Here is a 478,564-nt window from a genome sequence, read left to right on the forward strand (position 1 = left end):
ACAGAAATTTCATTAAATTAAATAAAAACAAGCCTTTCAAGTCATAAAAACTGTTGCAAATTTATGTGACTGTTAGTTGATAGAGTATCTGTGCAATTTATTTATGGATCAATGAACTCTTGAGACAAGTTTATTCGAGCAAGCATTAGCATTGAAGCTAATGAGACATGTGCCTCGCCTCTAAGCCTGATCAATTTCAAGCAGGTCCACGTTTGCTATGTTACTTTATTATCATTATCATCAGCATTGTCATTATGATTGGCAATAACATTAGCATTAGCATTGGCATTAACATTAGCCTTGGCATTAGCATTAGCATTAGCATTAGCATTAGCATTAGCATTAGCATTAGCATTAGCATAAGCATTGGCATTAGCATTAGCATTAGCATTAGCATTAGCATTAGCATTAGCATTGGCATTAGCATTAGCATTCACATTGTTACTTTTCCTTATCGTCATAAATATCAAAGGCAAAAGCATTAACAGTATCATTAACGTAATCATTAGCATTAGTATTAGCATTAGCATTAGCATTAGCATTGACATCCACATTAGCATTATCATTAACATTATCGACAAGATTATTACTCTTCATTATTAATATAAATACCATTATCATTAGTATTATAATAGCATTCTCATTAGCATTAGCATTATTATTTTATATGATTATTGTATATATTATAGGCATTAGCATTAACATTAGCATTATCATAAGCAAAGCCATTAGTATTATCATTAGCATTAGAATTTTCATTATCATTATGGTCATAAATATTATAGGCAAAATCATAACACTGTATCATTTTCATTAGCATAATCATTAGCATTAGCATTAGCATTGGCATTGACATCCACATTATCATTAACATTATCGATAACATTATTACTCTTCATTATCAATATAAATACCATTATCATTAGTATAATTATATTTCTATTAAATTACAATTAGCATTATCATTAGCGAAAGCATTAGTCTTATCATTAGCATTAGCATTTTCATTATCATTGTCGTCATTAATACCATAGGCAAAATCATTAACAGTATAATTTTCATTAGCATAATCATTAGCATTAGCATTAGTATTAGCATTAGCATTGGCATTTGCATCCACATTAGCATTATCATTAACATTATCGATAACATTATTACTGTTCATTATCAATATAAATACCATTATCATTAGTATAATTATATTTCTATTAGATTACAATTAGCATTATCATTAGCAAAAGCATTAGTCTTATCATTAGCATTAGCATTTTCATTATCAGTATCACTAATAATAGCCTTCGGGCTTAATATGAAAATGTAATTAGCGAATGTTGAACTCAAATTTAAATGTAATTAGAATTAAAATATTTACCTGAACAATGACTAATACTAATGCTAACCTAATGCAATCGCAAATAAAGTTGTTGGCAAAAGGGCTGACTGAATTTAATGTGGCTTTACATGTTTATAGTTCGCTCGTCGTTTATGCTGCAAATTGAAAACAGACATACCACTCGCTGGTGGTGCTGGTGGTGGTGGTGGGGGTGCTGCTGCTGTTGTTGGGTACATCAACTTTTCGCAATGCAATTAAAATATTTTCGTATTGGTGCCTTGCAGCAATTAGCAGCAACGCTAATGCGACGAGTCGACGATATAGAAAATACCATTAATTAAAACTAAAACAACAAACCGCAGAAAGTCCCCAAAGGCTTGCGGGAGTTTAATTAAAATTGTGTGTTGCATTTTTAGCTGCAAATCTAATTAGTGTTCAATAGGTGGCAAATCGAAACAGACAAAACAATTACAATGCAAATTTTTCCATCTTAATGCTGATTAACGTATCTCCTGGGAGGGTCCATCGAAGGGTATGAAAAACTTTGACAGCATTGAGATCTCTTGTCTGAAGAAGTTTCCCTCATTTTCAGGTATTTCCCATGAAAACACTTTTCAACTCTCTCTCTCTCTCTCTCTCTCACTCTCGACTAGTGTATTTAACTTTCGTTATAGTCTACTTTGCTGGCGTCTCTTGTTCTTTTCTTTGAAAATCAAAATTTTCAAGTTTTTCAAGCGTAGCAAAGTTGACGCCTGGCAAATGGCAAAAAAGCCCACGCTGCTTGAACCTGAACCTGATGCTGATGCTGATGCTGTTGCTGTTGCTGTTGCTGTTGCTGTTGCTGGGGCTGATGCTGAAGCGCAATCACCCACGCAGGATAAGCTGGGCGAACAGCAGCCCACGGCATGCTCCTGTGGCCCGATGACGTGGGTCGCCCCTTTCGCTCTTCCCCATTCGCTTTTTATGTCGTATCACACATCCGCCGCGTTGGCCTGTGGGTAGCGTGGGCAGACAGAAAATAGCAACTCGCTGTGTAATCAGCAAGCTGTGCCTGTGCGGAGGCGTGGCACTGATAACGCTCAGTCCACAGCTGCTTATTATTGAAGCTAGTACGACATGCAAAATGATTGCGAATCCATCAAAAGAGAAAAGACGAAAAAGAAGAAGAAGCAAAGTCTTATTGGACCAGCTGGAGCCAGCGCAAAAAAAAAAACGAAGCAGCACGCGTCAGGACTATGCAAATAAGTTGGCATTTAAATGTATGTTGGCTGCTGCACCACCAAATGCCACCACCACCCCACCAACAGCATTAACACCAACAACCTCCTACTCTTGCCCCTGCCAGAGCCCTGCACACTTGTCTCACATTATTGCCTGACTTGACATTGATGTATCTGGTGACAAACTGTTGCGGTTTATTATTGTACGGCCAGAGAGGCAGGGAGCCGGAGAGTGGGATAGACAGAGAAGGGGAGGAAAGTGTGGGTGGGTGCGTCAGTCACGTAGTTGCTGAACATGTCACAGCTGCAAGGATAACGCAGCTTCTGCTGAATTCCAAGTAGCAAGCAGCCAATCGATAAATCATATTAATTGTTTGCAATCGAAAAGATAATGCACTGCGTAAGCTTCACAGCGAACCAGAAGGAGTTGAGCTGATAAAGAAAGCGAACATTGTTCGCTTGACGGCTTAGGCGCTCAGATATGAGTTTTCTGATTGTGATTATGCTTTCTAGCTGACTCTCTCCCTCTCTCTCTCTCACACACACACACTCCCTTCACAGTTCAGCTTGGTAAAGCACACAATTTTTCAATGAAAGTTACTTTAAGCTTCGATTCATGAAGCTACTTTTATCACTTTATCTTGCACGAGCAGCTAGCTCTGTCCCTTTCCTCAAACTAAATGTAATTAATATGAAATATGGTTCGGTTAACGGTTCGAACCAACTATTGCATTCATGCCTAAAACAGATTTTATCGTATCAAACCTTTTCGATAACACAAAAATGGTTCGGTTCAGTTTTAGGTTCGTCTCGGACTCAACTATCTCAGTTTTAGGTTTTCTTTAAATGAAAAGAATTTAAAAATTGGAAATCGTGAACCGGTTCGCTATTTAACCGGTTTGCACTCGCTAGAACCACTTGAAAAGCAATTAATTTTTATATTTATTATTAACTCGGCTTAAAAAATAAATAAATCTAAATACAAAATTTAATTGCTTGTCAACCGCGAGCAAATGGCAAATGAAACATCTCGTAATGGACGCCACGTTCCTCCTAAAAATGTTTGAAAAGCCAGTTGAACGAACTTTCGGGATTTTGGCAGGCAATTTGAAATTTTGCTTTTGTAGCCGCTTGATCTATGTGGCTGGAGTGTTAATTTACGAGCAGGTTCCGAGTTCAACTAACCCGATGCTACCTCGCACTCCAAATTTATTTCATTCTCTATCTATTTACTCTCCCCCCAACGACGCACGTGTTTCGAATTATGAGAAATACCCAAGTGTCAATAAGATGCAGGCATGAAACTGCAGACGGAATGATAAAAGCCTGGAAATTCAGATATTGATCTTACGTCATTACTTATTTTATATGAAATATTAAAGCTAATTTATCAACTTGCTCACAAGAATAATGTCATAAAAAGTTTTTATTTGCATAAATGAGGGAATCTAGAAAATAATGTACTCTGCGAATGGGTTCAGGGTCAACAGAGAGTATCGAGACAGTTAAGCAGCTGTTAAAAGGATTTTCCATAGAAACCATACATATATATCTCTCTCAGTCTCTCTCTTATCTCTGGCTTTTTCCTATAGGGTTTCCTATAGATTGAATCTTGCTCTCCGTCTCTTTTTCTCACTCTCTTTCTATCTTTCTCCCGCTCTCTCAATCCTTCTCTCAATCCTCCTATTTCTCTATCTGTCTCTCTCTCTCATTAAGATCGTTTCTGATTTGTTAAGCTTAGCTCATATCAAGTTACTATATCATATACTCACACATATAAAGCGAATGCTATCTCTGAAAAACTTGCTCAGCTTCAACAAATCTCTTAAAGTGTCATAAAAATAAACAGATTCAAATGCAAGCAAATTTCTTTCCCATATAAAAATCATTTTAGATAATGGCCAATTCAAGCAATTCCAACCAGCTATAGCTGCGAGTCACAGCTGCTCTCCTCTCTCTCCCTCTTTCTCCCTCTCAATAAGCCGCAGTCGAGTTGTGGACCAGCTCCAATCCTGCCACAATGATCAGCTGCAATTTGCTTCACGCGCAAAAGGATAATTCACATAAATTTTCATTAGCTGTTTTGGCCCACGCTAGAAATTGAAGCCGTAACATTATATGGCCAAGCGTGGGCGTGCGGCGTGTGGGCGTGTGGGCGTGTGGACGTGTGGGCGTCTCGACGAGTGGGCGTGTATCTGCGCGCAATAACATTTCGCACTCCTGGGGTTAAATGGGTTACGTTTCCATTGACGAAGTCGAGCTGCACTGTACATAGCTAAACTTTATACTGTTACTATATAGCCACGATTGGTATATATGCCAATGGCCTGCTCTATATATACCGTTACTATATAGTAGAGTTGCATTATATACATATATATGGCAGCTTCCCGGCGTACAGTCGCTTCCATTTCCATTTCCAGTTGCATTTTGTGACGGCACGTTCCATTTACGAGTAGATACGAGCAGAGCCTGCCTCTGCCCCAACCACCACGCCAGCCCCTCCCCTTACTCCACCATCTCCACGCTCTTGTTCGCTCCTGGCAGCCAGTTAACCTACCAGTTGTTGTGCCATATCAAACGAGCTGTAGCTGAACCATGGCATAAACATCTCGTAGCTACATTGTTGCAATAAAATATTTACAAGATACATTTGCTTTGTTCCATACCAAGTTCTTGCCACAGCGACTCCCTGCACAGCTCAAGCTGCTGCTGCTGCTGTTATGGAAATGCCGCACGTTCTTGCTATTTTCCACAGCTTCCACCCTCGCCCTGCACCTTGGTTTTACAGCTTATCCTGTTGCTGGCTGCTCAGTGCCGTGCAACACTCTGTTTGGCAATCCACGAAAGATTCTTTCTACATATTTTGCTTAAAATTCATGACCAAACGAAATCTCTATAAAACAATTCCCTAATAATTCAGTTCTATTTATGCTCGTCTAGGGCTTAGCCTACCTTCATTATTTTAGGCAGCAAAGTCTGTGCAAAATTTAAATAATATTGTACTTTAATTTAAATGCTATTGTTTCTGCTGTATAACAGTATAACAGTACAACAGTATAACAGTATAACAGTATAACAGTAAAACAGTATAACATTATAACAGTATAACAGTATAACAGTACAACAGTATAACATTATTGCAATAAGACAGTATAACAGTAGAACATTAAAACCGTATAGCAGTAGGACAGTAGAATAATATAGCTGCAAAAATGTATAACAGTATAACACATTAATACTATAAGAGCTAAAGAGGTGAACAGTATAACGCTCTATCAGTATACCAGTATACTAGTAATCCACTTCAGATATAGTATTGGAGTATACCAGATTATGCCACTTTCGCTCTATCCCTTTTGAAGCCTATTTTGAGCCTCTTCATTGACCTGCTCAACCCTAAAATTTATTCACATAGGAGATATTTTAAGATTCACAATCAAAAATTATGCAGTTAAAATATAAATGAAATTCAATTGAATAATTTTGTACAGCGAATCATGTCAAAGGTGGCTCGAGGCACAATTTCATCTCAATGGGAATTCTCGCCTAGCAGGAGTCGAGCTTAAATTAATTTCAATTTGAATCCTTTGAGCATAGAGGCAATGTTTTTGCTTCGGTTTTTTCTTCATTTCTATTCGCGATTCACTTTACGCCCAACTTAATTTTGTTAACTGTCCCCTCTCTCTCTCTCTCTCTCCCTGTCTCTCTCTCTCTCTATATCTGTGTGTGTCTCTCTGGTAGCTCTCTCTCTCGCTGCCTTCCCTTTCCAACAGCCCATTACAACGCTCAGCCTTAGCATCATTCAATGCAAAATTCATTTACGTTGTCCTGTTTCAGTTTTACGTTACGCTACGCGTCCTATATACACACACACACACACACACACTCACACACACTCTTATATGTCGTCTATATAGCGTGTATATAGCTGCAGCCATTTACCGTCATCGTCCATTTACGAGCGTTTTGTGACGTAACACGACGACGCCGCCGAGTGAGTGACGAATGTTTATCCTCTCGTTGAGGCCAGGTTAGCCCCCTCTCCTTTTGCAGCTGTACACCTCAGCCCCTAACATCCTGCGCCCACGCTCACGCCCCCGCCCACACCCACACCCACGCCCACGCCCACGTAGCGTAAATCTTCGTGCCAGCGTAGTAACCTATATACGAGCGTTACGCTGCGACACGAACCAATGTACACCCACGCCCATAGATATGTGTATATACAGTTGCCTGCCTCGCTGGCCGCATCGTGTCATGGATTTTTCCATATGCCGAAGTTTTTGGCTTCGTGTCGTTTACGCCTGCTGATGCGGCTACAAAAACAATGACGTCACAATGTGACCGATTGGCAGCGACACGCGCGTTGCAATTGCTATACGGCGCATATTACGTATACGCCATGCTCTACAACTGTATATATATGTGTGTGTGCGTGTGTGTCTGTGTGTGTGTGTGTGTGTGCCATTTACAAGCATCGTTTAAGCGTTGTAATAAGCGTGTCTAGGTCTAGGCGACGCTTGGGCGTCATCGACAAATTGGACGCGGCTGTAAAATGTAACCAATTTGGCCAAAACACGTGCCACACACACACACACAGAAGTGACCTGCTGTCCATTACATTTCATTTCACTGCCAATCTCAGCATTTCACTGACGTCTAAGTTAGGCCGTCATAGCTTCGGCAACAACAGCAACAAGATTCAGCTCATTTCACGTTGCCAAAGATCAAAATGTAAAGAACATTTTTGGTCCAAATCACAATTTGAATTGATCAACTGCAGCCAAATGGAAATCGGGTTAATAGGACAGCGGGAAATACAAATTGTATATATACACATATATATATATATATATATATATAGATGTGTGTGTAGGTCATGGCAGTGACTGTGGCTGTGTGTGCGTGGGCAGTACAGTTACGACAGCATTACATTTGCGTATCTGTTACAAGGATATGAAAAGGAAATAGAAAAAATCTCGATGAGATAACGGAGCTGAAGGCTAGAGAAAGAGGCGAGGAGAAAGGCAATGCGAGAGAGAGAGGGAGAGTTAAAGAACAAGATAGAGTGAATATGAATAAGGGTAGGAGTAAGAGAAACAGATATAGATAGATAAAGTTAGATAGAGATAGACTGAGAAAGACAGAGATAAAAGAAAGAGAATGAAAGAAAGAACATAAAGAGAAAGAGTTAGAGAGAGAGAGAGAGAGAGAGAGAGAATGTGAAGCAGACGAGCAGAGAAATAGAGAGAGAGAGAGAGAAAGAGAGTGTGAGACAGGGAGTAAAAGAGACAGAGGTAGTCAAAGTAACAGAAAGAGACAGAGCCGAGGACCGAGTGAGTAACGACCTAGATATATATATATATATATATATAAATATAACAGAGCTTAAAGGAAACTGGATGATTGATAGTTTATCCAAATATAACTGAAATCATTCATAATTTTTGCTCTGATTCAGAGTCTAGATATTTTGCTGCTCTGAATAGCTTGTGAATATTTGAAGTGTTATTCAGCAAAGGCAACAGATGAACAGATGTTCGAAATTCTGGGGAAATGTATTCAAGGCATTCGGCTTAAAGTGTTTGATAACAGAACACTTAGGCGATAAATGAATCACAGAAGTGTAATGCAATACGGCGACAGATGTTTCCGGATGAACCAGTTAAGGCTGAACTGGTTCGCAGTTGAGCTAGCTGAAAGGGAAATACCTTGAAGAAGACTTTGGCCGAACTAGTTCAAGGGAAATATGTGCAAAGTTGTTGAACCAGTTGAAACAGAACTGATTCTTAGTAAGCCATTAACTGAACTAGTTCAAAAGTAATCTGCCTATGCAAAACTGTAGCGAGTGTTATCAAGATGAACCACTGGAATCAGAACTGGTTCACAGCTAAGCTAGCTGAGTAAGTAAGAACTGGAGTAAGAACTAGACTGAGCTAGTAGAACTAGAAAAATAACTGCATATTCATGGGCATTTTCATGCTGCTCGTGAAAAACTTGCATTCATTAGATATCCACAACGCATTTTCCCGGTTTAGTTGAGCCGAAGGTAACCACCCACGCGCTGAACCACTATTCATGGTTAGTTGTAAGAGTGGGTGATGTGGGTGGCTGGGTGGCTGGGTTGGTTTTTTGTTATTTTGGTCAGTATGGTGTGCCCTTCGTAGCCATTAGTCAGCAGCCTACGCAGGTCTCTAGACACCCTCTGCTGCTGCTGCTGCTGCTGCTGCTGAGAACTGTTGCACTGTGCGATTGGTGTCTGGCTTTATTAGCAGTCTCTCAGCTGCCGTTGACGTCGTTGCTTTTACTACACTTGTTGTTGTTGTTGCTGCTGCTGTTGCTAAATGAACGATACATATTTAAGCAACGGCTGCAGCACAACTACAGCTCAGTCGGTCAGCGACAGTTTGCATTTACATTACGCGCTCTTGAACTCTTGGAACAAAAAGCAGCAAAGCGAGGCGCAAAAACGAAACCAAAAATAATTGTGAGAACTTTCGAGCAAAGTCTGGCACATCGATGTCTGGCTGCGAGGACCACAAAGGCAGGATATGAAAAAGGTGATACTAGGCTATAAGTCACTGCAGCGGGCGGGTGGCCAGTTGGGGCATGAGGGGAGCTGCAAATGTCAGCACAAAGGTCAAAGTTGCAACGCGCCACAAAAAAAACTGGCCAAAGCCACAACCAAAACAATGCCAAACACACACACACACACACACACAGGCAGAGACAGAGGCGTAGACACACGGGCTCAGCCCGCTCACCTTCAGCCACGCCTTCGCCTCTGCCTGCGCCTCTCCCGCCCAACTACCCCATAGAAAGGTCACATGTCGTCGCAGTTGTCAGTGCTGCGCAGCTGCATGCAAAAAGAAAAGGCAACAACAACAACAACAACAACAACAACAACAGCAACAACAGCAACAAAATAGCAGAAGGAAACACAAAGCAGCAGCAGCAGCAGCTGCTGAGAAAGAACTAGAGAAAAAACCTACAAAGTGTCGCCACCACCACCCGCCTGCCCACCCTCAGCCCTGCCCCTTACACCCCCTCGCGTAAAGACGGTCAAACATTTTCGCTACGACGCAATTGGAAAACATATTCATGCAATCATCAATTGCGCTTCAAGAAAATGCTCGTAAATGGGTGAAAAGCACTAGAAAAAGGGAAAAGCCAGACGTAGAGCGACGGTTACTGACTGCACAGATACCCTGTAAAAGGATTAGTTACATAACGAGTTGGTTCTATCTAAGTATATCCATATATATTAGCATATGCACTGACGCCACGAATTTTCCAAACTTTCCTAAAGTCTGATTCACACTCAAATATTTCACTTCAAGAGAGATATGCTTTTTCACTCCTGAATGAGAATTGCAGAGAAAGGCAATACTTACAATAGTATTTTATATAAGCTTTATCCATCATTTAATCAATCAATGAGAGAGCGAGAAACATAGAAAAGAAGAAGAATTAGAGAGCGTCTAAGTTCGTATGAGAATGATTGATTGAGAATCGCAAAGGAATGCTTCAAATGACAGAGAGGGAGAGGAAGGGAGTGAGAGATCAAGCGCAGATATATATATATATATATATATATATATATATATATATAGAGAGAGAGAGAGAGAATATAGATCAAAAGTTTTTACGTGAAATGCTGAAAATTGCAAAAGCTTAAAGCTGCTATTAATGAGAATCACATAGAGAGGTGGCACTAAGTGTGTAATTTAATTAACAAAATATGCATCTAAATGCTAATTTGAAGAAATTTTAGCTTAAGATTTGTATATCCTATAGGTCTTTAAAGTGTCGGATAGAGCGGTAATAAATAAATAATAAATGTGTGTTAAATAAATATATTCATTCGCTTACATCCATTTACAGGGTATAGGGCATAGTATAGAGGTATGCGGACAATAATTTAATTAGTTTTCTCAGCTTAATTAACTAAAAGATAGCAGAAGCAATTAAAATATTTAGAAAAAACTATTTCAATTGCATTTCAGTTCTACATAAGAATTTGTGTATAAAGAAAATCCAACTAAAATATATACTAAAAAAGTAGAACGTAGTTTGAAGATTTCATATAATTTAACTCTGAGACTCAACAGATCCTTAAAGAAGTACAGTCTACTTAGTTATAACAACCTTCCCAAGTGCTATTCGTATCTGCCAGGCAGTAAGTTCTATAGTACCCAGTTATATCTGCATATTCATGGCTTCAACTCAAAATACACAACTCTCGAGTTTCAACTTTCCCGCCAAATGGGGCCGCTGCCCCACTCCCCCACTTCCCCTCTCTCTATCGCCCTCTCTCGATGTGCATTCGATTGGCGCCTCTGCCAATTATTTATTGCAGGCGCCATGTAATATCTTTTAGGTACGCCCACAGGTCGCTTGGTCTGTGGGTCGCTCGTAGTGCTCGTTCCATTCGGAACAGAGTTACGTTGCGTTTAGAATTTATTAATACACAGTTGTACTTTATATTTTTAATTGAGCGTTGCAAATTCGTTTGGCGCCAATTTCATTTTCACGCCCCATGGCGCCCCAAACACTTTGCAAATTGAAAGCTGCCCTCCCAGTTATATGTGCTTTTCCCCTCCGAATATCACAGATAGAAGCATAACACGTATATAGAAATATCTGCTCAAGCATTGCTCTTAGCTTAATTATGTTCCTCAAGCATTGATTGACATAGGCTTCATCTAAATTTGTTATATTATTTTGTTTTTCTCTAGTTATAAGTCTTTATGTATAAATTTATTGAATGAAACTACTTTTTATTTGCTTATTTTGTTGTTGTCTATAATTGTGTAAAGTTTTTCTTTGATCCCTTCAGCAGAACTCGAGTTATACATAGGTTAGTTGAGCCAAAATGGCAAAAAAAGCATTATTTTAAAAATCTCTTATTAGATTATATTTATTATGCTATAATAGCTGAAATTTATAGTAACTCCTCTTCAGATAGTTGTCATGCATAAGATTTCAGACATCTGTTTCTGAACATATATCTCCTAGACTCTAGACTCTAACGAGCTGAATTTTGGTATACTCTAAGTCCACCCACTGCTACACAAGCACTGACAATTTTTAGTAAATTGCCCGAGCAGAAATCGAGTTATGCAAAGGTTTGGAAATGCTAAGCTACGACGCTATGACGCTACGACCTTCAGCCCGATGGAAAATATTTGTTTCTCTCGGTCTGAAAGCGCCTGCAGCTTGAATGAAGATGAATGTAAATGTGATTATGGATATATATCTACCTACCTGTTCAATAACTAATGATGGGCAAGAAATTCCAATCCGAACGCTTTCACTGCACAAAATACCAAAGTAAATTGGCCATAACAAAAAGGAGGCGAGAGATCGGCCCAGGGTCAGAAATGAATTAATGGGCTTGACTTAGTGATAACTAAATGTGTGCTGAACTGTTCAATTGAGACACAAAACAGAAAACAAAGCCAGCAAAAAGCTGACTCGGAACCGGTTCCGAGCGCGAGCCAATTAAACGGAACAGGTGAACAAAGTGATCAAAGCGTTATAAAACTGTGAACTCTATGCAAACAAAACTTAAATAAATAAATAAAAATTAGAAAAAATACAAGAAGAAGAGGAAAAGGCAAATATGCGCCGCGTTCATTTATCAAGTTTGAAATTCGCGCTAATGATTCGACGAATGCGTGAGCGAAGCTTTTTCTCAGTTTCATGAAACTCAAGGCGAGTATATTGGCTTTCTGCAATAGACGAGTTGCTGCCAGTGTCTGACCACTCACTGGCTGTCCGTCTGCCCTTACTCGTGTCTGCCTTCCTGCCTTTCAGCTATCTGTCTGTCCCGACGTTAGTCTGTCCTTCCGTCCGACTGTCTGTCTCTCCGTCCGTTTGCATCTCTGTCTGCCTGTCCTTCCAACTATTAGTCTATCCTTCCTCCGTCCGTCCACCTATTTGTTTGTCCTTCCTTCTGACTGTTTGTTCGCCCGCCCGCCCGTTCGCTCGTTCATCCGTCCGTCCGTGCGTCCGTCCATATGTCTGTCCGTCCTTCCATCCGACTATCTATGCGTCCATCCGTAAGCCTGTCCTACCAGCTGTCTGTCTTTTCATCTGTATCTGCGTCCTTCTGTCTGCACTCCTTGAATTTGATTTCGTACGGTGAACGAGTATCGTGCAGTCGGTCAGAACCGTTCGACACTGGATTTTTCGGTGTCTTTTGAGAATTTCTTGTTTTATGCTTAGCGAATTACAACAACAACAACTAGAATCAATAATCAATATCTACAGAGATTTTTTCAGGCTTTGCACGATTTTTATGCAAATGAAACTTTTTTTGTTGTTTTTTTTAGCTCTTGCCTAGGCGACATTGTGTCTCGTCTTGTTGCCCATTAAAAATGCTAATTTCCTAAATATTTTAGGCTAAAAAATTTAAGAAAAAATATAAAATAAAATCAATAAAGAAAAATACAAAAATTTTGTTTGCTCATTAACAAATAAATTAGCTAAAAATAAAAATCATAAAAAAAAAATCCCCCGAGAAAATTTTAATTTGCGCATCAATAAAAAATAATAAAATAAATATGTGAACTATAAAAACTAACAAAATGAAATTAATTAAATCAAGCAGCGAATTGATGTTGCGATTTGAGCTTTTCGGGAACTGAGAAACCGCAAAATTCCTTTTAAAAATAATTTAAATTAAATTAAAAAACAAAAAAAAATAAATTAAAAAGAAACCTAATTTCTACATTACTCAACCTATAGTACAAAAGTTTCAAGTTGAGATCTGGCTTTAAGTGAGTTAGTACAGGGTATCAACTAGTCGTGCACGCTCTTACTAGTTCTAACTAGTGAAAGCTGTCTAAAAACTTGACTCAGTGTAATTTGCCAGTTGTAGTTCAGGAGATATGACTATAAAGCCTATTCATAACTCGAGTATCTGACAAGCAATTCACATTAAATCAGTGTCAAACTGAAGCTTTTTAGACTAGCTACGAAATACCCTAGAGAGTATTCAACTCAATAGGGTAGTTCGTGCTGTAAGACATGATATATTTGGAAAACAACATTCATAAAACATGATATAAACTCAAGCAAAACTGTTAACTATGTCTGCAGTCTATAAATATAATTATATTTTTGGTTCACCTAGCCTATTCATAACTCGAATTCTTGACGCAACTCTTAGATAAACTTATCGGGAACAGCTTATAGTCTCATAATTCATAATATTCTATCAAATTTTAGAGTTGTGTCATACGTAAAAGTCAAAATATGACAAGATAATATAAATAGACTATTCATAACTGGACTTCCAGCCAGGGGAAGACTCTGAAATCGCTTACCACATATTTTTATAGCCGTTATTATCAAAAAAGAACAGTTATATCAATTATATATATCACCTTTAGTACAAAAAGTTTCTGGGAAAATGTCCGATTTAATTGATTTGCTTTTTTCGAGTGATTACTGTACTCGAGCCGTCTCAATATTTTCAATCCTAATCTTAAGAGTGTGCCATATCGAAGCAATTGGTTAATTTTAGTAAAATTATCTAATCTTATATTTAAGATAGATTAATAAATTCGCAAAGATGAAATTTCTAGATTGTTGCAAAAAATTAACTAATGCGACAACAATAAAAGCAACAACAGCAGAACGGATAACAAGAAAATTGTGACGAAACAACGCTGACTGCGACGCCAGCAGCACGCTGCGCTGCGCTGCTGGCCGTGCAGCCTGCAGCGGCTGCTGGCCTCAAATGAAGCTTCCCCTTAAATTTAATGTTTTGTTTTCGCTGCGTCCTGTTCGCACTGCATGCTTGCCCTCTCGCTCATCAGCATGTTCAACTTCCGTTCGTTTTGTAGTAAAAACGTAAACGAGAGCAGCGCAGTAGCTAGCAAGTGAATTTATACACATACACTGGCACAAAAAATGCGCGCGCTTTACAAACACACACACACAGATACACTGAAATGGAAACCAAAACAAGGAACAACTTAGAAACGAAACACGAACGCCTCTCTTTACTTTTTGAACGACAACGCGCGAGTGAATTGTGGAGCGTATATGTGGAATTCGTTGCAACAAAATGAACGGCAAAGAGCGATCAACTCGATCAGAGGCAAATAGTTGAAATTCCATTCGTGTCTTTAATTGGGGGAAGCGAACAACATCCAAATATGCACAATAGGAAAGAAGAAGAAAGAGAACAAAAATCTTGAACTCTCGAGAAAGATATTCTATCTGAGTCACAGACGTACCACAAAAACAAGTGCGTCATTTAGCCATAAATAATGCAACAACTGTTCAAGCAAATTGCAAGGCGAAATAACGGTACGCTAATTGATTCTTTATACGCAAATCAGCGATCAATGATAGGCGAAGGGGAAAGGGGCAGTGTCGCTGGCGCTCTGCTATTCCTCATTGTCGTTGCGTACGATCAATGCTTCTAACGGTGCATGCGCTGCTTTGGCGCCGGCGTCGCTGTCCGAACATAAATTCGTAAGCATACACATATATATATGTGTGTGTGTGCATGTATGAAACTGCAAGAAACTGGACTCAACGCGCTGCAATTACACAAGCGAATGGCCCACAGTCCACAACAAGCGACACACTTGGAAATGAAACGGGCGCTCTTACTCTTCTCTCTCTCTGTGTTTGTGTGTGTGTGTTTCATTTGCCATTAGTAGCAGAGCTCTGTGTACATTTTGTGTGGCTTACTCGCATAGCCTCTTGTTCCAACTCGTTCAGTATCATTTAAAACTTTTTACCGTTTGGTTGGAAGCGCGCTTCGCGAACAGCAAAATATATAACAAACGGGCCAACAAAATAAATCGCCTGTCGGCTGTCGTTTCTGTTCTTTCTCGTTTTTTGTTTTCACTGTGTTCAACTTACACAGTCTCCTTTGGTTTTATCTCAACGCGCGCGCCAAACTGTAAAAGGAAGCAAACTAACAACAAAAAACAAAAATTATTGTGTGTTTTTCTTGACTCTCCAAACAAAAATGACTGTTAAATGTTAACTGTAAACTCAAGCATGAAGTAAATGCAATGAGCCTACAAAACATAGCGGAACTTCATCAAAACAAAACTAAACTGAATTTAAAACAAATATAAAGTACAGAGAACACATTACAAACAACATTACTTTGTAACGTGCTCGGATCTAAATCCTCAAAAAAAAACGCATCGTTTTGGCGTTCGTGTAGTGTGTGTGCGCGCTCTGTTTGGCTCAGGATCGAAGCTCCTATCCAACAGCCCACCGCAGCCCCCCGAACGGCCTACTCATGAAATGCAAAAGCTGGTCCAATAAAATCAACAATTTTGTTGTGCGAAAACTAAAGTCCATTAAGGTAAATATTTAAGCAAATTTCCCTATAAGTCTAAGTTTTTTAAAAGCAACAAAATTTTCTTGAAATCAGGCAAAAAATTAAATTTTCTATTAGTTAATGGAAAGTGTCTTAATTTTTTATGATAGTTAATGGAAATTTATTTTGTATTCATTTACCAAATTTTGGAACGATTAAAAAAAAAAAACAAAAATATTTCTTAAAATGCAATCAAATGATGGAAAAATTAAAAATAAAATATACGAAAAAATATTATTAAAAAGTGAATAGAAAATACAAAATAATAAATTTAAGATATAAAAATAAAATAAAAGTAAATATAAAATATAAATATATATATACCATAATATAAAATATTTTTAAAATCTTTAAAAAAAATTGTATAAAAATTTAATACAATATATATAATAATATAAATAAATATTATTTATAAGTACTAAAATTATAATAGACCATAATAGATAATAAAATAATAAATATAAATAAAAAATATATTTAAAAGATTTCAACAATAATAAGTTATGCAAATAAGAAATAAAATAATAAACAAGCATAATATATAAATAATATAAAAAATAAAATGATAAAAAAAAATGTTTAAAAAATTTCAATTACTAAATATCAAATTTTATATAATTTTATTAATAATATTCAACTAACAAAAAATATTAGGAAAATAAAAAAAAATATTTTAATAAATATACAAAAAAAAAAACCAATAACAAACGGAAAAATGTTTGCAAATTGTTGTTATGATAATAATTGTTGAACAAAAGCAACAAATTATATTGCAAATTGTTTTTCTGGCAGCTGTTTTTAATTATTATTTTTGTTGCTTGTTTGTTTTTATTTATTGACAATTAAAATAAGCACACAAAAAAAAACAATAACAACTAAATAATAAATCAATTTATTTATATAGTTCATTCCATTCCCTTCCTGCCTTCCCCCTTTGCCAATGCCCGTGGCCCGTTCTCCAGCTTCCCGCTCGGCCCACTCCCACTTTGTTTCCTTTTGCGCCTTTCACTTGTGCATGTCTCATACACACACATTCGCATACAATTGCATATTTTATAATATTTATTTACATTGACGTTGACGTCGCCGTCGGCGTCTCAGTTGCCGTCGCAGCCGCGCCCGCCATTTGTTTTGTTTACTACAGGCTTTTTCTCAGTTATGGTCGTAGTCGTCGTTGGCTTCGCTGTTGTTGTTAGTGTTATTATTGTCTCTTGTGTTGTGTCTTGTCTTTTGCCTTCGTTTTCGTTTAACACATACACACACGCTCGCATTTTGTTTTGTTCGCCGCTTCCTTGTCCTTGTCTCGCCTACCTACACACGCTCTACATGCGTGTGCGTATCCATATATATATATATATATATATATATATATATATATATGTATGCTTCGTGTATGTGTATGCTTCGTGTTTTTCCACCCGACATTTGTTGTTTATTTTTACATCTCGTCGTCGTCGTCGTTTTACGCGCTCTCTTGTGGGCTACAAATGCTTGAAATTCTTTTTGTTTTTTTTTTTTCGTGTTTCGGGTGTGTGTGTGTGTGTGCACATTTTTCCAGCGGGAAAACGAGTTTTTCCAGGCAGCGGCAGCGCATGCATTCTTCTTCTTGCTTGTTTACAGTTAGGAATGCGGGTGCCTCTTTAAAACAAAAACAGAAAACAGAAAAAGAGCAACGAAAATAAACCGCGCAGAACTCTCTCCCGCTCACTGGCTCTCTCTCTCCCTGTGTGGACTGAATTGTGGATAGTAGCATTTAGTTTAGAGCGGTAGGAGGCGATTGTTGTGTGGACACCATTTATGTCTACGGCAAAGCCTAGACAATAATATATATATACATACAAACAACAACAACAATTATGAAGCATTAAAACCTACAATTACCAGGCGCTTACGTACGTTCTCCTGTGCGCGCTCGCTCTTTCTCTATGCCTCTGGAGGCTCTCGCGACCTGGCACGAAACTTGTTCGCCTTGTAAAAAAATATATTGAAGGCGCCAGCGCCGAACAACAACTCATTGAGCGGCGGCTGCGCTGCTTTGGCCCCATTATGAACATAAAATCGGCTCGGCTTAGGTCGGCTCGCCCTCTCTCTCGAACAAAAGTTCGGCGCTCTCTCGTGTGCTGCTGCTGCTGCTGCGGCTGCCTGCTGCCGTTTGTTGGGGCTCACATCATTTTGTGTTTTTCACTTCTGATTAGTTTTTGTGACGCTTTGAAACCGGACGTTTCGATTGTGCACGCGTTTCGCTAAAAACAGACGCACGCACGCACACAGACACACACACACATACAAGCGAAACGCCCCAAACTCGTGTGTGTATGTATGTTTTAATCTTTGCATGTGTGTGCGCTTTACTCTGTGCGATTAAATAATACACCGCAAAAGGCCAAACAAATTACATAAAAAAAAAACAAAAAAAAAATAAGTAAATAATTAAAGGAAGCAGCAGTAGCAAAATTCTCGTTTCATAAATTGTTTTGTTTGGTTTCGTTTTCATCGTGTTCTTCTGCATCGCTCTAAATTCGTTAAATAGCAAAAAGAAGTTCCTAAAAATACACACACATATATACATACAACAACCACGTCGTCATCGTTTTCTTGTCCGTGTGTGTTCCTGTTCCATTCGTCGTGGAATTTTTGCCTTGCAAAAATTCCTAAAAAAAAAAATCAAAATATATAAATCAAATGTGAGTTCTATAAAAATTCATAAGTGTAAAAAAGTGCTGCGAAATTATGTGTAAGCAAAATTAAATGAAAAACACGCACGCACACAGATAAGGAATTACGCGCGCGCATCTTCTTCTTGCTTAGTGTGGCAGACTCTCAGTGCGTGGCCCATTGGAATTTGTACCGTAAAACGCAATTACAACATAAAATACACAAACAGAGCGAGCGCCCAATGTAAACGACGTAAGTCAAACAGAGATGAAGAGAGCGAGCGCGGCGGATTGCTGTGTGTGTGGGTGCGAGTGAGCGCGCTCGCTCGCTCGCCTACTTGCTTGCTCCAATTGGAATGTTTGCAGTTTGCATTTGCTTTTCTGTTTTGCATTTGTTGCTATTGTTGTTGATGGTTTTTGCATTTGTATTTGTGTTTGCATTGCGTGCATTTTCATTCATAAGCGCATTTTTACAACTTCCGCTCAGCAGAAAGTAAAAATAGAAAAACAGTTATTTACATGCGAGTTTTGGTTTGTTTTTGTTTTGTTTTTGGTTTTCCGAGCAACAGCAGCAGGCGTTGCTTTTGTTATTAAAAATCCTGCGTTTTTGTATATCCCAAATCATAACGTTCAAATCGTTTTCTCTATTTTGTTTGCCTCTTTTTACTTTTCTTTCTATATTTTGTTTTCTTTTTATTGTTGTTGTCTCATTTTCTGTGCTCAGTATTTGTACACGTTGTTTCCAAACAAAACTAAAAGCAAAAAAAACCACAACGAAGCCGCGGGCCAGAAAACTTCATTTTGAATTCTCTCAATGCAGGTATCGTAAAATCGTAGAATCGTTAAATCACTATATATCTAAAGATATATATAAATATATACAACTTGATCGGGGTTTACCCACCGAAGCGTTCGTCCATCTCTATAGAGAAACCTACCCCACTTGACTTCCAAAAATTATGCAAAACATGTCGCCAGTGAGCCCAAAAAAAAAAACAGAAATAAAAACAAATAAAAATGAAGAAAATTATAATAATTCAGATATACTTGCTCGATTCCCCAACAACTACAACTACAACAACAACAAAGTATCTTTGTATCTTCAATCTATAAATAGCCTTAGATATAAAAAATGCTCAGCAAAAATATTTTTGCAAATTTTTCCATGCGAAATTGTTCTCTTCTCTGCGAATTTGTTTTTCCTATAAATTAGGCGCATACCAGAAAAAAGTGAAAGGTGTTCCATCTAGCGGGAGAGCGAGAGAGAGAGAGTGACTGGTGGGTGGGTGTCGGGGGGTAATAAAAGATCTTATTTGATATGCTTCATTCAGTAGAATTTTTCTGATTAGAGTTTGCTTGTTATGTATATATATTATATATATATGTAGCTATATACAGACTATATATCTATGATATATATAGATATATGGATATTTATAATTACAAATTCAGATTTAGACAATAATATTTATAACAGCAGCAGCAGCATATTTATAAGCATCTAGGCTTAGTTCTTATAGTCTAGATAATACCAATTTACTGTGTTATACAGATGTCAGGTATCTCCAAGCCAGGCACCCGCTTGGACGCTCTTACTGGTTTTTCAGGTATTAACCACTTTATAGCAATCTTTTCCTGCTCTTGTGGGTTTACGTGCTCAGCGACACGTTCCATGCCAACAGATCAAAAATATATATATATATATATATATATAGATATAGATATAGGTATATAAATATATAGGTATATCTGATATATACATTTGCTCTTATAGTTAATGCTTTTCTTCTTCATGTTTATGTTTAAATAAACACCTTTGTTTATATATTTATCCGTCTGTGTCTGTCTGTGGGTGTAAATTTAGCGCAATTTGTGTTTTTTGAGGCTGCCAATAGACACCTTGTACTGCCGGCTTCATCCAATACCAGCCCGTGCTTCCCCCGATGTCATTTCCACTGCACTTTTTTGCATTTCTTTTCTGATTCTTTCTATTTCTCTCAATTGGCTAGACAGACAAAATTTTTATTTATAAAATCAAATTGGGCGAGGGGCGTGGTAGCGCTAGCACTAGGTGGGCTTCTGTGTTGAAATGGCGACGAAGCGACAATAAAATAGATTCATTTAAATGTCATTTTCGTCTAGACGACGAAGACGACGACGACGACGACAGCAGAGATCGGATCGCATTAGAATAGATATAAATGTATATATATATATATAGAGTATATGTGCGCTTGGCATACCCCCGTTCGGTCATATGTTTGCTCTGCTAGGCACACACACACACAGACACGCCCACGCACGCTGAACGAGGGGGCGCGTTCCAGTTGTTGTTTTCTCTTCTTCTGTTTCATTTGAAAATTTTCCAAATATTTCTGTTTGATACACTGACAGAAAAAAGTGGGTTGAATATGGAGAGAAATTTCTATGAAATTGGCGAGAAATTTTGATTTGAAATAAATAAAATAAGTAGGATAAAAACATAAAAAAACATAAAACAAAATAAAATACAAAAAATAAATCAGGTAACATATAAAAAAAAATTACAAATAAAACTTTTAATTTAAGCAGCTTTTATTTTTAACATAAAAACTAAAATTTTTAATTTTATTCAATTTGTTTCTTGTCCCCACTTTTCGCTCAGTGTACTACAAATGCCGACAAGCTTCAATCAGCCGATCATAATTTAAGCTATATAGGATCATATATATATATCAGATCTGGGAATCTTTTCGAAGAATTCGCACTTTGTTACCGCGTGCTACGCTGACATTTCCTGTTACTCTTTGGTCTTGTTCTTCCAACATTATTGTTATTTTTATGTTTTTGAACCAGTTTTGTTCTGTGACGCAGATGCGGCACAAAATGTAGCTAATTAGCAAAAAGTAAAGATCAAATCAAATCGAATCAAATCAAGAATCAAAAATCAAAAATCAAATTTGAGCTATAAAAATCGAAATCCAAATAAAACTAGGTTGTGGCAGAGTTAAAAAATAAATAATATATTAGGCTAAATAAATAAATTTATATTTATTTAGCTTCAATCTGAAATGCCTCACATACTTAGATACCCTGTAATTTATATTTGGAATTAGCTTAATTAAGCTCTAAGTAAAAGTTAACGGAAAAGATGCCGAAACTTGTTTATTTCTATATAAATATGAGGTGTGGACTATGTAGATACCCTGTAATTATTCATTGGGCATAGTTTTGTTAATTGATCATAAATTCAACTTTTCGAACAAGAAAAGCGTCTCTTTCCATATAAATATAGTTTTAATCTTGAATATACCCTGTAATTATTTGAGAAATTGAAATTCTCAGCTATCAGGCACAGTTATCAGGTACACGTAAATAATATTGATAGATTATTGATTTATATATATATGCCAAATCTGAACGATCTAGCTGCCCAAGGTTATTAAAGTGCGACCTATGGAAAGTGAGCTCTGACTGCACTTGTCTTAGAACGAATTCCTTTCTGTTTGACATTTGATTTCTTTGACTGAATCGAAATACCCATTGTTTTGTGTGCTTGAAGCTTGGTTCCATTTTTCCATTGTGAATTTCGACTTAAATTAGTTGTTGTTGCTGCTGCTTTGCTGTCTTTGACTTTCATTGACGCATTTGCTCACCTTGTTTTTATTTAAATTTTTTTTGTTTTTATTTCATTTGATTTTGCTGCTTTTTGCTTTTGTTTTGCATTCGTTTTGCATAATTTGATAATTTTGCGTTTTTACGACAGCAGCCAAAAAAAAAACCCGTCGTAGACAACGCGACGGCGTCTGGGCCAGCCCTACGTACCCCCCACCCCCAAAGCCCCAAACACGTTCTGCTCTGATCACGCCACAAAAAAAGTGATATCTTCACCTCAATTCTCGATAGTTAATAGAAATGTAAACAGGTGGGCAATGAACTTTATTAGGCTTTTAAGCTAGCCAAGTCCTTGAACCCGGAACAATAACAACAACAATAATAATAATGAGCAGAGAAGGTGCGCAAGCGAGACAGCTAATAGCATATTTGAACTTGACGTCAATGGCGGCAGCAGCAGAAGCAGCGCATAAGCATAGGCGTAAAAAGCTAAAATAAATATCAGCAGTAGCTATCTGTCTCTGTCACCCTCCTTGTATATAGTGCGCTATATGTGCGTGCGTGCGTGCTTGTGTGTGTGTGTGTGGGACCTGTTCTGTTATTGTGGCTCTCTTTTAAGTTCCGCTTTGTCGCTTTGTCGCTTTGTTTTTGTTTTGACTACGATTTAGGCTGGTCGCGTCTGCGCGCTAATTTATTGCGATCTCGAAATAAACACACACACACACAGGCAGTTACACATGCAAGCTACGTATTGATTGATTATTACTCTATATTCCAAGCGCGGTCTCTCACACTCTCTCTTCTATCTTCTGTCTTTTGCAGATTAACGGTACACAGCAGTTACAATCGCCAAGCAGCGCCGCGAGCATTGCAGCCGCCGCCGCCGTTGTCGTCTCTGCCTCAAGCAGCAGCAGCTGCAGCAGCAGCAACGTTGCCGCGAACAGCATTGAACAGCAGCAGCAGCAGCAGCAACAACTGAACACAACGGCAACAACAATGCCGGCGATGCCAAAAGAAAAAGCCACAACTGCCGTTTCATTAAGTGAACAAAATTTCTCAGCCCTTAAGCTGGTTGTTGTTGGCGCTATGACGACAGCGACGCGACTGCAGCAACAGCAACAGCAGCAACAACTACAACAACACCACACATGCGGCTGTGGCGCTGTCTCAGCAACAGCACCAACACCCGCCAACAATACAGAGAACAACAACAACAACAACAATAACAGCAGCAGCAGCGGCAATAATCGCTATAGCCGCAGCAACATGTATCTGACAAACGGTAAGCAAAATTTTTTAGCAACAAGCTGCTCACGCACTAACACTCGTTCTGTCTCTGTCTCGCCGCACAGGTTACAGTTCTCCGCTGGCAGCAGCTGTGGCCAGCAACAGTTCTTCAGTTGCCTCAACGCCGCAGCGCATTAAAATGTGTTGTCGAGAGTCGCCGTCGTATCAACGCCAGCTACAACAACAGCAACAACAACATCAGCAACAACATCAGCAACAACAACATCAGCAACAACAACAACAGCAACAACAACAACAGCAACAACATCAGCAACAACAACAACAGCAGCAGCAGCAGCAGCAACAAGAGCAGGGATCAAATTCGCCTCCAATTGCACAACAGCAGCAGCAACAACAACAGGCGCCTCCTCCTCGCCGTTCGCCAAACGATTTCATCTTTGGCCGTTACATTGGCGAGGGTAGCTTCAGCATGGTATACCTTGCCGTGGACATACACTCGCGTCGAGAGTATGCAAGTGAGTACCGTACCGAGGCTATAAATAGATACTGATTGATTGACTGATTGACTAACTATTTGAATAATTTGATTCAATCACATTGAGTTGAACCGCGCAAAGCCGGCTAACACCTGTGTCAGTCTGTGCCCACATCTAACCGATCAACCCCCAAACACCCAACCCCCATTGACAGCATTTGTGGGGCTGCTTGGCGCCGGCGAACAACTAGCGCGAAATGCGGTCGCAAATGCAGACGGCGCCAACGCCAACGCAAGTCACCTGCTGCTGCGGCGGCTGCCAACAAATCAAAACACACACGCATGCCCGTACCCACACACAGACACTGAAACTGAAACCAGCTGTTACTAAAGTGAAAACGTTTTGTGCATGTTTGTCGGCTGGCAACCTTATGCAAAAGCTATGTGACAGGCGACAAAATTGTACAAGGCAGTGAGAGAGAAAAGGAGAATTTCAAATTCGATGCTGCTTCAACATATATAAATGTTGCTGATAATCTCATTCTGTTGCTGGTCACGCGGCAATCACGTGAATCTACCTCTATATAACTCTCTCTCTCTCTCTCTTCGCTTCGCTCATTCAAGTTTGTTTTGATGTATAAATATTCATGCATATATACATATTTATTGGAAATTTCATCACAACTAGCCTAAGACTTAAGCTAATGGCATTTTTATCTCACACAACGGCTATGAATAGGGGCAACACAGACATAGGCACTCACACCCATACACTCAAACACATTTACTTGTGCTGCCTTTGACGTCTTTTGATAATCAACACATCAACAACAGCAACGTCGACGACGTCTCCTCTGCTCTGATAACGCTGACAGCGACGCCCGCACGCAATTGACGACAGTTTTTGGTATGATGTTGTTGTAGTTTGTTTGTTTATCGATTGAAACAAAAAGGCCGCACAGCAGGCAAGAAGCTGACGTCGCTTAAGATCAGCTGCTGCTGCTGCCACCCGCAAAAACGGCGATAAGCGCCAGTGCGAGTGAGAGAGGACAGGAGCATGAAACGCCTCCCTTCTGCGTTTCACGTTTCACTTTCTGCGTTTCCAAGCAAAAAAAAAACAACAAACATCTAAAGCGCATACATATTTGTCTCCTCTGCCTCCCTCTTTCTCTCTCTCCGTGTTTGCATGCAATTTGCTGTTTATTTTTGTGTTAAGCCAATTTGCTTTAAGATTTTTCGCCTACAACAACAACAACGGTCAATCAATAAACTAACAAAGTCGCGGCTTTGGCACGTGTCGCAAATGCAAACGCAGCTGCAAGTTGCATTGTATGCATTTTTATTTCTGCTCTTCCTCTCTCTTGTTTTTCTTTTCTTTTTATTTTATTTTAATGCTAAATAACACACAGCGCAAAGCGCAACGCAAGGTAAACGGCGCGTGTCTGACTTTTCTCTTGTTGTTGTCGATAAAACACAAGTATAACGGGAGAACAACAACAATAACAGCAGCAGTAACAGCAGCTATAGCAGTAGCAGAGGCTGCATCAGGTGCATGTAAACAAGGCAGGGCCAGGGGTAGAGAGAGAGAGAGCGAGAGGGTCAGCGCTGTTTGTGTATTTACTTTGTGGTAGCGCGTTTAGGTGCGAGCGAGCACGCAAGTGTGGCTGTGCTGTAACTGTTGTTTTGCTGTCTGTCTGGAGGCTCAATTTGTGTTTAAAAATAGATGGAAAAAGAACAATCATAACAGCAGCGGCAGCAGCAACAGCTTCTACTGTTGCCTTCTATCTCATTTACACATACTGTAAAATTAACATTTACATCAGCTCGAAATGACTTTGCACTTTCGACTTTGCATATTGAAAAAAAAAACAACAAAAATAATAAAAAATAAAAAAACATTGACATTTGTTTATTGCACTCACACTTTTTGAAGGTCAACATATGTTTTGTACCTTTTTTTGTTTTTATTATTATTATTATTGTGCTTTATTGGCACACTTTTCCAATGGAAACGAGTGCAAACCGAATTCAGCTTGTATCACAAATGTTGTTGCTTTTAATTTGCTTATAAAAATTTTTATGGACTTGTCTGCAAACATGTTGCCAACTGTAACGCCCACTCTCTGTCGCAGTCACTGTCCCTCCCTTTCCACCTCACTTCGCCACGTTTATTCGCAATGAACGCAGCAAAATTTCGTTTTCGTTTTCATTTTGTGTCACATGCGTGAGAAGTAGGCAGTAAAGAGAGGCGAATGTAAGTGTGTGTGTGCTTTGCGGCGTCTGTTTGACGCGCTACGCAAATTCTTTTTACGCATTTTCACATTGTCTGCTATGCTATTTCATCATTGCTCGCAAAAACGCTTTTGTATGTACGTGTGTGCGTTTAATCATTGTTGCGCGCAGCTGTGTAGCATTTTTACCTGGTAGATTTGTCTTGTCTTGCTTCGAGCCTCAACACGTGCTGCTCTCTCTAATCCCACGCATCTGCAGCAGATGTTTCTGTTCCGTTTCATTATAATGTGAAGTTGTCGCACCTACGCATTGGACTGCAACTTGTTGCTGAAATGCACTGGTATTGGCACACACTCACATACAAAGAAATACTCACAAGCAACGCTTGATCGGCCATTGAACTATTTGCTAAAAACTTCCCATATTCCATGCTCTCAAAACTTCCCATATTTCACACATACGCATGCATACACAGACACGAAAACCTACTCTAATTTTTTCCCACACTTTTATTTGGCCACTGAACTTGCAAAAAGTTATTTTAGCGCTCTTTTTGCTCACCTCCCTCCTTCCAACTCTGCTGCTCTTTTGTCTTGTCTTGTCTTGTTACTTTTTGTTAGTGCTCCTTTTTCTCGTGTTTCTCTATGTTTCGTGTTATTTTTAATTACAGCAGCAGCAACAACAGCAGCAGCTGCGCAGTCGCAGCTGCTTAAGGGTATTTAACCTCTGCTCTCTCTCTTTCTCTCTCTCTCTCTCTCTCTCTCTCTCTCTCTCTGTCTGTCTCCTTCGCTCACTCATTTGCTTTCTTCGAAATAGTTAGGTTCATTCAACTCATATCCTCTTCGCATGTCCTTCTGTTGTTTCATAAGAATGTTTCTTCTGTTTGCACCTGCGCGCATACATATCTTGTTTTAATGTGCTGCAGCTGCCGTTTGTTAAGCACGGGGCCACGTGGCAAAATGCCTCTTAAGCCATTCCACCGGCCCTGCCTCCTGCTCCTCTGTGTTTTTACGAGCAAATTAAGTCGCGCCAGGAAGTCGGCTGCTGCCTGCCTTGGCCTTGTTTTTATTATTCCACACACTCACACATGTAAATAAAGGAGTAATAGAGAGCGAGAGTGAGATAGCGTTATCTGCTGCTCACTTGTTGTGCAAATTGTCGTTTGTTTAACAACCAAATTCAAAAAAAAAAAATAAGGAAGAAGGTCCTTTGCGTGCCGTCAACATGTCGGTGGTTCCTCAAAGCCCCTTCCAGTGCCCAAAGGGCAATAAACTTGGCATGCAACAACAATAACAGTAAAACAACAACAAAATTGTTATGACTCAGCCAACAACAGCAACAACAATAATGAGAGGCGCGCTCTTTGCCATATTCCACTTTCCCGCATTCCACCCATTCCATGAGACTTCCACTAAACTGCTCCTGTTCCACGTTACCTGTGAGCCGTGTTCACCTTCTTCTGGTGCTACTTCTTCCTCCTGTCATAAGCTGTTTGCTTATGCGCGACATATTTAAATGAGTTTCATGCGAAACGTCAAGTTACGTCACATGATGAGCAAGCATATGATGCCGAAGAGTGATAGAACAAGAAGGCAAATGAAGGGGAGGGAGAAGGAGACAACGCTGCCGCCAATGTTCTTTGCCAATTTTGGGCGGCAATCGCGATCAGTCGTTCGACCTGTAAAGACGTGAATTCGAACAGCCTTCGCTTAAGCTCTACTGCTGCAGAGTTCTAAAAATAGAACTTTGCGGTGCATTCTTCAACGCAACAGCAACAAAAACCGCACACGCAGCGTTTTCTTATCGCTTGCTTCCGCGTAACTCAATTGCTTTAATTGCAATTTACGAAATTTCGTCGCTTGGCGCGAGTGCGCCTGCACTCAAAAGCACAATCCGCGATGACATCTAATGTCAATAACCTCGCTACAGCTGTAAAGGTAAATGCAGAAATGCAAGCCCAGCTTAACGTTGTGATGGCAAATAGGCAAGCCTCCATCATGCCAATAAACTCAAAAATAGATATCGCCTCCGTGCAAGGCATCACTAACAACAAAAACACGAAACGTAAACAGCCAAATTCACCAAAAACCATCAAGAAAAGGCTCATCTTCGACGAACCAAGCACCAGCAATGCAGCATTAATATCAGAAAATCGATTTTCACTGCTCGTAGAAGAAGATGAAGACTACAGCGAATCACCTGTAGCTCCAGAAGCCCCAGTATTGACCGACCAGCAAACTACTCCGAAACCTCGTCCGCCCCCCATATGGTGTCCAAACATCAAGTCTGTGGCCCTACTTCAACAGATAATAGATAAAGTAATTGATGCTAAATCATACGTAATTAAGCCAAAGAAGAATAACATAGGTGTATTAACCCAATGCAGTGAGGACTATCGCAGAGTTATAGACCACTTTACTAAGCTGGAATTGGAGTTCCACTGCTACCAGCTTAAGGAGGACAAACCATATAGAGTCGTGTTCAAAGGGCTTCACTCCAGCACTGATACAACACTAATTAAAAAGGAATTGGAAACCAAAGGCCACACAATTACAAATGTGCACAACCCACTGAGCCGTATGGACAAAACACCGCTAAATATATTTTTTGTTGACGTGGCTCAGGCCCCCAACAACAAAGAAATTTTGGACATTCGAGTTGTCTGCAGGCAACGCTGCACAGTGGAACTGCCAAGAAGATACAACGACCTGACACAATGCCATCGCTGTCAAGAATTTGGACACACACAACGCTACTGCCACAAAGCTCCCAGATGTGTGCGTTGCGCCGGGAAACACGCATCCAAAGACTGCACCCGCGAAAAGGACCAGGCACCAACTTGTGTGCACTGTGAGTTACAGCACCCAGCCAACTATAAGGGCTGCCAAGTATACAAGCGGTTGCGCAAATTGCAATCCCCAGCACAAAAAAGGAGTCCCACACAAACACCGTCTACGGGTCCGAGTACTGCTTCCGAAATTACAAGGCCCCGGAGCATTACCCAAGCCACGAGCTTTGCAACGCCTATTAGTGGTGTTTCTTACGCACAGGCCGCTAGAGGTGGACCGTCAAATAAGAATACCACAAGTGACACTTTGTTCACTGAAATGCTTCAGCAACAACAACGTCAGTTTGACGCAATTAATGCCGAGCTCAAAGCGATGCGAGAAGTACAATCCCAACAAGCAACCATGCTAAACAGTTTAATGGCCATCATAACCAAGCTTGCCTACAAATAATGGCTTTACGTGTGGGTATCTGGAACGCCAATGGCCTGAGAAACAAGACTCAGGAACTGGCTGCGTTTCTCTCACAAGAAAACATAGATATAATGTTAATAACAGAAACTCATGAGTGCCCCACTACACAAATTTTCGGATACGAACACTATCAGGCTCATGGTGAAGGAGCAAACTGCTTTGGTGGATCCTCAATCCTCATACGAGCAACAATACCGCATACACCTTTACTGCCAATTTGCAACGCAACAATGCAGGTCTCAGCCATCACCCTGCCTACGTCTATTGGAGCGATCGAAGTTGCGTCAATTTATCTTCCGCCAAACACTGGTCTGTGTGATCATCACATGGAACAGGTTCTAGGCCAAAGGTTGAATAAGACCCTCATCGGCGGCGACTGGAATGGATGGCACCCATTTTGGGGAAGCAATAGTGCGAATCGTCGCGGAGAAGTCATATTTGAGGCGATTCAAAACTTACAATTCAGCATATTGGCGACTGGAGCCCCCACCCGTTACCCAATTAATGGACACAGGCCCTCGGCAATCGACTTCGCTGTCTACAAAGGCATCTGTGACCGGCAATTGACCATTGAAGAATCCTTGGACCTATCCTCTGACCACCTGCCACTAATAGTCACAATCCACGCGCAGCCACAGCCCTTGCCCATTAGGAAACAACTACTGCCAGCAGGATCAGATTTAGGAGTCTTTAGGCGCGAGCTCCATTACTCTTTGCACATAGAAATGGAACTTAACACTCCTGAAGACGTGGACTACGCAGCAAACAAACTGCAGGAAGAAATAGTCAAAGCTGCGCACCAAGCCGCCCCACCATCTTGCCAAACAAGACAACAGTCTCCGTACAACATCCCCCTCACCTTGGAGGCCCAACACCTACTAATACACAAAAGATGGGCCAGGAGACGCTGGTTAAGATTACGCACGCCTGATGCCAAATCCATGTACAACGAAGCCACGAGGCATCTTAAAGCTGCTCTCGCCCTGCTTCAAAAGAGGTGTATCAGCGATGCGCTGGTACGAGCTGAATCGCCCACTGACGCAGAGTTTCAATTATGGAAATTTACAAGAAAGCTCAAACGGCAGCCAATACGACGTCATCCCATTCGGAGCATTTCTGGTTCCTGGCACATTGGAGACGAAGCTCAAGCTGAGGCTTTTGCAAACCACCTTCAAGACCAATTCACGCCGGTGATTACCGCAGAGGCCTCAGAAATCGAAGCAACAGAAGACATCGTTCTCTCGCCCCTCCCAGCTGAAGACCAGATAACTGGATGTACAAAAGAAGAGGTTCTTGAACACATCAGAAGAGTGAAGGCAAAAAAATCCCCTGGATATGATCTAATAAACGGCAGAGTCCTTAGAGCACTGCCTGACTCCACCATAGACACATAACTATGGTGTACAACGCCATGCTCCGCATCCGGCACTTTCCAGCCTGCTGGAAGCGCGCCGTGATTGTGATGATTCCTAAGCCTGGCAAACCCGTGGGAGAAATTGAGTCGTACAGACCAATTAGCCTGTTGCCAGTACTCTCCAAAATATTCGAAAGAATATTTCTGGAACGAGTACTGACACATCTGGGACGCCAGGAGGCCATTCCAAACCATCAGTTTGGCTTCAGGAGACAGCATGGAACACCGGAACAGGTTCACAGAGTTGTGCACCATATCCTTGGAGCCTTTGAAGAAAAGATGTACTGCTCTGCCGTCTTTTTAGACATCAAACAGGCGTTTGATCGAGTTTGGCACCTGGGACTGCTGCAGAAAGTGAGGACCACCCTTCCAGCCCCATTTTTCGCGTTGCTATCCTCATACCTTATTGGAAGAACCTTCCAAGTGTCAAGGGGGCAAACAGTATCCTTGACTAGACCAATTATGGCTGGAGTACCACAGGGTAGTGTTCTAGGCCCAACACTTTATACTTTATTCACAGGAGATATGCCAACTCCCGAGCCAAATATAGGAAGTACAGATGCAGTACTCATAGCGACCTATGCAGATGACACCGCCATCTTATCACGTCACGTATCTGCGCAAGAAGCTTCAGACTCACTACAAAAATATCTGGACTCTTTCGGACGCTGGGCAAAACGGTGGTGTATCACCATTAATGCACAAAAGTCTGTACATACTACCTTCGCCACTAGAAGAGGAGATTGCCCAAGCGTTGCATTGGGGCCCACTATTCCCAAAGCCTCAAAAGTAAAGTACCTTGGTATCACTCTTGACAGAAGGCTGACTTTTAAAGCGCACATAAGTCAAGTAACCTCAAAATGCAAAAGCAAGCTAAAAACCCTCGACTGGATGCTGAGAGCTTCAAGCAAGTTGTCTTACAGCAGCAAGGCCGCCATCTACAAGGCAATAGTTGTCCCAACCTTCGTATATGGTATCTCTCTATGGGGCTCCTCGGCGAAGACTACAAGGAACAAAATTCAGACCCTGCAGAATAAAGCACTACGCAGATGGACTGGAGCCAGCTGGTTTGTAAGAAACTCAGTCTTACATAGGGATTTAGCAATTCCCACAGTTGCTGAACTCATTGGGCGACACAGTTCAAGATACGCGGACAGACTTGCAGCGCATCCTAACCATCTCGCAAGCAACCTGGCTATAAACAACAATAGGCGAAGACTGAAGAGATTGCATCCTCTAGACAATATTAGAACTAATTAAGATAGTAGCTACAAGTGCAGAATAATTGGCATATCTGCCCTCCCATTAGTTAAGGTTTAGAGCTAAATGCGCTATAGAGTCTAAGACAATAAGCTGCAACAAAATAAAGAAATAAAAACGAAAAAAAAAAAAAAAAAAAAAAAAAAAAAAAAAAAAATTTTGGGCGGCAGTCTCTAATTAATGAAATGCGAAACAATGCGAAATGGGACACACGCACACAATTGCAATTTGTGTTGTTTGCCGCGGCGAATTCACAATCGACTTTTATCGCAATTTTTTTCTGTCAGTTTTATGTCAATTCGCCGTCATGACAATAAATTAAACGTAAAAGCATTAAAAAAATCGCGTGGGTCGTTTTTGGAGTTACTTTTTGTACCTTTATCAGACGCGAGTAATCAGTTTTATTGCAGAGCACCTCGCCTCGGCCTGCGCCCCTCAACAGCAGCGCCGCTTCAACAAAATCAAAAGACATTTCCAGACAAAAATTTTCCACTGTAACAACAATAGCAACGGCATAATAAAGCAAGCATTGCACCCCAAAAAAATCAGACATACAAACATACACATGGATACGTTCTGCGCTCATATTTGGTTGAGTTGGAATCTAAGTTCCTTTTGCTCTCTCCTCTCTCTTTGATCTTTATTTACGCTGTCTTGCAGTTCAAACACCTCGATTGACTTCCTGTTAAACGTGTTCCAATTCCAAAACATACCCAAACGGCCTTGCGCCCAATTAACTAACTAAGACTTTTGGCGCTCTCTCGCTCTCTTTCTGTGTGCATTGTCTGGAATGCCACCCAGCAGCATTTGCTGCTGTTGCTGTGGATGCTGCTCAATGTGTACAGTTTTCTATTTTCATCGTTTTTTTTTTTTGGTCATTGTCCTCCAGTTGCGTCTTCTGTCTTATTTATAGAATCGCTTGACTTAGCAGCAACAACTGGTTACTATTGCAATTTATGTCTCCCACTGCATTGCAGTTTCACGCTCTCTCTCTCTCTCTCTCTTTCTCTGTGTCAAACTCGTTGTGCTGCATTCCATTCGAGACGCAACAAGTTGTAATGCACGCGCACACGTATGCACTTATGTATGTATGTGTATGTGTGTTGTGGACTGCATTTTTTTGGAATTCAGCTCTCGCTCAGACGCTCGCTCAGATCAGTGGGGCAAACACACGCGGAACATTGGGCAAATATTTATGCTGTATTCTTTTTTTTTGTTTTCGCCAGCTGCTATTTACTTATGTGTGTTTCTCTTACTTTTTTTATGTTTTAATATTACTTTTTTTTTGCTTTTTGCACTTGCGCTGCTGCTGCCGCCACATCAAGTTCAAGGCTGCGCTTTCATCGCCTTATCAGGGCATTAAACTCAATAAACAAAAAATTCAAAAAAAAAAAAAAAGAATTTCTTAAACGCAGCTTAACAAATGGCGCGCAAAAATTAAAATAAATAATGCGACAACTTTTCAATTAAAAACCCAAAAAAAACAAAAAGAAAATAGCTAGAAGTAATTGGCAGAAATACACGCGCTAATTTCCAATACATTCCAATCAGAACAAAAATCAGGCAATTTGCACACAAAAAGAAAAAATTAACGGCAGCAATTTCAAGGTCAATTTTATTTTTACGCACTTTTTTCTCTGTTGTTGTGTTTCGCATTTATTGTTTTTGTTTTTTTTTTTGGCATGGGAAATTTAAATCACATAAAAAAATCGCGCACATTGTTTTGTTTGTGTTAATCTTATAATTGCGGCTGTTTTTACCGTTAGAATGTGCCTGTGTGTGTTTGTGTGTGTGCCACTCGACAGCTTATCTGCCCCTGATTTGTTTTCTAGACTAAAAAACAAAAATTTAGTTGCGATCTTGATAAAACGGCAAAAAATATATTAAAAAACAAAAACAAAAACAAAATTAATATTTGTATTTTCTTTTGCCTATTCACATACAAACAGACACGAGACATATTTACTAAATTGAGTGAACGTAATTTATTATATTGAACGTTGTTTATTCGCTTTTTCGCAAATCCACAAATTTTGCGTTTTAAGTTTTGTTTTCTCTATTTTCTTCTTAGAGTTTTCTGCACGAATCTTTAGTCCATTTAAAATTCCCACAAATTATTGCAATTGCAAATAAAACTGTAAAACAAAGCACACAAGCAGACATAATTTATAGTGGGAAAAGCGCCGTTAGCCTATCTCTTCGTTTTAGGTATAGGCCAAATCTTTTGAGTATTTCATATATTTTTTTTCAATGCCAACTGATTCCACAGCTAAGCTCAGTGTGTGTGTATGTGTGCAGTTCAACAACCAGTTTAGAATTTCTTAGGGAGCAGCAGCAGTCGCAGCCGCAGCAAAGACAACCGACAACCAAACAAGCTCCCAAAGCGCGCTCGCTTTCGTTGCTGCTGCCGCTGGCTACGACGCCGTCACCGTCGCTGCTGTCGCCTGTTAATTTAGCAATTTGAACAAATTCCTTTTTTCTTCTACTGTCTTCCCTTATTGTCCGTTGTTCGCGCGCTCGCTCTCTCTTGCATTCATTTTAATAAATCACACGAGGAATATGTATGCCAAATTTAAACAAGAGCAACACAAAAGAAGAGTTTCACATAAACACACAAACACACACATAAAACAGACAAAGCGAAATTTAATCAAAGCAGAAAAGGCGACGAGAGCCACAGGGCACAGGCAACATAAAGTAAAGCTTGCTAAATAGATAGTTAAGTGAGGTTTTACAGCTATGACAAAGTGGTCGCCTGTACTGTCGTGCTCCGCTTCAAGAATATGCACATACATATGCATGTATATTTATTTACGAATACTTTGTATTAGGCCCCAAAGTGTCATAAGCAAGTTGTTCGCAACTGTGCAGTACTTTGTCTTGGACAACTGTGTCGCCTGTACGTGTGTCATATATGTATGTATAAATTGTATGTTCATCTCTTTTCATTCATTGCTGTTCGCTCAGCTGTTTTCACATTTGACTAATCCGTTATCTTCGTTATTCTTTCTACTTGCAGTCAAAGTGTGTGAGAAACGTTTAATACTGCGAGAGCACAAACAGGATTACATAAAAAGAGAGCGCGAAGTAATGCATATGATGACGAATGTTCCAGGCTTCGTCAATCTTTCGTGTACGTTCCAAGACCCGCGTTCCCTCTACTTTGTGATGACATACGCCCGCAAAGGCGATCTCCTGCCCTACATCAATCGCGTCGGTAGCTTCGATGCCGCCTGTACGCGCCATTACGCAGCTGAGCTGTTGCTCGCCTGCGAACACATGCATCGCCGCAACGTGGTCCATCGCGATCTCAAGCCAGAGAATATACTCCTGGATGAGGATATGCATACACTGATTGCCGACTTTGGTTCCGCCAAGGTCATGACCCCGCGCGAACGGTTGCAGGCGTCCGATTTGCTCGCCAGCAGCGGCACATGCGAAGGGCAGCGACGTCGCCGCTCGGCACGTAGCTCCGATGACGATGATGAGGACAGCGACGATGATTTGGAAGAGGATGACCAGGACGATAGACGTTTGTATTACGACTACGAGGACGATGACAATGAGGACGATGAGGCGACACCTGCCAATGGCGAGGGAGTGCGCAACAATCGTCGGCGCTACCCTGGAATGCGAGCTCGCCGAGGTAGCTTCGTTGGAACCGCTCAGTATGTCTCCCCGGAAGTATTGCAAAATGCGCCGATTACGCCAGCCGCCGACCTGTGGGCACTCGGTTGTATCATCTATCAGATGATATCGGGTCTGCCGCCATTTAGAGGCAGCAACGATTACGTCATCTTCAAGGAGATCCTCGGCTGTGCTGTGGATTTCCCGCAAGGATTTGACAAAGATGCCGAAGATTTGGTTAGGCAGCTGCTGAAGATTGATCCACGCGAGCGTCTGGGCGCTCAGGATGAGTTCGGCTACTATGAAAGCATCCGGGCGCATCCCTTCTTCGCCGGCATCGATTGGCAAACGTTGCGACAACAAACACCACCTCCCATATACCCTTACCTGCCCGGTGTTAACCAGGACGACGCGATATGCACGGTCAACGGAGTCAGCTACAGTTTGCCCATTAGTGGTGATCTGGAACCAGGACTGGATGAGCGACAGATCACTCGACTGCTCAGCGCTGAATTGGGTGTTGGCAGCAGCGCAGCAGCGCCTGCTCACAAGCCTTCTACGGCGAAAAGTAAGTACTGGAATGGGATATTGGAACGCTGGAACTTTTTACTATAGCTTTTCTCTATCTTTAGATTCCTTCGACTTGAGCGACGCTCAGAAGTTGCAACGGCTCGAGGCACAAAAGACTGAAAAATGGCATGTGTTTGCCGAGGGCGAGGTGATCCTGAAGAGTGGCTTTGTGAATAAGCGCAAGGGTCTGTTTGCCCGGAAGCGGATGCTGTTATTGACAACGGGGCCGCGGCTCATCTATATTGATCCCGTGCAGATGATCAAAAAAGGTGAAATACCTTGGAGTGCGGAATTGCGAGCAGAGATTAAGAATTTTAAAATCTTCTTTGTGCATACGGTAAGTTTGCTTTTAGTATTTTAGCTGGTATATTGAGGCTTTTTTATTGTTATTGCTTGTGGCAGCCGCAGCTGCTCACAGTTTGTTGAACTAAAGCAACTAATGATGACGTCAAATGTCGTAAAAAGAGAAAAAGAAACAACACCTACACACATTCAAGTAGAGGATCCAGTTTATAGCGACGGCACGTGTTTACGACCCAACAACAAATAACTCAATTATATGCGACATTGAAAACTGCACACGCAACGTAGATAAAACACAAAAAAACGCATTAAATGACAATAGTTTTTAATGGCTTTTGGTCACACTTTTTCACTTTCGCACACATGCATGCAAGCAACTCTAACCAGTTGTTGAGCTTTACATATGTTGAGACGGTCTCTTACGTTCTCTCTTATTCTACTTTGCAGCCCAATCGCACATACTATCTGGACGATCCCGAAGGCTATGCCATACAGTGGGTCGAGGCAATTGATAATATGTCAAAATTAAGTTATGGTGATGCGACGGATGTAACGTCTTCAACAACAGGTGGCGCTAGCGATGCAGCTGCGGCGACATCGACGACAGCGAGCATCTCATCGTTCGCCTGCTCAACGGGCGGCAGCAGCAATAGCCTCGCCATTGTTAATACAAATTCGCCTGCGTCCAATAACAGTTCGCCGACAGCGCGGCGAAGTTCGCCAGCGCAGCGACAGCAAATGGAAACAACAATACCAGCAGCAGCACCAACAACAGTGAGGGGCAAAAAGACAGCGTCCAATTGAACAGCTGAACACGTGTCGTGACTGTTGTCGTTATTTAGATTTAAATGCAAATTAAATTCTAATTTAGTTGAAATTTAGTGCAAACAACAAACACCTAGAAGAAACCTATACATGGAAACACACATATAAACCCATACACACATACAGAAAAATAAGTTAGAAATGCAAGGAATGTGTCGAAATTTGTTTAAATATCAAATTAACAATTTAATTTTTGTGCTTGTCTCTCGTTGAATGTTTGAAAAATTTGTGCATATATATATAGAGAAAAGGATAGAGGGAGAGAGGGCGACCGAGAGAGAGAGATAGAGAGGAAGGGGGAGGGAGTGTAAAACTAAATAAAAAACATATATAAAATACAATTATAAGCAGAAATACGTATAATATATATATAAATTTAAATTAAATTTAAACTAAATTAATTTAAATTAAATTAAATTAAATTAAATTATTACAACAAACACAAACATATATTTATAAAAAAAAAACAAAAAAATCAAAAAAAATATCAACATATACATGTTTATGCTCCACTGTCCGGGCGAGCTGCACAAGTGTGTCCGTGTCTGCACCATAGATGGCGCCAGCAACTTGTTCTATGCATAGTTTAAAAACAAATTTTTTTAGCTCGTAGTTAGTCACAATTTAAATGAATTACAGAAGAAGAAGAGAAGCTAAAGCTGCGGCGCCATTGGTCAGCGGCCTCATCACAGTGGGGCAACATAAGCTATAAAAAAAGATAAACTAAATTCAAATTGTATTCAAAACTAGCAAATGATATATATGTAAAATTGTATAACTGTAAATTATATATAAATATTATATATATGCAAACACACATAGTTGAAAGGGAGTGTGTTGGTTTTCTGTCGCCTAACTGTAAATTGTAAACTATGTAAATCTATATATATATATATATATATATATATATATATATATATATATATATGTATATGTATATGTATATGTATATATATATATATATATATATATACAATGCTATATATAGAATAACTGTACATTAGCTATACGCGCACGTGTAAAGCGAGCTAAAAATGCCTCAAATGAAGAGAAAATTGTAACTGTAGTTTAGCGCGGCGACGCTAGATGGCGCCACCGCGCACGCTCAACAGCAGCTAACAATTTATAGTAAGAATTTTTTGTTTTTCTTTTCGTTTGTTTTTGATTTCTTTCATTTAATTTATATAAAATGCTTTTTTGCCCTACAAAGAAACGTATAAGACTTTGAGAAACTAAATAAAAGAAAATACAAAAAAAAAAAATAAAATAAAAAATGATGCAAGCAAAACAAAAATAAAGTAACTAAAAAAATATAAAAAAAATAAAAAAATGTGTGTAAAACGAAAATTTAGTTAAAATTAAATTTGGCTTTTTCGATAACTAAGAAAAATTGTATTTATGTTTTTTTGTTACGTGTTTGCTTTGCATAAGAGTAAAAAAAGAGAGGAAGGGAGAGAGCAGAATAAAGTTAGCTTGAAAAGTTATGAAAAAAAAACAGGTATAAAAATTGAATTTTTAAATAAATTAAAAAAAAAAATAATTCAAATTTAAAATAATTTTTTTGGTTTAAGCAAAAGAATGGAAAAAGTTTCTAAAACTCGCGCGTGTTTAGTTCAATTGTAAAGCCTAAGTTATGCCTAGACCACGCCCCGCCCCATACAACACACTCAAACTACTTAGACTTAAGCGTGTACGAGAGAGAGCGAGAGAGTGCGAGAGTCGTAATGAAAGAAAGCAAAAAATACATTTGTAAATACATATCGCGTCCCACATTTGTTTTCAATGATGGGCGTGGCCGTAGCAGCAATTTACCTATATATACACACACATATATATATATAGTACAGTTAAGTTACGCAAGTATACAATTAATTCAATTAAAATTAAATTAAAAGAAATTAAATTTAAAGAAATTGTATAATTTATTAAATTGCAAAGAGAGTTATGTAAGCAACAACAAAAACAAACTATATATGTAAATTATTATACACACACACACACATAGCATATATATGTATATATAACAAACACATCTAATATATATATATATATATTTAAATTAAATTGGTAAAGAAACCAGAAGAAGAAGAAAAACAAATTGAGAACGTATCATTAAAAATTAAAAAAAAATTCAAAAATATATATTAATGAAAAAACATAAAATTTTCAAAAACTACAAGAAAAATCTTTTTAAAAAATTGTTTTTATTTCGCTTTGGTTAACAAATTGGCTGCGTTTTTTGTTAAGTTTCGGCTGAACGACAAGAACAAGAAGAAGCAGAAGAAGATCTATTATACTGCCTGGCTCGAAATGGAACTAGTTCCAAACATTCCCACTCCCAAAATCCAAAACATTGAGAACCTAAAGCCTTAGGAAACAACACTGTAAAAAACTACACTGAGCGAAAAAAATACAAATTGAAAAGTGAAGGGCAGAGGAAAGAGAAGAGAGAAAACAGATGAGAGAGGGAGGGAGAGTGAGAGTGAGAGTGAGAGAACACATAATAGGAAGAGAGATAAAAGATTAGAGTTGAGGGAGAGTAGATAAAAGAGATTAGAAGAAAAAGAAATTAGAAAAAAAGTTGCAGTTAGAGTTAACCTCGGCTAAACGAAGTTATAATGCCCTTGCAGAGGGAGGGAGATAGAACCAACTCAAGTTGAGAAAGTTGCTTACTATATCGTATATATATATACTATATAGACCTATCAAGGATTTCATTTTATTTTATAAAGACTTCCGATTTCATTATATATATATATTTATAGTATATATATGCATAGATTCAAAGAGGTAAAAAGAATTTTTTCTTTATTTTTCGAGCATCATTTCTAAAGCTATGGCATTCCGGTATGTTCAGAATTAATTTTTATTAAATGTAGAAAAAGAGCTACAAGTTCTTGGAAATATCTGAAAGAAAATTAATTTTACTCAGACAATTTCTCTAAACTCTATGGCACGTTCATCTGGCCTAGCTGGACATAGTCTTAATATATGTATATCTGATTGCCAAATCCTGGTTCATATACAGATCTGTTTAAGCTAGATTATGTAGACTCTAAAACAATTCCAACAAAATTGTCAAAGTACGTCTCGATTTTCAGATAGTAACGACTTCTCGTACAGCCCCTGCAAGGATATTTCCGGAGTGTTTTTGATTTTTGATTTCGATTCCTTTATGTGCTGCAGTACCTAAAACAGAAGTCCACACAGAGCAGACAAGTCATAAGCCCTATATAGAGTAACCCGGATTACGGTGCGGGACTTCAAAATATACAACTTTTCAGATGCCCATTAGAAAGTCTCATTTTGCAGCTCTATCAAAGGAAGAAGAGGAAGAAGAAAGTGCCTAGTGAACCAGTAGAAAAAGTTTAGAGCATAAACTTTGTCGATATTTTCCCTATTATATACATACACACACACACACATACATATATATACTATAAACTATATACTTGCGAGATTTTAGTAAGTTTCTTAAGCCTGGGCAAATGTATACGATTTAATCTTAAAGCATTTTGGTTGAAAGTGAAACTTTAGTCGAATCCAATTGGCAAGCGGAAATTCCAGTTAGAATATCATTGCAAGTACTTTTCTAAATGCGTGTGTGAGAGACAGAGATAGTGTGTTATTTATATATAATCTAATGATAAATGAATACTAATTAGAATTCAATTGGCAGCCATTACAAGGAATATCGTTTGTGTCCAGTTTTGTGTATGATAGAGAGAAAGTGAGAGAATGTGTGTTATTCAAATAGCATTCGAGCTACACTTCCAGTTAGAGTCCAAGGTGCAAGGAATTTTGTTTGTGTTTAATTTTGTGCAAGAGATAAAGAGAAAGAGGGAGAATGACGTGTAGTATCAAGAGAATTTCCACTTAGAGTCCAATTGGTTGATATTGCAGGGAATTGCTTTTGAATGTGTGTGAGAGAGATGAGGATAGTGGGAGTGGAAGCTACTTAAATAGAATACAGATAGCACATGAAAACACAGTTAGAATCCATTTGGTAAGGAGTTGCCTGCATGTCTGCGAGCGAGCGTGAAAGAGAGGGAGAGAGTGTGTGTGTGTTAGTTATATATCGTAATTAGAATTCAATTGACAAACATTGCAAGGAAGGAACGAAGGAAGGAAGAGAGGTCAAGAGAGGGAGAGAGAGAGTGTGAATGTTATTTAGTTATGGCAAATTTTTAGTGCAAAACATTTAGCCGATAATCAATATAAACAGACATATTTATATCTCTATATATGTATATATAGCCAATATTATACGAGTTTATACATAACTAATTGCATATATACATACATACATATATATATCTGTATATCTGTATATATATGGATATATATGTTGGAACAGTTCACATTGTATATTGATAAATTCGTGAGCGAATCGATCCGTTTTATCCAAGTTCAATCTCTAGGGGTGCTAGACTGAGTTATATATATATATATACGTATATATATATATATATATATATATATTACATAAGTATATAAACATATATATATATGTGTATATCTATATATATATATATATATAAACGTAAAAACTCTTAACGTAAACGTAATTCAATTACCTTTTGCAAAAGAATAAAGTATCAAATACACCAGACTAATTTGCAATCTATATGTACAGACCTACATATTTGTATACCTATATACATATTATACATATATATATACATACATTGATATATATATACATAAGAAGTACTTATATATACATGCATTATTAAGTTAAAGACCTTCCATAAACCTGGCCCTAAAGCTACTTTGTAAAACCAGATACACACACTCACACACATACATACACAGACATACGTACATATATATACATATACATATACTATATATTTACATATATAGATTTTAAGCAGAAAAAACAACTATAAATTATTATGAGCATAAAATAACAACACGCAGTCTCTACACTCACAATTCCTAAGATCGAAAAGATATATATATATATATATATATAAACTGTCAAAATTCGACTGCAATGTTGTACTTTTCAGCACGTAAAAGAAACAGAGAAACTAAAACTAAGTTCAAAACATAAAAGTTCGTTACATTCAGCGCGCATTCGCGCGCAGTTTGAAAAAAGCAAATTTCCCCTGAAACAAATTTTCTCCCAAAATGATCCCAACATAAACTAACTATGTAATATTCGCAAAGCAAAAACGGAAATACAGTTTGTTAATGAAAATTAAGGTTTGAGAAATGTAAAAAGCGTTGCCTGTAAGTGGTTCGATTCGATTGAGAATAAAAACTAAAAGAGCAAGTGAAGCAACAGAGAAGAAAAGAACAAGAGAAAATGCGCCAAGTGTTTTAATTTTAACGGCCACGCTGTGGCATAGCAGGTAGCTTCTGTCAGTGTTGCCAGACGCTGAAAAATTCGAATAAGTGCGATATAAATTTCAAACTGACATAGAGCGAGACAACTATATGTAGCATTGCAGTGCTATAACGGCGTGCTTATGACATCGCGGCATGGTGCGTGTCTGAACTGAATTTTGATGTGCAGAAAATACTAAAGTTAATACAAAGTACAAAGTACAAAATATTTAACTGTTTAATAGACATTAGGCCAAAAGAAATGCAATTCTTCTTGTGCTTTACCTTAAATGCAATTTGCATTGATTTCTTAGCTTATTGAGAGACTAAGAGCTAAAGTCAACTGATATAATTTGAACGGCCAATCAATGTCATAGCAGTTAGTTTTTGTATGTGCTGCCAGCCGCTGAATAACTCACAATGTCAGCGAGCAAAGCAGGCAGTTATTTTGTATAACAATATTATACTGGCGTAGAGCGAGACAGCTATATATAATAATATAACATATTTTATAACATGGCTGTGTTATAGCAGCATGCTTATGATCGGCAAGGTCACTTGGCGCGCGTTTGAATTGAATGTCAATGTGAAGCAAATATTTTCAATTCAATAAAATGACAAATATATAAGTTAGTTCGTTTTTTATAGGCAATGCACAGATAAGAATCCAATGGGAAACTACATTTATTCCTGTTGCTTTGCTTCAAATGTCATTTGCACTGATTTCTTAGAAATTATGAAAGATTTCGAGTTAAAGCCACATATATCTGAAGTTTGGCCTTTGAAATGGATAATACCGTTGGTCATCTGTGGCTACCTGACGGGCATTGGACTCATCCTGCTCTGGTACGAATTGCAGCCGGCGCACAAAACACGAGATCTGACGCAGCTGTCGCTGCTCTACGTCTGCCTGGGGCTGCTCTGCACTACGATGCTCTTCTGTCGCGCCGTGCGGTGAGCCAGTGCATCCACTTGTAGCTCCCATCTAATCCTCGCCTGCCCTGCAGCTGTGTATTGACTCTCGCACTACCTTCTCTCGGCAGCAGCCGAGGACGCGCTCTGCTCATCACTTTCGCCTTCTTCTTGGCTGCCCGCGGACCCATCGCCAATATCCTGGCCAATTTGATGGTATTGCTGCGCAGCTTGGCCTGCGCCCAGGAGCTGCTGCGCCAGGCCCTGGGCCACATGATGGATGTCATTGCGGAGCCGGTGCGCGCCGTGCACATGGCCATCGAGCTGTTGATGGACGAGCTGCGCCGCGTGATGCGACAGCTGATGGAGCTGCTGCTGCGCATTCAGAGCTATCTCCTGCTCATCAGTGAGTCCCTCTCCCTCTCTGTGCCACGCTCTCTCTGATTACTTATGCTGCGTTTGCAGTTGACACCTTCAAGAGCTGCGCTGGCTGGCTCAAGGCTGTGCTGGAGCTCTGCAACTCGGAGCTGGGCACGCCCTGGGCCCGCTGCCAGAAGGCGGCAAGTCGAGCGATGCTCAAGTGCCGCGCTCGACTTGGCGTCCTAAAGTCTCTCTGCTACGCCACGAAGCTCTTCCTGGCTCTTTGCTATCCTGCCAAGCTGGTGGATGTCTTTTGCGCTGGCGTCTGGGATGGCAGCTGGGCGATCGTGGACACCATACTGGAGCGTAAATATCTTTCCCTCTCTCTGTCTTGCTCTGTTTTCTGTCCTCTTATGTAAGTTCTGCTTGACCTCTACTCTCTTTTGCCTCTCCCTCTCTGCTCTCCAGGCTACTACGAGTTCGTCGCTCACCTGGAGCAAATGTTCGATGTGAGCATCAGCTTCGAGCATGACTTCTACTTCCACACGAATGCATCCAGGAACCTGTCGGATGTGGGCGAAGAGATCATTCACGATATCAAAGTGCGCCTGCGTCCCCTTGTCCTATTCGACAGCTGGCTGGATTTGCTATGCTGGATCATGGTGCTGTTCATCTTTATCAAGTAGGTGGCATCTATCAATAATTGATTGATTGACTGACTGACTGACTGACTGATATAGAGACTAGAAACTAGTCTTAAGTAGGTCTTCAGGTCATCCTGGCTCAGTCTCCTCATAAAGCTCCGCCTTTTACTGCTCATTCAATTCTTAATCACAGATCCATCTATTTCTACCTGCGCTACATGCACAGCCTGAAGTATCAAAATATGTATCTGACTCGCTCGTTCTATGCGATCGATGCCAAATGCCGGCAGAAGGGCGAGCCCGCAGTGCTGCCGCTGCAGCGTCTGGAGCATTTCAAGTACCTAAAGGTGAGAGCTCTGCAAATATTGATCCTTTCACCTATACCTGGAGCCTCGCTGCAGCTGAGCAGCCTTCGTCTGACAGCCATTGAGTATGTGTTGCTGGCGGAGAGTGCGAGTTTAATGTGCAACACGTGCCTGCAGCTGGGCTGCATTTGCCTGGTGGACTTCAGCGTCTTCTGGCTGCTGGACATGATCACGTACTACGGCGAGGAGCAGAAGGATATCGAAATACCGCCCTTTCTCGATGTGCAGGTGGAGGGCGGCGGCTTTGTGGGCGATGTGATGCGGGGCGTGGCCAATGCCTTTCGGCCGATGTCGCAGAAGACGCGAGTGGACTCCAAGAGCTGCCTGCCCGAGCCCGTAGAGCCCGCCTATCGATATTACATTGGCATCCTAGTGCTGTGTCTGCTCGCCTGGTTCATTCTAGTCGCGGAGCCCTATTTACTGCGACTGCGCCATGCGATCATGGAGCGCTACTACCCGGAGCGAGCGCATGAGCGCGCGCTCTACCTGCACAGCAAGATCCTTGCGAAGAGAGGTCTGATCCACAGTTTATATGTTATAGGTGCAGTTATATAGCTTAATTATCGGCAGATAAGTTCATTTGTATATTTGTGACTCATGAACTAGTTCTGTTTTGCTGCTGAACTAGTGCTTTGGCTCAGTTCGTAAGCAATTCAATTGAATATCCATAGATGTTCTGGTTCATAGAACTAGTAGCTCCTGAACTTATATATACATATATAGAATCGTTTATATAACTAGTCGAAAACGAAGGTTCATCACGGAACTGACTCGTTTCATGAATTGAAAGTATAGTTCATCACTGAACTGACTCATTTACTAGTTCATTTCAAGTAGCTTTTCAATTGGTCCGACTCAAGTCGACTTAGTTCTGCTAGCATATAGTCTTGTACGATATATATCCATTGCAATCTGATCTATTCTCACTGCTCCTAGTCAGCTTCCTTAAGATGATGCGCCGCAAGATAAGAGCAACGTTAAAGTATCAAAAGGACGGCTGCTGCAACTGCTGCTGGGGTTGGATTCGTACAAAATTCTGCTGGTTCGTACTGCCCCACATTGAACTAGCGCTCTTCCCCCTCTCTGTTAGTCCTCTCTTTACATTCACTTCTTGCTCTTCAGGTGCTGCCGTTGCCTCTGTCGCTCGGGTGGTCCGCGCAAGGAACGGTGCCTGCTGTGCGCCCAGCTGTTGAGCTCGTTAGTGTAGTACCTCGATAGACTCAATTCAAGTCAGTTTCAACAGGGACTACCTACTGCCCTTTACAGCTCGAACCGCATACAGTGCGACACGCCCGAATGCCCCGGCCTCTACTGCCAGCCCTGCTACAGCGAGTCCAAGCACCAATGTTGCCTCTGCAAGCGGCCCATGGACTATGGCGACCACAGCGACATCTCCGAGATTCAGTAAGCTTTGCTGTAGACTTCTATGGTATCGCTCAGCCAGCTAACCGCTCTTTCAGTGACTCCTCCGATGACCCCGGCACCGAATCCTATGGCCAAATACGGAAACGGACTTACTGTGCCAAGTATCGCAAGGAGGAGGGCAAGAAGAAACCATGAAGCGAAGCGAAACGGAAGTTCAGGAGATGCGCTGTTTAGGTATTATACTGAAGTCCTTGGCGTAATACAGTCTGAGCTAATAAAATATTTGTAGTACAGCTAAAAAATGCTTCTCTGTTCACTGTTCTACGGGATATGCGACCTTCATAGCTGTTATATGAACCTGGTTGCCTTGCCTTGTCCTGGCCTTCAAATGTTTAGTGCTAAGACGGTTCGACAAGCTTTTCGTTACGGCCTTGACTCTTATGTCAAGTGAGCTGGAAAATAGTCAGCATATAGTTTGAATCCATCGGGGAATGAACGGTCGGAAGCAGGAGCAGATCGCAAGACGCAGGCAACCGACTCGAGTGTAGCTAAACGTGGCTAAACTTGATTTCCTTGGGATCGTTCGTAGGCAATGCTTGTTGACTAGTTGGATTCCAGTTGGTTTCCAGACATAGAATGAGAAGGATGCATTCGTCTTATCGATCTTTTGATAGAAGCCAAGGAGCCATTTATCCCATAGAGTCGGGCCCCAGTCACGATCCCATTCCGGAGCCGAAAGAGCGCGGGAGTAACTTTGGCAATCTAATGATCTTTGCGCTAATTGGCTACATATCGGGCATCCTCTTGATCCTCGCTTGGTATGTCATCGACTTTGGCAGGGAACGCAAAGAATTGAGCTTGAAGTGGCTATGCATCGTGCTTCTTGGACTCCTGTTTCTGATAGTCATCTACAATCGAGCTACCAAGTACGTAAGGCTAGATGTTAATGTCTGTAAGCTCTGTTAAGTATGTATCATATATTTTTTATATCTATCTGGAGTATATAGTATATCTATCTATCTCTCTTCTATCTCTCTTCTCGCTCTCTTCTAGCTTTCTTCTAGCTCTCTTCGATCTTTCTTCTATCTGTCAATCATCTATATTCTTTGCATTCAATTTCTCCTCCATCTAGCTTCGACCTGTCTCCAATCTTTCCTCCATCTTTTCTCCATCTTTTCTCCATCTTCCATTCATCTCTTATCTATTTTCAATTCCTCTTTCATCTACTTCCCATGCAGATCCATTGGCGCATTATCCTTGATCTCCATTTTAGGTTACGCAGGACTTGAGCTAAGCGTTTGTCTGGCCTTCATCCTTGCTGCCCTGGGTCCTGTGACCAACATAATGGCGAATATAGAGATAATGGCGTACAGTTTGTACTGTGGCCAAACGCTGCTCAGGGCGGCGCTGACGCCCATGCACGAGATCATGGGCGCGCCTGTCTACGTGGTCGAGCAGGCGGTCTACAGCTGTTTGAGCCAGGTGAGAAAGCTAATGGACCGCGTGGACTCTGTGCTACGGGGTCTTGAGCAGCCTATTATGCGGCTCTGTAAGTGAGATCCCTATGACCACATGTGATTGAACTGTAAGGCATGTGCCCTTAGCAGATGCTGGCTACAAGGACTGCGATAGCTGGCTGTTGCATCAGCAAAGCTTCTTCGAAGCTCAAATGGGTTCGCCGTATGATCGCTGCTTGGGCGCTGGCACGATCAGCATGCAGGACTGCAAGCTGAAGTTCAAGGATCAGCCGTCCGCCTGCGGTCTTCAGAACCACTTCGAGTGGTTCTGCTCGAATCTAAAGGATCTGCCCAGTTTCTTCGACGTTCACCTGGAGGAGCAGCAGCAGATGGTCGAGCAGGTGTTCAGTCGTAAGTCCTAAATGCTCCTTTGAGTGAGCTTTCAGCAGTGGCGCTCTGTTCGCAGGGCCTTCGCACATGTTCGCCAAGATCCGGGCCATGTTCGAGGTGAGCATTACGTTCGATCACAATGCCAAGTCCGGTGAGACGCCTGACGCCTTGGGCAGCGCTCCCGATCGCCACATGGCCACTGACTTTGACCGGCAAATGCAAGTATTTGGGTTCATCTATATCTGGCTGGCTGCCGTGGTGTTGGTATTGATGGTACTGCTGGTGCTGCACGCGATCTGCTTCCACATGAACTACTTGAGCAGCCTTCATTATCGCAATTTCTATTTGACCAGGGATTTTTTTGAGATCAGCAAGGCGAAGCCGACCGACTTCTCGCCCGATCTCCTGCCACTGCGACCCAACGAACGGAAGATCCTTGTCGCAGTCAGTAGTTTCTAGATCATGTCAATCGAGCACTTGCTCCAGCTTCTACTTGCAGCTGGGCTCTTGGCGCCTGTTGGAGCGCGAGGCGCGCCACTCCAACGCTTCCCTAGTCCTTTTGATCATCATCAACTTGCAGCTCCTTACAATTTGCGTGCTCGACTATAGCTTATCCTGGATGCTGGCCGACATGACTGTGCACTTGCACAAGACACCCGAGCTGCAGCGTAGGCTCTGCACAGATCTGTGCGCATCTCAACTATATACGCCTTCTCCTTAGCTCCTGCATATACGAAGATTGTGATTCGAAGAGGCGGACTGATCGCTGATATTCTACGTGGCTTGGTTCAGGCCTTCGAGCCCCTGTCCAAGAATCTGATCGTGGACATACAACACTGCTTGCCCCTGCCTAGGCCACCCTCGTTTGTGCGCTACTGGGAGATTCTGATGCTGTGCCTGTTGGCCTGGCTTCTGCTCATCGGCGAGCCACTCCATCATCGGCTGTGCCACAAGATTATGTCCATGTTTTATCCAGCCCATGCCAGACATCGTGCCGCTTTACTACATGAACGCCTGCGTTATTCTAGAGGTAGAAGTGCATATTGTCAAAAATACTATTCACAAAGCTCATAGAGCTCTTCTGAGGCTTTTTCGAAGGAAGTAAGGCTGATAGCTCAATCGGCAGCTCTTTAAAACATGTGTAACTATATCTAAGAGAACCCTAAGGCTTTCTTAGGCTGTTCTTGCTCTCCTAAGTCTCTCCACCCCTCCTCTATCGTGTAAGCCTCCGTCTATGTCTATAGCCATCTTTATATCATTATATATTTATATATTTATCTAGCTGACTTTTAACTGTCTTTCTTTCCCCTCTCAGACCTGTTTCCACGTCAAGCTAGACGACGGGCGCAATCGCTTAACTTTTATGCCTCGGATGACTGCAAGTTATTAAAACATTTGTTGGCCAGGCTAAGTGAAATCTTATACAAGTGTGTAAAGCTCATGCTTTAGAGTATATCTCATGTAAACTTCCTTTGCTCCTCTTGCTAGACTAACCAAAGGCTACCTTGGCGCCTACAAGGGCAAATACTGCATTGTCTGCAATTCAAGGCTGACCTCGTAAGAGCTATCCCTCTTGACTCTTGGTAATATTCGATGTAAAATGCTTTCTGCTTGCAGCAATAATTACGTAGCCTGCCAAACGCCCAACTGCAAAGGCGTCTTCTGTGAGAGGTGCTTCTTGGACTTAAGTTCCCAATGTCCGCTGTGCTCTGCTCGGCTACGATTTGACGATGTCTCTCATGTATCCGACGTTGAGTGAGTATGAACTGGGCTCTAGATGTATATCCATATGATCGCCGATGTGTTGCAGGGACTCATCTGACGAAGCTGAATGCGAACCAGAATATGATATCAGATTTTAAGTAATTAAAAGAAAATTCTGGATTGGAACAGTTTTTTAGACAAGGAATCAAAGACTATTCGACTGTGAGCTGTAAGCCTTAGCTATAAGACAAGAGTGGAACTAATTGAACAGGTCACAGATAGCTGCTATATAATGTAGAGCAAGTCTAGGGAATGTCAGGGAATAGCAATACATTCATCCCTTTCCTCTCCCTCCCTCTCTCTGTCTCTCTCTGTCTTTCACTTCAAGTGAAGTCGTGCTCCGTCGTGCTTATTTGCCCATCTCTAACGCATCTGGAGTTCCATTTCTTTTTTTGTAATCGGCAAAACATCTTTCTTTTTCTCAGCGACCAGCCATCCAGCTGCAGACCTTACTTGGCGCTGGGAATCTCAGCGATTCTGATGAATCGCAGCTTTTATTTAGCAGAAATGACATTGCGTCTGGCTCATCAGCTTTTAGGCCCATTCGCTCATCGTCGTCGGCGGCAGTGACTTGTTCTGGTTTGACTTTGTCATGGCCATCTACAGCTACTGTCAGCTCGTTTGTCGCCTTGTCAAGGCGCTTGGCCACGACCCGCTGCTGCTGCTGCTGCTGCTGCTGCTCGCGACCATTGTCCAGTGGGCCATAACACTTTGTTTTCAATTTGTGTGTGCTGGGCCGCGCCACGCCCCCTTTCGTCAAGCGACATTGTGGACATTGCTTGGCGCACATGTGGGCAACAATTAAATGTTCATTAAATGCGACAAGCACGACAAGCCCCACAACAACAACAATTAAGGCAGCCAAGGATTGGCTGTCTGCTGATGATGACATCCTCAGACGGCTCGAGACGGAGACGGAGCCTGAGCCCGCGACTACGATCGGGTCCAGCTGGAGGAATGTGCTGTGTAATTTAGAGCCATAAGCGATGGTGGTCCAGCTACTCTCCCCTTTCTCTCTCCCCTTCTCTACGCCAATCCCTTGCTTATTTATGGGCCACAAATTTTGACATTTATTTCTAACTTGGGCAAGCATATAAAAACTGTAACACGCTTTTTATCTCGGCGGTCGGCGTTTGATCCGCTTTACTATTTCTACTCATCTCGGCTGGGCTCTTCAATAAATTCTCTTAATAAATTCCCTGTTCTTTTCAGCTGTGTGTATGCTAATGTGTACACAAGTGTTTATTTGTTATTTAACACCCGGAGAAACCACACACTGACCACCATCGTCGGCATTCGTCGCTTGACATTTAAGCCGCACTCGACGATCTCCGCTCGGCGGGTCATCGTAGCGCTTATTTGATTGGGTTCTGGGGTTCTTGGGTTACCTGCCTGCCTGTTGAAACCTGAGCGGAACTGCTCAACGGTCAGCCTATCAAAGCCTCCACTGATCCAATTGCAAGCCGTTATTGAGCAACATTTAAGGGTTGCAAATAAGCTGGATCGAAGGCTTTAACAGTTTTGTGCTTTGTTGGCGGTTAGCGTGAAGCAAATACCTTGAACTCGAACTGCTGCAGTCCTTAGCTCATTTGTGGACAAGACGCCTTGCCTGTTGAGCGTCGAGAGAGGAGCAGTTTAGCTTATCCGTTGGTGTGTAGAGAAGCTCCTTAGGACATCCAAGCCTTAGGTAATCTAAGTTACGATGCATGTCTAGTCCTTTTAATACTCTTCTTTAGGTTGTTCTCCATTACTACTATAGACTCTCCTCACGAATTCTAGAGTATATCTTCCTCATCAATTTTTATACCTCTTTAATATCTAAACTGTTTTACCATCCAGTGAAACCTTGGATATCTCCTAATGAACTCGGCTAAAAAGCCATATTACCTCCCTTCTCAGAATAAAGTATATGCTCAATCCTAGTCTGTAACTATCATAAGCCATCATCTATAGCACGTCTAAGCCAATTACCCTGCGTAGTAAGCCCTCTGAAATTAGCCTCAATACGAGATTTTATTTATAATGCTAGACCCATCGGACACTACTTAATATGACACATTTAGGTCCTCACAGCCTTCTTATTGGGATAGCCGAAGAAGCCAATGCTCTTGAGCTCAATGAACAATTCCTGATCGTTGCCAATGGCTCTGTAAATGGCTTTCTCCAACTCGTCGTATTGAAAGTGGGGCGAAAAGGGCATATCGTTGAGGGCCTCAAACAGGACGTTGCCGCGCTCATTGCCCACGATCAGAACTGTGCCGCTGTTGGAGAATCTGCAAGAAAGGCAGGCATGCAAATGCAATTACAGGGTATCGTCTAGTCGGTCATACTGAGCAATTGTGTTGTAGGAAGAGTCCAAATCGTGTTTGCCCATGGGCTTCAGTATGTTGCGACGCAGATCCCAAATGCTGCACGTGATCCTATTGAGAGACACTATGATTGTGGAGTTTATGGGACTCCACTTGGTCCAGTGTATGGGCTGGAAGTCATCGAGAAGTTCGATCAGAGGTCGGGTGATGCCATCCACCCAGATGCGCACATACCTGGAAGCGAAATGAGTTTTAGAAAATGGCTCAACGAATTAGAGCTGGCTCTACCAATCGTTGCCGCAGGTGAGAAACAGTCGGGGCGACCAGGGCGAGAACTCCATGACATTGACGGCGCCATCGTGGCACTTGAGCACCTCCAGATATTGATGCTGATAGTTGATGGAGCACTTGTGTATGCAGCCCTCGTCGGTGAGTATATAGTAGATGTCGTTGTCCACCGGGTGCGTGGTGATGTAGAGCCCTTGTGGACGCCTGTTGGCGGCGACGGTCATGATCGGGGAAATGGGCACGTGTATGCCCTCCGGATGGCCTTCGATGCGCTCCAAGGTCATCTGCGTGAAGCCTAAGAGATAGGGGCTTTTGCCCAGATGGAAGCGAGTCACCGAACCGTCCTGCGACAGACTGAGAAACGGATCTATCTCGCCCACATCGTCGTTGCCGACCTGCTTCAGCCAGCGTATGCCGACCACAGGAGCGCACCCCGGCGAGGTGCTGCGCTGGGATACAGCAATGGGCATATTGCTGTCGTCCGCCACATCTCTCACCTCGACGCTGCCATTGTACATACCAATGGCGATGAGCGACGGCAGGTAGGGCGAGAAGCAAATAGCCGTGACGGGATTATTGTAGTAGTAGGCACGCTCCGGCTCACCCGGATTCTTAATGCTCCACACGAACACGTCGCCGGTGGAGGGCACATGCTGAGAGGAGAAGGAGAACAGGCCATAGCTGATGGCCACAATGTCGCTGTTGGTGTAGCAGAAGCTGATGTCGCTAACCGCTTTGCGGTCGTCGTTCGGGTTGCTGGGTATCAGACGGAAGAGACACTTCAGGGAGTACTTGTATTGGACATCCGTGGAGCTGCGATCCAGTTTCTTGAAGTTGCGAAACCGCTGCATGCCCGAGTTGTAGTAATTGCTGGAGAGAGTGCGTCCAATGAAGAGTATGGCCTTCTTGAATGCCGGGCTCTTAAAGAGCTGTTGAGTCACCGAGCGCATCTTGGATCGCTCATTGGACTCCTCCTCTATAGCGGTCGTGTTCCGCATGTCCCCAGTTACTATGGCAATCTGGCTTTGCATGTGCGGCGTTATCTGGGTTTGCTTGTTTACCACGCCCTGGAGTGTGTCGTACATCTCAAAGTTGGAGACATACGAGCCAACGGTGGCTTGGCTCACGAAGATCGTATTGACAGCCCGAGAGTTGGTCAGGACTATCTCCGTTTGGGCATCGTTATCGGAGCGCCGACGCACCTTACCCTTGCCAACGGTTAGATAGTCGTAAAGCCGATTGTCCGTTTCAACTGCGTTGCCCTGATCAGAGCCCTTGGCCACAGTCGAATTAATCTGTGCATGCAACTCGATGAACTCGGATTTGCGTATCGTTATCTTGACAAAGGACTTCGTGAAGGGCACCGGCATGTGCATGAGCGACTCCTCGTCCCTCGGAACGGCAGACTGATCAAACACAATCGTCTCAAAGATAATCTAAGGTTGAAATGCCAACTATATACTGGTGTCAGGTAAGGTGGGACGACTCGGTCTTACGCCATTTATCAGCTCGTCGATTGACTGCTTATTGCCACCCACTCCGCCGCGCATGCTCGACCTGGTCTTCGAGCGCAGCATGCTGCCCCGGGAATGATACAGCGGCAGCATGGAAATGTCGTGCATCAAATGCAAGTTAAATTTCATAAATTGGTCTGCATACGGCGATTCGGACAAGGAATGCGGCGTATAGTCGACTTCTTCGCCATTAACGACCTCCGTTACCTGTGGGCAGATGCAGGCATTAGCTGTAGCTGTGTCGCGAGGCGTGGCACCTCAAGTCACCTTGAATTGCGAGCGGTAATCAATATCATTGTTGATCTCCACTGCATAGTAGTGCATTTCCCGTTTCTTCGGCACAAACGATGAAGCCGGTGCCTCGGGTGCAACCATGACGGATCTCTTGGCTGTCTTGCGATAGACCTCGCTGGGCTTCATTATGCTTGACGTGTCCATTTTGCCATTTGCCGAATTGTTCATGTCTGTTGGAGAAGTCTAGTCAAGTCTAGTTATAATACTTGAACTTCGAGCGTAGACATTCGTTTGATATGTTTGACTAGGCAAAACTTGATGGTTTTGGAAGTGATTTGGAACTCGGTTGGCTTTCCTTAAGAGCAACCGAGACTCTGCCTAACGATTTTCAGGCAATTAGTTATGCGAACTGCTATCATTTTTATATTAAGCTCCAGGAGTTGAGCTCCGGCAGCTCACGTGGCGTACGAACTTCCCCTGCGTTGTGCGTTAGATAAAAGCCAGATAAAGCTAACACTTTGCCCTGGCTAACAACCACCGAGTCAGCGAGTCAGCGAGTCAGTTGAGAAGGACTCGACGTTTCAGTAACAGTTGAACCCGCGGGCCGTGCAAAGCAAAGTGGAGTAAAGCAAAGTTTTTACGCGTAACAAAGCCAAACCGGAATTAACTCCGACGTAAAGTTCGTGTTTAAGTAACGGCATATATTTCGGTCTAATTGATGTGGTGTTAGACATAAGATAAAGTCGAATATCAATAGCCAAGCAGCTAATTACGAGCATGTCCATTGCACAACAACAACAACAACAACAACTTGAATTGGCATTGCCTTCAATGGATTGCCAAAGTGAAAACCAACTACCAGAAAACTCAATTAGGAATGTTGCAAACACACAGACGACGTTGGCTAAGTCGCAGCCGCAGCCTGCGGCAGCAGTCGCAGCCACAACACCAACTTCGACTGCTGCTTTGGTCAAGCAGCAGCAACAGCAACAGCAACAGCAACAGCCGACGCAGTACGTCATAAATTCAGTGCCAATGCATGCCAAGGCAACCACCGCCGGGCTCATCTCGGGCGGCACGCTCCATCTGCATCGAGTGAAGAGTGCGCAGGTACGTGAAATATGACATTAATTGAAAGTTCAGCCGCACACGCGGATGCACTTCCAGATTGAGCAGCACGAGGTGTGCTCAAAGCAAGTCAACAATTTGCAGCTGAGTTACAGAATGCATCTCTATTCATAGGGTATGCAGGGTATGCTGTATGGGTATGGGTATGCCATATAGATTGTGCTATGCACTCTGTAACGAAAGGCCCAGCTGAGTTGATCTTCTCTGTTCCTCTGTCTGCAACTTCATCTGCTCCTGCTTCGATCCCTTCGTCTGCTCGTCTGCGTGCAATACTGTATTGTGCAGGGTATCTGCTAGTTGGCACTCCCGATGGAACTACTCTTATTGTTATTCTTACTTCTTACTTTGCATAACGTTCTCTAGTAAAACCTTAAGACTAATAGGAGCAATAGATAAAATATGTTCGCACGTATATCCAAGAGTCGAATAGCCCTAGCTCATATCTGGCTATCTATCTACAGCTCGCTCACGAACTCATTGAACCACCCTACCTCCTCCACATTCGTGAGCTCAGGCTTATGTATGTATGTATCTGTATTTATGTGCATGTGTATGTATGTGTGCGTGCATAGACACCTAGCCACAGTGCAGGGTGCGTAACGTAAATTTGTGAATCTGTTGTTTTTTTTGCTTTCCTTTTTTGCCGGCACCGGCAGCCGCCGTCGTCGTGTCTGTCCTGTCCCAGGCCTTCGCTGAATGGGGCATGCGTGTGAGCCTGCGCTGCATGTAGCTGGAGAGACTGACGAGGCTGGCGATGCTGCCAAGCAACGTCATAGCCATGTTATGTAAACATTCAAAGGGGGTTAGAGTGGGCGGCTGATGACGACAGCAAAAAAAACCGAAGCTACGCAGCTGCCAATGCTGAGTGCCTGATGCTCGATGGAGTTAGCCGGGCTTGGATGCTGGCCATGGCTGTTGGCAGTTAGAAATAAGTGCCGCGTTTTTTACAGCCGTTTCTGCTGCTGCTGCTGCTGCTGCTGTATCTGATGCTGCTGTCAAAGTCACGTCATTCATCAGATGCGCTGTGATGCGAAATGAATTTGTTGACGCCATTCAAAGTGAATTTATGATTGGGGTGGGTGCCACAGCAATAGCATACAGTATACAGCATACATACATACAGGCGAGTGTGCGTGTGGGGCTTGGCTGTTTGGGTGGTCGAACATCTTAAGACGTTGTTGGCCTGCACATTTGCATTTGCCCAGTTTTGCACTTTAGCTGGGGCCAAAGTTATGCAGAGTTTTCTTTTTACTTGCTCGTGGAAAATAAAGAAAACAGTTGCTCCCTGGAAAAGTTTTACGTTTTTCCTGGGTGGTGGCTGCGCCTTGTTTATGTTTGCTTTCAATTTTATCCCTGACATCGTTCGCATCCTTTTTGTTTGGGCTTTCGATTACGACTTTTTTTGCTCAATGCCGAATTGTGTGGGTGGGTGGCCATCGTCCTTGCCCGTCGGCGTGTGTCCTGCCAGCCGACAGCCTTGCACTTGCCCGCAGTTGAACTTCATTTTGGGGTTGTTTCGCCCGGCTGTGCTGTGCTCCCATTCAGCGATTGGGCATCCCTTCAGCTGAATTTATCTGAGAGCTTAATTTGCTCGCACTCTCTCTCTCTCTCTCTCTCTCTCTCGCTGTATTTCTGGACTTGCCCTTAGACGGAGTTTATTATCCTTTGGTCGCTCTCGCTTCTGTTTTCGCCCTCGTGTGCTTGCCTAGCATCTTAGACTCGTGTTTGTTTTGCTTTAGCATCGTCTCAAGGGGTTAATCAACCTTCTTCGAGCTGTTACTGAAACTGGCGAATTTCAGCTCGTGCCCAAAACAATTGAATTCATGAGCTGTACTTGTCTTCAGAGAATTCATAAAGCTAGTTTCTAAGTGGATTTATGGCCTTACTTGTTACACAGCTCGCGAGTCCAGATTTAAGGTGTCGATTGAGTGTCTTGAGTGATGAGAGAGTATATATGTAAGTACTCTGTTTATATTATATACATCAACAACTACTTACAAATATTACAGTCACTCCAAAGCATTCATATTAACATCAAATTACATTGAGTTATACTCTTACATCTTTGGGAGCGTATTCAACGCCATTTGCATTATTGCTCTGCATTGTTGCCGTGCTGCAGGCAGAATTACGAACGCTACCAATAGGTGGCGATGCTTTTGATCCCGTTAGCTGAGTTCTCAGGCAGCCGAAATCGTCTGAACAAGCAGTGCGAATGACGTGCGCTAAGGAATTATAATAGTAGTAGTAGTATAATAGGTATGCGTATAAGAGACAATGAAATGTCATTGTGTGTACAATTTAACTTGCACACATTTGTAGACACACAAACTATCTATGTTGAATGTGTGAATATGCGAATAGCCTGGACTTTCCGATCTTATACTACACTTATAGCCGCTGGTGTATTTATGTATTTCTGCATACGCAAGGGGCGACAGAGAATGTAAATAAATAAGAGAGAACTCTTAAATGAGCCCAGGCTTAAAATTCGTATAAGAACGTGTATAAGAGACAAATTAATGTGTTTTTGTATGTGTATTGAATTTGTGGATATATTCATAGCTGGACTTACTGATATTATCCTACACTTATACTGTTGCTACTATGGCGTCTATTTGTATATAGGAAAGGCTCTGCTTAGTTTTAAAGGCTAATCGGACTATCTAGATGCATTTCTATTTGTATAGAGTTTATTAAGCCGCTCTAGTACTTATATATTTATACAGATTTTGATTCATGAGTGGCCCAATGCCAAAATATATATGTAGAGTCAACAAAAAATGCAGTTTTTTCTATGTGTGTGTGCGTGTATGAACGGTCATTGAGCTTCAAGTGGAAGTCCATGGCAAATAATTCAAAATCCACTTCAGACTGAAATATTGTGCATGGCGAAATATTTCGGGGTCATAAATCGAAATGCATGTAAGCAGATTTGCCTGTTGACTACGCCCCCTCTCTCTCCTCTCCCCTTCCACTGTCGCTCTTCAAAGTGTGGCGCTAATGGAAGACAGCGAAGCTCTCTGACTGGCTGGCGGGCTGCCTGGCGCCAACATATTTTGCTGTCGCATGGAAAATTATGAGCGCTGGCTGTGAAAATTTGCATAAAGTCCAAAGAAAACAGAAAGAAAGAAAGAAAGAAAATAAAAGACGAGTGAAAATGCATCTTACAGAATGCAAACGGCGAAAGCAAGTGGAAATGCACAGCATGAACTGAAGAATTTATTTGTACGTGCTGCTAATTCCTTAATTTCGTTACCTGGCGGCGTTTGCTTGAGGAACACAAATTTTCCTCACGTCATGTGAAATTCTTGTGCCCAAATTTTGATGTTGATTACGTGTGGCACATTCAAGAATTCTTTCTTTCCTTAAATTTCCATTTTTCTGTTTGTTGTCCAAAACATCGTTTGATTATATAATTTCAATTGCATTTTGGGAAATGTTTTTCCCAGTTTCCCAGTTTTCTACCATTTAAGACAGCTGCCATAAATTTAGCTGGAGAGCTACCGCTGAATGCGCTAATCAGCGCTGTCAAGCGTTGCAGATGCAACAGCTAAAGATACAAATATATCTGCAGCTATATATGTATATGTATCTGCAAGATACTTTGTCGCTGGGCAAATTGTTGGGGCAAGCAGCAGCAGCAGCAGCAGCAGCAGCAGCAGCAGGCAGTAGGCAGCTTGGCTGCTCCACAAAAATATCTCACGCATTCTTGCAACGCTTTTTTGTCTTTTTTCGGTTAATTAATTTATGCAGTTGCGCCGAGATTTTCCAGTGCAGATTAAGCTCGATGGGGGCATTTAATAAATTGCTGTTAAATTATAGAAGATGCGACAAACTGAAAGCGAAACAGATTTATGGCAGCAGTCGACACTGCGCTTTGATCAGCGCCCAGAGTTGTCACCTTTTATGAATATCATTAGTGCGAAATATGTAGATTATGTAGAGTTGTCGTCGAAAGTTGTCAGATTTATAGCTCTGTCTCCGTCTGCTCACTATATAGGGTTGCCACCTTTTGTGTATATCAAATCGGATTATTATGTAGATTATGTAGAGTTGTCTTCGAGAAGGTGACAAATTTGTTGATTTATAGGCAGAATCTCCTCTGTTTCACTACGATCAGCGACCAGAGTTGTCACCTTTTATGAATATCATTAGTGCGAATAATGTAGATTATGTAGAGTTGTCGTCGAAAGTTGTCAGATTTATAGCTCTGTCCCCGTCTGCTCACTATGTAGGGTTGCCACCTTTTGTGTATATCATTTCGGATTATTATGTAGATTATGTAGAGTTGTCTTCGAGAAGGTGACAAATTTGTTGATTTATAGGCAGAATCTCCTCTGCTCCACTACGATCAACGATCAGAGTTGCCACCTTTCATGAATATCGTTAAGCATTATTATTTAGATTTTGTGAGAATTATATATTTATAGATGCAACAGCTGAAATCTTCTTGCAGGGTTGTCACCTTTCTCCAATAGCACTTAGCGTTATTATGCAGCTGATGCGCCGCATTTAGCCAACATTCTTGCATAGCACAACTGACCCATAAATCCGAAAAGATGTCAGCTGGCTGCGCTAATGATTTGAATCGAGATCTTTTACAAATATATATTTTTTCTGGTCAGGGGGCGCCCACGTTTTGGCCCCGGGCCCCCGTGTTTCGGGCTGTGTCTCGTCGAATTTGTAGTTTGCGTTTATTTCCGATGCTCGCGTTGACCTTATAAATTAAGGCAGGGGCATCAAATTTGTACACAATCAAACGATTTCTATCCGTAAACTTTTCATTTAAATATATTTTTCAGTTTTTTGTTTTTTTTTTTTGATTTTTCAAAAATCTAAACATAAATTTTTGATTTACGCAATGGGCGCGGGCGGGCGCCGTATTTTGTTGATTTATTGCCAACAATTTCAACAGCCATCCAGTAATTTGGTCTCCTAGACAAATTAGCTAAGACAGCCGCAAGCATGTCAGAGGGATCCAGTGGGAAGTGCCAGACTAAAGAGATACTCTGAACCTGCGTTGCCCATGCAAATGGACTGACGACCAGAAAGACATGGCTGATCTGATCAAGCACGTATATACTTGATGGTAGCTGCCACACCCCCACTGCCTGTTACATACAGTTTCCCAAAATCAATATACCCTGAGCTCCCTTTTACTATGGCTTCAGCGTATAAAATGATGAGGAAAACTGACACAATTTTGGTGTGGCTGGGGTTTTCTGGCTTGCCATCGATAATCGTGTAAAACTATTTTATAGACCAATTAGCTTAAATTTTTATTTGATTATTACAGCCAAGAGCTGTACGCATTTGTTTATTGTTGCTGGCTTACAAATCTATTGAGTTGATCACGTCGAAGGCGAACGTTTCAGCCCTTTGTAATGCCTGTCTAGCATGCGCTTATCCAATAATCCCATATTTATGAGCCATATTAACCCGAAAACTTTGTGTATTATCATTTGTGAGATTTTATATTGCATATCATTTGTCTGAGTAACCTCATTTGGCTGATGAGCAAATGATATCACAGCAATAATATTTATCTTTCATCATTATCTGTCTCAATGTTGGCACAGCTTGATCTGAAGCAAGTTGGATTCGCTACAGACTTAGCTGTGCGAGAGGAACATACTCGACTCGCGCCTGCTCCTGATACTCTTTAAGTCCATCTAAGCAAATTAAATCTTAGTCTTAGAGCTCTCATCTGAATTTTAGCATCTCCTATTCAGTTTTATATACTTAAAGCTTGCTTTACTTTAGCTAGAGTCAGCTACACCACAGCAAACCAATATACTCTCTTTTACTTCAGCTTGAACGTGTATGAAAACATTTTATTTACCCAACTTATCTTTTATATGAATTCCAGAGAAATATTTATGAATCCACTTGAAAGCTTCGCATATAAAGTATTTGATTCTTAACGATACGATATAGATATTTGCTCAAGTGTGCGCACAATATTTTTGTAAGGCCCGTTCAAGAAGCGAAAGGGGTATATAGGCTTAAAGACTTGCAATTTTAAATATATACTGGAAAGTCGCAAAATACCATATCTTTTGGTAGAGAAACGTTAATTATGTTTATTATTTAAGGATAGACTAGGCATTTGGAAAACATGCTCCTCCATAGTCCTTCATACTTGAATCCTGTGGTCTATGAGCGAGTATTATGCAGTCGGTCGCAACCTACTTGATTTTTGCCAACTTGACAGTTTGTGGATTTATTTATGTGTTTTGTGGAATTCTTACCTGGAAATTTATGAGCTGAGAGTGGGTCACAGACTAGATGGATTTTCCACTCTAAGCATATGAATATATATGAGTATATATATAGAGCTAAAGGTGTATGGTATATATCTAATCTTATCAGAGCTTTCGCATGAACCTTTCTGATTATTTATTTCGCATTTCTGCGTGAATATTTTATATAATGCAAATCACATAGATAGTGTGGGTTTTGTTTACAAAGATAAGATGTGAATACGTATATATATGTATGTATATATGGTTGTATATTGAAGTAAGCTTTAACTTTTCGTGCGTTGTGCAATCTTTATAAATAGTCCATGTGCTATATATAAACGATGGCATTTATCTGATGCTCAGATATTAGACTTGTTTACTAGTTTTTGCGCTAAAAATATAAACAAATCAATCATAAATGTGTACGTGACTCGGCAAGTCATAGATACATCAACAAGCAGATAGATGAAAATGGAAATGAAATGAAAATGAAAATGGAAATGAAAATTTCGCTGCTGATGGCAGCAGCTGATTGATTTATTTACCTCGTCAGCCAGTTCTGGTTGCTGTTGCTCTATCTGGGACCTTGATTTCAGCAGTTTCCCTGACGCAATCAGTTGGCACCAGTAAGTCTGCAATAGCTGATAGTGTGTGATAAGATGTGAGCTTCGATTTTATTCATTTCGCCCTCACCTGGCTTAGTCAGCGTTACTTAATGCGTCACTAGAATTTCCGCCCACGAATTTGCAGCTTGACGTCAATGGAAACATTGTTTATTCTCTTTCAATTGTAATCGATTTATTCCAATTGTCCAGGCAAGACTCTGCCCCCAATTGGCGCTTCAAATTATCAATTTAAATCATTGACTTAGGTCATTGCTCCAGAAAGGGTTGAGTTGAGCCTCAGGTCTCTTGTAGGCGCGAGTTTCTTCATACTCTTGAGGCATTCTGCGATTATCACAGGAAATGTGTCACGCACTAAGGTAAATAGCTGTAAAGTATATGTTCTTGATAAGATTTAGCAAACGACAAGTTTTTGTTATGAGTATTTAAGCTTATTTCTGCGTGATGCCATATTATTATATACCTATTGGTAGCTTGCATTTCATACAGTATTTTAGAGAGTCGAGACTTATCGATCAGCAGCAAATGAAAATCGATTCCATTTCTGCAAAATTCTTCGAAATATCGTTATCGACCAGAATATCAAAACTTGGGAGCTTACTTAATAAAAAATCTTTTCCTTTTTCATGTGTACAGCTTGCTCTATGCTGCTTATAGCTATCAAAATTTCTCTGATATTCGAAAACTGTTTCGAATCATAAGACTCCATTGTCTGGCTGAGCTCATGGAATGTTATGGACACCCGCGAGGGCATTTCATCTTGAGCAGAGTCAAGCATGCCCCAGCCTGTTCGATTTTATGAATGCTCTATCATTATCTGAATGGCTCATCTACAAGGAAAACAATCTGTTAAGCGAGTCGTTTTCAATTTGCGCTGGTTCCCAGGCATTTAGACAGCATCCTACGTGATCCACGCTGGGGTCTGCACGGCTAAAGTCGAGCTCTCTGAGTCATGTAGCGCATGCGCATGCGCTTGCTTTGCATCTCGAGTCTCGACTGTCGACTGTCGACTGTCGGCTGTTGGCTGTCAACTTGTAATGCAGGCAAAAACAAAGCGCATTGATTGCAATTACGCGGCAAAAGTGTCGGCGACGCACAATTGATAAACAAAAAAGAAGAAGCAGACGACGAAGAAGAATTGTAAAATCGAAAAAAAAATAAAGTAAAAGAAGGGAAGTGAGTTGTTGACGGTAATTGTAAGCGCTGTATCTGTATCTGTATCTGTATCTTCAGCTGTATCTGTATCTGTATCTGTAGGTGATGTATCTGCTGGATAGTTGCATTGTTTGTGGTTGTCACTTGAAGTGCTTGCAACACTTTCTCAAGAATTCCAACAATTGTGACGCAAGCGACCAGCCAGCCAGGCTGCAAGCCAACTTGCTACAATTGTATCTTGTATCTCGTGTATCTCACGGACACGAAAAACAACTTTCGATAGCGAGCGCACATTTTGGGCCACACTCGACACTCGACACTCGATACCCGACTCATACATACATTATATGCACATCTGATGAAGTTGTCGCTGTCGCGGTCGCTGCCGTCTTTTGGCTGCCGCGTAACAGTAGCTCAAGAATGTTTATTCTTGGCTAAGTATCCGCTGTATATTGCCTCCTGCAGCGCTGGCGCTCCTCTCGCCGACTGCAATTACCGCAAAGTCAAAGTCGTTGCTCGATTTGTAACCGAATCTCTTGTTGTGCGGGACAGTGACTCTGGCTGTGACTTGATTCTGGTTAGTCATAAAGTTTCATTGATGACGGGATGAACGGCACAAGACAGACGGGCACACGGACAGACAGATAGGCCAGACCAGACCCAGCTGACCACAATTCAGCTCATGAATGAATGTGTAAAGTGCATGTTGAATGAATGTCCGAGCGTCCGCGTGTCCCGAAGAGCACATATTGCAACCGTATGCTGATTTCAACACTTTGTTCTCTCCGCTGTGAAGAAATTGTTTAACCCAATTCCAAAAGACGCTGCGACGCGACTCGCTTCGTCTTGCCTCGTCTCGTCTGCTCTTTTCTAACAGCAAACAACTTTTATGGTTGGGTCATTGAGTTGAGTGTTTACTGTGCATTCCTGTAGTCATTTAGGGATACTCGCTGCGCTGCCACCAAGTCGAGTGTGTTTTCTTGGAATCTTCATAGTTTGTGAGTCTTTGCGGACATCTTCGAGCTCATTTTTGTTCTTTGTTTTTGCTAACAGAAATAACAGATACTCTCAGCTGCAGATTGCATTCTTGGCCATTGCGCCTCATTTAGATATGGACTGGGCTGAGAGTGTCGATTGCAATCGTAAGACAATGGAAAAAACTTCCATGTCATGCCTGACAGCATTTGAAACTCTTCTAAAGTGCTCGAGAGTAGATGGATTTTCTGAATGCCTAACGGATATTTTCTCTCATGAGTCAGCAAAGCTATAAATTTAACTGTTCCATATTGGCCAAAAGGAGAATCTCTTGAGCTTGCACTTTGAGTTACTAAGGTACTGGAGAGTATATAAAAGAGATATTAAACAGATCTATTATGCAAAAGCCGTATCTGTGCATGGAGTCCCTCAATTTGTTAAGGTATTTTGGCTGGGATCTAGAGATGCTGCTTATAGATTGTGTTCTCTAAGAACTCATAAAGTTTATTTCCTACTTCATGCTTTGTTGTTTTGTGAAAGAATTGAATGAAGCTTTAGAAGTTGAAGTAGTTCATAAATTCTATATCTAACTCTCTTCAGCTGCCTTTGGCTTATAGGTTTTAGGCATCCACTAGATCTGGTTCCTCGTTAACTCCTCCCCAGCTATATGCAGTATTCTATAATGATCTGAAGGCGAAGCGTCTATGACTTTCAGTTATAAAAGTGACTCAAGCAAAGATCCTATATCCAACTGCAAGTGTGACTACAGCTCTCTCGAACTGTAGGCTTCCAGTAGATCTGGTTCCTCCTTCACTTCTCCCCTCATACAGGCTGTATTCTCTAACGCACTTAAGGGCGACTGTAGCTGTTTCTAGAGTTCTTTTCCACTGGCCTCACTTCAATGGACGCAGCCACTGCCATTTTGCTTCATTGATATACGAGTTGGCAGCCAGCCCAGCCCAGCCTTGTGCAGTGCGAAAGCATCAAAAAGAATCTGCCAAGTCAGCAAATTGAAATTCAATTCTTATTTTCAGCTGGAGTTGGGATGCTTCGCTGGCAGCGCCATCGAGGCAAACTCCCCCGCACACAGTCGGCTTCAGCTGCGGTCATATCGATGTGGCTCTCGACTCTTTTGTTTATATCGTGGCATTTGTTTTTGGCTGCGAAGTTTTGTATCTCAATTTGCAATGTGCTTGTAATGAATGGCTGTGCCATGCATGATCTACACTGAAGGAGTTGCCTCATGCCACATGTGGGTGCAACTGCAACTGCAACTGCAACTGCAGCCGATCTCATGAATTATGCAAACACGAGCAAAATGCAGCCGTGCCCCTGACTCCAACTGCAGCTCGCCTGCTTCAACTTCATTTCTGTTTTTGTGGCAAACAAACAAATTGTTTGTTATTATCGCTGGGTGGCAACTGGTCGCAGATCGCGTCAGGAAACTGCCAAACAGCTCCGGATTAGGAGCTGCAGCCACAGCCATTGCCACAGCCACAGAGATTAGAACGCGAGGCGGCAAATTGTCAAAGGCGCCGCAGCTGCCAACCATTTGCTCAGGCCTCACAATATTTACTCTCCCATATTGCTTTCTGTTCTACATATGTTATGTTTGTGTGGATATTTTTAGGCCTTGCCCAATGTGTGAAATTTGCCGACAGCCTTTGCTCGCAAATCTTTGACTTAAGTCAAGCATCGCAGACTCTCAGACTTTCGCAGCTGGCAATCATGAAGTCGTTTGCTCTTTGACGTTTACCATTAATAATATTACTAAATTGTCTGCGCTGGGCTGGGCAATTAAGCCATTGACTTGGAGCAGAAGCCGAGAGGGTAAAGTCTTAAAGGACTAATGAGTGGGCGCAGGAGTGGGCGCTGAGCAGTTAATGATGGGCCATTGAAGCAGTTAAATAATTGAAAACATAAAATGGAACTTAGAGAAAAGTGTAGCTCAATGAAATGTAAATTAATTAAATATTTTCTCTTGAAGGCAATCCATACTAATTAATAATAAACGCTGAGACTAAGGAGTTGCAGTTGAGGTCGAGCTATAGAGATGTAGCTTTATTGAATATTCTATATTCTCAGAGCTTCAATATATTCTTGCATATTTCATACAGATTGTCTATGAAGCCAAAATCCTCAATCAGCCAAGGCATATTTCAGTTCAATTGTCTCTGCAGCATCTTTAGAAGTTTTCTTCGAGACAGCACAGCGCACATGCTTTGCATTATTCATTGTGGCCTAAATCAACACATCAGAAGCGAAAATGTTTGTGTTAATTAGCTGCTATTTTCATATCTGGTCAGTTCTTTAGGGGGCCTGTGGAGCAATGCGTGCTCCATAAAATGTGCAGAACGTGCCGCACACACAAAGCAATGCGAAATCAAAGCTACAACAACAACTTGAGCCAATGAAAGAGCCAAAGCAATCGCATCCCAAAAGTAGCCAACCGAACATCAAGAGTCGAATGTCGGAAACAAAGCGCAGTGAGCACAGATTGGAATTGAGGCGAGCAGCCAAAAAAAAGAAAGAAGAAGAATAGAAAGAAAACAAAATGCATTATGTAGTTCCCAGAATCTATTAACCAAGCCGGCAAGTGGCGTTTTGAGAGGGAGAGAGACAGAGCTAGACCCGTGCCAGTCCAATTAGAGAAACAGGCAAACGCCTGGCTGCACTTCATCAGCTGAGCGGCGCGTGATAAGCAGCAGCAGTTGCAATCAGTAAAAGTGATGTGGCAATAGCCAAAAAAGAGAGAAACAAAAACTTGGAGTATTTCATGTTGTGCCATAAATTCATCAATTATCAGGGGACTGTCGCCGCCCCACTCCCCTCGCAGCCCTTGCTGCCCTGCCGCTTGCGACTGTAAAACAATAGAGATGTGGCTGACGTGCCCGAAATGGGGCTTTGGAAAGTGGAAAGGATCGTCTGTCAGTCAGCGCAGCTGTGGGCGCAATTAAGATGGGCATCTTAATGAAAGTCAACCTCGTCGGATGGCCTTTCGACTGATGCCGGCTCGCCGGATGAGGAGTGGAGCGAACCAAGCGGCTTGACACTCCTTGATTGAATGCACTTAATGCCCGAGGGAACTACGTTATGTGGAATTGGTCTGGTTTTCATATGAAGTCGACATGTCTAAGTGTAGCAGGAAATACTCGTTTCACTATGACCTATCTAGCCAACAGGTTGCTCTTGTCAGAGGGTCCTCAATTTGTTCTGATTGATTGATTGATAAACAATGGCTAGGCCCAGGCGTAAAAGCCGCTCGACTCGTGTTTTAATCTGTATAATGAATATATATATATGAAGCTATATATATGAAGCTAGCTATGCATTTTTAAGCTGATTGATTGCCTGTTTGACTGACCCACTGCCTGTTGATTGACTGCTTGATGCATAATGAAGGATATTTATTTCTTTGCTTTTCCATATAGAACATCATTTGATAATAATATGTTTCTTCTGCAACTATATTTGGCTTACAATTTCAATTTGAAGAGTTCCTCTATTGTGATGTATTGATTGACCGAATGTAGTTCTTTAGTAAGAGCTAGTATAATAATATGTTTACAGATGCTATGCATCGCTCTCTGTAGACATCGTTAGAGGAAGCCCTAGGGAGAGTGCGACTAGAGAGACTATTTCGCTTGGGGTTCCCTTGACATCGAGGGTTGCTAACACAAAAGTGCCATAAAACTGTATTCTACAGCGAATGGTCTTACAAATGTCACAATTAAGAGCGAACAAATGCCAAACACTGATTGCGATATTGAGAAATGGGCATGTTGGGGGAGGAGCGTTGTGAAGCTGCTAAAATTTGTTTGGCAATCTAATTTCTGGTGGTTTTTTATACCTGCGACAAGCAGGTGCCAGAACGAGAATGAATACGGAATCTTTCAGATAAAAGATATGACGCCTACAAATTGTGTATATTGTGTAAGCAATGGAATGTCAAAAAGACGTTTATATAAAAAGCAGAGAGCGAGAGAGACAGGTGAGGCGACAGCGAGAGGGAGGGAGGGAGGGGGAGGAGCGACATATTTGTGAAGCGTGGTGCGTGGTCGCATTAACATATATTATTTATTCAGCTTCCAAATTGCAAACAACAAAACATTTTTAGCTTGTTATGAGGTGTTGCGAGGGGCAGACTGGAGGCAGCGAGAGAGACTCAGATGAAGCTGTCTCATTTGCATATTTAAAATGCCCAAAATTGTGGCAAATCATAAAGATATCAAGCGTGGGTGGCTGCCTAGCTTTAAGAGAGCTCAAACTCGAGCAGATGCTCGAATGCTTTCGAAAATGAAACTCTGACAAGGCAATTAGAGTTTCAGCCAGTGGTCAGCTGGCACCCTTTGCCACCCTAATGCAACCAATAACTTAGCTTGACCCTTCTCTAACAAGCTAACAACAATTTTGCCGACTAATTCCCTGGAATGCGGGCGGGTCAGCATTTAATTGTTATTTGAAAACGGCATGGAAATGAAAAGCAAATGACATGGAAAAGTGAGCATGGAGACAGCCAGAGGCTGAGCGTGACTGGGACAAAAGGACAACATGCTGTTATTGTTGCCGAAACAGACAATGCCACAAATGGTAATGGCCTTACAGCAGGATAATGCGCATACCACAGAAGAGAGTAGAGAGAGAGAGAGAGAGAGACAGACAGTGTCAAATTAGAGTGTCCGAAATACCTGGCTGCCCACGCAACGGAAATAACTTGGTTAACAAACCAGCTAACGATTGCGATAAGAACTTGACCTGGCTAATAAAGTTAATTGATAGAAAGCCAGCTCAACTGCACAACGGCTGCTACAAATCAAATCAAATCAAATGAAATGAAATTCAATCAAATTCAAGCTGAAAGCGACTATAAAAACTCAACGAGTGTCAAGCGCTGCGGGTCTGGTTCAAGCGATCCTAACTCTTAGCTCAACTCAACTCGACTCGACTCCAGTCAACTCTCTTTGGGTGTCAGTTTGAGTGACGTGGGCGTGGCACTTGGCATGCAAATCATGTCAAATGTCACTTTCAACTGCACAGTTGCAACCGCAGCAGCTGCAGCCGCACCTCAGAGCGCGCTTCTCAATCTGGTTCTGTTGTGTGCTGCTTTTCTGAATGGGAATGGAAACTCAGAACAACTCGTGAAACGAGTTGCCTGTCGACCTGACCTTCAGCACAGAGCGAGCTTACCCTTTGGTAATCGTATGCACAGCTCTCACATGTAGGGGAGTCAGCAGAGTTATCCCAGTGTCATTGTTTGGCTCTGGTGCAGGCGACAGAACTTCACGCCCCCCGACGACACGGACACGAGTCGAGCAGGCGAAAGACACGAATTGAATTGTTCCACTCGATTTGTTTGGACAGCTGCAGGCGCTACTGTAGCCATAGCCGCCCCCTGTCCCAAGTCTCGTTCTTTTTGGGTATCATCTTTTGCTCATAAACTGTCTGCATTCGATATGGCGAACATAATAAAAGATAATATAATATGAAGCGTATTCACTTACAATAGATAGCGGAGTGGAATTTAATGGGTTTGTAGCTCATGTAACCAAGAAATATTTCAGATGGGGCACTGAACTGATAGAAACGGTATGAAGTTACTCCCAAATGGACACATAGAGTTATAGACGTTGCTAGAGTTACAACAAATTCCACTTAATTGTTCCAATTTGATCAAACAAGGGTATTCAACTATGCGAAATAGTAGTAAGCCAGCTACTACCATTTCACTATACAGAAATACATATGAAATAGTAGTGAAAAGTACGAACACGAAAACCACCAAACGAATTGGCTTCGCATGCAATCGGCTTTCGTGAGCGACGTACGCATATATGAGCCGAACGCTACCCGAAGTTGTGCTGTTTGAGAGAGACCCACCACGAGAGCATAAAGAAATAATTGTGCACATATACGCTAGTTGTATGCACTCACATTTCATTGGTGTGCATTAGTGGCTGATATTTTTCAGAGAGTGAAGTTTGTTTGTGCTATGAGCAGCAAACCGCTTCGGCAAGTCCATGTGGTTTTCGTAAGGGTATTGGTGGTAAACGGCAACCGGCCGAACGCACGCTGAACCGCTAGTCAGTATCTTTTGCTGCTTGCTATTGAGTGGAACGTGTTGAGCGTTTGACGCAGAGCTGAATTTCGTCGTTGCTATCGGTGTGAAGTTGTATTTTCTTGCGGGCGATTAGAAACGCTAGCAAGTCGCGACAATAAGAAAGCAGCGATAAAAATCGCTTAAAATCGGCAAAAATAATTCGTTGTTTTTATTGTTGTTGCTGTTGCGTTTGCGGTTGTAGTTGGGGCATCTTTTGTTTAAAAAGCTTCGCGAATTGATTATTATTAGCGATTCGTTCGGCGCATTTCGTGTGGCCCCCGTGCAAAACTTGAATTTTAAAGCTGATTCCGCAAAAAAGAAGAAAAACTCAAAGTCAAAACAAAAACGCAAGCCCCCGTCCCAAAAAAGTTAAAAACATATGCTGATCCGAGCATTGTGCTGAGATACAGATACAAGTGAAGTGCACAAGAGTTGAGATACTTGAACTATATTGTCCTGGATTAAATATATATTAGAGTATCTCTACTGATTGAAACATGAAATCAACCTGCAATTGAATCCTTCGCAGCAGTTTACGATCGCATACAAAATGCTGGACAAACAAAGCACCATCTCGATGTCTGGCTCCTGCTGCAGCTCGAATGCAACCAATGCGGACCTGGACTACGATGTGCCCGTCTCACGGCGCATTCACATTAAATCGGTTAGTAGCCATAGCTCATAAACTATCTGACTTTATGTACGGCTATCTATCTATGCGATGCACAGGCGCCGATAAAGCCATTGACAACTCATTACCAGCCGAAAGCTGTCTCGGATCGGTCATGGCAATAGACGTATAGACATAGCCATAGCCATAGCCATGGCCATAGCCATGGTCATAGCCATTGGCATAGCCATTTCCATTCCCATTCCCATTCCCATTCCCATTCGTATCGTTGCTGCATCTTCTGCTTCTTCTTCTTCTGCTTGCTGTTGTGACAGCCGTGTTAAACGGCGTTTCGTGTCTGCGCCCAGGAAATTGTAACGGATCTGCTTGGCTATCTCTCAAAAAGAAGAGGAAAAACACTTGAATTGGACGCGTTTTTAGCTAGGCAGCTGCCACTTGCCACTTGCCACTTGCCACTTGCCACTTGCCACATGGCACTAGTTGCCGCAGTTTCCGCAATTTTGCATTGGTTATCACCTTCGCCTAAGCGTTTGATGTGCCAGTTATATTTATTGCCCAAGTGCGATATCTCAGCTTCGTGCTCTAAACAGCTGCTCAGGCCGTCATGCTTAAAAAAAAAATATATATATATATATATGTATATGTATATATATAAACTGAAGAAAACAATAAATTCATCAGTGCCTCCGAGTGGTTCCCTGCTATCACACGCTTTGGCTGTGATTAGATAAGATTTCTGAGGAATTTTGAACGTGGCAAAAATGTAGCCAACAGGAGTGCAGGAAGCGGGATCTTAAATAGCAATAAAAGTATACAGATTGATAAGAATTATATGATTTAAAAAAGAAAGAAACAATTAAATAGCAAAAAATAATAAAAGGTAAAAGTCAAAACAATAAAAAATATCTTAAAAAATACAACAAAAATACATTTTTATGAAAAACTCGCTTGTAGCAAAAAAAGTTTAATATCTTGAAATTAAGCAGGAATTATAGAGCTCATTATTCGTAAAGCTCTCCGTTCATATAATTCTTAGTAATTTTCCAAAATTTGTTTAGCTGATTTATTATGCCTAAATGCAGTGAAACGGTGATTGCTTAATAAACTTCTTGATTAGTTGATAATGTAGCTCTAATTGTTACTGGAGGAGTATATAGAGTTCTTTGGAAGCAGCCCTCGCGATTTAACTGGCATTAACCTTGAAGCTATAGCAATCGTTTATCGTTGTTAACAAACAACTGGAGCTGTTAAACAAATTTGGTTTGTTTGCACAAGTTGAATGCTAAAATGGAAATAAATTAGTTTGCACCTGAGCACGAGCTGGCCAGGTGAGAGCTGGAGGCAAGTGCAGCAGCTAATTAGATGAGACAGGCTCTAGGCAAACACTCGCTGACATTAAGTACGCCATAATTAAAGGGTATTCAGTGCAGGTGCATCCATCATTGCCGGCACAGGTGAGAGTAAAACGAATGTGCTCCAAATGCCAGTCTCTGGAGCGAAAGCCGGTTATGCCTTGGAGCGAGGGGCGTGACTAGAGCTTAGATTTCAAAATGCAAACAGCGGAAAAGATTGAAGATGACCAGCAGGAGAGACGAGACGCAGCAGCGGCTCTATTAGCATGCCCTTGACTGTGCGCAATTAATGAAGAACTGAAGAACTGAAGCACTGAAACTTGGCCCAGCCGCACAGCTGTCCGTCTGCAATTAAAGCACAAATCAGTTATTAATAGAAGTTGTTTCTGGTTCTTTGATTGCCTTTGATTGAAAAGGCGCAGAGCTATAAATATAAATCGGCCCGACGCATGCATCCTGCAGCCAGGACCACGCACGTCGCGGCTCCGACGCACCTGACTGTGCAGCTGAGGTTCGCCTGCCATCGGATTCAAATTGAAGGTCAACGTTTAGGCATGACCCTCCGATAAGACCCTGATTAACTTATCGCCAACACAGGCACACACACACAGACATGAAATCTAATCGTCGCCCAAAGCCAGATATGTGTGTCTCCTCCAATATTAATTACGAGCGAGTCGAAAGTCCTATCGATATTTATACCTCCTGTGGGACTGGCTGTCCTTCAGCCTACCCCAGTTTGATTAAGTGGCGCCCCATGGCTACGCTCCCTCTCACACTCTTCGGTTATTGGGCACTTATTTTTTAGTGCCAAGTGCCTGAAAATTGATTAGAATTAATGTGCGGCGCGTTTCCAATTTGGAAAATTAAGAAAAACCACAAAAAGAAAAGAGAAAGAAATCGAACCTTGTCGCACACTCGCAATTGAAATTGATTGAACGCGCCGCGCTGAAAGCTGTGCCATGCCTTGAGCTATACAGTTATTGATCTATATATATATTGATATATATGTGTATGTGTGTGTGCGTGTGTGTGTGCTTGCCAGTTGCTGTTAAGGCAATTCACAGCTACGCTGCGATTTGTTTTGTCGCTATCGACGTGGGACCGAGCTGTTAAATCATTCTTTCAGCGCTCCCTTTCATTAGGTACACAACTGTCGAGCGAGAAAATAGTTAGCAAGTGAGCGATAGTTGACAGCATGCGACTAACAGATACCCTGCTTTCTTAGTTGAGCCTGGGAACGTCGCTCTATATAGACAACGAAAGTAGTGGACTTTAGCTCATATAAAATGTAAATGAATCATCGATATTTATCGAAATTAAAATATATTTAATAATATATCGATTAAATTATATTTAAAACAAATTAACAATGCAAACTTAAATAAAATCGATTTTTATAATATTTATTTAATAGTCTATTCAACATATAGAGTTTCGATACATAATTATCGATTGCTTATAAATGCTAAGCAAGTGCATGCCTTCTTCTAGCCGTCACATCAGATCAGTCAAACTATTTCTAGGGTATTTAAAAATACTTGAAACCACTTTGCAGTCCATGCATTAATAATTGCCATAGTTAAAGTTCGTGTAAATTAACTTTAAGTGAACTTTTATGATTGTATAATGGTAAAGTAAGGCGAATAAGTGTTGCAATAGCTCGGATTGCAGTTGATTGCATTGTGAATAGCTGTAATAGGAGTAGATAAAGTCAAGAAGTTAAGAGAGCTCGTTTAGAGTATGCTTAAGATCGTTGACTTGCTGAACTCAGTCAAATAACTCTCTAGAGTCGGCTCTTAGCATATGCACATAGGTCTTGCTCTACTAAATTTAATACTCAACTTTTTCGTCATATCAAACGACTCAAGGCGGACAGCTCTATGAACAACACTCCGTTTGGCAACACTGCACAGGTATTATACAACACTGGGTAAAGCTTAAAGCATTTGAAACAAATTTTACTGCGAATGCTCATTGAGAAACTGTGCAGAAACTGTGAGGTGCGATAATGAGGCAAATACCTGCATACATAGACACCTGTTGGCTTGAGTTGGCCTTTGGCTGGCTTTCTCGCGCCGTCGACGTCGTCGTCGTCGTCGTTTTGGCAGAGACAAATGCGCCTGCTGATAAGACGTTTGTGATAAGTCGTGGGGCAGACACTGCACAGCATGGGCTTGGCCCCTTTATGAGCATTTTACACGTTTTGCTGCATGTTAACATTGCCAACAACAACAACAACAACAACAACTAACTACATACAACAACAGCAAATTTCAAGCACGCAAACTTCAGTTGCTGATGTTTTGGTTTGTCTATATCTTTGGCTTATCAGCGGCTTAGCGCGTTTGCGCCCTGAACCCTTCGAGCAGTGTAAAGCGAGCACAATGCCTTTCTTGCAGTGTATGCAACAGGCTGAGGAAGCCATGACTTACTCTATAATGAGCACACTCTGTAGACGAGTCGATCTAGCTGTGCCTCTCTCCACTCTTTGCTCATCTTATGTCAAGCTTATCGATAACATTTGCACTTTGCAATCAGTGATAATATTCAAGTATACAGAGTCAGGGTATCTCTTAGTCGTCTACTGCCGTTTAGAGTACTTTAACTTGTTTTGTATCTGTGCAGTTTTGTCTGTCGATCTTGTAGTTGTTGTTGTTGCATGCGTGCGGCATTTGTGATCAACTTGTTTTGACATATATCATGTCACGTTCAGGATAACATGGACAGACTCAATACAGCAGCAGCAGCAGCAGCAGCAGCTGACTCAGCTGTTAAATCAAATGTAAATTGTATGTAAAGCATATATACACAATGTCTGTCATACTAATTAGCCAACACCTACAGCTGCCACGCCCCACAGCTCACACAGTCGACATTGAGCAAGTGAAAAGGGGCACACACACATATATTTATATATTTCAATATACATTACGTAACTTAGCATTGCAAAGCTCAGATATTGTTATATTTTTGAGCAATTGCAAATTGGCAACGCGCGATAAGGTGCACCACATTTGCTGTTTGGCCAGCACCGGAAATGTGCCGTGGAATGACAAAATGCTAGCAACGAGTTCTATACTGCATAGAACAAGCTCTGCTGATAGATAAGTTAGCCAAACAGTTGTGGCCAGGGCTGGCCGGGCAGCGATGTGCAGTCAATTTGCACGCCTTGGGGCCACCTTAATGGGCGCCCATTTTCATTAAAGCGGCAGCGGCTACTACACTGCACAGCACAGCACAGCACAGCACGCAGACCCAGGCAGTGAGTCAGAGCTGCTCCTCAGCATAGGCAGCGACTCTGGGAGGTTCGTAATTATGGCAACAGACAACTGACTGCTGAGCAGTTAAAATGTGAATCTTGCTTACAGCATACTAAATTACTCAAGTGCACTGAGAGAAAATGAGGAGGCAGTTGAGTTTAGATGCTGAGAGATGCAATGAGCAGTTGTTTAAGATTACAAAGGCTGACTGCTCAACATATCAAATATGCTTTCATTGATTGAGTTATTCATATATAATGTAAAGTATTCTTATCTTATCTTATATGGTAATCAATTGGTGTTTCTTCAAGTGTAGTGAGAGACAGAGAGAGCGAGATCGACATAGAGTTTCCTATTTTCACTTCGAGTACTCCATTCAATAGCTTAACTCTATTTTCACACAGTTTCATGTCTGAGCCTGCTTCAACGACCCTTTTGCGTGGGCCTGCGAACACATAAGCCCTGGTATAAGCCGTTTGTAATACATCACAAAACTTCTAACGAACGAAAAGTTACTCTCGTAGACCAGGTTCAAGGTGCGTTTGCTTCAGTTCGTAGAGACACGAAAAAACTGGTTGACAGCGCTTCAACTTGATGCCTAAAGCATGAGTCACAGACACATCCGGGGTATTCCACTCATGACGTAGCCAGACAGCGCAAGAGCTGCTCAAGATTGCTTTGTTAAAATATAAGACGCCGAATCGAAAGATACAGTTAAGCCTCATCTAAGACTTCTTCTCTTAATGTATTCAAAGTGCTGCCCAAGATGGCTTTTTAATTTATATGTTTTCTATACCCTAAGCCCGTTGGGGTATATCATTTGCAACAGATACAAGAAGCCGTTGTATATAGAGTGTATAGAGATGCGTAATCAGGTGAAACGATCTAGTTCTGTGCGTCTGTTTGTCTATGTGATCTAGTTCATTTGGCAGTCTCAAAGAGCTGAAGATATGAGAGCTTAGACTTTGATGCTTCACATAATCGATAGGATTTTATATGAAATCGATTAAAATCGATCACAGACTTTAGTTATTTGAGCACGTTTCAACAGCTAGAGTTACCATATTTGGAATATAGATTCCCTAAAGTATACGTAGATATAAGGTCCTCCATTTTTCAGATACATTCAGCATTCCCATCGATATGTGGCTTCAGGGTATATCAAAGTCAGGCACTGCCAGCTTTTCTCCCTGTGTTTTTTACTTGTTTTGAAATTCCTATGCCATTCGCTTTGTGGCACTTTGCAACACTAAATGTTTTGATATTTCTTTGGCTGCGACATTTATGATTCCCTTGCTGATTATGTGTTTTTCTTCTATTGTTGTTGTTGTCAAATGGTCGTTCATGTTTCTTTATCAAATGATTGATCTTTTGTTTATTGGCTTTCAAAAAGTTTTATGGCGGTTCTGTTTTTAGCTAAAAGCCGGAATGCAATAGACTCCCAAATAAAAAATTCAATTTCTTACGCTTTTAAATTGAGTTTTTGCAGTTGATTCATGAGCGGAAAAAAACGAACTTTTCTTCTTCTTCTTCTTACTGTGTCGCTGTTGTTGTTGTGGGAAGTAATTTAGCAACGCCTTTGTATGTTTCTCTTGAAATTTTAGCGAAGGTCAACAATACCTGAGGTGAAGTCGGTTATTTGTTATTAAATATAACAGCAAACAGTGAATTAGCAACGGGGGATTATCGTCGCCATTGTGACTCACTTTTGTGTAGATGCCAACAAATTCACAATCAAAATAAAATTAAATATGTTAAATATAGAAGCTGCCCTTAGAATAGTTAATCATGCCATTTCATAGGAAGTTCGATGGCATTTCTGCTCCACGAGGGCTTTCAGATAAAAATTTACTATTCGTAGGAAATGGCTCAGAGGAATTCAAGCTCATGAAACTGGCTTGACAGCTAAGCTAAAACTATAATTAAATGTGATTGGAAATTGAAACAAAAGTGATCAATTTAGGGCTTAAGAGCAGCAGGCAAAAGTCGTAGTCGTAGTCGTAGCGTGCACAGAAGTCAGTTGCATTCAGTTCATCAATCATTGATCTACAATCAGTTATTTAGTAAGTTAGACGATCATTCAGAGAATTAGTCAGTCCGGCTGGCAGTCAACTAGAGTTGGTTAATGCACGGCTCAGCCAGTGTAGGTTAGTCTGCTCTTCAATCAGAGGCAGTCAGTCATTCAATCAGCAAGTTAGTTCGTCGATTGGTCAGGCAGTCAGTCAGCAGATCAGAAATGTCTGAAGTTAGTCAAGAAATCAGTTGGTTAGTCAGTCAATCAATCATAACTCAGTCGGTCAATCAGTCAATAAGTCAGTCTATCTTTTCAAGAAGACTATCAAGTAATCACTCAATCAGTTACTTGAACCACCGGTACTCAATCATTTCGTAAGTCAATCCAGACTCTTCCATCAGTCAATCAATCAAGCAGAGAGCAAGATTTTGCAAAAAATATGAATAGTTTAGGAGAAAGCCTAATAGAAGTATAGATAAAGGTACTTTGCTTATTACTTTTACCAAAATTAAACAAATTTCTTTTAAAATTGTATTGCATTACAATATTTCTCTCAGTGTAGTCGATTTACTCCCAGTTAAAGCGCAACTGAGCTAAGACTTTATTAAACTAAATCAAAGATTTTTGTTGATTAATTCAATTGAGCTCGCAGCGCGAGAGGGTCAACAATGCGGCTACATTCCTGGGACATGGCCTGTGCCACGCCTCCAGCCCCTGCCCTCGCCCCTTGTGGATTACGCTCGAGTCACATCCATTAAAGTTGATTTACAGTTAAATGGCTCGACAGACACTTGCAGTTATTCCATTGCTCATTGTTCATTGAGGTTGACATGTAGCCAGAGGCGGCTGGCGGTCGGCGGTTGGCCGTCGACGCCATGGGCGTGGCATATCGGAAACAGAGTATCTGTTGCACTTTCATTGACTCGCTCGCCGACGACGACTCAGTGAAGCGTTCAACGTGCATCTTAGACGATTGCCTGAGTTGATTGTGGGAGTTGGCTTCGAGCAGTTGTCAACGCATTTTAACATCAACTTTAACAGTTGGTTAAACTCTGACGTGCTAGTGCGAGTGTGGAACGTGTTTTGGCTCAGTTGGCCTGCTTTCAGGTCTTTTATTGTCACATTTTTTGCACACGACTTGACGAAATGTGCCGAAAAGGCTAAAGCTGTCAAGACGCAAAACATTTTGTTTATTTTTGCACTCAACAACAACAACAGCAACAGCAACAGCAACAGCTACAATAAAACCAGTTCAACTCAACATATGGCGTTTTTTATACTGCGCAGACAAGTGGACTGAGAAAATGAACAAAAGTATACATAAATAAATTCCTAGATATATATATATATATAACTCAAATATTTGCTGTACTCCAATTTGCAGTTCTCTTTGAAATGATAGCTACCCCTTTTCATGCGCTTCTAGAGGGTATTATCACACATAGAAGATGTCTTCGGAACATCTTCCCAACATCTTTGTAACTTCAGTCATTATAATCAGGTTCAGCTGTGAGCTAGTTCAATCTTCAAATATATCTAGAGTGCTTAAGCAGATGTCTCTCATATATATCTCGCAGAATAAATATTTTCTTCGGCTTGCCAAAAGACAATAATTTTATTCCATTTTCGCTTGTCGAGCTATTGCCACAGACCTTAAGCAGGTTAAATTGCCGAGGTTTATTTAATCAGACCTTACACTTAGTCAATGCCAATGTCCAAAGGTTGTCAGAAACCCAAAAAAAAGCAAAACAAACAAAAAGAAAAAACCTAAAAATGACGCAGAAAATAAACAGAAAATTGATTTCTGTTAATTAAGCTAAATGTTTCGAGAAAGCAAAATAGTGATAAATATTTATATACATATAGATTTATAGAGCTGTATATATATATATATGTATATAACACATATAGGCATGCACTGTAAAGAACTCCTGCGAAATTGTTTTAATTAAAAGCCAAGGTAAAGAAAAAGACAAAACTTTATCAGTCACGCAATGACAGAAGCCTCAAAAATAAACATATATGTGACTAAATATATATATATATATATGACTAAATATATAAGCATTATCAGTTATTTTTTGGCTAGAGGTTATCAGTAGCTATAACTAAATCATTCTGCTTCACGAGGTGAGAGAAAGAGACGTATGCAATACCCTAACATGGGGCGTGGCAAGATTTAGAGCTAAAGTTCCAAAAATTTAGCAGTTAAACTTTGTTTTGAACGAGTATTATGCAGTCATTGGCGCCCGATTGGAACACTCTTATTTGCTTGTTTTATTTGCTTTGGCTTAATGCGGTTAATGGGCTCCTCTTCAAGTCAAAGATTGTCATTGTTGAGGACTCAGCTTGAAGCTCATCAGAAGTTGAGTAAATTTTGACAAAGTTGTTGCCATTTTTGTGTCTCTCTTTCATTGTTTTATTTTATTTTTTATGTTTTTTCCTTTACACAAATTTTTGTTGCGAATTTTAAGTGCTCATTAAGACGCTGTCGCCGGCGGCTTCTGTTGTTTGATTTATTTTCTTGATCTTTCGTTTTTGTCTATGTGAATTTAGTTATTTATGGTCTGTGGCAAATCAGCTAGCTAAGGTCATGCACTGCCCGCTCTCCAGAGGAGTGTAAAGAGGAATAAGACAACAGATCGTATACTTAATAAAATGTGTCGGACTTTCTACAAAGGCCCCGCCCCACCCCCTCCTTAAAAACAATATTGACTGTCTCTGGCTTTATGGCCCACATGGTGAATAACCTTTGAAGTCAGCCAAGCTCAAAAATTGTGCTCAACAAAAAAAGTATATAAAGATTTTTGTTGTTTGCATTGTTTTCTTATGGCCCAAAAAAAAATGAAAATAAAAATAAAAAGAAAAAAAATCTGCGTACATGAGAGTTATGTGGAACTGGAACTTTGTCTTAAAGCTCTTATGCTCAGTGAAGTTGTTGTTGTTGTGGTCGCTTACGTGCCGTTTTAAAAACAATAAATCGATGGAGCTCTTTCACTTTGAAGGAAAAACAAACACAACATGGCCGAAAGGCACAAATTACGTTTATTCAATATATTTTTATATACATTTTGGCAGATTTATAGCAGCATTTTGCATACATAAGTTATAAAAACAATTTATAAGACTTTGAGTATACGAAAGCTCTATCGAAAGTCGTATACAACATTTGAAATGACATTTCTTAAAGCTTTCTAATTCCATAGTATAGCTTATTACATCTAGTTCCAATTTTCTTGGTTCTATTGTGGTACGCGCTAAACAAACCAATTAAAGTCGCCGCAGACAAACAAAAATATATCGATATTTGATATTTGTTTGCGTACAACAACAACAACAATCACTTAAACCACATACCAAACGCCCAACTATAAATATTTGCCCATACAATTAGCGCTGTGTTAAAATTAAGCATTCGAAGAAGAAAGCAAAGCAAACTGCCAGAAAAAATGGAAGCCCGCAGCCCTGGCAGCTGCTAGAGATACGCCATCTCGCTCGTACACACTTATCAATTCATCGATTACGTTTGTCGCAGGCAAATTAACAAATATTTCTTGAGCTCGCTGCTTTTGTTGTTGTTGTTGCTGTTGGTGTTTGCGGCTTGACTGTTTGAACAACGCGATGCTCAAGTGTTAGTTGGACTGCCCTGTGCTTCGTGCACATGAACTTCAAGTGAGCTCATTTTCTTTTTGACATTTTGAACGGTTTCAGCTTTCCAAATTGAAAAGTAGAATATACAAAATGCGCATTGCCCTAACCCAAGTAGTTGTTGAAACGGGTTCCGCACTCACACCAAAACCCGAGTTGAAAGTTCAACGGCGATTCATCGCGCGATATTGTAATCGCTGTCGTTTTGTATACGTTCCTCTGTGTGTCTGTATGTGTGTATATGTGTGTTTCTATGCGATATCCGCAGCTCATATTAAATGAGCCAGGAGCCGAGGGTTAAATGAAGCGAATGAGGGGGACACAACAAGAGACGATATAAGAGAGCGAGAGAGCGGGGGGCAACAAGTTGTACTAGTGCAGTTAACGGCAACGGCTTGTCGGCTTGGGTTTGAGCTCTGGAAATGTTCGCTTTGGATTTTTGTTCGATGCGGTGGCGAAATTAAAAGCAGCACGCTTAACCCGCGACCGACACACACACACACATGCATACTTAGATAGATATCTGTGTTCATTCATTGAAGAAACCTTTGGCCAAACACACACAAAGGTACAATGCACAGTCGTGCGCATTGCTTTAGAGACGCTTTTTATAGAAATTAATAAAGGCAAGGCTTAAGTGCGTTTGGCTGGAATGTAACTGTTTAACAATGGAACAAACGTTTAACCGTTATTAAGAGTGTCTCTGGCAACAGCAGAGAGTGCAGTAATGGGCGCACTACACTGAGCGAAAAGAGCAGGCAATTAAGTTTGAATTTCATTTAAAAGCTCAAAACTATTTACTGGTAATGCGAAAATGATATATTAATAAGTTCTAAGATCTTATATATGGACAATTTGGTTAGAAAATATAATAATAAGAGATATAATTGCAAACTAAAGTATAAACTCAATAAAGGACTCCCTCTTTCATAAGATATGTTATTAAAAATGTCAAAATTTTTCTCTCAGTGTAGCAATGCAATCATACCTCTGCATACCTCTAACATTCACATATAATTTCTCCAAGTGTAGCTATGCAATCATTAGAACAAATTTCCGTTCATATCTAATAACATATATTAATCATAATCATAGCCGATCTCTGGCCATATCTCAAGTGTTAAGAAACTGAATTACTCAAATAGGCCGCAAGCATTTTTAGCAAATTTCAAAAGGCGTGTGTTTCTGCATTGATTGCCCGAGCTGTTGGCCGTGTGTGCTCTGACCTGAAATACCAGGTAAACTAATGAAGCGCATGGCCTGAGCTAAAACAGAGGAACAACAACAACAAGAACTCGCTTTGTTTCAGTTTTGCCCGAAAAATTCGTTTTGCAGTTTGTGCAATTTTTTTGTTTTTCTTGTTTTTTTTTTAATTTATGTTTTGGAACAGAAACAGCAAAAATAAGAGAAATAAGAGCTAAAATATGTTACCTGTAGAAACCGCAGACGAGTTCTTATGAATGATGTTTTGGTTTAGTTTGGATTTTTGTTGGAGGCAAAAGTCAATGTCGGGGTCGGTCAGCGACTGGTCCAAGTTTCACGTCTTTGAAATTCCATTGAAATTGGGCCTGATTCTTGTTCTGCTGCCGCCTCTGCTGCGGCCTCTTCTCGCTCTTGTTGCGGCTTCTTAGAAGTCTTGCCTTGCATGCAGTTCATTGTGATCATTATATAGTAGGTATACAAATTTCTTTATTCTGATAAGGCCTACAGCAATCGAGAAACGGATTTTAATTGTTACCTTTTTCTGTTCTTTTGCCTGATTTATTTGCAGAAACTTTATGCCAAGGCCATTTATGATAATGTTGCGGATATGTACGACGAGCTGTCCTTCAAGAAAGGCGACATCCTTACAGTCATCGAGCAGGACACCGAAGGCATCGAGGGCTGGTGGCTATGCTCGCTGCGCAACAGACAGGTGAGTTGGGCTGGAAAGAGAATGAAAGAAATGCTTTTTAGATCAGGTTCCATATTTTTACGCTGCATTGGGTAAATCGTTCGTATGAAAGTTTTCTCAGTGTGGATCAAAGTTTTGAATTTTGAGATTCCAAGCAGCAAGCAAAACTCTTCGTCTTTTCTCGCTGTGTAGTTTACTTCAAATCTTTCAGCTTTAGCTCGAGATTCCTCGTTTACTTTTAATCCAAAATTTCCTTAGCTCAAAGCAACTTTATTTGAATTCCAAACAGCAAGTAAACTTATTTGTTTTTTCTCCCAGTGCAGCTTCAAAGCCTTCAGCGCTACCTCGAGATTTCTCGTTTTCCTTCCCTCCAAGTGCAGCTTCATTAATGTCTAGAGGGCAACGCCTTTTGCGAGTTGTCTTAGCCAAGGTATTCACTTGAGTTTTTTGTCTTCGCTTCAGCTTCTTTGGCCCTGCTAATTGCCAAAAAGGCAGCCATGCCACGCCCCTTTGTGCTGTGCATTCATAATTAAACAATCGGCCCGAGCCAGCATTCATTTGGCATAGCATTTTGGTAATAAAATTTGCATTTATAATTTAATTTGGAAAATGTTTCAACAGAACATGGAGAGTTCCATCATTTCTCCGCCCACAAACATGATCAGCCTCATCAGCATCATTTCCGGGGGCACGTGGCAGACACCCGCCTCGCTGCATGCGGGATATAAATTTACAGTTTTGCCACTTTAATAATGTCCACATTAATCCCCATAGCGATTGCCACACTGTACAACATAATTTGGACATGCTGCAGGCCCACCAGTTGGGGGAGGGCAGAGTAAATGGGTCGACGTTGTTAGTTTGATTGTATACAAAGTGGAACGAAATGTTAACTTTGGAATAATTGAGCTAAATGCGGAACTCGTTCTGAATATGAAATAAGTTTTCAGACTGAAATTTAATGCACTTTTTATATGATTTATTCAAGCATTGACAATAATTATTATAATTAATTTCAGAGAGAGAAACTCTCCATTTGCTGTCCGTCAAGCTCTGTTTTTCTAATTTGCTTAACTCTATTTGAGGTACCTCAACAGCTAAACTCTTTAGTCTCTAATCTATAGGAATGTGTGATAGTTGTACTTGAGTTTTATTCCATTTCTCTAAACTCATTCAAGACTTTCATTCCAGGCTGGCTTTGAGCACCTTTTGATGACAAATTTGCCTTGTTATAGTATCTACACTATATAGCTTAGAGACCACTACGACATCCTAGATATCCTCTACTTATCTGTCATGCTCCCATATCTATCCCATATCATAATCCCATATCTCTCTCTCTCTCTCTAATGAACTGCGCTGCTCCGGCAACTGCTTCGACTCTCCACTCTGTGCCCCATTATAAAGCTCACATAATATCTGATCTCTTTATGTTCACATGCTCAGTGTGTGTGGGGGCAACCTTGAAGTCTTGCGCTTTGATTAGACCAAACACCAACTAATCAACAGCTACAACTAACACAACAACAACAGCAAATAGAAACACTCCCATTGGCCAAATTAAAAACTGATTAAAGCCTGAAAACATTTTTGCACGTCGCTTGGAAAATTGCAGCGAACGAAAAGTTATTTTATTGCTGTTGTTGTTGTTGTTGTCGTTAATTAACAACTCAATTGGGCTGTGGCTGAGCACAACAACACTCATGAATACACTCATGAATGCACTCAAGCTGCTGTCGACTGGTGTCAAAACACGTATCAAAATGGAAATCAAAGGCGCCAAGCACAGGCAAAAGATACAAAGATACATGGCTGCAGTTACATAGATACATAGATACATAGATACAGCTATATAGGCGCTCGATGTCGGCCAATTGCCGTTAATTAAAAAGTAGCCGCACTTTTTAATGGAAACAATTAACCCAAAAACACAGCCAATTGAGCTCGAACAGCAACAAAAGCGTTTTTTATGCATAAATTTTAAAAATAAATAAAAAAAATGAAAATATTTTGAAAATTTATTTTTTTAACACTAGAAAAAAATTGTTTTGGCGCAAGTTTTTGCTGTCTGCAGCTAAAATTTAATTGAAATAAGTTGCAAACACATGTTGACAAGATCTGGGAACACTATATATATATATATATATATTGTATATATTATATATATATATATATATATATATTGTATATATCTGTCAAGAGTCTCTCACAGATGTCGAGCCAAATTGACAAAAAGAATTGCGTGAAAAAGAGTTGCGAGCTGAGTTTTAATGCCGCTTGACAGGCAATTAAAAAATAATTGCAATTTATTATAGATATATGATATTTATATATATATCAGTTATATATGGTATATATCTATATTTTATTTATTTGTCCAGAATGCACTCAGCATTTGAGTTAATTAAAAGGCAATCGAAATCAATTGGGTACAATGAGTGGCAGCCATGAATTTCATTTGATAGCCAAGTGCAGTGCAGCAGCTTGGAGTGTGCACGACTAGCAGATACCCTTCTCATTGGCAACGTATTTTCAATTGTTTTATTTCTGCCTTTTGCAGGGTCTGTGCCCCGGCAACCGTTTGCGCATCTTGAACTCTTACGACTCGGGCTGCTTTTCGCCCTCGCCGGCCAGTTCGCCGATTCCATCGCTGGCGGCCAGCACAGCGACCTTAAACAGTTCCATCTGCTCGGCGGAGATCTATGAGAATGGCTCGATGCTGAATGCCAGTGCAGCAGCCGCGGACACGCAATCCACAGGCTCCAACACCAACTCAACCTCATCGAGTGGCCAGGGCCGAGGAGGACGCAGATCATGGCACGTCTCCCCAAATAAGGTAGGTTTCCTCCACATATATATACTCTATTGAAGCTTGTCAGTAAGTCATAATATACTTGGTCTCTGATGTCATGAGCTATATATATTCTTAGCCAGTCGAGTTGATAAACCCACATTCAGCTGAAATCGGAACCATAAGCAAGTTACAGCTTGAGTTGGAATTAAATCTGACTCTAGACTTTAACAATATATATAGTTGCCATACCTAAATAGCTCTCTTGATATATGACAAAGTTTTTCTCATATACTCGCTCGTGAAACGAAGAGAGTATATTGACTTACTGCAATGTCTGCCTTACGAAAGACTTGAGAGGTTGCGAACATTGAGTCGTTGGTACTTATAGGAGTTATCTAGTATAAGAGTAATGCTATCTGATGTAATACCAAATATACTGGAAACTTAAGATATATACTCGTGCAGAGCAGCCTCGTGTCAGCGCCAAAAGTTTCCCTCTTGAGATTTGACAACAATTATTTAAATGTTTTGCAAACTCAAAAGTGAATTATTTAGTCTTAGTTATTTTCTTTAAAATATCCTTAGCACTTACTTCATATAAGCAAAGTTGGCTAAGAAAATTCTTTAAAAATTGTTACTTTTTCTGACTAAACTCGGAATGAACCGAACTTTTCTAGACTGAGAAGTTTCTTTGAGCAATGATCAGTTAAGAACTAGATCTTCTTGATCTCTGGACTTGCTGGAGCCATCAATCAGTCATATCTCTGTGAGGGTATTCAGCCTCTTTTATATATCTCGCAGCTTTATTGTTTTCTTTTTGAATTGTTGTAATTTTTTAATTTAACGCTTCGTCTGCGCTGCCTTGACGCAAGTCCGCGAGAGGCGCCCCTTGAGGCGGCTCCTAATTGATTTGATTTCATTTCGTTTTCGTTTTTGTTTTCGTTTTTAATTTAAATTTTTGCATTTTGCAACGTCTGGCTTATTTATTTTTGGCTACTGAACATTTTGTTGCTGTTGCTGTTGTTGTTGTTGTTGTTTGTGTGTGAATTATGATATCCGTCTGGAAAGTGAAAGAAAGTAATTTCTCGGACTACGCCGGTTTTCCATCACTGCGGCCGGCCATCGTTCACTCTCTGCACGTCAATTGCGTGTCGTAATTGTGCAATTAATAGGACCCAACTGCCGAGGAGGAGCAGGAGGCGGCGTCGAACTGGACAAGGCTGATGCACTGCATCGACAGCATCTCAGCCAGCTGGACTGCGTGTGTGCCTGTCCAACGGGTTTCCGCTCTTTGAGTTTTCTTTTTCAATTCGTCTCGTAATTTGCCAATTTGTCAGCTGGACATGCGTTTTATTTGCATTGCAGTTGCCTTGCTTCCTTCAGCCTCTTCTGTATCTAGTCTCCCTCTCTACCTCTCTCTCTATGATTTGACCAAATCGATGGCCATAATTAAAGGAAACGAATAATTTGCACTTGGCCAGACAGCTGGGTATTAGTTGAAGAGCGGCCAGCTAATAAATGGCAGCTATAAGCAAATATAAAGCAATAACTGAGACAAAATTGCTTTTAACTGAAAGTTTAGTCTGATCTAGGCGAATTTGTAATACCCTAAAACTGAAATTTCTATGTGAATTATGAATCTTAAGCTGAAATAAGTGGCAATTTAAGTTGCCTTCGCTTCATCATACCAAACTGTGGAGCACTCTAAGTAAGACTTGGCTTAAAGCTGAGTTGGCATTGACTTCGCAGATTTTAAGTGAGTTTGATTATCAACTGAGGCATTAGCTGAGAATCTTTTGTACCTTCAGAGTTAAAATCTATGTGCCTAGATTCACATCTGGAACTGATTCTCTGAGATATATTTTGGCTTGCATGCGACCCATAACATAACGGTTCACAATTTGTTTAAGCTGTCCAGATATAAGCTACGTTTTATCATAAGCCCATCTCGGCTTCCAGTTGAATGCTAACTCTTAGCCATGCCAATATGCAAGACTCCTATCCAGGGCATTGGCTCTTAGCTTTCATAGCTCAGTGCCTCAGTGCAACAAGACCCATCTCACATCTCTGACAACTATTTGACCCACTCAACGGACAATTACCCAGCCATGGCAATTGTTTCGTTCAGGCCTTTCAATTTCATTTAGCAATCCGTGGCGCAGCACTCGCCACTCGCCCCTCGCCACTCCCCACGCCCACACTCTGCCCCTGGATTGCATAACATTGCATTCATAATTGTCCATTATCATTAGCACCACATGCAACGAATTCGTTCAGCTTTGAACTTTGCCATCTGCATTTTCGATATATACACATATATAGCTGTGTATATCTATCTGTGGGTTGGCTCTGTCTGGTTGGACTTTCGCTTTTCTTCGCACTTGGCGCAGCAAATCAAATAAAATAAAGTCCAAATTACAGAGTCGTAAACATTTCCTCGCATTATCGGCAGCTATCAATCTTGCATGCGCTCTCTCGCTCTCTCTCTCTCCCTCTCGCTCTCCCACTCTCTCTCATTCACTCTGCAGGCAAGTGAAACCATAAATTCAAATTCAAATAAACGCTGCGCCAGAGGAGTAAAGCCGTCCGCCCCCTCGCGCTGCTATCTACTTCAACTTGCACCGCCTTTTGATTTCTTGTCTGTCCGAGCTGCAACTGCAAATTGCAACCGATTCGTTGCCACCGGCTGTGGCAGATTGCGTTTGCCTGGGTGAAACCTTTCCTATGTAGAGACGAGACCTCGACATTTCCACACACCACTGGCCATAAAGCTAGGCGCGTCGGGGGACAGCTGGCCAGCTGGCCAGAAGAAGTGCCTCTCAAGTGGTAGCTGTAAAAAGAAACGAAAAACAACTGAGAAAGCTCTAGTCGGGAGTGTGCGACTAGAAGATACCCTGAACACGAATTAATGGCAACGTGCAAGTCTCTGGGGAGAGGTATGGATACCTCCGAAATATGCTTCCAGCTTTTGATGGTACGCCAACTAGCTGGACTCAGCTCGTCGTTCTGATCCCTCTCGCACAGCCAATATACCCTGGCAGCGCACTCGCGATGGGTACAGGGCATATAAAAACCAAATTAAATGCCGCTTTTGTTGATTTGACGTGTCTGCAGTTGGGTTTTATTGATTCGGCCACAAGAAAAATCACACGCTAAAAACGAACTTCGAATCGAAAAAAAAACCACTTGAAAGCGTCAAAAAGTTTACGCACTGCAGTTGAGAATTGTCAGAGAGGCAAGTGGAGTGCCAGAGCAGCTACACTTAAGGTGGCCAACAAAAGGCTTGACTAGGCCAACAGGTGTAAACGAATCGAGCCAAATACACTAATCTGAAGTGCCGTCGACTCGAGTCACTGTGTGCATGAGCCACATCAAGTGCATATCAGCTGCATTCCCAAAAAAAAACAAAACAAAACAAAAAACAAAAACTAACTTAATTGAGAACGGAAATGTCTTTGAACATTGTTGCGCAACTGTTGGGCAGCAGCCACAAGCCATAAGCTGCAAGCTGCAAGCTGCAAGCTGCAAGCTGCAAGTGTCTGCCTGCCACACAAACCCAAATCCCACACAGTCCACAACGAATCCAAATTCAGGCAGACTCAGATAAGCTGTCCAAATGTTCCATAAACGAATCTTGAATACCCTTGACAAGCCAATTAAGAGAAGAGAGAAGAGAGAACAGAGAAGGTGGAGGAAACAAGAGAGAAGATAGAATAAAGAAGTTAGATGATATAAGAGAAAGAATAGTAGATGGAAGATAGATGATAGTGGATAGAAGATCGAGTAGATTAAAGATAATAGATTGAAGATTGAAGATTGAAGAATGAAGATTGAAGATTGAAGATGGAATATTAAAGTTTGAAAATTGAATACAGAATATAGAACATATATGAAACAAGAGACAAGATAGAAGATGAAAGTCCGAGGATAGAAGACAGAGTGCAGAAGATAGCAGATTGATGATTGAATATAGAAGATAGCAAATAGCAAACAGCAAATTGAAGATGGAAGATAAAAGATTGAAGGTCCTTTGACAGTCTCTACAAACAATGCTAAGTAGTGCATATTGGGCTTTTGCTACACTCGCTAACTAAATGCATAAATACTTAAGTGTTTATTGTTGGCCTGGCCAAATCAGAGACAAAGTTGTAGTTGGCTGGCTGGCGCGCGCGCTCTCTCTCTCTCTCCCCACCGTTAGGCTGGCTCCAAAAACTGTGTGACAATTTCAAGTTCCTTGAGCCCACATAAGTCTGAGCAGGCAGCCAAGCAGCCAGGCGGTCACGCACTGGCCATAAAACTGCGTCCAGCTCTGTGAGTGCAACGAGCCATCAAGATTTATGGCAATGTGGTCGAGTCTCTGGCTCTGGCTCTGGCGCTGGCTCTGGCTCGGTCTGTGGCTCTAACTCCAAAAAGAGTTTTCGAGTTTTGTGTGAGGAAAACATGTCATTTTTATTTCAATGACCAAAAATGGCAACAAAATGCCAGCCAGAAGCAAATGCGGCAACAATAACTCTTTATTGTTGTTGTTGTTGTTTTGTAGCATCTTTGGTTCTGTCGAGATTTGTGCATGACCAAAGTCAGAGCAGAAAGCAGAGGTTTGGCCATATGAGAAGACGTTGTCGAAGAATGCGGATTCTCTATGGCTTTTGCTTATATTGTGAAATCGCTTACGATATCAACAATATATATATCTTTATATATATGACAAGGTCACAAGTGCCAATCTCTGGCATTAACGGGACACGACCTAATGAGCTCGCTCGCTGATCTGCACACTTCAATATAAATAGCCATTAATTAAGCGAGGCGAGGCAAGGCAAGGCAAGGCCCACTTGAAAGACTTGCGTCCAAGTGGCTCAACATGACGCCACAAAATGAAGAAATTTCCAAAAGAGGAGAGAGCAGTGCGCCGCAGCCTGCGGGCATCTCTGAAGCAGGCCCCACTGCTCCGCCCTGCAGCTCAAGATTTGGCTTAACAACAATTTGCTTTTGGAATTGAGTTTTGTACGTGAGAAAATGTTGAAATTTTGTTTGTCAAAGAGCTGGCCCTGCCCAGGTGTGTGCAGGTGTGAGCGGCAGCATTGAAATGCATCAAATGAGCTGCAGAGATACAAATCTTTAGCAGCTACCGTACAGAATTTCAACAGGGCCATCAATAAAAACCAAAACCATAGAACGAATGTTGTGACAGCTACAAAAGATTTCAGATTTTCCGAATAAAAAAAACACTATCAAAACATACTACAAGAACGACAAGAATTGAAAGAAATCTCGCCGCGATCGTGCTCTGAATTTTAACTTTCAACTATCAAAATCCCATTAAAAAACAAGTAGAAGTGCTCTAGTCGGGAGTGCCCGACTAGGAGATACCCGCACCCTGTGATGACCTGGCATTTCAAGCATTCAAATCAGCTCAAGATATGAATATTTGCCAAGGCACATACGTGTTTGGTAACTTTGGGAAGGAAGAGTGATCGAGCTACACAAAATCTGGATATTCATCCTAGGAATTTTCCCGGGAGTTGATAACAAATGATAAACTCTTAATGCCTATGGCAGTTGGGATTATACATATTCATATTCATAAAGAAGACGCAGCTGTTCGCCCTTATCATCCCCATCAATTTTATGTTATATGGGCTTGGCCACGCCTCCTCCCTGCTACATAATATTTCACAAGCCCAATATACCCCGAATTCGCATTTTCATTTGGTTCAGGGTATAAAAACAATGGCCGAAAGCAAAGCAGCAAATTGCCAATTTTAGATTAAATTGCAGCGCCCCCTGGCGGTCATCTAGGTCGTTCCAAAAAGTGCCCCAAATGTGTCATAAACATATAGATTTCTAGATCCATCAACGTAGAACAAAAGTAGGCTAAAACGAACAACAAAACGGTAAACGGGAAAAGTCAGCATGAAAATTGCGTTGCAAAAACAGCACGAAAAGTAACGTGAAAATTGGGCTCCTTTAAGTCAGGCCGCGCCTCCCTGCTGTTTTGTGTGCCATTTCAGAACTAGTTCAGGCCAAACCCAACGAAATAGAAAGAATAGTTCTTTTGTTAGCTTCGACTAACGGCTGACTGAACTGGGTCCGGTTGCAGTCCTCAGAGTTCAAAGACAGCCAGCGCTGATTTCGCTGATAAGAGCTCATTGTGTGTGTGCGTGGCAGCTGCAATAAGGATCGCCTCTCACACGTATATCCTTTGGCGAATTGTTGACTCGTGTTACGCGTCAACTGACACTTCACGCACAAAGGCTCGGGGCAAGGTTAACCAACTGCCGGCTGAAGTGGACCTCAGGTAGCCTAGGGGTTCGCTTGTTAACGGTTTACCTAATTCCCAATCGATTCAATGCGCTGCCTCCGCTGCTTAACCGTGGGCGTGGCGCGGCGTGATGCGTGTCTCATTATGCAGGGTAGCTGCAATTGATGAATTCGGCATATGCTGTAATAAATTATTGCATCAATCGAACATATGGACGGAGGACACAAACCCCTGTCCTAAAGAGTCCACATAGCTTATAGTATATAGTATATACCCTCTATTTACTCTCGGGTTCATTTCGTTTTACCTTGACAGTGAATGGCATTGAACTGCAACGTCAGCGGCAGCAGCAGCTGGGATATATTTGAACCCTGTATTTGCTTATGCGTTTCTCTGCGCCTGCGCGTAATTATTTCCCTGTATTTTTACTCAGTTGCATTTTCACATGCGAATTCGTTTCACAGTCGTCTTCTGGCCATTGAGCAGTGAAGTTTTTCTTAGTTTTCCGCTTATTGTCTATTAATTGGCATTAATTGTTAACAAAATGTGATAATTGTCTTTGGACTTCCAGCAGCAGCAGCAGTGCAGGACAGGACAGGTCAGGACAGCACAGGTGTGCCATCTCAAGTAAACTAATACGAACTTTTCATTCATAAAAGGGCACTGAAAAGCAGTTTACAATAATATTGTGAAAATCGATAAGTCAGTCGTACTCGTAGTCGTAGTAATGGGCGTGGATGGGGCGCGTGTGGGCAAGGCAGTCGTCTGGGGCATGTTTGACTCAGGCACAGTCATGGCCACAATCATAGGTACACCTTTATTTTGCTAAAATTTTATTGAATTTGTATATAAACTTTAAGAGGCTGTGAGGTTTCTATATAAAAATATAAATATTGTGTTTTTTTTTTTCAAGATAAAAAACCGCAAAAGTGATTAAATTGTATTTTAGAAATTATTTTAAGCCCCTATAAAGAGTTTATATATATTTATAAGGAAATGAAATATAAATATTAAGAATTGGAATTGGAATGAATCAAACGCCCCTCTTTTATATGGGTACCAAGCCTAAGCCAAATCATAAGCCAATCCCAGTTGAAACTCTATTTAAATCCACTCTAATCCATGCTCTTCTCTGCGCCTTTGTCCAGGTCATAACGCCACAGCGGCACGGGGATGAGTACATCTACAACTATTCGCCTGGTACAGTGTGTTTGGGAGCGTCGCGTTCACCGAATCCGAATCCGAGTCCACAGCAGATATACAGCAATCAGAGCATCTACCAGAATCTGGGCACGATGATGGGCAACGGCTCGATTGGCAATGGAAGTGAATTCGAGACCTATGATATACCCAAGCCAGCGACGCCTGTGCAATTCAATTACGATGGCGGTCGGGGAGTGGGCGTGCGCACGCCTACGACGGGCTCAGCTCTGGGCGCACGCTTCGATTCGTTGAAGAGTGTCGAGGAGGAGTCCTACGATGTGCCACGCCCTCTGCTCCCATTACAGCTACAGCAGCAGCAACAGCAGCTGCAAAATACATTAACGCCCAGCAGTTCGGCTTCCTCTTTGCTTACCAGCGACAGCTTGTCATTGAGCTTCTCCAGCTCGAATCGCAGCTCGCTGGCAAATATGCCCGACTACGATATACCGCGTCGTCATCCTCTGCCCGTGCGGCCACATCAACGCCCGCTCGCTTCCGCCAACCAAGCCAACTCTTTGCCGCCGCTGCAGGAGCAGGCGAGCAATGCCAACAATGCCAGCAATGCCAGCAATGCCAGCAATGGCAGCCATGTGAGCACAGTGAAAGAGTTGCCTCTGGAGCTGAACTCAGCGCTGGAAACGCTGGCCAAACTGCAATCGCAGACAACGATGGCCATCTCACGTCTGCTCGGCTTTGTGGTGCCGCATTGGCGCACGCCCGCCCAGCTGGAGAAGCACGCTATGGAACTGAAGCTGGCTGCACTGCGTCTGCGCACAGCTCTGCACGATTTGGCCGAGTTTTGTGAGGGCGCATTGGGTAATGCCCAGAGTTCTGAGGATCGCAATTTGGCTTTGAAGCTGAGACCCTTGGTGCGTGCGCTACGCGATGCCAACAAGTTGATACAGGACTCCTCGGACGCGCTGGACGAACAGGGTGGCTGGTCAGTGGAGCAGCTGGCGTGTAGCGATGATAAGCATGGCTGCCGGCCGCCAGATAGTCTGGATCAGTTGATTGCCTGCGCCCAGACGCTCACCGAGGATGTGCGCTCCACCACCAGCTTCATCCAGGGCAATGCCTCGCTGCTGTTCAAGCGACAGTTGCCCGCGGATCAGCAGCTCCACAGTCAGAATGGTGGGGAGAGCAGCATTGCCGGCGGCCGTGGCAGTGCCGCTTGGCTCGAGGATTATGACTATGTGGCCTTCGAGTCCAAGGATGCGGCGGCCAAGAAGAATCAAGCACTGAGAGATGTCATACCCGCTGGCATGAAAACTCAGTTCGATTGCGCTCTAAAGATAGCCGAGTCTACGGCCATGGGCAACACGCCAACGGTGCCGACCACGCCCACAGCTAGTGTGCCCCAGCCCAATAGGTCACCCGAGCTGACGGACAAGGATAAGAAGGTGGTGCGCTATTATGCTCAACAAATTTCCACGCACATGGGCAACCTTCTACGTGCCATCGACTCCTTTTTGGAGACCGTCGAGAAGAATCAACCGCCGAAGTATTTCATCGCCTATGGCAAATTTGTGGTGGTCAGCGCCCACAATCTGGTGACCATTGGAGACAATGTGCACCGTAACATCTCCAAGGAGGCGTTGAGAGAGAAAATTCTCCACTGCACCAATGCTTTGTCGGACGCATTGAAGACCTGCGTGCTGAAGTCGAAGAAGGCCGCGGCGCATTTCCCGAGTGGCAGTGCGGTTCAGGAAATGGTCGATTCGGTGGTGCACATCAATAATTTGGCACGTGAACTGAAAACCGTCATGCTGCAGGCCGTCAAACTGTCGGCGAGCGATGGATCCTAAAGAGGCGAGCCAGGCGACTAGGCGACTAGGCTTACAAAGTCTTCCAGGCTGCCAGCTGGCAAATGTTCCTTACGGCTTATCTGAATTGGCATATCCCAGCACGCATCGATACTCGATATATGATTTGCATTGTGATATTTTCAGAAAATGCACAGAGCTACCCATAGATCGTTGCCACGATCTCCCCATACATACAAATATATATATTATAGATGTATATATATATATACATCTGCATGCATACATATGTATATATAATTCGATCAATACATATTAAACTACGATTACGATTACGATTACGACTTAAGTTATATTTATTGTTAGTTATTATAGGACAGCATATAGGTTTTGTTTTTAGTTTAAGTCTCTGTAAATATCGATTCTAACTGTAGATTTTGTGTTTTTTGTACATTTCTATTTCAAGTGTTGTATCAGTGAAGCATTTCAACAGATAAATTTTGTGTACGTATATCGTAGGAATGGCTTTAACGCAATTAAGTAACTATAATCAATGATAAATGGCATACATGCATAAATACGTACATATATATATATATACATAGTCAAAATCTGTAAGATTTGCAATAAACATAATCGTTTGTGCAAGGCAATAGTCAGCAATATACAAGAACAATTACGCATTAGCCATACCAACTATTGTATTTAATATAAAGACTATAAAGTAATAATAATAAAAGTATACTATATATTAGCTCACTCGTCTTTATTAATTGAGAAACCACTTTGCTGCCTCATTCAAACTTAAACTTGACGGAAACGAGCCGTGCGATTGGTATTGATAACAATCGATAGTAAGAATGCACAAATGTCGATAATAAAGGCGCGTATGCTTCAACTAATTTGTTGACATTTTGCAAAGAGGAATGAATCCAAATAAATGGAAACCAAGCACTAATAAAACTGTAAAAATATAATATATTATAAATGAACTAAAAGAAATTTAAATATTATTTCAATTTTGAAATATTCTATTTTGCGCCAAGCAATTGGTGCTTCTTTCACTGTGCCATATAAGTGCAAATATCGATAGTTCAAACTGTGTGTACTTCACCGATATTTCATTGCTGACTAAGATACTGCTGGGAAATTCAGATAAAGATAAATAATATATAATTTGGAAGCTACATCACTACAAAGTCACAATTTAAGCTTGACTAACAAATACAAATCACAAACCAAAACGGCTTCTTCTTTCTCTTTTGTCATTCATTGAGTGCGCAATAAGCTCTGACAACTGGAACGCGCTTATTTTAACCATTTATTGCTGCTATATATCGCTATTATTCTCTTTGGTGCTGGATCATAATGCAGTGCATCTGTTGCAAATGTGGACTGCCCGATACTCAAAGCCCGACTTCAACAATTTGCTTGGCCGGCTCCGGTTCTCGTGATTATCACTGTTTTTGTTGTGCACAACCGCCGGTTATGAAATGCATACATTGCAATATGTGGCGTGAACTGCAGCCAACAGAGGAGCATGGTCCCTGCATTGGCGGCTCGCTGCATGTGTTTGTGTACACGGAGCCCTGGCCACCGTTTCCAAATAGTACGCCATTGTTGCCGCTGCGTGCCATGACCATTGTTGAGGACGCTCAAACAACAAGTGAAGCGCCCTCGCAATCGAAACCAAGGCCTAATGATTTGCAGCAAGAATCGTATGAGCACATGGAAGAGAGCAACAACAGTTATTCGGATAATGTGACTATTAGTCTTATTGATGACGATGAACCCGTGCAGCAGGAAATGGAAGAGTCATTCGATGTGGATATCAAGCCAAAAATTAAGCCACAGTGGGTAACCATATCAGATATACAACATTGGTCACATTGCTATCGCTGCGGCATGGTACGCATTAAGAAAAATGGTTGGCTACGACATGCCCAGACGTGCGCACAAGATTCCAAGTACAGTACCAGAAAGTTCTTCATACATCTGCATTCCAAGGCCTGGTGCGGCACCCTAGTACGCGATGTCTTTTGGGAGAAGCACAGCAATCCTGACACCGGCAGTTGCGAAATTTGCCGAATAAGGTAGGCATAAACTCGTAGTTATTTACGTACATTACGCATATATATTGAATGGACTTTGTTTATCTTTATAGCCGGCGAAATAACGTCCCTTTGCCATATCAGCCAATTCCACCGCCACGCAAGAACGAGGCCGTTTTAGAGAAGAGACGACGCTCCCGAATGATTATTAGTCGCAAGAAGCGTAGACAAACGCCTTCCTATGATAAGTTTATGAATAATTCGGCGGACAACAATCCAACGTTCCATTAAAGCAGTGGATAATAAATATTGAACTTCCCGAATTTGTACATATACAGAATACTTGGAGCAACTGCTGCCAAATGTGCATTATACAATCATATACTTATAATTAATTTCATTGTCATTGACTAATATTTAAGAAATATGCCATATATATCATCAATCAATGGATGGACCAGCTTAAAGAGCGACAATATATTCTTGTGAATTAAGTTACTATTTTAACCGAATAAAATATATTATATTTTTCGCAAGACTTGTCAAGTTACTTATAGGAGTTATTGAGGAATGTGTTTATAATTGAGATTCGCGCCTTACGCGTTCTTGGCGCAACGAAATCCCAAATTTCCAGCCGAACTATCCTCGGTGTTTTGGGAGCGTGCAGCGCATCGGTAGCGGTAGCAATAGGACTTATGACACAGGTATGAGCCGCCCTTCTTCACCCGATTGGGACTTTGACCGGTGTCACCGGCCTGCCACAAATCCGAGGTCCATTCCCAGACATTGCCCACAATGTTATAGAGATCGTAATTGTTTTGACGGAATCGATCAACAGGACAAGTGAATTGATATCCATCCTCCTGGGTATTGCCATCAGGAAATTCGCCTTGCCATATGTTCAGCCAGTGCTTGTCCTTGGGCATTAGTTTGTTGCCCCAGGGAAACAGCTTCCGCTGCTTGCCGCCACGACAGGCAACCTCCCACTCCGCTTCGCTGGGCAAGCGCTTGCCTGCCCAATCGCAATAAGCAACTGCATCGCGCCAGCTAACATGCACAACCGGATGTTGTTCCAGACCTAGAAAGCAAATCAATCAAATAGTGTTTCCTTCCCATGAAAACCCTACCATCTAAATTGCTGTCTATGCCATTGGGATGACGCCAGTTAACTCCGCTGACCTTGTACCACCAGACCGCATTGGCTACACGGTAATCTTCCAGCTCTGCTTGCTGCTCTGGCCTTAGCAATGTCTTGAATATAAAGCTATCGCCAAATCGTTCTGCTTCGGTTGTATAGTTTGTGGCTTCGACGAATTCAGCAAAATTTGCATTAGACACTTCGTATTTGTCCAAAAAGAAATCGTTTAGCTTAACCAGACGCTCTGGTGATTCCTGATCAGCTTTAAAATGGGGCTCATTTGTGCCTACATGGTGACTTCCACCTGGTATCAAAGACATTCCCTCCATTTCCTCCTCAGTTTCCTCGGGGTAGTAATCTCGATAGTGTTTGTTTTTATTGCGCGCCTGTTGCTGGCACACCTGTTGAGCCGGCTCTTCGACAACTGTTTCGGCAACAGTAGCATCTCTCTCCAACTTGTTGCAGCCGCAGTCGGCGTTGGCTTGGTGGCTAAAAATTGCTAACAATACAAGTGCAGCTTTTAATTTACCCATTCTTTTTGTTTTTATAGCCGCTGTTGTCCAGCTGAGACAGGGCTGCAATAAAATAAATATTTAGTCGATAAGTGCTCGATAACTTTTTTTGCCAATTTGAGTTTACGCGAGTTTAAAGTCAAATTCAAATTAAGTGCATCTCAACTGTATCTTAAGGGAGTCGTCCAATTAGCTCCTAATCCATTATAGGTTTAAACCGCAAATAAACACTTTATTAATAACACAAAGATTTTTATACTGGCTATTGTTAGTTGATATTTATGCTTTATGAAATTTCTTCAGCTGCTGTATAAATCCGGCGTTTGGCTGTATACAAGGACGCCACGATTTGACCAGATTGTAGGCATCCTCAAAATGCATGTCACGCTGCTTCATAAGATAACCAATGACCACTGATGCAGAGCGTGATACACCTGCATTGCAATGGACAAGGACACAACCCTTCGCTGCCTGCGCCTCTTCTATAAACTCAATGGCGACGGGTAACACGTATTGCAGGATATTTGTCTCGGGCACATCGAGGCAGGGCAAATACTTGCACTTAACACTAGGCGGTAACTCGACATTGGGAGTTTCAATACCTACGCTTAGGATGTGCGTTAACTTATACTTCAAAACGTTCTCTGAGCTGACGGCGTCCTGAGAGCCTAAGTAGAGGAATTCACTTAAGATGCACGCAGGAACTGCATCAGGCTTTGAATCGACGATGAAGCCATATTGGCGGGCTTCCAGCTGTTCCGGAAGATTTTCGCCGGTGGAGGATCTGCGCCGTTCAATATAACGGGTGCCGGTGGCTGTAGTTACAATCGTGGTAGTGGGCCTTAGGTTGGCCAAACGCTTTTGCAGCTCATAGAGTAGAATCATCTTAAGCACTAGTTTCCTCTGGAAGCTCGAAGGCCGTATCTCTGTAGTGAACACGGCACAGGTAAAGACCACACGCAGGTGCAATTTGTATGCGATGATCCCAGCTGTGCTTGCATGGAATTGTTAGCATTTGGTAAATGCAGCGTTCGTCGATGCGACTCTCTGCCAACGCCAACAACGTGCCCACAATGCGTCGCACTTGTTTGTATAGAAATGACTTGGCCTTGATCTCTATGTCCCAATAGTCGTAGTTTTCTGTTGCCAACGTTGCGTTTTGGCCCAGTGCAAGGCTTCGGCCAGGACGTATATTGATTTCATCAATTTTGCGCACTGTGAACATGGGATGATCTCGACTGGGACTCTTCTGTCGACTGACGCTCATAAAGGTGCGATAGTCATGGACTCCAATGAACAAGCGAGAAGCCGCAATTACACGTTCAATATCAAAATTGTTATTTCTGGAAAGAGTGGGAGCTCAACGAGACTTCACTTGAATAAGCAATGACTTACTGCAGAAAGTAACATCTGTCCCACTCCTCAACGGGCAAAAACGCTTCGTAGGCTTTGTTCCTTAAGCTGCTGCTCTTCGCATCTGGAAGCAGAGTTGTTTTTTGCTTGGATACCGCTATTCGATACAAATAGGTGCGTCCAATAGCGTGATAGCGACAATGGAAGGTGTCTGCCACCCGCTGAGTGCTCAACACCCGTATGGGCAGGCCCTGTTTGTCCAGGGTGCGATTGAGCACGCCCGTCAATATAGTTGTATCGTAACATTTGCCATCATTGCGTTCCAAATCGACGTGGACAGTCGAGTGCAGGGCATGTACGCCAGCATCTGTGCTGAAAATAGATTTTTTACAAATCCCTATGGAATATAATTCAATTTATATGCCTACCGACTGGAGAGAACGGTTTGGATTTCGTTTATGGGACGAAAAACGCGCAATGCCAATTCCAAGCAACCTTGAACTGAATTTGTGTCCAGGCGCGATTCCTCCAACTTGTTTATAGTCTTTTGAATACCACTGTATGTTTATTTGAGTATTATATACATTTTGTTTCATCTTTACAAAGTTCTTACCGAAATCTCGTGCCAATGTACGAAATGTTGAGTAAATACCTATGCATTGTAACAATCGAAAAGGCGGAAAACATATGCTTTGCTATCGATTAATCGTTTCATGGCTGATTCAGCTGCTATCATAGTGTGTGATAGTGTGATAGACACAGGTTGAAATATTTTCAAAATCAAAATCGACTAGTCGATTGTAGAAAATTGACATACATCGTAGTACTCGTAATCATCATATCGATATTTACGCCTTGTCAGTTTTGTAACCTGAATTAGAGCGAAAAAAAGGCAGACGTGCAAACAATTCGGCCGACCGGTTAACATTTTCATACTCGCACAGACTAATTATTGTCAATATTCCATCAGGATCAGGTCGACAATGGCTAACTTCGCTGACTACACCCGAAATGAAGAGACTGAGGTCAATAGCTGGGTACGGTTCGGCTTGCGTCTTGGTGTTAGCGCTGCACTCCATCCATTTGAATACTCAAAGACGCTCATTCAGATTGGATATGAGCCCATAGCCGCGAAACCGGGCAAATCAATGATTGGCCGACCCATTATGGCCTTGCCAAACATATTTCAGTACGGTAAGTCAACCGCATAACACTTACTACCGGCCGGCATTTAAAATCGCACTTCGATCTTTTGCTTATATCACAAAAACATACAGCTGGTCATATCAGGACGGTGGATGGCTTTTACGGCTGCTATCGTGGACTGGCCCCAAAATTAGCTGGGTCGGTCTTGAGCATGGTTGTGAGTGAGCGTGTAGCAGAGAAGCTGGGACTTGCTCATCAGCAGGACAAGGACGAGTCGGAGCTGACTGAAGAGGAGAAGTGAGTATAATTTCCCCTTTAACATTTCGTCGAATTATCTACTTTTTCTTGCCTGCCAGCTATGTGCAATTCAAGTACAATCTGAAACGCGACATTGTATTGACGGTCAGCGGGATTGTTGTAGCACATCCTTTCCATGTGATTTCGTTGCGTATGATGGCACAGTTCGTAGGTCGCGAGAGTCTCTATAACTCTATATTGGGCTCGATTGCCGAAATCTGGAAGACCGAAGGATTATTGGGCTTCTTTTCTGGCCTGATCCCCAAGCTGCTGTGCGATGTAGCCTGTCTAGTGCTATCCAGCTCCACTGTTTTCGTTGTGAACAAATACTTCATCAAGGACAAGATGGCCAGGCAGTACAATGCGGGCTTCATTCAGTTCGTGTACTCTAGTCTGCTCTACCCACTGCAAGTGGTGTCCACATGCTCCGCAATCAGCGGATCCCGCCTTATGGCCGGCCAACCGCCAATAATGCCAAGCTATAGAAACTGGGTGGACTGTTGGAATGATTTGCAGGGTCGCAGAGAGCTGAAGCGCGGCAGCTCGCTCTTCTGGCGGTATGTAGAACATAATAAAATTAATGCTTATATGTCTCCCTTGACTCTCCTCTCTGTTTTTAGCTCGCAAATAACCGATTCACGAATTATTGCAACATCCGCCTTTGCCCCACTGCCCAAATTGTCCCGCTACCAATAGATGAAACATAGATGCGAAATACGGTTACGACCACAACGGGAATAGCCGGAACTACCATCTACCGAGAGAGTCGCGTCTGCCTGACAAGACATAAATGCATTTCTTTCTCCGTTGCGATTATTCAGCATAAAATCTATATGTTAAATGGGTTGCTTAAATTATTTTTATGATCGTCGCGCAACAAGTAACAGCTTATCTTACCCATCTCTTTCCTTATTGGCATCCAATGCCTTTCCAAAGAATCACATCTGCGATGAGACTTTCAATTACTAATTAATTAGCCAGCAACTAGCTCGTGTTACTATTTTAATCATGAACAAATGTAAAATTAAAAACGTTTTGAGCAAATGAAACGCTGTCTTAGTCCAGCTTTAGCGGCAATACCTAATACAGATGATCTATGTATGTATATAGCAAAATCAATATCTTAATCCTGTTCAATTGATGCAATCCTATAATTTCGTAGCTAAAGAGGATTGTAATTCATTCAAATGCAGCTGGATCTATTGTGTAACTTGTCAGTTTCTCTGCTTTCGATTGGCATAACACATCATCAGGTTGCAGCAACGTTGTCGAACTGAAGTCGGATCTTCTAAAAGTATACCTTTTCGAATTCATAGGAATAGACGTATGTGAACTTCGAATGACAAAAACTGGATCAAATAACGTTCGATCTACGAAATCTATCTCTTTTTTCGATTCATACAATATGGCAAAAGGTTGTACTATTATCTTACCTAATAATAACTTGTGACTCGACTTCCAATTGCCATTTGTCCATTCCTTAAGAAGAAGCCAATATACTCTTTGTGCATTGCAAGAGCAGGGAATAATTAGAGTACCTGCAGGCTGGACAAAACTTCTTGCTGAAGGCAATTTGAATTAATTTAAAAGTAATTTGACTTACACGATGTTTTCCACGCTAAAACGAGTATTCCGATACGAGAGGCACCCGTACGGCATCTATAAAGACCCGTCTCATTATGCAATTTCAATTAAAATATGGGCAGAGAGCCTGTCCCTGTCTCGTTGTCGACAACGCGTTTCTCCTACATGGTTTAGTGTTTCGATTTTAGGTGGGATCTAGTTTATGTTGCCATTGGCGGGCAGGACTCTACTAGCTGTTGTGGTTGTATTTGTTGTTGTTGTTATTGGCTGACATTGGCATTGACTGCATAAGTTAATAGATTGGGAACTGGTTGAGGAATTGGAAACTTAAAATTTTTGCAGCTGGCCCGCATTGTTTGAGGCACTCGACGCCGTTTAGTCATGGTAAAATTCATCTAGCTCTCAGCAAATGTGTCCAAATTGAGATTAAGCGACAATTTCAATCAAAAGCAACAACAGGCGACAGCAACAACAGACAACCAGCAGCAGTAGCAGCAGCAGCGGCAGCAACAACCTGCCCACAACTAAACCAGCAACAAAGCAAAGCAAGCAGCAGAAGCAGCAGCAGCAGACAACGCAACTGTTCCACTTGACTGCACAATACTCTGCTTTAGAGTAAAGAGAGTCTATTTGCATACCTAAGAAACTTAGACAAGAACTGTGTAAGAAGAGCTGAAGAATTTAACGCCTTGACTGCAGAATACTCTGTAAAGAGCAAGAGGATTTTATTTGCAATTGAGAGAAACTTACTAAACCTAAGACACTATACTCTGTTTTTTTGCACCTGAACAATAACTGAGTAAGCTGGAGTCGCATTGACTGCCTGTAGAATACACTGTAAATTTGAATTCTCAAGAAACTGGTAGGGCATTCATCACTATGCACTGTGCACTGCTTTCCTGGAAAGGGTCCATTCATGCTAAATAAATTGCCACGATATTTGAGCTTTGGGCTTGTGACTCTGTAACTGTGCGCCAAGTACAGGAGACTGTCAAACTGTAAATACAGAAAAAGTGTTGAGTTTTTTTTTAAGTTTAATCTTAAGGGAAGTCCAACTATAGATAGCAAACATATCAAAAGAGCTTGGGCAAATGTTGATATATTTAATCTATATTATGAACAAGTTATCTATAGATAACTTGGCTTAACTAGATAATTGGCTTAATTAGAATTCTTGAGATACTTTTAACAAATTCTCGCCAGCAAACAGCCAGAGAAGACTAGGCTCACGCATATGCCCTACTTTGCTCTGCGAACAGAGTATAGCAAAAACAAGTGGCAGCAGCAGCGGCAGCAACAGCAGCAGCTACTCATTCAGTTTATCGAGTTGGCCAACTTCATTCAGTCTGCAATGTGAGTTTCGGTCGAACAGACGTGAACGCGACCTCAACTAAAGCAACAACAAGAACAGCAGCAACATAAAGCACGACAGCAACAACAAGTTGCAAGCTGGGCGCGTCCCACGGGCAGGCAGTCAATCAGAGCCGAGTTGAGCTAATAAAAAGTGCTAATTGTGTGTGTTTAACTATTGTGAATAAGTGTGCAAGCGTCTAGAAAAACAGAAGCAACAACAACTAAGTCAACAGCAACAACAACAAAATTTTCTTTTCGGTGCGGCAGCGAAATCGCATTTGCATTTCTTCATCGTCTCAGATTAATAACTTTTGTGAGCAGAGGAAGAGGCAGAGAGCAGAAACCCAAATCTCAGATTAAATTGGTTCAAGCCCAGTTCGATAAACGTAGTTTTCAACCCATTGTTGTGGGGCTTTGGAGCCGGCTTATTGCTGTCGATGAAGATGTGGATGTGGCTGTGTCTGTGGATGCCGTTGTCGTTCTCGCTATTGTTGTCGTTGTTGGCCCACAAATAAATTTTAATAATCGAATATCTTAATGCAAATATTAGAAATCTAACCGTTAAGTTGTTCAACTAAAACATAAATAAAATCAAAAGCGAGCTGAAAGCTGAAAGAAAATATCTACTACAACTATATTGCTATATCTCTGACCATATCTGATATATATTCTGACTGAAACATATGCAATTTTGGGTAAGTTTCTTAAATTATATATATATATATATATATATATATATATATATATATATATATACAGTCTGTCAAGAAACACTTTACACAGTGGAAAAAATCTCAATTTTTTGACTTTATGTAAAAAAATAAAGAGTTTTTGTTTAATTTAACTAATTTTTTTTAATGGTTAACTGTTTAATAGGTATTTTTAAATCAAATTATAGAAAACAGAAACAAAAACAATAATGGTGAAACTTAAAAAACAACAAAAACTTAGATTACTCATATTTTACACTGTCAAGAAACTCTTTACACACTTCTTATATATTGTTCTAAATTTAAAATGTAAAACTAATTATAACTAATTTTGAAATACTTAATATTTAGTATGGCCCCCCTTAGCATTCTGTACATGTTGGAGTCTTCTTTTCATTGAGTTGACCAAGTTTTGAATATACTCTAGGGGTATCTTCTGCCACTCTTCCAGTACGAAAGCTTTTAGCTGTCCACGGTTGGTTGGATTCCTTTTTCCAACCTTTTGCTTTAAATAAGACCACGCATGTTCGATTGGGTTGAGATCTGGGCTTTGGGGTGGTGTATCCAAGACCTTTCCGCAGTTGTAAAGCAACCAATTACGTACATTATACTCCTTATGTTTTGGATCGTTGTCTTGGTAAAATTTAAAAGTTGGCCGATTTTCACTAATAAAGCCAAATTTGGTTAAAAAATATTGCTCGGCATTCATTGTGTTTTCAATGAATACCAATTCACCGACTCCTTGGCTGGAAATGCAGGCCCAAACCATAACCGACAGCTTTCCAAATTTGACTGTTGGAATGATATTCGCTTTGTCGTAAGCTTTAGAGACCTTTCGCCATACTTTGGGCGGACCTTCGTTGTAATACAACATTATTTTGGTCTCGTCGCAAAATATAACGTCCTTTCAATACTCCTCTGGGTGCCTAAGCATAGTAAGAGCAAAACAGAAGCGCTTTTCCACATTTGTCGACGACAGCAAGGGTTTCTTACGTGCCACTTTCGAAGAATACCCATGCCGTAGAATAGCCTGACGGATCGTTTCGTGGGACACATCCACACCACACTCTTCTTTGAGCTCCTTGGCAAGAGTTCTGGTCGAGATTTGGGGATTTGATTTGATCTTTCGCATCATAAGGCGGCTTGCCCGATCAGATATCTTTTTTTTTCGGCCACCCACACCCTTTGCCTCAAGTCTTCCCTCATTTCCGCGCGACTGAGAACGTTGTATATGGTTTTTCTTGACACAGAAAACATTTCCACTAATTCTGGAACTGATTTGCCCAACTGCCGATTGTAGAAGATCAATTGGACAACATCGAAGCTTAATCTCTTTCCGGGCATTATTAATCAAAATTTGTATTGCTTTTATATGTGTACTCAGCCAAATTTCGCACAAAGTGAAAAATAAACACAAAAATAGAGATGCATAGACAGATTCTAAAGGCATAGTTAACGGTAAAGCCCCGTTATTTCTTAGAATCAGAGCAAAACAGATGAAGAGAACAAAATGTGTAAAGAGTTTCTTGACAGTGTAAAATATGAGTAATCTAAGTTTTTGTTGTTTTTTAAGTTTCACCATTATTGTTTTTGTTTCTGTTTTCTATAATTTGATTTAAAAATACCTATTAAACAGGTAACCATTAAAAAAAATTAGTTAAATTAAACAAAAACTCTTTATTTTTTTACATAAAGTCAAAAAATTGAGATTTTTTCCACTGTGTAAAGTGTTTCTTGACAGACTGTATATGTGTGTGTGTGTAACATTTATAAAGCAAAAACTTCAACTTTATTTAGAGGCAAAAATTAGCTGCAATATGCAGAGCGAGATTTTTCTAAAAAGCAGTTAAGAATGCGAAAATATTGGTTAAATGTAATGAATTAAAAAATAAAATAAGACATTTATATATTTAAAAATATATTTTTAAATATTTTTATATATGAATGCTGATCAGTAAATTAGAAAAATGGCCAAAATGTATAAAGAAGTTGTCTTATATTGTTGTCATATAAAAGAGCGGAGTTTTGTGTTGTCTCGATTATTTATTATTATTATTTAATTATTTCTGAATGCCTACTTTGTGCGCTTGAAAGTAGTTCCCAATCAGACATGATGCACTCGTGCCAATGCTGGGAACAATTCTCATTTGTTGTCAACTTGTTTGGCCGTCTTTATCTGCTCTCTGGAAAAGCTCGCAGAGATCCATGCAGGCGAGCCAAGGAACAACTCAACTCGTGGGCATAACTGGGAATGAGACCGAATTAAAGACATAAATATTTATATAGATATCAAATTGACAAGTCAACTATCTTAAGCTAAACAGAAAACATAATTGGAGACTTGGGCTCAAGCAGTCATAGCACAAAGCATATCGATAACATATACACATCAAGCATACCCCTAACGAAGTCAAGCTATAAAAAAAAGTAGAGTCGAAACAAATTCCACTTAAAAAGGTATCATCAATATCAATTGTATATATAACATGTATGTGTCCATATATCTAAGTACATCAACTTATATATGCGATCGCAACTGTCGCTGGCATTCGATACTAATTGCCTTTGATCGTAATGCTGCAGATAGCGCGCAAATCCAGTTTAGATATGAGAAATTTGCCCAAACAACTTAATAGCTTGTGGTCCGCACGATTCGCACTCGACTCTTTGCATCGCAGCTATTAAATAATTAATGGCCAGCGATGCAAAAAAGAAATAACACAAAAAAACAGAAACAAAAGAAATGCATGAGGAGTGTTATGGAGTGGAGTGGAGTGGAGTCAACTAGAGTGGTGTGGAGTGGAGTGGAGTGGAGAGGATGCTTGGTGCATGCTTGCTGCTGCATTGTTTACGGCCTGCTTAGCCAGCCACTCGCTCGCCATAACTCTGGCAGATTCTCATTAGCGCGGCCAACGGAGTCATAAAACCAGAACCCAGAGCATGTGCTCAGCTAGAAGTGGAGCTCGTCGGCCATGGATCATCTTTTGATTGATTTGCCGCTCATGCGTAGAAAGTTCAGCTCTCAATTTGTCAGCCAACATAAAGCCCCAATCCCAACCAGCCAGCCCCCTACCCACTAATGGAGCCCAGCACACTATGGCCCAAAATAACGTTAATGGTTAGGCAAAAAAATTAGAAATTTAGCATAAATAGAAATTATTTTCACTCTTGTCATCTGCACGTTAGCAGAGCTAAGGGAATACCCTTAATTATATTTAATGTGCAAAGTATGGCTATGCAAGGCTATGTCACTCCAATTATAATCTGCAAGTATCCCAAGAATACCAAACAATATTTGAGCAAGTCAAGCTTGAAACTACGATCCATATGGCAAAAGGAATGCCCTTAATGTCATCAGTCAGTTTAGACTTTATCATAGTATCTATATCATATATCTTATGCAGTTACCTTCTTACTTTGCCCCTAGAAATATTCTGTAATTATCAATTATCGATAACTTATCGATTGTCTTCACAAGAATCGTGCGAAAAAAGAAAAAAGTTTTTCACGTCTTTTATTTATCGTAGTAGCAATGACTTGAGCTTAGGGGCATCTGGGCTAGTCCCTGCCCACTTTGTGAGTGTCCAGTGGCTTGTCGACGCGGACCACACGCTCGGCGACATTGAGGTACGCCTCGTACTCAACGATGTCGGGCGTGGTGTCGTAGTGATAGTGACCGCCCCAGTTGCTGAAGGAGAAGGAGTGGAAGTGCTGCAGGCGTAGATCGAGATCGTGCTCCTTGGTGACCAGAGTGCCCAAGGCGTTTAGCTGGGCGGGCATATCGTAGAACTTGAGCCACTGGTTGACCTCCTCGTCGGTGTGAATGGGCGTCGTGCTGAAGTCACGCATCACGTGCTGGTGGACGGCGCCTTTCTTAATCACAAATATGCCGCCCAAGCCGACGACCTGGTCTCCATAATGATCCTCCAGACCCTTGCGTATGCACTCAATGAAGTTGAGCTCGCCCTTGCGCTGCTTGGCGCTGATCTTCAGCACGGAGCCCGGCTCACCACGGCTCAGATAAAGATTCAGCAGCAGGGCGCAGCGCGGCTCCGTGCTGGGTATGCGCTCCAGCACGCATTCCTCCTGCTCGCCGCGCACCGTGGCCGTGTAGCTGCCGTTGGTCAGCTCATCGTCGGCGCTGACCGACAGATTGTAGATGCCCTCGCAGTTGGAGCTGCGTATGGGATAGGGTCCGGCGCCGGCGCCAATGGCAAATATTTTGCCAGCACCCTGTATGCGCCGTGTTATCTCCTTGATATTATATAGCTTCTCCCGTTGCACCAGCGGCAGCAGATACGGCGGACCGCCCACCTCCAGCAGCGTGGCTTTGCCGCCCAAGCCGGACTCCACCAACCCGTACTCTTTGGCCCTCAAATCGGGGCAGGCGCCCACCTTAACCGTGGCGCAGACAAAGTTCTTGCACAGCGCACCCTGTATAACTACGAGAGTGAGAGAGAGAGAGAGACACAGTTAGTTGTGTTGACACTGGCAAAAGCTTTATCTCGCCCTCAATCAAGACAACGCAGAAAAGCTAAACAAAAAGCTCTCCAGCTGACATTCACGTTTGTTATTGTGCTTAGAATGAGTGAGAGGGAGAGAGAGAGAGAGAGAAGTGTTTGCATTGCAGAACTTGAAATACCCTTGCCTTAGCTGCTCAGCCTAAGCAGATATATGCTCGAGACTTTTGATATAAGCAGAAGATCTTCACATGGATATATATGGTATATATGGTATATAGCTTCTATATATGATCTAATCATATTCCTCCTAATATCCCTTTGAATACTACACAAAATTCTATATATGTTCTACTATTTCTGCTGCTTTGACCTTGAAGTTTGAGTTAAATACATACTTATATGAGTAGGATTACTACTAACTATTATATAGCCCAATCAATCTTTTCTAAGTCACCTCTATTATCTGCTCTTGGTATATCTAGACAAGCTAAGAGATATTTGTATCTGTTTATTTAGTCTCAGATTGTGTAATTAATTAAGGTATTTGAAAACATTCAACAGATGATGCTTGGGTATAATTTTATATATAATTAGTATAGCATATATATAGTATATATATATATCTTGAAGGCTGAAGCAGACAGCATTTACCTGACTTTTAGATCAAGATCTAGTGTTTATACTCAATGAGCTTCTGCCACACATCACACGCTTCGTGGCCCATTCGTTGAGGCCCCTGGCTATACTCTATAAGAACACGCTAAGAGAACGCCCCGACAGAACAGAAAAAACCGGCTATGGAAAGTTCGGCACAGTTTGTGAAGGTCATTTACTTTGCTGTTGCTGCGCGTTTCACTCTGCTGCAGCGTGTTACTGCTGCTGCTGCTGCTGCTCTCCCTCACTCTTATGCTTACCCTGCTGCAGTTCCTCGAGTGTGGGCACATGCAGCGGCTTCTCCTCGAAGACCAACTGGGCCGTGTTCAGCTGACTCTGGCTCATGTTTTCTATTTGCTGGCGCTCGTTAAAGTCGCGACTTGATCGATGTTGCGTGGAAACGCGACTGAGTAGCCGCAACTGCGCACAACTCGCCTTTGGTGCGACTTGTCCTATAGTTAACATTGCCCGCTCGTACAGGGTGACTCGTGCGATGATAAGATAAACCGCATTTTGTAGCCTTGCCGCAAACATATTAATTAGCACCTAAATGTCTTCTGGACACTGAACGCACAGTAGCCACGCCTTGAGTTCATGCTTTCGCTCTTCGTTTAATGGCATGGGAGTTGGTACAGTACTCACTCGCCTTGTGCTACCAACAGGCAGAGTAGAAGTTGATTATTTTCAGTATGATTACAAGATTAAATAATGCTTTTAGTCTAGTCTCTGACTTGACAATGTTTTCTAAGAGCTTGACCTTCAGTAGAGTTTTAATCCAATGTCGTCGAGCAGTAGCTCACCAAGCAGCCTGTTTCCATGAGCTTTCGTTTCATAAGCTGTTGAAAAAGCTCCGCAAACTAATTTCTTTGCAATGGCATGAAACTACTTTCCAGAAGCTTTTATCGCCTTGCACTTCAAGTTGCCGTTGCCTTGATTAGCTCTTCAATTAACTTATGCCAATCAGTCGAGCAATCAGCTTTCCAGGCAGCTGCTGCTTCAGAGGCACTCAAAGTAGCTAAGCAATATGAAAACACTTAAGCTTCTTTGATATTCGTTTAATGATCGCTTTGAGCCCAATCCAAAGCTGTTTTATATTTTTATTTAGAAACAGAAAATTGCACTAAAAGAAAACGAAACTGGGCAAATCATGCCATTTGTATGCTGCTCACTCTCCTACTCGGGTTTCTATTCTGTTTGTTTTTTGATGCAGCTTTTAAGCCCACTCGAATGCTTTGTTCATATGGATGTCTTTCAACCTACCCTACGAAAAGTTTCCACGCGCCCAATAACTTTCCCCTTCTGTATGCCTTGGCACGGCAGTAAAAACTGGAAACCAGTTTCAGATTTGTCTTCGACGCGACTTCTGCATTCTAGTTTACATATTCGAAAGGCTTTTGTGTGTGAAAAGCCATAAAGAATTGGTCAAAAGATGTATTTTTGGCAGTATACAAATTGGTTCATTTCACCATGGAGTACAGTTAGAAGAGAATGCTCCGACGAGGCGGCCCATTCATTAATGAACTGCTGCGGTAAGCAGGCTTCACTGTAGCGACAGTTAAATCTCCCATAGAGTAAGTCACAAAAGTCTATTGCAAACGTTCGTCCCATTGAGTTACCACTGTACTCTGAACATACACAAGTGATAAGAGCTGTTTGCGCACACTCTTCAGGCCTAGCTCTCATCTGAGATAGTGCCGCCACAGAGATAGTTGAGACCTGAACTGTTGTCAGCACTTGGCCGCAGGCCCAGATAAGCTTTGAGGCAGTCTATGCCCTCAGCAATTTGGACAAATTTGTGCCTGGTGTTGGGTTGATGAATGTTGCATGGTGTTGACCCAAGCCAATGCTCGACCCGCTTTCGAGCCACATATCAGCTGCTGCTGGTTACGCATTTAGTATTTCTGTGGCCCCATTAGATTGAAAGATTGCCTTCAAAGATCTCTGTTACACGCGCTACACTGCGCGAAAAGCCGCGCTCTTCAGCAAAATATGATGGACATGACAGTCATACGGCTAATAAAGCTAATTAAAAGCATTTTCAACGCAGCAATTGGCAGCTAAGCCGTCTCCCGACCTGACTGCCGATAGAACCTGCTGCTGGTTTTCGCTGCGTGTACGCTGTGACGCTTAACGCTTGACGCATCTAATCACGCTGGCCATGTCTATGTCCATGTCCATGTTCATGTCCAAAGAGATTATTACCAAAACTGGTCCAAGCAACCTCTCGGTCCATCAGATCGTTGATCATAATTACGAGAAGAGGCTGCAGCAGGCGGTGGCAATTCTCAATTGAGAACATTTGCCAAGGATTGCCTTCTATGCAGCAGGCCGAGCTCATTGTGCTCCGCCGCTGACCTCAATAGACGTCTTCAAGCGAGCTCGAGAGAACGCGCTGCTGACCCAATTCCAAACGCCCATTCGCAGAAGTTGGTCGTTCACTTCACTTTTGCGCTTTTTTACCTTAGCCAACTGGTTACGAACTATGTCGACACACACTCACACATACACACAGCTAGAACATTTAGTGATCATTCTATTTGTTGATTAATCGTACTCCATGTTCCTGTCACATCAGGCAATGCTTGACAACGAAGCCACAACTTTGTAATGGGCAATCGCAGCGGAGCACATAGATCACCAACTGAGGCTGGAGCTGGGATTGGCTGTGAGGGCAATTCTCAATTCAATACGCGACGTCGCTATCAGCAGCACAAGCGGGAATATTGCCTGCAGGATGAATTTCGCTCGAAGACTTTGCCAGCACGTTACGTCCAGAATGAGGCGAAGGCCAATGAAGAGCATCTTGGCTCCAGCAGCTGTCTAGGCTCTGGCAATGCTTCGCATGGCGGCGAGACGTCGCGCATGCTCTTTCTGCTTTACCTAATACATCGCACCTGGAACGTGGTCACAAGGTAATTAGTCATATAACCAAAAATCCACCTAGCACTCACTACAGTTCTACTTTAACAGTCGCTCGACAACACAGAAAGTCTCAGCTGTGCAACCGCAGCAGCGGCCACGTCGAGCAGATGAAGAATGCTCCATTGGCATGACAGATATTGATGCGTCTTCCTACTGCTCGCAGTACTCGAGCTGTAGCTGCAGCTACTGCTATGAGGATGCACTGGATAAGCGCACCAATGCAGGCAGCTCAAACGCAGATGAATATTCGTTAGACTCCATTTACGAGAACAGCAAATCTATGCGCTACAGGTAAGCTAATCACAAATCATATTCGAATTTACCGACTGTACAGCCTGTACCATAGCATGCAGCTTGCGTCACCTAACAGCTTTTAAGAAGTGTTGCATACCTTCAGGCTGGATGTATAAATAATTGAACTGCTTGTATCAGCCAATTTGAACTGCTTAGCAGTTTGGCTTCAAACACAATTAAATTTCACTCTATAATCATTTATTCAAGTTTAAGGTCGTCAAGTTTAGAAGCAGTCGTTGATGGAGGGCAGAGCACCATCGCAGAAGTGCCAGGTGGACCAGGCGGACCAGCCCTGCTGGCTGAGGATCTTCTGGGCGCAACGGACGGAGTTGGTGATGTCATCGGTCAACAGGGCGTTGCAGGAGAGGGCGCACTCGTTGTAGGAGAAGCGACCGTTGGCAGGCTGGCACCAGTAGTAGTTGTTGATCTGGAAGATACCGTAGTCGTTGGAGCCGTTGTAGTTCTCGGGGCCAACAACGCCGGTGCGGTAGGAGCTCTCGTGCTCGGCAATGCAAGCCCAACGGGCCAGCTGGTCACGAGGAACGCCCAAGTCGGACATCTCGCGGGCCAAGGAGCAACGGTCCAAGGTGCGACCGAAAGCGGGAGCGGCCAAAGCCAAAGCAACCAAAACAATGAAAGCCTTCATGATTATACTTCAGTAAACTGATGTCGAACTCCTCAGATGCTTCCCCTTTTATAGCCGAATTGTTATCTTAGTCTTGCAGCTATCCGCAATTATTCAGCGTTATCTGAAGTGCGTCTTAGATACCTCTTATTAATGACATGCACGTTTTGGTGAGGTTCTGTCTGAATTAGTGAACCGATGGGCAATTGGTTTTCGATAAGCCTTTCCGTTGATAAGAAGAGTGTAAATCCCCCTCAAAATTTAAATAGTCCAAATTGAGTGCACTTGAAATTATATAATCGTTGTGCTCTACGTATCTCTCAAGTTTCAGATTTGGAATATCAATTTGTATATTAAGTAGAATAGTTAGAGTTTTCTAGAAGCGTATCTGTATTATGTGCTGCAGCTAAGAGCCTTGTCTGGACACAAAATGCAGATGAAAGTATTCATAACGTTCTTAGTCTACGGTAATCAAAGATGTATTGCATACTTTCAAGAGCACCCTCGCGTGCCCAGTCCAATATTGCAAATTGATAGAGTCTACCGTAAGAATCACTCAATCAAAATCAAAGTTCTAGCATGTGCTTATGACACTGCAGTTATATTATCGCGTATGCTTAGGAAATTTGAAATTTGAAATGTCTAGTTGATTGAAGTTAGATTAACTCAAAAGTGTGCTTCAATTTTCCTATTATCAATTCCCCAATACGCAAACTGCTCTAGGTAACAAGTCCAGAGATAATACATCTCCTATAAAAGGGAAAGCGTTGTGATGTTTCGACATCAGTTTACTGAAGTATAATCATGAAGGCTTTCATTGTTTTGGTTGCTTTGGCTTTGGCCGCTCCCGCTTTCGGTCGCACCTTGGACCGTTGCTCCTTGGCCCGCGAGATGTCCGACTTGGGCGTTCCTCGTGACCAGCTGGCCCGTTGGGCTTGCATTGCCGAGCACGAGAGCTCCTACCGCACCGGCGTTGTTGGCCCCGAGAACTACAACGGCTCCAACGACTACGGTATCTTCCAGATCAACAACTACTACTGGTGCCAGCCTGCCAACGGTCGCTTCTCCTACAACGAGTGCGCCCTCTCCTGCAACGCCCTGTTGACCGATGACATCACCAACTCCGTCCGTTGCGCCCAGAAGATCCTCAGCCAGCAGGGCTGGTCCGCCTGGTCCACCTGGCACTTCTGCGATGGTTCTCTGCCCTCCATCAACGACTGCTTCTAAGCTGATCACAATTGATATTTGAATAAATCGAGAAAAAAATTTAAGCTGAAATTCATATGTTTTAAGCCACTCTTATACTCGTACAGAGAGTCTTATACAACGACTCTCGCGCACTTGAAACGAGTTGAGAAAGTTAAGCCAGCCGAGAGCCGAAGTAACTGTCAACGCGCATCGAAGCTCAGTTTACGGTTGCTCGGCTTCTACTCTGCTGCCTCAGTCGGTGCGTGACTTCACAGCGAAACGGACGTGTGTGTGCGACGCAACGAACGAGCGAGCGTCGAATAACGAATAACTGTGCTTAGCTTAGCTAAAAATAAACGAACGATGGCTTTGCTAGCCGGACTTCAGGTCTAACAAAGTGCATTCGTCAAGTACAATTAAATGTTTAGGCGAAGGTTCTGATTGGCTGCGACTGTTGTTAATTTGACAACGCCAACGGATGCATCCACCTTCACTCCAGCCTTGTTACGTGTCGCAGACACTATTACGCGAGATATATTTACTCATAAACATACAGAGATACATGTATATGTATTTATGGACAGTTGTGTGTTCTCGTGAGAAACAAGTTTATATTGGTTAGAAAAGTGCCGTCTCCATACGTTCGCAACCCCGCGCTACTCTCTCTCTCTATCCTTCGGCATTTCGAGCGCGCGCTGATTGCATTCTAACGGTAAAACGAGTACGACTCTGACAACTGGCCCCGGCTTGGCCTGTGCTGTGCTGTGTTGTTGTTGTTCTTATGGCCTATTGCAGCATCTACAGCTACAACAACAATTGCAACCGTAACTAAGTAGCATAAGAAGTTTTGCGCGTTCGCTTTGTGCTAATCTTCTCAATTTATGTTTCTTGTTCTTCGATGACGCTGCAAAGTGCACGAAAGCCAACTTTTCCAATCACAAAATAAACACATAAAAAGTGTATCTGCATGTGTGCATGTGTACGTGCGTGTGTTTGTGGCTGTATGTGTAGACATTTTGAGTACATTGTGAATTGGCCCAATTTGGATTCGTGTCATTTTACTCGCATTTGCTCCAAATTGGATTTCGTTTTTGGCCTAGAAGTGTGAACGGAATAAAGCTAAACGAGGTAAGAGAACAACACCCCGTAACTTCCCTCTTGCCCCCTGCACTCATTGGTCAACTCAGCATACAGCTTAGTTGCCCATGACACAGCATTGTTCTCCAACTGCTGTGAGGTTCTGCCTGGCTGATACGCCCACCGCCTAATCTACATCTTATGCATATATGCTAATAGGGCCCGACTTTCTCATCACAGCTCACTCACAGCAAATCCTCTCGATCTTCGCTTCGTGTGGGCAGCCCTGGCATTGAGCAGCCAACGGTTTTTTCTCTTTTATTTTGGTTTCGTTTGATAGAACCACTCGAGAGACAACGGCAGCTCGTTAGGCTGACAGTCGATGCTATAAAAATATTGTTGCCATATAAATTGCTGCGTGTGTGTCGAACTAAAATGCCAAAAAGGAAAGAAAAGCAAAGCATGTTCGTCATATACCCTGTAATTTACCTTTCCTTTGCATTCCCAATCCCTTTTCTCTAATCTTAGCCTACACTTTGAATATCGGACAGTACTTCTTCCTTTCATATATAGGATAATCATCAACAGCCATGTTACTTTAGCATACACTATACTTTACTGAACTATTTTGTTTGCCTTTGACAAATGCTTGTTTCTACTCTATAAATATATCAGCCCGAAGTAGCCCCCGTCCGGCAGTTACACAGGGTATATAAGACAAATTACATTTAACCGTACTCGAAAGCGGCAAAAAGTGTAATTCCATTTGATGAAAAATTGAATGGCGACGGCACGCTTCAAGCCAAGTCACACACACAAGACCCCCTCTCAGTCACCCCCTGCCATTCCTCAGCGATCTGCTATGTAGCCCCAGTTATAGTCGCTAACAATGCCACTTGCCACACAGACGGAGCCAAGTGTAAGACAAACAATGAAAGAAATATCAGTGGGCAGCAACAGGCACAATTCATACTACTCATACAACTCATACAGGTCTATACTATGGGCAGTACACGATTAGATGAAAAGTGTTCCGGTCTGATTTAACAATTGTTAATAATAAATAGCTTATGCATTGGACACGCTCCAACTGGACAGTTGGGCGTCGCACGCAATCAAACGGCCCAAACCTAGCAGTAACACAATGACTTTCGGCTAAAACGCAAAAGAAAAAGAAATTTTCTTTTATGGTTAGATGTAAATTCTTTAAAAGTTAGGGTATTTTCCATAGTCGGTTAGGAAATTGTAACTCAATCATAGGCTTCAGACAGTTGTTGGACACCTGACAAATGAGGCAATTGTTGATTGAGTAACCGCAATGTGCTTTAAGTTGCTCTTTATGCAGCTTAAGCAATGGGATTGGCATGCCCTCTAGACCTTATCGGAATGGGCATATTGGATATGGGTTGAATATCGGGAAACAATAGCAATATGAAAGTACATTTTTGGATTTAAACTAATCACATATAAGACATACATTATATACCCCTTAAGGTAGATGAAGATGAAGCTGTGATTTTTGGACTAGCTAAATGGATATGTAGTAGACTATATAGAGTAATTCCTCATTCAGAAAGCTAACATTATTTGAGCCTAATCGAAAAAGTTGGAATAGTATTACAGGGTATTTGCCAGCAGTGTCAGACCCTAACTTGTTAGCCGCAAAACTAATTGAGCTAAATGGAACTGGTGCAATGGTTAAGGTGTTCAAAACAGCATCAGCGACAGCAGCCATCGCCAGTTAATTGAGCTTAAAGGCCAGCTGTCCACACACACAGATAGACAACAAACTCAGCTAACAATTTGCATTAAGTAAACCTAGTTAAGTTATATTTGGTAAGATGTGCACAGCTTGAGGGCTTCGTGAGCTATCAAAGTAGGGTAAATGCATGAATAGGCTTATCTTTCGAGGCTATTTGACTTGTACATTGTACAGAAGCTCGTTCGTTAAACTGCTATATATTTGCTTAAATTTTATAATTTGTTTGTCTACTATATACACAGTTTAATAAAGGCGATAGCTTCTATAGAAAATTAATTAAAGAGATGTTTTCTTTCGTTTACGTAGCTTCTATAGCCCATACTTATATTCTATACATATCATATATACAATTTCTTTGGAGCATCGTTGATTCATTGACAACTTCTAGTTGAACAATTTTCTTCTAGACATTGATTGGCAAACAAAGTTGATTGCGACAGGCACCGAAATTGCACTTGCTGTTTCTTTTAGTCACTTTCTCCACAATTTACGAATCAGCCAATCTTTGACCAGAGGCGCCAATGGAGATTATAATTCGCAATCATCTTATAATTATACGTAGATCGTGATCCAGCCCTGAGCGATTGTCAATCAAGCTCACGCTAGTCGCGCTTCATCTAATGAATACGACATTGTCATAGCCAACGGAGTATTGGGGTTACCTTCGACATATGCATATCTCTATATCTATATATATGTCCATTGATCAGCGGAATATGCGGAACTGCTACTGCAAAAAAGAAAAAAAAACTTTGGATTATTTGTTTAATATTTTACTATGAATTAAAAGCGTTGTCGCCTTATCTCCACAAACAAAACCACAAAAGCTACAAATATAAACACCTGTTCAACTGGTTTTCGGACTTATTAATGCCTCGGGCGATCATAATTAATATGTTTTGGGTTGGCCCATAAATTGGTGTTGAGCTGCCGCCATTTCTGCTCCAACACCTACCAAGGCTTCAAGTTTACTTTCTATAAGACGGCGCGAGGGGACCGGAAAAATGAGCAAAAATTAACGATTCACGAGTCAAATAAATTGATTTTTAATTATATTGAAATTTCCAATATGATAAACCCACAAATATTCTGTCGAACGAAGACAGAAGCAGAAGCAGAAGTAGAAGAAAGTTCACAATAATTTACAATTTTAATTTAACATTTAATTTTATTTTGGTAAAAAAACAAGAATCGAATCAGGGATTAGTTTAGAAGCAATCGTTGATGGAGGGCAGAGCACCATTGCAGTACTTCCAGGTGGACCATGCGGACCAGCCCTGCTGGCGCTGGATCTTCTGGGCGCAACGGACGGAGTTGGTGATGTCATCGGTCAACAGGGCGTTGCAGGAGAGGGCGCACTCGTTGTAGGAGAAGCGACCGTTGGCAGGCTGGCACCAGTAGTAGTTGTTGATCTGGAAGATACCGTAGTCGTTGGAGCCGTTGTAGTTCTCGGGGCCAACAACGCCGGTGCGGTAGGAGCTCTCGTGCTCGGCAATGCAGGTCCACTTGTTCAGCTGGTCACGGGGAACGCCCAAGTTGGACATCTCGCGGGCCAAGGAGCAACGGTCCATGGTGCGACCGAAAGCGGGAGCGGCAAAAGCCAGAGCAAGCAGAACGATGAAGGCCTTCATGTTTACAATTTTCAGAAACTGATGAGGAATAGCTAAAAGTCTTGGCCTTTTATAGGCCAATATTATCACTAACTCAAGAGCCACTGTCCAATATACAAAATATTGTGTTGATAGCAGGAAGTGGTTAGAGCTATCTAATCAGATATTTCATATTTGTAAAGTCTAGAGATATTCTTGAATGAAGTGTGAAATTTAATTGATATTTCTAATTGAGTTTTGCATGCTGCTTAGAGCTAACAGATGGTTAGATGGATGATTATATATATATATATATATATATATATATATATAGATATATAGATAGATCTAATATAGATAGAAAAGCTTCAGTTTTTTATTTCAATTATTTTCTTGATGGGTTCTGCTTAGTGATTAGCTAGAGATAAGTCAGTTTGTCTGCTTTCTTGTCTCGGTCTGATATCATAATGAATAGGTTGGGCTCTGCTTATAATCCGTGTCTGACCCGCGCTGTCATTTGCCGAGCTTCGTTCAACTTTACTTTCTATGAGTGAAAATGTGCAGAAACAAAAAAATTATTTTTTTTTTATGGGCACGCAGCAAATTTTTTGTTTGTTTTTTTGTCTGTTTTTTGTTTCTCAAAAGTTTCTAATTTTATGGTCTTTATTTATGGACGACATACATTGGATTAGATTAGTGTCCATTTCAACTTTAATAAGCCTTAAAAACTTGAAACTCGAGAAACTCATTCGAAGAAGCTATTTAAATCAATTTCTAGTTGTTGTTTTAGTCTTTTTTGCAAGACAACAGCTTGAAAGTTATTTATTTACAATACGATATAGTCAACCGTTACCGTATTTAATATATCAATCCCTTCATTACTCACTCAGGTCACTGTCAGCTTTTAGCTGAATCTCTTCATAATTGGCTTTGGTCACCCTAACTTATTGATGCTCCAATAGAACATAAATATTCAGTTGTTTGTATTTGAAAAGGAGTAGGAAGTAAACTAGTTCACAATTAAAAATCTTTTAAGTTAAAGTTTCAGTTCTAATTCTACTTCTATTGAAATTTGAACTAAGATTGTTTGGACAAAGCTTCACATTAAGTCAGCTATTAGTTGCCCTATTTAGAGCCAATTTTGGGGAACTGTTCTTAAGCTGTTCTATTAACATAACAGTAGTTTTCTTTGCTATAATTGGACAATTAGCCTCGACTTTTTGTTTAAATGATGCATAATTGGTCATTGGTCATTGGTCATTGGTCAGTTCGTGATGCCGAGAGGCCCAGCTCATGCATATGCGATGAGATTTTTTTTAAGAAATTCTTCCATTCCGATTGCAGAACTGTTAGCTGACCCATATACGTATACTAAGCCAAGCTCTTAGCAGTTAGTTAGCAGACTTTGAATAGAAAAAGTAAAAGTGAATATGTTGATTATGTTGACTTTAACAAAGAACTCACACGTCAGCGCCGGCTAGAAAATCGATAATTCATGGAGAACTAAGCGGGTCACAGATCTTGACTTGGCTTGGCATGGCTTGAAGCCAATTTTGTCAGTCATTTGGCCAAGTCAAATGGCTTTTACAGTAGCCTTTTGTCATTTATTTTCGCTGTTAACCCAAAGTCTGTAAGGTTAACAGCTTTCTGAGAAATGCGTGTGGAAATATGTGTAGAAATCTGTGGTCGCCAACCGATCAACAAGTGCCTCCAGGGGGGACCATAAGGAATACCGCTAGCAGATGCAAAAAGCCTGAATGGAATACAGCGGGTGCCTCTGCCTCACAACATGACTTTTTATGCATGTACACTGAGAGAAACTAAAGCCAGTGCCTGAGATGAGCTCAGATTTCATAATCAATTCTGAATATTTCTGTAACTTTTTCCTATGAGCAATTGTGTCTTACTTCTTAAGTTTTTCTCTCAGTGTACGCACTGCTCCATGCACTGCGCTTGAATGGGGTTAATATAACAGCGCGTAGCGTCAACAATGACGGGTTTTGCATAGTTGCGGTTAGGCCTTTAGACCCCGCGCTCTATCTACTCTCATCCTCCATTTGGCGAGAAAGCCATATGTGCATCTGAGTTGGCGTTAATGTTCACGTTGATCCATCTCTGTGCATGACTGTGTCAGCCTTGGGGTCTGTGCCGAGTCAGTAGCTTTAACGATTCAACTTGTGACCGTTATGAAATGTAACCATAAGTACACACAATTGTTGAGTTCTCTTTTTGGTTTTTAGAAAGAGTTTCAGGCCATGGAGCATGCTCTTCACACCTCAACAGTGTTGGCCGCAAAAAAGGTCGCTAAAGTGCATGGTTAAATGACTGAAAAAAAGCCAAGCCAGCTAAGCTATAGGCGCTGTTGGAGATAACTACTTTTAACTCATAGCTTATGAAAAGAAAGGGAAGATCTGAAAGATATTTAAAAGCCATATATTAATATTTATAGCTGTTTATGGGTAAATCTAAAACTGAATTTCCCTTAACTCTTATTCTCTAAAAACTAGCTATATTTGGCATTAAATAGCTAAACTGCCAGTGCTGGCACTGCAGCTACCTTCTATTTTGAGCTCTAATTGTTGTTTACAACGCTGAAAGCCTGCTTTAAGTATCAATGGCCTATACTTAAAGCATGGTAATTGTTAAGCGAAGTGTCGAACAAGGTTAATGGTTAACATTTAACTGCCAGAAACAGCCAGAAATCAGGCTAATTAAAGCTGCTGTTAAATGGTTCGATCATATTTACTTTTCCTAGCATCTGCTGCCAGCTAAGCAGTAAGATAATAAGTATCGAATCTATTCTATAATTTGTTTGTCTGTTTACTTTGTGAAGTCTCTTGATAAGATGTCTCTTGCAGTCTATTGATTAGCCGGTAAAGTGAAACAAGCGCCCACTTCAGATAGCAGTTTAGCAGAGATTATTTTGAACTATAAAAGCGATAGCCTTTAGCCTTTTCTCCATCAGTTTCTGTATTGTAAATTGCAAACATGAAGGCTTTCATTGTTTTGGTTGCTTTGGCTTTGGCCGCTCCCGCTTTCGGTCGCACCTTGGACCGTTGCTCCTTGGCCCGCGAGATGTCCGACTTGGGCGTTCCTCGTGACCAGCTGGCCCGTTGGGCTTGCATTGCCGAGCACGAGAGCTCCTACCGCACCGGCGTTGTTGGCCCCGAGAACTACAACGGCTCCAACGACTACGGTATCTTCCAGATCAACAACTACTACTGGTGCCAGCCTGCCAACGGTCGCTTCTCCTACAACGAGTGCGCCCTCTCCTGCAACGCCCTGTTGACCGATGACATCACCAACTCCGTCCGTTGCGCCCAGAAGATCCTCAGCCAGCAGGGCTGGTCCGCCTGGTCCACCTGGCACTTCTGCGATGGTTCTCTGCCCTCCATCAACGACTGCTTCTAAATGATTAAGATTGTGTTCATTACTGGAAAAAATTAAACTCTCTTGAAGATTATTGAAATGAGTTGAAAATTTGGTATTCGGGAAACTTCAATATCTACAGCTCTAGAGTTGTTAAGAAGAAGAAATAGATCTTATAAGTGAGGGTAAATAATCTTCGGCTTTCTCTATTTCATAATAACTAGAAAATGTTAAAGTGAAGTTTTGGTCTGCCATTCTTGAGGATCAACAGTAGGAAGTCGTTCGTAATTGGCTGTTTCTCCACATGTTTGTTTGCTTTCTAAAGTCACAGAGAATCGAAGAAAGATCAATACAGAATAACGAAAGCAAGAATCAATTTGTCTCAAGACACACACACAGACTTAGGCAAGCGACTGGAAAGAGTAAAAGCCATGGCTAGACTTCTTTTCCCTTCCATTCGCCATGGCTGGCAGTCGTAATAGGCCGTTGACTTGGTGCGGTCAGTGAATTGTTAATGTGAATGGGCGGAGGGGGTAGGGGGCTCTGTTCGGTGGGCAATAATTTATACAGGTAGCCGTCGCTCAGACCGGCTGTAAATGAGCAACTTAGAACCGGGCTAAGGAAGTGCCAATGCATTAACAGAGACACTAAAAGCCCGCTTCGAACAGGCTGGAAAACAAAGCAGGAAACCAAAGACTGGAAAATTATACCAGGTCCAAGAAGATGGGGAAAACGTAGGGTAAAATGTCAGCAGACCTTTTCCAACTGCCAAGTGCAAAGTACATGCCTCTCGACTCTCTTTCTGTATAATTTGTGCACATTAGCACAACTAGCGCCCTAGCCGACAGTTGTCGGTCGTCGGTTCCTAAGTAATTGCCCTTAGGCCGAAGTTCGGCGCCCCTTGGGAAGACGACATGGTGTGGGTCAACTAAGTACTTAACTTACTCGAAAAACAATTGCTGCGGTTAGCTGCCATATGAAATCAGTGTAGCGTAAAGTTATGGCGGTCTACAGATAACAGCCGAACAACTAACACAGCTAACTGATACCCGGTAGACGTAGACGCAATGGCATCGGGAAAAGGGCTCTCTCCGATCTGCAGACAACTTGATTTGTACGCACGTCAGGGTTTGTGGCTGATTTAATTGGTTGCGCCCCAGGAAAGAGTGTGTCTGTGTGCGGAGAAGTGTGAAAGATGTAGAACTCACGGAAAACACAGAAAAATAAGAAAGCGATGCATAAGGCATAAGAGGCAAGCAGAGAATAAGTTGCAAGAAAACAAGTAGAAACATGTTGATATCCAAAGAAGCCAATAAAAGTTAAGATAAAGGAAAACTTCCTTGGCTTGAGACAGGAAATTTATATGACAATGTACTTACATAAACATACTTTCATATTCTTATATCTAAGGCGCTTTCTTGTTTTAAGACAGTATGTTTATACGAAACATACTAACATATACTTTAGCATCTAAATAGCTTGAGCTGGTAATTCAACATCCACCTTACTAAATCCTAGGGTGTAACCCCTTTAACCGACATTGAACAAGCCAAAACCATCTTTGATGCTTAAAACTTAAGGGGATAATCGATATATATCGATTTGCAAGAAAGTTCATGAAGCTTCATTTGGCTGTACGTCTTCACTTTATGAATTATTATCAAACTAGCTTAGCTATCTGACATCTCAGACATTGCACACTTTTTGATAGAGAGCTCACTTATATTATTATTATCTGAAGATTTCAGTTTAGCCACTTAGTGGAAAGACTTTGAAGTGCTTTTCCACTTGACGAAAACAAACCAGATTTTAATACGCAAAACTCGAAGGCAAATGAATGGATGGTTCGATAGATAAGGTGCTCGGGGGATTCACTCTTATCAAAATAAAATGGCGAACAGCCAATCGAAGTGAAGTCAATCAATGTTGCAGACGCTGCTTATCAGAGCTAGTCGAATGACAGACGAAGAGAAAGGGAATTGGGTGGCTTAGACTAGACTTTCAATATGCTATACTTCCAGATGAGATCTGAGATGATATTTGTTTCCCTGGATGGTCGACTGAATGCACGTAAGCCTAAGCGCTGCTTAAACTCAAACAATGTCAAGAGATTACATTACGACGACAGACTCTGTTTTGTGTGTTTTCCAGTTGGTTAAGTAAACATGATCTTGACTTGTCATTGTCAATGGTAACCGAGCTGAAACGATGAAACGTTGAAACACTGCCCCAGCCAGAGCTGACAAGCTTTGAGCTACTTTTTGGCATCAATTACCTGTCACATCACAAAAATTGGACTCACAAATTATAAGCATTTCACCTGGCCGACCCCCAAAGCGGAATGGAACGAAAACGCAACTGTGTCAAGCACCAACCAAGGCACCAACCACTTGAACCCTCCAGCTGCTGCGTTATTATTTCGACAATAAACCCTAATTATATTAGTTGGGAGACAGCTCTGTTGATATATTACCCGGAGGGGCCTCACAGCAGGCAGGCGCAATCTGTAGTTAACAAATCGCGGTGAAAATCATAATGAGCGTTAGAAAACTTTACGATTTTCCGGAACACAAACTGGAGATACCCTATCAGAGTCGAGTTGGATGTTTATACAGAATATATGAATTGAATATTACAATTAATTGTAGTTTAATGATATGTTGTAGGAATAGGAAAATATGTATATCAAATATGATTGATCTTTAGCCAAACAAATGAATTCAAATGACAATTTCCGAACCAACACATCGGAGTTGTTTAATATATTTGAAAGAAGCAAGATATTTATGATTCTTCCACAATATTCATTGATTGAACTATATTGGAGTGCTCTAAGTCTATAGTCTGTCTAACAAAGTACTTGTGTGTAGAGCATGCTTATTGTTGGAAGAGAGATAGAGGGACAGAGACAAATACAAAGAGATAGTGAGTGAGAGCATTCAAGAGTCGACTAGCTGTCTAGCATACCTTTTGGCTGGGATTTAATTTAAAGTCAAGCACCAATGCTGTCAAGCATGACAGCCAGCAATCAAAAGGCTGACAGAAGTCTGCATAGGGATCCAAAACACACACAACTCAAGATGCCGAGCCGAGATGCGCCGACAACTCTTGGGAAAATCAGCAAATCTTTCTATGCCTCTTGACAGCTGAAAAGTGGGCACATTTCTCTATCATTGTTGTTGCTAAATTCTGTTAATAGTTTTATCTCGTTTGTCAGACAGCGTCTCCGTATCTCTCTGTGTGAGTAAAATTTACAACGCAAATGCAAATGGGCTAAAGAAATGGAACTGCTGCCATGAGAACATTCAACTGCGTATATCTCTCAGCCAGCATCAAAAAGACACTTAAAAAGAGGCCATTGTTGCCCAACAGCCACTTCGAATGGACTCTTTTGCATACTTGTTCACGCAAAGACAAGAGTATATTCGTTTTGTGCAATGTCCATTGGGAAGTCGAGGCAAATTCCCTCTTGAGATTGACCAAAAATGATTTATTTGTTGTTGGAAGTTGAGCGGGTATTATGCAGTCGCTACCACATTCTCGTTTGTTTTCTTTTTGTGTAACAGCTAAAGACAATTTGGCAAGGTGTCGGCTTAACACTGGGAGAAACTATACTTTTTACTATGACAACGACCACTATTATAAGCTATAGCTGTGCGAAGGCAAAAAACGAAACAAAAAATTATGCTGGTGATAAATTTCGTGTGGCCAGAGAGAATCCGCTCTTATGGCAGCATGATTAAAAGCGGATTACGCATGCGCGAAAGTTGGCGGAAGAGAACAGGTGATTTATCACCTGTGAGTTTCAGCTAACTGAAGTGTGCCAAAATGCATTCCTCTTTTGATATTTATTTAATATCTATTTAATAGGAACTGCCAAGAAATAACACCCAAGTGACATGGAGAGCCACCAAATTACTTCTATCTTAACGTAACTCTAGCTTCTATGAAGTGTCGAAAAAGCTCTGCCAGAGTTTGTAATGTGTGAAATATGTAATATCATCTTGAAATAAATATGATCAGACAAAGCAGCGAATGAAGTTCTTGTGGCTCTATTTGGTAATTCAAACCAAAACCGGCTAAAATATGAAAACACAGCTTATTGAGCTACCCAAAGAACACTTTAGTTGAGTTTAGCTGACTGCATGAACTGCTCGTCCATAGATGGCAGCTAAATGAAATTATAAATCAATTCATGCAATCAAAAATACTATTGGAACTAAGGCTCTAATGACTTAATATTGATCAGACAATTCTATTGTCACTAACTATCAAACGAGTACTCTTTACGCACCTTTGACAGCACCGTGTCTCCAGTCCGTTCAGGTACTTCATTCGTTGGGCATATTTATATATATAAATATATATGACTAACAACAATGCAGAGAGATATCAAATTTCTCACTAAAAAGCCAATATACTCGACTTCTTTAAGGCGAGCGTGCATCGGAGTGTTTGTCTTATAAAAAGTCATTCAACTCAATGGCAGACCCTTGAGAATTTGATACAAATTGTTACAATATGGTTGTCAATCAGCCTCTGCACCCGTCTGGTCGAGTTGTTTACCATTTTCACTGCTTTTGTGGATCGAAAAAATGCACAACAAAAGCTTCGACAAGGCTCTGCCAACTGCATATGGCAATGAGACAGAAATGGCAATGCGAATAAATCGAATGGATCTACATTGGGGCAGAGAAGCCGAACACGTAATTGCATTGAAATTGCTTTATGCATTTTTACGGTTTTTTTTTTGTGAATCAGATGAAATCTTAGTTGGATAAGTCGTTGCCTTCTTTGCGAACTCTTGTCCCATTCTCTCTCTCTCTCTCTATCCCTCTCTGTCGATCTAGATAAACGTTGCGATAACGGCATGCTTTCATACGTAATTTCTTTTACGATTGGAAATTAAATTAACTTGTTTACCAGCAGCTATTACCAGCTGTAGTCCAACTTCGACTCTGACTCGCAGTCCGAGTCGGTGCCATGCCCAATGTAGCTGCTGTAGCTGATCGTTTGATTCATTTTGCAATCATTTCTCATAGATACGAGCATGGCATTGCTTTTGGCCAGGCAAAACTGTCATAATGACTCGGTTATGTGTGGGCCATTATATAAAATTTCACTTTTCGCCATGCGTCCGAAAAGGCTGCGGGGACAATTTGTGCGAAGTTTCTCAAACAACCCCTGATCGCTTAATGAGTACATTTATCGAATGCTGCATGCAGCTGTCTGTCTTTTAAATGTTGGTCAATAAAGCAAGTGAGAAAGCTTTCATTTGTGGCATATTACACAATCATGCTTTATTCGTGAACTCAGAGCTTACTTGAAGCAGGGATCGATGCTGGGCAAATTGCCATTGCAGAACTTCCAGGTAGACCAGGCTGGCCAGCCCTGTTGCTGGAGCACCTTCTGGGCACATCGCACTGACTTGGTGATGTCATCCGAGAGCAGAGCCTTGCAGCTCAAGCCACAGCCATTAGCCGACTTCTTGTTGTTAGGCGGCTGGCACCAGTAGCGATCGTTGATCTGGAAGATACCGTAGTCATTGGAGCCATCCGAGTTGGGGGGACCCACCACGCCAGTACGATACGAGCTCTCGTGCTCTGCAATGCAGGTCCACTTAGACAACTGATCACGCGGAACGCCCAGCTTGGCCATTTCCCGAGCCAAGGAGCAACGATCCATGGTGCGAGCGAGAGCGGGTGCCGCAGCCCATGCCAGGGCAGCCAGAAGGACGACAACGTAGGACTTCATCTTCTCTTAGGATACTGCTGCAGTGGAAGCTGAAGCAACTATTGGCTAGTGGGTGTGTGTGGTGCCGTATTTATAGTCGAGCCTCATGTGGATTCGTTGCAGTTGAGCAAATAATCAAACATTGCCTGCCAAGATGTGGGCGATGGTAAAGTATTTGCGATTATTGCCAGCAAATTCAATGTAAATAAGGGCCGATAAGACTTGTTTACTGCTAGCACTGACACATAATGCCAAGTTACTCATAAACAAGTTGAACTTACCCCACATGAAACGCGTTGACCTGCGCAATACTGAGAAACTCCTTCATGGGCCTCATATATCTTATCTACAACAGGAATTTGCCGACTTCAGATATCAGGTGCAATGCTTGTCTATACGACAATGATCACAAAACTTATGTTATGTTCAGTCAGCTCTCAGCTAAGGCCTACTTTTTGCCTACCTTTGCTGAAGAACTGTGTTAATTATACTAGACTTGCAAAAGTTAAAGTTCAATGAAATTGCTCTGAGCTTTGTATTCAAGAACAATTGGAATCACTAAAACTGAGGAGCATTTTGTAAAGCTCATAGATCAAGCTGCAGATAATGAATTGGAATCACTCATATCATAAAACATATTCGACAATCCTACACTTTTAATTAAACTTAAAATATACATTTTATACCAGATACATATACAGGTACTACATATACTATATACTGCGTATACTATATATTTGATATATATTATTTATATGCCTAGTAGAGTAAGCTACAGATCATACTCATATTTTAATACGAATGATATGATATTCAATATATTTTAGCCTAATTTGAATCAACTTTCCCAACTCTATTAGCTCCAACTAGTTTGTGGTGGCTTATCTGATTGAGCTCAGTCACCCTATGGCTTGAGCATATTAAATGATTTTCAGCAAATAAACCCGAATTTATCTAATCTGCAGTGGCACGCGCACTTTTCAGATGATCTATGTGTCTCTGCATTATAATAAACATTCAAAGTTTTACCTTCCAATATCTTATCACAGGCAGAAAGGCGGAAGAAGTTTTCGCCTTGAAAACTTCAAGTTTTCAGGCGCTATCAGTGCGAACTACTGATAAGCCTTAGCCCAGTTGCGCATTGAATGGGCTGAAACTCTCACAGAGACTAGCACTCAGATTCATACTCATGTTCATATTCATATTCATATGCTTCAATCATGACCTCGCACGCATGTTAGACCCGTCGCAATTATCGCTGCGAGCTCCATAACGTAACTAATTCCAAATATTTAGCCAGATGGCATTGTCTTCACTCGACTTTGTGTTGAGTTGAGTTGGGTTGGGTTGGGTTGGCTTGTCTTGGGGTCTGCTGTTCACGCAATCTGTGAGGTTGCATGTTTTGTTGCAGTTATTTATTCATTGTGCGGCATTCGAGTTATTTCAGTCTGAAATTGCACTTGATTTTTCTTTCACGTGCAGCTCGTAGGCCAAATTCCCAGCTCTTTTTGCGCTACAAGTTTAACGTCCGATCGTAGGTTAGACTTTTATCATTTTCAATTCATCTACTCCACTTGACTTCACTTGGCTGCATTCAAAATTTAAATAGTCAAAGTGACCCGAAAGGCATTAGAAAACTACCAACAAATAGCAGTTGCATGGACGAGATATTGAGCATATTGAAACTTCTCACACAATGCGCCCTTTCCAAATAGTCCACTGAAAACAAATAAAATAAGAAATATTTATATACCTTAACGTATCTGAAGCCCTTGGCCCATTGTCGACAAAACAACAATTATGCTAATCAGAGCCAATGCGCTCTGAGCTCCCTTTCTCTGTGGAATTCAATTCAATGAACCTTCGCAAACAATGTTGCAAGATTTGTTGTTAATAATAGCAACGAAAAGCAGACAAACATTTTACACATGATTTTATGGAATTATTAGATTAATGCCAACAATTTTCTAATCAAATTTATTAAAGCTCATTTAATTTCGAACTTGCGTCACACTTGCCTCTTGAATATATGGCGCGATACCACTTGAAATGCAGATACTAAATATAGTTATATATATATATATATATATATGTATAGACATATATGTGTCTTTCTATATCGCTTATAGTTTTTCATTGATAAATAAAATAAAATAAAGCATTGATCATACTTGTAAATGGGCATGATTGAGTGAGGCTTGGCCCCTTTAACTAAAATGGATTAATGAACTCGAGTCCCCTACATTGGCCGCGGCATATTAGACACGAAAGAAAATCTATACTAGAAAATGTTGTTAGATGAATTAGAGGAATTGCATTAATTAGCTGTATATATTTTGATCGTATATATGTAGGTCAACGATCTTGCAGCCAATAAGTGTTAAATTCTTATAATCTTGTATGGAGATCCTTTGCATTAATCGATTTAATACTGTATAGAGAGAGATTCGTATGTATCATATATATATGCTCAAATACGACATACGAGTACGATTTGTTAAATAAAAAACTACCAATTTTTAATGTTCCCAGTATTTTATTAGAAAGTATTACTTTCATTCAATACGATGTGATAATCGCCTCTCAGTATCTGCTACGCGTCGGGCAATTGCTGTGTGAAAAAAGACATAGCGTTATATTATAAATATATATATATATTGCATATAGCTCTTTTAGTCAAATCAACAACAATGATATGAAACATCTCTAAGATTGAAATTGAAAGTATAAACTAAACAAATTATGAGGGGTTTACGGGATAGCGTCATCTATTAGGTGAAATACGAAGGTTAGGGTGTCTTCTAGTCTGTCACTCTCGTCTGGGGCAATATACTTTCTTCTTTTGATGCAGTTTAAATCTAAGTCGATAACTTTTTCATTCAGTCTTTAGGCAATTGTCCAGAGTCGCAATTCTGTTCCCTCTCTTTCTCTATCGATCTAGATAAGCGTTACGATAACGGCATGCTTTCATACGTAATTTCTTTTACGATTGGAAATTAAATTAACTTGTTTACCAGCAGCTATTACCAGCTGTAGTCCAACTTCGACTCCGACTCGCAGTCCGAGTCGGTGCCATGCCCAATGTAGCTGCTGTAGCTGATCGTTTGATTCATTTTGCAATCATTTCTCATAGATACGAGCATGGCATTGCTTTTGGCCAGGCAAAACTGTCATAATGACTCGGTTATGTGTGGGCCATTATATAAAATTTCACTTTTCGCCATGCGTCCGAAAAGGCTGCGGGGACAATTTGTGCGAAGTTTCTCAAATAACCCCTGAGCCTTTAGTGAATACATTTTTGTATGCCGACTACATAAGCTGTCCCTAAAATATTGGTCAACAAAGCAATGTGATTTAAATGATCTTACCTGAAGCAGGGATCGATGCTGGGCAAATTGCCATTGCAGAACTTCCAGGTAGACCAGGCTGGCCAGCCCTGTTGCTGGAGCACCTTCTTGGCACATTCCACAGACAAAGTGATGTCATCCGAGAGCAGAGCCGTGCAGCTCACGCCACAGCCATTAGCCGACTGCTTGTTGTTAGGCGGCTGGCACCAGTAGCGATCGTTGATCTGGAAGATGCCGTAGTCATTGGAGCCATCCGAGTTGGGGGGACCCACCACGCCAGTACGATACGAGCTCTCGTGCTCTGCAATGCAGGTCCAAATAGCAAGTTGTTCATATGGAACGCCTTGGCTAGCCAACTCCCGAGCCAAGGAACAGCGATCCATGGTGCGGCCCTGAGTTGGGGTAGCTGTCCATACTAGGGTCACCAAGAAGCCTATAATGAAGGACCTCATCGTCTGTAGCTGAAGCGATTGATCTGTAGTTTTCAATGTGCATCGCACATTTGCCAATAATAGAAAATTGCTCGACAATTTATAGGCATAAAATCGATGAGATATGTGGCTGATAGGGATTTCTTTTTTCTTCGAATTGACGGATATATGTATGTATATACAGTAGGGAGCAAAAGTGTTTCCATAGTTGACACTTTCAACTTTGTGAGTCGATAATTTCCAAACGAATGAAGCAAATCAAAAAAACTTTTTTTTCCAATAATATGTATTTAATTCTTAACAAATTGCCGTATATAACAAAAACAAAACTTAATCAGTAAAATATTCAAACAAAGAAAACTGAAACAAAACGCATGTGTACAATTTTGCACCTTCCGATATTCTTACTTTGGTTTGATTTCTTAATTCTCTTATCGGCAATAGACATGCAGTTTTACCCTTATATGTTTTATTTATGCATTCTACACTTTTAGGATCCAGAAATCCACGTGTTTCTTATTATTTGAAGTAGATTTGTTAATTTTAGCAATTAGTCTACAAAGTACCGCGAAAAAATGAAGAAGCGTTCGTCAGATGTCGAAAATAGTATTATTAGCCAAACTGAATGTGGCTGTTCGACTCGTAGTACTTCAGATCAGCTTAATATTTTTCATTCAGCGGTGTCCGAAGTCCAGAAAAGACGCAATGGTGCATCCAAATACACTATTAAAGGCCGCAAACGACTCTTAAAGGACTCTGACGCCAGACTAATGGGAACTGATAAGTTCCTAACACCGAAGAAGGCATCTATGGACATTGGAAAAGACGTGAGTCGGCGGGTGGCTAGAAGAGCACTAGCTAAGGTTGGATATGTGACAAGTGTGAAAAAAAATAAACCAGCTCTATCCGAGATGAATGTCAAGGCTCGATTGAAACTCGGCCGGGAACACAAGAACTGGACTGTAGATGATTGGAAACGTGTTATCTGGTCGGATGAATCCAAGTTCAACCGTTTTCAATCAGATGGCAAGCAATACTATTGGCACAGGTCCGGGGAAAAGTTTCAAAAACACCATGTGAAGCAAACCCGAAGCACACTGCCAAAATTGTCCGCGAGTGGTTACAAAACCAAGATTTTATGCTGATGGAGTGGCCAGCTCAAAGTCCCGACCTCAATCCGATTGAAAACCTGTGGTCAATCGTGAAGCGACGGCTCGGGCAATATCAATCAATGCCATCCAACCTAGACGATCTTTGGAAGCGTGTAGAACTAAAGTGGAACCGAGTTCCAAAGGAAACCATAGAAAAGTTGGTCGAGAGTATGCCAAACTGAATAAAAAGTGTAATAGCCAATAAGGGTCTGTGGACAAAATATTGATTTTGAATCATATTTAATTTTTTTCACTGAAGGTGCAAAATTGTACACATGCGTTTTGCTTCAGTTTTCTTCGTTTGAATATTTTACTGATTAACTTTTGTTTTTGTTATATATGGCAATTTGTTAAGAATTAAATACATATTATTGGAAAAAAAAGTTTTTTTGATTTGCTTCATTCGTTTGGAAATTATCGACTCACAAAGTTGAAAGTGTCAACTATGGAAACACTTTTGCTCCCTACTGTATATCGTATACATGCATACATCGTCTAGATCATACTTATAAATGGACATGATTCACTTATGCTCGATACCTTTAATCAAAATTGATTAACCGTATGTACTATATTGATACCTATTTATATACCCTGATCTCATTGAAAATGGGAAATCAGGGTATAATGATTTTGTGCAAGTGTATGTAACAGGCAGAAGGAGGCGTGGCAGACCCCATAAAGTATATATATTCTTGATCAGGACGACAAGCCGAGTCCTGTCCGTCTGTCTGTCCGTCCGTATGTGCGAACGCTTGGATCTCAGCATCTATAAGAGCTAGAGACTGCATTTTTTTTGTAGGTCCGTGTGTAGCACGCGCAGGTCAAGTTTGTTTCAAATATTCGATAACTATCCGCATATAATTGTTATCGAATAAAAACATTATTGAAATGCAGTAAATAAATTATATCTCGAACGTCTTGAGAGCTAGAGCCTCCAAATTTTTTATTTAGTTTATTAGTTTTTATTTTTATGTATATTTTATGCAATTTTGATTTTCGTTGGATTTTGGATAGCGGCTCCAAATTCCCCCAAATTCTTAAAATTTAAGGGAATGAAAAATTTTTTATTGTTCTATTTTTATTTTATTTTTTTTTTTTAATTATGAAGTGGTTGTGTTGGTAGAGTTCCGGGTTCGAGACCCGGAGCTTTCTTACTTGTTTTGGATTAAATTTGGTTTGTTTTCTTTTTGTTATTTGTTCATACTTTGGTTTGCTTTCATTGTGAATTTTGTGTGTTTTTGTGTTTGTTATCAAGAACAAAAATTAGAAGCTTCTAGTTTTAATTTGTTTATTTATTTTTTGAGCCAACATTATTTATTCAGATAAGATAAGGCCAATGCAATGTCTATCACAGCAGAGATATGAGTTATGGGAAAAGCGAGAGTTTGGCTAAATCAACTTTAATTTCAATTTAACGAATATCGATGCGATCTGCCAGCACGAACTGGTTGGCAAAATTTCTATTATGTACGAGGCATAAGGTTCGTATATATCTGGTGTGTACACACTGGCAGTTTAATGCGTTTCCATTAGGCGCTTTTATCAGCGCGCACTGCCACGCCACTGATCTCAATTTTCTTTTTCTTTTTTTTTCAAATTGATTTATGTAAATTGAATGCAGCTTCCATCCGTTCGCTCGTGGTCAATTTGCTGGCCACTTGCCTTTGGCTTTTCATTGGTGTTTTGATCTCTCATCAGTTTTCTTTGGTTTACCGTGGAGCAGGGGAGAGAATGGCAAATTGCCAAACACACGTCGTTAACGTTTTTGCTGGCTTAATCATTGATATCAATTACCCACCTCCCTCGCATGCCAAGGTTTGCGCGCGCTGCCTTGAGCCATGACACACCTGTCCAAAAGAACCAGGTAGATGGTTAAGTATGCAGCAACGTGACTGATGCGTTCAATTGATAGCAAAACAAACTATAAATATATATATTTATATATGTTAAATTTTATAGCTTTGCATTAAAGCACGTCATAATTTCAACTTGAATCTCATTTGCATATGCAGACGCGCGCAGTTACCGTTAGAGCGCATTGTCAGCTAACGGTGCATATGGTCTTTTCTCTCTGTTGCTGGCTAATATCGTAGTGAAAGTGCGCGCCTTTATTTCTGTTTCGTTTATTGACATGTTAATTTTTTGACAATATTTTCGCTTACGCACAAAAATACAGAAATACAAAAAAAAAGCGCATTGAGTAACAAGAAATCTGCGAGTCGAGCTGACGCGATGTTTCCATCTGACGCTTTAATCAGTTGTTGACAGTCGCCGATGGAAGCCCACATGCTCGTCACTCAATGAGTCGTTGACAGTGCCAAGAAAATGCTAAACAAACTTAATGGCTTGTTTTTCCGGTGCGTTACGTGCCGCCCAGCTCCAGCTCCAGCACCAGCACCAGCTCGAACTCCTGGCCAAGACCAGTCTTTGCTAATTTATATACAATATATGTATATATGTGTGTGTATATATATATATATATATATATATATATATATATATATATATATATATATATATATATGTACATATATATATATATATATATATATATATATATATATATATATATATATATTTATATGTATATTTGAATGCAAATTCAAGTTCTGTATGAGAAATGTGCAAATTTGTTTTAACGACTTTTTCTTTTTTATTTCGTTTGCAGTGACAGCTCCACGCACCATTCACAGATGGCGCCCAGCGTATGCGATAAGTCGCCCAAATTGCAGCCACATAATGCAGCAGCAGCCCCAACACCGGCACCGGCTGCCGCTGCTGGCCAGGCGCAATCCTCAATACCGGCTACGTCCAGTGTTTCGGGCACAAATAAATTTGGAGCCAACAGCGTGAATGGTTCGTTGGCCTCCTACAAGATGGCTGGCTCTGAGCAGAGTTGGCCGCAGGCTCCCATCTACAGCAAGGAGAATCAACGTCCGCCCGTCTACAATCCCGAGGACTATGTTCACTCCTTGCGCAAATTCACCAAGGGTAGCTCGTCTGGCACTCCCAAGGCCCAATCTATTTATGATGTGAACATTAATGGTCAACTGCAAGTCGGCGTTAAAGATGATGCCTATAAATCTGCCACACTGCCAGCCAAACACTCCGGCTACAAGTAAGTGTTTGCCACCATCCCAGGGTATCTAACGTCCATCAATGTGATAATTGTTACCCATAGAAGTCCCATTCCGGCGCCGCCTGAGAGCGATAGTGAGATGTCCTTGCGTCAGTTTGGCTCCATAACCGATCTGCTGACCAAGCTGCGAGCCGATCTAAGGGTATCATTTCCCAGGTAAGTGCTCAAATACCATTTGCGCTTTTTGGCCTAAGGCTAAGATCAGCGGGAAACAGCTTAGCTAGAGAAAAATAAAATACAACAGTATTTCATAGGCAATTATTTATTATATTCAAGAGTCAGTAAGAGGAGAGTAGCTTAGAAGCAATCGTTGATGGAGGGCAGAGCACCATTGCAGTACTTCCAGGTGGACCATGCAGTCCAGCCCTGCTGGCGCTGGATCTTCTGGGCGCAACGGACGGAGTTGGTGATGTCATCGGTCAACAGGGCGTTGCAGGAGAGCGCGCACTCGTTGTAGGAGAAGCGACCGTTGGCAGGCTGGCACCAGTAGTAGTTGTTGATCTGGAAGATACCGTAGTCGTTGGAGCCGTTGTAGTTCTCGGGGCCAACAACGCCGGTGCGGTAGGAGCTCTCGTGCTCGGCAATGCAGGTCCACTTGTTCAGCTGGTCACGGGGAACGCCCAAGTTGGACATCTCGCGGGCCAAGGAGCAACGGTCCATGGTGCGACCGAAAGCGGGAGCGGCAAAAGCCAGAGCAAGCAGAACGATGAAGGCCTTCATGTTTACAATTTTCAGAAACTGATGTTGAACCTTTCGACAATTCGGGCTTTTATAGTCAGCGAATATCTCTAAGTAGGCCCTATCTATGATATGGAAAAAAGACGAACGGCTCCTAATCAAATTTTTCGATGATTGCAATTAAAAGCTGAGCTGATAGTAAAAATACAATATTATATATATCTATATACTTGATTGGAAATCTCTGTTTGCCAATCAATTATAAAAAAATTGTATTCTTCAAGTAGCTATAGAGATAATGTGAAATGATGATACAGTATTACGCAGTCTCCAATAAGTTGGGATTTAGAAATCGACTCGGCTGATTGAAGTGAGGGCTCGAGTTGCTTTACTCCCTTCTCATTTGTTTTCTCATTGCAGCTTCGTGCAGGAGTTTGTGGCCACGCCCTCGGATGGCATTAGCCATTTGCTAGAGGTGCTGCGTGCCATACAGATGGCGCAGGCAAGCAATGCGCCTGCTCCCCTGGCAGCTGGCACCAATTCGCTGGCCATGTCGCGCAATCCGCAGAACTATCAGCGCCGCGCCCTGCTGGACGAGCTTTCCTGCCTGTAAGTAGCAGAGATTTAGCGCAAATAGGGTGCATGGCTGACTCCTCTGTTTCGCTCTTCCAGACAATGCCTGAGCATTTGCTGTTCCCGCTCTTTGGATGCCATCGCCCGCTTAGGCAACACACCCGTGGGTCTTATGCCACTCGCCTCATCGGCCACGGGGCAAGGCATACGTGGACGCATCCTGGCTCTGCAGCTGCTCGCCGCTGCTTGCGATCGGCAGCCGTTTGGTCAGGGCAATGGTGGCCAGAAGATCAGCGCCGCTGGCCACACCGCCGTCTCGGAGGCGATGTCAACGCTGCGACTACGCTGCAGTGAACCCGTGCGTTTCCGCCTGCTCATCGGCATTCTCAACAGTGGCGGCGGGTCCGGAGAACTTCAGTGTGCTGGCATCAAGTGAGTAACTGCGATAAACTCTGGTCAATGGCTATTGAGAGACCTGTTGTGTCTTATAGATTCCTCAACACATTCATCGAGAGCGCCGTCAGCCTGCAGCAGCGCTTGTACATCCAAGCGGAGCTCTGCCAGGCGGGCCTAGAGACCAGTACGCTGGCCAGAACCATCTCCTGCTCTTCGCCCTGGCTAGATGCGCTGCGAGCCGAGGTAAAGCGTTTCAATGAGCTGCACATCGATGTGGATAAGATGATGGCGCAGGCACGCGATGCCGATCGTGTGCGCAGTCAGATGGTCATTTTGGAGCGCCGCGTCCAGATATTGCACGAAGAAAAGACCGTGCTCACGTCCATGGAGCGACGCCTGCAGGAGCGTTGTGCGGAGCTGCAGCGGGAGATCTTTCGGCTGCAGGGCGCACAGGAATCGAACTTCAAGCCCGTGGAGGCGCATCAGCCTGTCGCACTGCCACGCCAGGTGCCACCCACATCAAAGACGGCAGCAGGCAGCAAGCAGAGCTGCTCGGAGCACGAGGACGAGGGCATCAGCAGCAGCGAAACCGGCGCCTCACTGAGTCCCGTGCCCATACTAGTGTTGCCCTCCAAGTCCAAGCATCACAAGCAGTTGCGCAAAGCTGCGACGCGAAAGGACGAAGATGACGACGAGGATGCCGCCACTATAGAAGATGTCATCGAGGAGCTGGACAACATAGTAAGCGAGGCAGAGAAACAGATATCCAGCCATACCATAACAGTAAAGTCAGGCCAGGCAGCCAAGACTAGGCTGCAGCATCAGCAACAGCAGCAGCAGCGCAACCTTCAACAGGAACAGGAGCAGGAACAGGACATTGTGCCGGTTAACATTGTGCCACAACCGCCACGCAAATCCCGTTCATTGGCACACTTAGTGCCGCGCACGGACTGCTCCGAGCCGGAGGACTCACAGTATGGCATGATAATGCCAGCTGATACGACGGCCGTCGAACGTCTGGCTGCCATGCAGACCTTCTTCGACGAGGTGGACTATGATGGCGCGCATAGAGAACTAGAGTTGGAGAGGTCCTACGCACGGGACACGCCCTCAGCCGATATGCCTGAGGCGGAGCCAAGTGCCACCGCAACGGCGTACAATGCGAGCACCAATCGGGAGCTGTTGGATTTCATAATGAATGCGCGTCACGACGACAACGATCCAACTATATTGGCATTGAGGAACAGCAGCAAGGAGGCAGGGAACCACGAGCGACAGCCATCGAGCAAAGCGCCAGCACCGACGCCGCCCGCACAGCATTTCAACGGTGTCTTCTTTATGACCGGCATGAATACACCCCAAAAGTATCCAAAGCCCGATCTCACAGCCGCACTTCAGGCACGCCGAGTGACCAAGAATGTGGAGCGTCTGGAGGCGGCCTTTGCCGACGGCCAGACCCACAACAATGAGGCAACTAATGTGCGTGAGAAGTCGCGCAGCAACCAACAAATCTATTTCAGCAGCAATCCGACAATGCGTTGCTCGCTGCTCGACCATCCGGGATCGGGTCAGCTGTCTGGCCAAATATCTGCACGCACGCGCTCCTACACGCAGGGCTCCAAGGTAACGGACCTACCCTCGGGCTTGTACTGATGCCCCCACAACTTCGTCCAGATACTCCTGTGCTCCTGTGCTCCTGTGCAATACAAACAAACAAACAATCACTCCTAGGCTTACGATATGCATTCGTCTATTTAAGTCTTATTTTTTTTAATTCACTTTTCTTTCATTGCTATAGGATAATATAGATTTTCGTATTTCCTAGCATAGATTCGGTGGCAGCTTCAATCGGGTCCCTAACTCTTAAGTCATCTTCTATGTCTACATTAAAATAAAATCATATTTATGTTTCTTACAAATAATAAAAATAATTTAGTAGATAAAACCAGGCAGAATTCTATCCTTGGGTGACCGATGCAATGCATTTCTACAGTCGTCGTCTTACTATTCGAGAAAGAGATAGCAAGAGGAAAGGAAGTCAGGGAGAGAGTGCAAGTCGAGCAAGTGAGAAAGAGAAGGAAAGAAGCAGTTTTTTAAGCAATCATTTATTCAAAAGTCAAGAAGAGGAGAGTAGCTTAGAAGCAATCGTTGATGGAGGGCAGAGCACCATTGCAGTACTTCCAGGTGGACCATGCAGTCCAGCCCTGCTGACGCTGGATCTTCTGGGCGCAACGGACGGAGTTGGTGATGTCATCGGTCAACAGGGCGTTGCAGGAGAGGGCGCACTCGTTGTAGGAGAAGCGACCGTTGGCAGGCTGGCACCAGTAGTAGTTGTTGATCTGGAAGATACCGTAGTCGTTGGAGCCGTTGTAGTTCTCGGGGCCAACAACGCCGGTGCGGTAGGAGCTCTCGTGCTCGGCAATGCAGGTCCACTTGTTCAGCTGGTCACGGGGAACGCCCAAGTTGGACATCTCGCGGGCCAAGGAGCAACGGTCCATGGTGCGACCGAAAGCGGGAGCGGCAAAAGCCAGAGCAAGCAGAACGATGAAGGCCTTCATGTTTACAATTTTCAGAAACTGATGTTGAACCTTTCGACAATTCGGGCTTTTATAGTCAGCGAATATCTCTAAGTAGGCCCTATCTATGATATGGAAAAAAGACGAACGGCTCCTAATCAAATTTTTCGATGATTGCAATGAATAGCTAAGCTGATAATATATATATATATATAATATATATATATATATATGATAATATATATATTTATATATTTTATTCGACATATCTATTCGCCAATCAATAATAAAAATATATGCTTATTTAATAATTATTGATTATTGATTGCGTCTGGAAGCAAATATATATATATATATATAATATATTATATATATAATTTTATATCAATCATTTCATTTTGCTGAAAGTGTTTGCAAATTTAAGTTTACCGCCAAAGATTTGAACTCATACAGTTTTGAAGCCATAGGCTGCTTAATAACAAAGGTTACGATATGTGTGCGTGCGATAGGTAAGATATTATCGACACAATAGCAATACCGTATGCCAAATCATAGTTCTTTGGTTTATTTAGAATAAAGAACTGTGGGTTTTAAAATTAATGTCCATTTAAAACATATCGATTGTGTATTTTGCTCCCTGCTATGAAACTTTGTGAACTGAATGAACGATTCAAAAGAACAAAGCGCAGAGCGAACTTGTAATCAAGAGTGATTCTTTCTGTCGGACGCCTTATAGTTACTTTAATCATCAAGAAGCAAAGACGGATAGCAGTAAATTTGAAAAAGTGTGCAAAATAAAATAATTTAGTGTTGAATAAGCGGCAGCGAGATGTTTAATGGTTAGTTTAATTATCAATTTGCTACGTTTTGCAAAGTTGAAGTCCGACAACGAATATACCATTTGACAACTAAACACCATCACACAATCCCAATCAAATGAAAGAAAATTGAAAAGCATTGTCCCATATTGATTGACTGACACGTTAAGTTGAAACAGGGAAAGAACCAAAACATGCGACGATAAAAAGTGTAAGGCTGGCAAAACGGAAGGGCACAGCATTAATGTTGGCCAGCAACTTTTGCCCTTGTATATGTGTATTATATGCATAAAAATCACTGAGAGCACAAAGCATATTTTATCAGTTTATCTAGTTGAGTCACGGTTGAATCGGCGCAAAAAATGATGAGGGCGCACAGCAACGGCCGTCGCATTTACATACTCTATACAAAACCTGTGTCATAACGGTTTTAATAGGACGAATGTGACACACAAATGCAAATGAAAATAATTGCGGTAGTTAAGTGTTCTTAGAGATGAGATGAGCGCAATTCATTTTTGTTATTGTTTTTCTTTTTGTAATCGTTTCTAAGTTTTACCAGCTAATAATATTATTACCAAGTCGTTCGTGTCACGCGCCCTCCTCTAATTTACTAGCTTACATTGAAGCTTAGGTCAATACAATTAAATGGGGCATTATAGCTTGGCCTAATGGATTTATGCAACTAATTGCCATTATTTGTGTAGATCATCGGATGTTGTTATTGATTTGTTGGCAACATTGCATTGCTTTGCCCTGTCCCGTTCGCTCGTTCTCTGCTTCTCCCTTCCTCCTTTCTGTTAGTGAAAAATCTTCTACGTAATAAGCGCACATACCACAGCTAACAATTGACATTGCTAATACGTTTGTTTTCTGTAGATTCATCGCTTACCCACTCAAATCTCAAATCGCACTGACATTTTTGCCCTCATCTATATAACATCATAATCAAGAAAGATTCCAAAGTTCAAATACGCATCACATACCAGCTGATATATACGGAAGCCATGGCTTGGATGGCCTTTGGAGCACTCGCCTCTGGCTTTGGTATTTGCTTCTTTTATGTTATATGTTCGTTGCTCGTTATTATTGTTGTTGTTGTTGTTGCTGTTGTGCTGTCCTGTTTACCAATTGTTGCGTCTTAAGTGAAGCTTTGCTGTAGTTTTACTCAATAACTTTTTGCCTCTTTAACTTACAGTGCTGCAGCGCCTGCTGGGCGGAGATACTCCGCCGAATAAAGTTCTGGAAATTAAGAGCGAATCATTGGGCACTTTACAGGTTATGGCGAGGGATGATGCAATGGTTTTGTTTGCACCTCCCTACAACAGCAGCGATAAGCGCGCAGTATACGAGATTGTGCTGCAGCGACCCACCTCCGATTCGAACACCACCTCCTTTAGTCTCTATCGTTCGCCCGCACATCAGGAGGCCGAAGAAAAGTTCAATACCTTTATGCAGCGCCTGCCTGTCTTTGTAGGCATTGTCAAGGAAGTGAGTGACCATCACAACAACCAAATATCATCTTATTAATCATTGCCTGCTTTCAGTATTACAATGTGAATGGATTGCAAAAGGTTTGCGATGCGCTATCGGAGAATCCTTCATGGACGTTGGCCCATTTAGTTGCTTACTTCAATCTAATTGAATATATCAGCAATCCCAAGGTTCTGCAGTGTATCGATGTGGCAGATCATACTACGCTCATGTCGCCGTTTCAGCTGGCCATCAAACAGAGCCACATGGAAATGGTGAAACTGCTGTTGCCTCTTAGCAAAATCGAGCACTTGGACATAAATAGCAATTCGGTGTTTCACTATGCCGCCAGCACCACCAAAGAGATCATCAATGTGAGTTATGGTGCATCACTGGGTTAGCTCATTTTTCTATTATTCCTCTCTCAATGCAGCTGCTTACGGAGAACAGCACTGTGAATCTAAACCACCTCAATTCAGACGGTTGCACACCGTTGCATTTGGCCTGCTTGACGGACAAACCGGAGAATGTGAAGGCTTTGCTGCTCGCAGGCGCCGATGTCAACCTGAATGCCAAGAATATAAGTAAATTGTATAAGACATCGACTCCTACGTCGGTGGCCTCGTTCCTACGCACCAACGCCAGCAAGCTATACACCCAGGATATGAAATATGGTGGGACTCCATTGCACTGGTGTTCCTCTCGGGAAACTCTGCACGCTCTGATCATGGAAGGCTGCGATGTGAATGCCACCAACTTCGATGGGCGCACCGCTCTGCATGTTATGGTAGCACGTAATCGGTTCGAGTGTGTGGTTACACTTCTGGCACACGACGCAGACATAGACGTGCTGGACAATGAGGGAAATGCTGCTCTGCACATAGCCATCGAGAAAAAACTAGTGCCCATTGTCCAATGTCTGGTGGTCTTTGGCTGTGACATCAATCTGAAAAATACGGCAGGAAAGACGCCACGTCATATGGTTGGCAACGATGCCAGCGGCAGTAAAGATGATGAAATATTATACATATTGCATTCAGTGGGTGCCAAACGCTGCTCCGATTCGAATTCAAAGTGTCCGCCCGGTTGCAATTCCAAGGGATCCTACAATGGCATACCGCCCGAGGCGCCAGAATCTGTGGAGCAGAGAGAGCACATTGAAAACATGCTGGCAACCACTAGCCGTCAAATGGTCAGTGGTTTTCTAGGCGCAGCAGCCAATGGAGTGATGGAGAAACAGCAGCCTCCGCAGTGAGTATCACGAGGTAACTTATTCGTTGGGCACTTTTACTAGTAATTTATTGCTTCTCTACAGAATGCCTGTTGTCGTTGATACGGAGAAGGAGCAAAAGGGTCAGAGTATCATGGATGCTCTCTTGGGCATGTTTACCACTAAAGTGAATGCAGACGAGATGAAGAAGGAGAACTCATCAAGCAGCATAGCAAGTGTTGCAGCTACCCCGCCTAGTCCAGAACAGTTATCATCTCCCACATCGCCCATTGCTCCAGAAGTGGGCGATAAGCCATACGGACGTGGTCGTCTGCTATGCTTGGATGGCGGTGGCATACGCGGCCTAGTGCTCGTTCAAATGCTACTCGAGGTGGAGAAGCTATCGCGTACGCCCATCATACATATGTTCGATTGGATCGCCGGCACCAGCACTGGCGGCATCCTGGCTTTAGGTTTGGGCTGTGGCAAGACCATGCGGCAGTGCATGGGTCTCTATCTGCGCATGAAGGAGCAATGCTTTGTGGGCTCACGTCCTTACAATAGCGAATACTTCGAGGCAATACTTAAGGATAATTTGGGCGAGTTTAATGTCATGACAGATATAAAACATCCCAAGATTATGGTGACTGGTGTTATGGCAGATCGAAAGCCCGTCGATCTTCATCTGTTCCGTAACTATACCAGCGCCAGTGATATACTAGGCATTGTGACTTCCATAAGTAAGTGCAAGCTATGACTTTAATCACTTCATCTCTGAGCTTATTCACATTTCTACTAATGAACTTTGTTAGGTAATCGACGCATACCGCCGCCACAGCCTGAGGATCAGCTAGTGTGGCGTGCTGCACGTGCAACGGGAGCAGCTCCTTCATATTTCCGCGCATTTGGACGTTTCCTTGACGGCGGACTTATCGCCAATAATCCAACCCTAGATGCCATGACTGAAATCCATGAATATAACATGGCACTACGTAGTGCAGGACGAGAAGCTGAAGCTGTACCCGTCTCGGTGGTTGTTTCGCTTGGCACCGGTCACATACCTGTTACGGAACTAAAAGATATTGATGTATTCCGCCCGGAAAGTATCTGGGATACTGCTAAATTGGCCTACGGCATATCTACGATTGGTAATATCGCAGCCAAATCATAGATTATTGCAGCTTAGTAATTGATTCTCTTTTACTTACAGGTAATCTACTTGTTGACCAAGCCACTTGCTCGGATGGGCGCGTCGTTGATCGCGCCCGTGCCTGGTGCAGCACAATTGGCATACCCTACTTCAGGTTCAATCCACAGCTCAGCGAGGACATTGCCATGGACGAGAAGAACGATCAGAAGCTTATCAATATGCTGTGGCACACCAAAGCCTACATGCACACCAATCGCAACAAAATCATTGAGATGATCAATTTCTTGAAATAGCGCGTAAGACGGATTTAGATCGCAACAATTGGCTTTTAGCTTCAAAACTACATTTTCCCATTAGTGTGTATCAACTTTTTATGTTTTTACGACCATTTCCTAGCACCTATCCCCGCGGTCTAAATCACACACACACTATTAACACACTGACCCAGTCCAAATCAATTGCCAGAAACTTATAAACAAATAAAATCCTAAAATAGGATTTCATATGAGGCATCATTTGAACATTTGGAAATATTGTGTTATTGTTTAAGTAATCTAGAGATGTTGAACCTTGTGTCCAATATCTGTATTATTAATATGCGTATTTATTGAATGTATGTATCTGTTTTGCTAATTGAATTATATATTATATATTGTATATTTAAACATTCCGTGCCGCTTTGACAGCTAATTGAAACACATGAGCACGAATTTTGAATAAATGTTTTTGATGTAACATGGGATTTGATTTTTGTTTCATGAATAGGTCTTGGTTGAAGAGATTGTTACATATACATGAGCATATGTACTTTCTTGATTAAGACATTAATTAGTAAGCATTTTAAGATCAAGAATATCTTTAAAAATATTTAGTGTATTCAGATGGATTAATTTCATGAATAAACGCATTTACAAAGTGAAAGTGATATACATTTTGCTTGTCTTCTACCCAATGATTTATATTTATAATATATGTAATAAATAAAAATTAGATATAAATATTAAAATATTTTGCACCGGTTTAATTGGTTAACTGATAAAAAAATTAGGTATTTATGCGATATTCACGAAATGATGCAGCGTTGCCACCTGATACGCAAGCGCTGACAACACCAATCGCAATAAGTTGGCATCACCTCGCACAAAATGTAAACAGGAAAAAATCGAGAAAAATACAAACAATACAGACAAAAGTAAGAAGCGCGTGAAGAAAAAGATAAAAAAATTGATGTGTGTAAACGCGAAAGCAACGCAATAAATTTGTAAATAGAAACGCACGCACGCACCGACGACGGCCATGTCCAATGACCGTGTGGACACGGGCAAAGAAGTGCCAGTGCCAGTGGCAGTAGCAATTGAACAAGAGTCAGAACTGCCTAGTATAATGTCCATGCCCACGATGCCCGTATCGAAGGGGATTATGATAACACCGCCGCCACCAGTGATGCCACCAACGCCGACATCGTCGCCTAACACACACGGCGAATGGCCCAACCTGAATCCCAATGCGAACACATTCCAGCTGACCAGAGATAGCAGAGGTGGAGGTGGAGGAGGAGGAGGTGGCGGAGGAGGGGAGCGAGAACACTTTGCGCTACCCCATCTGCCGCCATTGCCGCTGAACGTTGACTATCTGCCGAGTTTGATACATCCGAGCACACTGCCATCGAGCAGCAAGAGCTTTAAGATGCGTCCTCGCATGAAGCGTTTAATGTACTGCAGCTACAACAACATATTGACCGAGTCAAACAATCGCAAACTGCGCACCGCCGCCTCCACCTGCAATATTGAACTGCTCAATCGGATTCTGGAGTCGGGCGGCAATCCGAATGCCGCCGACGAATTTAATCGTAGTCCATTGCATTTGGCTGCCTGCCGGGGCTATATACCCATTGTGCAACAGCTGTTGAAATATGGAGCTAATCCGAATGTGGTTGATTCACTCGGGAATACGCCGCTCCACTTGGCCGTCATTTCGGCTAGTTCAAATAACTTTAATGTAGTTGTACGAGTCCTGCTGCAGGGCGGCGCCAGCGTTCATATGTATGATCGGAGCGGCAAATCGCCGCTGGAGCTAGCGGAGGCTAAATTGCGGCTGCTGCGCAATCGCTACGATCATCCCACACCTGAGACAGCAACGATTCTGGAGGATATGTGCATGCTGACCACGCTTATATTGCGCTACATGGTCAAACAACAGCAGGAGCTGGAGGATCTGTCGGCGCTCGAGAAGCGGCTACAAAATCTCAGCACCAGCGATGATCAGGAGCAGGTCGTATCGCAGACGGCGGACGAGCTGCTCGCCAGCGTCGAACGTCTGTCCATCAACAACAAATAGAAGAAAAAAGCCAGGCTCAAATTCCGATGGGTAAGTGAAATAGATCAACAGACAGGGCTGCACTCATTCCGCTTCTATTTGATAACTGGTTTCTGTATCAAATAATTGGCTCAAGTAGCAGTTTTGCTGGCAAACAATATAACTATATTTAAACTATATACTATAACTTTATTTAAACTATATCCATTTAATTTCAGTTTATTTTACGTTTCCTAATTTGGCTGCCGTTGAGTTGCAGTTGGATTTGTTCGGCTTAACTCTGGATGCGCACTGGAGCTCGAGCATACAACTAACACTCACACACATACACAACACACACACACACATACATTGTTTCATGCGATCTTTTTTAATAAGTATTTCTTTTAAGTTTTCATTGTTTATGCAACAAACAAACAAAAAAACACACACCAGCAAACAAAATATGTTTACATTTTAAGCTTTACTTTTAGCGCGCCAAAACAAAATAAAATTTATGTAATAAAGATGCAATCCACAACACCTAAAGCAAAATCAAGCATTGCAATACATTAACTAAATGATTACAATAAAATTAAAGCAAAACAAAAATACAAAATAATTCGTTAAATATGCTATAAACTTCTTTAAAAATAATAAATTAAATAGAAAAACAGCAACTAACATTTAGCTTAAATTATTCAATATGAAATATCCGGGAAATGCTTTATTCTTGGAATGTTTACATGTATATATTTCAGCGATCTACTAATATATTGATTCTATAATCGGATAGTATCTGTCAAAAGTAAGAATAGAGGAAGGGCGTTGTTGTATTGTCGCTTCAAAGGCTACCTTACATTGATATATGTGGGTAAAAAACAAATAAATAAATATAAAGATATATATATATATATATATTTATTTATATACATATGCTTATGTATATATACATATGTAAATGTGTATGTGTGGTTCTAGATAAATGTACTTCCTATGATTCCAAGAAAACATAGGCTATCGAAATTATCGAACAGCTGTTCTGATTGTCAGCACTGCTAAAATAAGAGTGACCATCAATTTACATTGAATGGTTGCTGCGCTGTGCTTTTTGCCATTAATCGAATGACAATTGGGTATATTTATAATAGACCATAAACAAGCGCAATAACAAAATGAGCGCTTTCCGATAAATATTATCTCACAGCTTGACTTTTGCATATTTTTATTCTAAGGTTGGCGCTCTTAACGGATTATTTTAAATCCGAAATAATTCATTAATATAATTGGGTATGAAAAAGTATTTACAGTCACGTAGATGAGAATAAGAATAACAAATTGCAAATGAAAGTTATCACTTAATTTCAAAATAGTTTTCATAGAAAAAGTCTAGTATGCAGTAGAAGTTGTGTCTATAAATTAGGGCTGATGAACTACAACTAAAAATTGAAAACTGAAAACTAAATTTTTACGTTATTCTTAACAATATGGACATGAAAGAAGTGCCAAAAGCTTTGGGAGAGATGGCATCACCCAGTAGGAAAGAAAGGGAAGAAAGGAAGAAGCGCGAAGAGAAAAAGCGTGATAAGGAAAAGCAAGATATGGATAGGAATATGGAACCGGGTAAGGATTAGCTTAGATACATGAACAAATATATTTATGATTATATATCATTATTAATAACTAATTTTCCACTGTTAAAAGATGAATGGATGGATGCAAGCCGTGCAGCAAGTGGTATTGAAGTGTTGTCCTCTTTAGATAAAATATATGTGTCCCAGAAATTGATGCCATTTGATGTTTACACAAATAAATATTTTACTTTTAAGATTAAAAATGAACAGGGAAAGAATGTGTTTGCGGCTCGAGAGCGCCCGTCGTGTCTTGCATATCTTTTAAGTAGGTCGCATCCATTTACTATTGACCTTGCGGATAGCGCAGGAAATATGATAATGATGTTAGATCATCCTTTTGTTTTCGATATTATGCCCTGCATTACCTGCTGTGAATCGTACATGAATGTTTATGCACCACCTGGGAATTATATTGGCAGAATGATGAAGGTGATTTCATACAAATACTCAGAGTATGTTATTCAAGACGCAGATGGCTCAGATGCTCTTTACGTTGACGGTCCTACAGTTCTAGGAGATATAGCGAAGGTCAACATGACGGTCTGTATTTATATTTATATATAAAATATATTTGTGGACAATGCTCATCTACGGTATAGATATGGGACTTGAATGACCGCCTGATCGGAAAAATAACCAAAGAATTTCCAGTATTATTATCTCTTTTTACGCAGTCATCCTTTTTTGTCGCTACGTTCCCTGTTGGATTAAGTGTGAAACTTAAAGCTTTAATCCTCGCTGGCATTTTCTTGGTGGTAAGTCTCTGTTATCAAAAAAGTTATATATATCTATATCTCTATTTTACTGGACAGATGATCGCCGGTATGTAAACAAAATCTATTTGTAATATTTGCGTATTTTGTAAGTATTTGAACTATTTTAAAAATGTATTTATTATTCAAGTTATTTATTTGCATTTATGTATGTACAAGAGTTGGGAATGTATGTGCACAATGATTTTATTTATCTCTGTCCTTGAAATTTGAATATAAAATTAGCCAAGCTTGGTGGGATGCGCAGATTAAGTATTAATTATTTAGTTGTTCTTAGCAAAGTACTTTGTTTTTTCTTCCGGATTGGGCACGATCTGCAAACACATCAATGAAATAAATAAAACTACAAATTGTGTTAAATACAATTAGTTACCGTATCAGCGCCTGGCTTCCAGCCAGCTGGGCAAACCTCGCCGTGGGTATCGGTGTACTGGAAGGCCTGTACTAGACGTATCGTCTCATCCACTGATCGACCAACGGGTAGATCATTCATTGTGATCTGGCGCAAGACGCCACGCTGATCAATGATGAAGAGGCCACGTAGAGTATGGCCAACTTCCTCAAGATAAACACCATAGTCCTTGCTTATTTTATGCGTCAAGTCGGAGAGTAGAGGAATTTTCACATTACCCAAGCCGCCCTCTTTTCTCGGCGTATTTATCCACGCCAAATGTGTGAAGTGCGAATCAACGCTGGCAGCAATCACTTCCGTATTGATTTTGCGGAATTCAGCGATACGATCCGAGAAGGCAATTATTTCCGTAGGACAAACAAATGTGCTACATACGATTGAAAAGTGTATATGCTAAGCATAGTTTTTTAAATAAACAAGAGCATAGCTTACAAGTCTAATGGGTAGAAGAGCAGCACAACATATTTTCCCAGATATTGTGAGAGCGAGAGCTGCACGATCTCCTTGTTAACCACAGCGGTGGCCTCAAACTGTGGCGCAGGCTTGGAGACTGAAATATAAAGCATTTAGTATGCTAAGAAATAAATGCATACAAATATGGTCACTTACTAACAGCCTTTGTGTACTGTAATTGATGGTCACCCTTGGGCTCCCCGGCGGGATACACTGAGCCACCAGCAAATGAATAACAGGAGTCATTATCATCGGCTTTGGCAACTGTTGAAGCCAATAGCAGCATGAGAGCCCAACAGCCGTAGGTAAACATAGTGGTGCTGAATGTTGCTGAACTGTAAGGAGAGAACATATTTATATACATTTATATATATATATATATACATATAAAATTCATTAAATTTAATGCAGCTCGACACGCTATGCTTTCGGCTTTAGCTACACCCACTTACAGACACACACACAGACGGACTTACACAGGGAGAAACACAAGAACGCACACAAACGCACTTTACAGCCACGCAGTCAAATTTTATGGCTCCGCAAGAAGCAACCACAACTAAATAATTATCAATTGTGCAATTGAAAGGGGGTAGAGGCTCAACTAGTGATAAGCGCTATCACTATTATTGAATGGTACAATATTTTTTGTAGTTTGTCTATCGAAATTTAAACTGAACTGAAATGAAAGTAAAATCACGAGCATATGCGATGCGTTGCGTTTCGTTACGATTGTAAATATAGCATATTGTATTTCCGCATTCAATCCTTTTTGATATATTCGGAGAGTTTACACAGATGTTACCTTCTATATATATAAGGAAAATAACTTTAGCTTGAATTGTTGTTGTTGATTTAGCAAACACAGCGCACGAGCAACACTTTGCCGGTTAGAGATGTGCCGATTAAGAAATATCGCACATTTCACGATTTAGTAAAACACGAATGGTTCAGATGAACCTATACATGTTAAAATTACATCCTTTTTGTTTTCATCTACCTTGAACATCAGACGAACATGTTCAGCACCGGATTGATTTGATAAGAGCTTCCTCAATTTTTGTTCCTTTTTAATTAATTGTGTTTTTTCAATTGATACTTGTATCATTATGAACAAATCGACTGCGCGGTAGCTCATTTTGTCTTTTGAGTCCGCGTTTTTCAAATATGATATTTCATTGCGTGAAGTATTATTATTATATGACAACGAAGAAAATACTTATTTATATATTTATTTTATAATCATTTAGGAAGGCAACATTTAATTAAAATATTAACATTGAGTCTCGAAAACATATTTATCACGTGCGGCGCTTAACAATTTCCATGTTGGCTAATTTGAGTATGCGATTGAAATCAACTTTGGTGTGAGCACGCCAATACTTGCAGCGGCCCCACATGACGGCTGGATAATTTGGACTAGATATACCATGGAACAGACGTGCTATGTTGCGCCCACTGAATGTATTGTCTGGATACATGTTGATCAAAGCATGAACATCAGCTATTATATAATCATCAGGCACATTGCTGGGCTATAAGGAGAGGTACAATAAATATATATATATATATTTTTGGAAACCTTTGCTTTACAACTTACCTGAATTTCTAGCTCCAAGTCTTGTGGATAATCGTTGCGGAAATAGTTGCGTACTATGCCTTTCAGTTGTGTGCAGCGATCCTGGGGAAAGTCCGCACTGCTGCATTGTGCGCATGAACTGTAGGCCACGGCAGACAAACCATGTGCCACATACTGCAATTGGATGAGCTGAGTGCGCTCCTGCTTAACTGATCGAGTGTACAACGTGTCGAGGGCATCATCAATTTCTGCTTCTGTGAAATCTCCCGGCGCCTTGATGCGAAAGCCCAGATCAAAGAAGTTGACTGAGATGGGCGAACGCTTTGGATAACCATTGACTAAATATACAATAGATATTATGGTAATTTAATTGCAGAGATCATTAACTATTACATACTCTGCATCCATTCCAGGTTCTTTAGCTGATACTTAACCACACCGCTGTTCCAGCCAATGCCCGCCGCTATGTCTATGACGGAGAACTCTATGATGTTTGCATCCTCCTTAAAAGTTTTGTTCTTTATCTGCAGCGCAATGGCCATAGCTAGGGGAGGGCACTCCTTGGCGGCATGTCTGAGTAAAGTTATGTAGATAAATATTGAAATAATTTGCAGACAATTTTTATATATGTTCGCTTACTTCAGATACTTGGGACCACCGTAGGATATCACCTTGGCCATGATATACGCCGAGCTAAGCACATTCATACACCAGCGTGGCTCCAGCTCCATATAGCAGAGCAACGTTGATATATTCTCGGCGGGTATATCTAACGCTTCGACTGTCTGCTCCACCGAGAAGCCAATCTCATGTCCGGGACAGACATGCACCCGTGTACCTGCCTCATACGCAGTATTAATCTCCACAGCGTTCTTCTCTAGCTGCTTGTCACAGCAGCAGGGCACAAATATGCGCTGCAGCAGTTTGCGTATGACATGGCGATCGATGGAATTAGCATACACATGTCGACGCAGCTCGTTCTGATCTCCGCCCTTGGCATCCAAGAAGAGATGACAATGCGAAGGCAGGCCATCGCGGCCAGCGCGTCCTATCTCCTGCACATAGCTCTCGAAATTCCGCGGCATATTATAATGGATAACAGCTCGAATATCGGGCTTATTGATGCCCATACCAAACGCAATGGTGGCCACCACAATACGCAGCTCGTTGCCCATAAAGGCGTTTTGTACGGTGCGACGTCGCGAAGCAGGCATGCCCGCATGATAAGGCTCCGCTTGCCAATTAACACGCTTCCGTTTCTTCTTCGTCTGATCTGGTGCTGGATTAGATTTCTTCTCCTGCAAGCAGGTTCTTATGAAACCAGCAATACGCTCGCATTCATCACGACGCGTACAGTAGATGATGATCGACTGGCAGCTCTCGAACCTTAAAAGAGCATAAAAAGGCGTTGCTATCAGGAATCTCAAGGGATTAAGTATTCACCTACCTCTGACTGTTGAGCAACTGCAGCAGTGCTGCATCGCGATTCTCATCCTTGGACACGGAGAGTATTAGATTGTCGGGCAAGGGTATATCGGTTATAATACCATTTTCTCCATCCGGTATGCCCAAATGGTTGATGATGCTGGTGCGTGTAGGCAACGTCGCTGTGGCGGTCAGACCGAGCACCGTCTGCACGCCCAGATTTTTTTTGAGCACTTTGCATATCATCAGATAGCTGGGACGAAAGTTATGGCTCCACTGGGACACACAATGCGCCTCATCGATGCAGGCAAATGCGATGGGCGGCAACTGTCGTAATATGGCACCGAAGCCCGTGGCACGTTCCCCCGAGACCACAGCCTCTGGCGAGACGAGAAGTATGTCAATCTCGCCATTGGCTATGAGCTGTTGAATCTTGAGCCGTTGCTGTGGCGTTTGATTTGTGTGCAGGCAATGGGCACGCAGAAAATGCGGCACGCCCGTCACTTGATCCTCCATGAGCGAGACCAGCGGTGAGATAACCAATGTAATGGCTCCCAGACGGCGGCTGTAAAGGTAAGCGGGAAGCTGATAGCACAAGGATTTGCCACTGCCCGTACTGAGGGTGACCAATGTTGACATTCCACTGAGTATGCGCATCACTGCACGATCCTGACCTGCAACAGTGCATATATCAGCAGCGTCAAGTGGATAGTTGACGGGAGTATAGCTTACCTTTGCGGAAGCTGCTGTGTCCAAACATGTGCAGGGCCTCGTTGACCTCGGCTGTCACGTCCTGCAAACTGCCATCCGCTTTGAGCTCGTAGAGAGGCTGCACACCTCCATGCTGAGTACGCGGAGCTCCTCCTCCATTCGAGTTGCTGGCATCCAGGCCAGCTTGCTTGAGAAACTCCTCCGGTATCTTATGACCCACATAGCTCTTAATGGGTGATTCACTTTTTTTTGCTTCTGCTGCCTCAACGGCTGCATCTAAGGCTTCGAAGTCAATGTCGTCCCCATCACTAGACATGTTGAGCTCTGCAGGGGAGTTCTCGCCAAGCTCAGCCTTCTCCTCCTCATCACTGCTGCTGCTGGAGTCAACATGCTGATAAATGGCATTTGTGTTGGCTGCCTGAGGTAGGCGTTCAATGTTGCGGCTGTGAGCCGCGATGGCTCCCTGTGTGGCCATCATCTCGGCCTCGGCAAGTGTGGGAAATGGCGACGGATCCTCCTCCATCTGTGCGCTCAGGGGCAAGAGTGTGTCGCCCTTGATCTTGCACTGCTGTGCAAAATGCCCTACTTGGCCACAATTGAAGCAGGTCAAGACACCTCCATCGCAACCGCCCATATCCATGTCGGGACCCGCTAGGGCAGCCACTCGCTTCTTCTGCCTCCATTGCTGTTTCTTGTATTTGCTAAAGTTTACGGTCTTTTTGCCACGCGAAAATTTCTTTTTCTGTATGTTGATGGTAACAAAGTTTTCATTCAGCTTGCCCGCTGCGACCTTCGCCTCCAACTTTAGGCGTGCAGCAGTGCGTTTCTCATTCAGCGAAGCAGATGTGACGGCGGCGGAGGAGGAGGAGGATGATGCGGCAGCAGCTTCTATTGCAAAGTTGCTAATGTATCGCTGTGCTGTCTCGTCTGCTTGCTCTAGCTCGTCGTGCTTAATACGTGGCACGCAGGTTATATCACCCGACTCGAGAGCTAGCAGATATTTGAGATCTTTGGGGTTTAATGGCTGCTCCGTGGCCTCAGGTTGGTCAGCAGCAGCAGCTTTAGTTGTTTTCGCAGCCGCCTTGGACCTGGCTTTTGCCTTTGTCACTTTTGGCTTGGCAACCTTCTCGACTTTCTGTTTCACGGCTTTGGTGCCTTTCGGCTTTGCTGGCTTCTCCAGTTTTGGTTTCTTTTCTGGTTTCGGTATCTGTCTTTTGGCTGTGGCCTGCTTGCGCTCTGGTTCATAGTTGGCATCGCCATCATCATCCGCTGAGAAATCTTTGCCCTCGCCACATTCAGCATTCGCTTCGGGTTCATTTGGATGAGGATTCACTTCGGGCACCGTTGCTGGGGATTCATTGGTGGGCATAATGCGACGTCGCTTTGCTATGTGCCTGTACTCCGGCAGTTCTGTTTCCTCTTCGCTGTCGGCCACAACAGAATCGGAATTGGAATCGAAGTCTGCTTCCATAAGAGCTTCAATTGGAGCTTGAATAGGAGCTGAAGCTGAAACTGGAGGCAATTCCTGTAGCCTTTCAACTGCATCTGCTGGCTTTGGCTCCTCTAAGGGCATTGGCAGTGGGGAATTTTTTGCCTTTAACTTACTTAAATCTAAATTGGACAAGCCATAGTTAGTTTTTTTAGCTGGGGTTGAATTGTTGTTGGACTCCTTGCTTGGCAGTTTCTTTGGCTGCTCCAGCGAATTTTGGGCCGTGTTGCGTTGAAGCCAACCTTCATCCACTTGCGTTTTAATGGGGTCCTTCGACGTTCCTTTGTGATCGGTAACCAGTAGAGCATTGGCTGCAATCACTTCTGCCTTGTGTTCCTGGGCCTTGCGTATGAGTATGGTCTCTAGATCAGGCAACTGCTCTGCTTGATCACCAACTGTGCCTGCCATTGAACTGGCGGCACTCAAATTGAGGGCGTCTCGAGAGAGCGGTTTGCGAGGATTGCGCTTGGCAAAGCTGCGCGTTGACTGAAAAAGTTTGCTGCTGACACTCGCCTTCAAGCAGGGCGTCTTCGGCTTGGCGGACTCGGTTGGCGACGTTGCTACTGGCAGAACGGGCTGCTGTTTGCTCACATTCTCACCCCAGGCACTCTTGTTCTGTGCCAGCTCTTCGACGGCCTCAAATTTGCGTATTACATCATATTCATCCCGATTGATAACATTCGTCAGAGCTTGTGGCGTGGGCAACTCCTTGATGTTCGAGAAGGAGTTGTCGTTGCTTTGTTGCATCAGCGCTGCAATGTCCAATGGCAACTGTGGACCACCATTGACGCTCTCTGTTTCGGTGCTCTGGTCTAGTAAAGTGACGCCCAGGTCCTCCGACTGGGTCATTTCCATCACATCGAATCCATCCTCGCAGAGCACATCGTTCAACGTCTCTTCAAGAAACGATGTCTTCAATTTGTAATACATCTTGTAAGAGTCACGTATTTCCTGACTGGCCTCTCTTATATCGTACTAAAACGAATTAAGTTCTGAATTCAGTTCCGAAAAGCATCCAGTTGAATATCTCTCACCTTTGAGGGCACACGGCCGCGCTTCTTCTTGAAATCCTTTTCCCATACTTTGACACGTAATTTGTACTTTTGATATTTTTCTTTATAAATTGATTCGTCCATCATGGGATAGGGTATTTTTTAATTTTCGTCTACATTTAAACACAGCTAAGCACAAATAGCCAAAGCAACGCACACAATCATAACACACCTGCTTTTCTGCTGAGCGCGCGCTTTTTTTACAAGGGCTGCCAGACTGTTGAAATGGCAATGTATTCATGCAATGCGCGCCACATTTTGAATTCAGTTGCAATCTAAATATCTGATGTTCAATCGCAGAAACATACATTTTTGTATATTTAGTTGTGCGTTTTTGATTGTTTTTTTTATTCATTTTATTCATTTTTAAATAGTATTCAAGCTTAGCAATTGCAATAGAAAAATGCATTCCATGTGACACTTGGAAAAGTTTGGGAAACAAAATCAAAAAAGTCGTTAAACGAGGAATTACAAGATACAAAATATCAGAGCGTTAATGCACTTCACTTTTGCGTACATACTTAATTCAGTAAAGTTAAACTTTCAAGACTGCGGGGCGGTGATGGGGACAATATAGGCGGCTTGCGCGTAAATAAATGTGAATTCGGCGAGAATGTCAACAAGTTTGGTTTTGTTATTGTTTTTTCTTCTCATTTTTAATTTCCATTTCATTTTTTTAGCGTGTCGTTTTTGTTGCGGGATTTTTTGACTGGTAGACCTCCTACATTTCCTACATGAGTATCAATGCAATGTCCTCGGGCTGCATGGCTGGGCAGCGCCAATTGTACAAATAGTACTGCAAGTTGCCATCGCCGGCACCAAACTTAAGCGGCACAAAGAACTTCTTATTCTCCATTAGATCGAGAGCATTGTAGACATCCATTTGGACGTTACGCGCAGAGATCAGGGCATCGTTCATCAGATCCAGCCAAGGTGTCTTTGTGGACACATTGTAGAATGAGTACGCGGCGCGCACAGTCTTGTGAACGGCATGATGCATCACGGACGAGGGCAGACAATAGTAGCTGGTCAAATCGGTAATGTTGCCCTTTTCATCGGCCACCACAAAGCAATCGACGATGCCCTCCTTCGGCGTGAACCAATGACGGAACTCCTCCTTGGTGAACACTGGACACAGGGAGAAACGCTTCAGATACTCCTCCAGTAGTTTGTGCGCTTTGTCCATATCTTTAGAAGTAATACGACGATAGCCCTTTGTCTTGGGCTGGTCAGGCAGTTTGTACAACTTCACAGTGCGTTGCATGGTCATGTTGCGAGCCAAATGGGAGAAACGCACATCCACCAGCTTCTTGGGATTCAGCGAACGATGCCAATAACGACAGGTAGATACAGGCGTTGGCAGTACAACTCCCGCAGTATAGGCAGCCTGAAATATTCCGGTCAAATTGACGCGACGTGTTATTTCACGTATCAGCACGGGGGCAACGCGTTTGCTGCGCAACTTCTTGTGCACACAAAGGAAATTGATGTCCACCACTTTCAGCACCTTGTCGTACGAGCGCAGCTTGCTTGGTATGGCCGAAATAAAGCCCACTAGCTTGCCTGACTTCTCGACCCGTACGCCCACATGCCAGTCACGCTTCCAGCCAGGTGGCTGCAAAGACCACTTCAAGAAGTCTGGCTGATAGTCGAAACGGAACATGGCATCATCATCCTCAACATAGTTCTCGTTGAGCAGCGTATAGAGCTCCTTATTGTCGTTGGGATCGTTCACATCTATTGTTACCCAAAGAAAGCCGCTGGGCAAAGTGTAAGGCTCGGAGCGAATTTCACCAATCTCTTTGTTTGGCTCGATGCACTCATTTGTGGTCACCAGTTCGTTTAGCTTTGGCACCGGCTGCGTTGACCAGAATGTAAATTTCTTCGACTGTTGCCGTGTGAGGTTCACTGCATCGTTGACTGCCTGCAGCAGTGCTTGTTTACCTAAAATGCAAAATATTATTAAGCATTCCGTATATTTACTTTTTATTATGCAGCGTGGTCCAAACCGTACACACACACAAACACAATCACAGTATATTCCTGGTCTAACCTAACCTCATTCTGTGTGCCGCTCATTCCAATTGGATTTTTTCTGAACTTTATTACTTACTAGAGTCAGACGATATATTGCCGCCATTTTTGGCCAACGTTGACTGTTCTACTGCTGCTGCTGATGCCGACTCATTCTCATTGGCCTTATTGTCCGCGTTTGCCGTTGACCCTGGCTCCTTTATTTTTAAGCCGGCAACGGCGCTTGCTAGCATTTGTGCCGATGCGTTTGCCAATTCTTTAGTCTTTCGCTTTAGTTCATGCTCACTGTTTTCATCTGGACTGGCTGTGGGCGCATTATCCTTCGGCATTTCTCTGATGCGCTTGAGGGTTTGTAACGAGTTAATAAATATGCGCTAGCAAAAAAAATAATTGCAATGAAATCGCAAAACTATAAGCAGCTGACTCACTGACGCAGCTGCCAGATCTCGCACATAAAATGGACAAAACTAAATTATATTTAATGGTCACTCTAATATCTAGTTTAGTGGTTATCGATACATTCTAATTTGTATCTGTGGGTTACAACATTTACAATTTAAAAAATTCAATCAGTTATACATATAAATTACGATTTTACATAAGTTACTAATTGCGCTTACCAGTTTAATTTAATTTATTTGAGTGAGCAGCACACTAGGCTGTCTATCGATAGTTGTCACGATAGTGTCGTCACAGCCATGGGATCTTGACGTTGAATTCAAATTTAAGTTTTATTTGCTTAATTCTGTATTTTATAAGCAAGTCCAAATAATTTACAAAACACTGCAAATAATATTATAATAAAAAAATACCCGATGCTGTCAATTAGTTAGTCTTTAATACTAGCAGCTAAACAGCTGTTGTGAATAGCACGAAAACAGCTGATCACAACTCGATGCGACCGAAAATTACATCGCTGGATGGTGGGTAAACAAAACTAAAAAGAACATAAATAAACATGCACATTTGCTGATAAGAGCACATAGCGAACGCGGTCAGCGATCGCGTCTTAATTCGTGCAACGTCAGCTACAGTTGTCGTTCACAGAATGAGTCTGACAAAGAAACGCATTAAAATTGTATCGGGCAGCTCGTTAATTGGCCTAGCCCTCATCTATTTGTACAAAGTTGCAATTGCGCCCGCTGTCAGTGTTCCAGGTGCCAGTCCTGTGGCCCATGTGATTGAGGAGCAGCGGCAGTGGCCGCCCACCGAGGATGCCGTGCAGCGTAATCTACAAATTGCATATGAGGCGCAAAATGCGCTGCTGATGAAGCAGCGGCAGGAGCTGCTGCACACCAAGGAGCAACTGGCACAGCTGGAGGAACAGGTGCGCTCCCTGCAGGCCAGCACGCCGCGAAAATATCCGAAAGTCAAATATCTTAACTATAAGAATCGGAAGCGTATTTTGATCACGGGTGGCGCCGGCTTTGTGGGCTCCCATCTCGTGGACGATCTTATGATCCAGGGACATGAGGTGATTGTGGTGGATAACTTCTTCACGGGGCGTAAGCGCAACGTGGAACATTGGCTGGGACACGAGAACTTTGAGCTCATCCATCATGACATTGTGAATCCGCTGTTCATCGAGATCGATGAGATCTACCATCTGGCTTCGCCCGCATCGCCTCCCCACTATATGTACAATCCAGTAAAGACGATAAAGACAAACACCATGGGCACCATCAATGTGCTGGGATTGGCCAAACGTGTCATGGCTAAGGTGTTAATTGCCAGCACTTCGGAGGTCTACGGAGATCCTACTGTGCATCCACAGCCGGAGACCTACTGGGGTCATGTGAACCCCATAGGTCCACGTGCCTGCTACGATGAGGGCAAACGCGTCTCCGAGACGCTCAGCTACGCATATGCCAAGCAGGTGAGTTCTGACGTCATTACGCTATCTCTGGTGTATAACAATCCAAGCGGAATAGTTCCTATAAGAAAAGCATAACTAAGCCAGTTGGAAAATTTTAGTATACGAGGATCAAAATCCAATTTACATAGCTTAAATATGCAGCGTAGCAAGAAATTGGCCAGTGTGAAGAACTGATAGCAGAAAATAAGTTCTTTAGGTGAGCTGGTCTTTCAATATATATTGTATATATATAATGAGTCTATGGCTAAGTAGCAGTCGCTGGCGTCATTCGAATATCTGATTGGTATCAATCCAATTGGAATGCTCAGAATGTGCAGCGATGCATTAAATTAATTAGTTTGAGTAAAAGATAAACAAATCAACCATATCGAAATACTTACTTGTTCAAGTGGGCTTTATCTATGTGATATAAATATCAGCTTTCAGCGAGGGTAGTCTGAACAATTTCCGACCTACTGCAAGGCAATAGGAGCTGTTAGAAAGACATTGCGAAAATGACCTTCAGCCAGAGACAATACCCACTTGGGAATGCCGGATGCCGACGCTTCAGTTTGTTAGCGATACAGCAGAGCCGATAAGATATGAAAACATGTTATTGAAGTGCTTCTTTTTTATATACTTCTAGGAGAAGGTGCAAGTGCGCGTCGCGCGCATCTTTAACACGTACGGACCGAGGATGCATATGAACGATGGACGCGTCGTGTCGAACTTTATATTGCAGGCGCTGCGCAATGAGACGATCACGGTTTATGGCAACGGCAAGCAGACGCGTTCGTTTCAATATGTTTCGGATCTGGTCGATGGTTTGATCGCACTGATGGCTTCCAATTACACGCAGCCCGTGAACCTGGGCAATCCCGTCGAGCAGACGATCGGCGAGTTTGCCAAGATCATCAAGCATCTGGTTGGCGGCCAGAGCGAGGTGAAACAGATCAAGGCCATGGAGGATGATCCGCAGCGCCGCAAGCCGGACATCACGCGCGCCAAGCTGCGTCTCAACTGGGAGCCCAAAGTGCCCCTGGAGACGGGTCTACTGCAGACCATATCATATTTTCGCAATGAGCTCGCTCGCAGCGACCGCTTCCAGGAGAGCTCCCGCAAGTACTTCGACTCGCCCGATCTGCAGCGCAGTCGGCCATAGATCGAAGTCTACATAGCCAATGTCAATAATATGTGCCTCTCAATTATTGCAATTGGAACCCACACACACGTACACACGTCTCTAGTCTGCAACAAATGTAAAGATGACCAACGATAGCGCTAATCTTATGGCTTCCCAATCCCGCTCACAATTGGCCCCGCTTATTTCGTTAAGTGTCCAGCTATATTTAAGTAACACAAAAGGGTATAGTCTCCATCTAGTTTCTAATATAATTAGTTAAAGTGCTTCTTGTTGGCAGTCCCTGTGTCTGCAAGCGGAATATCCTACCTGCCAAAGGCAATATCTTATCATTTCTGTATTGTCTTTGCCTAAACTAAGTTCAAATCTGTGTGCTAAGTCTGCCTTCTCCATGTCCTTGCAGCAGGTTAGGTCTACTCGCAGTTGAGAAGAGTAGAGTATAGAGTATATAGACCATATGTAATCCGACTGACTAAAAGTTTGCCAAGTTTCTATATCCACTGTCCGAACTGAGTTTCATCTCACTTGCTGCTCAGTTAACTGTAGCACCTAGCTAACGTCTGTATGCTAATTGTTGTTCCTCCCGAGTTCTTCATCGACTTGAGCCCTACTGAGCCTATCTTATCATAGTCGGTTTATACATAAGTTTGTTGATCCATCTGCAAGGGTATTTAAGCTTCGGCATCTGCCGAAGCTGAACACTTATTTGTTGTACATTAGTCGGTAGTCGGTAGTCGTAGTAGTTGATTAAATATGGCTCTAAGTTTTCGAATACGAATTACTCTTTACTGTTTACTGTTTACTGTTTACTCTACGCATAAGTCACGTACACAGACAAACTATATACACTATCTATGAGCTACACCTTTTCGAATGCTTACACACTGGAGTTTAGTAACTAGATTAGCTTAAACCGATATTTGCACCTGAACTTAAAAGCTAAATCGACTGGCAATTTGCTGCTGCTGCAGGAGCTGTAGCTGACTTTCACCTGGCCAGCGGCTCGAGCATCTCGAGGAACAACTTCTTCATATTGATGTGCTCGTCGCGTGCCACGCCCCGCCAGAAGCGACGCAATATGTCGTCCGCCTGCCGCAACGATGGCAGCAGCAAGAGCAACTGCTGCTGATGCGACACGGCTGAGGAGTGGCGCAACAGGTAGACCACATCGTTGAGCGAATTGAGTATGGTGTCGCGAAAGGCGCGCAACGAGCTCTGGTCGTCCAGCAGTATATCACAGTTGGACAGCAGCAGCGCCTTCAGCAGGTAGTATTCCTCGCGACGTGGCGAAATGCGCTCCATGCGCTGCGCTATTTGAACGCAATGATAATAGAACTCCGTGTAGCCGCACTCCTTGGCCAGCAGCTCGTCCATCCAGACGTCAGTGGCGAAGCAGAGTTTGCCGTTGAACGGCAGCGAACGGAAGGTTGTTTGCAACGTCAATATCTCTGCCCAGGAGACCTGCAGCAGCTTCATCTGATCGTTCAGGGGCAGATCGATGAAGCCCGGTATCTGCTTGGCCCAGCCAATAACGCTGACCAGCTCCTTGTCGTAGAGATCGCTAAGTACACCAAGTATCTCGTTCGGATCATTGTTGTTGTTTTGAAAAATGCAAGTGCCATTGGATGTGCCATTGCTGACCTCCAGCTTCACGCTGCCTGACGACGAAGATGCTTCATCATTCAAGCTGGTCGTGTGTGGCTGCTGCTGTTGCTGCTGCGGTTGCTGTTGCTGCTGCTGCTGCTGCTGCTGTGCCTGGACGCTGAGTGCATCGGGCTCGTAGCTGTTGAGCACGTCCAGTATCTTGACGTCGCACAGCGATGTGGTGCTGGACTGATAAAGCAGTTGCATGGTCTGGTACGAGTTGGACACCGGATTGCGTCTGTATTTCTGGCGGCCGCCGCGCACGCGATCCAGGCGAACACCCTCCTAGAATGTGCCAAGGACGGATTATTATAGAGAGATATGGGGACAGCTGGATAGGAGGCGCAGCTTACCTTCAGCATGCCCATGAGCAGGCACTTTTGGAAGCGACACGCCTGGCAGGCCTTGCGTCTTCTTTTGTTGATTTCGCATTCGTTGTTCGCCGGGCAGGTGTACTCGATGTTGCCCTGTATAGTCCGCTTGAAGAATGCCTTGCAGGCCTCACAGCTGGCCACGCCATAATGGTAGCCCGATGCCACATCGCCGCAGACCAGGCAGAGGCGACGCATCTCGTCGCGCACCGAACCGCTGCCTGCATTGGCGCTGGAGTTTTGGGCGCCGCCGCTGCCGCTGTTCGGACCGCTGCCCTTGTTGCTGTCGCCATCGTTGCTGAGCGAGACGTTGTGCAGATCGCAGGACAAGGATGTGGTCGAGCTGCAGAGCTGACGCTCTGGCGATACGGATGGCGAGGACTTCATGCCGCTGTTGCTGTTGCTGGAATTGTTGTGGGCGGTCGTTGCCTTGGAGCTGGGACTGCAACACGAATTGCTGACCCCACCAGCCGATGATGTGTCCACCTCCTGTTTAATATGCAGCACGCTAACCCCGTCGGACATATTCGAGCGCGAAAGTTGAGCTGCAAACAAAACAAAACAGTTCAGGCGTTCAGCTATCAGGAGAGCTTCCAATTTGCGCATACAATTTAGTGCTGATTGGATTTTAAATGTCAAAAGTACATGGGCGACGTCGCTGCATGATAAAAAAGAGCGACAGCGCGGCTAATTATTAATGAACGTAAATAAGAGCGACATGAAACAAAAACGTAAAACACACGCGCACACACACGCTCACAGACACAACTAGCATATGCAATTAGAATTGTGGAATCCACTCAGAATGCAGTTAGAATTACCCTCTACGTATGTGAAAGCCTCGCCTGCTCGCTTTCACGCACGCTAGCTTATGCGCTGCCCCTTTCAAGCGTCCAATTGGACGACGACAACGGCGACGCTTAGCGCGGTGGAAAAGTACAATATCGCGATAACGGTATTATGCGTATGAGTGTTTACACTTAGCAAATAATTAACAGTTACGCTACTCTGTAAATCACGACTGGACGGCCTGATTTCAAATAAAAATACAAAATGGCCAAACACACAGGCTATAAAGCTATAAGCAGAAAGATGCACGTTTTTAGTGTGCGTTCTAATTTCATTTCTTATCACGATCCAGGTGGGTGTGTGTTTGTTGATAATAGGTGTGTAGCCACTGTCTGTATATACTTACATAAAAATTTGTTGAAGATCTTGATAGTTGTAAATGTAATCAGTGAACGTGCTTGTTTCACTCAGTTTTATTGTATTCCAATGATCCAATCAGAATCCAGTCAACACATTTTGATATATAATATATATACATTCGCTCATACATACATACATATACTCATGCATATGCATTTATTTTGGTTCGAGCACTTTGTTATGGCTTTTGTTGTCTGCGTGCGTCTGCATCTTTTTGTGATTTGCCCATTCAGCAATATTTGTGTTTGGCAATGATTGTGGATTTAGTCATTACATATCCTGTATTTCCTCTTTCACATTTATAACTATTATGCATATTGCATTTTTTTTTACTTTTTCAACTATGTTAACTGACAGCTGCTCTTTTCGCATCGATATAAACGTGGTGAGTTGTTATCATCATCCAAGTACAATGTGAATTAGACGAACACTGTGGCTATCCGTTTATCATTTTTATCTGTTTACGCTAAATATTTACAGAATTTTAACACAGTAAAATAAATATATGTACATATATATATGAAATCCAATGTCACTATCGATAAGCAACTGTAAATATCGCACGACAATTATAGCAATTCTTTCTCCCACGTATCGATGACAAATAACAATATGAGGGATTTCAAAATATCGCACGCAAATTAGCCCCATCCCTAGTGCAAAACATAGCAAAAACAATTGCGCGATAGAAATTATTTTAGAAATACAAATAAATAGCCAGTTTTAACAATAGAGCCATTATATTGTGTATCACACACATTGGTCGAAGCTTGGCCCACGCATAAAAGGTGTTTTTGTTGAAAAGTAAGTAAATGCTTAGGCCATACGTGTTCATTTCGTTTGTTGTTGTTGGTTTGGGGTTTTATCAGAGCTCAACCCAAAATACATCATTCCATATGTATATTTGCTTTGTTTGTTCGTTTTCGTCTAACACGCAATCGAATTATGCTGGCCCAGCCCCTGCGCTGTCGTATATTTTAAAATTATTCCACGTTTCAAATGTAATAGGTAAATCAGAGCTAAAATTGCCTTTGTTTTGCTCCAACATACCCTGATGACAGTGAAAAATAGAGTATAACAATTTTGTGCTTGTGTTTGTAGCAGTAAATAAAATACAAATATAAATTTGCTTCAACAGTGTTGATTTTGCATTCCTTATTTTCAATATGTGTGTATATAGAGGTATTCAAATGTATCTGGCAACAGGGTATCTGGTGGTTGTGCATCATTACGTGTAGCTTATACCCTCTAAAGCATTTTTACTATTGCAGCTCAAAGAACAGAGAAACAGACACAATGATGAGCCTGCTGGGGCCACGCGATGTGGATACGGGTGAGGTCTTTGTCAACTTTAATCAAAACATAACGTAAGTATATATAAATATTTATTAAATGGAAGCTATTTAAATGTCGTTGTTTTCGCTCAGCTCGTTGGCAGTGGCCACCAGCGGTAGCTACAGCCTGTATAGCCTAAGTTCTGTTGACTCAACGCTGGACAAAATCTATAACACAAAAAGCGATGATCTATTCTTGATCGAGCGACTCTTTGAGAGTTCTCTGGTTGCCATTGTATCGCAGCGTGCGCCGCGCAAATTGAAAGTTTGCCATTTCAAGAAGCAGAGCGAAATTTGCAATTACTCTTATTCGAATACAATTTTGGCTGTGAAGCTGAATCGGGAACGTTTGATTGTCTGCTTGGAGGAGTCGCTCTATATACACAACATACAGGATATGAAGGTGGTGCACACCATACGCGATACTCCCTGTAATCAGTTGGGCTTATGTGCCCTCTCCTCCTCGTCGGAGCACTGCTATCTGGCATATCCGGGCAGCGTGACAGCGGGCGAGGTGCAGATCTTTGATGCCATCAACTTGCATGCCAAGACTATGATACCAGCCCATGACACACCATTGGCGGCCATTGCTTTTAGTCCGTCGGGCACAGAGATTGCCACAGCCAGCGAGCGTGGCACTGTAATTCGTGTGTTCAGCTCTCAGGATGGCAGCCGTTTGTTCGAACTGCGACGAGGCCTCAAACGTTGTGTCTCGATTGTCTCGCTCTCATTCAGCACTTGTGCCGAGTATTTGGTCTCCAGCTCGAACACAGAGACGGTGCACATATTCCGCTTGGATCGCAGCGCTGCCGAAAACAACGACCATGGCAAACAGTCCAGCGATGATTGGATGGGGTAAGTTGGCCAGCTGTGGAGTGGGAGACCCGAGGTGCAGCTTTCGTTGTCTGTTTCTCTTGGTGACGGTGTATATAAACATGCACATACAACATATATACGATTTTTATACACAAACTCTCACAATCGTTCACCCATTCAGAACTTATATACAGTGAAGACTTAGCTAAAGAACATATTTGATTATTTATCATTTTCCTTGTCAACGGAATTATATTCCAAATGTATTATGATAGGAATAGCTTATCAATTTGCAGTAGAGCTAAGGTTAACATTATAATTTTTAAATCCTTGACATCCCGTGCAACTTAATGCATCCTAAAGTTTTTTTTTTTTCTTTGTGTGTGGCACTTGACATTTATCTATTCTTTCTTTTCTTTCATTTCTTCAATCAACCACCCACAAACCACAACCACAACCTGAACCACAACCACCACCACAACCACAACTACCACTCATCAAATCTATTCTCTCATGCAAAGTTACTCGTTTTTTAGATTCTTGAGCAAAACGGTGACCAGCTACTTGCCCACGCAGGTGACCGATGTGTTTAGCCAGGGCCGAGCTTTTGCGTCGGTCACGCTGCCAGAGGCAGGTGTGCGCCGCATGTGCGCCATAACCACGATACAAAAGCAGCTCAGGTGGGTATAACATTACTATATAATATCCAATTTCATTTATAACTATTATTGCACTCTTTTGCAGACTTTTGATTGCCTCGCAGGATGGCTATTTGTATGTTTATTCCATACCCTCGATTGAGGGCGCCGAGTGCCAGTTGCTGAAGCGGCATGACTTGCGCTTGGATGATAGCTATGCTATGGATGTTAAAGGTGCTTTATAATTCCATTTAAACCACACATACAGAAACAGACACACGCACACAATTGCAATATCAAAACAAATTATTTAGTTGATTCACATCATGCTTCAGGTCTTAACAGTAATGTTTGCATTGGCGGTGCGGCCGGTGTACCAAGTGCTGCTGCTGCTGCTGCTGCTGCTGCAGCTGCTGCTGGTGATGGCAAAGCTAATGAGAAACCGGGCAGTTCATCGAGTGGCGGGGCCAACGCAGGTGCCAGCTATGCCTCGGCTGTTAAGGGCGATGAACCGGCTGGTGGCTCATCCTCCTCCACTTAGGTGCAATTGAACTCACGCAACAACAACCATAACTGATAACAGAAAATGATAAAAACACATGGAAACAAAAAGAAAAGAACTCACTCCTCAAAGTACTAAGGACGATGATGATAAAGTGATTGGATTTGGGTCATGCAGCTGGCGACGACATGGTGGAGACGGTAGCTCGCTCCATGACGTCAAACAAAAATAAGTAAATAAATGAATAGGTCTTAGACTTAGCTTTTAAATATAATCAATTGACGATTCTTCCTCGGTTAATAAGTAAAAAAAGTTTAGTTGAGTGACGCTCCATTTCTCAAAGCAATTTTTGTTAGTTTTTAAGTTCACTGTTCATGGCGCTGCCATTAATAGGTAAAGAAATGCTTTTGTCATACAATCTTAAGTTAGCTGTTATATTTTTCAATATTTTTTAAATATACATTTGCTTTGAATTCAAATTTCTTACTAAATAAATTGCCTTTGTAAATTTATTTGCACATACTCTTTATTTGAACCCTTGACAATCCACCGAAAGCTCATTTAATTTTATCATTTTTGCTTTAGTAACTCCAATTCTCAGCATTAGCACTATTATTATTATTGTTTGTTATATTGCCAATTAAACTTATATTACAATTATATCAAAATATTCAAGTAACAAGATAATGAGTGAAAACATCAAATTTGAAGTGTGTGTGCAATGGAGGAACAATTTTCGGCATATATAGTAAATATATATATATTTTGTACAAAGTCAAACATTTTAGAACATAATATTTAAAGCAGTTTACAAAAATCATGCGCTACTTTATTGTATTCAATAAATTACATATTTGATTTAATAACAGGTGTTGGCTCTTTTGAATTTGGCGGGCACTAATAAACACATCTTAAGTGCTGCACAATTTTCAATTCCACTACCGAACTATCGAAAAACTATCGATTGATATATTAGTTTGTACCTCAGATTAAAAAAAGTGTACCATTGCCAGAATAATTACGTAGAAAAGTTTCTTGTTATGTATCTAACTCTACAATTGTAATACCACATTAATACAAATTAATTTAGATATAGATTTTATCATCAGATACATTACACATCGATATTTATGAGCTAATCGATACATCTCATCATCCCTAACGTGAAATTGCACGCAGCTCTGGTGAAAAGTATAAACAGTGCTTCTTCTTGGTATACCTTAATATAATTGTTTATTGGATTTGTGTCCTAAATATAATGAAATAAACACTATACTAAGCAGTAATTTGGTTATTTTGTTCCAACGCCTTGAGCGCCATGAAGGACAACAAAATCCTTCAGCTAATTAACGTGGCATGGCGTGAACGCTGGACTGACTCACAGTGGGGCATCAACATAAAAAAGGTGATATGAACATTTAAAGCTGACAAATATTTAAAATTTACTTGGACAATGATGAAAGCGTTACACATTGAGAATTTTTGAGCAAGATTTTTGTATATAGAGGAACAGACGACATTTAATCCTTTACATTCTTGCTACCCTTATGGAATTCAAACACCGGTTCCTCCGCCTGAGCCAGTGCCAAAATAAGCTGTCGTTGCTTCATCGACAGATTGCAAGGAATACGAACCTTCAGTGTGATTATATGATTGCCCACACCATCACGTGTGCGTACTCCTTTGTTGTGCAGAACTACCTGTGTATGAGATTGTGTTCCGGCTTCGACACGGAGCTCGATGTTATCGTAGAGACCACGAACTAGAAAATTACCACCCAAAATGGCTTCAGAGATGTTTAGAAATTTATCTGTGTGGATATCGTTACCGACGCGACGAAAGTAATCACTCGTGGGCACCTGTAGAGTATATTTGACCCGTTGCTTTGTGTTGGGATTGTCGATGGTTATAATATCTCCCGTTCTTGAGCCGGATGGCACAGTGATTAAAACCTCGACAGTGCCCGTTACAAAGCCGCGGTTTTCACAGTTGTCGCAATCGTTCCGATTAATATAACGCTTGCCTTTACACTGACTACACGTATTCACTGAACTGAAGGTCGACGTTTTCGTGGACACTGTACCAGTGCCGTTGCAGCGACGGCACGGCTCCTTGCCCAGATCACGATTGGCCATTAGCTGTGATTTACCCTTACAGTTTTCACATTTTCGCAAATACCGCAAAGCAATGCGCTTCTTGCAGCCGACGGTGGCTTCCAGAAAAGTCAATGGTAAATCGAACTCGCCACCAGTTAATTTTTTTATATCTGTATTAAAGTCAAATAGATCTCAATTAGTCACTCATTAGTAGTTTGGCTTTTGGAGTAACGCACCTTCCGAACTTTGGCAAATCGTTTCAAATTTTTTGCTGTTCAGGTCAATGCTCATGGGATTTCCAGCCTGCGCTAGGAATGCCTTTTCATCTTTGATGCCACCAAGCTGATCGTATTCCAAACGCTTTGTCTCGTCCGTTAAAATATTGTAAGCATTGGAAAGTTCCTGAAAATGCCTCAGCTTTTCTTCTGAGTGCATGGAGTCTGGATGATATCGTTTGGCTAGCGCATAGAAAGCGCTGCGAATCTGCTGTACAGTTGCATGTCTATTCACGCCAAGCACTCTGTAGTAGTAATCTTTGGGCAGGCCACGCTGATGATGCTGGGGATTGATGGCCAGCATTTGCTTGGCCGATACCGTCGTACGCTGCATCTCGGACTTACGATCCGGATAGTAGACACTCTTCTTCGTACGAAACTGATATTGGCTGACTAGACGCCTCCACAGGGAATTGTAGCATACCACATTGTTCTCCCTGAGAGGCACACATCCGATACTCAGCAATTGCATCGATCGTCGTCTAAAGGACACCGTCAGAGTGTTCATAAAATAAACCTGACAGCGATGCCAATTTAAACGAAACATGATTTAACAACGGCTATATAAAAGTGGCTAGTTTCACGTATATATAACTATTTTGTATTGTATGTATGTTAACGCTTTTCGTTTCTTTTCGTCTGTAGTGAGTTTAGGTACCCTAAATTTTATAAAATTACATTGAAACGCGTCTGAAACCGTAATGACAGAGTTCTCTACTAGACCTGGCCTGCCTTGCCTCACGTCAATTTTCAAAGCTATATTCTGAACGTTGTTTGGATTTGAATGAACTGAATTATATTTCGCTTTCAGGTCCTACCACGGGGCGTCAGTGGCGATGTTTATAATCTGGCTGATTGTCTACTGCAGCAGGCAGTGATTGGCTCCACAGCGAATTCGGTAAGTAAGGAGAAACTGCTTCAATCCAACATCTAATCCGCCTAATGCTTCTCTCTTGCAGCTGGTTTTGAACTATCTGAAGCATTCGCTGTGCGCACACTTCGTCTCCCATGCCGCTGTGCTGCGCTGCATAGCCAAATACGATAAGCTGGGTCGTGTTTATTGCGTTACTGCATTGCTTGAGTTTCTGGTCAGCATTATAGATGGCATCACCTGTCGGTTAGTCTTGATTCTCAATCAAATGGTACCACATTTACTTATTTACTTACTCCCTTTCCAGCACCAAGTCGGAGGAGGCGCTGCTGCCTGCGGCTGTTGTCCAGCTAGTGTTGTGGATCATGCAAATCTTTGCAAGTACTCTGCAGCAATATGAAATGCGCGGCGAACTGAGTGCGGAGCTGTCGTATATGTTGGATCAGAGCTGTCTGCTCGTCGAGCACCTCACGCAGCAACAGTTTGTGCTGGCCATGTTGAATGTGGGCTGTCACGAAGAGGTGGAATCGCTGGACAGGCTGCATGATCTTTATGCCAATATTAAAGCGTCTCTAACCAATTCAAACTTTACGCTGAGTGCTGCAACAGCCGAACAGCAACTCAAGCAGTTGGCTTATATTGATGCCAAGCACTTGGACCTGCAGATGTTGAATCCAAGTCCTAGTTTGGAAAAGATTTCGTGCTGTGTGCAACCATTGCTCGCAGTGGAGGTGCTTTTGAATCCCTGCAAGGACACCTCGTACTATGTGGCAGAGCTGCAGATGCTGCAGCGCCTGAAGGGCTATACGAATACACGTCTATTCTATGAGATTATACGCGCGGGCTTTCTCACGCTCAGCAATGTGGCCGACACTAGTCCGGACACCATGTGGGGAGCCTTCATGTTCTTCAAGATGCCGCACATTATCAAACAGTTGCATGCACTACAGCGTGTACCAGGCGAGCAGCAGCTGGCTGCCACAGATTACATACCCGAGTTGGTGGAGGCCCTGGAGCTGCTTATCGAGGACAATTTGTTACTGGACTTTATGGACACCAAGTGCTCATGCAATATTATAGAGTTCCTGCTCAACGACTGGACCAAACAGCAGCTTGTCAATGATGTGCATGTCAAGAAGTTTGCCAGCCAGCGGTAAGTAAACATTTTAGATAGATGCAACTATGATATTAATGGAAGTTCTTTGCAGGGAGGCCGCTTCACAGCTGCTCAAGAAGTGCGACAATGGTCAGCAAACGCCTTCTAATATAAATTTCATCAAACGAGCTGAAGTGCCGCTTTCTGGGGTGCTCAAAACGTTGTGCACTAACAAGATGCAAGATATGCTGAAAGTTCTCTGCCAGGTGCCAGTGGGCAACAGCTTTGAACTAATACTATCGGTGGCCACGGTGGAGGGTCGCCTGAAGACTTTTGTCTCTCGTCTGATACAGTGCAATGAAAACTCGAAGCAGGTGCCCGGGGAACTGGGCAAACAGTGTATCACACGCTCCACTCTGTTCGATGTCTCATTCCTGATGCTCAGCAGCATTGTGCAGACCTATGGATCAGATGTAAATAGTTTTAATGGTTTCTATATTCATATAATTAACTGAATGGACTTTCAGGTGGTCCTCCCCGATCGCGGCGATTCGTTCTTCGAGAAGTGGGTTCGCGAATGCATGATGGAGCGCAATAAGCTAAAGAATCCTCGCCAGATTCTTGCCCTCTGTGATGACAGCATAGTGGATGAGCTGCTCTTGAGCTTGAGCAAACCAGAGGCAGCACAATTGAAACCAAACAATCTGACTTGGCAGGACATATGCCTTAATTTGCCAGGCGTATTGCATCATGTGCTGATTGCCTGGGAGCAGGAAACACTATCCTCAGCGGATGTAAAGAGCATTTTGGATAATATGAAGCGACGCCTCTTCAGCTTCTCTGTGTGTGCGACCTCATATCTGTGCGCCTACATGTACTCCGTACGTGAAACAGAGCTGCTGAAGCCGTTGAATATGATACAACAATTTTTGGCTCCCCTCACCACTGAGGAGCTGTCCAGCCAGGAGAATTCGAAGGAGCGCCTGGCGCTCTCCTATCAAATCATTCGTAAAATGCAGCACGATGTGCATCCAGCGCCAAACACCAAATCTCGTCTCATTTCCCATACGCCGTTAATTGAACAGTTTCGCGAATGCTGGCGTATTGTATCAGATGCTGGACACTTGCCGGTGCGCGCAGCCCAGACACTGGAATCTTTGCTGCTGGCCGGCGGTGCGTCCTGGTTGGTCACCCAGTTGGTGGAGCAGTTGTTAAGCTGCAAATACATGCGCGACATGGCCAAGTGCATGGACATTGTATTTGCTGTAATGCATTTGGATATAGAGCGCAGCACGGAGGCATTACTGCAGTACGTCGTAGCTCCGTTGATCCTGAGGCGTCAAGGGTGTGTCTTGCCTATCAAAAGTAGTCTATATTAACATTCCTAATTGCTTTTATACCTTGCCCTTGCAGCGATGACATCAACGAACCACAGTCCCTGGTACTAGCACGCTTGAGCGTCTACTGCATAATTTCCTGCCTGGAGACGCGCAGCTCAACCAGCGCTGCTGCAGCTGCGTTTAAGAAACGTTCGCGCTCCCACGACGACGACGAAATGACGGGCGTGGCGAAGGTGCGCAAGGTTGTCGGCGATGGCAGCGACAATTCGAATGACTTTGCCGATGGCAGCGCAGCGAATGTTGCCGCTCTGCTAAACGCGCCCAGCGCTGAGCTCCGCGTTACCCCACTCAATCTCAAGGAGCCGCTACAAGCGAGCATTAAGCACATATTCCGTGTCTTTGTGCAATTCGTTAGCGGCGATGAGCTGTCGCCCAAGGCCGTCTTTGTCTATCAGTTCATCTCGCTGCTAGTGGAATGTGGCGGCGAGCGTGTGACACCTGTGTTGCGACTGCTGCCGCCAAATCTGATGCAACAGCTGCTCAAAGTGTTGGCCACTGATGATATACGCGTCGGTCTTATCAGTCGCCTCTACGACCTGCGTCTGCATGCCGGTCGACAATCGGCCGTAGCCGATCTTTGCCTATGGCGAAATATGCAGTTGGCAAGGAACAGCATACACCTGTGAGTAGGTGGCAATAGCGTGGGCGATATATACTAAAGTGAACCTATATTAAATACACATATAAACTAGCAACATCCTTGTCTCAATGTTTAACAAATACTATTAGAATTTAAATCAGACTACGACTGTAGTTGCAACTCCACAAAATATTACGTATACGCAACTGGAAAAGGATCAATTTTAGAGATATCTACTAATACCACAGACAAAAAGTTTAGTTATTACAACAAAATATGCTTCTTAAGGCCATTCATGACACATCAATGTTTGCGAGAATTCCAGAATTGAACGCATTAATTATGAATTCGCAACAAACTTCGTGTTTTCACTTTTATATCTTCTTTCATCTTTGTTTTGTAGCTCCCTCGAATGCAATTATAAAGATGACAAATTTTATAATTATAATAATGTTGGCCTTAGACTAAAAACAAATTGCTGACTCGACTCGTTTTTGTTTTTTCGGTTCGCAGTGGTTGATTTTTTGTTTTATTACGATAATTTTTTGTTGCTGTTGTTTGTTGTTGTCGTTGCGGCCAAATTCTGCCTGTTGTTGTTATCGTTATTATTGCTGTTGTCATTGCTGTTGCTTGTTAGATGCCCGCTTCTCATACGTGTGTTGTTGTGTAGAACTAATAAAAGCGCATTCATCATAATCATCATCATCATCATTGAAAAATTGGAGCAGGCAGCAGTGGCCAGCAGCAGCAAAAGCAGGCAGGCAGGCAGGCAGACGCCGTTACTTAAATTATAGAGTTTTGATTTCCTATATATCACTTGAGACAGCATTCAAAGAAAGTCTCGCCAACGCAACCGCCACGCATTGCCTTCTTAACATTATACTCAAATTGACGTCGATTGCTTTGCAGCACATCGGCGGCTTCCTTATTTAACGGATCCTCCGGATTGGGTTCCTAAAAATGGACAAATCTTTGTAGTAAAATCTCAATTCAAAGACTGCTGCTTTATAATAAATTTGTTACCAAGAACAGAAATTGCAAGCCATAGACAATGGAATTGATGGTCAGCACTGGATTCCAGTCCTCGCGTAAAATGTTTAGGCATACATTGCCCTCTAGATCGATGTTCGGATGATACACCTGCGTGGCGCATTTCACCTTTGGCGGCTCGTGCGGATAATTGGATCCGACGCGAAAATTGAATACAAAGCGTCCGTCTCTATAGAAGCCCTCATCGGGGGATATAATCAATTTGAAGTTTAGCAAGTCATCGCTGTCTGGAAACTCCGTTGCACAAGTTTTTGGCAGGTTCAGTTCGTTAATATCTAAAAATAAGAATATATTTTGCATAAACAATGCATAATATATATAAAGGTATATATATATATATATATATATATATATATATATATATATATATATATATATATATATATATATATATATATATATATATATATATATATATATATATATATATGTATGTATATGTAATATATAGACGTATATATAACAATAAAATAAAGCGATAATCATGGGCGCCAAATAGTTCACAACTTTTACCTTTTTGTATACGCAGCTGGGCAGCTGATGCCTTTTTTTGCTGGCCGCCGCGTGCCGTTTGATCACCATCCTTTTTTTGTTGTTTCAGCGAGAAAAGTTTAATCATTTTTCTATATGTATTTGTTTGCCTGCTTGGCCGCTTGCTCGCGTCGTTCGTCTACAGCTTCCACTTCAATGTGTGTTGAGCGTTTCGCTTTGTAGTCGATTGTTGGCTTGTTTCTGCTTCTATGTATATCAAATTGTGATCATATTTGAAAGTGTTTAGAATTATTTATAAAATGTGTCGTACCGTAAAATTTTGGTTGTTGGTTGTTTCAAGTGCTTGCTTCTTCTTGTTTTTTAGCTCTCAATTTCTCTGCCTGTCATTCAAGGTAGCGCAGCAAAAACTATCGATGTTACTATCGTTGTCCGACACATTGATTGACATAGTCGATATACGTTACAAGAGTTGCCAACTTACTTGAGTTTCTAGTAAACTCTATATTTTTTAAAATTAATTTTGCCGCAGGATTTCACATTACAATAACGGATAAGTCCCATAAAAACAATTAAAATGGAAGTAAAATATCAAACAGCATACTAAGCTTTGACTATCGATAGTTGTATCGATATAATTTTGACTTGCACATGTTACGAACAACGCGCAAAAACAAAAACATTTAATTTGCAATGTCAAGTGAGCCCGAAATTGCGAAGGATGCTGTGCTCAAGCGCAGCGAGCGCCTTTCGGAAGACACGCCACAGGTGCACGGATATGACTTCAATGTGGGCATCAACTACAGCAAGCTGTTCGAGTCATACGTGAACACCGGCTTCCAGGCAACGAATATGGGCCTGGCCATAAAGGAAATCAATAAAATGGTAAGTAATTAAATTGATTGGACACCACATTATACTAAAGACGGACAGTTGGATTGCAGGGCGCAGCCACTGGACGCTGAGCAGCAGGATATGCACGAAACAGATGAGTTCATCAGACGGCGCACCAATTGTACTATATTTCTGGGGTACACCTCTAACTTGGTTTCGTCGGGTTTGCGGGAGACGCTGCGATTCCTTGCCGAGCATCGCATGATCGACTGCATTGTAACGACAGCTGGAGGGGTGGAGGAGGATTTCATCAAATGCCTTGCACCCACATTTATGGGCTCATTCGAGTTAAGTGGAAGCAAGCTTCGAGAGCGTGGAATCAATCGTATTGGCAATCTGCTGGTGCCCAATGACAACTACTGCAAGTTCGAGGATTGGCTAATGCCACTGCTCGATGAAATGCTTGAAGAGCAGCAGAGTAAGGCTACCGTCTGGTCACCCTCACGCATTATTCACAGGCTTGGCGAGCGCATCGGAGATCCCAGTTCCATATACTATTGGGCTGCTAAGAACCAGATACCTGTGTTTTGTCCAGCGCTAACCGATGGAAGTCTAGGTGACATGATGTACTTTCATTCGTTCCGTCACCCGGGTCTGGTTGTGGATATATTATCGGATCTGCGAAGACTTAACACGATGGCCGTCAAAGCTGTTAATACTGGCATGATTATAGTGGGTGGTGGTATCATAAAGCATCACATTTGCAATGCGAATCTTATGCGTAATGGCGCCGATTATTCTGTCTTCATAAACACAGCTTCGGAGTTCGATGGTAGTGACAGTGGCGCACGACCGGATGAGGCGGTATCCTGGGGCAAGATACGCAAAGACGCAACTCCCGTCAAGGTGTACGCCGAGGCTACTTTGGTGTTTCCTCTTATTGTGGGCGAGACCTTTGCCAAGCGACACTTTAGCCAGAAAGAGGCCACATTGTAATTGTGTATATAAATATATAAAGTAAATATAGTGAATATGTTACATAGAAAGTATTGTAATTTTCTGGTGGCCGCATTCTAACAGCCACTTTCGAGCCACAATAAGCAACTATTCAGTCTCCAGTTGAATCGTTGGGAGTGGGCACTAAGAATACTGGCCAAGGAAAGTTGTCAGCCACAGCCACAGCCACAGTCGCAGCCGCAGCTTCTGCATTGGCAGCAGAAAGCCATTAAGCGTTGTTGCCTCTGTGCGAAGATGTGCAAAATGTGATAAATGCAACAAGCAGCCCATTTTCAACTTCAACGGTTATGTTTTGACTAGAGATGAGCGAATGTCGTTCCTTGTTGTTGGCCTTAGGAATCACACGTTCTTACATATCGTTTCGTGTAGAATTGTATCGTATTAGGGAAGCTCCACTCAGCTCTAGCCACCATTACAATGGAATAGAGGTGAGCGCGTGTTGTACATTCCACGAAGATCTTCAATAGAAAAGAAACTAAGTACAAGTACAAAGCATATTTATCGTTAAGGCACTGAGAATCGTGTCTCATCGTATTCTTCTAGGAAAATTTTACCCTTCTCTAGCTGAAACTCCTGCTACTGCTGCCCCGTTATAATGGCTATGTAGTGCACTTTGGTTCTTCGCTTTTTGGCAGGAGCAGAGCGAAAATGCAACTTTTGTTGAGCATTTTAACAGTAAAATGAAAGTTGTGGTCCTTGCTGGTCACAGCTGCTGCTTTGCCCGCTTACCCCTTAGCCAATGCGGCAGCTTCTTTGCTTTTTGTCATACACACAAAAAAGGCAACTAAGTCTTTGGCGTAATTGCTTGGGGTTTGCTGCGCACATAAATTTTGCCTTGACGCTGCCTTGGCGACTTTTCACTTTTGTCATATTTGCCTTCCTTTTCTGCCATGCCCTGCTTTCGCTGCACTTTACGCTTAATAGTCAGAAATTGTTTTGGGAACAATGCATTCGCATAAGCTCACAAATTTGTCATTAATTTTATGTCGCTAATGCCTGCCACCCATCCACGAAAGCCACATCTCAAATTTTATGTTTGTAGCTCAGAGAGTCCCGCTCCCCGCGCCATGTCGTAAGCCTCTGCTGCCTGAGCGAAGTTTTCGTAGTCTGTGCGCATCATTAAAGTCAAAAACGCAAACTTTTCACACACTTTTTTGTTTTCCTGTTTTGGCCGCATTCTTTATTCGTCCTTTTCGCTGCGCTTTCGACAGTGGGTCCTACATATTTTGAGCTATTGTCATTGAGCGAAGTCGAAGTCATGCCAGTATGGCAGCTGCATTTGCTTTGCAACTTTTTTGCACCCACAACTTTTAGACACAACTTTATTTTTTGTTTTCGGTGCGAATATGTACGACTGTCTCCATTGGAGCTCAGTCGACCATCATGTACTTATTATCAAATGCTTTGCTTTATCAAATTTCATAAAATGTTCGCTACACTTTGGCAACAAATGTCAGAAAACTGAAATTTTGCTATCGACAGCGGATGTCGAACGTTTGAACTTGGGTGCTGTTTGCCTTCGCTCTATATAGAAGAACGTGCACGTCAGGCTGTGAAGTAACTGTTAGTGGAGCTTGTTTGTACTTCTTACTATGTTATGTGTTTTGCACAGGATATTACAATATTGTGAGGCCACCTTTAAAAGCACAAAGTAGTTAAATATAAATGTCAGTTTGCTGTTATTAAAAAGCGAATTTAACTCAAGAGCAGCTTATTTCAACAAATAATGTAGCATGCTTTTGAGCGTAGCCAACAATTGTGTATTTAGCTATTTTCGTAGCATGCTTTTCAGCGCACCGACTAAAAATCAAACAATGGACTCTGCTACGCTTTTTGTAGCATACTTTTTAGCGCAGCCGGAAGGAAAAGACAATATTGAATACAAAATGGCGGCGCCCATTTGAGTCAGCGAAGCGGAACAGTGAAAATTGCTGGCAGCTAAGCAGAATCCAAAAATGCTGTATAATTTATATAATTAATATGAAATATAAGTGAATTAATATGAAATATCGTGAACTGAATGTGTAGGCAGGTAGACCTATTTTATGAGACTCCACTGTAGCTGAGCTGCAGTCATAGCAGGTCCAAAGATGCTGTATAATTTATATAATTAATATGAAATATGAGTGAATTAATATGAAATATCTTGAACTGAATGTGTAGGCAGGTAGACCTATTTTATAAGACTCCACTGTAGCTGAGCTGCAGTCATAGCTTAAATATATTATATATTATATAATTTCGGGAGTTTTATACTTAATGCTTAGCTCCCACAGCAGCTATGACTCATAGTGAAGACACCACTGTATCGCTCGGTAATGAAGATGTGCAGCAGTAAACTACAATCGAGTTGCAGTTGGTCTGGCACCAACTGCCGCAACTTGTGGAAACTTGGCAAGAAAATCAATTGCACTTATTATACTTGCGCCATTATCGGCAGCCACACACCAGGCAGCCAAGCCAGGCCAGGCCAGGCCAGCAGCATTGTCGTCGTTAAGAAGTGCTTAACTGCATGCTGTCATATCTAATGCCACACACACACACCCACACACACACACGCACACAGCGCTTAAAAACTAATTACGAGCAAAGCTGTTGCTGTTGCTGTTGCTGTTGTTGCCAGGCAAGTTTAGCGCTCTCTTCTTACTTATTTTAGTTATCCTGGCCAAGTTTCCACTGCTTACGAGCAAATTAAAACTACATTAAAACTTTTGCGAGTCCAGTTCCTGGCAATTGACAGCCACACACTCATACACACACACACAGAGAGCAGCAAAGAAGTATTGATTTTAGTCATAAATAAAGAATTTGCCAAGTTGCTAGCAGGAATAGAAAATATATTTACAATATAAGTCAAGTTATTTAAGGACAATTTAACGCTTGCTGCTGGAGTCGTCGTCCTTTGGCCGCTGTGGCTTGCAGTACTGGCAGCTGCGCCTTACGTATGTCTCCATTAGGATGGTCTGGCTGCTCTGCTGCTCGAGCTCAGCCTGGCAGTCGGGACAGCCACAGATGCCACTGTCAGTGCGACTGCTGCTGCCGTCATCGAATGTATCAGGATTCGTTTGGGTTTTGGTGCTGCGCAGCGTTTCAAATGGCGCTGACTCTTTCTCCGTGTTGCAGCTGCTCCCATTGCTTGGGTTTGTGAAGCAGGGCAAGGCAACCACCTGCTCCCAGAACATTTGCTCGCGTTGCTTCAGATCCTGCACGTGCACCTGTAGCTGCTGTCGCGCTTGCGTCAGCGCGAGCTCATGTTGGAGCAGCTGCTGCTTGCAGCTCAGCGACTCCTGCTGCTGCTTGAACAACTGATCGTAGAGCATGCGCACGTTCTTCTCTCGCCGCTCGCCCGCCTGCTCCAGCATGCTGTCCAGCACCGTTTCCAGCCTGCGATCCAGCTCGCTGAGGTGTTTCCGCGTCTCCGGGTCATCGTCCAGTATGTGCTGCAGGCTTACGTACAGGAAATTCAGCGGACCACTGTTCGTGGCCCAATTCTTGAGCTGGCGTATGGCCAGTTCCGTGCCACGATCGATGCGCCGCAGCAGCCATTGCATCCGCTGCTTGGACTGCGGCTGGTGGCCCTCCAGCATGCGTTGCTGCCATTCGGTATCGGCCTGTCTGTAGCGCTGTTCGTTCTCCACTGTGCGTGCGTGCATTTGGTTGATCTCCTGGATTAGTTGTTGGTTCTTCTGCGTGAGCAGCTCGAAGTTGGAGTCGGCAAGGTGGATGCTCTGGCTGCCACCTCTAAGACGTTCCTGGTCACTCAAGCTGCCATTATAACTGGATATCTCTGATGCAACATTCTCATTATCCTGCACATCCAATTGCAGCTCCTGAATGTCCAATTGCTGCTGCATCAGCTCCAGCCTGTCTTCCGGCTCCGATTGTTGGTGCTCTTTTCGCTGCATCCATCCCTGATGTTCCTGCTTGTGTGTCAGCTCCTGCTCTTGCCGTTGATCCTCCTCCAGTTCCAGATTTCCTTGATATTCGCAAAGCACTTCGCCCAGCGAACGACTCACATTGCCCGCCTTGACAAAGGGCATGCCCAGCTTGCCCATCTCACGCAGCTGCCCGTACATGAGTAGCATCAGACAGTTCCTGGCATATTTGTCCCGCCGGCTCGCCTTGTGGAACACCTGCAGCCAGCGCTGGCTAATCACAATGTCCGACTTGCTAATGTTGTTCGAGTAGACGTCGTACATTATCCGCAGCTGCGACACGAAATGCCGGTCCAGCGTGTTCTCATTCATTTCACACATTTTGCCCAGAATCATAGATCATAGATTTATCTACAGCTTTTCTTCTATGTTTGGCTAATGGTTTGAGTTTGAACAATTTTCATTTTCTTTTTTTATATTTTTGTTTTCAATATAGTCAGGAAATAAAATGTGGATCTGACGGCAAATTTCAAAAACAGTTATGTAAGCCGAAAAAACCGAATGTAGTGTGTGGGAATCGCATAGAAAGGTTGTAGGATGTTAGGGAATGCAGAGAGAGAGGGAGAGAGAGAGAAGGAGGGAAGGAGAGGGAAAGTGAGAGTTAAGGAGAGGGATGAGAGAGAGAGAGAGAGAGAGAGTAAGGCAGAGAAACAGAAAGTATAAGGATGAGGAAGAGAGCTTTACCTCTCTGGAGTAGAAAAAGACAGAGACACAGAGAAAGGCAATTAGAAAGAGAGAGAGAAATGAAATGAATAATAACGGGAGAGAGAGTAAATGAAAGAGACAGAAGTTCGTTAAAGACAGAGAAAACAGAAGTAGAGCGAGAAGATTTTTACATTTTCACAGACTCGCTTGGATTAGAATAAGGATCTCAAAGGACAGCACTTAACAAGGACTCAACCATTAAATTGCTTGTTAATTTAATTTGCTTGTCCGTTTTTTAGCTTTTGAATGCTGAGAACGCCGCTTGCGGCGCCTTTTGATAATTATTCAAATTTCTTAACTACAAGCTTAAAGCAAAAACTCATTTAAAATTCAGCTGGTTTGTGCTTTTGTTGGTTGCTTACAGCCGACAGAATAGAGTTCTGTGTCAGTTTTCACTAGCTGCGTGGCTGCCTGGGCTGTTGGCCGAGGTCAATGGAATGCCTTGCTCCACAAAGTTTTCGCACCTTTCTACCCGAGATAATGGCACATAAATGCCTCAAATACTTGAAAGACATCCACATAGAGAGAGAGAGAGAGCGATAGAGAAAGAGAGAGGGATAGATAGAGTGGGAGAGCGTGGGAGTTTACACAATAGCAGGCGCACATCCTGCCGCCGATAAGCTGGCAATATCCTTGGCCATGCTGTTTAATTCCTTTGCCGTTGCTTTGGCATTTTTTAGTTCGTTTTTTTACTTTTTTCACTCATAAATTGCGCAAATTCCTTTTGTGCACATCAAGATGAAATGGCTGAAGCGAGTGGGCGATGCCAGCATCTCTAAGGACTGTGCAGCCCCAGCACATCTAATTTCTCAGCATGTCCTGTGCACGCTTATTAAAGTATAAATCATTTAATGGCCGTTCCCTGCGATCCGCTTCAACCAACAGAGCAACAAGCAAGTCAAAAAGTGCAACAAAAATACTTAAAAAAAAAAAATACTAACGAAAATCAGCCAAAAAAAAAAAAATGGAAGGTGAATGGGAAGTTAGCAGAAGTGTGGTCTTGCCTAAAGTACATTATCGGTGGACGGGGGTGATGCAAGCTGCAACAAATGTGGCAGAAAACCGCAGCTGAGAGTAGTGCAATTAAATGCAGGAAATAATGGCTACCGCAGCAGTAGCAGCAGCAACAGTAGCAGCTGCCTCTCTGTCTATGGGGGCGTGGTCGCCTCACCGGAAACGACCGAGCACAGGAAGCATTCACAGCATCTTCCAGCCAGGCCCAAGTGTCCAATGCAGCATAACAATTTTGAGGCGAGCGCCAAACAAAGTTCAGCACGAACAAACTTGTGAGACGCTGCAATGAAAGCAATTCAGCTAAGTATGACCAGCTAAGCATAATTGCAATGTGCTTAACTTTGGAGGCGTTGCAAAGCACAGGAAGTGAATTTCTAAGGTTGGTGGGAGAGAGAGAGAGAGAGAAACAGAGAGAAGAGGAGACAATCTTTGATATCAATTTTTAAGTGTGACCAGTTAAGTATAATTGTTAAATGCTTAACTTTGGCGGCTTTGCTGGGGACTAGTTGTTGAAGTAACTTGGCAAGCTACGGCAGAGAAGTTGCATATAAAAGTTAATGCAGATACGAGTTGCTTAAGATCATCGAAAGCTATTTTTAAGTGTGACCAGTTAAGCCTAATTATTGTATGCTAAAGTTTTAAAGTGTTCACATGCAGACTCAAGTGTGAGCAGTTTATTTTAATTGGAAAAGCTTAATTAAAAAGGCGTAAGATTTGAAATCTCAGTGCGTAATGAATTCATTAAACAATTCAAGTTATTCATAGACATAGTCACTTAAGTATTGTTCAGCAGGCCAACGGTTGTTTGCTTCATTTTATTAATTTTTGAGAGGAAAATGACCTGCTAAGCTTTTGACAAATGACTTGCCAAGCAAAACCTAATGTAGCGCAACTGAAACCAAATTTGATATGATTCTGTAGCCTGACCTCATGTGGGGCTTGAACTGCGGCTTTTGCTTTGCTCAAAGCAATTCATGCGTGTGTGTGCGAACGCTCAATATGGAAAATGCATGTTGTATAATGCAATTTTCAATTGCCAACTATGAAAATATATTTTAGTTTTTTTTCCAACGCTTTCTCTGTGTTCTGTGTTCTGCATGTGTTGGCGCTTAATTGAATTGAATGTGCACTTAAGCGACATTCGTTGATAATGAAATTCTAGTAGAAAATTGCAGACGAAAGTGTGGCTCGGACAAAGCGCTGAATATACTATATTTTGTAGCTATGCAAATGCAAAGTTTTCCATTTTTATTCTGCTCGTTTTATTGCACAATAAATAATGCGAAATAAGTAGATGAAATAGCAGCGCGCACAACTAAAGTGGGGGCGTGGCGGGGGCCTGGAGCAACAGCTGCCTGGCAACGGCAACGGCAAAGGCGAATTCGAAATGAAATTAAACTTCTGCTGGGGAAAACGTTCATGGAATTTGCCAACATTTACAGCAAAAGCGAGGGAAGTAGAGAGAGAGGCAGAGAAAGTGCGAGAGCGGTAAAGCTGGAGTCTCTGGTATAACCATATTTTATTTTATTTCATTTGATTTGATTTTATATTTGATTTCGTTTAATGCTTTATTTTATGCTTTGCAAATAATCGATTTGTCAGTTGAACTGTCGTCCCGTTGATTTGTCCATTCGTCCGTTTGTCCGTTCGTCTGTCTGTCTGTTTGACTTTTAGCTGGAATGTTGGCCAAAGTATGAGCAGCTGCTTCAATATTGCGCATAGCATTTCAAAAACTTCACATAGCACTGGGCTACAGACATGACTCTATAACCATATAGAGTGCACATGTCTGGAGTCGAACAAGATTAGAGTAGTAGACTAGAAGTTACCCTAGAAAAAGACTGAAATCAGCTACAAATATGAGACTGTAATCATGAAGTGTATAGAAACAAGCTTAGACTGGTAAGCTAAAAACTGTCTTATGAAAAAGTAGAACTTTTCAAATAACTTGACTATATCTACCAAATTTTAAAGCTTAGTCGCTCATATTTTAGTAGAGCTTGTTAAATATATGATCTATTGGCTTAACGTCGGCTTCATACCAAATTTAGTAGTCATAATACTTGTACTTTCTGAGTTCCTATAGGATACCATGCCTCTGGCTGGGTTTTAGCTAAGATTTTGGACTTAAATTGAGGATTGTTCATTATAGTAGATGTATAAAAAATTTTCTGATTTTAGCTTGAGCAGTTGCTGAGTTCAAATAGCAATTTCTTTGTTAAATCTGTATCAATGCTTGTATACCCTTTCTATCTTGACTACAGGATATTAAATTCCTCACAATTGACTTTGCTACGGAGTTTTATTGATTGATTTTCAATGGCCATTGCGAAAAGTGAGCGTCAGAGCAACAGACAATCAGCCATAGCTATGGGAAAGCCAGCCAGCTGCAGCTGCTAGCATTCAGGCTGCCAGGCAGGCAGCTAGGCAGGTCTCAGCCATCGCCTGCTGCTTTAGCTTCAGCACACGCTGCGTATGCTCAATATATATTGTGATGATGGCCACGTAGCTGGTTAGTTGAACTGTTGTCGGCGAAAAAGTTTGCACAAGAAATTCGAGCAATGATGAAGTGTTTTTATTGTGTTTATTGGCATGCGTTTTTAATGAAGCAAACAGTCAAATGGAAAATAGCTGCGGGCCGACTAAGAACTAAGGGCAAAGCCGGAGGATTCTTAGCAATCGGCATACAAACAACTCTATTATGTACACATATACATACATATACATATATATAAATTTGTTTATGTTAAATGAAACTTTTTTCATTAAAACTCTTGAAACGAAGAACCTGAAGTACCAGCTGGATAAGTGAGTGCAAAATGTTATTTTATTGTCAACAAGCAAAGTTACAAAGGGCCGAATTGTTGAAGCGGAGGGGGCAGGGGATGGGTATGGAGTAGGGGCGAGGGAAGGGGCAGAAGCGGGAGCCAGAGAGCTGCCAAAATATATTTAATATGCAATATAAACACAGAGCAATGGCAAGCAGTAACAAGGACACAAGGACAACAACATGACACGCTCATAAACTCATTTGGGGCGCTGGTACAACAACAACAACAACAATATCTTGCTTGTCATGCTCGTTCAGGAAGTGAAACAGAGTATATCGGTTTTGTAATGCATTAAATACATGTATTAATATATATTATATATCGGCTTATAGTAAACATGGCTATATATATTAATATATTAAGAGACTTAAATTTTTTATTTATTTTTGACATTTTACCTATTTTATTTATTTTAAATGATCCTGAAAAAATCATATTGCTCATGAGCATTATCGTTAATGATAATTAACAGCAATAATCATGAAAATAAATGATGACTACTCTGAATTATCATTATTGCTAATCAACATTACGACAAACTTCATTATTATAATAATAATAAGTGTTTATTAATAATAATTAAAAGTTACTAACATACTAAAAATAAAATATTTAATAAACATTGATCATTGTACATTGACCAAAAACATGAAAAACTTTAATATATATATATATATATATATATATATACATTTCTCAGCTAACCATAGAACTAAATACAAAACTTGGTGGCTTTAGATCTTACGCAGTACGAGATATAAATTAATAATTGCATTTCGATCATGAAATGATTTAACTACTTTTGCAGCGCGAACGAGTATTATGCCGTCGGTATCGCTTTCGTACTTATTTTTTTAGAAGGACAGCAAAGAATTTTTTAATAATACCTCAAGGATTTCACAGTGTAAGGAAAACATCAAATATACATAAATGTTCCGCTTGTTGTTGGTTGTTGTTGTTTATGTCAAAAGTCACAGCTAACCCACAACTGTGCCCACAACTTTTTTCATTAATTTTAGTAAAACGAGACAGAGCGAGAGCCGACTTCTGGCGCATTAGCCATGGCGATTAAGCACTGCCTGCTCCGGCTCTTGCTGTCAGTCTATAAAAAATTTTGCCAGCAGTCATTATCAATTTATGCCCCAAAAGGTTAGCTGCCGGCTGGGACTACAGTAAAATTTGTTGCTGGTGCCAAAATTGAATTGTTTAATAAAATATAGCCCACTAAGCCCCCAGGCTCATCTATGGTTAAATCTGCTGTCAAATATACCAAATACTCGGTATTTCTTCGTGCAATTAGCAATGGAATTTGTTTTTTCTTAGACTCTGGCCACTCTGTGGTATGCATATGCAATTGTGTCTGAGGTATTTTTTTATGGTATTTTTGTTGTCCTTGTTGTAGCTTACGCCCTTTGGAATTTATTGCGCATTTCAGTTTGAAAAACATTTTTGTGGTAGTTTTGTTGTAAATATGTATTTAAGTTTTGCTTAATAAGGAATTCACTTGTCTTAAGCCATTGGAAATTGGAAATGAATAACTTGTTGTTGCTTTAGGGATCTGCCATTTTTAAGATTTATGTAACTGATCTGCTACTCTACTACTCCCCTACTCTACTACTACTCTACTACTCTACTACTCTACTACTACTCTACTACTCTACTACTCTACTACTCTACTACTCTACTACTCTACTACTCTACTACTCTACTACTCTACTACTCTACTACTCTACTACTCTACTACTCTACTACTCTACTACGCGACGACGCGACGACGCGACGACGCGACGACGCGACGACGCGACGACGCGACGACGCGACGCCGCGACGACGCGACGACGCGACGACGCGACGACGCGACGACGCGACGACGCGACGACGCGACGACGCGACGCCGCGACGACGCGACGACGCGACGACGCGACGACGCGACGACGCGACGACGCGACGACGCGACGACGCGACGACGCGACGACGCGACGACGCGACGACGCGACGACGCGACGACGCGACGACGCGACGACGCGACGACGCGACGACGCGACGACGCGACGACGCGACGACGCGACGACGCGACGACGCGACGACGCGACGACGCGACGACGCGACGACGCGACGACGCGACGACGCGACGACGCGACGACGCGACGACGCGACGACGCGACGACCGCGAGACGCGACGACGCGACGCCGCGACGCCGCGACGACGCGACGACGCGACGACGGACGACGCGACGACGCGACGACGCGACGACGACGACTACTCTACTACTCTACTACTCTACTACTCTACTACTCTACTACTCTACTACTCTACTACTCTACTACTCTACTACTCTACTACTCTACTACTCTACTACTCTACTACTCTACTACTCTACTACTCTACTACTCTACTACTCTACTACTCTACTACTCTACTACTCTACTACTCTACTACTCTACTACTCTACTACTCTACTACTCTACTACTCTACTACTCTACTACTCTACTACTCTACTACTCTACTACTCTACTACTCTACTACTCTACTAATCTACTACTCTACTACTCTACTACTCTACTACTCTACTACTCTACTACTCTACTACTCTACTACTCTACTACTCTACTACTCTACTACTCTACTTCTCCACGACTCTGCTACTCTATTAAAATTAAGACTTTAAGTCGATGCGCCCATCTTCCTGTTGCTTTAGTGCTAACTAAAAAGTATTTTTGTAACAATTTTCAAACATTTTCCTGCTCTGTAGCTCATGTGACCGCAGCTGCGACAGCGAATTCTTTGGCTCAAACCAACCGAGTGCATTCTGGCCAAAAACCGAAAAAAGTAGAAAAGAGTCAAAGCCATGCATATGTATGACGCATGTTGTTAATGGCATTTCCGAATGGAAAACTGGCCAAAAGAAAACTTGCTTACTAAAAAAAAGAAGGGAAAACCTAAAGCTAAAGCTAAAGCTAAAGGGAAGAGTCATCATCAAAAAATGAAGCTAAGTGCTGTATCCTGTAGCTGTTGCCACAATCGCATCTGGAATGCTCTTTGCCCGTGTAGCCCGCTGCGGTTGAAGTGAGCTTGCAGCAGAGCGCACTGCCAGCGAGGGCTTAAGCTGAATGTTGGCTTAAAGCCAGACCGGGCCAGGCCAGCACAATATGTGCATAACTTTCGCTTTCCGTTTGAAAGTCGCTACACACAGCAAATGCCAGGCATATAATCTCTGACCCAAATCCCTCTATCCACGTCGCCTACGCCGGGGGCGACGCCTTAAAGACATAAGCAAACGGGGTCACACTTACCTGAGGGTAGTTATGCTAAGCAAATATTGGCACTTGCTTCAATAAACCCGGCTGAGGCTGGGGCTGAGTCCTGGCGTGGATAAAACGGGTCACAAGCCGCAGTTATGGCAGCTGGGACTAAGCTTCACATTTTCCTGTAGCAAGTAGCGAAAATCGGAGCCATTTAATTGCAAATGCCAAAAAAGGAGCTTTAATGGCCTTCAAGTGGGCGAGTATGTGTGGGCGTGGCACTTTGCGCTTGAATTAACAAATTAATGCAAATCAACTTGGAGCTGCTGCTGCTGCTGCTGCTGCCATCATCTAATGAATATTTATTAACTTTTTCTTTACACTCTTCACTCTCATCTCCCGGTCAGCCGTACCGCGTCCTCTCGTCCTACGTCCTCCATCGCTTGTTGTTCTCTCTTCTTTTTCGGTCTCTGAACAGCTGCATTTCGATTTTCAAGCTCTAATTTAATTGCAGCAGCAAGGACAACAGCATCCGCATCCGCGTCCGCTTCCGCCGAGGCACAACATCCGCCAGCAGCTGACAATCGCATTACTATGCGCCGCCTTGATGGATGAGCTTCACTTCAGCTACGCCCACTCGGCTGAAGTTAGTCGATCCACGGCAACCTGTACAGGTGGACGAGCATTGCTGCTGCCGGCTCTGCTCGTGCTTAATGCACTCATTTAATTGCATTATGCCGCAGGTCCTTGCATTGCCTCAAAGTGCGGCTGGGCTGCTGGCAGGTGGCAAGTAGCATGTCGCATGTGGCATGTGGCAGCTGCTACTTCTGCTGCTCCTCACTGTCACCAGCCAGTTGTCGCACTCAACAATAACAATAAGCAAAGTGCTTCAGCTGGGAGTAAGCGACTTGGGAGATACCCTGAGAGAGAATTGTTATCGATATTAATGAATTAGCAAAAGTCAATGGATATATCGATACGCATTGATTTAGACTTCAAGTTACTTGAGCTTCCATCTCTAAGAGTTTTGCTTTCAATAGAGTAGATAGCAGTAGGAGGATCGTATACCCAATCTTAAATTACACACACAGCATAACAGACTTAAAATACCCTTTGATAGAGTATATCGTATAAGCACTGCATTAATTTGCATGCGAGAAAACAACTTCTTCGTACCCTTACAATGTTTTCACTCCTTGACTTTAATGAAGTCAAGAAGATGCGGCTGCTCGTAAAGCGAGCGCAAAACAAGAAAAAATGAATAATGCTTTGCATTTATAATCACAAAAGCAGGAAACGTATAATTAAAGATGTCTTTCATCTCCTTTGCATACATCATAGAAGAATTGCACTTAAATACTGAAGCAGCGGCAGCTGTTGGCTTTGGCTTGGAGCTGTTCCGAGTCTCGCGACAGCTGGACACAGCAGCTGGGCTGTTCATCCAGGGCCGTCACCTGCTGACCCTTGTCCAGCCAATCGATGAACGCATTCACGCCGAAATTTCCCATTTTGGTGCGCAGCATGTGATGAGCCATGGCCGCCTCATCGTTGTTCCGATAGATGATGATATAGACATAGCGCTTGGGCTGGTATTCATAGACGCACAGCTTCACATAGTGGCTGATCAAGCGTAGCTCCTGGTGCACCTGCAGCGGTGTCAGATGATTGACATTGTTGAGGAAAAGTGTTTTGCGATTGCGCGACTCGCGCACCTGAATTTTCAATCGATCGAGCCGAAAGCGATGCTGCAAGCTAGTGATTAAAGAAAGTTAAACATTTTTATACAAGTAGATTGTCTAAAAAATAACTGAACCCATGACAACGCAATGCCAGTTGCTACGATCTACGCTTACATTTCCATCGCCAGCGCCTTTCGCCTCGCATCGATGTACTGCAGGTAGGCATAGCCGCGGCTGCTGCCCGAGAAGTCAATCTTGAAGCGCAGCATATAGACATCGCCCAGCTCGACAGCCACCTGCATTATGTGATCCGCCGTGCAGCGCTTGTGAATGCGTGTTAGAAACAGCTATAAAGAAAACTTAATATCAAATATTTTTTAGTATATAAAGTCTTCACCTCGTCTGCGCCCGATTCGAGCTCGGCGAGCCTTTTGGCATCCAAGGACAAGCAACTGGTCACATAAATGGTGCCATTTACTTGACTTTTGCGATATTTGTGCTGCGAATTGAAATCCATTTCAACAAAGTGCAAAACGCGTGCGCAGAAGCTTTGGCTGTTGCTGGCGGTGTTGCCAGCTGCAATTTTGAGATGTGCAAACTACGCAGCGTTGCCAGCTGCTTTTGAGACGTGAGCATTGCTGGAATGGCAAATACAATATTGCTTAGAGATGACCTACGGTCTTTTGAGCTCTTCAATGCGATATGCATAAGTGTATCAGTGAGCAGTCAGAGCAAAGGCAACAAACGCAGAGACAATATATAATATATATATTTATCCATATGGATAATTTATGTTGCCTCGCCTGCCAAAAGCTTCTGAGATACGACATTAGCAATGGTAATATTTAGTAAGAGAAAATTAAATATATATATGGATAATTTAAGTTGCATTGCTTTTGTGATACGACACTAGCAAACGTTAATACTGATCAGCATTGCTGCACGTTCGCATGGCAATTGCTGCCATCTTGAATTTGACAAGCAAATGCCGAGTCGCAGCTGCCTTATGTTCACTTTGCAGTGCTGGCAGATTTTGTTTCGACAGTGTTGCCATATCAATGCAATTTTAAATAAAATACCAAACGAAAACATGCCAAAAAGCATAACAATTTTATATTTGGTATTTAATAAAAGTGTTTTCAAGGACTAATCGCAGCGCCACTGTTGTTGTTATTGCCGTCTTGGCATTGTTGTGGACAGGTGGCGCGTGCTTTTTTTCTAGCTCATGCCTAACAATATAAATTAATGCAGGCCACACGCACACACCTGCTTCGCTAGCCACAGACCGCAGCACCTACACTTTGTTAGTTGTTGTTGCGGCTGCGGTTAGGCCGCCCGCTGCTGGCAAGCTCAAGCTCTAGCTGAGAGTAAGAGCCGTTCCGCTGCACTCAAGTGCCTGCTGTTGGCTGTAGCTGCGGCTGCGGCTGGTGCTGGGGCTGGGGCTGCTTCATTTTCCTAATTTATACGCGCGCAACGCTAATGAAAATTTGCGTAACAAGGCAAACCACATGCTTTGTTGCTAGCGCAGCCATCGCAGCCAGCTGCCTTTGTGCTTATTGTAAATGACATGGCGTTGGTTTCTGGCACTTGAAGGTGCATGCGGCGCCGCTTGGTGCTCCACTTGATGCCTTCGCCTGCGGTTGGGAAAGTTATGCGCGGTTGCAGTTCGCCTGGAGGCAGCCGTCATAATCCTGTCATGGCCTGCTACAGCGTCCTTGATAAATTGTTGAAGCCACTTACTAACCTGAGAAACTCTGTCTAGGGACCGAATTCAATCGATATTTGGATACCCAGCAGTTTATATCTAGTTTTCAAACTTCACTCCTGAATAAATAGTAGAATAATCAAATTCAAGCAATGATAAAGGAACCCGATGAGAAGCGGTTGGATCGCCACTTCAGGCAACAACTGGAGGAATATGATACGATCTTCAAGCAGGAAGCTTGCGTGTCGGATCAATGCATTATTTCATGTTGGCTGCAGATCTTCAAGGCAGCGCCCAAGGCAGAAAAGTGGGCTAGGAATAGTTTGATGCTGTTGATGTACGGCCACCTGAAGGAGGTTGGCTATCTACAGGTGCCCTTTACGGATAGGCGCAACGTGGGCCGGAATCTTAATGAAATACTGGATGGGTATTCGGGATTGCCTGTGACAAATAACGACAAATACACACGAGTCCTAACGCCTGTTCGCGAGGAGGGGACGCCGTCTCAAACTGAAGCTGAAGACTTGACGAAAGCCAGTGAAGAGTTCACTCCCAAGAGCCAGACTTCTAAGCAACTATTGAGAGCTCCGTCAAATATCGCAGAGAACACACTCGACGATGGGAGCAACGGGCATACTACGAGCTTCGCTTCTCTCTCTCAGAACTCTCACAACGTGCTATACGACACCTTCGATTCCCACACGTGCTACCTACACAAGGGTGAGCTTGATGAGTGTGCGGCGGAGAGCAGGAGAATGCTGGCGGTGGAAGCTGTAATTCAATCTATGCAACGGCTGAATAGAACTTCATTGGACGTTATACCCGAAGAGGGAGCCAACACGGTGACTGCTGAAGATCACTGCTATGCGAAGCTTGTCACGAACATTTTCAAGGCTAACAAAAAGAAGTATAACGAAAGGCAGCTTGAGGAAAATACTTCCAGTCTAGGTTCTAGCGAGCCGATGGCAGAGCCCAAAGCAACTGTGGCTAGGCCAAAGGCGACAGTTCTCATAAAGCCAACTTCAAGGCGCTCGACAGCGCGTGAACCGCCTGTAGAATCGGCTAGACGTGAAGCCTGCGATGCTGAGTTGATGTTTCTGCGCCAACGCAACAAGCAGCTGCGGCGCGAGTGCCTCATCTACTACCACAAGAACGGGAATCTACGCAAACATCCCAAGTACCCGAAGCCCAAGCTGCAGACTGTGGGGTTTCTAGTGTCCGCCTATCGAGCGCATTATCATTTCACTCGCTGGCATCCACAGATCAGCCATCGCTTTCCCCAGGAGTACAGTCGGACGAATGGCTGGCGCACCTATCGAAACATTCTGCTAGCCAGCGCTGTGCCGCGTTGTATCCTCCGGCAGGTGCCGGACTCCGAACGCTCCTGCACGACCCACCACATACCACACATATCGCCGGTTAAGATGGGCGACAGCCGAATCAGCACATACGAGCTGCACTACCTCTTAGCCCGACTAAAGGCCAAAAAATTAAGCATTGGTAGGGAATTTGCATTGTAAGCCAACAATGCAAGCTAAAATAAAATTAAACAAAAACGAATAAAAAAGTAAGTAAATTAAAATAAAATTATAAATTAAAGTTAATTAATATTAATGTGGTTAAAAGTATTTGATAAAATTATATAAATAAAACATATTATATAAAAAAATATATAATATATATTTTAATAAAAATATATTTTAAAATAATTATGATTATAAGTAAGCTGAAATAAATTAAGTTATATAGAAAAAAATAAATATAGGAAAAAATAAATATAATTTAAATAAAAATATATTAAAAATACATAATTTATTGTAAACTATAATTAATAAATGGAATTATTTATTTTTGCAGCCAGCTGCAAGTTAATTAATTCCAATTCGTATTATTTTTTAATTAGTAATCGAGCTGAAAAGCAACAATAGCCTCGGGGCTGCCAGCTGAAAATCTGCTCGTAAACAGCGGCTAATATTTTTTAATTATGCAACAGAGCACACACAACAACAACCGCAACAGCAACAACAACAGAAACAGCAACAGCAATAGCGACCACAAATAAAATGGCTGCCAGCTGCACGACGCCGCCGCCATTTTGTAAGCAGCTGAAATTAGCGGGCGCATAAAAGAAGCCAACGGAAACAAGCAAAGCGAGAAACAAAATGGAAATGTCGCCAAAAGCAGTTGCAGGCAGTCGTTGTCGTTGCAATTGTTGTCGTTGGGCGAGGGCGTGGGCGTGGTCAAGCGGCAATTGCAAATGGTCAATGAACTTGGCGCATTGCTGAAGTAACTGCGGCACAAATTTACTTGCCACAGCTACAGTGGAGCAACGTTAGAGTGGAACATGGAAAAAATTACAATTAAATACAAGAAATTTGATTTTTCAAATGATGGCTATAGGCATATGTATACTATAGATAGTTGAGGTTAGATTTTGAAAGAAAATACTCAAGGTATTTTGAAAATACCAAAAACTTTGCACGAGTGTTGGGCTCTTTTAGCTCCTTAAGTACTAAGGGATCTTTTATTATTCAGTATTTTTTCCATTTCTGAAAATACCCAATATTTAGACAGAATTCTTCTAGTGTTGGGCAACTTCAAAAGTGATAATTGAAGACAATTGCTTGAGTTCACAGCGACTCTACTCCATGGGAACTTCAAAGTAGCAAGCTACCCAGCTTACAGTGAGCATATTTAGCACACACTGTGTGTATATGTGTGTGGATATATAGTGGCAGTAAATAAGATATATACCCGAGTATGCATATATTGCAAATGGCTTCATCAGCTTCTGACTATGCAAATTTATGGTCTATATTTAGGCATTTTGCACACAACGTACACAGCGTTCCGTCTGCGGCTGCATAAATTAATTATTTATGGCTTGTGAAACATGTTGCTTAACTTTGTCACAAACGTCCAGCCCCTGCCAATGTCGCTTCGTAGTTAAAGCTGACACAACAACAACTACAACTATAATAACAACAACATTAGCAACATCATCATCAACGTTTGTTTGTTCAGTTTGCGAATTTTGTGGCCTAGAGCCGTGTTGATTGGAGGCAACGCCCAGAGGGCTTATCTAATAGAATTGATCGCAAAATATGGTCTTGTTTTTAAGTTTTCTTTTATATTATTTGTATTCTCTTCTTCTCTCTCTCTTTCTCTCTCACTCTCTCCCGCTCTGTCCTGTTGGCGTCCCATTTTCATGCATGGCACGCACACATAATTATAATTTTTACAACGTCTAAATAAACGCAAATTTCTTATGCACAAAGGCAACTCAGACATTGGGCCTCGCTGTTAGGGCTAGAGCGGGGGCTTTGAGGCGGGAACTCAATGGAGCTGCTCAGCGCGCTCTGTGGCTATTTGTAATGAATGACAGTCCAAAGAAGGCATCCGATACGTTTGCAAATTCTACAAAGAGTATATGTGCCTTGATGGGGTATCATGAGTTGGCTGGCCAGTTGCACAGGATGTGTGTGTGGAGCAGTGTTGGAAAACGATTTGTGCATGTGAGAGTCAGACAAAGGAACACTTTTGTGAAGAACTTAGGTAACTTCGCTAATCAGATCATTTTTTGTTAGAGATAGGGAAAATAGTGTTGGAAAACAATCAGTTAATATAATAAATTCTAAGATAGAATTATGAAAGTTAGAAAAAGTAGAAAATTTTAGCGTGGCTTAGGTTTATTTCTAGTTTCTGATACATCACGAATGAAGGTATACGAAAGGTAGCATTAAAAGTAGTGTTGGAAAACAAGATGTATATTTAAACTAGTGTTGGAAAACTAAGAATGCTTGTTAAAAAAATTAAAGAGAGCTTATGGATTAAATTATGGCTTAATTTCTGTCAATGGTTAAATTTCTGTGCATATCAAATACTATAAAGCTAATAAAACCATTTAAGGAGCATACTAAACAAAGTACAAGAGCAGTGTTGGTAAATGAAATTACATAGATTTTAACTTAACTTAATATTAAAGCGAAACATATTCTCTTAGAATTTCAATTGAAGATCTAGATAAGAAAAAGAAAAAAAAAGGCTAAAATCAGTGTTGGTAAACGGCTTATGAATGCTGGCTTAATGGGAGAGCAAGCTACATTCTTTCATAAGTTTATCATGACAAAGATTAACTCTAAGAAGTATTACTGCATTTACTAGTGGCTAAAATATTAGCCAGGGTATTTATATATTTGTATACTTTTGATAATGTAGTTCTTATTGCTGATTCTTTATTTAACAATTTGATATAGCATTACAATATAATTTATGCGCTTTATTGCGCTCGGTAACAGCCAGCAGCGACATATTAATGACTCTCTCACGCTCTCCCCTGACTGACTGACTGACGTCAGCTGGGCAGTCGGGCAGCCAGCAGCCAGTCCAACTGGGCGAAGGCTATAAATATGATTGACATGGCTGCTCAGTTTGTCAATCAAATTTTGGATATCAGACGTGCAACACTTGCCTGGATACAATGCTGTTCAAGGTGCTGCTGGTGAGTGTGATCAGCGCTCTCGCTCTCCTCAAATGTATATCTCTCTCCCTCTCTCTCCGTCTCTTTTCTCTGGACAGCTCTCATTGTTGCTCTGCTTGAGTGGCTGCGCGGCTAAGCCACACTTGCTGGCCGCCACGCCAGTTGGCTATGCAACGCCAGCTGGCAGCTGGCTAGCTGCGACGGCAGCTGCAGTGCCAGTTGCTGCCACGCCCGCAGCCTACTATCCGGCCTATGCGTCGTATGCGTACGCGCCTGTCTATTATGGCTCATACGCCGCGTATCCCGCCTACTATCCATACTTCAGACGCTGAGCCTGTTGCTGTTTGATATATACTTGATATATATAAATGAGCAGCGCTGTATTGTCGAACGACAAAATTGATTACATTTTGTCTGAGTGTGTGTGTGTGTGTGTGTGTCTGCCTGTGTGCGTGTGTGTGTGAGCGCGTGAAAATCTCATATTTTACGCTGTTTTTGCGTTGATTCGATTTGGCGGCTGCTGTAAATAAAATAAAAACAGTTATGAAATCAACACACACACATACACACATACATGCATACATATACATATACATATATATATATATATATAGAATAATAAGCAAATCAATAAAAAGGCAGCCGTATGTACGCGTGTTTCTTTGTAGCTTTGCAGCAAATGTATCCGTGGCTGTATCTGTATCTGTATCTGTATCTGTGCATGTAAATGTATGTTGTATGCTTGCTGCCGCTGCTGCCAACATTGGCTGAGGGATTTTCATTTGGTCCTTTGAAATTTGCTTACATGTGCGCATATTTTCACCTGCTCGTCTTGCCTTCAGCTGCCTCAGAATGTGTCTTGCGTCTGTCAGTCTGCATGTCTCTCTCGCTCTCGCTCTGTGTGGGTGTCTTGGTAACCCGCTACTGATTTACCTTACGTGTATAAATCTTTTATTCATGTAATCCATTTGAAAACACGTTTGCACATGATTGTGTTTATTTCGAAACGGCAGCAGTCCCAGCAGATTGTGCCAGGTGCACACACAGGTGTGTGCGTGCGTGTATGTTTGTCTGATTTGAAAAATCGTCAAAATTATATAAAGTGAATACAAATTTTATTTACTCAATTTTTATGGCTCTGCCAGTTGTGTGAAAACAAGCAAAAGCAAACAAAGGAAAACATTTGCTCGCATTTCGTTTCTCATTATGCTGCGAGCTTTGTCCAAATAGTTTTTCACTCTGATTTGGCTTTTTTCCACTTTTCCACGTTTCCACTTTTCCATTTTATTTTCCTTATTTTCATTGCCACCAACTTACTGAACAGCAAATTTGATGTGCCCAAATAATAGTCAATTTTTGCTATAAATCATATATATGTATATATAGTTTAACCTCTCGAAATTGTACACAATTTTAATAAAATATTTATTAAATTATTTTTTTATAGTAAAAATGTAGTCGAGCGTGGAATAGATAAATGTATATATAATTTAATATTTTAAGCAAAAACTTTTTTTGAATAGGCAACCGGTAAGAGTGCTCTAGTCGGGAGTAACCGACTAGCAAATACCCTGAACCGAAAATACCCTATCCGAAAGTGACTTAGTCAGTGTCTTTAGCGCAGAAACTCTTTCAGTAAATTTGATTTGTTCAGTTTTCAATTAAATGCGAACGGACAGATCGATGGACGAACATGATGAGATCGACTCAGCAGTTTGTTCTGATCGGAAATGCATATTCTTTAGGGTCTCTGCCACGCCTCCTTCTGCCTGCTACACACGTATATGCAAAACGAATATGCCCTGAATTGCCATTTTTAAAGGCAAATCGATTCGATCGAGTCATCATTTGTTCGCAACAATTTGAACTTGCTTGCAAGCCGGATTAAATTTAACATGAGCTCAAACTTCAGGACAGGCTAAAAGTTAGTCAGCCGCTGGCTATGCCATTTATCATACCCCACTGCTGCTGTGCACAGGGCAGAGTGCATTAGGGAATCCGGAAAACATGGCGATATTAAGGCAGCAAAGTTTTCAGCTTGACGCTGTTTTATTGAATAAAAGGTCATTAAATTTGGACGCTATCTGTAGCCGTGAAGTTGTGAAAATGCTGCACTGGATGCAGCACCCCTCGCTCCCCGCACCCCCAGGGACGCCCTTGGCATCGCTTTTTTACAAGACTTTTCCGCTTACGCTGCACAAAACTTTACAACTACTTGGCATTTACTACCTGAGCAGAGGATGAGCCGAGCTGGGAGCTCGGAAGATGAGTGGCGGCGGGCAGAAGATGCCAAAGTTATGATAAGCAGCAGCAGCGCCAACGCTGTCGCCCTCGTCAGTCTCCAGCTGCGTTGCCCGGGGCGCCTCTCAAGCTCTCGACGCGCAGCTGCAGGGGAGCCAAAGTCAAGCAGAAAACTTGCCTGCCGCTGGGCAGGAAGCGCTGAAAGGAAGCATATTTCATATAAAGAAATCCCTTTTTAAATAGTGGAAAGTGCGCCAGCTGCGCTGCCCAGATCCTTAAATTCCGATAGCGACAGAGATGTCATAAGCTAATGACTTGCAGCTGTCCTGCAGACAGCTTCAGCAGGAGCTGCTGGCGGGGCACTGTTTGATGAAGCTCGAGCCACACCGATATGCCCTCTGCCAGCTGCTGTTTACAGGGCAGCACAGAGTAGTTGCTGTTGCCATGCCAAAGCACATTGAAGCGTGAGTCGTGCCAGCCGAGCATTAACTCAACTCGAAAGCGCTCAGCCCCAACCCAAAGGCCATTTCGATCAACTAATTTACTGCAGTTCGCTTTTGGGTATATAGAAAATTGTTTATTTACACTTGCGGAGGTCAAGACGTGGACACATTGGAGCGCTTTACTTCTTCAGCAGCAGCGAGGGGCTGGCATAGGCAGCGGCCACAGGTGCAGTGTAGGCGGCAGCCAGAGGAGCGGAGTAAGCAGCAGCCAGAGGAGCGGAGTAGGCGGCAGCCAGAGGAGCGGAGTAGGCAGCAGCAACTGGAGCAGTGTAGGCGGCGGCAGCAATGGGCGCAGTGTAGGCAGCTGGGAAGGCAGCGCTATGGGCCACCTGATGAGCGCTATAGCTGGAGGCATAGGGTGCCACGTAGGCGGCGCTGCCGACCACAGCTGGTGCGGTGTAGGCCAAAGGAGAGAGAATGCCGGGCTTAGCAGAAGCCACAGCCACAACAGCGAAGAAGCAGACGGCGAACTGCAAAGATGAACAATTAGAGTTGGAACTGGAACTGGAACTGGAACTGGAGCAGGAGCAGGAGCAGGAGCAGGAGCTACTTACGAATTTCATGTTGAGTTTTTTGGTTGTTTTTGGGTTGTTAACTGTGGAAGTTGTGAGCGTTGATTGATATTGATTTTGACCAAGTGGGGAGCTTTTATAGCTGACGAGTGACGCATCGCAGGGGCCCTCGAGTGAAGGTTGCACTTACAAATGCAGTGGGCATAGCTGACGACGACTTGGCAGCTCAGCTTATTGGGCCAAATATTTTGCTGTTGTTGTTGTCGCATGTAGATCGCATTTGGCACGTGCGCGTCGGCCTTTTGGTAATTTGATTAGGTTTTTGCGCAAAAAAAAGCAATTGAAATGCGGCTTCCTCGCCAGCTCCACAAAAGCCATAAACCAATTATAAAATACAAAAAAAAAAACTTTTGGAAATATTCAGCACGAAACGGCAGCGCCTCAGGCTGCAGGCAGGAGTTGGGAGCGGGGGCAGCACCAGGACAAAGGAGTTGTACCAGGGCAAAAAAGTTTTCAATTTATATTGAGCGCAAATTGAGCGCAAAAAACATTTATTTTAGTTAAGTTGAGTTTCAAATAATAATTTGCATGAGATGAGATGGAATTAGATATTTGAGTAGACATTATGAGGCTTCAGATCAGATAGAAACAATGTGTAAAGCCTAAGAAAGGTTTTTGAGTTTTGTTTGTGCTTAGAAATAAAGCGAATTTTACTCTAAAGAAATTATTATTTTATTTTTATATATGTTTTACTATTTTATTTCATCATTTCATATCAAATTGAAAGAAAATTTCAAAGAATTTTTGTATAAAATTAAAAATTAAATAAAATAAAAATAAATACAAATTTAACTAGAATTTATTTAGAATTTCTTATTAAATTTTTGCTTTATTTTGTTTATTAATTATTTGCAAATTTTATAAAATATAGTATAGTATATACTATAGTATAGACTAATGTACTATAGTATAGACTAATGTTAAATAGTTTTTTTTTTCTTTTTTCCACTACTATTTTAATGAACATGTTTTTTTCATGTTTTTTCTCAAGTTCAAAAATGACTAAATTAATAATAATATATATTTATATTAATATGCGTTTCAAATTGCATTTAAGATATTGTGTTCATCACTAAATCATTATTTAATGCTCAGTCGCACTACTAATTTAATGAACACAGCTGTACCCATGTGAGCCTTAGCTTGATATCGATAATTATCGGTCTTATTCAACTTCGCTTGTCATTGAAACGCTTTCAAATTGTTTATAAAAGAAACTAATATTTTGAACAGGAATATATTTGATATATAAGACATAACTTCATATATAGGCCAGCGTAAAGGAATCAAGTTTTATATAGATCTTTTATTCTCTGCTGCAGCCCTGGTTTTTATGGCCTTAGCATTTGGCAATGGCTCAATCCTCAATCCTGCTGCGTGGTTATTGTTGTTGTTGCTGGCACTTTATCATGAATAATTTGCTGAAACCACTTAAAGGCAGCAGCCGCTGCCGTCAAATGTCGCACGCATTTCTAGACAAATTCAAAACAAAATTTATAATAGACTTGCCCTGTGTGTGCGTGTGTGTGTGTGTGTGTGTGTGTGTGTGTCACTCACGTTTTACGGCACTTGAGCGACGCATTAACGCGCGCGCACAGCTGCTGCCACGCCCAGCTGCTAGACGCCTTTATTAGGGGCAATAAAGCGAGTACATAAGGCAGGGTTCAATAGGCAGGAGGCGGGGCAGCTGAACAGGAGGAGGGAACTGTAGAGCGTGTACAGCGAGCGAATATGCCAAGTCCTTGTTGCTAGAGGACGAGCTTTGTGTCGGGCGGTTTTTTTTTTTTTGTTGCGTTGCTCCTTTTTTGTGCACATTTCTCTTTTAATTACTCGCTGCCACTTAGTCAGGCGGCAGGCGGCGAGAGGGAGTAGGGAGTAGGGAGTATGGAGTAGGGGCGTGGGGCAACTCCTTTGATATGTTGCCAGCGCTGTTGGGTCACTTGAGAATTGTCGCGTCGCACTTGAAATAGGGTTTTGGTTTTTGTGTGATCAAAGCTTTTAGACGGATTAACCAATATGCGCCATTTACTTGACAATGAAAGCGTTGCCACATTGTGCGGCATGCCACGCCCAAGTCAAGTGGTGAAAGCAAATATGAGGCAGTTGCCGCCTGCTGCTTAATTTCAATAGCTGCTGCATCATGATTGTGCACTTAGTAGGCGTCTGCCACGCCTACGACAAAATATTCTCTGTTGCATATGCACAGTCACAAGGCAAACACTTGAGGCAAGCCGCCCTCCTGCCCCCGCTAAAGCCAAACAAATGCTTCAGCGACATCAGCAACATCATCATCAACAGCAGCAGCAGCAGCAGCAGCAACTGAAATATTTGCAGCACAACTTTGTTGGCATGTTATAGACACCCACTACAAACCAACCCTTGCTGCCGCTGCCACCCCTTGCCGCATGCCACGCAGCCTGCGCTCGATTCTTGCGAAATCGCGTAATTGGCATTTTTAAGCAAAATTCACGCTTCAACACTTTTTCGAGTGTGTGTGTGAGTGCATGTGTGTGTGTGTGTTGTAAACACCTTGACAGCAACACACCTACACACACACATACACACACACATCCTCTCGATACGTCTAATTAGTGAGTTTTTAAGCGCTGCATTTGACTCAACCCCCGCCGCACTTTGTCAGGGGCTCGCATATCGCACATTTTTAGTCTCCCCCTTTGCAATTTATGACATTTGTTAATTAATTTTCCATTGAATTGCAGATGGCGTGAGCTGACTTTATCCCTATATATATATATATATATATATAAATATGTATATATGTGTATATAAGCTCTTAGGTACTTTGACTGGATTGATAGGGTCTTTGGTGGGGCATTAGTTATGGTAATTGGTGCGTACGGTCGGGGGTCGTACTGTATGCTATATTATGTGCATATGGCGTATAAACAGTTAATCAAGCTGAGCGCAAAATTCATTGAAATTGCGTATACGTAATAATTGGAAATATGCGCAGGCAAATAGTTGAAAACATTGTATTGAAATACTGCATGATATTGACAGCATGTGGAATTGCTGAGCTTTAATTAAATTGAATAAATTTACATAAATAAAAACATATATGTAATAACTTTCTTTTTTATATTTTTTTTAATCAAAACTGTAATCAGTGTAAATTGCAGCAAAAAATTCTCTTAGTTTAGTTCATTTTTGTTATTTCCTATTTAAAATACCAAATAATACCAAAACACATTATTTATGATACAAAACTTGCACTTCTTAAGCTGCAATCCTAGCTTTGAAAACAGTCTGGCTACACTCTCCAAATGCATTGAATTAATATGCAAAATAATACCGAAAAGCGTTAATTATGACACAAAATGTCCCAATTCTTAAGCTGTATGCCTAGCCTTAAGAACAATCTGGCAACACTTTTTACATGTAAACACAAATCAAACATAAGCCAAATATAACGTCGTTGAGCTATTAATTAACATAAAATTAAAATGCAATTCGTATATTGTGATATCGTTAATCACACCATTTAGTAGCGACATTTGTTGTGCTACCGTTTCAGAGCGAGCGGTATTACCCATCTAGCGAGCCATTTAGCTGCAGCTGAAGGTCATGGCCGAGTCAAATGTAACGGACGCCAAGCACGCAGACACATTAAGTCCAAGCCAACAACATTATTTGCTGGCCAAGAATTGCGCATGCGCAACATGGACAGCATTGTCTTCGTCAGTTGCCAGTCGTTGACTTGGCAACCGTTGCGCGTGCCCCGCATAGCCAAGCAGCTAACCAGGTAACTAGCCAGTCAGGCCCGAAAAAAAATGAAAAGTGTAAGTGTTGACGCTTTGGCATTTGGCTATAAAAGCGCAGCGTTGTCTTCAATTTGGCATCACAAATCAACTGGTCATTCACTAGCTGACAACTATCCAAAACCCAAGCAATCAACATGTTCAAATACGTAAGTAGCTCCTGCTCCTGCTCCAGTTCCAGTTCCAGTTCCAGTTCTAATTTTTCATCTTTGCAGTTCGCCGTCTGCTTCTTCGCTGTTGTGGCTGTGGCTTCTGCTAAGCCCGGCATTCTCTCTCCTTTGGCCTACACCGCACCAGCTGTGGTCGGCAGCGCCGCCTACGTGGCACCCTATGCCTCCAGCTATAGCGCTCATCAGGTGGCCCATAGCGCTGCCTTCCCAGCTGCCTACACTGCGCCCATTGCTGCCGCCGCCTACACTGCTCCAGTTGCTGCTGCCTACCCCGCTCCTCTGGCTGCCGCATACACCGCTCCTCTGGCTGCCGCCTACTCCGCTCCTCTGACTGCTGCCTACACTCGTTATGCCGCTGCTGCTCCTCTGGCCTACAGCGCTCCTTTTGCTGCTCCTTATGTGGCACGCCCCTATGCCGCCGCCGCCGCCCCTCTCCTGCTGAAGAAGTAGAGTGTGTGTAGTTCCATATATATATGTTAATGTATATATATGTATATCGCATACCTCAGCCAACTGCTTGTGATTTTGTTTACGACATAAAATAAAAGTTTAAGTTTCATTGAAATATTTTTGCCTTTTTATTTATTCTTTTTCCTCCATTTGTTTTGGCCTTGCTTAAAAATGCGCAGCGTTTGACTGCACGCATAATTCAGCTGCTTCATTAGCCACTTTAATGGGCCGATCAACTAGGCAGCCTTCAAGACGAAGCCCATGCTCCTCTGCATATTAATAGGCAGCGACCACATTCGGTTGCCAAGTGGATCTTTCTATATCTTTAAGTCTAGCTAGGTCCGCCTCTCACATCTTTGTCCATGCCTTTATATCTTCCATTCCTCTGCCCATGGAGTACCCTTGTCTGATCTCAGATACTACTTATCTTTCTATTCACTCTCGTTGGACATGCTCTTATCTACTTTATATATAAATATATATACTCTGTTACTACAAATTTGCAGGTCGCTTCACCGTAATTACCGCAGAGACCACAAATTCCATAAAATATGAAGCAGCTCTGCCTCAAGTCCACGGCCCTCGTCCCACGGCCCACACAAATGTATGTGGTTACCAGACTTTAGAAGCCAGAAGCAGAATATCCTTGAGTAGGTAGTAAATTAATATTGACACCTGCTGTTGCTCCTCCTGCTGCTGGTGATGCTGTTGTCGGCGCTAATGAGGCCTGAAACCTAAATACGTCAACAGCTTCGTAATGCGAATGATGATGATTTAATGGTATATGGAGGAGTGTCTCTTGGCAAGAGCCAACCATAGAACTAGACGCTTATTCAATTTGAGTCGAACGGAAAAGCAGCTCAATAAACTGATAAGTGTTGACCAGGCCAAGAGCGGGTAGGTTCCTGGCCAAAACTTTTGGCAATTATCGCTTCGACTGAACTTTAGCAGCAGCAGCAGCAACAACAACTTCAACAAAACTTTTTGACTTTATTGTTGACTTTGTTAAATGTAGCTAAATGGGCGTAAATGACCAGCAACAACAACAACGACGCACAAAGCAGCAACAGGCTGGCATATGTGGCTGTGTGTGCGTGTGCTCGTGTGTGTAAAAGGGTTCAAAAGTTAAAGTGACCTCTGTTGATGCATAAGCAAATTTTTCTGTTGCTGGCAGCACTGGCTGCTCTTTTATATGTATATTTTTTTGTTGGGGTCTGGCAACCCTCCGCTTTCATTATAAAAACTGACAGCGCGTAAGAAAACTTCTTGCGGTTACTTTGAAGCAGGTAGCAAAGACGCATTGAAATGTAAACATAAGTAGAGCAACTTTGCCCACACAGACAACAGCAACAACAACAACAACAGTAACCACAACAACAACAGTAACCACAACAACAACAACAGAAGGTAAAGCATGCACCTCATTACAGCAAAAAGGACGTACGCTGTATCCCTCATCCGCATCCGTTGGAATTATGCGGCATTGTCTAAAAATGATTTTCGTTGCTTGTTGCTATTTTTACGTTTCATCGAACAAAAGCAAAGTACCTTGCAATGGCAGCAGCACCAGCAGGAGCAGCAGCAGCAACAGCCAAAGCAACAACTGCAGCGGCAACAACAATGGAGCTAAAAGCTGGGAAACATAAAGCATTAAGCTTACGGAGAAGCGCAAAAGCGACGAAGACGAAGAAGCAGTAACGGAGTAACAAGTAGAAAAAGACAAGCCACAAGCACTCAAAGTCATGACAGAGGAGTGAAGTGAAAGCAGAGAGTGAAGAGTTGTTGATAGGAATGAGCGAAGGGGGAGGGGGCAGCTTAACGAATCTGCGCATACCGAAAAGCGCTCAACTCATTCCTTTTTGCATGCAACGGTACTGCACAGAATAATACATTGTGTGACGCGGTGCAGGCGACAAATGTTCAGCAATTGAAATGTACTGAGGGGCAGCGAATGTATAAAGTACTTCCGCTTGATATGAGTTTTAAGTAACTTCCGATGTGTCTTATATATCGAAAATTCTTAAGACCAACTTTATATCAGCAACATTTCGTTTAGTTATATTTTGTCGCCTGTGGCTTATAATACCCATAAAGAAATGCAACTGCGTTTGTGTGTTTACAGGATAATGTTACAAGGGTTTGGGTGCTGCCACACACCTGCCGCCCACCTCCTTGGCAGACGCATTAAGTGAAGCACGCTGCATGTTGGCTCAAAATGAAGTGCTGACAACGCGTTGTTGCCGCTGTCGTTGCTGTTGCTGTTGCTGCTGCTGTTGGCACATCAGATGGTGCGAATGGTGGGCAAGTATTGCCCATGCCCGTTAGCTGCTAAGCGTCTTACGGTTTTAGCGCCAGACCGCACACACACACACTGAGGGAGACAGGCAAAGACAAAAGAATCGCTGCGGTTGCCACTCGACTGACTGCGTGGTTGGCAGGCAGGAAGACGCTGTCGCTGCTGGTGCCGCTGCTGCTGCTGCTGCTCGGTCTTTCTGGCTGTTTAATTTACGCGCTGCTATTATTTTAATCTTTTGCGCTACAACAGCGTGAAATGACTTTCACCTGGCCTTTTGCTTTTGCTCAGTGCGGTTTGGGTGCTTGGGCATGGACCCAGACAGATGCGCGACTTCGTGCGACTTCATCTTTGCAGCATTTAGCACAAGGTGCGCGACAGGCAGCTCTGCCTTTGCCTCTGTCTCTTTGCCAGTTTTTGGGTGCCTCGAGGCACACATATGGTGTCCGCCCACACGTTTATGCCACTTCCTGCCTGGCACCTTGTACTTTTATTGTTTCATGTGGCTCGCCCATCCATCCGCTCTTGATGCGCCATTCAGGTGCGAAATAAACGAGCTCGCCTTCATATCGTACATCATCGCGTGCTTGGCGCTTTCATCGTTCCGGAAATCTCCCGCAATCAGCATCCGGAGCCGAGGCCAAAAACACGGCAGCCAGGTGGGTTTATAGTGCGGAGGATGTGCTCTACCTAATGCCTCAAATCATTTTCATTTCTTGCTGCTCTCAAGACATGCGCCTCCTCCTGCTACTCCTGCTCGTCTCTTACTTTTTACTGCTTGCCACTCGAAGCTCGCTTAAGCTGCCGCTCAGCTTTTGCCTCGCTTCGCTTCGCCGTTGCTGCTCTTTGTCTTTTTTCTTTCTTTTTTATTTTTGTTGCTTTTTGCACTATGTAACATTACAATATTTTAAAAGATTTACTGACCCATACATACGGGCAACAGCTACAGCTACAGCTGTAGTCGGATAGCTGCAAAGTGCAAAGCGCTGTAAAATATTACGTATACGCAGCGTCAGGCACCTGGAAAGGTTTGGATTTGTAACGCCAAGTTAAACATTTGTTTGGATTTAACAAACCTTACAGTTCGGACAGTTAAAATATGCGCTTCAAATATTTTGATTAAAACAAGAGCTATAATTTAGAGATGTTTTGTATACAGAGCATAAATGAGCTAGAATTTAGTTGGATATAAGAGTTATAAGAGCAAGTTGAACTATATTGAAGAGTATTCCAAAGAGCTTGAATTTTATTGTATTTAGATGCAGATTTGTTTCTAAAAAATATCATATTTGATATAAGCATACAAAGGCTGAGCAGTTAAGAGCATTAGCAAAAGAAGTGATCATCAGGCAAAAATGAGTTAAGATATTACGCGGTTTTTGGTCTTGTTTTAAAGTCATATCTGTGTCATTTTATAATTGTCTAGTTGAATATATGGTATATTATATAATTTGAATACTTGTCTATGTGAAGTTTTTTATATATATATGCTATATATATCTATGCTGGATATCTATTAAAATGGAAATTGAATCAAAACTACAAGCCTTTTGCCAGACTCTTACGCTGCACATCTGCCTCCATCTATAGATCTAGTCCCATATCTCCAACTCAGCTCTATTTTTACATATTTCAGCTTCCTTCAACTGCGCTAATCAACGGCAAATATGTGCACTCGTAGTTGCCTTAAAATTTATGCGATTTGCGCCAAACTTTAACAAGCCAAAGAAGGATAGAGACAAAATCTTTTGCCAGCTTAGCTGGACTGAGGGGCGACTAGGACTGGGGCGTGGCAGCTGCTTAAGAGCTAAAATAAATAGAATTTTTAAGTAAATTGAAGCAGGAAACTTATTTGCAGCGCTCAACTTAGTCGTCGCCCAGTTGTACACTAACTTGGCCAACATAATTCACACGCAAGCCGAAAAGGGGCCAGGCAAGAGCGAGCGAGAGAGAGCGGCAGAGAGAGCGAGGCAGGCATGTCCAAAGAGCCGCAACTTGTGGCAAAAGCCACACAGTGGCTTTGCTGGCACAAATGGTGCACATTACAAGGGCCCAAAGCTACTTACCCAGGCAGCCGGCGTGGCAAGGACTCACATATTTTATTATCAGCAGGAGCTGGAGCTGGAGCAGGAGGCGGGCGTCTGTCTGTCTGTGCAACAAGGCGCAAAACTTAAGCGGCGAAGACAAATTTTTATTGCCACAAGCCCAAGTCGATTTCGATTATTGACTGCAAGCAAACTGTTGCACAGAAAGGGAGAGAGAGAGAGAGAGAGAGGGTGAATGGGTTAGAGAGAGACAGTGGCATAAAGGATGGCAGGCAGCCAGGCAGGCAGCCAGCCAAGCGAACTTCGGCTGCCTGCCATTGGCTTTAGCTGTCGCGTTCGCTCATTTGAGTCACATTTTATTATTTTGGGCGCATCTATCGTATGCGCGCTGCCATTTTATTTTATTAGCGTGACATTTCAATTGATCGCACCAAGCCACGACATGAAACACCCTGTGCAATTGGCAGCCTCTGATTGATTGATCAGACAACGTGGCTTGTAAGACTTAAAGCTATTACTATTGACCTGACAGCTCAATTTTACTTTTACTGATTGATCTGGCAGCTCTGTTTGGTGTAACTCTTACTAACACTGCTTTGATTAACTTAATTATTACTTAATGTTACCAAAGGCACTGATCGGGGAACTCTGTTTTGTAGTATTTGATTTTTACTAACACCAAACTGATTGATCTGGCAACTTTGCTGATAAAACTTAATTATATCTAACACTGATCAAGCTTACTGATCTGGCAACTCTGTTTGGTAGCTGGTAACAACTATTACTTACACTTACCACACTGGTTTATGTGGCAACTCTATTTTTTAGGACTTGCTGTTACTTAGACTTGTCAAACTGATTGATCTGGCAACTCTGTTTGGTAACTGGTAACAAATGTTACACTTATCACACTATTTCGAGTGGCAACTCTGTTTCGTAGGACTTCACTGTTACTAACACTTGTCAAACTGATTGATCTGGCAACTCTGTCAAGTAAACACAACTGTTACGTACACTTAGCACAGTATTTCGTGTGGCAACTCTGTTCTGAAAAATTGAGTTGTTACTTACACGTTTCAAACAGATTGATCTGGCAACTCTACGTTGTAAGACTGGAAGCTCTTACACACCTACCAAACTGATTGCTCTGGCAACCCAAACCATTTAGTTACTTTCAAAAGGGCTTAGCAGGCGCCTCTGTGCTGTCAACTGTCAGAGATTAGATGATTTGCAGTTTTCCAGTTTACTCATAATTCTATTAAACTCGTCCGAGCAACACAAGAAAAGTCTCATATTCATTATACTCATACGGTTTTTTTTTCGTATGTTTTTAACAAAAAATAAAAAAAAACGTATTTGAAAATAAGAAACGAAACGCCTCCACCTCCAAGCAAAAACCAAAACCCTCCACCCACTCATAAAAAATAATCGTAAGGTGTTACCGTGTGGCACAACCAAGTTTTGAGCAAAATATTTACGAAATAGGCGCTATATTGCAAAAATATTTTAAAGTAACTCAAACTATGGGCTACGACAACTACAACGGCACTGAAGTGGCCGAGTCCGGTCAGGCCATCTATGCAGGCGGCAATGGGAACAATGTTGTGGCCGATGAGCAGTTTGCTGCAGCTGCGGCCGAGCTGCAGCCGTCGCTGAATCGCGTCCTCAGCTCTATTGACTATGATCTGTGCTTCAAGCATCCTCTGGAGCACACCTGGACTCTGTGGCACTGGGAGAACGATCGCTCCAAGTCCTGGTCAGATATGTTGAGCGATGTGACCAGCTTCAATACTGTCGAGGATTTCTTCAGGTTGACTCGATGAATTCTTTTCTATATTTCTGCCTTATAATCTATTTTCTTCTCCCTCCTTCTCTATCCCGTTCGCTCTCTCTCCCTCTTTCTCTTCAGTGTTTACTACTTTATTAAGCCACCATCGGATCTGAAGGTATTCAATGATTATATGGTGTTTAAGCAGGGTATACGGTTAGTTAATTCTTTTTCTTTGTTTTAATATATTTCTTAATTATTTTTTAATTAATTTTTCATAATATATTTTTTAAAAATATTTGAATACATTTTTTTCATTTATCATATTTTTTTTATGTATAAATAAATATATTTAATATAAAAAATTTTATTTTTATATTTATACATTTTTAAAATTATTTATAGATATATTTTTTTGCTTTTGTCAATATTGTTTATTGCTTAAAATTTTTTAATTTCTTAAAATAGTTTTTGTAATTTTTATTTTTATTAAATTTTATATTAATTTTTTTAATATTTAAAATTTTTTTATATACTTTTCTCTTGCTGCAGTCCAATGTGGGAGGATGATGTCAACAAGGACGGCGGCCGTTGGGTCATGTTTTTGGACAAGGATTCGAAGGAACTGGTAGACAAGTTGTGGCATGATTTAGTAAGTAGCTCGCTCTGTTCTCGTCGCTTCTGACATCACGTCTTCTCTAGCTTCTGTGCACCATTGGCGAATGTTTTGAGTTTTCGGATCAGATCTGTGGCGTGGTCATCAATGTGCGTAACAAAGCAAGTAAGATATGTGAGTATCTGAGCGTAGGCTGAGACGACTTGCTATAGGAATCGGCATATTCATTCTGCATTCATATTTTGCTTAGCTCTATGGACTAAGGACTCGCACAATCAGCAGGCTATTTTGGCCATTGGACGCAAGATGAAGCAACTGTTGCAGCTGCGCGAGGTTGAGCTGCAATACCAGGTGCATAAGGATGCCATGGTACAGGCCGGGCCAAATGTCAATGCTATTTACAAATTGTAAATTCCAAGCAAAGCAAGTGCTACAAAACTGGCTTTCAACGGAAGCGTTTACTTAGTTTAAGTACTTACAGCGGTCCTTCGTCAAATGCTCAAGACTTGGCAAGATTTTGGGCATTTGCACGATCGGACGATCCCCACTCTCTCTCTCTTTCTCTATCGTGCATTTTGCTTATAACTGAAAAATGTTTGTACATCACAAATACACACTCCTACGGATGCACATACACAGGCAGACGACTACAAATACAATCTATGTATATACCTATAACTATATATATTTATATATATGTGTGTATATATATATATATATATATATATATATATATATATATATAGGTACATGTGATACTTTGCTGTACTATACGTACTCATAAATACCGAATAAAGCATTGCAATGTATTGCATGAAATGTATATACCACCTATATGGATCTAGATACATATGTATCTAAATGTGTAAATGTATCTAAAGGAGATACACATCTCAATGTGTCGCTAGGTGTATAGGAATGTACTTATAGCTATCGATATGTATTGATATGTATTTAGATAAGTATCTATATGTATCTGTATGCTCTATGCATCTTTATGTATATGTATCTAAAGGTATTTGTAGGTATCTGTAGGTATGTATATGTATATGTATCTGTATCTGTGTGTATCTGAACGTAACTATATGTATCTATACGTATCGATATGTATTTATATATGTGTATCTTTAAGTATCTGTATCCACATGTATTTATATATTTATCTTAAGGTATCTGTAGGTATATGAAGGTATCAATTTGGTTTTATAGTTGTATCTATAGATATTTATATATATCTGTAAGCTACTATATGTATCTATATGTAACTATAGGTATCTATACGTATCGATATTTATTTATATATGTATCTAAAGATATCGGTAGGTATCTGTGGGTATCTAAAGGTATCGATATGTATTTCTATATGTATCTAAAGATATCTGTGGGTATCGAAAGGTATCGATATGTATCTATGGGTATCTCCATGCTTCTATATGTATTTACACATACGTATCTATATATGCATCTATATATATATATTGATATGTATCCTTACGTATCTATATGTATCTAAGATATATCTATATATATATATATATATATCTGTCTATATATGTATCTTTACATATTTGCATGTTATTCTACAGGTTGACTACTGTAAATTGAATATCTATCTTATATAACTTATGGGTAGAATCGATCTGGAAGCGCATCTGTAGTTCGCGCTGTAAAAGATTTGTTTTCTCCTTTGTTTTTCGGTGCTGACTCGAGTTGCCTTTCAGTTTTTGTTTTTTTTTTTTTTTTGGTATGCCATCAAATCCGGCACGTAGCCACGCGTTGTTCTTAGCCATGACACACGTTTGCCTAGCGCCACGTTCACTCCTTCTGGGCTCTCCACTCGCGCGCTTTATGGCGATTATTCTTTATGCCATAATTTTGGCTATTTTTGCTGTCGTGTCGCGTTCCTTCCCGGCGCCCCTTTGTACTGTGGGCGTGTCAGTTACGCTTAGTCTTTTGTGTTTATGTCATGCATAGCAAATTGTGTGCAATTTATGAAAATATGCCAAGAAGCAGGGGGCGACGGGGCTGCACATGACCACATATATGCAGTATGAATACGTATATAATGTGATTGTTGTAATTTGTTAGGATTTGGTCCTTTATTGTTTTATTGAATTATGAAGTGGCATTTGCCAAATGACGTGAACGTGATACACTAGCCAACGCACACACACAGCGTCACGTATCCCGTCGTATCCTTTTACAGCAGTCGCCTTGACTACTGCTGCCTGCATGTTTTAATATCGAGTGAGAAATTCCTGGGGCCAGGCAAAAGAATGCCTGCACTTTGATGCCAAATGGCAAATGCGCATTGATATGCGCACCTGTGCAGCTGTGCTGTGAAAAGGACATACAGGACATGCCTGCACTTATTGCTCTCCTTTGTTTATTGTTGCTGCCAGGTGACATACAGTGAAGCCCAACGGACGGCGCCACTAAGCTTGTGGCTCACTCTGAACTGCGCTCGAAGGCTGCCCATATAAGCAGAGTTTCTCCCGAGTTGTAAGAAGTGCTACTATGCCTTCCGAATACTTTATGCTTTTGTAAACAAATTAATAAACAGTAACTGTATATTTATGAAAACTAATTCAAGTTTCTTTAAGGTCTCTGCCAAAGAACTCAGCCTACAGCTGTTTATTCAAGCGAATAAACTGTGACTATGCTGTTATCATACTATTTGTTAGCTTTAGTATATTATAGAAAAAGTCTTTAAGCTGAAACAGACTTAATGGACTTATGAGCTTATGATAGGAGCTTGATTGCTTTTGAGAAAACTTTTTTAGTAATTTAAAATTTTCTTTTCATTTTGAATTTAGTTATTTAGTAATTTAAAATTTTCTTTTCATTTCGAATTTAGTTTTTTAGCAATTTAAAATTTTCTTTTCCTTTCAAATATATTTTTTTAGTAATTTAAAATTTTGTTTTTTAGTAATTTAAAATTTTCTTTTCATTTCGAATTTAGTTTTTTAGCAATTTAAAATTTTCTTTTCATTTCAAATATATTTTTTTAGTAATTTAAAATTTTGTTTTTTAGTAATTTAAAATTTTCTTTTCATTTCGAATTTAGTTTTTTAGTAATTTTAAATTTTCTTTTCATTTCGAATTTAGTTTTTTAGTAATTTTAAATTTTCTTTTCATTTCGAATTTAGTTATTTAGTAATTTAAATTTTTTTTCAATTCGAATTTAGTTTTTTAGTAATTTAAAATTTATTTTTTCATTTCGAATTGTTTGATCTGATGGAGTTTTTAGTCAATTAGAGCTGTAGAACTCCATCAAATGCTTTATTAACTGAAGAGAAAAGGGAAATTAGAATAGGATTGGGCATCGAGATTCGCTTTGGTCTTTTTATAAGGAACAACAGAAGCTCTCGACTTGCAGCCGCTCACCTCAGCGAGTCTTCACTTAAGTCAAGCTCTTTAAAAAGGGGCTTCAAATGCTTAAAGCTTATGCTAGAACTTCAGTTTGTTATGGGCATTACTTCAAATTCCATGACAGTCGAGATTGGCTTTCTTTTCTTTATGCTCTCTGGCTGGCATCTAATCCTCTCACTGCGCTTTAAAGACCTTTCACATGCAACATGCTTTTCTCCTGCTGTCCAGTGGCAGCAGTTTGCACTGTAGCTGCGCGCCTTAAAGCCGATGTCAAAGGACAAGCCAAAGCAAGGCAAATAAAAGTTAACTGCATGCCCGGAAGCTGCAACAGCAGCAGTAGCAGCAGCAGCGGCAGCAGCAACAGCTTCCGCTTCCGGCTTTGGCCTCAGCTCAGATAAGCGCTGCAAACTAATGTTGTTGCTGTTGTTGTTGTTGCTGTTGCGTATATTATTTAATGCAAGTGTAATTGAAAAAGGCGCACCGAGAAGTGGGCGCAGGTCCTTTAAGCATCGCTCATCCTGTTGCTATTTTAATTAAACAAAAAGCGCAAAATGTTTGACCATTCGTTGGGGGCTCCGCTGGGTGGGCGGCTGTAGCTGTTTGCTTGTCCAGCGCCTTGTCTTTTGGCCACGTAAATATTCTTTGCCAACAAGCACAAAATTGTTTGCCCCCGATGTGGCCGTGTCCTGTGTGTCCCTGCGCGTCTCCTGTTGCAAAACAAATTAATTGTCTGTCGTTGTTTTCTTTTTCACATAAAGTTTTGGCGTCGTCCTTGCGGTCGTCCCTGTTCGTTCCTGTCGCAATTTTCAGCGCTCTGTTTGTTGCGTAAATTGCGGCCATTTTTGTTGCTGCTGCTGCTGCTGCTGCTGCTGTCTGTTGTCTGTTGTCTGTTGTTATTTGCGCTATCTTTTCTCGTCTGCTGCCTCGTCGCTCGTCGCTCGTCTCACTCAAATTTCACTTGGCTTTCGCTTAGCTCATTTACTGCACAACTTGTTATAGCTTTTTGGGTTTCCATTTGCCATCAAGACAGACAGCCTCTGCCCCTATCTCTCTCTCCCTGTCCCTCTCTCTCTCTCTCTCTCTCTCTTTTAGTCATAATTCAAATGTAATTTCATTGCCACCATCAGCTCCCCCGACACTCATAATTATTTTTTGATTAAAGATGCTCCTGTTGTCCGTCAGCCAGGCAGCCATTTGGGAACTGCTGCCTGCAGCCCCAAGCCCGACCGAAGCAGCTCGAGTAACTGCCGATAAAATGGGTAAGCAGAGTGTACCCTTGTGCTCGATTGAGAGTTTTTTGCATGCGGCGTAGAAATTTTATGCTTTCATCAGTGAAGTTTTTAGTGTCTTTGCTGTGCGGATTAAAAAGTTCAGTTTGTACTGAGATCTGTTCAATAAACACTTCAATGTTGGTTGAATGTCTAGCGATCTTAAGGGAGATTAAGAAGAATTGGCTAAGGCAGGTGAAATCTTACTTGAAGCGCTGAAAATGTCAAAGGCGAGCCATGAGATTAGGAACAGAGAGAATAGGAACAGAGAATGAGACAGAGAAAGGGAAGGAGAGAGAGAGAGAGAGTGAGAAGGAAAATACATGATTGCGATCGAGAGTGTGTGATAGAGACATAGAGGGAGAAAGAAGATAAATACATACAGAAAAAGAGAGAGAGAGAGAGAGAGAGAGAGAGAGAGAGATAGGGAGAGAGAGAGAGAGATAGGGAGAGAGAGAGAGAGAGAGAGATAGGGAGAGAGAGAGAGAGATGGAGAGAGGGATTGAGGGGGTGAGGAAAAGGTAAGTAAGCCTGGATGAAGAGGAATGAATGACGGTAGGACAAGTATTAGATGACTGAAAGAGGGATGGAGATAGAAAGAGTGATAAATGAAGAGATGGCGATAGAAATAGAGAGAGGGACAGAGAGGGATCGAGAGTGAGGAAGAGGGAGCCAAAGGGAGTGAGAAGTTAGACAGAGAGGGATTCAGAGAGAGAGAGAGAATTATAGAGAGAGAAAGAATTAGGGAGAGAGAGAGAGCCATAGAGAGTGAGAGAGCCATAGAGAGTGAGAGAGAGAGAGAGAGAGAGTGAGAGAGAGCTAGTAAAATAGAGCGGGAAGTTACAATATGAAAGAGTTTAAAGAAAGAACCTGATGAAATCACTTTAGATTGTGGCCAACTGTCATATTTTGATGACGCATTGAAATGAGATAAGCTTTAATAATGCTAAGGGAAGCACATGGAAAAACTTGCAAAATATATTTGGGTCTTCAATATTTCTAGTTTGCGCTCGCAGTCGTGGCTCATGGATGAAGCTTTATGTGTCAACTGAAGTTCATCTGAATGGGAAATTGCTTTGCCTAGAGCAAACGAACTGTACTTGAGCTACGACTTTTGGCTCTGAGTTCAATAAGTTAATTAAATTTTGGCCATAAAACGTTATTACTCGCAGCCGAACAGCTCGACTGCGAGGACTTCTTGTTGGCTTCTCTTACCATGGACTCTTAATTTCGGTTTTTTGATTTGGGACTTGGCAGACTTTGAGGCGTTTATGGCTTTTCATTTTGCTGTTTATTATTTTTATTTATTGGACTTGGTGCAGCTCGAGCTGTGGCTGCAGCTGCCGATTGAGTTGCTGCAAATGAATTTGCATAAATGCTGCCAGCTCTCGACGTGCTGTCATAAATAAATAAGTCTCGATGTCATTGGTAAGCCTCAAAGCCTTGAGTGTTTGCGAATATCCAGCACGAAATGCAATTAAAATACCGAAACGCAATAATCATTTCTTCAATTTGCCAATCAAACGGCCAACACGAGCAACAAATTGACCCGCCTCGCCTTCGCCTTCGGCTCGTTATGCGCTTTTCACATTTTAATGCGGCTCAGAAAATGCAACTTTGATTGAATTTATAACAATGCACATAAAACATACAAATATATTTATGCCACTCGCAAAAAGCACACAAATAACAATGTTACAGCTGGGCGTGACCGACTGCATAATACGCGCCTAACATCCTAAAAGGATTTCAAGCAGTTTTGCTAAGTCTCTGGAGCGAGTCGTCGAGGCTTGCCTCAGGCTGAGACTGAGCCTTGGCAGATACAGGATTTTCCATGCTCTTTTTTGGCCAACATAATAGGGCCATAGATATATATGCCATATATTTCTACATTTTTCGTAGCCTTCAGGAGTATATATTCCAAATTTATAGTCTCTAACGTGTTCCGTTTTGCCACGAGAGGACAAGCCACATTTCAGCTCTGGCCAGTTCGTATGAACCGACGGAAGTACAGCACCAATATGCCCTGCTTCACTCCGTGAACGGGTATAAAACTATGAAAAGAGTTTCATAATAATTTAACTATATGAAACAAATTGTATTTGGCTTCTATTGTTTATTTTTTCCACTCGAATTCTGCTAATGCGAGTCCCGCGCAGAGCTGAATTCTCGCATCCAGTGAACGATGTCGTCGCATTTGCATTTGCATTTGCAAAATTATAACAACATTAAAAAAAAACAAAAAAACTAGTTAAAAGTTGACAACAATGAAACGTCAAAAAGCTTCAAGCGAAAAACTTTCAAACCGTGACTCAACAAAAACAACAATACAGATAAAATTATATATATATAGATATATATACGTGGATACATACAGATGTTGAAACTCTAAACCCTTTTTATGCTCTGTGCCCATTGTAAATGCAAATGGGGCTGCTCTTCATATGAGTATAAGAAGCTGTCTTTGTTCAAAACTTAGAGCAATATAAATCGATAAATATCGATGCTTAGAAAATTGCATTGAAGCGCTTAGCTTATGTAAAACTTATTATAAATTTATAATTATATTTATAATTATATATTTATAATTATAATTAATTATATAAAGAATAATCGATAAATATCGATTTGTGTGCTCAAGCACAGTGAGTTAGTTTAGATATTTCTTTAGCCTTTTGTATTCCGCCAGCTGTCCCCACTCTACAGGGTATCTCCTGGCGTGCCATTCAGAACTTAATTTTGTGTGTTTGCATTTAATGCGCCCACGCCTAGCTGCCACGTCTACCTTCTTCCTTTAGTTGTTTTTATTTCTGCTCGTTGCTTTCGGCCCGTTTTTTGTTTTGCCCAACAATAAAAGCAAATTTTTCTAAAATGTCATGTCGCCTGTGTCGCCCTCCCCCTTTGCCAAAAGGAGTTGAGGGTTGGACCCACCCAAGCTATTTGCAATTTAACTTTTTGCCACACAGACACAGACACAGCTGTAGCCGTAGCTGTTATGGCTAAAGGATGGGCATGGTAAAACAAGGACACGTAGCCCCAAAGAGCTTTAGTTTTTAGTTGGCTTTTATTAACTTTTGTCTGCACTAGTGTGTGTGTGTGTGTGTGTGTGTGTGTGTGGGTGTGTGTGTGCGTGTGGGTGCTCAGTCAGTTCCACTTATTTTGGGCATAAAAGTTGCGCTATTACCGAGATTCGAGACGTCGCTGTTGTCCCTCACAAACGACTGGCCAATTTACAGTTAACTCGAATAGAGCCTAACCCACAGAGCTACCCTTTGGGCAGGCTGGCTGGCCAGAGTGGTGCAGCCCCACATCGAAGCACCACTTAATGCACAATTTAACTTTTGTCGTTTTGTATTTCGTATATATTTCACTAAATGCTGCGATGCTGCTTGCGACACGGCGGCACAGCTCGAGGAATTACTCTTGTTGTGACTCTCAGTTGCGCCGGCGGCGGCGGTGGCGGCAGCGGTGGCAGCACGGGTGGGGGCGGTGGCGGTGGTGCCGGCGCCGGTGCCGATTTGCTTTTCTGCAGCGTCGCTGCTGCTGCTGTCGTTGCGGGCGCAGTTGTCTCTGTCACTTTCAGGTATTTGATTTGAAAATAGTCCGCTATGAACTGGGTGCTTATCACATTCAATTCGAGACCCTTGGCCAGCATTGCAAATATGCCCTTCCCGCGCACCTGCTGCTCGCGCAGCTCCTTTGTGGCGGCTATGTTCGTGGCGTGATCGCCTACCGTCGACTTGACAATCAGCTCGCAGTAGTTGCGAAACACCTGATGGCCGAGCGTCTAGAGGTGGATAAAAAGAGGGTTTTAGGAATGTTGCAGACGGCTATAGCCGACTGCGCAATACTCTGTTCACGCCAAGCCGAACTATACAAGAAATGATTCTTGCTCTCTGTAGGCGGACAAAAAGCTTATAGCAGTTGCCTGTTACTGACTACGCAATACTCTGTCTACAGTTGACAGTCTAAGCTGTCCTTTTGGGACAACGAAGGACTACCGCAACAGGATGTCCTAGATTACATCTATATACTTAAAGCTAGCTCGAAGTGAAGCTGCCCGAGAGACTTGTATTTTGCTGTAGGCGTTAGTAGGCGTGCCTTAGTCAGATCCCTAATGAAGCTCAGCTCCCAAGGGGCCTAACATACTCAAAACAGTGTACAGCAAGGCAGTCTCCTTCAAACTGTAAGCAGGAACTGACGAGAAGTTGGCTTCGAATCAAGTCGAAACAGTCAAGCGGCAAACAGATCAACACTTACAGTTACCATTAAATGGGCCACGCCCATGCGCTTGTATCGCTCGCCACAGTCCACGGTGGTCATGAAGAAGCAGAACTTGACCAGGAACGGAACGGCCAGGGTGAAACAGCGCTGCGCGTAGAGCAGGCGATGCAGCAGCAGGAGCATGTTGTGTGAGCGCAGACGCAGACCCATGTTGGCCGACTGCCAGCGTGGCACCAGGACACCCCAGTCGGCGGAATTGTGATTCTGATTGACGTCCACCAGTCCATAGGCGATCCACTTGTAGCAAATGGGCGCCTTGTAGTATATGGGCAATGGCATCTCGGCGCCATCGAACTCCAGGGCCACAATGAAGTCGAAGCAAATGCCGCGATTGTGGGCGCCCCTTTCCGCCGCGAACACCTGGTGGGCGAAGGGCACACGATTGTAGCTGAGTGCCGTGTATTTGATGTCGTATATGGCGCCCCAGTAGCCGGCTATGCAGGCCACCTGGCCAACGGCCCGCTGCAGATCCTGCTGCAGGCGCAGATTCATGCATTTCGGATTTATCGCATCGGCAAAGAAGAACGGATGCGTATAGTTGGCTCTGTAGAGCTGAACGCTGCGCTGCTTTTCATTGAAGCTGGCCGAGAGCGAGATGGGCAGCCGTATGGTCAGAAAGACCTCAAAGCCAAGTGGCATATCCATATTAATTTGGCTTACGAATGAGGCTGCAACAGTGATTGAAGACTTTCATTAGCTGCGGAGCATAGGACACTTGGCTTACCCGTCTTACGCAGCTCACCCATATAGTCCTTGAAAATGGAATTGTTTTTGTGCAGTTGGTTGACAATCGCATCGATCAGCAGCTTGGCATCGTGCACGAAACGATGATGCTGTTCCTCATCCCCATGGAAGTTGAGTGCCATCAACTCAAACGTGTCCACAAAATTGAGCATAGCCATACTCCTTTGACATTTCGTCCTCGGCAATGAAAACAAACGATTGCTCAGTGTTGCACAACGGTCAGTTGTGACAGATTTCAAATTGCCGTTGGCGTTGCCAGATCACTGCGATCAACACGTATAGTAAGTAAGTAACAGTCGTCAAATTGCGTGTGAGCGCGCGTTTGTGTGTGTGTGCTATGAATGAAATTTGAATAGCATCCAATTACTACGCGGTTTACTACGACGCATCTGCGCACTGGCATCCAGCATCCACGTGGACTCAGTCAGTCAGCGACTATGGTAACGGGCAACATCTCGAGTCTTTCGGCCAGCCACAATATGAATTCAGTTGCTGTTCGACGTTCCTCGCGTGTGGTTGTGCCTGGGCCCAGCGCATTCATTTGCATAGAGCGGCGTATGTTAGTTGTCTCCCTTTCGCGCTGCAACCACATGCATACGAAGGAGTGAGAGAGAGCGTTTCAATTAAAACCGTTATGTAGAGAGCGCGCCGGCGCTGTCGCTGTCAACGTTTGTGTACGAAAGAGCATGTATGGTGGCAAAGTGCAATAGGCAGGCAAACTGCAATAGCAACAACAATAACAATAACAATAACAACTATAACTGTAACAACAAAAGCAAAGGCAACGGCAACGTGCGCGCTGTGTAAATAACAGCAGCTATACATGTACATTGCGTGCGTGCGTGTGTTTGTGTGTGTGCATGTGCATTGGTGTAGATACTACGCGAAACTGCAGTGTAAAACAACAAGCGCCCGGCAACAGGACAACAACAGTAAGAACAAGAACAAGAGCAAAGGGCAAGTACGGAAAATGCTTCACGCGCAAAATTTCGCTGATAAAGTTGCTTTCTAATGAAAGGTGCTTGGCCAGACTTTGCCAAGCTCGTGCTTCAGCCGTAAATTGAAAATAAATTGAATTGCAATAACAACAAAAACAAGAAGTAGAAGTCTGTTGAATTTTTTGCCCGTGTTGGTAAACGCGCTAAAGTGCAAAGTGTTTTTGGGGCCAAATTGCATGCAAATTCGTTTAGTTCGCAACTGAAGACAAACAAAAAATAATAGAAAATCGCTTCTAATGGATTTTATTTTGAAGTTCGGAGCGAACTTTTAATGCTGCCGCATGTGGCACGTTGCGAGTCGCAACTAATGGCGCAATGTGAAAATACATTTTCTATGAACTTCAACAAAATTTTGTGACTTATAGACTGCCTTAAGCTGTTTGGTTTGCAGTTTGAATTCGGGTTTTGTTGTAAGGCTTTTCCACTAGTTGAATGTTGCAAGCATTGTGAGTGTGGCTTGGAGCAGACGGCAGAAATTTCTATAATTCAGCAATTTTCTTGCTTAGAAATTATTGAGACAAAGAATTTTTCGAGAACTTTTTAAATGTGTTCTGTTTTTAAGGTTTTCAGCTTTATAGATTGATTATATTTCTAATCTTATATTCCCTCTCTCTATCATGTTTAGTTGATACGATGAAAATTTGAAAAATGTGTTGTATTTCATAAAAGATTTCATAAGTGATAAGTAAAACAGATTTTTTTATTAAAATATTATATATATAACAAAATCTGATAAATATTTCCAGGAAAGTCAAAATACATTCCAGTGTTTCTTCTGTGATAATATATATAGATTATATATTATATAAATATATATATTATATATAATATTACTCTTAATTTAACATAAATATACCTAGAAGCAGTTAAACTTAATAAGAAATTGAGATTATTCCGAGTTAAGATGACTAAGCTCTATGAAGTGGCATGAATTTCGAGAGCAATAAATTTAGATTCGAAGTTAAGCTAAGGCAAATAAGGTTACCTTGCATAAGTAAACTGAAACTCCTCGAATTCTCAAAGAGTTTAAGTCATTTTGACTTGCTATAGCTATCATAAAGAAAGTAGCAATGTTTCATTAGCATATATTTATGTGCTCCTAAGACAGTTCCCTCTAAGCTTCAAAGAGTTTGCTTGCAACTGGAATTTGTTTGCCAACAACTCGAATTGGATTAAGCTCGGCTCTCTAATTGGCGGCCTTTGAAATGCTTTATTTAAGATAGCTCTTCTTAGCCCTCGAACCCTGCACAGCATATGTAATCCAAGGGTTCTGCCGGCGTGTGCCGCTCATTAAGTGCCTCGACTCGAATCCTTTTCGAGCGCGGGCAAATTGTAAGACACGTTTAGCGACGCTGTGCCACGTACCCTTGGCAGACGGCCCACCTTTTGTGTAATTGCCATTTAATTGTTTGACGTCGCCTCGTTCTATATATATGTATATATTATATGTTGCTGCTGCTATTGTGTGTGTGCATAGAATTTGAAATTTTCTTTCATTATGTCGAGCAATTAGACTCTGGCAGCTGGCAGCTGGCAGCTGCCAAGTGACTTATTTACTGCAATTAGAGCGAGGTTTTTTATTTTGGGCCTATGCTGCACATAAATAATCCTCAAACCGGCCGGCAATCGAGAGCGAGACAGAGAGAGAGAGAGAGAGTGTGGGAGCAGCGCGCCTATTGATTTTATGAACGAGTTGCTGTTGCAGCTGCTGCAACTATTTTGAATGTTGCCGCCATGAGACAAACTATAAATCTGTCTGTGCCGGCATACACTATATACTACTATATAAAACACGAGGCTGCATACACACGCACACACATGAAATTTATCGATTGCCGCATACACACACTGGACAACAGAGCGGCGTGTGTCGACTGCTGCTGCTGCTGCTGCGTTGCTGTTGCTGATGTGTAGTAAAAATCGCTCGTATTTCATGCGGAAGTGACCACACACACACACACATGCATGCTCACGCATGCACTCACAAAATGGCCGCCCATGTGCGTCGTCGTCGTAGTAGTTGTCGTAGTAATTGTTGCAGCCGGCAACGAAACGATAAATGGATTGGTTTATTTAAATTTTACGTGCTCGTGCTGGAGCATCGTACGCAGCAGCAGCAGCAGCAGCAGCTTATGTGCAGCTGCCAGTTAACCAGTTACTAGCCCAATTTGTTGTTGTTGTTGTAGCCCTTTTATTTTGGCAAACAGCTGCAATGGCTCACATTGCGTATACGCAACGTGCGTATGCGCAATGTAAAACGTTTTCGTAGTAAACGAAAAAAAGCGGCGAATGCGTCGCAGTTGCTGTTGCTGTCATTAATTAGTTGTGCGGCAAGTTTCACTTTTTTGCTGTTGTTGTTGTTGCTGGGCGCCGACCCTAATCCATCATTTACCACAAAAGTCACGTACGGCGCAGGCAGCCTGAGCTTGAAAAGGAAACTTCCACTCGGAAGAAAGTTCATGTAACTTTAACACGCACACACACACATGCAAGAGCTCTCTCTGTCTGTGTGTGTGTCAGTTCTTATAACTGCCAAGTTTGTTGTAACAAATTAAGAAATCACTTTCGCGCCGCCAGCAAAATATGCGCACTGCAAGTTGCCTGCAAGCTGGCAGCTGCAGTGCTAATAATACCCTAACTGAATGCTGGCAGAGGGTATATCACATTGGCACTGTAGACAACTTTAATTAACTCTCATACAGTCGTCTCTAAGTAGAAGGCTATGCTAAACATATTATCAACAGGCTGACTCTTGTTTAACTCGAGCTGCTGTTACTATATAACATTATCTGATAAATCTTGAGCTGCTGTAACTGTATATAGCATTATATGATACATCTGTAACTGCTGATAAATATTTTGGGCACATTTCTTTTGGTGAGGGTATTTCGTAGCACATCATTCCGTTTTCATTCGCGCTTTAAAGCGCAAACCCCAGCTCGTAATGCTCCCTGCATTGCCTGTCAAAAGCGACAGCCTAAAAACAGACGCGACCCCAAAAAGTGTTGCACAAAACAAATGCCAAAAAGGTCGACGCCATCTAAATATGATATATGAATGGGCGCTGCCTGCTCCTGCGCCACACGTTTATTTTATGTAGTCCAATTGTGTATAACTGTAAATGTATATATAACATGCGATATATATATAGCCATAGCCATATCTGTTCGCTGGTAACGACCTGGCAAGCAAATTTTTGTGATTGGCGTGTGACATTTTCAGCGCAAAAGCTCACAAGCTGCCGGCCGGGTATTTAAAATTTTCGCATTTCTGTTTATGTCTGTCTAGAAACATTTGATTGATGTGCGAAGCGGGCCGGGGGAGGGGGAGGGGGAGGGAAGGACACGTGCACCATGGCTTGAGCCGAGGTGTCAAACAAGGTCTCAACCAAAAGGCGTTTGATGACAGACAGCGAAGCGTGAAAAGTTTAGCTTTTCATATAGTGTTCATGGGGAAGAAGAGTATATTAGTTCTTGAGTATTGTATGGAGCAGCTGGAGCTACCAAAATTTGATAATTAAGTTACTGCAGACTCGGCCATCTTCAGATTTACTACGAAAGTTTCAACTGTTCTTGGAAGTGAACGCGCATTACGCAGTCGCTAACGCCCGACTGCAACAGAAACAGTTGAAGCAGCTTACGCCGCGTGCGGCTTGGCGCTATGAAGTGGCATGAATTACGAGAGCGAGAAACTTTGATTTGAAGTTAAGCCAAGTCAAGTTGGAATACCTTAAACTAACTACAATTGCTTGCTGACAAAGCTCTTAGAATTCCCAAACAGTTGAAGCGCTGTTTGCCTTTAAAGCACTCTGTCATTTTCTCAACTGACTTTTGCCCCCTTCCAAGTCGAAATGGTTTTATATAGCAGGTAGGCACTTCTTGTGTCAAGAACACTATTGTTTCTGCACATTTGCCTGTGCCCTTAGCCAACTGTTCACTTATTTGGCAATAGCTTTTGCCCCTCTGCCACGCCCAGCTCCTGCTCATTTTTACTTAACCCAATATTTTGCTCGTTAGTCATGAGAGAAGCGAAGGAAAGGAAGAAAAAACAAAAGCCCAGCAGAGTGCGGCGTAGTAAAAGCCAAAGGCAAGGAAAAATCACTGAGCAGCAACAACAACAACAGCAACAGCAACAACAACTACTCAACGCTGGCATCAGCTGCGATGTGCAAAAAGTTTATGACTTTAGACCCATTTTGTGTGGCAACGGCGACGGCGACGGCGACGGCGACGCTGAACTCAATTTTTTTGCACTGAATCACGGCGAACCCCTTTTGGGGCACAAGGCAGTGGCAGCGGGCAGCAGGCAGCAGGCAGCAGGCAGCAGGCATCACGCCCATCAGCTCGATTTGGGCTCACCTTTTGGGGCTGCGGCTGCACCTGCTGCTGCTGCTGCCCAACCTTCTTCTATCTGACTGCGAAGCTGGCGTCGCTGCTGTTTTTAAATGATTTTTATGTGCACTTCAGGCAGCCAAAACAACAACAACAACAACAACAACAACAACAACAACAACAACAACAACAACAACAACAGCATCACCAGCCAAGTTTCTCACTGATTTTTTCGTTTTTTTTTTGCATATTTATATACCCTATATATACAAATATGACTACAAAGGTTAGCTACTATGCAACTACTAGCTGTGGCAAGCTTAACTAGTTCCAGTTTGCATTGAAGTCAAAGGACTTAGGTTGACGAAGCAGAAAATCTTAAAAGCGTGCAGCTTAGCAGCCTAATCCTCCCTTTAGAATAGGCAAATATAGGCATATAAAGAGCATCTTTAAGTCTATCAATAAATACTAAAGATATAAAATCGACGAATGTTCTAAATTATATTAGCAAGTTAATTAAATACCCTATAAATTGAAGAAAAATGAGACAGAGAGAGAGAGAGAGAGAGAGAGAGAGGGAGAGTTAGAGAGTGAAGGAGTGAGGAAGTGAGAGAGTGAGGTAAAAAGACAGATATAAAAAGAAAGAGAGAGAGAGAGAGAGAGGGAGTCATAAAGAAAAAGAAAGGGAGAGACATAAAGAAGAAAGAGAAAGAGATAAAATAGATACAGAAAGGCCGAGAGAAAGATAAAGGAAGAGATAAAAATATAAAGAGAGAGAGAGAGAGAGAGAGAGAGAGAAGTATAGCAGAGAGAGAGGCAGAAAGAGTCCAAGGAATACGTAGAAACACAGATGTGAATAGAAAGGGAGAGAGAAAGTCATAAAGAAAAAGAAAGAAAGAGAGAGAGAGAGGGAAAGAGAAGGATAGAATAAAAAGAGGGAGAGATAGTCATAAAGAAGAAGAAAGAAAGAGAGTGAGAGAGAGAGAGAGAGAAAGAGAAAGATAGAAGAGAGATTTAGAAAGAGATTTTCGGAAGATATTTCGGTGCTTAGCAACATGTCATGCCATGCAAGCAGAGTATTTGCTAGTCGATCTGCAATGCTCTTGCTCTTTCTCTCTCTCTCTCTCTCTGTCTCGCTCTCTGTATCTTTTCACATGCCCTTTATATAGTTATGGTATATGCATAAAATATTTCGTTGAACATTTTGTTGTTGCCTTTTGCTCTGGCTGCAGCCGGCGCACTCGGTTTTGGTAGATTTCTCGCTTTTGCACTCATTTGGTCTATTGATTTTCTTTTGCCTTGTTTTTGTTTTTGTTTTTATTTTTATTTTTACTCATTTTTTGTGTAGTGTTTTGTCTCGTTGGCTGCATTTGTTTGTGGCCAGTCAGTCGGACGTGCGGACGGACTGTCCGGTCTGGTCTCGGTCGGCCAGTGTTACAATGCAACAGACAGGCAGCCAGAGCTGAAACGGCGGCCATTGTTTTTGTCCTGGTCCAGGACACGCTGGCCCATGCATTGTATTGATTTTTTGCGGGTAACCCTTTGCGCTGGCAGCAGCAGCCGCTGCTGCTGCCATAAAAAGTCATTAGTGAGAGAGGACTCTGGCTCGGAATGTGTGGGCTGGGCCGTAGCTTCGAGTGCATAATGGCACAATTTAAATACGTGTGCAGTGCGGCGACTGCCATGTGAATGAACCGTGCAACGGAATGCAGCATGCAGCTGGCAGCGAAGCCTTTAAGGCCTGGCCCACGCGGCGTATGCGCAATGTGGCGTAGCAATTTCTAAAGTTTTTTCTTCAAGCTCCGGCGCAAAACAATAAACTGAAAGCCATTTGCTTTTGATTTATTGACGCACGTACTACATGTGGCATGCAACAAGCTGTGTGTGTGCCACAAGCTGAGCAAATGGAGCTTCGGACATGATCGGAATCGATGGCGTAATGATTATCTATTAAAATAAATCACGTATTTGGCAACAGGCGACGCCAACTTGAGCAATTTTTCCCCAAAGTGTCGAAGTCTATAAATTGCCAATGTCTGTGCGCCCCTCTCCCTCTCTTCCTCTCCCTGTGTGTGTCTTGTGTATCCTGTCTAGTCGGGCGCTATGTGTCTGTGGCAGGCTTTGCTGCAAATTTCAGTTTGGCAGCGCGCACAAATTGCCGCTGACAGCCCGTCAGGCAGCGCGCAGGCCGCGGAGACAACGTTAAGTGTAACATAAATATATCCAACTTGACTGTAAAGTGCTTAAGCCTTTGGCCAAAGGCGGCAGCTAAGTGAAATGGACATAAGCAGCGCTTACAAAGGCAAACGATAAAAACTTGTGAGCCCAACCCGCCGAAAGGCAGACTGATGCCCTGAGCCTACAAAGACTTCCAATCAATCTATGCGCACTACTTCTTAGTCTCATATTACAGGCCTTGGTCGTTCCAAGTTTCATTTATGCTCGCCACTTGGCGAAATTGGGGCAGAAAAAGGTTGGCAGTTGAATGAGGCAAGGCAGTCTCTTCTAAGCGTGTCCATTTCCAGCTGTAAGCAGCTTGAATAGGCCATGTCTTGCTTTACTTCTACTTATGTTGAAGCCGAATTGCCTTTATGCCTTTCCAGTTTAATTTATGCTTGCAAATTATTAAAATAAAGCCAAGGCAACTCACTAACTAATTTCATTGAATTCTCTCTCGAATCTTGCTTTAAGTGCTGCATATACAAATATATTTAACATAGCTTAGTTTAGGTTTAATTATAATAACATTCCATGTTTCTACAAGGCTTGTTAATAGGCGAAATACAGACGAAAGTGTGGAACTGAAACTTTTTTTAGAAACATTTGAGATTAAATTGAATCCTTCAAGCTTTTAGAGAAGCCTCAAACTTGGCAAAATCAAATTTTGTTAAGCTTTAAGCCGCATTCAGCATTGGCTTCCATGAACAGCTGAAAAAGACTTCTATAGAAGCTTGAGAAAGTTGGTAAAGTAAAAGTTAACTTTTTAGCAGTTTGAAAACAGATCTTACTTAACTTTAATAAAGCCATATTGAACCCATTTAAAGTTTAAAAAAATTAGAAAAAAGTAAAGCGCTTAAATATGCCTATAAGTATATAATTAATTAAGCCACATTAAACCCATTTAAAGTTTAAAAAAAATTAGAAAAAAGTAAAGCGCTTAAATATGCCTACAAATATATTTAAGCGCTTTACTTTTTTCTAGTTTTTTTTTTTAAACTTAAAATGGGTTTAATGTGGCTTAGTTAAAGTTAATAAAGATCTGTTTTAAACTGCTAAAAAGTTGGCCAAATTAAGCTGTCTCTCTACATATTAAGTGTATACATTTATTTTATATAATTTTTAAGATAATATTTTGTAATATATTTTCTTCTTTTTATATTCCTAAGGTTCACAAGTTGAAATGCAGCTGTTCTGCTTTCTGGGAACATCATAAAGTTGTTTAGTTTTGCATCTTTCTCCCTCGCTTCGTCTCTCTTCTCTCCCGTACTTTTTACGCCTTACTGAACTCCAATTGCATAGGCAAATCTGCTTAGGCTTGCAATTTTCTATAATTTTCCCATTTTTTCTGCTTTTTTCTATTGTTTCTTTCTTTTGGTTGTGTTGTGCTCGCACTTTTAAACTAATTGCCAGCAATTTAGCAAACGTTGCCCGTGCACTGCGGCGTATGCGTAATATTTATGCTCCCTCCCTGTCAAGCTCTCTCCCCCTCTCGCCCACTTTCTCTCTCTCCTCTATCTATGGCTGACTTTTGTTTGCCGCTGTGCATGCCCAGTGCGCACATTTGCCGCATAATTGCCAAGTCATGATTTTTTACACACTAAAAGCCGAAAAACAAGGAGAAAAAAAAGAAAAAAAATGTTGTAGAGAAATAAAAAGAAGCGAAAAACAGTGGAGAGCGAAAAGAAAAAGATTTGCACAGTGTTTGCTGTTGATATTCGCACTGGGCATAATTTCCATGTTGCTTAAACGGCACTTTTGTTGCTGCTGCTGCTGTTGCCGTTGCTTCTCTTCTTCTTCTGGCTGTTGTTGTTGTTGTTTTGGGTCCCATTTCCAGTCGTTGAGTTCCCTTTATCGTTATTGACAGTTTTACTGTGTTGTTTCTCTTATTTTATACGCTGTTGAGTTAAGACAACACGGAGTATATTGGTTTTTGTTCTTGTGTGCCCCGTGAATAGAGTGAAAACGAGTATATTTGGCTTAGCAGTGCAAAGAATCTAATGGGAGCTCAACAAATTAGGAAACAGATTAGTTATGTCTAGTTACCGTTATGTCTAGTTATTGTTTGTCACAGTCACAGTATGAGAGTCACAGTATAAAAGTCAAAGTTTTGAAGTCACAGTTTCAAGTCACAGTTTCACTGTGTTAAAGTCACAGTTTTCAAGTCACAGTTTGCAAGTCACAGTTTTAAAGTCATAGTTTTCAGGTCGCAGTTTTCTAGTCACAGTTTTCTAGTCACAGTTTTCTAGTCACAGTTTTCAAGTCACAGTTCTAAAGTCACAGTTTTCAAGTCGCAGTTTGCAAGCCACAAGTTTTTAAGTCACAGTTTTCAAGTCACAGTTTTCAAGTCACAGTTTTCAAGTCACAGTTTTCAAGTCACAGTTTGCAAGTCACAGTTTGCTAGTCACAGTTTGCAAGTCACACTTTTGACGCCGCAAAGTACAATTCATAGTTAGCAAGTCACAGTCAGCAAGTCACAGCTTGCTACTCTGTCGACAGAGTATTGCGCAGTCGGCTACCGTAGCCGCCCGCAGCACTCCTGCTTGCATGTTTTTGTCATTTTCTCTTGTTCTTGCTGCTTATCAAGCTGTCTGTCCCCTTTGCATAGTTTTCGCAACGAATATTTCTTTCAGTTTTGCGCAGCATACAGGATCTTACCTTGGGGAGCAGTCACTGGATTTTTTGGACTGGTCACGGGGCAAGTTAATGTCATGTCAAGCGACAGACGTGTTGAGTGTACACTCATAGAGCAGGGGCAGGCAGGCGCGGCAGGCAGGCAAGTCATATAGGGCGGCTTAGAAGCTTGATATCTGTTCACTTGAGCTCAACTTATGGCGCTCCAATTTCGCGCTGATGCATAATTTTTGCCGGCGCGCATAAAATGCGCTCAAAGGGGGCCGCAAAAAGCAACCAGGAAAAGCCCATGGAACAAAAAATGATGGAAAAACTAGGGAAAACCAATGGGGATAACATGAAGCAAAACTTATGTATGAATGCGTGACAAGGGGAACGCGCCTGCCTTTGGCTCGTTTATCTTTGCAATGGACTCAAGTGCCTGTGCGTGTGTGTGTGTGGCTGTGAGTGTGTGTATGTGCGTGTCTGTGTGGGCTTTACTTGTATTCATTTATTGACAAAAACCAACTGCATTTAATTGGAGCGCTTTGCGCTACTTTAATACGGCTCGCAGCTTGTCGCCTGATCGTGCTTATATTGATTTTCAGGTCTTACCAAATTCCACTATGAAGTAGTTGTTTAATATCTAAAAGGACTACAAACATTTAAGCGTTGTCAAATCATTATAAACGAACCTAGAAAGCATTTTAAGAGTTCACTTTTGCCACAATCTGCGCTGCACTGGGCAGCAGTGAGCCACAAGCTTAAGCAATTCAATTTAATTGTAAGCCTGAAAGTATGCAATATTTTCTGTAACTTAATTTTCCTTGGAGTGCTGTTCAGACTAAGCAATTGACGCCTTGGCTGGGTCTGCAGATTGTTCAGTGCAGCTAACGAGCCATGTCTAATAGTTGTTAGATTGCAGCAGCAATCGGCTAAGCTTCAAAGGTGACTCTGCCTGGGGTTGCACATAGCGGAAATGGTTTTACTTCTCCCGCAGCACGTCTATTAAGTTTGGTTTACATACACTGCGAAGGCAGTTCGTTCCATATTCCTTTCCCTTGCTTGTGTGTGTGTGTGACATGATTAATAGCCGCGCTGACAGTTGACTGACTGTCGTCAAGTGAAATCACAAGCGTTGCAACAAAAGGGAACCAAAAAAAAATACGTAGAGAAAAGCCAAACTTCAGCTTCAACTGCGCAGCTTTAAAATAAATTTGCATGAGTCCAAAGAAAGCGGCAGCTGGGTTCAAAGTTCAGCGAACTGAGCGCAGCTTTCAAGTGCTGCCCGAGCACATAAATAAATAATGAATTTTCTAACACTCGCATTAAAGATTTTAATGAATTTCGCAGCGCGTAAAACGCAAATAAACAGAAACAGGAAAAAGAACGATATCAGACGCGCAGCCATTAAAAAGCTTCAATCACAGCGCAAATCTGTTCATGTGTGCGCCAAACAAAACAGAAGAAATTAAATAAACAAACAAACAAACGGCAAAAGAAAAACAACGACAAATAAATTTGTAACGCGACAAAGAGGAAAAACATCAGCGAAATTCGGCGTTTCAAACTCACACATAAAAAATGTAATGGAAAGCATTAGTGCTCATAAAAAATGGATTTACACAGCCTTTTTAAGGCTGTCCTGATCCTGTACATCATACGAGGTGAGTACCGCAGGCCCCAACCCCCTGACACATAGCAATTGCTGACACATAGCAATTGCTGCAATGAGTTATGCAAATCTATAAAAAATATAATAATATATATGATACATATAGAAATATATATATATGTAGGAGGTCTGTTCAAAGAGTATTGCCAACGTATTGTATTTTTGTTAATTCTAAAGAAATTCTGTGAATATCAAATCGAGAGACTAATCAGGGGGCAGCCATCGACCTGGCCTCACTTTTTCTTCTTTCCGCAAGCTGAAGAGTCCCATGTAAGCAGGATGTTTTGCTTATAGCAGATATAAATGGCAGCGAAGCAGCACAAAAAAGGAAACTCAGAAGAAGAATACTTTAAAGGTTAAAAAACATAAATACAAATATTTTTGAAACTACAGTTTGAGCACACCTCGCTTATTGATTATGCAACATAAAATTTGAGCACGTGTGAGCGCAGTTAATTTTATTATATTTTCAGCAACGCAAACACATTGAAAATTTCATATTTGCAAAACTATATGTTATGGAGTTTTGTTGAAAATATTGTATTAAAAATTTTAGACAAATATATGATTATATATTATATATATATTTATATATGAAATACGAGAAGTGGCTTACTAATAATTTTATTAACTTTTGAGCGCAGCTTTAAGCGCTTGGAGCAACAGTCGTAAAGAAGGCCAAAGGTTTTAGAAAATACTTTGCTAACTTATTATTATATATTTTATATTTATACACATATATATCTCATAATTATTCTATTCATATTGACTTTTAAGCAGCCCATCAAAAACCACTCAATTAGCTCAGTTATATCTATATTCTAACTTGATTTTAGGCATATATATGCAAGAGTTTGATTAGTAGACCAACATATATACATACATACATATTGACATACATACTTCTATATAGAAAAGTATCAATATATATATGTAACTTAAGTTCTGGCTCAAGAGAAGCGCTCTGAATTTATATCACGTATACGCACAGTATACAACTATTTCTTCAGCTTAATCTGAAGTGATTGAGAGCAAGTGGAAGGGGACAGTGAGAGAAGGCAGGAGTAATTGATCGCATACAGCCGGCTGGCTCTCTATAAGTATGATCTTTCATAGTGACAAAGACTTCATATTAATAAAAAGATTTTTTATAAAAATATATTTTACTTTTTGGCAGTTTTAAAAAGTATCAAAATATTTAAAATATTTAATGAAATCCTTGTCAATAAGGAAGCATGCAGCATAACTATTCGTCTCTTATTCACTTCTTCTTTTCAGTGGTCCTTGAGCGCCTTGCAGCATGCAACACTTTTTTCTGAAAATAATTAAGCTGCGTAGCCAGTTGCATGTTGTTGCTGTTGCTGCTGCTGCTGCTGTTGCTGTTACTGTCGCTTCTTTGACTTGTCTTTTGTGCGCTGTCGCCTGCAACATTGCCACAGCCACTTTGTCCACTTTGGCTAACAAGCCCTCTCTCTATGGCCCTCTCTCTATGGCCCTCTCTCTATGGCCGCCTTTTAGTTGATATCCTGGTTGGCATTTTATTTCAGGTTTTTTGTTTTTGTGTTTTTCTTTTTGTGCGCTCAACTTAAAAAGCCAAAGTTATCAGCAAAAGATCAACGACAGCATGTGCCCGCCCAGCTAACGTCCTTTGCCTGGCAGCCACAGGCGCTTTATTTCCTATGGTCTAGCAAAAGGCGGGCTGCTGGTCCCTGACTGTGACAGTCTAGGCTTTTCTTCGTGCTGCTGCTGCTGCTGCATGTTGCTGATTATGCGCTGCATGCTGTCGCTGGCTTGGACAATGCCACAAAAGGCGCTCTTGCTGCTGCCTGTTTACTTGGCTTTGCCATTGCTGTTCGCTTTTTGTTTCGTCAAATGGCATGCCCAGCCAGTCGGCCTGGCTGCATAATCTTGGCCGCCACCCGTTGAGCTGCTGACGAAATGCCACGCCCACCGACTGGCCCTTGCCACACTATGTGTGTGTGTGTGTTGCAATGTGACATTCGAGGTCGTTCACATTTCGAGGGCGTGTTGTTGAACTTGGTGTTGCTGGCGTGTGTGTGTGTGTGTTGCTGCAAGGCGTGTTGCATATTCGGTTGCTAAATGCCATGATACATTAGACAATGAGCAGCTCTAATTATGTCTAGCGTCTGCTTAAAAACTGCAATTAACATTTGCGCCCAGTTGTTGCTGTTGTTGCTGCTGCTGTTGCTGTTGCTGCTGCTGCTGCTGCTGTTGCTTTGTGCCCTGAAGTGTTGGTGCACGCTAGCGGCAGAAAGTTGGCTACGAGTTGGCTTGTAAATGATGCCGCCGCCTCGAGTTGCCGCGAGGCTTACAAAGTTTAGCCATTGTTGTTGCTGCAGTTGGTGCTGTTGCTGCTGTTGACTTGGTTTCTTTGAGCTGCAGCAACAACAACACAAACAAAAGTGAAACGTGTGCTTTTCAATAATTCAGTTTTATGGCACAAAACTCGACACAGCTCAACGTGACGTGCGCCTTTGTCTGCAGTTGTCGTTGTGACTTTAAAAGTTGGCGCTCATTAGCGAAGCAACAGCAGCAACTGCTGCAACAGCAACAACTGCTGCAACAGCAATGTCTGCAACATTAATTGAAATGCTTTTCACTTTTAGCAGCTGCAATTTAATTGCATACTTTTGTGCGCAACGCAGCAGCAACAATAACAACAACAACTGGCAACAGCAACATGCACAGCAGCAACATGTACGGCAGCAGCAACAACAGCTGCGCTTTGTCAATAACGAAAATTCAGATGTAGCATTAAAATGTTTCAGTTCAATCACAACAATAGGCAGGCGCTCAGCAGCTATGCCATGCGCATACCCTGTAAAGAGACACAACAGCAACAGGGCATGCCACACCTGGAGGCAAGTCAATAGCAAAAGCCAAGCCGGCGTATGTGACTCTAAAAGAGACTAGCTATAAGCAAAGTACAGGGTAACTGCCAGTCGTTCAGCGCTTCACTTGTTTTCTTTGCTTGATGTTTGCGTCGAAGCGGCAACAGCTGAATAAAGTCAAGGAGCTGGCAGCGCAGTGCGTGATATGACCTAAGCAAATACACTTTGCTAACACACACATACACACATGTACACACACGTACACACACACGCACACAGTTATATATACACAAATACCGTTACGCTCTGTTGCGTCGAGACAGAGACTTGGGGCTGGGGGTTTTAGGCAGTGAAACGCTCGACTGAAGCAGACGCCTCGCATTAGTCGAGGCTTTTAAGCAGAAAAATGCGTGCACTTGAACTGAGCGCGCAGGGGGCGTGGCGAGTGCGAGTTGCTGCGGCCCACAGGCCTTAGCTTTAGCTGCTTAGCAGCTGCCTCAGCCAGCTGCCTGCTTTAAATGTAAAGCGCTGCCTGGCGCTGGGGCTGGGGCTGGGGCCAGTGCCTCAATCAAATGGCAACGTTGCGCCTCGAATGCTGTTTATATTTGTCAAGCCATTTTAGCCCCCATCTCCCCAGCCAACGCTGCCTTTTCTATTGGGCCCCTTGACAGCAGACAAAAGCCTTGGAACATCTTTCACTCACGTACCTTATGCAAATCAGCTTTAACGTGTCCTGCTGCTGCTGCTGCTAGCTGCTGCTAGCTGCTTCTCCTCAGCTGCTGCTTCTGCTTTTCTTTTACTTTTTCGACTCTGAAAATTGCGTTTTCATTTAAATGCTGCACGGAAAAACTTTGACGCTGCGAACTTGTCGCTGCTTTTTATTGCTCCTTGGCGTTGCCGTCGCTCAGCCAAGTACTTCTTTAAGATTTAGGGGCTGCTGGCTAAGGGTGGCTGTTGGCGTTTTTGATTTAGTTGAGCTTTGAAGCCAGCGCTTCTCATTATTTACAGTTTTTCCTGACTTCTGCCTGGAAATTAAAGCTGTGCCCGCTGGCTCGTTAAAATACGCTTACAGCGGGTATTAGAATAAGCGAACGAAAAGTCCAATTTAGCCAAGCAGCATTTGCCATGTAGAAGCAGAACTTTCTGAAATGCGTAAGCCAAACACTTAATGACACTGACGAGCTCAAATTCAGCTGATCTCAACAAGAACTTGATTGACCTACGCAATGGCAAGTTGTTATATAACATTGTGGCCTAAAGATTGTATGGACTCGACTGTAGTGCCATAGCTGAACTCTGGCTGATGCTGCCTAAATGTAATTCACTCATCTTTTTAGATTTGCCTGCAACTCTCTCATGCTAAGGCATTTCATAAATATATTTCCGAATTTCCGAGCCAAGCCTCACTGTGAGTCTACTAAATGCAGCTAGATCTTCGAAAAGTTGACTTTATCGAACTCCTTGGAAGGACAACTATGGGTTGACACTCACTTTGACATTCACATTGTATGAAAATATGCATCACATCTGACAGCTGTCAAAGGGGTGAAGGTGTAACAAAGCCAAAGCTTAAGTTGACTCGGAAATTAAGCATTTTTCATTCGGCTCAACATAGTTGGATCTTAAAACTTCATAGCTTTTCGAGCTCGTGCGAATCTCTACGAAATACGTCGCGATTCACGCATCGAGTGCTTTCGAGCTAAAGGTCAAGTGATGCTCGATCTGAAAAGTGTTTAACTTCTTCTGCTGGCATGGAGCAGTGTGAACAGCTTAGCACCTAAATTATAATCCCATATGAAAGAAGTGCCATTCCTTGGGCACCTTCAGTCAAATAATCTGCTATGCTCAAGATTTCACGACCTCAAGCATGCCCATAGATAGTCACTCTGTGCAGCGCTTCTGTCAGACACATGCCCAGAGATAGCTCCATTCGCAGCGTTTTCTTTTCGTGCGCTTGTTTTCACTTGCACGGATTTTCTTCTTAATTACGAAACGACTTTCGTTCAGGCAGCGCTGCCATTTATAATGGCTGCATTGCTGAATGGAAATCTAAATGGGCATCTTGCAAATGGGGCAGCTGCTGCGAGGCGGGAGTGGGTCGCTTGCGATTTGCTGCTGCTCATTTGCATTTTGTCTGGCGTCAGGCAAGTGATGCCTGTCGTTACATTGATGCTGCTGCTGCTTCTTCTTCTTCTTCTCCTTTAGTTGCTGCTGCTGCCAGTCATTTCCGTCCAGCAGTTTTTAATGAACCGTGATAATGATGAGCGCTGCCTGCCGCTGGCACTGCGCGCACTTTTATAGCATCTCTCGGCCTCCCTCTCTCTGCGCCTCATATAATTGATTTTGTTTGAGCTGTGGGCGTGGCAGCTGCTGCTTCAATTCCTCTAAAGTCCTTTGGCCATTTTGATTGACAACGTTGACAAATGGTGCGGCGTGTATTCAATTATGTGCAAAGTGGCAGCAACAAAGGAGCGCGCCACATGCAACACGAGCGACAGGCACAAGCAAAACCTTATCGAGTTTATCAGACGGTCATTGTGTTGCGTTTATGCCGCATTGTCAGTGCCACACGCACACACACAGCCAGACAGACGTGCCACAAAAGCCATAGACAGTCAGCTACAGCTACAGCGACAGCTACATTACCATCATCATCAGCCACACACAGGCACACATAGGAGCTGTTATATGGGGCACGTTTTCATGTCACATTTTGATCGCATACGAGCGCTGGCTTTGTTGCCAGCACGCCCTTTGTTTGCCACATAAATAACCTGACTTTGGCTCGCATTTTAACTGGCGTTTGTTTTGTTCGGCTTCAATTAGCTGGCAGCTGCCCTCAGCTGCGCTCAGCTCACCAAATTTCTAAGTTGACGAATTTAACTTTCATTAGACTGCGTCTGGTTGCAACAGCAGAGAAGAAAAACTTTATCTTAAGTGACTTAAAAAACTGAAACTGTAAATTTAATGTGCTGGCCCGTTGTGGCATCAACTTGCGGCAAACACTTTATACTTTTCACTAACAATTTTTGCCTTGCTCGGCGCATTTCCTTTGGGCATTGCAGTTGACAGCGTGCTACACACGCACACACACACACACACACTCTGAGTACCGCAACGAAAGTGGCACAAAGTTTGCAACACTTTCGGCTGGGGCTTTTGGGGCCAGCTTGGCTGTAGTCTGCACTCTGCTTGGACCACGCTCTACGCTCGACGCTCGACGCTCTATCGTTATCTCTTGGCCAATGGCTTTTTTGACAAAACAATTTTTCATTTTATTGCTGCGGCTGAAAATTGCTTACAAATTTAGTGCTGCACACTTTGCGGCTGCTGTCAAAAATGCTCCACTTCCACGTCCGATTCTCAATTACCATTTCTCCGGCAATTCGCTGTGCGAAGTTTTTTATATAATTTAATTTGCATTCTTTTGTATAGCAACTTCTGTTTGCTTCTAGTTTTGCCTCAAAGTTTCGATTGCGTTAATTAATTTTTTGTTTTCCGTTTCTGAGAATGGAGCATAATAGAATAATAGAGAATGACTATATATATTTCATTAGAGGTAGATTTATATTTCAGTTCGTTTTCTCTTCTGTTGCGCTGTAAATTGTTGTGATTTCAGCTAATTTTGATTTAATTAAATTCTTTTTTTATATACTAACTTTAGCTAGTAGTTAGTTAGGCTTGCTTATGGTTTTTTTTACTAATTTTGCTAGCTCAAATTTCATTTTCATTCACAATTTTTCCTTTTATATTTTTTAAAATATTTTTCCAGTCTAATACAGAAAACAATTTATATTTTTATATAATTTAATATTTTCAATGAATCAATAAATATTAGATTCTCGCATTTAAAGCAAAATATCTAATTCAATTCAGTCTCACTAATACGTCTTCTTGACGACAATTCAGTCTTTCGCTGTTTTAGAAAAACGCGCGAAATTCGAGTGAAATTCTTTTACAAGCTCATAAATGTCGCCTTCTCTCTTGCCAGCCACAACTCATGTAGAGCTGCCTCTTCTTTTTAAGTTTTTAAAAATAATTAAATTATTCATGCAGTTGCTTGGCATAAAAAACTAAAAAATTATGTGTTATCTACACGAGTTGCTGTGTGGCATAAAAACGGGTCAGTGCACTGCTGAGGCAACGCCTCAAGTTGTCAGGGAGCCGCAATGCAAATATAGCTTGACACACGCCCACACACACAGAGAGAGAGGGCGTCGCCACGCCTGCCTTGGCTGCCTTGACTACCAAGTGAATAATAAATATGGCATAAAAGCCGCATCGAAAGCGCCTTTAAAACACGCCCCAAAAATTATGCAATGCTTTGGCCGGCGGCTGTGCCACAGCAATTAGGAGCTGCCACACCTGCCGAACAAGCCACAAAACGATGGCCACAGGTAAAAAGCAATTGTCTTTGTCGCTTTGTGCGTGCCTTTGTTGTGGTCCACGAGCGCTGCTCATTAAAATTTAGGCCAAGCCGCTGGGCCTGGCCCTCAGTCAGCCAGCCAGTCAGGCAGTCGGGCAACAACAGCCTCTACGTCACTGCCACTTAATTTTGGCCAAAAAAGTTTGCGGCTTAAATGAAATTGAAATTAACTTTGGCCGCTCGTGCATTACACGCTTGCGGCTGACGAAGTCCCTGCCAAACTAAATATATTCCTCTCACTCACTCGCTCACTCACTCACTCACTCTCTCACTCCTCTTTCTCTTTGCAGCTGAGAGCAGCTATATAGTGCATGGCTTGGATCTGCAGGGACCGATATTCCTGCACGAGCCGCCGCATCGCGTTGAGTTCTCCAACAATTCGGGCGGCCTCATAGAATGCTCCGGCCATGGCAGTCCCCCACCAGAGGTAAGCTCTATAAAATGGGCGTGGCCGTTGCTTGGTTTTCTTTTCCGTTTTGTTTTCGCCTGCTTAATTATGCATGCCAGTTTTAGTCTGGCGCTCATTTCCAAGTTAATTGACTGCCCGAACAAAGATAGGAAAGTATAAAAAAAAAATAACTAATACGCCCCCTCGACGACTAGGTGGAATGGACGCCCATACCGCCGCAGCAGGACATGGTGTTTCAGCTGTCCAATGGCAGCATGATGTTCTATCCGTTTACAGCCGAAAAGTATCGGCATGAGGTGCATGCCACCGTCTACAGGTGAGCAGAGGGCGCATGCTGCAACGCCTCGTATACTTAATATTTATTTTGTATTCTTTCACAGATGCAAACTACGCAATCTGGTCGGCACCGTGCTCAGCCGGGAGGTGCACGTGCGCGGCGGTAAGTTTGTCGAGTGTATTTAACAAATTTTTTAATTCATTTACGTATAATTTTATTGCCGCATGCGGCAGTTGATTTGCGCTAACTCAGCTTGTCGTGGCTACAGAAAAAACTTTCGCCTTAATTGCAAAGTTTTCGAAACGCAGCGCCTAAAAGCAGGCAACGCAAGTTTTAATTACTACTGCCAAAAATGTGGACGCAACGAGGCGGCGGCGGCGAAATTCTGCTGGATTACAGCCACCGTCAACATAGCGCCCTAAGCTCGGCGCTAATTTGGCGCCCAAGCGCGAGAATTGACTCTGGCTTTTGGCTGGTTGCCCTAACCACGCTGTGAGCTTTATTACTGGGCCACGGCGTTGGTGCCGACAAAAGGCAAATGTTCTTTAACAACTCCATAACTACGTTTCGCTCGCATTTCGACAAATCATTTCGCTTTTCTTTTAATGACTTTAAAGTTTTAATATTTTCAATCTAATTGAAGTTTGGCATTTGACGCCTCGTAACGAAGTTTGTTGTAAAGAGTTCATATAAATTATCTGCATTAATTTTTCCATAATTCTCTTCTGCTTGCTCTTTGCTCCTTTACTTCTCTTCATCCATTTTTTTTCTTTTAGTTTTATTTTCCCTTCCTTTTTACTCACTTACTTACTTCATCTTCTAGTTCTTCTACTTCTTATTTTAATTCATCTTTAATTCATTTTCTTCTACTACTTTCAGTTCTTTAATATTTTCTTTTTCTATTTCCCATTTGCCTTTTCTCTTTGCTTCATCTACTTTTCCTCTTGCATCTCCTCCCTCTACACTTTCTCATAATTTTTCGTTTCCTTAAGTTTCCTTCTTCTTTATATGCCTTGCTCAAGTGACTGAGAAACGCAACGAAATTCTATTGAAGCTCATCGGATTTTATTTTCTGGCGCTCATTAAAGAAGCATTCAAAAAGTTTTTCATGACGAAGAAAAGACGCATCTTCAAAGCGTTAATTTTGAATTATTTTATTATTTATAAAGCTAAAATTATTTATGAGTTGAAAAGCCTCTTAACTTTCTCAAGTCAAAGTCCACATAGAAATTGCATTTGACGTAGCTCAAAGCACAATTTTTTGGTTGTTGAATTTTCTATAAATACAAAAAAGTTTTCAACTCGCGACTTCCGCAACTCTTTACCAAAAGTAAAAACTTTGTCTAACTACTTACGTTTTTTTTGGTTTCCCTTTATTTTGGTCCAGCTTGAAGTAGTGGCAAAACTTTGTCATTCATTAGGCACTTGGCGAGGGCTTTATTAAAGTGCATTAATGAGGCAGGAGCCGTGGGGTCGCCAGAGCCAGAGCCAGAGCCAGAGCCAATCACTTTGATTGGCATCGCATGTCGCATAGATTTTCTGGCTCATTGGCCCCCAACTGCGCCAACTTGAGCTGACTACACAGACAAAAACAACAATTAGCACTGGCCATAAAACCCATGAATGCCATATAAAATGCCCAGTTGCGTAGATAAAATTCTCAAAGGGAAAACTCGTGACTCTTGACTTTTGGGGCTGCTGCGGCGGCTGCTCCGTTTAATTAACAGTCACAGAGAGAGAGAGAGAGAGAGGGAGAGGGAGAGGGAGATGGCAGGGAGGGAAAGAAAACAGTTGAAAGCAAAAACAAATAGAAAAGTCGCCACCGCAAAGATCTAAGATATGTTAGGGTGTTCCACACGCACACAAACACACCACATTTATATACATATATATGTGCTTAGATACGTAGCTCTTGCTACATGCAAAGTTTCAACGTTCGCCGGTCATTTTTCAGCAAGTCAGCACAACGTTACGTATACGCCACGTGGCGGGTTTATTATACCCTGTAGAAGTAGCAGAGGGCGAAATTTAGATTTTATGAGTCAATGGTGCTCGGTTGGTGTTATCGATAACATTTTTGATCGATATCGATAATTATCGATTTTTAAAGCAAGACTTTCGAATGTACTGTTAACGCAGACTACAAAGAAAACACAAATAAATATAAACCTAGATCCAAGCACTCTCAGTCCTCTTATTAAAATTGATCGATATCACCTAAACAGTTGATTGATAATTATCGATTTGTAGACGCGGGGCTAACACATGCGTTAATATCAAAGACTGCAAAGACTACACTAAAAAAGTTATTTTTCGCATTGATTAAAAACTTTCTTTACTCAAAATCGATAAATATTGAAAAGATTTTAAATGGAATTGGCAAATATCGATTTTAAATCTAAGACTTTTAAGTCACTTAATGGCAAATATAACGCTTATAAAGTTTATACAAAATGATCAATAACTAGGCTCACGAAGATCAATAATGATCGATAAATATCGATTTTCTGTAACTCAAGAGCTGAATCAGAAATCAACTTGAATGCAGTCTATGTGCCTATGCAGGGTATCTACTAGTCGCACCTTTCAAGCTGAGTCCTCCTGAACTTTGTTTTATTTGCGGTCGCTTTGTTTGTGTCTTGTCTCTGTGTGTGTGGAAAAATGTTGTTTTTCTTGCTCTTCCATTTTTTTTTGCTGGGCGAGTAGCCCGCAACGCTTTACGCTTGAACAATTTGACAACGCGTAGATTTGGCGCAAAGCGTTTTGCCTAATTTGCAAAAGTTGCCCCAGGGCTCCAGGGGGACTCTACACTAATTTCTCAGCTAATGTGTGCAGTTGACTTTTTGTGTATTGGCGCCTCGTTGTCTCGTGGTCCAGCTTAGCAGTTGCGTTACTTAATTGCCAGCGCTTAGCTCGCAGCGTGCGTAGCCTTGGAGTTCGTCTGACTTAAGTGCGCGAAATTAGACCAAATGCAAAAAAACGACAACAAATAACGAGGGAAGCTTGACAAATGCTGGAAACAAAACACAAAAGTTTTGATTCTGTCAGAGGCCACAGGGCAAGGACTCGACGCCGACAGCGAGACTGATGAATGTTGCCACAAAGTTGCGACTTGGCTTGCACTTTTGCATTTCCACAACACACACACACATACTCACACACACACACACACACATACACAGCTACATTGTCTCTCAGTCTCTGTGTTATCAAAGTTTTTTGATTGAGCTACAAAGTTGCCCTGGGCGCAGTCGCCTCCACCTGCCCTCGTCGCAGCGCTTGTGTATGAAACCTGCGTAATTTGTTCGTAATTAGTTGAATGCACATCGTTGAGCATGCCACTCCGCCCTCCCCCCATCGGCCCTTTCTGTGGCAAGCATTGTGCAGGGAGCGTGCTTGGCTAGACGACAATTTAATAGTTCGCTCGGCACAATAACTGCAAATCAGGCAAAGACTGGCAACGACCAACCAAAAGCATCTTTCCGCCGGCGCACATCATAAACATAAATTTGTGCAACAAAAAGTTTGCCCCAAACACACACACACACACACACACACACAGAGGGCTGCACTGCCACAAAGCAAAGCGAAAATGAATTTCCGCCTAGCAGCTCTGTCTCTACGCCTCTCCACGCTCTCCCTCTGCAGTTACTTTGTGTAGCATCTATAAACTTAGCTTACTGTAGCCACACAGCTGTCCTGCTCTTGTTCTGCGCTTTGCCACACAATGTTGTCACATGCCACGCCCCCTCACCCCCGCGACTGCAACTTGAAATTTTTACAAAACTTTGCCTTTTGCTTAAATTACCAAAACTATGCAGCAGAAAACAAAAATATATCTGGACAAAAGAGCAAAAAAATGAAAACTCAAGCTGCAACAGTCCTGAGTCCTGACCCCAGACCCCTGGCCACCCCCTCAACTCTCTCCCTGCAGCAATACAAATAATGAAGATCCCACAAAGAAGCAAGTTTAAAAGTGTAAGAGTCGTGCTTAGCCGACTGTCTTATGCTCGTTGCAGATCTAAGAGCAGGCCCAGCTTGCTTAAGCTCTCCAACTGGAAAACTCAGATTGAATCTAATTAGACGAATATATATTCCAATTGGAAACAACAGCGTTAGCTACAGAAATTGTTAGTTCATATTGCTGGGCTTTCTTGAGAATAATGTAGCTATGTAACTCCACTTCTAGGGCATCAGAAAGCCAATATACCCCTTTTGCGCACAACCCAAAACTCGCAATAGAAATACAAAAATTGTAGCAGAAATTCAACTGCAAACAGAGGCAGCCGCCGCGCTGGTCAGAGGAATTATAATGGAATGTTGTCACAAAGTTTAGCCAGTTTTTCATGCCCATAGAATGCAAAACAAAGCAAAACATAAAAGTATAAAAGTATAAAAATAGAAAAGAAAAAAGTAAACAGTAAAAGTAAAAAGTAAAAAGTAAAAAGTAAAAAGTAAAAAGTAAAATAAACTGCCAAATAATAACAACTTTTCAAATTAAACTTTATCCAATTTTAGCATATTAAAGTTAAGCCAACAAAAAAAGAAAACAATTCGTGAGCAACATTTAAACAGAGTTTACACACACACATACACAGCTTATGCCCACCCCCACACACACACACACACACTTGATCATATACTGTTAGTTTTTAGGCTCTGCTTTAAGCTGCTTATTCGCATTTGAGGCGCGAAAAGCATTTCCCAAACACTTTTCAAGCGACGCGTGCACAAAATTGCCTTTGTCCATCTTAATTAATTTACAAAATGCCAGCGCCAGCGCGATGCGGTGGGAGAGTGGGGCCAGCTCGTGGTTAACATGTGTCAGCAGCTGTGCACAGTGGTAACAAAGCGAAGTCGTTGAGAGCTCTAAAGATAAATAGCTTCACATTTGATGAGCTCAAGATTTGAACCATTAAAAAGGGGAGCTCAGTGTAAACTGGTTTTGCTGAAAGCTGCGTGGCATGCCAGAAGGGGGCAGATGCACTCAAGTCGATCCATGTCCATCTGTAGCAAGCACAAGAGCGAGAGAAATTCAGCTCTCAACAGCGTTCAGGGTCGTGTAAACCTCATAATTAAATGTTAAATGAAGCGGATCGAAATTATAAATATAATAAATTAAATTTAATTTGCATTTGCTGTTTATTTATTAGTCAAGCCACGCCTAGCAGGCCGCAGCCTAGTCATAGCTCTTAAGCCAGAAGCAGCAACTCGCACGCTCTCAGCTCTGGTAGATCAAAAATAATGCTCTCAGTTGACTGTCAAATCTGTAGTTTCTCTTAAGCCATTACATACAACAGTTATGACAGTAGATCAAACTAGGAAAATGTAAAAAACTATATATATATTTATGCATATATTTATATATAATTTATATATTTATTTATATATAATTTATATAAATTTTATATCTTAATATGCGTCGCTCAGGGTTCTGATTACTTGCCAATTGCCTGTAAAATATCTATTTAATTTCAGCAAAGGTTTTTTAATTTCTCGATTCATTAGCTTTTGCAGCACTGTGCAATGACCTGGCTCTGTTTTTAGAATCCTCGTCACTCTTAATTTTGCGCTGTGGCCTGACAAAAGGTGCGGGAAGAGCAAACAGAAAAAACTTCAACTGAAATTTGGCGCAACCAATTTTTAAGAGCAGCTCAGCTGAGGGGCACAAGAGCTGACAAACGGTCACACTTTTGCCAAGTGTCACAATGTGCTGGACATGTTGTGCGTGTGTGACTGACTGTGTGTGTGTGGGTTGACAAAGGTCTCGATGTGGTTGTGCCTTGTCGTCGCCTGTTTAATGTGCGACATATTTTGACTGTCAAACTCTGGCGAACCTTTTTTATGCGTAGTGAGACGGCTAAGCCTTTTTGTCAGCGCCGGCCATAAACATTAAAACAAACGAACGCCGCCCGGGCTAATAAAAGCGAAACATAACATAATTGTTAGCCCAGCGCTTGATTCATGCTGCGTGCACGCGGCGTATGCGCAATATACCAACATACAACATTTGAAGGGCTAAAAAATATGCTTGGTCATTTGTTTTCAGTTGTCAACCAGAAGTATACGGTGCAGGTGCACGACGAGTACGTGATGACGGGCAACACGGCTGTGCTGAAATGTCAGGTGAGCTAAGAGCCAGGTGGCAGGTGTGGCGCTCGCTGAAAGCGAAAGGCCACAAAATGCATTAAGCTCGCAAATTAAATTCAACTCGAACTGATCAAATTTGCTTAACTTAAACATGTTTACTTACCTCTCTCTCTCTCTCCCTCTCTCTCCGTCTGCCTCCGTCTCTTTTTACCTGCGCAGGTGCCCAGCTATATGTCGGAATTTGTACTAGTCACCGCCTGGGTGCAGGACACCGGCATGCATCTGTATCCAAACACGGACATCGGCGGCAAGTACACGGTCCTCTCCAATGGCGAATTGTACATAAATAATGCGGGGCCCAATGATGCGTACAAAAGCTACACATGCCGCACTGTAAATAGACTGACAGGTACGTGATAATCACATTTTGCAGCTTAATCGTCCAGTCAGCAATGCTTCACTGCATGCCCAGCAGGGTCCCCCCTCTCCCCACGCTGTTGGCACATAATTAAGTTGAATTAATTAGCAGCTTGGGGCACGGCTCGTGAAACTTATACCCGGCTTATAGCTGGCGCAGATTATTAAAATTGAATGCCAACCGAGCTGAATATTTTGCGAAAACTGTGTTTTCTAACTCTTGGGCAAGACACACATTCTAGACTCTTGCCTTATTCATAGCTGAGTGAAAGTAGCTTTCAGAAAAGGCCAATTTCAATTGAAGGCTTTGTGCTTGACTATGGCCAGAACTCGCTTTGTTCTGGCTCATTAAAATAGGTTTCAGTTCAGGTTAATGCTTAGAGCTGCCTTTGTTTTTGTTTTTCCTGGAAGTCAGTGCTTTGCTTGGCTTTTTATAGCTCTTTATATATTACATTTACTATGCCTGCTATATAAATTTGTAATCGTAAAGGCTTTTAGAGACATAACTAGGTTAAGAAACATGAAGAATATTTGGTATGTAAAGTTGTTTAAATTGAAATATTAAAGCAGTCGATTGCGTGTTTCTTGAGCTCATATTAGTAACTTTCACATTGAATCTTAAACTAATTTTAAGCATAGATATAGATTAAAGGACTGTGGAACTTATTCTACTTAGAGATTCAGCTTCAGCTGATCGAATGGCTGCAATGCGCAGTCCTAAGACAGGTTTAAGTATTAAGTATTAATTAAGATTAAGAATATCGAGAACTTATACTTGTTATTTTTTATTTACTGAAATATTTATAGATTCAGTAATTCTGCTAAATTATTTATTATTTAAACAGAAATTTTTAACATACATTTTTATGACTATGATAAGGAGATAAGGAACACATTAGGAGTGGAAAGAGTAGTAGGTAAAGGTCAAGGAATATTTAATAAATTTATAGACTTATGGAAAAAGTCAACACGCGGCTTTAGTAGATCGTTTTACTGATGCCTAGCAGCTAGATGCCTAGCCAGGCTGTTTTGGCCAACTGGCACCTTGAGGTCTCTAGTTGAGCAATATTTCTGCTTCCTATACAAGCCCCCATTATGTATTTGTTATGCCTAACTTTTCATCTGATTTTTTATGCCATATGTAATCCCAGATATATCAGCTTTCAGCATCCTTTAAGCTCCTTCGGCTAGTTCTTACATAGTTCCAGATATGTCTGCTATAGAAATCGCTTTAGATTCTTGAGCTAGTTCATATTTAGTCGCAGTGCTGAGCGTCCTTTCAGCTCCAAATATATCTGTTCTGAGCATCAATGTGAGCTCAGCTTCAGTCTTGATCAAATATTTATGAAATACCTTTGTTAACACAGCATAAGAATCGTCTATACCTATTTTATTATCAAAAAGCAATTTGCTATTATTTATGTGTGTGCGAGTGTGTGTGGGCGTGTGTGTGCGTGTGTGTAAATCTGAAGTTTTGTATTTTATAGCTGTTGTCCAAGTCAATTTCAGTTTTGTTGTGCATAATTTATGACGTGTGACATTCAATCGCCAGCAAAGGGCAAGTCGCCAGGGAGCAGAAAGCTAACAGAGAGAGAGAGAGAGACAGACAGAGAGAGAGAGAGAGAGAGAGAGAGAGAGGGAAAGAGAAAGGAGTCAGTTGAATACGTGTAGATCCTTTTTTTTTTGTTTGGCAAATATCTTGTGCTGCTTATTTGAAGTTTATTGTGTGTGAAAATGCGCTTAAGCTGAATTTCTATTAGCCTTTGTGCGCATATTACACATCATCAATCAATACGATAAAAGTTTATGCCCGACAATACGCAGACCCCAAGTCAGCCCACTCTGTCTGCCCGCCTTTTGTGTGCGCCCGGGCCAAAAGTTTGCTTAGAGCTCGCTGCAAGTTTAATTTGTTTCCTTCTTTCTCTGCTTTGCCAGAGCAGACATATATAGATATTTGTATATATGTGCCTCAGATCTTTCTTAAGCACTCTCATTAAAAATGTATGTAATTAATTTAGAATAGAATAATAGAATAGAGCAGCTCAAATTGGCTTTAAGTTTTGATTGGAAAGCCGCAAAAGCCGTAACCGCACTTCAAGCATTCCACTGTCTGTGTGTGTGTGAGCCAGCGCATATTAATTACCACACACACACACATACAGGTGCTGGCAGTCGGACATTAAAAACTGCTTAGAGTGCACTCATTAAAAGTGTAACATGAAACAGTTCTGGCTGCTGGCCAGCAGAGTTGGTCATAACTAATTCATTTAACAAGCGCACACACACAAGAGAGATAACAAAACACACACACATGCACACACACACACACATGCACATGCACATGCACATGCACAAACATGAGCTACGCTTAGTTTAAGCGCTGGCTTTACCTGGCGCGCACAAAAGTAGGCAACAGTTTTTGTTTGGCCTGCCTGTGGGCGTGTCTGTCTGTGTGCGCTGGCAGCGCATAATTACAATTTAAACCAAAAATCCATTTATTTTGCACAATAACGGGCACAACAATGGCGGCGAACAATAATACAACTGCTAATGCACAATAGAGCAATGGAGCCGAAGAGGAGCGACCAGAAGAGCGGCAGGACGGAAGGTCGAAGGGTTATACCTGATGATGATGTTCGAGCAAATTATAAATTAAATTGGCAGGCGAGAGAGAGAGAGAGAGAGGGAGAGAGAGTGAAATAGCTATAGTTATAACTAGAGAATGAGAGAGAGCGAGACAACTCGAACAATGCACGGCCATTCGAAACACATTTTGTGCGGCCAAATGGCCCACTGAACGAGCTGCTGGATGAGATGTCATATGGGCTTCACACACAAATAGAAACCAATGCGACAGCATGATTTAAAGCAGCTGGCATTAAAGGCCACAAATAAAGGCCGCGAAGGTCAAAGAGCGTGGCCTATGAAAAAAAGTTAACAACAAATAAAGCGTTGAATAATAAATACCCTGTAGTTAAGGTACTTCAGCGAGAGTTTGTGCGAGCGCTTGGATATGGCACGACTAGCAGTTACCCTACACTAATCACACATGCTTCCTTACTGCATAACATATAAAAGGCTTGGCTTATTTATCAATGTTTATCGATGGCAATTGTTATCGATTTTGAAGAAATGAAGCGTGATTCAGTTTCAACTGAAAAAGAGAAAAGTTTGTAGAAAAATGAGTCAACACATGAGTCGATGATGCGGAACAGATGCATGGACAAAAAGGCATAAGCTGTGAAGAAGCATGTCTATCGATCACTTAAAGTTATCGATAATGTACAAAGGCACACAGGCTCTTAGGCATTTAGACGAAACTTTGCACACAAAGACGTTTAGGCACAAAGGCCAAGCATACAGAGAGCAAAGCATATAGGGTTATCTAGGCAATACAGGAGGATGTCAATCGATATATTTTGATAAATCAATAACTACATATATAGATATTGTTAACTATATAAAACAAAAAAAACAAGAAACTTATGCTAAATACTAGACTATAAGTAGAACCTTAATAAAGAGGCTTTGAGTGAGCAGCGCCAATAGAGCAAAGAAAGAGCATAGGCAGCTTAGCATATCTAAGAATTATATATCATATATATAGAGTTACGATATATGTATATAGATACGATATCAAGAGGGCAAATCAAGCAGTTTTTAAGTTCCTCTATATTTATGCGCTTCACATTTAAAGCATTTTTAATACAAAAGAAAAATCATTTTAACTTTATCAATTTTGTCGTCTTTATAAATCCGAAAAAAAGGCAGGCATTACTCCGTTATGTTCAGCGAACACCTCTTTCGCGCACTAGGCCCCAGGGAGAGGGTATTATAATGCGCATGCATAATAAAGCAGTTGAGGTGTTTCCTGCTGCTGCCGTCGCACAGCTTCCGGCCTTGCAGCTGACCTCCTGTGGCGCATGCCATCAACTTGATTGCTTTCATTTACTTTTAATTAATTAAAAACATACAATTGATATATATACACATGTGCATATATATGTATATAAATTTATGTGCGTCCATCAATTTTCCAAGAAGCCGCGCACTTAAATCTAACCAAACGCGTGTCGCGCTGCCACGCGGCATGGACCAGTTGGCACTTGTGTAAATTGTTGTCGCTGTTGCCACATATGTTTTTAGCTGTGGCTCACTGCTTATGCTTTTTCTCTTGCTCTTGCTTGTTGTTTTCGCAGGTGAAATACAAATTTCGACATATCCCGGCCGCATTATTGTAACCGAGCCCAAGGGCATGGTACAGCCACGCATTAACGTCGAGAAGCATTCGATGCGGCATGTCGTCCTTAATGGCCAAACAACGTTGCCGTGCATTGCTCAAGGACATCCAGTGCCAACATATCGGTGAGTACAACCAACACACACACACACACACACACAGTCCTTTTTTGTTGTTTAGCCACAGCTGCTGGCAGGGCAAGGCGTATTCGGGTTGGGCAGCCGAGCACGCGGCTCGCGGCTCGCGCATTTTATGACAATGTAAAATATTTAGCTTCACAGAAAATAAAATAAAAGCTCTGCTGTAAAAATGTCAAGCAAATTGTCAAATTTGAAAGCTTACAAAGTATGCTGCAGCCTGTGTGGAAGAATGTTCTATAGATAGTTATGCCAAGCAGCCGCAGCAGCATCAGACAGTTGCTTCAGCGGGTCATGGGTGGCATGGCATGGCACCGCTCAATAAAGCTATAGACTATAAAACTGTTTAATACTAAATATTTTCATATATTTATAAAGATTACATATTAAAATAAATGAAATACGACTTAAAGCTTAAAATTCTACTTAATTAATATTAAAATAAAATCAAAAAATATATTTTTTATAAATATTTCTTAACTTTATAAGACATACGAAGCAATTTCAAGTGCTTTATGATAACTCTATGACAGAAAGCTATATACTTGCCTTAAGTATTCAGCTGAGATCAGGACTAAGTCACACGAGATATTTGAAAAATAATTTCAATATATTTAACAAAGTTTGAAAATTAAATAAAATTTATTTTGAGATTCATTAAAGCTGTCTTTGAAGAAAATATTTCATAAATTTCTAAAAAAGTGTTGAGACTTAACTTTAGCTAACAACAGCACTTACAGCTTAAGCTAAGACTTCAGCATATTATCCTTCGTCCTGCCATTCCAACTAAAATTTTGCTGCTTATCAAACGTTCGCCTGGTGCTACCTGCTGCCACTTGCCTCGCTTGACTCTTGACACTATACATCAAATATTGTTTATTGAGGCACTTGAAAGCCTTGTCAGAGGAGCAGGCTCTGGCAGCGCTCATTCATCTTTCAAGACTCGTGGAGTCCGGGACTGTCGCGTTATGGAGATTTCCCCGGGGCCAATTGCAACTTTTTCATTTGATGTGCGCTCGCTTTTATTTTCGTGTCAAACACAAATCAATCAAATGAGCAGCGTTTATGGGCCGAAATGGCAAATTGCTCGCTGAACGGCCCCCGTGCAAGTTGAAGAGCATCGCCCGCCGAGGCTTATGGCAAAGGTAATCACCGAGACACACAGGATACACAGAGGACAGCACTTGCCACTCGGCCACTCGGCCACTTGGCTCATCATCAGGCAATGCCGTTGGCTGCTAAAACATGCATTGCTTTTTACGGCTGGCCGCAAGGATGCAATGTAGCAGGATAATGGGTCATTGTAGCTGCGCTTGTCCTTCGTCCTGCAGCATGAATAAAGGATGGCGACAAGCAACGCTACGCTATGCGCTGCTGCCACTCCTGTTGCAGTCTGTGAACTGTCTTAGCCTGACTCTGGGTAGTTTGATTTTATCATTAAGCCAGGCAGGCATCGCAGTCGCATTATATATAGCGTTATAGAGCTACTTATGCTGCTGATGCGTATTCTCAGCAGCAGACTGAATGGAATATAAAGACGGCCTGGAAAGTGAACTATATATCTAGTTGCTCGCTTATGCCGTACCAGATTTATAGCTAATGTTACATATTATTATAAGTTATGCTTTCAACCAGCTTTAGAGTCTAGGAGTAAATTTAAAAATCACTGTCAATATGAGACAGATTTCTTGGCATTCCAGCGGGCATTTCTGCTGGCAGCTGAGCTATGCCTGTGACTTGCCAAAAGATGAAGTGAATGCAAAGAAGAGAAGCGAGTGTTCCGAGCATGTCTCAGAATGGAAGGTCTCTGAGGAGTTTGTTTTAGTATAGTGCTCAGAGAGAGTGCTTAGAATAGATGAAAAAATGCAAAGAAGCATGCCTCATTTTTTCTAACATGTCTCCAATATTCAATCTAAAATAAATCCAAATAAATAATAAATCTAAATCAAACTAAAAATCTGTCTGAATACAAGAAAAGTTGAGCGAGCTTTGAACGTGAAAACAGCTAAGATAAGGCAACTTTAGCAGAAAAGTTTGATCGATAACTCTAAATGAGCTCTTTCAGTTATCGATAACATTTAGATAGTGAAATATTTAATAAGATTTGCGAATTGATCATGCATACTCCATTCAGAGGCAACTTCAGCTGTATCAACTGCAGCTCAGCCTAACTTGACTTGATAAAGTTTGGGCTCATATCAAAGGGCAATATCAAAATGAAATTTACTTAAAGCTCAAAGTGTATGGGATCTTCGGCATGTCATTGGAAGCCTTTGTGCTGCTTGCTTTGTTTGTTATTTGATGTCGCCCGCTGAGCAACGACCAAGACCAAGACGACAACAACAACAACAACAAGAACAAACGACAACAATTTGGTAGCCAACGAGGCGACAACAGCGTCGACTTTTGTTTTGTGCTCTGCGGTCGCTGCTGCTGCTGCTGCTGTTGCATTGTTTTGTGGCAACATCCGTATCCTGGGTGTCCCGGTGCTTGGCGCTGCTCATAAATGTTAAAACATTTGGCATGTGGCAAGCTGCTGCTGCGGTTCGCGTCTTCAACGATTGCTGCATAGAAATGCAGAAAACAACTTTATATTGCAGCAATTTCTTTTCCGCTGATGGCTGCGTAAGCTCGACGTACTTGCGCCATGATTTTTAATTAAGCAAAGGCAGGCATATGCGGGCAGCAATTTGCAACCTCACGCGCCACTTGCAACATGCCATAAGATGCGTTGCGCACTCAAGTGCACTTAAAGCCAAATTAAAATCAATAACTTGATTAAAAATGCAACAGCATTTGCCTGGGCAGGCAGCATGAGCCAGGCGTCCTTGCAACATCAAACAGATTATGGCACGCGCGTTGCACTGTTGATTTTCGCAATTGATATTAAAATTAAAAACCCAAAAAAAACACGCATAAATAAAATGCAAAATATAAATTCGCATTGCTGCTGCCTGCCTGCCCTCCACATGCAACGAAGAGGAAATGCTCTTTGATTGGAAATGCGGCAAGGCCGCGCCAATTCATATTCAGTTGCAGCAGTTGTAAATTTGCAAGCGAAAACAAACAAGCGAAACTCAGAATATCAATGCTAAATAAAAAGCAAATTAAACTTGTTTCATGCTCGCTCACGATGTCATGAAGGGTATATATGTTCGTCTGCCTCCCCATCTGTCTGTCTGCATGAGCTCAGAGCTTCAGCTTGGGACCTTCAACTGGCAACTTCGGCAGTTGCGTCAATGTTGAGCTTCTCTGCAGCAAGTTCTCTAAAGTCGGAAAACCTAGATTTCAGCACTGAACGAGCATGGCGCAGTCAGTAACCGACTTAATTTCTCTCACTTTTTTTCTCAATAAAAGAAAACGTAACTTCTACTTCTTAGAAAGCATTTGCCTCAAGGCATTTCAAAAAAGTTTCTTTTTGCTTACCTTTTTGTAAGGTGCAGAAAAGTTGTGGAGAGGCAGTCGGTCAAGCTAATTAGCGAATATTTCATGACTTTATGAAACTGCTGCTTGAGAAGAAGAGAAAAAAATGTGACTCTGACTCTGACTCTGACTCTGACTCTGACTCTGACTCTGACTCTGACTCTGACTCTGACTCTGACTCTGACTCTGACTCTGACTCTGACTCTGACTCTGACACTGACACTGACTCTGACTCTGACTCTGACTCTGACTACTCTCCCTCTATCTATGGTAATCATTTTGCAATGCTGTTATTGAATGCGTTTTCGCGCTGAAGTTTTTTCCGTTCAACAAACATTTCATTTATTGTTACTGCAATGAACACATTAACTCTGATGAAGACAACAACAAACGATGAAAGAATATTAATGTTTAATCAAATAAAAGAATTGTGATTGTTAAGCTATTGTTTGGCTCGTTAGCTTGATGTTGTATCTTTATCTCTTTTTAGCTGGTTCAAGGAGGAGAACGAGCAGCTGCTGCCGCTGCAGCTGAGCGAACGCATAACGATTGTATCCGCAGGTCTGCTCAAAATAACCAAGGTATGTCTATCTCTCTCTCTCTGTCTGTCTCTTTGGCTGGAAATGAAAAGCAAATATTGTGATTGCCATTGATTTATGGCATTGCCATTGCAGGCGCGTCTCGAGGACAGCGGCAAATATCTGTGCTGGGTCAATAACACAGCTGGCGAGGAGACCATCCAAGTGTCGCTCACTGTGACAGGTTTGTAGCTGTGCAGCTGTGTAGCTGTGTGTGTGTGCAGTCGGCCAGGCGATATCTATACCGTTCTCATATTCCCGCATAGCTCCCTTGACCGCACACCTGCAGCCGCAGGTGCAGACCGTGGACGTGGACAAGGATGCACAATTTCAATGCATTGTCTCTGGCCATCCGGTGCACGATGTCAACTGGCTGCATGATGGCAAGCCCATATTGCGCGACAATCGCGTCGAGGTGAGTGCCGAAACATAGCCCAGCTCCAACTATTCTCTTCTTATTCCTCGACATTACGTATACGTGTTCCTATAGATACTGACAGATCCTGCGCGTCTGATCATTAAGAAGGTGCAGAAGGATGATCCTGGCATGTATCAATGCTTCGTTTCCAACGAATGGGAGCAAATCCAATCAACAGCTGAGCTCCAATTGGGCGGTAAGTCGGGGCGTATTAGTAATATTATTGTCCCAGCACAGCTCGTAGGGCGAGGCAGATATTTAATAGCTCTACATATAGCTCCAATTTCGGTTGTCATAAATTAACGCTCTGATGACCATTAATGGGCACACACCCACACACGCACTCACACACTCACACACACAAGGCCGCAGTCCTCACTCCTGGCTGGCAATTTGCGCAAATCAAAAGCGAAATTTCCGTCGCTTGATGACCGCAAAAACCGCACAAATAAATGTTTGTCATAATTGCATTTCATTAATTTCTAATTTAGCAAATTGCTGGCATTTTGCAACAACAACAGCAACAATAAAAAGCAACAACAATGGCCATAAAACGCAGCCTGACAACTTAATTTTATTACCAGCACTAATATTCTAGCCACCAGTGTTGCGACATTCTGTGCTGCGACAGCGTTACCCAATGTGCGCATATATATATGAAGAGCGAGGGCTGTGCAGGCGCTGCTGTACTATGAGTTGTCACAGCAGCGATATTAGTCGTGATTTATTCACAAAAGTCACTGTTTCAATATAAAACTGTGACTTGTTAGTGAGTGCCACGTTAATTACTGTTTAACTGGCGCAAGTCACACAGTTCTCATGCTATTAGCAGCGTTTATTGGTCACACTCACAACTAGTCACTGTTTTTGTGAGTCACAGCTGCGCCTGTCACAGTGAAAGCTCAAATTTTGGCGCATTTCATTTAACCACAAAGCTACGCACGCCTAGCTGTGCCCGAGCACACTCTTAGATTCAGCTGCCTAGGGACTAAATGTGCTCACACACACCCACACACACACGCACACACACTCAACTAGATAGAGCAGGCAGCTCACATTCGCGCTTTGTCGCTTTTGGCGGCTTTGGCAACATTTCTGATTTGCTTTTAGGCACAAACGGAAATTGATTTCGATATATTATTGGCATGCTTACACACACACCACACACACACACAGAGAGTGCTGTGGTGTTAAAAGCTGCTGCTGCCGCACCACAAAATTGCGCCGGCATCCAGCGCAGCGCCATTAAGCAGCCGGATATGGCAGCAATTGTGTCAACTGAGTGTGCCACACTACAAGTGTGTGTGGGGGTGTGTGTGTGCTGGCTGACTGCAAATAAATATGGCAGCTTATAACTGGCAATGTCAGCGTTAACGCCCGAAATATTCTTGCAACGACGTCGTCCTCGTCGTCGTCCTCGTCGTCCTCGTCGTCGTCTTAGGAGCGGAAATTGATACAATTTTCATCAGCTGGATAACATTTGCTCGCTTGTCAAATGCATTTTCCGCCGCGCTCTAAGGTCAAAGCGCAAAGAAAAAAGCTTTTTACAAATCTGATTTTGATTGCAAGCCAATATGCAGCAGCAGCAGCAGCAGCAGCCACAAAGAAACATATATATACAAATAAATGGAAATGAAAAAGGGCTAGAAATATAGCAGATTGCATTTTGAATTCAGCAACTGAAAAATCTGAAAGTATAACTCTAAGAAATATATATAAATGCAATTGACAGTTGAAGTGCTCTGTGTGCAGCAACTGGCTTTTAGCTTCAACAAGAGTTTATTTAAGCAACGCCTAAGGTAGAGTATAAAATTTAATGTGTGAAAATAAAATTTTAAAATTTAGTTAAATTACGACACAAATGAAATTAATAAATAGGCAATTAATGAGCTGCTCAAGAAGTTGTGACCAGCTTTCACAGAGCAAACACTCAGCCGAAAAGTCTATTCTGAATTGAGCATTGTTAGAGTAGCTTAGACTGCCATTTAAATGATGTGCTACATAAACATTTGGGCATTTATACATAATGGCAGCGATGTAGCTACAAAATAAAACCAAAAGCAGCCATTTCTTTTGCTATAGCTCTTAGTAGGTCAACAATCTCAGAAGCAACTCTCGCACTTGCTTGCTGTTAATATCTGATATGAAAAGCAATAAGCCAGCTGATATTCTGTTAGGAAAACATACTCTATCAATAGAAACGCAAACCATTCATGCATTTGCCCATAAGCTGCACACACACACCTGTGCACACCTGACTATGCGCTAATTAATGAAGTGCCCTTAAAGCAGCAGTGCGCATAGCCACACATAAGGGTTAAGCTGTGCACAACTATAAAGCACACACACACCCACACACATGCACATATGTGAGCCAAGTATAAGCCAGCTATACGCACTAAACCGAATCTCTATCTTTATCTCTGACAATTTTAGATGCTTCGCCGGAACTGCTTTATTGGTTTTCGGAGCAAACACTGCAGCCGGGTCCGACGGTATCATTGAAATGCGTTGCCACCGGAAATCCACTGCCGCAATTTACATGGTCTTTGGACGGATTTCCGGTAAGTATGGGCCACAGTTTGGCATCTTCAAACAGGGCGAGAGGGGGAGGGAGAGTGTGTAAGGGGAGGGGGAGGGACATCTAAAGTTCACACACGTGCTGAGCACTTACTTAGCAGCATCAGCAGGCGAAAAGCGGAAATGCAGGCAGCGTTTCCGTTTCCGCAGCTATCGTCACATGCAAGTTGATGAAGATGGAGTTGCTTAAGCCACGCACACACACACACACACACTCACACACACACACAAGAATATGCATAAATGTTTACGAAAAGCGTTGCAGCTATTTTCTTGCTCCTCTTCCTCTTCTTCATTTTAGTCAAGTTCCACCCTAAAAATTTAGCTTGGCCATGCTTAGCATGCCCCGTGGCTTTTGCTGTGCTTCGCTTTGCCCACACTTGATTTTCCCTTTATTTTCATTTTTCTTTCGTTTCTCTCGCTGAGCTCTGTAGTTCTTGGCATGTTCCGTGGCGCATTTTCAAGGATTTGTTTCGTTTATTTGCATAAATTTCCATTTTCTTTCGCCAGCTACAATGAGCCCTTCCTAGACAAGCCCTCTCTGTCCTTCTCCGCACTTAAGCGCAGTGTAAATTTTATGCAATTTCAATCAATTCGATTTACATGAATTTTTCATAGTGCATCTTCAGAGCTTTGCTCTAGCTTTTCCTTCACACTTTCGCCGTCGAGTATATTTTTTATCTAATTGCCATTTTCTCCCAACTATATACGATATTTTTCCCTGCGACACACAGATACCAGACAGCTCTCGCTTTTTAGTGGGTCAATATGTTACCATCCACGACGATGTCATCAGCCATGTGAATATTTCCAACGTCAAGGAGGAGGATGGCGGCGAATACACCTGCACGGCGCAGAATGCGATTGGCAAGTGAGTGGCTGTAGTTCCATAAATAAAATACACACACACAGAGAGCGAGGGAGAGATAGAGGTATACACATGCATTCAGCAATCTGTGCTTTCTGATAGAAGCATAAAAAACATTTCGCTGCTAAATCATAAATTTAATTGTTGCATGCCATAGTAAAAACTAGAAATAAAAAACAGCGCAGCTATGTAAACGACTTTAAGATACCCTGTAGCAATAGCAATTCATAGAGAGAAAGAGAATAGAGAAAGAAAATAGATAGATCGTATATGAGGTATAAGGCTGGATAGACGGCAAGAGAACCACACAGAGAGGGCCTTTCTCAATAAAATTTTAGCTTAATTTGTAAGCCTTATATGAATACATAAGGATCACAGTGAGAGGTTTGAATTTCCATATAAGTTAAACTCAATAGGTGGGCTTTAATTGGGGCACATGAGAATCATTGATGCTAATTGAATAAATGAGAATCGCATAGAAAGGCAGAAAGGAGCTCCTATTTCAATATAAGTTAACCTAAATTTAAAAGCCCCACTTGATGGGTGAGAGTCGCTCAGTGAGCCTTTTAGAAAGCCAGTAAGCCTTGCCTTAAAACATGAGAAGCACATAGAGAGGTCGTATTTAAACATAAGGTAATCTTCATGTCATGTCAATATAAGTGAGCCTTAACTTGATTTGTTCATCTCGTAATAGCCAATGCCTGAGCACACGTCCAACATATGCTACGCATCGTAGCTCTGGCGGCGCATAGGGTATATGAAGAATGGAAGCGCATTGTTTGCAGGCGAAAGCGACATAAAATTCAAACAATTTGCCGAGTCAGGCTCTTTAGCTGCAGCCACTGTATGGCCGTATAACTGTACACACACACACACACACACACACACTCGGCTCTCCTCTTAAATGTTAGTTATGACTTGTGTATGTTTTTTATATCGCCGCAGGGTCTCGCATAGCGCCAAAGTGAACATCTATGGTTTGCCTTACATACGCGAAATGCCAAAAATAACGGGAATCTCTGGCTCTGATTTGATTGTTAAATGTCCTGTGGCTGGTTATCCCATCGATAAAATACACTGGGAGCGCGGTAAGCAATATATTTATTTCCATTTTCATTTGCTTTAACCAACGCCAACGCCAACGCCCCCGCCCCCAGCCCCCAGCCCGTTTCATATTTATATCCAATACTTTAATACCATTTTGGCCAATTTTATTATATACATATATCAGCACAGTGTTTTTTGTTCGTCGCTGTTTGCTCTGCCTTGCGGCCCGTGTTTGGTATTAAAACTTTCGCTGTTTGCTATTGCGCATATCAATGAATATTATTATTAAAACTACGTTTTTTCCACCGAAAAATTCAGCAATTATTTTCGTGCATGCTGCCGGATATGCGCCAACTGAGTCCGGGCTCTCACAACTTTGCTGCATTTCTATGTTTCACATAGTTTTAGCTGCTAATTGTGTCCCAGAGCAATTTGGCTAGAAATATTTCCTATTTTTGCAGAGTTACAACATAGTTAACCGACTGTCTTTAGACGAGCTGTAAATATTTTCCATTGGAATATCTCAGATATGGCAATTGAAACTGAGAAAACTATGTCAACAATCGAATTGAATCTGCAGATTTGCTGCTTTGTTCTAACTTTCAATGAGTAAAGCTGAGCTAAATGTTTTTTATTTTCAAAACTTTTTAAGAACTGAGTTCGACTTTTGATTAGGCAAACATTTAAGACTTAGAGAAATTATTATAAATTGCTCTCAAATGTGGCCTAACTAACGGCTTCAACTACTAAATGATTAAATGACTGATCGGGCTGATCGAATGATATTCCATCTTGGAAAATGATGCCTCTTTGTACCTGTAGATCTCAGTACAATCGATTGGCATACGGATGGAGTGCTGATGCCAGTTTTAAGCAGTTATAAAGTCTATCAAAATATACAATTTTTTAAAAGCTTAAGCGTTACTGATATTATTATTTTTGTTCAACTTTCAATGCCTCTAACTCGCTCAAATGATCTTTCATCTTTAAGTTAACTGCTTTTCGAACTCTTCTTGCATTTGCCATCATTTCTCATGGTCATGAAGCTCGTCACGATTCTTAAATCACATTTACTGTCAAGTATGGCTCTACTTGGCTGAAATGATGCTCAAACATATAGTAGAGTATAAAGCAACGAGTATATCTGCTTCAGCTTTATTATTTGACAACAATTTTGGCCACAAATTTGTTCGAGTTTGCTTCAAGTGATGTTCGCACTGCCAAAGGTAAAACGTTTCCAAGTCAACTCTGCTCTATGCATCAGACTTCAAAAGGTCAGCAGCTAAATCTTGATAGAGTTTTGTTGAGTAATATCAAAACAATCTTTGCCGTCATCTGAAAGCCAGTCTCTTCTAGAGGCTCTCCCAAGTATCCACTGAGATCTCGCTGCTCCATCCCAAACTCAGCTCAAATGAGTTTTTTGCCTAGAAAAATACCGAATTTTTTATTTGTTTATCTTTGTTCAACTCTTTTAATTTTGTTGAAACATTTTTTGTGCAAATAAATAATAAAAGATTGTAAATTGCGAGTCATAAATTGCGCTTTGTGAGTGAAATTAATTGCCGGAAGTTTTTTCGGTTCTCTTTCATTTCGATGTTGCTATTTTCATGCGAAGACGGCCAAACGCTGCCCATAAATCGACGACAGCGCGCCTATAACAATGGCACCTTAATTATCGAGCAGCTTCAGCGACTGGAGGACGCGGGCACGTACACGTGCATGGCCCAAAACAAGCAGAAGCAGACTTCCCGGCGGAACGTGGAGATTCAAGTGTTGGGTGAGTTTTGTATACGAGGCGTATGCGTAATATACTCCTATTTTTTCACTCGTGCTGCAGCGGCAGCTGCAGCTGCTGTTCTGTTCCAATATTCAAATTAGAAAGTTGCTGAAACAACAACAACAACAACAGCAGCAGCAGCAGCAGCAGCAGCAGCAGCAACTACAATGAAACTATTCCAATTAGACTGGCAACAGAACTATGCAGCGACAGCCGCAGCAACTATTTCCAGCTGCCAGCACTTTTTAATGCACATGCACACAGCAACGTGGGCGGGGGGGACGTGCCACAATGAAGTCATTGACTCCTGTGTCTATGCCACTGCCTCGACTCGACTCGACTCGACTCGACTCGACTGGCTCCGTCGCTGGCTGTGCCTCTGGGTCTCTGGCTTTGCCTTTTGCTATCTCTGCATCTCTCGCTCTTCATAATAATTTACTGTGTGCAGCTGTTATCAGTGCGGCAGCTGTTGCTAAGCCGCATTGATGTGCCTGCCACGCCCACCAGCCAGCACTTTCCTCGGCTTGATAATCAGTATGGCTTTTGTGCTTAAGCCAACTTGGCAATTGTTATGAGCTACGTTTGTTGTTTTTCTTTCGTTTTTTGCTGTTTTCGATGCTTGCCTAATGATATGCTCAATGTCTGCTTATGCCACACACACACACACACACTTGCCACTTTGCAGTGCCTCCGAAAATCATGCCCATTCAGGCCATGACGAATATGCTGCGCGAGGGCATGCGGGCTGCCATATCCTGCCAGATCCTGGAGGGCGATTTGCCGGTCAGCTTTCGCTGGGAGCGCAACGGCAAGCCGCTCATAGGCACTGGGTAAGCATAACAAGCCCAATATGCACTCAGAGAAAACGGAGAGTCGTTAAGGCTTACCAACAAAATTCAAGAATTTCCCATTCGATTTTACTCGTTGCCGAGAATCCTTTTCTCTGAGTGTAGCTAATGCCGCAAGGCTTTCACTAAACACATTTCATAAAATGCAACAACGTACAGCAATGAGGTGTTCCGTCGGCTGGACGAGTACTCGGCCAGTTTGGTCATCGAGCACATTGCCTCGGACCATTCGGGCAACTACACGTGCATTGCCAGCAATGTGGCGGGCACGGAGAGATTTACAGTGCCGCTGACAGTGAATGTGCCGCCCAAGTGGATATTGGAGCCGAAGGATTCGAGTGCTCAGTCCGGCACAGATGTGCTTGTTCACTGTCAGTCTGCCGGCTACCCGAAGCCGACGATAACATGGAAAAAGGCGATTGGACCTACGCCGGGGGAGTACAAGGACTTCCTCTACGAGCCCAGCGTGCAGCTCTTTCCGAACGGCACCATCTACTTTAAGAAGATCAGCAAGGAGTCGCAGGGACACTTTCTGTGCGAGGCCAAGAACAACATTGGCTCCGGTGTCAGCAAAGTGATTTTCCTCAAAGTCAATGGTGCGTATGCGCAATGTGCCCACCTTCATCTACAGTTATTAATGACCCATGCGCCCCTCAGTGCCCGCCCATTTCCCAACGAAAACGAAACAAATCTCGGTGGCCAAGGGCAAACAGGTGCATGTGCAGTGCAATGTGCAGGGCGACAATCCAATTGACTTCAAATGGAAAATCCAGGCAACGCAACAATATCTTGACGAGTCGCTTGATTCACGGTAAGTCTGCCTGTCTATGAGACGCCCTCTCTCGCCACTCCTCGCTAGCTCTGTGTCTGTGTCTCGCCTTTGGCCTGTCTGCCTGGGTTTACACTGAGGGACATTTCAATAGGCACAGCTTGATATTTGTTTTCGTGTGGCTTTAAGCCAAATATTGGCTGAAATGTTAACTTGGCAAAGAGTAATATAAATTATATTTTATAAAAAATAAAAATTATTTTTTAAATATATAAAAGATATAGAAATATGATTTGATTTCTCATCGACATTAAATAATATTGAATATTTAAAAATAAATTAAGAGAAGAGATTAAACAAAAAATTATGAAAAAATTATAAAGAAACATTTTTTATAATTTTCAACATTTTTAATATTAAAAATTAATATTTTATATAATAATACTTTATAAATTATAAAAAATATTCAATAATATATATTTTTTATAATTTTCAAAAATTTTAATATTAAAAATTAATATTTTACTTTATAAATTATAAAAAATATTCAATAATATATATTTTTTATAATTTTCAAAATTTTTAATATTAAAAATTAATATTTTACTTTATAAATTATAAAAAATATTCAATAATATATATTTTTATAATTTAAAAAATTTTTAATATTAAAAATTAATATTTTATTTTATAAATTATAAAAAATATTCAATAATATATATTTTTTATAATTTTAAAAATTTTTAATATTAAAAATTAATATTTTATTTTATAAATTATAAAAAATATTCAATAATATATATTTTTTATAATTTTAAAAATTTTTAATATTAAAAATTAATATTTTATTTTATAAATTATAAAAAATATTCAATAATATATATTTTATAATTTTCAAAATTTTTAATATTAAATTTAATATTTTACTTTATAAATTATAAAAAATATTCAATAATATATATTTTTTTCAATTTTCAAGATTTTTAAAATTAAAAATTAATATTTTACTTTATAAGTTATAAAAGATATTCAATAATTTTGTTATATCATTTTAGCTCCTATATACAAGATTTATGATATATTTTCTTTAAAATTATATTAATTATTAATTTTATTATATTTATTTTTTTTAATAAATTACTTCAAAAGTTGAAGCATCTTAAGCCACTTTTGAGCACAGTTGCAACTTACTTCAACATTATTGCCACCATATCACGCCATCTATTCAGATGCCTGCGAGTGTAAAAAAGGTTTTGGAAATCAATTCGCAACTCGATGGCAAAAGCTTCAAATTGCTTTTAATTAAACGAGCTGTGCAAATAGCTTTGTGGGCGGGCGCAACAAATCTGCAGCTGATGACGCTTCGTGCTGTTTCAAATTCAATTTGGCAGCAGCCAATGCGCTTGGCAGTTTAACAGTTATGTTGCAAGAAAGAAGAAGCAGATGATGTGGATAAAAACATGTTGCTACAACAGCTGAGCGGGGCGAAGGGCCCAAAAAGTAATCAAGTTTTTGAGTCGAAGGCTTAGAACAGCTTGTTAAAAGCTTTAGCCCATTTTAGTGCCCACTAAATGCTTAAGCATTTTCCACTTTTCTGCCTATGCAAGTATTTTAATGTATGTGTATTTCCGGCTTTCTCTTCTCTATGCTCAACTACCAACCGGCCTTCCACCTGCTGCCTGCCGCCTGCCGCCTGCCACCCGCCGACACTGTCAACTTTGGAACTGCTGCCCGAAAACCAAATACGCGTTTTATTTATTTACGCTTGCACACACACACACACACACACACATACGTGACTGCCATTTGTATGTATATGTGTTGGCCTCGTTCGTCTTCGTCTTTGTCAACACACAACAACAACAACTGTTGCAACGTGAAAAACATTGTTATAAAATTGCATTGCGTCGCTCACGTTGCGCAAACACGTATCCGTATCTGTGCCTCTGCATCTGTATAACTGTATTTGTATCTGTATCTGTGCCTCTGCATCTGTATCTGTTAACGTTAACGTGTACGAATCCGTATCTCGCCAAACGCCAACGTTTGCATGTCGCCGTGTGTGTATCTTGTATCTCTTAAATGCATTTACTTGCATATAAATCACACACACACACACACACGCACAACCACACACACACGCACACAGCTACACAATACGAGATCAAGTGCTCGACGACGGCATGGTCTCCGAATTGGGCATTTCGCACACATACCGCCAGGATACAGGCATTTATATCTGTCAGGCCAACAATGCATTTGGACAGGTAAGTGCATGGTGACACTTTTGTGTCACACACACAGACACACACACACACACACACACACACACACACACACACACACACACACACACACACACACACACACAATAAAGCACAGCCAGGGCTGGTCGCATATCAAAAGCAATCAAAACTTTGTTGCGTTTAGAATATTTGATTACAATTGTTAGTTATTTAAATGCCTTGACTTTGCAATGGGTCTGAAGTTTCAATGTGTGTGAGCTTTGTAAGCTGATTATGTGATTAACCATATTTGAAAAGCCATAGACAAATTGTCCGATTACAGTGAAAAGAGCAAAAGTATCCTGGAATACATTGGAGCAAAATTCATTGCACTTAAGTGAAATCTAACGACAAACAAACTCCGTATTAGAAATTCCACTTTCTAAGCTTAAATCAGTTGTTCAATCAGTCAGTCAGTCAATCAATGGATCATAAACTTATGCCCTAACCAATGAAACTTTGGAATCGCTTATCATATATTCATCAATCAAGCAATCACTCAATCATTTAGCATTGGTTTTCCTACTTAAAATAATACCAACATTGCTTGTGACTGAAGTCTTGTGCTAAGTCCTTTTGCTATTTATTTTATCAAGTGTTGGAACAAATTCCAATTTGAGCTTGAAACAAGGCATGAATCAGTGGGTCAACAAGGTGTCTATTAACAAATTGAGAATCAACGTATATCCTTATGTGTCGCTTGACTAAGCAACATTCTAAATTTACAATGCTCTTTACTAACTGGCTATACATGTTACTGCCTTAGTTAGTTTGAAGGATAGTCAACTAATTAACTGCAAAGTAGTTTTCTAGAACTTATGTATTTTTTCCGAAGTTTGTTAGTCAATCAATCAATCAACCAGCCAATCAGTCAGCTATTTGTCAGACTATAAAAATCAATCAATTATTGAGCCAGCATAAAAAGTTCTTTATAGTTCATAAATTTAATATATATATAAATTTAAATACAAATTTAATATATATATAAATTTAAATATAAATTTAATATATATATAAATTTAAATATAAATTTAATATATATAAAAATTTAAATATAAATTTAATATATATATAAATTTAATATATAATATATAGCTTAGCTTAGTAGGTATCGATTATCGCTCTATCAATCACTAATTTGCATACACTTAGTTAAAATATAAAGCTTAAATTCTCTACATACAATTCTATTGAGCAACATAAAAAGTTGCTTAAAGTTGTCTAAAGCTCATTAACAGCTTTTCACGATTGATTATGAAAAAGCTTTCATAAAGTCAGTTGCATTTGCTGTGACTAAGTCACTGATTGATCATGCGTGAGAGCCAGCCCTAGAAACTACACACACATACCCACACACACACACACACACACAGCTCCTACACTCTCCGTATGATGCGGCCAACAGCTGTGTGCAAACTCTTCGCCCAGACGACTTTGTTGTCCGTTTGCATGTCGACTCAATGCCGGCCAACTGGCAACAGTTGTTAACCCTAATTTATGGCAATTTGAATGAGCCGGCCAGACTTGCGGGCGTTGAGTGCGCAGTGTGTTTAACGAACAAAAAACAAAAACTCTTGGTCGACAGGACGAGATGTCCATACAGCTAATCGTGCAGGAGGTGCCGGAGCAGCCAAAGAATCTGCGCATCAACTCGCAGCAGTCACGCAGCCTGCAGCTGACATGGAGTCAGCCTTTTGCCGGCAACAGTCCCATCGAACAGTACCACATCTACTATAAGCAAATCTCAGGTGAGCGAATTCGTGTGGGCGTGGCTGGCGCAGCTTCTAAACGGTTTTTGCCCTGCACTCCACAGACATCTGGCAGAATGCCGAGCACATGGACATCAGCGGGGCTCAGACAGTGATCAATATACAGCAGCTGCGTCCGGCTAAGGCCTATCACATACGCATGTCGGCGGAGAACAAGCTGGGCGCCTCAGAGTTCTCAGAGGTGGTGCAGGTCACGACACTGGAGGAGGTGCCGTCGGGGCCGCCACTGCAGGTGCGTGCCGAGGCCAAGAGCTCGACGGAAATATCTGTCACATGGGATGCACCGGAACGTGACCATTGGAATGGCATACTGCTTGGCTATTATGTGGGCTATCAGATGTCCCTCACTCCCGAGGACAAGGAGGTGAATCCCACTCAAGGCTTTAGCTTCAAGACCGTCGAGGTGCGCTCCCACTTCGGTGGCGAGACGGTGCTCAGCAATCTCAACAAGTTCACCCAATACCATGTGATTGTCCAGGCCTACACCAGCCAGGGCAGCGGGCCACCCAGCAAGGAAATTGCTGTGCAAACAATGGAGGATGGTAAGTGGAAAACCTCGCTCAACTCCTCCCTCCCCGCTCTGTCGGTCACACATTGATTGGATTTGTTAATTGCCCGTGCACAAAAACTGGAGCCAGCTCTCCGGCAGCTGGCGCCGTCTGCTGGCAAACGTTTAATATACTTGCTCTCTCTGTCTCCCTCTCTCTCTCTCTCTGTCTGTTGCTCTGGCAGTGCCCTCATCCCCGCCAGAGTCGCCGCAATGCGATGTGCTTGGCTCCACATCGATTTATATCACCTGGTCACCGCCGGATATTGACGGACAAAATGGCAAAATCAAGGGCTACAAAGTGTTTTACATATCGGTCGATGAGCTTTACGGTAAGTCCACGCCCCCACCTCCCCCACCAGCCGCCTGACTCTCTGTGCGTATTTCTGTGTGTGTCTGGGTGGGCACGTCTGTCCCTCGTTGCCGAATTGTTTGGCTCGCAAATTACTTCAGCGGCATTCGGATTGAGCATTTCGGAGCAATTATGCAATGCCATTAACCCATTAACCTGCACTGCGCAAATAGTATTCAAAACTCAATTACAAATTGAAAACTGGCTGGAAAATGGCTAAACGGAAAAGTTTTCGAATATTTGATATGAGAATATTTCCATCGAAATTTCGTATGAAACAGGCGCTGAGATTGCTCAAATTTGAATTAGTTTAAGAATTTACTGCTCGTAATATGTATGTATGTAATATGTATGTATGTAATATGTGTGTATGTAATATGTATGTATGTAATATATAAATCGGGAAATTCTATTGAAATCTGAATCTCAGAAATTTTATTAATATTCTAAAACCCTTTTTTGATAAATGCTTAAAAGAACTTTAAGTTTCTTGAGCTGCTCTGATTTAAATTTAAATAAACAAATTTTAATACTCGAGGTATCTAAATTATTTTTACTATTCCAAATTTCATATGAATAGCAAATTATTTGAACAATTTTGAAATTTAAATTATTTTTCTCTGAATTAATTTATTTTTTTTTTAATTGAAATTCAACGCTTAAAGAAAAGTTGAGGAACTTTCGAGTGCTTTAAATCATAATTAGTTGGAAGCTAAAAAGAGCTTTTTCTTATAAGATAAGTGTAGCTATATCAGTTAGGTTGATATACCTAGTCTAATCTATATATAGCTCAAGACATCACAATCTCATTTGATAAAAATTTTGATAGAGATATGCAATTGCCTGGCATATTATTGAAGTGGAACTAAATTAAATTTGATATAAGCCACAGCAGTTGAGACTTAAAATGCGTTTCATATGAAATTAATTTTGTAACCATTTAAGACATATTTTTACGTTCGCATTGCAGAAAGAAATATTGAATATTTTTAAATGTTTAAATAATAGATAATAATATATAACTTTTAATACTGCTTATTGATTATATTGTTTATATATTTATTAATATTTGATGACATATTTGCCAATACAAAGCCAGCTTGCAGCAGCTTAGATTCAACTCGAATTTGATTTAATTTCCTTAAGACTTTCAGTTCAACTAAATCCCTCTCTCTCTCTTACGCTCTCCCCCTCAACCCATGAACCCCCCATGGACAATAGTTTTATATTCAATTTAATTAGCTGCTGCGCTGCTGTAGTTTGTAGTCATATTTCCAATCAGTGTTAATTGTCTTGATTTTTCTTATATAGAAGCGGAGCCGGAGGTTGTCAAGTCAACAAATCAATACGTCACCATTGAGAATCTGCGCAAATACACAAACTACACGGTTTGGGTTTTGGCTTACACCAAAGTGGGCGATGGGATGAAAACCAAACCATTTTATTGCCGCACCCATGAGGATGGTAAGTGCCAGCGGTTCAATGAACGCAAAACTGAAGCGTAGCGAGGCGAGGCGCAAGCTGAGGCTCCCATACACATGAGCCAGACACCCAATCCTTGCCGTGTTCGCCTCACGTTTACAATTTCATGCAGCGCATTTTTCCTGCTCTCCTTTTGCTGCTCTTGCAATTGCTTTTATTTATATGATTTTTGCAGTGCCATCGGCGCCGCAGGCAATCAAAGCGATACCCGCGTCTAGCACCAAAATCATCATATCCTGGCTGCCGCCTGATCTGCCCAACGGTGACATTGTAAGTTGCCACGCCCACAATTAACAAGCAGAATTAACTTAGCCGCTCGCTCGCCTTTCAGACCGGCTACACCTTCTACATGTCCATGCTGGAGGGCGGCCGCGAGGAGGGCACACACAAGCGGCTGCTCGGACCCTATGTGGAGATGCATGAGACCGTACGCACCCAGGAATCGGCCACCTATCAGTTCTGGCTAACGGCATCCACCAAGATGGGCGAGGGCGAGAAGACGCAGGTGGTGACGGTGCCGCCAAACAACAAGGTGCCCGCACGCATTGTCTCGTTTAGCCAGCGCATTGTGACGCCCTGGAAGGAGCATCTGGAGCTGCCGTGTCGCAAAGTGGGAGCACCTGCGCCGGTTACCATTTGGCGCCAGGACGGGCACAACATGGAGACGAGCGCTCGCAAAACCATAGCCAAGAACGGCACGCTCTATATGCGCGAGTGCCAGGCCAGCGACGCCGGCAACTACACGTGCAGTGTGGAGAACACCTGGGGCAAGGATGAGATCGTCTACAATATCGTGGTCAAGGTGCCGCCAGAGGCGCCCAATCTGACTGTGGTGAACAGCTACACGGATAGCCTGCATCTGGAGTGGTTCGACAATAGCCATGGCGGCAGTCCCATTCTCGGCTATGTGATCAACTACAAGCGCGACAACGGCGACTGGGAGGAGCTGCAGGTGGACGCCAAGACTAATTCGCATCTGCTCAGCAACCTGTGGTGCGGCACACGCTACCAGCTCTACATAACGGCGTACAACAAGATAGGCACTGGACTGCCCTGCGACATCGTCAACTCCTACACCAAGGGCAACTCGCCCGTTCAGCCCAAGCACTCGCAGATGATTACCAACAACTCGACGAGCGTCACCTGCTGGCTGGACTCCTGGGGGGATGGCGGCTGCGGCATACTCTACTTCATGATTGAGTCCAGGGTGTATGGCCGCTCCACTTGGAACGTCGTCTCCAATCACATACCACCCACCGAGCGCATTTACACAGTCAGCGATCTGGTGCCCGGCACCAAATACCAGCTCAAGGTGACAGCACACAACAACGCAGGCTCCACGACGGCGGTTTACAACTTTACGACGCTCTCTCCACAAGGCGGTAAGTGAGGGGGTGAGCCCGTTGGAGTGACTGACTCAACTGACTGAACTCTCGTCTCTCCTCTAGTACTCTACAACAATGATCATTCTACGCCCATCTCGCATCTGAGCGATCTGCCCTTCTATGCGAATTTCAAGCTGCTGCTGCCCATTTGTGTGTCGCTGCTAATGCTGCTAGCGCTCATTGCTGCTGCCCTGTTCCTGCGCAAGCGAAGTGAGTCAAATATCTTGGGTGTCTTTCTCATTTAGTCTAAATGGCTCACTCCATTGTAGAGCTCAGCAACCAGGCGCGCCTGGCCAGCTCCTCCATGTCGGAGTCGCCCTCGTTGGCCAATCTGCAGAACAAACAGAATCGCGATCAACAATATTTGGCCGTGCGCTGCAATCCCTCGAACTCGGCTCCGCGTGGCTCCAATTCCAACGATTCGGGCAGCTTTGGCAAGGCCGAGGGCAATGAGTACATCGAGGATATATGTCCCTATGCCACATTCCAATTGAACAAGCAGACGTACAGCGAGAGCTCCTACAGCGGCAATGTCTACAGCGGTCCGTATCACTCGGTGCGCGGCTCCTTTGTCTATCACGATGTCAAGCCAGAGAGCTATCATGTAAGTTGGGTTGGACATATAAAAGATATGGCATTAATACCTTCTCTATCTTCCTCTCTCATTATCTCTCTCTACCTCTCTATCTCTCTACCTATCGCTATCTATCTTTATTTCACGCGCTCTCTCATTCCCTCCTCTTTTCGCTCTGCCTCCCACAGTCCAAGGAGCCGGAGTATACAAAGGTGCGCCGAAAAGTGGGCCGCCTACGCGATCCACACTCAGAGAGCCAAGGTATATACAGTTATAACAGATCTAAGTATATCATTAGTGTTATCCTTTCCATTTGAGTTGCCTAATAAAAATGTAGCCTTAAGCAAAATTTGCTCATTATTTTTATGTCATATCATGTTGCATCTGAGTCCTTTATGATTTCTATTAGTCGAATGGTTTTCTGATTTCTATATATCACATATGAATATATGTTTTATTCACGCTCTAATCGACTTCAATACTAACATACACATTCGAACACTTCATTCGCCAAAAACAAACATCGCATTGTATTAAACTTTTTAGAATCGGACAATCCAGGTTCAACAGATTCCGAAGTTAGGAAAATCCTAACGCTTCACATACCAATTACAGAATATGACACACTCGGCTCCGAGTCCGACAATGATGTGTCCGCACGCGCTCTTAACTCGGCCAAATATCGCGCCCAACGCGGTAAGCCATCGACAGTCAAATATTGCGCATACGCCGCGTGCAACAGTTCTCTCATTTTATCCTGCAGACACACAAGATGAGACATCCTCCTCGTCGGAGACCACGCCCACCAGCATGACCCGCAAATCGAAGCCGCCATTTGCCGCTCGCAAGTCGAGCAAGCCGGGCACCAGCGGCAAGCGCCATGTGCGCAGTTCCAGCGGCTACTCGAGCCACAATGAAGAGACTACCTTTAGGTAAGCAGAGACGCAACGCTGAACAATTGAATGATATGTTCCTGCTATATGCATAATTAGAACCCTGTACGTTTAGCATATCCAATTATCCACCAAACTATCAGGACCACATAAATCCACCGGCCCGTTTCTCGGATGCCAACGACAAGGCGAAGACACAGACGTCGCCACGAATGCGTGCCAATCAGAAGCTACAGCGTGAAGCTTTCCAAATCAATGTCTAAAGACACAAAAACTACATGAAAAAAATACATTTTTAAATTAAACAAATATTGAAGAAAAGCGTGTTAAAAGGAAAATATAAAAAGTTAATTGAAAATTGTAAAATTTGAAATTTAAAAAAATTCCAAAAAAAAAGCCAAAAACAAAAAATATGGTCATAATGCCATATCGAAGAATGCAACTAAATTTGTTGTAAGATCTAACCAAGGGAATACCCCTATAAAAGAAGCTGAAGCAAAGTTTCCACTAAAGCACAAAACTGTTGTAAAATCTTAAAACAAAAATATTATATCATAATGGCAAACAAATATTTGTTATGTAAAATCTAAACCAGAAACTAAATACGGCAAATCCTTCCTATATAAGGCGACATCAGTTGTAAAATCCAAAATATGATAACAATCCTTATAGACTTGGCTAACACAAACACTCCACTTCAAAAACTAACTGGCATTTCTTTAACAATTTATAAATTGTTAAAATTAAAAGTAAATAAAAAAACTGCATACTAATTAAAGAATAAATATTGAAAGAAGTAACAAAAAACCAAATTTAAAAATATATAAGTGTAACTATTTACAAAAAAAAAAAACAAATATGAAATAATAAATAGAAAATAAAAACTTTTCGAGAATTTTTGTTTTTTTCAACAAATATTTAATTTGAAATACTTAAAAAAAAAATAAGAATAAAATATATAAACCATAAGACTTATTTACACACTGATTATGCTTAGTTCAACTTGAAAAGCTGCATAAAAATAATAAACAAACAAATTTATACTATAAATGGAATAAATGTTAAAAAAAAAATGAAGCATTTAATGTGTATTAAATAATTCCAAAAAAATATTTATATTATTAATGCAATAAATGTTAAAAAAATAATTTAAGCATTTAATGTGTATTAAAAACATATAAAGAGAAAACTGCGGCAGGCCGTATTTAAAATGTTTTGCATAGATAAGAAAACTACCAAGAGGTAGAGTAATTAAAGGCAGAGCATTAAAGTAACGGAATATGAATGACAACTACATATAGAACATGCATAAAATACACACACACAAATCCAAACACACACACATACATATATATGTAGTAGATTAAAAAGTTTATGTTGAATTGTTTGAGTTCTTTGAGCCCAGAAAAGGAAAGAAAATGTTAGCTAGTTATTAAAATTAATTTAAAAATTTAAAGATGAAGAAAACACACAAAACTGTTGTACATAGCTAAGCATTACAGTACTTAATTATACAAATCATATATATATTTATATATATATATAAATTTAGTGGAATATTTAGTAGCCAAAGTCGTAAGCCAGCATGCATTTTCATTAACAAACAGCAGAAGATCCCGCAACTTTAGCAGCTCAAGATAAAAGATAACGAAATATATATAGCGCCGATTCCTGTTTGCCAAAATTCTAGACCATATAGCTTTCACACACCTGTACACCAGTACACTAGTACACCTGTACTATATAAAGGCAACTCTGATTCTATTTTACAATAGCCAAAAATCGAGCAAAAACCAACCAATTTACATGACAATATGATCACAGCAACCAGGCATACATTATATAGCATAACATTTAAAACACACAACGTTGTAGTTCACAAGAAATTATTAAATATAAACAAACAAAACTCACATCTCTAGTCATATTAACTATTAACTTAACTAAACAATCTCTAAATGGAATTACACCTTTTTGGCAATGCAAAACTTTTTCAGACTGCACCGATTTAGGCATTTCAAAGTTTTTGGAAATAATTAAAAAAATATATAAAATATATATACTTGGTTGTATAAATTTGAAGAAAACAAAATGAGAAAAAATTGTAAAATTCACAATGCAAAAGTATCTATAACAAAAGATTTTCAAAGCGAAAGAAACATAAGAGAAGCACACTTAATGAACATTTGTTAATGTGCTAATTCCATTAAATGTGGTCTAAATACATGACATGACATAATGATAAAGATATAATCAAATGGACTTTTACTTAAGGGCTTAACGGCCAACAAGGGAGTCACAGCAAGCGAGGGCCAAACGTGGCAGAGGGATAGATAGCCCCAAGCTCAGAGCAGCTTGTGTTTACACTCCACTTGCTTCCTCCACATTTAAACAATTATGAACATTTTTTACAGCTTATTAAAATAGAAAGAAACGTTTACTTTGCTGCAGTGCACAAGTTTCCAGAAATAACAATAGTTCGCATTTATTTACATTCGACATAGTTTGATTTGGTTTGATTTAAAAAAAACACAAAAGGGGCTATAGATTCAGGCATATTGAACCGATGTAATAAAAACGACACAAACACATTCAAAATTCTTTGCAATTGTTGCACTTAAAGCGTTTTCTTAGTTAAGACAATTTCTGTTGCATTCAGGCAACGATCATAGCAATTCCAAACAGCTGAGCTATGGACAGCTGTGCAATGATTGTGTTTCCTTTTCACTTTTAAAAATGTTAAATTTAGTTGTTGCTTACCAATAACTTAATAACTAAACAGCGTTTGGCTTTACAAAATGAACAAGCTAACATTTGACTTAAAGCACATTTACAATTTTTGGGTTAGCAAAAGGGACTCCTGGGGCGGGGAGGTTAGAGCTCTGCGCTCACAGTGGCTAGAAAAAGCTACAATTTACGGTTAAAGGCGTGTATAAAAAACGTTTTAAGAGTGTAGCCACTTTGTAAGTTCAACGGCTGCTTAAACGCTAAACTTTAAACTAAATTAGAAACATTATACGTTAAACATTATTCCAGTTTTTTTTTTGGATTTTCTATTATTTTTGTTTTGATTGGTTTTGATTGCTTTGTTACGTATGGCAAATATCAGAACATAATCGGCTTATCCTTGCACTGGTCTATCACATAGCCGGTAAAACGTTTAAGAAACTTGGGATATTCACGCTTATAGACAGCGCGCAGGGCGCTCGCTGGAGCCCAGCCACCGGGATTAACTGAGGGAATAATATACATGTAAATTAATATATTATATATATAGATATACAGCAAACGAAATACGCACCCACGGAACAGTAGGTTACTTTGCAGGTTAAGTCATCACGATTCAGTGGCTGTCCCTTGACATAATCATCGGGCAGATGTGTTTGGCAGGCGAGTATGACCGTCAGAAAGATGCGAACGCATTTGCCGTTCTTCGACTAGCAAATATATACAATATTAAATGTTATCATTACAGACAGAGACAGACAAGGAAGGAGACCCACCTCCTGTTTGGCATACTCCGTTGAGTTGTTGCACACCACCCACATGTCGCGTGTGCCCGGCTCGAGGCCATCGGTGATTTTGCGCATATGCGACCAGAATTGTGCATCGCGCTGGCTGGCTGGCCAAATGCGCTTGTGTGTCTGCAAAAAGAGCAATGTGTCCGCTGAGATTTTCTCCAATATGGTGCAGTCCTCCAGTGTAGCTGCAAATATATATATATATATATATCTATAGATAGAGCTTGTTTATATATAAGTGCTTTACTCACTCTCCCAGTCGTTGCGGAACTCGGGCATAAAGAAATAATGGCACATTTCGCGCGCTGTCACGCCCTTGACTGAGTGATAGGCTTTTAGCGGATCCATAACCATGCCATTGACTTCCTCCTCGCGCTTGTACATTTTGATTTCCCCTTCGTCGGCAAAGATTTGCCAGCCATTGCCATCCTGGCCGACGCCCTCGCGCGCATAGTGCAGCTGCTCCTTGCACACGCGATCAATCTATATAAATCCAATTAACGAATCGTTTTCATTCGTCACTAATTTCCGGCTTACCTCCGGCCAGAGTGCATGGGACTTGGCCTCGGCCCCGGTGCCGAACTCCTCGCGCGCCTCCTCACCCTCCGCCACGGCCTCGTGCGGCACATTGACCAGCGTCTGTGAGATTTGCGACTGGAGTCTCAGTTTAAAGCGCATCTGCATGTCCTCCTCGATTTTCTCCAAGCCCGTCTCTACGGCGTCGAAGAACTCATCCTCTGGCAATGTGGAATGTGGACCCTCCTGCCAAGTAAATAGTTCAGCATGATTATATACATATTACTAAGTCAAGTTCAGCAAAGGGGTACGGCTCTAATTAATTGAATGCAAGAAATGCGAAACGTGACGGGCATGAATTAAGCGAAGTCTCCCAGAAAGTCCCCAACGGGCGACAGTGCCGCCGGCATGCGTAATTGCTTGAGCATAATAGATGCCCATAACATATGCATAAGGCAGGCGGCCCGACATACCCCAGGCCCCATGTGCCATGCATACTAAAGGGGCGCCGTCTGGAGAGCCAAGCAAATTCTATGGCTGGCGCGTGCATGACTATTCGAAGATTGGAAATATTTTAGCTAAATTTAATTGTATTCAATTATTTTGCGCATAAGCAGCTGCGGGCGAAAGCAAGCGAATTCTAGATAGAGAAGGGCGCGTGTCTACGTTGATGCAAAAGAAGCACGATTCATGCACGAAAGACAGTGTGAAGAGCTGGCTTAGGAAAACACGAAACGAGCACGAGCTATGAATGCAGACGAACTAGAGATGATCGCATGATGAGCTTAAGAAAAGAGACACGAAACGAACACGAGCACGAAATACAGTGGCTAGACAAGCAAAGCAAAACTGAATCAGAGATGAGCGATAGTTAAATTTATAAATAGACACACGAAACGAAATCACGCACGAGCTGTGGGCGCGTGTATCATTTATAGAACAGCGAACAGTGGGCAAAACAAGCTAAAAATATATTAACTAGAGATGAGACACCGCAGGTACGACACAACACGCTGGATAAGTGGAGGCACGAGCAATAGAACGCGATAGGCCAATCGTAAGACTAAATGAGAGTAACGTACACAGTCCAACACGAAACACATGTGGAAAGCAAGTGATTATAACAAGATCAGGTTTGTTTCACTTACAACGGACGCGACAATCAGTATTAATAGACACGTAAGTAAAATGTGGTCATGACTTATAGAAGGAAAGAGACTTCAGAAATAAACACGAAATGAATACGAAATACACCAAGAAATTTGAATTTTTAAACTAATAGAGACGGGAATTTTTTTAAATGTCGACGAAATACTAGAAATTAACAGATATGGAAGTTAAATCGGGGCACTGGTTACTAGATGACTGTTAAAACACGAAGCGTTCGTGTCACGAGTGTCAAACACGCCATTAATGCAGTCAACATTGAACTTGCGATTGCTGCTCAATTTAGGCCAAGTTTTTTGGGTGATGAAGTCATGAAGGCGGCGTCCACTTGTCTGAGCAACTGGCAATGGGAATTTGGGAATTTGGCGCTCACCAGGCTCTACTTGGCGTCCGCTTAACGACTAAATGCTGATAGCAACAAATTTTATTCACACACCACACACACACACACACACACACATGCAGAACAGCCAAGCTGAGGGGTGGGTTGGGGTGCGAGTGTGTGTGCGAGCTTCAGAGGTCATCAACAAGCCACGCGCACTCCAACCGAATCCTTCCGACTGGCGCGAGGGCGCAAAACAAACTGTTGCTCAGCACCAACAAAACACATCCTGCTAGCTGCGAGAGAGAGTCGGCGAGAGAGCGAAAGCTTAAAGCTTCACGCATAAAGGATTACACGCGCTTAAATAATAAATCAATGTTTGAACGATTTGCTTGATTTAATATGAGATTAACTTACTCTCTCTCTCACTCTCTCTCCCTCTCTCTCACTCATTGTCACTCTACCTACATTAACCTACCACAATTTGTTGGCCATGCTGCAGCTTATAGCCGCAACGCCATTGAAAGCGCATCGAAGGCATTTCTTAGTCCCGCTTTTTTTGGCCAAGTTTCGAATTGGTTTATTGAGGCCAACAATTTCACAATTGTCCAAAAAATACACTCGACAAACAGAGCTTGTCAATTTGTTTATGATTTGTACGTGTGCGCAAGCCGATCGCTGACCGTCGACTGACCAATTCGCGCTGTAAATCGCTGGGCCAAGCCCAAGCTATGCATTAAAGCCAGGCTAACAGAAGAGCTGAGTTGGCTTAGCGCAGAGCGAACTGGTAATGCGCTAACCAAACAAAAATGGCCGATGTTAAGTTAAGTGTATTTACAGACTTGGATTCAGATAAGCTTTTATATTAAAAAATAATATATTTAATTTTGAAACAGAAAGATTTGAAGAGAAAAATATATTAGTTATTTAAAAAAATATTAAACATTATTAAATAAAAATATTAAAAAAAAAAAATAAAATAAAAAAAAATATTAAAAGTGATGTCCAATATATATAACACAAATATAAAATATTGGTAAAAAATAAAAAATATATATTATATTAAAAAAATATATATATATTTCAACTAATAAAAATATATTATAAATAAATTTAAAAAAATAAGTATAATAAATCCAAAATAATATAAAAAATATATTTAAATAAAAGAATAAAAACAAACTTAAAAAAGAATATATGTATACAAATAAAATTTTCTATTCGAAATCAGCTGAGCTACAAACTCCTTGAGCTAGCTAAACAATCAAACTTAAAGGTAGAGCATGAGCTAAATAGACTCTTGCAACAGCCAACATGACCTACTGCAATATTGGCTACAAGTACTACGCAACCTCAAAACTGTCTTAGCGTTAACATCAAATGTCGCCATGTGTTCAATATTTTGCGCTGGAGCTGTCAGCGAAGTGAATGAACTGGGAATTACTAACATATATACATAAAGCCATGCACAGATCTAATAAGCCTGCCCAGTATGGAAAGAAGCCAAACAAATTAAGCATTAAAGTTGGCATATAGGAAGTGCCATAGCCAAACGGCGTAGAGCCCTCTTAGATCCAATGCGACTGATAAGAGTTAAAAATAGTTAAATGCTAAGGCCCTCATTAAAGGCCTGCTGATGTAAACACAGCCGAACAAGCGACAGGTCAATTAAAACGGATAACGATCATGAAACATGACACGGAATCAGAGCACAAACAAACTCACCCACAATTATATATTAATGCATAAGGAGCAATATTATTTGGTTTAGATTATATATAGTTATAGTTACGAAACAGGCAAATTGTTTAAATAATAGCACGGTGTGTGCGTATGCTCAAATTGTAGTACAATCAACAAACAGCAAGCACACAAGAGTTTTATTTTTGGACAGAGCTTATGGTTGCTCTTGAATGTGTGCGGGTGTGGGGGTGTCGCAAGGGCGTCGGACGTATCAGCATTGTTTATACTTTATATTTACAATACTCATTTGGTTTTGTTTCATGTGAAAACCAAACGTGAATTGTGAAACTTACCTCAAAGTCTGGGCCGGGATACGATAAACGTTTTAGCTTCTCAATTTCCTCCTTGAACTTTCTGCAAATATCAAAAGTAAACTAATTTAGCTTAGTTTTCTCCAGCAATATATGGAGTCCAAGGTTAGGCCTACCTATTTTGCTCGTCCGAGCGACGTCGTTTATCTATTTCGCGCTCCAGTTTACGTTTCCATGATTCATCATTCTCAGCTATAATTTCCAGGCAATGCTGCAATGTGCTCAGCACTCCAGATGTTGTAGCACGAAATGTAATGGACTCGCCCTGCCGGCAAGCAACATGTATATATAGATATTATTATACAGAAGTTCGGGAGAATTCATATGCGCGCACCTTGAAATCGATGGGCTTTAAGCCGTCGCCCAAGTCGAGTGGTTGTGCATTGGCTTTGTTCAGCTCGGAGCAGGCGTCAAAGTAACGCTGCAGCGTCTCAATTTGCACAAAGAGTATATCCTTGAAGGTCTCCAGTTCGCCAACCTTTTCACGCAGATTGCGTTGAGTCTTTTTCAGGCTGCCGCCGCTGGCCAATGAAATGGTGTTGGACTGCAGGGACATGCTGCTGCCGTGTCGACGCAACGATGTAGTATCCGTGCTGCCGGTGCCCTCCTTATACAGCTGCAGCACCTCCACCCAATGCATGCGATCCTCGCTCGTCTCGGCACGCAGGCACCAATTGTTCAGATTATTGACAACCACATCGAAGCGCAGCTCATCCGACTCGTGTGCCTGCAAACAAAATTGATGAATCATTGTTTACAATATAAATAGACTAAGTATAGGCTGGCAATCAACGCCCTCCAAAAAGCAATTGCCATAAACTTAAGTAGTGAAGGATGGGGCGGCCGAGGGTTGGCCAGTGCAGAGCTGGGCAGGGCATTTGATGACTTCAGTGTGGCTTTATTTTTTGTCACTTATTCACCACCATTCGTTGCCGACATTCAACATTAATTGATTGCGCTGCATTGATTGCGGCGTCGGGGGTTCTTGGATATGCGCACGCTCGCTCGCACCCATTACTTTTTGATTAGTTCAATTAAGAGCACTTGCTGACTAAATATATATGCATATATATATATATATTTATAGAATAAATACGTACCTTAATGGTCGCCTTGGACAAGCTAATGGCGCCGCGGCAACCAAAGTCCGACTCCGATTCGGATTTGTAGTAGGAGAGCGTGCCATCCTTGAGCACAATATAGCGTGGCTGCCAACCGTATATATAATTGGTCCACTTGCTTAAGTAGCCACGCAGCTCGATGCTGTTATCCAAATATTCCTCCTCCTCGGATGAGTCGCTCTGTGAACCAGTTGCAGGTGCGGTTGGAGCTGCCAGTGCATCTGCTATGGGCTGCTGCGTCGTCCTATTGTCCAGCTCGTCCATGCCAGCAATGTGTGTTGTGTTTTACCTGTAACGAAAACTTGCTGAGTGAGCAGGGGGCTAGATAGATTACGGTATATATTATATACCGCCACGTCCGCGTGATATAAACAAAAAACAACAACAATATCAGTAACAATAACAACAACAACAACAACAATAATAATGGCAGCATTAACACCGGCCGCTTTCGCTCGGCAATCATCTGTCGCTGCGAGGTCGTGATAATGCCTCAATACAATCATTATCAAACAATGGCCTGACGACTCTGACTCAGTCGCAACTTTGTTGTTGATATTATTCTAATTGGCGTTTGGCCGGGTTTGGCATTGGCGTTGGCGTTGGCGTTGTTGCTGTTCTGCGTGCTGACGTTGTCTTTGGCGAGAGTGCGGGGAGGGTTGGACAACGGTTAGTGAACCTACCTGCAACAAGCGTTCTACTGTTTGCTATCGCTTTGCTCACACATTTGTGCGACACGCAATTCCGCTGGCGTTTTTATGTTTGAGCAAACTTTGTAAATAACTGAATCAAAAAAAGCACCTCCAAGTCCGCAAGCGTGATAAACCAAGCAATCAGCTGTGCGCCTGTTATCGATATGATGGCAACGATACTATCGCAAGCTCATCGTAAAAGCGCAACAGTGCTGCAAAGCGCTTCAAAGTTGGGGCGCCAAAATGAAATCGATTAAATTTAAGTTTAACAGAAGTTTTTATTAGTACTTTAGGTACTTCGCTTTGGCATTGACTGCAATATCGATACGTCTACGCTTGCACGTCAACTTGATTGACATATATATAGATATGTGCAAATGCGTATCATATTTGGCAAAGCGTATGCCGCAGCAAGTGCTTGTTCCGGTCGTCCAAATCAGTGTGAACCGAACGTTTTGAGCTGCGGATACCTTTATATAGTATGAGCGATCATAAGATTGCAAAGAGCGATGCCTCTGCCAGTGAGCGAAGTTCGCCCACGTTACTGCCCGAGGGTTATTCCCATTTTCAAGAGGGCATCAAATGGGTATCGGACCTAATGGAAATCGAGGATTGCGATGCGGATTGGCTGCTGGATGCCGAGTTCATCTGCAAGCGGATCAGCGAGATTATGTGCAAAAAGGATTGGATATATAAGTTTGTGCTGGAGCACCTGTTATCCACGGCCACCTTCTACAGGGGCTCCAAAATTGACGTGCCGCTGGACTTTGAGCAATATTTGCGCTTCTACATGCCTTTCCCCGTGACACCGATCTTCAATGCCGCTCAGCCGGGCTATATTAATCTGTATGCACCCACCACTCATCCTATGATTACCAAAGGCTATGTGAACCCGGAGAACGTGCAGCTGCTGTTGCGTGGCAATCTGCGCGATGCCATCAATCAGATCAAGGGCATCTACTGCGACAGTGGCGTCCACTACAAGCTCACCTATCGCACACACGAGATCGGGGATCAGGGCTTCGTGCATGAGATATTGGCGTGCGAGAAACGTGAATCCGGCATGCCGAGCATCATATCCTTTGTCTTCCTGCCGGCCCTGCAGTTCAAGTTCGCCGACTTCCCCTTGCCGACGTTTGTGCCCGCGGGTCCCGCCTGGGCGCACTGCAACAACGTCTACTATTGGCTGGCCCTGCTGCAGGTCTATCCGCAGTACGACCATCGCAGCTTCTGCCCCTATGTGCCGCGCATGCAGTTCATACAGGACGAGCGCATGCTCAAGTATCGCAACGTCCTGCGGCTGCTGGTCAAGATCGGCATTGGCAATAATATACCCGATATATCGGATATATTTGTGCTGAAAGGTCTGCACTTTTTTCGCCTGCGCTACAGCATGAGCTGCGACTGCAATCTGTCGTTGGCTACTCTCTTTATGGAGGTGAGTGTGAATTGCCTGCATACCCTGTAAAAGTTGTAGGTGCGCGAGAGGTATATAGGAACTATTTACTATATGGATTAGGGCATCGAATGCTAGCCTGCTTTGTGGGTGTAATAGGGTGTGTATACCCTATAATTTTGGCCTGATTGTCAAGAGCAATCTCGTTTATGTCATGTCTAATAAAGGAAGCTCTGTGGTTATATACCCTGTGAAAGGTAGTAGTTGACAAACATTCAGAAGCCTCTTTAGTTTATAGGGTATATATGTAACGAAGCAAGTCGTTAAGCATTTGGCTCCACTGTTCGTTTTATTCAAAGCCCACTTGGCTTACCTCAGCCTAGCAGCTACCAACAGACAAAACTCTCGAAGCTCTCTTCCTCCTGGAGCAGCTCTGACTCCTCTCAAGCAGCTAATAAGACTCACCTTTAATGCATAGCTCTGCTGCTTTCAGCTGCTCAACATACACACACAGATCATCTACAATGATGCCGTGCAGAAGGTGCTCATCTTTGGCGGCTGCCAGCAGCACTGCATGCAGGAGGCGCTCAAGCTGGATGCGATAGCGCGCAACGTTTCGATGTTCTACTATATGAACTATATACACTTGGAGCATCTGAAGCAAATGTTTGGACTGATATGAAAAGGGCATTGGATTACAAATTCTTAGCGCACACACAGGCACACAGCCAAACAGATCGTAAGACTAGCAGTGAGCTCACATTACGTATACGCAATGTAAACAATTGATACGAGATTTGTTTGTATACAAAGATATAGAACTATATATGTCTATATATATATATAGCGGGACAATTGCACAAACACATTTGTCAGCTGGAATTTTGTGCATATAAATATATATATATATATGTATATATATATATATATAAATCGTTTCTATTTCAATATTGCACTCGGCGCAGTTTTTATGCGTAAATATGCCACAAATTTGTTTATTTACAGGGTATATATAAAACTAGCTAGAAAGTTAACAACAACGCCTACAGCTAACAATAAATAGTTAAATACACAAATTAATCATTACATATATATAAATAATAATAATAAATAAATTAGAATATGTTAATTACAAGCAAATGACTTTCAATGTGCACTCATTATTCGGCAGGCGCCGCTTACAACTAGTAGAAGAGCTGCTGCTGCTGCTGCTGCAGCGACTTTCACATAAAAACTGCATTGCCATCGAGTTGCTGCTGCTGCTGCTGCTGCTCATCCTGCTCAACGCTGTTGGGCAGCAGCACTGCCTGCTGCTCATGGTATTCACCCAGAGGTCGCTCTGTTGTGGTTGTCGTTGTTGCTGTTGTCGGTCGTGTTGCTTGGGCGCTGTACTTGTTGGCCAGCGCTTTGAAGATGCTCTTGGGGCAGGCCTTGTAGTAGGGAAAACATTCGCCGGGCGCCGCTTTGCCCTCGCCCACACGCTGGGCGCGCACGTATTCGGGCAGCAGCTCGGCAAAGGGCGATTTGGTTACACTAGAATAAAGAAAGGAAAGAGCTTAATGTGGCTGTGGCAGGGTAAGCGAGGGCAGCTTGTTAAGTATATGAAACTCTTCATGCTTGTTTGGTGACTCTAAAACTGTGCTGTTGCCCTCAAACTGTGCTAGCTCTGCGCTCAGAAATCAGCAGAGCCCTGGCTCTAGTTGGCGTGAGTGGGACTCAAGGTAAGCAAAGCTGGTAACTGGTTGATTTAAATGCTAGACAATGACTCTAAAACTGTAGAGATTAATTAATGAAGATCTTTGTGATTTGGGAAGCAATCTGCTTGGACGAACCAACAATTTGCAGAAGACTCAAACACACTTGTAGATCTGACTAAATGCTTGCCAAACCTGAAAGCAGTGGCTGTCAAACTGTAAGTAGGAAGTATGCATTAGTGTGATTTAAAAGTAATTGTTTCAGAATAGTCATATGCCTTGAGTTTACAATAGATTTTAATGCATAGCAAATTCCCTTCACACCAATTGCTGTCAAACTGTAACGTGTTACCTATGGCTTGCCTTCCATTATCAAATTTCTCTCTGCTTTTGACTACTTACGTTAAGAACAATTTGGTCATCTCGCCGAAGACACCAAACTTATCGAGGCTGCGCGAGTGCATCTCGCAAATGGTGCGCAGCAGACAGGCCTTGCCATCCATGCCGAAGGTGGCCAGGAAGTCCTCGACGACGCCATAGAGCAGGACACGTTCGCCGCCATGAAAGATGTGCTGGAAGCCAGCGGGCAGCTGTGGAAACTGCAGCGTGTCTTCCACTTTAAAGGGCTGGCTGCTCTGCTGCTGGCTGAGGTCGCGCTTGCGTCGCTGCACGTGCAGATAGCGAGCGACATATTCGCCCACCAGCTGGCCAGCGCCGTGGCCGAAGGAGCGGGCGAAGAAGGGCAGGTCTCCCAAAGGATTTTGGTTGTCCGTCAGGCCGAGCTTGTCAAAGTCAACTGAAAGTGTTTGTCGACTCATTTGAAGAGCTGCTCGATGAACAACTTTTACAACTCACTTGTGACGGGAAAACTGATGCTCAGGTTGGAGAAGAAGCCTTCAGGCGGATGTCGCACCATTGGCATGGCGATCGTTGGCGTAAATGTCAACGAAGTGCCGGGCGGCAGAGCCAAACGTCCATCGTCCGTAATCCAAATGAGTCGCTTCTTGCGTATGTGTGCCTCACTCGCGTCCGAATCCATTTGTGGCTCGGCCTCAGCATCCGCTAGCTGAGCGGCGGCCGTCGCTGCTGCGTCGCTCTTCAGCTCATGCATTTCTGCAGCTGTCCAGAGGCCGATTAGCAGCAGTAATAGCAGCTGCTCCGACTGCAAATGCCGATCCACACGCATGCTGCGTAATCATGGGAATAGATGGAGAGAAAGAAAACGAAAGATTTAGACAACGAACTGGCGTGGCTTGGCAAACGCAGGCTCGACGCAAGACTTAGACAACAAACTCGCCTCGCTTAGCAGCCATATGAATATGATCTAACTGTTATATAACCGCAGAAAAAATAGCATCAAACATTCTCTTCAGAGCTAAATCGCGCAGCAACCAGCAAACAGCAAACAGCAAACAGCAAACAGCAAACAGCAACAATTGGCAACTGGTTTGCCTGATTGCCTGTCGAAGAGACCCAGCGACACATAAATCTAGTTTTTCTTTGTGTTTTTGGGAAAGCTGAAAAGTCGAGCTCTTCTGGCCAGCATTTAAGCACCGTTAACAACTGATTCTGATTACAAGCGAAGCTGTTGAGCCTTTGCCACAAATATGAATTCTATTTCTCGCCCCGCACGCCTGGGATGCCAGCTTCAACTGCGCTTAGCTCCTACTCACTAGTTTGATAATGTTTTTAATCGATCACATTGAAGCAGCAAAAGTTATCGATTATATGAAACAACTTGATAAAGATGATGAAAGAGGCGCCTACTGTGAAGTCCCTAGCTCTTAGAGATCCCGAGTTAAGAGAGATGAATAGTCAGACCTACAGAGCAGGATCGAGATATGTTATCTGGGCTGTGCCACGCCTATAGCTGCCTGCCACACAGATTTGTGATCGCTGCTTGCTTCCCTGACAGCAACGGGCAATGTGTAAAGTGTTGGCAGTTCGTTGCTTTCTGTTCGTTAGCAGAGTTTTCACTGTACTCGCACATCATTCTAAGACATTATCAAAACCTGCTGCAAATTTCACTTGAAGAAGCTAAATGGAACACTCTTTCCTCCAGCTAAAGAAGTAGCTGAGTCGCTTCTCTCGCCACCCTCTCCCTCTCCCACCCGCCCCCTCTCTAGCATTCTTTAGCCATTTCTCGACGCACTTTTACCCGTTTGTATCGCATTGCTTGATGCTCGCATTTGGCCAGCTATCGAATGTTAAGATCAATTGATGATGCAACAGCAACAGCAACAGCAGCAGCAGCAGCAGCATCCAGTTGCACAGGATTGCGCACAGCCGTTAGACGTGCCAATCTGGCCAATATTGGATTCTAATGCACTTTCCCAGCTGCTGTCAACTGCGTGGCCAACTGGTTCTATGCCGCACAGCGGCCAACGCGATTCCGTTTCAGGTTGCCACAAAAAAATATGGCTAAAAAATGATGTGGCTGCCGCGGCAAGGGTATTTCGTCTAAGTTTCACTCCTCCAAAAAAACAGCAGAAGAAGCAGTAATAGAAAAAAGTTGTTCACAAATTTTGTATTTTGTATGCAAATGAGCAAAAAGAAGAATAGCTGACGCGGCACAGTTAAGAGGGGGGCGTGTCGTATGTTGTTTGTCGTTTGTCGTCTGTCGTTTGCCTGTTCAAGCAAATTTGTGCTGTGTGTAATTAGCAATGGCGAGTGCAGCAGGTGACGCAGGCAACCAACAGGTGCAACGGCCACCAGCCACTTGAGCCTGAAAGAGAAATTGGGTCAGAAGCAGTTACAATTGCTATGCCATCCAGTGTTGGGCAGCGTTTTGATAGCACCTCTTCAGGCATGTCAGTTGTTATCTCCTTCCATCTCTGTCTGTGTCTGTATCTCCGTGTCTCTGTCTTCGTCTCTATCTATGACAACAATAAGAAGTAAGAGTGTTGGCAGTGGCAAGCAGCTCAACTGGCGAGATACCCTAGAAAAAGAGGAGGCTGTAGAGAGATACATATGTATGAAAGAGAGAGAGAGAGAGAGAGAGAGAGAAAGAGAAAGGGAGAGACAGAGAGAGATAGAAAGAGAAAACAAGTAAGACAGAGGGCAAAGGAGAGAGAGAGAGACAGGGAGGAAGAAAGAGAGAGAAAGGGAAAAAAAGAAAGAGAAATACATATAAAGAGAGACATAGAAAGAGAGTCATAGAGAGAGAGATACTGAGAGAATTGGAGAGAGAGAGAGAGACAGAGCTTCCCAATGTTACTTTTGTTTATAGCAAACTTATTCTTGGACTTTTGAATACATTTCTACTTCATAAATATTGGAATTCGATTTAGATATATATTGGAAATTTAATTATTAAAATGTTCATATATTTGAGTTCAATAAACACTAAACGAATGGCAATTAGAGAGAGAGAGAGAAAGAGAGCTGATCAACTGAAGCTGTACTCATCTATGTACTCATCTGTACTCATCTTTGTGGTATCAAGCGAGCTTATCCTTTCTTGAATACGAGGCTGGTCTGATACATTGGCAACTTTTTTATATAACTATACATATATATAACTTTCAAAATTTCCCAACTATTTTTTAATTTTGTTATATTAAAATAAATTTTTTAACATTAATACTATACATTTCCTGTCGTCTTATATAAAATAAATATAAATAAAATATTTATAAGTGAACTACTTTATAAAAAAAATAATATACTATTTATTTAAATGATTTTTAAATTTTTAATATAATTTTTACATCTTATAGCAGTTGAATTAATTAATTAAAATGAATAATTAAAATAATTTTAATTTTTGTTTGCATTAAATTTGATTTTCAAGTTTAGCTTCACAAATCTTCAAACTACTCTCGTTGATATAAGCCAGTTTCTATATAAATAAACTGCAACCACATATACCCTACTATGCATGTGTACAGAGCATGTCAAGACATGTGCTCACATTTTGCAGTTGCTGCCGCTGCCGTTTGCTGCTCGTTGACAATGACAGACGCAATGTGGCCAATGGCAGCGAATTCGTTCAGGATAGTTTTGATTTCTATGGCAAATCAGAGCAACGCCTATAGCAACACAAGCAACATGAGCAACAAACAGCAACAGGCACGCAACCAATGTCAGTTTGTGGTATGCAGCAAAGAGTGAAAAGATTCGCAATTTAAGGCGAATTAGTGCAAGCGCAGCTCTAATTGGCATCAGACGACAGATATATATATAGATATAGTTGACAATTTGTTTCCTGTTTCACAGAAAACAACAACAACAACAACAACAACAAATGAGAAACCAGTCAATAAAATGAATTCTGAGTAACAAAATAAAAAAGAAGCAAAACAAAACAAAAACGAAATGAAATGGAAATTTGGGTTAACAGGTTGAATGCAGGTAGGAAAAAAACAATATTGAAATTAAATTTATTTTATGCATGCATTAATTGTTTAAAAAGCAAGGTAAGTGCTATAAATAAATGCATTTTTAAGCATATGCGAGGTCCGCTCGAAAAGTATTGCGTCTAAATTCGATTTTGGATGTGGAATGAAATCAGGTGCCTTACTTATGGATAGTTTGATAGCTGGCTCATCTTGACTATCAGCGTAGGCCAACAAATGATGCAGCCGATGAAAAAGGATCAAGTTAAACACGGCCACAAAACATGATTTGAATTAATATCTCGATGGGGTTTATTTTGAAGTGAGCAAAACAGCTCAAATTTGTCAAAAACAACGTCAAATTCACAATACTTTTTAGGCAGACCTCGTACACACATGCTTAATGTCATTAAGTGCGCTTGTGCCAGCGAGTTCGTGTCCTAAGTCTTTTGTTTTACGGCCGCCGCCGTGTAACAGGCGCTGCATAATCAATTAGAAGTCAACAACAACAACAAACAAATCATTTTGGGAAAGGCAATTGGGCAAAGGAAAGTGCAAGTGATGTCCACTATATAAAATATATATATATATAACTGTATTTTGTCAGACTACTTGTGACTGCGTGATGCGCATGTAAAAACAAAAACCACAAAATTTCAATCAAATTACAAATTGTAGAAAGTCTTTGCATATATATATATATGTGCATGAATATATATATATATATATTGACTACCTGTATTACACATTCTTACATAAGCCGTTGGCTTAACGGTAAACTCTAAGCAAACTTCGTTGCTCCTTGACCCAGTTAAAGCTGAGCCCAAAAACTCACTTTTCTAGGCTTGCTGAATTTTTCGACACGTTTTTTTCACTTTTTGTTTACGTTGCACGTTCTTTCTGTTGCTTTTAGTTTTTGTGCATCCTTAGCTGTTAACCGTTATAAGACGTTGCACGTTCTTGATTGGTTGCAGCAGCAGCTAGCGGCAGGCAGTCAACCGCGCGCGCAAACGTTTCAAATTCAACTAAAGCGGCCAACGGCTGCGCCAAGCGATAAAAGCGCCACGAAAAAATGCACAAGGCAAGGCACTGGAGGGCGGGGCGGGGTGGATAGGGGGCGGACAGACGAGACATAGGCAGAAGCTACCCAAAGCGATAAACCTGTATGCAGACATGGACTTGGAGTTGGTGTTGGTCTTGGTCGTGGTCTTGGTGTTTGTTTTTTGGTATTGGTCTTGGCCAATTGAGTATATGCGTTTGATTTGCTCTTGGCCAAAAAAACGGACACAGCTATGAGATATGAGCCATGAACTAGGAAGTGCCATGAGTCATAGTCCTCCAACGATTGAGGTCGCGTACCACAGAGGCAGCAAATTAGTTTCACTAACGTTCATCACAATCGACATGAGTTCTGGGCCTTGTCATGCCAAACTTTCCATGCATATTAAATGCGACAGTGCGTACAACCAAACCGAAAGATGCAAGTTGCGGTTTTCCAATCGACTGCGGTCCACAAGGCGTTTGGCCAGTTATCCAGGCGCTTGTCTAGTTTCTTACAATTTAGAACATGTTTTCCAGGCAGTTGATCGAGGCGTGTGCGTGAGCCATAACAGGCTTCCGTTGCGTTTTGAAAGTGAGTCTAGAAGTCTGCAAAACTGGGTCAAGGTTCTGCATATGGGGAAACTATTAAAATAGTTTTGGCGAAAATGTGAAAAGAAAATATTTATACGTTTAGATTTTGGCAATTTTTCATAAATATTTACGGCTTAATTAAGACAATTTTAGTCGCGTAAATGGCGCCATCATTAAGTACGTGGTGAAAATTTATTGAGCCACATGTAAATCGAATAAATCGTTATCAGCGAACCCTTGCGCGTACGTGCCGTGCGCTTTAATGAAGCTTTGCTCGCTGATTGACATAATTTCACACAGTTAAACGCTTTCCATTTGCTATTGCTTCATTTAAATAAAAGCCGCAAACCCATTTTAATTGTCTTACATAACGTTTGAGACTTGCAAACGTTGAAAGTCTGCACAAACAACATTCAAATGCTAACGTTCAATGTTGCATAGTGTTGCCAGACTGCGCCAAATAAGTGAGTGTTGCACAAGCGAGCTGCTGGCTTGTTACAGCTAAAACTATCGCATTGTTATCGATATTTTATTCAATCAAATAATTAAATGGGTGTGAAAATAAATTATCAAGATCTCATTCGACAATGGTAAATACGTCTTTTAGTATTTCAATATACTGCTCAGCACCATTAGCATTGGCCTCCTTATAGTAAGGCAGCTCACCGAGACGTGCCAGCCAAGCGGTAATCTTGGGATATTTCTCCGGGTCGATGCTCAACACGGCAGGCAGAGAAGATGCTGTAGCGCCGCAGCAGAAATCGGCAATTGTCACCGTATCGCCAGTCAAATAGGGACTTTCATCCAGAAAGTTTTCCAAATGAACATACGCATCAGTTATATTGTCAATCTTCTCCTGCGGCACTGTCGAAACCTTCTTATAGAAATACGGCACACTTATGTTCCTCAGTGGCATGAAGAGAACACTGGCATCGAAATATAAACGCTGCTCCAGCTTAGCTCTCTTCACTAGATCCTTCGGATATAGATCGTCCGATTGGGCATACTTATCCACCAGATAGCAACAGATGGCATGAGAGTCCCATATTAGAGTACCATCGTCATCCAAGAGGGGCACCGTATGCTGTGGATTCTTTTGCAGGAATTCCTCCGTTCTATGGTCGCCACTCAGCAGATCAATTATTTTATATTCAAAGGGCAGATCGAGCGCACGCAAGGTCAGCAGACAGGCACGCACTGGTGGACTTATGTCCAAGCCATAAAGCACCAATTTAGACATGTTTAAATTCAAGTTTGATCACAAACAAGAGAACAATCAACTATTGAATTCGAGACGTAGACGGCTACTGCATGTAATTGTTCAACTTCTAGGGCTTCATATATGCGGTTTGAGCTTTTAATAGAGCTCTTGAGCCGCCTATGTATAATGAGTAAAAAGCTCAGTTTATAAATAGATTGATATAAACAAATTGTTGTGACGCTCAAATTGCATATAATTCGAAACCCAGTTGCATTTAATAAACTTTTCCATTGAAATAAACAATTGATAATACTTTTTAGCTACTCTTAACAACCATTTCGTCACACCTTATCAGTTGATGTAATGTACACACAAACGATAAAGATAAGGTAATCATAAAAGGAAGGCAAAGCAAATACTCTCTTAATATGCGTATCTCATACTTTATAAAGTTGTTCATTACACATTAATAAAAGATAAGCATGTCATTGAGTATATATTTACACATCTGCTTGATAGTTTATGCTAAAAAGCTTCAATCAGGAATTAACTTATTTGCTTGCATTCAAACATAAAGAGTTGCGCGCCTTAAATGGCCAGTGTTGCTAAATGCTAAATGAGCAGTACTGCATAATGTCACCAAATAGCACACACCTGCAAGCCACGAAAGTAGATAAGAGCAGCGTTACACACGATGGAATACCCTGTACTAAGTAAAGTTACTTATGATATTATGAATATAATTATAATTTATCAGAGTTTTTCTAGATTTAAATGGTAATAAAATATTGGAATAGTAACAACTTAAGAAAATATTATCATTACACATTCATTACAGTTGCGTATTCTTTTCAAAGTTACCAAATCACTTTTAAAACAATATACCCTATATCGCAATGTTGACAGGGCACAACAACACACAGTCTTTGTGCAACGCATTTTCATTACTATCGACGAATTAAAACAGAAAATTTAACATTTTCCATGCCAAACACTAAATAATTGCACAACCACCGCAACCATCAGCTGCTGAAGGAGGCGCAACGTTTCGTGGCTGGACAGAAAGACGAAATGACGGCACGGAATCCCCAAACACTGATGGCATTGCCCAACGAAGAGAATTTTGACTTCCTATTCAAAATTGTGCTAATCGGGGACTGTTGCACGGGCAAGACATCAATATTGCAACGCTTCAAGACGGGCAACTACGTGGAGCGGCACGGCAACACCATTGGCGTTGATTTCTCAATGAAAACCATTGAAGTCGAGGGCAAGCAAGTCAAGGTAAGACAACTACGAAATTCAATGTCATATGAACTATATTAATTATAATGATGCTGTGTGGTATTTTCTTGAACTAGCTACAAATCTGGGATACTGCTGGGCAGGAGCGATTTCGCACTATTACTCAGAGCTACTACCGTGCCAATAATGGCGTCATAATTGGTGAGTAAACTTCCAAAAATGCAGGAGTGAGGTTTGAGGAGTTGAGCGACTAGAAGATACCCTGGACTATTTACTAAACCGATTTATGCTAAAGCTACTGATGAGGGGATGCAAACCTGTGCTTGTCTTAAGACTACCTATCTCTGTAGACTCAGAGACTAAGGACCCACGGAAGAACAAGGCTCTTCAATTGATATATATTTGTGGCCAGCTACAGCTGCCTGGAATAATGAAATACCCCTTTGTGGCCAGGTTAACAAAGACTAGGTAGCACAGGCAACTCTTATCATGACCTATTGATCCTATTGTCATGGGCTGTTCACTGATAAGCGAAAGGCCGTGCACATTTTTTACGTTACTATCGGGCGCGCTGTGATTTTAATGGCATTCGCTTTGCCCTCTTATCAGCAATACAAAATGCTTGTTAAACACTTCTTTTTATGACAGTCTACGACATAACGAAGCGTTCGACATTTGCCAATCTGCAAAAATGGATTGAAGAGGTGCGCCGCTATACAGCTTCCAATGTGCTGATCATATTGATTGGCAACAAGTGCGATCTGGAGTCCGAGCGCGAGGTGGACTTTGAGGAGGCGCGCCAAATGTGTCAGTATATACCTGAAATTCTATTTGTTATGGAAACGTCCGCCAAGGAGAACACAAACGTCGAAGATGCCTTTCGCTGTCTGGCCACGGAACTGAAGGTGTGTGTGTGGGTGTATGAAATAAATTATTTCGATTTTATTAACTAATTGTTTCCTTGGCAGCGACAACATGACTCGAGCAACGTTCAGCCCTTGGATGAGCACACTGTGCAGCTGGGCCAGAGCAAGCCGCTCAAGAGTTGCAGCAGCTCTTGCAATCTCACATAGACAACTCCAATTATTTATGATTTTGATTTTATTTTTGTGATCAAATGTTCATGTGGCTATAATCTTTTAGTATTTATACATATTTTATTTTGTTAATGTTTATTTATGTCTTCTACTCGGCGTGACGAGTAACTAAAACTTAATTTATTCATTTAATATACATATATTTTTATTTGTATTTATACAAATATCAACATATATATATATATATATATATATATATATATATATATATATATATCTATATATATATATATATATATATATATTTATATTTGTATTTATTTTGGTGGCTAGAGTACAAAACAATCTCACACATCACATTACACAAACAACAAGAACAAGAACAACGTCAATTAGAATTCATGTACTCCTCATTCGTTCTCTTTGATAACAGAGCAAATAAAATACGTCCAATTCTGTATTTAAAAACCGAAATTTTCGTAAATAAAAACTTGTTTATTTTATAAATTTATTGGAAGTTATTTAATTGGCTGCTTAGTTCATAACATATACATATACATAATATATATTTAATTTTATTGAGGGGCTTTTTTGACATACATAAGTGTGTGAAGCTTCTCTTCAAACAATTCTCTTTCGACATTTCGCTTTCGCTCTCGCTCTTGCTTTCGATTTCGCTTTCTCATTCGTATAATTAGTTATGTCTTTACATTTACAATTAATTATATAAAAAATTGATTTATTTGCCTAAATTAATTGTTTAACTATAAACTAGCTGCGTCTGTATCTGCGTCTGCCTGTTTGTCTGTCATTTGTTTTTAATGCGCTGCGCAACCCATTCCAAGCCCTGATACAATCCCTCGCCCGTTAGCGCACAACACGCTTGGATGTGCCATTGGTGTTTCTTGATGGACGTGAGATCCAGTTGCCTGGAGATTTCGGCCGCTGACATTGATCCCTTTAGATCCTGTTTGTTGGCATAGACGAGCAGGCTGGCTTTACTCAGATCTTCGTGCTGCAGCATCCGATAGAGCTCTTCGCGTGTAACAGCCAAACGTTCGCGATCCGTTGAGTCGATCACCATTATCACGAGTTCTGTATTGGTGTAGTATGTGCTCCACGCGGCACGCAAACTCTGCTGGCCACCCAAGTCCCACACTAGAAAGTGTATGTTCCGCCAGACCACTTCCTCGACATTGGAGCCAATCGTGGGACTCGTGTGGACAACTTCGTTCATCAGAAACTGATACAATATTGTTGTTTTGCCCGCATTGTCAAGGCCAACCATTACCAGTTTGTGCTCCTCGTTGCCAAACATACGCCAGAGACGCGACAGCAGTAGCCCCATCTCCAAATTATTGTTAGTTTTAGCGCGCACGCGGGTGTGTATATGTGTGTGGAAGTGAACGTATTTGTTGTTAATTGGTGACAAACAACACACAATCACAGGTATCGCAATCTATGCGCATATATGCATATGTACAAACGCCCGTTTCACACTGTAATGGTGTGTGTGCGAGTGCGTCAGTGTGTGCGTAAGCGTGTGGGTCGTCGTTCACGATGCCTTTGTTGTTGCGCAGCGGAAGGCCAACTGTAAATTATGCACTCACTCTCAGCTTGTCTGGTTTACGCACCACACACCACACTGCACTTTGCTGTTCTTTCAGTTCCTTTTCTATATGTTTTGGTCACTTTTAATCACTGGGCCCAAACACTTGTTGTTATTGTTATTATATTAGCACGACGATTTAGGTAGGCTTTGCTTTAGTTTTTTGTGCTGAAACAAAAAATTTGCTCACGATTTCAGCTAGATATGTGAACAGCATATCGATAAGTCGTCGTCACGATGTTGCGATACTTAAAGCACTACCTTATCGATAACTCATACAATCGGCACTGTTAGTAACGAACTCTTTTAATTAATTTTTAAATTTAACATTGTAATGTTAAATCAATAGAGGCAATTTAGAATATGTCTGAAACAGTATCTCCTAAGCATACTAGCTAGCATATATAAGCAATATGTATGCAAGCAAATTCTATCTCTCTAATTGCAGTTTTACTAACGAATTGTCAAAACCAAAACAACTTTATGCACTCATATTTTAATTAATATTATATATTAAGCACTTTTATGTTAAACAATGTTGTTCCACAAATTTCGTATGTTATATACACTCTCCAAATATAACTTTTGACACTTTATGTGTGACTAAGTTCCGAACTGCTTCGAAAATATTTTCAAAAAAAAAATTGAAAGTTTTTCTATTTCCCTACCGTTATTAAGATGAATGTCCTGGAGACCTTTCTTACGTGTCACCAGTTTCTAACTGATCCCATAACGGACCTCGAAATGGATCTGGAATTTAATGAGATAATGGCCGAAAAATGTGAAGTGTTTTTGAAAAGGAAGAAAGCCAAGTCGCGTTTCGTGAATATCGACAAATATACCAAAAATGAAATTTGTATGATGGATGATCTGTTGCCTACGCCCAACGTGGATCACGTGATGGAGGTTGTCATCGATGGATTGATTGCTAATATACATTTTTAGCGCAACAAACGATTCGTATATTTCGAAATTTGTTAAAAAAAATTAATAGATAAAAAAAATTCAGTGTTTCATAATTACAGTTAGGCAAAATGGCCCAAGCAACAATTGCTTAAACAAGATTTACATTTAAAGACTTAATAAATGTAGCAATGAAGAATAACTAAGCATGGTTTAATATAATACAAATATCTAGAGATAAAGCTAAGTTTCTAGGATTTTCCACTGGGCTTTTTGGACTTGGGTTTTCGAATGTGGCGTTGAGTCGGATTGCTGGGCGGTGCCAGCTCATAGCGGAAGATGATGCAGCGTCTGTCAAAGAAGCACTTGAGATCCTTGGGGTCGTAGCGATGACCCAGCTGCTTCAGATATAGATAGATGTCCTGTAAGTCGATGGGCTCAAACATTAGCACACTTTCATGCAGGCTGGGATTGGCGCAGAGCAAATTGTGCCAGGCTATGTGTAGTGGCAACAGCGGCTGTGGCGTCTTCTTGGTGACATTCGTCTGCAGCACGTAGAACTCGAATTCATCGCAGAGCTCTACCGGGTTGGACTGTGAGAAACGCAACAGCTCCGATCCAGAGGCATCACGAAACTTGAGACTCGGTTGGTAGTCAGCCTCGGCAGGCGTGAGGCAATCGGTGCTGTCTGCCTGAAGCAGCCGAACGTGGGTAGATTTGCCTTTGCCTCCGGTGACTGGCGTCGATTTTGAGCGCGGCAGTGGCAGTGGCTGTTGCGGCTCCTCTGCAAGCGGCAGCATAATGGGATGCGTCTGATTATATATATATTCCAGCAGTTTGACAGCCTGTTTACGTTTCAGAGGTTTAATGCCATAGTTGTACAGCTGCTGCATTAGCTCAGACTCTGTCATGAGAACAAAGTCTGGCTTAGGTGATTTACAGATGCGCACATTGTACACCTGACCATTCACCTCCAATTGGTCAGCAGCAAGTGGAGTAGTTGGTTCCACAGGTGGCACAGATGGCGCAGAGGAGGGCACAGACTCTGGCAAATTGTCTATATTGATCTCACCCAGCAGCAGGCGATCCAGGCCACTAGGCACATCATTGGCTGCATCCTTACCGTCTGATTGAAACACCATACGATCGAATTCATCGAAATCCTCAGCTGATTCAGAGACTTCGTTGAGCAGCTCTTTAAATTTGTTAGTGCTGCTGCTGGAGAAAGGTTTTATGCGCGACTCCGGAGGCGTGTCCAGAAAGGATGCATCCGTCCAGTCAACAGAACCCCGCGGTGAGTCAGCTTTCGCTTGCGTACTCTGAAGCTGAGAAAGTGTAAACGGTTGAGAGATTGCTGCATCCATTATGCCAAACTCAGCGCGTTCTTTGCTCAATGCGCTCTTGTTTGGAGAGCGTGAGTTGCTGGATGTCGCCGCGCAGCTATCCAAATAAGCATCCAAATCATCCATAGTCTTAAAAAAAGGCACACTTTTAGTCTTTTTCAAAGGCGAACTATGAGTGCTGCCACTGTCGCTGCTGTCACTGCTTAGCTGCTGATCTGATGGTTTGCCCGCCTTCCAAATCGAATAGTTGATTTCATCATCAGAGAGCAGAACACCAGCATCATCATCATCATCAGCATCATCATCATTATCATCGCCACTGTCTTGCGTTAAGTCAATGCTCGCGGCATTTGAGTGACTCAGTGGAGTAGTAAATGGCGAAATGGGCTTATCAGCAAAGGAGTTGCTACGTCGACTCAAAGGACTCTTGAAGCTGGCCTCCAGCTGTCCTGGCGATTGCGTTAAACTGAAGGCAACTTTGGTATTTTCCAAGTGACTAAAGCTGAGCGTTGAGTCTGTGTCAACAGGAGAAGCTGTAGCGGTGCTTATTTTAAAGGAATGATCCGTTGAGTCTGCTTTAGTCTGCCTTGATGGTCTGCCATATTTGGCATACAATTCATCAGAGATTTCACAATGTTCCGGCTGTTCGTATAACTCAATATCATTATCGAAGTTTATGGTTGGGCTTTGCGGAAAAATGTGTTGCTCGAAAAAAGATTTACTTGAGGTGGTTTCCACTGCGGCATCGGATGAATCTGACTTCTGTGTCAAATCTATAAAGTTATCTGTGTAGAAAAGTCCAAAATATACTTTAGCATCATTAGAATTCAAATGAAGAATGGATAATGCTTACTTTCAACAGTTTCGTGCTCCGCTTTAGCATCTTTTACAGTCTTCACTGAAACAAATTCATTTTTATTAAAAATTCTATTCTGTTTGATTCCATTGCTTTACCTTCATCACTGGAATAGACTTCATAGCTATTTATATCGGTTGTGCTTATGTTCTTGTAGACCTTCATAGAAAAGTTGTGCATCTCAATAGCTGCGCTGCCTGTGGCTGATGTCGTCTTTTCATCATCCTCATCCGAATCCGCAAATAGATCGGGTGAAGTGCAGCGTGTGGTTTGCGTGGGCAAACTAAGTAGAGCCGACGAAGTGGGTTGTGTGTTCTCCTTATCATTACTTAACTCCTCAGCTTTTTGCATCATCTTGGCTCGCTTGTCTGGCGGCTCCTTTAAAGGACTCGCCTCGCTTAACGTGATTTTCACTTCGGCCTCTGCCACTTCGCTCTGCTCCTGTATTACATTTTCAGTTCGAATTTCACTTCTTTCAACTGCCAGTAGGGTTTGATCCTGCTCAGCAACATCAGCTAACGTTTGGCTATTATCCTGTATCATATTGTCTGCCACCAGCTTTTCCAGCTCATCCAATTCTTGCTGCTCAGCAGCTGAACCAAAATGCGCCTCTAGCTCTTCGTAGACCCGTTCCAATTGCTGCTTTCTACGCAAGCCAGCAGCACCTTCTGGCTTCGGCGATAAATCTCGTCCAGGTATAACTGCCCAGTTCTTCAGCAAATGGTGCGCAGGTGTACGACTGATTTCGATTAAATCCTGCACATAATATTCAGATAAATTTGTGAGGGACTCTTCGCTTGGTTCATGGACAATACATCGCTCAGCTTTGGCTTCCAATTGAAGCAGACGTTTGCTGATCAACTCGAATGGCATTCGAAGTTCTGCGCTTGGCAGCTTGGTGCGCACCTGTTGCTTCATTAGAGCATCTACCTTGGCCTGCAACTTTTTCAGCTGCTCTGCCGGATTGCGTAGTGTAAGGGGCGTAAATTTATTTGCCCATTTGCAGCGTTTGCCACGTGTTGGCAAGGCAGCAAAGGTAAGCACATTATATTCTAGAAAAAGTAGTTAATTAGGATTTTTGAAGCATTCTTTGTTGCTTGATTGACTCACCCTCCTTAGCAGCCGTACGAAAGCCATATTTTTGCAGCTTGCGTCGTATATTATCGGTTGATTGATGCGCTGTATCATCAATAAGATTAACCACTTCCTCCCGCTCGTCTTCCGTATCCTGCAGACGTAGTCGTCCATGTTTCTCTGCTTCTGATTTGGACAAGGCCAACGCCATTTCAATGTCATCGGGACTAAAGTTGTCTGCCATGCAGTGCTGTGCTGTGACCTCTGAGAAGAGCTGCTCGTTGCGTAGAAAGTTGCTTATGCTGGGCTGCTTGCTGCGTCCGCCGCCCCGAGCTCTTTTCTGAGTTGCACTGCTTTTCAGCTTAGGCGCTTTCTTGGGCTTAGCCACAGCAGCAGGCTTATCCTCGTGGCTCCCTCGTGTCCGCTTCTTACTGGGCTCTGCAAAGAGTGGCTCCTGTCCCGCGGCCTCGGGTGCTAGAGTATTGCTCGGACTCTCAGCATGATCGAAATACTCGGATAATGTCATTGGCACCGTGCTTGCCGTACTGGAGCTTAAAGTAGTAAAAGAAACAAGAGTTTTAGTACAACTAGAACATTTTATTAGTAAACTGAAACACAACTAATTGAGGTTCCATAGCCCGACCTACCGCTGCTTGGAGTTCGCGGTTTGTAGTTTCTGAAAGTTTGCTCGCCGTGTTCGTCCGTCCATTTTGCATTTATATATTTATGTTATTTATATTATCTTCTTAACGTTCCGTACGCAAATGCTCGCCCTCATCAATGGCCTGTCGGATGTATTTGCCAGGACGCGGGGCAGCAAATTCGAACAAGGCCTTACGATCCTTCTCCTCTTCGGTGACTGTGGCCAGATCCTTGTACAGCCTTTCGTTGACAATGCGTTGCATGGGCGTCAGACTGGAAAGGAAATATATAAATTAGTTGAACGTTTGCAAGTTGATCAGCAATGCGGCACAGTATTTTGCAGCCTTCTACTTGCCTCCAAAGACCGAAGAGCACCGTACCGACCGCCAGAATAGCGCAGGCAAAACGATTACGATACTGATAGGATGGTGTACCTTGTGTGCGTCGGGGTTTGCGCTTGCTAGTATCAATAGATGCCATTACCGTGTTTACCTGAGTTTAGCGCGATTATATAATTAAATACATTTTCTATGTGCAACAATTAGCGGCTAAACAACATAAAGGTGATGAAACGCCAATGCTGGCCAGGGTTGCACAAGAAATGAACGTGGATGCACAAGTTAAATACAACTTTAGATATTCACAAAGCTGACAAATGCTAAAAATAACAATAAAATCGACATTTATGTATTTTTTTTAAATTAACATAAGAGAACTAATGCCTTTTCATAACAATATTTGTTTATATATGAATTATATTTTGTAACCCTGGCTTACAAGTACTCGGTAACCGTAACGGTTATATTCATGTCATAAGTAATTAACGTTAATTAGCGCACAGCGTAGGAGAGAATTGAAAATCGAATTTAGTTTTATTTGAACGCTAATAAAGTTCAGGTGCATAACAGTCAATGTTTTGCGAATTAAGTGTGTTGTGTGTATGATTTAAAACAGAGAAGCAATCGATGTAAGTGCAGCACTAAATAAGTGATAAGAGAATGTAAGAAAAACTTATGCGTAAACTACAACGCACACAATAACAAGTATCAAAACTATAGACAAAGAGAAGAGTACAGAGTACAGCAAAAACAATATAAACGAATGCGATAACAAACAGACAAAGCAAAAGAGTTGAAAAATACACGAACACATACAATCGCAACTAAAATTGTTTGTTTGTGTGTGTGGGTGTTAGAGACCGTAACCAGATACAACGGCATTTATACACACTGTCAAAAGAAAGAATGCTGAGTATGATATGAAGTATATGAAATATCGGAAATTTATATTGAAATGTAATATTTATATATAATATTATAAAGTAAAATCAAAGTTATAAATAATAATACTAAAGTATAAGAACAATACTAACAATCTCTCACAAAATCAATTGAATAGGAGTTAGATTTAAATATGCAAATAATGCCTGTTAGGGTATTTGGCCTTCGACAGCATAGGTAATTTTTTGTTTTCTTTTACAGAAATCTGCGAATAACGAAAACAAATTTCGATATCAACTTTTGTTTTTGTTTTTAAAAAACGCCCTTTTGTGCGCAGTCAGAGACGGATCATTATTTATCCATTCAGTGCAATTGTGTCTATCGAGCCGCTTAGTCATGGCTCGGGAGGACGAGGAACGCATCGTGGACAACGAGGAGTTGGCAGTCAACGAGGAGACTCCGAGCGCGGATCGTGGACGCCAGGATAATGAGTTGGCTCTACCCTCCGGCGGCTGTTGCATGCCAACGAGCACCTGTCATCGATTCCAGGCGCTGGTATTTATGTGCCTGCTCGGCTTCGGCTCGTACTTTTGTTACGATAATCCGGGCGCCTTGCAATCGGTCTTCAAGAGGGAGTTGGATCTGAGTGCGACACAGTTTACGCTCATCTACTCGATCTACTCGTGGCCCAATGTCGTACTCTGCTTCGTAGGTGGATTTCTGATTGATCGTCTATTTGGTATACGTCTGGGCACGATTATCTATATGCTTATCTTGCTGGTGGGTCAGCTAATCTTTGCCAGCGGAGCGCTTTTTAACACCTTTTGGCTAATGATACTCGGCCGATTCATCTTTGGCATTGGCGCCGAATCGTTAGCAGTGGCACAGAACAGTTATGCTGTGCTCTGGTTCAAGGGCAAGGAGTTGAACATGGTGTTCGGTCTGCAGCTCTCAGTTGCTCGATTTGGCAGCACCGTCAACTTTTGGGTCATGCAACCGATCTATAACTATGTGAGCAAGTTCTATGAGGGATATCGTGGCCTTGGCGTCGTACTGTTGCTGGCCACGGTCACCTGTGTAATGTCGCTGATGTGTGCCCTCGTGCTGGGCTGGATGGACAAGCGGGCGGAACGGATCACACAGCGCAACAATAATCCCTCCGGGGAAATACCCAAGCTAACGGATGTTTTCACATTCAAGGCGCCCTACTGGATGGTCTCGATCATTTGTGTTGCCTATTATGTGGCCATCTTTCCATTTATTGCGCTCGGCCAGAAGTTCTTCATGGATCGCTTCGGCTATACGGAGGCGGAGGCAAACACTGTCGACTCGCTGGTCTATCTAATTGCTGCAGTGTCTTCGCCTATCTTTGGCTTCATCATCGACAAACTGGGCCGGAATGTCACCTGGGTGATGACGGCTACGATCACAACGATTGCGGCACATCTGCTGCTCACGTTTACCCAAGTGACACCCTATGTGGGCATGATTATAATGGGCTTATCATATTCCATGTTGGCTGCCAGTCTCTGGCCCTTGGTAGCGCTCATCATTCCCGAATATCAACTGGGCACCGCCTACGGCTTTTGTCAATCCGTACAGAATCTCGGCCTGGCTGTCATCACCATTATCGCTGGCATCATAGCCGATCAGAGCAAAGACGATCATACCTGGGTGCAGCTATTCTTCATGGGCTGGCTAACACTTGCCCTAATAGCCACCAGCGTGATCTGGGCTTATGACAAGAAGCATCGCGGCAATCTCAACATGAGCCCAGCTCAACGGGCGTCATTTATCAATTCGGCCAATTATCAGAATTTTGAATAAGGAATTACAATAGGCCAGCATCCTGTATGGAAGGGCCGCCTTGCGATAATTCTTTTTATTATTAATTTGCTTATTCAAGGGCCCCAAATGCGGGTCTCATTTTTACAAACTCTGTGAAAAGACGGGTCTATGTTGATCTTTGCCAATGTGATGAGCGAACAGTGTATCGCTAGGTATTTACTAATCGGAATTGTTTGTCAAAAAGAAAGTACACACACACACAGACAGATTTACATATTATATATATATTACATTTATGTATTTTTAGAGCGATTTATTATTAATACAATTACTGCATGTTAATCTTTTGTGTACATGTTTTACAAATTTTAAATTAAATAAAATCTCTGTTTAAGTAAAAATGTTTAACAATAAATCACTGATATTCCATATAATTGTCTTTTCAATTCACTAATATTTCTTACACTCCCATATTGTATAGCAAAAAAGATATATATATGTATAAATATATATGTATGTTGATAACGGTATAGCTAAATTGATTGTTGTTTTCTTGAATTGGTTTACTTCCTGGGAACTGGAATGTAGAGGTCTGGGGAAATATTTTTAAAGAAGAGAAATTATATCTATATATATTACCTAGGGAACTGACGAAAGTCTGTTTACACAAAGTCCACATTAGTCATACGCCTGCTAGATGATAAAGCTCATTTTACTGATTGTTCCCATTAGAAATGTGAGTTAAAGCAGACTTCTACATATACTATATTGGAAGTATAGACAAGATTGCAATTGTTGAATCAGGTCAGCATAGCTGAAATAATAAAGAACTTTTCCATAAACTTTCAAGTGTTGACCGATAGTGGCTATGGTAACTATATAAGAATGAGATAAATATATTACTGACAACTGGTTAGCATATGGAACTATATTATTTCCTAGTTTAATTCAATTATTTTGTGTAATCAATTTTTTACTATATAGTATCTAAGTTTATCAATCAAAAACTCTGTGGTTGAACCCCAGAAGTGAACATATGAATACTTGATAGAAATAATAATCTGCTCTAGAGTAACAAAAGTTCATTGATAGTAATATATATATATATATAAGTTCTAGAGCCAATTGACAAACATTGTCCATAGCTCAGAACTGGCTTTAACAATCATATTCCCAAAAATATATACAAAGGCATTCGGCATTAGCTAACAATTAAGTTTTTCCAATCAAAAACTTATTAGCAGAGAAACTTTAAATGCTATCAACTTATATTACGCTTTAAAGCTTATGCTAATAATGCTAATTCAATGTGTAATTGCCTTATCTGAAAGTCAACCCACATTTTCGAATGCTCTATGTAGGCATTGCCCGAATCGATCACAACGTTTTGCTTCGCAGTTTGTAGAAAAAGTTCCACGTTTGCTTTATTTAAAACATTTTAATGTCTGTCCGTCGTTCGAGCACCTCGATGCATTGTTTGCTGTCCAGGCCGAGCACGCGGAGCTCATGCAGTGGCTTCGTCTTCTCCTCTGCCGTTTGCCCGCCGCGCAAAGTCTCGAGCAGCAGTAAAGCTGTGCCCCTTGCCGCTGTCAGCAATTTGCCAGCGTCATGAATGCTGAAATATAACGATATAATGATTTAAATAAATATCATATTTAGCAAGAGCTTGAATGACGACTACGAAGCGGTCATGACTCACCGCTTGAAGAGCAGCTCGGGCCGTCGTGTGTATTGACCGAAGAGCGCAAAGAGCAGCGTCATATCGTAATTGAATTGGGCAGCACCTGCAGTTGAGAACCTCGTATTTAATACCATATTCTCCAGTATGAAGTCGTCGATCTGCTGGGCCATTAGACGCAGCGTCTGATTAAACAAATTGGAGGACAGTTCACGTTCCAAATTGTGCAAAAGCGTGACTAAAACTTGGAACATTTCCCCGCCACTGGGCGAGAGTATGAAAGGTTCGCGGCTATTCTGCTCGGGCATGCTGGGCCAGCAGTCGTGTCGATAGTTCATTGACTTTGCCTTCATCTCGTTCACTGCCTTGTTGGCCAGATTCTTCATTAGCTGGCGTGCCCAGTGCTCCAGCTCGGCGACGGGATGTTCGAACACCGAATTGATTTCACTGGCATTTGGCCCAGCCAGCGCGGCATGCAAATGCAAATAGTGCACATTTTCACCCCATTCACGCAGCACCATAATCAAGTAATTGATGGCATTCAGTACGGGCAGGCTGGCCACAGCTCCACTGCTGTGCAGCTGTACGAGTCGCCGTCGAAAGCTGTCAATTAGCTCCAACTGCAGTTGAAGGAATTGCAACTGATGGCCGGGCTGTATGAGCGCATAATAACGATCCTTAATGGCGTCCAGCAGGCGCATAAACTGATCGGCACATTTCGGTATCTTTAGATCATCCTCATAGGTATTAGGATCAATTAGCTGAAACGGCGTCTCCGCCTGCAATATTTGATCCATTTTCTCTGCGCAAACTGAAAACAACCAAAAATTAAACATAATTTGCTAAGCCTATTCTACGTAACAATTTACATTGCTCCTCTAGCGATATCCACCGAAGCAAATACATTGGCTGAGTGAGCACGGAAATGGCGCTGGGAAAGCTAGCCGGATAGCCGAAGGTCTCACGCAGCTCTGCCTCAAAGGCTAGCGTCTCATCCAGCAGATGAGCAAACAGATTCTCATCCTGCGCAATTTGCTCAATATCCGCGGCCAGCTTTTCAATAGTCAACTGCACCAGGCCTCGCATGAATTCCAGCTAGAATAGACAATCATTTAGTATGGATTACAGGAAATTAAATTATCGATTCGATTTACTCTAAGATTATAGTCCAATTTGCCCGCCTTCATGGCCGCTGGCTGAAACGTTTTTCCCACAAAGAAATGCGTTTGTTTGCCCCAGTTTAAGATCTGCGTGTAGAACCATTCGGGCTTGTCCAATCGATTCGTTTGCCGCGTTCCTGTGAAATGGAACATGAAACGCTGGCGATACGGAGCCAACAGCAGCTGAACCACCTGACTAATGGGCGGGCACACAATGCTGGAGGTGATTGTCTGCAGCTTAGCATGCTCCTCAGCTGGTGATTTGATGAGGAACATATATTCGGCGAGCAGTTGCGCCTTGGCAGTGTCACGACTGGGCGAATAGTTAACCGACTGCTGTTCCAAATGCGCCCAGCGCATCGCCTTGAGCACAGCCTCAAACTCGCTAGAGAGACGTTGCAGTAGCAGCTTGTGCCAATAGATGGCTGTGGATTCAGCGTAGGACTTAAGATGATTGGCTTGCACTGCCTGCAATCGACCCACCACACTGTGCTCGCAGTCATTTCCCTCGTATAGCGTTAGATAGATGTTGACCAGCTTAGCCTCGTCTTTACCATTGATGGCGCCACCTAAGGCTGCGCTGATCTCTTGTATATCTTGTACAAGGCGCAAGTATTGTGTCACATTTTGTAGCTGTCGAACCTGCTGCAGATCCTCTGCGACGCCCTCCAGAGCCGGCTGACACTCCTTCAGCTTCTGTTTCAGTTTCGCGCTGAATTGCGAAAGTTTCTCCAGCTCGAAGTCGATGCTCTCGCAGACCTGCTGCTGGCATTGGAGCGCTGACTTGTAGCTGGACACGTTAAGTGGTTCTTCATAGTTGAGCTGAAAGGCTAAAGCAATTATATATGCTGCAATATTAGTATTTGTACTCACGTTCTGGCTGATCGATTGCAAACGTTGCTTGGAATCATCTACGAGCAGAGCAGCTCGATGCAGCTGATTGGCATCTTTGCCGATCTTTTCGTTGAGCCGCGCAGCAATACGTTGTTCCAGTTCACTCAGCTTTCCGTGCATTGTATGGGGTGCATTCAAATAAAAGTTTAAAACATATAATTGGGCTATGAACACGTATAAAAATAATTGTTGATGCAGTCACTACAGAACCATGGCTGCAGTTACTAAATTTAAAGAGTGAACTAGTTAATGTAGTTCATAGTTCATTTGTTTAATTCCAGTTGTGGCGCCAAATCTGAACTACTAAAACGAACAATAATTATTAAACAAATGGGCTATGGATCGGTTTAGTGGTTGTTCTACTCGAAGCTCCAAAGTTAAACTAAGAACACAAGCATTTATTCAACTACCTGGTGTAGGCTGACTAATGCTTGAGAGCGGTAGACCTTGTCATACTCTTTGCTCGTTGCATTTTCGCGCCATACTCAAATTCCACTACCTGCTGTATGGCTGAATAATGAGTGAGTTTACATGTGGCGCCAAACTAAAATTACTTTACTACCTGCTTCAGGCATAAACCCACGATAGATATCTCTTTGTGCTCGTTGTGCTCGTTCGTTTCTCTTCTATATCGCATGAGGTAAATTAACTTGCGTTGTTTCGATACAAGTGAGAGCTGGCTGTTTTTGCTGCATTTTAATCGATACCGATAAGACATTTGTTGACATTACCAGTGAATGGCAATTTTCAAACACAGCCGCCAGCAGGTGTTGCAGTTGGCGTCGCGTTGCATTAACTTTTTCGTCGTGTTGCGGAAAATTTGAGGTGAAAATGTTTACGCCAAAACAAAAGAGCCACACCCAAGGTGTTGCATGCTCGCCGCACACGCCGCTCAGTTTTAGCCGCGAGCTACGTCAGGTTTTGCAAGAGCGAAACCTTTTGACAGCCAAGTCGCGTAAAAAAGGTAAGCGAAGGGGCGTGCCCAAGCCAAACACAAAACAATCCTTCTAATTTGTGTCTTTGTCTCTATCAGTGTGTTCTATGCTGGACAGCAACTCCAGCAGCCCCATTGGTTCACCCAATCCGGAAGCAGGCAAACGCATCGGCTTCCGTCTGCAGGCAGTAGAAGAGATTATCACGTCGGAGAAATCCTACTTGGAGCAGCTGGAGCTGCTAATGAAATACTTTGTGCGCCCGCTCAAGGAACAGGCTATCATCGATGCCGCCAATCATACAGCACTTTTTGGTCAAATCGAGATGATACACAATTTGAATGGCGAGTTCCTACGCGAGCTGGAAGCCAATATGGAGAATGTGGCACATGCGTTCCTCAAGATGGCTCCATTCTTCAAACTCTACTCTGTTTATGCGTTTGACTACCGTGGTGCATTGTTCATATTACAAGATCTGATTAGCAAGAATCCAGTTTTTCGCAAATTTCTGGAGGAGAATGAGAGCCGACCGGAGGTGCAGCGTAAGCTAAATTCCTTGATGATTGTGCCCATACAGAGAGTGCCACGCTACAAGTTGCTGCTGGAACAGGTGCTGCTCTACACCAGTCCAGCCGATGCGGACTATAAGCTCCTGAAGGGTAACTTCTGAATTAATAACAATTTCCGCAGATGATTTCAACGTTTTCTTTAACAGAATCTGTCAAGGAGATCGAGGCAACGGCCTCACACATTAATGCCTGCGTGGAGGAGCAGGAAATAACCCAGTATTTGATACATCTCCAGAATTCGCTTGTCAACCGCACGCCCAACATTGTGAAGCCTTCGCGACGTGTCATCAAGGAGGGCATGCTCTACAAGATTACGCACAAAGGGCAGCCGATCAAGCGGTATTGTGTGCTCATGTCGGACATATTTATGTATTGCAAGGTGATCAAGGAACGTACGCCTAACACCCAAGTGGAGAACTCGCTCGAATGCTGTTGCATTTTTCCACTAAAGAAGTGCAAAGTTTATGAAATGATGCCCGGAAATTTCAAGTTGAGCTGCCAGAGCGATGGCATCATCTTTGGCTGCGATGATCTACAGGTGTCACGCACCTGGGTGGGCTTCATACGGGATGCCATCGACCTGCATGTGCAGTGCCGCAAGACATTGCGCAAAGATTCCAGCAAACGTACGCCCATCCGCAAAAAGGATATGAAGAAATTTGGTGCCGACTATGTACTGAGTCCCAACAAGCGCAAATGCGTGAGTAATAGAAATTTCAGCTGTGACAGCTTTATAATCGGTTTGCTTTACAGGATTATGAGACTGTTTTTCGCAACAAGAATCGCAGCACGGATTCTGATGAGGAGGGCAATGAGTCAATGGGTAATCACATTTGCTTCCCACGCAAGCGCAAGTACTCGCAGCAAATGCCACAACCGTCCACGTCCACTTTGTCCGTGACTGTGAAGCGTCCTGCGCCACCGCCGCCCACCGTGCAGCTGCGTATCAAAGAGGAGCACCTGTCCGCTAGCAAGGAGAATCGCATCTCCAAGCTATACAAAATGATTGCCACAGGCGGCGGCGATAAGACCAACAACTTGCGTAGCATATTGAAGCGTAGCAAGCCGACTAACAGCCAGACACTTGATTCGGATCCTAGTTATGGTTTTGCCAGTCGCTACTCCGACTCGAAGTCATATTTCCGTGCTCACAACGTGGACAATACAATACCCACGGCCATCAAGCGTGAGGATCTGTTTGATGCGGACATGGGCGATGGCAACTTTCGTGATGTGCTCTTTCCATTGCGCTCGAGTGGAGGCAGTCAAAAAAGTGGCGGCGTCGGGGGTGGCTGGACAACACCCGAACAGACTCTAAGATCAACTGAGGAGGATGCCTTGTATGCTGTTCCCCAGAAGAAGCGCGTCAAGTTTGATGATGCGCTAGGTGCGTATGAGCAGAAGCCCTTTGTATTCCCCAGCAGTGGAAGCAATGCAGAAGCCATGAAGTCTCCTTCGCTAAGGGAACGTATTTATGACTTTTTTGCCAATCTCTTTTAGAATTAGAAAATATATTGTCACACATCATATCACTGATCTAATTCATAATAAAAGCATTTACTACATCAACTCAAGCTGTTAGCTGGCGCGTCGCAGTTCCCTAATCCTGCTCATAAATCCCTCCACGGTCCGCTCTTCGATATCCTGCTGCCAGTCGCCGTCGTGCTTGAAGTGAGAGCCAATGATCACAGCTTGTGCATCGGTGTAATATTGACTTATGTTATCCTTGGTTACACCCGAGCCTATTATGAGTGGCACCTTCAGCTGGCCGGCTAACGCCTGCACATCTGTCTGACTAGCCGCCTGACCCGTTGCTGTGCCCGTGACAATAATTCCATCGGTGAGAAAGAATTCCGCAGCATGAGCTGTTTCCAGCAGGCTTACGTCTGCTGTAATGGCGTGTGAGCTATGTTTCTTCTTGAGATCCGTAAAGATAAGCACATTCTCTGCATCAATTTGTTTTCGATAGCGCAACAGCTGGCCGGCACATGCATCCGTATAGCCTTCATCGGCGACATGACCGAAGACAAAGCCTTCGGCGCGTATGAACTGGAGCTGGCAGGCCTTAGCTATGGCCAGGGCTTGTTTGTTGCCACAGGCTAGCACTTGCACGCCACAAGGCGTCTTCTTTGGCAGTATATCGCGCACTGCCAGAGACAGCCTTGTCATACACGAAACTATTTCAGCACCTAGGTGATGATCCTGCACATAGGGTATGTCATGCATATTCTCGATTAGCACAGCATCCTGTACAAAGCGGCATAATAGATTATATTATTGCATATATTATATCATTGTCTGCTTGCCATTTGCTGTCTTCTATACAGCTCTGCCTCGTGTTTGGCCTTCTCAATGGTCTGATTCCAGTTGCCGGCATAGCGAGGTGTGCCTTAATTTGAATTTTCTTATATTAAAATCGTTTTTCAGTGAGGTTTTTTCGGCTGCATTCACCTGGCAGCGCATCCACATGTATCATGCCAATTATTTTGCATTTTTCTTTACCAAACACGCTAATAAATCGTCGCATTACAAAATTAAATATATATTACGAAAAATAACAAAAATAGAGAGAAGAAAGGTCGCATCAGCTGTTCTTACCATCTTTCTCAACACTGTTGTCACTTGCTACCTGTTTGAATGTACTTTGTGTTGCAGCCCTGCGCTAGCCGCTGTTAATATTTAAATTAGATCGCACTTATATATCGGATATTTCCCAGTCGATTCGCAGACCGACCGTTTCAAGAAAATATTTTAATATCAAATTGAACTCATATCCACTCTCAACTTTATCAAAGTACAATCTAAAAGCATATACGCGTGTGATTAATTAATTTATTCATCGTCATGCTGAAAGGTATTAAAGACATTTTCTATAATTAAAAATATGTAAGCTTTTCACGTTTAACAATTTTATTATTATAATATTATTGCAAATTGGTTATTTACTCAAATTTGCCACATATTGAGCTCGTACCCGTTATAAAATGGTACATTTGATTGGTACACATTAATTTAACAATTTAAGAGTCAAACACGGATTTTTAATCCTCGGTGCATGCGCTAATCCCCAACATGCACGTCACGTAAGTAACTGCGCTTTGTTTTTTTGCTTTTATGTTGTGCTAACACTAAGAAATGCGTCTAATGGCTGTCCATTAAAAAAGGGCGCCGCATGGAACACCATCACAATTCGCGGCGTCCTGCTAAAACAAAAGGCAAAGGCTTATCACGGCCACAGGACGTCATAGAAACAACGGTGGCCGGGAAAAGCATTGGCAGCTGTTTGGAAATTGCAAAATGAACAGGCTGCGCGCTTTGGCATTGCGTTCGCTACTCAGTGAAAAATTTCCAAAGATGGTTATGTTGAATTTTGTATGCGGAAGGGTGACAGCGCCAACAGCCTTGGTTGATTTGGTCGGTTACGGGTGACTGGTGTTCTTTATGCAAATACATCGTTTAGAAGCTAGACTTGAAAAGTTTTCTTGCTATATATCGATATTTAACGATAGCTGCTGATCCTGTCAATACATCGATATATTACATACAACATCGATACAAACATACAGGTTGGTTCGAGCAATAAATCTTTCATATTATATATTGAGCAAGTGTGTATAGGGTATAAACTAGTCAGTCACAGTTAATGTTAAATTCTTGTTACGCGTCCCTTGTTACATTGTTTGAAATTGTGGCGCGCGTTGTCCTTGAGTTTGATTTGCTTTAGGACCAGATCGGGGGAGCTCGCCTCGCTGGCTAACTGGGCGGTTGGCTGGGTTTTGGTTTTAGGTTTGGTGTTGGCCGTGCCTATGTCTGATTGCCTGTGCTTAGCGGAAACGGCAACGGCAACGGCACTGGCACTGGCACTCGCTGTGCGCAGCGCGCCATTTCAATTACCACGCCCCATCGCGCCTCCAAAAAAAAAAAAAGAAAAACAAAATAACTGTACAGCATCCCATTTGGGCATGGCATTCGCAATGGCATCCGGTGTTTCATTTGTTTGTTCTGTTTTCGCATTGTTTTTGTTTGCTGCACACACGTATGTTTTGTGCACGTTAACAATTGGGCTTTGTTTTATTTTACAATATGTAAAAGTGCTTATGGCCTTTGTTCTGCCATTTCGATTGAAGCACAGCTGCGGGTCCTTTCATGCAAAACACAAAAACCACGATTTATTATTTGCAAAATGCACAAGCAATTAAACAAATTTAATTGAATTATGATGTGCTGATTGGATGTGGCCTGCAAGTGGACTGAAGGCTGTGAAATTGTTTACTTTTTTATTAGGTTAACTTGTCCAGAGAAGAATTTAGTTTTCAAATTTAAGCAAATGTTGAAATTGAAATTTTCTTGTGCACTTTCCAAGGATTTTGGGTGGAGCGCGCAAAGTGCCAGAGGGAGGTGAAATGAATTTTTGTACACCTGCTCTGCAAAGAACATAAATTATTTATAACGTGTGCTGAGCGCTACACTCAACACCTGTACCTTGCTTTTGTTGTAGCAAACAGAGCAACGCACACACACCCACACACAATGCTTAGTTGTTGTAGTTGCAACAAGTTGTTTCCGTTGCTTGCTTTTGCGATTATGCAAGACACACACACAGCATATAACGCAATTATGTGTGTGCGTGTGTGTGTGTGCTGCACTGAAAGGCAAACAGCATAGACAGGATATCCTTTAAGCAAGCAACAGTTACTCAAAGTTCTGCTTTGCAAGCGTTTCCCACCTTGTTGGCACTTTTTTGTATGCCGGGTAATTAGCTGCCCATAACTTTGGCCAACATAATAAGCAGCACAAACAAGTCTGTACACTGCTATAAATTGTTTATGATTTATAAACACATTTGTATGAGGAAAATGCTAAAGCTTAAGTTGAGCTAGAGTTGGGAAAACTTCTTGAATTAGAACATTTTAAAGAAATTGCACGCACAGGCGGACATTGCTCAAAACCAAACCAATATACTCTTTTCAATTTGTGAACGAGCAGAAACAGTATTTGTTTTTATAAAGTTAGTAGATGGCAGCTAAATAAATATAAGGGCTTAAGAGCTAGCTCGATACTCCAAGCTGGCCGTTAATAGAGCGTTTACTGTATGTGCATAGCCTAGCATATATATATATATATATATATATATATATATATATAAATAAATATCTAGTATATAATCACTTTAGCTTTTAGCCTACTAAATAATTTTGCGCCCAACTTTCTGGCTAATTGAAAAGTTATAAAACTGGCAGCTGTCAGCTGCAGCTTTGACTCCCCGAGCACAAAGGTCAATCTACAACCTGTCACAGCCTCCCTCCCCCTCCCCCCTTCCTCCTCTCTCACTGCCTCATTAAATCAAATGTTCACACTTTGAGCATTTTTGTTAATTGGCTTTTCCTCGATTTTTTTTGGCCACATTGCAACATTGATTTCAAATATATATTACTCATGCGCCGCGTTGGACGCGTGATAAATTTACCATTTTATTTGGCATTTCGCGAGCGCTCGAAACTTGTTTTTTATTGTGCGAATGCAATTAGTCAATAAATTTAAATGAAAATTACCAATTGCCATGCAAATGGCATAAGCTGGTTGACAAAATGGATTCGCGTGTTGCTCTATCTCTGACCATAATTTCTGGCTGCCAAGCTACAGCTCATCGATCATCGTTTAGAGTGCGTGTGTGTGGGTGTGTATGTAATAGACCTGCACGCAATGCCCGTAACACAGAATTTCAAATTGGAAAATGGAAAAACGTTGCAAACATGCCTAGCCAGCCAGGTAAACTGACAGTTGGCTAGTTGAATACCTGGACGAATGTCCAATTAGCTGCAAATGTGAGCCGTAATCGAACTGCATTACAGGAGTGGCAATGTCTATTGAGTGAGACTGATTATGTATATATATATATATATGTGTATATGTATATTCTATATACTGGAATATTATGTGTTTTTCCGTTTAAGCTTTTTTTGACTTTCTAAAGTTTTTGGCTTAATGTTTGTAATTTGTCTGCTGCTGGCATCTGAAGTGAACCCATCTTAAATCAACTGACAGCTGTGAATTTCACACTTTGTCGATGATTTTCTACCATTTACATACCCTGTAGTGACTAGCAGTGGGTATATTGAGTTTGAGCAAAGAGTAAAGTTATCTAACCTGAAGTGATTTCATCTGCAAGCAACTGACAGCTGTGAATTTCACACTTTGTCGATTGTGTCCAAATTTACAACTGATTACAGGGCATGTGGCAAGCCAGTCACTCTCATCTAGCAAAACTCTTTAATTTTTTTATCTCTTTGTGCATTGCCTTTGTCTGAAACCTGTTTGAGACTTTTTTATGCCATTCGATAAGTTAGCCTGCACCGTTGCTTAATTGATTTACGTGACAAAACTTGGCAGACAAAAGCAAAAGAAATGGATTAAGAAAACGAAATGAGATTGACTAAAAAACGCAAAGGAAAAGGTAAATTGAAAATGGAAAATAAATATCGTCTATAGAAAATATAGAATATATTCCAAGCGTTGCACGAGTCTCAGTAAAAAGTGAAAGAGCTAAACGAGGAATATCACGCATACGCCACTTGCGCAACACATTGAGCTGCAGTGCTTGGACGTCAAATAAATTACTCAATTCCCTGGGACCAGGTTGGGCAATGGTTCAGTAAATAAAGCAATAATATGACCAACGAAAATTCAACTAAAACTTGAACTTTAATTAAACTGCGCCACAGTCAACAACAACAACAGCAACCATAACTAGAAACGTAACTCAAGGCAACGTCTTCGTGACCGTAGCTCAGGTGCAAATGCGGTCACACCCTTGAAACCAAGCCACAGCAGCAGACAAATAAACAACAACAACAACAACAACCAGCCACGTATTAAAGTTATTTCAGCGACCTGAATTTTTGGGGCGTGAGCAGATATTTGTATCGAGTCGCTTTATCGCGACTGTCACATTAAAAGTCTGCGCACTAAACTATGCTACACTTCGTTCGTTATTGCTATTTCGCCTAATTAGTGCTGTGAGCGTGAGCCAAACTACATTGTGACCATATACGGCGCTGGTAAAAGCCATCAGAAAACATATTTAATGTTTATATGTGAAAGAAAAATTAATTAAAAAGTTAAAAAGTTAATTTTTATATGAAATCAAAGTATTTTATAAATGATTTTAGTTTTTTTTTACATTACTTTAGCATTTGGATAGAAATTTTTCACATATTTGTGAATAATCTTTATAATTGTATACCTGGGTTAATCATATATGGAATAAAAACTAATTTTAGATTAAATATAAACAAATTATGAACAAATTGTGCCAGTTTGAAATACTTTAAAAACTGCTGGTTGGCTTTTTCTGCTGTGCTTTAGGCTGGCCATAGATGGCAAGAATAATTATTTTTATCTATAAAGTATAAATATATTATAAACTTTGTGCTGTTATCAAATATCACTTAATTTCGCTTTTTACTCTGTTTTTTTTTCTACTTTTGCCCAACCTGAATGTGGCCTATGCTTATGCTAATAGCCATTACAGCCGCTGCTCATTTGAAGTTAACTTTTTTTTGCAGTTTTTCGGTTTAATTTTCACGTGCGCATCGCTGAGCAGTGGAAAAGCGTTTAAACTTTGACCTGGTTTATTTATGTGTGCTCAGGTGTGCTGTGATAATGGCCATTGCCACAGCCGCAGCCACAACTTCACCATATTGTTTTGTTGTTGTTGTTGTTGTTGCTTATATTTCGCTTTTTTCCACTGTTTTTCGCTTTTGCGTGTCTGTGCAACATTGGCATTTGGCTTTGGTTTTTAGCCAACGTTTTTCCGGTGCCTGTCCCGCTGTCCCGATTTGATTAGAGATTGCGTAAACCGAGTCGCAATGAAAGCATAATTAGTAACTGTGATTTGTGTGCCACGACGTGAAGCCAGAGCTCTTACAATTGTCATTGCTGTTGCTGTTGTTGTTGTTGCTGCTTGTGCCCCCTGCAGATAGCTGACATTCTGTTATTTTGCTATTTTACATTTACATTTAGCCTAAGCCCGGCCTGTAGGGCTTATCAGCTTAAATGCCACTCGCTTCAGTTGCAGCTCTAGCATCAAATGCACTTTAGAGCAGCCCGTGGAGTATTCTGGTTGCTGTCCTGGCTGCTGGCTCCTGTTCCAAGCACAAATTAAGTTGGCCCAGCTGCTGGATTATGTTTTTAATGACGCACCAGGTTTTTGCTAAAGACTCTGATCTCTCTGACTAAGACAAGGCAACATTTTACACTTCAAAAAAGATATTTGACTTTGTTTGAATCATGAATTAATCAAATTAAAATTCAGTTTTTTCACATAAAATTAGCATCAATTTCGCACAAAATAAACAAATATTTCCCAAAATTCTATTTATTTGATCCTGAACTTTTCTTTAAGTGTATATGTGAGCGTATATGCACGTGTGTGTGTTTGTGTATCGCTGTGTGGCTTAGCCAATCAAAGTTCTAAAGTTCACATCATTGACTGGACTAAGTTGCTAACTGGGCCAACTCAAATTAAGAAAAGATAGCGCCCAGCTCCAGAAAAACTTTTATCATTTTCACAGTTACGTAGCGCTAGTTGAGAACTTCATTCGAGTATCTGTTCAGGCAGTTCAGTTTCAAGTGCATTTCTCCTTTGAAATGTCACCAAAAAGCAACAAAAAACAATAACAACAAGCTGGCCATGTTTACATACCCTGTATTTAGTACATGTAGATAGGATAGGGCATGCTTAACTAGATATTGAAGAGCTCTAAAACTGATATACGTACGATTCATGTTAAAATCAATCAATAGTCATGGTGTAGTGGCAAGGAAAAGTGAAATCTGTAACTTCAGGGTATTTGTTAGTCAGACACTCCCCTCTAAAGTACTTCTAGTTGTTTAGTTTCAGTTGCCTGGCAGCCTGGCTACAGGCTTGGCAGCTCACTGTCCAGTCAGTTGCGCAGTGACAACAATACCAATACGCGCACACACGCAGACACACACACACACATAAATATACGCACAGCCAGTTTCACGTACACACAATCAATCACAGTTAGTTGGGTGGCTGCTGGAGCGCGACATGTTGACAAGTAATTGGCAGCAAGCGAGCAGCAAGCAAATGCCATACGCAGCACGCCCTCATGCACTATGCAAATATGTGAGATCCAATTCCTTGCGTAACTGCCTTCCCCCCTCTCTCTCTCTCGCAATCTTTCTCTAGGACTATGCTGCCTATGCTGCATTGAGTGTTGTTGCCTTACACTCAAAATGCGATAGCTCACAAAAAAAGGGCACAAAGCCAATCAAGCGCAAGGAATGACTGCAAAATCTGTGGGCAAACCAAATGCCTTTAATGCCAGGCATGCCTTATTCTCTGCCTCAGCCTCAGCCGCTGCCAACTGTTCCCGGCTGAGCGCCGGGTACGTGAAGGCATGAAATTGGGTCACAAGGCGGGCAACAGAAGAAATGCGTAGCCAAAGACATTGCTAACGGTACGGGGCTCACATTGTAAATGCAGGCAGCACCAATCACACACACATACGCCCATAAAACGGTAATTCAAAAAGCGAACGCTGTAAACAAAACAAAACGACGCGAATGTCGCGAGCTGCTGGACAGCAACATGTTAGCAGTGGGCGATGTTTCAAGCGAGCGTCAGACTAAGAGCGCACGACTAACATAGAACGAGCGCGTGAGAGCCAAAAAGCTCTCATACTCTCTCTCTTGCACACACACACGCACATGCAAGTTTTGTGTGCAACTTTTACGTTCGAGTTTTTGCGTGACTGTTGCTGCATAACCTTCATCTTGAACTTCAGGGCCAGGCATATGGCTGTGTGAGTGTGAGTGAGAGTGGCAGAAAGTGAGAGAGAGTGAGAGCCAGCCAGATGCTCAACTACTTTTTACAATAAAAACAAATGCAACAGGAGGGTGTTCATTCATGAAAGCTCACACCTATGATAAATGTAGTGTGTGTGCGTGGGAGAGAGAGAGAGAGAACGTGGGGGAGTAAGATAAATGTGACTGTTACAAAAAAAGTGAAATGTGAAGTTGTAGATTAATGGAAATATGCTAAATGGGGCAGAAAATTATAAGAAAGTTTTAAAATAATAACGGTTCGAATTGTGAATAAATAAATAATTTATGGGCACTTTTAAACCTGAGACCTGAAAAAAGTAAAGAAAAAAATTTTAATTAAAAAAGCTTAGCTTCTATAAAAAAATATACATTAAATATATATAAAATTTAAATATATGTATTAAATTTTTTTAAACAAAAAAATAATTAATATTCCGAATTTAATAATTTATATATGATTAAAAATACTTAAATTAAAAAAAAAACAACAAATGAAATATTTTTAAATTAAAAATAAATATATAATTATTTTGGTAATAAATATAAATATAAATATATTAACAAAACATTCGCAATTTCAAATATTTTTTCTAACAGTAAAAAACTCAACTTCATTGCAAAGCTTAACAAAGAGAAAACATCGCCAAATCCGCTTCGACTTTCCAATAGCTCCGCTCTCGCGAGCGCTCGCTCTCTCAGTGTGCTACGGGCACTCTCTTTTTGTCTGTTGCTCGGCAGACACACGCACACTGTGGCAGGTTCTTATCAAAGCAACAGCGAAAGCTGGAAGCAGACGGGCACACACAGAAGGCAGTCGGGAGTCGCATATAAGGATAATACGGGAGCGTCACAACGCCACGCACTTTATAAGGTGAAATACGAAACTGGAGCAGTTCAGTTCGCAGTTGGCTGGCGTGGCAGAAGGTTGCAAAAGGTGATAGCAAAATAAAAACGGAGCACTAGTAGTAAAAAAAGTGAAATATATTCGAATCAACAGCTCCACCAAAGTTCGGACAGCATTAAGTGACCAAATGAATGGGAATTGTGTGAGAGCAAAAGGAGAAAAATGGCAAAGTGAAAACAAGTGAAAGCTAATTGAAACTAAATTTGAAAATAAATTTAATTGTAGCAGCATCTGTTGGGGCAGTTAAAAGTATATACAGTGTTGGCCTGGTTAATTGTTTAGGGTGTTAGCCTGCTCGGGCCTGCTTGTTGGCCATGTGCATTTGCACATTATTGCAAACTGTTGCTCGGTCTGCATTTTAATAATTCTTTTTATTGCCATAGCCATAAAATAGATGCCAGCAACTGGCAACTGTTGCACACACATACACGCACACACACACCTTTTAGGCATGTGTTTTACGATCGCTTAGCCATGCCACATTAAATATGCCTTTAAATGTTTTTATCCTGCTGTAGCTGCTACACTCACAAAAAGTAACAAAACGAAAATAATAAAAAAACGCCTCGACATTTGCATTAAAATACATAACAAAAAACTAAAATTAAATCGTGTAAAAACACCAGCCGAAGGCAATTGAAAATAAATAACTAAATGGGAATTGCCACATTGACAGGTGAGTCCTTGTTAAAAGCAATTAAGCTGTTTAATGCCATTGGCTTTATTAGCGATGCACTTTGCATTTTATTGTTTTTTTCTTTATGCTCGTTCATTGGGCGAAGCGAGTATATTAGATAGAGAATTCTATTTTTGTATTGGGTGCACTCTGCTATCCAAAGGAATTCAAGCCCTTTCGCTGCTTTTGAAGCTAGTTAATTTTAATTTGTCATTGCATTCAATAATTCTACAGCTGCCATGGCAGAAACTACTATATGGAATATATGCTCCTGTAAACTAGCCAAAAGCTTCAAAATTTGATAGTTAATACAGACTTCCTTTTGAGACCTAAAAATTGTTGAACGGACCTTGAACGAGTGCTTTGCCGTCGGTGGCGCCCAATGCAACACTGTTACCTTTTTTTGTTATTAATTATTATTATGCACATTTGTCATTAATTATTCAAAATCCTTTGGGTATTGACTTAATAGTTTTAATTAATGAAACGTTTGGTTCAGGCTGCTGGAAAATATTTTCGTTAGGGTTTTGACTGTTAATTTGCGAGCTGAATTCGGTTTGTATTAATAAATTATTAGTGATATTCCTGTTTTTAATTTACTCAATAGTTACAGTAAATTATTAGGGATATTCCTGCTTATAATTTACTCAATAGTAACAGTGAAAATGCCATATTCCTGGCTTGATTTGTGGCTCGCTGAGTTTTTCACAAATCTGAATTCAACTTTAATTTTTTCATTTGTTCATTAAACCATTTTATTTATTTTGTATTTGAAGAGAATTTAATTTTCATTTACTAGCTATAATTATTTATTTATTTAATGCGTTACCTTTTCTGTGTTTTATTTTCATGCAATATTCATATTCGTATTACATATTCATATTCGTTTGAATATCACATTATTAAAAATTCATGTTAAACGAATAATAGTGTTGCATAATATTCATTCGTGGTAAAAAAAATAATAAAATATATATTGAAAGTCAATAACTTGGGACCTGGTAGGACCCAAAAGACGATAGAAGTTAGATAGATTTAGAGCTATTTCTGTGTTCTATATGTTATGTTTTTAGCCGTTAGATTGTAACAATAAATCTTCCTTATATAGTACAAATTGGTATATATGCCTTGCATACATGATTATATATATTTGCCAAATTTCAAGCCTATAAATGCTACGCCTCTGAGAACCCTTCCATTCGCTGCAGATTTAAGTAAATTAAGTTGTAATATTTTGTTTACATGTTTACATATAAATTAACATATATATATTTTTATGTGTGTCCAAATAATTTTGGGCTTTTTTATTTTAATGCTATTGTTGTCGCAGCTTTATGGAACAATAACAACAACAGCAAAAGAAAACACACAAAAAAATACCAGCAAATCAAGCCGGCATATATTTGTGCAAGTGATGAAAAGCAAATATGAGCGATGTTTATGAAGGCCCGAGATCCCAGATAGCAAATAAATAAAGTTTACTAAAAATATACCAATATATATATATGCATATGCATACAATACAGCACATATATAATTTATATATACATATATTTATCCATTCACAACCATGTAATACTTTATTGTTCGCACTACAATAAATTGCTATTCATTGCTGAGAAATGGGCAGCTGTTGTTCACAGATTGTAAAACAGAGATAAGAGCGACTGAGCGCTGAGGGATGCATGGTAAATAGCTGTCCAATAATTCATTAAAAGGCGAACTATATAATATGTGCCACTTCGATCTGTCTTGCGTGTGGTGCTTTGCCATTAAACAATCGAACGAAATTTCTAATCAAAAGAAAAGAAAACCATAAAGAAATAAATGCAAAGACACCTGGCGTATGAGTAATATGGCAACGCGTATACGCCACGTGTTGTCTGCGCGCACAAACAATTAATGTGCCGCAGGAAAGAAGCGCACACAAAATAGGGAAGAAAGCAGAGGCCCAGCATAAGAAGATGAGAAAGTAGATAGAGAGAGAGGGATTGGGGAGTTAGGGAGAGACACGTTTGATGGGACTTGCAGCTAAGGGTGCGGATGGGTTTTTCCCCAATGGCGCGCGCGCCGCCACGCTTTCATGTCAACTTTGTTAATTAAATGAAGCACTTAACATCGGCGACATATTTTTTTTTGGCTGCACGCCCTCAACCCTTCTTGTTAAACTCTCCCAAAACCCCAAACTTCAACCCTGTAAATATTTTTTTTTCGGCTGCATAATTTGCGCGAGCTTCATTTTAATGACTGTCCACTCACTGTGAAGCGCCACTTCAGTGCCCAGCTCGCTGTATTTTTATGCCTTCTTCAATTATTTTCCTTTTGTGGCATTCTTATCATAATTTTCTTACTCCAGTTGCTTTTTTTGTTATTGCTCGACCTGCTTTTCCGGGAAAGTCCTTTAAATGGTCAGAGCTTCAAAACCGCCGTCGAAGCCGCAAGGGCATTTGTTAAAACCACTTTCAACTGTCGCCTATTGTCCTTTGTGACATTTGTCGTCTGTTGTCGTAGTTTGTATTTCTAATTTGAGCTAAGATCATAAACAGAAAAAAAGAAGAAGAAACCCGAAAAAAAAACAATATGAATTTTTTGCTGCTAACTTTTCTAGTCATAATTATTTTAATATTTATTTTTATTGCGTTTGTTTATTGTGGTTTTTGCGGTCAGCTGCAGGAACGACAAAAACACACATCCACATCCGCAAACATATATATATATATATATATATATATATGTGTATATGTGTGCGTTAGATATGGCGCGTCAGCTACAATGAATATAAGTAGAAATAGTTTTACTGTTAAAACTTTTGCCCTTAGGTGTTAGTTGCCAAATTGTTGTGAGTTTTGTTGGTTCCAAAAGACTTTGAGCCAGTGTGTGAAAAGGCAGAAAAAAAAGACATGAAGTGTAGAAAATGAAAGATTATTGAAGGTGTCAAAAGTTAATTAGAGCTGTGTGGCAGTTGCTTCAGCTCTGATTAGGGATTCAGAAAGTAATCAAATCTGCTTTAAAAAAAAATAAAAAACTAGAAAAATGAATTAAGAGCAAATATATTTTTTAATTAACCATAAAATATGAAATAAAAATTATTACTTAGCCTTAAAGTATTCGTATTGAAGTATTATACGCAAAATGTGTTAATGAGAATTGCGTAGAAGAGCAGTAATTTGAGCGCTAAGGGCAGCTCATGTCTATACCCAGCCCAGAGCTTGGCTCTGATTCTAAATATTTCATCCATGCCTTCAAAATTCCCATAAAAGTAAACAAATCTACTTCGATGATTAACAAAGCTTAATTATAGCCAGGCCAAATAACTTACGCATGCCAATGGCAACAAAAGGTCTTTACTTAGCTACTTAACTATTTTAGAGCTTAGGCGCATATATGGTAATGCGATGCTGAGGCATTTTCTCTCTCTCATAATGATATGAAATTGAATTCGCATTGTCAAGGATGTTATCCTTAGTGCTTGCCACTGACAACAAGTATTTCATATCACTTGTTCCTTTGCTGTTTTTTTTGTATGCCCCGCTGCGCTGACCTGTGTCACATGTCTGTGTCCGTGTCCGTGTCCGTGTCCTTGTCGCCTGCTGTGCGCTGCTGAAAATATGCTAGTAATGTGCTATTGATGTGGGACATCAAATCAGAATTTCGATATATATCTGCCCCAGAAGCGCACAAAAAGGCTAACGCAATCGTGAATTTAACAAGCAAAATTTTACCAAGAACCAAATGAAATGGGCAATTAACCTTATCAAGTAACGTGCCGCGTGCCACAAGAAAGAAAAATAAAATAAAAAGTATTACAAATATGTCGAATACTAAATACTCTAGCAATATGATGCAGTGCGGCTCAACTGAAAATATATATTTGTTGTTTAACAAATTAAGTTAGTTATAAAATAAATAAGCTTTGGATCTGTAAATTTAAGTTTTACATAATTTTATATTTTTTTCAATAATATCTATTTTTAGCTCTACTTAATTATATTTGTTCTATGGCTTCTCTTGTTTTTAATAATAATAAATATTCGACATGATAAAGAATTTTAATATTTAATATTTTAATATTTTAATATTTAATATTTAAATTGCATCACCTAAGTTCGCAGAGCTCTCCACTCTTGCCATTCTAATTATACCAGATTTATGCCAGACTTCAAGTCAATAGCTATAAATGCTGTCAACATTAGCACAGCTATTAATACAGCTTTAGATTTAAAATAAATATAATTTATTTATACATCTCATTTTAAGCATTAAGCATTTCGTGCCAAGGCTGCAACATTCCTTTGTATAAGTGTATTAAGAGAAAGCGTAGAAGTAGAAAATAATTCAAGAACGATGCGCTGTCGTCTACTTTGTCGCTAAGAGCTAAGGGCGAAATAACCTAAAAATACAAGCGAAGCAATGCGACGCGACGCTTTACCAAAATTTATGCCATTAGAGCAGAGACGGAATGCCAAAGCAAAAGGTAAATCGAGGTGGGAGCGGGCGTGCAGGACTCTGTGCAGTGGCATGGGGGCAGACAAAGTGGCAAGTGGAACCGAAGGCGAAAGGCTATGGCAAAAGCAAGAAGCAAGAAGTAATTTCAAATATTTTCGTTACCTGCTTGTATAGAAAATTTTTACGTCTTTCTGATTACGGCAAAACGGCAAACGTTTGCGTTTCATTTCTTTTCAATACCCTGTAAAGGTGAAAGGGAAAGGCTATGGTAGGGCCAAGATAGAAGGCCATTGTTGCAACTGAAATGGTTTGGCACCAATCCTCTGACCGCACTTGGGAGATAAAAAATATGCAAAAATATTACACGATAATTTCTAGATAAACCTAAAATACCCATTCACTTATTATTAATTTTAAGTAAATTTTGAAATATTTGAGCTACCTGCTAGCTAGCAATTGTCTACAGGGTATCCTCCAGTCAAGCAGTACTTATCGTTTCTTTTTTATACAGTTTATTGTTGTACTTGTTGTTGCGTAATTGTGCGCAAAAAGAGGCGACGAAATGGGTTATGTTGGGGCTCTTTGGGGTTTGGGTAGGTCAAACAATTGAAATGCTAACGGCATTCCATTCCAGTTTATTTTTTCTGTATAATCCGTTCACAAAGGGAGAAGAGTATATTTGCATTGTGTAATACTCATTTATAGATCCAAATTAACTGAATGATTGCAGTTTCATAATAATTATTCATAGTTAAATAATTAAATAAAAAGATTCCCTAGATTATTAACTATTTCAGGCAGCTAATCAGGCATCGCAGATCGATTATTGTTTATAAGATATGCTTCAAAAATATATTTTTGTCCTTCCCACTGATGCATGGCCAATCGGACTGTGAACGAGTATTATGAAGTCGGTTCCTGCGGGTCCTTTATTTCTGTTTCCACTCTGAGCAATAAATGTGAATGCGAGAAGCGAAGGGCGCTGAGCAATTAAAATTCAACAATCTTAGCCAAAAAGAAGCAAAGCATATTCTTTCGACCATATCTAAGTAGGTTGACAGCTGCAAGGCTTACGGGCACACAGCAGAGAAAGTGCCAAGTGAAAGGGAAAGAGAAAGTACGAGAGAAAGTGCAAAAGTATCCCCTTTTGCTTAGCTTGACTGAGCAGACAATGTTCTCATGAAAAACAATAAGCCGAAATGAATGTCACACACAAATGTTGTCCCAAGTGCAGAGTTGGGGCAGAAGGTGGTATTTGCATGGGAAAAAAATATTTTCATTATTTATGAACGTGCTTCAGCTCGAATTGTATAATGATAAAGAAATATTATGCAAGAGATTCGAGCAGGAATGTGAAGTTGCATCAAATGAAACTATTTAGGCAAAAGATGAAAAACGAAAAATAATATTTTCCTCTGCGCATCGAATTTCTAGTCGAACAATAATTTTTACTTGTTTGAATATGAAAGCTGAAAGAATTTCTTATGGAAATATGAAAGAGGAAATACATTTTCACAAATTAATATACTTGTTCACGAAATGAGAAGAGTATATCGGCTTTGTGTGCTGCCCACTCGCATTTAGACTTGAAATTTATAATTTAAAATCGTGTCAAGGCATTAACATTTTATAACCTTTCCATACTCTGAGCGAGTATTTTCCAGTCTGTGACACCCGACTGTTTAATTCTTACTTGTTATATATGCTATAATCCATTGGGTTTCGTAATAATAGAAAATAAATTGTGCAAAATTGATTTGCGAAATCAGCAAAAGATTTCCTCGCTCTCCAACTGGAAGGACTTGTGCTTGTGCTTGAGCTGATTGCAACATGCAACATGTTGCATGCAACTTGCAGCTGCTGCTGCTGATTCTATTTTTAGACCACAAATGAATACGAATGTCCCGCAACAGTAGCAGCAGCAGAAGCAGCATCCGCATCCGCAGCAGCTCTCGGCTCAGCTCACTCGCAGCTCATTGTCCATAAATAGCTCGGAGTTACAAATGTTGGGGGGTAGTTGATCTGAGGTGGTGCAGGCGAGTGGAGTGGGAGCGGGCTGGGATCCAAGGTGTGCTCGGCGTGTATCTATAAATAGCCGGAAGCTTTAACTTTAGCCTGCATAAAAGCCAGTAAATGCTCCCAAAGCATCGCACAAATTGCGCAGCGCTTATTGTCTTTAACGTATTTATGAACTGCCGCATGTGCTGGCTTTCATATAGATAAAATAAATGATTACACTTGAAGAAAAGCGGTGTGAAATATATAGCAAAATAAATTAAAATAAATGAATAAAAAATTAAAAGAAACTATCAAAAAAATATCTTACTTATATAAAGCTCCATATAAGACGTTATAACATTTAATTTATTTGTTAATTTAAAAACAAATAATTGTGCTCTATTTGAGAGTGCTCCATTAACTAATAGTTTGCCATTTTGAATCTAGTTTGCCATTTTAATATTTTATGTAGAATTTAAGTGCTTTAGACTTACTCAAATATGAAATTTTAAGCTTGCATTTCGATTTTTCCTGGTCGAGCAGAACTTAGTTAATTTTTTCGTTGAGTGCAGGCTTTTATTAACCGTGTGATGTTTATCGGCTTGTCGCTTGATTGATTTATAGGGCGACATATATTATTAATGGCCAACAAGTCAATTGATATGAACCGCCAGCTACTACAGCTGCCCAAAGCTCATTAAATATTGATACTGTAGGAGGAGGCATACATACACTTACTCACTAGTAGGCTCGCATACTTCACTCTCTCGCTCGCCTCGCCTTTGTCTTGTTGAGCAGCTTGCCTAATTGTGTCCCTCTTGGGGATGTCAGCGCGTCTGGCACGCTCTGGTTAACATTTGTGGGTTAAATCGCATGCACTTGGGACTCAAATCGAGGCTCATTAGTTGCCGGCGGCAGCAGCAGCAGCAGCTGTTAAAGTTCTGCGTCAGCGGAAGCAAAGACAAAGTGCAAATTTCCCTTTTGTTGTGCGTGTGTGAGTGTATGTGACAAGTGTGTGTGTGTGTGTGTGTGTGCGTGCGTGTGTGAGGGGCGTTTGTGTTTGCCTTCTAAGTTACTTAAAGCCACCCTACAGGCACATCCTGCACTATGCGCTTGCCAAAAACTTTGCCCACCCATGCACATATGTCTATGTCTATGTGTGTGTGTATGTATGTGTGAGTCGCCCTTAGCTAAACTTTGTAGCCTTGCGCTATGCCCTGTGCCCATAGAAAGTGGGTATATGTTGATTTAAATATTTAGCGAATAGTTTTTGAGGTAAGAAAAGAACTTAGCTTGAGCTACGTATTTACAGAATATCTTGCAGTCGATCAAGCTCATTTAGTTGTGCTTCTTCTACCTGAGGCCACATCTCAGGTGCGTTTCAGCCAAGCGCAGCTGACTGTTTTATAGCTCAATCATAATTTTTCACACAGTTAATGTGCAAATGCGACGCTTGGCCAGCTTGCTTTGGCAAGGCAGACAGACAGACAGTCAGACAGACAGATAGGCAGGGGGTGTAAATGGGCTTGTAGGTGTATCACTTGACGCACACCCACTCAAAGCAACAAAAACGACAGCGCACACGAGTGTGTGTGTGAGAGTGTGTAAAAAGTTCTTCAAGTGTTAAATGAGATAAAGCAAACAGTGTGCGGGTAGCGAAAGGTGGCAGGCTATACAGCCACACACACACACCCCCTACTCATACCCCCTACTCGGCTGTCAGTCAGACTGTGCTCCGAATGCTCCCTACCACCCGTACATAATAATTATTAAAAATAATGCTCGCCAGCCACTCAGGCATTCCAAAGGAAGCAAAAATATCATTGCATACTTTTGGGCTTTTCGTTAGTTGGCAACTTCCTTTGCCTCTTAGCTCTAATTTATTGTTATACTGACATTTTGATTGCGCTTTTCAGCAGCCGCTGCTGCTTCTCTTCATATTTTGAGTAGCTGCAAATATTTGTGCGCATCCTTTTCAAGTTCGCTTCATCAGAAATTTGGCCAAACTTAATTGAGTTTGCCACAAGTGCGCAGAGTGTGGCAAAGCAATGCTGAAATTTATAGAAAATTGCGCAAAATTCTAGTGAAATTGTTTAGCCATTAAATAGCTACATTTCATATGCATTTCAACTTGATCTAGCTAGGGCTATATCTCGCTAATTGGCATAACTAAGGCTTCATAATTGGGTTCATTTATTGTATGATAAAATTGCCAACGCCTTAATGAGCATTTGATTTTCGAACGTGAAACGAATCAAGTCAATCAGTTTGGTCATTGTCCTACTGAATAATAATAATGTTTATTGTTTATCTACTCTTTAATCAGATAATATCTGTTGTGTAATATTCACAGTTTTTGTTGTGCACACAATTCGAACTTTCCCTCGACGTTTGTGGGCAAATAATATTCATAAGTTTGCCTCGTCTTCTACTGTTGCCGTTTATCAAAGCCAGCCCATATTTGCATATAGTATGTGGACACATTATTTATATATATATCCTTGTAGCTATATATATATCGTCTGATTTATTGAATATGGCAAACGACGCGCTTAAATGAAAATTGAAAGCGATGCGAACGTTGTTGTCAACGCTATTGGGCTGCTTATTAGTTTAAATTGTAAACAGGAAGCACTGCGGCAACGGATATAAGGCCACAAAGCAGATGGAGCAGCTGGAGGCGATGGGAGCTTGGCTGAATAGAAGACAGTCAGAAGGCACTGGCAAAGGCAAAGGCAACAGCAAAAGCAAAGGCAAAAGGCGGACGTCAGGCAGCTTCTAGTTGCGCAGCGGCTGTCAGCGACAGCGACGCAAAACTTTTAAGCAGGCAACGGAGACGGAAGCGTCACGGCGCGACTGTTGCCTGTCTTGTTACCCTGTTTAAGGGGCGTATAGGCCGCCGCTAGTCTGGAATATGCTCATAAAGTAGATGACAAGAGCCGTAAGGCAGCAGTTGAAGGACAGTTAGCAGGAGGCATAGGACTCTTCAAATCTCACTCTAATATGCAGCCGTCAATTAAATTACTGAGCATCGCGCAGTCGTTCATACTCGCTTGCAGTTATCTACGCAGCTATTACTTATTTTGCCTGAGGTTTGGGCCAAGGTTTCTTTCTTGGCTTTGAGGTATGGGCGGTTAGCGGGCGTGGCACGCTTGTTGCAACTGTCAAGCGTTTAGTTAACTCTTGACGCTGCTTGTCCCTGTCATTGCCAGTCAGGCAGTCGAGTGAGTCCTTTAAAGGACAATCTCAATGATAAGTTTTAAATTTGGCAGCAACAGCCGTCGGCAGTTGCCTTTTGGCTGCTTCTTTTGCTTTTGTTTCCAACTTATTCAGTCTTTTGCCTGCATTTTGCATGAGCATTGTAGCTAGCACACACACACACACGCACTTCACTTGATACTCACACATGCACAAGCTTTTATCAGCTTAGAGCCCAGGCATAGACACATAGGCGTATGCGCAATGTTCAATCTTTTCTTGGCGCTCCAGAAACCAACACGAAAATAAACAAACAGAAATTAATTAAAAAATTCTTAAGCATATTACGGACCAATGCAAATCGCTTAATTATATTAACAAACATCAAATGAAGGGCGCTAAGCAGCCATTCATACTGTCTCCAACCAACCAGAGGCCAGCCCCTGCCAGTCTCTCTCCTTGTCTGTCTGTCTGTCTGTTCGTCTGCGCTGTTACCTGTCTTGTTTACTTGAAGTTTTTGCCAAAGAAGAAATTCTTGATTTTATTGTTGGCACTCTCTTGCCCTTGCCATTTGAGTACACTTGGCAAAAAACGAGCTGAGAAGCAAAAACGTGCTTCGAATTAACTCCTCGCATCTCGAACTACGACTGTCCATGAAAGTAAACGTAAGCAATGCACTTCGAAGGGAAAAGTGCTTCAAGTTTAAGGCGCATTACTGAGCTGTTCCTTTTTTCTCTCAGTGCACATTTTGGTGCTGTAGAAAATTGATTTAGATGCTGCTGCTGCTGCTGCCACTGACAAAAACTTCAGTCCCCAGCCTCGAGCTTTGCTTTCAGCACGACTGGTAATTGCTGTTGTTATTGCATGAAAATTAGCAGTGAGCTTGGGTTGGGCTATATCGATCACGCTTATGCAGCTACACGCAGCGCCACGCCCTCTTTTGTCGCAAACGACGCTAAGCAGCTGTGTGTGCGTACGTGATTTATTCGGTCTGACGTGGACGCGCAGGACTATGAAACATGATGTCTATTGCTTCTCTTCTTATTTAATTTTTTTTTAAATATAAGAAAAACATTTTTTAGGCAACAAGAAGAAGAAGCACACAAAATGCTGCTTTTGTCTGTTGACAAACAATACGCATAATGCATGAGGCAGCAGTACATGCCCTAAACAAACCCCGCCCCCTGCCACTGTGCAGGCACCTACGCCTCCTACACTTCGTTCGCATTTGAATGTCAGCTTTTCATGGCACAATGAAGAAAGTTTTCATGTGTGTGTGTGTGTGTGTGTGCGTGTGTACTTTGTGCGACTCTCACAACAGAGCACTCGTACATGCTGCTGAATAATGGACAGCTTATTTGGGCATTAAGCTCCTTTCAATAACGACGAACAACAACGACAACTTTGATTGGAAAACTCAGCAGGCGCACTGCATAGGGGAGATGCTGGTCAACATCTCATTTTGCTATCATAACATTTCGTTGTTCTTTGCACTTTGCTTTCATTTTGCAAATCAATTATCAAACAATGCCTGAACAAATAAAAATTACATCAAATATGCAAAAAGGACTTTGAGGTGCTCTGCGACAATGCCCGACTCAATGATATCCAGTATATGGAAAAGTTTCCAGAGAAAAGAAAGAAACTAAATTGAGAGGACAACTCATGGCTTGAATGACATTTAAAAATGATTATGAGAGAAACACATGAAATGCATAGAAGTAAGACTGCTCTCGTCGGGAGAGTCCGACTAGAAGATACCGGCACAAGCACGAAGTTGCAGAAGTTTCAGCATTGAAATAAACTTTAGTTTATCAGCTGCTATTTGTGTAAGTAGGAATTATTTCTATGACTACTCCGCTTCACATTGTGTATGCGTTCGGCGGCAAGTCACGCACAACTGTTGCGATAACAATGCCAAACTCTATGTAGGCTACAAACTTAGCATGCAACTAACTCAACTCAAGGCAGATAAGTTTTTTAGGCCAAGTTTTCGTTTTTTTTTTTTTTGATAGCACAAAGAATTCGCTGACAAAACAGAAAAAGACAAAAGAAACCAAGAAAAGGCAATGAAAATGGAAATGAAAGCGGAAATGTGGGCAACTGTTAAAACATGCTAAAAGATGAATGATGTTTGGCGGAAATTGCATAGCGCACATCAGCTTTAGATATATAGACATTTCTGATATTTATTTTATATATATGTGAAACAGAACAAACATATTGCAAATTGACAGATCGTTTCTATGGGCTGACATTTTGGGTTATTCTATTTGACTTTGCATAAGTGAAGTGAGAAATATGAGAGAGAGAGCGTATTGCCCAAGGTCTGTATCTACCCTGCAATAGATGAAAAGGGCTAATATTGAATTATAATATTGTATATTATTCATTAAAGCCGATAGATGACCTTTAGTCCAAGCGCTTCAACACTCATCTTCAATCCTTTGACTTGCTTAGCTTTTATTAAGAGCATTGGGAATATAGCTTTACCAAGTCGAGTTACTCTGCTCTCTACAGGATAACTGCTGGCTGTGCACTTTCTGCTGCAGGATTTCTTGTTTGCCGAACAGTCAGCTAATGTCCTGTTGCGCTGTTGTTGCCTCTAACGTTTTGATAGACTGCGCGTCTGTCTGGCTGTCTGGCTGTCTATTGCCCTGTCTGCCTTTATCTGTCTGGGCGGCCATTTTGTGAGCCTCGTTGCTGTTGTTGTTGCGGCACAACTCTAATTGAATTGCTCGCTATGTAAACGCCAGCTCCAAGGCCTGAGCCGGGTCGGGTCGGAGCGGGTCGGATGGGGTCTGCCAGGCGCTTCCTCGGGCACAGCGTCCATAATCGAATTAGATAAGTTAATAACTTGATAAAAAGTTAGAGCTTTTTGTTGTTGCTGCTGCTGCTGCTGCTGCTGCTGCTGTCTGTTGTTGTCGCTAGTGTTGTTGCTTGTTGTTGTCGTTACCGTTTGGTTCTCCATTGTTTGCCTCTTGTCGCTGTCAATAAACGCCAAATGAAGTTGCCAACTTGACATGCAAAAATGCGCAAAAATCTGTGTGACAATAACAGCAACAAAATCCAAATGAAAATACAAAAAATTTTATAAAAAACGGCAGCCATTGAAAGTGACAGTTGAAAACAAACATAAAATTTGCAACATTAATGCGCACTGCGACCGCAGGCCGCAAATAGGGTATATTAGTGGGTTGCAATGCTTGAACTTCGGTCAGCCTTAAGCCCAACTATAACAGCTGGCCGCCTGCAGCAAATATGATTTATTGGCTGAGCCCAATAGATTGTCTCAGCTGCTCGTACACTGGGGTATAGAGCATTGTCGTGTCGACTTGGAACATGTATTTCTATAAATAATTTTGAGTGCTGCTGCGAGTGTTGCTGCAGATAAAGACATCAAGTTTGGCTTACTAATGAGCCTACGGGCGTGGCCATAAATATGAATATAAACATAAACATTTTCATTTAAAATTTATGAAAACCTTGACGCTAAGGGACATAAAACTTTGCTGCCCAAGGACTCCACGTAAATATGTGAGCAAACAAAAAACAGTCAGCATAAGGCACAATAAAAGCAAGCCGAAGCGAAATCAGAAACGACAAATGCCAAATGCGACTCTGATACGAATATTTGTGCTAATAATTTCCCATATTATTGGGCTCGTTATGGCAGGGGCGTGGCATAAATTACGATGCCAAACGGAAGGAAAAACAGCAGCCGAAATATATGAAAATATGTGAACATTACGCATACGCCGCCATGGCCAGCCTTATAATGTTATCGATTTCCTTGGCCCCGGCAGCATATGGCCTTAAGCGAATTCCTTTTTTGGGGCTTATTTAATTTTTTGTTTTCGGTCAGGAGCGGCGTAACATAGTTAAAGCTAGGCGCACACCTTTGGCCAGCCAAGGTAAACTCCTGGGCGCTAATCAGTTCAACGCACAGTTGACCCACTTAGTCAGTGGCCTGGCCTGTGGAAGGGGCGTGTAATGCAAAGAGGCGTGGCAAGTAAACAACAAGCGAACAGCTGGCATAAAAGTGTAAAACCTTTTAGCTGCGCTGATGGTTACGCAGCTGAGTTGCCTCAAAGAGGGCTTGTGTGTGGGGGCAAGGCTTGGTTTGTTGTTGTTTATACCCTGTAAATACCTGGAATGAGTAAAAGTTTGGTAAACAGAATGAACTATAGTAATGGAGTTATTATAAGAAGAAGTTCTAATTGAATACAAAATATTTGGGGATTCTATGCTGGTTGAGCCTTGTTATATACTCGTAAATCGTATGAATTACAGGGTATTTCCTAGTCGACCATATCAGCTTGTTGTCGTCGACGTTGCTATTGCGTATGCAAACCACAATAGCCGTCAAGGCGAACCAACAGACCACGTAAGCAGACGTGGCCGCTGACAGTTTTCGCCGCTTTCCTGGCCCGGAGGCGGCGGGCGGGGCACACAGCAATTTAATGGGTTTATTATCGCAATAACAGCAGGGACAACTACTTCAGAGGGAGAGTGGCCCAGCACGAGGGGCGAAGCTGAGCACAAAAGTAAACATATTTGCCGGCTGTGCGATAAATTAAACAGCCAAAGGAGCCGCTATCCATCCACGTCCCAAGCTCCTCGCTGACAATAATGATGTGTGCATAAGTGGCTTGCACCCAACTGTGTCGGCGCACAGAATCCAATATAATCGCACCTCTGCTACAAGTGGGCGTGGCTGTAATGGCGCTTTCAACAATATAAGGCATTAAAAAGCTTTACGTGAGATTAAATTGTTAACATCGATAGTCTGAGGCAGTTGCCACAGCCGTTCGCGAACTGCAGGCGAACAAAACAAGAATCTTTCAATACTTTAAGGATTTAAAAAACACTTTTTTTGTTTGCGAATTATAGGCTTAAAGCCAGCTATTATGCTCGCTCACGTGGAGAAAGGAGTGCATGGAAGGCTGGAAGGCTGCAGACTTGAAATAAGAAAAAAATATACTCGTATCCCTGACTCTTTAAGATTATGATTTATATCTATATACTATAAGTGGTAGAACTGCTAGAAGTGCCACAGACTTGACATATATATTCGTGTATAGTATTATATTTATAATAGAACGATCTATGCTCCCAAAACTTTGACTGATGTCAAATTAAGCTTTGATTTAAAATGAAATCAATTCATTTTAATACGCTTGCAGTCTTAGTTCGTTTTCAAACACATGCATAAATATTGTATTTCTAAAATGGCGTCGCAAACATATGAATTTTACAGTTACTTTTTGTCGCAAAAGCAAAATATTGCGTATACGACGTGCTGGCCCGGAGCAGTAAATAGAAACGTCCAAGTTTTTAATAAACACGCAACGCGCCTAAAGTTTCTTTTATTTATTTTTATTTTTACTTTTATTTTCTTTTTGGGTGGCTACACACACACATACACACACAAGTTGGCTAACGCATTTACGAAGAAATATTTATATGATTACTTAGACAAAAAAAGTTTTTTCGAAAATGGCTAAACAAAGAGGCCGGGCAGCAATATTTTGGGCGCTGCCGCACATGTGTTATATGAAGTGTGATATGTTGTATAGCTGTGTGTGTGTGCTGTAAAAAGTGGCCATGTCGCGCTGCTTTATTAAATTAGTTGGCGCACTCAACGCGAAGCGCAGCTGAAACGGATGTCTGGCATATACAAACTTTTTCAATTTCCTGCCGAGTGTGTGTGCGTGTGTGTGTGCGAGTGTGTGCTACGTGCCTGGGTGTGTGTGTGTGGCATTTTTAGTGGCTGCCAAGCAGCGTTCATGATGGCATCAACTAGCGCTTCGCTGCCATTATATTTTCAGGTCAACATATAAGTAGTTGCCGTCGCTTAACTTGGCTAAATCAAAGCTTAGCAGCCCCTGCCCGCCTTGGCTAATATATAGTCGGCCATAAGCTGTTGTGGCTCGTTCAGGTATACACAGCTCATTGCATACACATATTTTATCTCATTTATTTCTGGTAATTTACTTTGATTCATCGATTTTGTAACAAATACGTGTCTATCCTTGTGTGTGTGTGTGTGTGTGTGTTTGTGTTTAGGTATTTTTTGTTTGGAAATAACATTTTATTGGATATTCTCGCTTTTGCCCTCGCAGCAAATACATCAATTCATGTTGCCTGTGTCGAGAACTGATTGAGTTATTGAGCTGGTCACTCATGTTCTTTTTGTTGTTGTTGTTCAGCTGTTATCTGTGTTGTTAGACATAATAAAAATACATAATAAAAGCACATAATAATAATAACAAGAAAAATACGCTTTTCTCTTGATATGACGCAGATTTAATGCCCTAACAATGAAGCAGTTCGTATGAAATATTTAAGCTGCATTTGTGTAACTTGTATCTGAAAACGATTATTGAATTAAAACTAGTTATTAGGACAGCATTTCAAATTGACTTGGAGCTACGTTAGGCACTTATGAGCAACTACAAAACAACACAATTCAGAGCTTTCAGTTGAAACTTTTAAGAAGATTAAGTTCGTAACCAAGCCATATACAGAGCCCTCAACATGCCTAATATAGTTTTCCTGGAAATCTTACAGCCCAACCATAGTAATTAACAGCAGTAAACTGACTGTCAACCTCTCACTGCGAACAGTCTAAGAGACAAACAGACAGCTCTATATTAATTCAACTCTCTATATTTCATAGCCTGTCAGAAGTCTGAATACAAAAAAGCATAGACACACAACTCAGCAGCTTTGTTGATATTTATTTATATATATAAGTTAACTTATAACACTTAGTTAGCTTATAACACTTAATGTTAGGTATTATTCAACACTTATTATCGGGTGCTAGACAAGTTAAGGAACAGCCCTGGCAAGGGCAACTCTACTTACGCCGGTGAGGCTATGATTTGTAAAAATATAGATCAGTCTCGTGTTTTAACTCGTACTGATAGGACATGCTAAAAATTGGTGTCATATAAGTAAAACTAAAAATAGTGAATATAATAAGAAAAACCAATAAAATTAACTGTTTCGATTATTCAAAAAAGAACAATTAAAAGCAGGGTTAAAAAGCGTTCTTCCAGTAAACCGCTTAAATAAATATTCACTCCGTCATTTGCTCGTTAAATGGCTTATTTCATTGTCTGAGCCCGAGGCCAGCAATAAGAGGCACAGTCGCCTCTCAACCTAACTTTCAGTCACCACAGAACAATTAAAAGCAGGGTTAAAAAGCGTTCTTCCAGTAAACCGCTTAAATAAATATTCACTCCGTCATTTGCTCGTTAAATGGCTTATTTCATTGTCTGAGCCCGAGGCCAGCAATAAGAGGCACAGTCGCCTCTCAACCTAACTTTCAGTCACCACAGGACTGGAAAACATATAATTGGCGCCCAACTAGTGGTCGGACTCCACAACCAACAACAATTAAGACAGCAGCGCGGGAGCTGCAATTGACAGATCTTATAAAGGGATTTTTTTTTTTTTTTTGTTTTGTGTTAGTTGAATCTTGTAAGTGGATACTCTAGCCAAAATTTTTCTTCAAACACAAAAAGTGTTAAAATTTATTTTATAAAAAAATAGCTAGGACTAGCGAGTATTTTATATTGCAATTGCATGTAAAAAAAAAAAAAAAATTAATGATCAGAACCAAGTGAGAGTGACTACTTTGGGAATTTTAGTGGCAGCAATTGATCATTCAGATCGTCAATAAAATTACATTGTGTTACTTTCTGTGTGTCTGAAGTTGTGCATGCAGTTCTCGTAGTTCAGAACTGCGACGTAATTCGACCCATCTTCTGACGGCCCGTTTTATTTTTCGCGACCACTGACCTGCGCATGTCTCGGTTCAACCAATAGAGAAACCCTCGCAGGCAGTCTAGCGACTCAGATTCCGACTGTGCAGTTCTCCCACCATCAGGTAGAATGGATGTAGATCAGCTTACGGAAGTAATAAGGACGGCTATCAGCAAAGCTTTAGCCGAACAGGCTGCTGTAAACCAGCAGAGGGAGCATGCATTGACTCAAAGAATTAATGAGTTAGCTGAACAAATAGCAGATGCATCCCCATTAGTTAGAAGTTCTTTTTTGAAAATGCTGAAGACCAGACAAAAGGCCTTTGCAGACCCAGACGAGACGTTGCCGTATAACACATCAGTCGTGGCTACCATTAGGACCATAGATGAGCAACCGATCTATACCAAGCTTTACCCATATCCAATGGGAGCGGCTGATTTCGTTAATAAAGAAATCAAAGATCTACTAAAGAATGATATAATTCAAAAGTCCGTCTCTCCCTACAATAACCCAATATGGGTAGTAGACAAGAAGGGCACTTATGAAGCGGGCAATAGGAAAATGAGGTTGGTAATGGACTTTCGTAAACTTAACGAAAAAACCGTGCCGGACAAATACCCTATGCCAAATATATCAATGATATTGGGGAATTTGGGGAGAGCCAAATTCTTTTCAACATTAGACCTCAAGTCTGGTTATCACCAGATCATACTCGCTGAACGCGACCGTGAAAAAACCTCTTTCTCTGTGAACGGGGGGAAATACGAGTTCAAAAGACTCCCCTTTGGATTAAAGAATGCAGCAAGCATTTTTCAAAGAACCATCGACGACATACTGCGAGAGCAGATTGGCAAATTTTGCTATGTTTATGTCGATGACGTAATCATCTTTTCAGAAGATGAGGAATCCCACATTAAACACGTGGATTGGGTCCTAAAAAGCTTACACGAAGCAAACATGAGGGTCTCCGTCGAAAAGTCACGTTTTTTTAAGAAAAGCGTGAACTTTCTTGGTTTCGTAGTCACCAGCACTGGCACCACGACGGATCCTGAAAAGGTTAGGGCAATACAGGAGTATCCAGAACCAAAAACGCTGTTCGAGGTTAGATCATTTCTAGGCCTCGCAAGTTATTACAGATGTTTCATTAGGGACTTCGCCGCAATAGCAAGACCCATCTCGAATATCCTGAAGGGTGAAAATGGAACAGTCAGTAAGCATAGGTCCAGAAATATAAAGGTTCAATTCTCTGAAGTGCAGCAGAGGGCATTTCAGAAGTTGCGCGATATTTTGTCATCCGAGAATGTAATGCTCAGGTACCCCGATTTTAAGAAGCCATTCGATCTAACGACCGATGCTTCGGCTCACGGCATAGGTGCAGTTTTGTCTCAAGAGGGTCGTCCTATAACAATGATTTCAAGAACATTGAAGGACAGTGAGGTTAACTATGCAACCAATGAGAGAGAGTTATTGGCCATTGTATGGTCACTTGCCAAATTAAGGCACTATTTGTATGGGGTGAAAGACATTAATATCTTCACTGACCATCAACCCTTGACCTTCGCAGTTTCGGAATCTAATCCAAATGCGAAAATCAAAAGGTGGAAAGCGCGCATTGACGAGTCTAATGCACGTATCTTCTATAAACCTGGCAAGGACAATCTGGTTGCGGATGCCTTGTCAAGACAGCAGCTCAACGCTATAAATGAGCAAGAAATTGAGTCCTGCGCAGCAACGATCCACAGTGAGGTATCTCTCACCAACACCATTGAGACGACAGACAAACCCTTGAACTGTTTTCAAAACCAGATAGTGCTAGAAGAGGCGCGTTTCCCCTTAAAACGAAGTTTTATTCTTTTTGGAAATAAGAAACGCTACTTGATCAGCTATACATGCGTCGAATCGCTGCTAGACGAGCTCGAAGATGTAGTCTCACCCAAATGCGTAAATGCTCTCCACTGTAATTTACACACGCTTGCAATGATACAAGATACATTGGTGCGAAGATACCCAGCCACAAAGTTCTGGCATTGCAAAAATCGCGTAGTGGACATATTTGCGGTTGGAGAAGGAAGGGAAATCCTCACAGTCGAGCATAATAGGGCCCATAGGTCTGCACAGGAAAATGTTAAGCAGGTACTCTCCGAGTACTACTTTCCACGGATGGCAAAAATTGCCAAGGAAATAGTACAAAACTGCAAAACATGTGCTAGGGCTAAGTATGATAGACACCCCAAAAAACAAGAGCTTGGAGAGACACCGATCCCCTCACATGTAGGAGAGATGTTACACATGGACATTTTCTCCACTGACAAGAAATACTTTCTCACTTGCATCGACAAGTTCTCTAAGTTTGCTATCGTCCAACCGATCGCTTCAAGAACCATTGTGGATCTGAAGCCAGCCGTAATGCAACTTATGAATTTTTTTCCAAAAGCCAGATCCATTTACTGTGACAATGAACCGTCATTGAATTCAGAGACCATCATGACTATGCTCACAAACAACTATGGGGTCAGCATTTCAAATGCACCACCATTGCATAGCATATCGAATGGACAGGTTGAGCGCTTTCACAGCACTCTGTTAGAGCTAGCCAGATGCATAAAGATCGACAAAGGCATAAATGACACCGTAGAAGTCATTTTACTGGCCACAACCGAATACAATAAGTCGATTCATTCGGTCATCGACCAGAGACCAGTTGATGTGGTTCAGGCGCACTCTGATGAGCCACAAGAGAAGATAGAAGAAAAGATCAGAAACGCTCAGACGACGCTCAGAGCTAGGGAGAACGCAAAGCGGCAGAATAGAGTCTTCGATGTTGGTGACAAGGTTTTGGTCAAGTCCAACCGACGGCTCGGAAACAAACTCACACCTTTATGTGTCGAGAAGGCCGTGGAAGCAGACCTGGGGACCGAGGTCCTCATTAAAGGAAGGGTGGTCCACAAGGACAACCTAAGATAACTCCCTTGTTTTTTTTATTACACCTTTTATTATAAGCCGCTAGGCAATTTAGAATAAGTTAGATATAGTTTTTCAATTTACCTTTAGCCACTTGGCATAATTTTTATAAAACATTTTGGTGGCGGGTACACCCGATGCCGGTCATTTAGAGTAGATTAGGTCCACTGAAATGCGACTAATGAATGCCAACAGTAGACGGATAGAAGTAAACACTGAGGTTCAAGACCAGCTTAACCAGTTAACATTTGCTGTCAATGGAGTTCTCGGGATAGCCAAAACTCACAAATTGATTTATTTATTTGAAACACTGAAACACTGTCCAGAAACAGAATGCGGACGATCGAGTTGCAAAGTTTAATGCTTGCTATTACTCTCGCGAAGGCTCATTGTTAGCCCAAACATTTTGGACTCCTCAGATTTAAAATCAATTTGGCTAGAGGAATCCATCAACACTATACATTTTATAACCAAATTCCCAAAAATTAAAAAAGCCTGCAGAAAAATTACGATTTATCCTGTCGTCCACAAGAACCAGCAACAGCTCTATTCGCCCCATAGTTGGATGCTAAGCCAGAACCACAGCATGCAAATCTACAAGCGGAATCGTTGAGGAAACCCCCTTGTTCACGGCACCACCACCAACAGTAGAAGCTCATCAGCCAGCAACAACTAACGAACTCTTCGCGGCGGCAGAGCCAAGCGACTCTTCATCCATACTAGAACCAAGTTGCTCCAACCGCTGCCCATCTCTGTCGACACCTGCCACGGCTGCCGGCTCATCCTCATCCTCATCGGCAGCGGCGTCACGTCAACTGCAGCTGCCGGCATTGTCGGCAGTTGCCGCACGGCAACAGCAGCTACTGCTGAACGGCTCTCTGAAGAGCAAGACGAAGACATTTCCTGCGTATCGAGCATCGGTGCGCAGCGAGAGCGACGACAAGGAGTACAGGGCGGCTAGCAGCAGCAGCAACACGATACCGACGACGGGCAAAAGTCGGCCAAGATCAGCGGCAAGAACTGTAACAATCTGCTGCACAACGCCGGCAATAAGCTAAGCGTGAGCAGCAACTCCTTCGGCCTATACGCAGCATCTGGCATCATCGCCCAAGAGCCCTGTCTCCAGCAACGGCCATCTGAACAAATACTGCCTGACGGACTTGACGCGCCGCAAGGCCGAATTCAATCGCCAGCTGAGCGCGCCGACAGACTACACACATCACTCGTCCAGTAACGGCTCATAGCATCGCTGGAGTGGTGGGACACAGTCATCACGGCCATCACGGGCACGTGCACGGCCAGTCATCGACGGCGCCAGCCACACTCAAGTCGCTGCAGCTGCACAACTTTGGTGTGCATCATCCGATGCCAAGGCCCACGTCCACGTTGTGCACCAACAGCTTCAACAGACGCCACATACGTAGGCGCAAGAGCAAGCTTAGTAAGCGCCTGCTGAACGGCGATAGCGAAGAATCAGTACGCTGCTCATACTGCTCCGTATTGAATGTGAATGAGAACGACTTGCGGATTTCATTCGAGAACACCTGCACCGACTCGCTGGTCACCGCTGCTAATATGCGACCAAGGAACCGAAATGGTGCACTTTGATGATGTGTCGTTGTACGGCACTCCGAAAGAGGAGCCATATGCTGTGCTTTAATCTGCATTGGCCTCACTCTTTGGTGGATCATCGACGCAAAGAAGTCCGCGAAGCACTTGCGAGGAGTCGTCGCTGGAATTGGGTCGGTCGAGGACGACCTTACACTTGAGGGGGGGGTAGTTAACTTATAACACTTAGTTAGCTTATAACACTTAATGTTAGGTATTATTCAACACTTATTATCGGGTGCTAGACAAGTTAAGGAACAGCCCTGGCAAGGGCAACTCTACTTACGCCGGTGAGGCTATGATTTGTAAAAATATAGATCAGTCTCGTGTTTTAACTCGTACTGATAGGACATGCTAAAAATTGGTGTCATATAAGTAAAACTAAAAATAGTGAATATAATAAGAAAAACCAATAAAATTAACTGTTTCGATTATTCAAAAAAGAACAATTAAAAGCAGGGTTAAAAAGCGTTCTTCCAGTAAACCGCTTAAATAAATATTCACTCCGTCATTTGCTCGTTAAATGGCTTATTTCATTGTCTGAGCCCGAGGCCAGCAATAAGAGGCACAGTCGCCTCTCAACCTAACTTTCAGTCACCACAGGACTGGAAAACATATAATTTATACATAGTTATTTATCACTGAAATTGGCTTAGCTGCAGACTGAAAGGATTCAATGTGATTTCCACGTATTAATCATACGCCATGTTGCACTTGAAATATCACAGTGAGCGACGCTTTGTTCTTGCATTTGGACAGCTATGATAATCGATTGTGATAAGATGAGGCAACAGACTGTGGCACAAAATTAAATGAAATTTCAACAAAATTAAATAGAGATATTAAGAGGAAGCGCGAGAGATAGAGAAACAAAGATAACAATTGAAATTGAATGCTGTAAAACTCAAGAATTCATTCAGTTGATTGGATCAATGACCAAACATCAGCAGCAAGAGCTATTAAGGGCAGCAAACAAAGAGGGACTGAGACTAAACGGGACAGTCGTAGCTACAAAAAAACAATAGCAGAGTGTGAGGCGAGAAAGTGAACGACCGGCAAATACCCTGTTTGCTGATGGCATTTTTTCTAATTGCTGGGTAGATTTTGAACAAGGCAAAATAGATTTTAAATATTTATATATAAAACCTACAGCTGCTCTTCTTCTTCTTGGTTTTATTATATATATAACTTTATTCTTTATAAGCCGTGCAAACTCTATGAAGCCAGCTATAAGCTGCTACACCTACAAGCAGATATACACCCGCTTGTGCCATTACTTAAGGGGCAAAGCTGAAAGTCAACTGACAGCCCACAGGAACTCGAGTCGACTAGCAACGCTCAGGACATTTTCATTGACAAATTTTGTGTGGGCGGCAGGCTCAATTTATCCTACGTTGTTGTGGTTCCACCTGACTGAAGCACAGGCAAATGTCCTACGGCCGCAGAGCGTGTGTGTGTGCGTGTTCGTGTATATATTTATGGCATACATGTGTATTTCGGCATAGGTTGGCAGCTCTGTTTATTGTTTGCAATTTGTTTTTAGCTGCACAAAACAGAACTTTATTTTTATGCGTCTGCGTGTGTGGGAGTGTGAGTGCCTCTGCGAAGCGCTTGTAGCCAACAGCTAAAAATGGCCAAGACGTGTTTGGCTATTTATAGACGTCGGCACCTTGCGCCTACCATATGCCAACTATAACACTAAAGCCAAGCTCTTATAACAACAGCCGAAATAGTCCTGACTGAATAAAGAGGAAAAACTCGTATTGACATTTAAGCTGCCACAAATTGCTTTTCTTTCGCGCCTCGCCACGCGCCCTTACACCCACTGCCTCCGTTAGTGTTGTTCTGTTTCTCTGCTGGCATTCGTCTGCGGCTTATCGTGCGCATTTCCATAACATAAAACGAAAAATTCAAATTATAACAAATTGAATTTTCACATATGCAAAAGGTGACAGCGGGCGTTTGCCAGGGCAAAAGTAGCTAAGACTGCTCGACTCGCAGACACCCTCTACTCCATCTAAGCCTCTTTGTTTACCTCTAGCTTGAAGCGTCTACAAATCATGCTTCATTAATCAAAGCGAAGTATCGATACTAATTCTGAAATATCGATAACAATTTATATTTTTTTGTATATCTCAAGGCAGAAGGAAGGGAAAACAGACTGAGTCTGAGCCAGTTCCGCCTTCTTCTGTCAGCTACACATATTTGACAAAAACCAATATACCCTGATTCCCATTGGGAATGGGTACAAATTGGTTTTCTGTTTGAAATATTCGTAAGTTGCTTAAAAGCACTTTTTAGAGTAGCTTAACATCAGCTTTAAATTATTAATATTAACTTATTCATTATTCATAAATCATTGCCTAAGGTTTTATATTAATGCTCGTTCAAGAAGGGAGTGGAGTATATTGGCTTTTGTGTTTTTACGTTCGTGGGGGTAGTCAAGATATCAGAGTCTTTAGATCTATTCCAGAGTTAACGAGCTGAAATTTAACTACATTCACCTGCTTTAATTATATTTTATTGTTTTTAGTCATGAACGAGTGTTAGGTAGTCGGTCAAGCTCGACTGCAACATTTCTATCTGCCTGTATGCAATTTGACTTTGACTTTTGGCTGATTTGCGATTTTAATACAATATTAAATGAAAACAATTCCTAATGTAATTCCTAGAAAAAGCATAGCTAATATTTTAAGCATTTTTATCCTATTTTTATTATGCTCTTATTTATTTTTATATTTCTTAATTGGTTTATCTGAACAGGAAATTCGATACACAGAGTTTCGCTTTGAGTATCTAGGATAGAAATTCATTTAAATGCAAGTTGAGCCTAAATTGATGTGAGGTGTGCAGATTAGTTAGTTGCAACAAACCAACTCCGTCAATACGTCAATCAATCAATCCCTGCATTGGCAACAATTTAGTTCTCTGTGGCAGCTTTAATGCCGTTGCTACGCGCATCTTCGATTTGTGCCTTACACGTTGCATGTTTTGTATTTATGCGTTGATGTTTTACGTGCTCGAAATACCAAAAAAATTCAACACACACACACGCACACACACACACACACCCGTTCATACATGTGTAAATTTTATATTGTGAAAATGCGAGCGAAAGGCAACAGCGAGCAGTCAACAGGACTAGAGCAGACTTAACTCTAGAGACAGCCACGTAGTTCGAAGCTGCTTGGTTGGTTCCTTTTTGGGCTGTTCAGCTACACAGTGAGAAAATATGTAAATATTTATAATAAAGAAACTGAAGTGTTTAATTGTTGGCTAAAAACATTTATAGCTGCAGAGGAAGCGTACTCGAAAATGCTTTCAAAACTTTCAAATATTATTTATTCTGAATGATATCTTTTAGCTTTATTTAATATTCTTTGGCAACTTCCGTTGCTAGCAGACTGCAAACAAAGTGTTGTGAGGAAGCTTATTTAAAATCGAAGTTTTCAATTAAACATTCATTTCATTTTGCTCAAATATCGAGAGCTTTTTGGAGCGCAGCGTGCTATGGCGTCCAATGCTTCAGCTGTTTTTTTATTTTTATTATATACTGAACCCATTAACAATGGGAATTCCGATTATAATGAGGCAGTGCGAGGTGTGGCAGTATATATATATATATATATATTCTTATATATATATATATATATTCTTGATCAGCAAGCTTTAGCGTGTATTGATCTGCTCCTATGAACCGAATAGCTAGAGATTTGATTTAATTCAGGGTAGCTCACAGTCGGGCACTGCCCACTGCAGCACTCTTGTGCTCAGTGTATTTGTATGCGCTGGCAAATAAAAAAAGGTTTGTATTTCAGTTAGCTGCCGTTCTGTTCCAACTGCCTCTCTCTCTCTCTCTCTCTTTCACTCCCTTTGCTGTTTGAAATTTATGTTGCTTTTGGCCACATATCATTTATGCATGGTCGTGTGTATGTGTGTGTGTGTGCTTTGTATATTCAATTTCATTCGTCAAAAATGCACACAATGTATTCGCATTTGTTTGCCGCAGCGTTTTCACCATTTCCTTTTTTCTTGTTGGGCATTTTTTATTAAAGTCTGGAAAATATTGACGTTGCCATTAACAAAAGCTTTTAGTACAAATACAGCTCAAAATGGCATTTAGCTGGCCAGCTAACTGACCCACAAATAAGCTCTGTGTGTGAGGGAGAGCGATAGCTACACTGAGAGAGGCAGTGGGAGAGAGCGACAGCAAGAGGCTGATGGCAGGTGGCACTCGCAAACGAGCCAAAAGGCAAACGAAACGTTGCTGTTGAGGCGACACTTTGACAGTTTTGTCATTTTGCGAAACTCCCACTCACACACACACACACACACACACCGGCACAGTTACTTGTTGTGCATTTCGAATTGCATTGTTGCCCCAAAAGCGAGCAGCTGCTGCACTTGCTGCTTGCTTCTTGTTGGCCATTTGATCAAGCCACATATTCACTTTGACATATTCAACAACAACAACAACAGCAAGAACAACGTCAGCAATAACTGTTAACAGCCATTAGTGCCGCTGCGGCTTTCATCTGACTTTGCATTGTCAATTTGAAGCTGTCCAGCAAACCTCTGACCACCCTCTGTGCCCATGTCTAGGCAAGAGCAAACTTTTACGAACAGCCGAACAGCAGCTGATGTTCATTAAAAATTAATGCGAATTTTAATTATGTTAACTGTGCTAAAAGGCAGCAAAATATAAAATGCTTTTTATACTCATTGAAACTCACCAAATTGAATAGAGTTAATTAGTTTTTGAGAGTATAGTTCTAGCTGCCTAGAGAACTTCATTGAGTTGCTGTCAGATGATATCGGAGATTGTCTAAAACTTTATCCTGTGACTGCTCTTCTTTAGGTTATATAATCGAGACTAATTTCGAGTTTTTATTTACAATAAATTTCGCATATAATGCAGCTGGCAGATTAAAATTGTATTGGGCATAGCAAAGGAAACATAAAGAAGATTAATGATGCGCACCATCGAAAGAGACTAAGCAAACAAAGTTGGCCAAATCCAACAAAACGACATTAATTGAATGAAAAGCCTCTGAAATGTCATTGAGAGCGAAATGAATTTTTACATATTTTTGCTGGCTTTTTGTTTTTGTTTCTTTTTTTGAGTTCTTCAATTCCCCAAAGATGATTTTCGGGCCACTTTATCCCAAAAATCAATTTGTAGCTCACATTAAATGTACTCAAATGACCAAAATCAAGCCAAGAGAAGGCAAAAGCGCTGCGCAATTCACCTGCTGCGGCAAGCAATCAGGCGTGCAGCCTGATGGGACTTAAGTGAACTTAAGTGCGTGAAGTCAACAAAAACGGAAACGGAAACTCATGCAAGTTGGGCGGAAATGTTGAAACGACAGCAGCGAACGGCAACTGCGATGCTGACTGAGCTGGCATAAAAAAGTAGCACACGAAGACCCTAAAATACACACACTCGCACACACACACAGACATTCGAAGCGAGGGCCTGGCCTGTTTTTTGTAGCATTTTATTTATGTACGCTGGGGCGTATACGTAACGTGACTCGACGCTCGTAAAGTGTTGCAAATTGTTGCCGCTGTTGCCTGTTGCCAGTTGTTGGCTTTCTTTCTACCTGTCTAGCCGCAGAAATCCATACAACTCCAAACATCTTGCCTTTAATCCACACAAATTAAGCTCTAAATTAGAAACGCATCACTCGAACGTAATTGCCGCGATTTCTTCTGCGTCTTTCCTAATATATATATATATATATCTATATTTTATATCTTGGCTTTATCTCTTGCAGTTGCCGCCCAGCATTACGTGCCCTGCATGGCAAGCACTGTAAGCCATGTAGCCTAACTGCAGAAAAAGACAACTCTTGGCTTGACACTAGCTGATGATTGGAGGCGCTACAAGCCACCCTCGCTACGACGCACCCCTCTAAATGAGGTGCCAGCAAATTGTTGACGCGGCTTCGTGGTGCGTATGAAACTTGATGAATTTTGCATAAGTCTCGCTGGCTTTTTTTTTGTTTTTTGCGTGTGTCGAAAGTGTCGCAATTCACAGCACACTCCCACACACACACTCAGAGAGGCAGAGAGAGAGAGAGAGAGAGAGAGAGAGAGAGAGAGCGAGGGGGAGAGAGCGGGAAATACATTCATGTCCGGAAATGCTGCTCGGTCAGCTGGCGGCCGGCAGCTCTTTTGGGCGCCTGACAGTGACAGCAATTATGCATAATTCATATGACAGCCCTCGGCAACAGGCAACAGCAAAAGGAGCAACAGCAACACTAACAATAACATCTTTCATTAATCATGCAGCTTGCTACGTGTTTCAGTCAGTTTATGAAATGAATCAAGCTTCATACAATTTTCAATGCCTGTCAATAGAAAACACAATCAAAACTCCTAAAAGCTCAAGCAAAGCAAAGTCAAACTCCAAACATTTTTAAATATAATAGTTCAGAAGAGCAATTGAAAGAAAACAAAAAAAGAAAGAGAAGTGATAGAAAAAAATACGAAAATATGGAATAGAAATAGAAATGTAATAGAATAGATGTTGAATAGAAATATAAATAGTTTGGAAATATAATAGAAATAGAATTGAAATTCAATAGAAATGAAATTGAAATAAAATAGAAAAAGAAAAGAAATCTAATTGAAATAGAATTGAAATTGAATAGAAATGAAATTGAAATAGAATAGAAAAAGAATAGAAATATAATTTAATTATAATTGGAATAGAAGAGAAATAGAATGGAAACACAATATAAATATAAGAGAAATAGAATAGAAATTGCACACAAATATGAATAGAATGGAAATAGAATAGAAAATGAATAGAAATCTAATTGAAATTGAATAGAAATGAAATCTAATCTAATTTAATTATAATTGGAATAGAATAGAAATAGAATAGAAATAGAATGGAAATAATATAAATATAATAGAAATAGAATAGAAATTGAATACAAATATGAATAGAATGGAAATAGAATAGAAAATGAAGAGAAATAGAATGGAAATATAATATAAATATAATAGAAATAAAATAGAAATTAAATACAAATATAAGTAGAATGGAAATAGAATTGAAAAAGAACAGAAATCTAAATGATATAAAAAAGAAATTGAATAGAAATAGAATTTTCTATTGCTAAATAGAATATAAATTAAAAAAAATATATAAATATATATAAAATATATAAATATACAAATAAAATATATAAATATATAAATAAATATATAAATAAATATATAAATAAATATATAAATAAATATATAAAAAATATATAAATAAAATATATATAAAATATATATTAAGTAAGACTTAATAAACAATTCAGATTCAGTTCAGTTTACCTAAAACTTCTGAGTTACGAATATTCTTTCCTCTCCCATTAATAGTTTGAAATGCTTCTCATAGAGCAATTCAGATTCAAATTTAAATTAATAGAAATTATTTATTATTATTCAATATATGAGATTTAGAATAAATTTAAACTCACATTATTATTATCACAATATAAACTTTAGTTCTGCTAGACAGTGAGAGTTGTGAAACTTGTTTAGCATAGAGACAACATTAAGCTCGGTTCACATTCGTAAAACATTTCGCATCGAGGCTAATTTCGTTGCTTGGAAAATGCAGAAAATCACGCAAAAATCTGTTGAAGAATTTCAACTTTTTGCATACACAATTAGCGCTATTCATGTGCAGATCCATTTAAGAAGCAATTTAAATTTTCAATTCATGCTCTGGCATTTCGTATACTCTGCACAATTTTTCGGTCAATCAACTATGACAAATTTAGTCATCTATTCATATCAAAAATGCTATTTGTTATTCAGGCTCTCAGCAGCTGCTGTGCCACTGGGACAGACCCTTGGGCAGCAGCAGCACAGGCACATACTCGAACACCCACACACACACACACACACACACACAAAGGCGCCTACACACAAAACCACAAAACAGCAACTCAGCGCACAGCTTCAAGCTCCGAGCTTCGAGCTTCCAACTCTCATCTTTCAACTCATCTCAGCTCTACGCTGCCTACGAGTGACCGCATTTTAATGCCTTTTTCATTGTCCTTACAACTGGTGGGCGCAGTCCCTGGCACTGGGCACGCCCACTTTCTGGCCTCTGCTTTTCTCCTTCACATGCACAATTTCGCTTTTGCATGCTGTTGAGGCGCTGAGCCGCTGAGCCGCTGAGGCGTCGCTACAGCAAATTGACGTCATGTCATCAATCAATCTTGATGTAAAGCTCAGCCCAGCTCAGTTCAGCTCAGTCCAACTCGACTACGGCCAACTACGTTTCGCATCATTTTTTACGCATTCTCCAAACGACAAGCTGTGAAATTTCTCTTTTAGTCGCGTTTTTAATAATTTTTCTTTTGCTAACAAAAAATTGCTCATTATGCAGCTTGCAATTTGATTTATGACATTTTAATGAGCTGTTGTTGTTCTTTATGGCAACGAGCTGTTGCTGTTTCTGTTGAGGTTGGGGTTGCTGTTGTTGTAGAGTCTTGATGTTGCTGCAAGTGTTGCTGTTGCTGTTACTGCATGGGGTGTTGCTGCTGCTGCTGCTGCTGTGTCTCTCTGGTTGTTGTCGTTGCAGTTGGGGTTGCTGCTACTATTGCTGTTGCTATTGTTGTAAAGATTGCTGTTGTTGCTGTTGTTACTGTGACTTCATAATGTAATTGCTGTTGCTGTTGCTGCTGTTGCTGATACTGCATTGGCTGTTACTTTCGCTGCTGCTGTGTCTCTCTGGTTGTTGTCGTTACAGTTGGGGTTGCTGCTACTATTGCTGTTGCTATTGCTGCTGTGGTTGCTGTTGAGGTTGCTGTTGTTGTTTCTGTTGTTGTAAAGTCTTGATGTTGCTGTTCAGATTGCTGTTGCTGTTGTTGTTGTTGTTACTGTGACTTCATAATGTAATTGCTGTTGCTGTTGCTGTTGCTGCTGTTGCTGATACTGCATTGGCTGTTACTTTCGCTGCTGCTGTGTCTCTCTGGTTGTTGTCGTTACAGTTGGGGTTGCTGCTACTATTGCTGCTGTGGTTGCTGTTGAGGTTGCTGTTGAGGTTGCTGTTGTTGTTTCTGTTGTTGTAAAGTCTTGATGTTGCTGTTCCGATTGCTGTTGCTGTTGTTGTTGTTGTTACTGTGACTTCATAATGTAATTGCTGTTGCTGTTGCTGTTGCTGCTGTTGCTGATACTGCATTGGCTGTTACTTTCGCTGCTGCTGTGTCTCTCTGGTTGTTGTCGTTACAGTTGGGGTTGCTGCTACTATTGCTGTTGCTATTGCTGCTGTGGTTGCTGTTGAGGTTGCTGTTGTTGTTTCTGTTGTTGTAAAGTCTTGATGTTGCTGTTCAGATTGCTGTTGCTGTTGTTGTTGTTGTTACTGTGACTTCATAATGTAATTGCTGTTGCTGTTGCTGTTGCTGCTGTTGCTGATACTGCATTGGCTGTTGCTGTGGCTCTGTGGCCGTTGCCGTTGCTGTTGTTGCTGTTGCTTTTGCTGTTACTGTGCCTTTAAATATTGCTCCTGCTGCTATAGCTGTTGCTGTTACTCTGACTATTTCTGTTGCTCTTATTACTGAACTTCAATTTCATTTGTTGCTGTTGCTTTTGCAGTGCGCAGCTATCGCTGTTGCTGCCATTATTGCTCATATTGCCCTAGTTCTTGCTGTTCTACCCGTTATCGTTGCAGCTGCAGCTAATGTTGTTACTCCGGCTGCTTTTGTTGCTCTAGCCTAGGATGTGCTGTTGCTGTTGCTGCTGCTGTTGCTACTTGCAATGCTTGTCTGCTGTTGCTATTGAAATGATTGGAATATTGTTTCCATTGCAAGCACTGAAGCCGCCGAATATTTTTCTTATTTTTGTGAATGCTGCCGTTCAAGGTTTATTTGTTTCTGCTTTAATTGGCTCTTCTTTGGACAACAAGATTGTTGCTGCTGCAGTGGCTATTGTTGCTGCTGTTGCTGTAGTCTTTGTTGTTCATATTGCTGCTGCTGCTGCTGATGTGTTTGCTGCTGCTGTTGTCGGTTGCCTTTGCTTTCGATACAGTCATGCTGGTTGTTGCTGCTGCTTTTGTTGTTACTCCTGCTGCTGCTGTGGCTCTTGTTGCTGCTGTTGCTGTCGAGTCACTGCTTGGGTCTCAAACGTTTGTCAATTCGAGCGTAAAACTTAAACAAATATTCAGCGACCTTTGCAAATAAGAAGAGCTGTGCCGTTGCTCGCAGCAGAGGCCAAAGTTCATGGCCATTACTTTGACCAGCAACAACAGCAGCAGCAACAGCAGCAACAGCCTTGTGCGGTTTGGGTGGCAGGTCGTTCGGTTCGGGTTGAGTTTTACAGCTGAAGTGCTGTAAAATTTTAATTGCTTCGCTCCCCGGTTTTTGAGCAAAGCCATTAACAAGGACATTGCTACTGGGCCACACTGTTGCATGTGGCGTATACGTGATATGTTGCTCATACACACTCGCACAGAGCAAATTGTCACTGGCAATTTGCTGACGAGCTCTCCACTTCGCCCCTTCGCTTCATCTATCATCATTTTTGCAATATTTTGTTGCGCTCTTTTATTGCTCGGTTATTTTAATTAAAAACTTTGGCGCCACTGACAATGCCACGCCTCCGCCATCTGGCTGACTGCCGCCGCTGGCAACAGAATGTGCGAAAACAAAGCTGTCAAGACGAGAGCTACTTGTATCTACTTACAATATGCTCATAAGCAGCTGACTGTATGCCACAAGCATCTGCCCCGCCGCCTCTTGTCTCTTGCTGCTCGCGCCCCGCAGCAACAACCCTGACGCTCTGTCGCCTGCGACTTTTTTGTCTTAGTCTACGACTTTTGCCATTTTTACGGTCTTAAGCTCGTATTAAAGGCATATGCAAAGTACCTAAAGATCTAAAGTGTAAGAGCATGTGCGCACTTGTTGTTGCCACCTTGTTGATGTTGTTGACATACGCGTAATTGTTGTTGTTGTTGTCGCGTCGCGACGCCTAAGCAGCAAAAGGGAGAGCAAACGCGCAGTACGCTAATCCCGCTTAAAGCTTTGTTGACAACGCGGTCGCCGCAGCTACTCGCTAAATATATAAAATGTTAAGTTCAAATATGTATATACATATAAAATGGTATATATATTTATATATATATACATATTTATATTGCTCATGCACGTACATAAGAGTGGAACGTACAGGTTGCCGTTGCGTGGGCTACTTAAGTGTAAGCTATAAATCTTAACTGCGAAATATATATTTATAGCTTTGCCAGGCGTCTAATAATTGTGTGAAGCAATTCCTGTGCCATAAAGCACAATGTATATATATTCCTGTTCATTATTAAGAGACGATATAGCTGACATAGCAATCCGCTTCTGTTTGGCTGTCAGTTTTAAAGCTTCAAGCCAACTCACTGCAGCACTCTGTTCAACTCTAACTAAACGCTAAACGAACTTATAATTAAATTGATCTATAGGCATAATCATATATCGCGTGATCTTCTATATAATTTCATACATCAGAATATCATGAGTTGATTCTTATCCATTTATATAAAGGTCTGCTGTATATTCATAATTGAAATCTAATGTTTGCCAGGCTCACTCTGCCACGCCTGTTTAGTTATGTGCTTAAATTAGGCAGGCACTGACTTTACCTGTTTTTAATTAAGCCACATTTAAGCTAACAAAAGCGTGAAATGAGCAAAAAAAAAATAATAATTTTAATTGCGAGCTCAAGGATTTTTTTGCTTTCAAAATGCATACACCAGTTGCTGTGTGTATGTGGGCACGTGTGCGTGTGTGTGTGCGGGTTTGCATGTGTGTTGTTGATGCTGTTGTTGGTTGGCTGTAAATAAGCTGGGTCCTTGGGCAAAGCGCAATGAATGCAAACAATTAACTTGGCCGTCATAAGGGCCAATGGCAAAACTAAATGAAAGAGTCAACAGAAAAACAGACTGAAAACGATTTTTTATTAAGGCCTTTTGTGCTGGCAGTAAAATGAACTTAAAGCGCAGCCAACCGCTTGGAAACTTTTTGTACGTCTGGCAGCATCAGAATGCTGAACCCATTTTCTGCCCCGTCCCTCTCTTTCTCTCTTGCTTTCGCTGTCTCACTCTCAGAGCCTGTGCATTCATCCGTTTTCGATTTTTTCTTGTAATTTGCAACATTGTTCTGACTGTTCAGACTGCAACATGACAACGTGTTTCGCCATCTCTGTTCTGTGACATGATAAAGAACGAGCAAACAAAGCGCGAGCAGCTAGACATTCAAACCTCTATCGGGCTGTCCCATCTTGAGGGCTCCATCTTCATATATCGACGCACCCTAGACAAGATGTTCCGACGCTTGATTGGCGTCAAGAAACGCATCAAAACGGAAGGTGACTTTCGAGTTCAAAGCAAGACATAAACAGCCATTGAGTGAAGAGCATGTTGAAGTCGATGGGCTATGTGGGAATATAAAGGGCCAATTTGATGACTTTAAATATTGTTACAGCAGTCAGTCAATCATTTATTCATTGAAACAGTATTTTATATCGTCCAGCCGTTTAATCACTTAGGAAATAAGTGAAGTAGTCACACAATCAATCAGTCAATCAATCAGTTTTTTCATTAGTTCGTGCAGCTTTCAATTAATTTGAAACTCTGTCAGTCAATCAATCTGATATACACTTAGTCAGTTGCTCACTCAGTAGACCAAACACTTAGTCCGCTTTAAACTGTAATCAATCAGCCAGTCGCTTAATCAATCAGAAGCAGTCATTCAGTAGGCAAGTGTTCCTGTTAATCTAATGAGTTCTCAATCAATCAATCAATTCCGTCGTCAATCAGACAATAAGTTAAGCCTTCAAATAGCTAGCCAGTCAATCAACTGTTAGCATTCAAGCAATAGTCAAGTGAGTCTACGAAACAAATGTGCGTTCAATCAATCAATCACTCATCAGTCAGTGTGAAAATCAGTTAAGCTGCTAATCAATCAATTAACAGAGCAAACTGAACAATCAATCAGTCGATCAATCATTGAGTTACACGTATCTAGAGTATGATGTATCCTCTCGACATATGCTTGTTGGCAAAGACTTGTTTGAAATTCCTTTGAGCCTTACAATTTGCGCAGTATGAGAGCCAAATTGTTGGCCAAAAGCAAAGTGTAAGCTGCTGTTAAATAGCCTATCGATTGCCACTGAGCTCAAAGAATGTCTCTGGCATTTGTAATTAATGCCGCTCTGGCCAAAGGCAATTCAATTGGCCAACTCGCCGCAAGCTATTTCAAATTGTTGCAATGTCAAAGGCAACAATTAAATGTGCCAACTGGGGATGCCGAGGCCCGAATGGCTCATGTATCTGTGGTTTCGCATACTCGACAATTAGCTCGCACAGTACATTAATTATGCAAGCGTGTGCGTGCGAATCTTTCTCTGTGTGTGTGTGTGTGAGTGTGTATTTTACTTTGCTCTGACGCCCAGCAAAATTCTCCCATTTCCTGTGACACATACGCCACTCAATGCCAAAGCATTTTTTGGGCGAACCGCAAATATACATTCAAAAGACAGACATGCTCGCGTACACACACACACACACACACACACACACACACACGCTCTCACATCTGTTGGGTCTAGTTATTTGAGTCATATGACTAGCGAAGACTGCACGTAATTAGCCCTCCCAAAAGGTTGCGTAATTTGATAGTTTTAATTGGTATTTGCTTGTGCCAGCGAAATTTGATTAAAATGTGCTTCGTATTTAATTAAATGGCGCCAACTAATTGGAAAACATAGAATATTAAATGCAGTAGAGAAAACATAGAGGGCAAAAGATTTGAGACTGTGAATTATAGATGAAATTTGAAGAGCTCGTAACTCGAGTGAATGCTCACCATATAATTCCGCTAATTAGCCAAGCTCTGGCAGCTGTACGATAATCTATATTCTATGTTTAATAGGAATAGGTTGCATATAAAATATTTATCAAAATATACTATAATACCTCAAATATTATATATATATGTGGAGCAATCCATATTCTATGTTGTTGAAGCTATGGTGTTGAAGGTGTATCGAAGCATCCATCTTGAGTTATAAAAATACTATACATATATTATAAATACTACCTGGAATACAAGTTATTCTTTATCACAATATACTATAATGTCATGCATATGAAATATTATATTTTATATGCACAATACATAAAAGAAAAACATCTTCCATACCCTATGCAGATGCTACGATTGTATGCATGGCTAAGGATTCGCTTAACATAATCCATAATCCTTTCTCTTCGCTATAAGTACTCCACACTCAAGGCAAACTTTTTGTTTAAGCCGGAAATTCGACTGCAAGTTGATTTTCCGACGGGTTTTCTTTCAAGTTTTCTTGGCCTTTGGTTTTTAGTTTGCCTACGTCTAATTAGAAGCGTTTTTTCTCGCTCAGCCAAGTTGAGATGTTGCTCCAAACTGATTTTGCATACAAACAACACACACACATACACACACACAGTTCACTATATGCACTGTATGAAGTATAGCTTTTGACATTTTCTTTTGTAATTAATAGCAGCAGCTGCAGCTGAACCTGCAGTTGAGTTAGTTCCAGAGCCAAGTTAATTGAATTTGTGTCGCATTTGCACAAATTGCACATACGCCACACGGCGTGTGTGTGTGTGTGTGTGCTCTGTTTGTGTGTGTGGCATGTGACCTTAACAAATTAAGCAATTTGCTGCTGCTGCGGCTGTTGCTGCTGCTGCTGCTGCTTCGGCAGCCAGGTGACTCTTGAGCGCATTAATCAGAGAGGACTTCGGTTCGGCACTTTGCATGGCCAAGCCACATTACTCACGGATCCTTGACTGCTCGACGGCTTGCTGCATTGTGCCATAGAAAGTGGATAACACAGAGAGAGAATGCTGAAGGCTTTGCGCAGCTTAATGAAAGCAGTTGGCTGCGAGCATAACGAGAACACTTTACTATTCTAGCTCTGTTTTACAGGATATCTTCTAGTCTTGAGCACCTTCTGCAGCGCTGTTTTGCTGCTGTGTCATCTGGTCTAGTGCTACACAAAAGAATTTGCTTGTGGCTCTGTTTTATTGCATTTAACAGTAGCCAAGTGGACCACCGCCTGCCCCTCTCCGCTCCGGCGCCTCCTTCTCCTCCTCGGTGCTCTGACTCTTTTTGCCATAAACAACATAGCTGGCAGCTCAAAGAAAAGCAACTGCATGAATAGTGTGTGCAAAGTGATGCATGTGCAGCTCTAGGTGATTTATGATGATGATGATAATGGCAGAATATTGCAGCTGTTGGCATTGAGGCAGTCGCTGGGAGCAACAGTGCTGCAAGTGGCATCCTTTGTTAGCCTAACTATTTGCTAAGACATTCTCCTGCTGTTGCTGCAGTATTATTGTTACAGTATATAAAATGGTATATATAAATGGTATATTACTGTTACTGCTAATGCTAACTGTTGCTGTTCATATAACTGGTAAATGGTAATTCAGAGAACTGACAGAAGTCGCCCTCTGCCTTTGGCAGAGCTCACATATCATAACGACAAACTGAGTCAAGGTATCTGCTAGTCGGGCACTCCCCAACTAGAGCACGCTTACCAATTTCTGTAACAGGAATGGCTTAACCTGCGAGTTTAGATAAAAGCCATATTCTCTCTCTACTGGCAATACTTCAATATATAGTAACTGCTGTGACTGCAGTAACTTCTATTGTTTGCCTACGGCTATTGTTGCTACAACTATTCCAATTGGGCTAACTGCTGCAGTTTTATTCTAATAACAACCACTCGATGTGCCACACTTGCCACACTCTTTGCTAATAAAACGTTAATAATTACATTTGTATCTCTCACTTCTGCTGTTAGTTTGGAAAAACTTTGGTCTTGCTGCAACAGTTGCTGCTGTATTTACTTTAAGTGCTGTAGCTGTTGCTAGTCAAAGTTTAACTTTTATTCATTCGTTGCACTTATTTTAATTGCTTTAAAGTTTCGCTATAGTCGTGAATGCTCGTAACTCCTGCATATAGATTTACAATATCATCTGCTGCTTGACAGTCATTGTTGCTGTAAAAGCCTGCCACTTCTATAGCTTTAACAGCTACAGTTTCAATTAGTATCATATGTGCAGTTATTGCTGCCTGTTCTGATCCAGTAAAATCTGCGGCTATTGCTGTCTCAGTTTGCTTTGACTGCTAGCAACTGTAGCTGCAGTTGCCACAAGTCTTTGGTTACAATTGCTATCGTATATGCTGATGTTGCTGCCTTTTCTACTCGTTCAATTTTAAGTTATGTCCACAGCTGCAGTTACAGCTGATGTACGGAAGCTGCTGCTCTATAAAAGCACTTTTAGTGTCACTTTCAAAGCCTTTGATCGCCATGGCTGATACTGAAATTTTAACTGCTGCTGCTGCCTCAGTTACTTCTCTGGTAATTGCAGCTGCTGCAGCCGTATCTAAATCTACTGCCTTTGCTGCAACTACTGCCACAGTTTTTGCTGCAGCTATGGGTTCATATAAAGCTCTATCTGCTGCTTCAACTCCAGTTACTGCTGCAGATATCGCTTCAGCTATGACTACAGCTACAGCTGCTCCAGCTTCTACTCCAGCTACACCTCAATCTACTGCTTGGGTAACTGTTCCAGCTACTGCTTCAGTTCTTACTCCAGTTATGACTACAGCTGCTGCTCCAACTCCTGCCTTCACTCCAGCTACAGCTGCTGCCAACGTTTTACTGCAATTTCCACTGCTGTCGCCTTAACTTAATCATATTAACCGCAATTGCCGACTGTTATCACGACTCGTTTTTTCTTTTTCACCCGCCATCAGACAGTTCGTGCGTGAAGCAATTTATATTTTGCCACGCCCACACACACACACATGGCACACGGCACACGGCAGCTAAATAAGACATTTGAGATCCGCACATTTGTTTAACTCGAGTTTTTCTTCTCTCCGAATGTTTTGTTTATTTGCTTTTTGCTTATTTTATTTGATTTCCTCTTTGCGAGATGCCGAAACTGAAATGTTCTGTCACAAATTTGGTCGTTTTTCAGTTTAAAGCCACATATCAAGTTGGGGACAGCAGTGAAAATAAATTCGATGCCGCAGCATGCCTTGCCCTTGACACAGCTGCTTTATCATTTTCACGTACACGGCCCCTCCCCCTGCAAACCCAGACGCCCACAAAATATAAACGTGCCACGCCCCTATCTACATACTCGCAGAAGTTCGTTGTGTTACAAAGAAAAAAGAGAAAGCAAAGCTTGCCACCCACCCACCCATACACACGCACAACAAACGGAACAAAAAATTGACAGAAAGCGACATAATAATTTCGCCTTTGAAATTGCCTTACAATTGCCTTTTTTTGGGGGCACACTGGGATTTGATTCCCCTCACCAGCAGACAGCCTCCTCCGCATTCGCGTGTTCCCCTGCTGCTTGCAGGACGCGCTTATTTTTAGCTTTGCCACATGGAAAAACATTTCTTTTTTATGCTCCACGGCTTTGTTGTGTGCTCTATACAAAGAGCGGCTTACCTTTGTCAAGCAGTTGGCTTCACATGAGAATTTAATGAAGTCAATTGAATGGCTCTTACTGTTACTGTTACTGTTACTGTTACTGTTACTGTTACTGTTACTGTTACTGTTACTGTTACTGTTACTGTTACTGTTACTGTTACTGTTACTGTTACTACTGTTACTGTTACTGTTACTGTTACTGTTACTGTTACTGTTACTGTTACTGTTACTGTTACTGTTACTGTTACTGTTACTGTTACTGTTACTGTTACTGTTACTGTTACTGTTACTGTTACTGTTACTGTTACTGTTACTGTTACTGTTACTGTTACTGTTACTGTTACTGTTACTGTTACTGTTACTGTTACTGTTACTGTTACTGTTACTGTTACTGTTACTGTTACTGTTACTGTTACTGTTACTGTTACTGTTACTGTTACTGTTACTGTTACTGTTACTGTTACTGTTACTGTTACTGTTACTGTTACTGTTACTGTTACTGTTACTGTTACTGTTACTGTTACTGTTACTGTTACTGTTACTGTTACTGTTACTGTTACTGTTACTGTTACTGTTACTGTTACTGTTACTGTTACTGTTACTGTTACTGTTACTGTTACTGTTACTGTTACTGTTACTGTTACTGTTACTGTTACTGTTACTGTTACTGTTACTGTTACTGTTACTGTTACTGTTACTGTTACTGTTACTGTTACTGTTACTGTTACTGTTACTGTTACTGTTACTGTTACTGTTACTGTTACTGTTACTGTTACTGTTACTGTTACTGTTACTGTTACTGTTACTGTTACTGTTACTGTTACTGTTACTGTTACTGTTACTGTTACTGTTACTGTTACTGTTACTGTTATCTTTCCTCTATTACATATCTTCCAGATAAGAGTATCACTGCTTCGGCTTGCCCTAGTCTTTTTTATGTTTATGATTGCTACTCAGTTTTATCAAGAGGCATTTGCTCTCATCCTCTCGAACACCTCATATGTTTGTTTGCCCAGATATTCAAGCAGAAAAAAAAGCAGAAAAGAAAAGCTAAACCGGAAAACGTGTGAAAATGAAAATTGACTTACCAACGACAGGCCTAAAAATATATAAAAAAAAACAAAAGAAACACAAATGGAACTCTCCGCCTACGTTATCCAACTGGTCCATGTCCCTGCTGTCAGCTGATTTCATTTAGTGGCCGCTACACGAAAAGTAAATTACATTTACTTAATGCGAAAGCCACTGTCGAATTGTCAGTGGACGCCATAGCAATGCGAGATGCGCGTTTCATTTAGTGTGTGGAAAGTTTCTGCTGCTGTTGAAGAGTTGCTGCCACATGTCGCATGCATAATCATTAATAAAAAACTAAATAGATTGAAGCTGGTGTGTCCCGACCAGCTAGCTGTTGCTAGCTAATGGCATTCATTAGCACCCACTACCCTCTAATACACACAGCCTGACACACACACACACCCCTTATAATACTTGCAGCCAAGTTTCTTAAAGTTTCCGTCTTGCCCTTCTGCTATATGTGTATTGGCTTGTTATGCCCTGTATTCCTAGCAAAGGCTAAATGAAGGATAGGCTGGTTATGATTGAAGCTATGTAATAGAGGCATGAAGCCAACATATGTACCCTGATTATATTTCTACTATATTGAATGTCTAAATTAAAATCTATAAGCTTTAAGCTTGAGCTTCGTATATCGATTGGCTATGCTCACTTATAGTATCGTTAAGAACACTGTTGATGGATACAGCCATATCATATTGATTATCTATATATTTTATCTATATATTTATTTATATATATATATCTATATATATTTATTTATATATATTTTATCTATATTATTTATATAAACGCCTATAAATACATTTAGCGAACACACAATGTATATCGATAGCTTATCTCTCAACATATCGATAAGCGAAAGCTGAGTCTATTCACTCATATTTGTTGTATGTATTGTTGTGGTAACTGCATAAACTAACATAAATCAAAGTAATTTTAATTAAGCTTATAAATCATATTTATATATCGCTGGCTGACATATTTTTAAAATATCGATAATTGTGCACTATAAGCTAAGTGTATGTAGTCTCATATGCTGTATTAAAAAGTATACTTTGTTAATTAGGAAGTGCAATTAGTTTTACATATACATATACATATACTATATATATCGCAGAGCTATGTGTCTTTTAAATATCGATAAGTATCGATTGCAAATCTTTGCAGTTAACTTGATTGTGCTCCCTCTGATTTCTACAGGGTATCCGCTAGGCAGTCTGTTCCCTTGATAACACTAGTTACTGATGCCCCGCTGGGCTTGGCCAGCGCCCAATTAATCTTAATTAAAGTCCTGTGCACGCCGCTTGGCTCAACTCTCGCATATGTGTAGGCGTGTCCGCGGGCGTAAGCAGCTGTTGCTGTTGCTGCCCCCATTCGCTTCCATTTCATTTAATTGTAATACATTTGTCTGCTGCTTAATGGCGAATTTACGTGCGTCGTATAAATCAACTTTTGCGCTCAACGATTTATTTTTAGCATTTACGAAGCGAAAGCCCGCGCTCTACGCATTGATAACAAACAGAGAAACTGCGTTGCAAATGGTTTTATATTTGGCTCGGCCAAAAAGCTGCTAATTATGCAACAATACGTTGCAAGGGCAGCAGTAAGCGGCAGCTGTAATGTGCTTCCTTTGCTGACCAGGCATGAAAATAAAATACGCTGATTACACACACTCCCAGCGCACACACACACTCACACACACCCACACACAATTGCTAGCCATTGTTGATTTTGTCGCTCAATTGTTTTGCTGCTGTTGTTGCAACAGTTGCTGTGGCAGCAGCCTCATTTCCAGGCAGAAGCTTTTATGTCATTTAAACGCAATCAACAGGATAATATGCCAACTATTTTGTCGTTAGCTGACAAGCACTTTAAATCATAATCTAGTTTTAGTTTTTAGTTTTGATTCTCAGGCAGACAAATTGTGAATTATTTTATAAATGCGTTTCAAATTTCTGTTTATTATTTTTTATACTCGCTCAGCAAGCAGCTCAAAAGGGCTATATTAGTTGTGAGTATACTTTCGTTTGAAACACATGTCAATGGGTTGGATGCACTCACTAACAGCGCGGCAAATGAGAAAGAGCTGCGTCTTCCTTAGTATCTTGAATTCAAATAGAATGCTGTTATCCGAAATCATATGGAATTGTCATTTTTTAATAAATATATCAAGTGAACAAAGGTTATTAAGTTAGCTATACTTTACTGCAGCATTCTCATTTATCTTTTCTGCTTATATCATAATTTGTTCTTAAAGACAGATGATATTCAGCAGTGAAGTATATGCATATCTATCGAATATCGTATATCGTATATCGTATATTGTATATCGTATATCGAATATCTTATATCGTATATTGTATATCGTATATCGTATATCATATATCGTATATCGTATATCGTATATCGTAAATCGTATATCGTATATCGTATATGGTATATCGTATATCGTATATTGTGTATCGTATATCGTATATCGTATATCGTATATCGTATATCGTATGTCGTATGTCGCATATCGTATATCGTATATCGTATATCGTATATCGTATGTCGTATGTCGTATATCGTATATCGTAAGCTGCGCTTAAAGACTCATCCTAAAGCAACATAAATTCTATGTAAATTATAATATTTTTTGTCGCACAGTGTTAGCTATTATTACAAGCAGATGATAGTCGCACATAGATATATATTTATATATATATACATATATATACGTTTATGTTGCATATGTTTATATTACATATTATTATTATGGCTTAAAAACGAATCCAGTCACGTTTTTGGGGTCTACTTAAAGCATTATAAATCTGCGCTTACCGCGCGGCTTGGGGACAATTAATTAACTAATTAGCGTTTGCCGTTGCATTTATTATGCCAATCCCAAACAATAATTGCGTCTGTCGCAGCTGCTGGACATAATTTATGCGCAACATTTTGTGGCTAATGGCAGCAGAAATAGCCGCAAATTCAGGCAGTTCGATTAGCCCTTGTTTCACCTTAATTAAGGCAAAGCAGTTAGAGATACTGGCAATTGCTTTGCTGCTCAACTATCGCTTTCCACTTCACTTCAGCTTGTCAATCAAAGCAAAATTAATTAACAGAGAACTTAGAACAACAGTAGCAACAACAAATCGATATATGAAATCAACTTTGAGTTGCACTTCTGATTTTTTTGCTGTTTGCTATTTGCTATTTTGCGCAAATTGCTTGCACAAACAGCTGGCAATGAGTCAACACAAATAGCGGGAGCAACAACTCAATCAAAAGCAAAGAACGTGAAATTCTGGAGGGTCAGGCGAGGGAAATGAAAGCGTCAAAAAATTTAACAAATTAATTTAGCTGCGCGCTGAAAGGTATGCTACAAAATATTTACAAAATGAAATGCGTCAGCTTGAGTTGACTTTTAAGTGAGCTCGTAATGAAGGAACTGGGTAACTGTTTACGTTTTAAGTAATTTCCTATAGTGCCTGATGACAATCAGACAAACTGCGAATGGGGTGGGTTTGGTAATGGCTCGGAGGGCGAACTTTATAGTTGAATTATTTAACCGGAAGATAAAATTGTAAGATAAATGTAATATTAGTCGGGAATGCTCGACTAGAAGTTGGAATGCTCGAGTGGGGAATGCTCGACTGGAAGATATTCGGCATGGTCACTAGTTGTGTATTAAACAAGTTGGCAGGTTCAAGTCGATGTTCAGATATTTAGCATGTCAACTAGCTATGCTTTTCTTATGCATTCTAGCATATATCTGTAAATGCAATTCAAATAATATATAGACAGATATGTCAATAATAAAATTCTACTAAATATAATTTTCTATACAAGTTCTCTATACTTTTCATTCAATTCACTTTCAATTCTCTGGCTGGTCAACCCATGAAGCAACTTGTTTGTATGCTCCAATATTTATTTAAAATATTTTTAAGATACATAAGAGGTCTCGACATATTTTTCTTCAATTCTAGAAACCTGAAAGCCCAAAGCATTGTCTCTTATTTTCTAAAAAAATATACATGTTTTTGCTAGTTTGTCCTGCAGCGACACTTAACAAATTGTTTGCCAAGTGCAGATTAGCTTAGCTGCAATATATTTGAAATTTAAATCTTAGTCAAATAACAATATAACTTATGCCAGCTAGGCAAATAGCCAAGAGGCCAAGAGGCAAAAACAGGCTTTAAGAGTTGTGAAATAAATTGGAAAGGCACAGGAAGAGAGAAAGAGGGAGACACAGAGCTCTGCTGTCTGCTAGCTAATTGCTTGTAATCTTGAGCTGAGGTAAAACATATTTATAGATCTTATACAAACACACACACTACTTGTTTACATATATATATATATGTATATATGTAGACATATATTTATGTATTTGGCTGCTTCGGCATCGATTTAAGCCTGGGCAAAAATTTCAATTAAAAACCAGAAAATAAAGGCTTTCCTTTCCACTTTTTGCTTACAGAGTTTATGGTGTGGTCTGGCCTGGCAATTAAAGGAGCAAAAGGAGCCAAGCAGCCAAAGGAGCTGGAGCTGGCGCTGGCGCTGGAGCTGAAGCACATTTTATAATTAGAAAACATAACGAATTTGTAAGCAAAATCCTGAGCTTTGCATTCGCCAAAAAGTTTCCAAGTGATTAATTTCACAATCACAACGACGGCAACGACAGCCGAACTGGGGCCAACAACGACGGCAATTTAAGCCAATTAAGCGACAACAACAACCGGGCCTAAAACGTAATCACAGCAAATGCCGCCATGAGTTTCCTCAGCTCCATGCAACAATATGTAACAAGTGGCATATCCAGCTTGGGCCTGGGCAATCGACGCTTCTCGCTGTCGCGTCAGGAGTCTGCCGAGCAGCAGGCAGGCGGAGGGGGCGTGGCTGGCGGCCCAGCAGCGATTGGCGCACCGCAACAGTTGCTGTCCCAGCAGCAGCAGCAACAGCCGCAGCTGCAGCAGCAGCAGCAGCAACAACAACTGCAGCAGCAACAATTGCTGCAACAACAGCAACATGCGCACGCACCACTGCAGCAACAGGCAAGCATTGGCAGCGGTCTGGGCGGCTACGGCGCGCCCACAGCGCCCAATGCAGGCGTGGCTGTTGGCGGGGCTGGCGGCAGCAATTATCCAGCCGGCGGCGTCGTCATTGGCAATCCAAATGCCACTAATCCATTACTAGGTGAGTCTTCCACAACGCAACGAACAAATTTAGTACATTAGTGTGATAAATGGGGTTTGCCCAAAGGCTGTGTGTGTGCCAAAGTGTGGCAAGATTAATGAAAATCCATGACAAACTAAAGATACGTATTACTTTTAATACTCGCTCACGAAGTGAGAAGAGTATATTGGTCTTCCGATTGTTATGTGGTTTTCAGCTGAGTTGAATTTATACTCACGTAGTCAATTCAACAGATTTCAACTGTGCTTAGATCATGAGCGAGTATTATGTAGTCGATCACGCCCTGCTGCCACAATCTTACTTGTTTGATATATGCTGGAGCAGAATAATATTGCTACGAATGCGTGGAGAAATGGAAAAAAATCTAATTAATTTTTATGAAACGCAAAAAATACTGTAATTAATTACGGTTTGTTTATTGCAGTTTAATATATAAATAAACATATATATAAATAATAATATACGCACATTAATTCCACTTCATTAATAAGACTGTGGCGTAAATTGGAATTTGCTTGATTTAAGCAGCCGAAGCTGAAAAGGAGATAGCTGCAGCTCTATTTAATTCAGGATTTAAACTATTTTATGCAGCTAACACTTTTTTATACCTAGCATGTGAGACTAAAAACTATTTCTAGTCATTGGAAGGGTCACATTTGCCATGCACATGCAGAAAAGTTTACACTTCTGTGCATGCTACACGTTTCAAGCCATGCTCTATGCTCATTTTAAATTCTTATTGGCCACGAGGGCTGGCTCGTTGCAGCTAAGGGATGACAATTTTATAGCTTACAGTTATGTGTGCGAGATAACTCGCAGGCTATCGGAACTTATGTACAATTCTTAGTTATGTCAAGGGCTCATGCTTCAATAAGGTGAATAGAATGACAATGACATTCATTCTCAATTAGTATTCACATTCATATAGCATTCAGTTTGCAGCTTATAGCATAACTATTCACATTACTCATACGCCAAGTGTTTTCGAGATTTGGTTGTATTTAAATGCAATAAAACAGCAGATAGCCAACATATGTCTCATACGCCATGTATTGCAGTTATAGAAATGCAGCTGCTGCTGTTGCTGAGTTTAATTTATTCGAACTCTGAGCTTCTACTCAGCCAAGCCAAACATTTAGTCTCTCAGCAAATTTGCCGAAGAATATTTGCTCAAATTTGGCATTACACATACGCCATGTGGTGCCGATTTGCAAATGCAGCTGCTGCACGAAAATCCACAACAAAAGTCAACAAAATCCTGCTAAATGCAACAGAACGAAACCAGAATCGAAGCGTAATCGATAGTTTTTATTTCCGGGCAAGCCGCAAAGATGCCAACAGCAAATGGCTGTAAAATTCATATTGAATTTGCGAGGCGTCATGTTTTCCAAACGCACAGCCGAATGTAACAAGAAAATTTCGAGTTCGAACAGCAAATGTGACCAAAAAGTTTTCAGATTATTTTAGTTGTTTTCCCTTTTTCTTTTTTGCGGTGCAAATGGTTTGAAAGTCGTCGAGATAAGCAAACAAATCTGCAGCAAAAAAAGCAAACAAAGTGCAACAGAGACCAAAAACTATGCTGCGCCATTCGCCGAGGCAATCAACATGCATATGAGGTCTGGCCGGGCGTTGCTGCTCCTTTTGGCAACGAAAGTCGTTTTGCCTGCCGGCAAATCCAATGCGGAACTTTCGTAGTTGTTGTTGCTGATGGTGTTGGCATTTGCAAACACATTTCAAAGTCAAGACACAGACGCAGCAAGCGGCAGGCTGCAAGCCGCAAAAACCGCTGCTCAGCTGATTCGTTGTCCTGTGTGCGTGGCCCGTAGTGATTCGGCATTTGCTTAGCTTTTGATTTACAAACGTCTACAGCATTTGAATCAAATTGAAATTGGCTTATCTTGTTGCACGCGCCACGAACGAGCGGTTTCTGGCCACATGACAACGACGCGTAGTTGCCATCAATGCTGAAGCTAAAGTAACCAACTTTTAGCTTCAAAAGTGGCTAAAAACAACAGCTAAAGCTTAAAGAAGCGCACTAAGAAAATAGTTTTCGGCTAGAGAAAGTATAAGAACTTACCTTGAACAAGTTGTGCCAGAATAAAAGATACTCTGTAAGAGTGGTTAAGTTAAGAGTAGTTTCTCATCTATAGAGATTTCAAGCTAAGCAAGTTTTAGCTAAAAAAGTAACTATTAAAATCAGCTAAAACTGTGTCTTAGCAGATGCATTAAACAAGTAGTGCCAGACTAGCAGATACTCTTTGTAACAAGTATGATGAGTAGTTTTCCAACCACAAAGAGAAGCTAAACTAAATAATTTTTAGTTCAAATTTAGCTTGAAAATACGTCGATTTAGCTAGTCAGCTTACGAAGTATTGCCGGAGAAATACGCTGTGTTATGAGCAGCTTAAAATAAGCCAGGCTGTGTCCTTTCTCAGCTGTTACATAAGGAAAATTAGACAGAAAAAAAAAGAGCTTAATATAGCTAGAATAAAGAAAATATTGAATAAGACTAAATATATATTTATATAAATTTATATAGGAAAATTAGACAGAAAAAGAAAGAGATTAACTAGAGTAAACAAATAATTGAATAAGACTATATATGTATTTATATAAATTTATATAGCATCATACGTGCCTTTTATTTTATTTATTTTATTTATTTTATTTATTTTATTTATTTTATTTATTTTATTTATCTTATTTATTTTATTTATTTCATTTATTTATTTCATTTATTTTTTATTTCATTTTATTTTTTTTATTTATTTTATTTATTTATTCATACCAAAAAAGACTGGAAATGTAAACAGCTAGATTTAGCGGAAAGCTAGTGAAGTGGGCAGCACTGGACAAACAGACAGCAGCAGCAGGCGTGGCAGCTGTACAACCGGCAACGTGTAAGCGCACTTCCTGATGTGCGTTTCTCTATGTGTGTGTGTGAGTGTGTGTCTTGTGTGTGTATGTCTGGGTGATTTTCTATTTCCCCATACATTTGGCTACGTGGCTGTGTTTTTCGGCTAACTTTGGCTTTATGCTTGAATGTCTGTGTACACATGTATATATAAGTATTCTCTTTTGGGTGCTTTTGCATAAGCAGCAGCAGCAGCAGCAGGCAGTCAGTCAGTCAGGCAGGCTGAAGCCCAAAAAGCTTTCGTGACGAAGCCGCAGCAATGGTTAGACAAATGGAGTGGCACTGGCAACTGCAGCAGCATCCACATAGAAATTGCAGCAATAGCGCCATTGTCCTTGTCGCTGGCAGGAATAACAGTTCGCAGTAGCACTAGTAACAGCAGCCACACAGATGCATGTCAAGGTTGTGGTTTTGTTGCTCTGAGCAACGCTTGTCTACATCCTGCCCCAAAACACCTCCATCCCCGCTGGCTGGCCCTCCCCTCACCCACTGTAGAGGAGCTCATGCCACATTGACCGCATCGCATTGACTTGACTGGGGCTTAGCTGGCGGCCCGACTGACCGACAGCCTTGTTTCCTTCCGTTTTCCTTCCTGTTCTAAACTGTAAACACCACGGTCGCCCCCACCCCTAATCCATTAACATGCGCTTCATGGCTAAGTACTCCCCATTGTATTTGAAGTTACGAGCGTCTAGTTCTCTCCGGCAATTGCTCGAGTTCCTTAAGCTTTAAGCATCAAAATAAAAATTGAAACGAATAGTTGAGAGTGTGGGCAAATAATACAGAAGACAACATGAAAAAGTAATTTGTCTTTTAGTTTTATTTCTCTTAAGTTCACAACTCAATGTGAAGCTTAAAACTCAAGGTCAAATGCAATTTAAGACAATTCCCCGAATGCCCAGTGCTTGTAAAGTGGGTACGTGTGAGAGTACGAGCTGAGCTCCGTAGCTCAGACTACGGCTTTTTATAGCTCTCATTGATAAGTCATCTAAGTTCGGCATGCCGAAAAAAGCTTTTGCTCATTCTACTTTGCCACTTGTTATGTAATTTGAGCCGTTACAATTGCGCCCTATATATCATTGTTATATATATATTTATGTACAATTTCTGCTTGCCTCCACAGGGTATCCGAAGGTGGTTCCACTGCCTGGGAGCGCAGCTGCTGCTGCTGGAAATTGTTCATCCGCTGGGAACACGCCCATCAATTCGCGTCGTCAATCGCGCGCCCTGGAGTGTTTGGTGCCGCCGCGCACGGGCTCATTTCGTAGCCGGAACTCGCCGCTGCATCAGCCGGATCCGCCGCCGCGGCCACCGTTGGCCTTCTGCAAGCGACGGCTCAGCTGGCCAGAGGTCGATCCACGGTCCAATTCTGGGTAAGTGTGAGGGCCTAATGCATAGTTGATGATGTGCGAAAAAGTCGTAAATGGAATATTCTCCCCCTTTTATACCGTGAACCCACGGAAAACGGAAATTCAATGTTTGTGTGAATGGGTATTTAACCAGCAGCTGCCGTACCATAAGGGTTATATATTCTTAGTCAGATAAGCTGAGTTGATCTAAACATATCCGTCTAGAGATTTGAAGCCTGCTACAGCTGTTTGAAATAGCTGGGTAGGTTTTAGGGTATTTCCTAGTCGGGCACACCCGACTAGAGAACCCTTATTTGTTTTTATTTTGGTCTGGCGTCCCGCAGTAAATTTGTTCATTATAATTAACTACGGGGCGCCACAAATAGCAGTTCACTAAAATATATATGTGTATATATGAATGAGTACATCACATATATATGCATAAATATGTATATTATATATTTACGTTGTGCATTTCAAAGGGCAATGCATAAATTATATAAGGCAATGTGCCTAATGAGCACCTCAGTTGGAGTTTTTGCCCATAAATTATGCATTTAAGAACCTTAAAGGCTTCTCGCAGAGAAATAAAATGAATTATTTACCAATTAATGAATCTACTTCAATTGCTGTTGTTTTACGTCTTACGTCTTACGTATTACGTTTTACGTACTCTATATTGCGTTTGTTTTCAATGCTCTCTATTCAAGTTTCAAGTCCGACCTTCATAATTATGTAATTACAAAAGTTTGCTGTTTGTTTCTGTTGTTTTGCATTTTATTTTTAACCCGCTCTGCGCTGTAATTCCCAAAAGAAACTTTTGGCCCCGCCCCATTCCACCGCGCCTAAGTCTATGCAACATTGGCAGTTTCGAATGCGGGCGCAACCTTTTGAGCAGCTCAAAGTTTTTGGACAAGTTAAGCACGCACACACACAGAGAAACACATCCGCACACACAGATAAGGCCATATCTTGGCACTGAGTGGTTGAGACGGGACAGCAAGGTTGCAACATGGTGCAGCCACAACGACTACCACTGCCTCGGCGACTGCTTTGCATAATGCGGCTTCAGCTTAACCTGAAAATGTGCGCATAATGAGACTTTGGTCTTGAGGTAACATTTAATTAAGCATGAAATGAGATTTTGCTAGGTGTTGCTTTAAGAAACACAAAGTTTTGCGTCGAGCAGTTAGCTGCACTCGATGAGAAGCGCCGAGAGAGGCGCACGAAATGAATGTAATTAAAAGCCTCAGCTAAGATGCTGGCAGGCCAGCACCTACTCCACAGTCTAGCTAAATACATAGATAATATACGCCAAATATTTATGCCAGTGTTGGCAAATGCTAAAACAAATTTGGAAAGTTACACAACTATTCGACTACAAAGGCAAATCACCTGAAAAATGCATAATATTAATAAATTATTTTCAATAAGCTGCGAAAATTCCCTTTGTCACAAAGTTGCAATTAGCGAACTCAATAAATGAAATGTGAACGAATGCAATAAAATATGCAAATTAATTAAATTTAACAAAAAGTCAACAACAAATTCAGCGGTCATTAAATTGACAATTATATAGCCACAAGGGAAATGGAATAAAATGTATTTCTGTGTATATATATGCAATAGCTAGTAAGAGTGCTCTAGTCGGGTGCGCACGACTAGAAGATACCCAGCAAACTCATTCTTCGTCTGACAGCAGCTTGTTCAGATCAAGAATATATATACTTAATGGGTTCTGGTACACCTCCTTCTGTCAGTTACATCCATTTTCCCAAAACCATTTACCCTAAGCTAAAGAAAAGTTAAGCAAGTGTTTGCCAACACTGCACGAAAAGTGCACAATAAATAATAAATAATAACAGCAACAAAAAAAGAAAAGCAGAAGTGACTAAAAAGCCAACTGAAAGAATGACGAGGACAAGCAAAGATACGGCAAGAACTTTAAACTGAAATTGAGAGCTCGTTGACAAGAAATCGCAAGGCAAACAACAGAAAAACTTGCGCCAAAAAGTTTCAAAATTAAATTTTTTAGCGTAAAAAAATAAACAATAAAAACAAAATATAAAAGTTGCCAACATTGCACTGCTTAAGTCAGAGCCACGCCCCTCGCCAACTTGACAATTGAGGCGCTCAAAAATGAAATAAAAAAGCGTCAACGAAAAGTGTTGGCCACATTTGCGCTGCGAGCTGGCGCCCAAAATAGAATTTCTGGCAAAGCACAGCTTATAATTCTCATAGTATACCCTGTAAAAGTAAAAGATGAAGGTTTATTTATGATATACAAGTATTTCAATATATTGTGACTAAGGCTTTGCTTATACATTGCAATGTTACATACTAATAGACTATCGAAATGTGTTATCGATAAATATAAAACGCCTTATGTATTATAGAACGGACTGTTAAGTTAATCATTGTTCAGCTGCCTGTCGTAGGGACTTACTCTATTAATTCTGCCTATCGATAACTTTTTCATATCGATCTATCGACATCGATCTTTCATCTTCATTCTTCCTTTATTTGCATGTCACTTATAGGGTATCTGTTAGTCAGATGCTATCGTATACTTTGCCAGCATCATAGACGTAAAAATCTGAAAACGCTGGCAACAAAGTTAAGCCGCTTAGGCGCTTAGCCGCTGCCCATTTTGTGCTGAGTGTGAAAAGTTTTGTAGCTCAATTTAAAGACACAGCTGCTGAGTATATCGATGTGTGTGCCTGTGTGTGTGTGTGTGCCATGCAAATCAAATGATTAGGCACATCATCATTATCAGCATCATCATCATCATTATCGTCGGCAACCCTTAACTAAGTTAAAAATCTGTTAACTGGCGCACTGGGCGTATGATTAATATGAAAACAAGCTGCCAATTCTATATATATATTAATATATTCATACGTATGTGTGTGCATGCATATATATATATATATTTGAATACAATTAGCGAGCAGCAGGAGACGCAACAAGCGTGTGGGCCGAAACAGTCGACCCTTATCAATGTTTGAAATAGGTCTGACATGAATGTGGCGCTATGCAAATGGAATACTTAATACTTATGTCGAGCATATTGACAGTGCCAATTAGAGCCGGCTGACACGAGCAGCACGAGTCAATGCTGAAAATTGGTTGATAGCATCAAGTGCACTCGCATGTAAACTAAACTTTGATACCCTAACTCTCTATCTCACTCTTTCACTCCTTTTCTCGTTTGCAGCGTGCAGGAAACGGATGGGTCGTATTTTGAGAACTTTACGTCGCTCGGCTGGAAACGTGAAAATCGTCGCATGTCGGCAACGCGTGCGGCCGAATCACGTGCCGAGGCTAATCCAGAAAATGAACGTGATCCACCAGTGCCCGAGGAGTCCATCGAGCGTCACGATGATAAAGAGAAGCTCTACGTAGAGGTCCTGCATACCATAGCCAATACAGTGGGCGCACCTGCGCCCGGCGGACAGGTGAGTCCAACACACACACGCACACACCCACATATGTCTCCACATATAAATCAAAAATAAGTAAAAAGGTTCAAACACTATCTATGAATTTTTGATTAAGCTTAAAACTTATGCAAATTACAGTTGGAAATTAACGAGCGGTTAGCCAGATGATAGATGATGTCTGAGAGTCCCAACTAAAATGCTGTGCAATTTAAATGATTAATACCGTTTAAGGGTTTTTAGGCCCTTTAGGCCAAATTGTTGGGGCCAACGCACGTTTGGGCATGTGGCCATAAAATTCAATTATAAAAGTGTTTTTTTTTTCTGCCCTGCAAAAGGAAAATGAAGGAACAGCAGAATAAGTAAAAGTTCAACTGGATTTTCATTTCGATTTGCCATTTTATAAGTAGTTTTCCAATATTTCCACAGGGGGAATTGCCGGCTGCGGCCTTAGCTACATTTTTCAATTATCGTTTTTAATTTAGCAGTGAGAAAATTGCACAACTAATGAAACTTTAGCTGAGTGCAGCTAGAATAGAAATGGGAGAGGGGGGCAAGGGCGGAAAACTAAGTTCGTTCATTCTGTGGGGGCTTTGGGTTATGGCAGCATAATAAAACTTTCAGCCGTAGCTGGGAAAATGACGTTAGTCCTGCTGTGATTGAGACTGAAGTTGGGGTCAATTCTCGGGAGGCCTCGAGCCTTGAGTCGACTCGGGTCAAGTCGAGGCGAGTCACTAAACTTATTTATTCCGCAACAGAGCTCAGCAGGTCGCATTTCCGGCCACTCTCCTGCGTCATATAATGGAAAATAATTACAAATAGCAGCAGCTGCAAGTGGGTTAATGTCTTTAACGCCAACTAATGATTAAAGAAACGTGCGTTGCGTTAACGCCATGACTATAAGCAGCTCTATGAAATATCCATTTACAATTCTCTCAGCAAAACTTGCATTGCAATTCGTAGCATTACAACTCTTCCGAGAATCGAGCTTTTCTAAACACCACCGAGACTTGCAGTCAAATAAAACTTTTTGGTTTTGTAAAGTTTCTGTTTTTTGTTATCCCAAAAAGTTGTTGGCAAAGTTTCCTGATCTTCGTTTCGTTTATGCTGCGAGTTTCATCTTTAAAAAGTGCACTACCAAAACTTGAAGTAACAAGTTTTCCTTTCAATGGGAAAAACACTACAATTAGTTCTTGCTTGATGCCTTTAACGAAATAAGCTAGCGGACATTTTCTTCGACCAGGTCAACTTTTTGTGCAGGTTTTTTAATATTCATGAGTAGCCACTGATATAAGAAGCAAAAGTATCTTTTATTCATAATTTAAATACTCCAAAATGCTAGAGTGCACTTCAAAAGAGAGTAAAAAAAATAGGGCGTAAGTGCTCAACTATTAGATACCCTGTTTACGCACATCTTTAGTGTCAACTTGAGGACATTTTCAACTAAAATTCGCACTCGCAGTTTCTGCTAGATGAACTCGACTGTTTATCCTTATGGATTCTATCAGCAATCCTTCTGTCTGTTAGACTTAGCACATGAAAAGCTTATCCAAAGACATGAGAACCCCATGCAAATATAGCTTTGAAGATCAATCAAATTATAAGCAAACTAAAAACTGAATTTAAGCTATATAGAAAACTGCACAGGGTATTTGGCTAGCTTCCCATTTGGATTAAATTAAAAGAGTGTGCTTAAAAATACATTTTCAACAATTACAGGGTATTACTGAGTCAAGCCTAGTGCAGGGCATTACCAGGTCGACGAGCCGACGCGTAAGAACTTGCCTTGTATTTATATAGATGAGCACAAATAAGTCCAACAAATGAGGCTTAGATTTTGCCTAGTCAACAAATGATTGGAGCAGTGCGTGGGCGGGGCAGCTGGGAGTAGCTTAGCTTTCGAGTGGGACTCGATACTTAATAACTTAGCTGGACTCGCTGCCTAGGCGACTGCAGTCAAAGCAATCAAATTAAAAGAATGCCTAAGCCAGCGCACGGCGAGGCAAGGGACAGCTGAGAGCTGTGGCAAGCTGACCGGGAGTCAGAGAGGTGATGAAAGAGCCACTTGAAGCGTGTGCAAATCGGCAAGTCAGACTGAAGCGGCTAATAAATTCGACAAGATAAATCAATATGCAAAAATGTAGGAAAATATAAAAAGGAAAATACGCCAGAGAAAAAATCAACAAAATTGTTTGATATAGGGTCGCGAGCAAAGCAAACAAAAAAAAAGCAGCAGCAACAAATTGTAGTCAATAAAAACAAATATCTAAGAGTTATTTGAATGGAAAAATACCCTGCTAATCGAGGCAGGCAAAATGAAAAAGTCTGTTGAATTCTTTTAGTAAAATTGCGAAAATATACTGCAGTTCAGCGGCTCAATCGACATGCCTCTTAGCTTTATGGCTTCCTAGTTCAAGCTATGCCTAGGCACAGGCATACCTGGCTACAGGTGCTCAACTGTTAAACTCAACTCAAGTAGCTTTATTATTTTTGCAATTTCTCTGCAAGCAGCACCTGCTGCCGTTTACATACACTTTGACAGGCTTATGATACCCCTTTTACTACTCGCTTGTGAAGTGAGCAGAGTATATTGGTTTTGTGCATTCGTAGAGAACGCAAGAGAAAACGAATATGAGGTAGATATGTCTACACCAAGATTCTATATCTTTCAAAGTTCAAACTTGATGCTTCGATCCTTGAACGAGTATTACGCAGTCGATGTCGCCCGACTTCATTCTTACTTGCTTTTTGTATCATTTTTTATTGAATATAAAAACGTGCTGGGTCATCCAGCGCAAAAAGTGCCCCTTCATTCAGTTAGTGCTTGTTTTTGCCCTCTCATTGCAAATATTTAAGAAATTCACAAAAAAAAGTGACAAAATAATTAAATTAAATAAAATTACATTAAATGTTTATCGACGCACGCGGCGTATGCGTAATATTTAACACTCTCTTAATCACACTCTCCCTCTCTCTACCTCACTCTCCCTTTCTCTGTTTGCAGTTTGCGCATTATAAGGACGAAATGTATCTGCATGCCCAGCGCGCCTTTGGTGTCAATCCGGATCGTCATTATCGCCTGCTGCACGCCTCCGCCGAGGACAAACCAAAGATAATCGTCCTCTCTGCGGTCGTCATCGAGGCTGATGGTCTCGAGGCAAAGGATGCGAATGGTAAGCAGAGCTCGAGCTCTCTCTCCCACCCTTTCTCTCCCTCTCTCTCTCCCTTAGTACCTCTCTCTTTGCTCTCTATGTATCAAGCTGTCAAGTGCTGTGTGTTGTGCAAATATTTTTAGTTTGCAAATTGATTTGCGGCTGCCTAAATAATTGCATTATGAATTTCCTCTCTATGTGTGTGCGTGTGTTGAGTGTGCTGAGTGCGTGTGTGTGCCTGATTGGGCGCATCAAAAAGCCAAGCGAGTCATCAATAAACTGTACGCAATATGTGCCATGTTCATATATTTAACATTTTTGCCACATTTTAATAATACCCTGTAATCAGCGAAAGTAGTGGGTATGCTAGAGTGAAGTAGATACATGGCTTAATATATTCATGTTCGTCAATCTACAAAAATATAGCCTAAGAATCATGAATATGAATTAGCATAAATTATCGAAAATTTGTGCACATTTTGGGCAATCGATAAATATCGAAAAACAAGTTTAGTAATATTAAAATTAGGCCCTACAAACAACAAATTTAATGAGAAAGATTTTATAGAATATACACTGATCAAAGTAATCGATATATATCGAAAATGTATTCAACCATTTCGATAAAAATTAAAATTGTCAAATCTTTTTAAATAAATGCTTAAAATAATGCTTAGATATCTCCTAGTCAATCACTACCAACTAGAGCACTTACACTAACTTCTTCCAGCCACCCGCTCGAGCCTTGCACAGCAAACCGCCAGAGACGCAGGGCCAAAGCCAAGTCATCGACTCTGTTCCGCAGCTCGTTCAATAAATTTGCAATTTAATGCTTCCCATTTTGTTCATTATGCTCGCAGAAGAGCAGCCGCTGCTGCTGCTGCTGCTGCTGCTGCCGCCTTCATCGAAGGCAACGCAATTTCGCATTTTAATGTGCTCAAGGATGTGTAAGGAATACGTTGAGTGCTCGCTCCTGTTGCCAGACTCAACTTTTGCTGCGCTCTCCCTCTCGCTCTGTCGCTCTCTCATTCTGCCATCTGCTAAATGTACTGCTGATGGCTAACGTCTGGCTGCCTGGCTGCCTGGCTGCCAACAACAACAACTCGTTGCCAATGAAACGTGGCTGATGAGTGCCTCGCTTTTGTTTGGCCATTCGCAATTGGCCGTAGTCGTTGCCATTGCCAGATCTGATGCCAGGCATCAGGCTCAGTTTTCATTAGCAGCAATCGCTACTATTTCAGTTCAAGCGTTACAAAAATATACCCCTCGCAGTTGACTAGTTTTAGCAATAATCTCAGCTAGAGATGGCAACGGTTGCCAATTCCTGAATGCAGACAAAATATTTCGCTTTGCATATCGAGCAAAATTCGATTAAATTTGAGTAATCAATTTTGTGTTGGTTTTAGTTAGGTTTAGATTAATCTTGTACAAAATTATCAGTAGTGAATATTAATATTAAAATTATTGAAAAAGAAAAATGGTTTGCTTTAAGAATTCATAATTTATACGAAAATTGATTTAATTTTCTAGCTGGACAGCATTTGTGCAGTCTGTTTGTTGCTTGGATTCTTTGATTTTGATTGAACAAGATTTGTGAGCTTTAGTATATATATTATTTTACATAACGATTACATTCGATCTCGAACCAAGGCATATACAACTTTGCTCTAACTCCTCTGTGCTCTCTCCCTCCCTCACTTGGGCGCTCCCGCCTTAAGCACGTTCACTTGTTTCTCTTGCCTTGCCATGCCTGCTCGTGTCACGCACCCATCTCTGGAGCGCGTTAAAGCAATGCGCACTCACAGAACTCGAATTAAATTCGTATAGCCCATTGAAGACATTTAATCGATTATTATCTCCCAGTTGAGTTGCTCGCAAGCTCGGCAGCCGCAAAGGTTGCCACACACAGTTTCTTTCCCTCTCTCCGCCCCCTTTCAACTCCTCGATGTCTCTGCTCTCCTTGCTGCTCTCTGTGTGTGCGTGTGTAAATCAGTGGCACTTAATAATTGAGCGGCACTTTATGCAAATGAAATGTTAATCATACGCCCTGTGTGACCAGCAGCGTCTGCTGTCAGCTGACGACCAGCTAGCTGCTGCCTGCAGGCGCCTCTCATTAATTGCCATTTAATGTCGCACGCTTTTCATTAATGTAATATCACTTATTCTGTCTCCCTCTCACTATCTCTCTCTCTCTCTCTTTCTGTACAGGCTTCTCGGATCCGTATTGCATGTTGGGCATACAGCCGGACGGCGGTCCGCCCGTGTCGCCGCTGCCGCTGCCGCCGACGCCACGCGCCCTATCGGCAGACATGAGCGGTGGCTTTGATAACAGTGCCACGGACTCACCGCCGCATCGCAAGCACAGCTTCCGTTTGAGCTTCAAGCGGCGCGAGGCCGGTCGACGGGAGCAGCGCGACTCGCTGGGCGGCCCGGTGCCGGCCAAGCTCATCAAGGCGACCAGCATAAAGCCCCACACGCTCAGCCCCAAATGGAACGAGAAATTCAAATTGTAAGTTTACATTAAATGATTATCTAACAAATCTACCCCCACAGAATCGCCTCTTATCAATCTCATCAGTAGAGACCTTTGTGCGGGCATTTGAATTCAATCACGTGTCCATTATCCCATCGGATTTACTTCGAAAATTATTCAATTACGGCTCGATGCGTTTGCTTAATTTAGTTTGAAATAAATAAAGAATACTTTGGAATTTCGATTTGTAGGTGCCTGGAGACACTTCATTTACGGCTCGCCGCTTGACAAATGTTGAGCATACGCCACGTTGTACCCAACTCCAGCCCCACACGCGCACCCGCAGGCATTTATCATTCAGCTGCGATCTCTGACAAACAATGGGGCAAAACAACTTCCCATTGTGGGCCGTAATTTACGAGCCAAGAAAAACAAAATTTAATTGCGGCCATAAAATCGACAATACATTTAACATTTAACAATAACAATAACAATTGCAATCGCCATCAAATTTATGTTGCAATTGCAATCAATATAAGCTGCAGCACAGCTGTCCTTGAGGAGCGATTGCCTGTTTGAAAATGCCAATTCAACATTGGAGCTTATTCAAGCTGACAAGCTGTTAAATTGCTAGCAGTTGCTTAACTACACGTTAAGGTTGAGCTATCGATAAGTTGACAACAAGTTCAGAGTGCAGTAAATTCGATTATCAAATACTTAACTTGCAGTTAGGCGACTCAACATAAGTTGAAAAACTGAACAGATTTGTCAACTTTGACAGGAGCATGAGAGCTGCCATTTCCATATAATCATTAAATATTTAGCCATACAAAGAGGAGCTGTAAAGGCTTGAAAGCTCAAAGCGTATTCAAAAAGTGTTGTCATATCTTAGATCAGCTCGTAAAACGTGAAATGAGCTCTTGTGTTTCATACGTGTGGATAATATATGTCGTAAATATAAAATTTGAGTATTTGCTATAAAAAGAAACAAGCAAAATGTCGGCAGTTCAGTCGAGAGTGCTCAACTAGTAAATACCCGGAACCTCTCTTTTTCCTTTTCCCATCATTCCACGCTTCTTTGGGCTCTGCCACGTCTCCTTCTACCTGTCACAAACAAATATGCCTCAACACCCACTTTCAATGGACTTAGGGTATATAAGAGACACAGCCGAACAGCTGCTGCTGAGGACATGCTTTAAGGGCTTCTATTTTTATTATCGAAGCTCTTAAGGCGACATTCAAAAAGTGTTGCCCACTTATCGGCGCGGCTACTAATTAGACAAATTAATGGCGGTCGCATTAGTGAGTCGCCCACAAGCATATAAATCAAATAAATACAAAAGCAAATGAATTTCCTTTCGCAGCGACATCGATGACATCAACACGGACACCTTTCACCTGGACATTTGGGACCACGACGACGAGAGCTGCGTCATGGACGCCGTGTCGCGTCTGAACGAGGTGCGCGGTGTGCGCGGCTTGGGTCGATTCTTCAAGCAGGTCTGCCAGTCGGCACGTCAGGGCTCCCAGGACGATTTCCTGGGCTCTGTGAATATACCCATTGCAGAGATACCCTCAACAGGGCTGGATGCCTGGTTTAAGTTGGAGGCGCGCAGCCATCGCAGCACAGTGCAGGGACGCATACGCCTCAAGCTGTGGCTATCGACACGCGAGGATCGCGGTCATGCGGCCGACGAAAACAATGAACAGCAGCTGCACAAGGTCGAACAACTTCAGATGGTCTTCATGCAGCACGAGGTGACCACGCACGAGCCCAGCTGGACCTGGTGCGGCGATCTGCCTGGCCCAGCGCTCACTATACTCCATCAGATGGCGGTGCAGTCGGAGCTCACGGACTTGCAGTGCGCCATGGCTAGGTGAGTGCGAGCTAAAAGCCTTCCAGCGAACATCCTTCCATGGCTGCTCCTTTTCAGATATGTGGCCGCGGCTCGACTGAATCGCTCGACGCCAATGGATCCCAAGTTTTTACATCGCCTGCTAACAGATGTGGAGAAACAATGGAATCAGCCCAATCAGGAGGCGCTCACACGCGATCTGGAGCAATGGTTGGCGGAGGCAATGAATGGATTTGTGGAGCGTTCATTGAACCAGATACGACGGCATCGCGACATCTTCCCAGCCCTCAACCCGCCCTCGCTCATACGCCTGGAGTTTCTGCTGCGCTGTCTGGGTCTGCTTGGCTCGATGCGGGCCTTTCGCGCCGTCTGCCCCTTCAACAAGGGCGTGCGCGGCGAGGTGGTGAATGCGCTGCGCAAGGGCTCCATAATGTGGGGACAGAATGTGCTGCGCGAATCGCAATGCTTGCCCAATCCATTATCGAATTTCGTAACAACATTAACCGCCGACATCCAACTGGGCCAGACCTACTATCATGCGCTCTTCGACAAGTGAGTAAACGAGCCATGATTACCCGCCATGCTGCTGCTATCCCACCTTTGTCCAGCAATCTATTAAATATGTGCGGCACGTGTCGCATATAAAGCACGCTTCAAGGCCACCCACTCAACCAGACCGCTCTCAGCAGTTGCCTCGACAAATAAAATTCCCAAACAGTTTACCAAACACAGCGCAGTTAACCCAAAAAATAAATAGAACTAAAACACAAAACTCCCGCTGCAATGGCAACGGAGCCCTTTACGGTGGCTCAACTGCCCCGGTTCAAGTTTATAGTGCCCACTAATCAGTTGGTTAGTTTGCTAGTTGTTTCAGCGGCTATAAACTTCATTAATTAGTATCGAAAGTTGTCTTTGACAGTTGGGTAACTACACTTAAAATAATATGGTTTACTCGATTCGATATTGATACAGTGGGCGTTCGTAAACAGAAACACTGAGCTACTTGGGCTAAGACAATGGCAAATAGTGCACTGGGCGCAGCTCATTTTGCAGTTGCCCCAAGACTGCTGTAGAGGGAAGCTCATTGTTATCGATTTATCGTTATTGTTATCGATTTAGCTGTAAGCTAGCTAACGTTACACAACACTGATTCTGTGTCAAGGCAATAATTACTGTAATCGATATCGATTTATCGATTTTATCTTAATATGTTGCTGCTTAGCACGAATATGATTATCGATATATTTATCGATTGACATTTAAAGCTGCTTGACTTGATACATTATGCAAGTTGATCGTTATCGATGTCAGGCTAACGAGCTGTCGCCCGCTGCACAACACTGAGAAGGTTATCTAAAAGGGGCAACAGCAATATATAAGTCTCCACTTATCTAATCAGTCGCATATTTGCTAGTTAGCGCGGCCATAAAAGGTTCCTAATGAGCACATCAAGTGGCTTACACACATAAGCCTCAAATTAATTGCGCTGTCATAAAAATGCGCTCACGTTCCCCAGCGCCCAAAAGAGCCGAGCAAACTGGCATCTTGATGGCCCATTTAGACCAGCCAGAGAGAGAGAGAGAGAAAGAGAGATAGATAGAGAGAGAGCTTGGGTTGAAATTTCACATTTGCTGTCCAGCGAAAGTGTTGAGTGGCATTAGCAAATTTAGTTGAAGCAATCCCTCCAAAAAGCTAATTGAAGCCTTTAAAAACAGGGTCGAATGCGAAACTTGAAGCTGAATTTCAGCTATATCGATTTTCAGCTTAGCGGCGACTTAGCCCCAACTACAGTGAATGCTAGCTTAGAAGAACTTTAGGGTCAATTTGTTGTAGAAGTAGCATCGATTTGAAAATGTATTGATGAAGGTCTTTTGCCTGCCAAAACTAAACTTACTTCATTATAAGGAGGGATCGTTCCTTTCTCCTACTTCATGCAGGTTGCGTCCCAAGTAGGTGGGATTCTTTCCTAGAGCCATTCACTGTAGTTAGCGTAAAACATCTATTCGTACATTTATCTGAACGTGGCTACCTGGTATTCTGTTTTGTTCACAGCACGAATGGCATTCAGTACTTTAGCATTATCTACAAGCAGTACGACGCGATGGTTGGCGAGGAGGTGTACACACGAATGGCTGCTGGGCAGGTGCCTGGCATACGTATGAATCTTTCGCAGTATGCGGTCCTCGAGGGCGACGCTGAGCCGGTGGATACAAAGCCATTCGAGCTGTTTCTAGCATTGCAGGAATTCTGTCAACTGAAGCGACATTTGTCCGCCCAGCCCCAGCCGCCCGAGAAGCCGCTGGCGTTGAGCAATAGTCATGAATGGTTCATACCGACCTTTGAGCGCTGGATGATGGTTAGCAAGGCGAAGGCATTGCAGCGCATACGTGCTGCCATACGCATGGATGCCATATGCGAGGGTGAGCGCATTGTGCGCTACAGTAGCTCCTCGGTGGACACGGCCAGCACGCTGTTGAACATTAAGGAATTCTGGAAGGTCATCAATTGGCCGGACGAGGACACGGCCATTATGCTCGAGTCGCAGCTAATCGATGTCGTCTGCTCGGCCGCCATGCACTATTGCGATCTGATACACACGACTCTAGCGGACAGCGGCTACTATGAACAGCAGGGTCCATTCCGTTGCTCGGACGATATGTGCGTAACGGTCAACAACGTGGAGTATGTGCGCCGCACTCTCGCCGAGTTCCGCTCGGACGAACAGCCGTTGGAGGAGTCCGCCGACAATCTGCTCGAATCGAGCCTAACCCACATGGAGAATCGTTGCGAACGCATTTTATCGAAGCTGGCGCCGCTCATGCAGATGTCCTTGCAGAAGGCTGTATTCCATTTGGCCTGGTCACCAGACTCGCTGCCCGCCAACCAGGCGATTGTGCCGCTGCTGGAGTACCTCGACTGTCATCTGGCTGCACTGAACAGTGCTTTGCTCACCAAGAACTTTAATCGCTCGCTGCGTTTCATCTGGAAGACGGTGCTGGGCGAGATGTCGCGGCAAATGGAAACGGGCGACGAGACGGACAAGCCCACGCACTTCCACAAGCGCCTGTACGATGCGCTGCAGCTGCTCGTCGACTTCTTCCATGCGGAGGGCCAGGGTCTGCTGCTGGAGTGTCTGCACACGGAGGACTTCTGGCGCATCGAGCAGCGTCTGCAGTTCCACAAAACGGACACGGATCGCCTGATCGATATGTTCTATTTGAATCGCCTGCGGGAGCAACTGGTGGCCATTATGCCGGGTCCCTATGGCTCGTTGGCCGTGCGCGCCTACTTCAATCACGACTCGCTGTGTGTGGAGGTGCTGCATGCTAGGGATGTGGTGCCACTCGATCCGAATGGCTTCAGCGATCCGTTCGTGGTCATCGAGCTGCTGCCTCGACGCATCTTCCTGCACTGCATGGAGCAGCAAACCAATGTACACAAGGTGGGTAATTAAGGGCTCACCTGCGGCTCACTTTGGTACTCATGCGACATTCGCTTGCAGCGCACTTTGAATCCCATTTTCGATGAATGCTTCGAGTTCTCCGTAACACTGGAGCAGTGCCTAACGGATGGCGCCATGATTTGCTTTACGGTCATGGATCATGATGTGCTCACTGCCAATGACTTTGGCGGCGAGGCTTTTCTGGCTCTCGGCAATATACCCGGCGTTGCGGACTACAGCACCAGCGTGGATAACTTTCATGGCCTCAAGCAAATCGAGCTGCCGCTAATGCAGCAAAAGGATAAATGTGAGTAGAAAAAATGGCTTTTGCCGCAGCTGAAAAGCCGTGCGAGATTCGAAGTTGTCATTTTAAGGAGAGGAAAGGACTTTCGTTTGTATGGAAATACATTAATTACTTAAAGTATAGACAAGAAAGAAATATATTCTGTTTAGGAATGAGTCTATAAGATAGAGTAAAGCAGTATGGAATGACTGAAATATCCGCTCTACACAGGCTTCAGGGTATTTGTTGTCCTCGCGTCCCATAATTTCCACTTTCGAGCTTTAAGCCCATATTACAATATTTATTAAGCAGCCATCGCTGTTCAAGGTTCTGTTCATGGAAACGATTCGAACTCGCTTCGGCTTGTGCAGCCTTCACACCTTAATCCATTCACCTTTTTTACCTGCAGGCAATCCGATTTTGCAAATACTGGAGCTGCGCGTGAATGACAAACAGGCGCAGGATTTCGTGCGCAAACAGAAGGCGCGTTTCATCAATTGATTCTATGCCGCAGCCCAGGTGAGCATCGTTTGAAAAACGTAACTCAAAAACGTAGAAAAAAAGGAAAATTAAAAATTGATGGCATGCAATCAAATTGCATTGCATGAAACACACAAATTTTAGGCAAAGTCTATTCATTATCATTGTTTTTTTGACCCGATTCAGATGCGAAATGTATAAAGTAAACAAAAATATAAGACATTGTAACTATTATGTATTTATGTATTATGTAATGTAGTTGCTTGACCCTGAAACCCACTCTCTCCTCTGTTTGTAAATGTTAGAAGATTCAAGAAATTCAAATGGTGCATAAGTAACAACAAACGGGGCGAAAGGGTACACACCCGAAACTCGTACCCAAATGTTCTAGACTTTACGTTGGCTACAAGAATCACCCACATAATACACAAATACACACATATATATAAATATATATACTTATTAGGGACTATCTATGTAGAAGCGCAGTACTTGCTGAAATTGTCACAATTAAGCAGAGATATATAAAGCCTATTTGTAGAACTAAACAAGGACATTCAGAGATCCAGACACACCCACACATATAGACACTGAAAACCTACATTTCTAGGCACCCAGCTGCGTTTTGAAGACTTTTACCAAAAAGACACGAATCATCAAGCAAAAAGTTTCGGTTGATCGAAGCTAAGACTTGCAGAGTTCATAAAAAAAAACAGAAATTTCAAGAGATATAAAAAAAGGAAAAAGTTCTATCAAAGAGTCTGTCCAGAGTAAGTATTCCATGTAGGAAAAACATTTCCTGCTCCCATAGGCTTCGAATATTTCGTAATTCCAATTTCAAATTTTCTGCTTCAGCTGAACTCTGCAAGTGCGCGATTATTAAAATCTACACGATAAATTTTTTTGTGTCAATTTTAGCTACGACTAAATATCGTCTATCGATAAGCGATAAAAATTATTCAAAAATCTTTTCTATGAAACGCCAGTGAAACAACCTTAAAACAATCAAAATATGCGTAACTCCGAGCTTCTTTAAAAATCCTACTACTACAGAACACACGCACATACACACACTCTCACTCCCACACACACACACACACAAAGCTATTTACAACTTCATATGAATGTATACAATGAATATATATATATATATATAACTATATCACGCCCAAAGGACAGTGTAACTAAGTCTATAGGATATTTGTAAACTATTTTCTGAGCACAGATTTTGTATGAATTTATTGGACACACGCTTGCACACAGCACTGTGGGCACAGTGAGTGCCTAAAGTAGCCTTCAGCTGTTTGCTTTTTATACACTTGACTTGAGGCTTCTTAAAACTTACTCAAAAAAACAAATTCTTTAGAACTATTCGTTTTTTATTGTTTTTCATTCATTTCGAAACCCTAAAGAAGTTCTCGCTTCTATTGTAAATTTTGTACTATATACAAAGGTCTCTATATATACACACCTACGCCCAAACACCCAAACACCCAGACACCCATAAACACATACATATATCGTATATGTAAGTGGATCATAGGAATTATGTTTGAACTGTAATTCTTAACTGTAAACTTTTTATACCTTTCGCAAGGCAACAGAGAAAAGGTTTTTAAAAATTGAGGCGCAACACGAAATATAACAACTTAAAATATAAAAACTCAATTTTATTAAAAGCACAAGAAATCAACAAAAATCCAAGTCAAATTATATAGAAAAAGAAAAACAAAAAAATATTTTTAATATATACACTAAAAGTCGACTAAAATTTCATTACAATTAATTACAAAAACAAAAATAAATGAGTATTATATTATATACATACCAAATGTACTATATATATATATATATATATATGTATGTGAATCATATATGAATTATGCATAAAGAAAATATTTTAGTATTTAAGCTAACTATATTAGAAAGCTAAATTCTTTTTTCGATCACTTTTCAAGTTTCATCAGGGTTGACACACATCAATCAATAAAGATAATTGACAACCCTGGCTGTTTGTAGAGTTGCCGCATGCCACATCGAAGTGTAATTCAAAGCTGCCTAAGCCCTGGGTTAGGTACGAATGATAGAAAGGCTTGATATGTGATACCCTGGACCTTAAACTATTTTCCATTACTCTTTCCATTCAGCAGCAAGAATATTTTTTTTCTTAACGCTCACTCTGTTCTGTGTAATTTTGTTTCAATTCCAATTATTTCACTTGCTCTGTCTTTGGCCTCTTTCAATCTAAGCAGTTTCAATTTAATGTGTTTCAGCCTTAACTAATAGCAATAGCTGTTCCACTTGCAGCTGTTCCATTTGCAGCTGTTCCACTTCCATTTTCTACAGTTTTAGTGTCCGCTGCGTAGCTTTTCCCATCTATTTGACTATTTTCTGTTTCATTTTTAGATATATAATTTGATATGTTCGGATTTTATCGTTTCATTACCAGTTGTTTTATTTGATTGTTCAATTAATTGTAGATATCTTATAGATGCAACTGTCTCAGTTTCAGTGTTCCATTTTTAGTTTTCACTTTGTGGTTTTTAGTGTTCCATTTTCAATGATTCATTTTCAATGTTCCTTTTGCAGTATTCCACTTTCAATCGTTTCAGTGTTTTATTTTGAGTGTTTAAATTTCAGTGTTCCATTTTTAGTTTTCAATTTGTGGTCTCTTAGTGTTCCATTTTCAATGATTCATTTTCAATGTTCCTTTTGCAGTATTCCACTTTCAATCGTTTCAGTGTTTTATTTTGAGTGTTTAAATTTCAGTGTTCCATTTTTAGTTTTCACTTTGTGGTCTCTTAGTGTTCCATTTTCAATGATTCATTTTCAATGTTCCTTTTGCAGTGTTCCACTTTCAATGGTTTCAGTGTTTTATTTTGAGTGTTTAAATTTGACTGTTCCACTTTGAGTATTCCACTTAGAGTGTGTCGCTGTATGTGTTTCATTATCAGCGTGTCATATTCAGTGTTCCACTTCCACTGTTCCAGTTTCAATATTCAACTAGCAACTGTTTGAGCTGAAGCTCCGTATGTCCCTTTCATTTGTTCCCCAAAACAACTATTCCACTTGCCACTGTTTCGCTCCCAGTTCACCTACCTTGAAAACTGCTCTCTTCCATATCTAAGTAACAAATAGTTAAAATAAGTAAATATATAAACAATAAATACGCAAAATATTTGCTATACTAAAAAAGTAACCAATCCAACTACTGTGTTGACGATATGTGTGTACCTATATATGATAATTTCCTATAGCATAAAGCAAGAAAACAAAACACAACACAATTGGAACGAATCGAATCAAATTATGCATATTACATAGTATAACGAGCACTAGAAAACAATTTATTGCAAACAAAAAAAAACATATAAAGCAAAATCAAATCAAGCAAATTAAAACCAAAAATGAAATGCAAAACTTGGCCAAACCAAGAGACCAACGGCATTTACAAGCAACAAGCGAACAAGGATAAAGACAAAAGAGATCAGAAACAGAGAAATATGAAATATGCTAAAATCAAGGCCAAAAGAAATGTCGAAACGATAAATATTGAATATACATATATATACAGAATTGTTAAGCTGGTAACAAATGCAACAAGAACCTACAATAAGCCCTCCTACAAGATTATACTACTATATATACATATACGAAACTTATACAAAAACCAAACATATGAATGCTATATACAAGCAAACGAAACAACAACAACAACAACTATTTTTGAGTATAATACTTGATTTATCTATACACACACACATACACACCAATACACACACATTTATAAATTGTTACTAAATGTTGTTTCACATTTTTGTTTTTTATATATATATTTTACTTATATAAGCCAAGACAAACGCAAACGTTTACCGCCGAAACAAAAAGTAAAACTACCTAGCTAATCTAGAGCAAAGTTAGAGAAACACACACATATATATATAAATAAATATATATATATATTATATATCATTTTTAAATGTGTGCTTTAAGTGTGTTATAAGAACTACTAAAAGAGCCACGTGCCGGTTCCTAAAACTCCAAATTGAATATGTAAAATTACAATTAAAAAGGAAATTTTAAAACTACACAAAAAATAGCAAAAATTCCATAAATCCTAACTAACAATAAGTGTGTGTGCAAAACAGTTTTAAATGGCAACAACAAAAGCATAATCAAAGCAAACCAAAACTTTAACTAAAATGCATATTTAACATATGTGAAAAACAAAAAAAAATCTAAAAAAAAAAACTTATCAAATTCAATCAATAAATGTCAATGAATATTTAAAAGGCAATTTTATTTATTTATAAATGAAAATTTCAGATTTATTCTCGCAATTCAATTGAATTCACTTTTGGGTAAGTATATGACAAGAGTTGGTAAAGAGTCTTACTTAATGGCTTGTGGCATATACATATATATGATTAAATGCTACATATATACATACATGCATCATAATATTACATAAACATACATCACTTTGCATTTTGAAGTTCATGGAGCCTGAACCTGAGCCCCTAAGACTTCTATAAGCTTGAAATGACTCCTTAATTGGTTCCAAAGCTGGATTCGTTCTAATAATTCAGTTCATACTTTAAGCCAAGATCACACTTGTAGCTTTGTATCTTGAATTGGTTCAGTTCACGGCTCCAGCTAATGGTTCCACCTATGCAGCTAAGAGATCCAAGTTAGGATGAGTTCAATTTCCAACTTCATTCCTCAACTAATGAAGACTTCATGGCTCAGTGCTAGCTTCACTTTTGTAATTCACTCACATTGCTCACTTGTTCTCTTAATTCTCTTAATTTCAATTTATTATTTTTCTTTTTGAAACACTTCATTCCTCATCAAAAATGAGAGAAAAACTCTTTGAGTAAACTCGCTTTTAAGCCGCTTTGCAACCTTCAAAAGATTTCCTTAGAAATCTGGCTTTATGGCAAAGCTATTAGCTTGATACTGCGTAATAGTCTAATCCACTTGCTGGTCTCATATCGTCAATGGGTTTAAACCGTTAAGTAGATATGGTGTGCGTGTGCACATGTGTGTGTGTGCGTGGGTTCATGAAAATAAATTGTCGTCGCTGGCAAAGGTTGTGGCAAGTGTTTATGGAATTGATTTCAGTGCAATTTGCGTATGGTCGGGGTAGATTGCAAAGCTTTTATCTAAATTAAATCCAGGCCACGACATGTGCCGAGTCCATGGCGAAGTTCATACACCCACGCGTTCCCTCCCGACTCCTCCCTCTCTCTCTCTCTCATTGAGTCTCGCTCGTTGGCGCCTACGCTTGACGGGCAGATGATTTGCCATTTGACGTGTCATCAAAGCTAAAAAGTTAATGTGCAGTAATGTCTTAAAGTTGCAAGTACACACATACACACACACACACACACACACACTGTATGCATAACAGTGTTCAAGAAAAATCTGTGTAGTTTTATGCAACTTTTATGACATCAGCCGCAGCAACAGCAGCGACAAAGTTTTTACGACTTCCAACAATGCGAAAATGAGAATAAAAGGAAAATTCTCACACACACAGACACACAGACACACCCATAACATATAAACAAGGAAAAGCTTACTATGTCCTGACCTGACAAAATACAAGCACAAGTGCTTGACACTTGGGGCAAGTCACACAAATATCTTGGGCTGCAGTGTTGCGACTTGAACTCTTTTGCAATTATGAAGCTGTCACCGTGGCAATGGCCATAGCCCACACACACACACACACGCGCACCTGCACACATGTTCGTCAGCCCACGGCATCTTGTGGCATTGACATGTTGGCTGCCTCGAAAGTCGCGACAACATTTCGCCCAAGCCACAAATAAAATTGCAATTTAAGTTGCAGCAATGCACATATATTTTGAAGAGCTTTTAAATTCCATGAAAATATGAAGGAGAAAGAGCGAGATAGAGCGCGAGAGAGGGCGTGTGAGAGAGACAAAAGTATAGAAATACTCCATTGCTGCACTGAGAGCACTTAGGCAGAGCAAAGCTCAAGCCGAAAGACTAAGACCTAACGAAAGAAGGCTTAGGATCGTTGCAACAATTAATGAAGACTTTCAAATATATTTGGTAGGGTATATATTAGCTTGTCATATCTCAACTTTTATAGCAAATTCTATTTTAGAATTATTTAATAATTAATTATAACTTAAACTTGCACTCAACAGCGTATGGCTGGGTCTGTTAAACTCGACTACAAGATGCACTGACCTCATACACTTTTCAGTTGTTTTCTTTGTTCCTTTTTTTTGACAGTGTAGCCGGAACTATAAACTATGCGATATTATTTTAACCACAAATTGTCTGTGTTTTTGTTCGTCTTCCGCTGTTACTCACTTTTTATGCCCTTTGAATATGGACCCTTAAAGGGCATATTTATTCTATGTAAACTGTTGTTACTGGCAGTTGTGGTTTAGTCCATATTTACTATATAGCAATCGATATATTTACTATATATCAGTAGTTGATCTTTTTCTAGCTGTCTGAATGTCTGCCTCTGTCTGTTCATCTGTTACTCTGCCCATATCGATAACAAACAGCTGTAGATATATCATGAATAAACTTTAATACACTCTTAAGGCAACTTCCAGTAAAAATTTGCAACGAAGTGAAGATAGTATACAAGTATATAAAGTATTAAAATAAAAAGTGGAAAGATCGATCCGTAACCGATCACCGATCAGCATAATTGACATTTAATAAAAAAGCCCAGCTGCCCCATTGAATTATGTGCTTTTCCCTAAGAAAAAGAAAATCAAAAATAGCAGAATATTTCAAACCATATTCGCTTTATTACCAGTTCGTCAACTGCTGCTCTAATTTGGTTAGTCTACACCTACAAATATCGATAATTCCTATCGATAACTTAATTGGCAACCAGTACAATTCCTCACTCTATAAGCATATCCCTTAAGAAACCTTTAGGCACATCTATTGTCTAAACACCATAACATGCAGTCGTGCATACCCGCTTGGCGCACTTAACACTTTCTTCTTTGCGGTTTTTGCGAGCTGCCCGCGAGCTGTTCGCATAAATTTGAATGCGAATTTTTATTTACATGTCAGCAGCTAGTGCAGTAGTCACTGATGCTGCAGTAAGCGGCAGCAAGTGTGGCCAATATTTAAAATATGCAGCACACACACACACACACACACACACATATGAACACCCACACACACCTGCATGGAGAGTCTGTGTTCATTATCGATGCCATCCGCTGGCACTTTCCGTAATGACTTTGGCCCAGCCAACGATGCAAATTAGGCGTTAAGGCTGACAACGTTTTTCCACAGCAATGGAGCCTGCCCCACCTGCCACGCGTTGCAGTCACGTGCGGCAGCTGGTCGAGTCGTTGCCACGCTGACAACCAGAGCGTCTAATGAAGTGGCCCGTGTTCCGGCGCCTGCGGCAGGGCGTGAAAGGTAAGTTCTGCCAACTGCCACTCCCCCTCCCTGCACCGCCCCTTGTGCTGCACGTGTTGCAGAACTTTCGGTTAACGGTTATTAAATGCAGTTTGACAACAAAATGTGGCAGCAAAAGTGCAAAGTGCAGACCCAGCGACGCGCGCTCTCTCTCTCTCTCTCTGTCTGTCTGTCTCTCTGCCTGCCTGATCTGGCTCTCTTACGCTTGCTCTCTGAGTGTGGCTCTCGCGCTCTCAGCCAGCTCCAAAACTGGTTTTGTGCTCAGTTTTTAGACCAGTTTAGACCAAACGCAGGTGCGCTGCGCCCAAGCGCCGATCAGTTCGAGCTGAAATCGCGACGCGTTCGCCACGCAGCCGCGCTACACTAAAAAAAAAATTAAATAAAAAAATTAATAATAAAAACCGAATAAACTCGAAAAAAAACTGAGCAAGCAGCAGCAGCAGCAATATATTCAACTATTTTTAGCGCATTACGTGAGTGTCATACGAATTTGGCAGCTGAGCGAAAACAACAGAAATGTGCTAAATAGTGTACACTGTACTACAGCCCGAAAATCTTTCTAACAAGCGCTGCCCTTTGGCTATGTATGTGCGTGTGTGTCTCTGAGTGTGTGTGTGTGTAGGCGCATAACTCAGCTTGAGCCAGGCCAAAAAAAACCTGCTGCTATTATTAGCTTAAGCCAAGATTATGGCCGATTTGGCTGAAAAAAAACAGCTTGAGCTCGGCTCTCTTTGCCCATTGTTGGCTGGCTAAAAGTGCCTCTGCCACTGGCACTGCCTCTGCCCCGCTGTTGCCTCTCTTAATGTTGTGTGAAAATCTGCAACGCCTTTCATTCATGCCAAACGATTATATCACACATATGCATGTGTGTGTGCGTGTGTGTGTGTGTGTTGGCTGTCGTTTTGGCCAGAACCAGTAAGGCGAAGCATCCACACACACGCACACACAGTGGCATAGCTAGGCAGACACCAACACAAATATTTTTGCATAAATCGAGACGTCATTGATACATTATTAATGCATATTCTCGTCTTTACAGAGATCTTTTAGATACATAATAAATATGTGTATATTAATGTGTGTGTTTGGGTCGATTGACTGCTTGACTAATTGATATTTAATGCCTGAGACAACCCGTTAAGCATAAAAACCTAAATTCTTAGCTACAGTTAGTTTATTTTAAATCAACTTCACGCTGAGAGTTTGCTTTAGTCTTTTTTGTGACACAAAGTTGAAAATTGATTGAGCCGAAGAAGATTTGGATGTTTAAAGCAAATTCCAGGCATTGCACCAGGCGCCACCCACTGCATAATACTAGTTCTCGGTTAAGAAAGAGTTAAATCATACGTTAAGAGGGAGTCCGCAGTTACTTTGCTGTCCAGCACTGCACACTTAGGCAGTAATACACCTAATTAGCACCCAATGTGCGCAGCTTTTACTACTTTAGTCCTGGTTTTTCTACACTAAATTATATTCCGAAAGCAGATATATATATCTGCTCTAGCAGATATAGTAAAGTCGGATTTGCCACGCTTCAAATTCATAACAGTTCAAAGCACGCGGCTAACAATGCTTCAATGCGGCAGGCGAGCATTGCACCCACCCAATATACCCAATTCACTTTGTGTACAACTCTAAAATGTTGGCAGCATCTTAATTTAATTTAATATTTTTCAAAAGACAATGTCAAGTCACAACTTTGCTGTTTTATGTGTCAACAGATGACATAAGCCATATAAAGTTTTAACAAGATCTTTAGAGGGCATAGAACACGCCAGGAAAAAAGCTAAAAAAAACTCCGTTTCAAAATACCTTGTGAAAATGGATTTTCGTAAACGTTTTGCACAGTTTGCAGCTAAGCCACTTGAAAAAATGGATGTATGGATATGAATGAATGGCATAAGCCAGGCATAAGCGCACTAGCACACAGCATATATATATATATATATATATATATATATATATATATATATATGCATATATATATATATATATATATATATATATATATATGCATATATATGCCTTTATCTATAAATTTGTTTATTTTTTTGTACAACAGACGCCAGTGAAGTGACAGTGCAATGAAATGTGTGCAACAGCTATAAAAACAACAACAACAACAACAACAACAACAGCAACAGCAAAGAAATACTAACAACCTGTCGTTGTCGCTGGCAAAGCGTTAACAATAAATAAGCGAAACAATAGCAGCAACAGCAACAACAGCAACAACAACAATAACAACAGTTGACTGTACAACAATGAGCAGAGAAGGTAAGCCAGTTTTTTTAGCCCACAATCGTGCATTGGTATACATTTATGCACAAACAACAACAACAACAACACACACACACACACACACTTAAGCCATCCACACACGCTTCAAACATTTGCGCATTTATTGCCATTAATTTTATTTAGCTTTAAATGAAGTGCAAGTGTCAATAAGCGCTAAAAATACAAGCGCATGTATCTATAAGATACGTGCGCGCTGTGGGATATAAACTGCAAAAGCTGAGCTTTTTAATGATATACAAAGACTTAACAATACAATGAGCTGCACAGCTTATGAATTAGATCATCTATCAACAGCAAAGCGAACTTTAAGATGCAAAATGCCTTAGACATAAATTTAGTATCTATGAGATACTTTTGAGATGCAACTATCAAATACATAATTTAAGAGTGGCGATCTGTGAGATAGATTCACTCTGAGCAGATCTCAGATAACACTTGATAACACTATCTAAAAAGCTTATAAAAATAACCATGACTTCCCTTTGATATATTAATGATATCTGAGATGATCTCAGTAACACTTCAGAGCAGAATCTGTAAGATAAATAGCTTATGAAAAAAGGAACTTTGAAATATTGATGAAATCTGAGGTGATCTCAGATAACACTTGAGAACACTATCTATGTAAAGCTTATGAAAAAACAGACTTCCCTTTCATATATTCATAATATCTCAGAAAATCTCAGACAACACTTCGAGCACAATCTATAAAAAAAGCGAGTAAGAATCAAATATAATAAAGAGATGTTTTAGCCAGAAGTTCTATTAATCAAACACTCTATAAAGTTATGCAGCCTATAAATCTTCAGCTCTAAGCTAGAAGGTCACGTGCTTGAATTTCCTACATCTCTGGGATAAACGCTCTCTGAGCTAAACACTTCATGGCATAAGGTCATGATGCAGCTGCTCATTTCCGCAGCTCTTGAACTCTGAACTGCAAAAGTGTACGGCGTGGGTGTCGAAAAAAATAATAAAAAAATGTTTAACAACAAATAAATGAAACTGAAACTGAGACTGAGACTGAGACTGAGACTCAGACTGAATTCTCGCATTTGGTTGACCGTGAAAAGTCAAAGACGCAGCCGAAGCTGTTGCCTTTTATGAGCATGATTCAGTTTTTTTTCAGTTCAGTTTATTCTCTCCGTCTCTTAATGTTTTTTCTTTTTTTTTTGGATTTCTCGTTTGCTTATGTTATTCGGCAACGATTTGTCAGCGCAGCGGAAATCCAAGCAGAGCCAAATTAAAACTTGAGTGCAGGAAAATGTTGTTTAGTTGGCCAACGCATTTGGCCAGTTGCATAGGTCGCTCTAGCCATTTTCATAGCTGGTCCAAGCCATTTGCTTATCGATAATTATCGAAAATACCATTGCCAAATCAGTGCAGACGAGGAAATTAATTGGCCAAGCACAACGGGCAATGCACCTATACGAAGTCTTAGCTAAGCTCCAAAGAGAAACTCTGATTTGTTCATTAAACAATTTAATTGTGCCTTTATCCAAGAAGTAAGAATGTTGCATTCGGGCGACGAACTGATCGACAGTTGAATGTACTTAAAGATCGATGATTTCTGATTTGACAAGATACAAGGAGTGGGAGGAGTGTGTAGAAAGTGAATGGACAGACCGACGGAACTGACGGACTGACCGATGGACGGGCGGACGGATCGATAGACAAACGGATTCATATAAAACGAATAGAAATGTTAAAACCCGAAGATGATATCTCTACCTTTCATCTGGGGATTCTCTTTAGTTTCCGAAGCCCAGCCCGGAATGCAGCTGTAAGTCGGAGTTATGTACCGTAAGAAATGACGTGACTATGTCACAGCTAATCTATTTATAATAAAACTAAAACATCCACAAAAGTGAGCCCAAAATCAAATATACGAGCTCTTACTTAAGATATTATCATAATCTAGCGTCTCATCTGAAAGACAATGAACGCATTACGGAATCTACATACATTTCGAGAGGTTGTCGTTATTGTTGTCTTGTGTCTTGTCGCTTGCTCTCAGACAGTTAGCTTTTCACTTCCCAGACCCGGTCGGACCCACTGTGCATAGCAGAGAACTGGATTTGGCTTCTTTTTTGCGTTGTTGTTGCCCCTCGATTTTTTTGGAGTAGTCGCAGCGCACAACAAGGGCCGCTGGCGATGTTTATGATAAAAAGAAGTCAGCGATGCTTGGCGCACGCCATGCCGCATGCCCCGTGCAACGTGCCCCCAATTCCACATTGCCCAAACCAATAGCAGACAATAAAACGAGGGAGAAAAGAATACAGACAAGAGCTGATCTGCCTAATGATACCCTGTAATTTGATTGGTGTTTATAAGGCCAGAATTTTGACTCTTCTTTCACTATTCGATTATTCATCGATCATATATCCATGTCTATCTCAGCGCGGCAAGCTTAGTTGATATAGAGAAGTACATCACATCCTTTTCCTCATTTATTTTCTCTACAGGGTATATCCACGAGAAATTTAAAACCAACGCCAACGGCACAAAACTATTTTATTCCGCTGATGACAATGTTTTGATAGTACATAATAATTTTTGGCTTTTATATATATATTTGTTTTGGGGTCAAGTCGCGTTGGTAATTGGACGCAGCGTCAATTAGTGCAAAAGAGCTGCAAATTTGGTTGACAGTGCATGCTGTAGTCGGGTACTCCGTTGCGTATGTGCAGACAATGTTTTGCGACAATTCAGCTTCAGCTGCAGCTTCAGTTTCGGCTTCGGCTTCGGCTTCGGCTTCGGCTTCAGCTTAAGCGACCAACAAGCAACAACAATTGACAGGGAAAGTTACGTAATAGTGCGGCATGCATTTGTTGTCGTGTTGTTGTTGTTGTGGCTATTTAAGACGGGTTTGCAACAGATACTGTTGCAAGCGCACAACGCTGCGTATGCGCATTATCATCAGCTTGACACGAACATCAAGCGTTGAAGTTTGTTTTAATGCAAATGCGCCAACATCGAAATATAAAATAGAAACTCGTAAATCAATCAACGCTAATCACCATTCAATCGGGTCTGAAGAGCAATATATATATATATACATATTCGCATTAGCTTGGGTAATCAACACGTTGCGCGCTCCTCAACTATAATGCGAGGCAAGCCATAAAAAAGACGAGAGCTGCTTATAAAATGATTGCTTATCATCATCAGCTCAAGTTGCCATAGCAGAACGATAACTATAAACGATACATACAATTGTATAGAGCAGGCATAGAGCAGTATGTGAGCTAATTCCTGGCCTTTCAATCGATAAACACTGATTATTGATCGAGCCAGAGCAATCAAAGTCTGAATATAAGCCATATATCTATATGACATGTACACAAAGTAAAGATCGATTTTATGAATTTATCGATTAACTACTTAATAAACCATATATCTATATGACATGTACACAAAGTAAAGATCGATTTTATGAATTTATCGATTAACTACTTAATAAACTAGTCGATTAGACTTCGCTTATATTTGTCTAAATTCAAATAGATTTTTATGGTAACTTTCATTTGACATTTGAGCGCTGCTTTGTGACTCGGCCAATTGAAATGCACAGATGATGCTGACGCTGATGCTGATGATTTCATCACGTAATTAATATCTCGTGTCATTGCAAGCCAAATTACATAAGTTGCAACTGAAATGCCAGCAAATGCGACAAGTATGGCATATTGATAAACCAGATATATATATATATATATATATACATATATGTATATATGCACGTATGTATGTATATGCTTATGGTATATTATGGTATATAAATTTATATAGCTATGTTTGATGATGGATGTAGAGATTATAAGATATACCTATTATATGGATTACACATTATCTGTAAATATCTACGTCTGTATGTATATTAATTCCCAGCCTCAGTTTTTTCTCTTAGTTAAATTTATAATTATTATAAACAAAGGCCGGAATTAAAATAATTCACAAACAATCAAAAATTTAAGAGAGCAAAAAAAACTATAACAAAACGTTTCCGGGTGCCGTTGACTGAATACCCTGGCAAATGAGTGTCAACTGAACTACATACATATATTTGCATACATCAATAGTGAATTCTACTGTTGGTACGTATCAGCTACATACACACGCAGATAATTCCTGCATTGTCCATTTCGTGACTTAATTATAATGCCATATGTTAGCGCTGAAAACAAAATCTCATGACTTTGGCAAACACCAGCTTTTTGCGTCTCAATTGGAGTAAACAATAGCAGACATACATAAGTACGTACACACACACATTCACACACACAGAGTCAAGTCTGTCATATAGTTTATGAATAACTTGCGCTAACAATTCAATGCCCTCTCGAGTGAGTCTCTCGTCTCAGACTCCCCCTTCCGCGTCGCCTGTTCGAATTGTGATGTAATTGAGGCAGATGAAACTTGTTTGGAATGCCTTGCACAACCTGACAACTCTGACGATCCACACTTGACATTAAGACAACTCCAAATCTACGCCCACCAATCCATAGCTGAAGCGTTGTCGACACGTTGCCAACTACAGCTGGCAAATTATACCCACCTCTCAGTCTGCAGCTGTGAGTGTGTGTGTGTGTGTGTGTGAGTTGAGCAAAATAACAAATATTATACAATAATTACTACAACAATCATAAATGGCTACACCCTTTCCATAAATCGCTGTCTGATTTACCCGCCAGAAGACCTTGAAGTTGGCGAGAAGTAAATGTGCTCGACAGGCATATACCCTGTAAAGAGTTGCCTTTTGAATAAGACATACATGAATGAGTGTTCCCTTGTATATGTTGATGTATGTAGTTGATGTAAAGGTGATGATATAAGTACACATATGTAACGACACTATGTATGAATGCATATATGTGCATATCTATAAGAAAGAATATTTAGCTGTACATATGCATAGAGGAGTGCATGTCTATGTAAGTCCACATGTGGGATGTATGTACAGACACCTGTAAAATGCATGTATCTATGTACTGCGCATGTATACATACTTACATCCATTCGTATATTCATCCATACAAACATTAAAACTTCCATGCATTTATACGTTCATACATCCTTCAATGCAACCATTCATCAATACAGCGATTCACACATTCATGCATACATCAAACTGTACATCAATTCGTACATCTATTCATACACACACCCAAACTTAATATCCATTACCTTAATATCCATTATTAATATCCATTCATTCCTCATGATGCATATTAATACAGTGATTCATACATGCATCCATACATCCATTCATACATCCATCCATATATCCAACTATGCATCCATCCACACATACATCTATTCATCCTCATTTACATATGCCCGTACATCTGTTATCTTCAGTGTCTTTTCTAGCAAAATGGTAACAGGAAGTAAAATGCCAGACATACATCACGACATCTGATGTAACCTTTCTCTTGGTGCTATGGTGCCATACATACAAGCATCACATATGATGCATTTATGTATGTAAAGTATATGCATTGAGTTCTGCTGGCACACATTGCTCACAGACTGTTTATGTGCATATGTGATGTGCATATGTGATGTACATAAGTGATGTACAGTACATAGAATGGAATAGAAACGAGCTGCAACACATTCCGTGTTTGCTTTAACTGGAAGCCGTTTGCAATTTTGTTATATTAATTAATCGGATTGGGATTAGAATATTTGCAGGCAGCAAACGACTATCAATTGGGCAGCAGCAGCAGCAGCAGCAGCAGCATTCTGGTCGAGCAGCAGCTGCGCTGCTGAGCCGTAGTCAAACGAGCGTGGGAAACTTTCGCAAATTGGAATTGGCCAAGCCGGCCGGTTGGTCGCTCGCTCGGTCGGCAGGCTGGAGGCAGCCAGCATGAGTTTGCATATCTCTCAGGCTCGCATTGGCCTCCAGTTGATTTTTAACTCTTTTTTTTTTTGCTGGCATCAAGTGCAAAATGCTGGCCAAAAAAAATCAAACTGTCGGTATTGTCAATGTGCCGTTATAGTTTGCAATTAAAATATTTTTTGCATGCAGCCAGAGCATAGCTAGCTATGCAGATGCATATGTTTGCCTAAAAACAATTGAGACTCTACTTGTTCACTTATTTCTTTGTTTTGTTGCATTTGTGGTTTCAGCTAGATATATGACTGTTCACTTCAGCGAACATTTACTGTACAGGCAGACAAATAAATGCCGAAAATATTCACATTTTTCTTCTGCTGCAGTTGAGAAAGCAATAGAAATGCGATTTCATCTAAGCAATGGAGTAAAGAAATTTGTTTCACATATGTGAGCACACGTCTGATAGATAAGCCCACACGCACACACACATATGCAGTTATATATGTCACTTGCAGCCTACCTGCACAACTGTTGTAAAAGCACTTGTTCATAGCTGAGTTATTCGCAGTCGAAAAAACAAAAGTTATAACGGTCTTGCCACAAGAACAAACTAGACTCTCCGACTGCCGCCTGCCGCCTGCCGCCTGCCACCCACGTCTACACACTTTGCCGCCCACACTGCTTGCCACACACGCTGCCAGCAACAGTAACTGGCCATAAATCCGCCTGAGCTTCGACTGTGAACAGGTTTACGTGCAGCTCCCCAACTCCCCAACAGCTGCGCCGCCCGCCTCTGCCACATTTCTAATGCGCATTGTTTTTGGCTTTGCCGCCTGCCATTTAGACCGTGCGGTGCGAGTACTTAAGACCGCTTGCCAACAATTACCGTTAGACTGCTTGGTGCACCTGTAAGTGAGGCACTCGAAAAGATCTCTTATCAGAGTTCTGGCAATTCTAATTGTTGTGCATGACTTGAAAGACTCAACTATCAGCAATTAAGTCAAATGAAAATTCTTATTACTTTTCAATGATAAAGCTGCCACAGCCTTGGCACGAGTACAGCCAAGCCAAGTGAGAATACGAAAAAAGGTTTATCAAAAAAGGTTTATCAAAGCTTTGATATATTTTCGGCTTAGAAATAGATTCCATTCATATGTTAAGACGAACGGAAAGACGAAAGAACAGACGAAAGTATAGACAGACGGCAGAACTAACAAGCGCAAGGACGGAAGAGCGGACAAACGGACGGATATATATATATGTTTTTGATACTAATCTTGATAATATATATATTTATGTATAAGTTAACTTATAACACTTAGTTAGCTTATAACACTTAATGTAAGGTATTATTCAACACTTATTATCGGGTGCTAGACAAGTTAAGGAACAGCCCTGGCAAGGGCAACTCTACTTACGCCGGTGAGGCTATGATTTGTAAAAATATAGATCAGTCTCGTGTTTTAACTCGTACTGATAGGACATGCTAAAAATTGGTGTCATATAAGTAAAACTAAAAATAGTGAATATAATAAGAAAAACCAATAAAATTAACTGTTTCGATTATTCAAAAAAGAACAATTAAAAGCAGGGTTAAAAAGCGTTCTTCCAGTAAACCGCTTAAATAAATATTCACTCCGTCATTTGCTCGTTAAATGGCTTATTTCATTGTCTGAGCCCGAGGCCAGCAATAAGAGGCACAGTCGCCTCTCAACCTAACTTTCAGTCACCACAGGACTGGAAAACTTATAATTGGCGCCCAACTAGTGGTCGGACTCCACAACCAACAACAATTAAGACAGCAGCGCGGGAGCTGCAATTGACAGATCTTATAAAGGGATTTTTTTTTTTTTTTTTGTTTGTTTTGTGTTAGTTGAATCTTGTAAGTGGATACTCTAGCCAAAATTTTTCTTCAAACACAAAAAGTGTTAAAATTTATTTTATAAAAAAATAGCTAGGACTAGCGAGTATTTTATATTGCAATTGCATGTAAAAAAAAAAAAAAATTAATGATCAGAACCAAGTGAGAGTGACTACTTTGGGAATTTTAGTGGCAGCAATTGATCATTCAGATCGTCAATAAAATTACATTGTGTTACTTTCTGTGTGTCTGAAGTTGTGCATGCAGTTCTCGTAGTTCAGAACTGCGACGTAATTCGACCCATCTTCTGACGGCCCGTTTTATTTTTCGCGACCACTGACCTGCGCATGTCTCGGTTCAACCAATAGAGAAACCCTCGCAGGCAGTCTAGCGACTCAGATTCCGACTGTGCAGTTCTCCCACCATCAGGTAGAATGGATGTAGATCAGCTTACGGAAGTAATAAGGACGGCTATCAGCAAAGCTTTAGCCGAACAGGCTGCTGTAAACCAGCAGAGGGAGCATGCATTGACTCAAAGAATTAATGAGTTAGCTGAACAAATAGCAGATGCATCCCCATTAGTTAGAAGTTCTTTTTTGAAAATGCTGAAGACCAGACAAAAGGCCTTTGCAGACCCAGACGAGACGTTGCCGTATAACACATCAGTCGTGGCTACCATTAGGACCATAGATGAGCAACCGATCTATACCAAGCTTTACCCATATCCAATGGGAGCGGCTGATTTCGTTAATAAAGAAATCAAAGATCTACTAAAGAATGATATAATTCAAAAGTCCGTCTCTCCCTACAATAACCCAATATGGGTAGTAGACAAGAAGGGCACTTATGAAGCGGGCAATAGGAAAATGAGGTTGGTAATGGACTTTCGTAAACTTAACGAAAAAACCGTGCCGGACAAATACCCTATGCCAAATATATCAATGATATTGGGGAATTTGGGGAGAGCCAAATTCTTTTCAACATTAGACCTCAAGTCTGGTTATCACCAGATCATACTCGCTGAACGCGACCGTGAAAAAACCTCTTTCTCTGTGAACGGGGGGAAATACGAGTTCAAAAGACTCCCCTTTGGATTAAAGAATGCAGCAAGCATTTTTCAAAGAACCATCGACGACATACTGCGAGAGCAGATTGGCAAATTTTGCTATGTTGATGTCAATGACGTAATCATCTTTTCAGAAGATGAGGAATCCCACATTAAACACGTGGATCGGGTCCTAAAAAGCTTATACAAAGCAAACATGAGGGTCTCCGTCAAAAAGTCACGTTTTTTTAAGAAAAGCGTGAACTTTCTTGGTTTCGTAGTCACCAGCACTGGCACCACGACGGATCCTGAAAAGGTTAGGGCAATACAGGAGTATCCAGAACCAAAAACGCTGTTCGAGGTTAGATCATTTCTAGGCCTCGCAAGTTATTACAGATGTTTCATTAGGGACTTCGCCGCAATAGCAAGACCCATCTCGAATATCCTGAAGGGTGAAAATGGAACAGTCAGTAAGCATAGGTCCAGAAATATAAAGGTTCAATTCTCTGAAGTGCAGCAGAGGGCATTTCAGAAGTTGCGCGATATTTTGTCATCCGAGAATGTAATGCTCAGGTACCCCGATTTTAAGAAGCCATTCGATCTAACGACCGATGCTTCGGCTCACGGCATAGGTGCAGTTTTGTCTCAAGAGGGTCGTCCTATAACAATGATTTCAAGAACATTGAAGGACAGTGAGGTTAACTATGCAACCAATGAGAGAGAGTTATTGGCCATTGTATGGTCACTTGCCAAATTAAGGCACTATTTGTATGGGGTGAAAGACATTAATATCTTCACTGACCATCAACCCTTGACCTTCGCAGTTTCGGAATCTAATCCAAATGCGAAAATCAAAAGGTGGAAAGCGCGCATTGACGAGTCTAATGCACGTATCTTCTATAAACCTGGCAAGGACAATCTGGTTGCGGATGCCTTGTCAAGACAGCAGCTCAACGCTATAAATGAGCAAGAAATTGAGTCCTGCGCAGCAACGATCCACAGTGAGGTATCTCTCACCAACACCATTGAGACGACAGACAAACCCTTGAACTGTTTTCAAAACCAGATAGTGCTAGAAGAGGCGCGTTTCCCCTTAAAACGAAGTTTTATTCTTTTTGGAAATAAGAAACGCTACTTGATCAGCTATACATGCGTCGAATCGCTGCTAGACGAGCTCGAAGATGTAGTCTCACCCAAATGCGTAAATGCTCTCCACTGTAATTTACACACGCTTGCAATGATACAAGATGCATTGGTGCGAAGATACCCAGCCACAAAGTTCTGGCATTGCAAAAATCGCGTAGTGGACATATTTGCGGTTGGAGAAGGAAGGGAAATCCTCACAGTCGAGCATAATAGGGCCCATAGGTCTGCACAGGAAAATGTTAAGCAGGTACTCTCGGAGTACTACTTTCCACGGATGGCAAAAATTGCCAAGGAAATAGTACAAAACTGCAAAACATGTGCTAGGGCTAAGTATGATAGACACCCCAAAAAACAAGAGCCACAAGAAAAGATAGAAGAAAAGATCAGAAACGCTCAGACGACGCTCAGAGCTAGGGAGAACGCAAAGCGGCAGAATAGAGTCTTCGATGTTGGTGACAAGGATTTGGTCAAGTCCAACCGACGGCTCGGAAACAAACTCACACCTTTATGTGTCGAGAAGGCCGTGGAAGCAGACCTGGGGACCGAGGTCCTCATTAAAGGAAGGGTGGTCCACAAGGACAACCTAAGATGACTCCCTTGTTTTTTTATTACACCTTTTATTATAAGCCGCTAGGCAATTTAGAATAAGTTAGATATAGTTTTTCAATTTACCTTTAGCCACTTGGCATAATTTTTATAAAACAATTTGGTGGCGGGTACACCCGATGCCGGTCATTTAGAGTAGATTAGGTCCACTGAAATGCGACTAATGAATGCCAACAGTAGACGGATAGAAGTAAACACTGAGGTTCAAGACCAGCTTAACCAGTTAACATTTGCTGTCAATGGAGTTCTCGGGATAGCCAAAACTCACAAATTGATTTATTTATTTGAAACACTGAAACACTGTCCAGAAACAGAATGCGGACGATCGAGTTGCAAAGTTTAATGCTTGCTATTACTCTCGCGAAGGCTCATTGTTAGCCCAAACATTTTGGACTCCTCAGATTTAAAATCAATTTGGCTAGAGGAATCCGTCAACACTATACATTTTATAACCAAATTCCCAAAAATTAAAAAAGCCTGCAGAAAAATTACGATTTATCCTGTCGTCCACAAGAACCAGCAACAGCTCTATTCGCCCCATAGTTGGATGCTAAGCCAGAACCACAGCATGCAAATCTACAAGCGGAATCGTTGAGGAAACCCCCTTGTTCACGGCACCACCACCAACAGTAGAAGCTCATCAGCCAGCAACAACTAACGAACTCTTCGCGGCGGCAGAGCCAAGCGACTCTTCATCCATACTAGAACCAAGTCAAGAAATCCCCAAAACACCGCCAACTGCATTAATTCAAGAAGTTTCACAGCCACAGGTTGCTCCAACCGCTGCCCATCTCTGTCGACACCTGCCACAGCTGCCGGCTCATCCTCATCCTCATCGGCAGCGGCGTCACGTCAACTGCAGCTGCCGGCATTGTCGGCAGTTGCCGCACGGCAACAGCAGCTACTGCTGAACGGCTCTCTGAAGAGCAAGACGAAGACATTTCCTGCGTATCGAGCATCGGTGCGCAGCGAGAGCGACGACAAGGAGTACAGGGCGGCTAGCAGCAGCAGCAACACGATACCGACGACGGGCAAAAGTCGGCCAAGATCAGCGGCAAGAACTGTAACAATCTGCTGCACAACGCCGGCAATAAGCTAAGCGTGAGCAGCAACTCCTTCGGCCTATACGCAGCATCTGGCATCATCGCCCAAGAGCCCTGTCTCCAGCAACGGCCATCTGAACAAATACTGCCTGACGGACTTGACGCGCCGCAAGGCCGAATTCAATCGCCAGCTGAGCGCGCCGACAGACTACACACATCACTCGTCCAGTAACGGCTCATAGCATCGCTGGAGTGGTGGGACACAGTCATCACGGCCATCACGGGCACGTGCACGGCCAGTCATCGACGGCGCCAGCCACACTCAAGTCGCTGCAGCTGCACAACTTTGGTATGCATCATCCGATGCCAAGGCCCACGTCCACGTCGTGCACCAACAGCTTCAACAGACGCCACATACGTAGGCGCAAGAGCAAGCTTAGTAAGCGCCTGCTGAACGGCGATAGCGAAGAATCAGTACGCTGCTCATACTGCTCCGTATTGAATGTGAATGAGAACGACTTGCGGATTTCATTCGAGAACACCTGCACCGACTCGCTGGTCACCGCTGCTAATATGCGACCAAGGAACCGAAATGGTGCACTTTGATGATGTGTCGTTGTACGGCACTCCGAAAGAGGAGCCATATGCTGTGCTTTAATCTGCATTGGCTTCACTCTTTGGTGGATCATCGACGCAAAGAAGTCCGCGAAGCACTTGCGAGGAGTCGTCGCTGGAATTGGGTCGGTCGAGGACGACCTTACACTTGAGGGGGGGGGTAGTTAACTTATAACACTTAGTTAGCTTATAACACTTAATGTAAGGTATTATTCAACACTTATTATCGGGTGCTAGACAAGTTAAGGAACAGCCCTGGCAAGGGCAACTCTACTTACGCCGGTGAGGCTATGATTTGTAAAAATATAGATCAGTCTCGTGTTTTAACTCGTACTGATAGGACATGCTAAAAATTGGTGTCATATAAGTAAAACTAAAAATAGTGAATATAATAAGAAAAACCAATAAAATTAACTGTTTCGATTATTCAAAAAAGAACAATTAAAAGCAGGGTTAAAAAGCGTTCTTCCAGTAAACCGCTTAAATAAATATTCACTCCGTCATTTGCTCGTTAAATGGCTTATTTCATTGTCTGAGCCCGAGGCCAGCAATAAGAGGCACAGTCGCCTCTCAACCTAACTTTCAGTCACCACAGGACTGGAAAACTTATAATTTATATATATGTATATCTTTAGCTATAACTAGAATTACTTGTCAACAAACAAAATAATAACTTGAAGTAACGAAAGTGGCTTTGGTTTACACAGAATGCGACTCCAATAAAGCTTAGCCAGCTATTGCTACTGCTCAATTGCTCTGCTACCAAGTTTCCATCTGACATACATATGTACATACGTATACCTATGTACATAAGATAGGTCCATGATTGGTCATGATTCATTAAATTCAAATTCAGTTAGCTTCAGCAAATCTCTAGAGACCGCCCAACTCATGTTGGCTTAGCTTTAATTTAGTTGGGGTTTCGCCTGTTGATGCCACATATTCCACAATCCGTGCTCGTGGCCAATGGGCTCTATGCTTTGCAACTCAATTTTTTTACGGCCAATTGTAGTCGAGGCAGTGGCGTGGTCTAGTCGAGGGTCTTAAAGATCTGGAAAAGTCTTTGATGTTTTAGACACAGTCGGCTTACAAATGTTGGTCGAATTGAAATTAATGTGGCAAACGTGAGGCGCCCTTTACCCCACAGCCAGCAAAAACCTGACTACATCATATATGTGTGCATGCATGTATACATTTGTGTGTGTGAGTGTGTGTGTGTGTGTGTGTGTGTGTGTGTGTGTTTGTATCTTGTAGTACGTTTATCTGCATCTGTGCGCGCACACAACAGCTGCGACCGCTGTCAACGGCTTCATTTTGGCCAGTTGCCACAGTTGAAGTAGAACTACGTCCAAATAGACAGCAAATCCATTGTCTGCCACAACTTGTTGCCGTCTTATACCCTTGGAGAGGGCATGTTAGAAGCAGACCTCAGTAGATGTATCTAGAAGGTATTCTAATATTAACTTCATATAAGTTAACTATAGTAGCACAGCTCCACGATTATGATAACTTTGTCAGATATTGAAGCACATCATTGTGGCTCTATAGAGTCTAGAATATTACTATTATTTATGGCGCTAAAGGATATCCCAATCTTCTATATTATTTTATTATTTTATATTATTTTATATTATTTTATATTATTTTATATAATTTTATATGACTTACAGTATGCAGTATACAGTATGGAAGAGTATTTTGTATTCGGTCCCACATTCTTTGCCCATTCTTCTTAGCTTCAAGTGAGTTTGCAAAAAGCCGAAAAAAATAAGTCAAGGGAAAAGGTAAACCCAACAGGGGAAGGCGCTGGGGCGGCTTTTGCTCGTAAAGCCAACTTTCTCTGCACGAGTGTTGAGATTTAATATTGTTTACTCACAACAACCAACAACCAACAACCAATAACAGCAACAACAACAAACAACAAGCGGCAATTGTAGTTCGCTTTTTGTTTGGTCAGTTCTGCTTCTTCTTTCGTTCGACTAAGCATTGATTTTAATGGCTTACAATCATAAAGAAAAACGCCAAAAATTAATAAAGGAAATACATCAACATATGCACATATATATGTATGTGTGTGTGTGTGTGCCTGTGTGTGTTTCTATGTGTATGTTTTTTCTATCACTCAGATCGCACTTTCCTTGCCCTTTGCAGCTTATGGGGCACTTGGCGTTTATTAAGTTTGTAGCCGTTACCGTTAGCAATTTTTGTTGTTGTTGTTGTTTGGCTTTTATTTTAGCCATTTCGCTTGCCCAAATAGATTAGCGACAGCCAAGAGAGACGTGAGCTAGCATTTATGGCTAGAAAGTGTTGTATTGCAAGTGTTGCTGTTGTTGCTGTTGGTTGTTGTTGTTTTTTCTGTTGTTGTTGTTGTTGTTGTCATAATGTTTTGGCAAACTGACCGCCCATTTGAATGTTTGAAAGCCTCATGATAGAGTTTGACATGGCTGTGGGACAGTTCGCCCGAGCTAAAGTGTCGGCACAGTGGTTACAGATCGTTAAGAATGCTGATTAAAATAAAATAATAATATAAAATAATAATAAATAAATAAAATAATTTAAAAATATATTAATATTTATATAAATATTTGATATATGATATATGATATATGATATATATATTCGTCATATATTATATGAACTGTATTGTAGCAGGAGAAGTAGTAAAAACAGTCGCAGCATGATGAGTAGTAATAGAATCCATACTAAAAGTAATCTATTACTAGTAAAAAAAGTATTAACAGTAGTAGTAGCAGTAGAAATATTCGTAGTAGTATTTTGTTGTACTACAAATTTAGTCTGGAGCACTGCCAGACACAGCCTTTTCACCACGGTGCAGGTCTCAGAACAGAATTTTAAACGCAGCTCATTTTTCAAAGTTGTGGCCGCTTTTGCCCCAATATGAATGTTGTGCGTGTGTGTGTGTGTGTCTTGTGGGCTATGTGAGTGTTTTTAATAGCTGGCAGGGTTAAAAATTTAATGGAAAAACGTTTTAATAAATCAGTTAAGTGGTCTTGCCGCTTTTTTGCGGCTAATTACACGCATTAGTGTTGGCCAAGCCAATCCAGACTCGGCTTGACTCCCCCTAGACTCTGCTCTTCTTCTCCTGCCATGTTCCATGCGCGACAAGCTGCGTGTTAAGCGTCGCCAAACAAAATGTACTTAGCTGGCAGCTGGACCAATGCAGGTATCTGGACTTGGGCCTGGACCTCGATAGACAGCGCGTAATTTAGCAATTAAAAGCGATTAACGCGCTACTTAAGCGACGTTTTTAACTTCCAGATTGTCGTCGTCTTAATGGCCCACAAGTTGAATCGGCCGTATCAAGTCAAAGATTAGGCCTTGCCCAGAGTCCAATAGAAAAGACATAAAAAATAAATTCACATATAAAGCGTTGCTCCCTAATGAAAATTAACTGGCCAAAATCCCAGATTGAAGTTTCGTCGCGATTTTTTAACTTTGTGGAGACTTTTTCATGAACTAACTTTGACATGTTTCAGTGTGTTTCAATTCCATTTCGTTTACTCTATTATACATGAATACATAATGTGTTTCAATCCCATTCTTCAGTGGCTAAAATATCCTTTATAAAATGCGTAAATTCTATAGTTTATTCTAAAGTTTCTACTTCAGATTTTTGTGTGTGATGTATTTTCATACAAGACCCATGCATTCTGTTCAGTTGAGTGTAGAGCGAGCTTCTTTTAAAAGCAAGACAAGGTATTCTCTGGGCAGGTAGACGAAGGCATGGCAGATCATATAAAATATATATATTTATATGTTATATAATTATATTATATATATACTTATATATATATGAGTCGAAAGTCTAAAGAAAGCGTAAATGATGGGTCTGAGGGTATTTCCTAGTCGGGCACTCCCAACGAGAGCACTCTTACTTGCAGTCATAGAACAAAGAAATATTGCTTAAGCAAAAGAATTATAATAGATTTGGCTTAACATTAATAAGACTGGCAATAGGAGAGACGGTCTAAACTGGGCCCAGAACTCGAGCCTGGCTTGAGATTAAGATTAATAGAGTTATTATCAGAGTCATTCATAATTATTGAGTGCAATTTGTTGTTGGTTTTTCAATGTTGTTTTATGCGCCTTTTTGGGTCAACTGCAGTGTTGGGCCTTTTGCATTTTGGCCAAGTTTCGTGTTGGCATGTGAAAGGCGATTGTCGATCGGAAAGTGGCGAGTGGCGAGTGGCGAGTGGCGAGTGGCGAGTGGCGATCGGTGGCTCCAGTTCTGGAGTGAATGCCTTGCACCAGTTTATGTGGGTTAACTGGGCCGCCCCATAAATTGCGCGCATAAATGAGGCGTGGCTGGGGGAGAGGCGTACAACTTTCTAAACAGCGGCATGGCTCGGTCAACCTTTTATGACACTTGACCACAAAACTGGACTCGAACTGTGGCATGCATTCTTGTGGCAATTTCAAGCAGCTTTTCTCACCTGCCACACACACCTCAGCACAGACACAGAGACACAGAATGCAAATGGCAAACAAATTAACAATCCGTTTCAACTAGATTTCGTTTCGTTTCGTTTCGTTTCGTTTGGCTTTTCGTAACGACTTCCGCCGACTTCTTTTGGCTTTAACCCATTGTTGGCCTCACTGTTTCTGCGGCCGGAAGCGCAAGTGCCGTTTCGAGAGCGAAAGTTGTGAAATCCATCAGAGAAGGCGGCAAATGTGTAAATCATGCAGTAACTGGGCGAATGCCAATGCCGATGCCGTTTTTATTTTTACGAGCCATAAGCCAAGAGCATTACCTGGACAGGTGCAAATGCACATATACTACCTACATATGTGTATATTGTATATAAATTCCTTCGGCACTCGCCCGCATGCTTTACGGCTTATTTATGCTGTTTATGCAGCGTTAAAGGTTATAACACATGCCAGAGGTTTATGCGGCGCCAAGGTAAATATGAAAGCAAACACATTTTAATGGCATTCCATTTATATTTACATTGGAGGAACAGCGCTCCAAGGCTAACCTAACAAAACACAAAACCCCAAACTGAAAATAAGAAAAATATACCCACATATATACAGCGAGAGAGAGAGAGAGAGAGAGATGGAGATGGAGCGAGAGGGAGAAAGAAAGCCGCATAAACAAATCAAGAAATGTTCAAATGCCACGCATGGGAGTTGCAAAAAGGCTTTTGATGGCCGACAAGTGATAGAAATGGACACGGCTGGAGCTAGTTTCTAGTTCCCCAACATCATCATGCGGTTGCTCGTGCCCCTGATGATGTTGATAATGAAGTTGTTGCTGCCAATGGACCACACACTCACGGCCTGCCAAGGGCCGCAGTTCGATTTTTCATTTGACAATGAAGGCGACGCCCACACCATAAATGTCCCAAGCAGCTGTCTCTAGTGCGTGTGTGTGTGTCTGTGTGTGTGTGTGTGTGTGTGCGCACTCCCTGGACACTAAAATCTCAGCAACGAACTTGAAACTTTTGCTTGGCCTAGAGCCTAGACCAAACCCCCAACTGACAATTGTATCGCGATTCACCGCCAGGCAAACAGCGAAATACACTGCAACAAAAGTGAAAAACTGAAAACTTCAGTTAGCATAATAAGTGGGCTGGGCAACTAGACCAGCGCCAGCCCCAGCCCCAGCCCCAGCCACAGCGGTGCATCTGCTGCCACTCGCACTCCAGTTCCGAGACCTGTCTTGGCCACAGCCCATCAACTGCAACAACGACACCCTTTAATTGGCCTAATCGCCGCAATAACTCAATTTCTTATCAGCAACAACAGCAGCTGAGGCGATAATTATATTCAGCTGACCAACTAGCTATACCCTATATACTTATCTCTGCTAACAGTCGACTTCTCAATGCACTCACTCAAGTGTTTATAGTGTCATCATCATCAGCTCTACTCACAGCTTAACCAAGCGAAGATTCCTCAAGTAAAGTGATGTATGAATGTATGAATGCATGAATGCATGAATGTATGAATGTATGAATGTATGAATGTATGAATGTATGAATGTATGAATGTATGAATGTATGTATGTATGTATGTATGTATGTATGTATGTATGTATGTATGTATGTATGTATGTATGTATGTATGTATGTATGTATGTATGTATGTATGTATGTATGTATGTATGTATGTATGTATGTATGTATGTATGTATGTATGTATGTATGAATGAATATTTTGATGTGTGCATGGACAGATGTTTCGTAGTATACCATTTCGATATCTCCTGCTGCCTTACTATGTGATTCTCATCAATTCATATGTGGCTTACACACTCAAGGGAGTTCGTAAGGTATCCTCGCACCATAAAACCCATCAAGGCAACGGCTTTGGAGCTCAGTTTCCAAAGTTAGGGTATTAACATGTAATAAAGTTAAAGTTGTAGCTTATAGCATTGCAGCTGCAGCAGGGAGTGGTGAGTGGGGTTTGGGCTGTGTTGTGTGGGGAGTCGAGGTGCCAACGAACACGTGGAGTGTGTCGATGTCGTCTTGGCTCGAGTGTCGTCCATGTCCCTGGAAAGGTAAATGCTAAGCCAAAGCTACGTGACCAAGTGACAAATTGCTGGCAACTGTAACGACATCGACTTCAAAATTCGTGTTGCCCTGAACTTGAATGATATTCGAGTGAGGTGCGGCATGCGTGCATGCCACGAGTTCGAACGTCAGGATGTGCCCGACCGACTCACACACACACACACACACACGCAGTGCAACGAACTGCACATCGAATGGGATTGTCCAGTGCTGGGTGCAGCCTTACAGCTCCAACCGTCTCCAGCCGAGCAATCGCAACTGAAATATAGAATGTAGCGCTCCTAAAAACGCATGTTAAGGGCAAACCAAAACACAAACAATAATTAGCTGTGATTGACCAACAGATACCCTGTAAGTAGCTACGAGTTGTTGTGCTTCGCATTCAGCTTAGAATATTTTAATTTTTTTATTTGAATTTAAAATATTTAACTTCAGTTCAGTGCATCTCTTATGGCTCTCCAGACAGACTTCCCAACGTATTTAGTATATCTTATGACAATTTGGAAAGGTTGATTACAAAGTAATATATTCCTTACATCAGAATGATATAGAGGAGTTTGTATACCAAATTTTGGGTATTCGACTTTTTTAATACTCGAGTTATATATTTATGAACTTCCGTAAAGTGCTCAGATTTAGGATCTTAGCAAGCTCCAGCTCTTCCAAGTTCTCAGTTTCCAGCAGGCACAGCAAGCCAATATAGCCCATTTGCACACACTCGCAATCTCTACAGGGTATACCAAAGTAATCAAAATAATAATAAAAAAATTTATAAAGCTGACATTTAAATCGGGGCGTGTTTTGCCTTATCAAGTAGCAGAGTTATGGGCTGGCTGATGCGGGCTAGCGACTCAAAAGCCTTTTGCAATTTGATCGCTTATCGGGCATATTTATATGGGAGGCTTACCACTCTCTCAGCCCCTCCCACTCTCTCGCTCTCTCTCTCCTTCTGAGCTGGAGAGAGCTGAAAATATTGTGAAGCATTTAATGCACTTAGAAAAGTTTCGCTTAAAGGCAACTTGTTAAAATGTTCGAGTTAATTAAGTTTTGCGACTCTCTTTAAAACAGAGAGAGAGAGTGAGAGAGAGAGAAAGGGACAGAGAGATAGAGTGACAGAGCTTAAACAAAGCTCTTCAGCATAACCTCAAATTTGATAAACTTTTTACTAATTTGCTGAGCAGCAACTCAAAGTTGGCTATCTTCGGTTGGCACAGCTGCTCAAATTGAATACGAATTGTGCACCTAACGCTTGTTAAATATAGTTTGGCACACACACACGCACGCACACACGCACACCTGTTTATACAAAACGCAGTCATAACTTTTTGCACACTAATTAAAAGTTGAAAACTGACTAATTTGCAAGCAGCCAAACGCCAGTTAATTGCAACGAATCTCAACGTCTCTTTTTTGTTGTTTCTGATTGCTTCGCAGGCAGCCGCAGCTATCGTGAGACTTTCTAGAGACAACAACGGTCGGCAGCTGAGCAGACAGACCCACAGAGCAGACCAGCGGCCAGAGCCAAAGTCGAGCTAAAGCCAACGCCGAAGCCAAAGCAGAAGCCGAGCAACTGACAAACGGAACAGCACAGAGATCAAGTAACATGCACGAGCGACGCGTCAAGAAGTAAGAACAGTTATTCAAATCAATATATCAATGCTCAAGTGTCCTACAGTGGGAGATAGCCACAAGAGATTGGATATATAATGTAGGAAATATGTGAAAGGAGTCGAACAGAGAGAGCAAAGAACAAAATAAAAGGGTGAAAGAGGAGGAACGAAAAAGAGAGAGAGAGAGAGAGAGAGAGAGAGAAATGTAGAGACAAAAGTAGTTAAAGACACGATGAGATAGATAAAGAGAGACAGGTAAAGAATGAAGCAAAAGAGACAAAGACAGATAAAAAGAGAGAGTGGGTGACTAGGGAGTTAGAGAGAGAAAGAGAAATAACGAGATACCCAAAGAAAAGAAAGAGCAAAAGAGTGGAAGGGCAAAGTGTTGCATGGAAAGAGATACAGATCATAAGAGAGAGACAGATATTGAGAGAGAAACAAAAAGACAAAGAGAGAGTTAGATACAGAGACTGTGTGAGAGAGAGACACTGAAGCAGATATAGAAAGAGAGCCAGAACAGAAGTTGGAGGGAGCGAAACAGATGGAGACAAACAAGCTAAGAAGACAAGACAAGGACAGAGAGCAAGTGAGTGAAAGATAGACAGAGAGAGACAGATATACACAGAGTAGTAGAGGCAGACAAATTGCCAATGAAGGAAGGGTAATTGGCTCAGAGCAAAAGTGCAACACAATCAAATATATATATATATATAAGATATATAATATATATATAAATATATATAAGATATATAATATATATATATATATATATAATTAATACTCTGCCAAATTGCACAGACTGAAGGGCGGACATTATGTGGCGACACATGGTCGACTCACGCCCGATCCGCCGTACGTGCACTCGAACCGCGGCTACTCAACGGACGGCGACGACTCGCACTCTCATCGGGCGCACTCGGAGTATACAATCGCGCACGAGCGCATCTCGCCGCAGTCGCAGTCGCAGTCGCATTACAACTCGTCGCGGAAGACGCGCAATGGGAATGGACAGCAACACCTGCAGCACAGCTACAGCCACAGTCAGATGGGCCTCTCCAGCTCGCCGGACAACGGCGGTCCTCGACCGCTGAGCGGACCGCCGCCCACGCGCCAGCCGCCGCGCGCACCTTCAGCGCTGAGCTACGATCAGGCCGGCGATGCGGGCAGCGACATCTATGTGACCAGTGCCGCCTACAAAGCGCCCTCCGAGATCAGGTGAGTGGCGAGCTAGCCACCAAAGTTGCTTCCAGTTTGATAACCTTGAATCGATCCCTTTTAGCCGCTACAGCCAACGTCCAGTTTCACGTGGAGCACCGCGCAGCGTCTACTCGGTGGCCAGCACCGCCAAGACGGGCCGCAGTGGGCGCTCGACCACGAAGCGTGGCGCCAAAATCGAGACGATGTCAGCCCCGAATCCCTTCTGCCCGAATGTGAAGGGCGTCTGTTGCCTGATGCTGCTGCTCAACCTGGGACTCATTCTCGTCACGCTGGGCTTCGTGATCGTGGTGCAATTCTACGAGCCCGTCTACGTCTGGTGAGTGTGTCTCATGCCCCTGACATCCGGCAAAAGCCAGCTCATCCCTGTCCGTCTGTCTGCCTGCGTGCTTTACAGGATACTGGGCATTATATTCCTGATCTTCGGCTTCCTCACGCTGGTCGGCTGCATGATCTACTGTGTGTACGTGTGCCGCGATGCGAAGACGCCCTCACAGGTGCGCAACGAGGATCTGTATTGGACGCGCCATTGGCAAAAGAATATTGGATATACGCCGCAAGAGATTAACTACAAGGCGGACAAGTACGATGCCTACTCGGATCGCTACTCGGTTAGCAAGCTGAGCGGCAAGTATTCGGATCGTGAGAGCCAGCGCTACTGAACGGGCCCAGCCGATGCGGGAGCAACTTACTTAACTGCAAAGCGAGGGCCGACCGATGAGTAGCTGCTGCTGATCGATAACAAATACTCATTAGCCCGTGCCCACGCACCAGCAACATAATCATAATAATCATAATATGAAGAAGGAAGCAACTGGCGCAACTTAGACACACCTACACACACACACATATATATATATATATATATATAACTAGATGATAGTCTTAAACGGTTTATTAACAAGGCCTCAACGTACCTGCTGCAAGCTGCTTGCTAGTTTGTATGTTCTTAATCATAAAGAAACACGCCCACACACACACATACACACATACATATATATATATAGATTCATGCATTTGTATGCTACGTGGAAATACAATTAGAACCTTGGAATGCTGCCATATTGTGAGACAGTTGAATAACTTCGTACATATCTTTTTTGCTTTTAGTCTAACTGAAAACCTTTTACGCTAACCTGTGCAAAGCAAATAATGAAACAACCAGAAAAGAAGAGAAAACTTAATAAAGTGCAAAAACGTAACAGAATCAAAATTGCAGTCTTCAGTCCTCTTCGACTTCGATGCCGAAGATGTCGTGCAGATCCTCGTTAGTTAAATAGTTGGCATTGAGACGTTGATTCAGCGTGTTCAGAGTGCGACTTATGCTGCGATAATAATCAGTTATCATCTCTGGCTCCAGTTTGTCCAGATTGTTGTGATCGGGGACGAGGAAGAAGGGCACATGCTTTTTAGCCAGCCCTTGTCGCAGCTTGCCCAGCATCTGCAAGAAACACAGGGTAGAGCAGGCCAATACTGATTGGGATCGAATCAGAGTGGACGTACGTGTATTAGAATTTGGCCTGGCGCCTGGTCCCACTGCGTTGAGTTCTTCCGCAGTTCATCCAAATAGATACTCTTCAGCAGGTAGCTGTACAGACCGGGCATCTGGTTGGCATTTCGCAGAGCCTTCATCAAGCGCAACGAGTCCTTCAGATTCTGTCTGTCGTGCAGCTCGAGGCGCTCCCAGTGTGGGGCACAGAATATGAAGGATCTGGAGTCTTCGGGCTTATTGGCATATTTGCGTGGCACGGCAAACCAGCTACGTCCACCGTTGCGCGGCTTCTGCAAGCCTCGGGGCCATTCGGTTGCCTCGAACTCGAAAACAGGCACAAAATCAAAACTGATCTGCCGCGAAGGATTACGCCGTTCGGTGGCCAGCAGTGTGTGGGCCACGACGCTGCCTTTTGCCTGGTATTCCATGCTATAGACGCGCCGACGTGTGCAGCGTATAGCCTGTAATCTCGGCATAATTGCCTCAATGCTCTGGCGAATCCATTTTTGAACTGCCTGGCGATTAATGAAGTAGCCTTCCCCTCGATACTGCGCCACACACGGATGCTTGCAACGAGAGGCCCGCAAAAAGATGTAGCCGGGTTGATCGGGCACGAGAACGGGCTGAAGGTCAATGGGCAAACGGATCTTGACATGCATGTCGAACTCGTCCGGCAAATGGATCCGAATGCCATCCAAGCAGCTGCCGCCCAAGCTGAGGCCTCCAAATGCTTTCCGGAACAATGGATCGTAGTCCGCAATAGCGGTTATAAATGCATTCTCTATGACCTGAGCATCATGGCAATAAGTACGTCGCGCATTTTCTGGAAATGCAATTTGCTCCAATGCGTATTGAATACCCTCGCCAAACGTGAAACAGCTCTCGGAATCACTTGTGGTGTTGTCCTCGGAATCACTTGTGGTGTAGTCCTCGGAATCACTTGTGGTGTAGTCCTCGGAATCACTTGTGGTGTAGTCCTCGGAATCACTTGTGGTGTAGTCCTCGGAATCACTTGTGGTGTAGTCCTCGGAATCAGTGTCACTACAACTCATTCTTTCTGCACTTGAAATAGCAATGAAACAACTTCTGGGATTCACAAAATAAAATTATGTGTTAGCGTTGCCAGATGGGCTTGAGTGGCTCGATCTTATATCATAACTATTGTGGCAGCGCCATTTATGTTAAGGTGAAAATTTGGTGGAGCGACAGAGGAGCATTCTGTTATCTAGCGATGCTTTACTCTCAGAACATCAAATCTCTGGTTTACAACTACAAACGAGAACATTTCAACTGAGCTTCTACATCGACACTCATGTAGCTGTAGTTAATATCTTTCAATATTACAATTTACTTGTATAGCTGCACTGCTTATGCCAAGGTGAAATTCTGGAGGAGCAAACTGTTACAAGGAAGAGCATTCTGTAATCTGACAATACCTTACTTTTAACACTTTCTGTTATTGTTAACTGTAGTAGGTGGAGCATATTTGACAGCGGAGGAGCATTCTGTTAACTGGCGATGTTTTATTTGAGTATTATGTTAGCTATCGTTGTGTTAACTACGATATGGTGCGCCATTCCGCGCCACCTATTGTTCATTATTTTGCCAAACACAGAGTTACCTGATCGGCAGCCCCAACAACGATCGCCATAGATAGGACAGGGTAGCTTTGATCGATTACGCTAGGTGGTATATAAAGATATCGCCGCCTTGAGTAAAGGGACATGGTTCTCACTTCTCTTCCTGTTTGAATCCTTCACTGATGTGTGCCAAAAATAATATTCAAATACCTATAGCCTGGGAAATATTCACTCATTCTTATGTAAATAAATAGTAAATAATTAGCAGTATCAAAATATATCAAGCTATCGATAATTTATTAATGTTTTGTTTTTATCGATTCAGCTTTTCAGGCTTTTCGCTCAAATGTACGCTTGTTCGCGTTCCCCTTTACTAGTTTAACGCAAACACTCTTCGGTGTTGACTGTGTGTGTTCGGTCCGGTTTGTGTTGTATGTAGTTTAGCAAAGATATATAATTCTTTTGCGTACCACTAATTTCAATTTAGTAAATTGGTTTTTAGTTAAAAGCGCTACGGTTATTTGCGATTTTAAAGTGTTATTTAGTATATATCAGTAAATATTGTGCCAAAACGAGTTTGAGTATAAATATATAAATGTATATATAAATTCGAAGCAGAAGAAACCATGTTGTGTGCAGAACTTCGAGCGTAAATTGAGTGCATTCCATTAACTTATTTTGAGTGAGAATCATTCGAATATTCATAAACTGAAAAAAGGTAAAGAATTGAGTGAAAATGTGCAATTTTGTACAATTACCAGTCCAAAAATAGCAAACGGTGCAAAATGCGATGCTTTGTTTTCGTAATAGTGCCTGTTGTTGCTTTACGAAAGTTCCAGTTAACTTTTGGGCTTTCGAGTGTCTTGTCATTATGTGTGTATGTATGTATCTGTTTGTTTATGGCTCGTCTTGGCACTTGTATGCGTGTCAATTAACGTTCTTATATTTTGTGCTGAGCGCTTTAAAAAGACAGTTGCAAACCTGTTTCTCGTATTGTTTTTGTCTTTCGCTTTTACGCTTTATAGTCTTTCTCTCCGTTCTTTACCTGCTGCGCCCACTCACCACGCAAGCGTAGAAAGCGGCAAAATGATGCGAATGTCGTTTTGGCAAAGCGCAGTTAAAAACATAGACTTTCCTTCTCTTTTGGTTGGAATTACCCCCTGCTAATCAGCCCGCATATAATCATCTGTCTCACTTCTGCTGCCTCAGTCTCAGTTTAAGCAAAAGAAAGAAGAATAGCAATATCAAATCAACTGTCAACTAGCTGCAACCGCCACCATGTGGGCTGCGTCATTCGCATACCCTAAGTCCAATCATATTCATTGTGTGCATGTGTATGTGACAGAAGTTACTGATTATGTTTATGCTATATAAGAGGAATATAAGCTCTTCATCTGTCTCTTTTTAAAGAACGCAATAAATACAATGTACTTAGATGAGTTGTATCTAGCTGAAAAAACAAATGCATGCTACAGCAGCTCAAAGTTGGGTACAGGGTATACTTAGTCGTCTAAGTCAAGCTTGAAAGCAAATTTACATATGGATGTGTGTGTGTGGGAACATATGACAGTATACATACATGTGTTATATATGGGCTTAACACTTAGGACTATTAACAGCTGCCTTTTGTTAAACTATAACAGCAGCCACAGTCTAATTTAACTGTTGTCTGTTTTCTGTGTGAGATTTATTCTCAGCAATTTACTCGTAATTTACTTCGCTTTGCAGCCGCCTGTTGGAAGTTTTTAGCACTTTTGCAACTGTTTATACAATTCATACATACATACAAATATAGATGCATGCTCACAGATGCGCATGCATGTGTATATAGAGATAGATATGTTTATGAGTGTACTTGCGGCTATTAATATATTCATGTGTTTGTGTACGCTGATTTAAACAATTTGAAGATGTGTGGTTCCCCAAAAAATATTCTATACCAAACAAAGCTGATTATATAGAGCTGTGTTCATGAAAATAGTAGTGTCTGTATATAATCACATATTCATTAAAATAGTAGTGTCTGTATATGTACAGACTATATTTTCATGAACACAGTCATCATAACTTCAGTAAATATCATAACCAGTTTTCAACTGCAATATGAATATATTTAGGAGTTAACAGCATGTATATATATACCTATATACTCGAAACTTTGTATATAGTATGCATATATTTAATATATACATATCTCGTTTCTCGTTTCAATTGTTTTGGTTTTAGAAATGACGTGAATTAATTTTACACTAAAATTGCATTCAATCTACGATAAATTGCAATTTCAGGTTCTGTTCGTATGAAATATAAATGTTTTCTTGAAGTGTACTACTAGAACAAAGCAAACAATTATTACTGTTAAACTTTTTCAATTTTCAAGAGTGCATTTACTCCTGGCCTTGGAAACGATAAGGTGTGCTGAAAGAAATCGATTGATACAATTACTCAATTTGCTATATAAGGCACACCTAGTTGACCGTTTATTATAATCTCATAATTTGTTCTGATCGATAACGTAAATAATAAGCATAATACAAAGAAACTTTGCCTCTTTAGTAATATATCTTATATCTTACCTTATATATAACATATATGTTATATCGCTTAAAGTGATCTGTCTTGCATCAGACTTAATCGCTGTATCGCTTCAACGAACTTTTACTGTACTATCCATTGCTCCCCCTCATTTGACGCCATTTTGTAATCCTCTCAAGACGCTCCTCAGTTTTCTGCTTACCTTCAATCGTCGATTGCATATTTCTTCGCTGAAGAACTTCTGTTTTGAAACCTTTTTGATTACACAAAATTTCAATTTTCTGCTCACTTCTCAGGTTGGCGATGACAAGCCCGAGTCCGGATATCATATTACACATGTGACAAAAACAGTTTCAATTCCAATTCGACTTGGAACTTTGTACTGTCATCAACAAATCATCAGAATAAAGTTCCCAGCCAAATGTTAGCGAATGGGGCTGTCTGAAACAAATTGTTTAAATGAAAAAATTTCAGTAGATATACAAAACAAAACAAATTAGTAAGCAGAAAATGTAAAAACTAAATACGAAAGGCACACCAAATTTGTATGTAGAGGTAGGCACAGGTATGGATGTACCACTATCGAGTCCTTACTGCCACATTTGCTTACTTCAATATTGCATAGGGTTTAAGAATTGTCTTTTATATGTTTTCATTGCTTAAGCTATACATTTTCCAACTCGATGCGACACATTTGCGCGTCAGACTTTGAAATCGCTATCCAATACGCGACTTATGTACACTTCCTTATATATTTCCTATAGATATATATTATATTTGCCTTTGTTAAGTATTAACTGCGCCATTTCTTGAAATTTAATACGACTGATAAAGAGCAAAGATATATATACAGGACTGTGATAACGTCCCACTGAAATAATACAAAAATATAGAACTTGGACTTCTGCTAAGTATAATGTGTATATGTGTAGATGAATCTATGATTACAAAGTTATACGAATTGTAACAAAGCTCAGCTGTTCAAAAATAAATAACACTTGATATATGTACATATATAGACATATCTACCAAGAATTCTATTTCTATATCATGTAAAAACACTTGAGTTTTCTTTTCTTTTTTATGCGTTCTTAAGATGTTTCCAAGAATCAGTCATATTATTTCTTAAAATGCTAAAACGATTCTAAGGGAAATATATATATATTTGTATATGTATATTCATTTACATATATATATATATATATATATATATATATATATATAATCTACTATGTGTTATTAGCTATTCGATTAGTCAATATTTCATATATATATATATATATATATATATATATATATATATATATATATATGTTAATATATGTTTATTGCTCGCAAAATCTATATATTCCGAGAACTAGCTGAATATATAGTCAGGTAGTAAACGTTATGATTGCAATAATGATTAGTTATGGGTATCAGTGATGGGTCATTCGCCGCTGTGGCCCAACAAATTGCAGCGCAATCAGAAAGCCTATAAACCTTTAAATAGTGCAGATAGGCGGCCCATTTCAGATAAGCCTGAATGTACTGCCCGCCTATCGGCTCTTATATCGGTTACCCAATGGGCGAGCTCGGCCGGGATTCATTGAAAGAGGGTAACTTAATCGTATATGTAGTAAGAGTCGAAACCATACGCACATGAATTATGAATTAATAGACACAAACCAGATGTTTCAATTGTTGAATGAATGACTAAAATCCGCCGCTACGCTTAGCAATTTTCCATTGAAAAGCAGAAAAAACATCGCATATATACTACAAATACAGTTGCATCTAGAGACACAGATATATGTGGATATAGCGAGACAGAGACACCTACAGATACAGATACTTCATCTACAGATACATATAAAGAGACAGCTACATATACATATAAAGAGCATACATGCATACAGCTACAGATACATGTAAAGAGGCAGACGCAAAAATGAATAGATTTGCTTTGCCGGCTAGTTTTTCGCTCGCTGTCGCTGACTCATCTATTTAGATTTCGCTTTAGCTTATAAGATTAACACATGTAAATATACAAACATGGACAATATATATTATATTGACTGTATACACTATACATAAATATATAATCGACTCACGGAAGCTAGAAAATATACAAAAAGAAGAAGAGATAGTGCGAAAATTTGTCTTTCGGGGAATAGAAAAGCTAAGCAATGAAATGTTCTCAAATTTGATTCAGTAGATATCAGAATTATGATATTTGATAATATCTTGCACATTTTAAGATCTAGGGCAGAGAAGAGCAACAAGTGGAGACCAAGTCATGTCCCTCTCTTCATCTCTCGCTATTACAATATTGTTGTATGATAATGCTCTATATATATAATGCGTATCCAGTACGAAAATGCGGCAACTTCTAGTAATAATGATGACGACGTTATCTGTTAGCCGTTCACTTCCGACTGTATGCTTATTCAACAATGTTGTTTAATATCACATATCACTGTTATGCCCAAGATCTGCCATGCTAATGTTAAAATTGACTGTTAGCAGTTCTATCTCAGTCACTCTCTCTCTGCTTATGCTACTCTCTCTTTCTACCACATACTTAGCTGTGGCTCATAACGCTGTCTCGCTGGCCGTACGACCTTATGCTGAAATCTCATTTAATTTTGATTTTTTTTTCATATTTCATTTAATGACTGGGCCAATTGATGGCAACGCGTATGCACAGTTCGTGACGTTGATCACTAGATGACGTGTTGTTGTTGTTATAGTTGCTGGCAAGAGTCCATGACCGGATTAGGCATGATGTACCACGACATAGCTACATAGCATAAATACAAATATCGGTCATGAACCCAGCGATAGTCTTATCAGCCGCGTCTTAAGCCAAGTGAGAAAGATAAAAAACGAGATAGACAGCTAGTGCAAGGTAGGCCCTTTAGTTAAATAAAATAGCTTATCAACACAGCCAACATTATCTATTAGTCATATAGTCTGCCTGATTGTCAACTACAGCACAGTTATCTGAAGTATGATTTGGGTTTGGTTGGTACGAGACACTCGTCTTATCGGATAGGTCAGTTCCATCCGTGTCATTTGTGTGAGCCAGGCCAAACTTCTCTTGTTTTCATTGATGTTCAAGGCTGTGTCATGTCCTTGCCGTCCTTTGATTGATTTATTTGCCGCACTGGTCTCACATCACATCATAAAGTATTCAGCACATGCATGGCAAGCTATGATTTGCTTTTATACAGCTTATTAAATTCCACTGCTTGGCACGCAATCAGAAGCAACAACGAGAAGACATTTGTCATGCAATCCACAGAACACAGGATATCGCTTTAACAAAATTCCTCGACCGCAATCAGGAAAAACATTGTGTTTTCTGCTTTTTATATATGTCTAAAGCTGACGCCCAGTCACGTAGTCAGTTTAATAACCGTTAATTACAATTAAGCTTTGGCATATTTGTCGCATGTTTCATGTTCGTTTCTCCATAATTATTAGAAGCAAATAACATATGAAAATCTGCTCTATTTCACCTGTGTAATTTGTAACTGATATATCGCATGATAATTTATACTTCATAGTCAAAAAGAGTTGAAACTACTTTGTTCTTATAATAATATTTATCACATATATTCATTGTTTGATTTGACTTGTTTTGATTTGCAGCTGTCTTTTATGACATCAAGGGACTTTTGTAGTTTAGGGTAATTTAATGTTAGATGATTTTGGTCCAAGTACGTGAATATTGTCTGATAGGTTGAGTTTTAGCCAATCTGAATGCTATTCTAGTGTGCCCAAGTGTCTATTGATGTCCATTCAGATTTCCTCAAGAAGTGTTTGGAGCTTAACAGTTCTCTGCGGAAATGCAAGACCTTGCCCATTCTTTGTCATAATACTTGTAATCGTAATTGTTGGATTCAAGTCCAAGCCTTGACATTTTTAACTCGACCATCCTGTCGGCTTATCTACAGATTGGCCTTGCAATTTGTCGCCCAAAACGCTTAAAATGATTTGTTTTTACTCTGATTAGTTTAAGAGTCGCTTCAAGATTTGTGTTTGGCATGCTAATCAAATTTGAAGATAAATTCAATTAGCAAAATGAAACACTTTTTTTCAAATGAATAAATGACTCACATTATAATATAGTTCATATATATATATATATATATATATATATATATATATATATATATTTGTGTGTCGGAGCTCCAAAGTGCAGCGCAATTGAAAGTGAAATTGAAAAGCAGCTGAGGGGCCATTCAAAGAGGGATGTATATGGTTTCCACTCATATTGCTGCTGTTGTTGTTGTTGTTGATGAACGGAAGCTCTTTTGTTTCTGTGGATATCATAACATAAAGAGTATATATAGATTTATATAAACCAAGCGTATATAGCACTCAATTTAATTGCAATTGCGTTCCCATGGAATTTCTGCGTGCAAAACAAAAACGAATTGCAAGCAGCAATGAATTTAAATTACAGACATTTTAAACATTTAAAAAGAATTGTGAAACGTCCGAAAGCAGTAAATAACAAGTGGTCGAAATAGAGGTGGAGCAGAAGCACCTCAAAGATCTTTGTGACATAAATTTGCCAAATGACAGTTCTGAATCCTGTTTACAATCGAGTAAAAGCAATTTAGTAAAGACATGAACAAGTTGAGACTCCGAGAATTAAAAAAGATATTCTTATAGATGTGGTCATCGAATGACTGCAAGGTCACTTAGAAGTGCCTAAAAATGTCCAAGGCATATTGATGATTAAATAAGCCAAAGGTCAAGTCTCGTAAGCTCCAAAAGCTCCTTGTTGGAAGTAGTTTCTTAGCCGAACAATACATTTCCGAATATCGTGTTTCCTGATTATACAAATTCGAGCACTCTCTCAACCTGAGGGTGATAGGGTTAGCTTGACCGAACAGAGCTTGAGCTGTTTGATACACATAAAGAAGGATCAGGCTTATATATTTATAGCATTTATTCATTCAGAGCCGGAACATAAAATATATATAGAGCTGTGTGAGTGTGTGCTGTATATATAGGTGTCGAGTCAATTGTAATGCGCGCTGAAAAAGTTTCTTTGTTTTGGAATTTAAGATATCGCTCCCTCTCTCTCTGGTATGTATTTCTCTCTCGGTCTCGCTGTCTTTTTGTGTCTTTTTCTCTCGCTGTCTCTTCGGTATGTATTTTTTATCGCTCTCGTTCTCTGTCGGTCTCGCTCTCTGGTATGTATCTCTGTCGTTCTCTCACTCTCACTCTCTCTCTCACTACCTGCATCAGTCCAAGCTGGGTTTAAAAGTAAATAAGTATTTAGTTAGTTGAGCATCTGCAGACGCAGCTGGCGCAGAGTAGCGCCAACGCCTTCCTTAAAGTAGAACACAAACGAAATGCCAAATCCGACCAGGCTGATCAGAAAGAGCCAAGGCGAGATGAGCATAACGCCCAAAAAGAGCACCGCGTCGTTGCCCTTGGCATTGGCCATGCGCCACAGCAGCTGGCGCAGGAAGGTACGCAGCTGAAACTTGCAGTGCCATAAACGAAAGCTTATCTGAGTTAGATTAATGCCTAGGCGCAGACTCTGCATCAGAAAGCCGCCGATCAGAATGCTTAACAGCTGCAGCACCAGGAGCACATGGTTGAAGAAAGTGTTCTCACAACAACGTTGCAGTGCCGCCTCCATGCGCTCCTGCCGCTGTGCTGGCATCCCGGACTTCAGATAGTCAAAGACACGACGCCAACGCGTCGACTGGCCATTGGCCACGTCAATATTTTGGATGTGCTGACAATACTCGGTCTCCGAATCCGTATCGCTTTGATATGTCTTGCCGCTCGGACGGCCCAAGCTGTCCATGTGACCCACGTGGCCCATGTGACCCATGTGATTCATGTAGCCCATGTGACCCATGTTGTTCATGCCATTCATGTTTTCCAGGTGTCCCTCGTTTTCCATATGACCCCTGTTCGCCATGTTCTCCATGTTCTCCATGTTTTCCATGTGACCCACGCCGCCCATTTTGTCCAAGTGGCCCATGTTCTTGTCTACGTGGCCCATGCGACAACAGTCATCCCCCAACGGCAGATTGCTTTTGTTGGTCTGGCCTAAGGGCAATGGAGGCAGCTCACCTTCGTAGGCGCCATTGTAGTTCGGGCTCGAAGTGTAGCTACGTGAACTGTTGCTGCGCAGTCCAAGATCATGCTCACCCTGTCCATGATCGTATGCAGCATGGGCGGAATGCGAAGCCTTCTTACCGGGCAGAAAGCGTAATGACTGGGCCGATGAACTGTGATTGGGGCAGCCAGTAAGGGAAGGGTACGGTATGGTATGGAAATGAAATTTCCCTCGCGTTTCTCACCTGTTCAGATGTGGACGCTGTTGCACCTGCACCTGATGTGCCAGCTGCACTAGAAATGGTATGCCATTCAGACTCTCGGCCTTGTTGAACGTGGTCGCCTTTAGCTGCTGCAGATTGAATCCGCCACCGGTGTAGGGTGAGCGTTGTTTCTGCATAACCTAAAGATGTTTGACTTAGGCACTAATCTTAGCGATTGATTGCGAATGACTTGCAACTTATATAACGGCTAATCACACAAGTGTGGCATTAAGCATAAATAACAATTTTTAATAAAAATTCGTTTTATTTTTTTGCTCTTACTACAGCTGCTTCGCTGTGTTAAAATTTAGCTACTTTTTGTTGAGTTTTTACTGCGGTGAGGAGCTCTTGATTTAGTAGTGAAACAAATGCAGAGCCTACTGAACATACAGGGCAAACCCTCAAGTCCCTTCCGTGACATTAGCTCCAGGGCCAGGCATTCTAACCAGATTGCTACAGAGTGCGAGGCTTGAGATACACGAAACTAACCGAAAACATATCGGCGAAGTGAAGAGGTTTCTTTTATCTTATCCTTTCCTCTTCCGTTCCATCAATCTGTTAAGTAATCCCACTTAAGGCTGATGAACAGAAAAGCTCTAGCTGCTGATGACTTCAGCTACATCGCTTAGGAATTGCCTTACTATTTTCTACACACATCGATCGATCGATTTATAGTACAATTATTCATGTGATAGTGCTCTAACCCCATACTAGACGACTACAAAAGCGAGGATTCTTGAATACGTAAGGAAACTATAAATTCTGATTGGACTAATGCACATAAATTATGGAGTGCCTCATACTTATTTCTTTTCAACATAATATATTTGAAATCTATTATATATCTTAATTATTTGTTTAATGATAACATTTTATATTTTCTTGTTTATTAAAGCAATTCCCCCTGACTGCAACTGATTAAGTTGCCACTGACTCACATTCATATCGAGTCCGTGTACAAGACTTTACATTCTGATCCAGTGCTCAGTTCAATGTTGATAGGCCAGCAAGCGAGGAAACAGAAACTTGATAAAAAGAGGAAAAACCCATACTGAGAGTCGGGCTGTGGAGCATGAGCTGGACATGGAGTGGACTGATGCTGCTGGCGTTACTGGCGCTGGCTCAGTCGGAGATCATTGAGCTGGATAATGATGCGCCCGAAGGACCCAATGTGTGCAAGAAGCGCGAAAAGTAAGTGTCTTCCACAGCAGAAGCAGTTGGAGGGAGAGAGTAGAGTGGAGCAGTTCATTGACGTATTTCTTCTTAGCTACGAAGTGGAGGTGGTAGTCACGGAGCTGCAGTCATTCCAAGAGCGCAGCTCTACCTGGTGCCTGAGCATACCGCCCAGCTGTCCCACCTACCGGATTCGGCATCGAATTGTCAATAAAACCCAAACAGTGCCCAAGACGCGCATTGTGCGCGATTGCTGCGGTAGGTACTGCGACTGATATGAGCTAAAATGTACTGATCTTGCTCCCCTCTCGCAGATGGCTATGTGCGCAGCGGCAACGAGTGCATCCCGCATTGCAGCGAGCCCTGCCAGCACGGGCGCTGCATCGCACCCGAGAAGTGTAAATGCATCGAAGGCTACGGAGGACCCGCCTGCAACATAAGTTAGTTTCAAATTTCAAATATGAGTAGATAACGCTTCTGTAGTAGTTGTCCTAGACTCTATGCTTGTGTGTGTTTCTATGTGTGTCGAGTTAACTGCAATGAACTGCCTTGGGTGTGAGGATCGTCGCAAACCTAACCTTGTGTGTTTGGCTAATAAATTATCGAAGCAGTTTATCAATTAGTAATTCTCTATAAATACACAGCTTATCTTACAGACCAAACAAAAACAGGAAATCGGTGCTGAATCACACGATTTCAATTCCAAACTGCAAGGGTTTTCACATTTTGATTACCCGAAATTTTCCTACGGTTAGCACAATTCTGCTTTCTTCGTAATGCTTTTTAGTTTAGTTTTATGTTACTAACCTTTTGATTTGCAATGTTTTCACACGCACAGACACCTACACCCACCCACACACACACACACACACACTCGTTCTCAAGCCTTTCAAACACACAGATAGACGGCTCTCTTAACAAATGGGCTCACGGCACAATTCACTGCGGCAGAAGTTTTTTTTCTAGTTCCTGTGCTTGTTGCAAACATTGCAAACATTGCAAACGGTAACCGCAAACCACTAACAAAAAAACAAATGATCTAGCAAATGTATATATATATATAGTAAGATCACCATGTGTAAGCATTCAACAAAAATGGTAAATCGTAAACTCTTCGGTAGATTGCTCGCCCGGTCTCTACGGCATCGACTGCAAGCTGAAGTGCGACTGCCTGAACAACGCCACCTGCGAACCGTTCACGGGGCAGTGCGAGTGCGCCAAGGGCTATACGGGCGACAGGTGCGAAGAGACTTGTCCGCCCCAGCACTACGGCGAGAAGTGTGCGGAACAGTGCCGTTGCGAGAATGGCGGCAGCTGCGATCACGTATCCGGCAAATGCTCCTGCGCGCCCGGCTATACGGGTCCCCTGTAAGTGGGCAGCCACGTGCTAACTGAGACTAATTGAGACTAATGTCACGCTTCGATCCATCAGATGCGACATGCGCTGCCCGGACGGCAAGCATGGCGCCCAGTGCGAGGAGGACTGTAGCTGCCAGAACGACGGCAAATGTGATCCACAGAATGGAGCCTGCGAGTGCACAGCCGGCTGGACAGGCGATGTTTGTGCGAACAAATGCCCCACGGGCAGCCACGGCCTCAACTGCGAGCTTTCCTGCGAGTGCTACAACGATGCACCCTGCCACCACATTACCGGCCGATGCGAGTGCCCGCCTGGCTACATGGGCGAAGTGTGCATGGACGAGTGCCCGTTGAACACCTACGGAGTGAACTGTACGGAGAAGTGCCACTGCGAGAACGACGGAGGCTGCAGTCCGACGGGCAAGTGCCTGTGTGCGCCCGGCTGGCAGGGCGAGCGCTGCGAGCAACGAATTTGTGAACCAAATAAATACGGCACCGACTGCAGCAAGAGCTGTGAGTGCGACATGGAACACACGGATCTCTGTCATCCGGAAACAGGTCGTTGCATATGCAGCATTGGCTGGAGCAGTGCCCAGTGCACGCGTCCCTGCGCCTTCCTTAAGTACGGTCTGAACTGTGAGCAGAACTGCGACTGTCGCAACGGGGCCAAGTGCTCACCCGTTAATGGCACCTGCCTGTGTGCGCCTGGCTTCACCGGCGACAAGTGCGAGCAGAGCTGTCCGGCGGGAACTTACGGTCAGGATTGTGCCTTCAGCTGCGACTGCCAGAACGGCGCCAAGTGTGCGCCGGAGACGGGCCAATGTCTATGTGCCGCTGGCTGGCGCAACAACAAATGTGATAGGCCCTGTGATCTCAATAATTATGGCGACGGCTGCCGACAGAGCTGCGACTGCCAGAACAATGCCTCCTGCAATCCAATCGATGGCCGCTGCACCTGTCCCGCCGGCTGGACGGGCCGACACTGCGAGCAGAAGTGCGAGGCGAACACTTTTGGACTGGATTGTGCTCACATGTGCCAGTGCGACAAGTACAATACGATTGCCTGCGAAGCAGCCAGCGGTCGCTGCATCTGCAAGCAGGGCTGGCGAGGTACCAATTCCTCCTCCACCTCAAACTACTACTACTCTCACAGCTCTCAATTCACACATCGCCCACTCTTCCCCTTATTAACACACACAATCTATAACGCATCTCAGATCTGTCATTCCGTTCCATGCTATATATGCGATATGCCTGCTCCTGATGAGATGCATCTTCTATCCATGACCACCAACAAACACACACATTGACACCCACACACACCCACTCGCACACTCGCACACCTGCATAATTGTATTATATATTTCATTCGATATTCCAACATTGTCCCACACTCACTCGATCCATCTCAGATCCTCTACATCTACTCTATTGCCTACTGTACACGTTCGTATGTTTTATCTTAATTTGTGTTTCTCGTTTTGCACTCGTTTTTGTTTATTTGAAAACTCTCGAAATGTGAATGTGAACTGAACCCAAGGTGTTCATTGTGAGACGAACTGTCCGAGCGGTTACTATGGTGAAAATTGTGATCAAGTTTGCAGATGCCTGAACAACTCCTCGTGCGACTCGGATACCGGCAACTGCATCTGTGCGCCCGGCTGGACGGGCGAGGACTGCGACGAACCCTGTCCCGATGGCTTCTATGGCATGGAATGCAAGGAGCGCTGCCCAGACAGCATGCATGGTAAGGCAACTGAGAATCGCTCTTTGATGCCCTCTCTAACTGGTCTCAACTCTTGCCAGGCAAAGCCACCTGCGACCATATTACCGGCGAGGTTATCTGTCGGCCTGGCTACTTGGGTCTCACCTGTCAGCATGCCTGCCCGGCCGGCCTTTACGGCCCCAACTGTAAGCTGCAATGCAATTGTGAGCACGGCGGCGAGTGCAATCATGTGACCGGGCAGTGCGCTTGCCTGCCCGGCTGGACAGGCTCCAATTGCAACCAGTCGTGCCCCCAGGACACATACGGCCTGGGCTGCACACAGCGCTGTCGCTGCCAGCATCATCGCAACTGCCGCAAGAATGATGGCCACTGCATCTGTCTGCCCGGCTGGATGGGCGATCATTGCAATTACATTTGCCCCGAAGGCTTCTACGGCGAATACTGCATGAATCCCTGCGCCTGCCCCTCACCCAATTTCCAGTGTCACGCCGCCGAGGGCTGTGTGTGCCGCAGCGGCTACACCGGCGTCAATTGTGATGAACTGATTTCAATGCAGCGCGTGGCCGAGCACGTAGAATGTGAGTAGCAAGCAACAAGAGATGATTATCTTAAACAAGTGGCACTTATTTCCACAGCGAATAACGCCAGCGTGGCTGTGAGCACGGTGTTCCTAGTGCTTCTCTTCATTGGCATCATATGCAGTGTCCTGTTCTACTTTCGCCGGCGTGTGTCCAATCTGAAGAGGGAGATAGCACAGGTGCAATACACGATTAATCCGAGTGGACCCGCCAATCACAACTTTGACAATCCCGTCTACGGCATGCAAGCCGAGGCCAGCCTGTTGCCCAACCACTTGCGACCCAAGATGAACAACTTTAACCAGAATGGATCCCTGTGCACGGACTACGGTGACGATTCCAATGCCAGCAACAGAGGTGGGTTTGAATATGCTCCACATGTAGCTCGTCTAGAGAGGCTGACACATGTCTTTACCATTTTACCATTGGCAGTGGGCAGCTACTCCATCAAATACAATCACGAGCTGCTTAACAAGAATATGAATGCAGACCTGACCAATCCGAATGTGTATAATGATAAGGAGGAGCATGTCTACGACGAAATCAAGCATAAGGAGGGCTACAAGGATCCCGGTGAGTGTTACAGAAAGACATAATACTAGACTTGTACGATAATATTCTTATGTAACATATATATATATATATATATATATATATTCCTCATTTGTCATGCACACATTTGCCATAATACAGTGAAAGTTTATAGCAAGATATTATTTCCGGAGGGTAAGCCATAGCCATAGTTCAGTGCTTGTCGCAGCTATTGATGACTCTGCCCTGCCCAGCAGAGTGCGTGTCGTCTGATCAATATCTCAATGCTAATCAATTGTCTTCTATTTCTTCTCAGATGAGTACGATCATCTGGACTATTCACGCCCCAGCACTTCGCAGAAGCCGCACTATCATCGCATGAACGACACGATGCTGAATATCAACCACGACGAGGAGAAGCCCAGCAACGTCAAGAACATGACCGTGTTGCTGGAGAAGCCCGAACCGCCAACGGAACCAGAGCCACAACATGAAAGCTTCGACAATACCAATTTGGATGATGCCTTGACGGCATCGCCCAGTTCCAGCCCAGAGCTGCGCAAATAAGGGTAAGGAAGACTTTAGTTCCCGGGATATATATATAAATACGTTTATAATGTTACAATAATTTATTGTTTTCCTGTTTCGGTCTGCATATTTTATATGTGAACAACGCGTTTTTGCTCACAAGTTGTGAAAATTGTATTTTGCTCCCGTAATGTACTCACCTTTTATATATAAACATCGATAATTAAACATAGATATACATATACATTTATATATACATATACTTTATTTTATTTTTTTATGATCAGCGTCAGGGAAGGGTTTGGATCAGGAGCGTGAGAATGTTCCGGCAGAAGTTTCGAGCGACATTAAAGTTTTCTCTCTCAATAAGGAACTCTACATTTCCCTTTCAAAGCTCATAGATATTTGCAGGGCAAGAGTAGTATACGAATGTATGTTCTGGAATTTTGCAGTCTAGATAAGGATGTCCTGTTTGATAAGGTAGAAATATAAATAGATCGCATATGTATATGAGTTTATGTACCTAATAAAGTATTGGTATTTTCCCACCTTCGATTACCAAAGTTTCTTTCTTTAACTGCGATTTCCGATAATGATGGGGATGGTGATCGCCAGATTATATCTTCTTCTTTTACATCGTTTTTGGGGGCTAACGAACTCTTATTTAATATTTCACTTTCACTAGCAAGGAGTTGTTAATGCTGTGAATCTTTTTCTTCAAAACTTTTCTAGGTTTTGCTAGATCTCGGTTAATACACTCATTACTCATTTCTGTAGGTTTCTGATAGTAAGCTTAACAGCTTTTGATAGCAGTTAAATCAGCTGTCAGTGATAGCAAAGTTATTTCAACTTATATCAACCTTCGTGACTTCTTTAATTCCATTCGTGTTGGCGTTTGGTGGAGACTGCTGCTGCTGCTGCTGCTGTCGTTTCATTCAGACTTTTGGGTACTTTGATAACGACAATGAATGCGTTGTGAAGAAGATTGGAGTCGCTCATGGCATTATGTACAAGTACATTTAACATGAAATAAGAATGCTCACAAAATAAATAAATAAAATACAACTAATTTTTTGTTTGAATTTTATTGAAATAACCACCAATGCCAATGCTATAAATACCCCCAAGCTTAATGCCAAGAAGCTTTTTATCTTACATTCAACCTCCCATAAATAGCGTAAACCCTCTCCCTGACACTGATCATAAACAAATAATAAATACTTATCACTCCCACTCAAAATATAAGCATCCTCTCAAATGTAAGCATCCCTAAAATATTGTATATTTAATTTATAAGTAATAAGTACCTATGTAAAAAATTGTGAATCAGATGCTGTAGATAATTGCATCCATTTTAAGCAATACTTTTACATATATTCATCTCAAATAATTATATTTTCATAAGCAATATATTTGTATGACAAAAAATTAGTGTTAGTCTCGAAAATATGCCAAGAATTTATAATAAGACAGATTGATAGTAGAAGTAGTGAAGAATTCAAATTTTCGAATACTATTGATATTGGCCAAAATGTTTAAAAATTTCAAATTGTGTATGAAAACTTAGTTCAAACATGTATAGTTTAAATATTGAAGAGGATTATACACTTTATAATTCATAGTTATACTATGACGATTTAAATTCGTCTACAAGTTGGTATTTTAAAGTCAAATAAATAATACAAGTTGCGTTATGCCATAAAATTATTAATTTGAATTTGAATTTGAATTTGAATTTGAAATTAACAGAAATTGCAGCGCTGCCAGGCTGAAGTTAACAGGGTTGCATTGCGGTATTCGATAGGTGCTAAAATCCGATTAGTGATGGGTAGCACTGAAAACCGGGCGGGGCTGGGCAGCACTAGTTTGTTTTAAAATGCCCGCCTGAAAGTATGCTACACTTTGTATTTTCATTTAGTGCAGCTACCTGCTGCTGATTGCTGTTCGCCTGGTATTTTAGCAGTTTTTGGGATTGCTAAACGACATGCAGCCGTCGCTCGCATGTCACAGAGTTGCTTCGAGCAACTTTAACAGCAAATTAACAGCTATCGAACAATAAAATAAGAGTTTCATTTTCGTTAAATATGTTTTATTTATTTCAATTATTTAGTAGAAGCATCAAGTCAATATTTGTTTTTAATTATAATATAAATAGTTTTGTTTCGTTTTTCATGTATCGTTGTGTGTTTCGTGTGTTGTGTCTTTGATTTGTGTTGCAAGTTTGCTATTGCATAGACTAAATGCTAAATAAATACATACATATACACCCATAGCACAGATTACATCTATGTAGATTCTAAAAGCGTACGCGAAACGAAGGATTATATTAAAATACACATGATATTGCTAATTTGTATTACTTAATGGAAATATTATGTGACTTTTATGTGTTGGATCTCCGAATACATATATATATATATATATATATATATATATAACCTCGTAATGTCTTGAACATCTTGCTAACTGGATCAGGCTTTACGTCAGACTTGTCTAGTTTAGCAAGGTCATTTCAGGAGGAGCGAGGGCAGCTTCAGTCTACAGATAACCATGGCCGGCCACCTCGGCTGGTATGAAGCCTTCGCGTCCGTCTCGCGTCTTCACATAGAACCATTGGCGCTGATCCTTGGACTCGCGGCACTCGCAGAGCGTCACAATCTCGCCCTTGTGGACGACAATGCTCTCCGTGATGTAGTCCGCATTGATGGCGACTAGAGTTTGGCGCAGTCCATTCTGCTGTTGACGTCGCAGCACACTCAGCTGCTGCTGCTGCTGCTGTGGAATGCTCTTTGGATGAAGATGTTGGCCATTATGGCCATTGGTTATGTACGATACGTTCGACAGACGTCGCACAGGCTGCGAAAGCGGCGGCTGCCTCTGCTGCTTGCACGGCGTCGTCTTGCCCGTGGGCAAAATGCCTAAGGGCAGGCAACAGGCATAGCCCACATAGCCCTCCTCGGCGTGCGGCGTCTGCACGTAGAGCCAGTTCTGGTTCTTAAATACTGCATTGACGACCATGCCCAGGGGCAAGGGGATCTCCAGCTGATAGCCCCCGGGTCGCGTCTGATAGAGTGTGCTGGCCGTGGCAAGGACCACGGGTATGTTGCCGGGTGCAGACAGCGAGCAGCGTGACAGAAACTCATCCACGTTGTGAATCTCGTAGCCGAAGCGCTGCACACGATTCCGCTCCAGCTCGCGACGCTTGCGATGCCTTCCGAGACCGCAACCAAACTGGTCTCCGAGTAGGTGCACTTCAAAGCGTCTCCACTTGCTGAGCTGCTCATGGCAGTGGCTGCAGCTGTTCCCCCCTCTGCGCCGACGCCCACTGCCGCTGCAGCTCGCGCCTGCTGCAGCCTGCTCGCCAGCTTCTTGCGAATCTCGTTTTGTATATTTAATTTATAAGTAATAAGTACCTATGTAAAAAATTGTGAATCAGATGCTGTAGATAATTGCATCCATTTTAAGCAATACTTTTACATATATTCATCTCAAATAATTATATTTTCATAAGCAATATATTTGTATGACAAAAAATTAGTGTTAGTCTCGAAAATATGCCAAGTATTTATTATAAGACAGATTGATAGTAAAAGTAGTGAAGAATTCAAATTTTCGAATACTATTGATAATGGATAAAATGTTTAAAAATTTCAAATTGTGTATGAAAACTTAGTTCAAACATGTATAGTTTAAATATTGAAGAGGATTATACACTTTATAATTCATAGTTATACTATGACGATTTAAATTCGTCTACAAGTTGGTATTTTAAAGTCAAATAAATAATACAAGTTGCGTTATGCCATAAAATTATTAATTTGAATTTGAATTTGAATTTGAATTTGAAATTAACAGAAATTGCAGCGTTGCCAGGCTGAAGTTAACAGGGTTGCATTGCGATATTCGATAGGTGCTAAAATCCGATTAGTGATGGGTAGCACCGAAAACCGGGAGGGGCTGGGCAGCACTAGTTTGTTTTAAAATGCCCGCCTGAAAGTATGCTACACTTTGTGTTTTCATTTAGTGCAGCTACCTGCTGCTGATTGCTGTTCGCCTGGTAGCAGTTTTTGGGATTGCTAAACGACATGCAGCCGTCGCTCGCATGTCACAGAGTTGCTTCGAGCAACTTTAACAGCAAATTAACAGCTATCGAACAATAAAATAAGAGAGTTTCATTTTCGTTAAATATGTTTTATTTATTTCAATTATTTAGTAGAAGCATCAAGTACAATATTTGTTTTTAATTATAATATAAATAGTTTTGTTTCGTTTTTCATGTATCGTTGTGTGTTTCGTGTGTTGTGTCTTTGATTTGTGTTGCAAGTTTGCTATTGCATAGACTAAATGCTAAATAAATACATACATGTACACCCATAGCACAGATTACATCTATGTAGATTCTAAAAGCGTACGCGAAACGAAGGATTATATTAAAATACACATGATATTGCTAATTTGAATTACTTAATGGAAATATTATGTGACTTTTATGTGTTGGATCTCCGAATACATATATATATATATATATATATATATATATATATATATATATATATATATATATATATATATATATATATAACCTCGTAATGTCTTGAACATCTTGCTAACTGGATCAGGCTTTACGTCGGACTTGTCTAGTTTAGCAAGGTCATTTCAAGAGGAGCGAGGGCAGCTTCAGTCTACAGATAACCATGGCCGGCCACCTCGGCTGGTATGAAGCCTTCGCGTCCGTCTCGCGTCTTCACATAGAACCATTGGCGCTGATCCCTGGACTCGCGGCACTCGCAGAGCGTCACAATCTCGCCCTTGTGGACGACAATGCTCTCCGTGATGTAGTCCGCATTGATGGCGACTAGAGTTTGGCGCAGTCCATTCTGCTGTTGACGTCGCAGCACACTCAGCTGCTGCTGCTGCTGCTGCTGCTGCTGTGGAATGCTCTTTGGATGAAGATGCTGGCCATTATGGCCATTGGTTATGTACGATACGTTCGACAGACGTCGCACAGGCTGCGAAAGCGGCGGCTGCCTCTGCTGCTTGCTCGTCCGCTGCTGGTGCTGCTGGAGCGTGACGTACTCATCGTTGGAGGCGCTGCGCACCGAGGCCGAGCCGGAGCCCAGTTGCTTGGTGGAGCGCAGCTGTGCATAGGCTTTCTCCACGAGCTTTGGCTGTGAGGCAGCGCGCAAATAGAGCTTGTCCACGTGCTGCTCGCCATACAAGGAGCCAGCCAGGCTGCCACCGTTGGACACCAGACTCTTGCTCGGATTATTGTTGTTGTTGTTGTTGTGCTCCTCCACTGGCTTGGACTGGCGCGGAGTGCGCGCTCCGTCGGACCGTGTGCCGCCACGTAGACGTATCTCTTTCTCCGAGTCGGTCATATTGCCGCAGGGTCGTGGAAAGATGTCCGCATTGGACTCCCAGCACGGCGTCGTCTTGCCCGTGGGCAAAATGCCTAAGGGCAGGCAACAGGCATAGCCCACATAGCCCTCCTCGGCGTGCGGCGTCTGCACGTAGAGCCAGTTCTGGTTCTTAAATACTGCATTGACGACCATGCCCAGGGGCAAGGGGATCTCCAGCTGATAGCCCCCGGGTCGCGTCTGATAGAGTGTGCTGGCCGTGGCCAGGACCACGGGTATGTTGCCGGGTGCAGACAGCGAGCAGCGTGACAGAAACTCATCCACGTTGTGAATCTCGTAGCCGAAGCGCTGCACACGATTCCGCTCCCGCTCGCGACGCTTGCGATGCCGATGACGGCGCTGCTGCTGCTGCGGCGCAGCACAGCTGGCACCACCTTCCGAGACCGCAACCAAACTGGGCTCCGAGTAGGTGCACTTCAAAGCGTCTCCACTTGCTGAGCTGCTCATGGCAGTGGCTGCAGCTGTTCCCCCCTCTGCGCCGACACCCACTCCCGCTGCAGCTCGCGCCTGCTGCAGCCTGCTCGCCAGCTTCTTGCGAATCTCGTTGCGCTTGCGAGCCAGCAGCAGCGCCTCGCTGTGCACGTCGCTGCGTGGCGCGCGCTGTGGCGTGCAGACAAAGAGCAGCTCTTTGGTGGTGGCTGCTGCCACGGGTGCACCACTGCGCACGCTCTTGTCCTTGTACTCCAGCAGGTTCTGGTTGCTGAAGAACTTTTGGCTGGCCAACTGGCCATTGCTGTGGCTGGGTGCCTGGTGGGCGGTGGGCGTGGTGGCGTAGCCATTGAGCGGCTCGGTGCCACCAGGCAGCTGCTTAACCCTGTAGCGCTTCTTGCCCACGTCCAGCTGTGTGGGCACGGGCTCGGTGCGCTGCACAGGCGGTGCAGCTGGGCGAGAGGCCTCCGGCGTGGCAACGTGTCCATTGCTTAGCTTTAGCGGCGCCTTCTCCTTGTGACTGTGCGTGGCGGCATCTGGTGTGTCGGTCTCATTGTTGGGCTGGTGCTGCTCCCGCAGCACCCAGGTCAGCGAGATGCGAGGACGTCGCAGGCTCAGGTTCTGACCCATCTCTAATGCTTCGAGGCCTACAGCATGCTGCAGTTGGGGTGTGCTCTTGGCCCGTGGGCCAGCGCCTAGCAGCAGCTCATCGATCTCCACATAGTCCGAGCTGTATTCAATGCTGTCACGTACCACCTGGTGGGATGCTGGCGCCGGAGGCGGTGGCGGTGGCGGTGGCGGTGGGGGCGTGGCAGTAAAATTACCAACGGAACTGTCGCTGCTGCCGGGCTGCTGCTGCTGGTGTAGGATTAGGGCGCAGGCGTGCAACAAGTCCGGACAATAGGCATCTAAAGGAGAGAGAGAGAGAGAGAGAGTAAGTACTCGACTATTAAATACCCTGTTTGTAAACTTAAGCTATGTTTTATAGAATAGTAACTGGAGCGCTCTAAGGAGTTAGCTCAAAAGAACTAGTCGTTCATGAACAGCAGTCCAAGTATAGTTCATAATCAATTGAATCGTTCTGCTTAGGGATCGTTCACACTAGTTCCACAAACTAGTTCACTCCATAGAACTGATTCACTGGATCGCTCAACTCACCTCTTATTCCACGCGAGCTGCGTCTGCGTTGACGCTGACGTCTGACTGCGCTGCCTAGCTCGCCGTCGCAGTCGCTGGCGCTGCTCTGCTCGCTGCTGCTGCTGCTGCTGCTGCTGTTAGTGCTGCTTGCGAATCTCTGCTGTTGTTGTAGTTCTCGCAGACGACGTCGACGGCGTGCTTGCTGAGTCGCTGCTGCTGCTGCTGCTGCTGCTGCTGCTGCTGCATGCGCTGCCGCTGGCTGCGGCGTCGGCGGCGTTGGTGCAGCTGCTACGGCTGCTGCGCGCTCTGTGTAGCCCGGCGGCGGTGTCAACGGCAGTGGGCAATAGAAAGGGGGCGGGGCACGCAGTCGCCGATTGGTGTCCTCTAAAACGTAATCGTTCTGCTGCGCCTGCGGCTGCTCTAGACTGCGCTGCAACTGCACAGCAGCTGCCGCAGCAGCATCCTCTGCATGCTGTCGATAAGTGGGCGGAACTAAGGAGGCGGAGGCGGCGGCGGCGGCGGCAGCTGAAGCTGCTGTGGAATAGAGATAAAGCGACACATTAATGAGCTGCTTGTCAATTCTTGCACCTGATCATAAAAATTCCAATTATATTGGTCCACAGAGTGCAGTCGGTCGACAGGGACCGACTGAGCGATGCCCTACAGAGCGCTTGCTGCACTTCTAGATGCCTAAGCTGAGCTCTGTCCGCAGCTGATCAAACTGAACTGGCGAGTTCTAGTTCAAGCTTAGCTCAGCTACAGTGAACTCTGCAAGTCAATATACCCCACATCTATACAGGTTTTAATAGCCACAGGGTATATAGGCACAGACAACAAACACCCCCACAAGGAATATTTAAAATATTCGCCAATATAAACGTCAAGCTCTGAGCTTGGCCCGGATAAACCAAGAAAGCCGCAGCCGCAGCCGCAGCCGCAGCCGTTGCGGACTCCAAGCCGAGTCGCAGCCACATTTATATGCGCTATCAAGGCCAAGATCAGCGCAAAGGCTAAGGCGCAGGCAGCTCTGCAACAAAGAAGCAACAACAGGAGATACGCAAGAAGCGTGGCCAATAAAATTCCAAAACTGATCTGCTCAATGGCAACAACGTGCCAGAAGTGAGTAGTAAAATGTTAAAACGTGACGGTATTTCACAAAAATACCAACAAAAATATTGTATGAGCGAGCAGCGACTCCCAGCGGCCCTCTGCGCGCCTTCCTCAACTCTTGCCATATCCATGTTATGCGAGTGTTAACGACTTTCCCATGCCCTTTCGGTTTGCCTTTGAGCTGTGTGTGACCCAAGAAGAGTGATACGTTTATCGATAACTATTTTTCAGCAATTACTAAAGTTATCGATAACACGCAGCTGCTGAAATATTCAGTAAGAATTGCCATTTGATTATGAGCAAAGCAAACGAACGTTTTCTGTATCTTCTCCTTAGATATGTAAGAGAAAGAGTCACATTTGCTTCACTTCTGTACCGCAAACTGACTGTCAGAGCTAATATGCCTCTCGCCAGCCTCTAGCCCAATAAGTAAAGCTTGACGAGCAGGCGCAGAAAGGATAAGACCCTGCAGCTTGGCTGCAAAGCCCGCGGCTGCGGCTTTAACGACCTTTGCCAGCCGGGCGGCACCCAATGTCAGAGGTAGAGGCAGCCTCAGAGGCAGAGGCAGGGCGTCAATCCGTCCGTCAGTCAGTCAGTCAGTCAGTCAGTCAGTCAGTTAGCGTATGCCGCAGCCAAGAGAGCTAATCAAAAAGAAGAGCTGGCAGATCGTGCGAGGATTGCAAAGGGGGTGTAACCGCTCAGGGTCAGAGGGCGACGGCGTAGCCTGGTCAGGTGGGCAGGCGAGTCATTCACAGAGCGAGAACGGAAGATCGTGAGGCAGCGGCCTTTAATGGCTGCGACGTGAGCTGTGGCAGCTGGGCGTGGCACAGCAGACGTTGCAAAGAAATTGAAAGTGTTGCAAGGCAAAACAAAAAATAAGTTGCAGCAGCTTGCAACAGTTGTTGCAGCCAGCTCAGCTAATTAAACGCAGGCGGGCTGCCAAATTAGCTAATGCTCAGAGAGAGGGAGAGACAAAGACACACAGAGAGATGAACGGAAAAAACATGCCACATGCGGCGCCCAGCCCAAAATTGGCAAAAACATTGACAAATTTGTTTTGCAACTTGCCGCCAAATATGGCAGCAACAACATGGCCACTGGGGCATTGACGGCGGCAAAAGGCTTTGACCAAGTTGCAACTGCCACCGCAGCAGCAGCAGCAGTAGCAACACCAGCAGCTGCTGCCACATTTAGCCGTTTGGCAGGCGGCGATAATAATTCAATCGAAGCGTGCAAATGGGGACGCTTTGATTTGTGCCACAGCAGCTGCCACAGCAGCTGCCACAGCCACAGCCACAGGTGGTGGCATAAAAGGCGCTTGGAATTGATTGGAGGTGCATGTGATTAGCCAGCCGGGAATCTGGGAATCTCTTTGGACTTCTGATTCTCTGCTTTTCTCGCCAAAAAGCTGAACTCTCGCTCTGTGAACATGGGAAATTGAACTCTTCGCAGTTAACTTGGCTAACAAATGGCATTGCGATTGTCTCTCGCTAATAAGATAAAAGCATTTTAATTGCAACTAAACATGGCAAGTGGACATGGACATGCCACTAATCCGGCCCGTCTCCCCCTCCCAGCCCCCTTTCCCGTTCACTCAGCTCTTAGCTGTAGGCCAAGCAACTGTAAAATGGAAATGGCCTAAAGCGTAACGGCCAAGCTGCCTTGCTACACTTACAAGCCAAAAGAAGAAGAAGCAAACATATAAAAACAGTTTAAATCAAATTGAAATTGATTTCAATGCTCTAACTTTTTATTATCTTTTCTATATCTATCTCTATCTCTATCTCTATCTCTATCTCTATCTATATGCCTTTCCCTCTCTCTCTCTCGCACCTGTTGGCTGTGCAGCAAATTAAAATGCTGCAGCGGCGCTTCTAAAATTTAACGAGCGACCATCGAACATAAACATAAATCCCTAACAAGTGGCGCGTGCTGCTGACAAGCTGGCGCGACTAACAGATACCCTAGAATTAGAGAGAGAGAGGGAGAGGGAGAGTAATTAAAAAAGAGTAAGCGAGATGCAGAGAAAAAGTGAGAGAAGAAAAAAATTAAATGAGCAGGACTGATGGATAGAGAGAGATGTAGGGAAGAGAGACAGAGCCTAAGAGCGACGGAGAGAGAGAGAGAGAGAGAGAGAGAGAGATACACTCACAGATAGATAGATAGAGAGAGAGAGACATACACTCACAGATAGATAGATAGAGAGAGAGAGAGAGAGAGAGAGACACACAGATAGATAGATAGAGAGAGATGTAGGGGAGAGAGACAGAGCCTAAGAGCGACGGAGAGAGAGAGAGAGAGAGAGAGAGAGAGAGAGAGAGAGAGAGACAGATACACTCACAGATAGATAGATAGAGAGAGAGAGAGATACACTCACAGATAGATAGATAGAGAGAGAGAGAGAGAGAGAGAGAGAGAGAGAGAGAGAGAGAGAGAGAGAGAGAGAGAGAGAGAGAGAGAGAGAGAGAGAGAGAGAGAGAGAGAGAGAGAGAGAGAGAGAGAGAGAGACACACAGATAGATAGATAGAGAGAGATGTAGGGGAGAGAGACAGAGCCTAAGAGCGACGGAGAGAGAGAGAGAGAGAGAGGATACACTCACAGATAGATAGAGAGAGAGAGATACACTCACAGATAGATAGCTAGAGAGAGAGAGAGAGAGACAGAGAGAGAGAGAGAGAGAGAGACAGATACACTCACAGAGAGAGAGAGAGAGAGAGAGACACACACAGATAGATAGATAGAGAGAGAGAGAGAGAAAGAGAGAGAGAGAGAGAGAGAGAGAGAGAGAGAGAGAGAGAGAGAGAGAGAGATACAATCACAGATAGATAGATAGAGAGAGAGAGAGACAGATACACTCACAGATAGAGAGAGAGAGAGAGAGAGAGATACACTCACAGATAGATAGAGAGAGAGAGAAAAAGTAACAAAAAACAAAGAAAGAAAGTGGAAAAAGCAGAAATCAAAGGAGAGAGAAACAAAACTTAAAGAGAGACAAATCAGGGAGAGCTAGAGAAAAGCGCTACAGAGAGAGAGAGAGAGAGAGAGAGCGCGTGGCCACTTCCTCTGCCTGCTGCGATCTGCATTAATTCAACATTTATTTCACTCCTTATCATTTTTATTACAGGGTATAGCAGCTGCAGCGACAACAACGTGCAGACGCGCTAGGCTCATAAAAGGCGTCATAAACTTGCTCAATTGTCAGATTGTGAGATGGTGAGTAGGTGCCAGGCATCGAAATCCTTGTTGACAAGGGGCCGACTTGTAGACTCTGTTGATATGGCACCACCAAGACGTGCAGCGGCAATGAAATGCGCAAATTTATGCACAAAATAATTTACACAAATTTCAGTATTTTTTCCAGATTTTCAATTAGTGCGCATCACGCTACGCAAGGGTAGGGCGTGCGGTAGGGGCAGGGGAGGGGGTTGAGGGGCTACTACTTAAGCCAATTTGATGGCATTTTAATGTGCGCTGCCTTTTGGGTGGCCATCACAGGTTTGAATAGGTGCGATTTAGCAATGCGATCAAAAATCAATTTGAATTTTTATTGAGTTGATTCTGGGCAAGGAGTTGCCTGGTTGGTGGCAAGTGGCAGCTGGCAGGGGCAGAGGCAGAGGCAGAGGCAGAGGCAGAGGCAGGCTGCTGCCACTGGCCGAGGCAATAAAATTTAAACGTTGCTTTGTGGCATTTGCCTCGTTTTGTCTATGTTTAAGCGCTTTTAAATATTTATGGCCCCATTTTGCGGTTACCCCACCTTAAGCGCGTCTTAAACAAACCACAAAAATATGATTTTTATGACGTTAATAAATTTAAGCGTTGTGGGCCCCAGTCTCCACGGGCCCCAACAGAAGTCAAAGCGGCGCGAGAAAGTTGCCTTGGCCTAGGCTGAAACAGCTTATGGAAAACTTTTAATTTAATTTCTACTATTGTTTAGCTGTGCAATAAAAATAGCCTACAAATTATATTGTTGTTAATGCATAGTTGCCAGATCTCATGAAAACTTGGAGCTTAAGATAAAATTGTCGTCATATGTAATTTGAATAGCCAATGCAGAGAAGAGAAATGGCAGAGACTTGAACTGGTCTGTATTAAAATATTATTTTATAATTTTAAATATTTTTAAAAAAATTAAAAAAAAATACTTTAAAAAACATTTAAAACACTTGCGTATGTGTTCAAAAATATTAAAAAAAAATTATTTATTTAATATATATATATAAATAAATTTAAAAAATATATATAAATAAACATATTTTCAAAAATATTTTGTATATCCATAAATACATGTAGTTTATAGGCTAAAAATATTTTTTAAAAAATAAATTGTAATTTAATAAAATTTATTTTATTTATTATATATTATTTATTATATTTATTGTATATTTTAAAACATTTTTGAAGCAAGAAAGTCTTTGTTAACAAAAATATATTTTACAATATATTGTAAAAATTATTTTACTTGTTTTAAATATATTAAATAATATAATAATACATATTTAATATTTTATAATTTTTATATTTTTATTACATAATTTTAATCATAATTTGAAACAAGACAAAAATTTTAAATTATTAAAATAATTTTTTTATAGTAAAATGAAAGCTTTTAAATAATATGCCCCATTCAAAGCCAAATTGGGTAAGAGAAATGAGCACAGCTTGACAGTTTTTCCAATTAAATAATAATTCGAATTCTCTAATTGAAGTAGAATCAAAAAGTGGCCTTAATCTTCCTTAAGTTAAGGCCAAATTAAGTTGGCTACCATCTTTCTCGGAGCTTCAATACACTAAGGACACGACTTGAAGATAAAGCCACTTCATGGCAATAAACTGTAGAGCAAGCAAATGGTCATGATGTCGTCCACGGCTCCAAGAGCGAGCCTTTTGTTTGAAGAAACCGCCAAATGCAAACGACAGCAGAAGAGGGAAGAGGGAAGAGGGAGAGGCAGCAGGACAAGGACAAGACGGGCAGCAGTTGGGCCGGCAAGTGCGTGCGTATTGAAGGCTCAGTGACCAGCTTGAAGGATATGCCACGCCACGTACATATGCTCGATAGCAGGCAGTCGAAAATCAAGTTAACAAAAGGCAAATGAGAAGGCACAGAGAGGGAGAGAGAGCGAGAGGCGGTGTACAGCGGTTGACAAAGGCAAAAGGTTGGGGTTGAGCAGCAGCAGACGCACGATAAGCGTCAAAGGACATGGAGACTGTGCACAGCAGCAGCAGCAGATACTAGCGCAAAAAACATTCCAATGAAAAACTGTGAAATGCTTGGCAAAGGAAAAGCGTATGGAGACGGAGCAGGAGCAGGAGCAGGAGCAGGAGGCGCCGCTGGCGTAAGAGGGGCATTCCGGAATGGTGAGCTACATCAAAGCAAAAGGCAGCGAGTGCTGCGGGCTTCACACAAATTGGAAGCCCAAAAAGAATTTTAAAGCCCGAACCTAGCCCAACAGGCGCAGCAAGCAGCTGGCAGCAGGCAGCTGGCAGCAGAAGCGGAAACGGAAATGCGCCGCAACGCATTTGATTTGCTGCCCAGCTGATGAGCCAACTGTGGTGCAGGGTTGACGGAAGTGAGGCAAGGGCCGTGGAGGCTGCACTTTAGTCACTTCAGCAAATATGTCTTCAAGTGTCGTTTAGCTTGCGCCATGCAGCGAAGCACGTGCACCCAAACCTATTGTTCGTGCTAGCGATGGGCAGGAATGTGCCTTAATGAGACGATCAACGAGCAACTCACGGGCTAGCACGACTTGGCAACGTGAAGTGGCATGACTTATCATGAGACCAACACGAGTTGACTCGACTTGCCAGTAGATAACACGATATGACACGACCTTAATCAATAAGCACGAGCTAACACGAGTGGGCACGACATAGCATTGCTTAAAGCACGACTTAGAGCTCGTGTCTTCAAATTTAAATTTCATTGGCTCAACAGAAGCAAAGACGAAATTGATTAATGAATCGATTTCGGCTACTTAATTCCTGATCATTTATTACACACTATATCCTATGCGTGCTCGGCTCGAGTCGTGTGCCGTGTCGACTTCAGCTACCCCAAGGGCTGTGCCCTAGCCTAGCTCAGCTTTGATATGCCGCGTGCTTTATTAAAATTTCATTGTTGGTGAATAGCAAAAAAGAGAGAGCGAGAGAGAGAGAGGGAAGGAGCGGCACCAGGAGGAGCAGGGGTATTGGGTCCCTTTGGGGACATTGTTATAAATTCCAATTGCTTCGCTTGAGAAATGTGAAAAATGCGCCATGTAAATTATTTCTGCGTCTTGGACGCATTTTTTATTGTGCATGATAAATTTTTATTGTAATTGGCTGTTGATTTATGGCCGCAGGACGAGGCGCAGCAGCGGCCGTTGTGATAACAGAGGAGACGGCGATAAGCAGCCGCAGTTGCTAGCCAGCCAGCGCATGGGGCGTGGCACTGATAATTAGAAGCGGAATTTGCTATTTGGTGGCCATATCGAATGGAAAACTCAAGTGCCTGAGCATAAAAACTAATCGCAGCAAAAATTGAAATGAAAGAGCCAAAAGGCAACAAAATAAAGAAGATCATCTAAGCAACGATGCGTAACATGAGCCACGCCCCCACCGCCTTTAGCACAGCCCACCCAAGCAGGAAGCAGCAGCGGCAGCGGCAGCGGCGCAGGCATTTGGGCCTCCTTTCATGGCTAACATGGCGAAACCAAAGCGCATTATTGTTAGATGCTCCTCCTGCAGAAGAAGAAGACGGGAAAAGACACAGCGTCAAATGCCATAAAACTTTATGAAGCTGGCAAAGCGGGCGGGGCGGGTGGGGCGTGAGGCTGCGCGCCAGAAGTGCCAGATTTTGTAATGCTTTTGTGAAAGATTTCATGGTAATTTCACCGGGTTATAACAATTTACAAATTATGTAATCGAAATTTATTGCCTGCGCACCTTCAGGCCAAGCAGCGGGAGAAGCAGAAGAACTTTGTGGCATGAAGATGGAAGGACGGACAGGCAGTTGCCACGGCACGCTTTCAAGATTCTATAAAGAGTGGATGGGTGGGCCAACAGCACCACCAGTACCACCAGCACCACTGGCACCACCATATGCAGGTGGCTTTGATGGGCAGCTGATGCTCGCCAACATTTGACTCCAGGCAACAAAGGCGAATTCTCAACTGTCTCCCAACTCCTGCTGCTCGTTGAGATGCGTCCAAGATAAAGCTGTTGTGGCTTCTGGGTAAAGACTTAGATTCCAGATTTAGATGGAATATATATTTTATATAGCAGCAGACAGCATAGGCAAGCAGCAGTACAGCTGTTGCTTAAGCTCGATCATAAATTCAGTTCTCAATAGAAATCTCTTTGAGGTTCAAGTTTTAACTGAAAAACCTTGTTAGATATTTCAGTCATTGAAGGATTAACGTATCTATATATAAATATATATTATAATATATATATATATTCTATATATAAATATATATTTACATAAGCCGAATTTCTTTCAGCCAACTCTTAGAGTCTCTCAGTTCAATTAGCAAGGATGGAGAAAGAGGCCAAAGCTCTAGCTTCAACTGAATTGCGAGGTCTGTTTAAAGAGTCACGCGATCACAGATTAGGTATTTCATCTATGGGATTACTCTGAAAGGGACAAAGAGATGTTCACTGAAAACAAACTCCAAAGTAGCGATACTTTATGAGCAGACCTCGTATAGTGCATTATACCTAACTAAGAGTAGCAAAGGTTCCACTTGTAGCTTAAGTAATTTGTCCAGATATTTATAGCTTTATATATATATATCTAACTCTCATAAATTCTTAGACAAATAACTTAAGCAGCTGCTGTTTGGCATTTAACTAATATAATCCAAAATTAGTGCCAAGTTTTATAACAATATTTGCTTAAGCTGACTCTGCTCCAATCTCTGATCTCTCATCATTCAGTGAGCTTAGCGAGTCTTTAAAGTGGAAAAGCCCCAACTCAATAGCTGCTTGGCCAGTCTTTTGTTTGCAACTATTTGTTTTATTTGTTATTTCATAAAGCTCTTCGCTTGGTAGCCAATTATATATATAAATCAAGAGCTTGGCTAACGCCTTATTCCCATGTTCCATGCACTCACTGCGGCCACGCCCAGAGGCGCTCCTCTTTGGGGGCATGGCGCGCATGAAGCGCAACCCATTTGTTACGGCACTTGCCGAAACTCCAATAATAGAGCCATTAAAAGCCAACTACTTGGCCATCAAGTGCTTTAGTTTGGCATAAATCTGAAGCGCATGGCCAAAAAACTTTTTCGGGCCACAAATCTGAGCGCGTCTTCTGATCCATGGAGCTGAATTGGTATTGCAATTGGAATTGGAGTTGGAGTTGGAGTTAGAGTTGGCGTACCTGTGTTGTACCTTTAATTAACGCCCTGGCTTATTTGGCCAACAGGTGTACAAACTTTCGGCCACGCCCCAGCACGCAGCCAGACCCGAGCCTAGGCACAACTTTTCTGCCGCATTTTTATTTAATTTAGAGTCGAGTCGAGTCGCTGTCCTGGCAAGGACTTTCATGTTGTAATTTCCTTAAATTTACGAGCTTACTTGGGCGTTGCGAGTGGGTGGGGCGGCGGCTGCTAAAGCTAAATAGTTGCTGCGCAGCTTCTGGATTTACGGCCTGGTTAGGGACTTTAGGCTTTTGGGCAGTTTTACTTGCCTGGCTTTTGCTATGAAGGCGGCTGTGGTGGGGCTGCTGCTGCTGCGGCTTGTCAGCGCCTCGTTTTATTGGCCACGCCCTCGCCCTAACCTGCTCGCTATCTGCCCACTCACACTCGCGGCTCATGCTGTAAATGAGCAACTTTTTGCTGCTCTATACACCTCTGACTACGTGTGTGTGTGCGTGTGTGTGTGTGTGTGCTTTTTGGCAATTTCGCATGCAGTTTATGACTAGGCACAAGCAACAGCAGCAGCAGCCGCAGCAGCAGCAAACTTACAACTCGTGCAGCTGTTGGCTGCCACATGCAGCATATTTCGAGCTAAGGCCACCTACTCCCATCTCCTCCCGCTTCTATAAAAGTTGATCAAAATTATAACTACGCCCGGACAAACATTTTGCCATTGAGGCAGGTTGCCTGCCCCGCCCTCTGCGAGACCCTTCAGCCGCATGTTTTTGGACAATTAGAGTGCGGCTCATTGCCCATAAAGTTATAGAATTCATGGGGCACGTTCTGCAGAACGCATTTCCAGTTTACTTATGGCCAACTTAGTTGGACCCACAAAACATAAAAGAAAACTTTCGTTTCATTAGCTGGCGTACGTAGGATATATATATATATATATCTATCTCAAAGGATATTCACTTTTATGGCTGCACTTCTTAAGTTGGGTTTTCATAAATGTTGCACATAAATGAAACTAGCTGAAGCTTTAAGTAAATTAGGCACAGATTTAGTGCCCCAAGAGCAGAGACTTTTGGAAGAGAATTGATTGAGCGAAACTGGAATTGATCTAAAGATGAACAACTTTTCTTGTTTCTTTCTCTTTCTGTTTAAAATATGATTTCTCTAAAGATATTTATTGCTTCGCTTTTCTCCTGGTTAAGTTTTAGATAAATGTAGTAAGGTTATGTGGAATGAAATCCCTTATTAAATAGATAAATGATTGTCCACAAATATTTCAGGCTTTTCTATATGCTTTATCTCTGCTTATTGTGAGGTCATTCAAAGGATAGAGATCTCTCTTTTACTCACTCACGCTCTTTTCCTTTCGCTTTCTTTTCTCACTCTTTTTATCTCACTCTTCTGGCCTCTGCCTCTCACTCTGTTTTCTTTTCTCTCTCTTTCTCTTCTCACTCTTTCTATCTCACTCTCCTGGCCTCTGCCTCTAACTCTCTCTGTATCTCTAACTCTCTCTCTCTCTCTCTCTGTATCTATTTTTCTTTGTCTTCTCTTTTTTTCTATCTTTTACTTCCACTCTCTTTCTGTCTCTCTCTGTCTCTCTCTTTCTCTCTCTCTCTCTTTCTCTCTCTCTCTCTCTCTCTTTGTGTAACACACTCTCTCTTTCTGTCTCTCTGTCGCTCTGCCTCTCTCTATCTCCTCCTATATCCTAGTCTTGTTCTCTCTTCCTCTTTCACCTTTTCTCCTGCCTCCGTCGCTCTTCAACTCTGTCACTCTACCTCGCTCTCCCTGGCAATTTAGTCTCCCACCAACGTTTCTCGACTGCACCAGAGACAGAGTCCATCAATAATATCGTCTGCAGGCTAACTAAGCTGACTTATATCATACACATTAAGTAATTAATTCGAATCATCTACGATAATTGTAATTAAATTGTGAACGTATGAAAAAGTGTGTCGCATTGTTCCGCATTTCGCGCGGTTGCAGCAACATGTTGCATATGAACAATTGTTGATGAGCTGCCAAACAATATCATTTAGTTATGTGGGATTAGTAAATGTTGTTTTTGAATGGATTAGCTTAGGGAGAGGTCTGTAGCGCCTGGTGGAGTCCACTTCCGTTTTGCATGCCGCAGATCCCAGAGAGAGAGAGAGAGGGAATGAGAGAGGGAGTTGAACGAGAAGCTGCGGCGAAAATTGTTCGATTGTTGCCACCTTGTGGTGCGCACGAGTGCGCTTGCAACAGCCACGCCCACTCAGGCCTACAAGCTTGTTAATCATAATTAAATACACGTAATGCGGGACGCCAGCGTGCGCGGCATGCAAATGTGGCCGGCAAGTGGAGGCTGCAGCGGCCACATCAAATGTGCACCACATGTGCTGCGCCGCCAAGGTGCACTGAACCTGCGCCCATTCAACGGCTGATATAAAAGCGCGCCGACCGCCAGCCCGCCCAGACAGTGCGCAAAGCGAACGTGCCCCAAACGGTGGCAAGACGGAATTAGCCGCATACAAACAAGGATTTGATATCATACACAAAATCCACACCTACCATGCAGCAAGTGAGTGAATAGTCAGTGAGTGTTTGGCAATGAATCAAGTGAATCACAATGACTCGCAGCAAAGCGAATCCAGCAACATCAAGAAAACATATGTGAAGTATAGCTAAAGACAGCTGCAGCTATGCCAGTGTTCAGTTCGACTTACTAACATTCAATCAGTATCATTGATTGATTGATTGATACAAGCTGTCAACAGCAAAAAGACGCTTAACTAAAATTCATTGTGAATGATCTTCTTGACTGTGTGAATAGCATTTGCAGCAAAGGCTCTGATCTGATGCTTTTTAAAGGTGCTCAATCACTCAATCATTTTTAAAGGTTTTTAAAGGTGCTCAATCACTCAATCATTTTTCAATCAATCTTCATATATCAAGGCAGCACATCAATCATTCCATCAGCTACTTTAAAGCGCTTCAGTTAGTTTGTCTTCATATTTAATTGTTGTTCAATCACTTTGATTGACGCATTCAACCCAGGCTTCAGGCGAATGCTATTCATGGATTCTCTGTTTATAATTAGCCTCTTCTGATTGACATGCACTACAGATATACGAGGGCAGTTTGAGAATAGTCATATAAAATATGTCAAGACCTCAATCGTACTCAATCAATCAAGTGTTTAAGTTATGAATACGAAATGATTCACAAATGTAGTTTTAGTAATTTACTATTTGACAGCGTGTAGACAAGCTGCTGCTACCTTTGTAACTAGTAGTCAAAATGTAATTCATAACGGGAAATAAATTCTATTAACAGCTTAACTGACTCTCTAATTAATGCTCCCTCTCCCTCTTCCTCGCTCTCTACTCAGCTACCCGCGCAGCCTCTAAAAGCAAGCAACCTGCTCACTCTGCTGCTGCTGACTGCGACAATGTTGCAGGCCCGTCGCATCTCCAGCCGGCGACTCGTTATCCACGTGCCCGTCAAGGTGAAGACGCATCATCACACCCACACCGTGTACAAGGTGTTGCACGGCTCTGGCGCAGGCGGCGGTGGCAGCGGCATCAAGCAGACGGTCTACAAGATTGTGGGCTTCTCCGGCGAAGGTGGCGGCGGCCATGGCGACATGGGGCATGGCAGTCACAGTCCAGGTCACAGTCACAGTCAGAGTCACAGCCAGAGTCACGGCATGGGCATGGGCATGGGCATGGGCGAGATCACGTATGAAGACAGGCATGGCTGTGAGAGCGGCAAGGTGATGCCATCGCATCGGGACATATTCAATCATTATGCGCGCCACGACCAGGAGGCGGCGGAGGACTCCGACTATGCGGAGGAGCGGGACGAGTTCATTGATGTCAGGGATGCCTGGTTGTGAATAAAGTCGTGTGAAAAACGTTGCCGATTAATTATAAAATTCCAGCAGCCAAAGAAATTATACTCAACTATCAACAGAGCGAGTGAGAGGCAGCGAGAAGGTCGCTGCATTTGCATGCGGCTCAAAGTAATTACAAAATTGTTGAAGCCATGTAGACATCCATGCCCATGTCCGACTCCTCCGCCCCCTCCTCCCACATCACACTCCTCCAGCTGCTGCTCGTTGTCTTCGTCTGGCAATGGCAGAAATGCCAGCTATGAAGTTGTCTCGTAGTCGCCGTCAAAATCGAAATCCGATTCGGATTTGGCGTCTCCCGTCTCTATGCCTTTTGTTGTTTGCTTTTCGTCTCTTTCCGCATTTTGTTTGTTGTAATTGGAAATAGCAAGTGGTAATAGCTGCAGGCGAGGGCGGGGCGCATCAGAGGCAGGGGTAGACAAACCTGTGACTGCGGCCAGTCGCGCACTTCAACCTCAACTTTAAGCATTTGCATAGCTCTTGACTCGAGCCAGGAGCGAACGACCATGGCATATTTCAGTGGACAATTAAAAGTAACAAAATGGATGGGATACAACCGAGCAGATGATGGGGCGTAGTATAAGACAAAACAGTTAACAGTAGCACACAACAAGAAACTGCTATTCGGAGTTCTATTAGGCAATACTATAGAGATAAATAGGGAGCTAATACCAGAGGCAATACAAATGGAAAGTAGAAGCAGATATAGGGGTAAGCTATGCTTGTTTCAGAATATAATTTGAACAGTGTTTCGGAGTAATTTACGGAGTATGTTTGGGAGTATCATAAGTGAAAAGTATTTTTTCGGAGTGCTAGGGAAACCACGTAGCATTCAAAATAATTGATATAATTCGAAAAAAAATTCGGAATAAATATGATTTAGAGATTGTTTTCGGAGTATGCTTCAAAAAAATTTCGGAGTTTTTTTTTTTGTATATTTTTTTCGGAATATATTTTTTGTTTCGGAGCAAAAATGATTACAAATGTGTTAACTATTAAAATACATAAGAAATAAAGTTTCGGAATACACTTAGTATTACTCTACATAGGAAATACAAGCAGAGATTATACAATACAATATTATTTAAATATAAATAAAATGTTGAGTTCAATTTAAGATATTACGAACGAGCTTTGCTGCTTAACAATTAGACATCAAGTGGAGCCCCGATTGGCATAGGCTTAAACTGAAATCTGGAAGGCTGCATCCATTTCACTATGCTAGCTAATCCTGGTGATTATCCAGCAACAATTGACTGGCGAGCGGGCTACTGTGCGCAGCTGCTGTATTATGCATGTCCATTAGGCCCGCCGGACAGGGTCCACAATCAATTTAAAGTGTCAGCAGTCGGCGTACGGCGCGGCTCCTCGGATTTGAAGTGGAGCAGCCAAAGCTGTGTCTGACATAAGTTGGATTGATCACTACGAGACGCGGGGACAGGTGAAGAATAATTTGCATTTAATTGAAGGCGACATGGTGTCAGAGGGGCAGCGAGTGAGCGAGAGAGGCAGGCTCGGGGTGAGCATGATGAATGCGTCTGCTTGGCCAGCAAGATGTGCGCTCCACGGGTGGGCCTGGCGCCAGTTTTGCTTTCAATTGATATAAATGTGGCCATTTAAAGGCATTTAGCCTATGCTAAAGGCCAACAGTCTTGGCAAGACCAGAGAAGGCCGGCGCTAATCCTCTTTGTGGCACGTGGAAAGGCTCGAGCCAGTGGCGAGACGTGCTCTGACCGATGAGTTAAGCGTCGTGTCTTTTGTTCATCAATGTGAACAGTTATTAACATTTTTAAGCCTTTGCACACACGCACACACAGACAACAAAGCGCACAACAATTTAAGCAAATTCTAAGCTTAGAGCGTGACTAGCAGAGCGAAAGAGAGAGAGAGAGAGAGAGAGTCAGGCATATCTGACTGCTTAATACCTGTTCCCGTTTCATTTAAGCCCAACTCTCTAAGCGTTTCGAGTCTTTACAAAAACCCAATACGCTCTCAATCGCTGCTTTGTGAACTAGCATCAATTGAATTCCATTTTCTGGCTATAGAAAATCATCTTTTGAGCTGCTAAGCCCCAATTTGTATGCCAGTCGAACTGTGTCCAGGAATCGCCATCGAAGTTTCCTGGCCTGCGGTCCCAAATAAATCTATTGATTTTGCTTAAATGGCTTTTGTGCTCAGCTCTGGCCCAGGCAAATATGCTGCGGAAACTGGCACAATTTCAATTGACTCAAAATTGTTTTTACCTTGGACAGGTGAGGCATATGAGGCTTGAATAGTTATGCACTTTAATGTAGTCAAGGCGGGGGATGAGACTTGAACGTGCCACCCGCTCTGGCAAAGTTTGTTACACAAAATGCTAAAAAACATTTCAAATGTGGCTGCTGGCGTTTTGCAACACTGTATGTGAAGCGAAAGTTGTTCAGCTTTACTAGTAGCTTGCATTCAAGGAAAACCTATTAGCTTGAGCTCTAGTGAAGTTAGATCTAGCTTAACAATACTAAATATAACAATTTAATATAATATAATTTAGTTTTGGGCATTGTGCAACACTAGCAATAATTTTATATAAATGGATAAATGAATTTATTTAGCTGAAGTGAAAATGTGGCTTAATTTATGGAATTTCAAATATTTGAGACTAGATTAAGAATTTTAAAATAGTTCTTACAAAACTTTCCAACACTTAATATTACAATTTGATGGTATTTCTATAATTTTACAACACTTGCTTCGATATTATATCAATTATGATAGGAATTCAGCAGTGCAAGCTAAACACAAGCGGATTCTTTAGGCCTTATCCAACACTCAAGTATTGCAGACTTTAAGCAACACTCAAATATTGCCTCTTGCCTTATAGAATAATTATCCTGATAGATATTCCAATTAGTTCTCCAACTCAAAACTTGCAAAGCCTTTCAAACATTGCCCAACACTGGCATTGCCTTTTAGCCACCTCTGCGACTGCAGCGCATGGGAAATTCGTTGAATTCGAATCTCTGGCTCGTTATATGTAGCATTTGCGTAATTGAATTGGATGCCAAACGCCGTGCAGCTGGACAGCTTGTTTACCCTTTGTCTAGCCCTTTGATATTTCATTTTGTGCTGCCTCAGTGCCACAAATTGTATGGCTGGCTGTTTGCTTAATTGGTTTCATTAGGGTGCCATGTAGCACTTGCCCACTTACCAGCGTCCTTTCGTTTGCCGGCGCGTAAAATGCCAAAAAAGCGACGCTCCTGACGCTCCTGGCGCCTGTCGACGTTCAGTGCTGCAAAACACAACAAAATCAATAAATATTTACAACTTGTTTTTTTTTTTGGTGTAAAATATAGAGAACTTTAAGATGAGAGTTGAATGTAAAAGTTTCTGAAAGGTTGCCAGCCACTTAGAGCTACAGTTACACGTGTCGCCGCAACAGCAACAACGAGAGCTCCCAGTGGCCCGGACCCGGCATAATTTTCCACAAAGTGACAACCAAATAAACTGAGGGCAAAAAAGCTAAAAAAAAAAGGTAAACTTTGCTCGGACAGCTGCTGGTCAGGTGCCAAGTGCGGAATTTGTCTATGGCACTAATTTTAACGCCATTAATTTGGCCAGGCAAAAGGCCAGCAGAGAGTAGAGTGGAGAGCCAGAGAGAATTTTAAATTAAATGGACACAAGTTTTATTGAATTGAGTGTATCCAAGAGCGAGCAGCCGGAATGGTGACCAAGCGTCATGTGGCGAGAGCTGAGCCAAATGGACAAGCCGGAAACGGAAGCGCATTACTCAGCTTTCTGTCGAGCAGTTGTTGCACAGCACGTTTACACACGCAAGTGATTGGCAGTGGGGTTAAGAGCACCCACACTTGCCAGGGCGCAGCACGCTCTGTCAAACGAGAGAGCTCCGGCAAAAGTTGTGGCAAAGTTTTTGATTTCATGATATATTTATGGGCTGCTTCCGTCGCTCCGCTTGGCTCCTTTGGGTAATAAAGTTGCTGCTTAAAAAGTCCGGCAAGACTGTGGCTTACGGTGTTTCCTCGATTTCCACCACCACCTCGCTGCCTAGGCATTTCCAGCTTGGCAGTTTAAAGACTAAAGCACAACATTGCGTATACGTGCTGTTGTCCAGCACAATATTCAAATGATGTCGTTGATAATTGTGATTAGTGGTTGTAGCTGCTGCTGATAATGATGATGCTGATGTGCTGCGGCTTGACGCTTGTTTAGTGGTTCATGTGGCTGAGACCATCCACACGGATGCTGCGGCTTGCATTGTTTAGCTTGATTATTGCAATGCACGAGTGGGTTAAGGGGTTAAAGAGTTTAGTCTAAACCAATATAGCTGGCATATTGAATTGAAACAGTGAAACTAAAGTTAAATATCTCAGTTTTAGCTAACTGTGATTCTTTGTCAAATGCTTTTGCATTCAGCTCTTCGCAGCCTAAAGCCAATTTGTATTACCTTAATTATGCCAGTAATCAGATAAGTATACCCACACACACACACACACACACACACACACTCACAACAATAAGCCAACCGTCTGTTCAGGTAGCCACAGCAGCAGCGCAATTGGAACTGGAATTGTGTGTCAGGCTAATGGAAAAATCGACTGGGCATAAAATCAATTAAATATTAAATAAACGCTATCAGCAAATAGCAATTTTCCTTCTCTCATTGCCTCTCCCTCGCTCTCTCTCTCTCTCTCTCTCTCTCTCTCTCTCTCTCTGTCGTTGCCTCACATTTCCGCCATTTGCAAGTGAAATGCAAACAGTGAAGCGCTCGTTGCTCTGGCCAACTTTATGGGCGTAATCCTTGCAATTATGAGCCAGGGCAAACATTATCTCAATATTGCATGAGAAGAGCCTGGAAACGAACCAATAAGCAATATGGAGCTCACGAAACGGACACAGATAGCTGAAAGCTTACACACACACACACACACACACACACACACTCACACTCTAACACAAAAGCCTTTGATAAACTCTACGTGCTGCTGCATGTTGCATGCAAATTCATATATGAATGAATGAATTTTGAGCAGGTGCACAAGAGTAGCTGCATTAGTCTATAGGTGTGTGTGTGTGTGTGTGTGCGTGTGTGCGCAAGGTTGAATGGTTAGCAAAAAGACTAATTATGTATTCATTAAAATGGCAAATGCCAACAGCAACATTCAACCCTATGAGATAACATAAAAAATAAATACAAATACGAGAACGAAAACTTGCGAGCCGGAGGCAAAGGTAAAACACACATTTTAGGATATGATTTTGCATGATGCACAGCAGCTTGTGCATTCAGCTTTAATATAACACATTACACTTGGGTAGATTAGTTTCAGGAAAGAGTGTAAGAGCTTTGATACTTTAAGTGCTGTATACATATATATGATCAGAGCAGTCAAACACCTTATTGAGTGACTTCCCTTATGCCTTCTATAAGTGCCTTCTCGTTTTATTATATGTATAGATATATCTATATTATGTTATCTATATTTTATTAAAAACTCATACGAATTCATGTGAGCAGAAAGTTTTTACTGAAGCGCAATACCTAAGATGAACTTACAACTAAAAAGGGGTTCGATGCATAGTTGTTGTGTGGTTCTTTAGGATCATTTTGTTTAGTATGTAAAGACGCCGAAAATGGACTTGAAGAAGCGATAGATTGGCTTGGGTATCTCCACGGCAAAGAGCACGGAGCTGTCCTCGCTTTGTACGGCTGATTGAGAGCGCTGCTGAACCGAGGGATGTACCAGGTGCAGACTGCGATAGATCTCGTTGATCTGATTGGAGGCGTCGTCCTTGTTGCCGGTGCCAGGGTGAACAACGGGTTGCAGCCACAGCTGAGAGTTGCCAAATAGTTCGTCGATCTTGACATCGCCTTCGTCAGTGTTGTCCGGAATAGCGTCCGATGCTGGAGGCACGGGTGGCTTTGGGTTGTTGCCAGCTTTGGGTGCTTTGTAAATGTAGATGTGACCAATTAGCTGTAGACCCTGATTCACATGCTCCTGTTGTGGCTGATGTGCGTTGCCCTCGTGCGCGCGTCGTTGATTTGCATAAAAATCTGACGGGTCGTACATCGGATAGAAGGGGTTGAAGTTGTACAGCTGATCATTAATGCCGGAAGCTTTGTTGTTGCTATTTGCTTCGTTTTCTTCAGCGGACTTCCAGAAAGGTATTGGCAGCAGAGGATAGGGAAAGAAGGCAGGCTTACCATAAAAGCTCAAATTGCCATGTGGAATTAAGCTAGCGTTAAAGCTATCGTGGTTAAGCGAAAATTTGTCGTGCTTGTTTCCAAATAAGTCGGTTCCGTTAATGTTGAACGTGGCATTGTTTAAATCTGCTGTGTCAGAAGCATCGCCTTTTGATATGAAACTTCCGAAGAGTGGGGGGAATGGCAAGAACGCCGGCTTCATAAAATGCCCGAATGTGGGGTTGTTGGTAATATTCAGACCTGTAATGTTCAGACCTGCTAGGGGATCGACAATATAAAACCCACGGGGATATTTGCGTCTCTCAGGTTGCACCTTATCCACAACCTGCTTCTCAATACCCTCCAACTTTCCTACGACTTGTTCTGTATCGATGGAGGGTTTAGCGACATCTGCTAGTGTTTCCTGGACCTCAGACTGCACGCGTTTCTGGCTCTCGACTGCTGGAGCTGCTTGCGATTGCTGAGACTTCGACTCGACTTCGCTGGCAACCAAATTGGATAGCTTCGGCGCTTCTTGAGCTTGCTGTTGCACCACCTCCTTGACGACATCCTGCACAACCTCATTTGATACCTGTGACTGTTTCGCTTGAAACCTCACAGGGACCTGATCTGCGTTAGACTCTACCGATACCTCAGGGGTCTTTGCCTCTGGAGCGACTTTTGTGATTTGCTGTGCCTTGGACTGTTCTGGCTCCACAGGATTCTCTGGCAACTCAGCGTCAATCTGAGAGACTTCATTGACTGCCTCTGCATGCTGCTGCACAGCATTTCCAGTCACCACATTAGGCTTCACCGGCTGAACAGGGCTTTCCACAAGTTGGGAGTCGGCATTTGCCTGCTCTATCGCTGGCTGCACGAATTGCACAGGAAAGTTCACACTGGACTGTTCCACGTTAGATTGCACCGCATGACCAAGGTTTCCAGCCACCTGAGAGTCTTCCTTCGTTTCCACCTGGGAAATCTCACCGACAGGCGGCACAACTGGCACAGGATTTCCAACTGCCTCGGGAGTGCGAATAGAGCTTGCCCGTGCGCTGAGCACCGCGAGCAATAGAGCAACAAGTCGTAGAGTATTCTTTGAATAGAGATGCAACAATTTAGGGCACTCACTGACTACTGAAGGTACTCAACTTACCATCTTGAGAGCTTCAAATGAACTGTGTCTCAATTGCTGCCTGCAACGACTATTTATACCTAGCCAGGACACGGAATTGTTGCTTATCTGTCCGAAAGCAATATTTTTAGCTGGCGACATTCCAATGCCATTAGATCAGAGTTTGCTCTAGGGCTATCTATACCAAGGCACTTGGCTGCCTTTCATATCAGTAGGTTCTTGCTATCATTCGTTTCCGTTTCAGCATTTTCTGAAAATTCTTGTTTCCCTTGCCTTTGTTTTTGTAGGTACTTAGCAAAGGGCGTCAATGGCAGAAATGTCGGAAAAAATGAAATTGCACTTAAGTTCTATCGTGCGAGAGCCTTTTCGAATTGTTGTTGTTGTTGCATTTTACGTGCAACATGAAAATGCCATTGTTTTGTAGCGCAGCAAAACGGAAATCTATGAATCGCTTTTGTATGTTTTTCCTACCCAACGACCAACAACAACAGCAGCAACAAATGGACGAAGTCGTGGCAAGTGCAAAAGACTGTCAACTGCGTGGAGTGATGTGTGCGCGGGTGGCCGGGTCTAGGGGGCCTAGGGGGTGTCGGGGTTGCTGTAGCCTATACACCCGCACATAAAAAAGCAAAGAAAACGTGCATCGGCTGCATATTCATGGCAAAGCCTTAGCTCTCTTGAGAGCTTTATCTGCCGCAGGTGTGCTGAAAGCACAGCAGCTGGTCATTGACATGGTAATGGAACCGAAAGAGAGATAGACAGAGAGAGAGAGGAGTAGGTATCAAAGCTCCAGCTGGCCTTAGTAATTGTATTGCCTGATGCATTGTGGCATTTGTGCCCAAGTTTCCATTGACTGAAGTTTGGTCAAATTGTGGCATTTGCAACTGACAGCATTTCCACTGAAATTTCAAATTCCAATTGCTAAAAACGAGTGAGCAAAGCTCGGGCATTATTTATCAACTCTTTAAGACTTTAACTTACATTTTTAGATATGACATTCTTAACTATGGAACTCTTTAGTCTAAAGATCTATCAACTCAATTTGTTCTATAATATGTTCTCTTCTTCTTGATGATCGTTCGTAAGTCTGACTTTATCTTAAAACTTGTGTAGAAATCAGCTTGTTTTGTACTAGTTTCTAGAATTTCTAGTCTAGCATTGTCTTCAAGCTATACTTCTAAAAGAGTTTCTCCTCTACCTTGCCTTAAATATATTTTTTAGACTCTTTAAGCTTAGTTTCCTTCAGCGCAAAAGCTGTTATATATATAGGGTAAAGACAACAGAAAATTAATCAGTTCGCAATTGAAAATTCCAAATTCCAAATGCTAATACCCTTGCAGCCAAGGAAAGCAAAGGCACTAAAATGTAAAGGCGCAGAATTTCAGATATTGCCAGAGAAGCGAAACCAAGCCAAATAGCACCCAAAGTCCAAGCTCGCAGCTGCCAGGGTACAAAATTGTTTTGCGCAGCGGCAGATGAGCTGTTGAAATTGCAAGTGCGGCACTTGCTCAATTTTTCATGAACCTCCCACAAGTCAAGTTGGAGGGCACAGCTGAAGAGCGGCAGGTCTCGAAGCACAACGAAGACTCGATACACTGTGAAAAGCAACTCACGTATGTAAGCTGCAGTTAAAGTTGAATAATTGAAGAAGTGCCACAAGCTAGCTGACAGGAGAGGAGCCAACGTCAGGCAGTGTAGTGGAAGACTCTTGCCTGAGTGGCTGCAACCCACACAAAGCAGCAAATGGAGCCACGCGAAATCTGTGAAAAGGTGAAATTAGCAGCCAACATCCGCATCGGCATCGTCGTGGCCAGACAATAAGGCGAGCTGCGGCCCTTGACTCGAGCCACTTGCAGCAGCCAGCGCACAGCGATGTATGTAAATAAATGGCCAAGAAAAACGACAGCCGAAGCCGAAGCCAAAGCCAAAGCCACAGCCACATCCAAAGCCAATGCTAAAGCAAAAGCCCAAGGCCAAGGCAGAGCAGGAGCAGTCGAAGCAGCCGGCACAGCCATCCAGCCAGCCTATGGAACCTACAGATAAGACCCAGACCCAGACCCAGACCCAGACTCCAACTCGAACTGAAGCTCAAACACAGGCTACGTAGCACGGCAGTCGCTGCTCAGCGGAGTTCTTCTGCTTTTGATGATGCTCTTCGTTCTTTATTTTTATATACCCTGTAAACATTGAGTGTTACTTAAATGAGGAGTTTAATGTTTGTGATAAGCAGCGGAGTTAGTCGAAATCACTTATTATTTGTTCAATTTAAAGACTTCGATAGAACTTTTGGCATAATAAGCTAATGTCAAGTTATCGATAGTTATCGATAAGCACTGACGCCTAGTTTCATAGAGTTGCCTGCAGCATAGAAGTCAATTTTGAGAATTTGTCATATCAGATATAGCTCAAAATATGTTATCGATAATCTTTCAGTTTGCTCAAAATCGATAGATTTTGATATAAAGCAGCTGCCCTTAAAGAATACCTCCAAGTTTTTATGTGAGCTCCATTACTATAATTAGTTTGCTTAAAATAAGCGATTTCTTCTCAAACTTGTTAGAAATCGATAATAATCGATTCATAGAAAATATAACCAATATGTATTATTGAAATTAAAAAGTTAGAGCTTGCAAAATTTACAAAGGCTTAAATAAGTAGATTTAATAATTGATAATTTTTTCTTAAATCGATAAATATCGATAGCACATATTCAAATATAGAGAGTTTGAAGTTATTTACAGGGTATGGACGAGTCGCGCAGTAGCGCTGCAAAGCAAATTCGTTTTTCTCTCTTTTTTGGGTGTGCGCGCGTTGCGATAAGATCAATGTATGAGGAGTCCCGACCCAGACAGAGGGACGCACGGACGGATCGATGGACAAACGGACTGTGGCATCTGCAGCAGGTGTTTTGCTTTTTTACAGGCGGCTGCAACACAATATGGGTAACGAGTTGGCCCCCAAAACGGGGCAACTTTATCGGCGCATAATTCACACGGCTGCCTGTGGCCAGGCAGATGTCCATGGCTCGATGATGGCGATGCCGATGACGCTGGCCATGTCTCGATGGCTTGTGAATGTGGCTGGCACTCGTTTGATTGACTCAAAGTGTGGCTAGCCGTGAGCTGTGAACTGCGCGTGTGAATATGAAAGAGAGCCAAATGGCAAACAAACACACACACACACAAAATAGCTGGCCAAATAGCTGCAGGAGAGCAAACATAAAGCTCTGGCTTAACCAGGAGCCACACGTTCATCATTCAGCAGCAGCAGAAGCAGCGGGCATCACATCCGCATTCAGCACGTGCAGCACGTTGCCATCTAGTTCCGCCAAGTCCCCTCACTGCCTCTGCCGCACATCAGGAACGCTTAGAATTCAAAACATTTCAGACAAATTGGCGTCGCTTTCAGCTCAACGTGTGACAAAATGCAATGTAAACAAAGTGCGAGCGAGAGCGAGAGAGATAAACTGGGTCCCATCTTTCAGCAACTGCAACAGCCCCTACTTCTAACCCACTGAGCATTGTCCAGTTGCAGCAGCAGCAGCAGCAGCAGCAGCAGCAACAGCAAACACAAAGTGCCCTTCATTAATTTATGCCAAAACGTTGCTCAGACGACGTTGACGACGTCATTTGAGTGCCGGCTGCAAGCTTCTCCTCTTCCTTGGCGTGGCTGGCTGTAGGTGTTGCTTTATATGCAATAAATAAGATGCTGGAACAGGCACAGGCTCAGGCTCAGGCTCAGTCACTGGTCCAGTCACCATATCTGAATAGAAACCCAAGCGAGCTGCAGCAGCAGGTTGACTGCTGTGGGAAAAATGTTAACGAGCCAAGTAGCCTCATAAGGAAGTGAAGAGAGCCAGTGAGATAGATAAGGAAAGAGAGGCAGGCGAGAGCGGGCCAAAAGATAGGTCACACAACGTATGCCACCATGGGCCAAATTGCAATTTGATTAGACTAAATGCCAGACTTTGGCTTAGCTGAAATGAAAATTATAATTGAAATAAAGAAGAACAAAGCTAAAAAGTCGCATAAGATTCGCTAAAGATAAGGCACGCCATATACAAATTGCAGACTGCTTCTCAAACAACAACTATCTATATATATATATAATCTATCTATATATATATATATATAAAGAGAGAGAGTGAAACGAACTTCTATTTTGACCATGAGCAAAAAAAAAACTCTTTTTATTTGACTAAGATTTTTGCTAAGGCAAAAATGTTCTTTCCAGTTTGCTGTCCCAGTAAAATCGAAGTCATATATAGCAATAGAGTTTTCTCTCTTGCTCAGGCAACTATTCTGCTGCTCTATACGAATTTCAACAATTATAGCAACTACTCATAAATCACTTTTCCATCTGAGAGCCCACATGATGCTCATATATGATACAGCACTGTGAGAGCTATGAGAGCTGTGAGAACCTATTTAAACTGTTGTAACTGTTTGTAAACACTCGACATATCTTGGCAGCAATTAAACACTCGCTAGCCACAGTACACAATGGGACATGGGACAATGGCTGGGAGCTGAAGCTGTGTGTCTATGACACAGTGCCCAACCCTATTTGACAGTTTCCCCCACTTGGAGCCCACTGAGGCAGCCACTTGGCGCGAGGCGCCACGACAAGACTGTGCGCCATTCATGGGGCAAGTATGTGACCCATTTTTTCGACCAGTGCACCTCAGTTCCGCCCGGCAGCTCCGCTTGGCGCTTGTCTCTTGTCTGTTGTCTGTTGTCTCTGTTATTGTTTGCTTAAATGTTTGCCTATATATGGTCGGGCGACAGCTATATAAATATGTGAGCAGCTTTTCACACCTCATTGCATTTGCTTCCTCTTCGCGAGTGGCGTTGCCAGACAGTGGCAAACATTCCACCTGGCCAAACACGTGGATAAGCCTCAGAAATTGATTGCTTGAGCTTGACAAAAGCATAAACAAAGCCAGCAAAAACGTTGCAATCAAATTTTTCAATAACTTTGCGACTCACAGCAAATTTTTATGCACGAAATTGTGCGGGCCATTTTCAATTAAGCGAAATTAAAAATTTATTGCCAGCGACGGCCAAAGGAAAACAAAGGCAAGCGAAAAGCCCACAAAACGAAAGCAAATAGAGAACTTGATATAAAAAACACGAGAGATGATTATGTTTTCATTAATAAAAAAGAAGTCCGAATATTACAGTCGGCCGCTATCGACTGTATAATTCTCGTTCACAGTCCGATCAGACGCTTGGATCATTTCTGCTTTGCCACACCCTCAAATAGGCGTAGGCATATCTACTATAGATTTGATTTGGGTTCTCTACAGTCGCTCGCTCGCACAGACAGACATTGCGGCAAACCTATATACTCCATTTCAGCTGCTGAGCGAGCACAAAGTTATATAAAAGGAGAAGTAAAAACAGGAGCTGGGATAAGAGCAAGTGCGTCGGTGGATGATTGAGCTGCTGCTGCAAGGGACAGAGGCTGAGGCAGCAGCAAGGCAATGAAACAGTTGTAAAGGGGGTTAATGGTAAGGGCTCGGTTAGAAATATATATATATATATACATATTGCTCTTACTGTTTTTATTTGCTATTGAAGTTTTAATCATTGAAATGACATTGACAGTCGGACAGACAGAAAGAGAAGCCGTGGAGTAGAGTGTTTTTTATTGGGGCCGCAGTATTTATAGTGCTTAAGTGATTATTGAATTTAATATTTGCTTGCTTGAATTGTGAAACTTTACGCATTACGAAAGTTATTAATGATGAGAAAAACATTATGAATAATGATGGAAAAACAAAAAAGGGAAAAAGAGCAAATGAAGCGCTTGAGACTATGAAAAACTGAATGAAAATATATGAGTAGAGTAGAATAAAATAGGGAAATTCTAATTGCAGAATGTGCAGAACAAATAATCAACAGATAATAGCTGAGGTGTAATTGAGTCAGGCTTGTCTCTGATAGGTTTGCCTTACTCTTCTTGTCTCTTGTATTTTATACAAGGTCTCTTCTGCAATTATTGCTAATAATAGCGAAAAATTGTATTTGACGATTATGTATTTTAAGCACTTGAAAGTAAAGCTCATCTAGATGTTATACAAAAAAATTTTTATTTAAAATAATTTTTATAATCTTCTCTCTTAAAGCCATCTCTGTGTGTTCAAACAATTTTCAGTCATAGACTGCGATATCATTACAGCAACAATAAAATCAGAAATCAACGGAAAATCAACATTCACGAATCTTTTGTACAGACCTCGCATATGATTACGATTATATAGAATAGTATAACGAGAAATGTTTCACTTATGAACTCGTGGCTTAAACAGCCTAAAAACTTGGCCCACAAATCAAAGATCATTAATCAAGCTAACTTAACTTGGCAGTTCATAATTTGCAGCTAAGGCGAAAAAGTTTCTTAGCCAAAATGAGTGTTTAATTGACAAACCTTTTTAACAAGTTGGCACAGCTTCCTCTCCTCCCGCTCTCGCTCACTCACTCTCTGTCTCTGTCTCTCACTCTCTCTCTCTCTGTCTGCGAGTTACTTTTTCTCTTCGAGTTGGTGTTGTAATTCAATTAGCATAACGAACATTTATGTAGCTCCAGTTACTTGTTTAAGTTTTCCTCAATTAAAACTTTTGACAATGTGCCACTCACACACAAACACACACACACACGCACACACACACAGCTCATATGCAGATTTTATTTTACTTTTTTGTGTTGGCCCAACTTGCCATAAATTTGAATTAATTTGATTTACTTCTGTGCGCGCACACACACACACACTCAACTTTTTACTTCATAAATTTTGCAAGTACATTTTAAGTAAATACAATTTTCCGTCGCACTAATAACACACTTCCGTTTGTTGCGGCAACAATGGCGGCTGAGTTGACTTCCGCTCACACCTACACACACACGCACATACACTGACGCACACAGAGACACGTTCACTGACAGCTTAGGCCGGCTAAAATACGTTGACAACAGCCGATTTACGTTTTTACAACTTTTTTATTTGATTTGATTTCTTTTTTTATATCTTTTCTTTTGTAGGTTTTTCGCCCTTTTATTTATTTGCCGTATTGTTAAACAAAAAGTCGCAGTTCAACGTACGCTTAGGAACACGGCACAGGCACAGGCACAGGGCACAGATCAGCCGGCAGTGGGGCTTTGGCTTATAAATTTACGTTATTGTGAAATGTATCTTTGAGATACGCGCGCGCGCTCCGTCTCTGCGTCGGCATGTACCAAGCGCCAGCGACAACAAACGCAGACTGCGGCGCTGTGTGCAAAAAAATAGCAGCAAAATAAACGAAACTTTTTGCAAACTGTTGAAAAATCGCACGGGAAAATGTTGTGAAAACAAGGCAGCAACACGAAGCTGGCAACACACGAAGTTGCGGGCGAAGCAACATCCGAAGCAGCCGAGCATCAGCAACAACTACAACAACCAGCCAGCAAATGTATCCAGCAACAACAATAACAACATCAAGTCAAGTGTATCGGCAGCAAATGTACCCAGCTACAACAACAGCCGAAGCATCCAAATGTTGCCAATGCGGAATGTTGCTGCATGCCAGAAACGTGCGCATGAGAAAATGTTGCTGAGCATCTTGTTGCTGTTGTTCGGTTTTTGTTGCCAAGCTTGCTGTTTGCTTTTTTTTCATTTAGGCGGGAAAAGATGTGTGCCGTTGTGTGTTGTTGTTGATGCTGTTGTTGTTGCTGTTCTTACTGTTGTAAAGAGCGTGTAGCTGGTACATGCCCCTCATGTTGCAGTGATTATTTTGTCAATTGCAGTGACACAAAGGCATCTATCTAACTTTTGTATCTGTGCAGCTATCTATCTGTATATCTGTATCTATAGGCACTAATGCGCGCCGCAACGATTATTCCGCTGTTGTCTTTGTGGCATCAATTGAGAGTTGGCGGTGAGTTGGGGGCAATTGCAAGAGTTGCAACAAAGCGAGCTTAAGTAGTTGCCTTTGCCTTTGCCTTTGCCTTTGAGTTGAGCTGCAATTACAACTCTTTGAACTGCATTTCGCTACCTCTGCCCCTCCCCCACTCATGTGTAAATTGTGAAAATTGATATTAATATTTGGTTAAAAGCTTTTGCATTGTTTAATTATTTATAATTTGCACAAAAACTGATTAGCCAATAAGCCGCTTGTGTGTATTATGCAAATATGATTTTCCACTCTATAAATTGCCAAAGTGAAAAACTATTCAACTGAAAATGGAAAATGGGAAAATTGTCTGCCATAATGTGTGCGTACTAAAATGTGTAAATTAAATTTTCATAAAATACACGCATATTTCATTAAAGCAATTACACACACATCACACACACACAGACACGCACACACGCACAACCACAAATTGAAATGCATTTAAATAAAATATTTCAGGCCACAAACCACAAAAAACAACAATAAACTGCGGCTCTTCGGACTCAAACTAAGTTCCAAATGCCTTTTGCTGTTTTTCTTGTTGTTGTCAATCACAATTCTCATTAGTTTTCCCTCTTAGGCTTAGAGCATTAGAGAGAGTTAAAGCATTTGGAGTTAAAGCATTTAACTAAAGTTAAATGTCATAAAATCTGGCTAAAACTAAAGCTTCGGTTTAACTCATAACAATACGTGGAATTATAACATCTAAGCTTAACTTTAAGTAAAAGCTTTGAACTACAAGCTTCACTTAAAGCTTAAGCCTCATGTTGCACCAGGGCTTCAGTGCGCCAAGCTGTACTTAGCTCTAACCAAGTCTCAGCTTTATTTTATATAATTTATTTTTATATATATCTATTTCTACGCCTGTCTTGCCGAAGCGTTTAAGCTTTAAATTAAATTAGGCATCTTCAGCCAGATTTAACTGAGAGTTTTGAGAATTTTTTATACTTAAACCCCAGCTAAATAGAAACTAAATTGTTGAAATTAATTTCAATTACCTTCAAACTGGACCCGCTGCAGCTGCCACGGCAGCAGCAGCAGCCATCGAAATGCTGGTAATTAAGCGCTTTACAGATGAGCAGAAAAAATAAGTAAAGAAAAAAAGCAAAAAGCCCAAATTGAAGCGAGTTTCGCAAGAAATTAAAATGGAATTTAAAAAAATGAATGAAATGCCAGGCAGCGAGTGGGCGTGGCATAACGTAAACAAGTGTCGTTCGCAGCAGCCACAAGCGGAAGTAGAAGCGAAGCCAACCTGGAGGAGGATAAAAGCGGAGCTTGCTTTAAGCTGAATGTGGCTAAAAAGCAAACATCCGTTATTATTCGGGCAGTCCCTAAAGAGCAACACTGACACTGGCTGAAAGAGCGCTTGAGCAAGAAAAAGAAGAAAATTCTATGTGAATTGCTGGAGCTTAAACAAATAGTTATTTGAGCTTTCTTTAATAGCCAAGCTGTGCCTAATACAAGCTTTTACATATCAGTTAAGATTTCCAGTGGGCGATAATAATAGATCTAATAAAACATTTAAGTCTGAAAATTATTTCTTCAAGCTTTTAATGAGCTTTTTTCAATATTTATATGGCGCGAGCTTTACTCTGTAGCTGAACTTTAATCAGTTGTATAAATGAAATATTCGTAGACTATGGCGTATATTCCTAGAGCTTTAAGTAAACTTTAAGCTGCAGTTGAGCTTTATAAAGGCGTTGGGCTCTTAGGTTATTCGAGTCGAAGCATATTTATATTAAAGTTAAAGAGCTTTTATTAGAAAATACAAATGACATTGCGCTTCTAAAGCTCTTTATCGTAAGCTGGCAAAGCTTTTGGCTGCATACAGCCAGCAATTATTGTTGTTTACGTTGTGTGCTTGCCTCGTGATTAATTTGCGACTCGAATGCACTGCGCAGCTGGTGTTATTGCAGCTTAAGTGTAATAAAGGCGACTGTCGCCCAGCACCTAGAAAGTATGCAGTGAAATTGTTGGCAGCGCCAGCAGCCACGCCCACTCTTTTAAGGCGGAAGCACGCACAAGAACAAAACGTTGCGTACAACAACAAGACGAACAACTACAAAAGCACACAACAAATTTCTTTATAATTCACAAAGGAAATGCCAAGCTCAAGCAGTAAAGTGAACACAACTAATACACGCGCACGCACACGCACACACACACACACACACACGCACTTGTCTAGAAAGTGTAGAATATGTAGTCAAAATGTGACACAAACATGTGTATGTTCAGCTGCCGCCTACGTCAACTGTTTGCCACACAGCAACAAAAGGAGCAGCCAAAGGATTACACAAACGCAGAAGGAGCAGCAGCAGGAGTTGGAGCTGGAGCAGGAGCGGCAGCTCTAGCTGTGTGGCAGTAATACGTGCGTTTCTAATACGCAACATTGTGCGCACCATACATCATAGGCAAAGGTCCTGCGCTTTTTCGGTGCTGCGCCCCGGGCAACGTCAACAGGAAGACGACACGACTACACTCAGAGAAAGCGTCAAGCAACAAGTGGCAAAAGTTGTGTCAAGTGAGAGATAACAGACTTCTCTCTCTTTGCATTTGTCAGGCGAGTTTTCTCACAGTGTAGGGGCGACCTTGATTGCGTTTTGCAGTCGACTGACTTAGTCGTGGGTCTGGCAAACGCATAAAATGTATTTAACACACAATTTATGTCTGCACGAGGCGCTCAAATTTACAGGCCACAGGCCGTGGAGGAGGCAGAGAAAGTGGGCGTGGAGGGCGCAGAGAAGCAGTCGACGTGCAACGGCAGTTGCGGCACGTTTACACAGGTTTATTTTATTAGTGCGCTGCGCAGTGGCACAAACGTCTTTTAGCAGCATTCTGGACTGGGGTCGTGCTTCATATGACTCGCGCACAGTGGTGCAAAGTTGTGTGTGAAGCACACACAGTTTGAACAATTTTCATATCACACTGTTGCATAGTCAACTTTGCAGCTCAAGACTGCAAAACTCAAGCTAATTTTTAATTATTTGTAATTTCAATTATTGCTATTTTCGACCACTGTGCCTCAGTGCCATTTGTTCTAGACAGGGAAATTGGCCCGCGGGGCCATCAAGCAAAAATCATATGTTTTATACATGCACAAAAGTTCAAACCCGCACACTTTTGTTGTGTCAGCGTGTGGGTGTGTGTGTGTGTGTGTGTTGTGTGTTCTGTGTGTCGTGCAAAAAGTTTAATAGACTTCGCTTTAATATTGCCAGATTTTCTGCTTACTCCTCGCCTGCTGCGTCTGAGCAAAGTTTTTATTTTGATTTTTATGACTTTGAAGCTTTTGCATTTTTAAGCTGCGGCTGAGCAGCAGCAGCAGTAGCAGAAGCTGAGGGAGAGAGCGAGTGTGTAACAGGCAAAAGGACACACATTTTATGGCCCAGCCCAACGGTTCACATTATTACTACAAATGATCAACCTGATGATAGGTAAACCTTTTCGCTTTTTTAAATCCACTTTTATGGCAGCTCGGAAAACAGTTTTCCTTTCGCTGGAATTTAAGGCATTTGCTGGGCCGGAAAACTCATTTAAAACTTAAAAACTTGCACACAATTATGTTGTGAGGCAGTCGAAAATGCCAAATGCTGCGCACACACATGTGACACTTTCCCAGCAAACACACACACACACACACACGCAACAAGGGGGAAAGAAAACTTTTAATTTTCCGCAAATGCATGGCAGACCCTTTTCTTAAAAAGAACTTTTCATTTTTAATTAAATGGCAACCGCAGCTACTCCATAGAGAGAGAGGACGAACTAGACTCCGTGAAGTTCGCTAGCAGCAAACAGGAAACGTCGTAGGCAAAAAAAAAAAAAGAAAAACTTTTGGAAAAACCGCCTTCTACATTGAAGCTCAATTAGTTAAAGGCGCGCGCGCCTGTTTGGCTCAATCAAAGGCGAACAACACAAGAAATATTTCTGCCTCAGCCCACAAATCGTGCCATTATTATTTGTTTGTTTGGGCTGCTTATCAGCTGAGCGAAGCTCAGAGCCCAAAAGGCTCAAAGCCAAACGCAGATCACATCAACGGGCATCAAGCAGGAGGCACAGTGGCACGAACGCCACTGAAAATGTTTTGAAAGTGCAACTAGCTCTTCGCTCTGTCTTTGCCTTTCTAGCTTAAGTTTTGAACATATTTTTTGAAGTTTTGGCATTTGGTTGCAGTGTGCATAGTTAGCGGCCAGGCGTAGGGGCAATTGCAGTCACGCATCTCACGATTGCGCTATTATATTCTCACCTTATGATGACTGACTCCGAGTCTGAACTTGCAGCCGAAGCTGAGGCAAGCGCTGAAGCTGTTAGCTGAGCCAAGGCAATTGAAAAGCCGCAAACAATAATTGCAGTTGCCAAGGCCCAAGCTCCAAAAAAACAAAAAAGAAATCGCAAATGAACAGCTAAGATATACCCAGCACTTGGCAAGGATGTTTTGTAAGCTAAAGGGAACTAAACTCAATTGAAACATCATTAAAAAGACGGCTTCAATAACAGGGTATTATGCTACCTTGTTCAAGAGTAAAACTACTAAATTTACTTTTCTTTTCACAGGGCATATAATTTTTACTTCAAGTATATCATAAATAAATCTAAGATAAAACTCATGCTTAGACATATTTGACACTAATTTTGATATACCTAAACAATTCCAGCTACCCTCTACTAGTGCTAACTGCAGGGTATTCCAGAATGAGCCCACATTAAACACTTTTCTAAACAACCAAAAATATTTTGTAAGCATTTTAAGCCAGTTTTAACAGTCCCCGCTCTACGTATACTACCTCATGCTACCTTCGAGTACAGGGTATAGAAACCGCAGCAATTTCAGCACCGCGGCTCATCCTGTTTTGAATTTTTTTCTTTCACTTGGAGCTGGCTTAGTTGGCGAGATGAAGCGAGCGGGTCGTAGAGAGGTGCGCGCGAATTAGGCAAATTGTGTGCAATTTCAGTGCGCGAGTTAAACTCACAATTTTTGTTTTGGTTTTGGTTTGGGCTGGGATTTTTTAAGGGGTCTCCACCATTGCGATTGATTGTCTTTGCGCGTTGTTAACTGTAACTGTGCTAAGATTCGCGCTCGCCATCGGGGGCTGAGCCCACGCGAGTTCACGGGTTCAGCTGGTTCAGCACTTGTGTGTCATCCGGCCCCTCCTTGCGTTCCACTGCCAGCCAGCCGCCGTTTCAATGCATTCTATGCCCCATAGCCATTTTTAGTCGAGGAGTTGCAACAGCAACGGCAGCAGGACGACGAGCTCTCCTACACTCGGCTCTCTACCTTGCCTCTGCCCGCATCTATACCAGCTGAAGCACCTTCATTAACATAGCAGCTCCAAGGAACAAAGAGAGAGAGACAGGGAGAACGGAATAGAGGCAGCTGGCTGAGCTCTGCCCGCCGCCTGTGGGCAAGGAATTTTAGCTTGGAATTTGCTGTAATCCGATACAATTTAGCGGCTTAAAGCTTCTGCCTGCTTGACGCTCAAGTTTCTCATCATCTTTTTGCAGCCGTTGCTAGCTGTACTACCACAAGCCCCTCTTCCGCTTCCCCTACCTACTCCACTGGGGCAGCGAGGCACGCGCTTGTTTCTTTTATCCGCC

General features: G+C 41.8%; 62 protein-coding genes and 2 long non-coding RNA genes across 103 annotated transcripts; 30 read left to right on the plus strand and 34 right to left on the minus strand.

Moving 5' to 3' along the window:
* Window positions 1-15,315: 15,315 nt before the first annotated feature.
* LOC111597413 (3-phosphoinositide-dependent protein kinase 1) lies at window positions 15,316-37,503 on the plus strand. 3 transcript variants are annotated; one of them, XM_023312105.2, is made up of 6 exons: window positions 15,316-15,901; window positions 22,987-23,446; window positions 23,517-23,927; window positions 35,073-36,248; window positions 36,313-36,587; window positions 37,001-37,503. In XM_023312105.2, the coding sequence occupies exons 1-6, from the start codon at window positions 15,836-15,838 to the stop codon at window positions 37,355-37,357; spliced, it is 2,745 nt and encodes a 914-aa protein (XP_023167873.2). In that variant the 5' UTR covers window positions 15,316-15,835; the 3' UTR covers window positions 37,358-37,503. The 3 variants fall into 3 exon arrangements, with proteins under 3 accessions (XP_023167873.2, XP_023167874.2, XP_023167875.2); XM_023312106.2 differs by lacking the exon at window positions 15,316-15,901 and adding an exon at window positions 19,226-19,390; XM_023312107.2 differs by lacking the exons at window positions 15,316-15,901; window positions 22,987-23,446; window positions 23,517-23,927 and adding an exon at window positions 34,950-34,969.
* A 5,924-nt stretch (window positions 37,504-43,427) lies between these two features.
* LOC111597412 (DC-STAMP domain-containing protein 2-like) lies at window positions 43,428-46,648 on the plus strand. The gene is made up of 10 exons (XM_030223622.1): window positions 43,428-43,666; window positions 43,720-44,030; window positions 44,090-44,350; window positions 44,453-44,666; window positions 44,822-44,975; window positions 45,030-45,507; window positions 45,930-46,035; window positions 46,116-46,190; window positions 46,260-46,397; window positions 46,454-46,648. The coding sequence occupies exons 1-10, from the start codon at window positions 43,449-43,451 to the stop codon at window positions 46,551-46,553; spliced, it is 2,055 nt and encodes a 684-aa protein (XP_030079482.1). The 5' UTR covers window positions 43,428-43,448; the 3' UTR covers window positions 46,554-46,648.
* Window positions 46,649-46,780: 132 nt separating this feature from the next.
* Window positions 46,781-50,089, plus strand: LOC111596887 (DC-STAMP domain-containing protein 2). The gene is made up of 10 exons (XM_023311337.2): window positions 46,781-47,284; window positions 47,597-47,907; window positions 47,966-48,226; window positions 48,282-48,649; window positions 48,705-48,873; window positions 48,927-49,235; window positions 49,521-49,632; window positions 49,694-49,762; window positions 49,823-49,960; window positions 50,016-50,089. Exons 1-10 carry the CDS (start codon window positions 46,995-46,997, stop codon window positions 50,065-50,067), a joined length of 2,079 nt encoding a protein of 692 aa, XP_023167105.2. The 5' UTR covers window positions 46,781-46,994; the 3' UTR covers window positions 50,068-50,089.
* Window positions 50,090-52,013: 1,924 nt separating this feature from the next.
* On the minus strand, window positions 52,014-54,613 carry LOC111596889 (WD repeat-containing protein 78). Its single transcript, XM_023311339.2, has 5 exons — window positions 54,348-54,613; window positions 54,063-54,287; window positions 52,567-54,002; window positions 52,300-52,512; window positions 52,014-52,242 (listed from the first exon to the last, which is right to left on the minus strand). The coding sequence occupies exons 1-5, from the start codon at window positions 54,540-54,542 to the stop codon at window positions 52,029-52,031; spliced, it is 2,283 nt and encodes a 760-aa protein (XP_023167107.1). The 5' UTR covers window positions 54,543-54,613; the 3' UTR covers window positions 52,014-52,028.
* A 15,932-nt stretch (window positions 54,614-70,545) lies between these two features.
* Window positions 70,546-95,644, plus strand: LOC111596895 (breast cancer anti-estrogen resistance protein 1). 2 transcript variants are annotated; one of them, XM_023311344.2, is made up of 4 exons: window positions 70,546-71,204; window positions 83,220-83,363; window positions 85,903-86,178; window positions 93,547-95,644. In XM_023311344.2, exons 1-4 carry the CDS (start codon window positions 71,091-71,093, stop codon window positions 95,404-95,406), a joined length of 2,394 nt encoding a protein of 797 aa, XP_023167112.2. In that variant the 5' UTR covers window positions 70,546-71,090; the 3' UTR covers window positions 95,407-95,644. The 2 variants fall into 2 exon arrangements, with proteins under 2 accessions (XP_023167112.2, XP_023167114.2); XM_023311346.2 differs by lacking the exons at window positions 70,546-71,204; window positions 83,220-83,363; window positions 85,903-86,178 and adding an exon at window positions 92,975-92,996.
* An 830-nt stretch (window positions 95,645-96,474) lies between these two features.
* LOC115482983 lies at window positions 96,475-97,896 on the plus strand. The gene is made up of 2 exons (XM_030223610.1): window positions 96,475-97,457; window positions 97,529-97,896. The coding sequence occupies exons 1-2, from the start codon at window positions 96,733-96,735 to the stop codon at window positions 97,704-97,706; spliced, it is 903 nt and encodes a 300-aa protein (XP_030079470.1). The 5' UTR covers window positions 96,475-96,732; the 3' UTR covers window positions 97,707-97,896.
* Window positions 97,897-97,952: 56 nt separating this feature from the next.
* Window positions 97,953-99,121, minus strand: LOC111596885 (formylglycine-generating enzyme). The gene is made up of 2 exons (XM_023311335.2): window positions 98,543-99,121; window positions 97,953-98,493 (listed from the first exon to the last, which is right to left on the minus strand). The coding sequence occupies exons 1-2, from the start codon at window positions 99,084-99,086 to the stop codon at window positions 98,012-98,014; spliced, it is 1,026 nt and encodes a 341-aa protein (XP_023167103.2). The 5' UTR covers window positions 99,087-99,121; the 3' UTR covers window positions 97,953-98,011.
* Window positions 99,122-99,329: 208 nt separating this feature from the next.
* Window positions 99,330-99,957, minus strand: LOC115482993 (dual specificity protein phosphatase 19). The gene has a single exon (XM_030223627.1). It carries the CDS (start codon window positions 99,948-99,950, stop codon window positions 99,345-99,347), a length of 606 nt encoding a protein of 201 aa, XP_030079487.1. The 5' UTR covers window positions 99,951-99,957; the 3' UTR covers window positions 99,330-99,344.
* On the minus strand, window positions 99,934-101,170 carry LOC115482991 (tRNA pseudouridine synthase-like 1). Of its 2 annotated transcripts, XM_030223625.1 has the most exons (4): window positions 101,032-101,170; window positions 100,847-100,975; window positions 100,461-100,790; window positions 99,934-100,408 (listed from the first exon to the last, which is right to left on the minus strand). In XM_030223625.1, the coding sequence occupies exons 1-4, from the start codon at window positions 101,103-101,105 to the stop codon at window positions 99,952-99,954; spliced, it is 990 nt and encodes a 329-aa protein (XP_030079485.1). In that variant the 5' UTR covers window positions 101,106-101,170; the 3' UTR covers window positions 99,934-99,951. The 2 variants fall into 2 exon arrangements, 1 of the variants encoding a protein (XP_030079485.1); XR_003944194.1 differs by lacking the exon at window positions 99,934-100,408 and having other exon boundaries at window positions 100,710-100,785; window positions 101,032-101,146.
* Window positions 101,171-101,235: 65 nt separating this feature from the next.
* Window positions 101,236-102,954, plus strand: LOC115482992 (mitochondrial carrier homolog 2). Its single transcript, XM_030223626.1, has 4 exons — window positions 101,236-101,612; window positions 101,696-101,861; window positions 101,921-102,418; window positions 102,482-102,954. The coding sequence occupies exons 1-4, from the start codon at window positions 101,402-101,404 to the stop codon at window positions 102,555-102,557; spliced, it is 951 nt and encodes a 316-aa protein (XP_030079486.1). The 5' UTR covers window positions 101,236-101,401; the 3' UTR covers window positions 102,558-102,954.
* Window positions 102,955-109,005: 6,051 nt separating this feature from the next.
* On the minus strand, window positions 109,006-111,300 carry LOC115482987 (ester hydrolase C11orf54 homolog). Its single transcript, XM_030223617.1, has 2 exons — window positions 110,886-111,300; window positions 109,006-109,950 (listed from the first exon to the last, which is right to left on the minus strand). Exons 1-2 carry the CDS (start codon window positions 111,157-111,159, stop codon window positions 109,067-109,069), a joined length of 1,158 nt encoding a protein of 385 aa, XP_030079477.1. The 5' UTR covers window positions 111,160-111,300; the 3' UTR covers window positions 109,006-109,066.
* Window positions 111,301-113,644: 2,344 nt separating this feature from the next.
* On the plus strand, window positions 113,645-140,764 carry LOC111598206. Of its 4 annotated transcripts, none has more exons than XM_030223615.1 (6): window positions 113,645-113,838; window positions 136,785-137,234; window positions 137,298-137,411; window positions 138,354-138,542; window positions 138,606-138,938; window positions 138,998-140,764. In XM_030223615.1, exons 1-6 carry the CDS (start codon window positions 113,675-113,677, stop codon window positions 140,553-140,555), a joined length of 2,808 nt encoding a protein of 935 aa, XP_030079475.1. In that variant the 5' UTR covers window positions 113,645-113,674; the 3' UTR covers window positions 140,556-140,764. The 4 variants fall into 4 exon arrangements, with proteins under 4 accessions (XP_030079475.1, XP_030079476.1, XP_023169109.2 ...); XM_030223616.1 differs by lacking the exon at window positions 113,645-113,838 and adding an exon at window positions 115,925-116,782; XM_023313341.2 differs by lacking the exon at window positions 113,645-113,838 and adding an exon at window positions 135,527-135,597.
* LOC115482989 (lysozyme D) lies at window positions 114,018-114,515 on the minus strand. The gene has a single exon (XM_030223620.1). It carries the CDS (start codon window positions 114,485-114,487, stop codon window positions 114,065-114,067), a length of 423 nt encoding a protein of 140 aa, XP_030079480.1. The 5' UTR covers window positions 114,488-114,515; the 3' UTR covers window positions 114,018-114,064.
* On the plus strand, window positions 115,251-115,744 carry LOC115482990 (lysozyme D). The gene has a single exon (XM_030223621.1). It carries the CDS (start codon window positions 115,271-115,273, stop codon window positions 115,691-115,693), a length of 423 nt encoding a protein of 140 aa, XP_030079481.1. The 5' UTR covers window positions 115,251-115,270; the 3' UTR covers window positions 115,694-115,744.
* On the minus strand, window positions 119,635-120,161 carry LOC111596890 (lysozyme A/C-like). Its single transcript, XM_023311340.1, has one exon. It carries the CDS (start codon window positions 120,122-120,124, stop codon window positions 119,702-119,704), a length of 423 nt encoding a protein of 140 aa, XP_023167108.1. The 5' UTR covers window positions 120,125-120,161; the 3' UTR covers window positions 119,635-119,701.
* LOC111596891 (lysozyme D) lies at window positions 123,053-123,545 on the plus strand. Its single transcript, XM_023311341.2, has one exon. It carries the CDS (start codon window positions 123,071-123,073, stop codon window positions 123,491-123,493), a length of 423 nt encoding a protein of 140 aa, XP_023167109.2. The 5' UTR covers window positions 123,053-123,070; the 3' UTR covers window positions 123,494-123,545.
* On the minus strand, window positions 128,726-129,412 carry LOC111596894 (lysozyme B-like). Its single transcript, XM_023311343.2, has one exon. It carries the CDS (start codon window positions 129,203-129,205, stop codon window positions 128,771-128,773), a length of 435 nt encoding a protein of 144 aa, XP_023167111.1. The 5' UTR covers window positions 129,206-129,412; the 3' UTR covers window positions 128,726-128,770.
* Window positions 128,726-133,019, minus strand: LOC115482988 (lysozyme P-like). Of its 2 annotated transcripts, none has more exons than XM_030223619.1 (2): window positions 132,579-133,019; window positions 128,726-128,800 (listed from the first exon to the last, which is right to left on the minus strand). In XM_030223619.1, exons 1-2 carry the CDS (start codon window positions 132,981-132,983, stop codon window positions 128,771-128,773), a joined length of 435 nt encoding a protein of 144 aa, XP_030079479.1. In that variant the 5' UTR covers window positions 132,984-133,019; the 3' UTR covers window positions 128,726-128,770. The 2 variants fall into 2 exon arrangements, with proteins under 2 accessions (XP_030079479.1, XP_030079478.1); XM_030223618.1 differs by lacking the exon at window positions 128,726-128,800 and adding an exon at window positions 131,714-131,795 and having other exon boundaries at window positions 132,553-133,019.
* Window positions 137,502-138,015, minus strand: LOC111598207 (lysozyme A/C-like). The gene has a single exon (XM_023313344.2). It carries the CDS (start codon window positions 137,973-137,975, stop codon window positions 137,553-137,555), a length of 423 nt encoding a protein of 140 aa, XP_023169112.1. The 5' UTR covers window positions 137,976-138,015; the 3' UTR covers window positions 137,502-137,552.
* Window positions 140,765-140,988: 224 nt separating the features above from the next.
* On the minus strand, window positions 140,989-141,497 carry LOC115482986 (lysozyme A/C-like). Its single transcript, XM_030223612.1, has one exon. The coding sequence runs from the start codon at window positions 141,458-141,460 to the stop codon at window positions 141,038-141,040; it is 423 nt and encodes a 140-aa protein (XP_030079472.1). The 5' UTR covers window positions 141,461-141,497; the 3' UTR covers window positions 140,989-141,037.
* Window positions 141,498-142,116: 619 nt separating this feature from the next.
* On the plus strand, window positions 142,117-146,804 carry LOC111598208 (85/88 kDa calcium-independent phospholipase A2). 2 transcript variants are annotated; one of them, XM_023313345.2, is made up of 8 exons: window positions 142,117-142,257; window positions 143,116-143,283; window positions 143,435-143,727; window positions 143,784-144,083; window positions 144,143-144,960; window positions 145,025-145,659; window positions 145,732-146,067; window positions 146,130-146,804. In XM_023313345.2, exons 2-8 carry the CDS (start codon window positions 143,244-143,246, stop codon window positions 146,360-146,362), a joined length of 2,655 nt encoding a protein of 884 aa, XP_023169113.2. In that variant the 5' UTR covers window positions 142,117-142,257; window positions 143,116-143,243; the 3' UTR covers window positions 146,363-146,804. The 2 variants fall into 2 exon arrangements, with proteins under 2 accessions (XP_023169113.2, XP_023169114.2); XM_023313346.2 differs by lacking the exon at window positions 143,116-143,283.
* Window positions 146,805-147,164: 360 nt separating this feature from the next.
* On the plus strand, window positions 147,165-148,964 carry LOC111598205 (ankyrin repeat domain-containing protein 54). Its single transcript, XM_023313339.2, has 2 exons — window positions 147,165-148,436; window positions 148,604-148,964. Exon 1 carries the CDS (start codon window positions 147,366-147,368, stop codon window positions 148,404-148,406), a length of 1,041 nt encoding a protein of 346 aa, XP_023169107.1. The 5' UTR covers window positions 147,165-147,365; the 3' UTR covers window positions 148,407-148,436; window positions 148,604-148,964.
* Window positions 148,965-149,718: 754 nt separating this feature from the next.
* Window positions 149,719-151,012, plus strand: LOC115482985 (phospholipid scramblase 1-like). Its single transcript, XM_030223611.1, has 5 exons — window positions 149,719-149,987; window positions 150,069-150,538; window positions 150,598-150,753; window positions 150,811-150,859; window positions 150,931-151,012. The coding sequence occupies exons 1-4, from the start codon at window positions 149,852-149,854 to the stop codon at window positions 150,826-150,828; spliced, it is 780 nt and encodes a 259-aa protein (XP_030079471.1). The 5' UTR covers window positions 149,719-149,851; the 3' UTR covers window positions 150,829-150,859; window positions 150,931-151,012.
* On the minus strand, window positions 150,931-152,535 carry LOC111598204 (peroxiredoxin-2). 3 transcript variants are annotated; one of them, XM_023313337.2, is made up of 5 exons: window positions 152,442-152,535; window positions 151,793-151,971; window positions 151,616-151,733; window positions 151,145-151,550; window positions 150,931-151,085 (listed from the first exon to the last, which is right to left on the minus strand). In XM_023313337.2, the coding sequence occupies exons 2-5, from the start codon at window positions 151,947-151,949 to the stop codon at window positions 151,035-151,037; spliced, it is 732 nt and encodes a 243-aa protein (XP_023169105.1). In that variant the 5' UTR covers window positions 151,950-151,971; window positions 152,442-152,535; the 3' UTR covers window positions 150,931-151,034. The 3 variants fall into 3 exon arrangements, with proteins under 3 accessions (XP_023169105.1, XP_023169104.1, XP_023169106.1); XM_023313336.2 differs by lacking the exon at window positions 152,442-152,535 and adding an exon at window positions 152,113-152,337; XM_023313338.2 differs by lacking the exon at window positions 152,442-152,535 and adding an exon at window positions 152,089-152,111.
* A 356-nt stretch (window positions 152,536-152,891) lies between these two features.
* Window positions 152,892-158,074, minus strand: LOC111598198 (ATP-dependent DNA helicase Q4). Its single transcript, XM_023313324.2, has 7 exons — window positions 157,875-158,074; window positions 155,373-157,815; window positions 154,663-155,314; window positions 153,855-154,601; window positions 153,613-153,788; window positions 153,237-153,553; window positions 152,892-153,171 (listed from the first exon to the last, which is right to left on the minus strand). The coding sequence occupies exons 1-7, from the start codon at window positions 157,974-157,976 to the stop codon at window positions 152,938-152,940; spliced, it is 4,671 nt and encodes a 1,556-aa protein (XP_023169092.2). The 5' UTR covers window positions 157,977-158,074; the 3' UTR covers window positions 152,892-152,937.
* A 167-nt stretch (window positions 158,075-158,241) lies between these two features.
* On the minus strand, window positions 158,242-160,459 carry LOC111592841 (glycylpeptide N-tetradecanoyltransferase). 2 transcript variants are annotated; one of them, XM_023305270.2, is made up of 3 exons: window positions 160,355-160,459; window positions 160,006-160,300; window positions 158,242-159,836 (listed from the first exon to the last, which is right to left on the minus strand). In XM_023305270.2, the coding sequence occupies exons 2-3, from the start codon at window positions 160,253-160,255 to the stop codon at window positions 158,623-158,625; spliced, it is 1,464 nt and encodes a 487-aa protein (XP_023161038.1). In that variant the 5' UTR covers window positions 160,256-160,300; window positions 160,355-160,459; the 3' UTR covers window positions 158,242-158,622. The 2 variants fall into 2 exon arrangements, with proteins under 2 accessions (XP_023161038.1, XP_023161037.1); XM_023305269.2 differs by having other exon boundaries at window positions 158,243-159,836; window positions 160,006-160,459.
* A 204-nt stretch (window positions 160,460-160,663) lies between these two features.
* On the plus strand, window positions 160,664-163,667 carry LOC111598202 (UDP-glucuronic acid decarboxylase 1). The gene is made up of 2 exons (XM_023313330.2): window positions 160,664-161,802; window positions 162,428-163,667. Exons 1-2 carry the CDS (start codon window positions 160,975-160,977, stop codon window positions 162,941-162,943), a joined length of 1,344 nt encoding a protein of 447 aa, XP_023169098.1. The 5' UTR covers window positions 160,664-160,974; the 3' UTR covers window positions 162,944-163,667.
* A 54-nt stretch (window positions 163,668-163,721) lies between these two features.
* Window positions 163,722-166,652, minus strand: LOC111592840 (steroid hormone receptor ERR2). Of its 3 annotated transcripts, none has more exons than XM_023305266.2 (3): window positions 166,133-166,652; window positions 164,920-165,482; window positions 163,722-164,851 (listed from the first exon to the last, which is right to left on the minus strand). In XM_023305266.2, exons 2-3 carry the CDS (start codon window positions 165,460-165,462, stop codon window positions 163,910-163,912), a joined length of 1,485 nt encoding a protein of 494 aa, XP_023161034.2. In that variant the 5' UTR covers window positions 165,463-165,482; window positions 166,133-166,652; the 3' UTR covers window positions 163,722-163,909. The 3 variants fall into 3 exon arrangements, with proteins under 3 accessions (XP_023161034.2, XP_023161035.2, XP_023161036.2); XM_023305267.2 differs by lacking the exon at window positions 166,133-166,652 and adding an exon at window positions 165,759-165,834; XM_023305268.2 differs by lacking the exon at window positions 166,133-166,652 and adding an exon at window positions 165,546-165,713.
* LOC111592842 (WD repeat domain phosphoinositide-interacting protein 2) lies at window positions 165,966-169,841 on the plus strand. Of its 8 annotated transcripts, none has more exons than XM_023305278.2 (6): window positions 165,966-166,044; window positions 167,418-167,513; window positions 167,574-168,335; window positions 168,818-168,976; window positions 169,041-169,168; window positions 169,249-169,841. In XM_023305278.2, the coding sequence occupies exons 2-6, from the start codon at window positions 167,443-167,445 to the stop codon at window positions 169,473-169,475; spliced, it is 1,347 nt and encodes a 448-aa protein (XP_023161046.2). In that variant the 5' UTR covers window positions 165,966-166,044; window positions 167,418-167,442; the 3' UTR covers window positions 169,476-169,841. The 8 variants fall into 8 exon arrangements, with proteins under 8 accessions (XP_023161046.2, XP_023161045.2, XP_023161043.2 ...); XM_023305277.2 differs by lacking the exon at window positions 165,966-166,044 and adding an exon at window positions 166,063-166,078; XM_023305275.2 differs by lacking the exon at window positions 165,966-166,044 and adding an exon at window positions 166,766-166,950 and having other exon boundaries at window positions 169,249-169,839.
* A 744-nt stretch (window positions 169,842-170,585) lies between these two features.
* Window positions 170,586-176,245, plus strand: LOC111592824 (mediator of RNA polymerase II transcription subunit 24). Its single transcript, XM_023305249.2, has 7 exons — window positions 170,586-170,841; window positions 172,619-172,705; window positions 172,767-172,924; window positions 172,986-173,831; window positions 173,887-174,247; window positions 174,302-175,119; window positions 175,188-176,245. The coding sequence occupies exons 1-7, from the start codon at window positions 170,755-170,757 to the stop codon at window positions 175,798-175,800; spliced, it is 2,970 nt and encodes a 989-aa protein (XP_023161017.2). The 5' UTR covers window positions 170,586-170,754; the 3' UTR covers window positions 175,801-176,245.
* On the minus strand, window positions 170,807-172,447 carry LOC111592825 (dnaJ homolog subfamily A member 3, mitochondrial). Its single transcript, XM_023305250.2, has 2 exons — window positions 171,769-172,447; window positions 170,807-171,702 (listed from the first exon to the last, which is right to left on the minus strand). Exons 1-2 carry the CDS (start codon window positions 172,352-172,354, stop codon window positions 170,957-170,959), a joined length of 1,332 nt encoding a protein of 443 aa, XP_023161018.1. The 5' UTR covers window positions 172,355-172,447; the 3' UTR covers window positions 170,807-170,956.
* Window positions 176,246-176,335: 90 nt separating the features above from the next.
* LOC111592838 (nedd8-conjugating enzyme Ubc12) lies at window positions 176,336-177,847 on the minus strand. 3 transcript variants are annotated; one of them, XM_023305263.2, is made up of 4 exons: window positions 177,607-177,847; window positions 177,318-177,536; window positions 176,778-177,079; window positions 176,336-176,708 (listed from the first exon to the last, which is right to left on the minus strand). In XM_023305263.2, the coding sequence occupies exons 2-4, from the start codon at window positions 177,421-177,423 to the stop codon at window positions 176,568-176,570; spliced, it is 549 nt and encodes a 182-aa protein (XP_023161031.1). In that variant the 5' UTR covers window positions 177,424-177,536; window positions 177,607-177,847; the 3' UTR covers window positions 176,336-176,567. The 3 variants fall into 3 exon arrangements, with proteins under 3 accessions (XP_023161031.1, XP_023161030.1, XP_023161029.1); XM_023305262.2 differs by having other exon boundaries at window positions 177,318-177,539; XM_023305261.2 differs by having other exon boundaries at window positions 177,318-177,542.
* A 112-nt stretch (window positions 177,848-177,959) lies between these two features.
* On the plus strand, window positions 177,960-179,138 carry LOC111592836 (probable deoxyhypusine synthase). Of its 2 annotated transcripts, none has more exons than XM_023305259.2 (2): window positions 177,960-178,178; window positions 178,227-179,138. In XM_023305259.2, exons 1-2 carry the CDS (start codon window positions 177,987-177,989, stop codon window positions 179,121-179,123), a joined length of 1,089 nt encoding a protein of 362 aa, XP_023161027.2. In that variant the 5' UTR covers window positions 177,960-177,986; the 3' UTR covers window positions 179,124-179,138. The 2 variants fall into 2 exon arrangements, with proteins under 2 accessions (XP_023161027.2, XP_023161028.2); XM_023305260.2 differs by having other exon boundaries at window positions 178,127-178,178; window positions 178,238-179,138.
* Window positions 179,139-192,176: 13,038 nt separating this feature from the next.
* On the minus strand, window positions 192,177-193,204 carry LOC111592832 (dead end protein 1). The gene is made up of 3 exons (XM_023305256.2): window positions 192,950-193,204; window positions 192,727-192,899; window positions 192,177-192,625 (listed from the first exon to the last, which is right to left on the minus strand). The coding sequence occupies exons 1-3, from the start codon at window positions 193,067-193,069 to the stop codon at window positions 192,226-192,228; spliced, it is 693 nt and encodes a 230-aa protein (XP_023161024.2). The 5' UTR covers window positions 193,070-193,204; the 3' UTR covers window positions 192,177-192,225.
* A 1,135-nt stretch (window positions 193,205-194,339) lies between these two features.
* Window positions 194,340-195,819, plus strand: LOC111592851. Its single transcript, XM_023305288.2, has one exon. It carries the CDS (start codon window positions 194,410-194,412, stop codon window positions 195,775-195,777), a length of 1,368 nt encoding a protein of 455 aa, XP_023161056.2. The 5' UTR covers window positions 194,340-194,409; the 3' UTR covers window positions 195,778-195,819.
* Window positions 195,820-198,703: 2,884 nt separating this feature from the next.
* Window positions 198,704-199,319, plus strand: LOC111592839. Its single transcript, XM_023305264.2, has 2 exons — window positions 198,704-198,758; window positions 198,836-199,319. The coding sequence occupies exons 1-2, from the start codon at window positions 198,738-198,740 to the stop codon at window positions 199,067-199,069; spliced, it is 255 nt and encodes an 84-aa protein (XP_023161032.1). The 5' UTR covers window positions 198,704-198,737; the 3' UTR covers window positions 199,070-199,319.
* Window positions 199,320-201,517: 2,198 nt separating this feature from the next.
* On the minus strand, window positions 201,518-202,088 carry LOC111592847 (vitelline membrane protein Vm26Ab-like). Its single transcript, XM_023305285.2, has 2 exons — window positions 202,036-202,088; window positions 201,518-201,951 (listed from the first exon to the last, which is right to left on the minus strand). The coding sequence occupies exons 1-2, from the start codon at window positions 202,042-202,044 to the stop codon at window positions 201,601-201,603; spliced, it is 360 nt and encodes a 119-aa protein (XP_023161053.2). The 5' UTR covers window positions 202,045-202,088; the 3' UTR covers window positions 201,518-201,600.
* Window positions 202,089-205,325: 3,237 nt separating this feature from the next.
* LOC111592827 (vitelline membrane protein Vm26Ab-like) lies at window positions 205,326-206,452 on the plus strand. Its single transcript, XM_023305252.2, has 2 exons — window positions 205,326-205,981; window positions 206,048-206,452. The coding sequence occupies exons 1-2, from the start codon at window positions 205,970-205,972 to the stop codon at window positions 206,450-206,452; spliced, it is 417 nt and encodes a 138-aa protein (XP_023161020.2). The 5' UTR covers window positions 205,326-205,969.
* On the minus strand, window positions 206,358-207,250 carry LOC111592828. The gene is made up of 3 exons (XR_002750998.2): window positions 206,978-207,250; window positions 206,507-206,912; window positions 206,358-206,437 (listed from the first exon to the last, which is right to left on the minus strand). It is a non-coding gene; the product is annotated as an uncharacterized LOC111592828 (long non-coding RNA).
* Window positions 207,251-212,002: 4,752 nt separating this feature from the next.
* On the plus strand, window positions 212,003-213,857 carry LOC111592849 (eukaryotic translation initiation factor 4E1). The gene is made up of 5 exons (XM_030223614.1): window positions 212,003-212,600; window positions 212,700-212,774; window positions 213,111-213,210; window positions 213,261-213,348; window positions 213,425-213,857. Exons 1-5 carry the CDS (start codon window positions 212,314-212,316, stop codon window positions 213,583-213,585), a joined length of 711 nt encoding a protein of 236 aa, XP_030079474.1. The 5' UTR covers window positions 212,003-212,313; the 3' UTR covers window positions 213,586-213,857.
* Window positions 213,858-220,898: 7,041 nt separating this feature from the next.
* On the minus strand, window positions 220,899-223,023 carry LOC111592819. 2 transcript variants are annotated; one of them, XM_023305243.2, is made up of 3 exons: window positions 222,841-223,023; window positions 222,075-222,766; window positions 220,899-221,601 (listed from the first exon to the last, which is right to left on the minus strand). In XM_023305243.2, the coding sequence occupies exons 1-3, from the start codon at window positions 222,998-223,000 to the stop codon at window positions 221,185-221,187; spliced, it is 1,269 nt and encodes a 422-aa protein (XP_023161011.1). In that variant the 5' UTR covers window positions 223,001-223,023; the 3' UTR covers window positions 220,899-221,184. The 2 variants fall into 2 exon arrangements, with proteins under 2 accessions (XP_023161011.1, XP_023161010.1); XM_023305242.2 differs by having other exon boundaries at window positions 222,823-223,023.
* Window positions 223,024-223,339: 316 nt separating this feature from the next.
* On the plus strand, window positions 223,340-275,439 carry LOC111592818 (Down syndrome cell adhesion molecule-like protein Dscam2). 6 transcript variants are annotated; one of them, XM_023305237.2, is made up of 32 exons: window positions 223,340-223,397; window positions 234,355-234,668; window positions 242,245-242,381; window positions 242,558-242,679; window positions 242,744-242,802; window positions 248,690-248,766; window positions 248,950-249,139; window positions 253,347-253,512; window positions 257,438-257,528; window positions 257,622-257,709; window positions 257,792-257,940; window positions 258,016-258,139; window positions 260,380-260,507; window positions 261,258-261,394; window positions 262,337-262,479; window positions 264,054-264,215; window positions 264,901-265,045; window positions 265,223-265,659; window positions 265,721-265,874; window positions 267,982-268,099; window positions 269,703-269,865; window positions 269,931-270,428; window positions 270,619-270,765; window positions 272,097-272,249; window positions 272,443-272,537; window positions 272,599-273,649; window positions 273,716-273,862; window positions 273,922-274,256; window positions 274,415-274,487; window positions 274,773-274,922; window positions 274,990-275,158; window positions 275,235-275,439. In XM_023305237.2, the coding sequence occupies exons 2-32, from the start codon at window positions 234,617-234,619 to the stop codon at window positions 275,380-275,382; spliced, it is 5,808 nt and encodes a 1,935-aa protein (XP_023161005.2). In that variant the 5' UTR covers window positions 223,340-223,397; window positions 234,355-234,616; the 3' UTR covers window positions 275,383-275,439. The 6 variants fall into 6 exon arrangements, with proteins under 6 accessions (XP_023161005.2, XP_023161006.2, XP_023161004.2 ...); XM_023305238.2 differs by lacking the exon at window positions 223,340-223,397 and adding an exon at window positions 223,447-223,516; XM_023305236.2 differs by lacking the exon at window positions 223,340-223,397 and adding an exon at window positions 223,453-223,530.
* A 2,766-nt stretch (window positions 275,440-278,205) lies between these two features.
* LOC111592846 (collagen type IV alpha-3-binding protein) lies at window positions 278,206-284,670 on the minus strand. Of its 3 annotated transcripts, XM_023305282.2 has the most exons (10): window positions 284,504-284,670; window positions 283,800-284,109; window positions 283,034-283,426; window positions 282,816-282,964; window positions 282,682-282,742; window positions 279,178-279,402; window positions 278,892-279,123; window positions 278,623-278,825; window positions 278,421-278,556; window positions 278,206-278,352 (listed from the first exon to the last, which is right to left on the minus strand). In XM_023305282.2, the coding sequence occupies exons 2-10, from the start codon at window positions 284,082-284,084 to the stop codon at window positions 278,225-278,227; spliced, it is 1,812 nt and encodes a 603-aa protein (XP_023161050.1). In that variant the 5' UTR covers window positions 284,085-284,109; window positions 284,504-284,670; the 3' UTR covers window positions 278,206-278,224. The 3 variants fall into 3 exon arrangements, with proteins under 3 accessions (XP_023161050.1, XP_030079488.1, XP_023161052.1); XM_030223628.1 differs by lacking the exons at window positions 282,682-282,742; window positions 282,816-282,964; window positions 283,034-283,426; window positions 283,800-284,109; window positions 284,504-284,670 and adding an exon at window positions 281,124-281,201; XM_023305284.2 differs by lacking the exons at window positions 282,682-282,742; window positions 282,816-282,964; window positions 283,034-283,426; window positions 283,800-284,109; window positions 284,504-284,670 and adding an exon at window positions 280,239-280,274.
* A 236-nt stretch (window positions 284,671-284,906) lies between these two features.
* On the plus strand, window positions 284,907-286,781 carry LOC111592831. Its single transcript, XM_023305255.2, has 2 exons — window positions 284,907-285,950; window positions 286,402-286,781. Exons 1-2 carry the CDS (start codon window positions 284,994-284,996, stop codon window positions 286,588-286,590), a joined length of 1,146 nt encoding a protein of 381 aa, XP_023161023.1. The 5' UTR covers window positions 284,907-284,993; the 3' UTR covers window positions 286,591-286,781.
* A 407-nt stretch (window positions 286,782-287,188) lies between these two features.
* Window positions 287,189-288,788, minus strand: LOC111592823 (the record flags this gene model as incomplete). The annotated part of the gene is made up of 3 exons (XM_023305248.2): window positions 288,458-288,788; window positions 288,005-288,398; window positions 287,189-287,441 (listed from the first exon to the last, which is right to left on the minus strand). Coding segments are annotated over exons 1-3 (978 nt in total), but the record flags the coding sequence as incomplete, so codon positions are not given.
* Window positions 288,789-294,094: 5,306 nt separating this feature from the next.
* On the minus strand, window positions 294,095-294,911 carry LOC111592826 (glutathione S-transferase 1-like). The gene has a single exon (XM_023305251.2). The coding sequence runs from the start codon at window positions 294,809-294,811 to the stop codon at window positions 294,149-294,151; it is 663 nt and encodes a 220-aa protein (XP_023161019.2). The 5' UTR covers window positions 294,812-294,911; the 3' UTR covers window positions 294,095-294,148.
* Window positions 294,912-295,670: 759 nt separating this feature from the next.
* On the plus strand, window positions 295,671-297,160 carry LOC111592830 (ras-related protein Rab-43). The gene is made up of 4 exons (XM_023305253.2): window positions 295,671-296,056; window positions 296,134-296,218; window positions 296,666-296,922; window positions 296,986-297,160. Exons 1-4 carry the CDS (start codon window positions 295,844-295,846, stop codon window positions 297,088-297,090), a joined length of 660 nt encoding a protein of 219 aa, XP_023161021.1. The 5' UTR covers window positions 295,671-295,843; the 3' UTR covers window positions 297,091-297,160.
* Window positions 297,161-297,390: 230 nt separating this feature from the next.
* LOC111592856 (ADP-ribosylation factor-like protein 5A) lies at window positions 297,391-299,016 on the minus strand. Its single transcript, XM_023305296.2, has one exon. The coding sequence runs from the start codon at window positions 298,400-298,402 to the stop codon at window positions 297,863-297,865; it is 540 nt and encodes a 179-aa protein (XP_023161064.1). The 5' UTR covers window positions 298,403-299,016; the 3' UTR covers window positions 297,391-297,862.
* Window positions 299,017-299,803: 787 nt separating this feature from the next.
* LOC111592854 (structure-specific endonuclease subunit SLX4) lies at window positions 299,804-303,562 on the minus strand. 3 transcript variants are annotated; one of them, XM_023305292.2, is made up of 5 exons: window positions 303,487-303,562; window positions 302,876-303,390; window positions 301,864-302,817; window positions 301,763-301,807; window positions 299,804-301,694 (listed from the first exon to the last, which is right to left on the minus strand). In XM_023305292.2, exons 1-5 carry the CDS (start codon window positions 303,546-303,548, stop codon window positions 299,818-299,820), a joined length of 3,453 nt encoding a protein of 1,150 aa, XP_023161060.2. In that variant the 5' UTR covers window positions 303,549-303,562; the 3' UTR covers window positions 299,804-299,817. The 3 variants fall into 3 exon arrangements, with proteins under 3 accessions (XP_023161060.2, XP_023161061.2, XP_023161062.2); XM_023305294.2 differs by having other exon boundaries at window positions 301,613-301,694; window positions 301,763-301,802; XM_023305293.2 differs by lacking the exons at window positions 302,876-303,390; window positions 303,487-303,562 and having other exon boundaries at window positions 301,763-301,802; window positions 301,864-301,961.
* LOC111592857 lies at window positions 303,416-304,163 on the minus strand. Its single transcript, XM_023305297.2, has 2 exons — window positions 303,837-304,163; window positions 303,416-303,754 (listed from the first exon to the last, which is right to left on the minus strand). Exons 1-2 carry the CDS (start codon window positions 303,959-303,961, stop codon window positions 303,586-303,588), a joined length of 294 nt encoding a protein of 97 aa, XP_023161065.1. The 5' UTR covers window positions 303,962-304,163; the 3' UTR covers window positions 303,416-303,585.
* Window positions 304,164-304,279: 116 nt separating this feature from the next.
* On the plus strand, window positions 304,280-306,796 carry LOC111592855 (major facilitator superfamily domain-containing protein 1). Of its 2 annotated transcripts, none has more exons than XM_030223651.1 (2): window positions 304,280-304,481; window positions 304,963-306,796. In XM_030223651.1, exon 2 carries the CDS (start codon window positions 305,098-305,100, stop codon window positions 306,526-306,528), a length of 1,431 nt encoding a protein of 476 aa, XP_030079511.1. In that variant the 5' UTR covers window positions 304,280-304,481; window positions 304,963-305,097; the 3' UTR covers window positions 306,529-306,796. The 2 variants fall into 2 exon arrangements, with proteins under 2 accessions (XP_030079511.1, XP_023161063.1); XM_023305295.2 differs by having other exon boundaries at window positions 304,280-304,448.
* An 864-nt stretch (window positions 306,797-307,660) lies between these two features.
* LOC111592822 (RINT1-like protein) lies at window positions 307,661-310,451 on the minus strand. The gene is made up of 5 exons (XM_023305246.2): window positions 310,201-310,451; window positions 309,322-310,149; window positions 309,037-309,262; window positions 308,189-308,978; window positions 307,661-308,104 (listed from the first exon to the last, which is right to left on the minus strand). Exons 1-5 carry the CDS (start codon window positions 310,339-310,341, stop codon window positions 307,918-307,920), a joined length of 2,172 nt encoding a protein of 723 aa, XP_023161014.1. The 5' UTR covers window positions 310,342-310,451; the 3' UTR covers window positions 307,661-307,917.
* A 520-nt stretch (window positions 310,452-310,971) lies between these two features.
* On the plus strand, window positions 310,972-313,286 carry LOC111592820. The gene is made up of 4 exons (XM_023305244.2): window positions 310,972-311,185; window positions 311,255-311,812; window positions 311,869-312,422; window positions 312,476-313,286. The coding sequence occupies exons 1-4, from the start codon at window positions 311,053-311,055 to the stop codon at window positions 313,220-313,222; spliced, it is 1,992 nt and encodes a 663-aa protein (XP_023161012.2). The 5' UTR covers window positions 310,972-311,052; the 3' UTR covers window positions 313,223-313,286.
* LOC111592821 (uncharacterized protein F13E9.13, mitochondrial) lies at window positions 313,219-314,316 on the minus strand. The gene is made up of 3 exons (XM_023305245.2): window positions 314,174-314,316; window positions 314,029-314,111; window positions 313,219-313,969 (listed from the first exon to the last, which is right to left on the minus strand). The coding sequence occupies exons 1-3, from the start codon at window positions 314,247-314,249 to the stop codon at window positions 313,301-313,303; spliced, it is 828 nt and encodes a 275-aa protein (XP_023161013.2). The 5' UTR covers window positions 314,250-314,316; the 3' UTR covers window positions 313,219-313,300.
* An 8,763-nt stretch (window positions 314,317-323,079) lies between these two features.
* LOC111592848 (BAI1-associated protein 3) lies at window positions 323,080-389,000 on the plus strand. The gene is made up of 12 exons (XM_023305286.2): window positions 323,080-323,157; window positions 350,922-351,097; window positions 368,189-368,904; window positions 372,942-373,191; window positions 376,385-376,625; window positions 379,612-379,780; window positions 381,968-382,268; window positions 383,597-384,109; window positions 384,167-384,640; window positions 386,141-387,530; window positions 387,591-387,837; window positions 388,223-389,000. Exons 3-12 carry the CDS (start codon window positions 368,481-368,483, stop codon window positions 388,312-388,314), a joined length of 4,101 nt encoding a protein of 1,366 aa, XP_023161054.2. The 5' UTR covers window positions 323,080-323,157; window positions 350,922-351,097; window positions 368,189-368,480; the 3' UTR covers window positions 388,315-389,000.
* A 7,061-nt stretch (window positions 389,001-396,061) lies between these two features.
* Window positions 396,062-397,853, plus strand: LOC111592835. Its single transcript, XR_002751000.2, has 2 exons — window positions 396,062-396,203; window positions 397,793-397,853. It is a non-coding gene; the product is annotated as an uncharacterized LOC111592835 (long non-coding RNA).
* Window positions 397,854-397,916: 63 nt separating this feature from the next.
* LOC111592834 lies at window positions 397,917-420,763 on the plus strand. Its single transcript, XM_023305258.2, has 5 exons — window positions 397,917-398,007; window positions 418,160-418,351; window positions 419,134-419,550; window positions 419,615-419,869; window positions 419,948-420,763. Exons 2-5 carry the CDS (start codon window positions 418,329-418,331, stop codon window positions 420,210-420,212), a joined length of 960 nt encoding a protein of 319 aa, XP_023161026.2. The 5' UTR covers window positions 397,917-398,007; window positions 418,160-418,328; the 3' UTR covers window positions 420,213-420,763.
* On the minus strand, window positions 420,307-422,160 carry LOC111592833. The gene is made up of 2 exons (XM_023305257.2): window positions 421,054-422,160; window positions 420,307-420,991 (listed from the first exon to the last, which is right to left on the minus strand). Exons 1-2 carry the CDS (start codon window positions 422,092-422,094, stop codon window positions 420,773-420,775), a joined length of 1,260 nt encoding a protein of 419 aa, XP_023161025.2. The 5' UTR covers window positions 422,095-422,160; the 3' UTR covers window positions 420,307-420,772.
* Window positions 422,161-423,003: 843 nt separating this feature from the next.
* LOC111592858 (protein draper) lies at window positions 423,004-449,712 on the plus strand. 4 transcript variants are annotated; one of them, XM_030223631.1, is made up of 12 exons: window positions 423,004-423,340; window positions 432,391-432,686; window positions 432,763-432,926; window positions 432,983-433,108; window positions 433,790-434,036; window positions 434,101-435,137; window positions 435,568-435,774; window positions 435,834-436,331; window positions 436,389-436,688; window positions 436,764-436,904; window positions 437,179-437,473; window positions 449,690-449,712. In XM_030223631.1, exons 2-11 carry the CDS (start codon window positions 432,568-432,570, stop codon window positions 437,427-437,429), a joined length of 3,090 nt encoding a protein of 1,029 aa, XP_030079491.1. In that variant the 5' UTR covers window positions 423,004-423,340; window positions 432,391-432,567; the 3' UTR covers window positions 437,430-437,473; window positions 449,690-449,712. The 4 variants fall into 4 exon arrangements, with proteins under 4 accessions (XP_030079491.1, XP_030079493.1, XP_023161071.2 ...); XM_030223633.1 differs by lacking the exons at window positions 433,790-434,036; window positions 434,101-435,137 and having other exon boundaries at window positions 423,010-423,340; window positions 449,690-449,704; XM_030223632.1 differs by lacking the exons at window positions 423,004-423,340; window positions 432,391-432,686; window positions 432,763-432,926; window positions 432,983-433,108 and adding exons at window positions 433,167-433,249; window positions 433,313-433,418.
* On the minus strand, window positions 430,289-431,841 carry LOC111592859. Its single transcript, XM_023305304.2, has 2 exons — window positions 431,478-431,841; window positions 430,289-431,405 (listed from the first exon to the last, which is right to left on the minus strand). Exons 1-2 carry the CDS (start codon window positions 431,630-431,632, stop codon window positions 430,439-430,441), a joined length of 1,122 nt encoding a protein of 373 aa, XP_023161072.2. The 5' UTR covers window positions 431,633-431,841; the 3' UTR covers window positions 430,289-430,438.
* LOC115482994 lies at window positions 439,811-440,943 on the minus strand. 2 transcript variants are annotated; one of them, XM_030223635.1, is made up of 2 exons: window positions 440,868-440,943; window positions 439,811-440,803 (listed from the first exon to the last, which is right to left on the minus strand). In XM_030223635.1, the coding sequence occupies exon 2, from the start codon at window positions 440,406-440,408 to the stop codon at window positions 439,929-439,931; it is 480 nt and encodes a 159-aa protein (XP_030079495.1). In that variant the 5' UTR covers window positions 440,409-440,803; window positions 440,868-440,943; the 3' UTR covers window positions 439,811-439,928. The 2 variants fall into 2 exon arrangements, with proteins under 2 accessions (XP_030079495.1, XP_030079494.1); XM_030223634.1 differs by having other exon boundaries at window positions 440,862-440,943.
* LOC111595305 lies at window positions 441,966-463,000 on the minus strand. Its single transcript, XM_030223646.1, has 4 exons — window positions 462,958-463,000; window positions 460,908-460,988; window positions 444,395-444,907; window positions 441,966-444,144 (listed from the first exon to the last, which is right to left on the minus strand). The coding sequence occupies exons 1-4, from the start codon at window positions 462,998-463,000 to the stop codon at window positions 442,073-442,075; spliced, it is 2,709 nt and encodes a 902-aa protein (XP_030079506.1). The 3' UTR covers window positions 441,966-442,072.
* LOC111595274 lies at window positions 450,388-457,705 on the plus strand. The gene is made up of 2 exons (XM_023308921.2): window positions 450,388-450,522; window positions 457,199-457,705. Exons 1-2 carry the CDS (start codon window positions 450,388-450,390, stop codon window positions 457,703-457,705), a joined length of 642 nt encoding a protein of 213 aa, XP_023164689.1.
* Window positions 463,001-463,326: 326 nt separating the features above from the next.
* On the minus strand, window positions 463,327-465,174 carry LOC115482995. The gene is made up of 2 exons (XM_030223647.1): window positions 465,055-465,174; window positions 463,327-464,994 (listed from the first exon to the last, which is right to left on the minus strand). The coding sequence occupies exons 1-2, from the start codon at window positions 465,172-465,174 to the stop codon at window positions 463,327-463,329; spliced, it is 1,788 nt and encodes a 595-aa protein (XP_030079507.1).
* Between the last annotated feature and the right edge of the window lie 13,390 nt (window positions 465,175-478,564).

This window comes from Drosophila hydei, unplaced genomic scaffold, assembly GCF_003285905.1.
Source record: "Drosophila hydei strain 15085-1641.00,03,60 unplaced genomic scaffold, DhydRS2 tig00000243-arrow-arrow-pilon, whole genome shotgun sequence".
Taxonomy (NCBI): domain Eukaryota; kingdom Metazoa; phylum Arthropoda; class Insecta; order Diptera; family Drosophilidae; genus Drosophila; species Drosophila hydei.

Excerpts from the sequence above, each read along its gene's own strand:
- LOC111597413 (XM_023312105.2), top strand. The coding sequence starts at position 15,836 with ATGAAATGCAAAAGCTGGTCCAATAAAATCAACAATTTTGTTGTGCGA. Across the intron at positions 23,447-23,516 it reads CAACATGTATCTGACAAACG|GTTACAGTTCTCCGCTGGCA; the intron begins GTAAGCAAAATT and ends CTCGCCGCACAG. Across the intron at positions 36,588-37,000 it reads AAATCTTCTTTGTGCATACG|CCCAATCGCACATACTATCT; the intron begins GTAAGTTTGCTT and ends TCTACTTTGCAG.
- LOC111597412 (XM_030223622.1), top strand. The coding sequence starts at position 43,449 with ATGAAAGATTTCGAGTTAAAGCCACATATATCTGAAGTTTGGCCTTTG. Across the intron at positions 44,031-44,089 it reads GAGCTATCTCCTGCTCATCA|TTGACACCTTCAAGAGCTGC; the intron begins GTGAGTCCCTCT and ends CTGCGTTTGCAG. Across the intron at positions 44,976-45,029 it reads AGCATTTCAAGTACCTAAAG|CTGAGCAGCCTTCGTCTGAC; the intron begins GTGAGAGCTCTG and ends GCCTCGCTGCAG.
- LOC111596887 (XM_023311337.2), top strand. The coding sequence starts at position 46,995 with ATGAGAAGGATGCATTCGTCTTATCGATCTTTTGATAGAAGCCAAGGA. Across the intron at positions 47,908-47,965 it reads GCAGCCTATTATGCGGCTCT|ATGCTGGCTACAAGGACTGC; the intron begins GTAAGTGAGATC and ends TGCCCTTAGCAG. Across the intron at positions 49,763-49,822 it reads TGCAATTCAAGGCTGACCTC|CAATAATTACGTAGCCTGCC; the intron begins GTAAGAGCTATC and ends TTCTGCTTGCAG.
- LOC111596889 (XM_023311339.2), bottom strand. The coding sequence starts at position 54,542 with ATGAACAATTCGGCAAATGGCAAAATGGACACGTCAAGCATAATGAAG. Across the intron at positions 54,288-54,347 it reads ATTACCGCTCGCAATTCAAG|GTAACGGAGGTCGTTAATGG; the intron begins GTGACTTGAGGT and ends ATCTGCCCACAG. Across the intron at positions 52,243-52,299 it reads TCCTACAACACAATTGCTCA|ATTCTCCAACAGCGGCACAG; the intron begins GTATGACCGACT and ends CCTTTCTTGCAG.
- LOC111596895 (XM_023311344.2), top strand. The coding sequence starts at position 71,091 with ATGCTGGACAAACAAAGCACCATCTCGATGTCTGGCTCCTGCTGCAGC. Across the intron at positions 83,364-85,902 it reads GCTCGCTGCGCAACAGACAG|GGTCTGTGCCCCGGCAACCG; the intron begins GTGAGTTGGGCT and ends TGCCTTTTGCAG. Across the intron at positions 86,179-93,546 it reads GGCACGTCTCCCCAAATAAG|GTCATAACGCCACAGCGGCA; the intron begins GTAGGTTTCCTC and ends GCCTTTGTCCAG.
- LOC115482983 (XM_030223610.1), top strand. The coding sequence starts at position 96,733 with ATGCAGTGCATCTGTTGCAAATGTGGACTGCCCGATACTCAAAGCCCG. Across the intron at positions 97,458-97,528 it reads TGCGAAATTTGCCGAATAAG|CCGGCGAAATAACGTCCCTT; the intron begins GTAGGCATAAAC and ends TTATCTTTATAG.
- LOC111596885 (XM_023311335.2), bottom strand. The coding sequence starts at position 99,086 with ATGGGTAAATTAAAAGCTGCACTTGTATTGTTAGCAATTTTTAGCCAC. Across the intron at positions 98,494-98,542 it reads CATAGACAGCAATTTAGATG|GTCTGGAACAACATCCGGTT; the intron begins GTAGGGTTTTCA and ends TTTGCTTTCTAG.
- LOC115482993 (XM_030223627.1), bottom strand. The coding sequence starts at position 99,950 with ATGATTCTACTCTATGAGCTGCAAAAGCGTTTGGCCAACCTAAGGCCC.
- LOC115482991 (XM_030223625.1), bottom strand. The coding sequence starts at position 101,105 with ATGTTTTCCGCCTTTTCGATTGTTACAATGCATAGGTATTTACTCAAC. Across the intron at positions 100,976-101,031 it reads TACATTGGCACGAGATTTCG|TGGTATTCAAAAGACTATAA; the intron begins GTAAGAACTTTG and ends ATAAACATACAG. Across the intron at positions 100,791-100,846 it reads CAAACCGTTCTCTCCAGTCG|CACAGATGCTGGCGTACATG; the intron begins GTAGGCATATAA and ends ATCTATTTTCAG.
- LOC115482992 (XM_030223626.1), top strand. The coding sequence starts at position 101,402 with ATGGCTAACTTCGCTGACTACACCCGAAATGAAGAGACTGAGGTCAAT. Across the intron at positions 101,613-101,695 it reads GCCAAACATATTTCAGTACG|CTGGTCATATCAGGACGGTG; the intron begins GTAAGTCAACCG and ends AAAAACATACAG. Across the intron at positions 102,419-102,481 it reads GGCAGCTCGCTCTTCTGGCG|CTCGCAAATAACCGATTCAC; the intron begins GTATGTAGAACA and ends CTCTGTTTTTAG.
- LOC115482987 (XM_030223617.1), bottom strand. The coding sequence starts at position 111,159 with ATGTTTGCGGCAAGGCTACAAAATGCGGTTTATCTTATCATCGCACGA. Across the intron at positions 109,951-110,885 it reads ACTCGAGGAACTGCAGCAGG|TTATACAGGGTGCGCTGTGC; the intron begins GTAAGCATAAGA and ends TCACTCTCGTAG.
- LOC111598206 (XM_030223615.1), top strand. The coding sequence starts at position 113,675 with ATGACAGATATTGATGCGTCTTCCTACTGCTCGCAGTACTCGAGCTGT. Across the intron at positions 113,839-136,784 it reads AGCAAATCTATGCGCTACAG|TGACAGCTCCACGCACCATT; the intron begins GTAAGCTAATCA and ends TTTCGTTTGCAG. Across the intron at positions 137,235-137,297 it reads GCCAAACACTCCGGCTACAA|AAGTCCCATTCCGGCGCCGC; the intron begins GTAAGTGTTTGC and ends TGTTACCCATAG.
- LOC115482989 (XM_030223620.1), bottom strand. The coding sequence starts at position 114,487 with ATGAAGGCTTTCATTGTTTTGGTTGCTTTGGCTTTGGCCGCTCCCGCT.
- LOC115482990 (XM_030223621.1), top strand. The coding sequence starts at position 115,271 with ATGAAGGCTTTCATTGTTTTGGTTGCTTTGGCTTTGGCCGCTCCCGCT.
- LOC111596890 (XM_023311340.1), bottom strand. The coding sequence starts at position 120,124 with ATGAAGGCCTTCATCGTTCTGCTTGCTCTGGCTTTTGCCGCTCCCGCT.
- LOC111596891 (XM_023311341.2), top strand. The coding sequence starts at position 123,071 with ATGAAGGCTTTCATTGTTTTGGTTGCTTTGGCTTTGGCCGCTCCCGCT.
- LOC111596894 (XM_023311343.2), bottom strand. The coding sequence starts at position 129,205 with ATGAAGTCCTACGTTGTCGTCCTTCTGGCTGCCCTGGCATGGGCTGCG.
- LOC115482988 (XM_030223618.1), bottom strand. The coding sequence starts at position 132,983 with ATGAGGTCCTTCATTATAGGCTTCTTGGTGACCCTAGTATGGACAGCT. Across the intron at positions 131,796-132,552 it reads AGCATCGATCCCTGCTTCAG|CAATTGCCCGACGCGTAGCA; the intron begins GTAAGATCATTT and ends TTTTTCACACAG.
- LOC111598207 (XM_023313344.2), bottom strand. The coding sequence starts at position 137,975 with ATGAAGGCCTTCATCGTTCTGCTTGCTCTGGCTTTTGCCGCTCCCGCT.
- LOC115482986 (XM_030223612.1), bottom strand. The coding sequence starts at position 141,460 with ATGAAGGCCTTCATCGTTCTGCTTGCTCTGGCTTTTGCCGCTCCCGCT.
- LOC111598208 (XM_023313345.2), top strand. The coding sequence starts at position 143,244 with ATGGCTTGGATGGCCTTTGGAGCACTCGCCTCTGGCTTTG. Across the intron at positions 143,284-143,434 it reads AGCACTCGCCTCTGGCTTTG|TGCTGCAGCGCCTGCTGGGC; the intron begins GTATTTGCTTCT and ends TTTAACTTACAG. Across the intron at positions 143,728-143,783 it reads TTGTAGGCATTGTCAAGGAA|TATTACAATGTGAATGGATT; the intron begins GTGAGTGACCAT and ends GCCTGCTTTCAG.
- LOC111598205 (XM_023313339.2), top strand. The coding sequence starts at position 147,366 with ATGTCCAATGACCGTGTGGACACGGGCAAAGAAGTGCCAGTGCCAGTG.
- LOC115482985 (XM_030223611.1), top strand. The coding sequence starts at position 149,852 with ATGGACATGAAAGAAGTGCCAAAAGCTTTGGGAGAGATGGCATCACCC. Across the intron at positions 149,988-150,068 it reads GGATAGGAATATGGAACCGG|ATGAATGGATGGATGCAAGC; the intron begins GTAAGGATTAGC and ends CACTGTTAAAAG. Across the intron at positions 150,539-150,597 it reads TAGCGAAGGTCAACATGACG|ATATGGGACTTGAATGACCG; the intron begins GTCTGTATTTAT and ends TCTACGGTATAG.
- LOC111598204 (XM_023313337.2), bottom strand. The coding sequence starts at position 151,949 with ATGTTTACCTACGGCTGTTGGGCTCTCATGCTGCTATTGGCTTCAACA. Across the intron at positions 151,734-151,792 it reads ACAGTACACAAAGGCTGTTA|TCTCCAAGCCTGCGCCACAG; the intron begins GTAAGTGACCAT and ends TTTATATTTCAG. Across the intron at positions 151,551-151,615 it reads CTCTTCTACCCATTAGACTT|CACATTTGTTTGTCCTACGG; the intron begins GTAAGCTATGCT and ends AATCGTATGTAG.
- LOC111598198 (XM_023313324.2), bottom strand. The coding sequence starts at position 157,976 with ATGGACGAATCAATTTATAAAGAAAAATATCAAAAGTACAAATTACGT. Across the intron at positions 155,315-155,372 it reads ACACAGCAGCTTCCGCAAAG|GTCAGGATCGTGCAGTGATG; the intron begins GTAAGCTATACT and ends GCACTGTTGCAG. Across the intron at positions 154,602-154,662 it reads CAGTTGCTCAACAGTCAGAG|GTTCGAGAGCTGCCAGTCGA; the intron begins GTAGGTGAATAC and ends TGCTCTTTTAAG.
- LOC111592841 (XM_023305270.2), bottom strand. The coding sequence starts at position 160,255 with ATGCCGAAGGATAATGCGCCCACAGCCAGTCCAGATGAAAACAGTGAG. Across the intron at positions 159,837-160,005 it reads CAATATATCGTCTGACTCTA|GTAAACAAGCACTGCTGCAG; the intron begins GTAAGTAATAAA and ends TTTGCATTTTAG.
- LOC111598202 (XM_023313330.2), top strand. The coding sequence starts at position 160,975 with ATGAGTCTGACAAAGAAACGCATTAAAATTGTATCGGGCAGCTCGTTA. Across the intron at positions 161,803-162,427 it reads GCTACGCATATGCCAAGCAG|GAGAAGGTGCAAGTGCGCGT; the intron begins GTGAGTTCTGAC and ends ATATACTTCTAG.
- LOC111592840 (XM_023305266.2), bottom strand. The coding sequence starts at position 165,462 with ATGTCCGACGGGGTTAGCGTGCTGCATATTAAACAGGAGGTGGACACA. Across the intron at positions 164,852-164,919 it reads TGCTCATGGGCATGCTGAAG|GAGGGTGTTCGCCTGGATCG; the intron begins GTAAGCTGCGCC and ends GGCACATTCTAG.
- LOC111592842 (XM_023305271.2), top strand. The coding sequence starts at position 167,313 with ATGTGTGTATATAGAGGTATTCAAATGTATCTGGCAACAGG. Across the intron at positions 167,354-167,417 it reads CAAATGTATCTGGCAACAGG|CTCAAAGAACAGAGAAACAG; the intron begins GTATCTGGTGGT and ends TTACTATTGCAG. Across the intron at positions 169,169-169,248 it reads CTATGCTATGGATGTTAAAG|TTGATTCACATCATGCTTCA; the intron begins GTGCTTTATAAT and ends CAAATTATTTAG.
- LOC111592824 (XM_023305249.2), top strand. The coding sequence starts at position 170,755 with ATGAAGGACAACAAAATCCTTCAGCTAATTAACGTGGCATGGCGTGAA. Across the intron at positions 172,925-172,985 it reads ATAGATGGCATCACCTGTCG|CACCAAGTCGGAGGAGGCGC; the intron begins GTTAGTCTTGAT and ends CTCCCTTTCCAG. Across the intron at positions 174,248-174,301 it reads TGCAGACCTATGGATCAGAT|GTGGTCCTCCCCGATCGCGG; the intron begins GTAAATAGTTTT and ends ATGGACTTTCAG.
- LOC111592825 (XM_023305250.2), bottom strand. The coding sequence starts at position 172,354 with ATGTTTCGTTTAAATTGGCATCGCTGTCAGGTTTATTTTATGAACACT. Across the intron at positions 171,703-171,768 it reads GATTTGCCAAAGTTCGGAAG|ATATAAAAAAATTAACTGGT; the intron begins GTGCGTTACTCC and ends ACTTTAATACAG.
- LOC111592838 (XM_023305263.2), bottom strand. The coding sequence starts at position 177,423 with ATGATTAAACTTTTCTCGCTGAAACAACAAAAAAAGGATGGTGATCAA. Across the intron at positions 177,080-177,317 it reads CCAGCTGCGTATACAAAAAG|ATATTAACGAACTGAACCTG; the intron begins GTAAAAGTTGTG and ends TCTTATTTTTAG. Across the intron at positions 176,709-176,777 it reads GCTTGCAATTTCTGTTCTTG|GAACCCAATCCGGAGGATCC; the intron begins GTAACAAATTTA and ends GTCCATTTTTAG.
- LOC111592836 (XM_023305259.2), top strand. The coding sequence starts at position 177,987 with ATGTCAAGTGAGCCCGAAATTGCGAAGGATGCTGTGCTCAAGCGCAGC. Across the intron at positions 178,179-178,226 it reads TAAAGGAAATCAATAAAATG|TTGGATTGCAGGGCGCAGCC; the intron begins GTAAGTAATTAA and ends AAAGACGGACAG.
- LOC111592832 (XM_023305256.2), bottom strand. The coding sequence starts at position 193,069 with ATGGATTTCAATTCGCAGCACAAATATCGCAAAAGTCAAGTAAATGGC. Across the intron at positions 192,900-192,949 it reads TCGAATCGGGCGCAGACGAG|CTGTTTCTAACACGCATTCA; the intron begins GTGAAGACTTTA and ends TTTTCTTTATAG. Across the intron at positions 192,626-192,726 it reads AAGGCGCTGGCGATGGAAAT|CTTGCAGCATCGCTTTCGGC; the intron begins GTAAGCGTAGAT and ends TTTAATCACTAG.
- LOC111592851 (XM_023305288.2), top strand. The coding sequence starts at position 194,410 with ATGATAAAGGAACCCGATGAGAAGCGGTTGGATCGCCACTTCAGGCAA.
- LOC111592839 (XM_023305264.2), top strand. The coding sequence starts at position 198,738 with ATGCTGTTCAAGGTGCTGCTG. Across the intron at positions 198,759-198,835 it reads TGCTGTTCAAGGTGCTGCTG|CTCTCATTGTTGCTCTGCTT; the intron begins GTGAGTGTGATC and ends TTCTCTGGACAG.
- LOC111592849 (XM_030223614.1), top strand. The coding sequence starts at position 212,314 with ATGGGCTACGACAACTACAACGGCACTGAAGTGGCCGAGTCCGGTCAG. Across the intron at positions 212,601-212,699 it reads ACTGTCGAGGATTTCTTCAG|TGTTTACTACTTTATTAAGC; the intron begins GTTGACTCGATG and ends CTTTCTCTTCAG. Across the intron at positions 212,775-213,110 it reads GTGTTTAAGCAGGGTATACG|TCCAATGTGGGAGGATGATG; the intron begins GTTAGTTAATTC and ends CTCTTGCTGCAG.
- LOC111592819 (XM_023305242.2), bottom strand. The coding sequence starts at position 223,000 with ATGGCTATGCTCAATTTTGTGGACACGTTTGAGTTGATGGCACTCAAC. Across the intron at positions 222,767-222,822 it reads GGGTGAGCTGCGTAAGACGG|CCTCATTCGTAAGCCAAATT; the intron begins GTAAGCCAAGTG and ends TCACTGTTGCAG. Across the intron at positions 221,602-222,074 it reads TGGCCCATTTAATGGTAACT|ACGCTCGGCCATCAGGTGTT; the intron begins GTAAGTGTTGAT and ends ATCCACCTCTAG.
- LOC111592818 (XM_023305237.2), top strand. The coding sequence starts at position 234,617 with ATGGATTTACACAGCCTTTTTAAGGCTGTCCTGATCCTGTACATCATA. Across the intron at positions 242,803-248,689 it reads GGAGGTGCACGTGCGCGGCG|TTGTCAACCAGAAGTATACG; the intron begins GTAAGTTTGTCG and ends ATTTGTTTTCAG. Across the intron at positions 260,508-261,257 it reads GGTCTTTGGACGGATTTCCG|ATACCAGACAGCTCTCGCTT; the intron begins GTAAGTATGGGC and ends TGCGACACACAG.
- LOC111592846 (XM_023305282.2), bottom strand. The coding sequence starts at position 284,084 with ATGGACGAGCTGGACAATAGGACGACGCAGCAGCCCATAGCAGATGCA. Across the intron at positions 279,403-282,681 it reads ATCCCGGCCCAGACTTTGAG|GAGGGTCCACATTCCACATT; the intron begins GTAAGTTTCACA and ends TTTACTTGGCAG. Across the intron at positions 278,826-278,891 it reads GTTCCGCAACGACTGGGAGA|CTACACTGGAGGACTGCACC; the intron begins GTGAGTAAAGCA and ends ATATATTTGCAG.
- LOC111592831 (XM_023305255.2), top strand. The coding sequence starts at position 284,994 with ATGAGCGATCATAAGATTGCAAAGAGCGATGCCTCTGCCAGTGAGCGA. Across the intron at positions 285,951-286,401 it reads TGGCTACTCTCTTTATGGAG|CTGCTCAACATACACACACA; the intron begins GTGAGTGTGAAT and ends TGCTGCTTTCAG.
- LOC111592826 (XM_023305251.2), bottom strand. The coding sequence starts at position 294,811 with ATGTCTAAATTGGTGCTTTATGGCTTGGACATAAGTCCACCAGTGCGT.
- LOC111592830 (XM_023305253.2), top strand. The coding sequence starts at position 295,844 with ATGACGGCACGGAATCCCCAAACACTGATGGCATTGCCCAACGAAGAG. Across the intron at positions 296,219-296,665 it reads CAATAATGGCGTCATAATTG|TCTACGACATAACGAAGCGT; the intron begins GTGAGTAAACTT and ends TTTTTATGACAG. Across the intron at positions 296,923-296,985 it reads GTCTGGCCACGGAACTGAAG|CGACAACATGACTCGAGCAA; the intron begins GTGTGTGTGTGG and ends TTTCCTTGGCAG.
- LOC111592856 (XM_023305296.2), bottom strand. The coding sequence starts at position 298,402 with ATGGGGCTACTGCTGTCGCGTCTCTGGCGTATGTTTGGCAACGAGGAG.
- LOC111592854 (XM_023305292.2), bottom strand. The coding sequence starts at position 303,548 with ATGGACGGACGAACACGGCGAGCAAACTTTCAGAAACTACAAACCGCG. Across the intron at positions 302,818-302,875 it reads TCGTACGGCTGCTAAGGAGG|AATATAATGTGCTTACCTTT; the intron begins GTGAGTCAATCA and ends TACTTTTTCTAG. Across the intron at positions 301,695-301,762 it reads GGAGCACGAAACTGTTGAAA|ATAACTTTATAGATTTGACA; the intron begins GTAAGCATTATC and ends TTTTCTACACAG.
- LOC111592857 (XM_023305297.2), bottom strand. The coding sequence starts at position 303,961 with ATGGCATCTATTGATACTAGCAAGCGCAAACCCCGACGCACACAAGGT. Across the intron at positions 303,755-303,836 it reads GTGCTCTTCGGTCTTTGGAG|TCTGACGCCCATGCAACGCA; the intron begins GCAAGTAGAAGG and ends TTTCCTTTCCAG.
- LOC111592855 (XM_030223651.1), top strand. The coding sequence starts at position 305,098 with ATGGCTCGGGAGGACGAGGAACGCATCGTGGACAACGAGGAGTTGGCA.
- LOC111592822 (XM_023305246.2), bottom strand. The coding sequence starts at position 310,341 with ATGCACGGAAAGCTGAGTGAACTGGAACAACGTATTGCTGCGCGGCTC. Across the intron at positions 308,979-309,036 it reads GATATCGCTAGAGGAGCAAT|TTTGCGCAGAGAAAATGGAT; the intron begins GTAAATTGTTAC and ends GGTTGTTTTCAG. Across the intron at positions 308,105-308,188 it reads CCCGAGCTGCTCTTCAAGCG|CATTCATGACGCTGGCAAAT; the intron begins GTGAGTCATGAC and ends GTTATATTTCAG.
- LOC111592820 (XM_023305244.2), top strand. The coding sequence starts at position 311,053 with ATGTTTACGCCAAAACAAAAGAGCCACACCCAAGGTGTTGCATGCTCG. Across the intron at positions 311,813-311,868 it reads GGACTATAAGCTCCTGAAGG|AATCTGTCAAGGAGATCGAG; the intron begins GTAACTTCTGAA and ends TTTCTTTAACAG. Across the intron at positions 312,423-312,475 it reads GTCCCAACAAGCGCAAATGC|GATTATGAGACTGTTTTTCG; the intron begins GTGAGTAATAGA and ends TTTGCTTTACAG.
- LOC111592821 (XM_023305245.2), bottom strand. The coding sequence starts at position 314,249 with ATGCGACGATTTATTAGCGTGTTTGGTAAAGAAAAATGCAAAATAATT. Across the intron at positions 314,112-314,173 it reads ACATGTGGATGCGCTGCCAG|GCACACCTCGCTATGCCGGC; the intron begins GTGAATGCAGCC and ends ATTCAAATTAAG. Across the intron at positions 313,970-314,028 it reads TGTATAGAAGACAGCAAATG|GATGCTGTGCTAATCGAGAA; the intron begins GCAAGCAGACAA and ends CGCTTTGTACAG.
- LOC111592848 (XM_023305286.2), top strand. The coding sequence starts at position 368,481 with ATGAGTTTCCTCAGCTCCATGCAACAATATGTAACAAGTGGCATATCC. Across the intron at positions 373,192-376,384 it reads GATCCACGGTCCAATTCTGG|CGTGCAGGAAACGGATGGGT; the intron begins GTAAGTGTGAGG and ends TCTCGTTTGCAG. Across the intron at positions 387,838-388,222 it reads AATGCAGCAAAAGGATAAAT|GCAATCCGATTTTGCAAATA; the intron begins GTGAGTAGAAAA and ends TTTTACCTGCAG.
- LOC111592834 (XM_023305258.2), top strand. The coding sequence starts at position 418,329 with ATGCACGAGCGACGCGTCAAGAA. Across the intron at positions 419,551-419,614 it reads AAAGCGCCCTCCGAGATCAG|CCGCTACAGCCAACGTCCAG; the intron begins GTGAGTGGCGAG and ends GATCCCTTTTAG. Across the intron at positions 419,870-419,947 it reads TACGAGCCCGTCTACGTCTG|GATACTGGGCATTATATTCC; the intron begins GTGAGTGTGTCT and ends CGTGCTTTACAG.
- LOC111592833 (XM_023305257.2), bottom strand. The coding sequence starts at position 422,094 with ATGAGTTGTAGTGACACTGATTCCGAGGACTACACCACAAGTGATTCC. Across the intron at positions 420,992-421,053 it reads CAGGCCAAATTCTAATACAC|ATGCTGGGCAAGCTGCGACA; the intron begins GTACGTCCACTC and ends TGTTTCTTGCAG.
- LOC111592859 (XM_023305304.2), bottom strand. The coding sequence starts at position 431,632 with ATGCAGAAACAACGCTCACCCTACACCGGTGGCGGATTCAATCTGCAG. Across the intron at positions 431,406-431,477 it reads CAGCGTCCACATCTGAACAG|TTCATCGGCCCAGTCATTAC; the intron begins GTGAGAAACGCG and ends CCCCAATCACAG.
- LOC111592858 (XM_030223631.1), top strand. The coding sequence starts at position 432,568 with ATGAGCTGGACATGGAGTGGACTGATGCTGCTGGCGTTACTGGCGCTG. Across the intron at positions 435,138-435,567 it reads CTGCAAGCAGGGCTGGCGAG|GTGTTCATTGTGAGACGAAC; the intron begins GTACCAATTCCT and ends ACTGAACCCAAG. Across the intron at positions 436,905-437,178 it reads GGAGGGCTACAAGGATCCCG|ATGAGTACGATCATCTGGAC; the intron begins GTGAGTGTTACA and ends ATTTCTTCTCAG.
- LOC115482994 (XM_030223635.1), bottom strand. The coding sequence starts at position 440,408 with ATGGTCGTCAATGCAGTATTTAAGAACCAGAACTGGCTCTACGTGCAG.
- LOC111595274 (XM_023308921.2), top strand. The coding sequence starts at position 450,388 with ATGCAAACGACAGCAGAAGAGGGAAGAGGGAAGAGGGAGAGGCAGCAG. Across the intron at positions 450,523-457,198 it reads TGAAGGATATGCCACGCCAC|CTACCCGCGCAGCCTCTAAA; the intron begins GTACATATGCTC and ends CTCTCTACTCAG.
- LOC111595305 (XM_030223646.1), bottom strand. The coding sequence starts at position 463,000 with ATGCACAAGCTGCTGTGCATCATGCAAAATCATATCCTAAAAT. Across the intron at positions 460,989-462,957 it reads GCAAAATCATATCCTAAAAT|CACTGAACGTCGACAGGCGC; the intron begins GTGTGTTTTACC and ends TGTGTTTTGCAG. Across the intron at positions 444,145-444,394 it reads CAGCTCGCGTGGAATAAGAG|ATGCCTATTGTCCGGACTTG; the intron begins GTGAGTTGAGCG and ends TCTCTCCTTTAG.
- LOC115482995 (XM_030223647.1), bottom strand. The coding sequence starts at position 465,174 with ATGTCGCCAGCTAAAAATATTGCTTTCGGACAGATAAGCAACAATTCC. Across the intron at positions 464,995-465,054 it reads CATTTGAAGCTCTCAAGATG|AATACTCTACGACTTGTTGC; the intron begins GTAAGTTGAGTA and ends CTCTATTCAAAG.